Raw genomic sequence first — 559671 nt, forward strand, 5'->3', positions numbered from 1 at the left:
CGAACTTCCCATTTCACTAGGACTCCCCATTTCCTTCCATTCATAAAAAGATACACAATTCTCTACTATCGTTTAAAAATAACATGCTAACACGGATTACAGAAAGGAAAGGTGGGGGTGGCTGTCTAGAACTGGCAAGCTTTTGTGTGAGCCCGAGAGCATATCTTTCCAGGAGGTTTTCTCTATTTTATAACAGAAAGGAAGAGCTTCCATATTTGTCCCTGGTATATCAGGCTTTGGGGCAGTCATGATGGAGTATATGGATCAAAATATTTCTTGACTTTTCCTGTGTGGGAAGATTTCTATATTCCCACTTTATTGAGGGCAGACTTGCCTCTGAATGGCTTGGGCCAATTAGCAGAGGTGACCTGTGCTGCTTTTAAGTCGAAGCTTTGAGAGCCACTGTGTTATTTCCTATGCCATGAGCCCAACAATTCCCCAGGTCCGAGACACTCTGACAGCCCAGGTCTCAAAGTGAAAGGGAATATGGAGCAGAATGGTGTCCACCCCACATCATGATTTGGATCTGAATGTTCCCCAAAGATTCATGTGTGTTGAAGACTTGGTCCCCAATGCAGCAATGTTGGAGGTGGGACTTTTGGGATGTCATTGAATTCTGGGGGTTCGGACCCCATCAGTGAAATCCACTGAGGGATTCTTACCTGAATGGATGATTGATAGGTGGGACCTAGTTGGAGGGATGTGTCCTTGAGTACTTGCCTATGGGAACTATATTTTGTCCTGGTTGGCTCCTCCCTTCCTCCACCCTCTTTGCTTCTCAGCTTCCATGAGCTGAGAAGATTTCCTCTGTCATACCTTTCTGCCATGATGTTCTGCCTCACCTCAGGCCCAAAACAATGGAGCTGGCCAACCATGGACTGAAATGTCTGAAACCGTGAGCCAAAATAAAATTTTCCTCCTCTAGGTTATCGTTCTAAAGTATTTTGTCCCAGTGACAAAAAAAACTGACTAACATCCTCCAAAATGGACCAGTTTCTTGAGCAAGAACTAAATCTCACAAGCTCCCTGAGACCTTAAAGAGTCATTTTTTAGCACCCATCACCCTGATACAATAGTCAGATTGATACAGTAGTCAGATGCAGCCCTAGCAACCTGTGCTAGTGCCTAAAATGTGTTTTATATAACAATGTATCATGCCATCTAATATTTCATCACCACTCTGGCCTTATCATTAACCCTGTGTTCTGAGAAAGTGAGGGCGACATAAATTAGGTCACCTTCCCAGAATTGCACAGCCAGTAAGGGCGGCAGAGACAGATTTCAAACTCAGAAGACTATTAAGTGCTTTGCTCATTTTACTGCAAGAGGCTGCTGGAGGAGACCCCGCAGAAGCCTTGTTGCCATTACAACGGAAGTGTGTGGGGGGCTAGCTTCTGCTTGGGGTTTTCTCATTCGATTCCATTTTTAGAATGGCACATGTTACCAGGTTTCTGACTGTTGTCCTTGGAGTCTGACTGACTTATCACATAATAAGGCTCCTGCAGCCCCAAAGCTTCCCATGCTTAAAAAAAAAAAAAAAAAAAAAAAAAAAAAAAGGAAGAAACACTTCACTGTCAATGTCTGACTCCCACTGCCAAACTGGCATAAAAGCTGGAGTTCAGTTTAAATGTTCCATACCTCCAAAGGAAGGCCCAAAGAGAGGGCTTCCTGGCCTTGGGAGAAGGGGATTCTCAGTCTCACCTTTGTGCGGGAATTCTAGACTTCTAGCTAGAGTCACATCTCAGGGCTGTGTGTTTAGCAGAACAGGGTCTCCATTATCTGCACGCCTGGGACTTGATGACTGTCTGCTTCACACTTCTGACTTTGGCAGAATGGCCACCTTCCTCAGGAAACTCTTGGGATCCCACCATCTCCCTGGGAGACAGCGAAACTTTCAAGGGCCCCTTTCAGGAGGGGAAAAAAAAAAGTCCCCAAACCTCCCAGCAGCATGAACCTCCCTATTCAGGGCTCTCTTGCAGATTCTGAAAAAGGGCCTTAAGGTGGAAAGAGAGGAATGGAGAAGAAATGCAGGAGAGAGAAGAGGCGGATTCCTTGAATTCAATTCAAGAAATCTGAACACGAACGAGAAAATAACACATGTATCAGTGATGGTGGGGGCTAGGGGGACGGGGGGGGGGGGGAACACTGAAAGTTCCACGGGCCGAACCTTTCATTTTTATCTTGACATTTTTCCTACCTGAGCTTTTACATAAATGGATTCCTAGATCTCCAGGCTATAATTTGTGTAACATTTAATGACAAGGAAAAAATGATTTGGACCATAGCAATTGGTTCACTTCATTGCTTAAGAAGCTGATTCATTGCTTCCTGCTCTTCCTGGAAGTCCACTTTATTTTTAAAGTTTTAACAATGTATTGTATTTTTTTATTTTGTAAAAATTTTGGTTAACATGTACTAATTGAACATATCAATGGGTTCAGTGCAATGTTTCCACATAAGTATACAGCATGTATTGGTGAAACCCCACTTCCCTTTCTACATTTTTATTTTTTTATTTTATTTTATTTTATTTGTATTGGAGATTGAACCCAGGGGCACTTTATCTCTAAGTCTTATCCCCAGCCCTTTTTATTTTTCAGTTTGAGACAGGTCTCACTAAGTTGCTGGGGCTGGCTTTGAACCTGTGCTCCCCGTGCCTCAGTCTGTCAAGTGATTGGGATGATAGGTATGCGCCCCCATACCCGGCCGGAGGTTCATTTTAAAAGGAGGACTGTAACTTTCCTATCAAGCTCTTCCCAGCCTCCCTGTCTATTCTGAGCTGTGCAGGTAGGGACCACCATCCTCCAGGTGAAGGCCTAGCACGGGAAACAGGGTGGAATGAGAGTGTACAGGTACAGGTTGGCAAGTCCCCAGGGTGACCGACAGGTATGAGTCTGAGCCGCGGCTTGCATGGTAGAGGAGGGAACCCTACTAGCTTGCTCATGTCGGGGTGGCGGGTGCCACAGACTGGCATATCTTGGTTTGGACTTGGATCCAGCCTTCTGAGATGGCTCGAAAAGTCCAATGCTAAGAGATGCTATAGTCTCAACACCAACATGGACCCCAGAGTCCTAGATGAGTGGGACTTAAGTCTAGGACTCTGGGGTCCATGTTGGTGTTGAGACTATAGCATCTCTTAGGATCTCTTCATGTTGTACTATTGATCCTGATTAGAGAGCCAAGGACAGATTCGACAGAACCGTGTTCAGTGGCACTAAGAAGCGAATTCCGGTTGGAAGCTTGGATTTCCTTACGACTTGTGGATTCCATAAAGCTGTAGGAAATCCCAACATCACCTCTGAGATTTTGAGAGGACTCATAACAACATGTCCTGAAATAAAGATGATATTTCAGGTCTCATTTTCTCTCAGAGTGAGGATGGATTGGGAAGGGAACCAGGTTATCTCTGTAACTGGTGGTCAACTGGTTTAGCTATTGTTGCGTAACAAACCACCCCAAAACTTAATGGCCCATAGGAACAACCCTTTAGTCTTCCTCACAAGTCCAGGGACAACAACACCAGGCTGTTCGTGGCTTAGCTTGCTCAGGCCTTGCCTGCCTGCTGCTGGATTGGCTGGAGCCTGGTTGGTCCTAGATGGCTTCACTTATGTTTGGCGATTGGCAGGTTTTGGTGGCAGACATGGGAGTGACAGTCATGAGTCTCTGGTCACACAGCAGGCAAGCCCAGGCTTGTTCTCTCAGTGGTGCCAGGGCTCCCGGGGAAGGAGAGGAAGTGGGAGGGCCCGGCTTGGAATAACTCAGCATCACCTTTGCTACCATCTGTGAGCTGAAGCAAGTCAGGAGGTCAGCAGCCTGGATTCAAAACTCAGAACTCGGACTATTTCTTGATGGGAAGGGCCGCAAAATCACATTATCAATGGCTTGGGGAAAGACAGGTTCAGAGCCTGAGGGCTGTATTTGTAATCTGTCTACATAAATGGACTTGCAAGAGATGACTGACCCAGGTCATGGTTGTCATGTGTGACCTGGGACAGATCCCATCGCAGTATGAAATGAACAGACCCATAGAGGGGTCAGTCCCAGCCAGCCCTGACTTCAACAGGGCCGAGTCCCTAAGCCAGCAACTGGGGGACCAGAGGGTTTTCCACATTGAAAATATTACCTAGAGTCAGGCACAAGGGTGCATATCCTGCTAATCAGGAGGCCAAGGCAAGTTTGAGGCCAGCTTGGGCAATATTTATTTATTTATTTATTTATTTATTTATTTATATTTGTACTGGGGTTTAAACCCAAGGGCATTTTACCACGGGACTATATCCCCAACCCTTTTTAAAATTTATTTTTATTTTTATTTTTTTATTTTGGGGGGAGGTACCAGGGATTGAACTTAGGGGCACTCAACCACAGAGCCATAACCTCAGCCCTATTTTGTATTTTATTTAGAGACAGGGTCTCCCTGAGTTGCTTAGTGCCTCGCTTTTGTTGAGGCTGGCTTGCCTCAGCCTCCAGAGCTGCTTGGGATTACAGGCGTGCGCCAACGCAGCTGGCAAAATTTTTTTATTTTGAGGAGTATTGCTAAATTGCTGAGTCTTGGCCTTGAACTTGGAATCCTCCTGCCTCAGCCTCCAGAATTGCTGGAATCACAGGTATGTGCTGCTATTTCTGGATAGCCTGGGTAATTTAGTGAGAACCTGTGTCAAAAATAAAAAAAAAAAAGAGCCCGAGATATAGCTTAATGGTTGAGCACTTGCCCAACATGTGCTAGACCCTGGGTTCAGTCCCCAGTACTGCAAAACAAACAGGAAAACCCATTGCCCAGGATTCCTTCTCTTGGTACATCTGTGTTTCCTTCATTTTACAGAAAGGGAGACCACAATAGGAGGGTTTTGTTTTGCTTTGTTCTGGGTTGTTTTTCCCCCTCCTCCTCCATGCCCCATGGATATTTCTCTTTGAAACAAGGGTTAAATTCACCAAATGTTCTTTTTTGGAAGCACCCGGTGACATGGCCTGCTCCATAGTTCCATGGGTCCCTGCTGACTTCCTCAAGTGCTGCACACGTGGAGGAGGTAGGAGGGACAGCCTCAGCTTTTGCGGCATTAAGGGCTATAAATCAAAATTTGTGAATCTAGGGCACAAATGTGACCCACTAAGGGCCGTCGTGAACCGTGGTGCCCTGTTCACAGTTTCTGAGATCAGTGCTTTCAAGCATTGAACTTGGATGTATGAGCTGAACTTGAATCATGACCTCACAGATCTCCAGAGCCACATGTGCAGGACCGCTTTGCCTCTCTCTGAGAGAAAAGGAGCAGCATCCGTGGTTGGTCAGTTTCCCTGATCACCTTCCACCCCTTGGGGTAAAATTTAAAATGACCTTTCTTACTGGAAGGTCAACATGGTAGACATCCCTGGCTGCCTAACTAGTAGCTCTTTCTCATGTCCCCCGACTCTATTTTCCCCCATGCTAATAGAACCTAATTCGGTTCTAGAACAGACAGCAATGTATTTTGGGAAGGTAGGACCTGCTACAGTCCCAGAGAACAAACTATAATGGCTCCAAACTGACCACTGTTCTCCCATTTTTCCAAAAATTGACCTGTGGGGACTGGGGGTATAGTTCAATGGCAGAGCACTTGTTTAATACGCACAAGGTCCTGGGTTCCATCCCGGCACTGCAAGAAAAAAAAAAGATGGACATGTAACCGATCCTGGCAACTAAATACTGAGAGAGTCTTCTGGGGGCTTCTGGAAAAGAGTTCCCTCTGATGAAAAGAGAGGCACACCCTCATCCCTTCCTTCCTGCTTTTATTTATTGTTAGATGAGGAAGTGATGTTCAGAGGTCTGGCAGCCATGTCACCACAAAGAGAAGGCCAAGAGAATCTCTCAGAAGCTGCCCCAAGTGCTGACATCATTAACTGCCAAGTTAACCTGGAACTAGGGGTGGAATTTAGCCAGAGGTCTGATGCAGCAGCAAGGTTGTTTATAGCTAGGGTGTGTTCTGACTGGCCAGGCCATCTGATTTGTCCAAGCCTGTGCCATACAAGTTAAGTATTTTGAATACCATTCCTGCCCCTTGTTGGAATCCAGTGTCTCTGGATTTATTATTCTGTAATAAAAACAAACCCCTGTTGTTTAGCCACTTTAATTGGCTATTCAGTTACTTGCAACCAAAAGCTTTCTAGCTGAGCAGTTGAGTGTCAGGGGAGTTTGATCCTGTCTGACTATGTATATGAGAACCTTACCTGCAGGGCTTCCAGGGCTATGGTCCCATCCCTTGCAATTGGGAGGTCGCAATAACCTCTTTTCCTGCTTGTTGACTCCCTGATATATATCCTAATATATATATATATATATATATATATATATATATATATATATATATATATATATTTTAAGTGGTGGTAGTGTAAAAGGCAAACTAACATCTGCAGCCTGGAAAAGGAAGCTATCACAGCCCTATCAGTGTGTTGTATCTGTTCTTCACGGAAGGGCTGAGATAGAAATTCATCCTCTTTGGCAGGAAGCAAGCGCTTCAGCTAACTTCTACCTAATCTGTTCTTTTTTGCTCTTTGGCTATGCCATTTGATGAGCCATGTTGATAGTGTTCCTTTAAGAAATGAGCCTTGGGGATCCATCAGTCAACTAGTCGACCAATCAATCTTGTTAGCACACACCACGGGAAACAAGAGGAAACAAGAAGAGACTTCAGGGAGAGGGTCTATGGGCACATTTGCTGCACTGTATTGTGATTTTTTTTTTTTCCTGTATCCATCTTTCCATGAGCAGCTTAGTGGCAAGAAACCTCTTTCATCTCTATACCCCTGAGTTTAACATAGGATCTGGCCCACAAGGGAGGCCTAATAGATGATTTGGTGAAGGGAAAAAAATTAATGATTTATATATAAAATTATTTTAAAATGCATACTCTGCCAAGACTACCTTCTATGTTTTACCTTCTATGTAGCTGTCTAAAAAAAAAAAAAAAAAAAATCTAATTAGGGACATTGGAATATCTTGTTTGTTTATTTATTGTAGTACTGGTGTTTGAACTCAGGGAACTTCTACCACTGAGCTATACCCCGTCTCTTTTTGTATTTTATTTTCAGGCAATGTCTCACTATATTGTGGAGGCTAGCCTCCAACTCGTGATCCTCTCCCCTCAGCCTCCTGAGTAGCTGAGGATTACAGGCAGGCACCTCTCCCTGCACCTAGTCTTATTCCATTTTAAATCCAACACATTCAGAAGCACAATTAAGGGGAATCTGGCTGTCTTTCCATGTGCTTTTTGTAACACAGTTTGTGCCTAGAAAGTCTTTAAGAAAAAAAAAAAAAGGGGGAAAGATAATGCTTCTGAAAACATCTCTCCTGCCAAACATGGTGACAAGAAGTAGAAATATCATTCTCGAGGTTAAAAAAAGATTCCTCATGAATTCACTTAGTAGTGTGTTGGAACTAGCTTTAAAAGCTGACTTCGAGAAACGAGATAAAATGTGTTTCTATCTCTGCTAACCATCTCTCAACGCACCAGCTCATCTGAAGCCTTCCTGAGATCCAGGAGAGACAGCATGTAAGCTGTTCTTTAAACGGCCATCTGAAAACTCATCAAATAGCAAGGTATGAAAAACAAAATCACCTCCAAAACTTTCGAATCGCATTGATCTGTGGCATAAAGCCCTCGCCACAGGAAGGGAAGTGATGGATTTGAGACTCACAGGAGGATTTGTTTAAAGTGCTTTGTGTTGTGCGTGTGTGTTTTAATTTATGTATGGAATTGCCCGGGAGTAGTAAATAGACTTTATTTGCTATATTTCGAGGAAGATAAAATTATCAGGACTGTCTCTGTATTTCAAAGCTGGGGAAAACAAAAACAGCTTTGAAGCTTCTCCTCCTGGATTTTTTTGTCCTAATCTTCTAAGAGATGGTCTTGATAATGTTTATTCTTTTCTTCTTTCTAAAACAGTCAAAAGTACCATTTTTCTCGGTTAAAACAGCAATCTCACTTTTAATTAGGTCAGGTAAAGTACCCACCGAGCTCTGCAGATGATTTAAGTGGTTGTAAAAGGGCAAGCAGGACTTTCTGAAAGGCTTGCCCGCCTTCCCCCAGGCAGCTCCCCTCCTGCCCCCCCACCCCCCCACCCCCGACCGCAGGCGGCTCCCACCAGGAACACACCTGGCCTTTGTGGGTGGGTTTCCATCTGAATCCATGCACATTGTTTGGGCAAATTTTTCTGCTGCATTTCTCCAATAACCCAGAGAGATAAGCCATTTCCCACCTGCTTGAGGATAATTTGCAGTTTCTCTTTTGATCCGGGTGAGTGGGGAAGGAGATCCACAGACCATACTTGATAAGGTCAGTGATGACTGAGGGGCAGGGCTTCATTTTAAATTTCACACACAGAAACAGCACAAAATCTCATCCCATGAATGTCCCCCATAGCCTAGGAAGAAGGGTTGGCAAACTTTGTAAAGGGTCAGAGAGTAAATATTTTAGGCTTTGTGGGCTATTTGCTCTCTGCTGCAATTGCTCAACTCTGAACCAAAGTAGCCATAAACAACATGGAACCAAGTAGGCATAAAACTTTCACGTTCAATAAAACTTTATTTATAAAACCAGACACTGGGACTGAGAGCCCTCGCTTGAAACGTCTCTCTATGCTCTGCCTCGTAACGCTCAGATCCTATTTTTTGCTCTGCCCATTTTTGTGAGGAAGGACAAGCTCAGCAGTGCCTCTGACCCATTTGGATAAGCCCATCATACCACCCTACCTGTGCACAGGCCACGCCTTTGCGTGATGGAAACAGGGTGAACATAACAAGAGTGTAGCCCCTCAGAGAAATGAGCTCACCAGCTGCCCTTGTGAAGACCGGCTAAGTCCCATCTCAATCACGGTGACCACCATCTTCCTGGTCCAAGAGTCTATTCTTTATCATCTTCTCCATACTCAGCCAGTGTTGGCTTTCTGAAACACAGTCTGATTACAGGACTCTGGCCAGAACAATGATTGATGAAGAAAGCACAGTCCTATTAAATGGTAGCACTCAAAGCTCTTTACAAGATAGCACCAGGGCTGACTTGTCCATTGGAACAGTAGGTGCTATGGTTTGGATCTTAAATACTCCCGAAGGCCCCTAGGTGAAAGACTTGTCCTCGGGATGGTTCTGTTGGATGGTGATAGAACCTTTAAGAGGTGACCTAATGGGAAGTCTTTAAGTCATTGGGAGCGTACCCAGGCCCCTTCTTCTCCCTATCTTTTGCTTCCTGGTCATGAGTTGAATGGTTTTCTCTGTCATGTGTTTCCACCATGATGTGCTGCCGGACCACAGGCCTCAAAGTAATAGGGCCAATTGATCATGATCTAGAACCTTTAAAACTGTGAGCCAAAGTAAACCATTTCTCTTTATAAATTGATTGCTTCGGGTACTTTACAATAACAGGAAGTTGATTGATACAGTGTTCATAATAGTTGGGGCCCATGATGCTTTTAGAGGCCAGTGAGCATGTTTTGATTTTAATTTCTTTTGAAGTAGAAGGCAAATGAATACAATAATAACGAATGTATAATAGTAAATCTATTCTGAGTTATTATTGTCTTCTGAACAGCATTGTTGTAAGTATAGTTTTGTTTCAAGTGAAAGAAGGAGCCCATGAAGGCAAAAATATCCAGGGGCCTTTCTTAGAATCGCCATATAAAATACAGAATAGTCAGTTAAGTTTGAATTCTACATTCACACCGGACACTTTAATAGAAATATATTCAGAATATTACATGGGGCCTATTCATTCTAAAAAACACAATCATTAACCAGGCCTGGTGGCAAACGCCTGTATTCTCAGCCTCAGATTGAGGCAGGAGGATCGCAAGTTTGAGACCAGTCTGAGTAACTTAGCAAGACTGTCTCAAAATAAAATTGAAAAGGGCTGGGAATGTAGCTCAATGGTAGAGTACTTGTCTAGCATACACAGGGTTCAAGCCCTAGCACAGAAAAAAGATTTTTTTTTTCCCATTTATCTGGAATTCAGATTAAGAGGCATCCTGTAGTTTTATTTGATAAATCTGGCAGCATTCCGGGAAACCCATAATGTAGCCCTGGCTGGCACCCACCACAGCTGCAGCTTTTCTCCCACGGTTCTTAGCTAAGCGCCTTACATCAGGTGCCCCAGGAGAGACCTTAGAAATGGACATTACTGTACAAGTAATTTATTGTGCTCCCAGGGGAGACCAGGCCAAGGTGAGGCTCAGGCAAAGTCCTGCAGAGGGGAGGAATTTCTGCCTGGCCCCCACCCACCCCGTCACCTCAGAAATGTCCCAAAGGGCATCTGGGTGGAGCCTTGAGGTTTTTGTCAAGAACAGAGGCCTGTTCAAGTTCAAGGTTGGGAAAGAATAATCACTCTGCACCTGTTGCTAACTGGTCTTTGGTTTTACTCCCTAAAGTATCCATGAGAAGTGAAAAGGAGAACCAAGAGATCAAGCAGACGTCATGGTCTGCCCGCCTGTCCCTCTCACTGGGGGCCCGAACCTCACAGAAGAGATCTCTGCCTCGCAGAGGGATCTGTCAGAGGCACATGGCAAAGGTCATGAGGGCCTTATGACCAGAAAATAACTTCTTAGTTTCTTCTTAGTTTTACCGGTGTTTTTTTTTTTTTTTTTTTCAGATGTTGATAGACCTTTAATTATTTACTTTTATGTGGTGCTGAGAATTGAACCCAGTGCCTCACACATGCCAGGCAAGTGCTCCACCACTGAACCCCAGCCCTGGTGCCCCACCTGTGTGCTTTACTCCTCAAGGGTGATCAGGACTACTCTCTGGGCTGAATGTGGCCCGACGTTGTCACCAGCTCACCAAGCCTCCATGGTTCTCCAAACCTGTCACTTGCTTTCTTCTGCTATTTTCCTTCTATCCTTTGCTCTGCCTGGAAACCCCCTGTCATGCTTTTCTGAATGGTAAATTCTCTCTCGTGGCCAATGCCCTCTCCACCATGATGTTGTCGCCTGCCTCTGTCCCCAGAGGGACACGTTCCCCCCTGTGCTCTCCACACACCTGCGAATGTCACAGATGACTTTAGCTATCATTACGCACATCCACATCTGCTCCCTGGCGGCCTATGGCCTCTCCTCTGGCAGCACGTAGGGCTTATTCATTTATTTATCCTCAGCACCATGTCAGTAGTAGTCCCTCAGATGTTGGCCGAATGAATGGACGTAGGATTTCCAATTTGTGGCTTTGCAGAGGCAAGCCCTCTGCTGTGATTGGCTAGAGCTGGAGACTGGAGGGAAAGCGGGTCTGTGTAGACAGCATCAGCAAAGCAGAGGCATCAAATGATCAATGGGAAAATGAAAAACAGCCGTTGGTACAGGATGCCAGGGAGCTTCGTCCTGAAAAGTAACTCCATCACCCAGAGATGGTGTCTTCCGTGTGGCTGACCCCCACACGGAGGCCCACAGGAGTTGATTTCATTTCTACCTGCGGATCGATTCATTTCTACCTCCATCTCCAGGCAGGGAGCCTCACCTAGTCTACCTCCATTTCCTGTTTAGGGCTGAGCCCTTTGCCAGCTCCTCACCATGTCCCCTCTGCTGGGGACTCCTCGTTGCTCCCTGCATCCTCAGCTCTAACACAGATCAAAGGGGCTGATGTGAAGACACCAAGATATGCCAGAACCAGATTGGACTCCTGTGGCCTTAATCACACCCACATTCACTGGCCCCTTTGGACACCCAAAGAGTATCCTGCCTCTCCGTCCCTGCAGCCCTCTTCCACAGCCAGAGGTGGAGGGTGGGGAAGAAGGCAAGAGCCCGATGCTCGAGTGGACAGATGTGGCCTTGGATCTTGACTCTGGCACTCAACAGCTGGGTAGGCTTGGAGAAGTTGCTTCACCTCCATTTCCTCGCCTGACAATGAGAATAATAGCATCTCATAGGACAGAGGGAACTAAGAGAGATCCCTTACAAGGTGCACGAAACCGGATCAGTTCCTTCCCTGCTCTTCCTGGGTCCTGCCTGTACCTGGATTGCGCCCTCCCTTGCTCATCCTGGAGATCCAGGGCTCAGAGCGGTGCAGTCTGGGAAAGAGCCCAAGCAGAGGTGCTCTCCTGGAGCACTGTCCTGTATGGGGGGAGGGGAAGGTGACATTCACCCAAAGGACCTGGCAGCAGACCTGGAGAGCAACAAAACAGGAAGATGCAGCCTGGGAGAACAGGCTGCTGGACAGAACACAGACCTCAGAGCGTGGGACCAAATGATCATGAACCCTGTTAGGAGGAGCCATGATGCCAGTGGACAAAAGAGGTGAAATGACAGAGGGAAAATGATGTGAAGGAAACTTGCTCCTGACCCCAGTGGACAAAAGAGATGAAATGACAAAGGGAAAATGAGGTGAAGGAAAGTCAGAAGCTCATTTCCACAACCAGTCCTCCGTTACTCAGGCTCAGTGGGAAGTGACATTTGTGCCTAAAGGAGAGCCCCCAGGGACACAGCTGCACCTCTCTGGCCATTCACAGAGTAATGGGCAGAACTCATCTCTGAGGGAAGCAGTTAGTACCCTGCAGGTCCCCCAGGAAGAGAGGCGCCCCGTGCGGGGACAGGCCGTTGGCTTACCATCCCCCACCCCGGTCGCTTGCTGCTGTCTCTGCCTTGCTCTCCGCCTTCCTCGTGCCTTTCTCCCCAGCCACGTGCAAAGAATGGGCTGAAGATTCTGCCACAGCTGGCCTCCATCTCCTGTTTGGCTCATGGTGCTTGGTGTGCCGTTGGTCCCTGCAAACCCAGGTGGATCCTTCTAGACGTATTATTTAGTGAGTCATGTGTTTATTTTCCCATCATCACCTTTAAGATGCCAAGCACAGCGGGGAAGTAGGAGGAGTTAAGATGAGCTACTCAGGCCCCTTGGTCCAGCAGGGCTCACAGGGCAGGGGGAGGTAGGGATGTTAATTGATGATTTCAGGACCGAGGGCTCGGTGCTGCCACAGAGGCCTGTGCAGTGTGCTACGGAAGCACCCAGGCATGAATGGCCGCTGATCACAAAAAAACTTGAACCGTCTCTAAGGTGAATTAGGGTTTGCTTAGATTTCCAGGTGACCAGAAAACTGAAATGGGGAGACCCGTACAACAAAGGCTCAGATGCATGGATTGGCCAGGCTTGTTGAAGAACTTGGTTTGGCAAGCATGTAGGGTATTTGAGAGGTGCGATTGGGCAGGTAAGATGAAGTCTGATTAATTTATTTGACAAATATTTACTAAGCACTTACTAGGCACCAGGGGTTATTCTACATTCAGAGGACAGAATGATCCCGGACACCGCTGTGTGCCTGTCCTTTCAAGGCATACTCACTGTGAGGGATATGCAGAGAAAGAAGCATCTGGGGGTCACAGCATTAAGTGCTCTCCAAAGCTGTGTAAAAGAATGGAGTCCTTAGGCTGGGGGGATAGCTCAGTCAGTAGAGTGCTTGCCTTGCAAGCACAAGGCCCTGGGTTCGATCCCCAGCACCGCAAAAAAAGAATGGAGTCCTTCAGCCCTAGGAGATTAGGAGCCATTAAAGATTCTAGCACCATAGAAAGTTTGCAAAGATGGAATACAGATGAGTTAAACAGAGGACAATGGACCTGTTAATGATCCAGATGGCATGTGACAGAGGACTGAATTAGGCAAGGGAAGGTCTTCAAGAAATGGTCTGGCTAGTCAACCTCAACTACACCCTGACTCCATGGTAAAGACCTCTTTTATTTTTATTATGGCGAAATAACATAGCATATAATTTACAGTTTTAACCATTTTTCAGTCACATACAATACCCTCACTGAATTGGTCAAATATCAACCACTGTCTAGTTCCAGAACATTTTCATTGTTAAAAGAGGAAACCCCAAACTCATTAAGCAGTTGCTCCCCACCCCCACCCTCATCCCTTGGAAGCCATTAATCTGCTTTCAGTGTCTCTAGCTTTGCCTATTATATTTCATATAAAGCGGCTCATGCACTATGTGGCCTTTTGTATCTGGATTCTTTCACTTAGGATAGTGTTTTCAAGGTTCAACCATGTAGCATGTGTCATACCTTCATTCCTTTTTATGGCTGAATAATATTCCATTATATGGATATACCACATTTGGTTTATCCATTCATCAGTGGCTAGACATTTAGGTTGTTTTTGCTTTTTGATGATTGTGATGAGTGTAACTATGAATGCTTGTGTACATTTTTTTTGCTGGAACACCTGTTTTCCATGCTTTTGGGTATTTAATCAGGAATAGAATTGCTGAGACCCCTCTTTTTTACTTAAATTTTTTAGTTTCTGGAAAAATTCATTTTTTGGAGAACTTAAAATTTCTTCACCTCCTGTAGGGATCATGAATGACAGTGGTGCTATTCCTTTTTCATTTGTGATTTTAATGGCTCCTTTTCATGAAGAAGTGATTTCCAGATGGGCCTGGGTTTTCTAAAGTGATCATGGAAGCAAACTGGCTTAGCCTTCTTGACCTAGAGACATATGGACAAATTTCTTGACTGAATTTGACAGTTCAGTTTTCCTGTCTGGATTATTCAAATGAGCCTGAGGAGAGAGGTGGTGCTGATAGAGACTCTTGGCTTCTGACCTCAGCACCTGCCTCAGAATTTAGGATGATTATCATTCTATGACCATTTGGAGGGCAAATGCAACACTATCTATATCATTAGCCATCGTACAGTCTTTTAAAATGAGCAAATTGTGCTTTAGAATACTTTAGCCCTCTTGGTTTTATGTGAGTCTGTGGCATGATAATCACTGTCTAAACTTTCCTAGCTGTACTGGTGGGGGCAAGCGGAAAGAGTGCCTTCTCTGATCCTGACAGATCTGAGTTTGAATCATGCTACTTCCTAACTCTATGACCTTGGACAAGTCATTTAAACTTTCTCAGACTAACTTTCCTCATTTGTAAAATAAGAGTAGGAATACCATCTATAAAGGAATGTCTTGATTTGGGCCGAGGCTCCAAAATGCTGAGAAAATGGTAATACATTTCAAAAAACAAGGTGCTAAGACACACACACTAGCCTCCCACGGAAGCTCCTGAAACTGGTTTTAAGAACTCCTTGTGCTACCCGCCTAAAAGGTGTAAATGAGTCTGAAGTTGTAAAGGCCAGAAGTTGAAATCAAATTATTTTGGAGAGTTGTCAGTGAGATAGGAGATTATCCTTCCCTTGGGGAAGAGCTAAGGAATGTTTCCCTCTTAGTGAAAGTTTAATGAGAAAGCTCCAAGGAAATCCTAAATCCTAAAACTGGGAATTAAGTGAGGCTATATGTTTTCACCACTGCGATCCAACATCTTATCGAGGTCCTAGCTAGTGCAATAAGGCAAGAAAAATAAAAGATATATTGATCAGAAAATAAGAAATCAAACTATTAAAAAATGACATAATTGTCTGCATAAAAATGTCAAAGAATCTGCAAAAATAAGATATGAGAGCTAATAAGCAAGTTTAATAAGATCACAAGACACCAGATCAAAAGACAAAAATCAATTGTATCTTCATATCATGGCAAGGAACACTTGGGAATTAATTTTTATAAAGATATTATCAGGCTGGGAGCAGCAGGAGATGCCTATAATCCCAACCACTTAGGAGACTGAGGCAGGAGAAAGGACCAGCCTCGGCAACGTGACAAGACCCTGTCTCAAAATGAAATAAAAAGGTTGGGAATGTAGCTCCACTGAGCTACATGCAGAAGCCCCCCCTGCCCCCACCACCACCACACACACACACACACACACACACACACAAACACACACACACACACACACACACACGTGCACAGGAAAAAAGACAGCAATGCCAAATAGTACAGCCACTTTGGAAAATAGTTGGTGGTTTCTTATGACTCAGCAATCCCCAGTCCTTCTCCTAGGTATTTACCCATGTGAAATGAAAACTTATGTTCATATAAAAATTACTCATTCTCACAACAACATGGATGAATCTCAAAAGCAATATGTCAAGTGAAAGAAGTCAAGCTCAAAAGCTGCTTGCTGAATGAATCTATTATATGACATTTTTAAAAAGGCTAAACTTTAGGGACAAGTAAGAGGTCAGTGGTTACTGGGAGCTGGGGATGAGGGAAGCAATTGATTAAGAGGGAAGGAAATATTGGGATTATATCACTCTACCATTCATCAAAACACAGAGTTCAACAACAAATCCCATCATCATGTATAACTACGATGCACCAGTTTAAAAACAATGGGAAAACCCACAGAATTCTATATGAAAAAGGTGAATTTTAACCAGGCATTGTGGTGCATGTTTGTAATCTCAGGGGCTCAGGAGGCTGAGGCAGGAGGACCTCTAGTTCAAAGCCAGCCTCCCCAGTGGTGAGGTACTAAGCAACTCAGTAAGACCCTGCCTCTAAATAAAATACAAAATAGGGCTGGGGCTGTGGCTCAATGGTCGAGTGCCCCTGAGTGCAATCCCTGGTACTCCCCTCCCCCCTAAAGAAAGCACTGGGATGCAGCTCAGTGGTTAAGGGTCCCTGGGTTCAATTCTTGGTACAAAAAAAAAAAAAAATGTTGAATTTTACAGTATGTAAACTATACTCTCCAATTAAAACGAACATACTAGGGCATGTTCTCCCTCACCACAAGTCTAGTACATGAAAGAAACACCTGGTGGACCACCCACTCAGAGCTTGTGAGGTGTGAGCATGCAGAGACTAGGGCCTTTTTGGTGGTGCAGGGGATTGAACTCAGTCTGCTGCATGCACTTTCTCTCTGAGCCACCTCCCCAGTCCCCCTTCCTCCCCCCAGAGGGACTTTAACTCAAACTTGTAAGAGGAGAAGTCTAGTGGAGGGGCAGGCTGAAGCAGCCTGTGGCAGCAGAGGCTTGCACTACACACACGTCCAAAGTATGCAGTTCCAAATAACTCTAGGACGTGCTGGCAATGTAGCATATCACGTAGAGTGCCTGACTCGCATGCTCAAGGCCGGGGTTCGAGTCCCCAGCACTGTGGGATTGCGGAAATAACAAACAAATAACTCTAGGATGCGGAGGATTGCTTTCAAGGACGCCACCCACTAACCTTTCTGCATAGAGAGGAGAACTCTGCACAGGGAGATGCAAAGGATGCTGTCCAGTACCCAACAGAGCAGGGTTGTCAAAGTGAGACTGAGAGGTTTATCGCTGTGGTCAAAGGATGCCATGTGGGTCCCAGGAGGGGATCCTGGAGGACCCCACAGAAGGCAGCTGCCCAGCCAGTATGCAGGTCAGCCTCGACTTCCTGCCCTTGCACGTCTGTCCCTTTCCCCCTAATCCTGGGGGAGCCAAAGGCGGCCCAGTGAAGAAGATGGTAGTCACAGAGGAACTCTCAAAGGAGAGTCATCAAGCAAACACGCTGTAAATTTTTGGAAGCTCCGGTCCAGGCATCAGTTTCTAGAACTCAATAAGAGGGAAATGAAATATAATGAAAGTCATTTTTTTCTTTTAGATAAACATGAATTATTCACCAAAGGTCTAAATTCTGATTTATTACAGCTTCAAATTTATCAAGGAGGAAAAAAATTCATTTTCCTTTCCGCCTGCACCTCTGGAGGGGTGGTATGGCCTTACCTTGCACAGCACTACAGAACGGAGTGGTCACCTTTCACCGTTGAGGAGGGTGACCTGCCCGTGGCCCGGGTGCCGAGCAGTGTGGGCTCTCACATACTTCTTGCACCTGATGTAATTGATAATGCTCCAGCACTTTGGCTCTGCTGCCTGGTCATGGCAAATCGGCCTGTCCAATGGAGAGAGAATATGCTACCTTCTGTGATGACCCTAAGGCCAGATGACACATTCCTCTAAAAGGATGTTAGTAGCCACTGTGATCCCAGTGACTGTGGGGTCGGGGGAGCAAGTCAGGATGATGGCAAAGTTGGAGGCTAGCCTGGGCATTTTAGTGATATGCTTTCTCAAAATAAAAAATAAAAAAAAAAACTTAAAAAGGGCTGGGGAATATAGCTCAGTGGTAGAGTACCCTGGGTTCAGTCCTGAGAGAGAGTGTGTGTGTGTGTGGGTGTGTGCGTGTGTGTGTACCCGTGGTCTAATCAACTTACGTGCTGATTCTAGTTTGACTTTCACCTGTTGGTGAGAGTGAAAAGTTCTTTCTGAGCCTGGTTGGGGATGTCAGAAAATAAGATTGACAAGGGCCAAGGAGTTCAACTCAAGGTTGGGTTTGAGGCTCTGAGGTCGGATAGAAGAAATTAAAAACAGAGAGAGCTGGACACAGTGTGCATGCCTGTGATCCCAGTGGCTTGGGAGGCTGAGGCAGGAGGATCTCGAGTTCAAAGCCAGCCTTAGCAAAGCCAGGTGCTAAGCAACTCAGTGAGACCCTGTCTCTAAATAAAATACAAAATAGGGCTGGGGAGGTGACTGAGTGGTCGAGTGCCCCTGAGTTCAATCCCTGGCACTCTCAAAAAATAGAAAGGAGATGTAAAAAAGGACAAGAAAGCAAAATTTTAATTTAAAGTTTTGCATACATTTCCAGGCCTATGCCCCTCCACACCAATCTCTCTCCCAGGCCTGTCACTCCCAAGTTTCTGGAAAATCTGTAAATCTTAGAATTCCTGTTAATTCACCCGCTTATGAAAATTACCTTGTTCACTGTTAATTAGACCACCAATAAATAGATTAAGCAAAGAAATAAGTGACATTTGAAGAAAACTATAATTTAGGGAACTTCCTGGTGTTATCTATCGATCAGACAATGGAGATCACATCAGCCTAAGAATCCTTAGAACAACCAGACCACCATAAAGCATCTGTGATCGCTAGCATGTCACTATTTTGAGATGACCTGCATTCTCCCTTGAATGTGTATCTGCTTCCATCTCTGACTGTGTCTCTGACTGGAAAGTGCTGAAATTCTTTTTTTTTTTTTTTTTTTTTATTTGTAGATGGACACCCTACCTTTATTTTATTTTTAATTTTTTTGCAGTTGTAGATGGACAGCATGCCTTTATTTTATTTGATTATTTTTATGCGGTGCTAAGAATGGAACCCAGTGTGCCACTGAGCCACAGTCCCAGCCCTGCTGAAATTCTTTTCCATCTCACACATGGAGGGCCCCACTCGTCCTGAGTTGAGCTCCCCACTCTCTGGGAACTCCTTGGACCTCTTCCAGTGACAGGTCACCTGGGCTCGTGTAAGTTGCCCCATTTTCTCCGTGGGTTGCATCAGTCCCTCATGACAAGGGTCTTCCAGAGGCTCAGTCACCATTAGCCAAGCTGTAGCTGGTGACATACAACCCTTGGGAAGAGTGGGCCCTCGGGTCTGAGCTCATTCTTCTGGAAAGGTGCCACGGTGTCTTCTCAACTGGAGCAGTGGTGTCAGATTTAATTTTGCTGTCAAGGGCTTCATAAAGCTGGGTGAAATGTATTCCAGAACCTAAATAACTCTTGTTATTGTTATTGTCACCTCTGAAATCTGCTCTTTTGCAATAATAGTCCATGACCTTGACCACAATGCCGGTTCCCGAGTCAAGGATGCCTGGTCCGTCTGCATGGGCACAGGGTGATCGTGGTCCTCTCTCTCTTAGTGTGGCGGCGTGGCACCTGTGGCAGAGCTTCAGACCTAGGACAGGAAGAGGTGAGAAAGTGAAAAACAGCTCACTTTATATGTTCCCTGAGTACAACTAAGTGCACCCTTAATGCCCTCGTTTATTTTAGCCCTTGTCACTTAGCTGGTACAATAATTATGGCCTTATGTACCTGCATCCCTATATTAGATAAAACACTTTTTTTTTTTCGAGTGTGAGAAGTCCCAACTTGAAGCCATGTAACTGAAAAGACCAGGTGGGGTTCAAATCACGGTATTAGGATTCCGTCTCTGATTTTTGTTTCTCTGTTGCTGGTTGACTTCTTACTCCATAATAGAAGATCCTCCGTCCTCCCAAATCTCCAGAATTACTTTATAGCCAGCAATGTGCAAAGGCAGCTCATTTTTCTCAAGTGTCAACAAACCCTTCAGAGTCAAAATCTGTGGGTCTCTTGTGGGTCACATGCTCATGCCTGAAGCCATCACTGCAACTAGGAAGTTGAGTGGCCACGTCCAGGTCACTCAGTCCTTGGATCAGGACTGGGCAGTGATTTCCAACTAAACCACAGGGATCAAATATGAGAGGGATGGTTTCTCAAAGGAAAATCAGGGTATCATCATGCAAAAGATGCTGGACAGAAAGCCCACAGTTATTTGTTTGTGTTTGGTTTTGTTTGTGGTGCTAGGGATTGAAACCAGGGCCTCATGCACGCTAGGCAAGAGCTGTGCCTCTGAGCTACACTCCCAGCTCTGAAAACCCACATTTATTAAGAGAAAATCTTGGCTCTGCCTTTCTGAGCTGAGCTTGGGCAAGTTCTTAAAAATGACTGTGCCCAATTTCCTTGTTTTTAAAATCAGGGAATTGGGGGCTGGGAGATAGCTCAGTCGGTAGAGTGCTTGCACAAGGCCCTGGGTTCGATCCCCAGCACCCCAAAAAAAAAATCAGGGAATTGGTCTATAGGATTAAGAGAGGTCATTTACGTAAAGTTTGTTGTGCACATACTAAACACTCATTTAACTCATTTGTTAGGATAGCATCAATTATTGTTTTTATTTTAAAGTTCCTGACTAGATTATAAATTAATCTCTATGCTTCTGGTGTCTAGTATACATAACATATAGGAAATACGCTGCAAATGCACGTGGAATAAATAAATCAAGAATTAAGAATGCAAAACCTTGAAATGATCACATTACCTGTGACTGTAAAGAAAATATATAGAGGACCCAGGATGTGGCTCAAGGGAAGAGTGCTTGCCGAGCCTGCTAGGTTCAAGCCCCAGCCCTGCAAAAAAATAAATAAGAGATAATTTAGGTTAATTTTATTTTATTGTTTTGAAATATGTCTGTAGATGAATGAATAAATATGTAACTACATCTTAAAGAATAGTAATGAGGTGAGACCCAAGGGACACCAACCAGGTCAGACAGGGAAATATGTGCCCCTTCTAGTTGTATTCCCCTCCCCCCCAACTCCTCCCGCCCACCTCTGCAGCCCCCGTGTGAACAGACACTTGGCTGTCCCCAACAACACTACTCGGACCTTCCTTACCTTTCTCCTGATACATGGGCTGAAGAGCTTCACCAGAATTTCCTCCTGAGAGTGGAATTACTGGGTTGGAAGGTATGTGGACATTCTTGATAATGAACCCTTTCCTAAGTGTTCCACCTTCTTCATGGTTGTTATCCTCAGAATTAATTTCTTCCAGTTATAGTGATGTAATGAGATCTTGTTATGACTTTAATCCAAGATTGAGCCTCTTTTCAAAGGTGGATTGGTCATTCAGGTTTTTTCTTCTGTAAAGTGATCATTCAAGTCTTTCTCTCATTTAAATTTGGGTTTTGTTTTGTTTTGTTTTGTTGGTCTTTTTCTTATAAATTCATAACAGTCATTTATACACATATAAGATATATAGAGACACATATATATCTATAAGTATATATCTATAGGATATATATATATATATATATATATATAGAGAGAGAGAGAGAGAGAGAGAGAGATATCCTGGATATTTGCCCTTTAACAAAGATATATGTTGGAAATATGTTCTCCCAATTTTAGCTTTTTAGTCCTCCTCATGGTGACTTTTGATTTCTTAATTATAACAAAGACTAACATAACAATCGTTTCATTTATGTTTGGTGCTTTCTTTGGTCCTATTTAAGAACACTTCCCTACCCCTAAAGACCTTTGTTATCTTCAAAGAGTTTTCTGATTCTGCCTTTCACAGTAGTTGTTAATCCAAATGGAGTTGATGTCTGGTTTTGGTGTGAGGTAGGGGCAAAGTGTTATGAATGAGAGAGACCCAATTATCCCAGCACTTTATTCAAAGGTCCAATGTTTCCCTGCTACGCCTGGATCACAGCTCTGACATACATTAAATGTTCACATCGGTGTGAAGTTTCTTTTAGAAAGGAGTTTCTCTATTTTTTTTTCTAGTCTGTTTTTCTAACTCTGTGATGCTATCGTGATCTCTTAACTAAAATAGCTTTATAATAATTGTTGCTATCTGATAGGACAAGTCACCCAAACATGTTCTACTTTCTAAGTCATTTTATGCTTTCATATGGATTTATTTTATTTTTAAAATGTTTTATTAAGTTTATATACACATAAAAATGCACATACCTTAAGAGCAAAGTTAAATGAATGATTGATTGCAAAGTGAACAAATCTATAAAACTACCAACCTGGTCAAGAAGTAGTAACTGAATCCCATGAAACTACTGATATTGTTAAGACAAAAAAAAAAAAAAAAAAAAAAAAGGTTCAATATTGTTAAAGGCTTTAGCAATAATCTCCCACTATACTCAACTAGAAAACTTGATGAAATATATTGAACAACTCTTTTCAGGCATTGAACTACCACAGGCCGCATAGGACAGATCCCTGAGAGAAAAGAAATTCATGAGGTGGACCCCATGATGAGCCCAGCTTACACCCCACAGGCAGTTTCCAGCTGAAGTTCAAGGATGGGGAACACACAGCCCAGCATTTTTACCAGATTTATGGATGAGATATGTAGTTTGGGGAAACTGAGACACCCAGCATTTATAAAGCAAAGTACCGGAGAGGAGGAGGAGAAAGAGAGAGAACCAGAGGTTTTCAGAAATCTCCCCAAGGCAGGGCGAAGTAGATCAACACTAAACGGGGTAGAGTTCCACAAGGCTGGGGAAAGCAGTAAGTCAAACAATTCTGGAAGTTCATACGGAGCTGGAAATCGTTCATGTTTCTACCAGCCAGAGTGGAGATGCCCATGATACATTGTGATTAGATATATACAGCTATAGATATAGATGGATAGAGAGTAGACAGACAGACAGGTAGGTAGATAGATAGGGATTCTATTGATTTTATTTCTCTGGAGAGGCCCTACATACATGGAGTTCTCAGAAACTCATTGTCTTAGAAGCAGGAATAAATCAACCTCACACTGAAGGCTGTTCAGGAGGCACCTTAACAAAAGGCAAAAGCAAGATTCAAAAGGATTCTACTAGAACAAAGGACCAAGGCAACAAACAGGAAACAGTAACAAACATGAGAGATACTAATGCAACTGTGTCAATGGTGGCATTAAATATCCATGGTCTAAATATGCCAATGAAAAGACAGCTATTATCAGAATGGATTTTTTTAAAAGACCCAAGTAAATGTTGTCTGTAAGAAACCTACTCTAAGTATAAACACCTTATCAATTAAAAGTAGAGGGATGGTGGGAACTGGGATTTAGCTCATTAGTAGAACATGTGTTTAGCATGCATGAGGCCCTGGGCTTCATCCCCAATGCAAAAAAAATGTGGGGGTTAGGATGGAAAATATACCATGCTAACTGTAATCAAAAGAAAGTGAGCTGGGCGCAGTGGCACACGCCTGTAATCCTAGTGACTTGGGAGGGTAAGGCAGGAGGATCGCAAGTTCAAAGCCAGCCTCAGCAAAAGCGAGGCACTAAGCAACTCAGTGAGACCCTGTCTCTCAATAAAATATGAAAAGCGGTTGGGAATGTGGCTCAGTGGTTGAGTGCCCCTGAGTTCAATCCCTAGTACCTGCCCTGACACACACACACAAAAAAAGAAAGTAGGAGTAACTATGTTGATTTCAGACAGAACAGCCTTCAGAGTGAGTAAAGTTATGGAGCAAAGAGTAACATTCTACAACAATAAAGGGGTCATAACTCTAAGAAGATGTGACAGTCCTAAATGTGTATGTGTCTAAAAACAGAATGTCAAAATACAAAAGGCAAAAAGAGATAGGACTGAAAAAAACAAAAACACATCTATTATGCTCAGAGACTTTAACACCCCTCTATCAGAAATACAAATCCAATAGGCGGAAATTTCATATAGAAAAAAAGGAACCATCCATCAGCTGGATATAATTGACACCTATTGATTATTTCATCCAACAGCAGGTTGTGCATTCTTCTCACACTCACTTGAAACATCCACCAAGAGATACTACATTTCAGTCCATAAGACAGACACACCTTAGCCAGACAGGTGGTCACATGCTTGAAATTCCAGCTACTCAAGAGGCTGAATCAGGAGGATCACAAATTTGAGGTCAACCCAAGGGAATGGGTTGGGAACATAGCTGGGGACATCGCTCAGTGATAGAGCACTAGCCTAGCATGTGCTAGGTCATTGATTCAATTCCCAGTACCACAAACACAACACAGGCACATGCACATATTGACACACATACACAACACACACACACACACACACACACAAATACACACAAGCACACACCTTAGCCATTTTAAAAGAACAGAACTCAGAACAGGTGTAGTGGCTCATACCTGTGATCCCAGAAACTTGAAAGACTGAGGCAGGAGCATCACAAGTTCAAGTTCACCCTTGGCAACTGAGTGAGACCCTCAGCAACTTAGCAAGACCCAGTATCAAAATAAAAATTAAAAAGACTGGAGATGTAGCTCAGTGGTAAAGAACCCCTAGGTTCAATCCTTAACACCAAAAAAACTAAAAAGAACAATAGAAAAGGATAGAAACCAGACAGCATCTGTCAGAACACAACGGAATTGAACTAGAAATAAATAACAGAGACAACAATTATTTGTATAGTTAATAACATGCCTCTAAATAATACATGTGTTAAAGAAGAAATCTCAAGAGAAAATTTAAAATACTTTCAACTATATCAAATTGAAAATACAACTTATCAAAATATGTGGGATGCAGCAGCAACAATACTTAGAGGGAAATTATAATATTTCATGCCTATATTTGAAAAGAAGTGAGAACTAAATCGATAAGCTGAGCTTCCACTTTGGGAAACTAGAAAAAAAAAGAAGAGTAAATTAGATTCAAAGTAAGCAGAAGAAAAGAAATAGTACAAATTATAACAGAAGTCAATGCAATTAAAAACAGGAAACCAATAGAGAAAAAAAATCAATAAAACCAAAAGCAAGATAAATAAAATCAATCTAAAAAAAGGTAGAAGACATAAATTATTAACATCAGAAAAGAAAGAGGAGAATATCACTACAGATCCCATGGATCTTTAAAAAATTGAAAAGAAATATTGTGAACAACTCAACATCTACAAATCTGATAACCTAGATGAAATGGACCAGTCCCCTAAAACGCAATCTGCCAAAACTCACACAGAAGAAATGGAAAACGTAAATAGGCCTATCCAGATTAAAACAAAACAAAAAAACCAAAAACTAAACTAACAAAACCAAACTCAAAATGGATCATAGATCTAGATGTAAAATGGTAAACTTCCTACAGGATAACATAGGAGAAAATTAAGATGACCTTGGGTAGGACAATGACTTATATAAAACACTAAGGGCACCATCCATGAAAGAATGAATAAGTTGGATATCATGAAAGCCAAAAACTTCTGCTCTGCCAAAGGGAAATTCTAAGAGCTGGGTATGGTGGTGCATACCTGTAATTCCCACAATTCAGGAGGCTGAGGCCGGAGAATTTCAAGTTCCAGGCCAGTCTCAGCAAATTCAGAAGAACGTCAGCAACTTATCAAGACCCTTAGCTTAGTAAGATCATGTATCAAAATAAAAAATAAAAAGGACTAGGGATGTATCTCAGTGGTAAAGAACCCCTGGGTTCAATCCCCCATACCAAGTGGCGGTGGGGTAGGGGACCTGGGGGTCGGGGGAGGATGTCAAGAGAATGAAAAGACAAGCTGCAGAATGTGAGAAAATATTTGCAAAAGACATATCTGGTGAAGGGTTGTTATTAAAAATATATGAAACACTTTTAAAACTAAATGAAAGAAAATGAAAAATCCAGTTAAAAATGGGTCAACAACCTTAAGAGATCTCTTGGAAGAAGATATATAGATGATAAATAAGCACATGAAAATATGTCAACGTCATATGTCATTAGGACATTGAAAATGAAAGCAGCATTGAAATACTACGACACACTCATTGGAATGACCAAAATCCAAAACTTAAAACTGTTGACAAGGACGGGGATCAGTAGGAACTCTTGTTCATTGCTGGTGGGAATAAAAAGTGGTACAACCTCTTTGGAGGATGGTTTAGCAGTTTCTTACAAAACTAAACATACTCTTACCATGTAATCCAGCAATCACATGCCTTGGGTTGTACTCAAAGGAAATGAAAATGTATGTCCACACAAAAACCTGCACAAAAATGTTCACAGCAGTTCTGTTCATACTTGCCCAAACTTGGAAGCAACCAAGATGTCCTCTGGTAGGCTAATGGATCAACACTAAGAAGAAATGAGCTATCAAGCCATGAAAGGTGAAATGCTTCTTATTAAGCGAAAGAAGCCGATCTGAAAAGCCTACATATGATTCCAACTAATATGATATTCTGAAAAAAGAGAAATTATGGAGATGATATTAAGATTAGCGGTTGCCAAGGGGACAGAGGGAGGGAGGGGTAAACAGGCAGAGCACAGAGGACTTTTAGAGCAGTTAAACCATTCTGTATGCCAGTACAATTGTGTGTCCTGGTTATTATACATTAGTCCAAATCCACAGAATAAACACTAAAAATGAACCATGATGTAACCTATACATGCTAATCAGGGGCCAAATGATTGTAACAAATGTACCTCTTTATTATGGAATGTTGGTATGGAGGCTGTGCCTGTATACAGGCAGAGAACTCTCTGTACTTTCTTTTTTAGTTTTGCTGCAAATCTAAGCATGATATAAAAAAAGTTTTATTAATTAAAAATAGACCAGTAAAACTTATAGCAGATCAAAGCCTGCAGAATGAAAGATCAATAAACTTGAAGACATGATAATGGAAAGATTCAAAATAAAGCATGCAGAGAAAAAAGATTGGAAAAAATATGAACAAATTATCAGAGAACAATGGAACAATATTAAAAAGCATAGCATACATGCAACTGAAGTCTCTGGAAGAGAAGACAAGTGGAGGAAAATATTTGTATAAATGATGGATGAATTTCTTTCCAAATTTGAAGAAAACTATAAATCCAGGGATTCGATAAGGTCCACAAACTCCATACAGAATAAACAACCAAATCTTGACACAATATACTAATCAATGAAAGTAGCAGATAAAGAGAAGAATCTTAAAAACAGCTGCTGCAGTGAGGGAAGATACTTTATATGCAGAGGAACTAAGATAAGAGGTCAGAAGACTTCTCTCCTGGAGCTATGCATGCCAGAAGTCAATGGAGCAACATCTATACATTAATGAAGAAAAAGACAACTGTCAACCTAAAATCCTATAACCAGCAGAAAAGTCTTTCAAAACAGAATAAAAAGGCTTCCTTTAGTGATATCAAAAGGAAGGCAACCCCAAGCAAACCTGTACTACAAGAAATATTAAGAGGAATTCTTCAGGCAGAAGAAAATGATGCTACATGAAAATTAGGATCTGTGGAATGAAGAATGAAAAGTGTTAACAGAATGAATCAAACAACATTGCTCTATGTAAATTTATGATTACACAAATGGTATGCCTTTACGCCATGTACAAACAGAGAAACAACATGTATCCCATTTGTTTACAATAAAAAAAAAAAAAAAAGAAAAGTGTCAGCAATGGCAAATACATAGAAATATATAACAGACTTTTTGCTTATTTTCATAATCCCTTGAAAAGGCAATTGATTGTTTAAAGCAAAAAAGAAAGAAAGAAGGGGGGGAGGAAGGAAGGAAGGAAGGAAGGAAGGAAGGAAGGAAGGAAGGAAGGAAGGAAGGAAGGAAGGAAGGAAGGGAGGGAAAGAAAAAAAGAAATAATGTGGGATTTATAGTCCTTGTAGAAGTAAATAGTATGACAAAAATAACACAGAATGAAAAGAGGAATATGAAAGTATCTTATACTAAATTCAAAGTGAATTAATATTAAAAGACAGATTACATAGTGAAGAGATATAATGAGAACTCCAGAAGAACCAACTAAAACTAAGTTAATTAGCAGGTCTGGTTAAGAAGATGATAGTGAAGGTTAAAATGGAATCAGAAAAAATATTTAAACAATTCAAAAGCAGGTAGAAGAGCATCAAAAGGATAAAAAAAAAAGATGGACAAATAGCATGATGAGCATGATATAAGTCTGTATTTAGATATAATTTAATATTTATCAGTAACTTTTATAATTCTGTATAGAAATAAGTTCCACATCCAATGGAGAGTTGTTCTTCATTTTTTGTTTTTTGTTTTTATTTGTTTGATGCAATTGTAAATTATATATATTGCTTTCTTTTTTGGGTACCGGGGGATTGAACTCAGGGGCACTCAGCCCTTCAGTCAAATCCCCAGACCTATTTTCTATTTTACTCAGAGACAAGTTCTCACTGAGTTGCTTAGCGCCTCGCTTTTGTTGAGGCTGGCTTTGAACTTGCAATCCTCCTGCCTCAGCCTTCCAAGCCACTGGGATTACAGATGTGCGCCATCGTGCCTGGCTTAAATTATATTTTTTAAAATTGTTTTCTTTCTTTTTTTTTTTATACTGAGGATAGAACCCAGGGTTTTCCACACACTAGGCAAGAGCTCTACCACTGTGCCGTTTTTTTTTTTTTTTTTTTTTTTTTTTGGTGCTAGGGATTGAACCCAGAGTCACTTTACCACTGAGCTACATCCCCAGTTCTTTTCATTTTTTATTTTTTATTTTTTTATTTTTTTAAATATTTTTTATGAGTTGTTGAGGGACATTTCTCTTATTCATTTATTTATACGCTGAGACTTGAACCCAGTGCCTCACACCTGCTAGGCAAGTGCTCTACCGCTGAGCTGCAACACCAGCCCCTTCATTTTTTATTTTGAGACAGGGTCTCACAGAGACTTGCCTTCAATTTACAATCTTCCTGCCTCACTCTCCCAACTCTCTGGGATTACCGGTATGCACCACCATGCCTGACTAAAATTGAATTTCAATTTGTTCACAGATTATAGAAATTCACTTGTTTTTTGTAATATTTACTTTACCTATCGACTTTGTTACATTGATGTTTTAAATTTCTAACAGTCTGCTCATATTTCTTTGGATTACCTACATATATAACCATGTTATCTACAAGTACTGATTGTTTCTTCCTTTATGATACTTATTTATCTCTTTTTCTTTCCTTTTTTTGTATTGATTAGGACCGCCAATATAATGTATTTGGTAGTTAACTTTTGTCGGGTTTAGGAAATTTTTTTTTCTGTTCCTTGTTTTCTAACTTTTTTAAAAAAAAATAAAAAATGGATGTTGAGTTTTATCAAATCCTTTTTGTGTGTTATAATTAATGACCATATGACTTTTCTCCTTTATTATTAAAGTGAAAAGTTTACATTGACTGATTTTCAAATAGTGAGCTAATTTTTCTTTGCTCAAAATGTATTATCCTTTTCATATATGGTAATTAAGAATGCTAACATTTTGTTCACCATTTTTGAATCTGTGTTCTGAGGTGACATTTGCCCAAAATTTTCCTGTCTTACACTTTCAGGTTAATACTTGAGTCATAAAATGGGTTGAGGGGACCAGGTCTTTTTGTTTCACTCTCTGAAATAGTTAGTAGATGATTATAATTGTTTATTCTTTGGATGTCTGAAACTCACTGGTGATGCCAACAAAGCCTGGCATGTGATACGTGGGAGAGTTTTAATTTACCAGTTCAGTTTTGTTCATGATTATAGAATTATTCAGGATCTCTATTTCAATATGATTTTCCTGAGAGAGTCTATTTCTTATGAAATTTCCAATTTAGTGACATGAAAAATTTCAATAGTTGGGTGCAGTGGTGCACACCTTAATCCCTGCCACTCAGGAGGCTGAGGCAGGAGGATTCCAAGTTTGAGGCCAGCCTGGGCAACTTAGTGAGACCCTATCTCAAAAAAAAAAAAAAAAAAAAATCAGCAGTACCCTTTTATTATTTTATTTCAATATCTGTAACTGTTGTATTTAGTCAGTATTTCATTCTTTACTTCTTGGTCAGTCTTACCAGAGTTTTGTCATTTTTACTAGTCTTTTCAAAGGACCAGCATTTGGCTTTGTTAATCTTCTCTAACTGTGTTTATTTTCTATTCCATTAATTCCTACTCATATCTTAATTATTTCCTTTTCTAACTCTCTTTAGTTTATTTTGCTGATGTGTTTCTAAGTTCATAAAATGGATATTTAGCTCCCTAGTGTTTATTTTTTCTGTTTTTTTCAACTCAGCATTTCAGTCACAAATTTTTCTAGCATTGTTTAACTCTACCCCAATCTATACATTTTGAAATATTTTTCAGATGTTGATGGACCTTTACTTTATTCATTTATTTATATGCAGTGCTGAGAATCGAACTCCATGCCTCACACATGTGAGTCAAGGAATCTGCCACTGAGCCACAACCCCATCCCCAGCATTTTTGTTATAGCTTCATTCTTAATATTTTATTGTTTCTACTCTGTTTTTTTTTTTTGACTTCCTGGTTATTTAAATATGAATTTCTTAATTTCTAAGTTCATAGTGGTTTTCTATTCACTATTTGTTCTTGATTTCTAGTTTCATTTCATTGTTGTTAGAATATATTCTGTATGATTTCAGCCCTTAAGAAATACAGTGAGGAGCCAGGCGCAGTGGCACATGCCTATAATCCCAGTAACCCAGGAGGCTGAGGCAGGAGGATCATGAGTTCAAGGCCAGCTTCAGCAAAAGTGAGGCCCTAAGCAACTCAGTGAGATTCTGTCTCTAAATAAAACACAAAGTAGGGCTGAGGATGTGGCTCAGTGGTCGAGTGCCCCTGAGTTCAATCCCCTGTACCAAAAAATAAAAAATAAATAAATGAATAAATGCATTGAGGACTGGAGATGTAGCTTGGCTGACAGGTGCAAGGCCCTGGGTTCCATCACCAGCACTGAAAAAAAAGAAAGAAAGCATAGAGGTATGCTTTATGACCCTGTGTATAGTCAGATTTTGCAAATATTGAATAGGTGCTTGAAAAGAAGATGACTCTGCAGTTGCTGGGTAAGGTGCCCTAACTACGTCTGGGGTGACAATGAAAACGGTGCACTCAGCTCTTCTGCATCTGTCTCCGGTGGTCACCAACCAGTGCAACTCAGCTCTACCTGCTGCTCCTCTGGATCCGCCAACATATTCTTGCTGGGATCCCCCCTCCCCTGGGCTGCTCCCGGCCAGTAACTGAGCTCATCAGGGATGCTAGCGTGGGCCCATTCTTTAGGATGCGAGACTCCTTTGAACCAAAATAAAGTTCAAAGGGCCCCTTCTGCCTGGCTACGCCAGCGTGGCTCTGCACTTAGACTGAGACTCTTGCTTTCCGATTCTCCGTGCTTCTCCCACTCCTTTCAGATTGGCGTTGCAGTCGTAAGGGTCTCTCTGCCCACTCCTGCTTCCTCCAGAGGTGGTTTCCTCAATAAACCTCAGGTATGTCTAGTCCTATCTTGGCATGTTCCTGAATTGACATAATATCCATTTAGGTCAATTGTATTAAAGGTATTGTTTAAATCTTCGAAGTCGTTACTGATGATTGTTTTCCCTGTTTATTCTGTTTGTTCTACCAGTTACTGGAAAAGCCTTGTTAAATGTCCCATTATGATTGCTGATTTTTTTTCCTCAGTGTCTTGATCCATTTTTGCTGCTGTTAACAGAATACCCAGATGCTGAATGTTTACAATTAACAGAAATTTATTGGTACAAGTTGGGTAAAGTGGCACGTGCCTGTAATCCCAGCAACCCTGGAGACCGAGGCAGGAGGATCCTAAGTGCAAAGCCAGCCTCAGCAACTTAGGAGGCCCTAAGCAAATCAGCGAGACCCTCTCCCTAAATAAATAAATAAATAAATAGAGCTGGGGATGCAGTTCGGAGGTTAAATGCCCCTGGGTTCAATCCCTGGGGAAGGAAGGAAGGAAGGAAGGAAGGAAGGAAGGAAGGAAGGAAGGAAGGAAGGAAGGAAGGAAGGAAGGAAGGAAGGAAGGAAGGAAGGAAGGAAGGAAGGAAGGAAGGAAGGAGGAAGGAAGGGAGGAAGGAAGGAAGGAGGGAGGGAAGGAGGGAAGGAAGGAAGGAAGGAGGAAGGAAGGGAGGAGGGAAGGAAGGAGGGAGGGAAGGAGGGAAGGAAGGAAGGAAGGAGAGAGAGAGAAAGAGAGGAAGAGAGAGAGGAGGGGGAGAGGGAGGGAGAGAGAGAGAGAAAAAGAAAGAAAGAAAGAAAGGAAGGAAGAAAGGAAGAAAGAGGGAGGGAGGAAGGAAGGAATGTATTGGCTTACATTCTGAAGGTAGGAAAGTCCAAGATCCAGGGGCCAACATCTGGCAAGGGTTTCTTTCCTTGTCGCGTCATCCCAGGGCAGAAGGTGGAAGGGCAAAAGAACACACGCGAGAAGGAAAAGAAGCAAGAGAAACAGAAGGGGACCGAATTTGTCGGGAACCCTCCCCAATAATAATAGCATCACTCCCTCATGAACTAATCACCCCTTAGAGGTCCTACCCCTCAATATGTTTGCTTGGGGGCCAGCAAGGTGGCACACACCTGTAATGGCAACTGTTTGGGAGGTTGAGACAGGAGGATTGAAAATTCAAGGCCAGCTTGGGCAATTGAGTAGAGACCCTTTCTCAAAATTGAAAAAGTTTTAAATGACTGGGGGTGCGGCTGAGGGGTAAAGTGCTTGCCTAATCAGAGTGAGGCCCTAGGTTTAATCCCCAGTCGTGAAAAAAAAATATATATCGCATGAACAAATCTTAAGTTTCCAACACATGAACTTCAGAGGACACATTCAGACTGCAGCACTTGGTAATCGAAAATTTTTTTTGTTGAATATATTTTGAAAGCTACTGAGTGTATAAGTTTATAATCAGCTGTCTTGGTGAATTAACATTTCAAAGTGAACCTCTATGTCTCCAGTATCACTTCTTGTCTTAAGGCTAGTTTGCTTAATATTAGCATAGCTAAACCCAGTACCTCATTTCTTAGTACACCTTTTTTCATCCCTCACTTTCAGACTCTGTAGGTTCTAGATTTTGATGTGTTTCTTGCTGGCCAGGGTGGCGCTTGCCTGTAATCCCAGCAACTCTGGAAGCTGAGGCAGGAGTATTGCAAGATCAAGGTCAGCCTCAGCAATTTAGGGAGACCCTATCTCAAAATAAAAATAAAAAGGGCTGAAGTGTAGCTCAGTGAAAGAGAGCCCCTGGATTCAAACCCCAGTACTGCAAAATTAAAAAATTTTTAAAAAGATATATTTCTTGTGAGCAGTGCCCAATTGAATTTTTTTAAAATTTCATCCTCACCAGCTTTATATTTTAGCTAGAAGATTTAGTTGATTTATATTTGTCAAGATCATTAATATTTCTGAGCTTATACCTTTTGTGTTTTTGTTTTAACTTTCCCACAAGTCCCATTCCATTTTTATATTTCTTCTCCTCTTTTAAGTTGATTTGTTGTTTTGCTCATTTCCATTCTTTTTCCTCCACTGACTTAAGAACTGGTTCTATTCTATAAGTGATTTTTCTAGAAACAGCAGCAGCAAATAACTCACCAAAATAAAAGTAACTTAATAATTTTACCCTTCTTTTGAAAAATACAATAACCTTACAACTTTCATTTTTATCTTCATTATGTGCATGCTGGAACTGTTGTGCATTTGAGTCTCTCATTTTTTTTTTAAATCTCACAAGTCTATTATTATAGTTGCTTTGTACACTCAATATTTCACCAATTTTTCACTTTTTGTGTGCTTTATTTTCTCTCTCTCTCTTCTCACATCTTCCATCTGGGCTAATTTTTCTTCTGCCCACATTGAAGGCTTATTAGTACCAAATTCTCTCTTCATTTTTGTTTGCTTGAAAATGGCTCCCACTTTAGTTATTAATATAGAATTAGAAATGACAATCATTGGGCTGGGGAGATAGCTCAGTCGGTAGAGTGCTTGCCTTGGAAGCACAAAGCCCTGGGTTCGATCCCCAGCACCGCAAAAAAAAGAAAAAAATGATGATCATCTTCTCTGTTCATGTTGAAGATATATTGTCTTTTGATTTTGGTTGTTGCTAAGGAGTAGTGAGTTGTCCGTCTTCTCTCTCTCACCATTCTTAAAATATTCCCTTTGTCGTTGGTGTTGTGCAATTTCATTGTGATAGAGATGGATCTCAATTTATCTTCACAGGCTATTATTTGAGTACCCTTGACCTCTGTATTCTTTTCTTCCTCTAAGTCTTTTGGTTCTTTTTCAAAATCGCTTAATTATGTTTTACAGTTTCTTTCTTTCTTGTATTTTCACAAATGGATTTTATTTTTATTAAACATTGGAAGCATGGTTACTTTATTATTATTATTTTTGCTGCAGGGTCTGCAGTCTTGCAGGTGGTTTGCTCTGCTCTCTGCTGCTTCTCCTTCCTAGCTCTGAAGTGCCTTAGTCCACTGTGTGGTTAGTTAATTTCTTTCTTTCGTGCCATTAAACTTTAGGCTGATCATTTTCCTTGACATATTATATGTGGGATATTTTGAGGTCTGGGATAAATTTGGCTTCCTATAAAGAGGATCCACTTGCTCCTGCCAGGTCCTGAAGGCATTGCTATTCCTGGGATCACCGCAGTCACATTCCCCATTTGGGGTATCCAGACCACCCAGAGGGTGACTTTTTTTTTTTTTTTTTTTTTTTTGCCATAAGCCATGTTATGGACAACTTGTGGTTTGAACATTTTATGATAATTTCTAGCACATACGTTTACACACACACACACACACACACACACACACACACACACACACACACCCCTTATGCTCTTTAGTGCAAATTCAAGGGAGATTTTCCTTGAAATCTCCAGGCCAGTATGGGACATCCTTCTAGATTCATCTTCACACTGAGGACACAACCTTCAGAGATAGTCCATCTTTGTGCTGGAAGGTCACTTATTGAGCCTCCCATTTGAGCAGACCTTGGGTTTGTCTCCTCTTTTACAAGTTCCACGGTGCTAAGATTACCAAAGTTCCAGGTTGCCAGGTTCAGCAGCTGCTCTTGAACCACAGGGCTCCATATGTGTCTGCACCATCCTAAGAATGCTTACCTCAACTGCTTATTTATGGAGGCTGTTAGAAATTTTTTCCCCCTGGTACTGGGGATTGGACTCAGGGGTACTTAACCACTGAGCCACATTACCTTGTTATATTTTGTTTAGAGACAGGGTCTCTTTGAATTGCTTAGGGCTTTGCTAAGTTGCTGAGGCTGACTTTGAACTCATGATCCTCCTGCCTCAGCCTCCCGTGCGGCTGGGATCACAGGTGTGTGCCACCACGCCCATCTCTTTTTTTTTTTTTTAATTGGTGCTGAGGATCAAACCCAGTGCCTCACACGTGCCAGGGAAGTGCTCCACCACTGAGCTACAGCCCTAGCCCCAAGAAATTATTCTTAATACAGAATTTTTAGTTACTGTCAATAAGTTTATTGATTTGCTTGCCATTTTCCCAGAAATTGGAAGTGGTTTTATTAAAAAAAAAAAAAAAAAATGCAGGTGCTGGGGTTGTGGCTCAGTGGTAGAGCGCTTACCTAGCATGTATGAGGAGCTGGGTTCGATTCTCAGCACCACATATAAATAAATAAAATGTCTATTGACAACTAAAAAAATATATAATAAAACCCTCATGTTTTATAATTCAACCTTCTTCATTTAAATAATATCAATACACGGTATCTACTGAAAATCACTGGAGTTTTTGTAAATTAATTGCACCGTGTATTTTCAGAGTGCTTTTAACTTTTCAAATTGCTTTCACATGTATCTGTGTTCTCCGGAGGCAGTTGGGACTGCACTTTAGGGTGTTTTAAAAATTCAAAGGAATTGTTTGGGTTATCATTCTGCATGGGGCCATTATTAGAATCCAGTGGAGGGTCAGGGATGCTAGTCTCCCACGTGCTAGGAAACCCCCACCCAAAGAATAGCTGTCCTGTCTCACATGACTTTTGAATACCCCTTGGGACATTCAGAGACTGGATACTATGCCTTGTCATGTGACATAGCATAGGGGGCTGCTTTAATGCTTCACTTCTTACGATGGCCTAGTTTACTTGGGGGAATACTTTCTTCATTTTCTCCACTTTTGTTGTCTTTAATTCATTTTGGTATGATTCTTACTTCAGGTAAGATGATATCCCTCACCTCCCCCCCACACTTTCCTTTCTTTCTTTCTTTCTTTCTTTCTTTCTTTCTTTCTTTCTTTCTTTCTTTCTTTCTTTCTTTCTTTCTTTCTTTCTCTCTTCCTTTCTTTCTTTCTTTCTCTCTTTCAGTACTGGAGAGGGGACCCAGGGGTGCTCTGCCACTGAGCCACACCCCCAGCCTTGATTTTTTAATTTTAAGACAGGATCTCACTAAGATACAGAGGTTGGCCTCAAGCTTGCGATCCTCCTGCCTCAGCCTCCCAAGTAGCTGATTACAGATGTGCACCATCTCACCTGCCCATTTCTTATCATATGTAACATATCCATGCAGAGTCCTGTTTGTTATCATTTGTCCTAACTAGTTTCATTGGGCTGAGCCCCTGTGTCTCTGTTCTTTGGTTTTCCTTACACTCTGATACATTCTGTACACCTCATGATTGCCATTTCACTCATTGCTTGTGTCTTCTGGTGGAATTTAGGTCAGGGCATTCACAGATTAAAATCCAAATTTGTATATACGTATTTATCCTTTATGTTTTATACTTTGGGTGTCATTGTATTTTTTTTCCTCCAGAAATTATGTTTATATTATTCATGAATTTCATTTTAGTAGAGTGAAAGAGGCCATTATGAAATATTCGTTCAGAAATTAGGTCTCAGAGGTTTTGATAGATGCACAGACATATGTTTTGTTTTATCTTAAAAGTGATCAGATAGATGGGGTTTGTTTGTTTTTGTTTTGGATGCATAGCTGGGGGTCAAACCCAGGGCCTCATGCATGCTAGACAGTCACTCTACCACTGAACCACACCTCCAGCACCAATATTTGTGGGTTTTTTGCTTTTATACAGTAGGAGACCGAGGCTAAGAAAGGTACAATGACTTTCCCAAGGTCACCCAGCTCTTTGCAGAGGCTCCATCACTAGGTAACTTGACATACCTCCCCTTACCACTGACTTTTTACACGTGTCCATTTAAGCCAGGTGTGGTAATGCTATAATCCCAGCTACTCCAAAGGCTGAGGCAGGGTGATCCAAAGTTCAAGTCCAGCCTGGGCAATTTAGTGAGAACCTTTCTCAAAATTTAAAAAAGATCTGCGGGTGTGGTTCATTGGTAAGGAGCCTGCCTAGCACATGTCAGGTCCTTCATTCCATATGCAGCACGGGGGGGGGCGGGGGGGGGGAGTGCTTTGCAGTGTTGTTTACATGAGAGAAGCATTAAAATCCACAGAAACATCCAGAAATAAGGAAATAGGTGCACAAACATGATACATTCCGCTATATAATATACTATTGTTTTAGGCTGGTCTCCTTAACAAGTCAAGGTTACACACTTAAAGAAAATGGGGGTGGGAGTGGTTCTGGGGGCTGGGGTAACATCCTGCTGTAGTCTCTAAGGGATGTAAGAGACACAGAAATGCAATGCATGGCTCTCGATTGGATCTGGTTTGAGGAAATCACCTGTAAAGGAAACCTGGACCGGGAGGGGTGGCGCACGCCTGCATTCCCAGCAATGGGAGACAGGAGGATTGAAAGTTCAAGGCAGGAGGATTGAAAGTTCAAGGCCAGTTTGGGAAATTTAGCAAGAGCCTGCCTCAAAGTAAAATATAAAAGGGGTTGGAAAGCCGGGTGTGGGGGCGCACGCCTGTAATCCCAGTCACTTGGGAATCTGAGGCAGGAGGATAGCAAGTTCAAGGCCAGCTCGGGCAATTTAGCAAGACCCTCGATGAGTAAGCAAGTGCCTATCTCAAAATAAAAAAATGAAAATATGGCCGGGGATGTAGCTTAGTGGTACAGCAACCCTGGATTCAATCCCTAATACCACAAAACAACAACAACCACAAATGATAGGTCAGATTTCATCTGGGCCCAGAGTTTGCCCACTCCTGGTCCACATGATGTTGTCCTTCTGTGTCCAGACAGACACAAGCCAACACAGAGACCCGGTGGGGGGCAGGGGTTCATGCTTCAGTGGGATCTTCTCCTTCACTGTTTTTGGTATCTTCCTCAGTTCTCTGATGTGTCCTGTTACTTTCATGTATTACTTTTATATATGAGTATTTATTTTTACAACTCCTTTTATGTACTCTCTGGGGGAGGAATATTCCATTACACATGTACACAGTCCAAAGTAAGAGGACACCAAGGGCTGGGGTTGTGGCTCAGTGGTAGAGTGCTTGCCTGGCACGTGTGAGGCCCTGGGTTCAATCCTCAGCACCGCATAAAAATAAATAAAATAAAAGATCCATTGACTACTAAACATATATACTAAAAAAAAGAGGACACCAAACTGTACTATGCACAGTCTCCTTCTCACCTGTGTTCCAAGCCACCTACATCCCTTCCCCACAGGCAACCGGTGTTATCTCATTCTCCTTATTCTTCCAAGGACATGTTACCTTCACGCAGCCATGTCAGCAGGGCTACCATGATGCACGACTCCCAGGGACGCCATTTATATGGAGCTCCTGGGATGCCATTGACATAGACTACAATGGGATTGTGCCCCCTGGAGTTGTTGAGTGACACAATCTGGCCAAAGATGTTCAGTGTGTATGCCTGAGAGACAGAGCGACCATACACTCTTGCAAATATAAGTAGGTACACGTGCATATGAATGCACCCTTGCAAATAAAAGTGGATAGATATGTACATTTTTCTTACTGTCCCCTTTTTTAAACCAAGGATAGCATATTGTACACCTTGCTCTGCAGTTTGCTTTTTTTTCACTTAGTATCTTGATACTTTTCCCACCTCAGTTTGAACAGTGTCCTCCTCTTTGATGAGGTGATGGTGGTCTTGGTAAGGTAGTGTTCACTTGCTGAGTCCTTTGTGTGCGCCGGGCATTGTCCTAAGCCCTTGGCACATATCAGTTCCTACCAGGCTCACCCCTCCCCTGTGACACAGGCATGGGGAAGGTAGGGGACCGTGTGATATCACAGCTGAACGCACACTGTCCGAGATTGCAAGATTCCCTCTAGCACTCACAGGGTTATGTTTTGCACTGAAATCTTCTCTGCATTTGAGTTCTTCCTTCTGTAAGTATGAGATAAGAATCCAACATTGTTCTTTCTGGATGGCTCCTGTTATTCCCAGCGCCAGCTCCCAGATGCCACCGTTCCCATGTACGCAGGTCTCTAGGGGTGTGGGCCTGCCTCTGGACTGTGCTTCTGTCTCATTGCTGTGACTGTGTCACCAGGTGCCAGAGCCACACTCTCTTCATTCTTGAGTTTTTATTACCTATGTTAATGTCTGGAAGTGTTCAGTCTCTTCTTTCCTTTTTTAGAAGTATCTTGGATATTCTTGGCTTGTTTATTTTTCCACATTAACTTGTTTTTATTGTGGCAAAATCCACATTGCAAAAACTATCACTTAAAAAAGTATATAGATATATATTTTTTGATCCTGGGGATCAAACCCAGAGGCACTTTACCACTGAGTGACATCCCGGATCCTTTTTTAGTTTTTAATTTTGAATCAGAATCGAATTCCTGAGATGTGCCAATGCATCTAGCAACGTACCATTTTAATATTCACTGGTATACCATGCAGTGATAGTAAGAATATTCATATTATTGTACCACCATTACCACTATTTCCACACTTTATTTTTATTATTATTATTATTTTTTTTTTTTGGCTGTGCTGGAGATTGAACCCAGGGCCTTGTGCATGCAAGGCAAGCACTCTACCAACTGAGCTATATCCCCAGCCTATTTCCACACTTTTAAATCTGTTTCCAAAAATTTTTTTTTAAATCTCAAACTAAACCCCATACCCGTTAAACAGGGATTCCTGTCCCCTTCCACAAGTCTTGGTGACGTCCATTCTACTGTCTGTCCATATGAACTTGAATACTCTAGGTACCTAGGATTTATTAGGGGAATTGTCTCACGCTATGACCATGACAGGCCATCTGCAGGCTGAAGTGCCCGTAGTGTGGCTCCGTCCAAGTCTGGAGGCCTCAAACCAGGGAAGTCAATGGTGAGACTCTCGGTCTGAGGCCCAAGCCTGAGCACTCAAGGGACAAATGGGGATTCTAATGCAAGAGATGGAGTCCAAAGGTCAGATGGCCTGGAGTTCTGACGTCCAAAGGAGTAGAAAAAAGTCTATCCCAACTCTCAGAGAAAAGATGGATTTGCCTTCTGAGCTGTCCTGTCCTGGCCCCTTGGATGTGGATGGCGTCCATCCACACTGAAGGCGAGTCCTCCCACCCCATCCACTCTGACACACAGAGTGGATGCTCCTCCAGGTTTCTGGGGATTCCTTAAACTGGTCAAGTTGACACCTCCAATTAACTACCACAAGGACCAAGCAAAAAAGTCCTTCTACCTGCTGCCCCTCCACACATACACTCACCAGGGATCATTTATTATTTTGCTCCATTGCGACATGCCCAAATCCCTTTCTGGACTTCTTTTCCATTTCTGTGGTTCCGCCTTGGCTCTGTCTGCCTAGTTTTACTCCCCTGTTGGTAAAGCTGTGCCATCGCTCTCCAGCTGCTCCATCGGAAAGCCACCTCACTTTTGCTCTCATCCATGACTCCAGCTACTGGCTTCAGGTATCTTTTCTGAGGGATTTTACTGGAACTTTTAGTAATAAATTGCTCTTCTTGCAACCACCTGTAGACTCTGCCCACCTTCAGACCAGCAGGGCTCTCTGGGGTCCCCAAGCCACCCTGGGGATAACTCCAGCACTGGCTCTCTGCTTTCCTTGTCTGTCACTTCAGGCTGCTGTCTCCTTGTCCCTTGTCACCTGGTCCCACCATCCTGTTTGATAGCCATCTTTGCTCTCCCCTGATTCACCTGCAGGGAGCAGTCTTCAGCTTGGAGACAGGTGACACACCTCTCACCTCTCTACTGTACCAACCACTACAGCTCGCTCAGTGTTTTCCCCAGAGTGAGTGTTAGCTGGAACCAAGGTAAGTCAAGATCATCTTAGGAGCAAGAAAAGCAACCAGATCCCTCCCATGCCAGGCACAGGGTGATCCCAGCTGCCCCTGGATGTTCACCGTAGACCTCAGGGAACTGCTGATGTCTTGTGACATGGGGCACAGCCCGCTGCCCCCACAGGTCCAGCCTTGCGTGCTGATGCAGGGAAATGGCTCCTGTGTGCCCCACTGTCCCGTCAGCTCTGGGAAGACCCTGACAGTGGGAACGAATAGGTTGCAAATCAGACGGAATTCATGCCCTGCTCTCTGAGTGGCAGCTGGCTCTCCACCCTTCGGGTCACGACTCTCTTGCTCAAGAGTTCTCTGCAGCCTGTTCTTCCACGAACATGTTCATGTTTGTATATTTCATTGCATTTCCTGCTCATCCTACCTGGTTCTCTTTAGGTCTAAGTGTTTAATACTCACTTATTCAACAACTGTGTCTGCACACCTACTTTGGGCCACGCATGTGCAGGAACTAGACAGGCCAGGTCTGTGCCCATGTGGATGGGGCGGGAAGCTGGCAATTAGCAAGGAAACATAAATTAACACAATAATTTCAGAGAGTGAGAAGTGCTAGGAAGAAGAAAAAATAGGATAATGTGATAGGAAATGATGTGGGGTGAGCCGAGAATATTCTAGGTTTCTGTGTTGCCCTGCCCTTCCCCCTAGCCTTTATGGACAGTTGTTAAAAAGACAGGAAGAAACTTTCCTTCGTCAAGGAGTCCACCTTGTAATTTAAATAATCACCTCTTTAGCGTGTCCCTTTCCTCGGTTGATATTTTAATGTTGGGTTTTCTTAAAATAGAGCTGCCCTTTGGAAGAGGATTATAGAAATTTAGGATTCATTCATTCGACAAATACTTGTTGATCTCCTACCCCAGGCACATTTGTTCCAGGTGCCAGAGGCTCAGCACCAACAGCACAGATGAGGCCTGCCTCTAATGGAGTTTCCGGATCATTCTCGAGTAATGGAATAAATAAACAAGATAACTTCAGATGGAGTTGAGCACCAGGCAGGAAATAAAGGAGGAAATGAACTGGGAAGCGTAGGTGAAGAGGCAACTTCAGAGGGGTGGGTCAGAAAAGGACTTGGGAGGAGGTTGTAGTTAAACTAAGAGTTGGGGAAGGAAGAAGAGATGCCAGTGCGGTGCCTAGAGGAAAGCTAGATAATCCAGGAAAAGGACTAAGCCTGACAGTGGTGCACACCTGCAATCACAGCTACTTGGGAGGCTGAAGTACGAGATGAAAGTTCAAGGCCCCCTGGGCAATTTAGTGAGACCTTGTCTCAAAATTAAAACGACAACAACAACAACAACAACAACGTTAAAAAGTTACAAAGGGCTGAAGATGTAACTTAGTCATAGAGTCCCCTGGGTTCAAACCCCAGTACCACGAAGAAAAAACAAAAAGTTAACATATAGGCAGAGACTGGAAGGAAGAAGGAAAGAGCTCATTTTTTTTTTTTCTTTTTTTGAGAAGGGAAAGGGGACAGCTTGGGGTTGGAAAAACAGACCAAGATCACATCATGCAGAATTTTTCAGGTCCCAGCAAAGGTGTTCCATGTAGCAGGAAGTCACCAGAGGGATCTGATGTCTAAAGTCCTCTCTCACTGTGAAGGAATCAGATATTCTGGGGAAATTGAGAAGGGAAATTAGAAAATGAGAAGAAAAGCTAGCCTACGGGGTCGACCCCTCTTTGCGAAAAATTCAACCAATGAAAGAAGTCAACGTCTAAAAGATACATTGGACTGACATAGTTGAGGAAACTCAGGTCCAGAGATTGGACAGGACAGTGGCCCTTGGTGCAGATCCAGGAGCGAGGGGAGGGGCTGTATTTGTCTGAATTCCCCATTTTGCGTCAGCTACCAGTTCAGTAAGGGGAGAGTTTCAACCATCTGCAAGTAATCCAAATGCCTTCACTAACCTGCCGGCCCACCTCCAACACACAGAAAAAGAAGAAAGAAAAGAAAAAAAGAAGCCACCCCAGAGCTAGTATGCCTGCCTTCTCCACAATCATTTCTCTGTATTACAGCTCTTGTCATCTTACATTATACATGAATAACTAATCAACCAAACACAAACCCACTGATGAAAAAACGCGCCTTGGATCTGGAATGTGAGCAGGGTAAAGAGTAATATTAATTCCACCGGTAAATAACAAAATGGGAGCAAACATGAGAGGTGTTGACAGGAATCGTGCTTGGGAAGACTTCTCGGAAAGGAACCCCACCCAGGAATCAAGGGGAACGGAGAGAAGAGGATGAGACTGGCCGTTTTTGGAATACACGGGCATGATTCTTTCTAGTTCCGGCCCTTGTATGTGAATATCATCGTGGGTCAGACCAACTGGCCATTGAAGCCACCATTTTGTCTGCCTCACTTGGCTGTCTGTCTTCTGCTATTCCTTAGTGGACATAGAGGGGTGAACCATAAGTCACCCACCTGTGTTGAGATGGGCTTTGACACAATCTTTTACTTTTTGACTTTCCATAACTTGTGACATCATGCTAGGTATGTAGAGGGTACCCATTAAATGCATCCTTCCACCAACTCCCTAAAGGAAGGCCATCTTTATCCTGAGAGAACTTTCTTGACCACTAAGGACGGATTCCTAATCTCCATATCCACAATCTAGAAATGTCCCAGCCTCCTCCTTCCTCCTCCTTGACATCTCAATGGCATCTGACACTATCGAGACCTTTTGGTTGTCTTTTGTGGCCCTGAGCTTTCCTGGCTCTACTCTTCTCCCTCACAGCCTCTCTTCCCTGATGTCTGATGATTTCTTTTCTTTCTGCACTTGGCTGTACAAAGTCCACAGGGACTCAGTTTTTCTCTCCTGTCACTCTTTCCTTAGAAGAAATTAACTGCATCTCATTGCAAAGCAATGCATGTATCTATCATCATCTGTCACATTGTATGCAAAGTACCTGCTTATGGGCTCGTCTGTTCTACTAGACTTCAGGCTTTTCAAAGCTGTGTTCCTGTTTGTGACCCTTCGGCCTGGCATACGGCTGGGCCCTCCATAGATGCTCAGTACATACTGGCCCAACTGAGCAGACTCTATCCTTCCAACGATACTTGGAAGCAGAGTGGGTAGTCTTATCCCTTGCTATGGAGAGGGGACCCCAAAGCTCAAAGAGGTTAAGTAAACACTGCAACATGATTCCTGGAACTGGCTCTGGAGATTCTGAGGCTTTAGGGCAATAATCATTCTGATATTGCCAATTGTAAAAGGATTGTAAAACTCATGGCGATGCTGTCTAAATACCCACGTCCAATCCTTTTCATGCTCGTTCGAACAGGCTTGAATTTGCCAGTGTCTTTCTTAAAATATAGCCCGCAGGACAGAGCATAAAACTGCATGTGGCCTGACCCGCCGGCTTGCGCTGGGATTATTGCTTCCCTCCTTCCACACTCTGCTGTGCTATTAATAGAGCCTAAGATTGCATTAGGGTTCTCAACAGCCTCCTCTCGCTGTGGGTTCACATCAGGCTTGTGACCAGCTTCCCCCTCCCCGGTCTTCCTCACGCCTTCTCTCAGGCCAGGCCTCACCATCACACACTCAGGCAGTTGATTTCTTTGAATGCTTATGATTTTCTGTGCCCCACACTACTAGATCTAAAACCAGGTCTTGCCCTCCTTCCTCCTGTGGCATTTGTTGAGTGGGTTCCCATGTCTTGGGCACCTGTTCAGAACCTGGAGGCACGGCCAGTCACTGTGGAGGAGGTCTCTAGCATCATCAGACCCACGGAAGTAAAAGGATGGTGATGAAATTAATTTTGTTTCATTTTATATTATTTTCGTGCTCCTTCCTACCCTCTCCCCACCTTAGATGATGGTGCTCCTTTGATCTTGTTCTTCTGGGTGTTGCTCCCCAGGGCCCCTCGTTCCTCCCACCCTGGACACAGCTACACTTCTCTTTCTTATGCCTCTCCAAGCAGTATTATTTTTAGCATGAATGTCTTGCTCAGCAATTTGCACTGGAGTCTATCCTTTGTCGTCCTAGTACTTCTTTTTTCTTTTTTTGTCCCCCGCTCTGTCCCTCCATGTGTGTCAATACCGTGTTTGGCTCAATAGATCCGATTTCAACCTATTTGAATTCCCTCTTCAGCGCGTTCTTCCTCTCCTTCCTTTCATTAGTTTTTTTCAGCCACTTGGAATTAGCTGATTGGTGATTACAGAAACTGCGTATGGGTTACGGTGGTGGGTCTTGGCATCAACTCCAGGAAACCTCTAGATTTCTGAGCCTGTGGCCTCAGAATTTGGTAGCAGAGCCCTGAATCTGGAACTGGAGGAAGTGAAGCTGCTTCCCTGCTCTGCCTTTAGAGGGAACTCAAATGCAAGAAGGTGTTTCCTCTGCTCACCAGAAGAGGGCGCACACACCCATGGTCCTCCAAAGTGGGGCTTTGTCACACACAAGCAGATCTTGTGGGATTGGCCTCCTGAAGCCCCAAGTGTGTGATGGGATGACACTACAGTCATGCTACTTATTGCTACTTTGGCCACCCCTTATTTTGTAAATGGTAAAAAGCAAATGATTTTTTAAAAACAGGCCCAGTGTTGGCCCAAAAGAACATGTCGTTTGCGGGTCTGTGAGCTAGTTATGGGCAAACCACAAGGTGATGGGGCCCTGAGGTTGGCGGGGTGGGGGTGGAAATGACTACAGGAATGTTGGAAGGTCACAGCCATAACGTGTACAGAGTGTGAGGGGGGCCAAGCTTGGAGACCCCATGTTTCCAGCTGTGATATTTAGATTTCTGTTTGGCAAGGTAGGTATCAGTGGAGACGGGGTAAGTTCCAAGGCTGGTATAGAGGTGTAAGGGAAGGTGACGGTGGCACCGTGTCAACTGTTTCCAGCTGGAGTTAAAAGGCACAGCTATTTTCTTCTGAGGACCCGGCACCTTTCATCAAGACGAAGTTGGTGACTGATTAAAAAAAGAAGAAATGGAAGATTAAACTCGAGAGGCCACAGGAGAAAATGGTTTCCAGGTGGAGAGAACCGGGCAGAAGGGTGGGTCTTGAGCTGTTACTCTGTCAAGTCAGCCGAGTGTTGGGGCCGCCCACCGTTCTCTTACCCTCCGGGGCAGTGCTGGGCCACAGCCAGGTTGAGGCGGTAAAGGGCTCCCTAACTGCCAAGCAGTGAGGATGTTTAATAAAATATTTACCTCCATATATAAGAATAACGATGACAGAATGGCAAACAGAAGTTAAACCGTTTTAAGGGACATGGGAGAGCAGCCCTGGGATATTTTAATGAGGAAGGCAACTTCCTGTTTAGTTCCTGAGGCTTGTCTCTTGCACCTACCAGCACTGATACCATGAGAGTCATGGGGGAGGGGGACCACCAGAGGGGCAGAGCAGGTCCCCCCCAGGAAGTCGCCCCTTGGAGGAGCAGAGCCAGCCTCGCTCCCAGCCCACCTTTTGCAGCTCCTAAAGGTGAGAGCTTCTGATCTCTGCCCTCCTTGCTCCTAGAAGGGTCCTCTGCTGTGGTCATTCGCTGAGATGTTCCTTTGCAGGAGCCCCGCCCTTCCCTATTCCGCTGCCCTGGCGGGCCCCACCGCCGAGGTTGGGTGGGATAATTTTGAGTTGTAGACAAGGAAACAGGAAGGTGGGGGGATGAAGGGAGTGAAACTCTTCAGATTCCTAGCCATGCCCAATGGGAAAAAGGAAAGGAAAAAAAGAAAACTGTTGGTTAAACACATTTTAGATTTGTTTCCCCCCCACCATTAGGGAAGATTTTGCATTTTCCTCTCTGGTTTGGAAAAGAAAGAAATACCAAACAACTTCTCTCTCGTTGAAACAAAATAGACCTTGGTGTCTCTAAATACTTCAAACAATGTTAGGAGAAAATACATGATGCCTGGAGATATTTATATGTTAGATCAGTAAAAGGTATTTGAAAAATATAGTTTCACTTTCCCTCGGCCTCACACCTTCCACCTTTTTTGTGTTTTTAGATTTTTCCAGATATTTTATACCTCCAGTTATTACTTCATTAGAAAGATAGCGTCTTGGCTTTCCGTATTACACAGAACCGGAGGAAGGACTAACTTAGGATCTCTACGCACACGCTTATATTCTATTTCTTGGACGAAAACAAATGAGCCCTGAATTTAAGAGCATGCTCAGAAGTCATAATTCTTGAGGAAAAGAGTTATTTATTTATTTAAGGGAAATACAAAGGGCCCATTACTTTTCGGCATGAAATTTATACTTGGTGAAATTTTCATGAATAAAAACTCATCCCACTAAATATTTTCTAGTAAAAATATGGCTTGCTTTCCTGGTGCAGAGTCTTGGTGTGTCTGTTTTTAAAAGTAAGGCTTGGGAGGGATAAATGAACAGGCTCTTTAATAAGAGAGGCGCCTGGCGTGGCAGTGAAATGCAATACCGAAAAGTAAACAAAGAGCATTGTGTGAAAAAGAGCAAGTTGAAATTAATCTTGCTTTTCCAATTTGAAAACATGCTCATGGTTGTTAGTAACTGAGTCAAGACATTTAAATCATATATATACTTTTATATCTTGACAGTGACCTTTTCTAAGTATGCAGTGGGGATAAGAAGATGAGCAAAGCCAGGCTCCAGAAAGAGCATTTCAGCTAATTGAACATGAAATGTGTTGCAATCTGATAGCATTAATAATACACGATCACTACTCTATATCTAATATGCAGTTCATTTAGTCTGAGTTAACTACAGTGTTCTACAAATGTTAGCATGTGAATCCTAGTGCATTTAAAGGATCTGTGTATGAGTTACCTGGGCTGTGTAACAAATTACCCCCAAACTTAAGTCATTTCAAACAAGTACATATTATCTCACACATATTGGAGAGTCAGGAATCAGAAATGGTTTAAGCTGGGAGGTTCTGGCTCAAGATCTGTCATGAAGTTATAGTCAAACTTTGATGGGGAACTGGGGATGTACCTTGGTAGTAGAACAAGTGTATAAGGCTCTGGGTTCAATTCCAGCACCAAACAACAACAACAAAAGACAATGGCAAGAGTAGCAATCAACTGAAGACTGAATCAGGGCTAGCAGAGCCACTTGTAAGGTGTCTAACTCACAATTCCTGCAAGGTAGTTTGTTGACAGGAAACCTCAATTATTCTCCAGGTGGGCCTCTCTGTAGGGCTGCTTGAGCCTCCTCCTGACATGGCAGCTGGCTTCTCCCAGATCAAGTGATTCAAGAGAAAAAGCAAGGAGGAAGCCACCTTGTCTCTTGTGACCCAGCCTCAGAACCCACCCACCATCACTTCCTCCACATTCTGCTCATTAGAATACAATTTCTAAGTGCAGCTGATACTGAAGGGGAAAGAGACCCCCCCATCTCTTGGAGAATTAAAGAATTTGTGGACGTATTTTAAAACCACCATGATCCTCCAGTACAGACGGGGCAGTGGACACTGATAGTGGCTTACCTGCTCAAGGCTGCTGAGTTGCTAGTAAGACCTTTTTATGCCTCCTCTCTGCTGTCCACACACAAAGTCAAACAGAAAACCTTGCATTCCTGAAATCACTGCACACAAATTCAAGATCTGCCTCCTCTTGAAAATGTCCAAGATCTTTTCAAAACAGCAGGAAAGACCTTCTGTTTGGAAATGGATGAAAAGAACAGTGAATTGAGGGTAGGAGTTAGCTTTTTTTTTTTTTTTTCTTTTTTTAAAAATTTTTTCAGTGCTGCCATGGAATCCAGGGCCTCATGCATGCTAGGCAAGTGCTCTACCACTGAGCTACATACTCAGTCCTCAGCTGCCCTCTGAATCAGCTCCAAGAGCCTGAGAAAAATGCATTCTATCACATATGGTTCCCCCTTTGTAAAACAAGATGAGTTAGCTGAAGGGTTTCCAAACTTGGTGGCCTTTACAATTTGCTGAGGAATTAAAGACTCTCCAGCCCTGCCCTAAATCTGTAAGATCACAATCTCCAGGAATCTGTATCATTAAAAAGTCCCTCAGGGGTCTGGTGGACTGTTTCATAGACTGTAGAAAGCACTGGACTAGATTTCTTTTTTGTTCATTGTTGTGCTGGGGATTGAAACCAAGGCCTTGTGCATGCAAGGCAAGTACTCTACCAACTGAGCTATATATCCCCCTGCAGCAGATTCTTTTGCTTCCAGTTCTGAATTATTTTCACTCTTCTCCCTGAGCATGAGTGTCTTCATGTATCACTGACTCGTCAACTTGAAGATTCACAGCAGGGAACTTTTAAGAAATGTGATGCCAGGAACCCCGCCCCCCCACATCCTGACAAAATAATTCACATTCCGGGGTGGAGCCCAAGTATTGTTATTATGTGGCTGTTTTCATCAGTGTTGTCCAACCTGGGTTGCACATTACAATCATTTGAAGAGCATTTAAAAAGCCCTCCATCCAGGCTGTTCCCCAGGCCAATTAAAGCAGGCCAATAAGGAGTGAAATCCAGCATTAGTATTTTTAAAAATTCCCCCAGGTGATTAGAAGGGACACCCAAGGCCAGGTGAGGTGGTGCACATGTGTAATCCCAGCAATTTGGGAGGCTGAAGCAGGAGGATTGCAAGTTTGAGGCCAGCTTGGTCACCTGAGTGAGAACTTATCTCAAAATAAAAAATATTTTATTGTGAGCATGTAGCTCAGTGGTTGAGCACCCCTGGGTTCAATCCCCAGTCCTGCAATTAATTAATTAATTTAATTAAAATGTGCAGCTAAACTGACCTGTGTTTGCCTCATTTGGGACGACTGCAGTGCTAACTAACCCATGAGGACCCATGAGGATAATTCAGAAGAAAAACCAAAATTTAGACATAGTAATTTAAGGGGGAAAAAGTGTATTTATAAAGAAAGTTATTAATATTTTGAAATAGAAAAATATTTTAAAAAGTAATGAAATGAGTTCTGTGTCTGGCAATATGGTAGACTAATTATCTGGAAAATTCTCCTATGAATACCAGTCAAAATGCAATGAATACCCATTGAAGTAAACTCACCAGACAGTAGGAAAGGCTCCCTCCAAGGTCATAAGGAAAGGGGAGATGACACAGGGGTGTGCAGGTAAACTGATGGGGAGCTGTTATGGGGCAGGTTCCGGGCCTCAGGTGCCTGAGAACTGAGCATCAAAACAGAAAGGAGACTACGCTTTGGACCCATTAAGTGTGAGGAGATGGAACTGAGAACCCCCAGGAAAGCTAGAACCTCGAAAGGCTGAATCATCAGAAAATAACAAAAAAAAAAAAAAAAAAGAAAAGAAAAGAAAAGAAAAGATGTATCTCTCCAATGGTATAAGAAGACAAGAAAATGTGCTTGTCAACCTGGGTTGAGGGTGGAAGAAAAAGGTTTCCCTGGGAATTGGGGACTTCCACTCAGCCACTGATGTGAGTCTGGAGCTAGAATTTATAATACCTGTATGGTCTAGGAATCTCAAAGCTGAGAATTAATAAAAAAGTACAGCCCCAAAGTCAAGCTCCGCAATATACACAGATACGATCTTCTACAAGCAAGGTGCAGCAGATACAAGAGTCCCAAGAGCCTCAGATAACAGAACTACCAGACAGACTATAAAATAAGTAAGTTTAAAATTATTAAAAGACATACAGGAATTTTTGAAACCAGGAGAAAAATAACCTAATGCTATTTTAAAAGGTAGATTTGAAATAAAATTTCTAGAAATGACACATGCAGTCATTGAAAGAAAAAATTCAGTGGTAAGTTAAATACAGTGTGATTAGATATCATGGAAGAAAGAACTGGGGATGGATCTGAGGAAACTGCCCAGGAAGTTCCACAGAGATGCAAAGCGAAGGAAAATCTAAGAGACTGAGTATACTAGATAGAAAGAGAAGATGTGGGGGCTGGGGATATAGATCGGTTGGTAGAGTGCTTGCCTAGCATGCACAAGGCCCTGGGTTCAATCCCCAGGACCACAAAAAAAAAAAAAAAAAAAAAAAGAGAGAAGATGCATCATCTAATACCAGAACAGGAGAGGAGAATTCATTTACATAATGGCTGAACATTTTCCAGACCTGATGGAAAATATGAATTCAAAGAATATGGATGTACAATGGTAAATAAAAACAAGTTCACATTGGAACACAGCATAGTAAAAATGGAGCAAACCAAAGACAAGGAGAAAAAATTTTAAACCAGTGAGAAAAGTCAGATTACCTACAAAGGATTGACAGACTGATAGCAACTGTCTCAACAGTAGGTAGAAACATAAGACGTGGTAAAATATGGTCCAAGAAAAAAAAAAAAAAGCTGAAGTAAAGCAACTGTCAATCTAGCGTACTGCCCTAGAGAAATCATCATTCAAGAATGAGAGTAAAAAATGACATTTTTATTTTAGTGTAAAGAGCATATCACTTACATAACTTTCTGGAAAGAACTACTAAAGGGTATGTTTCAGGTTTTTTAAAAGGGCTGGTACCTAGAAAGAGCATGTTAAAACAAAAGGTGAACAAATTAGTAAATATGAATAATCTTTTTATTTTATTTTATTTTATTTTATTTGGTACCAGGGATTGAACCCAGGGGTGCTTTGCCATTACATCCCAAGCCCTTTTTATTTTGAGACAGGGTCTCACTAAGTTTCTAAGTCTGGCCTCAAATTTGTGATCCTCCTACCTCAGCCTCCCATCTCTAGGAATACAGGTGTGCACCACTGTGCGCAGCTAAACATGGATAAATCTAAACAATGAATTGACCGTACAAAAAGTTACAGTAGAGATTAAATAGAGGCCTATAAACCAGGACGATCTAAAATAACCACCCATGGGCTGGGAACACAGCTTGGTAGTAGAGTACTTGCTTAGCATATTCCAGGTCCTGGGTTCAATCTGCAGCAGACAATTAGTTAATCAACTAATTAATTAACAAATTAAAATAACAAGCAACAGTAGCACGTAAAGTGAGAGGTTGTAATTGAAGTTGAATCATTGTTAGATTATTGTAAGGAATTTGATTTACTTTAGATCAATTGTACATGTTAAAAATTAAAATCACTGAAAGAGATAGAATTTACAACTTCTAAATTAGTAAAAAAGGAAAGGGAAACGAAGACTTCTCAATCATTTCAACAGAAGAAAAGAACAATGGCAAACAGAAAGTTTAGGAAAAAACGAAGTAATTAAAAGATGCAAAACAAGACTCAGAAATTCCAGAATGTCAGAAATCAGTAGATTGATAGCTCTCTCATACATTGTTAGTAGGAGTATGTACTGGAATATCATTTGGGAAAACAGCTTCCCATCAGCTGGTAAAGGTATGTTACAGTCACACACCTGTGACCCAGCAATCACTCCAAAGAGCAATTCTGGCCCACAGACACAGCAAGATGAAAACGCTCATCACAGTAATATTTATAAAGCAAAAAACTGGAAACAAAGGGCTACTGAGAAGAGAAGGGACAAACTAAACTGTGCCAGCATCACATAATGCAATCTACAACTATAAGAAACACTGAACTTACAACCTGATGCAACAATCTAGATGATTATTAGAATTCTGTAGCTAGTAAAACAATCAGCCTCAGAAAAAGGAAAATCAAAACATTATATTACTCAGTCACTGATATGTGTGTGATTTTCCCCCCCATCAGAACTGGGGATCAGACCCAGGCGTGTTCTACCACTGAGCTATCTCCCAGCCCTTTTTGTATTTTATTTTGAGATAGGATCTCACTAGGTTGCCCAGACTGACCTTGAACTTTTGCTCATCCTGTCTTGGCCTCCCAAATTGCTGGGATTACAGGAGTGCACCACTGTGTCCAGTTCATAAAACTTTTTTTTAAAAAAAAAAAAAAAAAAAAAAAAAAAAAGAAAAACAAAAGAAAAAAACAAATAGACTCAGGTTTGGTGGGTACTTCAGTTGGAGAAATGGGGTAGGGAAGAACACATAGGTAGATACAGTCGTTATTTCTTTTTTTAGTTCTCTGTTTGAAGAGTAGGTTTACAGGTATTTATAATATCAACATAGAAAATAAAAAGGTGCCACAAGTGTACCCAATGATAAATGTTTGTTATAAAAGAGCTGGTGTTGAGCTGGAGTTGTGGCTCAGTGGTAGAGCACTTGCTTGGCATGGGTGAGGCCCTGGGTTCGATCCTCAGCACTGTATATAAATAAATAAATAAAATAAAAAGATTCATTGACAACTAAAATATATAAGAAATGGAGATGGTGACTAATATATTTTTGTGCTCCTGAGATCTATTTAAAAATATCATGGGGCTGGAGAGATAGCTCAGTGGGTAGAGTGCTTGCCTCTCAAGCACAAAGCCCGTTCAATCCCCAGCAACTGCAAAAAAAAAAAAAAACCAGCAATCACAATAAATGTAAATGAACTGGACATACTAGTTTAGAGAATAAATAATGCCTAAAAACCAGCTATATGCTGTTTACAAGAAACTTAACTAAAACACAAGGACGCCGAAAGAACATAAAAGGATGGAAAAAGATGTCAGGCAGGGCTGAGTAAAAGAGTAATTATGTTTATCACAAAGTAGACTGGAAAGGATAGCCAGACGTGGAGGTTAATGCCTGTAATCTCAGCCACTCTGAAGGTTGAAGCAGGAGACTTCTTCAAGGACAGCCTTGGCAACTTACTGAGACTCTGTCTCAAAATAAAAAATAAAATGTACTGGGTTTGCTGGACATGGTGGCACACCTGTAATTTCAGTAGTTCTGGAAGCCAAGGCAGGAAGATCAAGAGTTCAAAGCCAGCCTTAGTAACTTAGAGAGACTCTGTCTCTAAATAAAATATATAAAGGTCTGGGGATGTGGCTCAGTGGTTAAGTGTCCCTGGGTCAATCCCTAGTAGTGAAGGGAAAGAAAAAAGCAAAGATAAAGATCAACTGTGTCAATATTAAAGGAATAATTCACAAGGAAAACAGTAAATCTAAACTTATATGCACCCAATAATATTATCTCAAAATTCACAAAGCAAAAAGAGGAAAAAAATAAGTTGAAAATGCAGTTATGGTGGAAGATTTTGACAGTTCTTTTTGATATGCCTGATAACATACTTTTAAAAACAAACAGTGAAATCTGAGGAAATTTTAGGAGAAACTGACAAACCTAGTCATATAAAAAAATTTAATGTACATCTATAAAAAGTGACAGATCCAGAATATTAATGACATAGAAATTCAGGAAAACACGATTAATAAGCTTGATTTAATTAGATCCATATAGAATGTCACACTTAAAAATTAAGTCGGGGCTGGAGTCGTGGCTCAGTGGTAGAGCGTTTGTTTGCCTAGCAGGGATGGGGCGCTAGGTTTGATTCTCAGCACCACATACAAATAAATAAAATAAAGGTCCATTGACAACTAAAAAAAAAATTTAAAAAAAGTTAAGTCGTATGCATGCTTTTCAAAACCACAGGAAATATTTATAAAAATTGAACATGTACCATAGGAAGTTTAAATAAATCACAAAGTATCTGCTTCATATAGACCACCTTCTCTGGCTCAGATTCAGTTAAATTAGAAACAGTTCATAACAAAAGAACTTCAAGTACCTTTCATGTTGAAAAATTCTAATATGTACCTATACTGAGCCATGGGTCAAAGTAAAAATCATATTGGAAATCTAAAGATTTTTAAAAACTAGATAATAAAAAGTCTATATATTTTGTGATAGGTAGTGTGAATGGTACCCAGAGTGAAATCTGTAGACTTAAATATTAAAATCAGAAAAGAGAAAATGAAAATCAGTCACCTACGCCACCAATTCAAAAAATTTTAAAAAGAAGGCTGAGGCAAGAGGAGAGCAAGTTCAAGGCCAGCTTCAGCAACTTAGTGAGTTAGTGAGTTTCTATCTCAAAATAAAAAATAAAAAGGGCTGGGGATGTAGCCCAGTGGTAGAGTGCTCCTGGGTTCAATCCTCAGTACCAAAAAAAAAAAAAAAAAGAAAACCAACCAAAACTCACACAACAACAAAACCCAACAGAAAAAAACCTGAGGAGAGAAGGAGGAAAGGAATAATATCATATATATATATATATATGATATACATATTAATATGATATATTCTTATTTTCACATAGTAAGAATTTAAGATATGTAACAATAATACATACAAGTACAAAAATTAATGAACCAAGGACCGGGAATGTGGCTCAGTGGTAGAGCACTTGCCTGGCAAATGTGAAGCTCTGGGTTCAATCCTCAGTACTGCCACCCACAAAAAAATTAACGAACCAGAAAAACAGCATTAGCAAAACTAAAATCTGATTCTTTGAAAACACTAGTAGAAAGTAAAAACACTAACAAAAGAAGTAGATCCCTCGCAAAATTAATCCAAATAAGGGAAGATACATATAAAATAATATTTGGAATTAATCAAATGGATATTATGGATAGATACAGCAGATCAAAAGATACTAAGAGAAAATCATGTATTGCATTCTGTTAGTACATTTGAAAACCTAGATGGTATGGATAAGTCCCTTGAAAAACACAGTGTGTAAAAATGGATTCAAAAAGAAAACAGAAAACTTGAATAGATCTGTAACCATTAAGGAATGAAATCAGTAGTTAAAAATCAACCTAGGTCATGGCTCTTCCAGACCCATTTTTACTGGCAAGTTTAGGAATCATTCAAGGAACACATAATTCCAATCTTAAACATACTGTTTCAGAAAATGGAAAAAGAAGGAACATTAACCAGTTCATTTTGGGAGGCCAGTATAACTAGAGAAAGGGAATATGGAAAGGGGAAATTGCAGCCAATTCGCTTCTGAACATGGATACAAATTAGATGTTGACTTTCATTCATTCATTCGTTCCTCCCTTCACTCATTCACTCACTTAGAAATGATTCGTTGTCAGTCATGTATCAGCAGCCACTGTTCTGGTACAAGGAAGAGTGAAAATGGACAGGAGACTGTGGCTTGGTGGAGGAGATGGGCAATAAAGCAAATGATCACACAGGTACACAGAGGACATTCTGGCAGGTTAACGGTGTACCTCCAAGGGCATGACTGGTCAAAGAGGTCTGGGAGAGCTTTCAGACACATAATGGACTAACAGTGGTTGTGAGACGACTGTTTCAAAGGCTGTTGCAGGGCCTCAGGTGGGGGATTGGGGATGCAGTAGTGAGAAAGACAGAATTGAGAGAGATTTAGGAGGTGAAACCCATGGGCCCTCCTGATATGAGGGAGGGGTGTTGTTTTCAGAATGACTGGGGTCTGTTTTAGGGAACCCTAAAAGAGGTTTAGATCTAGGGGAAAACAGCACACAAGTGGTTTTTGACACATCAAATTAAGGTTCAGTGGGGATGTTGAATAAGAAATTGACCAGGGTCTGAACTCTTTGGGAAGGTCATGGCTGAAGATTTTGAGTGACAGCTGCATATAGGTGATATTTAAACCCATCCCACTGAGAAGTCACTCAGGGAGGGTGTGTAACTGGAGGTGAGAATAGGGGTAAGGATGAACCCCAAAATTTAAAAGGGGGGCAGAAAAGGAAGAGTCAGGACTGAGATAGATAAGGAAAGGCACCCGTGAGGGAAAACAGAACATGGGCATTAGGAGAGCTGGGGAAGACAGAGTTTCAAGCAGGGATACCCAACAGTATTGGGTATCCAATACTTTTTATTAAAATAAAATATCTCTAATCTTTTTTTTAGTGGTGCTGGGGATTAGAACCCAGGACCTTATGCATGACAAGGCAAGCACTCTACCAACTGAGCTACATCCTCAGCCTAGCATTGAGACTTTTAAGAGGAGAAAGTTATGACACTGTGCTAGTGGAATTTTCCCAATGTAGGGGCTACCTTGAGTGAGCTGGAGAAGAAATACATAATAATAATAAATAATGTGGTACAAAAGGGCAGCAGGAGGGTGTTCCTTGGGACAATGAAACTGTTCCACATTTTGACACTCCTGTTGGTTACCTGATTCTGCATTTGTCAAGACTCAGAATTACAAAGCAATGTTACTGTAGCAGCTAGGGAGCCTGAGGCAGGAGTATCCTGAGTTCAAAGCCAGTCTCCACAACTTAGCGAGGCCCTCAGCAACTCAAGACCTGGCTTCTAATAAAATACACAAAGGGGCTGGGAAATGTGGTTCATTGGTTATGTGCCCCTGGGTTCAATTCCCAGTACAAAAAAAAAAAAAAAAAAAAAAAAAAAAAAAAAAAATCACTAAGAAAAAACAAGGTAGTGATGGAGACTTAAAATCTATTCCTTTCTTGGTCACTTGACTTGATCACTGTAGTGCAGGTCTCTCTCAGGGTTTTCCTACAGTTCACTAAGTATCAGCTTGTGTAGGTATACATCAGTAAGAACAGAACACATTTTCATCTTTTTTAAAAAAAATTTTAGATGTTGATGGACTTTTTATTTTATTCACTTATTTTTATGTGGTGCTGAGAATTGAACCCAGTGTCTCACACATGCTAGGCAAGCACTCTGCCACTGAGCCACAACCCCACCCCCCCATTCTCACCTTGTAATGGAGAAAATAAATAAATAGAGCCAAAGGGTACTGAACTGATGACAAGGCCCCTTCTTGGTAACTGGTAAGGGTAAGGATGGAGCCTGACAGGTTGACATCTCTGAGACCCTCCTATAAAATGAGGGGGTTGGATTAGGAAAGGCCTTTCTAGCTCAGATAGAGTATGGTGGTTGTAAAAATTAAAAATTCAATCCATTTAGCTCTGTTGTCCACATTTTGTTATTGGGAATAATAAAAAACAGTTATCATCAAAACTGGCTCTTCAACACATGAGACCCCAGATTATTTGAGAATCAGCTTGGAGCGATGGCTAATAGAGGGTTTGTGGTTTAAAGCCTTAAAGTGCCGTCTAAAATCGGATTAAGTAATGATTGGTTATGATCGTGACCTACACCGGTTTGCAAGGAAAAAGAGTTCTACAACTTTGTTCACGTCAAACACTTTGCCCCCACCCCATCAATCCTGTCAAGGGGGAATTATCCCAGTTTAGAGGACAGGGAGATTGAGAGTCCGGTCACCCAAGGCTTTGGCTGGTGTTGAGATTTTCCAAATGTTCCACATTTTCAAGACCCACAGTAGATTTGGTACAGTTTTGGTGTTGAGTTGTATTCCATTGTCTCTTAATCCTAATGAAAATTAACAGAAAAGTGTTAATTGAACATCAATTCATACTTAACGTTAATCTGAATATTTGATGAACCGCAACTTTATGTTGCCCCTCATGCCATATTAACTTAGTTTATTGTAATAATATAAAACAATAAGTATAATTGTATCCTTATTGTTTTAAATACCCCATAAATTGAATCCAGCCTGAATTTGGCCAGCTTTAAATGGAATCTGCTGGAGAAATGTGCGATGCCTTTGGGAAGCTACAAACATCGTCTTTTTGAGGTTTTTCATTGCGCAATGAGGGGAAACTAGCATTTATTAGGTACCTATTGTATGCCTGGCCTTGTGCCACAATGCTCCTGCGGTGGTAGTGGGGTGTATGTATGTGTCTGAAGCCTTCTGCTACCCCAACGACCTGCCCAGGTCATAAGGTCTTGGGCTATTTCAATTCCATGCACTTTACTATCTCAGCACATAAAGCCTGGGTAACTTGAGAAACAAAAAAACATATATAACGAACGGGTTGGAGAGGGGTTTCCTGCAACAGCCACCTTCCTAGCCATCCTTCAGAGGCTCCCAAACTACTTCTCACTACGTACAAACATTCGCTCTGAATCCCGATCATTTGACCTTGACCCCTATAAACCTATTTTATTATATTTTTTAAAACGCTGTATGATTAACGCGGAAACTTATTTTCTTCGGCACTTTCTCGCCATTGGAATCGCGTCAGTTTCTCAAAGTTCCAAAATAACCTTTCCCGGGTACGGATTCGTACCTCTGCCGGGGAAGGGCGGGGAGCCGCACAAGACGTGCCGGTGTGGAGTGAGAGCCAGAGAACTTGCAGCGCGAAGGGAAAATAAAACTTGTGGCTGGTGTTTGTGCGGGAGGGTCTCCGCCATCCAGGAGTCCTCCGAACCTGGGGGGTCTCGGGAGCCTCCCGAGGAGCGCCAGGGTGTGGGCTTGCTCTCGACGTCCTTGACCTAAATTTTTGCGCGGTGGCTTGAAACTGGGCGCAGAGCAGGGCGGGCGGCTGCTGCCATCCCCAGGTCCCGGCGGCAGGCAGGGGACGGCGAACTTGAATGGAGAGGCCGAACTGAGGTGGGGGGGGGCGTCTTCTCCGCGGCCCGGGTGAGGAGCCGCGGCGAGCTCCCCGCGCCTCCCCCTCCCCGGCTCCTCCCGCCCCCCGCGGCCCATGTGATCCAGGGAAGTCGGGGTGCGCTCCCCCTTTTTGGGCGCCCGTCCGGCCCGAGGCGGGCCCCCTCGGGCCGCGGGGCTGGCCCGCCGACCCCCAGGGTCCCGCAGCCGGGGGCCGAGCGAGCGCGCGCGGGCAGGCGGGGGCCGCACCGGGGTGCGTGACGTCACCGCATTGGTTACACGACGTTCTAGAACTCCGCCCCACGTGCGCCGGGGAGGAGGGGGAGGAGGAGGAGGAGATGGGGGTGGGGAGGAGGAGGGGGAGAGGTGGGGATGGGCCGGGGGGGCGGGGACGGGGGGTGTGCGAGGCGGCGGGGCTGAGCTAAGCCGAGCCCACGTGTGACGGCTCTCGCCGCTGCCCCGGCTCCGCCGCTCGCAGAGAGATTCGGAGGAGCCCGGGCGGGGGGGAGGAGGCGGGGGAGGAGGGAGCGGAGATCTCGGGGCTCGGAGCCGGCCGCCGCTCCGCTCCGATCGCTGTGGGGCTCGGTGTTTCGGGGGTGGGGGGGCGGGGGGGCTCCGATATGGAGGCAAATGGGAGCCAAGGCACCTCGGGCAGCGCCAACGACTCTCAGCACGACCCCGGGTAAGTTTCCAGCCGCTGCCCACCGCGCCGCCGCGGGCTCGCTCTCCTTGCCGCGGCGGGGACGGCGGTGCGCGGAGCCGGGCATCCGCGCGCCCCCCCGCCCTCCGGCGCCCCCCCCGTGGAAGTTACACACCTTTGGGTTGCGTTTCGCCGCCACCTTCTCCCCCACCCCACCTCCCGGCTCGCGCTCGCCCGCTCCCCCCCGCTTTCCTTTTAGCTTTTGTAAGTTACACGTCAAAATGGCCGATCTGACATCGGTGCTCACTTCTGTTATGTTTTCTCCCTCTAGTAAAATGTTTATCGGTGGACTGAGCTGGCAGACCTCACCAGGTAAGGGAGGGAGGGGGGGACGCCTGGGTCCCCCCCTTCTTGGCTTCTTTATTGCTCTTTGTTATCCCGGTGTAGGAGCCCCCCCCATTGGCTCCCCACTTCTCCTGTGCAAGGTTATTTTTTTAAATAGCAAATCCTTTCCGAGCCCTCTACACGACCTCTGTTGCCGAATTTTCCCCGCGTGTGCAAAAAATGCAAAAACAAAACAGAATAACAACAGAAAACTACTTTTGGTTTTTGTCCTTGATCAAAATTTGCATTGCTTTTTTTTTTTTTTTTTCTCCACACCTTCTCTTCCCCCCCATCTCTCTCTTTCTCTCTCTACAGATAGCCTTAGAGACTATTTTAGCAAATTTGGAGAAATTAGAGAATGTATGGTCATGAGAGATCCCACTACGAAACGCTCCAGGTAAACCATTCCCTTCTGGATTTTGTTTTTATTTTAGAACAAAGTTTAAGTTTTATTTTTGGAGGTGTCTTCGGAAGTAGCTAAGCGGATTTAGAATGGGGCTCAGGCGCGTGGCTGGTCTGGAACGTCACTCCCCCCCATCACCCCAAAGGTTATTGTTAATTAGGGCTGAACTCTGAATACAGAGATGCCCATCTCTTCGCTTGAAGTCATTTTCCCGTTGCTTCTTTTTCTCTTGTTTAAAATGACATTCAGCTTCCTTCACTTTCCACAGAGTTTTTCCCCCCCATGTATGCCTTCCTCACCATCCCAGCTCCCCAAACTCTGAAGTCCCCTGCTAGGAAGGTGGATGAATCTCTTCTGAGTGCCGGGCCTCCTTCGGAACACAACAAAGCCTTAAGAAAGGGAAGAGGAGAGGAAACTGAGGCGGCCGGGGTGGAGGCACCAGCCTTTTCCAAGTTACCTCCAGCCGCCCTGCCCCCCGTTCCACTTCCCCCATTAACCTTGATTTTTTTTTTTTTTCCTGGAGGTGGAGGGTTGTAGGCAGGAGAGGACTTAGGGGAGGGACGTGGGAATGGGGGTGTGTGGGGGCAACTTTTGCTCCCCTTCTGCATTAGGTCTTACTCCTTGTTGCTTTCAATGGTGTCACATTTTCTTGTTTGTTTTTCTCCCTCTTTGTCTCCTTTCAGAGGCTTCGGTTTCGTCACGTTCGCAGACCCAGCAAGTGTAGATAAAGTATTAGGTCAGCCCCACCATGAGTTAGATTCCAAGACGGTAGGTTGCTTTTTGTTGTTGTTGTTGTTGTTCGCCCCTTTTCAGGAACGATCTGGGCATTGACAGCCCTATTTAAAGGGACAGCGCCTTCTTTTGCTTCTGTGCTAGAAATGGGTACTTTTAAACAGAGCTAGCGAGTTGGCTCAGAAGTTTGCTGCGCTGGCTGGGTTTGGGGTTTTCTTTTAGAGCCCGTCCCATTGCAGCTTCACAGGCAAGGAGGAGGGGGTTGAAATCCCGGAGAGGCTATCCTCCCGTCCAGGGGACCATGCAGAGAAACTACCGGAGAGCAAAGGGAACTTTGTCAGCCAGCACTGCCCGAGTTACCAACTGTGGCTGTGGGAATGGCTTGTAGGAGGCACAGCCTGCTTCCTGGCTGAGGGGAGCAGGGGTGGCGGGGGAGGGGTGCTCATCCTAAGTCCAGGCAACAGGTTTCTCTTAGTGCACTTGGGATTTGGAATGCGGTTTGAGGAGAGAAGGAGCCGCTAGCAGAGCCAAGCTGGGCATCCAGTGGGGTGACTCCAGATGGCGTGAAACCGTAGCCTGATAAGGCCTTGGGTTTCAAATGATTTTTTTCTTTCTTTTCTTTCTCGGATCCTTTCATTTGAGGGTGGGTACTTTTATAGCATTAGAAGTTTTTAAAATCCGAAGTGGAGAGAGGAAAAGTTGGCTAGGGTGAGGTCAGAGAGAAAGAGAATAAAGAATTGTCAGTCTATAATAATAAATTTAATGTTAGGGGAGGCTGGGGAGTTCACAGTGTTTTATTTAGCCCCTGTGTTGGCTTCCTGCCTCTCCTCCCTTCCCCGTATGTCTACTGTAATTTCTCCATGATTTTTTATGTATCTGCCTAAAGCAGAGGCCTCAAGGTGACGTTGGGATGTAGTGGTGGGCAGCGTGGGGCTCCAGTTGTTTATGGTGGGCTCCAGGGATGGAGTAAGAGATGGGGGTTCTCCTTATGGTGGTTCATCATGAACTTGGGCAAGTTATTTCCTGCCTCTGGACTCAGTTTCCTCTTCTGCAAAACAAACAGAATGAGGTGATCTTCCAGGTTCTTTTGGCTTTCACATTGGAAGCCAATGGAATGGAACATTGAATAGAAGAAAAGAAAAAAAACCTGACAACCTTTGATGCACCTTTATTGATTTTGCAAATTCACCTTCTTTCTCTGATCAAAGAGGTCAGGTGCTGCCCTTTCTCCCCAGGAAAAGACCTCATATACTTAGTAGCTTTATTAATTGTCCTGGAAGTAGTTTAGCTTATGGCTCAGACATTTTGTACCTTTAGAGAATTTCATAGAAGGAAAAATCATTTGTAGGGTGATAACGGATGTCTGAGGATTTTTTTTTTTCTCCTTGACTTCTTGATTAGATATTTCAAAAAACTAGTAAAATTAATAAGGAAAATCATTTTAAGGCAAATTCTTGAATTTCTTACCACCCCCTCTCCCCACCTGGGTGGGAGCACTAGAATTTGGTTTCTATGGTGGCTGGTGGGTCCGATCCTTCAGGGTCAAGGGCATAACGTCCAGTTTTCCCTCCCTAATTGTATGTAGACGTGTTGTGGTAGCTATTATTTAGTATAACCTAGCTTTTGACTTTGTTTCAACGTTCAGTGCAGGAGGCAGAAGGCGGTTGGTTTATTGACATGGAAACGAGGATCTTGTTTACTCTTACCTTAAAAGCTTTGTTTAGGTAACTGGCCATTCGCATCCAAAATAGTACCCTAGTGTTTCCTAGAGGACTGTAGATCCAGTAAGTAGAGTTGTACCTAACTAACTAATGTTTTAATTTTTGGTAGTTTTCTATTTTGTTCATCTTTAAAAACTAGTTGACAGGGATGTGCAAAAGGTTGGGATTTGCCATCTTGCCTTGACCCCCTCCTCTCCTTTAGAGATCTCTGTGTGTAAACTTTGCACACTGATCTCGGTGCAATGGGCTGATGTCACCACACCCAGCGTAGTTCTGAATTGGCTTTTGGTTTTGTAATTTTAGAGGGTTTTTTTTTTTTTTTTTTTTTAAGTTGATCTCGTTTTTTTCCTTGTGCTCACCTCCTGACCGCTCCCTTGATGTGTGCCCTTCACCTTCTGTCCCACCAACATGATGACTTCTCTTACAATTGTGTGCCGGTCAGCTAAAAAAAAAAAAAAAAAAAAAGGGAAAAAAGAAAGAAAAAAATCCTTTGGGAGAGTGTTTATGAACAGATGCGTCTGTCCTTGGTTTGGTCAACAGAATGGAAAATCCACACCTGTTGTATTTCTCTCGTAGATGAGCTCTAGTCAGTGCTGGACACACCTGTAGATACAGTAATGTTAATCTTTATGAAAGGGTAGTTTCTAGATCAGAGTTTTTTTTTTTTTGTCTCTTTTAGTGTTTGAAAAGTAATCTCTCATTTCTCAGGTGATGCTTAAAGGTAGGAAACACGAAACAGACTTTTATTAGGTCTTTAAACTACCTTAATAAAAGCGATCAATCCTTGTGCGTCTCACCACCTAGGGTCCTAGGGGATAAGTCAGGGGACAGAGAAGCTATCAGCGGTAAGCTTTTCATTCCCTGCACTTTTTCCCAAAGCAGTATATTTTTCCCCCATGGCAGAACTGAAAACAAATTCAGATTTACTTTTTAGAAGGGAAGAATTTTAATGCAGAAGCCAAAGCCTTTAAATAAATAACTCGCAGCAACGTTCATGCCCTGAGTTGGATTTTACCCAAAGATTTTATGACATTTAGAATTTTGATGAAAACCAACAATGGAAAACAAGTTTTTTTCTTCTTCTTATCTGTCCCTAACTTTTTTCTCCTCACATTAGCCTGTTGGATTCAGATACTTCTGTGGGAATTGTTCCGAGTTGTAGAACTAGTCCCTGATTGAGAATCATGTGCTCTGCAGGCTTCTGACTTGAAGTGGAGAAGTTTTTACATTCAGGTTGAGGTGGGGGTGGGGATACCCTAATTCTCAGACTAGATTTGAAAAAAAAATTTTTTTAAATGGTACTGGGGATTGAACCCAGAGTTGCTTTACCACTGAACCTCATCCCCAGCCCTTTTTATTTTTTATCTTGAGAAAGGGCATTACTAAGTTGCTGAGGCTGGCCTCATACTTGTGATCCTTCTGCCTCAGCCTCCCAAGTCGGTGGGATCACAGGGGTGAACCACCACTAATTGCTACTTCTTTGATTCAGTCATTTTATTTTTTACTGTCCCCAGGTACCTTTCTTATTAAATTTGAACTCAGGTCACTCATAGATTTTTATCCTATGTGGTCTTAAAAATCCAGTTGGATTTAGTTCCTGTGCATCTTTTCCTTTTCTTTTTAAATTATTTTAAGTACCAAGTCTGGCTCTGAAGATTTGGACACCTGCTTTCTTTTGAGATATAACTACCAAACAAATGATTTTTTTGATCAATCTTGGGTCACTTGATTTTGCCAAAATTCAAGCAGAGCGTTGTGTTGGATCTGATTGCCTGGTGCGAGAGGGTGTTTATGTTGAGTTTCCAAGTTATGATTTTTTTTCAGTGATGACCTTGCTCCCGTCTTTTCTCCTAGACTCACATTGCAAATTAGCTGTGGGTAACTTTTATTAGGCAGTGTGGATGGAAGAGAAGCCCTTGTCTAAATAAGTGTACCTGATTCCTGATTAATAAAGAGCATCACACACTGAGATGCATCATGAGACATTTCATAAAGGCCGATGTTGGTCCCATTTTGGAGGGATGATGAAAGCTGAGCTCAGCATTGAAGGGACTTTTAAGTTGCCCAAGAAGTTAATAAATGCTAAGAGATAAGCCTGAGAAATGAGCGATTAATAATTAGGTGATTGATCCTATTTTTTTTTCCCTCCTCAGTATTTCACTGACTCCTACTTTTCCATTTTTTTCCCTCCAGATTGACCCCAAAGTTGCATTTCCTCGTCGAGCGCAACCCAAGGTAAGTAGGAGAACCAATGATAGGATTTTAGGAATTGAGATGGTTGTAAGGATTTCAAGTTCCAACGGAGTTTTGACCACGAGCTGTTGAAACCTGGTGTTCTCTGTGCCTTCAGGGTGTCAGCTTGGGTGGTGAGTCCAGACCAGTGGTTCAGTGAAACAACCCTACGGGTAGTGCGCCTCTCAGTTTGCCGTCCCCAGGTGGATTCTGAGCATCCAGCTGGGGAGAGGGACAAGTCTGATCCTCAGTGGGAGGACTTGGCTCCGTCTGTTGCAATATTTGTGCAAGTGTTCTGTTTATTTTTTAAGCATTGCCGAGATCCTATTGGGAAAAGTGGAACATTTCATTTTGTTGTGACTTCCTTTGGAGGGTACTCTTTTGAGTTGGAGTTTTTGGAGAGGAGTAGGGTGAATTTAGCTTGGAAAACAACTTCCTAGACCCCTAAAACCAGCAGTCAGAGTGGAAGCAGGGATGCTAGTGGTTTCAGGTCGTTTGGATAAATCAGGGCACGCTTGAAACCAATAGTCCTGCTTATTTCGTGCAAGTGCTGATGCCTGGGCAGAGAAGTTCTGAAAATGTTGTAACCTTGGAGGACTGCTACTATAAGACTTGCTCAGAGGATCGAGATAGGGTTGCGCTATCTTAGAAGTGTGTAGTTAACAACGTAGTTTTCACTGAGCCTGCCAGGTGGCCACGAGAACACAGCTGCAGGAAGCCTACGGTGAGGTTGGAAAGGCTCAGGGTATCCGTGCTCAGTTGACACTTTTTAGGTATGCGTTTTTTTCTAACCTGGGAAGAAATGCTTTTCTGCATCTGTGGCCTTGACACTCTCAGGTGAAAGGGGAAGAGTTGAAGCTGCAGATTCTAAGACATAAAGGAAAAGTGTTATATGGCTCTTTGCAAATTCAGTTTACTTCTTTAAGCATAGTCCCCCGGAGAGGAACGTTCTCACTGTAAAGGGGAAAACGGTTTTGTACATTAGTACAGAAAAAGTTGGCCCCTGTGGATGATATGTTGAGAATTTCACATCTGGATCCTGCCCTCATGAGTTAGTGATTCTTTCTCTTCCTTTTTAAAGATAGAACCAGAATTCCTTAGGTAAATATACTGACATATTTTCTTCAGGCATTTTTAACCCACAGTGCTTAAGTAGACGCTAGGAATTGATGAGCTGAACAGGTTAGGTTACTTCTGTATGTAGCACAGCCTTTGGGATGGTCTTAATGGTGGTAGTTGCTTTCCAGACTGTGTGATCCTTCACATTTAAGACTTCCCAGACTTAGCAGTATTTCCTGGGTTTGAAAGAACTGCTGTTTCTTCCATAAGTGTGAATCTTCAAATTTCCAGGTTAGTCATTTGATCACTCAGAACTTGGATCAGATTACCCTAGAGGGAAACTGGAAAAATCCCTGACTTGGTTAAACCATGGGTTTGACCTGTTTTCCCTTCCCCTTTGTCGTTCCTACCTCTCCCCCGATTTTTTTTTTTTTTTTTTAACTAGGAAGGCAGTATTTCACTTTAATGTATTCTCTCATTTGTTTTTTTCAGTGATACATTCAACTTGAAAACTAGATACACTATTTCTCCAACTTGTCAAATCATACATCTCCCAGGGGCTCCCTGGCTGTTTATGGGTGACTGTCCAGTGTGCATTAATATCAAACCAGTTGTGGGGAATGTGGAATTCTGGAGAATTAGTAATAATGACACATCACCTAACAGAGGGCTTCGCGCTCCGTTATCTCCATCGGAATACCAGCTCTCTGCTTCAGTTTTCTCATCTGTAAAATGGGAGTGGTGACATGCCAGGGCTTTGCAGCTCCTAATTACCATTATGGTTGTTGGTTTAATTCTGAGGATGGTAATTGTTTGCAAGCTCCACAGCCTGGCTGCAGAGGCCGCTGTGCCACTCTTTAGCTGTGTGAACTTGGACAAATTGTCTAACTTCCCTGCACCTCAGTTTCCTCTTCTCACGTGGTTTTTCTGCAGATTAAATAAAGGTAATGTTCTTTGTAGAAGGCCTGGTGCATTGGCAAGACCACATTAGCACCCACCATTTTTATTGTTCTTTTTGTTAGCTCCTCACATGAGCCCTTGAGAGGTCAAGTAATAATAACGATACTAAGTGAACGTGCGTGCCAGGCACCGTTGTTGGCACTCGGTGTGTGTTCACCCATTTAGTCCCCACCACAGCTCTGTAGGGTGGGTAATAGTATCATCTCCAGTGTATAGATGAGGAAACTGAGGCACTGATGGCTTGAGAAGTGGTACAGGGGCGGAGGAGATAGCTCAGTTGGTAGAGTGCTTGCCCTGCAAGCACAAGGCCCTGGGTTCAATCCCCAGCACCGCAAAAAAAAAAAAAAAAAAAAAAAAAGAAGTGGTACAAGGAGATTCATCAGGCAACTGTGCTCCAGAACTGGACCTTTGACCATGTGCTCTCCTGTGGGGGTATTGCTGGGCTTCATTGCCCTGAGGTGGAGGAGGAGACAGGCTCCATGAGGCCAGCTGGCTGCAGGAGCAGAGCCACAAGCCAGATACTTCAGAGTGTGACGTTCTGTGGTGTGGGATTAGGCTGATTCTCCTCCTGCTAAGGTATCATCCTGCTCTGTGGCCCTGTTATGTACTCCTGCTCCATCTGACCACTCAGGGCATCCCTTTAGACCCCTGTGGGTTTGCTTTACCCCAGTGAGGCACCCAGAGAACCTTCGAGATACGTGGTGGTGGGTATTCGGAGCTGGTGGGGAGAAAGGGCCTTCCCTGTCTGCTGCTGTTTTCTAACAGAATTTGGGTTTGGCCACCAGCGTTTCAGACTGAAGTTACTTTGGGGGACCACTGCCAGGCTGCCAGCAATACAGAACTTTCAAAGAATCCTATTAATTGATTGTTTCTCTCCCTTCAATGTAACTTCTGCGAGTCTGTGTTAAAGGTCGCAGTGGCATGGTGAACTGAACCCCTCCTTGTGGACTGGCTGAGGAGCTAGTAGATGATAAGTCAGTTTGCATGTCAGTTAAAACTCATCTTTTGACTTTCAAGCTGTCCCAGAGAAATATTCCATGGAGGTGTTAAAACAAGGCTAGTGGAAAGAAACTGCAACTTAAGATGAAGGAAAATCTGTGAATCTGTGGCAGTGGAGAACAGATTTTGTATTAGTACTGTCATAATATTCTTTAATGTATCATAAATAAAAATCTGTTTTGACCAGAATCTTAATGAGGGACTGAAGGAAGGGTTTGGAATCCTGCAGTTCAGTCGTCACCCCTTGCTACATAAATGTTCACATCTCAAGTGAGGTATAATGAGCTTTATTAACCAGTCCAGGGATAACTCCTCGGAGACCAGTGACCGTTAATTAGTGAAGTACATTTTGATCAGGAGAAGAAGAGGGTCCATTCAGTATCTTTCTATTTTTCCGGATGATTATTTCATTTTGTAAAATATGTAAGAATCTCCTCCTTCGTCTTTTTAAAAATTAAAATGGTCATGCTACTCTAAAAAGATGACTTAATTTGAAGCCGTTGGAGAAATGAGGATGATGGGGATCAATCATGCCATGTCCTTCCTTTGTCCCCTTTGGGCTGAAGTGTTGGAAGAGTTTCGCTGGAGCCTGTGGCTGCTCTTTCTTGTGCGGAGGAACCAAGAGACTCCTTAGCATCTATCGGCAGGAGCGGAGTCTGGTTTGTACTTGCCATCTGTTCTAATTATCCTTGTGTATAGAAACACATTCCCCACCCCTCCCAATTGCCATTCCCCTCAAGTTCTATTTTTGTTTTTTAAATTTAAATTAAATTATTTTTTAAAAACTGATACATAAAAACATAAACATCGTGCATATTAACGGGGTGCCATGTGTCGTTTTGATTCTTGTGTATCTTGAGCCTCCTTAAGGTTTTGGAGACCAGAACCTTAGCTGTTGATCCCGAGGGATGATTTCTTCAGCCTGTTTCCAGTTGCTTTCCATTGCAGCTGGGTGACTATGGGTGAGCCCCTTGAGCCCCTCCAAGTCTCAGTTTCTGCCTAAGTGAAAAAATCAGTACTCATCACATGGAGCTGTTTAGAAGATGAATACAAAATTCTTTGCTGGGAGCCATGTAGAAAGTTGCACCCAGCAAATGTCTGCTGATATTATCATTATAAAACCATTATTGTTTGTGATACTAGGGATTGAACCCAGGGGGTGCTCAGCCACTGAGCGACATCCCCAGACCTATTCGTTTATTTATTATTTTGAGATAGGGTCTTGCTAAAAATTGCTGAGGTTGGCCTCTGATTTACAATCTTCCTGCCTTAGCCTCCTGAGTAGCTGGGATGACAGGCCTATCCCACTGTGTCCATCTTGTTAGAGAATTACTTTAATAGAACAACAACAACACGACAATACCGGAATGACCTGAGAAAAATCTTAATTGGAGTGTAAGCTCCCTGGTGGCAGGGAGCTGCTGATAGTCAGTGCTCAATAATTCAGTGAATGATTTGAGTCAAGCCTGCTCTTCTCCTAGGGGAGGCATCTGCCACCCAGTCACATTATATTGGTTGCTTCAGGTCCCCACCACAGTTAAGGTACTGAAGGGGTGAGCGAGAAGCCTGGTTTTCCTGTTCCTTGTCTTGTCCTCTGGTATGGCTTCAGGGCCCTGGAAGATTCTCTGAAACACACATCCAGATGGGTGCTATGGCAGCAGGGGCGATTTCTCGCGTACCTCCCGTTCCGGGGAATGGTTTCTTGGCAGCTTCTCAAGGGCGAAGGGCGAGTTTCCTGCATCTGGCTTTCCCTTGCCGCGGCAGGTTGGGTCACTCTAACATCTTGCCATCTTGGGTGATCTGCAGCTGTCATTTCGGCAGCCACGGTTAACCGACCTGCCTGGTGGCTTTTCTCGTTCTTGCAAGGATGTGGTGGCGTGTCCGCGGCCCTTTTCCACACCAGAGGACCTCGGAGGATTAGTGGCTTAGCTTCCTGCTTGTCGAGAGCGCTGCTCCTTCCTGCGTTCCAAGTCGGTAGCAGGTGTCGGCCTGAGGAGGAGGGGCACCTTGTCCTACAAATGTCCTCTCCCAGGATTTTGCCTCTCCTTCCATGCTGGCGTTCCTTTGCTAAGGTCAGTCAGCAGAGATGACGAAGCTCCTGTGCTCCGTGTCAGGTGCTTTTAGACACACAGGTGAGCCTCCTTTTTCTCCTGGGAAAGCAGGAAGAGGAAGGCAGCCTCTGAGGCGCCAGCTGACCATCTCGTGTGCCCCTCTAGGCAGCTTGCTTTCTCATGTCCTATTTTGGATTTTTAAACCTGGACATTCTTTGCTGGAAAGCCCAGGGAACACACCAGGGGATACTGCTTCTCATCTCCTTCCTCTTCTTGGATTCTGTCTTATTTAGCAGGAGCTTGTGTAATGGTTCCCTCTGTCTGTGACCTCAGTTTGCAGGGATTTGGGAAGCCCTCAGTGCTTCCTGGTGCCCACCGAACACAGGCTAAATGTCTTAGCCTCATGCTTAAGGACCTTCAAGATCTGTGCGAGGGACTCTCTTGCCTCCCACCGCCTTGAATCTACGGTGCTGCGTGGATCCGTCTCCTCACGCTCTTCCCTCACCCTGGGGTACACAACAGATCCCTCTTTGACAGAGCCCAGCTCAAGCTGTCCCCACTCCCTCTTGGAAGCACAGTCCTGTGTCGCTTAAGGACGGGGCCACTTGCTGAGAAATGAGTCATTAGGTGATTTCGTCATGCGAACCTCAGAAAGTGTACTGCGCGTACACAAACAAAAATGGCCAGGATGTCACTAGGCAGCCTAATCGAATGGGACCACTGTTGTGTATGTGGTGCCACTGCTGGCAGAAAGGTCACATGGTGCGTGACTGTGGTGCTGCTTTCTCTAGATTTCCACAGCACTTCACCTTTTCTTTGGTTATGGTTCTTTGAACAACAGTAAGTTAGCAAAACTTACAAAGCACCTCTGTCTGTTAGGGGTTGTGCTAGGCGTTTGCTCACTATTCATTTTCCTAATGCTTTTGAGCACTGACTCTCCGTGCCAGACCTGCATGAGGCTTTGGGGGTAGTGTGCAGAGGACGAAGCCCCTGCCCTCATGGGGCTTTCCCTCTAGTGGGGCAGTAAGCTCAGAGCAGACAGGTAAGTGTAGCGCATGCTGTCAGGTGTCAGCCCCAGAGCCAATCAGCCTCATGGTGGGGATGGGCGGGACCTAGCTCTTAATACTTTCTGTTGCCACTTTGAGTAGTTCAGTAATTATTTACCACTGTTCTTTCTCAGTTCTTTCTTAACCAGGGTCTGTGTTAGGCACACTGTTCTGAGTTTTAGAGTATTTAGGCTCATGGATGATTGCCTCCACTGGACACAAATGTATCTTGCTAGTTCTTAGCTCCTATGTCTGCACTTGTGTACATTGTAGATTTTCCATTTAGACTGAAGGAATGCAGAATGGCAAAGGAGATGCAGTTGTTGAGCCCAAGGATGTTTGTTACACATTGGGAGGAGGTGGGGTACTAGAGGAAAGGATACGCTGAGCTTGGGCTAGCACAGAGAAAAGGAGATCTAAGTTTCCTGGAGAAGGTAGTCTTTGTCCCAGATGCTGAGCAGCAGGTAGCAAGCAAGAATGGCAGGAATGCAGTCCTTCCTTGCAGCAGGAACCAGCAGCAGTCAGGCAGGGGGTGTGTGCTGCAGGGCCATCTGGGGTGAGGCTTGGGAATAGGTGGGCCAGCACACACGGGTTTGTGCTGTCTGACAGGAGCTGGGAGCCTGTTGTACGTGTGCAGGCTCTTGAGGATCCTCGGTAGGATGCTCTGAGCACTTTTGGATCCTTAGAGAAGCTGGGGTCACTGATGAGACTATGGCTGATGCAGTTTCATGGAGAGCTTCCCCCCCTGGACTTGGGACTTAAGTGTAATTCAGACTTTTTCCTCCCTGGCAAGATTCTTCTTCAGGCGTGATGCTCTTACCTGCCCTGATCTTTTGGGGGGATGGCAGCTTACAAAGAGCTCTGCTTTTCTGTTTCTGTCTTCTGTCTTCCTCTCTTCCTCACAGGAACCACTTGTAGATAGAATTCCAGAGTTCTCTTGTTTGTCCTTGTCTAAGCTGTGATGGTAACCTCACCATGTACAAACAGTGAGATGCTGTTGATCAATGTGGAGATCACAGATTCCTTGTATGACACTCATGTTCTGTTGTTCCAAGCAGCCTGACCCATGACTGCTTGGGGTAGCATATGCTCAGGGTCTCCTTTGCCTGGTGGCTGCTTGATGTGAGTTGCATGCATTTTTGGAATCAGAGCTTTTGTTTTCTGTGAGTGGTGAGTAGGTGTGTTCTTGGGGCCAAGCACTGTGGTACATTGGAGCAGCTGCTTAGGATGGGTGGTATATCTGGGACAGGTGCCCCTCTCCATTCTCAGTACAACAAAATGTCCCCCATTCTCCCTGTCTTTTGAGGTTAGGTAGCACCAAGCTTACAACCCTTTGAAAGTTATAGGGTGGGTACCTGGCTGCAGTACTGCTTTTAGCTCTAAAACTTTGAAAAATCAAAAAGATAAGTCATAATTCAAAATAGTATTACGCCTCTATATACCCCCCCCCCCCCCCCCCCCACTGGAGATTTAACACAGTAGCACTTTTACCATTGAGCTATAGCCCTAGCCCTTAAACAAATTGTTTTTAAAAATTTGAGACATGGTCTTGCCAAGTTGCCTGAGCTTCCCTCAAACTCATGATCCTCTTGCCTCAGCCTCCCAGGTTGCTGGAATTACAGGTGTATGCTAGGGCATCAGCTGTGTATTCTTAATCTTGTTTAGTTTAATCTTAACAATGATCTTTTGCAGTTGTTGGTATTATCTCCACTTGACAGATGGGTAAACTGAGTCCTGGGAAGGCGAACAGCTTTCCTGGGGCCTTAGAACTAGTAAAGGGTTGGCCTTTGGACCAAAGTCTGTCTGGATCCAGCCAGACAACTGGATCCCTCACAACTGAGTCCCACTGCATGCAACACAAGTAGGTAGAGTTTTGGTTCTTCTACTTTGCCTGACCAATGTGAAGTGCTCAGGCTGAGGAATAGAATTTGTTATCTAGTTCAGCCAGGAAGCTTCAGGTTATTTTTCCATTGCCTGTTTTCTAAGAGCCTGTTTAGCATAGGGAAGTGGCACTTGCCCAGCCTAGAATATTGGACAGATCACTTACTGTCTTTGTGCTTCCATTTTTACCTGTTACCTAGGGGATCAGTAGCACCTACATGGTGGAATTGTTAGGGGGTGGAATGAGGCAGTGCCTCTGAGTGGCTGCACATTGGTGCAGTGTTAGCATTACTATCCCCCAGGATGTCCGTTACTGTCCCCCAGGATGGCACTGCTCAGGTTATACCAGAACCTTACCTGGCAGCCCATGGGTTGATTGGCACTGTTGCCCCTTCCTTTCATGATGGATGAAACGGCACACTGAGATCGGGAGCATTCCGTGTCAGTGGCTTGGCCTGCTCCTGGGGTCCTGGCTCTCAGGCGAGGTAGCAGGCACCCTTTATCTCGGGCATGCTCCTTGGGCTTTAGGATTTCATTTCCTTTTCTGTATGGATGCCTGTGCTTTTGCTGCCTGTGAGAGTAAAGTCCTGGGAAGCAGCTAGGGAAGAGCTGAGATCCTGCTGTGTGAGAGGTCTCCCTGAGAGCCTTCTCTCTCCCAGTCCTGGTCTTTATCTGCCTGGGGGTAGTTCCACCAATGACTGATCTGAAAGCATCACATTCATTTATTTGTCACTGGCTGTGACAGGCAAGTTAATGCTAATGGATTCTTTTTTTAGCCTGTTGTCTGGGATGAGTTTCTCCCAAATGTCCTGAAATCTAAGGCATTAGGGGAATGTGTAACTTTTATGGCAGGGGAGGATTTAAAAGATAAATAGGGTTTTGTGCACAAGGGCCTTAAATTTAGGTTAGGGGCAAGAATGGCCAAGGGGCGGGTGCTGGGCAAGCACAGAGTCTTCTTTTTAAGAAATCCATTCAGAGCTCTAAATTGCTGTTTCTGTTTCAATTATGTGACAATTTCAAGGGTTTAGAAAAATCTAATAAAATGGTCTTGATGATGCATTCTGGGGAGAGTGCTTCAGAAGATCCAGGAGAATAAATTCCTTGGGGGTCAAGAGATTCTCGTTCCTGCCACCTCAGGCCTTCTTTCCTCTGGGTTTTTACATTTTTATTGTTTTGCAGGGCAGGAAATGGTGTAGGAATGTATTCAGGGCTTCATCCATATCCTCCACTGAAATGAATTATTCTCTTTGGGCAATTGCGCATAGACGGGCCACTGCAATCTTTTTTGTTTTTTTTTTTTTTCCTTTTCCCTTTTTTAAGCTGACATATTGTAAACGACTTTCAGAGTGTGATTTGTGTGAGTAGTGATGTTGAATAAAGCACCAAAGAGAAGCCACTGGAGGAGGGGGAGAATGAGAAGGGAGGCCCTGGAAGAGTTTTTTCTTTTCACCAATCAAAGCTTTTGATAGTTTCCCAGAGAACAGAAGTTTACAATGGAAGCCAGCTCTTGGGCTGCCCACGGGAACAGAGTGCAGAAAGACCTAGTGTAGCAAAATGTGATGCTGAGTGACATTAATGAGGTGACCGCTCTGGTGGGAGGGAGGCAAGGAACCAGCCAGTCGTAGTTCCCATGACGCTCCCAGCAGCGTGTTCCCTCCCGCACGCCTGCGTGGGCGCCCGCGTGTGTTGGTGCAGGCACACGCTTTGTTTCCTGCATCTCCCAGTGAAAGTTTTCACACCAGACCCTGATGGGTGTTCTGCAGTGTCCTGTGCCTAGACTCCTGTGTGTGACATGTGTATGTCCTCTATTTCCACCTGCTGAAGAGTGGAGTTTTATTAAACCGGGAGGCATTTTGCTGGAATCAGGGTGGGGGGCACGTGAGGCCAGCATCATTGTGGAAACACCCAGGCGAGAGTGTGAAAAGCCAATATTCTCGATTCTAAAATGGATTCCAGGGAGAGGAGAAGAGAAACCTGTTGGCATACAGCTTTAAAAAAAAAAGATTTTTTTTTTTTTTTTCCCCCAAATCCCCCAGAGGTTCTAGACTGATAGCACTTCATGGTGGTGGTATAAATGGATCATTGCTACAATGTCTTAAATATTTTAGCGTCTTGGAGAGTATTCTGTGTTTCCATGTTGCCTCTTGTGCAAGATTTTCTAGTTACTCAAGAACAGCTGCACCATTTCAAGTCACTTACCTGGCTAAGGAGGTGGGAAACCTAGGCATTGCTGGCTTCCTGGACCTGCCCTCGGGAGTCCCTGGCTTTGTTGACAGCCTGTTTTAGGAAGGCAGTGGCACTGCTCTGTCCTTCCCTCTCATGGGTTGGCTCAGCGTTCTGCCTGGCAATGGGCAAGTGACTGAAAACCTGCCGGGAGGTCTTAAGACACAGGCTAGCTGGGCCTAGCCGGGTGGAAGCTGCACGTGCTGATGCCACCCCTTATTGTAGCTCTCCACGTTGTTCCCTCTGGGATAGCTCTCGAATTTGTCATTCTCATAGCTGGAGGCAAACACACGCGCACGAATGTTTCAACTTACATGCACACTGCTCTGCGAAACCCAACTGGTAGGTTCCCTGTCTCATCCACCTGGGGAGAACGGATCCAATTAGGATTCTGGAACCCGGGAAGAAATGGGGATGTGAACTTCCACCAACTGCTGCCTGTATATATGTTTCCTCTTCTGTTTTCAAAGCAGATAATTGGTTTTAGTGAGAACTTCTGACTTGATTAGGGGGCCCTTAGGAAATTAAAGTGTGTTTGAATTTCACAAGTATAATTTTAATTATACAAATTTTGCATTTTTCACTAGGGAGCCAGGTTCAGAACTTGTTTTCCTGTACTAATAGGGGTAGTAAAGCTGATTATGGCAGAGTGCCTTACTCAAATCGCTTTGAAAATAAAAATCCTTGGATCTGATCATTGTTTTCCCCTGCAGTACACGATGTTCAGGTTAACGTTCGTACGCGTCCCATGTCCTTGTTAAAAATGCTTTTTCGTGGATCTTCACAACTGTGGAGCAGACCGACATGGCGGGGGTGGTGGTGGGGAACCTCATTATGAATTTTTCTGCTGCACTTGCTGAAAGAATTCAATTAAAGTTCTTGTGAGCACAAGTCCTGCCTGGGCAGCTTGGTTTGGCACACTGCCACTTAGCCTGTCGTGATCGCCTTTATCGCCACGTCATCCTGTTTGCCCAAAGCCTGAGCGTTCCCAGCATCGGCTCTGCGGCGGCCCCTCTCCCGTGTGACCCCGGTGGGCTAGAGGGGAAGGGACGGCAGAGAGTCGCCTGAGCCCTTCCCCATGCTTAAAGAGATGATGGAGTGAGGGTGTGCGGGCCTCCTGGGCCTGCCACGAGAAGGACTGATGGTGCTAATGGGAAATGACCGTGTGTTCAGGGCCATCCAGACACACCCCCCGAGTGTCAGGGAAGTGCTTTGTGGGTTGCAGCTCAAGCATCCTCAGACATCTCCCCCTGTGCAGGGGCTTTAAAGAGCTGCCTAGAGACAACTCCTTGGGCCTTCTGGGCTTCCCCTCAGATCGACAAGAGAGACTGAAAGGAACAATTGTTCATGACAGAAATCCCGAAGCCAGCTCGGGAATGACTTAGTTTCAGACAGGTTGGGGCCTGAGAATATGGGAAAACAAAGCTCCACACACAGGCCCCGGTGCCACCCCCGGCTCCTCACCCTGCATTTTAATGGTGGCCTCAGCATTGTATTACTTTCTGTGGAGGTGGTATGGCTTGGTGAGACTCCTCAACAGGCTTCCTGGGGTGAGTCCTTGCTCTGCCACGTACCAGCTGTGTGGCCTCGGGCAGGTCATCTTAAGTGTTAGGTACCTTAGTTTTATCATCTGTGAAATGGACAGAATGACAGTGTCTCCTTCCCAGGTTAAAGTGCTTAGAATGGCATCTGCCACGCGGGACGCACTGTCTGTGCATGTGTGGCTGACACTGCGAGTGCTACAGTCTGTTGCCTCACCTGGTTTTTTTCTTAGGTGATATTTAAGAAATACAGATGATTTTTATGCACTTGTGTGTGTTGTATGCCCATACAACCACTCGGGCAGAATTGCAGTGCAGTTTGGATTCAGACAAGAGCGTCGCTGTGACAGATAAAGCAAGTGGTTTGTTTGTAGGGAACCCAGGCTTTGGGCTCAGAGGGACTTAGTCTGGAACGTGGTACTGCCACTAACTGTGACTTCAGGAAGGTCTCTAAACCTCTCTCAACTTCCATTCTGCCCCTAAAAAAATGAGGATAATAGAGTTGGGTGGGTCAGGTGAGATAATATAAATAAGGCACGTAGTATATAGTTGACAGTGTTCATTCCTTGCCCCCAAACCAGAAGAAAAATAATTACAGCCATCTTGGAAATGGGAAAGATATAAAATATTCTTGATGGTGATGAGAATATCTGAAGTGAGTTGACAAGTCCTTAGAGGACTCAGTAAAGAAACAGACCGTGGGAGGGTGCTAGTCATTTTTTTTTCCCCCCTCCGGTACTGGGGATTGAACCCAAGGGGCACTCTCCCACTGAGTTACATCCCCAGTCTTTTTTATTTTTTATTTTGAGACAGTGTCTTGATGAGTTGACCAGGTTGGCTTTGAGCTTGTGATCCTCCTGCCTCAGCCTCTAAGTCACTGGGATTATGATCACGTGTTACTGGATTTAGTTGTGTTATTCTTATGTACACACAAAGGGGCTGCCTTGCGGGGGGGTTCACTTCACCAAATCTGTGCTTTCTGAGTAGGGAAATAATTTCATTTAGTCAGGAACTGTAGATGGTGCACACAGCTTTTGAGGATGTTCTTGTTCCATTGACACTTGGTGGAAACTGGAAGCTCGGGCTGGATGAGAGGTCAGGGATGCTGGGAAGGAAGGAGTAACTTCAAGAAAATGAAAGATTGTGGCTGTGAATGAGAACAGGTAAGAGGAAGGGAGGGAGAGAGTGGGGATGGGGGTTGGAGTTTCCTTTTAACAGAACCTGGGCTGGGGAGGTAGCTCAGCTGGTAGAGTGCTTGCCTCACAAGCACAAGGCCCTGAGTTCGATCCCCAGTACCGCAAAAACAAAACAAAAACCCAAAAACAACAACAAAAAACCAGAACTTTCTGGTCCTGGGAGCTATGGAACTCTAGGCTTTGATCTGCAAATCCCTGCACCCCATTGTGTGAGTAGGAATAAGTTTGGCAGAGCCCTGGGGACTCACCACAGTGCCCAGCCATGGGTCCAAGAGACACTGACCCTTGGACCATGATGGGGATGGTCTCCCACACCCTTGGGTGACCTAGGGCACCTTTAGGGTGTGGGTCCATGTCTCTGCTCTTTTTCTCATGAGGCCCCTCCACTTGATAGCCTGAGATTGGAATTCACCAGGTGTTTCTGGGAATGGGGGTCAAGATTAGAATTGCAGTGGCCCCATGGCAGGGAGTGGGGCATGCCTGGGTGTTAGCTTGTGGAGGGTGGGAGGGGAAGGAGAGTAGGGGTGGTCAGGAGGAGGGAACTAGCAGCAGATTACATTGACTAATTATAGGGAAAAAGCCATATTTGCTGCTCCATTAAGTGGTCGCCAGGCTATGAAGCAGTTTATTGTAATTAATGCCGAAACAGGAAATAAGTGTTGGGCTTGGAGTGGAGGGTCTCCCGGAGCCCCTCCCTCTCTCTGGCTCTCGTGTGCAGTGCTCCCTTGATTGTCCTTCGAGGGAGTCTTGCGGGTGGGCTTCCTTTTGGGAAGTCTGTGACCAGTTTTCTCCTGGTTTATTTTGACGAACGAGGAAGCTCTCATGCCTGATCTCCTTCCCAGTCTTCTGTGGGGCCTTTTATGTTTTCTAAGGACGAAGGATGCGACACAAACCCATGCCATCATTGCTATTCTCGCCACAGCCATTTTAATTTCGGTGCATGGAAGTGGCAGGTTCCACGTCCAAGTCCGTGGAGTTCTGGGCCTCGTGGAGTTGTGATTGCTTTCCTTGATGATTTCTTGTTCAAATCAGCGGTGCTCTTAATTTTCCAGATGAAGTAAAAAGAAAATTGGAGACTCCCCTCCCGCCCTGTGTCTCTTCATCCAAGATTTTCTAACCATGACTCTGATTTGGAGGGTTAATATTAATTAGGAGCCGGGTTAGACCTCGGTTGCTTGATGAGGTAGCTTCAACTGTTGTGACAAGTGTGGTTTCTTTTTTTGCGTGTCCCTGCTTCTTTTGGTGAAAAGTTCAGGGTTTAGAAGCCAAAGGAATAATCATGCATGGAGAGGAGAGATGAGGGGCTAAAAAACAGATCCCCTGGGTCTGGAGAGAGGACCGAGGCCACAGAGCAGGGGCGGGGCTGGCTTCCAAGCCGCTGCCTTCCCCTGCTGGCCACTGCTGTGCTTTGCCTCAGTTTCCTTTGCTGTAAGTGGAGGTCATCTCTCCGGCTTCCTGAAAGAGCCATGACTCATTTCCGTAGTTTCCAAATTGGGTGATGCTTGAATTTCTCTGAGGCAAGTCCCCTATGAGTGCCAGGTAACAGGGAGGCGCCTCATTTTGTGCTGAGGCTCAAGGTCCTTGCTTCCAAGCCTTCCCAGTGCTGACTCGGTCTTTCAGGGGAGCGTGGCAGGAAGGACAAGGGCGGAGAGGGCCAGTGGGCCCCACTGCACAGTGAAGGGAAGGGAGACCGGGAGGGCAGGTCACTGGCTCTCCTCAGGTGGGGTCACGTCAGGGATCGCTTTCCTGTGGCCTGTGGGATTGGAGTGATTTTCTCTTTTGGGGGGGTGGTTCGGGGCGGGAGGGGGGAGCCTCTGGTCACTGTGGGTGACTGTTCCCGTCACGCAGGTGGGACTGACTCCTAGTTCTTAACTCCCTGCAGATTAGCTGAACGTGACCTGGGGCGAGCTGCCTTGCAGCTGATGCCTTGGTTTCCCCATCTAGAGACGGAGGAAGGATGAGGACATGTGGCAGGAAGCAGTTGTGCTTGGGGATTAGGGGAATAGGCTTAGGAAGCAGGCAGTCTTGGGGTTTCTTTTGGGCCTAAGACTTCTGTTGCTATGTGACCTTGGGAAGTTCACTTAATTTTTGCCAGTTTTCCCAATCTATAAAGTGGGATGATACAATCTGGCATTTATGGTAGGTACAGGATTGTGGTAAGGTATCCACGGAACAGTATCAGTGAAGTGCTTACCACAGTCCTGGGAGGTGGTTCACTTTAGACGTGGGGCTGCTTTTGTTGTTGACAGCAACATAGTGATGTGACTGAAGTTCTGAGACAGCCAAGGCTTGAACTGGATGGGGCCATATCATCTGAGCCCTGCAGGCTGCCGTCTGATTTGGGCAGACCCTTCTGTGGAGGCAGATTCATAGTGGTCAAGGAGGCAAGGCCTGCCTTACACAGGGCCTGGAACTCTGGCAAGGAAGAGCGCTGGGCTGGGACCGGGGCTGCTGACGGGAGGATCTTTGTGTTTCTTAGCCTCTCTGCTCTGGTATGGGAGGCTTGGGCTGGGCTGTCCTTGAGGCTGCAGTTGCCCTGGTACCACCTGGCTCCCAGGGGCAGGGGCAGAGGGTCTCCTTGCAGAAGATCTCCAGATCGCTGTGGGAGGAGGCAGAAGAGGAGGCCCAATCCCCACATGACCTGGAGACCCGTGTTGGTTTCTGGAACCCACATCTGGTACTATCTGACGTTCCGAAGCTTGCTTGACTGCGGCAGAGCTGATCAAAGGCCGTTTGCTGTTTCATAGTGTTCCTCAGTGTGCTTGGCGGACAGAGTTCTGCTTTTGCCTTTTTTGTTTTTTTTTTGGGGTACTAGGGATTGAACCCAGGGGCACTTTACCACTCAACCACATCTCCAGCGCTTCTCATTTTTTCTTTTGAGACAGGGTCTCGCTAAATTGCTGAGGCTGGCCTCGAACTTGTGATCTTCATGCCTCAGCCTCTGCATCGCTGGAATTAAGGCATGCACCATGTTTTTATTGCTTTCTCCCCAAGTCCTCCTCCTCCCTGTTGGTGAACTGGAAGTGAGGTGGCTACCAGTCATCTGAACTGGGGCAGGGCCACACCCTTGGTGCCCCTTCCCCTGCAGGGCTGTGGACACCAGTGCCTGGGTGGGTAGTGGCTTGCTTCAGTTGTACTTAGCTTCTGATTCAGGGACAGGTCTGAGTTAGTGTCCTAGTGGGGACAGACTCTGAGCACTCATTGTCATACTGTTATTGTCACTCCCTTGAAGGGACTGTAGAAAGTAGTGTGATAGAAAACTGTTGGGAGGGGAGGAAGGGCCATATGTAAATGAGCACAGCGCAGGCCAGGCAGGTGGGCCCTCTGGATCCACAGCTTCTGTATCTGAGGGGCCAAACAAACACAGGAAGAAAGTGTTTTATAAAAAGTTTGTGTCTGAGCCAGGCCTGGTGGTGCACGACTGTAATCTCAGGGACTCAGGAGTCGGAAGCAGGAGGATCACAAGTTTTAACAATTTAGTGAGGCCGGGGTGCCCCTGGGTTCAATCCCTAGGACCAAAAAAGAAAAAAAAAAAAAAAAAATCGTGTCTGCACTGATCATGTGTCGACTTTTGTTTCCTTGTCAGTGTTCCCTGAATGATATAGTGTAACAACTATTTATGTAGCCACCTACATTGTATTAGGTGTTATAAGTAATCTAAAAATGACTTAGAGTGTACAGGAGAATGTGTGTAGGTTCTTCCTAAATACTGTACCATTTTGTATAAGGAATTGAACATCCTGGGGTTTTGATGTCTTCTGGGTTCCTGGGACCAATCCCCCCTGAAGACTGAGGGGTGGCTGTATTAGACAAACATAAAGTTGCTTTGGGCACCCTTAAGCTCTGAAGGGACACAGAATTGACACTGACTTGACCTCTGGCTGCTCTCAGGCTAGCAGGGAGGCCGGTGTGTAAACCAGGAAGTACACCATGTGCAGGAGGGGGTGCGGGTGACCAGCAGAGTAGAGCAGATCCTGTGAGCTGCATCTCGAGATGGGAGACAACAAAGTGTGGCGGGAGCAGGTAGGCAGTGTGGCTATAGGGGAGCATGGCACATTTCCCTCATGGGCTGGACGGTGGCATATAAAGGAGGGCGGGGGGAAGATTGATTTGCTCATTATGAAGCAAATCTGCAGCTCCTGTCCTGAGCCAGGCCCAAACCTTGGGAATGGTCATACAGCTGTGATAAGGACCCAGTCTCTGCCCTTTGGAGTTTGCATCTGGCAGAGGTGCATTCATTAAACAACTTACTGCATGATTTGTTCCTGAAGTACAATGGCCATAAATGCTACAAAGATATGTGGGTGTCTTTACAACAGGGAAGCCAAATCTCCTGTAGGGGTCGGGAAGGCACGTGGAGAAATAATGTTGAGGTTGAGCTGAAAGGGTGCATCTTGGGAGTCATCTTGGGGAGGGACAGATCAGAGTGCATTCCGTGTGCTGAGGGAAGCCAGGGTGTCTGGAAGGCAGAGGGTGAGGAGGCGAGAGGTGAGTGGGAGACTGGAAGATGGACAGAGGCTGGGCTAGGGCTGGGGATCCCATTTAAGGGCTTAAGAGGGGGCAGGAAACGATCACTTTGGAGTATTAAAAAGATAACGTGCGTGGAAAATGAAGTCATCTGAATGAGGGCAGATGGAAGATGGTGGTTGGCTGAGGATTGAGCCAGGCAGGGAGCACTTAACCACTTAGCCACATCTGCAGCCCTTTTTTATATTTTCTTTAGAGACAGGGTCTCTCTGAGTTACTTAGGACCTCACTGAGTTGTTGCAGCTGGCTTTGAGCTCGCGATGCTCCTGCCTCAGCCTCCCCAGCCCCTGGGATTTTAGGCATGTGCCATTGTGCCCAGCCTGGCTGAATTCTTGAGGGTGGGGATGGAGACCAGTAGATGGACGTGAGATGTGTTTGAGGGTTGGAGCTGGGGGCTGGTGATTTGGTTAGCTGAGGAGTAAGAGACATTTGACTTGTTGTCTTTGTGGGTAGATCCCCAACCTCCACTCCAGGAGGCTCAGAGGGGTGGATGGAACCCCTCAGCCGGACTTTTGTGGACACTTGCATAGTCTTAATGAGGTATCCCATTAGTGATCTTTTCAAGCACGTACCATGCCCTTATCTATTTACAAATGACATACATGTACTTCTGTACTAAAACAGTATATGCTGAATAAATCAAACAATTAAAAACGAAATAGGAGAGGAAAAAAGTAAACATAAATAAATCCTCCTTTGGGCACCGTAGCTTCGATCTGGGAGAAACACTCATGCGTTTTAGGGTGGAGGTGGTCAGAGGATCGGTGTCAGATCGGTGTTGGGGAAGGGGCATTCTGCAATCCAGGGGCCCTAGGGTCAGTTCTCCTTGGTCAGGCCCAAGGGAGGTCTGCACATGACCTGGTGGTCCTGGGTCCTGGCGAGTTGAGCAGTGGATACTGCAGTGTCGTTTCCATCCCCCAGAGGGGTCTTGGCTGTACCACACCAGGTGTGTGAGGGCTCCTTGGAGCTTGACGTCCGCTAATCTGTGTGTGCTTGTCCTCTGGGACTGTGTGGTCAGGCTCACTCCCTTATGGTCTGCTGGCTGCCTATCCGGGGGCACCATGCTTATCCTTTGGTAAGTGAGGTCTTGATGTGAGGAATATAGAATCTGCCCTTGGCACCTCTGTCATTGGCAATGCCTCTGTTGCCCAATTCTGAGCCCTTCTGGTCCACTCCTCCCGGGGTTGACAACACTCTTCCCTTGGCAAAGTCCAGACTGCCGCTGCTCTGAACAGGATGCAGAGTGATCTGTGTCCGCCTTTGCAACCCAGCTGCTGCTCCTGGTTTGCTCTCCAGCAGAGTGGAATTGCCTCCCTCACTATGTCCCTGAGTTCTCAGAGGCCAGCTGCATCCCAGCCCACTTCATTGAGCTCTGCCTTTGAGCAGAACCTGAGTAAGGATCTGGCCTTCTGGAGAGTGCTTTACAAAGTCCTGTTTCCAGTGCACTCCACCCCCGTCTTCCCGCGAGTGAGTGGCGCTCGCTGGAGGCACGAAAGCCACTTTCACATGTGAGAGGCAAGGCGAGCCCATCGAGCCCATCGGAGGTGATGTCCTCGGCCAGGCATTGTGTGTGAAAAGCTCCTTCTGCAGTAAAGTAGTCACGTTGACCAGTGACTGGCAAATGCCACAGTCCCACTCTGTAGGATATCTGGGAGAAAAGACAGAGGGCCAAGCACAGACAAAAGGTCGCCCAGAAACTGGAGGTGCAGAAGCCTGAGTGAGATAAAACAACCTGGAAACACGTCTGCCATCTCTTTAAGTGGAGCGGGGTTGAAGTGGCTGACTGAGGATACTAACGCTTAAAACTTGGCTCTGCTTTTACTTCCCTTGAGAACAGAGCCAGGAGGCTAGGAGCTGTCATTCCTGGGTTCGGTTTCTGACCCTGTTGTTGTACCCTTGCCTTATGACCTTGGAGTTCTGTGTCCTTGCTTGGGGCTACAGGTTCAGTTCGAACATAAAGTGAGCAGTGTGCTGTAGCCATGTAGCAACACCCGGAAAGAGCTTTGAAGGGCCTCTAAAAGCAGCCTGGAGGGCCAGAGCTGAATTTTCCAAGAATTCTGGGATATTAGGGGTCCGGAAGTTTCTGTGTGTGGGTCTTGCTGCTGCTTCTCCTCCGAGCCATCAGGAAGAGGGTTTAGTCCTTTACATAGAGTCGGGAAGGGCCTGAAGAATTCCTGCCCCCTGCTGCATAATAAATCTGATACTAAAATTAGTGCCCATCTCCCATGCTGTAATTCTTGCTGAGACGATAAAGAAGTGCGTGTGGCTGGCTTGTCTCTTAGGATTGTAGGATGTTGCTTTATGTCAGATGAGTGTCCCTGTCTCAGAATTGATATTTTTAATGACAGCCTCTTGCCCATTTTCCTGCTTCCTCTTTCTCCTCTTCTGTTTCGTGGGGGCAGTAGTACATAGAGGGTGGATACAGGCGAAATGTTTGAGCTTGTCATTTGGGTGTGTGTAAGTCTCTGTCACCATAGGTAGATGTTCCTTGAGAATTTTCCAGAATTTAGCTTTTTACTTCAGTGACAAGACATTACTCATGGCCTCCAAAGTCTTTACTTTGTGCTAGGGGGTGGGGTGAGACTTTTTTTTTCCCCCAGGGTACTGTGTCTATGGGAAGGACCCAAGGTTTGGGGCAATTGGGTGGCCAGCTAACAACTTTAATAATTAAGGAGGCCTCTGGGTCCCTCAGCGCATGGCAGCCCTTCCTGGTGGGGATGCTTCTGCTTTTAAAATAACATGTTCACCTTTAACTGCAAACGGATGTGACGGGAGTTGTATTTAATTTTAAATTGCCCATGTCCAGCAACCCTCTGTTACTCTTTAAACAATAAAATGTTTTTAATCTTCCTGCAGCTGTGTTCTCTGTGTGAGGGCTTGCCATTTTGGGGGGTTGGAATGGGCTTCTGTGCCCCCGCCTTACTCCCCTTCTTTTCTCTTTCAAACTCTCCAGGACTTCTAGAAAGCACTGCTTGGCTAGAGGTGGAATCCCCTCCTGTAAACCCTCTGGAGTGGTTGGGAAGTTTATAAGCAGAGGCTGCACAGGGTCAGTCTGTAATGTCAGCCCCTGGGGCTGAAATGCTTCCTTTGTGGGCAGACCTCAGAAGTCTCTTCGTGTATCCCAGACTCTTTAAAGAGTCCATAACTTTTACTCCCCTCCTCCCCCTGCCCCCTACTTCAGGGGGGCTTGATTTGTCTGTTATAATCAGAAACAGATTTGGGGCTCCTGATCCATTATAGATGTGTTTGAGACAAATGCCAAGCCTGAAGCCTCTTAAAGAGCTTGTGAGAACACATTTAAATACAAAGGAAGGAAAGGGGGTGGGGGAGAGAAAGAGAAATCGCCTCTTCCCAATCCCCCAAGCCAGAAGCAGCTGGAAGCCCTTCTAGCCTCGGAGGGTTGGCAAGGGGAGAAAGGGGGCTCGCACTCATGGGAAGGGGAGGCACTGACCAGTGAGAGATGTCTAAAGGGCCAAGGGCACAGTGCCCTTCCCGGAAGTGGTGTCTTGGGTGGTGCCTCCCCAGAGTCCAGGGTCAGGCGTGTCCCGGCTCCTAGGGGAGGATGGCAGGATGGTGGCGATGTGTGGGGAGATCCACGTTGTGCCCAGCAGGACTGTGCTTCTCTTTGGGATACCCTGAGTTAGGAGCCATCGATTGCTTGGTATTTGTACACAATCTTTAAAGGGACCCAGTGCCAACAAAAACAGCTGGCTTCAGACAGACAGTGTGTCCGAGAACTAGGCTCAGTAGGGATGCCCATTACTCTGGCTTTCTGAATCCACCCAGCCCACAATTTATTTTCCTTTTAATTCTGCACAGGAGCCTGCTGAACTGAGCTGTATCCTGGTTTGGGTTCCTTTTCTTCGCTGTTGAATCTTCCCCTTCTTGAACCAAAGAGTCCTCTGAGTTGGCCTCTGAGTTGGCTGTGGGGGCCTCCACCCCGAGGTTGTCCTGCTGACACTGGCTGAGGTTTCCAAGGTGGCCCTCTGCTCAGCTGTCCTTGAGACTCTTGCCTGTGTTTGTCCCCACTCCCTCCTACGTTCGCAGTGCAGCTGCTGGCCCAGAATCTGTTCAAACTGATGTGTCTCTCACTCCAAACAAAAAATAAACCTGTGCGCCCTTTGTATGTGTTTTGGAGGTGTGTGTGTGTGTGTGTGTGTGTGTGTTTTCTCTTGACAAGTTTGTTCCCTACAGCTGTGCAGTCACAGCCTGCTTTGAAATCTGGAAAATCTGTATTTTAAGTGACTGGGGAAAGTAGGTGGAGATGAGGAGATGTGGTTTAACTGTAAATCAAATATAAAACACTCTTACCCCGATTTTTAAATTTTTTTGAAAAGCCTTTTACTGGAATATTGAAAGAGAGAGTTATTGAGAAGAAGAAAGTTTTCCTGTTTCTGTGACTGTAGGATTTTTTTTTTTTTGGTTGCCATGGAGATGAGAAGCTTGGTGTTTAATGATGTCATCATCTTCCTCATGGGGAGGGTGGGGGAGGCCTGTTGCCCTCCTCTGAATTGACCTCAGTCCAATCTGTTGCTGGTGGGGAAATGAGAAGTTCAGGTTAGCCAAAAGGTCTGCCCTGTGCCCTCCGTCAGCTAGAATTAAAACTGACTATTTTTGCTGTGGGAAGGCACGTCGGTGACAATTTATTGAGACTACGATTCCTTTTTGGATTCACTCATTCTTCAACCCCTCCCCTTTCTGGAAACTTGTAGGAGGAAAGGGGAAAAGTTCTCTGTGTATAGTTTGGCGTTAGTTCTTCAGAAGTTTCTTTTTAACTTAAACATTTCTTTTTTTTTTTTTTTTTCCAGATAAGGATTCATCAGCGTGGTCGCTAGTGCCCAGGGCAGTGGGTGCTCCTGGGGCTGGTCCGAGCTTGACTTTCAGGGTGAAATAGCACAGCCCAGTTTCAGAGTAGCCAGAGTATCCACTTGGGAGAGAGTTCAAGGTTACCCATTTTTCCCCCCTCTCCCGGGAAGAAAGTCTTCCTTTTTGTTTTCTTGTGCCGTCGTCTTTCAACAGCTTAGCGCAAGTAGATTAGCAGCCTGGCGAAAACCAAACCAACTGAACCGATGCAGAGGGAGTTCGCAGTGGGCACAGACAAGGTGCCCTTTAGGAGGCTGGTTTGCATTGTTACATTTTCACATTAAACCGCATTATCTCTGCTTCTCCTGGTACTCACAGAATGGGGTGGGCGAGGAAGGTGGCGGTGGGGCTCTGTTGAGGGAGATCAGGGGAAAGCATGCGTCGCTGTGTGTCATTAGCAGCCTGTGAATAAAGTTTATGGGAGCTCCGGGCACCCACTGTTGTGTCTGGGAAGCTTCTGTGTTTTTAGTAGCTGTTTTGAATTCTGTGGTCTAGAATTGGATGTTTAAAAGCAGTTACAGGAACATCTCCCCAAAGAGGTGTTCCTGTGAATTTCTGTGTCACTGGAACCCTGTTTTCCCAGCAAGCATCATTGTATTTTTAGAAATGTTTTGATTTCTCACTGCCTGTCCGTTAGCAAAGGCTCCTAGTACTTTCTGTCATGAAGTTCTGATTGCCTGAACAGGTGTTTAGATGGGTAAAGGGTTATATTTAAAAAAAAAAAAAAAAAATTTCTGAAGGGTACCTCTTGTCATGTGAATTGATACCTTTTGGTCCAGTGTGGTTAAAGCTGGGGTGGGGACCTGATCTGTTTTATATCCTCGCCTCTCTGAGGAGGGCAGGGAAGGGCCATGCTGTTTAGATTAGCTGCCTGTCCCCTCTGGCCTGCACTTTGGTCCTCCCTCTCTCCTCCTCCCTTCTCCTTCCCTCTCTTTCATTTCTTCCTTTTAACTGTTGCCGAATTCCTCATCCCATTTCTGGAACGGTGAGAGAATAATCTCCTCTGTGCCAACAGAACTGGTATCTAGTTTCATGTGTGTTTTCGGTGTTAAGGAAGCAACTTACAAATGAATTTTTGAATTTTCAGACTTACGTACAAATTACAAGTGTTTTTTGGGGGGGGGGGGGTTCCGAAGGTGGTTTGTAACAAGAACTGTATATCTCGTGTGTGTGTCTGTGTCTCTACACATACCTGTATATTTTAGCTTTACCCTCCTCTGGAAGCTGTGTGTCCTTGTGGTTTCTTGGGGCTGACGGGGGCGGTCACAATAAGAGCTGCTGGTCTGAATCAGTGTCTCTGAGAATGGTTGATTCACTAATTGCTCCTGAGTGAGTCCTGGCTTCCCCCTCCTGCTGAGAGCGCTTTTGTTTTCCGCTCTTGTGCTAGGAATTGGACCGATTTCTGGAGTGTTTAAGAGGTAACCAATAAAAGAGTTTGGCATGCCACTGTTGCTAATTGTCCTCCTCGGAGGTGATCACGTCATTGGTATCCGGACACCATAAAGAAGGGACCCCGCCATGCCCGTGACCTTTCCCGCCTAAAACTGAAGGGCCCAAGGTCACCGATCTGATGGAGAGCCCTGTGTGGGCCTCAGCTTAATTTGTTCCTTTCCTAAGGCAAAGTGACCTCCCAGTAAACCTGCCCCCCTCCTTTTAAAAAAGTGAACGGGTAGAATGAGGAAAGGTGTGTTTTTCTGATGGAGTGGGTGGCCTGGAGAGGGGCACCCGTAGTGCTCATTAAAATGCCCACGCAGGGCTGGGCTTGTTACAAAGCATGGCCCCGCAGAATAGAGGACAGGCCGGGCCTGGGGACCAAGTGGGGGCTGCAGGAGGGGCCCGCCTGCCCAGAAGGGGCTCCCGTTGCAGAGGTGTTTGAAGCAACGTTTCTCTTGGTGTTGGACATTTTAAAAAAGCACCCCTAAGTATGTTCGAGAAAGGGGGAAAAAAAAATCCCCTCTTGCTCCTCATGCATGATCTCTGTAGCGCTCTGCGTGTAAGTGATCTTGTAAATCTCCTTTCCTTCTCTGCCCTGCCTGCCCTTCCCTTTCCTTTTCTTTCTTTTTTCACTAAACTTGCATCCGTCAGGAGCCCAGGAGTGCCTTGTTGCAGTGTTGGTGTGGAAATTCATGCAGCCAGAGAACAGGAAGCCCAGAACTGCTTCCTCAGTGAACACGCGGCCCGGCCGGGCTGCCCCGTGTGTCTTAGTGCGCTGCAGCTGCCTTTGGGAACCAGGTGATTTGTTAGCCTACTGGCCCTGGTCCTGGCTGGGGGCATGGGAGAGCATGTGTCAGGGTGCTTTGTGGATGACTGACAGCCAGGGTATGTGAACCTAGCTCAGCCCCAGAGTCTTGTTATGGGACTGTGTTGGGGTTTGGGGCTCTGGTTTGCTTCTGGTGTCCAGTCAGGTTGGGAGCTGGGGCTGTTGCTCAAATAGGTGCTTCTCCACCTTTCTGCTCTTCACTGGGGCAGTGGGAAGCCCGTACCTGGCCTTGATTAAGCCTTTGCGAGAGCTGGGCCTGTTCCTAGCCTGCCCTGTGTGGCTGATGAGCAGTCAGGTGGGTCCTGCCTTGAGGGGAGGCAGGGTGCATGTCGGCAGGTTATGAATGGAGTCAGCGCTCCGCACTCTTACTTGGATGTGGCAGATGCAGGTCAGAGAAACTGTGGACAGCTTCGTGGAATGCGCTGGACCATCTTCTCGAAGGGACCCTGTGGATGAGACAGAGTGATCAGGTTTTTCTTTAGAGCTAAATGTGGGAATGCAGGCCAGGCTGCTGATAAAGAGAAACAACAGAAAGAGCCCTTGGTGAATTTCGGGCATCCTTCTTCTTTATTCTCCCTTCCTGTCTATGATGTGATGTTTGGGAAAAGAGAGGTAGTGTGGTATGTTGGATAGAGCCTGTTCTTTGGAGTCAGTTCTGGGATTGAATCCTGACTGTGTGACCTGGGCCTTGTGAGTGTGTTGTATAAAACAAGGATAACGAGACTTGCTGAGTGGCTGTCGGACATGAAAGGACTTCCGTAGTGCACCTAGCACAATACCAGTAGGTGCTTAGTGCCGCTTGTTCACCCTGTCTGGATCTGCTGTGGTCGGTGCAGGGAGGAGGTTGTACCATTACCAGACCTTACATCAGACCTTTACTTCCACCCACAGTATGCCATTAGGCTTCTAGACCCTGAAAGGTTGGTGTGCCCTCTTCTCTTTCTAGAATCCCTCCCCACCACCTGCATTTCCATTGAATTGAGGGCTGAGCCCAGCTCAGAGCCCAACTGCTCCTGGGGAGCTCTTCTTTTCTGGGGTTCCAAGTGAGAGCCTCATGCACCGGAGGTGGAGGGCTGTTGGTGCCAGTCAGTACAGACCCGTAGCTCTCTGCTGAGGAGGGATCTGTGTCCCCACTGTAGGCCACGTTGTGTGGTTTCTGATTCTTGCTTGATTTAGTGGCGTGGTGGTGGTAATGCTGGTAGTAGAAGGAACAGAGGTGTTAATATTTAAATGTTTTCAGCCAGGCACGTTGGTGCACACCTGTAATCCCAGGTACTCAAGAGGCTGAGGCAGGAGGATCTGCAAGTTTGAGGCTAGCCAGGGCAACTTGGGGAGACCTTGTATCTAAGTAAAAAATAAAAAGATCTGGGGTTGTAGCTTGTGGTAGGGTGCCCCTGGGTTTAATCCCCAGTTCTGCAACAACAACAACAACAAAAAAATCACTTTTGTTGCGTGCGGTAGCACATGTTTGTAATCCCAGGGACTCCGGAGGCTGAGGCAGAAAGGATCCCAAGTTCAAGGCCAGTCTCAGCAATTTAGTGAGACCGTAACAACTTAGTGAGCCCTGTGTTCAAGCCCTAGTACCCCCCACAAAAAAAAAAAAAAAAATTAATTACTTTCAGTGCTCTAGTCCAGGATTTCTCAATCTTGGTGCTGTTGACACTTTGGCTCAGATGGCTTTGGGTGTGCTGTGGGGGGGCGGAGGTAAGGGTGCATTGGGCTGCACTGTTGCGGTACATACTGAAGGTAGTTAAGCAGCATCCTGGCCTTTACCCACTAGATGCCATTAACAATGTCCCCCCCAGTTGTGACTAGTGGTGTCTCCTTGGGGGCAGAATCAGCCCTGGTTGAGAATCATTGGCTCAGCCCCACAGTGGGTTCTCTTCTGCATGGATTGGCGCCGGGAACAATGAAACATTCATGGAATTCAGGAGCAGGAAGGTGCCTGGAAAAGTCGCCTGGTCCTGGTCCAGGCTCCCTCGGGCAACTAGCTGAATGCGCTGGGTGTGACGTCGCTAGCCCTGACAGTCCTCTCTGTTGGTTAAGTGAAAGGGCAGGAAGAGGGACATTTCCACCTGGGCCACCATCTCCGTGGAGCCTCACTGAGTGGGAACTTCTATTCACGGAGCGACGGGGTGCTCAGGCGCCCGGGGCAGCCCCACGTCTGGGCCTCCAGAAGTTTGGTTACAAGATCCCGAGTGTGATCAGCCTTCTCATCCTTGGCGCACACAGATTCGTCACTCAGGGGAACTGGCTTTTCTGCATGCACTGAATGGACTTTTATTTGAAATGAGTTCATTTAAAAAAACCAAAAGTTGCACTTGCCAAGACCCTGCCATCGTCTTTCCCAGCCCTGCCCCTCAGTTGTCTGTCAGACGCGCCTTGAAGGAACAGCCTGGTGGGGTTGGTTGGCCAGGGATTTTCCTAGGCCCTGATTAAAGGTAAATTATCCAGTGAAAGTTGAATGTTGCTGCCGTGCTTGTAAAAAAGTCAGTTTTGTGCCCTGAAATCCATCCCAGCTCCGAGGCTGGAAGGAGGAGCGCCGTGAAACACCCAGTGATGTAGACTCATTCCCAGTGATTTGGCTGCGCTGCCACAGGAATGCAGCCCGGCAGGCCGGCGTATCATGCTCTTGTTCTCTGGCTTTTTGTGAGTGAGTGAGCGAGAAGCTTCCTAGTGGGCTTGGTGGGAAGCTCAGAGGGAGGACTCGGGTGTACCAGCCACTTGCAGCTTTAGATGTTGAACCTGGGGTAGCTGGATGGTCATAAGGGATGAAAGTGTGACCACGAACTCCTGGTGATTGTGCCTCCCTTTTATTTAGGTAAAAGACTTGTTCTGCTGGAGCAGGTGTGAGTAGTCTGGCTGGGGAAAGGCAGGAGAGGCTAGTGGTTGAGCACAGACACGGGGACCAGACTGCCCCGTGAGTTACAAAGACAGGATGCAGGGCCAGTTATTCAGTCCTTCTGTGCCTCAGTTTTCTGGTGTGTAAAATGGGGATGAGAGCAACGGTGCCTGTTACGACTGGTGGTTGTGGGAAGTTAATGGGAGTTGTTACAGGCCGAGCCTACAGGTTGGCAGGGAGCAAGGAAGTCCCTTTCAGTTACGTCATCATCAGTATTATTCCGTAGTGCACGGTTAGCTTTGCTCCCGAGGTTTTAGAACTAGAGATTCTCAGACTTCACCATGCAGAAAATTCACGTGAGCTCTTCCCTGAATACATCGAGATGGGAGTCTTTGCGGCATGGTCTAGGAATATGTGTTTAACATCTCAGGTGGCACTGATACAGGGGGGTCTGCAGATGAGTTGGTGACTTTTTTCTGGTGCAGTGCTGGGGCCTCGCACATGCTAGTTAAGTGCTCCACCACGGAGCTACAAACCAGCCCTTCTCCTTCCTGGCAGCCTATTCAGACTGTCTAAGAATGAGGGGTTCCTGTGTCAGGAGAGGGGTCTGTCCTTTTCCACATCCACTTATCTGGGAGACACTTCAGCCCGTTCTACGGGGCCCATTTGGGCCTGGGTCACATGCTGGATTTGGACTAGCTACAGACTGGCTCCTCACTATCCCCGGGTCAGGTCCTGACTGCATCCTGTTGGGGTGCAGCACGGAGTCAGGGAAGAGTGGTCTCCTCTGGCCTGTAAAGTGTGCCTGCTTTCTGGCTAAGCCAATGTCCAAGCCCAGTTCCCCAGCTCTCGCTTTGCAGGCAGGATCCGTGGGCCTGTTTTACAGGTTGTGTCGTTTCAGTGGGTAACTGGTATGTGTGTGCATGCGTGCAAAAGAAAACATCACAATGTTAGGGGAGTGTTTTGGGAAAATAGCAAGGAGCAGATTACCAAGATTCGCTTATATGTTTCTTTCTTTTCTTTTTCTTTTCCTTCTTTTTTCTGTGTACGTGTGTGATCACCATCGAAGAGTGTTCGGAAATCTGGCTTTGGCTTTTCTTACCCGAACTGTTCTCCCTTACAGTGGAGAGGATACAATTCAGCACCAATAACACTGAGCAATAAATAACCCAGAGAAGATGAATAGCCTTGTGTGGTGGTAAATTAAAGTTGATTTATTGCACATAATATATACAGGTGCTCCTAATGTAATTAAGCAGCGAGGCTTTTAATGCTGCAGAATCTGAAAGAAGACCCAAGAAAATTGGGTCTTAATAAGGCTTATTGAAATAACAGCTAAACATGCTGCTTGGTACTATTAGGGGGTACTGAAAGATGGATCTGCTTCGCTGCTTCTTCCTATGTGTGGAATGACATACCTGCCCCCTTGTCAGTAGGGCCACACTTGAATTGTTTTCCCTATGGGGGAACTGGATTGTGCTGAGCTGTGTGTGCACTCTGGCCTTGTCCCTCCTGTGACTGGCTGTCGGATGAGTGGCTGGCGGTTGAACAGGTTCTTCCCCAGAGCAGGGTAAGGGAGTTTAGGAGCATGGCCCTCCTGTGCTGGCGTCATGAGCAGGCCAGTCTAACTCACAGGCCCAGGCGAGAGAGGATTCTCTGAGACTGATTGAGCCCCCAGCACAGGTGGGGGGCTGTACTGGAATTGAGGAGGTGGGAAGAAAACAAAAACCAAAGCAGCCTCCTTCTCACGGGGGAAGCGGGTGAGGTGAGGCGGGTGTGTTGGTGTGCCGCTGTAAAGTGACAGAACAGAGGACAGCTGGAGAGATGCACAGAGGATGTGCTTCCTGGAGAATGAGGGAGAGCCCGCTGCACCTGAGGCTGGGAAGGCCCTGGGGAACTGGGCAGCGGGATGGCATCCTGGGGAAGGAGTTACCGAGACCAGGAGGCTGGACAGGAGGTGTGGGGCAAGAACAGGAGAAATTTTACATTTGAAACCCAACATAGGAAGACCTCCCTGGAAACCGTGGAGGCAGGTGAGCAAGGCAGGACCACATTTGTACTTCAGAAAGAAAACTCTTCGTAGCATGGTGGGTCTTGGAGCCAGGGAGACCAGGGCCTGCACAGGAGTGGAAGCGGTAAGATCCCTGTGCGCCTCAGGCCTGGTAACTCCAGGGGTGGGCAGGGGACTGAGAGGGAGGGTCGATGAGTGCCGAGCCAGCGCTAGTGTAACAACTCTTTTGGGCTGCTTGTTAGAAATGGAGTGTGGGGGGTCCTCCAGGACACGATCTCCAGCTGCTGGGGTGCCCGGCCATCTGTGGCTGTAACCGGGTTCTCCAGGGATGCTGCAGCCTGTGGGCCTCTGGCTCTTGTGGAGAGGTGGCTCTGAGATTCCCTTGGGAGCGAGTGGATTATTCCACAAAATGATAGGCGGGGCGGGAGCTGGTTTGGGGCCAGTGTGGTGGAAGACCCTGTAGCCTCTTGGTGAGTTCCCTTCAGGCCATAAGACTTGAGGAGCTGAAGGAAGTTCCAGCGTGTACATCAGCCCGCAAGAAATGGAACCTTCCTGTCCCCACTGTATCCCCATTTTAAGAAAAACCACTAGAGAGAACTCTGACATCTGGATCAAGAAGGTCAAGGAAAGATAACTCCTCTCCTATCCAGAGGTTTCAGAGTAAGGTCTTCTCCAGCAGCATCCCAGCAGGAGGGCAGGCTGCCTCCTGGCTTGGGGCTGTTGGGCGGAGGCCTGCCATGAGCTCCTGGGTGCGACGAGCCCTGGAGGCGTCCTTCCTTCTGTCACCTCCTCCTCCTAAGGCTGGAGCAGCACTCGGCTCTGCCGTGCCATTACTTGATTATTTGCAGAATTAGAAAGGGCTTCAGTATCTGATCAGAATTTTTTCCCTGGACACATAGCACATCCTCTGAATATATAATCGGGGCCTTTATTATTATTATTTTTAAAGGAATATGGCCTGTTAGATGTAGTCACTTTTTCTGAGGCCTATCCAGAGAAACTGGAAAGGTTCCTCTGTCACCTTCAAGTGTGTTCGCTTCTGTGTTTATCTCTGTGGTCTCTTTCTCCCCTGGGATGTGGGATTGGGAGAACGGGTGGTGGGGACCCTGCAGATGACCCTAGGGGTGCCTTCTGGGGGTGAGCTTGTTTATTTTTGACAGATAGAATGACTTTTAGACAGGGGAGTATCCAGCTCTCACCAGCAACAAATCGAATATTCGCTTGACCTTTCGATTCCAGCGAGTGGGGAGAGGTGCGGTCTTGCCTCCTCCACCCTCGGTCTTGCCTCGTTGTTTGCTCTGGCGCAGCACTTCAGTGGGTGCCCATGGAGCATCTGGCTCTGGGTTTTAAGTGCTGGCAGGTGCAGGGGCAGGCACCTCTCCGTGGCTGCGGCAGCTGAGTGAGAGGTGGCACCGTCGGCGTGGTGTGATGGGGAGGGGAGGAGGGGGAGGCGCTTGTCCTTGGGCAGCTCTTCACTGTGTGCCCCCCGATCAGCTCTAGGGAGCTAGTTGCCCATGGGGAAGGCGAAGAAGTGAGTTCACCCGTCCAGAAGTCAATGGTAGCGCCCCACGCCTCTGCCAGCTGCGGGACCCATCCTGGTTCCCCGCCTCTTGCACACCCTTCAAGACGAGTCGTCTTGCCTTTGAACCATCCTGCCACAGCCACAAGTCAGTTGATCCCTTCTTTGTGCTCCCAGAGGACTTGGCCACTCGGCCAACAAGGAGGCATTTGTTAGTTCTCTTCTTCATTCATTATTCATGCAGCTAGTGGTCATTAGCATGTAGTAGTGTGGTTTCTGGGTAGTTGGGTTGTGCTCATTCATTGAACAAACATTTGTTGCTCCCCTGCTCCGGGCAGGGTGAGGGCACAGCACTGAGTTACAGAGGTGAGGCCCGGGCCTCCCTTGCGTTTCAAGGTCCAGTCTGTCTGGGAAGGTGCAGAAGCAACAGATGAAGGAGGCAGAAGGTGTGAAGGGCCACCAAGGGGAATCAGTGCTGGAGAGAGCTGGGGGCTTCGTAGAGGAAGTGACATTGGACCCGGGCCTGCCGAGTTGGGAAAGAACTGGGCTGGGAGACCCGGAGAAGTGCTCATTTTCTAGGCCAAAGTGTTCTTTCCGTGCTGTCCGGTGTCTTCCCGCCCCCTACCCTACCCTGCTTGTCACTGAGGAGAATGAAGGCACCTTCTGCTCAGCACCTGGTGGCCCTGCCACCCTGCTGCCTGGGGGAGACTCAGAGTTGGCAGTGAAGGGAGGGAGAAGGGTGCTGTTGAGGGGCAGGTGAGTCAGGGCCCGGGGCGGGTCAGAGGCGGCCTGCTCACCTCCCAGCGTTTCCTCCAATAAGAACTCACTTTCTGGGTCTCTAGCAGAAAGTTGGTCAGCTCGGGGGAGTTTTTTTTCCTCTTTCTTTTACAAGTGGGGTAGGTTGAGAGGGGTCACCTAGAGACACAGGCGAAGGTGGTGCTCAGGTGGTGGCGTGTGCTCTTGCTGAGTCTCTCTGGCTTTTAAACTCCATTTTCCTTTGTTCTAGCCAGTGTTTTATTACTGATATGAATCGCTGAGGGGCTTGGAGGGAGAGAGGAAAAGGTTTCTGTATAAACAGCTGTCTTGCTGATTCAATCTACAAAGTGGATTTTATAGCTAAAGTATTTGTTCTTGCTTTAAAATGCCAAAACAGCACTGTCAATTCCTCGGCCAAGAGAAGGGTCTTTGAGAGCATGGGGGGCCTTCTTCTTCCATGGCAAACCTTTGTGGGGGAGAGGGGAGGAAGGAATTCCAAAGAACTTTCTTTGAACCAGTCGGTTCTAAAATAATCTCATGCTCGGGGGCGAAGAATTTTCTTTATAAGTCTAGCCTTAACCAGTTCACGCATCTTTCCTCTTGTTTGCTCTACCACGTGTTCTGGCTAAAAAATCGTAATCTTCCCTGGTCACCACAGCTGACTACCTGCTTAATGTTTGCAGATATTTCATTTTCTTTTTTTAATGCAAGATTTCATCATTGCGTGATCTGAGATCGTTGGTTGCCCTGAGATTATTAATAAATTGAGACGGTTAATGGTGTGTGACTCAGAACATATATTTAAAAACAAGTTGGAATAGAAATAGGTCTTTTGCAAAATTAATTTTTTTGTTAGGCTCCTCTCCTGAGCCTTTTTGTTGGAAGCCAGCTTGCTTTGTAGTGTTCATATATACCCGATTGCAATTAACATAAATTACTTTTAAATACTAGTTAGTTGCTGTGGAAAGAGGCCAGGGTTGTGGCTACTTATGGAGGGTTAAGAGGTTTGGTCATCGTCTGGGTTTTTATCTCACTTTAGATCAAATTCTGTTCCCTCGGAGGCCACCGATCTGTCAAAGATTGCCTTCTTTGATGGCAGGGAGAAGAATTGAGTATCTTCCCTGAGCTCCAGGACATCTTACCAAGGAAGAATAAATAATCGTTAAATATTTGCTTATTTAAAAGCAAGTTATGTTCATTGCAATATGGTATCCTGGATGGGATCCTGGAATGGAAAAAGGACATCAGTGGAAAAATTAGTGAAATCCAAATAAAATCTGTAGTTTAGTTTAATAGCTTTGAGCCAATATTAATTTCTTGGTTTGGTCAATGGACCGGGGTCACGTGAGGTAGGAAGGTGAGGGGAAGCTGTGCGAAAGGTACCAAGGATTGTCCAAATGGCATTTCTTCTGTTGTCCCCAAATTATTTCTAAATTTAAAGATTCTTTTAAATTAAAAGGTATATCTGAGATTTTTGTCTTGGCTTGGTTTAGATTGTAATCTAGTTTATACACATTTGAAGTGATCAGCCTGTGGGGAAGAGGCTTTGGAGACCAGGAGAGTAAGGCCTGGGGGTCTGGGGAGGTCATCCAGTGCCCACGAACACAGCAGACCTTCCCTGCCCACTCACCTTCTGAACTCTGGTCGCAACCAATCTCCTAATTCCATTGGCACTCCTTGATGGAGATGGACAGCTAGCATCTTGTGATGTCTTATGATATAATCTGATTTCCCTGTAAGGACTAGATAATGCCCCCTGGGATTGAACCCACTGAACTACACCTGGTCCTTCTTTTTTTAAATTTTTCTTTTGAGACAAGGTCTCGAAGTTGTCTAGGCTGGCCTTGAATCTTTGGTCCTCCTGTCTCAGCCTTCTGAGTAGCTGGTATTAGAGGTGTGCGCCACCACGCCTGGGCAGATAATTGAACTTTTAAATGCTGTCTTGCTTACTCCCAATCCATATGTGTGAAGTTTTACACACATATAAGTTTTCCAGATTAGAAGCTTCCCGAGAGTTGAATTTTGTCCTACTCTTTCTTTTATTTAAAGACTATTTCCCCACTCCATAAATAATACATGTTCATAATTAAAAAGTTAAACATTAGAGAATTTATAGCATTATAAGTAAAGGTTCCCTCAGGGCTACCACCTCCCTCCCACTACTGCTGTCGATGAATTAGAATATATTACTCCCTATTTTTTCTGTATATTTCATGATTTACAAATATGAGATTCCATTATACATTTCATTTTGTAGTGCGCTTTTTTCAGTTAGCGAAATACCTTTGTCTGGCTGTGCTTACGGGGACTGCCACTCTCTGCGTGTTCCCGCGTTGACCCGCGCAGTACTGGGTGCATTGTCCATTTGCAGTAAGTATGTATGATTACTGTTTATATTATTATATTAGACCCGGTGACCTGTTTGAGAACACATCCGACTCAAGAGAGACGACTCTAGAAAATGCAGGGATGGTTTGCCAGACAGCTTTGCCTTGCTGGGAGGGAAGGGGGCGTTTTTCTCTGCTGAATACTTGAGATCAGCTTCCTGGAACAGACGCAGCATTAGTATTTTGGGGATAGCGTCGTGACATGTGGTGAAGAGGGATTTGTGAGAGGGGAGGGTGGAAATGGGATCCCAGGTCAGTTCACATGGGTGGAGGCAGGGATGGCAGCACACGGTTGATTGTTAGGGGTTGAAGACGATTTGAGGTCTTGTGGTGTCCCCAGGTGGAGCAGGGATGAGTTAAACCACATGGGTGGAGGGAAGTGGGTAGGGGCAGGGGCGAGGGGAGCAGTGTTAGTAGGGGCTAGATAACATTTGGCCCCCAGTAACATTTAGGCTTTCTGAAGTGGAAGAAGAAACACTCACTCAGGACATGTTGCTGGATAGAAGAATGAGCTTAGTAGAAAGGACTAGGAATTTGTGGGGTGAAGCCTTTTGAAGAATTTCTTTAGAAGAGACCTGTGTGAGCCCGTTTTCCATCACTGTATAACCAGCTTCTAAAGAGAAGAGCGTTTCTTTGGCTCCCAGGGTGGAGATGGTGGCGAGGCAGCTCATCCTGGCGGGAGCAATTGGTGGACCGGAACTGCTCCTCTCATGACCAGGAAGTGAGAACCAGGAGGAAGAGGCTGAGGTCCCACAGCTCCCCTTTAGGGCAGTAACCTAAAGACCTTCCTCGAGGCACCTTCTCCCAGTGCTGGGGACTATTGGCCTTTGGGGGACATCCCAGATCCACACTCTGGCAGAACCCAGGTCCACTGGGGACACTCCATGACAGAGGCTTCTCAAAGATGATTCTGAACACGTCCTTCAAAAGGATGTGCTTATGGGTGGGCAGAGTGTCCGTTTCTCTGACTTGGTTGTTTTTAGGAAGCCACTGGAAGCCCCCATTTCTTCTGTGGGGGAGGTGTGGCCATGTGGGGTGCTCACTTATGGGGGCCTTCCTTATTAGGGAAAGTGCCCCAGAAACATTATCTGTGTTGTTATAACCCCAGTTAGCAGTGTGGTGTGGATGCAGTTTGTAGACTACCTCCTTGGTGATATGAACAAATTTATTTCCCTTTTGGTTTGGCATCTCCTTGGTAGGAGTTTGACTTCACTCAAGGGAAAAAAGGTGGTGGTCGGAGAGCCCTTAGTGGATTTCTTGAGAGGGAGTGAGAGGTCCCAGAGGAGGAAGATGGTCCTGAGAGGAGCAGAGTCTGGCTTGAGTTCAGTATTTCTTCCCCATCTAGAAAGTATTGCATTTGTACAATATTTGGAGTGAGGTATGAACAGCAATCAGGTGGACACCTACCTCTTTGCCACATGGCTCAGAAATAGAGTCCCAGTACCCTTTCCCCATGTTTAGATTTGCCTGCATCTCACCCTTATATAAGAAGACTTTCTCATTAGCTTGATGTTTGGGCATCCATTCATGTGGACACGCAACTTCTGGTGCATTGGTTTTTAGTGCTGTATAGTGTTCCTTGTATGACTGGGCCACTGGGTACCTTCTCTCCTTTTAATGAACTTCTGAGTTGTTGAGTTTAATTATTTTGGCTCACTCAAACAGAGCTGCTGTATGCACATCCTTGTACATATCAGAATATACATGTAGGGGTGGAACGGCAGAGTTACAGGTGGACACAGCCTCAGGTTGACTGGACATGGTGTTCTGAAGATGCCCGTCTTGCAGTGGTGCTGCCTGAGTGGCTTGTCGTTGTCTTCGTTGTTCAGTAGTTGGTATTATCAGCCTTGTGTATTTTTGCCTGTCTTGTGGTTTTAATTTGCATTTCCCTAATCACTAATGAGGTTGAGCATCATGCTTATTTTTTAGGGAAAGGAGTCCAGACACTAAAACACACATTGAATGACACAAAAATGACTGCTTTGGTCGGATGCATTCTCAGTGCTGCTTTCTTGCCTCAGGACAGAAACAGTTTTTTTTTTTTTTTCCTTATTGTGAGAATTTGGGAGCGTCTGTTACCTCGCATCACTTCTCCTGGGTTCTCTGTGTTCTGTTTTGAGAACCTTGTTGATGTTCCCGTTGACCCTTTATTTTATTAAAAGCCCCTGGATGACAGCAAGCCGGCATCATCTTCTTTTGATGGGAGCATGTTGTTCCTTTTAATGTAAATAGACAAATCAGTTCAGGCAGGGTCCCCAGGGGTTTGGTGGCAGTGGATCCTAGCCCAGAGAGTGACTTTGGGGAGGCAGTGGGGACAGCCCCAGGCAAACATCAGTGCCCCAGGGTGGCTGGCTGGCTCTGTGACTGTGTGGGGGGAATTAGTACAGAGAGGAGGAAACAGGGACCCGGCTCCAGGGGGTGGCCAGGGGCTTGGGAAGAGTTGGACAGGTTCGCCGAGCCCTCGAGTTCCACTGAGTGTTCATGGGTCGGGTCTCAAATCTGAACAGGGACCTGGTGGCCAGTGAGGATCCTGCCAAGCCTCAGGCTCGTGGGGGAGGGCAGTCTGTTTTACTACATGTTCAGCTGAGTGCTTTCATGTGAGAACAGACCTTTGATGTGCTGGAAAATGAGAAGGAAAATCTGCTTTAACACCTGGGGAAGAGAAGCTGCCTATGGGGGGAAAAAGGTTCTGTCACAACAGACTGGAATCACATCACACTGGTCGGCTGTGTGGTGGTTGTAGTAGCCCCCCCGCCACCCCACGAGGACACTGCAGGACAGCCCCACACAGAAGCACGCTTGGAAACGCTGGCCAAGGGGAGACTGTCAGAGGTAGCGTTGTCCTTGGGTTAGGAATAGAGCCACCCTCCTACCTGTGCTCACTGACAAGGGAAAAGTATCCACCACTGGTTTTGTTTGTGGGGTGGGATGGTGGATGTTTAAAACGAATCCTTACGTTATTTTGGTATAAGAAAGATTCTTTATGAATAAGCCTGGGCTTGTTTTTTTTTTTTTTTTTTTTGTGCGGTGCTGGGGATTGAACCCAGGGCCTTGTGCATGCAAGGCAAGCACTCTACTGACTGAGCTATCTCCGCAGCCCAAGCCTGGGCTTGTTAATAAGCCTGTTACTTTGTCACGCAACTCTGAAGGCCTGTCCACTTGCTTCTTTACTGTCCCCCTAGGATGCCAGGCACTTTGGTGAAGAAGACTCTGGTCCCTGCCCTCAGGAAGCTTGCACTCTGTTGTGGGATACTAGTAGGCAGGCACGGGGTCATGTGAGGTGGCACCTGGCTAATGGCCTCAGGAAGTGGACAGGAGTACAGGAGCCACTGGAGGCTCTCGGGAGTAACTGTGCAGCGCTCACCACCTGTAAGGAGTCCTGAGCCGTTTTAGGTCAGGTCCTCTTGGAGCGGATGGCGAAGCCGGTGGACAGTCTCCTTAGGAGGATGGTCATACACACAGCGCTTAGACTCACACGAAACCCTCCCAAGGAGGGTTTTGCATGTGGTTTAAAAGGAGTCCATGCAGCCCATCCTTGGGGATCCCAGCTGAGTGAAACAATGTGTACTGAGCACCTCCTGTATACCAGGAGCCTGGGGGATATAGCAGAAATAGGGCAAGCCGAGTCTTTGCCCTCAGGGAGCTTAGAGTCTTATGAGGACAGACACAGAGGAGGCAGAGGCTGGGGAGTGCTGTTAGAGGTAGACCAGATGCTTGGGAAGAGAGTGGTCAGCAGCTTGGGCCTTTAGTAAAGTCTCGCAGGTGGGATTCCTGTGTAGGAATGTGGGGGGATGCAGAATCCCACAGTGGGAGCCCCAGCAGGGACCCTGTGTCTGTCTAGAGCTCGGACAAGGTGTGGGTGGGCTTGTCGGCCAAGGGCTCTTAAAAGGCAGGATTTCCCTGGGGTCTTGGCATTGAGGGTGAGGGTAAGAGAGGTGTTGTTTTCTGGGCCCTTTTTCCCCTTGGCAACACACGCTCACCTGGAGCCAGTTGTATGTTCTTTTTCCAAACAAACAGCTTTCAGGAAGAGGTAATAAATTAATCTTCTGGGAAAAAGAGTCTGCCACAGCGCCAGTGAGGCCTCCAGCAGCCGGGTCAGAGATGTGGCTCATGCAGTCAGAACGCAAGTGGATCATGAGGCTTTATTGCTGACGAGGTTTTGGGCAGCCAACTGCTCGCCTTAGACACCGGCCCTGCTGGTTGTTGACGGGCTGTGCCGATCAGGAAGGGAAAAGAAGCCAGAGTGTTGAGTTGAGCCCTCAACTGTGGCTCTGGAGGGTGTGCTCCCATTTTACAGATGAGAATTTGACATGTAGGTTAAAAGTAACTTGCTTGAGGTCAGAGGTACCATTCCACAAGGCTAGGGTTGTGGATTCTGTTCCTTCTCGACCATTTAGTTGGCTCCTCCTCTTCTGGCTGTTCATAACAGGTAGTGTGGTCCATGGGGTAGTGTGAAAGGCCCTGTGTACGCCATCGCTTTTGACTGGAAAGCGTTTCAACCATTGTTCCGTCTGTGGCTAAAGGGAATGTGAGTCTGACCCCGTAGTGAGCTCTGGATACACTCATTCATTCCACAGGTATTTATTGGACACCTGCTACGTGCCCTGGGACATGTCTGGGAACGAAAGTGACAAGGATCCCTGACCTGTGGGGCTTTCCTTCTTGCAGTCAATGCAGGGCAAAGAGAAGTCTGGCTCCTTCCTCTGCAGGGGTGCTGCGGGAGCAACACTGGCCCCTGGGCACACGGGATTAGGTCTGCTAGGAAGAGCCCATCTGGCTGCCTCTTGCCTCTTCCCTCTGCCTGTCCCTTACCACCCCTGGGCCTTCTGGGGCTCAGAGTTCACTGCTGCCTATAGAGAAGAACCCTTCCCGCCTACCAATGAGAGGGGAGTGGGGAGAGGTAGAGAGAGATAGTTGAATTCCACTGAGACCTGCTTGTTAAAAAGAGTCAGCTGCAATTTCACCAAGCACATGACCTTATGGTGACTAAGTAACAAAATGGAGCTCCATCTAGCTCTTTATGTAGGTGAAGTGTCCTTCGCAGATACCTCCACTCACCTCCAGCGATGGATCCTGAAGTTCTGGTCTGGGTTCCACACCTATCTCGAAGGAAGCTGAGCTGGCAAGAGTCAAGGGTGACACTGTCATTTGTCCTAGGTGGATGGCCAGGAAGGAGATCTTGCCCACCTCTCCTCTTCCCAGGAACCGGGGCAGCCTCCTTTTGTGCTCATCACCCTTCAGGTGCTCTGCTGCCAGCTGGGATGTTCTGTAGTGTGTCTCACCTTACGAAAAGGTGGCGTGAGAATACCAGATCGGACCAAAAGCAAACGGACAGGCCAAACAGTTACTTGGTTCTCCAAAGGTTTCACCCAAACTCCTCTATCCAGGGAACCCCCAGTGTGTTTCGATGAAGGCTTGGTCTCTGAACATAAATTTGCAGTTCCGAAGAACGCTTGGAGCTTCGGATGCCTGCTTACTTGCTTCCTCCTTGGGCCTTCCAAGACTTCTGTGTTTCCTAAGACTCCACACAGCCCCCTGTGACGGTTAATTGTATGTGTCAGCCTGGCATGGCTTATGGTGCCCAGTTGTTGGGTGGAGCCCTAGTCTGAATGTCACTGTGAAGGCATTTGGAGATGGGGTTAACATTTGCCATCAGCTAGCTCTAAGTAAAGCAGATGACCCTCCATAATGTGGTGGGCCTCATCCAATCCTTCAGAGGTCTCCACAGAGCGAAGACAGAGGCTTCCCAAGGAAAGAACAGTTCGCCTCTGGACTGTGACATAGCAGCTCTGAGTTTCCAGGCTGCTGGCCTACCCTGCAGACGGGGACTCAAGGTTGCAACATTGTGACTTACCTGGATGTCTGGCCTGCGGGCCTGCTCTAGGAATTTTGCTGCGGGCCTGCTCTAGGAATTTCAGACTTGTCGGCTCCCACAATCACAAGCCAATTCCTTGAAATCAGTCAGTCTGTCTCTGTCTCTCCTGTTGGTCTGGTTTCTCTGGAGAACCCTGGCTAATACTCCCCTGTCATAGCAGATGCTTGTTTGGTTGCCCATCTCTCGCCGTTGGACCATAAGCCGTTTGAGAGCAGGACAGTGTCTGTCTGGTTCCCTGCTGTATTCCGAGTGTCTTCCACGGAGCCAGTTCCTCAGAAGATGCTAGGTAAATGCGTGACAAATGAATGAAGGCATTATGTTCCATGAGAGGCACTGGGATTTTGCCTCCTTGGGGTCAGGTCAACCTGAATGGAGTCCTGGCTCAGTGTTGATAGTCCGTTGGATCACAGTTTCCTCATTTGTAACAGAGGAGAAATATCTGCCTTCCACCCGGTTGTAAGGACTAAATGAACTGAGGTTGTGGCACGTAGTGAGTTGTGTGGCGTAAATAAAACATCAGGGAGGCTGCAGCTTGTGCATCCATAATCCGAAAATCCAAAACCCAGAATACTCCCCAAATCTGAAACTTCGTTGAATGCTGACAGGACACTGCAGGTGAAAGCTTCCACCCCTGACCTCATGCAATGTGTCACAGTCAGATCTCAGGTGAAATAAAAATATTACCTGGAATTGCCTGTAGGCTGGGCATGTAAGGTGTATTGGAAGCATAAATGAAGTCTTTTGTGTCTTTAGACTTGGGCCTCCTCCCCCACATCCCTCATTGTGTGTGTGCAGTCTTCCCAAATTGAAAAAAAATAGGAAATCTGGAATGCTGGTGGTCCCAAGCATTTTGGATAAAGGATGCTCAGCCTGTCCTGCCAGCCTTCACCCTTGCCACCACCACCACCATTTGGCAGGATCATTTCAAGGACTAAGTGAGAACAAATAGAACACCATAGAGCATTGTACATGCAAATTCCCTTCTCAGTACCAGGTTCTTTCATTTGTCTGTTTTTGTTAAATTTAATGTTAATTTAAATCCTGTGAAACAGCTTTCGTTGCCTCCTGTCAGTGACGAGGAAACCAAGATCTAGAGCCCGTGGCTTACCCCAGATCCAACAGGCAGATCTTTGTTACGTGCCTCCGTGACCTCCAGGCCAACTCCTCTTACCTCTGGCATGCGCTGTGGAGGCCTGCGTGACTCCGGCCCTGGGTTTCCTGGTCATTTCATCGCCGGCAGCTTTCCCTGGTGTGGGGAGCCGTGTGCTTGCCTACAGCTCTGTGAGTCTGCTTGACTTCTCATTCATCCTCAAACCAAAAAGTGTGAATCTGGTTTTTTTCCAAGAGATTTTTTTAATAAGTTGGTGTGGGGAGGTGGTAATGACCATTCCCATGGAAACAATACAGAAAATAATGCTTCAGTTCTTGGGGCTGCCCATAAGAGCTGGAAGGGCGTTCTTTCGAGGCCCAATTCTCCCTCACTCTTCAGCTGCTGTGAAGTAGGAATTGGACTCCAGTTGGTTTCACTGGGTGGGTGGCAGGGTGGGTAATGGAGGGATGAAAGGCCATTTCCAATTAACTGCAGCTTTGTCAGATGTGGGAGAGGTTGGTCATCCAATTTGGAGAGTTCTGTGGGTTTTACTAAGGATGAGGCCTTGGGCTTCTTAGCAGGCTCTCCTTGTCTTCCTTGATGTGGCTGCGAGGATGCAGGCTGCTCCCTGCTCTTTGAGCACCCCCACTGCCCACTTCAGCCCTGGGGAGGTTTTCTTTAAGACTGACTCATGAGGAGGGGACCCCACCCCCCAGTTCCCACCTCCACATTGCCCTTTTTTCCTGGTGGGTTTTAGTGTTAATCATTGAAAGGGGAAACTTCAGCGATGACCGGCAGTTGGATTGCTGTATTTTTCCGTGGTACCATTGGGAACTGAAGTCTGGAGCTGAGTTACTTGTCTCAGGTCACAGCTGTCCCTGGGCAGGTCTCCCAGGTGAGGGCTGCCTGTGTTTTCATCAGTGCATGGGAGTAGGGAGTACCGCCTCCTCAGCTATTAGCCTGTGAGATTCCGCCGGCTGGACTGCGTCGACTTGGGAATATCAAGGCAGGTTTTAGGCAGACCGGAGGAAGGCTTTGAAAAGAAATGTTAATATTCTTTAATAAGTCAAAAGGCTCTGCACAGAGTCCCTTTGAACATAAGCAGTTCTATAGATCATCTGTTCTGGGCTTAATCATCATAGGAAATTTTAGCCTCGAGTTTGGGGCTAAGGAACTTTCAAGTGCTTCTGTCTTACCCACAAGCTGGAAGGACGTGTTCAGAGCCGCTCTTGTTACTTGGATCATGCCCCCTGGTGCCAGTTTTATTCTGAAATTGCTTTGGGCTTTCTGACAGCTCACATTCCCCCCTCTGCCACCAGTCAGCTTCCAAAATGGGCTTACAGAGGAAGTGACTTAAACCTGTCGCTTGTTATCTCTCCCTACCGCAGGACAAGTGTACATAACGAGGTGTGAGTGTCTGTAGGGGGATCTGTCCATGTTCTACCTGTTGGGTAGGCGTGTGGGGCTGGAAAAACAAATAGGCTTGGATTCTGTCTTCGTGACTTGGTTGTTCTCGAGGGAATTCCAGACGGTCACATGGCAGTTCCCGAACAGTTGGGGAAGGAGGTGTGTGTGTCGGGGGAGTGCCAAGAATAACAGCCAGAGCAGAGGAGAGAGGAGTCAGGACTTGGTGGTAAAAGGCTTCTTGAGGCCAAACGAAGGGCTATTAGTAATCAGTAGATTGAGAAGCAGCGAGGGCCTGCTTCAGGATGTGGGCAGAACTGGGTGCTGTCCACTGGGCTTCTGCTTCCCCCCGATGATGATGGGGTGTGGGGTGGTGGGGTTGTTAGAAGGTTTGGGCTCTGGCAAGTGAAGACCTCGCTGACCTAGCAGCTGGTATAGGAGAGGGTGAACCAGGCCCTTCCCAGGGCTGTTTCCTTCCTTCCTTTCTGGCCCCCAGGCCTGTCTGGACCTGCATCCATCTGTTCTTACATCCTGGCTAGGAATCACAAGGAGATGCTCCTGGGGTGGGTCTGGGGCACTTGGCGTGTTGTTGGCTTTGTTGGTTGGAGCAGGGCACCTGGGGATGTCAGCAGGCTCGAGAGCAGAGCGTGGTGAAGACTGGGTCTTTGAAGACAGTGTCAACTTGCATTTGTAACAGAGGAAGGAACTTGTCTTTCCTTCCCAAGGGAAGGGGTCAGGGCGCTCTGTTCTTCACTAGGCCACTGTTTATCTACCAGGCAATGGGGATATTAACGAGTGCACCCCCTGCATCATCTCTACCCTACACGATGCGCTGCAGTTGGAGGTTGGACAGGGACAGGTGGAGAGCCCCTGTAGTCTCTTGATGCTCCTGAAGGCCCTTGGAGCCATTTGGACCTGAGTTCAAATCCATTTTGCCTCTTGCTCTCTGAGGCCCTGGGCAAGGTGCTTGTCCCTTCTCAACTCCGCCCGCCCCCCCTTTTTCTCATCAGTATGACAGGAATGATGGAATATTTTGAGTGGAATGACTGCACTGTTGTGAGGATGCCCATGTGCTTCTGTGTAACACAGATCAGATTCCGGTAGCATCTAGAACAAGTAGATGCTCAAAATGTGGTGGCTCTTGTTACTCTCATTGTTTTCTACAGAAATAGGGTTGCAGGCTTGTCTGCCCGCGGCCTGTGCTTGGGGACTTTGGACCTTCTGTGCAACTTCAGGATGTTCGCTGCAGAAACCAAGTGTCAGGTCTTTTCAGCCGAGGATAAAGGGGTCCTGGGTCTTTCTTGAACAGCTTGGGGACAGGTGCTTCTCTGCCAGAAGCAGGATTCCTGGAATTTGAAATTTCTTTTGGTAAAGGGTAACTGATGCAAGAATTCACAGCAGCTCTGCATACAGAAGAGATTCATTGCTGTTCCAGAAGGTTCTTGAGGAGGTCTCTGAAAGGGACCCCGGATGCTGAGGGTTGTTGGTGCTGTGATCCCCTTTGCTCCAGAGAGGCGGGAAGCTGGAGGAGGGAAGGAAAGCTGTGGTGGTGGTGTCCCTGACCCCTGCCTCAGGAGACAGGCTCCTACTAGACTAGCAGCCAGGCCTTAGGCCAGGGAGCGGGGGCTGCAGGAGAGGCTGGCCCTGCTCTCGGAGGGTCAGGAGAGCAGATGTCTCCCTAGAACCACACGCTTTTGAAGTTTCTTGGTGCCTCAAGGCAACTTTGAAGAGAGCAAAGTGCCTGAAACCCGCAGCCTGTGCGGGATTGTGTAGTCCCTGCCTGCCTTCTCTACTCCCTCCCTAGGTTTTATTTTTCAAAATTGCCAGCGGAGGAGGAAGCTGGTGTAGCTGCCCCTGAGAGGCCCAGGGTGGGTGCGGAGCTCTGGATTCAAGGCCACCGGCCAGGAGGGAAGGGGAGGGGAGGATCTCCAGGGAGGTGCCTGAGGAGAGATAAAACGAGGTTCAAGGCTGGGCAGCCTCATAACCTTCAAAAGAGCAGACGTGTCGTCTTCGGAGTAGAAATCGACCCCAAAGAGAAAGTGACCCTTTCATATTTCATATTTCAGGTTCTGTGTGAAAAGGAAAAAAAAAAAATTCTATGAAGATGCCCGGGCTGTTCTTTACTGGCACGGAGGGCACCCTAACTTTTAACTTGGCTCTTCTCTCTACTCTTTGAACATGAAGGATTTCGGGATTTTGTATGCGTAGGAATTAATGAACCCGCTTTGGATCCTTCTTCCTCAACGCTCTTTTCCGGGGCACCATCTTAATTCCAAGGAGGGTCGAGAGTTCCCCTTACAAAGGTGACGTTCTTTTTTCACCATCTCACTTACGCCGTCAGCCCTCCCCAGGGCCGCAGGGAAGCTTGAACTCAACTCAGTGACTGCGCAAGTCTTGGCCCCTCAAGTGCCGGTCAGATGTGTCCTCTGACTCACTCTGGTCTCCTCTTCCGGCATAACATAGGTCCACACCCGGGGATGGGATGGGACAGCAGCGGTCTGAATCTACTTTCGCTCCCTGGCCAGTGTTTAGTTACCGCTGCCTTTTGACAAAAGAATTCCGCTCTCTTCCTGGTTTCGCATGGAAGACCTTTTGTGTATTTACTGCAAATGTGATAAATACTAGTCTGCAGAAACCAGCTGCCCCTTATGACTGGGGGCAGCATTTTTAACACCTGGCAGTTTGCATTTCAATATGGTGGCTTAAAGAAAACTCACACACACAATAAAAACAAAACCCAGCACTAAACAGTGATCCTTTTTGGCTGCCTAGAGAGAAACAAGAGTAGGGGAGGTGGCAGCACTGGTCAGGCAGGGAGGTGGGGTGGGGGATTTGCTGGGAAGATACTGTTGGCCCGGGGAGGGCTGCTTTCTGCCACTGTAGCAGGTCCACATGATATGGATCTTGCAGGTACCTGCCACCCTGCAAGGTGCTGGCCGCTGGCACAGGGGGCACAGGGGGGACAGGGCCGGTGTTTGCCTCCGGGAGCTCATAAGTAGTGTAGAATCAGATGAGCAGGTCAGGCAGCCCTGGAGACTCAAAGGATATGAAGGGAGAAGGTCAGGTCAGCCTCCTAGAGGAGGCTGAGGCTGGGCTGGTTCTTGAAAAAGGGGCTCTAGTTTCTTAGGGCTGCAGTTAGTACCAGAGGCTAGTGACTTCCACTGCAGGAATATGTTGTCTCACATTTGCAGAGGCTGGGAAGTTCAAGGTCAAGGTTTCAGTAGGATTGGTTTGTTCTAGAAACCAGGAGGGAAGGATCTGTTCCAGACCTCTCTCCTTGGCTTGAGGGCCGGTTTTCTCCCTGTGTCTCCATGTGGTCCTCCCTCTGTATGTGCAGATGTGTACCCGGAAACGTGTCCTCATCTACATTTCCTCTTCTTATAAGGACAACTGTCATATCAGAGAGGTCCCACCCTACTGGCCCAATTTTAATGTATGCATTTGTTCCACTGAGGAACTAGTAGGGTGTATTTGGGGAGCTGCACCTATCATGGGGTGTGTGAGTGGGGCAGTGATGAGAGATGGAAGAAAGAAAATAGATTGCACATGCCTTGAGCAACAAGCTGAGGAGTTGGGGTTTTTATTCTAGAACCTTACAGCTCTGAGTGTGGTCTCCGAGGCCACCACGTCAGCCTGGAGCTGTCTGAGATGCGGGACCTCAGGCCCCATCCCAGCTGCTCAGTCAGGGTCTGTATTTTAACAGGATCCCCCCTACTGTATCAGGGCGCATGACAGTTTGAGAAGCGCTGGTCTGGAGCTGTGGCTCCTGGCCTTGGCTGTAGGTTGGCATTGTCTGGGGAAGGTACATCTTTGTCTGGGTGTGGACTGGGCCTTAGAAGGTTTTGAAAGGTTTTGAAAGCTCCCTGGGTGATTCTCAGCAGCAGCCAGGATTGAGGACCACTGTGGGCTGACAGGGAAGGGAAGATCTTAAAATAGGGGTGGGTAGAAGGAATGGAAACTGGTTTCTGCCCTCTCTTTACCAAGAGCTCATTGGCTTTGGAGCCCAAAGCCACCGTGCCCCACCTCAGTGCCTGCTGTCCTCTGCCTGTGGGAGGTCAGGGTGGGAGGGACAAATGCAGAGGCTCATCTTTTCATGAGGGGAGGCTTTGGCTTCACTGTGTCTGTCTTTTCAAGGGTTACCTGACCCCACTGGTTGGCAGCATTTCCTGGGTGATGGCGGTCGGGTGGAGGTGAGCCTGGGTTGGTGGGAGGAGGGGTTGCGGGGAGGGGGGACAGATGTGCAGGAGTAAGGAGAGGCATTCCCAGCTGGGTTTTCTGGAAACAGTGTTCTTATTTCCCATGGCTTGGAAGGTCCTTGAAGGCTGGGCCCACTCCTTGGGAAGGATGCTTTTCATGGCTGTTGCATGCACCAGATAAGCTCTCTAAAGCCCACTGGTGATAAAGGTGATCTAGAGAAAACAAACATCAGTGAAAAGGCAAACAAACCCAAACACCCAAACAGCGTTTATCCCAGTTTAGCGCCGAGACTTGGATTAGGCAGGTCACGTGGCCCACAACTTCCCTTCAATCCTTGGGAGACTTCTTCCGTGGAAATCTTTTTCGGCAGCTTTGCAATTTTGATTTTCAGTTAATTAGATTTGTGCTGTTTGGGAGACTTGGTTAATGCATTTCACCCCACAGAGCTAATTTGCCTCTGTCTAAATTAGGTCTTTGCTATGGCGGAGGGTGTACACAGGATGCGTGACTATAGACTCACACGGGGTATCGAGAGGCTGCGAGACAGTAAACAGGAGAGGGCTCTGAAACCACCACTTGTTCTCATCATTATCGTGGAATATCTGAGGTCCCACTGAGTGAGCAGAGGCGCTCTTCAGAGAAAGGGCGTCACGTGACTGCAGGGCGGTCTTCTTACATGCCTCTTGAAGCCCAGCCCTGGGTCCTGCTGTGTTGTCCACCTGGGGTTACAGCATCAATGCAAAGGGAAATCTCTTTGGAGGGAACAGCACAGTAGATAGGGCAGAGTCATAAACTGACAATTTATAAACCTCTTAGAGCTGGGAGAACCTCAGGAGCTGTCTTAGCCAGCCCTCCTGAAATCGAATGCTTTCCACGTGTACTTGTCTGGCACTTTGGATGGACATGAAGGGGCAGGTGGAGGTTAATCTGATTGCAGGGATACTTGAGAGGTGACCCTAGGAAGTGAGTGAAGGCGTGGGGTCCAGTTTAACGGATTCATCACAAATTCTGTCCTTTGTTCCCCTTCTCCAGTGTCAGAGATTATAGGCTACGTGTTAGTGATATGACACCAGGACTCATAATTTAATAATTTACATCCTGCTGATCTTCTCAAAAGGCTTTGAGGCAGCAAAAAGAAAGGGCGCAGGGCTGGACCTAAAGAGATAGGATCAGACTGTCTCCACTGTTCCCAGAAGCCATCTGTGTAGGTGGGTGGTGTTTGCAGAGCACCTTTCAGTGGTTAGCCTGTACCTGGCCAAGATCGCACTCACCGCCTGGCCTTGGTTTGGGGTGAACTGTCTTTGCCTCCTTGGCCACCTCTGATCTGTTGGAAGTGTCTGGCCTACTGGAGCACCAGTGATCAGTGGGCACAGTGTGCACTCGATTAGCCATGTCTGTTCTGGCCAGGGGAGGTGCTGGCGCCATGCTTGGTCTGTTGCCATCTCTTCAGCCTATACCACCAACTGAGATGATGTGTGGAGAGTCCTATTTTAGGCATCTTGAAAAAAAGAAAGAGACATAACCTCTGTCCTGGGGAAAATTATAGTCCCATCAGAAAGGCAGAATATATGCACAAAGACGACTTAATGCCTTAAGAGTCTCAACATTCTCAATTAGCATTATTAGCATAATTCAGTAATAACTGCCCTACTCCACTGTATCCCATTTTATAGTTTTGACACATGGAGTAGATAGCACAGAAATGAACATATGTGGCAGATAAAGAAGTCAAGACTGAGATAGGGACGCTTCCTGAGGCCATGCAGCTGGCAGACGCAGCTCAGGCCAGTGTGCTTTCCGGGTGGAAGAGCTTGACCTTGGACTGTGCCTCGGGAAAGATGCTCTGAGGAGGAATTTAAAGCAGGATGGGGAAGGTGGGCCATGGGGAAGGACCTTAAACATGAGGTAGGCGATCCAGTGAGGTTTTCACTGCCGCTGGGTGGCCATATCCTTCAGACCTTCTTTAATTGGGGTTTTCCCCCATTTCAGACTCTTTTCTGTTTTTGTTTTTTCTTTTTTTTCTGGGTCTCCCTCATGCAACAGTGTTCTGAATGTTGATCTGGGACTCTTGCCTTAGTTTGGGGCCCTGGCCAGTTTTCCCGTTCTCATGAGGAGTCAGAATGGGCCCGAGACATTGCAGGGTGTGTTGGTGGGGGCCATGCTGCTGTTCATAAGGATCTTGAAGGGATAGGGTGTGGGGGCCTTCTGTCTGAAACACAGGTCTGAAAAGGGGCTGGGCAGGGTGTCAGGGAGAAGCAGGGCAGCCATACGTGGTGCGCCCCGAGCCCAGGTCCTAAATGGAGTGGAGCAGCTAAGCAGCAAGTTCCTCTTTTCTATTTCCTTGTGCTGTTTCGCCTGTTACGTGCAAAGAAGATGCGGCCCTGCAGGAACATCTGTGCTCCTCAGGATGCCGTGGCTGGTTTGTTAGATGTAAATTTCCTAATGTAGGCTGCCGAGCTGCTGTTGTTTTGGGGGTGTTGGGGGGCTGTAGGCAGCTGGCTAGGGAGGTGTCCTTCACTTAGCTTTGGAGCGGTGCTGGTGGCTGGCCTTGGCCCTCCACCTTGGAGTGCGTGGGCCCTGAAAAGACACTGTGCCCCTGGCAAAGAGGACAAGGGGACCTGCGGCATTGACCTTGTGGCCTTGTGAGCTTGTAAGACTGGGGGCGCCTGGTGATCATGCACATCAGGGTCTTCTGACCCATCGTGAGTGAGACAGTGCTCAGATGATTGTGAGGAGATATGGGGGAAGGATGTAACCCGTGCTGTCACTGGTGACTGGGGACTCTTGTTAGCATTTTCCCAGGGCCGAATGATCATCAAGTCCGTTCCTTTACTTCATGCCAGGGAAGCCAAGACACTGAGAAGCAACATGTCCTTCTCAAGGAACACACAAGTGGTTTGGTGTCACACCCAGGGCAGGCACGTGACTGTTCTGATTCCCACTGGAAATAACAAATTTCCTCAATTCTAGATGCATTCTCATTCACATTTGCACTTGAGCATCAGGATGCATCTTACCAGTGGGCAGCTTTGGGTCACAGCAATGACTCTTAAAATCCACAAGGCCTTAGATTCAATCAAATGTGGTAGAGACTGTTGATCGAGAGCTTGCATCCTGTCTGATTTTTGCAAATTGCTTTGAATGCGTTCGCTCAGTTTAATCCCAAACAAAATAATATCCCTTTGAGTGGGTGTTTTTTAAACATCCACTTCTGATGGGAAAGCACGCTCAGCCCCCCTCTTCCAGCCCCCTGGTCACGGCAGAGTTGTCCCTCTTCTTGGCGCCTCCTTTCACAGGGAGGAGGCTTGCTGCTGCTGACCTCAGGATTGTTCCTCCGCATGAGCCTCGAGTGAGATGATGGTGAGTCCTCCCGCCCCTCCCCGCCAGGCCTTCTCCATGCATCGTCTCACTGTCTGCTTCTCTGGAAGGACAATGCCTCCTTCCTTTGAGTGGTCACCGGGCTGCCACCTGCGAGTTTTCTGGATGCTTGCTACTGAACTGTGTTCTGATCGAAAGCAACACAATTACTCTCCGAGACTCGAGGGCAATTGTGAACACTTGCAGTCTGCCTTCTTGTTCAATACCAGCTCGGAGTGTCTCTGAGAGGGTTGGAAAGGCATCTCGGGCAGAGGATGAACTCTCTGTGGTTGGCTGTCGCTGGGGTGGGGATGGTCTGTGTTTTGCCTCTCTGGGTGGAGGGGGCAGGAAAGGCATTTTTTATTTAGACTGTCATGCGAAGGCTTGAATTGGGGCATAGGTGACGTCTGGCCTCTTTCAGGTACAAGCCAATTTGTAGGAGGATAATGGAGAGGATGGTTAGGTATGCTGGGCTGTTTGGAGCGTCCTCTGGGAGAAGACCCAAGGGGAAGGTGCTGTCAGATGTTCCCTGCCAGTTTGCACAGCGCTTGGAGGTAATAATTTTAAGACAGTTGGGGAGGGTCAGAGGTTCCTGTCTTTAGAGTTTCATCAAAGAGCTAAGTGATGCCCAAAGGGGATGAATAATTCTTCCAGATTCTGAGTCCTAAGTTTTCTGCTCTGCCTTCTTCTTGAAAGAGGCAGCTGGCTGAGGGATACCTCCAGTCCCTAGCTTAAGGTACAGTGGGAAGGAAACACTAAACAGCCCCTTGCTGTCTTTGTAGCCGGTGAGGGAGTCCTGCAGGGAGGCAGAGGATAGAAGCGTGGGTGAGGGGCTTGGGCAGCTGTCTGACACATCTAGTCATTTTCTAGGGATGGAAGTAGACATGAAAGCTTCCCTTAGCCCCTCCCCTGCTATACTCCTCTCCTACTTCATCTGGGTCCCCTTGTCCTTACTTCCTGGCACCCCTCATCCAGCCCTTCTACCTGGAGGGCTCTAGCAACTTCGCTTGGATTCTGAGTACCCCTGGGCCCTCTCTCTGTGGGTGGGTCAGATGGGCTGGGGAAAGTGACCAGGGAGGGGTCTCTTCTTTCATTTGGGAGGCTGCTGTGTTCTTATTGCACCTCTAACCTCAGCTCCCAGGCCTGGTCTCTCACTGCTGCGCAGCACCAAATATAAACACTTTGGGAGCCACTATTTGCCCCCGCTTCGCAGAGTGACTCAGAACATTAGATCAAAATTAGAGAAGAGGAAAAGATCACAGGAAGCCCCCGCTCTGTCCAGCCCGTGCCAGCCCAGCGCCCTAGCATTCCATGTAAATGTTAGTTCTGGAAATACCCCAGGCTCTCTGGAGACAGCTCAGTTACACTGGAGGCATGCTGAGCTTTCTCCTGGATGGGGCCAGCGAGTTCTCTGCAGGGAGGGAGGTCCAGAGGGTGGAGCAGACCAGGAGGGAGACTGACTCTTTTGACTTGCTTCTGCTCACCTGGGGAGCCATTTTGCTTGTGCTGACAAGGTGCCTGGGGAGGCGGGGAGCTGGGGAAGGGGGGTGTGGTCTGATGGGGAAGGGCTGTCCTGAGCAGTATTCTTCTTTTTTTCAGTCTTGGGAAACCCTCTAAAGGAAACCTTCGTGTTGGGCTGAGCAGCTCACCCTGTTTCAGATTGCCGCTCTGAGGTGGGGGCAGGTCTCTTTCCAGCCGTACCTACACCGTGAGGCAGAGAGACGATCGAGGGAGCCCGCTGCTCTGACCCCAGGGACAAGGAGGCAGGTGTCCCTTGTCTATTCGGGTGTCCTGTGCACTTTTTGGTTGCAGTTTGGCCCTGAGAGTCTGATTAGAAGAACCTGAATGGAAAAATTTATTCCCGTTTCAGGAAAAGGCAAGAAAAATATTTGTTCCCATCATCAAAGTGGAAATTTAAGTCAATGACAATGGAAACTATTTCTGGCCATTCTCAGGCTAGAGAGAGGAGGGGGTGGGTTGATTCCAACAGGGCGGAAGAATTCAGGCACTGTAAATTTTAGGGGTGAAATAACGGCATAGAAATAAAATCTCCTCAAGGAAACATAAACCAACCTTTAATCAGACATAAACAACAAAGCACGTATGTTCCCTCGCAGGACCGGCGGCTGCACCGCCTCCCGTTGGGTTTGTGATTGGTGTTGGAGCAGAAGGCACAGCTCCAGGCCTTTGCTGTCCAGGGAGGATCCCGGGGGCCACAGCTAAGCAGTGGAGCGCTTGGGTCCTGGGTTCCCCCCACAGCACTACCAAAAACGTTGCTGGTGGCAGAACAAGTCCAAGGAGCACTCATGCCCAGTCCATGCCTCCCGCCTTCTCTACCCACTGTTTTTCAGCTGGAAAACCTGGTTGTGGCAGTTGCAGGTCTCTGGACACCTAGAGGGCTTCCAGGGGAAAACACGAGGCGCTGGGCAGAGGCACTCTGTGCCTTGTGTGTCAGGTTGATTGTGAAAACCCACCTGGTGAGTGGAATAGTACAGAGCGGGTGTGTGTACGGGCAGCATCAGGTGGACCGTGGGTTGTAGGGAGTGACACTGAGTGAGCGATGGGCACAGGGCCTTCCTTGTAGGAATCTCTTTTCTTTGGTGCAAGTTTTCAAATACGCATAATTAGAAGTTGAAAAGTAAATGAAGCAGGTGACCCCAAGATGGACCCTCTTGTATCAGATGTAGGTCTGTTCCTGCCACTGATCGCCACACACTGATTCGGTGGAGCTCCAGGTCCTGAGTCCTGTAGGAAAGTGGAAGAGAAAAATGGGAAGGACTTTTTTCAGAGTTTTGACCACGTGTGTTGCTTTTCCCATGGACTTCTGGAAATTTGTGCCTGGGAAGCAGTTTGGGTTTTCCCTGCTTTGAAGTGTGACTGAGCTCAGTGACTGTCCAGGGACATGCAGAGGCCAGCTGTACACTTGGAGGGGGCTCCCTAAGACCCAAGTTGGCCACACCGGTGGAGGTCTTTGCTGCTGTCGCTGCCACCTCCTTGTGGGGTGCTCCCTGCTTGTGACAGGTGTGCCTGCTTCCACTGCAATGCCAGATTTTTGTTTCCAGATTGACTTTGCTGCCCAGCTGCATGGAGGGACAGTGGCTCAAGCTAGTGCTCTGTGGCCTTACGGAGAGGCCTTCTCCCCAGTCACCAGGACAGGTGGAGCCAGGGAACACACAAGCCATCTGCCCACGGGGGTCGAGAGAGACCTTGTGGGGGGCTGTTTGCAGCAGAAATGCTTGCTAATGGGGAAGGGCTGATAGGTTTTGAATTCTTGCAGGGACCTATCATTTCCTTTCCGCCATCATTTGTTCCTTCTTTATGAGAACTCTCTGAGTTCTTAAGAGATGGTTTTCTTTTTGGTGGTGGCTCAGTTCGCCAGGTAATTATTTCACAGCAGTTAAGTTCAGGATATTGTTAGATGATGATAGGAAGGGGAGCAGGCCATCCCTTGTCCCTGTCCTTAAGGATCATGAGATTTTGTGGGAAGATTGAGGTCTGGGAGCTGAGGTGTCTGTGAGTCACTAAATGGCCCAAACAGTTGTGTGCCACCCCAGTCAGTTATGGTCCCCTCTGTCCTCTGGCAGTCCAGCTGTGCATTCGTCCATACGTTCTCAGCCTTTGGCTCTTCCTGGAGGAACTGGCAGATGACATGGCTGGAGCAGCTGCCACAGTCTCCCAAGTGGTCAGTCCTCCTGGCCCTGTCTCTGTCTTGCCACCTGAAACAAAACTCGTGTTTTGTTGCAGTTTATCTTTGTTTTTCTGTGGTGCTGGGGATGGAACCCAGGGCATTGTACATGTAAAGCAGTCACTCTACCATGAGCTACGCCCCCAACTCCAGTCATTTCAGAGAAGAAGGTTGTAGATTCCCCCTCATGAATTGTGGAGTTCAATTCCATTCTAGCCTGAGCCGCCTTCTCCTTCTCTGGTTTCTCCCAGGTATCCTTCTTGGCCTTGGCCCTAACCCTAACCCTAACCCTAACCCTAACCCTAACCCTATCCCTAACCCTAACCCTAACCCTATCCCTAACCCTAACCCTAACCCTAACCCTAACCCTATCCCTAACCCTAACCCTAACCCTAACCCTAACCCTAACCCTAACCCTATCCCTAACCTTAACCCTATCCCTAACCCTAACCTCAACCCTAACTTTAACCTTAACCCTAACCCTAACCCTAACCCTATCCCTAACCCTAACCCTAACCCTAACCCTAACCCTAACCCTAACCCTATCCCTAACCCTAACCCTATCCCTAAACTTAACCCCAACCTTAACCTTAACCCTAACCCTAACCCCATCCCTAACCCTAACCTCAACCCTAACCTTAACCTTAACCCTAACCCTAACCCTAACCCTAACCCTAACCCTAACCCTAACCCTATCCCTAACCCTAACCCTATCCCTAACCTTAACCCTAACCTTAACCTTAACCCTAACCCTAACCCTAACCTTAACCCTAACCCTAACCCTGTGGCTGTTCTCCTGCTATTAAAATAGTCACTATGTCATTTGATGCACCAGACATCCCAAAAAGTCTTCTAGAAAAAGGGCCCCCAGGGCTGGGGAGATAGCTCAGTCGGTAGAGTGCTTGCCTTGCAAACACAAGGCCCTGGGTTCAATCCCCAGCAACAACAACGTCAACAACAACAAAAAAGGGGCCCCCAAACCCTGGGCTGTGGTGCATGTGGGCAGCTTTCTGACTGTCCCCCTCAGCATCTTTACAGTTTGCATTGACCTGGTGGCTGTCCCTAAATCAGCATCTCCATCATCTTTTCCCTGGCCATTGGGCTAGTCTCCCACCTGGATGTCTCTTCTCTCTCTTCCTGTCCTCCCTCTGGGCAGTTACCTGATGCTGTGGAAATGCCAGCCTGGTCATCTTCTTCTCCCCTTGCCTGCTTCCTGTTCTCAAGAGCTGGTGGTGGCTTAGGCACCAAGTGGAAGTTCTTCAGCGTGTTTTCCATGCTGTTTGGGATCTGACCCGGCCTCACTTGTCAGCCTCTCCTCTCGCTGCTTCTGTGTGCACTCTACTACCTGTGATTGTTCCAGAACATTCTATACTGCTTTCTCCCTCCCTGCCTTTCCATCTGCTGGTCTCTTTGCTGTGATTGTTCCCCTGCCTAGTTCATGAGACTCTTGCTTCTCTTTCAGGGGCCAGCCTAGACGGTGCCTGTTTTGTGAAGCCTTCCATGTCACCCCACTTGCTTGCTGCTGCTTCTTTTTGTAGTTCCTCTCACCCTGTTCCTGTGTGGTGCAGGCCCACAGACCTTTAACTGCAGTTCTAATATCCACACAATTCTGAGCCAAAAGTGTGTTGTTGGTGGTGTTTGTCTTCCTTCCTTCCTTCCTTCCTTTCTTTTTCTTTTTTTTTTTTTTTTTTTTTTTTTTTTTTTTTAGTAATTCACTTGGCCACAAAGTCTGACCTGCACTGTCTTGATTGGTTTTGTTTTTTGGTACTGGGGATTGAACTTAGGGGCACTTCCTCCCTGAGTCCTTTTTATTTTTTTAGTTTAAGACAGAGTCTCACTAAGTTGCCAAGGTTGGCCTCAAACTTGTGATCCTCCTGCCTCAGCCTTCCAGGTCACTGGAACTGCAGGTGTGTGTTCCTGAGCCCAACTGTCTTGAGACGCTTCCTGGTTTCTTGATCCCACTCAGGGTGCCTGTGCGTGGCTTTTGCTGGAGAAATCCCTGCGTGTTTGATCACAGGTGCTCTTCCAGGCCCGGGGTAGTGGTGGGAGGCAGGTGCTGTATGATAGACCCACTTGTTACCTGTCCGAAGTCAGGAAACTCAATCCATTCCTGTTGGTTCGGAGGACTTTGGATAGGGATCCCGGAGGGCTTTGGTTCACCTTGGCTTCTTCCCTCTAGACAGTGAAGGCCTTGGACTATGTCCTAGGCAATATTTTTATGTTTCCTTAGAGTCTTGGAGAATAACTGGCACTGTGAGAATAAATACATGGTAAGAGTTTGCTGGCTGCATGGGTTTCAATAGCTGACGTTCATCATTTATTAAGTGCTCTCTGTGTACTAGGCTCTATTCTGAATGTTTTCTCTTTTTTTTTATGCTTTGGATGTGAGGTGTCCCCCAAAAACTCACGTGAGACACTATTAGGACGTTCAGAGGAGAAACGATTGGGTGGTGAGAGTCTTAACCCAGGAGTGAATTAATCCCCTGACAGGGATTCCCTGAGTGGTGACTGAAGGGGTGGGGTGCGGTTGGAGGAGGTGGGAACTGGGGCGAGGCTTTGGGTGTATATTCGTGTCTGACAAGTGGAGACCTCTCTCTCTGCTTGCTGATCACGAGGCCAGCCGCTTCCCTCCGCCACGATGTTCTGCCTCAGCTGGAGCCGGCGGAACGGAGCCTGCCGCTGAGGATTGACGCCTCTGCAACCGCCAGCCGCCAGTAAACCTTTCCTCCTCTACGGTTGTGCTGGTCGGGTCCTGTAGTCACAGCAGCGAAATAGCTGACGAAAACACTTTTCATTCGTTTTATCTTTACAACCGTCCTGTAAAAAGGTGCTCGTCTTAGCCCTGTTTTGTGTATGATGGGCAGTTCCAGGTGACTGTCACTTCAGTCGCTTTCCCAGTGACTGGGAAAAGCGAGGTGAGATTTGAATTCAGGAAAACCACCGACTGTCTTGGAGAAGGAAGGAGTGCGGCGCGGAAGCATTGGGAACGCCCTGCGGCATTCGCGTGCGCTTGCTGTCCTGGAGTGCTGCTCGTCGGAGAGTGATTTTGGTAAAGTGATAAAATGATTGGATGTGGGAGTTAAAGGAAAAAAATCGAGTGTTTTCTGGAGTGCCAAGTGGAACTCCGTACTTAATAGAAACGGACCATCCAATAGAAGTAATAACTGTCCTTATGATCATCTTGCCTGCCATCTAGGACGATGTCAAACCCGTGGCCCAGATGGGTAAAGTAACTTGCCTAAGGTCACACAACCAGTGTACATTGCAGGCACTCAAATCTGATGCTCCTCTGTGTGTCTTTTCTCTTGCTCCAAAGAACTGTCTGGAATGAGGGCAGGGTGGTTCTGTGGTTGTCAGCCCATAACTGTGGAAACTTGACCTTGCTTGGTTGGTGAGCTCGCTGGCTGACCATCTGACTTGCGATTTGCTGTCCGACACCACAGTGTCATATTCAACTTGTGCCTCCTCCCTGGCATCAGGGGCAGTGCCCTGGGGGGATCCCTGTCCTTTGCTCCTATGCTCTGAGCTTTGTGTAGACAGACTGAAACTCCACTGTGTCTATTTCACCATTAGTGTGGTGGCTGCTTTTATAATCTTGTTACAAGAACTGAGCCACTCTGAGATGCCCCTGAGGTTATTGGCTAGTGGGGTTGCATTGGGGGGTGAGTGGGCACATTTGAGTAGGGCCAGGGTGCAGGGGACAGGCCCTTGACTGCTCGTGTGCCTGGGAGTCCACGGCCAGGCCTCACACCCCTCTGAGCTGAGAATTCTTTCCACTTCTGGCTGGGATCTGCCTTTCCAGGGCCAGGTGTCTCTTCTCTGCCACTCAGAATTCAGTATGTGCAAGGGTGCTGCTCTGCGGGGGGGGGGCACAGATGATTTTTTTTCCTTTTGATTAATTTAACTGTTTTCCTCAGTAGGTTTATGTTCCAAAAGCAAAAGATAATGATCTCAAAAGCAATACACCTACTTCTTGTTGATAAATTTTCTTAAACATCAATATTGACTCCTATCATTCATCCGTCTGTCCGTCCATCCATCCATCCATCCATCCATCCATCCATCCATCCAGCACAACAGCGAGTTCTTTCTCTCCTAGGCTTTCCAATGCAAATCTAGTTATAACATTGCATACTTCTGTTTCAGAAAATTAGAACACATTAAACATTGATATGATGTCACAAAATTAGCCCTGCTGTAGAAAACACAGCTTTCTAACTTACCCCAGCCTGGTTTTCACCTGGGGAACACCCCACACACACCTCGGTGCCAGCGTTTCCAGTTGGGGCAGACCGCTCCCTTGTGTGGACGGAACCTCATTTACCTAATCCTCTGTGGTTGGGCAGCTGGGTGGTTCAGCTCTGCCTGTATAAAGAGTGTGACAGTAAATATCCTTTTTTTTTTAAGTGATGCTGGGCAAGGGCTGTACCACTGGGCTACATACACCCCCAGCCCAGTGAACATCTATGAATAGCCCTTAAAAAAAATAACCCACTTGTTTGGTCTTTGCCTATAAAGACATTTCTGTTTGGAATTGCTGGATTAAAACTTCTGTGTTTGGTTTTTGAAGAGGGAGAGGGACAGAAAGGGGGCTTTTATACATCTTTCCAGATTATGTGGCCGGACTTTAGTTGTCTTGTGGAATCTTCCATCATTAGGCCTGGGGGTCCCCCTGATAGGACTGTAAACACATTGTCATTAAAATTCATTTGAATAGTTAAGGAAGTAGATCTCTCATAGGGCTGCTGGGGGGAAGAGGCCTGAGCCCGTGTGGGTATCACTCCTGTGACAAAATTCCTGGACACTCCACAGGGCTACTTGGCCTCCCAAGAACACATTCCAGGCCTATTTGAATTTCTTTCTGCAAAACAGCTCTACATTTTGCAGAAATAGGATTATTAGAGGAGGTTTTCAGCACCTCCAGCTACATTTTGGAAAAAGGCATATTTCCTTTGGCTTGATTGTAAAAGACAAGCATAAAAAAAAATTTTTTTTTTTTTTAAAAGGTAATTGGTAATATTTTGCATTCCCAAGCGTGTGCTCTGTCCTTTAAACTCAGAGTGTTCCACAGTAAATGATTTGATTCCTTCTAACAATACTCCTGTGTGGGAGGTATGTGTAAACTTCCATTAAGGGCAAACATCATGGCAAACCCAAGCTCAGAGATGTGTAATTTCTCGCCCATCTGGGTGGGCCACAGTCCGATGTGGGATTTTACTGGGGGCAGTGGTGAGGGTGGTCACTGGGGGGTGTAAGGAGGTTTTCTCAAAGGCTTCTTTACACAAGTTCCTGAACACCGGTCTGTCTGGTCTCTGCTGCCTTCTCCTGTGTCCCCTGTGTGGAGCCGATGGGCACAGTGAATTGGTCTCACCAGCAGGCTGTTGGGAGCGTAATCAAATCAGAACCCTCATTTTCTGAGTTACGTAATTTTGCAGAATGGACACAGAGGCTCCTGGGAAAAACGGTCTGTCCTCCTGTTAATTTTAAGGTCCATTTATAAAATTATAAGCTGTGTTGAACAGATGAATACAAAATGGAACTTGCCTGTTAAAGGGTTTTTTTTGGGTCTGATAACCTTATTTAACCTTTCTGCGTCTCAGAGGTTGGTGGCCTTTGCCTATGGCGCCTTCATGGAAACAGTTCTAAATATAGCTCCTGTTTGTTGTTGAATAATGACTCGGGAGGGTGATGGTAGGGTTTCCAACTTCTTTCAGTCAGCAAACTGGACGGGAGGAGTCGGGTCCAGCGGGGACCTGTGGGGCTGAGTGTTCCGATGGCTGCTGCCCTTTACTGTGGCTCTGGGTTCAGGGGGTGTTAAATACAGAGTGCCCGTCTCTTTTGACTGCCCTTGTCCCTCCCGCTTTGAACCCGGGAGCCTCTGACTCATTGCTAACATGTAAACAGGTAAAGGACACCTGTGTGATTCAGATCCAGTTAGGACTTCTGTCTCTCAGGTGCTCCTCGTCCCCAGGCCTTCGCAGTATTCAGGGGGCTGGATAGTTTCCAAAAGCACACTTGCGTCTGGTTCTGTCCATTTCAAGATCATCCTAGTGTGGTGCGGCAGAAGGAACGTGGCCTGGGGATCAGGTTTCTAGGGCGTGTGACCTTGAGCAAGGCTTTGATCTCTGTTTTTGGTAAAATGAGGGATTGGATTGGATTCCTTGCCTTGCCCAAAGAGTATTGTTCTGTTGTGTTCCAAAGCAGTGCAAACTAAATAATGAGATGTTTTTCTTTTTCTTTTTTTCCTCCTAGTATTAGTACATTAAACTTAGGACTGCACGTATTTGAAGTAAGCGCTCTACCTCTGAGCTGCCTCCCCAGCCCTTTCCATTTTTTATTTTGAGACAAGGGTCTTGCTAGGTTGTGGAGGCTGGCCCCCAACTTGCCATCCTCCTGCCTCAGCCTCCCAGGTAGCTGGGTTTACAGGTTTGTGGCACCATACCTGGCAATAGTGACCTAGGACTTGCTGTGCCTCCTTCTTGTGTGTCTCCACGTAGTTACTTGATGAACCCTGGGGCATGTGCAGACCGCTTCTTTGAGGCTGAGGGGGTGGAAACTCGGGCTCCTTTAAAAGCCAAGTAAATGCAGTAGAGTGAGATGTCAAGAGAGAGGAGCCCAGGAGCTGAGTGGGGCCTGTCTTGGAGTGCTGTGCAGTGGCTCTTCCTGCCAACTCAAGATGAGACCTGGATGCCCCTAGAGACCCCAGCAGGGAGGGGCGGGACATGGAAGCCCCAGGATTCCTCGAGTCCATTTCGTGTGACCGGGGCACCGTGGGGTGCAAGCACTCTTTGTACCCGCTGCATTGATGTCCTAGGTTTCTCAGGTGCTGTCCTCCAGCTGCGAAGGCCTGTGGGCCACCCAGGGCTCTGTCTCTTACGGAGAGCAAGGACATTTTGTCCATTTGATAACTCTGTGTCAGTAAAGCAGCATCTCAGTGGAAGGCTAGTTCCTGGACAGCATTAGCCCAGATGGTGGTGGAGTTGCTTTTAATGTTACACCTTAATTTTAAAATTGTACTCAGAACATGTCGGCAGGGACATTTGCCCCACCTGACTATATTCTTATACAAAATGAGAGCATTCTGTGGACAGTCAGTAATGGAGAATGTTGGTTCTCTCTGGAACTGAAAGGTTTTCTCCTTTTGATAAAGAAATATTTTTTAATTGATAGAGTCCCCCTTTTCACTGGAGCTGCTGGGAAGCATAGAGTCCAGTGTGGAGAGGAGTCCACATTCTGTTGGTTTTGTTATATCCCCTTTCCACAACATGGTCTTTAAAAATTTTAATTTTACTGTCGGTTTTATGCCACTTGGTCGTCTCAGAATCTTCACAAAATAGGGGTTAAAGAATACCTTAAAAACAAATTCACAACAAGTGCAAGGGTAAGTTTTAGGATAACTCTAGAACGGAAAAACTTTGAGAGTGAGAGACTGACTTATTAGCATGATATTTAAGGGTATGGATCCGGGAGCCGGGCTGCCAAGGCTGAAATTCTGGTTCTGTTTATTGGCTGTGTGATCTGGGCAAGTACAAGTTCTTTAACCTCTCTGTTACTCAGTCTCCATATCTGTAAAATGGGGATCTCCCCTTCCGTGAAGAGTTGCCGCGAGGATTAGATGTATTAGTACATAAGACCTGAAGAAATGCGTCTGGCTCGTGTGAACAGTCTCTGGGCTTTACCTGCTACCGGCAGATTGCTTTCTGGCATCACTTATTCCAGGCCTCTGGAAATTTCACAGAGCTATTTGAGCTCTGCTGGGCCAACTCCCCACCCCGCCCCGGGGGGTATAATTAGCAAAGGTGTGGTTTGTACCTTTAAAAAATTTTTTTTTGTTTTAATGAGAAAGAAAAAAAGATTTGCCCCCTAGGTTTGGCAAGCCTTCTCAGAAGATCAAGGAATAGATGGATTACTTTCTCTGGTCTCCAGCTCGCCCTGTGGCTTGCCCAGCCCAAATGACCCACGTGGTGTGGTGGTGAGGACTTCACCCTGATCTGTCACCTTGGAAGGCCACTTTGCCTAGGTTTCCCTACAGCATCACAGGGGTCTGTTCCCCTCTGTGGTTGCTTCCAGGGATGCCAGGATGCCACCCCACCCCCAGGTGGATGGAGGGTTAGGCCTTGACTCTGCTGCTTTTTGCAGTTCTTTTGAGTTGGAAATAAGATAACCAAAGCCATGATTAGATTCAGAAAGTTGAAAGTACCCTTGTTTGTTTTTTGGTACCGGGGATTGAACCCAGGGGGTGCTCAACCACTGACCCACACTCCCAGCACCCCCTACCCCAAACTTTTAAAAATTGTTTTATTTAGAGACAGGGTCTCACTGAGTTGCTTAGGGCCTCCCTAAATTGCTGAGGCTGGCTTTGAACTTGTGATCCTCCTGCCTCAGCCTCCCGAGTCAGTGGGATTACAGACATGCTGGGATTATAGATGTGCGCCACCACACCTGGCTGAAATACTCGGGTGAAAGAGTCTTGGCTCCTTTTTCCTCTGTTCTCCTTTTTTTTGACTGGGGAGTGAACCCAGGAGCATTCTCAGGGAGCTACATCCCCAGCCATTTTTATTTTTAGTTTGAGGTAGGATCTTGCTGAATTGCCCAGGCTGGCTTCAAACTTGAGATCCTCCTGCCTCAGCCTCCCAAGTCAGTGGGATTACAGACGTGCACCCAGCCTTCTCCCTGCTCTTTGATGGTGGCAAAATACTGATAAACTTGAAGGGTTGACAGGCAGCCCGTCAGGGTTGACACCTGCCCTTTGGGTAGGTGGTGAATTAAAAATGCCAGCTTCCCTGAAGGGCTGTCTGTGGCGACTATCCATGGTGGGTGGGTGAGGGGCTTGGTGCTAGGGACCGGGGGTGGGGGTGGGGGTGGGGGTGGGGGGGGCAGACAGGGCAGCTGGGGAATGCAGGCCTTGGAGAGCAGCACTTCCCACCATCTTGTTAAAATGCTTCCTGAGTGGATGGAGTGGGTACAGAGCAGGGTTTGGAAGAGAAGCAGGCCGCTGGGGTGGGAGACCCTGAGCTATGAACCAAGTGGCAATTAAAGCAGAAAGACTTGAACGAGTAAATTTTTTTTTAAATAGTGCCCTGTAGTTATCCTTTGTTCTTGGTAGTTAATTTAAAATAAGCGTAGTCTTTGTCTCCCAGCTGGCTGCCTTGCTGGAGTTGGTATTTGTTTTCACGACTCTTCTTCTGCATTGCACAGGAATCCATCAGTGCCAGGACGTCTTCCTCTGGACATATTTCGGCTTTGTTCTTGTCCCTCACCCTCCTCCACTCCAGTCTGCTGTTTCCTTAAGAATTCAGCCAGTATGTAGGATTTGCTACCTTTTCCTCTGCGGTGGCTAAAGTCATGGTTGGGCGATATCATTCTAGCAGTGGGGGACATGCTGGCATCCTAGACCCATATGCCCAGCACTCTGATGGGAGTGGGCAGGCCCACCCCGTCCCGCACACCAGCTAGCTCGTCACCCCATGAGAACATCATCTCTGCAGGAAGCCCAGCCACCTGTGGGACAGCCCATGGTCACTGGGTTTTCATCAGCCATTTCACTGTCAGAACTTCTTGCTGCATTCTTGCTGCCCGGAGCCCTCAGAGGTGCATTGTCAACCACCCTCCCTGTTTTGTCCAGCTTGGAGATGGAAAACTGAGCATGTGCGTACGTGTAGGTATACAGAGGGATAGCTTATTTTGAGAAGCAAATTCATATTTTATATTTATCTTACAGTGTCTTACAGGGCAGCCTGTGTTTTCGTATTTATCTTACATTTGAGAGACAAATGCATCCTTTTGATGAATTAATCAAACAACGGAGTACCATAGCAGAGCTGAGGGGTCGTGACGGAGCGAACGGGGCACGGAGCCGAGTGTTTCCCACTTGGCCTTTCTTACAGGAAGCCTGCTGCCTCCTGACACCAAGAGCCTGCCCCGTGCCAGGCCTTGCTGTAGGCCCTGCGGAAGCTGCCGGCACTGCTCAAAGTTCTGATGGTGGAACATGGACAGAGGTGGACGAGACGTGCCAGTGAGCTGTATGAAAAAGAAAGTGGAACAAGGCTGGGGCCGAAGCGGGGTGGGAGGCGTGCTCTTCTAGGTAGAATGTCAGGCCAGGCCTGTGCATGCTGTCCTGCGACGGTGCTCCAGGCAGAGGGCAAAGGCCTGGAGGCGGAAGCTTGCTGTGTAAGCAGGTAGGGGCTGAGGTAGGGGCTCATGGAAGGAGCCACGGTTGGACAGGCAGGGGGCCGAGTCACATCAGACCCTAGTAAAGACGTGGCCTCTGTCTGTGTGCAAGGGAGTGAGACTTAATCTCAGAAGGGCCTCCTGTTGCTGTGTGGCATCAAGATTCAGAAAGGGCACAGGAGCTGCAGGCCTTGTCCAGGGACGGGGAAGCGACTGGATTCCAACTCTGCTGAAGGTTGAGGCTGTGGGATTTGCTAGAGACTGGGGTGTGGCAGTGCAGGGAGGGAGAATCAGGAGGGAGTTCAAGGCTTGTGGCCTGAGCCTCCGGAGGCCTTTCCTTCAATGGGGGCCTCTGGGAGATCAGCTTTGGAGGCTTTTGCGACCCTTTCTACTTTCTGTTCTCTCTTCTCCCACCTGTCTGCTGCTTCTGCTTATTTTCTTTGGGAAGGAGGTGGAGGAGTCACTCCACCTACTTCTGTGACCTTTTTTGAGGTGACACAGGATCTGGGCACTGCAGTCCGTCAGTTCTCCCGTGTTACAAATAGGAAATGTCGAACCAAAGCTGCATTCGTTCTCAGGAAATACCTACAGGTACTGCATTTCCTGTGTTCCAAGGCATATTTCTTGTTCTTATTTAAAGAAAATTTTAAATTAAAATTTGTAAACTGATACATAAAAACATAAGCATTGTACATATTTATAGAGTACCTTGTGATGTTTTGATATATGTATATGCTGAGTAATGATCAAATCAGGGTAAACATATCTATCTCCTCATACATTTATCATTTCCTTACGGTGAAAACATTCAAAATTTTTCCTTCCATCATTGAAATATATAGTACCTCATCATTATCCTATAGTGGTTTGTATTTCAACATTTATAAAATTTGGATGCATTTAATTAGTGTATATATTTAATGTGGTGGGATTTCATTTTTTTTTCCTTAAAAATGCTCTTATTAATCAGGGTCATATCTTCTGGTAGTTTTAACATATAGGAGTCAAGGAAATAGTATAAGGACTCTTATGTGCCAGGAGCCAGAATCTGCATTAGTTATCTACTGCTGTGTAACAAATCACCCAGAATTCAGCAACTTGAAATAGCAAACATGTATTATCATACAGAGCACCTGGGGGGCAGGAGTCTGGAGTGGGCTTGTCAGCAGGGTGGTTCTGGTTCAGGGGCTCTCACAAGGCTGAGGTCAAGTGGAAGATGGGACCGCAGTCATCTGCAGGCTCCCCTGGAGCTGGAGGCTCCGCTTCCCAGTCACCCATAGGGCCCAGGGTTCCTTCCCATGAGGACCTCTCCGGGGGCTGCCTGTGTGTCCTCTTGGCACAGCAGCTGGCTTTTCCCAGAGCCGAACAACCACAGTTTCTTTCAGCTCTGAATTCTCTTCTAGGATTGGCATTTAGCCTAGATTTCCAGGTGAGGAAACAGGCTCAGAGAGATTGCCTATCTTTCCCAGAGTGACACAGAAGCCAGCGATGAGGCTCCGGCAGGTCCCTGATAAGCAGACTCCATCCTTGTTTTCTTTCTTCTTTCTTGGTGTTGTGGGGGCATGCCAGGCCAGGGCTCTGCAGCAGGACACACCTCCAGCCCCATCCTGTATTTTCCTGGGGCTCTATGGTCTTGGGGGGCCTCGCTGGGAACTCCTTTGGGTATAGGCGCGTTTCGCTTCAGCTGTCTGATGGCGCTGGTGTATTCATCACCCCAGGTGAACATCACCCCAGGCCCGAGGCCCCGGTCTTCAGCCTCACTCCCTGCTCTGCACTTGGTGCTCTTTCTTCTGGGCCCCGTACTGGGCGTCTCCAAGGTTGGGTCCTCCCCTCTGGAAAGACCTTTCCTCTGTGCTGCACGCTGGTTATAGGGCTCGGTGACAGCCTGGGTGACAGCAGGGATCCCTGGCAGCTGTTGCTGTTGTGTTTACTACCTTGGCAACCAGCGGCTGGTGTTGGCACCATGGGTGCGTCCTTGGCTAGGCGGTGACTTGGGTCCGGGGCCCCTGCTTCGTGTTCTGAGTTGTTTTGTTGCCAAACTAGAACAGTGGCTCTTTTTCAGAAGGAAAGTTTATTAATATCTTTGTCTAAATTAGAAAAGGAATGCCTGTTCCTTAGAGATGATTCAAAATATAGAAAAATGCAAAAAAAAAAATTGATGTTTTAGTGTTCTAATTTTTGTGTGTATATGCATATACATACACAATATATATGTATTTGTACTTATTTATATATAAATATATTTATATATTTAAAAGTATATTTATATATACATATTTAAATAAGTCTATTTACATATATATTTATTTAAATATATATTTATATACATATAAATATATATATATTTATTTATTTATATATTTAAAAACCAAATTGGGAAGAAAGCCCAGAATTGGAAGCATACGGTAGGGTGTATGAGTGTCTGGCTGTTCAGCTTCTTCGTTCAACAATACTCTGTAATAATTTTCACGTCACTAGATGATTATAACAGCATGATTTTTAATCGCTGCTTAACATCCCATCATCTTCATGTAAAATGTAGATACACTTTAAATACACCTTGCTGCCAAGGACAAGACGTGTAAGGATTTAATTTCCTACCCCGCCAGAGAGCGAAGGGGAGAGGGAGAGGGGTGCATATTAAAGCTAGAGGCTCCCATTTGAGGTCCAGTTTTGCCATTTGGACAAATCATTTACGTTCTTAGCCTCAGTTTCCTTACATGGGACATTCGAATAATACTAGGTACCTTGCAGTCGGAGAGTTGAGAAGAGAAATAATGTACTGATAGTTCATAAACCGCAAGTTAGGTCTTTTTTGTCAAAGGCCCTGGTTCCGTCGCTTCACGTCAGTCTTCCGGACGCTCCGCTCTTGCTCTTTGGAATCCTGGTATTTGTGTGTTTGCCCTGTGCATTGTCCTCAGAAGGCCCTTTAAAAGAAGTTGTGTTACAGTTGGAGAGGTGGTCAGGGAGACAGCCTTGTTGGATTGGGTGGCTGTCCGTCTGAGGGCAGGGCATGGTGGAGGGGCTCCCAGGAAGTTCTGGTGGAGGAGGAGGCTGGAGCAGGGGCCAAGCCTGGGCACTGGCTGTGGTGTGGGCCGTGGGCTCCAGTGCTCATGCTGAGACTGAACTTTACATGACCGGGGTTTTTGAGGTATTGTTGGCTCCAGGAACAGAGGGACAAAGGCCTTCCCAGGACACATGTGTGGCGGGAAGGGAGCGAGGCTAGATGGCGGGTCTGTCCTTGCAGGACTTCAGGGCTCAGGCAGTGACGTGGCCTGGCCGCGTCCTGCCGCTGTCCTCCATCCTGTTCTTGTGGCAGGTCTTCTCTAGGAGGAAAAACAGGGCGCACATGACCATCTTGAGTTAAGAGACAAGAGGGTGATGCTGAGTGGTGACGTGGAAGCAATTGTCTCTTTTGATACTCTTGGCCACCTTACCTGTCTTGCTGATGTTGTCTTCTCAGTATCCAGAGTACAGTTTGATATGCAGTAAGTACTCAATAAACGAGTATTGGGTGAATGACTAAGGAAAGAAAAATGGCCAAAGAAAACAGTGAACAGTTTGATCTGAGGCTTTTATAGTGATACAGAAAGAAAGTTCAGAGCAGGCACAACTGCTGGGTAGATGCAGGCATTGGGAAGAGCTGGGTGGAATCTGGGTTCCCGCACTTACTTCCCCCATCTCCCTGGTCTCATTTTGCTCCTCCAGCAAGCAGGGATGGTATACCCACCCTTCAGGGGCTGGGGGAACTGGTGGTGACAGCTGTGTAGTGTGCTGTCCCCAAGGACTGCTGCACAGAGGAGGCACACAGTCACGGGAGCCATTATCATTTGGCAAACAGGAGCCTGCGTGGAAGACCGAGAAGAGGTGCCTCTTCACCTCACTGGTGGTGAAATATGGGGTGCACGGCTATTGTATGCCCGTATTTCTCTCCAGGTGTCGGAGAGAGCATAAATAAAGAATAAGTAGCTTGGCGGGGCTTCGTTTATAGTGAGTGGTTGTGTCCCAGTTCCTTGGGGACCCTGTAGGCTGTATAACTCACAGGTGCTTTGAGGACCCAGCAGGCATTAATTTTCGTACTGGGGCAGTGGGCCCTGCCTGTGGACCTTTTGGTGCTGGTGCTGAAACCTCTCTTTCTCATTTGGGTTCCTGTGATGGCTTTTCAGCGAAGGCTGTGGTGGCAGGCACAAAGCAGATAGTGTGGGCGGAGCAGAGCAGTTGGTGTAGCTCTGGGGGTGACTACTCTCTTCCGCCCTCCCGGCTGCCTTCACCTCCAGGGGCTGCTGAGATGGTGAGAAGGACCTGCCCTTGAGCTCCCCTTTGTCTTTATTGTCTCCTCTGCCAGGAGAGTCCTTTATTTGTTCTTTAATATAACTGGCCTCTGAAGATCTTTCCAGATCAATTTGGCTTGTCAGGGGTGCCAGGCTTAAGTTTTCAGGCTTCTAAAGAAGAGGAGGGGAGGAGTGAGTTGGGGATCAGACTTACTTTCTCTTTTTGGCTTTTAGAAGAAAAATCCTGCATGTTAAAATAAATGATGCAAATATCTGTATTTGATGTATCAAAGAGACAAATAGCGTAAATGCAGATTATAGGGTATTTCTTAGATCTGTCCATCACACAAGGTCTCCCGGGAAAGGCAGGCGGCAAGCTAAGCACCAGTGGCCTCGCTTTTGGGGGCATCCTCCAGGGGGTCGGCATATTTAGGTCATTGTCTCTTGGATTGATTCAGGATTGTCTTAAAAGCCAACGAGTTTCCCACCTGTCTCATCTTACGCACACTTAAAAAGCAAGAGCCACTTCCATTTTCTTGTATTTGACACTGACCAGCCCTCAGCGTCTGTCTCCGTGTGCCGTTCCTTCTCTGCTGTCTCAAGGTTCCCTGTGCTCTGCACCCCCTCCCTTTGCCGCCCTGGCTGTTTGATGCTGATTGGGACCCGATCTGTTGTCGCCTGGTGGTGATGTATGCTGGAGAGGGTGGAGTACGGTCCCTGCCCCTCGTGTTGCCTTTCCTTGACACCCCGCCACATGCCTGCAGGTCCGTTTTTCCCTCTTGAGGATTTTCTCTGCGAGAAAAGGTGGTAGGTGTGAGTGAGCTGCTGGCTTCCCGTGCCTGGAGCAGTCAGCGGGGCTGCTTCAGCTCACCAGTGACCCCACTGCCACTTGAGGCCTTTGGACCTGTGACTCCTTCCTGGTAACGTTTCCAGATTCCCATGGTCAGCACTCAAGTGTTTATTCCGGGCTGTGGGCTCCTGGAAAGTGGTTTCCCCAGCTGAGGTTGAGTCCCCAAGGCCACCTGTGCTTGTGTGCGGGTCCTCTACGAGTCCCTCAGCAGATGGGAGTGAAGTTAACCGCTTTAAAGTTGTGAGCCTGCCCCAGCCCCAGCTCATCTTCCTTCAAGTGTAGGTCCAGCGCCTCCCAGCTTGTTGACATTGAGTGATGACACAACCATGGCCATAGTCTGGCTCACCTTAACTCCAGGATGTCCCCGTCAGTCCTCACAGCAACCCTTCGAGAACGCCATCCTTCTTACCCCTTTTTACGAGGCTTAAAGGGGCGCATATTTATGCAGCTGATGAGCGTTGGGCCACTGCGAGCCCGTGGAGTCTGCCCCCAGATCCACCCTACCAGCCACCACAGTGCCGCCTTTATGGCCATGCCATCGTCGCCAGCACTACCAGAGGGTCACCTCTTGGACTCGCTAACTGTAGGTAGTATCAACACTGCAGGGCCCTCTGGAGGCCCAGATGAGATGGAATGTAGTGGATCAGTCCCGGCACGCACAGGGATCCCAGCAAATGTGAGTGTCTTCATTTTCTTATCCTGGGACAGGGGTGGGACATGAGAAACAGAGGGACATTCATGCCCTGATTGGCAGCCCAGATGTAAGGAGGGCAGGTCCAGAAAGGGGAAATGTGGGGGGTCCCCTCGCCGTGGCTGGTCATTTCACCATGTAGTCTTTCCAGCCAGGCTGGCAGCTGGGGGATAGGACAGGGGGTGGAGGGAAACTGCTTCTTGGAGGGGGACGTTCGGTGGGAAGTGTTGTCAGGTAGACACGCGCGTCCTGAGTGCAGTGGAGGGGGGCGCTTGTCCCTCCCTCCCCGGTGGTGTGGGATTGGGCGCTGGAGGCTGACGCTGTACCGAGTGCCCACGTGCTGCGTGTTCTTCGCAGTGTGCCCGAGTCCACCAGCAGGGAAGCCCTGTTTCTGGTTACTGCTTATCCCGGCTGCCCTTCCTTGACTGAAGACCTGGACCGGCTGTCTCCGGGGGGTACCCTCAGCAGGAATACGGGCTCACCTCTGGCCCTGGGCTGGCATTCCTCCCTAAGCCCCTTCTGACCTGAGTGTGCTCACTTGGGTACACTGTAGAGAAACTCAGTGGTGACTGGGGCAGTGTGACCATCCACGCCTAGCGTGAGGGAGCTGTTGGATTTTTTAGGGCCCGTCACTTAGACTGGGGTGTGGTAGGTGAGGGAAGAAGGTCAAGTAGGACAAAAATCTGGAAAGACACAGAATTGAGAGGCCGAAGCAGGGAAGGTAACACTGGCAGCTCAGAGTGGTCCCAGCATCAGCTGGGAGCTTGTCAGAAATGCAGAAGCTCAGACCGCAGCCAGACCCCAGAGTCAGCGGTGCATCTCCTCCCGCTCTCCTGGGTGGCAGGTGTATGGCACGGACTGAGAAGTACTGCAGTGTCTTCCTTGGGAGCTGAGAGAACCTGGGGTATACCTTCTGCATACCCACCTGCATTGAGCGGGGGAGTAATAATGTGTGTAGAAGATTGAAATTTCAAAGTTAAACTCAATAAACCAAACCCAGCACACCAGTGCCTGAGCCTGAGCCAGAGGTGGAACTTATTGCTTCCTGGGTTGGTCCTCACACTGCCGCCTGCCTGGGGACCCTTCACCGTCAGGTTTGTGGGACTTGTGGGTTCCTCCTCCTTCCCCTGCTCTGGTATGTGACGCCAGCAACATTGCTTTTTTGGAGAGTGTTTGTAGCAAGTGGGATCTGTGGGTAAATAGCTTTGTTGGCTACTTTTGCTTTTCTTGCTTATATTGTACACTTTAATGTGCTTTTTCTTTTCTCGCTTTATTTTTTTGGATAATGGCAAAATCACCGCTTGTGGGCACCGGCACAGATAATACAAAAAAGCTTTTTGAAAAGAGCTTTATCTGAGCACAAAGTACTTGGAATTGAAGACCCCCAGGGATTTGCCTCTATCACTCATCTTTCCTTTCTCCTCTCCCTCTTCTTTCCTCTCCCCTTTCTTTTCACCCTCTCCCTCTCCCTCCCTGTCCTCTTTCTCTTTTCTTCATTCAAACTTGCAGTGGAACTGGAGTGAGCTACATATTGCCCTATTTTCAACTGATTTGCATGTTAGAGAGAGCAGAGTAATTGGTGTTTAACCAGAACAAAAGAGGATCTGTTTTCTAAAAGAAAAAGAATTTTTGAAGTAGACCCTATTGCATCCACTGCCTTTGTCTCTCCTCTCATTAGGAATTGAATAGGGTGGCCCATAATGAGAGTGTGGAGATGCTGCTTGCTCCTGATGCTGTTGGAGCTAATTGGTTTGAATATTATATTTGATGTGGATCTGAGAGATGTTGGCAAAACACCTCCTTGGGACATGGACATCCTGTCCCCACATCGGCAGGAAGATGGGCAGTGTGGAAACTGGGCCTGTCTCCTAGTTGAATGCACCAAGGGGCCGTGCTGAGGTTCTGGTCTTTCTCCAAGTCTTCAGGTTGGTCTGCTGCTATGAAGGAAGTTTGGGGTGTTTTCAGGAGCCCCAAGGGCCAAGTTCAGTAGAAACTTTGGTGGCTGCTGATTTGACTTCTCTTGAAGGAATGTGTAGTCATTAATTTGTGGTATTTTAGTGAGGACTTGAAGTTGAAAATAATTTTTTCCCTTGGTCGGAGGGAGCAGGTCTAAATCTGGACCAGGAAGTTGGCAGGGTGTCCCTTGAAAACCTCCAGGACTGCCCATTCTTCATTTTATATGCAGAAATTGCTTGGTCAACTCATGCACGTGCCCTGTCTTCCTTCTGGGGTTGACTTCCCTCTGAGGGTATGATGAGGGCTTGTGAAGGTGGAAAGAAGTTTTGAAGACTTTTCAGGAATGTTTCCCATAACCACAGAACTGTCTTGACAAATTAGAAAGTAAAAAAAAACCCACTGTATAAACTTTGGAAAGCAGAAGAGGAAAATGAGTTGTGCTCAATCACTCTAAACAACTGTGGTTAATTTTGGTGTATTATCCCATCTTTGGCCATTGTAATTCTTGCTTCCAAACACACACATTTCGACATGATTGTAGAATATATTGATTACTTTGGGGATTGTATTTAAGCAAATATTAATCTGACAACACCCAGTTAAAGAGTTCTGTGACCTTGGCTCCTTTTTTGAAGTCATCCAAATTTGCCAGCATTTAGTTTTATCTTGCAAAATCTGATACTCAATGAAACAGCGCGTGATAACTGCCCTCAGAAAATGTGATTAAAATCAGTTTTACTGCCTTTGCATGCTTGTTTGTTACTTTATCTTTCTGCAGAACCTGTGAGGCAGGCAGGAGCTGAGCCAGCTGACCCATTTTATAGATGGGGAAACAGAGCGAAGCTTGAAGTGCGTGAGCTGAGCCGAGCCACGTGCTGAGCCAGTGGACGTGTGTCCCCAGCTTTGTCTACCAAACTGCTGCCTTTTCTTCTCTCTTCTTCTTTCTACGTTGTATTTGGAAATAATTTAAGACTTACAGGAACATCTTAAAGAATAAGTTCATGGAACCTGTGGCCTACGCTCACCTTGTGTCTAAGAATGGCGATATTCCCTGACCTAACTACAGGACAGTTAGAAACTTCATGTCGATACGGGGCTTTTACGTAATCCACCATCTGCATTCCAGTTTTATCAGTCAACCCGGTATGTCCTTTATGGAATTCTTTCTCTCTCCAGTACAGGATGTAATAGAGGAACAGTATGGCATTTAGTTTTTTTATGTCTCTTTAGTGTACTTTAATCTGGAATGTTTCTACAGCCTTTCTTTGCCTTCTGTGACATTGCCATTTAAAAAGAATATACATCCCCCCCCCCACTTTTTTTTCCATGAGAACATTCTTGTCCAATATTTCCTCATGATTAAATTCAAGTTATGCATTCCTGGCAGAATATGATGTTAAGCGTTTTTCATGTCCTTCTCAGGCTATCACGTCTGGAGGCACTTGATGTCCATCTGCCTCTCTTTGATAACCTGGCCAAGGTGCTGTTTGATTTCTCCACTGTATGGTAATTAGGTTTTCTCTTGCAGCAAACACGCAGTCTTTGGGTGGACACTGTAAGATGGTGCTCCCTGTCCAAGTTTCCCCTCCACTTAGTCTCCACCCATGCTTCTTGCCTGATCTGGTCTTGACTGGTGGTTACAAGGTGACCGTCCTGCTCCTGGACTCTCGCCTTGTCTTCCGGTTGGCGGTCAGCATTCGTCTGTGAACGACCCTTCCTTCTTGGCCGTCATAGATGTGGACTCATGGAGTCCTATTATTTCAGTGGCTTATAATCATTACTATAGTTAATTATTTTGGTGCCTAAATTGGACTAGTAGGAGGCCCTTTATTCTGATTTCTTCCAACCTTTTAAAGTGCTTCTTAGCTTTCTGGCATACCACATTGTTCCATGTTCCTCTTGTATCTGCCCTGCCCCAGGCCTGGAGTTAGTCATTTCTCTAAGGAGCCAATTTCTTTCGGTGAGGAATGGATTTAGAGACCAAGATACATCAGTGTTAATAGATCACTTTTGCTTGTTATTACTGGGGTGCTTTTGCCTCTAGGCCGTTGCAGTGGTGATCTGGGAAACATCTGTGTGTAAATGGACACACGCACACACGTGGATGTATGCATGTGTGAAACACATTCGTATTTTAGAACTCAGGCATTCACACCACACGCCCAGTCCCAGCTCTTCTGCCAGCGTGCTTTGGTACCTCTATATCTGTCTCTGTGAGGTCCTTGTCTGTCACACTCAGTGCTTTACTAGCTTGCACAATCCCGTGGCACATCTGAGACAGGACCAGCACTGCGTGCCTAGGCTGCTGTGGAAGACTGACCTGCCATGAGGCGTTCGGGCTTGTGCACTCGGCCCACTGTCCCAGCTAGATGCCAGGTATCCAGTCGGGTCCTGTGAGCACGAGCTCCTGGGCTCGCTGTCCCCACACCCTTCTCTATGGGTATGGCTTGCTTCCAGCCTCAGGGTTTCTTCCTCGTGCCGTCCTGGTCCTTGTTCATCCAGTCTTAGCCTGAGAGGAGTGCTGCTCCCCGCAGCTGCCCTCCGACCCTGGCCCCCCTCCCCGAGAGGCAGCTGACCTCAGCGTGTAGAAAACACTGTCCTTGCTTTTCCTTCTATAAAGACAAACAGATGTGTGTCTCTTCCTCATTTCCCCTTCTTTCTTGTACAGAAGGTAGCATAGCACCTGCTCTCGAAGGCATCTTCACATTTTTCAGACTGAGCTCATGCCCGTACCGAATGTGTTTTCCTTACTGCCCTTTCCCTCTTGCGGGTCCCCTGCAGAGCGCACAGGACGCTCAGTGGTCCCACCTTGGTGGGCTCCCTTGGTTGTGATAGGTGCGTCTTACCCGTTGAAGTAGAGAAATGGGTGGTAGATGGAGGATGAAGAAAAAAAAGGAAAGTCAGAGAAGATGAGTTAGGTCTGTACCCCCCAAATATTGCTTTTCATCAAATCTTTTTTTTTAACCATATTCTCAAGTGATCTGTTTTAGAATTACTTAATATATTTTTAATATTGATTCACTTTATGACTACTATAAAGGAGAAACCACTGTTGTCTATGTGCTTTTCTCTTTTTCATTTTTAAAATGGGTGCATTATAATTATACCTAACAGTAGGGTTTGTTGTTACATGTTCGTATGTGCACATGACACAATTTGGTCAGTTTCACCCCCCAGTACTTGGCCTTCCCTCCCGACGTCACTCTCTCTGGGCCCCTTCCTCTAGTCTGCTGGTCTCCCTTGTAGTTTTGCCAGATTCCCTCCACTTGCATTTCTTGAGAGTTGCATAAAAATTGCAACCGTTTGGAATTTAAGAAGTGTAACAGTGAAATAACCCCTTTTAATATTTTTTTGTAACAGGAATTGAAACATGAAAATCATACCTACTTTTTTTTTTTTTTAAAGTATTTCTTAATGAAGATGTAAACTCATTGAATTCATTGATCTCATCCATTGATTTAATGTGTGCCATAAACTACAACAGGGCCTCTCAGGGGATTTGAGAGAGGAATAAAATAAAAATGTGGATATGGTAACTATAGTCCAAACTGGATGAGTTTAAATGCTTTTAGGACCAAAAGATAATCTTTGTTGTTGTTGTTTGACTTATTGATAGGACATTTTACAAAGGGTCTTATTTATAGAGTGTTCAAACAGAATATAAAGAGTGGTACTAGGTGTGTGTGTGTGTTTATTTTGAATTTACCCTGGTTATCTTTAAAATGATGCCTTAAGGATTCAGGCCACATCTTAGCCACATCAACACGTACCAGTTATGCCTCTGCCACGGAGTTCCATATAGACAATTTGCCAGCATCCTGCTGAGGCCGGCTTCTCAATTAAGCAGCCCGTAGCCAGTACTCCTGTTCACCATTGTTCCTGGAAATGAGTTATGGCAGTCCTGGCCCTTCCCCTTGCTCATCCATTGCCATGGATAATAAGGATGTGGTGTGTCTTGGACTAGGATGCTAGAAAAAGAAGTGGGAATTATTAACCAAGCACTCTAGAGTGTATCATTATCAAAATTTGAATTATGAGACCTGTGTTCCAAAATAGCTCTTTAAAAATATCTGAAACATTGTTTTTAAATAATGAATGCGACATTACAGCAGCAATTTTCAAATTCTAAGCAAAGAAAAGGAACACGTCCACCCACCATCCTGCCTGTAGGTCACGTTGCTTGCCAGGCCCGTCTCCGGGCGTGCAGACCCTTTGGTGTAGGCGTTTCTGAAGAGCAGATGTCCACGCTTCTCTTGCTCTTCCCACTTCGTGTGGTGTGGCCCGTGGTTCTTATATTGGGATTGTCTGTCTTCATCATCGTGACTGGAGTGTTCAGTGAGGTACCTCCCTGGGGTCTCTACCCACAGCAGCCCTGGAAGCAGAGAGGTAGAATTTGGCCCTGGGGTTTCTCCCTTGGCAGGGTGGGTCGTCTCCAGTTTGCCCACAGTTCCTGCCCAGTGGACTTAGCTGGAGTGGGTGTTGTCCGCCCTCCTCAGGTCACCTCAGCGAGCCATCAGGCTCTCAGGATGTTGGCCTTCCACCTGTCTCACCATTCTTTCCTTCTCTCATTCACTGAGCCAGCACTACTGGCCTTGCTCTCTGCTAGGCCCCGGGCTGGCTGTGAGGAGACAGCTGGGAGCAAGATGAGTCCGTTGGGTCCCTGCCTTCCTGGGTCTCACGGTTCATTTGCACGGTTCCTCTGTGCTTCACTGCGTGTTCAGCCCGTCCTGATCGACTCCTGGGTGCATGCCTTGCAGCAGGCAGAGAAGGTGACATTGCTGTAGGAAGTATCTGGAACCTCCTCTGCCTTCTTCTGAGTTCTCTGCGTGCTTTGGTTCTTTCCTCGGGGCACAAGTTGTTTGCAGTGCCCCTCACCACGGCTCCAACGTGTACCTGTGGTGCTGATGTGAGGACCGGTAGAGCAGGGAGCAGAGATGGGAGTCCCTGCGGTAGTGACAGATGCCTGGGCTGCCCCCCGAACTAGCAACCAGTGCTCAGACTCAGGCACTCTCAGGTTCAGGCCACTCTTGGAGTGAGGGAAGATGTCCTTTTGGGGAACGGTGGTGTTTATGAGGTGGTGTCCCTTTCTTCCCCCAAGTCACAGCCCCTCTCAGTGTCCTGATGTCTTAGCTTCTGTTTGAGTTAGGAAAGGTCTGATGATGTTTGTACCCTCCCAGGTGCCAGGGTGCTGCCTGTAAGCCACCTATTTCAAATTATGACTGAAGAGCTTCACCTCTGGTTCAGGGCTTCACGTCCTGGCTGACAGACCAAGGAGATAGTTGGGGGCACAGAGAAGGTTTCTCACAGCTTCTGGAAAACAGCAGTCTCTGGCTGGCCCTCCATCATGCTTCCTGGCTGATTACTCCTTTGTTCTGTTCCAGCGTCAGAGGTCTGAGATGAGGGTCCCGGCTGCTGCCCTCAGGCAGCCCCCTGTCCTACCATTAGGATCCTCCTCTGCCCACCTGCTTCTCCCTTTTAGTGATGAATGCTGTTTGACTCCTGACTCAGCAGCCGGGGATTTGCAGAGTGCGAATGTGTGTGTATGCGTGCACGCGCGCTCTCCCGTGCACGTGTGCATGTGTCCCTGAGTTCATTGGAGAGCAGCCCCGGAGAATGAAAACTTAACAGAAGAGTACAGGAAACTCAGAGGTTCTCCGTTAGCACAGACGGGGAATAGCATTTAACTCGTCTTCATAATTAACATTTATGAGTGATTCTGACAGTGATTAAAGAAATAGGGGAAAGCTGTCAACATATGTGGCCATTATACATACTGGGGGAAGAACCAAGAGGACAATGAAATGCTGCGGTGATTGGCTTTAGGAAGGTGAATTGTGTTCGTCTGTGTCTCAGTACTGTGTGGTGACTAACAGTAATACAAACACTTCAGCAGACCAGTAGATCACTGTGTATCAGTTTAATTACAGTTGTCAAGTTGGTAAACATGCATTTTGTGTTCCAACCTGTCTGCTTGCAACCAGGAACGATATAAAGGAGTTAACTGTGGTCTTGGTGGGCTTATCAAGCAGAGGAATGTTAGAAATTATTTAACTTGAAGCCTTTTTAATCCGGTTTCAGGAGTATACACACACACACACACACACACACACACACACACACACACACACACACACCTGAAGACCCAAATGAGGGTAGGAAACCAAGAATTTAATTTTTTTTTATTAAAATATTTCTTAATTTACAGATCCATTTTGATTCATTGTACACAAATGGGGTACAACTTTTCATTTCTATGGTTGTACACGATGTAGATTCACACCATTCATGTGATCATACATATACATAGGGTAATACTGTTATGTTCTACTGTTTTTCCATCCCCATCCCCTCCCACCCCTTTTTCCTCTACACCATCCAAAGATCCTTCATTCTTCTCTTCCCCCCATCATTCCACTTCATTATATATTGTCATGCACTTATCAGAGAAAACATTTGGCCTTTGTGTTTTTGGCTTGGCCTATTTCACTTAGCATAATATTTTCCAACTTCATCCATTTATGAGCAAATGCCGTAATTTATTCTTCTTTATGACTGAGTAATATTCCATTGTGTATATATACCACAGTTTCTTTATCCATTCATCAACTGAAGGGCATCTAGGTTGGTTCCACAATCTAGCTATTGTGAATTGAGCTGCTATGAACATTGATGTGGCTGCATCACTGTAGTATGCTGATTTTAAGTCCTTTGGGTATAAACCAAGGAGTGGGAAAGCTGAGTCAAATGGTGAGTCCATTCCAAGCTTTCTGAGGAATCTCCACACTGCTTTGCAGAGTGGCTGCACCAATTTGCAACTCCACCAGCAATGTGCAAGTGTGCCTTTTTCCCCACGTCCATGCCAACACTTATTATTGCTTGTGTTCTTGATAATAGCCATTCTAATTGGAGTTAGATGAAATCTTAGGGTGGTTTTAATTTGCATTTCTCCAGTTACTAGGGATGATGAGCACTTTTTCATATATTTGTTGATCACCTGTATATCTTCTTCTGTGAAGGGTCTGCCCATTTCCTTAGCCCATTTATTGATTGGGTTATTTGTATTTTGGGTAAAAAGTTTTTTAAGTTCTTTATAAACTTTGGAGATGAGTGCTCTGTCTGAAGTGTGTGTAGAAAAGATTTTCTCCCACTCTGTAGGCTGTCTTTTCACATTATTGATTGTTTCCTTTGCTGAGAAAAACGTTTTAGTTTGAATCTATCCCATTTATTGATTCTTGCTTTTATTTCTTGCACCATGGGGGTCTTGTTAAGGAAGTTTTGTCCTAAGCCAGCGTGATGGAGATTTGGGTGTACTTTTTCTTCTGTTTGGTGAAGGTTTCAGGTCTACTTCCTAGATCCTTGATCCATTTTGAGTTTTGTACAGGGTGAGAGATAGGGGTTTAATTTCATTTTACTGCATATGGATTTCTAGTTTTCCCAGCACCATTTGTTGAAGAGGCTATCTTTTCTCCATTGTAAGTTTTTGACACCCTTGTCTAGTATGAGATAACTGTACTTATGTGGGTATGTCTCTGTGTCTTCTGTCTTGTACCATTGATCTACCTGTCTATTTTGGTGCCAGTACCATGCCGTTTTTATTACTATTGCTCTATAGTAGAGTTTAAGGTCTGGTATTGTGATACCTCCTGCATCACTCTTCCTGCCCAGGATTGCTTTGGCTTTTCTGGGTCTTTGGTTCTTCCAGATGAATTTCATGATTGCTTTTTCTGTTTCTATGAGAAATGTCATAGGGATTTTAATTGGAATTGTGTTAAATCTGTATAGAACCTTTGGAAGTATGGCCATTTTGTTAATATTAATTCTGCCTATCCAAGAACATGGGAGATCTTTCCATCTTCTAAGGATTTCCTCAGTTTCTTTCTTCAGTGTTTTTTAGTTTTCATTGTAGAGATCTTTTACCTCTTTGGTTAGATTGATTCCCAAGTATTTTAATTTTTTTGAGGCGATTGCAAATGGAGTTGTTTTCCTCATTTCCCTTTCAGATGTTTCATCGCTTATGTATAAAAATGCTTTAGATTTATGTGTGTTGATTTTATATCTTGCTATTTTGCTGAATTCATTTATAAGATATAGAAGTTTTCTGGAGGAATTTTTTGGATCCTCTAAATAGAGAATCATGTCATCAGCAAATAGTGACAGCTTGAATTCCTCTTTTCCTATTTGTATCCCTTTAATATCTTTAGTCTGTCTTAATTGCTCTGGCTATTATTTCAAGGACAGTGTTGAATAGAAGTAGTGAAAGAGGGCATCCTTGTCTTGTTCCAGTTTTTAAAGGGAATGCTTTCAGTTTTTCTCCATTAAGAAGGATGTTGGCCGTGGGCTTAGCATAAATAGCCTTTACAATGTTCAGGTATGTTCCTACTGTCCCTATTTTTTCTAGTGTTTTGAGCATGAAGGGTGTTGTATTTTGTTGAATTTTTTTTCTGTATCAGTTGAAATAACCATATAATTCTTATCCTTAAGCTATTGACATGATGGATTACGTTTATTGTTTTACGGATATTGAACCAACCTTGCATTCCCGGGATGAACCCCACTTGATTGTGGTGCACTATCTTCTTAATATCTTTTTGGATATGGTTTGCCAGTATTTTGTTAAGCATCTTTGAGTCTATATTCATCAAGGATATTGGTCTAAAATTTTCTTTCCTTGATGTGTCTTTGCCTGGTTTGGGTATGCGGGTATCAATTAGCTTCATAGAATGAGTTTGGTAGGGTTCCCTCCTTTTCTATTTCCTGGAATACTTTGAGAAGTATTGGAATGAGTTCTTCTTTGAAGGTCTTGTAGAACTTGGCTGAGAATCCATCTGGTCCTGGGCTTTTCTTGGTTGGTAGGTTTTTGATGGCTTCTTCTATTTCATTGCTTGCTATTGATCTGTTTAAATTGTGTATGTCCTCCTGGTTCAGTTTGGGAGGAGCATGTATCTCTAGAAATTTTTCGATGTCTTTGGTATTTTCTATTTTTTTGGAATATAGATTTTCAAAGTAACTTCTCATTATGTTATGTATTTCAGTGGTGTCTGTCGTGATATTTCTTTTTTCATCACGAATTTATTAATTTGAGTTTTCTCTCTCCTCTTTGTTAGTGTGGCTAAGGGTTTGTCTGTTTACTTTTTCAAAGAACCAACTTTTTGTTTTGTCAATTTTTGAATTGTTTCTTTTGTTTCAATTTTATTGATTTCAGCTCTGATTTTAATTATTTCCTGTCTTCTACTACTTTTGGTGGTGTTCTGTTCTTTTTCTAGGGCTTTGAGCTGTAATGTTAGGTCAGTTAGTTGTTGACTTTTTATTCTTTTCTTGAATGCACTCCATGCAATGAATTTTTCCTGTTAGTACTGCTTTCATAGTGTCCCAGAGATTTTGATATCTTGTATCATCATTCTCATTTACCTCTTAAGAATTTTTTAATCTCCTCCCCGATGTTTTCTGTTACCCATGCTTCATTCAGTAGCATATTATTTAGTCTCCAGGTGTTGTACTAATTTCTGTTTTTAATTTTGTCATTGATTTCTAATTTCATTCCATTATTGTCTGATGGAACACAAGGCAGTATCTCTATTTTTTTGCACTTACTAAGGACTGCTTTGTAGAATAACATATGGTCTGTATTCGAGAAGGTTCCTTGTACTGCTGAGAAGAAAGTGAATCGCTTGTTGATGGATGGAATATTCTATATATGTCTGTTAAATCTAAGTTATTGATTGTGTTATGAGTTCTGTGGTTTCTTTGTTTAGTTTTTGTTTGGAAGATCTATCCAGTGTTGATAGCGGTGTGTTAAAAGTCACCCAGAATTATTGTGTTGTGGTCTGTTTGATTCCTGGAATTGAGAAGGATTTGTTTGATGTACATGGATGCACAGTTGTTTGGGGCATAAATATTTATGATCGTTATGTCTCCCTGATTTATGGTTCCCTTAAGCAGTATGAAATGTCCTTCTTTATCCCTTCTGACTAACTTTGGCTTAAAGTCCACTTTATCTGAAATAAGGATAGAAACCCCCACTTTTTTTACTGTGTCTGTGTGCGTGGTAGGTTTTTTCCCATCCTTTCACCTTTAGTCTGTGGATGTCTTTTTCTATGAGATGAGTCTCTTGAAGGCAGCATATTGTTGGGTCTTTCTTTTTAATCCAATCTGCCAGTCTATGTGTTTTGATTGATGAGTTTAGGCCATTAACATTCAGGGTTATTATTGAGAAATGATTTGTATTCCCAGTCATTTGGGCTTATTTTTGGTTTTTAACTTGACTTGATTCCTCCTTTGAATGGATTTTTCTGTAAGGTAGTTCCTCCCTTTGCTGACCTACATTGTTGTTTTTCATTTCCTCCTCATGGAATATTTTGTTGAGAATATTCTGTAGTGCAGGCTTTCTATTTGTAAATTCTTTCAACTTTGGTTTATCATGGAAGGATTTTATTTTGTCTTCAAATCTGAAGGTTAGTTTTGTTGGGTATAGGATTCTTGGTTGGAAACCATATTCTTTCAGAGCTTGGCATATGTTCTTCCAGGCCCTTCTAGCTTTTAGAGTCTGGGCTGAGAAATCTGCTGATATCCATATTGGTTTCCCACTATATGTAATCTGATGCTTTTCTCTCTCCGCCTTCAAAATCCTATCTTTATTTTGAATGTTAGGCATTTTCATTATAATGTGCCTTGGTGTGGATCTGTTGTGATTCTGTGCATTTGGTGTTCTGTAAGCCTCTTGTATTTAATTTTCCATTTCATTCTTCAGGTTTGGGAAATTTTCTGATATTATTTCATTGAATAGGTTGTTCATTCCTTTGGTTTGTATCTCTGTGCCTTCCTCAATCCCAATAATTCTTAAATTTGGTCTTTTCATGATGTCCCATAATTCTTGGAGATTCTGTTCATGATTTCTTATCATCTTCTCTGTTTGGGCAACTTTATTTTCAAGATTAAATATTTTGTCTTCATTGTCTGAGATTCTGTCTTCCAAGTGGTCTAGTCTTTTGGTGATGCTTTCCATTGAGTTTTTTATTTGGTTTATTGTTTCCTTCATTTCAAGGATTTCCTTTTGGGTTTTTTTTTTTTTTTTTTTGCGAATCCGTGTCTCTTTGTTGAAATGATCTTTTGCTTCCTGTAGTTGCTCTTTAAACTGCTTATTGGTATGATTATTCATTGCCTGCATTTGCTCTCTTATCTCATCCTTTGCTTCATGAATCATCTTAATCATGTTTAATCTGAAGTCCTTTTCTGACATTTCTTCTACCATACTGTCACTGGATTCTATTAATATAGAATCTAGGTTTGTTTGGATCATTTTCTTCCCTTGTTTTTTCATGTTGTTCATGTATCTTCCCCTCTAGCAGTGCAGATGTGGTGTACTGTAGTTTCTCCCCTATAGGCTTATAGTGACCCTATAGGTTTCCAAAACCTTTTCTTTAAGGGGGAGATCAATATTAGCAGTGCCCATTTCAGACAGTATGCAACCCGAAACCAAATAGCCCCTATGAGGATGTTAACAACATTGTCATAATAAACCGAATGAGTTCAATTGTTATCTTCAGTATAACAAACAGATTTGCAATAAGGTCTACAGTTTCTAACGGAGGACAAAGAGGATGTGGAGGGGTGTAGGATGTAGCTGTTAACGGGATAAGAAAAGAATATATAGAAGTTCTAGATCATAGAGTGAGAGAGTGTAATCAAAAGAAATTGGATGTTAGCATGCAAAAAGGGAGAAAGAGACTCTGAGGGAACAGGTAAACAAAAGGAAAAGAGAGCGAGAAAAGTAAAGAAATAAAAACTTAAAAATTTTCAATAAGGAGAAAGAAAAAAATCTACACTACAACAGTCATATACTATTCAAACCTCCCAGTCTTCAGTAGCCTGATGCATGACATGTACCTGACAATGAGCTTCTGGTCTCCAGCAGGATGGGATTTGCTCCACCTAAAGATGGGAGCTAGGGCTTCCAGGATTATCCAAGATGGCCGCTCTGGCTTCCAAATGTGTTGGCAAATGGGGAGCTGCAGCTTGGGGGTGTGGGCGTGGTCCGGCAGGGGTCCTGGAGGTGGGGTGTTGTCGGTCTGGTTGTGGGATCCTGGAGGCGGGGTGCAATCAGTTGGTCTGGGGGGCCTGGTGATAGGGCGCAGTCAGTTGGGCTGCGGGTTCTAGGAGCAGTCAGTTGATATGAAGGCCCTGGAGGCAGGGAGTGGTCTGTCGGGCTGAGGGATCCTGGAGACGGGGCTCAAGAATTTAATTTTTAAATCCAAGAGTACTGTAGAATCCAGTAGTACCTAAACATCTAAACACACCCTTGTTTGCTGCCTTTGTAGAAGAATTAAAGTCATCTAGTGACTCTAGTGATGTCACCTCAGTGGATTCTTGTTGACTGATGCTGTGTGAATTATAAATGAACCATATGGAACCGCTTTATATTCAGTAACGTATGTGTTCCAGTGATAGTTATTTAGGTTGTAATCTTTTCAAAATCTGTTGTTAGTGATTGGTGAGTTTTCACCTGAGTGAAATGCTTTAGTGCCTGTTGTTAATAGTGCCAGAGATAGATGTGTGTGTGTGTGTGTGTGTGTGTGTGTGTGTTTTCATGGGAGGATATTACTGTGGACCATATTTCATGGTCTGATAGCTATTATTTTTTCGTCTTTGATTCCAGACATAGTGCTCTGGAATAGTCGTTTTAGGGATTGTGTTTATTTGTCCTAAGTGAATGCCAGTTTCCAGTTTGTCCAAGGAAGGGATGTGTCTGGAAATACATGGAGTGCTGGATGGAATCACCATGTGATTGGCCTTCAGAGCTTGCCCCTTGCCTAGGGTCAAGTCCCAATGCCTCAGCACTGCCTGTAAGGCCAGCCATTGTGCAGGTCTCCTCCTCTCAGGCCCTGTCACACCTCCTGTCCAGAGGCCTCCACTCTGTGCTGTGTGTGGTTCCTGCTCCTGCTGGCTGTTGATGCCTCTCTACCCTTGCTAATGGGGCTACCTGGCTTGGGGTGCACTTCCCTCCGTTTTGTTTAGCCAGCTGGCTGACACCTCACTGGCCTCTGAACTGCTCCTGGTCCACGCTGCCCTCTCCTCCTGTGCTTGGTGTGCTTAGTCAGTGCCCATGATACTTTTTAGACTTTTGTTCATCCACTGTCTCACATGAGCCAGGGTCCCTGTGGGGAACAGAATATCATGGGAGAGGGTAATGAAAAGCGTAAACATGGGCGAGGCGTAAACAGAGGTGAAGGCTCAAGAAGGGATGGCAAAGCAGGGGGCAATGCTCTGGAGCCCCCCGACCCCACTCCAGGTCCCGAGGAGCAGGGAGGGGAGCCTTTACTGGAATTCAGCTGCGGGGAGGGCTTCTCTGCAGGGATGTGGGTGCAGAGAGGAGGAACATGACTCAGCAAGCAGGGACTGAGCCCAGGCGCCCCTCTTCTTTTTCCACCTTCTCCTGATATTGGCTGATGTGGGCGAGACCCCGCCTGAAGGTAGAAAGTGAGGGAGCCCCGAGAACATTCTGTGGAGGTTCTTCCTGCAAGGCCCAGAGCAGTGAGGGAAGAGAGGAGGTAATGATTCTGGAGGCCAAACAGAAAGAGCAGCGTCCCCACACCTTCCCTGTGGGCAAGTCATTTCGGGAGGGGCACTGGCCTGGCCTTGCTGGCCCGGAATTCCAGGGCCTGTTGTGTGGCTGCTGTCACTGGGGCTTAGCCCCCTCCTTCATCTCCATCGTCCTTCCCAGCCACCACAAGTCAACGCACCCTCCCCGCTCCAGCTTAGGAGTTGGCCGGTCCTTGGCCTCTTGTATGTAAATTCTGGAGCCCCCCAAAACCAGTCCCAGGGCTTGATCCAAGTTTGTGTTGGAGGAATGAGCAAGACGGCCAGCGAAGGTGTGACAGGGTGCTGAAATGAAGGTGTCTTGCGGGTCCAGTGTCTGGCTCATCTTGTCCCTTTCAGACCCCAAAGGTGCAGGAGGCATCTCATACGAGGCCCAGGAGGGCAGGGATTTTACCTGCTCTGTTTGCTGTTGCGTTCCCGGCACAGTGCCCGCACACAGTGTGCACCCAGCAGATATCTGTCAAGTGAATGACTCTGAATGTTCAGTCACGAGCCGGCAAGGTTCTTCTTTAACCGGCTGCCTTCTGGGATTCACCGGTGCGTGATGTTTGGGCCATCATCTCTCTTTTGGAACCTAGGGCCACTTTGGTATTTTTCCCCAAGTAGAGAAATCCATAGCCTAGAGTTCTGTTTGTCATAGTCCACCCTTATCTGTGAAGTTTAAGGAACCTTGGATGCCTGAAATGGCAAAAATGGTACCGAACCCTGTGGGTTTTTGATTTTATATATATGTAGATGTATATCTATATCTAGACAGTTTAATTTACAAATCAGGAGTAGTAAGACTAATAATAATAACTAATACAATGGAACCATTTTAACAGTGTACTAAAATAAAATTATTTAAAATGTACAACTGGTTTATTTCTGGAATTTTCCATGTAATATTTTTGGACCACAGTTGACTGTGGGTAACTGAAACTGTAGGAAGTGAAATTCAGATAAGGAGAACTACTGTGTTCTTTGATTTCTGGAATTTAGAAGCCTGGACAGAAGACTTTGAATTTGCTCCTCTGATTTTAGACGGAAGGAGGAGAGAAAACAGGATGTAAGGACTTCAGTGAAAGGGAAGGGGAGCAGATAAAGGGGCTCCCAGGTGGCAGGTGGCAGGGACCCTCATTTCGAAGGGGACTGTATATGGTTGGCCTTGCCCATGGGCAGCATGGGGCCTGTCCTTACTCTTCCACTTGGGTCTGTGATTCCAGCAGGAGGATTGAGGTACCCTGAATGGGAGACAAAGGGCAGGATCAGCAGAATAAATGTCAGCTAATCCCTGAATGATTGTGACTTTGAGAAGACTATGCCTGGGCAGGGTTCTAGGCCTCAAAGGAATCATTTTGGTGTGCGCAGGCTTCTCTGTCTCTTCCTGGTCTGGGTTAACTTGGATGGGGGCCCCTTAGGCCAGCAGGGCTTCTCCTGGGCCTCCTCTTGGGCTGCTTCAGCCCTCCTGCACTCAGTAATTTCACAGGGCGGTGCAAGGATCAGGGTGTGGAAGCAGGAAATTAGTAATGACTGGACTGGGTGAGGGTGACTCTTGTAATTTTAAAAGAAAAGCTTAAAAATTAATTGGTTCTCTGCTCTGCAGCTTTATTCTGCTGAAGCCAGAAAGAAAAGTCAAGATGGAGCATTTCCCACTGTGACGCCTTTTATTTCTGGAAAGTTGAGTCATTTAATGATGATTTGAATATCAACAGCCCACTGGCCCATCCTTCCCCACACAGCTCCTGAAAATGTGCTCTCTTCCACAGAAGGACATACTTGGTTCCTTTAGTGTCTTGGCAGCTCAAGTAGAACTTGGGCTCTCCTGTGTTTCCCAGACCATCATTGGACTCTTGCTGGCTGAGGTGGGGTGAGGTTTAGCCTTGGCCCACTGCTGCCATGGAAGTCATCCTTGGGCCAGCTGTGGGTAGAGCTGGAGTGGTGGGCTTTCCCTATTGGATGGAGGCCTGTTGATTGATTTGACAAGGCTTCAAAGAGATGCTGGTTTTTTTTTTTTTTTTTTGGTTGTCGTTGTTGTTGTATTAAGGACCTCTGTGTCCTGGAGGAGGACACTTGAGGAGCACGTGGCTAATGAAAGCCTTGGTGCACTGATGTGTACGGTCCTAACTGAATGAACAGAAAAGCCTCTAAGACAGTGGAAGGTAAAATGTGGGCAGTATGTCTTTAGTTGTTTATTTGAGGAGTGGGTACAGATGGAGGCTCGTGTTAATGTAATGTCATTTCACCTGTAGGGATACTTGCTGAGTCACAAATACCTATTTCCTCTGCAGGGTTTCATCCCAGTGCATTCAATAGATTGAAGACTTAAACTTAATCTTAATCACCCCCCAGGTCCCAGGACATGAAGATCATCTTAGGACCTGGCCATCATCTTGTTTCCTTGCTAACAATTCACCCTGGATGGTGCTGGGTTGAACTGGCCTATCAAGTCTCCTTTCCCACTTTAATGAATAGTAAGTCTGTAGCCAGGGTTGACAAACTCCTTTTCTTTTTGTAAAGGGGCCAAATAGTAAATATTTTAGTCTTTGCAGGCCAAGAAGCAATATTGAGGATATTATGTAGATACTTATACCATAACAAGAGAGAAAACAAATTGACACAAACTTCTTTCACTGATGAAATTCAAAGTACAATAACTAATTGAGTACAGCTTTTTTGTAATACCAGTTTGTTGTTGGGAAGAATGGATATTATTTTTGGGGAGTAATGATTTCCCTAACTGGAAGTCAGAGTTGTCATTTTGTATTATCGAGTCAGTTACAGATGTTCATTGGTAAGACCATTCTTAGTTTGCAGGTCATATAAAGACAGACAACAGACCAGATCTGGCCTCTAGACTGCAGCTTGCCAGCCCCTGGGGAGCAACATAACCAGGAATCCTAGTTGTGGGGCCAAGAGCCTATGGGTGTAGAAAGTCTCGGGGTCCTAGGCTGTGCCTTGTTGGAGTGACTGGGAGGTGTTGCTTGGATGCCACGATACTGGAGTTGTGTTTATTTAGTAAATGGTGGCAGAGGCCAGGCGCTGGGTATACAGAAGTGAAAGGGATGGTCAAGGTCCTCGCCCTTACCTTCAAAGTTGGAGCAATGTTAAATAAATATAAAATATGATTCCCTAGTGATGAATGTTGTTGAAGAGTTGGATGAAGGGATATAAGCAATCTTAGAAGAGTTGTTTTATGGAGCACCTCTGTAGGAAGTCGTGATTTGAATGTGTCCCCCCCCCCCCCCCCCCCGAATTTTACTTGGTAGGTACTTAATTCCCACATTCATAGGTTAATAGTATTTGGAGTTGGGGACTTTGCAAGGCAATTAGGATTAGATGAGGTTATGAGGATGGAGCCCCCATGATGGCATTAGGGGCTTTGTAAGATGGGAAAGGAGCCTTGCGTGGTAGTGCACACCTGTAATCTCTGCCCCTCAGGAAGCTGAGGCAGGAGGACTGCTAGTTCAAGGTCAGCCTCAGCAATTTGTGAGACCTTGTCTCAAAATAAAAAATAGAAAGGTCTGGGGATTGTAAGAAGAAGAGGACGGGGGAGACAGAAGCGGGCACACTGCACTCTCTGGCTATGGGATGCCTTCTGCCATCTTAAGAGAGAGCAAGAAGACTGTCACCAAGTGCCCCACAGATGCCAGTGGCACACTTTTGGATTCATAGCCTCCGGAACCGTGTGCTAAATGAACCATTCTTTATAAATGAAGAGTTCTCAGATACTTTGTTAAAGAAACAGAAAGTAGACTAAGGCAGAGAGATGGGAGTTAAGGGGAGGAAGGCACCACTGAAGTTTTGGGTGAGGCCACAAAAAAGGATGATTTTAGGCAGGAAGAAGCTTGGTGCCTCTGAGACAGCAGGAAGGCAGAGTGGCGGAATGCAGGGCCCTGAGGAGGAGGGGGCAGAGAGGAGTTAGAGAGGAGGCAGGGGCCAGATAAGAGGAACCTTGAAGCTCATGCAAAGGAGCTTGTGATGGGACATGGAGGAAGGCTTGGAGCCAGGGATGATGCAATAAGATTCACTGTTGAAGAAGATCACTCCAGCTGCTAGCTAGAGAGAGGACTGGAGAGGGCAGGGGTGGGAGTGGCTTTTTGGGGCCACAGAATTTAGTGTTGGAAATAGAGATAGTCTGACAACTGTGGAGTCTGTGGTCAGCATGCATTCAGTGTAGTCTTCTGGGTCATATATAAGTCCCAATGCTTTTTGGTTTCAAATGACCAAAGTCAAAGTGAGCTCAAGGAGAAAAGGGAATATATTGACCCATGTAACTGTTAAGTCCAAGGGTTTTCCTGGCTTTGTCACAGCTGGTTCCAGGGGCACAAATGATGTCATTGTGGCTCTCTCTGTTCCTCTCTTTCCCCTCTCCTCCTCTCTGTGAGTTGGCCCCTTTCCTGCTTTTTTGCAGATAAGTGTTTTCCATGAGTTGTTGAAGATGGCCATCGGGATCCTGGGTTCACACAGTTTGGCAACTCCAGTGGAAGCTCCCTGTTTGCTTTCAGCATCTGAGTAGCTTTTGCAGGGAAGTTCACTGATTGACTTTGCTGAGGTCACAGACCCAGATCTTCGAGCAGGCTCCACTGATAGCCCCATGAGAACTGTGTTGGTTCCCAAGGTCAGGGATGTCCAGTGCTCTGTCCTCTTTGGTCTTCCTCATTTTTCTCTTCCTTCTCCCCTGGGGATTTTCCAGGGAATATGCCACTAGACCTTTTTGAGACTTAAGTTTCCTTTTTGTCAAGTCATTGAGTCGCTAGGTACATGGACCAAGACAGCCAAGTACTTGGGAAAATGCAGAGTGTCTTGCAGGGGATATCTGTGAATTGGTCTTTTTAAAGTCTTTTGCTCAGGGAGGAGAAATGAGGAACAAGGAAGATGTTGTGTTTTTCATTCTGGACCTTTCTACTTGTAGAAACCAGCTCTCCCCTCTTTGCCTACCTTCTTTCAGGGCAAGCATGTTTCTTCATTTTTATCTTGATAATGTTATGCCCTGTTTGGATATTTTTAATTCAAAAAATAACCATTAGCTTTATTTAACATGTTACATGTTAGAATTTAAAGTACCATGCTCTAGTTAAATATTTCATCAACAACACTGTATCGAAATAAAATAATACACAAAATATATTCAAGAAAATGTTTTGGTCTTTGATTTGAACAATAAATAAAAACACAGGCACTTCTCTAGTGAGACAGGGAAGCAATCACTACTCAGAATGATAATTTTGTATAAGCAACATGTGAAAAGATGTCAAGAATAGAATCCTGGAGTTTTAAACTGATGGGCCATGTAAGAAAAGGTCTGCAACTTCAGACCTTTCACTTCAGGTTCAAAAGTCACATTTTTTTTTTCCTGGTCCGCAGTGAAAATTCATAAACCCATATGGTTGTTAGGGGCAGTGCGATTTCCAGTTAGCCATTATGGAGTCATAATCATTATTTTAAAAAATATCAAAATCAGATCATTATGATGATACCACCCAGCAAACCAAACACAAGAAAAATTAAACTCTTTCCTTATCATGACCATAAGAGCACAACAAGGTAGAACGGAATGTGTCATACAGTTCTTATTTTGCAAAATTCATTAATTAAATGGATTCAAGAAAATACTATGGGGTGACAGGAAATTTTGAGTGACATCCATTTGGTAGGTAATATAGAAAAATTCATCCAAATCTCATGAAAATAAATGTAATTCCATTTCACAAAAACATCTGGGTCATGCATAGAGCCATGAGATTCATAAACACCTGAATTAGATAAATCAGTCATGATAATGGAAGTAGGAATATTATATCATGTAGAAAAAGCAAAACAAAAATAACCTCCCATGATCACATTCTGGGAACTTAAGAGTTCAGATGAGAAGGGAGGCCAACTTAGAAAATAATAGCCACAAGCCAGTAGAAAAGATCAGAACCAATCATTCCACCATATCATCCATAAAAATTATTAGCTTCTGCTTTCCCGTTGTCAGGAAAGCACCAAATTGAAGGACTTGGAGGCCCTCAAATGGATACTACTTATAAAGGTAATTCTGATGATTTAACATAGAAATTACCTTAATGTGAGCAAAACAACATGAGAACAAGGCAAGATATGTCTTTCAGTGCAAATTTTAACCTGTATGTATTTCGGCATTTTATCTTATTTAAAAAATTTTTATTAGTTGTAGATGGACACAATATTTTATTTGTTCATTTTTGTGTGGTGCTTCACATACCACGTGCTTCACACTTGCCAGGCAAGCACTCTACCGCTGAGCCACAACCTCAGCCCCTATTTCAGCATCTTAAATGAGCATTTTACAACCAAGACCAAATCATCTCTTGAGGTTTTTTTACTAACATCAGATCTACGTAAGAACAGATGTCATTCTTGTTTTTCTTCTTGACATCCAATATCTTGAAGCCCTTGTGCTTTTTTGGAATAAGGCCGAGTTTTGGAAGGCACCTTTTAGTATAAATGCCATCAGTGGGGTAGAGAAGGACCTGGTCATTTATGTTGTACAGCCTTAGGGCTAGGTGGCCCCAGTAGAGGAATCCATCTTCCCCTGCATAAGGTGGGTAGACCCCAGAGAAAATATCCTCTTGGATGTAGTGCTTCAGTTTCTTGACTCAGTGAGGGCCAGCATTGTAGAACAAATCTTTGGCTTCATGCTTGGGTAAGCAATTCAGGTAGTTGAGAATGTGAGGAGTGTTCACAGAAACATCATCATTGCCCTTGTAAAGGAACTCAGTGTCTGGGCAGGGAGTACTCACCCACCTGAGAAACAGCACTTCCTTCAGAGACAAGTTGAACAAAGTGTCTCCATGGTTCTGCACAAGAATGTCTTGGTGCTTCTCACTCTCAAATTTCAGCATGTTTGAAAGGTCGGGGTGGTTGGCCTCTGTGGGGGTGTAGCCCATCAAGAAGATAGTGTGGTTCCCCACCTTAGTTTCTCTGCCCCAGGACTTGCAAATAGCTTGCTTTCGGGGGAAATGTGGAGTGAAGGGACTTAATCACCAGTAATAAGTGTTTCTTTGTGCATTTATTCGGTTGATCTCTAAGCAGTAAATAATTTCTACCTCTCAAATACAGGAGAAAGTTTTTCAGTCTGTAAAGCAAACTCTTAAAAAATCAGTCACAACTGACCTGACTCGGGTCAGGTTCACAATAATTCAGATGGCTTATTTTTGAAGGCCAATGTACATTCCCTCTCTGGTTGGCCAACATGCTCAGAATGGGATTGTACCGCTTGTTCAGCTTTTCTTGTTCTCTGTTCCAGTAAGCCTGTGAAGGAGAGCTAAATATCTCCCAGAACCTTTTTAGTGGGTATTACTACTTTCCCCATTCCACTTTTTACTTGGCTGGTGCTTTTGGAGACTTAAGTCAGATAAATGACGACATTGCCATCATCAGGATGCCCAACAACCTTATTTTTCGACGTCTAACACGCATTTCTGATATCGCGTCCAAGAGCAGCTCCATCTCTGCGGGCGGGGGTGGGAGATCTCAGCAGCATCCACATCCTTCACTCTATGCGCTCTGTGCGGCTCAACCTGGCGACCGCCGCCGCTCACTCTCCCTGCGCGGCGCCGGGTCCCACGGACCGGCGGTGTCTGTAGCGTGCTCAGCACTTGTTGCTGCCGCCGCCGCCACTGTGTCTGACTCCTCGGCCCAGGCAACCTGGCTCTCAGCGCCCCCTCAGGGCTCCCGCCGGGCCCCACCCCTACCCTGGTCCCTCCGGACTCCACTGGTTGGATCTTAAGCAGAAATCCTTGGGATCCTGGCATGGGAGAACCACCCCAGAATAAGAGAGGTCGGGTTTTGTCTGTCAGCCACACTTTAGCAATTTGACATAGACATTATTTTAGATTTGCAGGGAGGAAAGGACAACATGTTCTGTATTGATAAGATTTCAGCAAGACTCAAAAAAAAAGAAGAAGAAAACCAAAACTTAATGCATTACCATGTAACACGCCTTGGTTCCTAGTTCCTTAATTAGGCCCGTGGTTTAGCAGAGTGCACCATCTCAATACACAGATGGTTTTTATGTAAAAAATTTTTTTCAAATGTTAATTTCCAGTGACTGATGTTCTGTGCCTAAATCATTTTCCATTGTTTGTATTTGATAAGAACTGTATTTGAACTGCTCCTTTATAAGTTGGAGTCTTTTGTAATGGGATTTAACTTAGTGGTTTTACAGGTGTATGAAAATGTTAAGCTGTGTATTGTACTCCAGAGTTTGAAAATTCTTAGTTGCAGCTAATTTAAGGGGGAAAAAATTAAAACAGGTGATTAGCAGCTGCTTTCGGTTTTGAATGCCCTCTCTTAGGGGTTTTGTGTTTGCTTATTCGTGTGCAAATTGGTGTGGTTATTTTGGACGGGTTGAGACAAGCCAGCCAGCCAGCATCGCACCTCCCGGCCAGCTGCCTGGAGGCCCATTCAGGGGACCCTTCCCCAGTTCTCCTAGCTGATTTGTTTCTGCCTAGCTGCTGGGCACTTGCCCTCTCCCTAACAATTTAGGCTTTCCTGAGAACACAAACCAGGTCTGGCCCCATACCTCCTCAAGGACAGCCTTCTTCCCTGATACCAAGATGCCCCTTCTCCTAGAGCAGAGGACTCCCTTTCCAGCCAAGGTCTGCACGTTGGTGTCTACAGCAGATTCTATCCCCTCTGAATTCTGAACTTCTGGTCTCCCAAGTGACAGCCCTGGATAACCTTAAGCTCCAGCATCCCCCAGGTCCCAGGAACCTCTGCGGCTGGTGGGGAAAACAAGGTTAGGAAGCAGTGGCATGGGAGAGAAGGGGCTGGTTAGGGGTTCTCACTTGGGCAGAGCAGAGACCTTCGCTTTCTGCTGCTCTGCCCCAGACCTTGAGCTTTCTTGGCTCCACTGGGTCTCAGCCCTGATCCCTGTGCTTGCCAACGCCAGGAGAGCTTTGTGCAGGCCGCTGCCGCTTACTTATTAACAATGACGCAGTGGGAGCTCTGTGACCAGCTCCCTTTCCAGGCCTTTGTGGCTGCATCCTGTTCACTTAAAGGTGAAATCACGACCTGCCGGACTTGATTTTTCAGTTGAGGGGCTTTTGTGTGTGTGTGTCTTTCTTTCCCCAGTAAGAGGATTGTGTTTTCATTCACAGAGATTTCATCAGTAAACACGAAGGGAAAATGCTCAAGGGAGAAATGCTTGCTGTTCAGATTACTAACCACCCCACCCACCCCTTTGGCGAGCTGAAGTTGCTCTGCCTCGCTCTCCACTGAGTCTTTGCCTGGCTTCACCTTTGACCCTAGTAGATGTGATGGTGCAGCTAGGATTCCAGTACAGCCCATCTCCCCTCTGGCTTAGCAGGCCACCCCCTACTGTGTCTCGAATGGTACTCAGTGACCCACCAGAGTACCTTCTGGGGCTGTTGTTTGGGGGTCACAGGGCTCCCAGTTATAGACCTTGGTGACTGCCCCTGAAGAAAAGCAACAGAGAGGAGTTGAGGGCAAAGAGAAAGGAAAGACCTTTGTGGGTTTTTTTTTTTTTTTTTCTCCTGGATAGCATTTCGTACCTGTAAAGCCAGAACGACTTCTGCAGGCATCTTTGTCCAGCTGGGTCCCAGTCATGGGTCACAGTTGGCTTTTCTGAAGATGGCAAAGATGTTCAAGGGTCAGTGCTTGTCAGTTGAATGACTCGGGTCATTAAGAACTCAGGTTCTTCAGGGTTGTTCCGAATACTTTGAAGTTGGTTTTCTGGGGGAGCATCCGTATCTGTCCGCGAAGTCTTTCTATGCAGCTGTCTGTCAGAATGTGGGTAGGAAAATGGGGACAGCTTTCCTGACCAGTAAGCAGGTGGTCCCCCATCCTTGCCCTGGTTGCCCTTCGTTTTTCCAGGCATTCCTGGGTAAGTGCTGTAGATCTTCTCCATCTTCTCCAGTTCCTGGGACCAGAACCATTAGATCTCCCTGCTTGAACCAAGGGGTGTATGTATGGGGAACCTCTGGGAGAGCCAACCATCAAAAGCAGTTTGGGGTCCCCTCTGTGTCTCACATTCTGTTCTGACTGTGTGGGTATTTTAACCTTATTATGAATCCAGCTGAAAGGGAAATAGAATATATTGATAGTTAAGTGTAGAAAGACCAGGGCTCCAAATTGAGCTCCCAGCTTCTGTGATTGTGGGCAGGGAGGTACCTGTCTAAATCTCATTGCTTCATCTCTAAAATGGACTCCCCAAGGTCATGTGGGTGAGCCCTCCAGGAAAGCTGGTAGTAGTATTGGTAATAACGTTGGATGGCACGGTAAATGCTGGTCATGGGTGGGGAATCACATCTGCCGTCTAGTGGCTATGGTCAGCTGGTGACATGTACACTGCAGGGCCCTGGCTGCTGTAGCATGCACCGCTTCCTGCCCTGGGAAATCCCTGCTGTGGGGTGCGAGCTGAACCCACTCCCATTTCCTTTACTGTTGGCTCACTCTGCTTTCTTCTGCGTGGAGTGTAGTTTTTAATTTCCTTATGAGTGTTCTCCTGGTTACGCTGCCTTAGCTGTGCCTCCACCCCCACCCCACATCACGTCACTCAGCACCTTTTTTCTGTGACTTGGGGTGTTCTGGGAAACTCCTTGTAGCAACTAAGAGCCTGGCTTCCATCTCACACACTTAGGAAGTCCCCCTGTGTGTCCTGGGCTCAGCTCCTCTGTGGACATTGTTTTCCAGGAAGCTCTTTGCCTTCGAGCATGGTGTGAGGAGGGGGTGGAAGTTGGCATTTTGTGTGGTGGGGCTTCTGCAGCCCCTCAGAGCAGGCAGGCATGGGACTCCTGGGGGGAGTCTGTGAACTGAGATTTAGGATGAGGGACGGTGCTGGGTTGCTGACACATTACTAGCGCATGTACACTTAGTTTGGTTCTGGGTGGAATTTGTACTCTGCCTTGCTGCACAGAAGATGGTGGGTGTAACTATTGAAACAGTTTCTCTTTAACAGCTTTGCCTTTGCCTACCCGGTGGAGCCTCTCATCTCTGGGAGGAGGCTGCCTTGGCAGTGGCTAAGCGGCCCCCACTGCCTGGATTCTGGCTTCACTGGGAAGCATAACAAGGGCTGAGCAGAAGGTGGCTCCGGGCTGGGCGCAGGAGAGGGATACCTGTCCAGGGGCTCTGGCTCCACTCTCCAGCTCCAGAGTCAGCTTGCCCTTGTTCCCGAATGCTCTCCTGGCCCTTGAAAGCCACAGGAGCCCACCTTGTTTGATCTAGTAGCACCGAGGTGGGTGCTGTTTCTGGATGTTTGCGCAAACCCATGAGAAGACAGCGTTAGAGCTGGCATTGGCTTCGCTAAGGATGCTGCATTCTTCTATTAAAATTTAAAAATCCTTTATTGCTTCCACAGAAGAAAAATTTCAGAAAATGGGAAAAGTGAATATAGCATTTTACTCAATATTAAAAGTTAATTTAAGACAGAACCAGAGGCCAAGACAAGTGTTTTCTCTTTCCTTCATTTGGTGATATAATTGACCCTTTGTATCTTCATAGAGCTTAATATGCGTTCAGCAGGGGCTAACTGTGGGGCGCTTAGGTGCCACACGGGCCAGGGGAAAATGCAGATTCCTGTGTGACCTGCCTTCTTTTGATGGCTCTAACTTGTCCATAGCATTTGTCACGGATTGTAACATGTGTAATATTAACTCAGAGCGTGGGGGAGGTACTGAGTCTCTCCTGTGTGCTTCCTGAAACAATGGGCCTGCATGGAGGAACATATTGTGAACAGTTAATGTGCTTTCTGAACCCTCCCAATTCAGAGTTGCTTGTCTTCATTTTTAGTTGTGTTGGAGATTGAACTGACCGCCTGGACCTTGCTAATGCAAACACGCCTTTTCTTTTTCTTTTTTTTTTTTTTTTCTTTTTTAAACCACTGAGCCACATCCCCAGCTGAAGCCCAAATTCAAACAAGTGGCCTACCGTCTCTCTTCTAGGTTAGTTTGGATATGTAGATGTGGTCAGTCTTCCAAAGGTAGCACAATGAAATTCCATTTTCTCATATAGTCTGCAAATTATCTTTGCTAGAAATTAGAAAATACATAAAACTGAGTTCTCCTGGAATAGATGGAATTTATCCCTGGCATTGGAATAATTGACTGTCTGGAAGGGGCTAAGCCCTCCCTGGTGGCCTGTGTTCTTTTCCTTCTGGAAGTGAGCACCCCTTAACTCTGCCTGGGCCAGAACTGCGGGGATGACCCATGGAACCATCTGGAACCCAGTGGAGGCAGGATCTTTGTGAACAAATTGAGTCTGACTTCTGCTTGTCATAGAGTGATGATGAACATCAGATGCAGTTTGTAGAAGCAGAGTTGGGCTCAGACATTTAAATTAAATGTAAATTTCCACCTCCATTGAAGTTCTGTGTTGTAGTAGTGCTGGGTGTGAGAAGTCTTTGTGTTGCTTGGTTTGGGGGCACAGCATTAAACCAGGATCCTCTGGTGTTCTTGACATGAAAGCCCCCTGGATGATCTGAAAGGGGAGATGATGAAGTCACTTGCCTGTGGTCACCTGGCCCACCATAGAAATTAGTATCTGACCCGATTCTGTTTGCCCAGTGAGTTTATGGCTTGCTAAGTGGCTGTTGTAATGATCCATTGACTGTTGCAACTGCATTTCATGAGAATTTTATTTCATAGTTCTGAAGTTTTAGTCCATAAATCTTTTGAACTTGAGGTTTCAAGTTGGAGGAGCCGTGTGATTCTAGAAAGGAAAAAAGTGCCAAGTTTATTTTTCATGCCGGTGTGCTCTGCCCTTCTTCTGTTCTTTTCTTTCTTTACATACCACCCCTCTAATATTTCCTGCTTGACAGCGATTCATGCTCAAGTGCTTGTCTTGACGTAATACTACTCGCAGAATATTTGTATTAAAAATAGTCTGGAGAGGGCAATGTTCAACCCAGGTGCATGATTTATAATTGTACAGTTTCCAGTAACAAAATGAAAGCTGTTGGAACCCTTCTGTGTTGCTTGCTGGTGGGAATGTAAAACAGTGCAGCTGTGATGGAAGATGGTATGTCAGTTCCTCAGAAAGTTGCACCTAGAAGCAACGAATGATCCAGTGTTTCCACTTATGGTTCTGTACACAAGAGATCGGAAGGCGGGACTTGAATAGAGTTTGTACTCCAGGATGCACTGTAGCATTCTTCACTATAGCCAAGTTGTGGAAACCACCTAAATGTCCATCGGCAGATCATAGATAAACAAAATGTGGCATATACATGACCTGGAATATTATTCAGTCTTAAAAAGGAAGGAAATTCTGACATACGCTGCAGTACAGATGAATCTTGAAGACATTGTTCTGAGTGGAATAAACCAGTCACAAAAGGAGAAATATTGTGATTCCTCTTTTTTTATTTTTTGGTACTGAGGATTGCCCCCAGTGGCACTTAACCATTGAGCCACATCTCCAGACCTTTTAATATTTTATTTAGAGACAGGATCTCACTGGGTTGTTTAGGGCCTCACTGATTTGCTGAGGCTGGCTTTGAACTTGAGATCCTCCTGCCTCAGCCTCCCAAGCTGCTGGGATTACAGGTGTGTGCCAGTGAACCTTGCACTTGTGATTCCTCTTAAGTGGTTTCTAAAGAAACCAAATTCATAGAGACAGAAAGTAGAATGGTGATTTGATGTTATATACATTTTGCTACAATAAAAACATATAATGAGCGAAGGTTGGTAGAAAGCTTATGTGTGTGTGTGTGGGGGGGGGGGTCAGAGTTTCTTTTCAACCAGGTAGGTGAGAAGCTGCCCTCCAGATGTGCTTTGAACATCTTTGAGCATCTTGAACATCTTTAAACGTGGCCCAGGCTGGTCTAAACAGTTGAACTTGCTCACGTGGATCCCGGACCCCAGACCCCAGACCCCAGGCACCCTGGCTGAGCTGACCTGCATTTTCCTCCTGGGGATTTGTTGGGCAGAAGCAGCTCCCACCTGAAACCTGCACTCTGGGTTGTTTTATGTGATAATTATTGTGTTCTATTTTAAGCTGCTTCTCTGCATTTGGTAACTGTCTGGGATTCTGTTTTTGTTAACTCTCTCTGTGAGACACAATAAAAGAACAGAGAGACTTCATGTAGGTGGTGAGGGGCCGGAGCTGGGCTGGCTGGGTTTGGAGACACAGTCCTTCCCGTGCAGCCAGAGATTTGATTCCCTTTGGGTGAAGGCTGAGAAAAGACAAGACTTAAAATAAAAGAAAATACATATTTTCCCTGCTCTGGAAACACGCTTGGCTCCAACACAGCAGGTGGCCGAGGAGCTCAATCTGTGGAAGGCATCAGCGCTTTCAGTGCAATCAAAGTTAAGTGCAGAAATTTAATTAAACGGCATCAAGGATGGCAGAAACTTTGTAAAGCTGCAGTGCATTGTCAAATTCAACAATTATTTCAGGGAACACAATCCACAGATGGCGTCTAATTGATAAATTAAGGTTCTGCTTCTCTAATGGGTTTGCATTTAAGCCCGATTTCCACCCATACAATAACCATCGCCTCACGAAGCCCCTTCCCCAACTCCTGCTCCCTCAGCCCTGCAAGGAAAAGCCACAACGCTCCCCTGAGACAGCACCCTAGAAACACAGTGTTGGGCCCCCAGTGGTGTAAAAGATCTCCCTTTTTTTTTCCCTGTGAGCCCAGAGTCCCCATTTGAGAGCCTTGTCCTAAAAACAGAACAGTAGAACTTCTTTGGGCCTGTGTGTCCTTTCTGCTCTGCTAACCCGGATATGTTGCTCAGATCTGCCTGGATGGGCTATTTATTTATTCATTTTTTTTTCCTTTTTCCTTTTTAGCATTGCTGGCTTTTATCCTCCATGGCACAGAACTTTTGCCCAAAACAAAAGCCTCAATTTATTTATTCTTTCTAAAAAAATTCAACAAAACCCTCTGTTTTTCAGACCTTGCGGCACTTCCTGTCTGTTAGCAGTTGATACCCAACTAACTTATTTTTATTTCATTTAAAAAAAAAAAAATTGCTGTCTCCAAAGATCCAGCCATGTTTAGAGAAATAGCTCCTGTGTTGAGACCCAGTTTAAAAAAAAAAGAAATCTGTAGGTCATGAATGTTTACCAGAACTTTATTTTGTAGATGAGAAATTTGAGTGGCAGTGGTTTTATATTGCTTGCCTTGGGACAAGTTCTGTGTTGTTCTTGGGGATGGAGCAGAAGCCTTTGAACACATCAGGGCTCCTGCCTTTAATTGGCAACTTTGCACTGATATCTACTCGTGCTTTCCTAAATGAAAAGGGGGAAGGAAGGTGCTCCTCTTGCCTGCATGGAGCTCATAGAGAGGTGTGGGGACAGACACTGTGCTGAAGCCACAAGAGGACACATCAGTACAGCTTGCAAGGAGTGCCTGGAGGAAGGGATGGAATGACACGAGAGCGCAGTCCAAGGAGTGTCTATTGGGAACTTCATGGAGTTGACTGCATGGGAGGAAGGACTTAGCATGAACAGAGTTAGGTCAAGGAGGAGTGGAGGAGCTGGCTCAAGAGCTCCGGGGACTAAAAGAGCCAAGAGAAAGGCACATGGTGGGAGGAAAGGGCATGAGAGAGGCTGGTGACTGGCAGTGGGTGTCACAGAGGTAGATTAGCCCACATGCACTGAGCACTTCCTGTGTTCCTGGTGCCATTCAGAACTTCATATTGCCTGTCTTGTCCAACTCTTTGTTCTTGGATGTGTCTCAGCATCTTCTACAGTGCCTTACCCATAAGACTCAGTAAGTGTTTGTTGAATGAATGAATGATTCCTCCCAGTGATGGGTATTTTGATCTTGACTTTTCTTTTGGGGAAACTTAGGCCAACAGAGGGTGATCAATTTGTTCCAGGTCCAGGACTTCTAATGGGGTCGGTTTAGGTGCCGGAGTCTCTCCATCTCCCCAGCATGGGCCCTTCACCCTCGCCTAAAGGGATAGTGTGTGCATACCTGGTGTTGGGGTCTGTAATTAACAGCCTTGACCACTACCTCCTGAAGTCAGTGTTTTCACCTCTTGAAAGAAAGAAGTTCACGGAGTAGTTAGTGATGGAGAGGGCTGAATTTAAAACAGAACTCTTCCACAAGTGACAAAGGCGAACTTAAGTGGTCCGAGACTTCACTGGGTAACGATGGCCTTGTCTTGGCTCCATATTGAGCTTGCCCTAGAACAGGAATGCAGAGGGGGTGGGGGCAGAGGAACAGATCATGTTTGCTTATTTATAAAGAATAACAGTGGAGATGCTATGGCAGGACCCTTTCTAATTGCCTCCTCCTCTGTCTCCCGAATGCATGGGTGGCTTTTGGAATTCTGCATAGTCTACGGGGGTGAGGATCCTGTGCTTGGGATGCCAGCTGATGTGGTTGAATGGCTGTTGGCTGTTTATCTGCTCGTCTGTCGTTACCAACACAGTGTTCTTGGTTCGGAGGCCCAACAGTGTTCTATCCCCCTCCTCCCCCGTATCTAAATATATCCAACTAGTCAATCAGACTTGGCAGCCGTCAGGGCTGTGGCTGTCAGATTGAGTTTGCCTTGGATCCTCTGAACTCTTGGCTTGTTTTCCCAGCTCCGAAGTGTATTCAAATAGTGATATCCAAATTAGACTTGCAAACACACACCACACCCAGGTAGGGGACTTGGAGGGAAGGATGAGGCAGCATTTTGGTATAAAAATGGCATTTCCTTCTCCTCCGCTCTCAGCCGTAGAGCAGAGACGGAGCTATACTGGGGGAGGATGGCTTCACGCTGGGTGAACGAGATGCGTGGGTGTGTTTTCCTGAGCTGTGATTAAAAATTTTTTTTTTCTTTAATTTTAAGCTGTATCAGGAGAGAACATGAGAAATTGGTTGCTGATGGAAAATACTCTGAGGCCATGGTGGATGTGTGCAGGCGCAGACGTCATTGTGTGCAGACTGACCCTGTGGTGTCCTGGCCCTGTGATGTCCTGGTCGTGGGCAGGAGAATTCAGGGGGAGTCCCACGCCTTGGAGAGGGTGATACTTCCATGACTGGCCCCGTTCCTCATGCTCCTCAGGCTGCTCCTGTAGCCTAGGAACAGGACTCAGCTACTGGTCCCTCCCCAGGGGCTTGTTAAGAAGCACTTGTGGGAAGCAAACCAGGAGGTTTTAAATCCCTACCTGTAAGCTACCCTGAGCGCTCCAGGAGGAGCCATTACGAGTACATGTTCTAAACATTCATCTCCAAGTTGCTTATCTGTGAAGAAGCGTCTCTCCTAGAGAGGGTCAGGGTCACCACTGGTAAGAGCTGTGCCCACAGGTCCCCAGGGGTGCCCCCTCCCAGCTGTGCAGTGTCCCAAAGGCCCAGTGGCAGTTGGAGTATTGCAGATCCTCCTCCCGTGACAGGCAGCTGCAGTTGGTTAGTGAGTTTCTGGTCTTAGGTGAGTTTTAGAGAGGGTAGAGTTAAAGGCAGTTCACCAGCTTAGGAACTCGGAGCACAGAAATATGGAAGCTATGGACTGTGCCCTCAGCCAGCTCCCAGAAAGAACAAAGAACAAAGTCTTGCAAATGAATGAACTAGAAAAGTGCTTTGCAAACTATGGTTTGACATCCCTGGCCTTCCCCGACACCCACTCTTTCATGGGGTCAGTAGTGTTAAATGGCCCCCTCCCCACAAAATTATCCTAAGACTCAGTCTTTTTCACGCTCTTCCTTTCACCAATATCAGTGGAATTTTCCATGATATGACATGACCCACGTTGTCATCAGGCACTGATCTGAGTGTTTTTGATTCATCTCATTTAATGGTCATGGTGTTGCTGTAAGGTGCTGTGATCCCATTTTATGAATGAAGAGAGGCACAGACAGGTTACTTGCATTTGCCTAAGGCCACACAGATCCAGGTGTGAGGCTTCATATGCCTCCCAGGTTTGACACCTTATCCTGTGTCCCTTGTGTCCCTGGGGAGGGTGGGGACCATAGTCTGGAGGGGTTCAGGCGAGAGAGGAGCCAGAGTAACCTCCACTATCCCTTTCTCAACAAGAATAGAAGACAGAATAAAGGGCCTGGGAATGAAGTATTATTAACCAGACTGGTAAATCAATAGACTAATTAAAAATCAAACACTTTAAAACACTGTTACTGGGTTAATTGTAAACCCACATTGAAACGTTAAAACTTGCCCAGCCCACGGGTTTGAATTATTAACCGAGTGAGTTAATTTCCAGCCATCAGTTTGGGTCGCTGTGAAAACCATGGTTAGTGGAAGGGGAATTTGTGCGCCCTTTCCTGCTCGGGCCTGCCTTGGCAGTTATTGGTGCTGCTGTTTGCATTTTTAATCAGAATATCTTAAACATTAGACAGAACCTCACAAAGTCAAACAGATCATGGAAAAGGACCGTTTGAGTCACTAAGGGGTTGGATTACATGCATCTTTCCTAGTGGAAGAAATGTCACTGTTTTGCCATATCACAGTGTCCTGGTGGGAAGAAAGGACCCTTTTGAAAATCCTTTTGGCTTCTAGTGCTTGGTCCCAGGCCACTGTCAACTGTTGCTTCTGTTGCTCTTTGATACTGTGTTCTGCCCTAAGAGGCCGTGTCCTGGGGGAGTGAGCCTCCAGATCAAGCCCCGAGGTGTCTGCTCTGGAGTGAGACCTCTAGGATATTCAGTGATGGCTAGTTGGCCCCGAGATGTTTCTGCTGAGATTGAAGCAGAGACTCCGCTACCGCTGCTCCGATGAGACTCAGCAGCAGCTGCAGTTGATTTAGTTCTTGGAGCCGCGGTTCTTGACTGTCCTGGCTGGTGGATCCTGTGGAAGTTGATGGTCCCTTCACCCAAAGAGAGGCTCTGGTGGAGCTTTGCACTGAAGCTTGGGACGGGCAGATCCTTGGTGCCGGACGTGAATGACCTCACCAGAGTTAAGAAACCCCATGGTGAAGTCACAAAGCAGCCAGGCTGTTAATGATCACACTATTTCACTCTGACTTGTACAGCATTTAATTTTTTCCAGAGTTTATTTATAAGATGGTCTTACTTGATCCTCAGGAGACTCCTGTGAGGTCAATTATATAGTTATTTTATACATGACACACGCGGGAAGGCTCAGTAACTTCCTTGAGTGCTGCTGTTTTCTTGTTAATTTGCTAAATGGGCTTTAAAAAAGGAGATAAATGTAAATTTCGGCTCTATAAAATAGTCACATTTCAAATGCTCATGACTGAAATCAATTAATTAAAAAACAGGATAAAATACTATTCCCACCACGCACATGGCAAGTGCATAACGTTTGTTCTGTTCAGACAGCTGATGGGGTCACATTACGAGATCAGCCTCCGATAAAAACCACTTTCCACTCCAACTTGGACATTGACAGAAAGGAGAGACTTGGGTCATTTGTTTATTTAGAACATTGATTACTGCTTCTGCCCGCCCCTTCCAGTTACAGAAATGTGGGGAAACTTTGGAAATCCACCAAAAGTGAGCAAATATTCCCTTAACCCCAGGATTTAGTATTTAGGGGTGTTCATCATTAATATTTCTTTTCAAGGTGAGAGAGAGAGAGGGGCAGGGGGGTCAGGAGAGGGAGGGAGGGGGCGGGGGGGGGGAAACAGACAGATACAAACAGAAAGACATATGCTATTTGCTAATTTGCTTTTACAACTGTATCATGAATCGTTTCCCCGTTGTGTACTTTTTTTTTTTTTTTTTTGGTATGGTTCTGATTGTGGAGTATTCTGGTGTAACTTATATTTCATGACCAAAGCTTACTATTAAATAGTTTGTTAATGATTTATTATTATAAAGGACATTGGAATATCTTTGTATATAACCCCTTAGCAACATCTCTGGTACCCTCCTTGCCACAGATATCTAGAGGTAGAATTTTGGGGTTAAAGGCCATGTTTTTGTTTGTTTTCCCCCAGTACTGAGGATTGAACCCAAGACCTTGTTCATGCTGGGCAAGTCTCTGCTACTGAGCCACATCCCAACCCGAAGGCTATGGATATTTTAGAGTGGTTTTAATATATACACACAGAAGTATATATGCATGTGTAATAAAATTCTATGACTATTTAAAAAAATTTTTAGTTGTAAATCGACACAACACCTTTTATTTATTTATTTTTATGTGCGCTGAGGATTTAACCCAGTGTCTCATGCATGCTAGGCAAGCACTCTTACTACAGAGCTACAACCCCAGCCCAACATATCTTTTTTATGTTTAAAAATATCCAAATATCCATACTGTGTCATATATGTATTCTTATATATAATCCTTTAAAAATAATAAGGAAAATGGGACCACTTTATATCATAACCAAAAGCCTACAGGAGTAACTTATTTTATTTTATTTTTGTGTTTGTTTTGGTACTGGAAATAGACCACGGTGCTGTTTTTTCACTGAGCTATATCTTAATTCTATTTTATTTTTATTTTGAGATAGTTGCATTTAAGTTGCTAAGGTTGGCCTCGAACTTGTGATCTTCATGTCCCAGTCACTTGAATCGCTAGCATTACAGGTGTGCATCACCAGGCCTGGCAGAAGAGTTAATTTAATTTAAAATATTAACAAATATTTATGAAAATGATACATATCCCTGAGCATGGTGGTGCACGCCTTTAATCCCAGCCACTGCAGAGGTTGAGGCAGGAAGATTACAAGTTTGAGGCCAGCCTGGGCAATTTAGTAAGACCCTGTCTCAAAATAAAAGAAATAAACAATAAGGGCTGGGAGTGTAGCTCAGTGGTAGAGTACTTGCCTAGCTTGCATGAGGCCCTGGGTATGATCCCTAGCAACACCACTGCCCCCCCCAAAAATAAATAAATAAAATGTTTATGTTAGACATCTTCATTTGTGCTAAAGAGTAAGGCTAAATTTTTAAAAAAGACTGGTGTTTCTCTGCTTAGTTCGGGCTGTGTATTCTCTCCCACTGCCTCCCTTCCTTGGCTTGACAGCCCTTTCCTTGGGACTTGTTGACCTGCCTGTTTATCTTTAGCACACTGACCTACCCACCTGTGAATCTTACTTGGTTAACATTTATCTAAGTTTGAGGATGGAAATAGTTTTCCTCTGAATCAGAATCTTTGGTGTAACCATCCCAAGAAACTACCACCACAGGTGGGTAAAGAAGGGAGCGTGAGCAAGCTCCACCCTCTCCTCCTGACATTTGGAAAATACCAAAAAGTATGAAAATTGAAAAGTGACCTGCATTCTCACCGCACAGAGAACTATGTTTAACAGGTTGAGATATTTCCTTTTTTGTGTGTGTGTGTGAAAAAAAGTCCGTGCAGTTCAACGAATGTCAAGGCAAGCTGTGCCTGTTTTCTATTTATTTTATTATACAAAGTATCAACAGGTGCTTTCCTTTGTAAAAAATGTAAGTCACGCAGAAACCAGTCCTTCCACTCTCTGGAAGAAACTATCAGATGAGCTGTCCACACCCTCTGCCTCCCACTCCTAGCACGGCATACCCTTTCTTCAGAGGAAATGCTCAGCACCAGGCGAAAGTGTGTCCCAGACCATGATTTTGAAAGTGACCACTCAAGTGGGAGTGAGAACAGTTTTTTTCCCCACCGAGATACATTGATTGTATTGATGAATTGATTACAGAAGTAATTCAGACTTATGAACGTAAAGGGCAATGGGATTTAAAATAACCACGTTAGGAATGTCGGGGACCTTGGGATCATCTGCTTGCACCTTCTCATTTTATAGATCACAGGTTCAAACGTCGGTAAGTGCCTGCCCCAGGTCAGGTCAGTTAGCCAGTTTGAAACAAAACTGAAATTCCAGGTTCTGGTTTGTGTCCTTTCAAACGTTCATTTCTTGCAGTACTGGAAATCCAGCCTAGAACCTCACACATGCCAGGCAAGCACTCTTACCACTGAGCCATACCTCCAGCATTTAAACAAAAGTTTCACTTGCACAGTTGAATTCATTCCTGTCTAGTTCAGCACCGAAGAATTTGGAGGGCTTTAAAAGGACTGCAGGAATTATTACGAGTGGTAGAGAAACCAGTGTTTTTAAGAGCACCCCTCAGAGTCACACAGCCGATCTGGCTGTTTTTGTTTGTTTGTTTGTTTGTTTGTTTGTTTGTTTAATCCAGTGATTGAAAATGGTGACACTTAGTCACTGAACTGCATTCCCAGCCCTTTTTATTTTTTATTTTGAAACAGGGTCTTCCATAGTTGCTTCAGCCCATACTTAGTTGCTGAGGCTGGTCTTGAACTTGCACTCCTCCTGCCTCAGCCTCCCAAACTGCTGGGATAGCAGGTGTGCACCCAGCCAGAAATGTAGATCTTCAAGTAGCTACTGTCTCTTCAATTATTGGCAGTCCCTCCAAATCAGGAAGGCTGCTGGGTTCAGAACCACTGCCACCACACTGTCCCGATCCGGAAGCCTCCATTGCTGCCATGGCCCTGCCATGATCCTCTCCTGCAAAATAGATTGGCCATTGGGCAGGCAGCAGGTGGGGTGGTCAATGAAGACTCAGGATATTGCTGCAGAATAACCAAACATCTCCCTCGCCTTGCTTCCAGAGGAAGCAATTAAAGCACAGAACACCCCACTTCCTCTTTCATACCTAGCTGCGGGGCAGTCTGAAATAGCGATCCTTAATTTTTCAGATCCGGCCTAATAGGAAGGCTTATTGGGAGGAAAGGATAATAGGCACCGATTTACCTTGTCTACTTGGCAATTGAATAAAGACACCAAATGATTAAAAAATATGCTGGAGCTTTATATTATGGCTAGTTAGGTTAGACTAACAGGTGATTAGCAAGCTTCCCAGACTCGAGCTGGTCAAGTAGGTCAGCGGCCTGTACTCGGAGGCTGCATGAATAGCGTTCTCCTGGGTGGTCCAGACCTAGGGCCCAGAGAAGAAGCCTTGGAATGAGCAGATGCAGTTCTGTTTGTGAGTGTGTACATACTGTGATGGAGTACATCATCGTGTGCTGGATGACATGGACTTTTGAATGGCAGTGGGGGGGCAGGGCTGTTAAGCCAGGAAGTCTTCTTGGAATAGCTGAGGATGAGCAGGATATGGTGATGGAACAGTATCACACAATTAAGAATCAACCATGATGTTAGGCTGTGTGTTAAGGCAAGAATATGGGCATAGAGGCCATTCTGAGTGAATGCATTTGGGACACTCAGACACAAAAGCCTGGTGGAAGTGGGGAGTCATGTTGGGTGTAGACAAGAAAAAAAGGTAGGGATGAGGGCTGGCTGTGCTCCCCCACCTTCTCCTCTTGTGTGTGTCCCCTGCACCTGGAGGGTGCCGGTTCCTATAGCAAAGAGCCATGAACACCCTTTCCTGATTTTGGTTCTGGCCACCTAGGAGCAGCCCACTGTGTCAGCAGGTTCTGTCTTTGAACTCATGCTCACCTGCTTGCTTTAATTAGGGGATACATAGCTTCCCTTCTCTTCCCCAGGGAAGATTTCTCTCTTCAGGTGATCAGCTATTGACTCCAGCATGGGATGAGAGTTGCTTCTGTCCAGTTCCCCCTAGGGCCCCCTTACAGGATGTTACAGGATGTCTGCAATAGAAAAATCACATGTTGGAGCAAGCGATGGCCGAGTTGCTTGGCAGGTCCACAGACTGATACCACCAGTGCCTTTTCATGTTTACAGAGCACATGCACGTGAGATCTGGTTTGGTTTTCAGGGTGAAACTACAGAGTACCCCAGGAATATCATCCCGTTTCATAGATGAGGAAATTAGGACTGAAGGGAGATAAAGTGTTTTGCTCGGAGCCAGGTAGCCAGCAAACTTCAGAGCTGGGAGCCCAATCCAGGTCTGGATCTAGTCCATTGCTCTCTCCTCCAGGTTGAGCCAGGGTCCACTTTGACTTGGCTTTCAGTAAGGATTTGTTATTGATTGAGTTCAACTCAACAGATGTGTTCCCAAACCGTGTGTTAGCTTTGTAAATACAACAACACAACACAACACAACCCTACACTTTACTCTTTCTACCTGCCAGCACCCAGATCTCTTCTGTCATCACAGGGATTCCCTGAAAAGCATAGCGTCACATGGCTCAAGAAGAGGCTTGTGGTGGGTACGGTGGTGCATGCCATCATCCCAGATACTAGGGAGGACAGAGGCAGGAGAATCACAAGTTCAAAGCCAGCCTTAGCAACTTAGTGAGACCCTGTCTCAAAATTTAAAAATAAATAAATAAAATAAAAAGGGCTGGGGATGGATGTGGCTCAGTGGTAAAACAGCCCTGGATTCAATCTCTGGTTACCCCCACCTCCACGTGTGGGGGCTGGGGGAGTGCGGGGGAAGAACAGCTATGTGAGACTCAGACCACTTGGGTCCTTGTGTTTTGGAGTTGGAGAAACTTCTGCTCAGCGGATTTACTGGTGGTCTGGATTTTAGGTCGTGATTTTAAATTCTTTAGAATTTGAATTCTGAGGTGCACCCCTGTCTTCCTAACCTCCTTGAAAAACTTCTGTTTATCAGCAGCTGTTTAGCTAAATGTTCACATTTCAGAAGCAGAGTCTTAATCTTTTGGGAAAATGGAACATTGCCTGCTTTCCACACTCAAGATTTTCTCCCTTTGCCTTGGGACAGTTGACTGCTAAGACCTGCATGTGAATGAGATCCACCCTCCCCATCTCCTTCCACCTTGGACCCGGGGGTGAGGCACATGGTCACTCTGGCTGCCCCTTTGACCTCCTTGTACGTTTTTTAGGTACTGGCTATTGAACCCAGGGGCACTCTACCACTGAGCTACATCCCTAGCCCTTTTTATTTTTTGTTTTGCTACAACATTGCCCAGACTGGCCTTGAACTTGCAATTCCCCTGCTTCAGCCTTCTTAATTGCTGGGATTACAGGGGCGTGCCATCAAGCCTGGCCCAGTACCTTTTTTAAGGTTCTTAAGATAAAGTTGGAGAAGGAAGGAATGAACCAAAGCTGACCTCAGGTATTGAGGTTCATCGTTAACTCGGACTTGGGTCAGGACATTCAATTCTCCGAGGCAGTGCTGTAGAAGGGCCTCCGCCTTGTTAAAGCACCCTTTGGCGTTGCGTCACTGTGGCTGGCTACTCAGTTGGAATTCCATGTTGCTCAGGAAAAGGCCAGGGAATCTGGGACAGTGGCCAGGTGAACGTAGCTGTGGTATGGTCAAGTCCAGCAGATGGTGGAGGGCACGCTGTGCTCAGAGGTGTGTGCCCCATTCACCTGAGCTATGACTTGCCCCGTGAAAGTGGTCGTCTTTAGCACAAGTAATTCAAATATATTTGACCATAAATATATTTGACCATAAATATATTTCCTTGGATTCTACAAACGGCCCAATTTAGGAAGAAACACATTCATTTTCTTTCTCTACTCTGCCTATTTTTTTAACAACTTTTTTTTTTTTAATGAGTAGGGATGGAAGAGGATAAGACCTAGATAACATTTCTCGCCTTGTCACTTCATTCTGCCTCAGTGATTGAAGCACTGTGGGAAGTTCTTACTTTCTTTGCTTCTTAGTTTACTGGGTAAAAGGTCGTTGTCATGTCTGGCTTCGAGTGTGGTCACTTGGAGTGAAGGTTCCAGAGTAGAACAGCTGCCCATGAAGATGGCTGCATTCTTCTAAGACCACATGGGCTCAAGTTGTCACTTGTGGTGAGTGACTGGTCTTGTTTCACATGTTAGATGTCCCCATGGTGAACCGCGACTGCACCCCGGCTCCAACATCCTTGGTCAGGATCCCTGCTTGCTCCATCTTGCCTCGCCATCTTGAGGGTACTCTGCAGACCCACTGGAGGTAGTGATTCCTTCTCGATCCCTCTCATCAAGTGTGCCCCCAGATCCTTCAGGAGCCAAACCTCACACCTCACCACATAGCTCTCTTCCTGCTTCACCCTACCTTTTTTCTGGCTTCTGGATCCCCATGTTTTAAGAATGACATAACAGACCCACCACCTCTCTCCACTACAGAATCTGCTTTCCCCAAACACATCTCTGTCTCAGAATCAGTTTCTCCTTCCATGGGCCCTGGGCTGGGGGAGATGTGGTCTCCCCTGGAACTTCACGGAAGGGTGTCTTTATTTAATTTGACTGTTGCTGTTATGTGGTGAAACATTCAATAAAAGTCGTGATTTATGAGACATGTGGCTGCGGTTGTTTTTTCGGTTTTTCTTCTTCTTTTTTTTTTTTTTTTTTGCTTTGTCATCTATCAGAGAGAGAAAAGCCAGGCCTGATAATTTCTTGGCACATCCTGTGTTCCGTTAAGAATGTCAGCTGTCAGCCTGTCAGGAAGTTGTTGCTGGGATCGGCTTCTCCCTCCTTTTACCTCTTGCCACAGTCTTCTCCGTAAACAGGCAGAGGCCCCGCTCCATCCTGCAGGCTGGTGATAAGGGGAGGCAGGACACCTTGGGGAGAGGCTGGTGGCCCCTGCTGTGGCCCCTGCTGTGGCCCCTGCCCTCTGATACCTCTTGGTGGCCACGTGTCCAGCGCAGGTCAGCCCTGGGTTGTTACATAGGAAGAGGTAGGCAGGGGCTGGCAGTGGTTTCCAGAGTTTTCTTTGTTCTTGAATACAGTACCTCCCCAGTCCTCTTTGTTTTTTTGGTCTGGCGGCTTTGGAAATCCTTTCTTTTCTTTCCTTTTTCTTTTCTGAAAGTATGTGCATGTTGGATAAAAGGCTCTTGAGTAGAGGACCCAGCATACTGGGTATTGGCTGCTGAAAATAGGCTAATTGGAGATGGAAGCAGGTTGTCACAGAGGTGCCTGTGCAGGGGGTGGGAGGAGGACGAGCCCCAGTAGATGCCAGGTTGACTCTTTCCACCTCTCCCCTCCTCCTGCTCTTATTATTAGCTGTTTGCTGAAATGCATCTGAGGCTTCACAGAGCCACCCACAGTAGCATTAACCAAGTTGTGCCCTGCATCTTAAGTACCTGGTTAAGGCCCTGTGCAGTAGCGTCTGGAATCGGTCCACGCTGAGCCCCCAGAGTGTGCATAAAGAAGTCTTTAACCCGCAGTGGGTGGCCGGGCAGGGCGGGAGGCAGGCCTGTGGAACAGAGCAGAGCGTGTTCCCCTCTGCCCAAAGCCCAGCTTCCCGGCTGAGCTCTCCACACTTTGATTTGGCAGGGACTGGTGCTCGCCAGCTGGCTAGAAACATGGAAGACCCTGGTCCTTCTGGCTTTCTAACAGTGGAGGCAAAGTGGGGGCCTGCTGGAAACGCCCACCAGGCTGGCTGGCGGGGGTCTGGTCAAAGTGGGGGTTTTAGGACTTGTGTTGGGGGAGCTGGCAGGACGGAGCAGTCTTTGGGCTCCCCCCTGAGTGCCAGGCGAACGTGGGTTTTGCTTTTCAGTTACTTACATCCAAGAGGGCAAGAGGAGTCCCTGTTTGTGAGCACCCTGGGTCCTTTGAATTTACACATCTGTCACCCTGAGGATAATTAGTTGCCTAGCCATATTCCTGCTACTGCCACGTGTGTCTGCCTCCTGCTGCTTTTTCTGCTGCCGTGTGCCACGTAGCAGGTCTCTCATCTGGTTAAGGGGGGCTTTCTCTTTAGGGGCCCGTCTTTGCTTCCACCCTAGGCTCACATCGTCACCCTGCCCCGTCCGCCCAGGAGTCTAGAACTGGGATTTGTCCTCATTGAGCCCTTCCAGCTCAGCTTGTAGGCTGCCCCCTGAGAAGCCCTGGATCTCCTCCTTGTTCTCCAGAATGATGTCCCTTCTTTTGCTCCCACCCCCCCATTTTTAAAGGGTTGTCTTTCTCGAAGTCTCTCCTGCAGTCTTCCTTTCCATCAGGAAGTGATATCTCTCCCTTCTCTATCCCCACAATCTTCCAAGGGTTCTTCTAGAACTGGCTAACATACCTTTTCTTCCTGTTCTGTGTGCCTTACTATCGAGTTACATGTTGATGACGAGGGCTTTGCAAGTCACTCCTGTCCCTATAACTTTTTGCTGGATAGAAATTCTTCTAATGCTTGTGCCTCTTGGGCATTTGAAGTATGGCTGCTGTGACTGAGGAGTTGAATTTTTAATGGGGCTTAATTTTAATTAATTTGAATTTCAGTAGCTGTGTGTGGCTGGTGACTGTTGGTTGTCGCAGATGTGTGTCTCCCTTATGTTTGTACTTTGAGCCCTGGCGCTGGGCTCTGCCTACCAGAAAAGCCTGATAAATACACTGTTTTGCTGAATGAGACAAATCACTTAGATATAGAGTAATAGTGATGTTAGCTTGTGTATTCTTTGCCTATTTTCCATGCAGTTTGATTTTTAAGTTAATAGATTATATACTTGAGCACCGCCAGTGCTTTGGGGGATACGGAGATGAATAAGACATGGTCTCTTCCTTCAAGGAACTTAAGCCTAATGGGTAAATATCTCGTGATAATAGGAAGCGGGATGAAATAAAGTGCCACTCTTCAGGAAGAGTTTACATCCTGGGTGGGTGTAGGGAAAGGAGTGGTTGGGGGGTGACTGAGCGGGCTGGGGGTGCTTTAGAATGTTCATTCATTCAGCAGACGTTTATTGCACGTACTGGGCATATATCTGTGAACAAAACAGAAAACATCCTGGTCTTGCGAAGCTTACTTCCTAGTAGGAGGGAGACAGGTTCTAGTAAAATAAGTGACTCTTAGGGTGCGTTGGTAGATGAGAAGCCAGGGGAAGGTGTGCTGGGGTGTGGCGTGGGGGTCCAAGCATTCAACAGGGCTGTTCAGGAAGACCTAGTGGTGCAGGTGACATTTGCATGAAGGCATTTGTTCCGAGGCTTGAGGAATTGGGAATCTGGATAGGAGACAGTAACCAGGGCGTGGTATGTACTATTGGGGACAGGGCCAGCCAAGGTAATGCCTGGGGGTGTGGAGGTACATGCAGGGGCAGAGTGCCTGTCTGGGACCCAGGACCTGGAGAGCAGAGTGGGATATGGGACCGTGCTTTGGAACCTCCTGATGAAGGGCCTTGAGAATTGTGCCGATGACTGACTGCCTGACGAGGACAGTAGTCTCGGTTGTGATTCCTGCTCTCCCCACAAGCATTCCCTCCAAGGAGCTTCTCCAGAAACTGTTGATTAGGGACAAAATCTCTTGTAAAGAGATGTTTAAAGAGAAAAGTTTGATGAGATCAGATCTCTTCTCTGTGTTCATTGTACCCCTGGCTCTTATTTTGTGTTTAGATCTCTCTTGGTGCAGGCAGAGTCCCCGGCTTGGTGCCTGGGGGCTCAGTCCCTGGGTATTTGCACATTTCTTTGACCTGGATCAACACTGGGACACAGAAGAGCCAGGATCTATGGGCAGTGAGCAGGAACGGGGTGGAAGACCCGCCAGTCCTTTAGAAGGACAGGGAGAAGAATGTCTCATTTCCAGCAAGTGTGGCGATGCAGGGACTTGTTGACTGGACAGGAAAAGAGTTGTTCTGATCTGCAGATGTCACTTGGAGAACAACTGTGCAGGGCAGTCCTAGTTTCAGATGTATCCCAAGCTTCAGGAATTTGCAGTTTGAGTAGGAAGAGAAAGAGGGCTTTGCCAAGGGCAAGAGAGGCTCTTAGAATAGGTTGCTTATCACCCTGGGCTGATCACTCTTTGTCCAACGTTGAGCTCCATCTCCTCCGTTATGGTCTGCAAGACACCACAGGACGTGACCTTGCCTGTGCCTCTGTTCCTTACCTTCCAGCACACCCTCCTTTCCACTTCATTTCTAGCATCGCCATCTGAGACCAGCCGTGGTATTTCATGCCATGGTGGCTCTGCCTGCCCTTTTCCCCTGTTTTCCTCAAAAACTCCTGCTCATTCTTTAAAACCCTAGTGAGGCATCTGCTCTGTGAGGCCTTCCTGCTCAGCTAACAGAGCTCATTGGATTTCCCTCTGTCTCTTTGGCATTTTCATGCTGCTGTATGTGTTAGTCAGGCCCCCGAGGGATCTTTAGGAGCAGAAAAATCATTTAGTTTGGGGTCCCAGGACCTGGTAGGGACCAGCTATTCACTGATGGTTGGTGTTAAGGAATCATGGGACACAGGTGACACAGACAACAGGAATTCACACCAGATCTGTGGATGCCAGTGGTTTTTTAGACCTCTCCCCTGGGTCACCTGACTGTAACTACTTCCTCCCTCCCTGCCTCCCTCCTTCCCTTTCTTCTGCAGTGCTGAGGGTTGAACCTGGCTCAGGCATGCGAGCCAAGTGCTGTACCACTGGGCCACAACCCCAGACCTTCACTGATTTCTCATCAAGAGTCACTGGTTATCTTTTACATATAAAGATGCTTCTGTCAAATGGCCAGCTGTGTGTGCCTGAATAGCAGGGAAGGGTTCGTCAGACTCGGCGTGGCCTATCAATGGCAACACTCTCTGCTTGTGTCCTCGGTGGCTCTTGCACAGACCTTTGGCCAGTGAGGTTTCTTAGGAACAAAGCCTTTTATCTTCCTGGAGCTCTGAGCTTGTGCCCAGCTCAGCAATCAAGTGTGTGTACCATGCAAGAGGAAAGAGGAAACGAGTGACGTGCCCGGGACTTTGAATCATCTTCAAAGTGATTCTGAACAGGGAACACTCATTTATCCATATTTATCGAGTGCCTGCTGTGTACCAGTTATTCCCCTAGGTGCTTGAGTGATGGGTGAACAAGTTGGAGACTTTGCCAAGTCACCAGCTCCACTCTGGGGGTGAGCAGACCTTTGGCCCTCCCTCAGGAAGCTTCCATCCTGGGGAAGCTTGCTGACTGTGGCTGAGGTGACCATGCGCCCCTGTCCTGCACCTTGTACGTAGCAGACCCACACACACCCAAGCACAATCAGTGTGCTTGAAGGGAATGGATGAGTCGTTGGGTGGATGGAGTTTAACTGGGCAGATGTTTTGTGCTGAGGGAGGGGAAGCTTGATTTCATGAAGTGCCTGCCAGGGGCCGAGTGATTTCCCTTCAGAAGATCAGGGTCTTCCTGGCAGAAGTGCCCCCTTGGAGGGGGCCAAGCGCCGTTTGCTCAGCCTTGTGGCTGATTTGACAGCTCTCTGGAGCAAGCTGCGAAATGAGCCCTCCATGCTTTGGCCGACAGCTACGACTCCCCTGTCGCCTCTTCACCTCCACAAACAGCCCGCCCAGACCAGTTAGCTGGGTTGGGCATGCTGGAGAACACAGCTCTCCCTTTTCTCCTTTTCGTTGTCTGTTGGCCTAGTGCAAGTGTTTTTAATAGAACAGACATCATGGCTATAAAACATCTGTAACACTGCACATTTAGTGAAGTTCCTGGCGGACCGAGCCCCGTTTGATTGGTGATGTTTTTGCTGTGACAGTTGTTTCCTTTTCTCCCCTGTTTATCCCACTGGAAAATAAAGTTTTCTTTTATGTGAGGATTTATAGAAATATGTTTCTGGCATGAGGAGAGCGTGCTATAGAGAAATATTACCTCCGAGGCCTGGGCAGCTTTATCTCCCTTGGAGAATGACCTTCCCAGTGGTGGGCAATCTATTCCCCTCCAGAGGGCAAGGAGCTGCCTAGGTTAAGGCAGATAAAGAGACTGCCTCACATGGACCACATCTTCCAGCGTCCTTTTTGCTGGAACATCTTCAGATCTTGGAATTACCCCTGTTGCCAATCTCCACTGCTGAAGGTGGGCTGATTTCATGAGAGTGCTTGAGAAGTCCAAGGAGGGACAAGTGATAATAATTAGTTACTAAATAAAGGAAGGTGCTTTGTGCCTTTTCCAAGTGTTTGCTCTTCTGTTCTTTAGCCTGTGAGCTAGGCAGGGAAGGTTTGATCCCCATTTGTAGGCAGGCAGAGGTGAGGTCACTGGTGGGAGGGAGAAGGAAGAGGAACTTCCAGTGTGCCTGCCATTCCAGCCCTAGGTGAAGCACGTTTTGTGAGCTAGGACTTTTTATGCTATTTTGTAGAGGAAGAAGCAGAAGTTCGGAGAATCTCAATCATTTGCGGGGGCTACCCAGTAAATGCATGACAGAAGTGGCCCCCCGAATTTCTCCTCTTTTTATTTTACCACTTGACCTGCTCCTGGGGTTGGCACAGCCCTGCCATATCCTCAGTCTCTGAATCTGGTGCTTTTTCCAGCCTCCATGACCCTCTTGGGTGTAGAAGAATCACCTTCCATCTTTTGAGGGATGAGAATTTCACTAAAAGATGAGTCTTTTGCTCAGAACTCTTTTGACTTTCCTCTCTACTTACAAACACTTCTTTTGGTTCCCCCTTTTCCCTCAAAGGAAGTTACTTGTGGAGGGTGGGGGGAACCACATTAGCACATCCTGGGGAGGTTGATATAATTTTTTTTTCCTTGACAGGTAAAATTTATGACTTAACAGATGGCTGAGTTTCAGAGACCAGCCAGCCGAGAGTATAGTGTGCTTATCTCTCCTTTTGCTCTCTGCTTCCCTCCCACCCTGGGGACATTTCTAGAACAGTAGAATGGCAGAGCAGGAAGGGGATCTGCGTGTGGGAAACTGACCCAAGCCACAGGCTGGTCATTGGGACGGTATCCAGTCCCTACTTTCTGATCATTCCTTTCTTTTGCCCAGATCTGTTTGCCAACATCCAAGCATTAATAATGACTCGGGTCCACACTCCCCGCCCCCGGAATGGGGCTTTTCTTCTTAATAATCAGATTGAAAAGTCACTCCCCTCTTTAACCCCCGTGGAAGTCCTGTTTGCCTGTCATGGCCTGTGAGCCTTCCCTGCCCGCCTGCCCACCTCTTCTCCTCATGTTCCACAGCACTGGCAGCTGCCAGCAGCCTTTCTGCTGGATAGTGGAGGTGCTGCTGCCTCTGCCAGGGAAGCTCTTCTCCCCTTCCTGTCCTGGCTCTCCCCTGCTGACCTCCAGGTTGCAGGGCATGCCCAGTCCTGTGCCCCAAAGTGTAGCCCCTTACTTTACCGTAAGCACTGTGAGGCAGAGACAGGGTCTCACAGACTTATGTCCGCTGAGCAGAGTACTTGGCACATAGTAGGTGCTCAGAACAGGTTGGATGGGAGAATGAATGAATGGTTATACCAGCGACACTCTTCTGCCATTCACCCCTTACTCTCTTGGGCTACACTCTTGCTCTCCTGGGGCTCCGCAAACATTTTTGGAGCGCCTGCCGGACCAGGGGCTTGAACAAACTTTTCTCTTGGTGCTTACTGCAGAGGCCTTCTTACCCTGCCCTCCACGGGGCTCACCTCAAACGGCACGGCTGGGGAAGAGGCTGAGCTGGGCCTTTTGCCCGGCTCTCCCTGGCTCACACCCCAGTTCCTACCATTCATCTGTGGCCTTTCTCCCTCCATGCTCAGTGAAGGTAATGGTGGGGAAGAGCTCAGGCCTTTGGTAAGGCGTCCTTCCTCACCTTTTCTCCCCTAGGACGGCAGAAGCGGCTTCTTGTAAATCCCTGACTGTATGTTAGAATCTTCTGGAGAGCCTTAAAAATACCGATGCCTGGGCCTCTCTGTGAACCCATGAAATCAGAGCCCCTGAGGTGGGGGCCCAGGCACTGGTGGTCGGTTCAAGGCTCGGGGGGTGATGCTAATGTGCAGCCAGGGCTGAGCAGCCGCACTACAGTAGTGTCAGTGCGCGGCAGCCTGGCTCGGCGATGTGGATGAGGTGGGTACAGCTCGCTCATCAGGAACTGATTGCCATGTACATCTAAAATATGGTAATGACGGTAATCAAGGCTAAGGGCTAAGGCTGCCATTTGTTCTTTTCACAAAATCAACTGGAGGGTTTGGGGGATGGGATGCCATGGCTTTAGAACCTACCAGCAAAGTTTTTGTTCTCTGTCTGAAGAAGAGCAGGTTAGATTGTTGGTGATGAGACAGGCCTCCTTCTTGCAGGTGGCTCTCAGACTGCGGGGGGAACATGTTCTGCAAATCCTCTCTTGGGCAGCCTTTCCCAAGAATCCAGTGACGACCTCTGAAGCTTGGTTTTCCTTAACCTGTAGCCGAGGGTCTGTAGTCCTGACTGCATGGCTTGACTTGGCTTCTTTCTCACATGGCTTCTCAGCCCTCCCTTGGTGTTGCCTGAAGGTCATGGGGAGGACAGGGTGACCTTCAAGATGGTAGGCAAGGAATAGGGATTTGTTTCTGCTTGCAAGGAAGTTTGAAACTAACTTTTGTGTAGAAACCATCTCCCTACTGGCTCCCCCGGTAACCTACGAGTTTTAGAATAGAGTCGCCGGGAGGCGGGAGGGTATTCTACACTCTCACAAGAGGGTGTGTGTTCACAAGTCCTACCGCCTATGTGTGGCCTGGCCTCTACTGAGCGGAGCCTCAGGCAGTGTCCACCCTGAAAGTAGACACCAGGGGCTGCAGCCTGGGAGCTGGCAGGGTTTTCCTTGGTGCCTTCGCTGGCGGATGGGGAAACTGTGGGTGTTCTCAGTTACAGCCTTACACTGCTTGTCTGGGTGGGTGTTACTTACACTGGGTCTTACGCCCATCTTATAGAGGGGGGCTATCAGGCCCAGAGCTCTTAAGAAACCTGACCCAATCTATGTGACAAACCAGGGTTGGTTATTTAGCATGTCCCAGCATACGTAGAGGTACTTGACAATGCAAACACATGTAGACTGACAGAAGATATTTTAAATTTGTTATGGTTGTTGTGTTTTCTTCGGACCCTTTCTTTAAATGGCATCACCTCGGGCCTGGGCTGTAACGTGGGCCCTGATACCATCCCCGTCTCCATTTCTAGGACTCTGCCCTTCCCTCTGAGTCATCCTACGCATCTCGCATCTCAGAATTCCACCCTGGGTGGGCGCCTCGGGCTCCCGCTGCTGGAGTGACAGGCACAGGTGAGAGGACTGAGTTCCTGTCCTCCCAGCCACCCTGTCTGGCCCACTCTTTCCCTCCTCTTTCTGAGGTTTATGCAGAGTCAGGGACTGCCTGTCCCTTTCTGGGGCTTTGGTGGCACCTCTTTTGTAGGCAGCAACGCAGGCCTCCTTGAAGGTTCAGCAACAGTGAAGGGTACATATTTAATTTTGCTTAATAGCACTGCTGTGAAAGATGATGGGTTTTACCTGCGTCCATGTATTGGCCATCATTCGTACCCTGGAGAAGATTGTTGGGGCCTTCCCTGTTCTGCATCTGGCTCACCCAGTGGTGAGCCGCAGGTGAGGGTGGGGGTTCTGAGCAGGGCGGAATGGTGGGGAAGAAACTACCTACCGCCGCAGAGCTGCCTGGGTGCCTGTGGTAGGGATGAGGGCTGGCCAGCCGCCTCGCTCAGCATCAGTTGACGCATGGATCATGCTCCTTAATTTCCTGTGCTTTCCAAAACAGCCCACATCTCTGTACCTTTTTCTCTTCCATCCTCCAGGCCCCAATAAGATTCACTGCCACTGTCTAGGATATTAGTCTCTGATACAATCTGTGGCCAGGTCACCCCTGCGGCTGCAATTTTTCCCCCAAGGGTAAAAGGAAGTAGTATTTTTTAAATGAGTCTGGGAGGGAGCCAGGCAGAGAGGGCTCTGGGACGAGGGTGGGGAGCCTCAGCTCCCTGCTGACGCATCCTGATGGGTTCATTAGGAGAGCGCGTCCTCCCGTTGGTGAGTTACTGTTGTTTTAATCAGAGGTAATGTTGTAACCTGACTATGTCGTATAATTGTGTGTAAATTATGTTCCAGCCCCGTATAGAGGAAGGCTGTTTTTTCCTTCCAATTTTAAAGCTATTTAGAAGGAATGCCAAATTGTAGCTTGAACCCTAGCACTCTCTGGCTAATAACTTTAGACAGGGAGGGAGAACTTGGAGAAGCTTTGGGGTTATATTTGTAATTAGTTTCCTCTGAAGTTAAATTAATTCTGCAGTTGGCAATGTAATTGTTACACCTTTTTCCGGTGGTCACCTGTGGGTGAGCCGAGGCACATGTACTTTGATGCAGGTGAAGCAGTGGGGCACATTTTCATGGACTCTGGGGTGGATTTCAGGTCCTTTTCATGATCAGATTCTTGGCTTCAGGGTCTCTGCTCCTCGACTTTTTTTTTTGACATCTTTATTGAGACAATTCAAGTACCATACTGTTGTACCATTGGGTGTGCATCTGAGTGGTTTTTTAGTCTGTTTACAGATGTGTACGCTCACTGCCACAGTCAATTTAGAGTATTTTCACCACCTAAAAAAACCCAGTAAAACCAAAAATCCTAGCCCCAGCCTGGCCTGTGGCACACGCCTGTTTTCCCAGCAACTCAGGAGGCTGAGGCAGGAAGATTCCAATTTCAAAGCCAGCCTCAACTGGGAGAGCCTGTATCAAAGTAAAAAATAAGAAAAGGACTGGTGATGTAGTTCAGTGGTAGAGTGTCCCTGGATTCAGTCCTCTATACTGGGGAAAAGCCAGGGGTTGGGGACAGAAAACCCCCAGAAAAAACCCCTCATACCATTTGACCATTCCCTGCCCCTCTCCCCCACCCCAGGTAACCACTGTCTGCTGTATGGACTTTTGCATGAATGGAATCCTGTGATCTGTGGTCTTTGGTGACTGACTTCTTTGATTCAGTATGACGTTTTTAAGGTCCATCCGCGTTGTTGGATCTGTCAGCAGTTCCTTCCTGTGACTGAATGCTGTTCTGTCGTGGATGTACACATTGTTTATCCAGTCCTCCCTTGAGGGACATTAGGACGGTTCTGCTTTGGGTTGCTAGGAACAGAGCTGCCAGTGGACATTTGTGTAAACCTTTTTGGGTGGAGGAGTTTTAGTTTCTCGAGTATGTACCGGGAAGCAGAATTGTTGGGTTGTCTGGCGACTCTGTGTTTGATCCTTTGAAGAGCTACAGACTGCTGTCCAAAGCTGCTGAACCATTTTTCATTTCCACTCATGAAATCTAACCTGTCATTTTGGCACCTTTGCCTTAAAATTGAAAAGGGCAAATTCACACTTGATTCTCAGGGTGGCCTCAGTTCTTCTCTTTCCCCAGTTGTGATTTTTCTGCTAGGAAGAAAGAAGTCAAGGTCTTTGCCAGTGAAGGTGCCTGAAACTTCAGTGACCAGAAGGGGTGGCCTTCGACTCCATCTTGTTTGCTCAGCACTGTTGACTTGGGATACTCGGAATCCCGGAGCATCACTTTCCATGTGCAGGAAGCAAGCTGGGATGTGTGGATGACCTTAAGGGAGCTGGTTGGAGGGGCAGAGCTGCGATCTGGCCCACAGAGGGCTTGCGGTGAGGGAGGAGAACTCAAAGCATAGAAGGAGAAACAGGAAAGGCTTTCCCTTGGGGAAAAAGACCTTTCTTCGCTTTGATTTTATCTGGCAGGAAAGGGCCCCATGTAAACCCTGGCCCATCATTATCCTGTATTTGGGCAGCATTGTGCTGCTTCTACATACAGGTGTTCTCCTTACCCCTCACCTCCCAAAAAGGCATGTCTTAACCTTTTAAGGCAGGTGCCACTTTGCCTGCCTTGGGAGGATGGATTCAGGTTGTCACATGTGCGGGAGTAACGGGATCCCCGCTCCCATCAGGTGCAGAGCTTCCCTGTGAAATCTCACATGGAAAGGAGAGGCCGAGGCAGAGATTCCCCAGGGTCTCTCCTGTGCAGGTCTTTGCCGGGGCTGCTGGGACAGACAACCATACTGGTGGGTTAAGCAACGGAAATGTACCTCACAGATATGGAGTCCAGAGGTTTGAAGTGACGGTTGGAGCAGGGCTGGCTTCTCTGGAGACTCTGGAGGAGAATAGGTTCTAGGCCTCTCCAAGTTCCTGGTAGCTGCCTGGTGATCTTGGTGCTCCTTGGCTTGTAGAAGCATCCCTCTGACCTTTCTTCATCTTTGCACAACCTCTTCTTCCTCTGTGTGTTCTATTCTCCTCTTATAAGAAGACCAGTCGTTGGATTTAGGACCCACCCTTTGTCCAAGATGATTTCTTCACAGGATTCTTAATTATATCTGAAAAGACCTTCTTCCCAGATAAGGTCACATTTTGGAGTAATGGGTGGACATGAATTTGGTGGTGTGGGGGATGCTCTTCGATCCACCACTGTCCCTTTTTCAGTGGGACTCAAACACTGGAGAGTTCCGATTCCTGTCCCATGTTCTAGTTTTGCATGCTTAGGGAGTTCCACCTGGGGTTCCAACGTCAGGGTGAGCAGTCCCGATGGTGGTGGTGGCAGGCAGGGTAGCGGTGGCAGGAAGGGTGGCGGTGGCGGTGAGTGTGATAGTTTGGTGGAGGGGTAAGGAAAGAAAGATGGAAAAAAAAGGGCTGAAGAAATAGGAATGGTCCCTTGGAGGAACACTCTGGGGATTGGGACCTAGAGTTTGGGACCTCAGTCAGCGTCTTTGTCATATAGAGACGGGGTTTAATCCTCAAGTACAGCAGGGGAACTGTCATGCTGGGGATAGCGTGCAGTTTCATCCCTCGCTGTGAATGTAGCACCTTTGTTCTCCATGGCCACTTGATAGTGTGGGGAAGTGACAGAGCCCTTGTCTGGGCCCCGCTCACCATGCCTTTAACTAGCGTACGATTCTTCTTGCTGGGACTTGATTCTTGCATCTGTATGATGAGGGTGGTGTCCTGGAAAGTTTGCAAGATCCCCTCCCACACTGCCCTCTGTCCTCTTTCCTGTACTTTATCCACGTTGCGTCCCACAGTGAGAGTGCATTGGAAAAATAAGCCCGCGCTCTTGGCAGTTAAAGATTGCTTATATTTTACACCAAAGGGAACTTTGAACTCTTTTCAGGGATATGATAATAGAAGGGGCTGATCTGATTTCTCTGGGCCTCTTCCTTACCACCATGCCACTTCCTGCCTTTCCATGCATTGGTCAGGATTAAGCAATTTGGGGTTTTGTTATTTGTTTGATGTTATTTTTCTCTTCAGTGATGACGGGTATCTTTGGGCCAGGGCTGCCATAGTTGTTTTCCCCTCCATCTCGTCTTGAAAGTTTCTCTGTCTGATGCAGTGGTGTAATCCCAGCTGCTCACAGGTTCGAGGCCAGTCTGGATAACTTAGTGAGACCCTGTCTCAAAAAGGGCTGGGCGTGTAGCTTAGTGGCAGGTGCCCCTGCATTCAATCCCCAGTACTGCAAAAAACAACAACAAAAACAAAACAAAACAAAAAGCCAAACTTTTTCTTTTCTAACATCCCCTTATCCCCTCTGCTTTCAGCACATGCATGTGCATTCACACGTATGCCTGTGTGCACACATGAACACTATTTGCTTTATCCTATTTTATGAAAATACAAAGCTGTGGCCCCACTCTGAGTGATCATTTCAGCTGGAAGCACATTTTGTAAAAGAGAATTTTTAATACTTAAAAAATACCCCAACAGGCCAGCTCTGGCTAGAGGCAAGAAGGTGGGGTTCTTTGCCGTGGTAGTTAGCAGCTGGCTTTGGCCAGTACTTACGTGTAAACAGCAATTTTCCAAACTGGCATGGCTGCTGGGGCTTTCTTTGTGGAGCCAAGGGGCGTGTAGAGCGCAGTGGTGTTTAGTTAAATTATGGGTCTAGATGCAAAACTTTGCAGTGGGGATTTGTGAGAGCTTGACCACTCCTCACTTCCCTGCGTGCAAACAAGCAAGAGCACACACACACACATGCACGCACACCCCCCTCACTTTCCAGAGTGAGGGGTATCCCTCCCTTTAAACCTTAAAGGGAGGGGTATCTTGGGGGAGCTGTAGCCCAGGGGATGCAGAGCTCTTGGGTAGGTAGTGAGTGTCTTCAGTGGTAGAAAGAAAGCTTACACCAAAAACCCCTGGCAAAGGAGGCTGAAGATCAGTTTCCTAGTGGGCATAGGATTGAGCACTCTCTAGAACCTGCGGGTGACTCTTTTCATCTTGGTGTACTATGGGAGCCAAGTGCTGTTGTCTGAGCATTTTGATGTGCAGTGGCTGGTGTTCTATGCCCCATGGGTACACTGGAGTCAAGGCTGAAGGTTAGGAAACAGTTACTGAAGGGCTTGGTGTGAGGAAACAGAGGTGGCTCCCTCCCCTGGGTGTAGAGGTGTTTTTTTTTGGGGGGAGGGGGGGGTAACTCAGAAGAGTATAGAGCCAGGGGATCAATGTTCCCTTGTCCTGCTCACTGTTTCTAAGGTCAGGAGAAGATTAAAGTTCAGGGGGCTATGGGGTGGTTCCTGGCAAACAGAAGCCAGGACTCAAGGGGTGGTACTACAGTACCTCAAACACACATGCACTTCCCCATCCCCGTGACTGAACACACACACACACACCAACCTTGCCATGGAGGTGGAAGGGAAATGGAGGGAAGCTCCTGAGTTCCCTACCAGAATGCAAATCACAGAGCTGTCCACAGTCCATTTGGCAGTAATGGTGTCAGGGTTCCCAGAGTAGATGACCCTCACCCCCCACCCCCCATGTGGCCTTGGCAGGAGAGAGGTCACTGTGCACAGCCCACTGGCCCCCAGCTTTGCTCCCCTCTCCTGAAGCTGAGCTGTTGGTGAGCAGCTAACCGAGTGTTGCGCATCTTGCCCTGGCCTTTTCACGTTTGGACGGTTTTGATTACACCAGCTTCCTTTGTGTTACTGGGAACTGGGATCCATCACTGTGTCTGAGCTGGTTCCTGGAGAGGATGTTTTAGTAACTCAGATACTTAGGTGCATTGTCTGGGGCCTGGAATTTCTCATTTTTCTTCTTCTTCTTTTAAAAGTGTTTTAAAGGTTTTTTGGGGACTGTGTAGATTTATAGCTGGGTGTCTGCCTCCACGTAGTGGGCTCTGCCTTGGCGTGTTTACAGCTGCCAGGCGACTGTGGAGGGTGTGCAGAGGCCTTTTCATTTAACCAGTTCCTGGGGAATGAACATTAGGTCGACTCCAGCAATCTGGAATGAAGACACGGTGGTCATTTCATTCTCTGGGTCCACGTGAATGTTTGGAAGATAGACAGGGCTTGCTGTGGTCGACCTGCCTGGCCCTGAACAGTGTGGAAGGGAGAGCTTGGGGCTCCTTTTATCGAAAGCCTCTCCATACTTCCTTAAGTGTTCCACAAGCACGTGTTTGTGGAGCGCATTAGAGTTTCTTTACAGATAGTTACTTGGCTGGAGTAAAAAAAATAAAAGTTAAAACAAAAAAGTAAAAATTCTAAAATTAGTCTGTGGGGTGTCTTTGTGCATCTAAAACCAGATAGAGATGGAGGAAAGTGTTTTTGAAATTCTAGGGGAAGACAGTGGGGCAATAGGAGTCGACTTTTCAAAGCCATTTGTATTACACGTCTTCCTGCTGCACATTTACTCTGCGCTTGCGGGACGAATTTAGTAACCGGCATTGGATTTAGTTACAGTGACCATTTATTTATCATCTACACTGTGCCCCACTAGCCTCTTTGGCATATGTTATTTAATTTAGCCCTAATGGGAACCTTGTGTGGTAGGCTAATTATTATATCTACATTTTATAGTGGATTGAATTCTACATTCTATTAGAACTTAAGCTCCAGCGCCTAGCACTTAATGTGTCTGTGGAGTGAATACATTAGGAAAGTTAGGTTAAGTAAAATGTAATCATTAGTGAGTGTAGGGAGAGAGTTAAATCTGGAGAGGGCCTGATGGAGCTTCACCATTAAGGTGACCTTGATCTGCCAGGGAGACTAAGGGATGGGTGAGAAGGGAGGTGGACAATAAGGAACAAGAGGGGGTACCACCTGCTAATGAGAGGATCTTGGAACTTGGAAAGTGTGGACACTGGTAGGATCTTTATAGAATATCCTCACATACATTATTTCATCTAATCCCCCAGTCATCTGAAAAGAGATGAAAAATGGTAAATCACAGCCTTAGACACTTGAAACCACTGCATGGTACTCCGAGGAGGAAGGTGATTGACAGTATGCGGTTGCTAGGACAACATCTTGAAACTGTGCAGAAAGTCCATTTTACAGCTCCAGTTTGGGTTGTGTTAACATATGTACATCCTGGGAGCCACTAAGCCAAAGCCGGAGCTCCCTGGAGTCCGGGAACCTCCAGCCCTCATGGTCATCATGCTCTCAGATTCTTGAGAGTTCAGTGGTGGGGGATTTGGAATTCTGATCCAGCACCACCCGGAGCAGAGGAAAAACCAGACCTAAGGAGATGAGTCCGGTCCAGGATCACACCTACAGTTAGACTCCAATGTTATATTTCCATTACCTTTTATACTCCCACAAGTCACTGGTATCACTCAGCTGATCTCCTGTTGGAGGTGGTTTAGTTCATTTCGTTCACATAGCTAACATGCCAGGAGTCCTGGTGATGACTGATGCAGGCAGTCAGGGGCCCTGTGCTGTGGCATCTTGTGTCCAGTTGTGATAGATACAGAGGGCATGTTTGGTTTTATTTGTCACCCCAACTGGTGAGACCCTGTACCCACAGAATTTTTCAGTTTTTTATTTTGATGTTAAAACAACACACACAGCCTAAATTCAGCCTTCAAAGGATGATGCTTATTTCCTTAGTTTTTGGACACCATGTGTAAGATTCTTGGTCCTTGCTCTGAGCAGTTTTATCTTTGTGTTGAAACTGATGGGATCCCCAGATATGGGCATATTTGCTCATTTTTGCATGCACTGAGTGTTCAGCATGGACTCAATTGCGCCCGACCCTGTGCTCTGCATGGCGGAGGATTCCAGGAGTCAGGAGTGACATCTGGAGGAAGACGGGTGGGTGGCGAGGAGTGAGTGCCCTGAGGATATGGATGCAGTCTTAGAGGATTTCAGAAGAGAGAGAAGTCGTTCCCTGCTGGGACACCAAGTAGATATTTTGAACTTTGGAGAAGGTTGTGGGACCTTGGAGATTGTGGGACACTTAGGAGCCTAGAGAAATTCCAGGGGAAAGGACTTTTTAAACAAAGGTGTGGAGACCTGCAGATTAGGGGGTTTGAGTCAAGATGCATTACACAAAACCCAGAGGGGAAGGAGCACAGGACAGAGCTTGCAGGCTGGTCCCTGCATGCTCGGTGTTCTGTTTGCAGACAGCACTGGGATGGTGGAGGCCAGGGAGTCTACACTTAGTTTTGAATTATGTGTGCAATTCTTGATAATAAGATTTTGTGACTATTTCTGGGCAGCAGTTTTTAGGCATGTAGCTCTCTTTTGTTTGTTTTTCTGAAGTTTACAACAGCTCGATATGGGATTGTTCTCTATATCCTAGTCATATCAGAATGAAACTGGCTTATGGCCACTGAAGTCCTGAAGTCCCCTCTGTCTGTAGGAAGTTCAAGCTTCTAGGTGGCAGACTGAATGCCTAAGATATGGAGAGCGACAGCATCCTGGACCATGGAGCTTGCACAGATCTAAAATCGCCTTCCTGGAGAAATGCGGAATGTAACTTGCTTCAGTATCTTATTGAGCACTGCTTCAGATAACCTGGTTAACTTATGCTCCTCTCTTGTCATTTTTTGCAGATGGTCACAAGAACAAAGAAAATATTTGTAGGCGGACTATCTGCGAACACAGTAGTGGAAGATGTAAAGCAATATTTTGAGCAGTTTGGCAAGGTAAGCACTGTATGTGGTTGGATATTACACACCAGAGATAGCCTTGAGTGGTCCTTGGGAGTGGCCACTGTGCCCCTGCCTCTACTATAGCTATGTTCTGAAGACCCTCGTCTTTGAACTTGGCCATCATGATTTAAGTGAAATTCTGCAGGAGCTGCAATGGAAGAGTCTGGCTCGAGGTCAGCACAGAGCCCCACGTACCTGCAGGAGCAGTCGGAGTGGCCTTTCAGTGTGGTTTTGCAGGCATTTGCTGTGCCCACGTGGGACCTGGATCCGGGAGGGATGCAGGGCTGTGAGTCACAGAGCGGGGGCTTCCTCCTCCTGTGCCTTTCTGGCAAAGGCATTGAGAGATGATGCTCCCTGGGGCCCTTGGCAGCAGAACTCTCCCTGTTAAATACCCAAGGAGACTTGGAAGAGATGCCAGCCCACACCTGTCAGCATTCTCTGACCTGAGTGCCTGTGAGATGGCAGCAAAATGGTGGCCTGCGCTCTGCTGCTGGAGCAGGCTGGGGTCAAGATCCCCAAAGAACCTGAGAAACAGAGTGAAAAGGTGCACATGTGACAGGTAGAGAATCAGACAGACAGACAAGATGAGCATTCAAGGGTCATGTTCTCATGCCTCTTTCTAGTTGGTTGAGGGAGTCAGTGAATGAGTTCCTCAGATGACCCTGTTGCCCCAGGGGTCTCTTGAATAGTGTCCCTCCTCTGGCACCTGTGGAAGTGTCAGGTCCCAGGAGACTGGCAGGTGAGTGACTGAGCTGGCCTTCTGCTTCCTGCAACTTTGAGTCACTGTGGGTGTTGTCATGGGAGGCCAGGTGTGTGACTACCTCCTGCATAGGTCTGCCTCTTCCCTGGAAAGGGGCTGACCTAGCAGAGCTGCCATGGCATTCTGGGAGGACGCGGTGGCCCTTCTAACCTCCATCCCTCATTTACTCTCATGATGACTATTCTACTTGCCATGGGCAAGACACGGGCACTGTTGCCCACTGGCCAGCCTTGAAGGTTCTGTGCTTTTTATTTGTTTGCCCAAGGCAATGGCTATGACTCCATTCCCAGGTGAGGGCCATGACCTTTAGTTAGCCTGGAAATGGAGATTTTCCTCCTCTGGTGTTAGTCAATTTCTGCATGGATGGAGACCAAGCAACAAGGAGAAACCAGCCTCTTCCAGCCCAGATGTGCATTTGAAATGGCACTGAATTGACCATCCAGGTGGGTTTTGAAAGAGGCCTTCCCCACACCCTTTCTGACATTGCTACTTGGGGGCTGATTTGTTCTGGCTGGTTCTAGGAATAGCTAAGTGTGTTGGTGACCACACATGTTACAGTACTTCTCCCCGCTAGACTGATTTAAAGCACCAAGGGGGATTTGTCCATCACTTGGCCCCATCCTGCCTATGGAGAGGGATTGGAAGTAATTAAATGAGACAAGTCCATTTTGCATGATGGAAAGCTCTGGAGGATGAGCCCTCTTTGCTGCCTTTCTGCCTTTAAAACAAGTCCGGGGTAGTGTTTGCAAACACGAGGTGGGATTTCTTTGTCGAGCTATAACCTGCCTTGGAATCTCATGGGCCTGCAGGTGTCAGGGAAGTTGGCGCTGCCCAGATGGGTGTTTAGAGTATTCCAGACAGGCTTATACTTGCCAGCACACGGTACCTCTCTGCACGTCCCTAATGCTCAGTTTCTTCTTCACTTTGTTCTCTTTGGTTCTTCCTTTCTCTCTTTCTGTTGTTTTTCATTAACACTTATAATTGTGACTCAGTATGCCAGCGTTGGGGGTGCTCTGCAGGCTGTGGCCATGCCCGTGGCAGCTTCCATTGCCGCACTGAAAACAGTTGTTCTTTTGTCTGAGAAGCAGTCACAGACCATCTTCCCTGGCATAGCACTCTCTGGGTCTGATGCTGCCCAGTTAATTTTGCAGTAAGGTTTGTGGATTCCGGCAGGATGTAGAAACTTACCAAGTGTTTCATTAAAGGACTAAGGAGGCTTTCGAATGTATCAGAATCATAACAGTCTCTGCTCACATGTTAGTAGCTTGTTTTGTATATATGCTCTGCGTATTATCTGGGTCTGTCTTCAGAAGAGCTCATTTCTCTTTTGCTGGTGGCTAATATTACATCTCTGGCCCCTTGGGTAGGACTCACCACCTCTCAGGATTCGGGTGTAATTCATTTGAATCCAGAATGATCAAAGTAGGGAGAGTCTGCTGCTAGGCCTTAAGGGCCACAAGTAAATCCAGCAACTGCGAAAGGAGGTAACAGATAAATTGAGAAACTGACTCTACCTCTTGGAAGTTTATATTCTGATTGAAGGAAGCAGGACACACATTCACCTGAAGTATACCCACATTCCTGTGTGAACATGGGTGTGCATGCACCCGTGAAGTTGTTTTGGGCCACCTTCAAACCAATTGCAAATTAGTGAGGTGTGATTTTATTATTGATAATGAGTGCTTATTAAGTGTTGGATTCTGGGGCAGGTCATTCACTTATATTATCTTGTTGAGTTTTTCTTTGGGAGGTTGGTGGTTGTGTTCTTACGTTGCAGATTGTTAAACGGGGTCTTGGTGGGATTTTGTCTTTGACTCAGGTCATAACCTTCCTGAGAGGTAGAGTTGGGTGGAGACCCTCTGTCCCTAGGCATGTCTGACAGTAGAACCTGAACTCTGCTGATCAGACCTCAGGCAAGACTTAGGGCAGGGAGGCTGCCAAGGAGATGAAAAGGCAGTGTCACTTCGTCAGGCCGAGGTCTGTGGATATTCATCGGTGTCACCCAGCCCATTTGGTGAGGGTGGACAGTCAAGGTCAGGCAGGGCAAGTCTCAGCAAGGTCAGGCAGGTGAAGCAGTGTAAGAGCCAGAATTCCTCTTCCACCAAGTCCAGGACTTTCGTCCCTCCGCAGGCTACATGCAAGATGTGCCACTTTTTAGGTTTCTCTTGCCGTCGTTCCTCTCCCCTCTTCCTCTTCCCATCCTGCCCGAGGTGGCAGCTGCTCCAACTGTTTATTTCAGGTGGCAGTCAAGATGGGTAAGACTGCTGTCAAGGGGCTGAGCTCAGGGAGTTTAAATATGTCATTATTGTGAGTGGAGTGGATCCAGAATGACACACCGAGAGCTCTAAATAACTCAAATTGGAGGCTTCCTTTTGTGCTGTTTCCCACCTTCCTTCCAGAATATTTACCCCCTCAGGTTGGAGACATCATTACTTGTTATATTTAAGGTGAGCTTGAAGTGTGGCCATTGGCATAAGGACTGTGCTAACCTAGATGGCTGTCCTTCACTTTGGGTAGCTGTTCTGGTGCTGTCCTAGGAGAAAGGTCAAGTAGAAGGTATTCCAGGCCTCTGCCCTGGGCCCGACAGTGGGATGACACCTACACGACACCTTGACAGGTTATTTCTTTGTTGACCTCGGTTCCTGTTCTGAAGGAAGGGGTTGAAAAACTTGTGAAGGACTGGAGAGTAAATATTTTTGGCTTAGGAAACCATCTGGTCCCTGTTGTAGCTACTCACTCCTGCTGTCCTAGGGTGAAAACAACTGTAGCCAACAAGTAATCTGTTGGATGTGGTTGTCTTCCAATAAAGCTTTATTTATAAAATCAGATGGAGGGTTGTGTTTGGCCTGTGGGCCGTAGTTTGCTGACCCCTGGGCTGAATTATTGCTAAGATTTTTTTTTAACCTTGAGGAGTCAGTAATATGGAAAGTTTAAATATAATTAGGTTATAATTCAAAGTATCTTCAGATGGTAACAAGAACAATACATTATCAACAGTGGTGAGCATGGCATGTAATAAGCAAAACAGACTTAACCGTGTTAGAATTTATTTCCAGGCTTCGTGATACAAGGACAGTGAAGGGATTCTTTATTTGGAAAAAGCCACTATTTATAAACTGGAATCCTCATCCTATGAGTAAGACCCAGCAGAACTGTAAAGTACTTCCATCTCCCTGTTTCGTATGCTAGATCGAAATCAACAAAACTCAGGATTGTGAGGTTCAGATTTTACTATGAAGATGCTTTTGCTGGGTGTTAATGTTTCTGAATTAGAGCTACACATGCTTGGTGCTGAGCTTTTTAATGTGCTTTAAAATGTGCTTCTCAAAGATGCCAAGTGAGATAGGTGGCATGTCTGCTATAGCGGCAGTGAGAAGGGGGAGTTGTCTGAGGTCACTCAGCCCATGGTGGGTAGAACCCAGATGGTCACTCCTTTCTGTACAGCCTACCCTTTTCCTCTTTCCATTGTTTATAAAACCCGGGCTCCCACTTTGGCACCAAGCAGCCTCTCAAAGGGAGCGGCTTTTATTCATTTGTCAAAAACATTGATCTATAGTAATTTATTTAACTGCCTGGGGTTCTTAGTGGACGTTATCTGTGATCATGATTTCGTACATTCAGGAATGATGTATACGGGCCATTCCAAAAAATGGCAGGTAAATGATGCTCTGATGTGCCCAGGCAGACCCAGGCGATGAATCGGCCTGTTCTCCACACAGAGCCACCTAGAAGAGCCCAGCCTGGTGATTAAAATGCACTGGATCAAAGAGACTCCATGTCCATTGGTTTACCCCTTCTCCCCTGAGGCCCCTCCTCCAGGTACCCGTGTCTTATATCCTCACTTACAGGATTTTGGAGATCAGAAAGAGGACTTTACACCTAGTGAATCTCCGCCTCGTCCTGGATGGAGTGGTTCTGCACCTTTTAGCTGTTCCCTGCCATGATAGGGCTGCCTGGGTGCTGGACCCGCTAGGTGTTGCCGCTTCATAGAGCCCCTGTGAAAGCCAGGCAGCCCGCGTCGGAGGCTTCCAATTATACTTCACATGGCGAACTGTGTAATTAGTTTGGAAGACTTATGCTTAGTCATTGGTTTATCCTAATCGGCTTTGGCTTTCCCCAACAACAAAGTGAGCTTATTTTGCTAAGCTGAAACGACTCTGCACCCTTTGTCCTGCCTTTTATTGTCTCATTCCTTTCATTCTGTTTTACTGCCAGAGTTCTGTTTCATTAGGCCTACAAGTCATTTCCAATTCAGTGGGCTGCTACAATCCCGCCTTTATCACTGGCTGCTCTGGTTCCCATGTCCCTTCTGGGCCAGTGCCCGAGTTTGTGGTTGACATGAAGGCTTTAACCCCTTCCTGGGCCAGCCCTTCATGTGGTGACGGGAGAAAGGCCTGCAAGGCTGTGGCTCAGAATTTAATGGTTCTTCAGGTCTCACGGAAGGGCAGCTCTGAGGAAAAGAGGAGGAAGGGTCCTTCCTTGGACTCCTGTGTTGGATTTGGGTTGTGAGTGGGCCTGTGGAAGTTAACTTGAGCTTTGGGAAGTGGTACTCGAAAACCTTTTGGAAAAAAGAAAACTTGGAAACGAGAACAAGTTGGCTTTTTAACGTATGAGACCTACTCCTTTATTCCACTGGTGTGGGGGCCTGGGGTGCGCATGCTCTGAGGGAGGGTAGGGGCCTATGATTTTCTAGCCACAGGTCTTAGATACAAGTGCCATGGTGGCCTGTCCACAGCCCATACTCAGATACTCCTTTTGATACTGTATGTGTGAGGAGAGTAGTACCTAGAATAAAAGTATTAAAACGCCTTTGAAGTTGAAAGGCAAGAGATTTGTGAGAAAATAAATAAGCAAGTTACCGTACTCCCGAAAGCGGACTGTGATCCTGAGGTAGAATTTTAGCACTTCCAAATGTGCGTTGCAGATAAATGGAGCTCTGCGCTGTGTGTGGTTCTCTCACACGAGGCCTGGAAAACAAAGTTGTGTGTGTCTTTTGTGGGCATCAGCGCTCCCAGGAGGCCTTTGTCTTCTGAAGTGGGTTGTGCAGGTGGGTTGACTGGGAGTTGGACAGTTAGCTTGCCTGTCACCTGCTCGACCTCAGTCTCGAGAGTCTGCCTGTTCCTCAGACCTTCTTCAGTTATAGCCATACAGAGAACCAGGAAGGATCATTTTCCCCTCCCCAGCTGCGTATGCCAAAGGCTACTTGGGGTCTGATATTTTCTTCCTGTGATAGCCCAGAATAAGGACAAACCTGCCCCATGTCTTATTAGTTCTGTCTGGTTCATGCCAATCCCTTCCTTTGGAAGTGTGTCAAATGAAGAGGGAACTTTATTTGCCCCCTGATGTGGGAAAAGTCCCCTTCAGCAGACAGGAGAATGCTGCCTCACCCACCTGCCTGCACCTCCTGGGCCAGGTGGCTCTAGCAAACTGGCATCCCCCGCGAGGACCACGATCCCTGGGTTTTGCTGGGATATCCTTCTGCTGCTGAGCGACTTCATGTTTTCCTTGTTAGCTTAGAAATAGATTGAGCACCCTAACCTCACTTCTCCTACATTTTCATGTATTTTTTTTCTTCAAAAAGGATTTCCTGAAATAGATAGTGGGTTTCCAGGAAAACTTCCCATTCCCCTTTTAGTGTATAAAATATAGCCAGCTGTTGTTAGGCAAAGGCATCAGACATTATTATTGCTCTGTTAACAGTGTTTTAAAATATACAAATAGAAAAATAGGATGCCTTCTGGGTAGCAAGCTGGGAAAACTTTGAGATTATGCTAATCAAATGCCATGTTCATTTGCATAGTAGGTAAAGGAACAAGGCCCAAACTTTTCAGCATTGCTGTTTAACTGCATTCTCCTGTATGATTTAGATTTATTTAATTTTTTTTCAGGCCCAAGAGCGGGGAGGTCCAGGGACAGGGGAGCCTTTGGGCCCCAAAGAGTTAATGAGGCCCCGGGCTGGTTAGGGGAGGGTGAAGTGGGGCCTGAAGGACTTCACGCTCACCTTCCCAGAGTCCTCCCGGAGGCCTCTGAAGAGGTCACTTACAATGGAGTTGTTAGCATGAGAAAAGAATACTCCCTCTCCCTGCTGTAGTCCAGTGGGAACTGAAAGTGTACCAGGAATCACGGTTCAGGCTTGTGCCAGTGGGTGCGAGGGGTGGTTCTTGTGGAAGAGAAAGCGCAGTTCATTTAGACTTGGCATAGAAATCGAGCTCTGTTGTTTGGTGGAGTGAACATTGATATGGAGATTCCCGCCTGCCCGCCCCCGCCCTGTCAATAGGATACCCCATTACATGGGTCGGGGATGCTTTTCTCTTTTCTTCCCTTTTCCCTTCTTTTGTCCTCAGAGAAATAGTCTCTCTGTAGAACGGCCGGATTTGTCAAGTTACTGCCCTCTTAAATTTTTACAGCTCTGTATTTTCCGACTTGGTATTTGTGAATTAGCTCAAAGTGGGCTGCCAATCTATGCTTTATTTACATTCGAAGCCATAATAGTGAGAGACCCAGAAAAAATGTTAATATGCAGGAAGAAGCAGGAGGGTTGAGTTTCTGACTGTTGCTAACCTCACCACTGCCTTTAAAACCAATCAGGAGGCACACGGCTGATATTTAATAGCTTTTAGCTGATTATTTTTCTTCTCCTCCTCTTTCTTTTCTATCCAAGTTGACCTGGGTGTACTTGAGCGGAAATGAAGTCATCCAAATGCTGAATTAGAATAATCACAGGCCTCTAAGAATGAAATAGAAGCAGAGATTAAATGGTGGAGGGAAAGCTGGCATTAATAAGCACCAGGAAAACTTTGCATAAAATAAATAGGAGATTGGAGAGATTGAATTTGTATATGCCTCTTCCATTTTCCCTCCGTATTGTGTTTTCTTCCTAGAGTCGACTTTTTGACAAAGTGGGATTTGATTTGCCTTAAGGCCACAGACCTTCTGCAGCCTAGGTGATGGTCCTTTATGGGACATTTGTGTGTCTGTGGTGGTGCTTCCAGGTAAAAGGTTCATCTGGATAGAGGGTCTGTTGCCAGGAAGGATTGATTATTGCTTTTTGCAAGTAGGGGGCTGTAGACAGGAACTGGAGAGAGGATAGGTAGCCAGTTTGTTTAGGCTTGACATAGAAATCAGACTCTGTTGTTTGGAGGCAGTCTCAATATTATTGACGGGTTCCTGGTCGTAGGGACTTCTGCCTGCAACCTGGGCAGGGTAGGGTAGGGGTAGGGTGACCAGTTGTCCTGGTATGCCTGGGACTCGAGGACTTGGAAATCAGAATGAATTGTCACCCCAAATAAAGGGGGGGGGGGATCAAGACACCTGGTCTGATTCTTCATGCTCTAGGAGGGTCAGTACCTTCTGTGACCATCTTCAGGCAGATTTAAATATTCCTGTGTATTCCACTTCATACTTATTTGCATGCTGCCTTCCTGATTTAACCCAGTGATGGGGACAGGAGCTGGCTCAGGACCTGCTTGAGCACAGGCCAGTAGGTGTTAAGTGAGCAAGTGGTCCGGGAAGGTAGGGAGACCAGACCAGAGGGCCCCTCCCTGGGGCAAGCTAGTGGCTTGCCACTAACTTGGAGGGTCGCACCCCTTCACGAGTATTTCTCTGACTCTTGAAAATAAAAAATTGTGCCCCACTGTAGTGAAAAGTGAGCTTCTTATAGTTAAGAGCAAAATAGGGATTTAATTAGATTTAAAAAATCCAGCAGAGTGGTTTGTTTACAGGAAGTCAGTTTTTAGGTGGTCTGTTGTAGAAGATGTAATTTGTGCAAGTGGATTAGTTGTAAATTAGAGATTTTTGGTTGTTGAGGTCGCTAACGGTCCTTTATAATTGGTGGCAGAGGTAAATATTTTCTGACTTGCTTACAGTGTGTTAGTATATGAAAAACAATTTTAATGTGCTTCTCACTTAAGGAAAAATAAATGAGAGTGTGGAATGATCAGCGACAGGCTTCCTGACCTTTTCCCAGCTTTCTTATGGAATGTCAGAAGGCGGTGGAAAGCCGCTGGGAGAGGAAGTGCTGGAGTCCTTTGCAAGGGAACTCGGAGAGTCTTTGATATAGAGACAAGTGTTTTTGATTTTAATCTTTTAAAAAGGCCACCCCATTTCTTTGATTAATAGATCTGTTTTGCTCGCTACCCCCCACAGAATAAAGAAATAAAGGAGGATTGACATCTATGTTCAGGTTCAGGGATTCCTGTTAGACCTAGCCTTTCATGTGTCCTGTGTCTTATAATTGTCCCAACAGCCCTGTGAGATGCAAGGATTATCCCCGTTTTCTAGGAAAAGAAGAGTGGAAGGGTGTAAAATGACTTGCTCAAGGCTCCTTGTCCAGATAGAAGTGGGCCAAAAGGTTCCCACCTGGGCCATCTGGCAAGAAGTTCTGGATTTGTTGCTCCACGTGAGTTACTCCTGCGAGGGCCCTCTCTGTTGGGTGTATGGGGTGCCCTGTCCAACAGTTTGCCGTGCTGTAGATTTGTTACGGCACATCTTCCAGAAAGGTGATTATTACTTTATGGCTATTTGTTTAAAACCTGTTGTATAGAATAAGTAGGGCTCAGAATATAAAACATGCATAATTCCTTTTGGAAAAATGAAACTTGTAGACATTTTGGGATAGCTGTTGACTGTATCAGTCCCTGTACCTGGCCACCCTGGGCTGTCCTTTAATTTACTTGACCCTTAGGAGTATATGTGTAGAAAAGTTGAGAATTACTGCTGTTGATCATCTAGCTTAGGGGTTGGCAAACTTTTTTAAAGGGCCAAATGGTAACCTTTTTAGTTTTGTGGCTCAGATGGTCTCTGACCTCTCAATTCTGCCATTGTATCACAGAAGACAATATGAAAGTGAGTGGTTGTGACTGGGTTCCAATAAAACTTTATTGACAAAAACCAGGAGGCTGACAGATTTGATCTGTGGCCATGGTTTTGGTTCCATGGGTTAGCATATTGCTTGGCAATAGGGACCTGGGTTGCTTACACCTACACAGTCTGGTGTCAAATCCAGCTCATGTATTTACTAGCTCTGTAAACTTGAGTGGGTCATTTCACTTGTTTCTACCTGTTTATTTGAAAAATGGGGATAATGATACTTAACACATAGAATTGTCACGAGGCATACATGAACTAATGCACCTATAGTTCTTAGCATCAGCCCAGAAACAGAGTATATGCTTAATACACACTGGAAGCATTAGCTGCTGCTGCTATTTTCCACCTTTGAGACCCCAGTCTTCTGATATTCTGGGATTGCCTCTCTAGTTCTATCCAGCAGGAGACCTGCTTGCCAGCACAGCAACACACACACACACACACACACACACACACACACACACACACACACACACACACAGATACGCTCACGCTCTTCTCTCTTTCCCATCTGTCCTCAGGTCAGCTTATTGCTCAGTTATTCTACCAACCCTGAGGGTGACACCCAACAGCATAGACTCAGTTTCGTGTAATCTTTTATAGGAAGTACCTCAAGGTTAACCTAGCCACCTAGATGTTTCCAGTTTGTGGAATTGACTTTTGGGTTGCTCCTGCTTTGGTGGAAAATGTTGACCTGATGTGGCCAGAGGAACATTCTTCTGACTGGACCCTGTGGGTGAACTCTTCACTTTTTTGAGTAATTAAACAAATTTTTGGGTGAAGGGTATTATCTGGAAATTGTCCCAGTATCACTTGGCTGATGTTTATTAAAGTACATTTAAATATATTGATCCACTAATGTGTTTATTGCATGTATTTTGCCTCGCGGGAGAACTTTTCACATCCTCATTTAAGTTTTCTTTCTTTTTCCTTTTACATATGATTCTCATAAGCCTGGTTTTCCGGCGTCTTTTGAATTTATAGCAAAGATTAAGGGGTTGGAAGATGTTAATAAAGTCAGTGTAAAGCAGGAGGGAGAAAAACCTATAAAAACAAAGAGCCTTCGATCTTATACAGCTGCACATCGTGGGACCGTTCAGTGCAGGGAAGCGGCCATCCGTCCTCATTAAGCCCAGGAAGCACTGCCCCTGCAGCCTCACGCGTCACTCATGTTCATTGATTCATTCAGCAGATCTTGATGATCTTCTGAATGCCAGGCACTGAGCTAGGAGCCAGCAGCCCATCAGTAGATGAAACAGACGAGGTCTGTACTCACCTATACTGTAAGTTTTAACCTGGGGTGGGATGGGAAGGACCAGCCCCGAGCAAGCATGTAAATAATAAAAATAATTACAAATTGTGTCATAAAGATAAGAAAGGAGAGAAAAACAACAACAGCAGCAACAACACAGGTGCTGAGAGAATCCATAATGGGAACGTGAAAGAGGGAATCAAGGAAAAAACTGAATGTGTGTAGTCTCTCTGCCTCAGCTAGGCCGCACATGCCCTCACGGTGGGGCTGGGTCCATTACTGGCCCATAGTGCCAGGACAGCCCAGCACTTGGGAAAAGGTGGATCCTCTGTGTCAGAGGGGTAGGACTATGCCAGTCATTGGAGAAGAAGTTTCTCATGGTAAAATTCAGATTTTTCTATTTAAAATGGAGCTTTAAGAGAATATGTTCAATTATATGGAACCCTTCCTTATGTGGAGCCAATTATTCCTTTGCTGCTCAGTGAAAGCACCCAGAAAACCACTCTGGACATGGGAACTCACACAGGAGATTTTTTTAAGCAGAGTGTCTGCCCTTAAGGGCAGGAGACACAGGGAGAGCCAGAGAGAAAATGGCGGGGGAGCTATTCTTAAGTAGTGGAAGCTCTTGGGCTAATAACAATTGGACCAATGACTGACGAAGAAGTTTGCGGGCTAACACTCTAGGTCGTAAAATGGCGTGTGTGGGTGGAGGGCAGAATAATGGCAGCAGCAAAGCGGCAGGGGAAAAATGGCTGCAGCCTTGTTAACCTGTTGTCCCTTCACACAGGATAAATGAGGTATTTGGACCCCACAGCCAAAACTTCCTAGAACTCAGGTGATGTCTGGGCAGGGTGAGCTAGTCAGCAAGGCCCTTCCAGAGCAGGAAGATTCTCAGACAGATCTTGGTCCAGAGAGTCGACACCCAGCTGTCCCAGAGAAGGGAAGTCTTTGAGGAGGGCCGACATCTGGTGTGTGTTTAATCTTCTCTACTCTTTATTCTGTCTTTGGTTTAAGGAAAGCCATGGACCTGCTGAGTGGAGGGTCTCACGATCTGTGGTTTTCAGAATCTAGTGGGAGTCTTGGTTCATCCAGGTTCAAAGCTGTACACACACTCCAGGGTGGGCGTCCTGGCAGGCACTGGGTGCTTCTCCCTCAGACAGGTTGATCCAAACACTGGGGAACAGAAATGGGTCCAGTAACTGTAAGCCGAAGGACTGACATCTCTGACGCTGGAGATCTGGTTGTGAACCAGGAGGATGCTTTAGTGGGTGTGTTTTCCCTTTCCAAAGCTGCCACTGCCAGACTCCCAGGAATTGTTTGGATGACATGGGATGATGTTGAATACTTCTGGAACTCAGGGATCAGGTAGACCTGAGTGTGAATGTTTGAATCCAGATACCCCCATTTGCCATTAGCATTGTGATTTTGCACTATTGATTTAACGTCCTGAGCCTCGTGTGTCTGTTACACAGGGCTACAATTTCATTTACTGGGGATGTAGAAAGAGACAGTGTCTGTCACATGGGTGCTCAATGATTATCTTCCTTCTTTCCTTATCTGCTTCTCTTTTGCTCTCTCTGTTTCTCTCACCTTCCGCCTCCAGGGACTTAACCACTGAGCCACATCCCCAGCCCTTTTATTTTGTATTTTGAGATGGAGTCTCACTGAGTTGCTCAGAGCCTCGCCAAGTTGCTGAGGCTGGCCTTGAACTTGCATTCCTCCTTGCCTCAGCCTCCCAAGTTGCTGGAATTAACAAGCCATTGCACCTGGCCCACGCCCTGTGTTTCTAAACTTCCAAACTGTTGGCTTCCATCAGGTTCACCCCCTGTGACAAACTCCCTACCTTCATCTGCGCAAAGCTCTTCCTTGTGCTAAATGAATGGTTTTCGAATTTTTAAGGGGCTAGTTTCTTAGTTGTTCCCAATCCCTGTCCCTGCTCCCCCACCATCAGCTCTCTGACAAATTCTGCATCTAAGATCCAGCTAGATTTAACCCAGCTGGAGCTCCTGGGGGGTGGGGGGAGGCCGATGGGAGGATTTGGCTTTTTCTCCTCTTATGCTAATGAAGTGAATATGGCAAGGAGTCACAATATTTTCTTTCCAGGCAAAGAAATGTTGTTGTAGGAGAAACAGCATGCAGGGGAAGCAAATGTGATCTCACTGGATTCTCTCGAGGGAAGAAGGGGACAAATTGTCAGCTTCTGTTGAGAAGATAATGCTCTCGCTATGATAAATGCCAAGTTTCTACAGAAAGCCACCATCTTTATGATGGTGTCCCCAAGTACTCAGTGCAGGCCTGGCAGCAGTGGCTTCTGCTCTGCACAGGAAAGCAGATATCTGTGGGGGGTTGGTTTGTTTGCAAGGAGGAATCAGTTTAAAGCAAATGAGACCATGCATTGAAAATGTTCTTTTAGGCAGCTTTATAAAGCTAACTGCCATGCTCCAGAGCTTCCTGCTCTTAAAACACACCTATGGGGAGATTTCCACCCTTGATAAATATTTCTTGCATATGACTTGGATTAAGGAGGCACATGAGACAGGAAAGCCGCATAAAATAATTTCCCCTCCCATAGGAAGTCGCTGCTGTAATTCCCTTGCAAGTGATTTCATAAGGCCTGTTCTGATAGAAGTTGCTGTTTGCCGGTGGGATGGGACTTTCTCAAAACTACTGGTAGCGTCTCTTCTTGCTTGGGTGTATTTGACACCACTCCCTCCAAGAGCTTCTGTTGGGAGTTGCTTTTTGTGGCATGTTTTATACCGATTCCCTTCAGCTGCTAGACCTTCAGCTTAGTGGGGGGAGTTTCTGGAGAGGGTCAGGAGCTCTCAGGATGTTGGGGACCATGGTAACAGCTGGAGAGAGAGGAGAGTGATCTCCGCTGGTCATGTTGAAAGGCCCTGGGCTGGTTGGGCTTGTCTACCCATGTATGCATCCCAGATCTAGGTATTAGGCATCATGCTGGGGTCACAGAGAGGAGTGAGGTGGGGTACCTGCCCACAAGGGGCAGTCATGGAGGCAAGGAGTGGAAATTCCAGTGAACAGAATTACAGTGCCCTTTTAAGTGTAGAGAGGCCAGGGGAGGAACCTGCCAGGGACTATAGTTACTGCTGTGAGCTCCTCCCCTGAGCCTCCCATCCTTCATGCCTGCCATCTCCTCTGTTCCCTGAGGCAGCCATGGAAGGCAGGTCAGGCCCGTCTTGAGCATCCATCTGGAAAAGGTGCTTGACACACATTTGTTCTGGGTTGCATTAGAGGTTGGTAAGGAGAGCAGGAGGAAGCCCATGGTCTGGCTTGCCCCATCACCCTGGACAGAACAACCCTGTCTGTGCCGATTTTGTAAGGAACCCAATAAAGATTGCCTGCTTCAATGGGCTTGAGGTAGAGACTCTCTGAGGTCATTTGGAGAGTGGGTTCAGGAGGGAACTCAAATCCCAGTGCCTACCTCCAGCTTGTTCAAGTGTGTCAACCACTGAGGACATGCCCCAGATTTTAAGCATTCTCCCCTTCTTGCCATGTCCCACACCCTCTCTGCTATCTTATGCTTTGTGTCCACCAGCAGCTATAAGCCAGTGTTGTTTGTTTGACCCATGAGTGGGGCAGTGGACACCCGTCTCTTCGGTACTAGACAATCTCAGGCAACATGTGTTGTTATTCAATCCCACTGTTGCTTCCCACATGCATTTCACATGGAATCTGCTAGAAAAGGGACTTGGCAGCCCAAGGAAGTGGACAAAGATGACTCCTCAGATGCACCTAGAAGAAAATGACAGTTGCTGTCAGTGGCAGTTTATATAGTGTCCCAAATCAGTTGTACCTTTTTAAAAAAACTTTAAAAAAGACAGCAAAAAGAAATACTGTTATTTTCTTGTGTCAAACCATCTCAGTGTTAGGGATTATAGTGGCTTATTATTCATATTAGTATTCATATTCCCATTCCGAGCACCATGTTGTATGGCCCTGGGGTTGACAGACTTTGTAAAGGGCCAAGATAGCACATACTTTAGACTCTGTGGACCATGCAGTCTCTGTCCCAGCCACTCAGTTCTGCTGGTGTAGCACAAAACAGCCACAGACAGTATGCAAATGAACGAGCCTGGCTGTGTTCCAATTTCACTCTCATTTACAAAAGCAGGCGACAGGCTGCATTTGGCCCGTGGGCCCTAAGTTACTGCCTCAGATGTTCCCAGGTCCTGACTTGAGTCTGAAAGAACTCCATGATTCATAGAACTGAGGAGATTGTTAGGGTTAGTAATAGACATGGGTATACTCATTTGGAAAAATAGTTCTTTAAAACATTCATCAGAAAGATGTATCTGATGCCACCTCTTTAATCCATTTGAAAAAATCTTTTAAAGTAGCTGCAAATACAGAGACTGGGGAGGGTAAAAAAGATGCAAGGTCATGTCAGCCACCCGGGAATGTTACTGCAGACAGCAAGAAGTGATGTCCTGAGTCTTGCTTCTTCTTGGGCCATGGGGTACTGTTGCTGAGGGACAGGTGCTCTGGGTGGCTGTGGCAGCCACTGGCCAGAGAATTTCCCCAGGAACACATGTGCAGAGGCTTGCCTGTCATGCGCCACTTGTCTAGCTGCATTCCTGAACATGGAAGGCCCAAATGGAAACTTTGTGCAGCTTCGTGCAATGGATCCTTGACTCTGCTAACTCACGCCCGTGAGCTGAGAACTTGGTTATAATCATTTTCCTAAAAGAAGATAAAACCGGATTCACATGGATTAATTTGCACTCCTAAGTTCTCTGTAAAAGCCTAATGACATTGATGTGTCGATGAAAATGTGGAAATTAACACTTGGAAATTTTTATATAAAACCTGTATTGAAAATACAGCTCAACCTTCACATGCTAAAAAGAGCTATATATTTATACCTGAAAAAACTCAATTTGATGCAAGCTGCTTATTTCTCCATTGTGGTCACGTGGACTGAGGTTCTTAGTATGAAATGTAATTTACACAAATTAGTCCAAGGCAGGTAGAGTGTGAAATTAAATTGATGCCTTGATTTCTGTATTCTCTGGTAAGTGTTTCTCTGAAAATTTGTCATTTCTTGTCCTAGGAACTTTGAAATATTTCTCTCTCTCTCTCTTTTAAACAGAGCAAAGAAGTTCTTATTGGTTAAGGACATGAAACGACCTTAATTACAGGCTAAAGAAGTATATTTCATTTTACTTTGTGGCAAAATATTAGAGTAAGCCCAAATTGGACTACCGGTAGAGGTAGAGACTTAGGATTTAACATGTCTGTTAAATTTTCAACTCTTTGGACCAAGTCATTTAATCTCTTGGGCTGTGATTAGACAGCTTTGGGCTCTTAGCTGTGTGAACCTGGAGGGAGCGTTGGAGAGCCTGTCACAGGACGAAGACCGAGGCTCAAAAGAAACCCAGTAGCCATGGGTATCTGAACCCCTGGGGCCTGGCAGGACCTGCCCCATCCCTGAGTCCCAGTTGCTGCCTCTCTTGAGGAAGTTGTCAGCACTGATGTCCTTGGGTCAGCCCTTGGGGGTAGGATGAGTCATATGTGGGATATCCCAATCCCAGTTTAGCTGTGGTCATAGAAGAGGAAGGAGAATCGACTCTGTGCTCAGAAATAACCCCATGGTCATCAGAGGGGCCACATAAATATATTTTAGCAAAGGCAGAGATGATTGGACTCAACCTTCAAAGGGCAGAATTCAGCCCTTTGGGATGGAGCCATCTGCTTGGTCCTTGGCAGCTCTGTGGGCTGTCCTGCTAAGGAAGAGTCCGGTGGCACCTCCAGGCCTGGGACCTCCGTGGTTGCGTTTTATTGGTGCTTTCTGTGAGGCCACTTCTCAGCAAGGTAGACCCGGGCCAGCCCTGCTGACTTGGGAGTGAATCATTGCTGTCAGATAACCAGCGGCTGATGTTCAGGGCGCTCCGAAAAATGAATTACGGGCTCTCATGATTTTTATTTGTCCATGGTGGCATGGGGGGTATTTATCTCTCTTGTCCTCATCCTCCCCCCTTCTCCAAGTCTTTGTCTCCATCTGAGTCAGCATGACATGGTTTGAAAATTGCCTGTTTGGCTTTTAATGATGATTAATGTCCATAGCCATGTTTCAAATTTAGGATCTCTTGAAGAGTCTCTGAGACCGTTACCAAGAGCAACCTGCTGAGGGAGTTGATCACACAGAGCTCTTTATGTCTCCAGCCGGAATTTGATGCCTCCCAAACTTTTCCACCTTACCTCCCTACCTCGTGGGCCCTTCTTGGGTCTTTGGCATGAGGAGCTGCGGGGGGAGTGATCGAGCAGGAAGCCCGACCCACCCTCTGGGTCAGCATAGTGCCTCGCCATGGAGTGTGTGGGAGGGTCACTCTTTCTTGTCCCTCTCTCCCTCTCCCCAAATCAGAGAGGCCAACGAGGAGCTTAATTTCCTCAACAGCAGGTGCCTGTCATCTATCTGAAGATAGTTGCCAACATCTGGTACAATTGCCTCCGCAAACGCAGTAACAAGGCGGCCTGCAGTTCAATCGCAGAGCGAGCATCGCCGCTTTAATGATAACAAGCTGTTGGCCTCCCCTCTGAGATGAATCCATCTCACAGATGTTTGTCTAGTTTTGGCAATCGTATCGCACTATAGCTTTGGTGATTATGCTCAACTGGAGACTATTACAATAAAAGAAGTTTGAACTTGTTCCATTTTTACATCCCACCCCCTTCTCCCCTGTTCTGAGGTATAATTTATATCAATGGCTGTAATATTGGTTCCATTACTGAGGCCTCTTTACTTTTTATTATGTCGGTGGAGCTGCAGCTTATAGCCTGGCTTCCTCCGCAGGTTAATGTGCTTTAGCTACATCAACGCTTTTAATGTCCTCACTTAATGGCCCCGTGGCAGTCCTCTGCCCTCCGTCGAAGCGCGTGTTGACACTGAGAGGTCGCACGATTACTTTGACTTAGTGTCTCTAGCTGGAGATAGTTATGGCTCTCGTGCGGGATGCTGACGGGGGTCACGTGGGAGACCTGGCGTGTGTACGGTGCCGAAGCTGGAAGGAGCCCTGCAGGAAACAGTCGGAGAAAAGGCCTGGGCATCCAGAACCTTCTAGACTGCTGTTGGCCTTCACTTCCCACGACTCCTCCACGCCTCCTCTTCTTAAAATGACACATTGTATTAGTACTTCAATAAAACGCACGCCTTGGTGAAGTGACAGATAGAGGACCCTTGCACAGTTACTGCTCCAGTGTTCAGTATTTTGAGTATATGACACAGCTTTTGCGTTTATGTAGCTCTGTGTATGAAAAGTGGAAGGAACTATCAACCCATTCAAGTCATATCTAGCGATAGTAAATTCCAGGCATTTTTTTTTTAATGACAGTTATCATTAATCACGACTCTGTTGTGTGATAGCTCACTATGCTGATGACTTTTGTTAATATACAAATGTGTAATTATTACAGTACCCCTGCAGGGCAGATACTTTTGTGCCCATTGTCACAGGTGAGGGAAGCGAGACTGAGCGCAAGGGCCCATGCGCAGTGGTGTGAAGCTGCCGAGGACAGAGGAAGATGATTCAGGACTAGCAGACTCCAAATCCATCCTCATTCTCCGGCCGGCATGGTCATCGCTAATCCTGCTTGTGGCCTGAATTGATGTCATGGAAAAATCTGCCCATTCGAGATGCATGGTGCATTGTATAAATCAGTACAAGATAAATCGCCATCCTCACTTAACATTTAAGCCTTTTTTCATTTTAATTTGGATATTACTTTGTCACAGATTAGGAAACGTAATTTTGGCAAGGTGTTATTTTTGGCAGCGCGATCGCGAATGGGTGAGTCAGCCTGGCTGTGGTGTCTGGGTGGTGGCGGGGACCATGAGCTCCTTTCCTTGGCCAGAAATAGATACTGGTCTCTGAGCTGGTGACACATCAGGAAGCCCTGGACAATTGCATTGGGCACTTGTGGAGCCTTGCATGAGGGACCCAGGAGCCACCTCATCTCGGTCTCTGGGCAGGACACTCTTGCTGTAAAGAATTCTTCATCTCCCTGTGCTTGAGACCCATAAGGGGAGAGAGAACTTTTCCCAAAAAGTTCAGGTAGAGTGTTTTTCTGTGATGCATATCAGAGTAAAAACCATATGAGGTAGTCCGTGAACAATAATTGCTCCCAGAAATGGCTAAAAATGTGAAACTTGAAATCCAGCATATTATTAAATAATAATAAATAGTGATTATTCAAGACTTGACATTATCTGTGTCATCAGAGATAAAGAATATCCTTTTAGCCTGTGCCATGCATGGCCATAGAAAAAGCCCCATGTGGACTCTTGCTAATTCTCTCTGTGACCTTGGACAGCACTGACCTCCTCTGAGCCTCCTCTCTTCCTTCCATACATTTTGGATTTATGTAAGTTGAATAGCATTTCAGATCTGTTCCAGCCCTAGGGTTGTATTCTGTTGGCTGGACCTGCAAGTGACTTTCTACCTCCGACGTGTCAGTTTTTTGGGACCCCATTGCTAACCTCCTTCTGAGTTTGATCTGGGTTCCAAGATGCCCTCCCTCAGGTTAAGTTCGGCATGATTTCTTTCCCATTTGGAAACACCAGTCTGTTGACTTGCTGTCTTGTCTTCCTTGACTTCCTACCTCAGCACGGTTCTCTTGTGCCAGGAGTCGGTTACAGAGTTTCACACCCACCCTGTGTGTGACGTCAGAATTCCTCACCCTCCCCTGCCTACCCCTCCCTGCCAAATTAGTTCTTCCTTTGCCATGCTGTAGCCGCCAAACCACCAAAATGCAGCAAAGACATGTGGTGTGGCTTTTTCCAGTTTCTCTCTCGCGGTAGTTACAATATTATTAAAAATCCATTAAATTTTAATGTACCCTATAAAATATGTGCTCTTGTGAAAGCAAGCACAGATAATTATTTCTGATGAATAAACCAAGAGGACAAGTATGTATGAAGTTCATGCTGCAGCATTCAATTTTTATTATATACATCTCCTGCAGGGGCAATCACTGTGATGTTCCAGCTGCTTGTGTGGAGAGCTGGTTCTAGGAGATCCTTTGGGGGCAGCGTGAACCCTGAACCATCCGGGGCATGCTCCGTGTGCGTCATTAGCAGGAAGGGAGAGAGCCCTGGGTTGTAGACACCTTCTGTTAAGCTCTTTAAACCAGACACTGAAGGAGAAAATGAATCAGGGCGAGAAAAATGCTGTCCCTCCAGTACTGCAAGGGAGACTTGTGAGATTAAGAGCAAACTCAGACAACCATTTGAAGTCCTTCCACTAGTGGCTCTGTGCCCTTGAGCCCGTCTCTTCCCTTAGCCCTGTTTGTTTCCTGAGTGCTAAGAGGAGTCCATACCCTGCTCAGAGTGGGGATTCTGACTTGTAGGTTCCCCCTCTCCATTCCTCTTCTCTTGAGGATCCTTTGAAACTGTTCTCACAGTTCCAAAAGTCGAAAGACAGAGCTGCCTTCTGGACTCCATGTGGTGTGAGGCTTGGGAGCTGTGTTCCGTGGTCTGTGTGTGTGTGTTTGTTGCTGGGAATGCAATGCAGACCTCTCCCAAGGTACCACTCTACTACTGAACCGCACCCCCACCCACTCTTAGGAACTGGTAACTGCATTATTTTGGTGTCATGGACTGCTGGGCTCTGGGCTTCCTGGTCGCTTCAGAGCATCCTGTGGTTTTCAGAAGACCGCACCTGCCAGGTGAATGCCAGGTGGGTGGAAGTGCTTCCCACAGAGGGATAGTGGAGGCTGATGTCAGCGGCCCCTGCCAGCCCCTCAGGCTGCCTCGGGCCTCTGTGCCTGATGGATGATTCAGGGGCAGGCAGCAGGTTCCCTTGCTTGGAGGGGAGGTGCACTGACTTAGAAACAAGGGACAGGAGCCTAGCCTGCAGACCCTCTTGGGATCCATTGGAGGCTGGGCCTGGGAGCTGTTTTTCGATTCCCTACTTCTGCTCTTCAGCCAGGCCTCATCTCCTTCCAGGGGCAGAGTCTGTTTCCATTGGGTCCTGCCCTGTAGGGCCTGGTTCAGGACACTCGTGAGGATTGGAAACCATGGGCTTCCCAGGTGGCAGAGTGGCATTGCCCTCATGTCCCATCACTCAGAGTCCTGAGGAGGAGAGGGCTAGGATGGTAGATGGGTTGCGTGGGGGTATTCTGGAAGATTCCCAAACTAGAGCTTGGGTGATCTGTAAATGAAGGAAGTTTATTTTTAACTGAGTTATGATCTTGTTGAAAAAACAAAAAGGCGCGCTAGAAAAAAATTCAATGCAGAAGTAAACAAAGAGCTGACAAGTGCCCTCTGTTTTCATGGCCCTGGGCGAACCCATTGTGATGTTTCGGCGCAGCTTTCCAGAGGCCTGTCTGCGCGTGGATAAATGTGCTGGTGAACGCTCCTCCAGAAGGGATGGTGTGTGGTGTTTGCCAGACAGCTTTTCCCATCAACAGTGTGTCAGGGACATCTTCCCATGTCAGGGTGCCCTATTGTTTCTGTGATATCGATGTACCATGATTGACTTCCTCAAACCCTTAGTTAGGAACGTTGAGGTTGTTTCCAGTATCATTAGGATCATTATTTGGAATTATAACCAGGGCTGTCAGGACCGCCCTTGTGAATGCATTTCTCTCCTGTGCCTGCTAGACTCTGACCCAGCAATTCATTTACAATAAGGAGATAATAATACATTTTACAATTTGCTATTTATTGCCAAACTGCCCCACAGGGAGGTTGTACTCATTTACATTTCTACCAGGGAAGGCAGTGTCAGTGGGAGCCTGTGCTTTTGGTCTTCGGATTTTTGCGCCTGAGTTTTCTAAAATTTGCATTCCTCTGAAATGTGTCATATGATTTAAAAAAAAAAAAAATATTGAAAAGTGAGGAATCTGATTTACCTTGACTTTTAAATGCTTTTACACCGCCTCTCTGTTCCTTAATGATCCGTGAAACCTTGACTTGTGTCAGGATAGACCAGAGTTGAGTTTGCATTTCCGATTGTCATCTTGAAACACAAATGGCTCAAGATAAAATGTTTTCAAGTGGGTATGTGTAGTCATGATTTTCGGTGGGTTTTTGATCGTTGTTCTCAGCCGCGTTCCCATTTTGTCCTAGACAGGACATAACTGAAGACAAATTGTGACTTTTTTTTTCTTCATATAATACATTTGGCAATTACATGCTGCCTTGTGAAAGCATTGCTATTGTTATTTAAATTTTGCATTGGTCTTTTAAGATAAAGGTTCTGCTTGCTCCCTGTTTATCTTTTCCCTCCAGCTTAGTGGGGACTGCAGACTGCTGCTTTTGTGAGTGTCCCCTGTGGCATATGCACAGCGCCTTGCACCCAGCAGACACCCAGGGCCAATGCTGTGGACTTTTCTCCAATTACAAAGTTTCAGCATTGGGAGTTCTCTCAGGCAACTTTTCTCCCATTGTGGTCATGTTTTTGATCTTTTGTCCGTTTTCCTTTATTGAGTGAAAGAAATAAATTGCCAAGTGCTTTTGATAGACCAGGTGCTGAGGTGACTTGTGCAGTGACAGTGTCCCCACCCTCGTGGGAGCTACAGGCAGAGCAGAGGGGGTGGACCATGAATGGATTTCCACACTGTGTCAGAGTGCCCTGAGCAGGCTGGGGGCGCAGGCCTGGGGCACACGTGGCCTCTCTCATCTCCTGTTACCTTCCACATCTGCATTTCATCAAAACCTTCTCCAGAGAAAGGTTTAAAGTTCACAGAGCCCTGATTTCAATAGCATCCTGTGCTCTTCAGGCTCAGAGTGAAGGTTTTAGTTAAGCACTGCCTGCCAGAGAAGTGTTTGGGGAAGGGATTAAGAGGAGGCAAACTCTCTCTGTCCAGTGGGAAAGCAGTGCCAGATGCCAGCAGGACCCAGGGCTTCTGAGTGCTGAAACTCTGCTTCCGGGTCTAGTCAGGGTGGGCTGGGTCCTGTGGAAGGGATTTCAGATCGTTCTGAAGGGCTCTGATTGGGAGAAGCTCCGCATTTCTCTTGGGTGGGACTGGCATGAACAGAGGCAGGAGTGTACCTAAGGTCCTTAAGGGATATGGGGAATCAGCTGGCAGCAGCAGACAGCGTGAGCAGGGACCAGTCTCTCGCCAGCTCACGAGTCAAGAGTTAAGGCCAGCTTCTTCAACATGTGGTCCTAGGGTCTCAGAGACAGCCTATGTCAAGTGTCTGATGCAGAACGAGGATTAATAAATGTGAGGACGTCAGAAATTAGGAATACGTTGTCTAAAAAGTTACTTAGTCCAACCACTCCACTTGGGAATCCAGTCAGGGTGAATTCCCTATGTAAGTCCATAAAAATTTTGTCTGTGTTATTTCCGACAAATTTTATTTGTTATAAATCTAAGGCACCATCTTCCACTTTTGCTGGCTTTTAAAAATTTGAGGAAGAATCTTTGGGAGTGAAAATCTGCTTCCCTGCTTGAGGTACAGAGTCCGTGACTTTGGCCTTCAGAGCTGTGTGCATGAGCAGCCTTTCCCCTTTCCACATATGTATTTTAATATGTATAGATATGGATATTTTATAGACCAGTATATAAATACAGATTTATAAAATATGTATGTCATATCCATGGTTTTATATGTCACTGGTTCTTTTTGTACCAGCATTATCTAAAAAGCCTTTAAAAAAATAGGAACTTGCGGACCTGTCTTTGCAGATTGGGTGGCAGAACTTCTGCTTTTAAGAGTCCGGTTATATAGCTAAGGTTGGGAACCGTTTTTTAACAGTTTTCATATTTAGAGCAATTGGGTTCTTTCACTCTTCCAGGGGCACACAAAATTAACTTAGTAGCAGAAAGACAGATCTCAAACCAAAGTCTTCTAAATCTTATGGTTTGTCTCTATTATCACCAAGCTTAAAGGTGAAGGCACAATTATGAGGTTTCCTTTGCTTCCCATGCCCCCTGTATCGTCTGTTTCCCAAGGTAAATGTGCCCGTGTACATCATTTCTTCCTACTGGTGAATTTGAATGTCCTTCAGTCTCCCGGGCACTGACCTCTTTGCCACTCAGCATACATTTGTGAATCAGTCTGTACTTGTGATGGTCCAGACACAGAGCTGGGCGTTGGGAAGCCAGTGTGTTCCAAAGAGCAGACTCAACGCAGCAGTGACGTGTCTTAGATGTAGGCTGATGCCATCCAGGTATTTCCCATCGTATCTGGCTCTTCCTTAAGTAGGGACCTGTCCTTCTGGATCTGATAGTGTCCTAAGTCTAAGCAGGCAGACCTTCTAGACCTGGCCGCAGGTAGGACCTTTTAGATGTACCTGGGCTTTTCTGAGTCAGCCTTGCATTTCACCCTGATCACACATGGCCACCAAACATGCATCATGGCTCTGAGATCCTGGGAGTGGGGAAAGGCTGAACTCAGTTTTGGAACCTTTCTTGTTTTTGTTTTCTATGTCTAGAAGATTAACTTCAGTCATTTTGCCCTCCCAGTAAGAGGAGGAAAGGCTGATAGCGTGCTGTCGGATGCTGGGAAAGCTGTTTTAGCAGGGCGGTGTTTGTACTGATCATCCAGTGATTCTCACTGCCGCCGTCCCTCCCAGCTGGATGTTTTTGGAGCTTCCATCCAGTCACCCGACATCCGGGGAGGCTGTGATGAAGTGAGGACCATCTGTTAGGGACCAGATAGCAAGGACGTCTGCAGCACACTGAAGGTTGGCCTAGATGACCAGCGAGGGCTTCTCGTGCCCCTCGTGCCCCAACTCCCACCTCTCCACTGTGGATTCGGCTTCAGGTCCGCAGGAGTCCTGGCTGGTGGAGCTGTCGTCTTTAAAAAACAAGTCAGCAAAACAACCAGCCCCCAGGTAATTCACATTCGTGATAGAAGGCTTACGAAAAATTACATCAAACTAGCTGAGCAAAAGGAAGAACTTGGTCTCATGGAGAGCCAGTCACAATTAGCATTTTGGCATGTGTCCTTCCAGACTCATTTTCTGTGCCTTTGCCTTGCAGTTGTCATCTTGGTGACGAACGTGGACACTGGAGGCAGGCGGGCCTGGCTGCCAGTTCTTGGCCCCATCACATCCCAACTGTGTGACCTTGGGCAAATTCATCTGTCTATGAAATGGTGATGAAATAGAATGTATTTTATAGGATTGGGACTCTTCAAGGAGACAGATGCCTGTTAAGGCTTTAGCAGAAGACCTCACACACAGTGAATGCTCAATACGGTGCTTATTTAAACCTTATGTGTCTTATTATTTATAAGAATGGGACTCCCTCCAGAGTCTTGAGGTTGTTAGCAGATGACCATGAATTGCCCATTCATTGGCAATTCTGTGGCCCCCAGAGAAAACCCACCCCAGTTTTAATGTGATGCACTTTTAATGGTAAACACCATCATTTTGCTGCATAGTAATTAGGGATGAATGGCAAACAGTTTACATCAGTGGTGATAATTAATTAGTATTGCTTTTAATTTTTTTTTTTTTTCATGCCTAATCCAAGCTCACCTTTTCTCTTCTCACGGCTCTCTGATATCAAAAATGAGGGTTGATGCTGCCTACGGGCATATTCCTCATAGGCAGGAATAGCGGGTTCTCCCTTGTACTTAGCTGGCATGTTGGGAACCAAGGTATGCTAGCGGTCCAGGACAGCTGTCCATTTGTCTTTTCTCTTGCTCAAAAATCTTCACCTCACACGTACACACAGGCTCCTGAAGGAGCAAGCTTCCTTTCATGGGATGCATTTTTCTGGTTCCCCCTCGTCACCCCTCTACCTTCCCATGAAAAGAGACTCTAGGGCTGCACTCGGGATTCCCTTGGCTGTCTTCTTCTCAAGGCTGACGGGTTCAGGGCACCCACTCGCCATTTTTCCTGGTCTTTGTGCTTGGCTGGACTTCGCTCATCTTCTCACTCAAGGGTGACTGGCACCATACTAGGGAAATGGAGGAAGCAGGGCAAGACGTACTGAGGTGGTGGGTGGCTAAGGGATCTAAAGTATAGAGAGACGGAGCTTTCGCTGTTCCAAGGATCTGGTTGGTTGTCCTGTACACCTCCACTTCCTGAATCTGGCCCTAGTCATGGTTTTGGAAGCATGGAGAAAGTGCTTCTAGGAACTACAGACAAACAGAAACCCATTTGCTCCGTCTTTGGCAACAAAAGCTGTTAACTGTGGAGACCACACTCTTTATTCCACTGTTAGATCAAACCCATAGTTGATGAAACCCACTTAAAATTGCAAGGTGACTTCTAGCAGCTCCCTGCCCTTCTGGTTAACTGGAGGATGGTAATTTGGAAGGCCCAAAAGAGGCACTACCACCAAGTGATTAGGGGTGACCAGATCCTAGCATGTCACTTTTCACTGCCTTGGGTTCAGATATCAAATATCAAATGGGTCATGAATGGAATCAGCCCTGAGTACCTTCAATGTGGCTGTCTGCATCTTCCCTTGAATTTACAGGTAGAGGCAACAGAAGGCCAGGTGTGTTGTAGCATTGCTGGGGTCGTGTCTTCGCATGAGCCCTGCATCTGGGTTGCTGGAGGCCAGAGGCACCAGTGGTCTCAGAGTGAGGGTCTCTGTGACGTGAAAAGGCAGAGATGTCAGCAGCTTCCTGTTACCCTTGGACTGGTTTGTCAGAGTTCAGCTGTCCTTTCTTCCTGTCTGACAGATCGTGTTCCTTCTCTGACTGTCCTCCTCCGGAACACTTGATTGAGATAGAATGAGACTGCTGGTAAGGGTGGGCACCATTCCAGCTCGGTAGCAAGCAAGATTTGATTTGATGGGCAGGTGGGGATGGACCCCACTTGGTGCTCTGCCCACCAGTAGTGTCCAGCTGCACCTGAGTGAATCTGCAGATAATTCTGTACACAGAACCCTCTCTTGGAGCTGCTCTGGCCAGGGCTTGGCTGGATGTGGGACGTGGAGGGAAGGCTTCCCCTAGGCTGTAGGTGTGACTCCCGGGGTGCCCTTGCAGAGCAGTGTGCTCCCACTAAGCTGCGCCTCTCTCAATGCGCTCAGCCTTTAATTGTGACTATTAATCACAGTGAATTGTGTCGCACTTCATAACCCTTCCATTAAATATTAAGCCTTAAAAAAAATTGAGCTTTCTTAATTGAATTATTGAATTACCAGGCACTTAATATGGCTCTGGTGGGTGAGAATCAGGAAATTTCAGTGTTGGAAAGGGTCTTTAAGTTTGCTCAGTTGTGACATAGAAGGTGTGTTAGGCTCAGAGGTGCCCCAGGTTCCCTTGGAGCCCTGGTGTGTCTCCTTGCCATGTGGCTCTGCTGCTTCCCTCACAGAGCAGGCGCCGTTCCTGATGCTTCTTGGCCTCAGGTTTCTGCCGTGTGTGCTTCCCAGGCCATTCCCACAGTTGGAGAGGTGGAGACATGCACACCAAGTGTTTTGGAGGGCTGCCCCTGTCTGGTGTCAGGCAGGCTGTCCTTGGGTCCACCCGGGCTCTTGGCCCCTTCAGCAGAGGTGTTTGTCCCCAGAACTCCTTCACCCACGCGGCCTCCCCCACCGTCCCTCTCTCCCACTATCCGCCTCAGCCAGGCCTCTCCCCTGCAGCTCCCACCACCCCTCTGCTGGACCTTTCCATTTGACTGTTCCAGGTTCTTTCCCCTCCACCCTCTTAGATTCTCATTGACTCCTGCCCTGTGTTCCTGTCTGGGACAACACTGGCATCACTGATAGCTCTTCCTGACTCATTCCTGGAGTCTGATGCTCGTCTGCCAGGTGCCCCTGTGTTCATCTTTTCTTTTTCCTGCCTGCTGTCCTTGTCCCAAGCCAGATTGAAGCACTTCTGCTTCCTGACATGGTCTCCGTCATGCTGTCTCCGGCGCTCTAATCTGTCTTGACCTCTCGCCCAGCCGTGTCTTCCTTAGGCCCTGTGTGCACCTCTGCTCCCAACCTGTAGTGACTCCCCTCTTCCTGCCGTAGCAAAAGCAGAGTCCCCTGGAGTCAGTGCTTGCAGAGGGGCCTTTCTGGTTTGATGGGCACGAGGATCAGTACTGCCACCTGCCTTTTGGGACCGAATTTGAGACCTGCCATGGAATGGTGCAGAAAGGGATGCTAGGACACCTCAGGTGCCTTCTCTGAGGGTGCACATTGTGTGGGTGGGTGTTCTGGGTTGGATGGTGTCTTCTCCCAAATTCACGTCCACCTGGAACTTCAGTGTGTGACCTTCTTTGGGAGTACAAGATATAATTAGTTACCATGAGGTTGTATTGGATTAGGGTGGGCCCTAATGCAGCGACTGGTAACCTTAGTAGTGGAAATTTGGGCTCAGAGGATGCATACTGGAGAATGCCATGTGAAAATGGAGACAGAGATGGCCATCAGACAGGGAAACCAAGGAGTGATAGAAACCACCAGAAAGTAGGGGAGAGGCGTGGCACAGGGTCTCCCTAGGGTCTTCAGAGGGAACCAACCCTGCCAACACATCTGTTTCAGACTTCTTGCCTCCAGAAGAGTGAGACCACAAGTCTCTGGTACTTTAAGCTGCCAAGGTTGCAGAACTTCATTATGGCAGCCCTAGGGGACAAAAATGTGTGGAACTATGTTTCAAAACAAGGTCCCCTAGTTCTGAGTCCAGGGATCTCTTCAGTGTACGCAGTCACCCACCCCTGCCTGGCCTCACAGACTTCCCCCATTAAAATGCGGGGTGGGGGGGGCACTGTGATTTAAAAAAAAAAATTAAATTCATTCACAATTGGCACATAATTGTGTGTATTTAATGGTGCAGTGTGGTGTTAGGTCACATGTGTGTTCTGGAGTGATTCAACCAAGGCCATCAGCGTGTGCCTTACCTCACATGCTTACCACACACTTATCACTTCTTTGTGACGAGAGCCTTTAAAATCTCCTCTTTCAGCGCTTCTGAAGTACACATTTTGATGACCTGTCATCACCACGCTGTGGTAGATTCCTAGAATTGTCTTCTCACTGAACCTTTATGCCCTTTGACCAACATCTCCCCTTTCCCCAGCATGAGCCACCAACCCTTCCAATCCTCTGGTGACCACTGTTTACTTTCATTCAGTTCCACATATAAGTGAGATCATGCTGCATTTGTCTTTCTGTGGCTGCCTTATTTCACTTAGCGCATTGTCCTCCATGTTCATCCACATTGTCACACACGACAGAATTTCAAAGAGTTGATAATGATTCCATTGTATGTACACACATGCACACATTTTCTTTATCCATTCATCCCTGGATGGGCATTTAGGTTGTTTCCACATCTTGAGAAGTGCTGCACTGAGCATGCTCCCAACAGGTTTTTATTGAGTGTCTACCATTTGCCAGGTGCTGGGCAGTGGACAAGGATTCGCTTTCATGGAACACACGTTTCAGTGGAGGGTTGAAGGCACTCCAATAGCAAAAGGAAAATAAATATATCAGACTGTGCTGTTTTGTGTGATGAAAGTAATATTGGCTCATGGAATAGAGAGTGCTTGGGGCTGCTTCTGATGTAGTAGCAGGAACGCTGTCTCAGAAGTGGTGTGCAGTCGTTCCTGCAGAGGGAATGGCGGTGCAAAGACCCTGTGGTGGCATGGAAATTGACTTTTCAAGAATAAATAAGAGGACGGGTGTGATGGTACCTGGAGAAGGAAGAAGACACAGGTAGTTAAGGGGAGTCTTGTGAGCCATAGAAAAAAGTTTACGTTTTGTTCTAAGTGCCATGGAAAGCTTTGAAAGGTTTAAAGCCAACCAAGGACAGAATCATTGTTTCTAAAGGTCACTCGGTCTGTTCTGTAGAGACCAGATCAGAGGGAGCCAGGGCCATGAGAAGGCCATCTGGCCTTGATGCCCCAGTTCAGTCCTTGTGTCGCACATCTCTAATCCACCGCCTTCCTCCTGAGCTCTTCTTGCCCTTAAAAGTCAATACCGCACACTTACCACTTAATTAGAAAATCGTTTTTGTGCTTTCGTGGGGCCTCCGCAGCCAAGCAAGCCTGGGGCAGCTCTGTTGCACATGAGCTTCCTTTAAGGTGTCCGGAGGTCCTTGATGATGGATTCATTGCTCTTCAGATGGGACCAAGTGATGGACTTCTATATGTTTCATGGAGTTGTAGGAGATGAGTTCGTAAAAACAGGTAAAAAAATCTTTTATCTGTCCAGGAACTGCCACACGTGCGTGGTAACCAAGTTGTGGCCCCAGGAGACACGGGGGCAGGTGGGGTTGGTTCCCTACATGTGGAAAGCTACAGCTCTGAGAGGCTGTGTGGCTGCTCATAAGGATCAGAGCCCAGGTCTGCTGGACTAGGAAACCCACAGTTTCTTCCTTGTACCACAGTGCTATGGGCTTAGCTCGTGGAATGAGTGCATATCTGAAAAATTGGTAACCCAGCAATGAAGGAGTTATGATTCGGAAATTTCTTAATGGATGTGGAGTCAGACATCACAATACAGCATAGTGGATGAGAGCTTTGCAATGACGTAACCTTGGGATTGATCCTGGCGTGGCCTTGGACAAGGGACTTGACCTCACTGAGCCTCAGCATGCTGACCTGGGCGCGAGGAAGGATAGCACAGCAGCTCTCTGGCTGGGATGGGTGAGGACTGAAAGAGAGAATTCACGAACAGGGCACAGGAGAGGGTGTGACACAGGATATGCACTCGGTAAATATTTTCTATTATGACAAGGACTGGGAACAGATGATAGAAGAAGGAAGAATGTGCATACATTTCTGGGAAGAACTTGTACTCGTGTTCTGGGTATTGGGTTCTCTGAAAAGTGCAGGGCAAAAAAACCCCAAACCAAACCAAACCCTGGTATCCAGCTGGGGGGTGAAGGGAGTGAGGTTCAGTGTGGGTCAGGCTTGGCCAAAGGGGGGTTTGGCAGGTGTGGAAAATGGAGGTTGAGAGGCTCAAGAGCCAGGGACGGAGGAGTCCCTGGTTCTGGACAGTCTATCCTCAAAGGGACGACGGCAGAGTTGGGAAGTTTAGACGTAGCTGGAAGTGAAAGATAGCCGATCGCAGTGGACATTACAGGAACGCCACTCCTGTGAATGACAGTGAATCACAAAATCATAAACATTTTAAAATTGGAAGGACAAAGAGAGCATCTAGTCCTGCCCAGGGTCAGGCAGGGTTATTGTGCAAGCAGAGATGAAGCAGAGAGTGCTCAGGTTTTAGAAAGAAACATTTCCCTCACCCTTCCTGTTCCTTCTCCCGGGTGGACTCCTGCAGCTTTCCCCAGCTGAGCACTATTTGACAGCCAACTCAAGGACATCACAGACACTTACGGCCTGGAGCCTGCTACGTGCATTGTCAATGAATCTCCAAGGTTGAACTCTGAGACATTTGAATGGTGGCAAAGTATCTATGGACTATCAGCAGAAATACTGCCCACCATCCCGATGGGGATGGAATTTGAGATTTTGTGGGAATGCCTTTTTTTCAGTGTGCTGTATACTTTGGGGTGGTGGCCTCACTTTTGAAATTGGTGTTTTCCATCCTAACTCTTCTGACTCTGTGGTAGGCATTTTTGTAAGACACCTCCAATCCCTTTTGGAACAAAATGAGGTAGAAATAAATAAAGTCACTTGGCCTTTGCTCTCAGGTCCTCAGAAAGATGGCTGGATGAGCCAGACTTCTCATGCCAGCAATGGAACTTGGGTCAGATCAAAATTCAAATTCCAGCTCTAGGAGGGGCTGGGCAGTGAGACTGCTGTTCCTGGGATTCCAACATGGCAATGGAGAAGACTTGGGATTGAATTGGGAACATGCATGAGGGCCTGGGGAGAGGAGGGGAGGAATGTTTGCAGTGGGTGGCCAGCGAGGTGAAGGATTCCATTGTTCACTGCACCAAAGCTTTTCCCAAAATATTTGTCCTTGGTTCTATCTTTTCTTCCGTGCAGGGCAGGGATGCATTTTTCTGACTTGTTATCCAGACCAAGATAAGGAAAGGTCTGAGGAAAGATAAGAGAGCCTTGCAGGTTTTGTGGTATGTTCCCTGAACTAAAGTGTGGACCAGACGATCCCCAAAGAGACCCAATGAAAGCTGAGTTTGGGTCCTGCAGCAAGCGTCTCTTTCTCTCACTCACTTATTCAATAAACATTGAGTACATGACGTTGTGGGAAAGAACACAGCCATGGTCTGGCCTCATGAAGCCTACTCTATGAGGGGACACTGACATTAGACAGAGGGACTTTAGACAGACACACATACATGTGAAATTACAAATTATCATGGGTGCTTTGAAAGGAAAGTACAGTGTATCAGAGAGGGAGAAGGGAACTGAGCATGGACAGAATGGTTATGGAAGGGCTCCCTGGGGAGGCTTAGCCTTCTCTTCTAGTGGCAGGAGGTTTGCCTGAGTTGGGACACCTACGTGGTGGCATGCCCAAGAGAGGGGACTTACACAGCGCATGATGGTTCTTTCTCTACAGCAGTCTTTCTTTTCTGTGTTGGGCCACCTGTCCCAAATGACTGGTTCCTGAGGGACTGCCCTCCCCGGGTTCAGTAACGGATGCCATTTCTCAGAAGGGACTGACTGCAGAGATAAGACCTCAGTAACAAGGGGGCTATAAATTGTTACCTGTGCCCCTTGGGTACCCCTCTTCCTGCCGTCCCTCTTTCCTGAGCTGTGGGTTGAATTTAGCAACCAGGCTTTGGTTCAGGGGATGGAGCAGAAAGCTGGCTTTTCTGGTGGCTGGGCATAATCACTGAGATGCAGAGCACTGATAGCGGGAATCAATTTAATTTCTGTTGCTCGGTGACAAGGAGGGGGAGGGGCAGGAAGGTCAGGACTATGTTGAAAGCCACTATTCAGCTAAGGAAACAACAACACTCCCTCTAAGGAATTTTTTTAAGTTCAGTATCTTAGTGGGAAGATGAAAGTGGGTTGAGATGAGGGGTTTAATCAGAGAAGCAGGGAAACACCGTGGAAATCCTAGTCTGAGCTGGCTTGAGAGTTTAGCTCTCTTGTTAGAAGGAATGGCATTGGGTGTCTGTACGCTCAGGTCCCCCGGGGACTTGGTGAAGGAGAGGGCATCTTGGTTAGGTGTCAGCTTCCTGAGACATGAATGGAGGTGCAGCTCTGTGCCCCACTGGTTGGTTGCTGTGAAGTCTCAGCTTCTGGCAGTTTTCGGTTGCTCTCATCAAGCCAGGTGATCTGTAGGATGCTGCAGGTGGGAGGCTAAGAGGCATCTGGAGACCTGGATGAGGATTTGCCCTCGCCCTGGGCTGTGGCATTTCCTGGTGGTCTCGCCTGACTCAGAGGACTTGGAGTGCCCTGCTGGAAAGCTCTTGGCTGAGGAGAGAGATTAGGTGTTTCAGGGCAGGGTGGGGGTAGGGGAGAGCTGAGCCAACCCCAACCTTCTGCATCAGTACATGAAGTCATACCTGGAGGTGATGTTCAGTCATCAAGTGGAATGCGACTGTTGCCAGCCAGTGCAACAGAGGACTTGGGTTTGAAGGAGCCTAGGAGAAGGCCAGACTTGGGGCCATCTCCTAAGAGTACTTTACTCCTTACCAGTAAGTGAGTAAACTTTAACGATAGTACAAAGTCTTGGGTTAGTTTGTGAGGGCCAGAGAGGAGACTGGGGATGATGAGGAAATTGGAGGTTTATAACCCAGTGGGTAAAGGACACTCCCCCCCACTTATTTATAAATGCTGGTTGTATATTGGTAGCACAGCTGGACTGAATGAAGGTGTGTGTGTCTGTCTCCAGTGATCTGAACCACACTGCAAACTTTTGCCCATGACACTTGGGTGTGAGCAGGGCAGGGGTCTGTTCTGGTTGAGATTTAAGATCAGCAGGGTCTCCTTGCTTGGGACCTGTCTGCAGGGTGAGTGAGCGGCACTGTTTGGTTTCTCGAGTCAGGTGGTTATTTCTGCTTTAGTGTGAGTGTTTTCCAGCTAGAAGCCGGGCAGTGCAGTGTGACCTGTGTTGGAAGGGTAGCAGGCAGGAGTTACTCTGCCATGAGCTGAAGGAGAGTGGTGGGTGCTCACACACACAGGGGCTGAGAAGTGAGCAGGACGGTCCTCTGGGTCCAGCTGCCAGGTGCTTGCCTGGGAAGTCATTGCCCCTCAGTCCTTTTTATTACTTTTTGTGGTGCTGGGGATCCGACCCTGGACCTTGTGCATGCTAGGTGAGGGCTCTACCACTGGGCCACACCCCAGTCCTTCCCTCCTTGGTTTTTCAACAGCTTCTTGTTTGTCGTCGCCTGACTTGGAAGCCCTTTGGCCTTTGGATCTGTGGGTTTAGCATCAGTCCATCCTGTTTGTCAGCTGGCCATGCCCTGGGTTTGCTTCCTCTACCTACGGGCTTTAGCTTAGCTCTCCTGGCTGGGCCAGAGCTGGGCTCTCTGCGGAGCTTCTAGCTAGCCGAGGTCAAGAGGAGACAGGACTCAGACCACTGAAGGCTGAAGATCTGGTCATCTTAAAAACGAGCAGGTTTCTTTGTGATTTGGCAGGCCGCCACTGGACTTGAATGGCTTGCATACCCACGTACCAGGCCTGAGGATGTTCATTAGTGTGCCAGTACCATGGGCGCAGACACCGTTTCCTCGCTGCCCAGGCTCTGAAATGAGGAGGTTTACCTTGGTCTTGTCCCCCCTTGTTCATGCCCAGAGGCTTGGTGTCTCTGGTACTTTAGAGCTACAGAAACATTCAAGGGAGCGGACCTGGATGAGCTCCTTTTACTACCTGGAAACAGAAGCTGGAGAGGTGTGGGGCCCAGGGAGGGCCTCAGGTCAGGGCCACTCTCTGGCCAGCTCACTCCTATCCACACTGCCCCCTGCTGCTGCCCTGGGGCTGTGGGCCCCTGGCCTCGATAGAGATGGATTTGTAGCAGGCAGTGACGCTGGCAACTCAGGAGCTGAGGATGGAGTCTTTATGTTTAATTTCCATCGACGGGGATGGGTTTGTGGAACCACGCACACCCTTGCCTGGGCTGGTGACTCATGTGGACAAGACGGCTGAGCAGGGAGAGGGAGGCTTCCCACTTGCTCTCCCTCCAAGGCCGCGGGCCCATTCTCCAATCCATTTAGTGTTCCTCGTGGGCCCTGAGGCTCCAGAGTAGCAGGAAGTCCGGCACCCTCCTCCTGGCCTCTCCTGGAGTCGGATGTGGAAGGGGTCCCACACCCTCTGAGAAGTGGTCCCCCACCCCCATCCTGCACACGGCCACTCCGCCACTCACCCACTGCCCTGCAGCCAGAGCTAGCCTGGCTGGCTTTTAACTGCAGGGAGGCAGGTGTTAGAGAAGTGTTAAAGCATCCTCAACACAGAGACAGACCTCTGCAGTGACGGGGAACTGGGTTTGAATCTCATCCTCAGGACTCCCCAGTTCTATAAATCTCTGAACTTTACAGAGCCTGACTTGCTTCAGGAGAAGAGGGTCACAGGAGATTAAGTCCCTCTGCAATGGCCAGCTCAGAAGGCACATCCATTTGTAGTTGCCTTTTTTCCCCTTTTCTCTCGGTTTTTTTCCGTTCTTTCCCCTTCCTTCTCCTTCCCTTCCTGTTGGTTAATTGGGATGTGGGAAGTTGACGTTTCGCCTGGCCCACGTGGGCACACAAATGTCAATAGTAGTCATTATCCTTATTGGTGTCTGTTTTAGGCAAAGGTGATACCTGAAGTTATTATTTCACTTTCATTATTATTTCACTATTTATTTTACTATCCTAGCTTCAAGAGGAGGGTGGAGGGACCCAAGAGAAGCATGGCTTCCCTACTCCCCCCTCCCCCCCGCCCCAATGTCTTTGGACATTTAAATTGGGCTTCATGTCAACTCATGGCCTGTGTGTCAACATAGCCAATAGCCAATTTTGATTAACCTCTGATTTCAAGCATTTACCTTTTTGGTCTTCAAGCATGAATAACTTCCCTCCCCTGAAGGGGAGCTGTTGTAGATTTGGAACTTGGAGAGGTTTTGTTTGGGAACTGTTTTCTTTAAACAGCACTGTGCTCCCTGTTTCCGTAGGTTTTCTGCAGCCCGACAAGTCAGCCGTCTCCCCTCCTGTTCTTCCCAGAAGAAACGGGTGTTTTGTGTTCAGTGTTTTTCTTCTTGTGGGAAACAGCCACAACCCCAGGTTCTGTTGCTGAAGATGAAACTGGATGAAAACTGAGAGGATGTTGAAAAGACCCTGGAAAGGCCCCTGAGAGCTGGATGGGGCAGGAGCCAGGAAGGCGCTGGCCTGGGGCCATATTCCCCTTCTTTTCTTCCTGACAGGTGTGCGGAGTGGCATCTTCCGTTGGCAGTCATAGGACCTGGGATATCTCTGGCAGAAGTGCCGGAAATTGGATGCTTTGAGGTTGGGAGAGCTTGAGAATGCTTGTAGAACTTGAGGGGTGAGGAAAGGTGGTAATGGGGGAACTTGTACTCTTTCAAACCAGCCTCAGTGAGGTTCCAAGTCACCTTCCATCTGGCTGTCTCCTGAGCCTTGGGGAAACAGGGAACGTGGTGGCTCAGGGCTTCAGGGTCTTGGGACACCTTAGTACTTCTTGCATCCTCTTTTCCTGGCTGAGGATGCCTCAGGCCTGTCTGTCTCAGGGCCCACTCCTGATTAGGAACCCAGCCAGACAGGGGAGTGTGGGCTGGGAGGGTCTGTGGCTTCAGGTGACTTACGCATGCCTTCTGCCATGGGTGAAGAGGGGGTGCACAGTGAGCCCCTTGGAGGTTCTGGAGTTCTGGTTCTCCTTGGCTCTTCCCATTTTCCAGCCAACCGCAAGGTTCAGCAGGGTCTCAGACGTGCCTCTGTTGGTGCCACACGTTCTGAGACAGCAGCTGTTAGTGCTGACTAAGGAGACTTCTGGCAGCTGCAGGGGCACACGTGGCTCCAGCAGGAGCTGCCTCTCCTCAGCCGCCAACTTGTACTCAACCAGCTGAGGACGGCCTGGGAAGGTGCTGCCGGCTGGGCTGGGGCGAGAGGCTGCTGTGCAGAAAAACCCTAGAACTTATTGACTCCGGATCCACAAGACAGTGTTGGAAGAGCCAACCTCCGTTCTGCAGAGGGGAGAGCTTGGTGCCAGGCTGGCACCAAAGGTCAAAGGTCAAGTGAAGTCCCTTCAAACAGGGACCGCTCCTCCCTCATGAAGCAGGCCTGCCCCAGGATTAGTCGTGTGGTCCCAGGCTGGACACTATCATTAGCTATGTGTCCTTAGGCAAACCATCTCACCTGTGAGCCCATCGTCCCTCAGAGTTAAATGAGATAAGTGTCATCTTTACCATATAGGCTTGTCGTGAGCTTGGATGAGAGTCCAGGGTGACACGCCTGCTCCAGGGGCACTGCACCTCAGCTACAGCCACTTTGCCAAAGGCCTCTTTCCCCCATAAATCCAGTATGTTGGTATCGAATGCCCTGATGGACGCTTCAGGAACTGCAGCTGGCGTTTATAGCCTGTGCAGCGGGCAGAGCCAGGAACGAAGCCAGATCCAGGAGAAAAATGGGTGAAACTCCGTGCTTGTCGGTTCCTGCTCCCTTTCCCCCACCTTCTGCTTTCAGAAGGGTTAGAACAGACCCAAGGAGCCTTTTAGGGCCAAGCATTACCAAGGCCCAGGTGACCCTGTGAAATTCCTGATGCACGGCCAGGCCACCTCTGCCTGACAGCCCCAACTAATGTGCTGGAGCATCTACAAGGCACCGTCAGCAGCCTGAGGAGGCAGGTCCTGTTATCACCTCTAGGTCACAGGAAAGAAGGGGCTCAGTGTCTCGGAGGGGGTGCATCTTGCCCAGCAATATTTGTTGTATGGCCGTGAGATAACCCAGATCTTTCTGCCTGTCTGTCCTACTGCTCTGCCAGGGAACTTTGTCCCTGGAAGAGCAGGACCTGTGATTCTGGTTGTCTTTCTCCCACCTTGCTTCTGGACGCCGCCTCTGGGCAGCTTCGTGTTGAATGTGGCCCAGGCAGGAACGAGGGCCCTTCAGAGCACCTGGCGTGGTAGGAAGCCCAGTGGGGGCAGGTCCTTAAGGAAGCCTCTCTGCCCACTGTCCTTTTCAAGCACCAGCTTTTCAGGGGTTCCGATAACAGGACTTTGTGCTCAGGGCTCTTTCAGTACTGTGAACAGGAGGACCCATCTCAGTTCTCTCCCCATGGTGCAGAATCTTTAAAGGGAGGCGTTAGGCTCAATCCAGCAGCTGGTGCCTGGGCCTTTTCGTTGACATTCCACAAGGAGTATTTTCCCCAGGATTCACAGTCAGTGTCCCAAAGAGAGATGTATCAGTTAAACCTGCCTGGCTCCAGAGCGGTCGCCGCAGACTTCCTGGTAAACACCCCTGGGCCAGGAATGCCTTTGTGAAATTTTTCGGAGATGATCCCAGAAAAGCCTCCTTCGGGTCACCAAGCCGTGTGTTTGTGTCTAGAGATGAATTGCGTGAGGAAGATGTTTGCCCCTGAAATGAGGTAGACATTTTGTACAATACAGCCGAGCCTTTTATGTGACACAGAAGGCAGATGCTGAGCTGTCAGATGCCGGGGTTTGAAGTTGAAAGTTGACTTTGCCCCCTGTAGTGACAAAGTTCTGCGTCAGCCCGAATTTCAATTTCCTCGGATTTTTCTCTGTTTACAACTCAACTTAGTCCTCTTAGTACCTGTGGGGATGTTTCTGTTGTTGTTGTTTTGTTTGTGTTTTGGTGGCTGGGGAGGGATGGGTTAGCGACAGGGCAAGGGGGCATTTAACTATTTATTCTTTTTAGTAGGTTTAATTGTGTAAAGATTATAATGCATACAAACGTCTGTAATTAGGGGAGTTGGTTCTGTAAGACAGTGTTTTAGTGAAGAAAATTATAGTGTTCATAAGCTGTTTAAGGAGGAGGCAGCATATATTAACATGTAACTAGTTTTTGTTTATTCATGCCAAGTATTTACCAGTGTTCCCCAGAGGTGTGTCCCCTAAATCCAAAGTACTCCTCATCCCAGTGTTTTCCCAGGCTTCCTGCAGCAGAAACAGGCCACTTTTTAGGAGCTTTTCCTCCAGGACTTAGGAGACCAAACTTTATTCTGCGACACAGTGATTTTCATTTATTCATGAGACAAATATTTAGGAGTCCCTACTATGTGCCAAGTACTGTTTGGGAACTGGGGACAAGACAGCAAGTTCTTTGCTCTCATGAAGTTTGTCCTCAGATGGACAAATGAAATACCAAATACATGAACACACTACTTACAGACACTGATCAGCACAAAGAGTGTTGGGTTGGAGAGGGATTAGAGAGGGAGCTTCAGGGGACTCATTTAGGCAGAACAAGGTTAAGAGACCTGTCTGAGCCATGTGACCATCCAAGGACAGGGATTTCCAGGCATGTGACATGGCCCATGTGGTCCCCGAGACAGTGACAAGCTTTGCGAGCAAGGGCTGTGGATCTGAAAGATCCAAGGAGCAAAGAATTAAATGATGGGAGGTGAGACTGGAGAGGTGGGCTCTTGCAGGGGACCATGGGAGGTTTGGCTTCATGGCTGGTGCACTGAGCAGCTGCATGTGCAGGACCTGCTATAAGAAAGAGGATGTTCTGTCCCTGCACCCAGTGACCCCTTTGGTACTCTGTCACGTCCTCCATGTCAAAGGTACCAGGAGGTGAGCTTTTTAGGCCCCAGCAGTGGTGCTTGAGAGTTCACACCCTAAGGTTGGCCATTCATCCTACTGGGGGAATGTTCTGACAGTGCCCATGGGCTGTAAAGGAGATGCAGGGACATCTGTGACTCTGGTTCCACTGGGGTCAGGAAACATGGCTCTGAAGGAGAAGTGGGAATTTGGAAGAACAGAGGGACGTGGAAAGAACAGCAGAGGGAACCCGCGTGGGCCACAGGCTCAGCCTGTTAGGGGTAACAGATGCCTGATCTGATGTGGTAAGAGATGGAGTTTTGGAAAGAAGAGCTGGGGTCGGGTTGAGGCACGCCTTACAACTTGGACTTTGTCTAGTAGCTACACTCTTGTAAGCTCTGCTGCGAGCTGCTTCACAAGAGTTGAGTCTAAAATATCCATGTGGTTCAAGGAGACTGATCATCCCCCTTAACAACTCTGAAGCCAACTTCCAGCTGTTCCAGTTTTGAATTTTAAATCATTGTGCTGTGGAAGAGTGACTCCCAGGGAGGTGGGTACCGGACACGGAGCACTCAGTACCACATGTATATGAGTCCTGGCTCCTCCTGTCACATGAGTAAGGCCTAAGTGGCCCAGCTGTCCAGTCAAGCTCCAGGTCAGATGGTGAGTGTGTGGAACAACACCGGGAGTCTCTGGTTTTATAGCTAAACTCCCAGCAGCCCTTTCCCCTTTTGTGTCGGGCAACTGAAAGACCGGCCAGTGGATGGTACCCCCTGCTGCTCTGAAACGACAGGCTTGGCTTCTCCCCACCCCCACCGATTCCCTTTGGGTTGAATGCCTCAAGTGTCAAGAAGCAAGCCCACAGAAATATCACTGACCTGCCCCTCTGGGTGGACTTAGTTTCGCTTTCAGCCGAGGACAGTGGAAGTAAAGTCGCATGTTATGGAGCAGGAGGTGGGCCTGGCGGGCCTGGCGGGCTGCCTCCTCGGTGGACCGACTGGGGCCCTCAGTTGGGCACACTCCCTCTGGCCCTCCTGAAAGATGGTTTGCTAGGATGAAATAAAGACGTCCCTAATTGTTCGTGGTGTAGGAAAGCAATCCCACAAGCATTAATTTGCCCAAGCCTGGAGTATGTGAGAAAAAGCCCGCCTGACATGTTTTTCTTTTCCATTAACACTTCTGTGATAAACAGCTTAGATGCACCGAGAAAAATTAATGAAACTATTGTAACAATCGTGCACGTGTAGGTAATTTATTAAGGACAATTAAAAAGCTTTAAAAATCATCCATGAGGCAAAATGAACAGGAAGCTGGTGTGTGGCGGGTTTGGCAGGGAGCCTGCCCGTAGGTGTGTGGCGCGGCTTCTCTTCCCGTCGCCCTCATCGTCCTTACGGTGACGTGGTGGGAAGTGCGGGTTCCTGCTGTTGAAGCTGTGAATAAATAACACTCTGTTTTGGTTCCCCATTCCCAGAAAGCCAGGGAGAGGAGTGGATGGTGAGGTACCTAGTCCAAGGTCAAGACCTCACTAGAGAGCTTTTCCTTCCCTGAGTTTCAGGTGTGCTTGTCCCTGGGCCTCACCTCCAGAGGCCTGCAGGGGTAGCACCTGGCTGTTCATCTTCATTTTGTGTTAGTTTCAGGAGCCCCAGACCAGGGGAGTGGCAGCAGAGGAAGCCGGGTGCCAAGGTAGCACGGTCATGCTGACACGTGCCACTTACTAGCTCGGACCTCGGGCTGGCCTCTGTGTTGTCACCCTAAGCCTCATCTTACAGATGAGGGTAACCGTATGAGTGGAGGTTTGGAATGAAGATCCCACAAGATCACACATGCAGATTGCTTAGCACGATGTCTGGCACATACGTGGTGTTAGTGCTCAATAAACGTGGAATATTCCTTTTTCATCCTTCAGCACTTCATTATTGCATTGTTGGCTGAAGGCCAAACTGGGATTGAAACTGGATGCCTAACTCAGAAGCTAGTGGCCTTTTTGTGATGTACCCCCCCCCTTGCACGCCCCCACCCCCTTGATTGCAGCAGTCTTGTTTTGCAGGAATGCCAGCATAAAATGTCCTGAGTGAAAGCAAAAATGCACCCACTCAGCCTGCTGTGGGCATGGGTAAAACACCCGCCACCCCAGAGACAGAACCGCCCATCTTCTCCCTGGCCTTGTCACCAGCCCCAGCCCCCCAGCCCCTCTCCACCCATCCTGGGTCAGAGCCACACTGGCAGATCTTCCCCACCTTGGGGTTTTTTTTTTCACATATGTGGAGGACTAGAGTTTTGTTCTTTTTATTGGTTGGTGACCCCCCAAAATCTTTGACCTTGTAGGCCAGGAGTTTCTCAAAAACAGAAACATTTAATAAAGTATAGCTCTCTTGGTGGGTGGTTTCGACCCCTTTCTGGGTAGCTATCTTTGTTTTATTCTGTTTTTCCCTCAGGCTTGATGTTAGGCACATACATTATGCGTCCATTATAGACATATGCATCTATTTGCAAGAAGTAATTTTTAGTTCACTTACTGACTAGAAAGGAAAATGAAGTGTTTTAGCTTAGACACGTCAGACACGACAGATTTTTTTTCCCTTCGCATGCTGCAAATGAGCAGTGAAAAATTATTCACTTTTGCTATTAAAAGCTATAGAGCCTGTAAGAAATAGTAAATTATAGAGACATTATCAAAGTTTATTGGCACTAGAATTTGACCTTCAGCAAATTCAGCATTTGAGGGGAACAGGATTTTCTTTTCTTTCTTCAAAATGAAAAAAAGGAGAGGGAGAAAAAAGATTTATTTCCTTTTGTGGCTAAGTGGCTACTGGAAATGGCATTCCCCTGCTTAAAAAAAGAGCAGCAGCGTTGTTAAATTGCATAAAGTGGTACAGGAAGTCAGTCTCCCTTGAAAGAATTAAAACCTTATAGAAAAGGTGCAGGTCCCCTCTGCACAGGTCGCCCCTCCCCCTGCCCCACTTGCTCTTACTTTGGTGAATATTCATACAGAGCCTTTTTTTTTTTTTTTTTTAACCTATATACTCAGCAAGCATAATGTATTATCCTTTTGGCTTTGCAGGCTTTCCAAAACTTTACCCTCTTTCCTCACCGTGGCTGGAAGAAGAGGGTGATGCACTGGATGGTTTTCTTGAACAGGGGGTTGGTTGGTTGGTGCTGCGGGTGGAGGTGTCTCTACACAGTTCTCTAAGTTCCCCTTGTTCGTAATCCAGGCTGCTTCTGAGGAGGTGGATGGCTTGGAGGACTCGGGGAAGTGGTTGACACAGTGTTGGGGATTGAGGCTCTGGCTTCATTTGCCTGTGGCTAGAGCCCGACTCTCATCAGAACGACGACTGTTTACACTGTGCAGGACAGTCCTGTCCATTGCATGGCTTGAGCGTGTGAATGTGAGAGCCTAGGGGACATGTGGGGGTGGGGGTGCACATTTAAAGCAAGTCTTTCAAGAGAAGCTGCCATCTCCTGGGCATGTAAGCTTGTCTTGAGGCCAGCGCATGAGATTCGTAACTAAAATGAGTCAGCGGGTGTTGGAGCTTGAGGAAGGCACCTTCAAAGAACCGGTTGGTATTTCTGAAGCAGCAGGCTGGTTTGCCCTCGTGGGCTCCTAGGGTCTTTTGAAAGTAGTTCCCTCTCTCCCATCTGTCCTGTGACATTTCTATAGCCTCAGGTGTCAGCCTGGGGCCTGGGCTCGGGTCCTTGAACCATTCTGTCCTTCTTCCAAGAGCAGAGGTTTTCCCTTGCTGCTGCTGGGTCTTCACAGAGAAGTAGGCCCTGATCTCATTCTCACCTGCTTCTGCTCTGCGGGCTGAGAATGGCGTTGGTGCTTTTCTGCTCTCTTGAGGTTTAAGGTGAAGAGGAGAAGCTGCAGGTGATTTGGGAAGCCCAGGGAGACGGGCTGAGCCTCCCAGCCCAGCCTGCTTTCTTTCTCACAGACTGTGAGCTACAGTCTTTAAAACTCTTCACAACTGCTGCCCAGCTGGGCCTTTCAGAAAGAGGGCCACTGGCTGCCTCTCTCATCCCAGAAATGAAGCCCGGGGAAGACAAGCACCAGGCATCAGGTCGTTGGGCAAGGGAGAAACCCTGAGCCCTGCAAGCTTCGCTGGCCACTCCCATGACTGATGGCTCCTCTCTTTCTTTCCTGAAGAGTCTCCCAGTCCACCTGTGCTGAGAATGGGCACTTCTGGCACACCCTCATTCATCAGGCTCCAGTTTTAAAACATGGGAACAGCCTTTGCCACCGGTACCTTGTTAACCAGTTCAGCTGACTTCCTGCCTGCCCAGGGGCATTCTGTACAGCTGTGTCTGGGAAGGAGGGCTGGGGGCATCATGCCTTCATCTCAGTAGTGCTCTGCACCCGCCCCCCATACACCTTTCTTCTCTTCTATACCAGGATGGTAGGGACCACTGGGTCCCCCCTCACAGAGGGGAAGTGACTTGCTCAGGACCACCTTGCCCATAAGCCTGCCATTGGCACTGGAGGACTGGAAGTCAGACCTTCTGCCTGAGGTTTTATATGCTCCACTTCAGGCCAGGAACCCCTTAGCTGCGGGTCCTGAACTCTTGAGGGGCACCCTGCTTACTTTTTCTCTTTGTAGATTAGCATCATTTAATGATTGTCTTTTCTGAACTTAGGGGGAAAAGGAGGAGGGAGGACCTTGTATTTGAAAAGGCTGGTATCTGAGATGACTCAACTGAAGAGAGAAGGCCTGAATTCTCTCATTTTTGCTGTTATAAAAGCTAACATTTATTCAACACCTACAATGCGTCAGATGCCAACAAAGTACCTTTTTTGCTTCATTTTACCTGCTTCTCCTAACCACTTTGTGAGGTCATCCCCGTTTCACAGGTGAGCACCAGGAAAGGTTCTGGTTCTGCCCCCCGGGGTGCTGGGACTGGGACATGGATGCAGGGTCTCACCTCTGCTAGGAGAGGGATTCAGTTCAGGGGAACGGAACTGCATGGGCAGCCTGGCTGAGGGGCATGTCTGGGGGCTTCTCACCTTGGCTGTAGTCACTTCCCTGCAATGCCACCTTCTAGATTTTCAGGGCATCTGGTGGCAGTTACCAGGCCTGTTGACCCTTTTCTTGCCATAAACCCCGGTCTTATTTGTAACCTGATGATTTGGGGTTGAGCTGTGCCCCTAAAAGTTACTGTGGGGAAGAGTCTGCGGTATCATGGGACGCTTGATTTCATCCCTCATCTCGGCCTAGGAGAGGGGAAGCACGAGAGGCTTCATTCCAACACAGGAACAGCAGCAGGAGCAGAAGCGAGTGCTGGCCTGAGAAGAGTGTGTGCCCTGTGCCTGGTGCCCTTCCCTGTCAACGTGTCTGATTCTTGCCATGATCCTCAGGGTAGGTCCTGTTACTATTCTCACTTCATGCGCAATGGAGGCTAACAGAAGCTAACAGAAGCTAACAGACTGTTCATGGTCACACAGCTAGCGGCTGGCAGAGCCAAGATCCCAACTGTCTGACCCCAGGGCTCATGCCTTTCCCCTCCTCGTCAAAAACTACTGCTAGTTGGATGAGGTCTTCCATTAAGCAGAAAGGGCTGCGTGAGCCCTGTGTCCTGTTATCCAGCTGTTGGCTACCTAGGCTGACAGCCAGACGGCCCTCTTTCACTGGGTGAGCCCTCAGTGAAATATCAGTCCCCTAAGGGCTGAGCGGAGAGGACTGTCCCCGGCAGCTCGGTGGATCTTGAGCACAATCTTTGGGTTCGGGATCGAATGAAGGAGTCTGGGGCTGGGGATGATTACTATGTGTCTTTGGCATCCCCTAGGACAACCTAGAACTGTGGGTCATCACCCGCCCGCCCGCCCTCTTCCTGTGCCTCATGATGGTACTGGTGTGTGGTGGCCATGTGCTTCCATTTACTGTTCTCAAGGGTGGTCGTGAGTGGTTCCAGCCTGCCTCATCCTCCTCAGCGCTGCCAAAGGCATATTTTTTTTGAGACCTGCATCTGTTTCTTGGAACCTTGGCTATGGAGCATTCTTCATAGCCAGGTAGGACATGGACGCTTCACCAGGTTGAAAGCCAGCAGAGGCGATGGTCCAGCCCTCTGACCGGGAAGCAGGGTGCTGGTGGGGCCCCATCTGAGGATTCCAGCCCCTCTCCACACTGGCCCTGGCTGCTGCTGCTCCTCTGGTGGGATTAGAAGACCTGGCTGGAACCCTGCTACTGCTGTCACCTGAGGCACCTGGATTTCCCCACCTGCCTTATAAAGTTCTGACAGTGTGCTCAGGAGATGCCCAGTGGCCTCCGAGTTCTCTCTCGTGCTCTCCATGTGGCCCCGGGGGCCTGTGCTAGGACTTCCTTTCCTTCTGGAGCACAGCCAGTCTGTTGCAGCTTGCACACGCAACTGTCGTTCTCTGTGGCAACTTTGTGCAGAAGAAAAGGTTTTGCGGTCACCCCTTGAGTAGTGCAGAGAAGCCCCTGCTCCCCCGGCTCTCACACAGGGAGCTGTGGTCACAGTGGGACCCCTTGGCAACCATCCCAAGACTTGAAGCCATTGCTTGTGCATTAGCATGTTTTTCTCTCTTTTGCTTTTGTGAAAACCAACTTCCTGTACAGCCGCTTGTGTTTTAAAACCCTAGAAAAGGGGGGCGGCTCTCGGCCCTGGTCCATGCTCGCCTGGTTCATGGGACCGTTATGAATTAAAGATTACAGCCGTTGCAGAGATCGTCTGTAAACAACTACAGCTCCCTCTCCCTGTGCCCCCCGAGTGTTTAAGTTTTTGTGTGTAGTGAGTCCAAAACAAACAGAGATGTTCTTGAGAGTCGTGGTGAGCCGGGACCTGAGACAGCAGGGGAACGGGGGCAGCAGAGGCAACAGTGAGGGAGAGCCCAGGGGTGCAGCTTTGAATCGTTGGCCTCCCGTGTGTGCTGAGAAGTAGGGCAGCCTGCCTCCTGCTGCTCTGCTGAGTAACCATGGGGAGGCTGGGCCCTGCCCCCCCGCGCACACTCACGCTCACTCCCATCCCAGCTGATGCCCACGTGTGCACGTTATGCACAGACTCTTTGGACAAAGCCTTAAAGGTTAACTGGGGGAAAGGTGTGGTAGAAACATCCCACGAGGCTTTTTATTATGACCTTCTTCCTGCATCTGAAGATGAACCCAAAGCCCCACAGATATGGCCCCCGTGGGACCCTCAACTAAAGCAGCATCACAGAGGGCGGGGTTCTGGGCAGCAAAAGAAAAATATGGAACAAACAGCACCGTTGGCACCGTTTAACGGTAACACTGATCAGTGTTACCCCTGGGGACACAAAGATGTGAAGAGCAAGCCCTATCCTTTACAGGGAGCTCATGTTACCAAGGGGAAGACGGGGGTGGGGACATGATGAGTCTTGATGGCGTGTGTGTTCATGCCCCCGCTTAGCCTGACAGCCTCTCTAGCGGGGAGCAGGGGGACCCCGACTTCTCTCGTCTTGGAGACTGAGTCTTGGTCAAGGACTGTAACCAGAGTTTGTGCTCAGGAGCATCATCAATCCCAGGCATACTGCTTTGGGGTCAGCAGAACTTCACTGCAAAATGTTGATGTAGTTCCCAGGACTGTGTCATCTTGGAGTCGATTGCCACCTAGGTGCTTCTCAACCCTGGGTGCTAAGTATCCATAGCAGGAGAACTTGCCTGAATGGGCCAAGACTCTTGGAGCTGGGGACAAGAAATCATGTTTCCCAGTCTCTGCACGCTGGGCCTGTGCATTTACTGGGATCCCACTGCAGAGTTCCTGTTAGGAAGGAAGGAAAAGAAGTTGGACAGCATCCTGTCCCAAGGCCCAGGGTTGTAAGTAGGGCCAGACTGACCACCTCTGCTCAGTTCACCGTTTCTCTAGGCAGAATTGGACTCCAGGTGGGAGAGCTGGCTATTTCCCTAGTGCCACATTTCTCCAAGAACTCAAGAGCTGTTAGAAAACACAGGGGCTTCAGAACCAAATAGATGGAGCAGCTGCTGAATTAAACATTCCCTAAATGCAGGACTTCACAGAGCCGTTACTAAGCCTCTTCCTGTTCTAAGACTTCAGAGTCCCCAGCTGTGACATGATCGGAGTTATTTGAATGTTCTTAACATCTCTACCACTGTCTTAAGTTATTTTTCTCCTAGAGACCCTAGGTCCTAACAGAATAGATTTCCCTCTGGAAAACCAAGTACTCAGTAAATATCAGGAAGTCATATGAATTCTGCTTTGGTAGATTAAAGTCAGATATGTCTGTGTCAATCTGACATACTCAGACATCGTATGGCGTATATATAAATAAAATAGACCTCCTTGACTTATTTTTGTGTGTATGTGTATTTATATGTGTGTACATATGTACAGAGATATATTCTATATAATATATCAAACCTCTCAGAGATTAGCAGAGCTCCAGGTCAGCCAGAGCCACTAATGCTGTAGTCAGAAGCACAGACCATGGGGTCATTGTGCAAGTTCTGGTTGGCTTTTGGAAGCTGGCAAAGCTTTGCTGGTTGGTGTCTTTTGTAGGAATCAAGGTCTCTGACTTGGAACCCTTGGATACATGGATGGGGACCCCTTCTCATATTCTTTGTTCCTGCCTCTGAGTGATCAGAAGTCCTGTGACTTTAACCCATAACTCAGAACAGCTGCCCTGTAAACCCCAGAACATAATTGGGCTCTTAATTGCTCCTGATACTGTGTCTGGAACCAGGTTTGGTGTTTGGTGAGGCACCCTGTGCGGGCCTCGGGAGGATAATTTGAGAATTCCCTTGCCTGTTCCTGCGCTGTGGTTGCCGGGCACCTGGCGAGTGTGTTGGGTTGTTTGCTTTGGGTAACTATGGCAGCTCCTTTTAATTGCCACCAGATCATTTTGGCCTAGTCTCAGCTCTGGTGGTTTCGCTGCATTGCTCACAAGAATGCCCACGTCTTTGTTGAGAGCTGGTTAGAAGCTTCGCAGAGGCGGGCCTGTGCTATTTCATGTTTTCTCCCCATTTAATGAGTGTTAAGTAAAACTTGTTTCAGGGTATTTATGTGGTGCAGAAGTTGAAGTCTTTGTGGCGTTTGGGGACTTGGGCTAAGTGTCTCTTACAAGCATCCTTGAGACATTCTGCAGTTTGCCTCTGTGTTAAAGTTGAGTCCCTGTCCATGTTGGAAGTCCTCCCTGCTGTATTTGGGGGGTAGAAGTAGAAAGGAGTGAGGTAAGAGTGCACGACAGGTGGCAAGGGATTCGGGCAGGGCCATTGCCCGAGGTCAGACATTTTAGCAAAGGGCATCAGTGGCCTAGAGTTGTGGGGGAAGATCTGTGAGTCATCTGTGGCTTTTGCTCCTCTGATGTCAGAGTGATACCAGGCCCTGAACCCTTGATCCTGGCTTCAGGGCCATCAATCTCCTGTGGTTTCCCGGGAACCATTAGGGTTAAACTGGAACCCTAATGTTCGATGAGAGTGGTTTTCGGTATCTGCCACCATGTGTTTGTTTATTCTTGCACGAGGAGCCAGGCCCAGTGCTAGGTCCTGGAGACAGGAGACACAGATCTTACCCTCGGGGCCTCGTGGTAAGACAGAGTCGTGCAGAATCAGGACCAACAGTGTAGCCTGGTCTAGCCTGATGTGTGCGAGAGAAAATACCCAGGAGGCAGAGAAACCATGCCGAGTTGCAAGGACTCATCTGGGGAGAGCCTTAGGGGATGTGAGAACTAGAAAGGGGCAGAAGGGACAAGTCACAGTCCTCCTCCTCCCCCAGCAGTGGTCAGTGATCCAGAGAGACCGAGCAGCAGATGCAGAGACCTTGAGAGGCGACTCAGTATGAATTTGGAGACCCATGAGCAGTTCACTATTCCTTGGGCGCACAGGGAGCAGGGACTGGTGGCCCAGGGAGGAGGTGGGTGTGGCCAGGCCTCCGTGGTGCTGGAAAACTCGTCTTTTTCCACAGGGAAGAGGAGCTGTGGTTTCTACAGGCCTCACAGGGGGTCACATTGACCTGGGAAAGGAGAAGGGCTTTCTAGGTAGACGGTGAGGCCCGCACACAGAAGGTGAGGGTGACTGAGAGCCCATTGTGTTCCTGGGAGGGTGACAGGTGCAGGGTGGTGCTTGGGCAGGTGTCAGGGATGTGCTTGGACTGAAGGACCAGAGACGAGGCAGGAAGCTGTGACTTTTCCCTACCTTGCCCCCCATCCTGCGCAGTGCTGAGGACCTCTCTTGCAGAGGCCGTACCCCTCTTTGTGGGTGCTTCAGTGGAAGGCAGATTGGAAGGTCCTGTAAGCCTCTGGCAGGGACTGAAGTCACCCCTCATCTCAGCCTCCCGTTTCCTCCGAGTTGGTAAATTGGTGACCCTCCTGTGACACTTGAGCATGTACCCCTGGGCTGACTGACTGCTCCCCGCCCTTGACCCAGCCTTGAAGGGACAGCACAGATGACACGAATGCAGCGTCGTCACCTGCTCTTCTCCCAGCTCTGTGCGTGGCCAGCCTCCTGCCCACTCCCCCAGGGCCACAGGGCCGACCAGGCAGCTGTTCACTGGTAATTAGTCAGCCCAGCCTTACAGGTGCAATGACTCATTGTCTTAAATTTTAATAAGTACAGAAAAACAGAGTGCTGATTTATTAAAAATTAATCCTCCTAAAAGGTGGCTTCAGCAGAGGGGATTGGGAGGCAGGCAGGCAAAGGGAGTGTGTGGGGACCTTGCCTGCCAGCCCTCCTGCCGTGGGAACAGCGGACAGCCTGCACCCTCCCCGGCCAAGGTCGGGCTGAAGGAGATGGCAGCGCTGTGCGGATTTCCCCCTCTCGCTCTCCCTTCTCCCTTCCTTTTGTCTCCCCTCCCTCTTCTCTTGTTACTTTGCAAGAGATGCCATAACAAAGTTCCAGAAACGAAGTGGCCTCAGCTACAGAATGATTTTCCTCACGGTCCTGGAGGCTGGAAGCCGAGTCCGAGTTGTGGGCCAGGCCGTGAAGGCTCCTGTTCCGTGCCTCTTCCGCTGCTGGTGGTCGCCGGCCATTCGTTGTTCCCTGGCTGATAGATGGCGCTGCCTCAGTCTCTGCTTCATCTTCACGCGGCCTTCTGCCCCTGTGCCTGTCTGCATGCATGACAAGCTCCCCTTTTCTAAAAGGACCCCAATCGTTTTCGATCAGGGTTCTCCCCTACTCCAGAATGACCTCATTTTAACATAACTAATTACACGGGGCCTCTTGCAACAACCCTGTATTCAAATAAGGTCACCTCCTGATGTCCTGGGGGCTGGGGATCGCAGCACACCAGCCTGTCCCACCCTCGTCCCTTCTTGTTCCCTCCTCTGCCTTCCCAGCTCTCTCCTTCTCTCTCATTCTGTTCCCTCTGACCTTTTTCTCTCCCCGTCTCTCTCCTGTCGCCTCCCCTGACCTAACCTTCATGGTTCACTGTATTTTTGGAGTCTCAGCCATTCAGCAGCCTCCAGGTGCTCCTGCCATTCTCAAAACTTTTCTCTCTGGATTTTGAAGAAGTCCCCCGTCTGGGGTTCAGTTCCAAGCAAGGCTACATGGGTGTGGGCAGGAAAAAAGGTCTCTGTGTGAGTCTGCATACTTGAGAGTCTCCTTCTATTGATCAAAAAATATTCCAGCAGAGGGCAGGGACTTCCCCGGAATGAGCCTTATCATTTAAAGCATTTCCTCCTCAGAGGCAATCCATTTAGGCGAAGCGCAGAGTTAGCCAAGTTGAAATTCAACAAGAGGGGAATGTTGGCCCCCAAGCATCTTGGGCCATTAAGCCTGTAATGTAGCAGAGGCCTCTGGGTAGCTGGAGTTCCTGCCTCCCTGTTAATTGCCAGGATGCTGCAGTACCCTCCTGCTGCACTTAGTGGCCTGCCCAGGAGCACAGTCTCCTGGTGTCACTTCTGCCTTGGGCACCTGTGTGATACCAGAGCTGGTGAGAGGCCAGATGGCTGCCCCTTGGATCTCAGTGGGGGTCGTGGGGCCTCTTGCCACAGGTTTCAGGTGGTAGAAATGGCGGTTTTTATGGCAGTGAGCATCCCTTTCCCTTCATGCAGCTTGGTGGAACCCAGAGCTGAACTCCAGAGTTCAGCCCTAGACAGACATCTGGATCCATTCAGCCTCTCCTCTGCCAAGACCCTGGCCTTCTAGTCATCAGGGATGGCTTGCTTTCCATCTGGAGTGGGCATCGTGGATGGAGGAGTTAAGGGTGACAGGCAGGTTGGGTAGAACCTTTGTCTGACTAGGACAAATAGTTTTGAAATGACTTGAAACAATTTGCTCTTGGGGAATTTCCAGCTTGAGTAAAACCTAGAGGCTTCTCAGGGTTTCGAGAAAGCCTCCCCCTTTCAAACTTGTCACCAGTTTCAGTCTCTTAAGATCTCCCGCCCCTAGGCCTGGGACTCTCCCACTAAGGCTGCCTTTGGTACAGACCCCAGGCACCCACCACCCAGGCCTCCTCTCTGGCAGCTTCAATGTTTTTCCATGAACATGACCTCGCATGGTCACGCTGTGACCTGGCTTTCCAGCCCTTTCCAGTTCAGTTCTGCCCAGCCACTTTTCCCTCTTGATCTCTGTGGTTTCCACAGTGTGATCCCGCTATCCCAGGACCCTAGTCTGCCCCAGGGCCCAGATAGCCTATCCAGTGTGCCCAGTATAGACTGGCTTCTTCCTAATCCAGTCAGGCTCAACCCATCCTTCAGCACCAGTTCTGCCCCCATCGTCCTCTGTGTGATCCCAACAGGACACACCTCTCCTTTGTCATTCATTTGGCACTTCTGGATTCGGAAGCAGAATACCCCATATCGCATAGATAATGCCCTGAAAACTTCTGTCTGTGTCACCATAAGTCGTTGCTGTCTTTCCTCACAAGTTTGGTTCAGTTTAACACACACACACACACACACACTTAATAAATTTTTTCTGGACTTAGGATTTTCCTGTCTCCTGGGTTGAAAGTTGGGGGATGAATGGGGGGAAGGGACGGGAGTCAGGAAAGAAAGAAGTGACCTTTAGGGGGAAGGGCACAGTTGTCTTAGAAGTGGAAGTGCAGTGGAGCAACGAGCCACATTTCCAGAGATGGTCGGCTCTCAAGCAGAGGGTCCAATGAGTCCTGTAGGGTTCACTCCGTTTCTTGGAGGAAGGATGCAGAGAGTAAGGCAGCTAGTTCGTCCCTGGTGTGGGCCAGCCTCTTTTGCCGGAAGGAGGAGATGAGTTAGGTGGGCCGCCCTCCCTCACTGGCGCCCCTAGTATACTCTTTGGGACTCTGAGGGCTCCTAGTAGGCCACTCTGTTCTGTCCCTTCCTCTTTTCCCTGAAACTGGTGCACTATGTGTCCTGCAGGGCCTCCTGTTGCAGCTTGGCAGGAAGACGCCAGACCTTGCCAGAAAGCCCTTGGTTCTGAGTAGAGAGCATCCCTCTCTGGGGATGGGGCTGTAGTTCAGTGGTAGCCTGGCATTCACTGGAGATTGACCCTGAGATCGATCTCAACACTGAAAAAGAAGGGAGAGGGAGAGGGAGGGAGGGAGGGAAGGAAGAAGGCATGGAAAGAAGGAGAGAGAAAGGGAGGAAGAAAAAAACCCCAGTCTGTCCCCATTGTTAGATATGACAGAGCCCGTGCTAGTGCACACCTGGTGTGAGATAGTGTATGAGAAAGCGTGTTGGAGCCTCCCCGGGGGGTGGTGTGGCTTCCTTGCTGCCTGCTGGCAGTTGCCATCTGATACCTCCTCTGGGCAATGCCCCCCACCTTGGACTACCTGAATGTATCCCCTAGACAGAAAAAAAAAAGAATTCTCCCACGGCACCACCAGGAATAGTAGGGCTGAGCTGAGCTGTTACCCTTTCATTCTGTCATATATCTGTTGATATAGCTTGATGAGGTGACTGGTTCTAGCAGAGAAGAGGCAACTTGCTGGGACAAGAACCATTCCTGAGACACATAACAGATGTCCCTCTCAAAGGCAGAGGTTCTCCTGGACCCTTCTCCTTGAGGTAGACACCAGTCAGGGTCTTATCGGAAGCTGCCTTTTGTGCTGTGGAATAAGTTGCTCTTGAAGCCAATCATCAGTTGGACTTTGGGGTCCTGGGGTGAACTGAGGGTGGGGAAGAGAGATCGGATCCTGGCGGACGGCGGGCTTTATCAAGCTAGACCCATAATTCAGGTCTTTTCCAAAACCCACGGTGTGGGGGGCAGGTGTGGTCCTGCCCTCCAGAGGCCCCAGAAGGTCCTGTAGGCAGTGGAGTGGGCCCAGGCCCTGTCCTTTGACTCTGGGTGCCCTTCCCTTCCTGCATTCCAGCCCCTTCTCCCCGATGCACCCCTGGGGTCCGAGCAGCAGAGCAGCCCAGGCTGTACTTAGCAGCTCATCCATTTCTTTAAGACCTGAGAATGCCGAGGAAGATGAAGCGTTGTTGCGATGCTTTTAGAGAGCGTTCGCTCAGTTCTGAGCCCCATAGAAGGTTTCCAAAGTCTATTAGGCGGCAAATGCTTTCATGGCTTTGGAATCATAAGGTTGATTTGAAAAATTGGCACCTAATGGCTTACAACCGGAATAAATTTCCTGAAATTGGACCTCGGAGGGAGAGTTGGGTGCGCAGACGGGGGTCTCTCCCCAGCTCGGTGCACACAGCTCTCTGCAAAGGTGCCACCAGCCACCTCCACGAAGAATAGGAGGCCCCTTGAATTCGGCGGAGAGGCCCTGTCACTCTTCATTTCTCAGTTTGGACTCAACATGTAGTGGCAGGGACGGTGGGGAGACTCCAAACTGGAATTTCTCCCCACTGGCCTTTAAAAGGCCAGGGCCTGAGAATTCCTGAAAAATTAATGGGGTCTCTGTGGGTTCTTTACACTTGCTGGTAACCTGGCCTCTCCCAGGCCCACTGTGGCGGTGCAGCATAATAGCTGCTCAGCAGCCGGTCTTTTGTATGCAAATATGACCTAAAGAAGTGCGGGAGGCAGCGGTCCATTGTTGCCCAAGACTGGGATTTCAAACAGCCTGGCGGCTTTAAAATATCCCAGACAGATATTGAAAATGTCAGCAGCCCGGTTTCCCCACTTACTTCTTACCCGGCTCTCTTCCTCCCTTTGCCACCCACCCTGCCATAAAATATAATCAAAAAGCTAGTAAATAATTTAAAGAATTGCCTCAAAGGATTTGCAGGCTAGAAAGAGACTCCCTTCTCTGGTTAAAGTTGGGAGAAACTGTTTTCATTTTTTTCCCCCCCAAGATATTTAAAATATTCAGGAGTGTCCCGCAGGGTCTTGAACTCATAAGTGTCTGCATTTTTCTCACTAGACTCTCATCCCCTCTTTTCTTTATTGATTTTTTTTTTTTTTTTAAAGTTGCTGTCGGCAACATTTAGGTCCAACTTTCAAATGAAAATCATATTTCAGATCCTGGCCTTAAGTCAGACCAACCTGAGGTCTGTTTCCTTCATCTGAGTTCTGTGCCCCCCTGTTCTTTAGTTTAACGAGAGGGTGGAGTGAGTCTTGGGTGCTGTGATTTTTCATCCTTTTAACTCTTTTTGAAGGGAGCAGAAGGGAGTGGGGTGATCTCTTCTATGTGGAGTCCCTGTCCAGAAACTTATTCAGCTAGGACTTGCTCACCTTGGGAAGGGAGAGAGGTGGTCGGGCCTCTGGGCAACCAGAAGCTTAGACTGGGATAAAGGTGTACAGATTGGACCCGATCTGGGTCCTCAGATGGACCCAATCCTAACCCCTGCAGACAGGCTCTGCGCCGCCAACAAGAACTCTTGTGTAGGCAGGGATTTCTGGGTCCAGGAATCTGGCTGACCAGGTGCCGTGATTGTACCTGGGACATGATAGGTGCTTGATAAGTATTGGATGGATGGAAGAAATGTGAATGGATAGATAAATGGAAAGGAAGGTAAAAAGGAAAGACAGATGGATGGGTGGGCAGATGGATGGATGAAAGGAAGGTCAATTGATGGATGGGTGAACAGGATAGATGAAGGATGGATGAAAGGCAGGGCAGATGCATAGAGGGGTGGTGGGTGATGGATGGACTGAAGGGAGGATGGAGAGATGGTAGGTAGTTGGTGGCCCCTGTAGTATTAGTTCCCTCATTCTGTACCCAACCAAAGGACATTCCTTGGACCTGTTCCTGGAACGCTGGGGAGAGGTGACCTGGACATCCCTGCTAAGAACTTGGACATCAACTCTCCTCCTTGAGGGCTTATAGCTGCCTTGACTGACTGACCATTCTCATGGTGAAAGTGTGTGTATTTGTCCCCCTGCCCCTCTGCCCCTTCCCTCTGTGAGAGGACCTGCACGCCAACACACTCTGGCTCATGGCTGGGGTATTGGTGATCTCTGCCAAAGAGCCAGATGTGGGTTCAAACAACAAAGGTCACCTTGGGCTGTGTGCTCTGCTGGTCTCGACAGTCTCTCTAAGCTGGGAGTGTAGAGTAGAATGGACCAGGGCCCAGGCTTTCTAGAGGCCAGTGAAGCTGCCTTTGGATCCTTGGTACCACCCTTTAGTTCTTGTGTGACTTTAGGTGAGCTGTGTAACTTCTTGGAGCCTCGGTTTCCTCATCTGTAAAATGGGAGAGGGAGTCTCTTCCTAAGGTTGTTGTGAGGATTCAGTGAGGTGGTACACAGAGGCCTTGGAAACCAGCAGCAGTCCAACATGTTGCATGTAAATGTGACCTGCACAGCGTTTATTTTTATGGAGGGTAGGGGAACCTGATGTCTCCCAGGAAGAGGTGTGAAGAGTCCTCGGCTGCTGAGATGATGTTTGGGCACGAAGCTTGCCAAGGTGCCCTGGGCCATCCCCAGGGATCTGTGTCTGTTGGTGGCTGCCCAGACATGGGCCTCCCAGGCCTGATCTGAGCATCCTGTATGCTCCAAGGCTGTTTACTCTGCAGCAGAGAGGAGGATAGCGAGCTATGGGAAGATACTAGAAGGGGCCTTGAGAGGGGTCCTTAGCTCACTTATTGTCTCTTTGAAACTGAGTCTTTTCCTCTCTCCTTTTGTTCTTATAAAGGATTTTCTGACAGTTTCTCCTTCCTTGAAAGCTAAGACCCAGGATTCTCTCCCAGCAGTCATTGTGTGTGCCCTTTGGGGAGAGACCCCAACATGACTACCCAGGGCCAGCTCTCCCCTTTGTTTCTGCCTCAGAGGGAGGCTGCTCTTGAGGTCCACCTCAGGAGACCATGGCTAGTCCCAGAACTCTCCAGTGCTCCAAGATCCAGAACAACCCTGGTCTTATTGGCTCTGAGGATTTTTCCAGAAAGACAGAAGTTCTGAACTCCTGCTTAGTTTCCCGGCTCCATTCATTTCGTTTCTATTTTAAAGTCCTTAAGAAGGGAGGTGTGAAGTCCATGATCTGTAAGCATAAAGGATTTTTAAACTAAACAAGAAAACCAATTATTTTTCTAACTGCTTTACTCCTTCAAATCTTTCACTGTAATGGAGATTTAGAACCCATCACAGTTGGGCTATTATTTCTGTGTAAACAGTGTCATGCCCTATTGCACCAAGCAAACAGTCAATTTTTTCCATTACACTTGGACACAGATGACAAGGGTGCTGGGCCAGTGGTCTGTTGAGCAGCTTTGAGTTGATAGAGCGTGCTTGACTGTGGCCAGTGCTGAGGAAAGGGTTAAGGCTTGCAGGGGCTTTCCGTTCTTACCCAGGGGTCACGTCTCTTCCTCTACAGCTGTGTTAATCTTCGAGCTCTGGTCTGTGAGCCTCCCATGTGCAGAACACGGAGGTTAGGGACAAGGAAGAGTTGATGGGGTGCTAGGACCCCAAGGGGAAGGGCTGGAGGTGCAGCCGTTATTTAAAGGGTGGGATGGAGCACATCTCCAGCGCTCCTGGTGGAACTTCTCAAGTGCACATCTGATTTTTGCATTCCACACTGGGATAGGACCCAGACAGCCGTGTGGCCACCTCCTGTCCTGGGCCGTTCACCTGCACCTCTTTGCTCCTCCGCCGGTAGCCCTCCTGTAGCTTCTGGCGATGCTGTGTTGCCCCTTGCCCTTCTGCTGTCCAGAACTTTTCTTCTCGCCTCTCCTCCAGCCTTCTTGGGTTCAAATCTCAACCCCACCCCTGTCACCTGGGCAAGTCACTTAAACTCTCTGGGCCTTAGTGCCCTTTTTTGTAAAACGGTCAATAAAAGTGCCTCTTGGACCGGTCTGTTATATTCATTTGAGGTAATAGTTAAGGTGAAATGCGCAGAGTCTGGTACCATGACCATTAGGTAAGTGAGGCACATTGGTACTCTCTTTATGGTGCTTCTGCTCCTTTGGCCCAGCTGGCGCTTGCTTCCGGCCCTTTAAAGGCCCCGCTTAGAGCAAAGTTTGGGGCCTTTATGAGGGAAGTGTTTGCACATGGTGCTGGACCCTCTGGGTGGTGGCTGTCCTTTTGACCAGGTGGCCCCTGACCCTATCTCCCCACACCCTCATTTGTACCACCAACCTGATCTCTGGGGTGCTTGAATTTATGCCTTTTTTCTATGTTAGTTTAGCTCAGTCCAGGGCTTCTCACAAACTGGCTCTGCTAATAGACTCGACCAGTCAATCTAAGGCATTTATGGAACACCTTCTGTGTCCAAGTACTATACTCACAGATGACCTGTTTGTCACAAATGCCTTGAAGAGTACATTTGGTCTGACCCCTTATCCTACGAGGTAAACCATGCTCCTATTCTTCTTCCTTTTTTCTGATGAGGAAATTGAGCTGGGCAGTAGCTCAAGGCATGCGGCTGCAGGGGGCGATGCAGCTTCAAGGCAAATACTTGATTCGTGCAGTGGACTTCAAGGTCTGTCCACTCATGCCCCAAATCACTGGCTTCCTGGGAAGCCATGAGCATCTGGAGGGGAGGGAGGGGAGATGTTCTCAGCCGCAGATGCTTGGTCCCTTTCTCTCTTGGAACCTTAGAGGCTTGTCCTGCGGATCTCGATGGGGAGCTGGGGCGACTTCTCTCCTTTTGGATAGGCATGCACCTGCCTCCAGCAGAACCCCTGGGGTGGGGTGGGAGAGACTGCCCAGGGGCCGGAGCTGCTGCTTACTCCTGCTTGTGAGGGAGCCCTACTGGAAGCAAGGCTGAGAGTGGAAGGGATGGATCTCCACAAAGACAAATCTGGAAGGAATTAGTATCTCAGAGAAGTGGTCTTTTAAAACATACTCATGAGGTCTGAGTAAGCGTTGCTTCCCGTGTAGCTTGGCAGGTGCACCCAGATTCCTTCTGGGACTGCCCTCCATGAGGTGGAACGAGCAGAGCGTGACCGGTTTGCTTTTCCTAGCGGCTTTTCTAGGGAGAAGCCCTGCAGATCCTGTTAGTGAGGAAGTGGCGATCAGGGGGTCCAGGAGACAAATACCCAGCCACAGTGGGCAGGGAAGAGGAGTTGCCTTCTGACCCGCGACGGGAGGTGTTGTGAAGGAAGGGAATCATTGTGTCTTAGAGGTGGAACTGCCCTTGAAACCAACCAGTCTTGGGTTCGAATTCTGGCTTTGCCACCTACCAGCCTTAGGACCGTACATAGGGCCCGTACTCTTCTTGAGCCTTGTTTTGCCCATCTGTAAAATGGAATTGGTAACCATAGTCTGTTGTCCTTGGGTTGTTGGGAGGGTATGAGGCGATGTGTGTGGACGATCAGCGTGGACCGTGCTGTGCAGGGAACACTGTGTGGCCATGGTGGTGGCGGCCATCGCTCATTCTGTCACACAGTACTGCTTTGTACCCACCGCATACGTTGCTTTCATGGACCATTTTCCCATTCGAGGGACTCTCTCCGCCATTGAGTTTTCCCACCAAGGCACTTTTCTTTAAAAGTCCTTTGAAGCCAACCAGCGGATCGCCTCCCCTTCCAGAAGCTCGGGGCTGCCTGCCTGGGGATTTGCACATGTGTTTCGTCTGTAATACATAATATATATGCCTGTGTGAGTACGTATGTGTAGGTCCCCCCCACGGATGTGTATATAACTCATTCCCCAAAGAGAGATTTATTTCAAGGAACAAATGCTTCTGGTTAGCTTCTGTGTGGATCTGATCCAGCCCAAGCCGTTGCCATGAGTAGAATTCATTGACGGCAAAAGGAAATGAAAACAAACGTTCCTTGACATGGGGCATTTCCGTTGGGGGGCCTCTGGGAATTCTCCTCCTCTATTAAAATATCTACCAAATTGGACAGAGGAACTTGGCAGCCATGGCCTGAGCTCACTAATTGTTTCTGTGGGGAGGGTATGGGCAGAAGCTGTGCTCTGGCCTCTCTTCCGGAACCTTCCTCTCACCATTGAGAGTGGAGGATGACTGGGTGCCCCTGGAATCCAGCTACTGCTCCCCACAACTGGGCAAGTGCCCAGGGATGGGGAGAAGAGAGACCTCCTCCTGGTCCTCTGGAAGCCGCTCCTTGTAAGTTTGGGGGGGCAGTGGGCGGGATGGCCTGGGGAACTCACATTCCTGAGATGGTCTGAAGCCTTCTGTTCAGCCCCAGCAGACAGACAGAGTATGAATGTGGTTTTGATCACAACCAGCTGATGGGAGCAGACCCGGACTTCTTATGATTCGCTGTTTTGGTCCTCCCCACCCCTGCTCCTCTTCCTTGTGGGGGAGATGTTTCTTTTATGAATGAATTTGCTTTAGAGGACAGAGTTCAGGATGGAGGCAGATGATGAGATGTAGGGGCTGTCACGCAAAGTTGGTGACATTCACTGACCTCTGGTGTCCAGAGTGGTTTCCTCCGCCCTCTCCTTAGCAGCGGGCCAGTGGTTGGTGGTGTTCTTGGGCTTCTAGATGGCTTCTGGTAATCACAGCAGCTGGGGTTTTGGTGCTGGCTGCCTTCATTCATTCACCATCTTACTCTGTCCTTCTGCAGGGTTGCTGTATGTGTCCCCATTTCACAAATATGGAAGCCATGTCTCAGTTCAGTATCCTGCCCACAGGGAGAAAGTTTGCAGCTCAGGCAGGTCAGACTCTAACCAGAGTTTCTATGCCTGGGCCAGTGACACTGTGACCCCATGCTTCTTTATTGTGGTCACTGTCCTATAGATTGTAGGATATTTCACAACATCTCTCACCTCCACCTGCTAGATTCCAGTGGCACCCCCACCCCAGTCATGGCAATCAAAAATGTCTTCGGACACTGTCAAAGTCCCCTGGGGAGCAAAATGACCCCGGGTGAGACCCACCACTTGAAACCCATGTTCTTTCTTCTACCCCAAACCTGCCCCCTGCCCTTGTGCTCTAGGTGGGAACGCAACTCCATGCCCTTGTGAATACCGAGGTGAGCAGTGGACATCTGAGGTGTGGCACATGCTCAGTGAACACGACAGCTGCGTGTTGAGCAAGATGTTGGGGCTAAGAAACACGGGTAGAAGCTGCCTGCTGTGCCCAGGAGCTGAAGGAATTACCAGAAAGGCCAGGAAAGGCTCCCCGCTCTCATTGGGAAATAGGACATTCAGGACTTCAGCTCACATTTTCAGTTCTTGAATGGGCAGATGGGAAGGAGTGTGGATGAATGTTGCGGGTGCCCCCAAAGACACACACGTGGACACAGGAGTGGCAAGAATAAAATTCATATGACGCCTGTGGGGCTCCTGGTCTTTCCTCATCAGGACCTGGTAGGCAATCTACCGTCCCCTGAAATAATCTGCCCCCTTTGTTTCTTCTCAGGGGCCCACATGCATTTCTCACTTCTGAAACTCAGTCGTTTTTTGTTTGTTTTAATCTCCCACGGGTTTTGGAAATTTGCCTTTAAAACAAACATATGAGGAAAGCTTCTGGGCCTTTGCCCTTGTAGTTTCAATTAATTGGTGCCAAAAATATCGCTAGTGCTACCCATAACCCCGTAAATCAGGGTGTGAGTCCCAGGAGAGACCAGGGTTCCTTGGGAGTCCATTCTGAGGCTCTTCAGAGAGGTGTTGGTGAGAAAGAGTAGTGTGTGAGCATTGGGTTGTTCATTTTTCTCCTTTAAAAACTCAAGAAACCTTGCAGACTCCTCCTGCCTGCCACTCTCCCCTCCTCCCCCAGAAATCCTTGGTTAAGTCCTAAGACTCAACAACAACAAAGAACAAAGCCACAGACAATCTCCCCCTCCTGACAGTGTCAGCTGTGAACGGAGGATCTGAATAGCCTTTAAAATTGTTTTATTGTTGTCAGCACCGCAGAATGGTGTGTAATCTTTGTGTTCTGGAGAATCTTTAATTGGCACAAAAGGGCAGTTTAGCCGGCTTCTTGTAGGAGGTTTGTCATGCAGACGGTTAGTGCCTGCCACTCACAACATATAGGGCCATCCAGGCTGATTTGCATCAGCAGCTCCCTCTGGTTAATAGCTGTGCATGTTTCCTGGGGGTCCCTGAGCAGAAGTCAGGGGAAGATGAGGCTCCCCTCCCCTCTTCACCCACACTGCCTTCCAACCATTTGGAACCTCCTGTCACCTTCCTCTGAGCCTGGGTGGGGTGGCATGGGGTGGGTTGGGGCAAGAGGGCTCAGGATGGATTCTTCACAAGGTGGGAAGCCATTGGCTGTTCAGCTGTTTTGTAGTCATTAGGAGTAGGGGATCTAGAGTGGTCTATCTGGGTATAAATCACAAACAAGATGCTGTCCCTGCCGCCCATATTAGTTAGGTTAATGCCAGCTACTGAGATAACGACTAAGTTTCAGTGCTTAACACAATAGGCGTTTGTTTCCTGCTCACTTAGCAGTCAGTGGAGGTTCCTGGTTGACTTTTCTTCCATGAGTTGATTCAAGGACCCAGGTTCCCCTGTCTATGGCCTTGCCATCCCTTAGGGTCTCAGAGTGGCTAGGTGCTGATCACCAATTTAAATATTTTGGACCTGTTATCTCATTTAATCCTCAAGCAACTCTTGGAAGGAGGCGGTGTTTTCATTTTATAGGTGGGAAAGTTGGGACTCAGGTCAGTTCGGTTGTCAGGTCTCCTGTGGGAACATCACAGGTGTTCCCAAGCCATGCAAAGAATGACCTGATTTTCCCACCCCTACCCTCCTGCAAGCCACATTAGCAGATGTGCCCGTCTTCATTCTCTTCTCCGTTTAAAATGTAGAAAACAAGATTCCCTTTTTGGCCTCATCCCAGATGGCCGGCTGTCCCTGATTTAACCAGTCGTCAGTTTGGGGGTTTTGCTCAGAGTGGGGGGCAGAGGAATTCCATCAGAGACTGGCCTGAACTTTGGAAAGGCAGAGAAGGGCCAGGAGAGGAATCCTAGACCATGCCCTTGTTTGGTGCAGAGGTCTGCCTCGTGTGGCCTTGGGGGTGTTTTTGTGTGTGTATGCGCGCGCGCACACACAATGCTTGGAATGGGAAGCGGGGAGCTGTTTATCTGAACTCTGGAGAGCTAAACACAGCATGTGGGCCCCACAGAAGGAGTCTCTTGACAAGCTGGGCTTTCTCTTGACACAACTGCCTGTTAATGGATTCAGAGTCTGGCAGTTCCACCGAAAGCCGACTGCCAATGAGCCCGGCTGCTCCAGCACTTGACACCACCAATCACAAATGGGTTTCCTTTTGACGCCCTGCACTGCTCCCGACATGGCCTTGATCAAACAACAGAGGCGTAGTTAACCAAAACCTATCCCTAGGCATCTCCTAGAATTCTCCTCTTCCCGCTCCCCACTCCCGCAAGCGAATGTCCTGGTTGACATCTGCAGGGAAAGTGGGACTGGGACAGCACACAGCAGCCCTGCAAGGCTGCACGCATTCACGCAAAGCCCCCCAAGTGCTCTGAATGGGGCTTTTGCTTGTGCAGTGATGCAAAACCCACCCAAGGGAGTAAACTCGGCCATGGAGGCCCCAGGAGGAGGCTCTGCTCTATGTGGTGGCGAGCAGGGAGGAGGTAGGCAACAAGAACAGCCCCTGAATCCCCAAAGGCTCTTGGAGAAAGCTTTCTCTCCTTAGATGTGGGGGACCTGGCATGCCTGTCTCTCCTGGGGTATTCCTGGCAGAAAGATTGAGAGCGTGTGGTGATCATAAGTGGGAAACATTTGAAGGCTTGAAGCCGGAGGCTGGCGCAGCCCTGGTCCAGTCCTAGCCTGGCGTGTAGAGAAGGCGCAATTCCTTTCCCTTCTGCCCCTGCAAGAGGCTGGCTGCAGCTTGGGGTGGATTTAGGGAGCAGAGTCCCTGAGCTCCTGCCCAGCCTGGTCATGTGAGGACTCTCCCAGGGAAGCTTTTGGGGGTCTCTCCTCGCTGGCCTTGGATCTCCGTAAGGGTAGGTTTGTCATGCTGGGCGCTTTGAAGATAGAAGCCTAGCTGAGACTAGAAACCAATGGTCCATCCAGGTGCACCCCTCATTGGCCATGGGGGGCCTGGTCTCTGATGAAGAGGAGGGGCTGTTTGTCAGAATCTGCATAGCAGAATGAACGGTGCCCCGCGGGCCCTGGATTCTAGACTCCTCGGTGCCCCGTTGGCCTCTATGCACATGCTTTAAGATGATTTCCCAGTATGAAAGCACAGGTTCAATGTCTGGTGAAAAAAACCTTTGTTACTTAATTCTGTTTTGTTTCAAATTACAGGACTTAAAGTCTTTTAGGATGCACTGCCAAATATTTTTGTTTCTTTTCTCAAGAAAGAAAAGGCCACAGGCCTCAGAAGCATGTGTTATAATCCTATCTGCCCCCAAAACCAAGTGAGATAGACAGATTGCCACTGACGTCTCTCTGTTACACTCAAGGGCAGCATCTAGGTCATTGGGTTTCTGAGTTCTCACATTGAGCCAGAGATGTGATGAAGGCCACGGCAAGGCCCCGGACTGCTCTAGGAAAAGCACAGAGTGGTTCTCAGTCGGAAGGAATTCAGGAAGCCTGCAGTGGGTTTTAGTGTAAAGCAGCTTGGTTTTTGGCCTTGGGCAAAAGGCCAAGCAATTTATTGCTTTGTTCCCTCTTCCCATCACTGAAATATGGATCTCAGAAAACAAGCAAGGACTCAGCTGTTTAATCCATAGAGAGAGTAGCTACTTAGTCTCTTTGCTACTACGTAACGGTTCATTCCTTGGTTCATTTATTCAGATTGTCACGGAGTGTGTGTGCCTTGTGCCAGTGTCCTACGTGCTAGATTGCATCACTGAAGGAAGCAGGCAGAACCTAGCTCACATGGAGCTTACGTGCTGACAGCGGGCCACCAGCCCCCGTAGAAGATAGTGTGCCCAAGGGGATCAGGGATGTTGGAAAAGTCCCAGAAGGAAGGGGTAGGACCGTTTTGGCAAGTGCCACCTCCTGATCCATAGAGTCCTGTGGAATGACCGGGGAGTCCCAGGCATCAGGGGGGGTTGGGGGACTGATGGCAACATGGGTAAAGGGACTGCTGAGATTAGTTCTGCGGTCTCAAGCTGGTTGGTGGGGATGGGGCCTTGAGAGTTGGGGTACAGGAAGAGGCCGCTCCTGTTCACGCCTGCACAGGAGATCTGGAGATGGGGACCGGGTAGTTTTACCTGGGACACAGGTTGCCCCTAGGCCCTAAACCCTGGCCTTTGGTTCTAACTCTATTCTGGACTCGGTGGTCCTGGTTGCATTGGCTTTTTCAGAATGCAGTTGGTTTTCTCCTTCCTGCTTTGGATCAAACATCCCAAATACTCCATTTTCACATTTAAGGTTTAATCCCAAGCCATGCTATATTTAATTATGGGTCATTCAACATTTCTTTCAAAGAAGAGCCAGAAAGAAATCCACAGTTGTCAGGATTAGGAATTTGGGTTCTCGGGTCAAGTGAAGCTGGGCTGATGGCCAGGCATACATGTGCACACTAGTTGGAGAGATGGGACTTGGGATTTTCCTATGTTCTTCATGGTGGAGAGTCCCCTGACCAGCAGGGTCCTGGTGACCACAGCCCAGCTGTCATTACTGAACCCTGTTGTGTGCTAGGCAGTCACCTTTCCACCATTTTTGTATACATGATTCATACGATCCTCATTGATAGTCTGAGAGGAGGAACGGATGTTCTTGCAGGTGAAGTAATGTGTCTAAGATCCTGCCAGCATTCAAATCCAGGGCAGAAGGACTAAAAGACCAGGAAGCTGCTAGTTGGTGCTACCAATTGACTGAGGGCAAAGAACTATTTCAGATCTGAGTCTGAAACTAACATCTAAAGAATCGACTGGGTACGTTGGTCCCAGCCACTCAGGAGGCGGAGGCAGCAGGATCAGAAGTTCTAGGCTAGTCGTAGCAATGTACTGAAATCTTGTCTCAAAATGAAAAGGGCTGAGGTTGTAGCTCAATGTTAGAGCACTCCTGGGCTCAATCCCTAGTGCCCCCCACCCCCAAGATACGAAGAATTTGTGTTAGCATTCATCAGCGTGACCATTGAAAACAAACAGAATGAAATATAAAAAGTATAACTTCCATAGTTTCTTAAGCCAATGAACAGGATCCATATTGACATTAGCCAAGGTTCAGGCTCCAGCCAGAAGCTTGAGAGGTTTGAAGGTAGAGAAGAGAACTCTTGTCACTTTCATCAGAGTATCTGCTTTACCCGGAGCTCTGAGTAATATATTCAGAATTTTAAAACTGGATCATATGAACAGGGCCTGGCTGAGTTTCAGACCTCAGTGGCAGAGACCATGAACTATAAATAGACGTGGGGAAGAGACTTAGCACAACACTCCTATGTTCTCAGAGCTGCCACATTCTACCTTTTGGGCCAAGTTGTCGTAGACTCGGGGCCCTGAAGTTTCCACACGTTAACTTGCATGAGTTAGTTTCCAGGCTGGCCACACCCTAGTCACAGGAGCACGGTTCAGTAGCATTAGATGACCATCGACAGCGACGTGACTTGAACCTCTGCCCTCAGTGTGACCAAGACGTTTACAGAACTTATTCGTAAGCCGTATGCTGAGGGTAAGGGTGGAATTGCAGTGCCAGTGACCATTGGATGAAGATGACAGTGACAGGGAAACACGTAAGATCGCAGCGACTCATTTTAGAAGGTGGGCAGATGCACACACGGGGGAAAGAGACCCTTTCCTCTGGGTTTGTTGATAATTGTGCACATCTGCGAGGATCTCCCCGAGGCTGTTCCCCATTGTGGAGGTGAGGAAGTCCGGGTTTGCAGTGACAAGGCGTTAAAGTCTGCATTCTCTGTAGTTTGCATTGGTTTCCTGAGGGAGATTGCAGGAGTAGCAGCTGGCAGGTAATGCGTTTCAAAAGGATATATCCGTTCTGCTGAAAAGCACAGCACCAAATAATCTGTAACCCATTCCACCCAAATAAATAAGTCAGCAAATAAGTCTGCTTTCATTGTATTGTCTTCCCCATAAATATCCTTTAAATTGAAGCTGAGTGACAAGATGTGCTTTTGCCACTAAAATGGTATCACTGATGATATTGAAAAAGCCTTTAAAATACCACAATTGTCATTGAAACTATACTTTGCTCCCCCAACCCCCACCTCCTTTGCTAGTAACTAGGTCTCTTTGGGAATCTTTAAAGTGACAATTGGTAGATTGTAGCCGATGGTATTTCTTCCACATAATACTTCTGAATGCCACTCAACTCTGACTTGATTGGCTTCAAATATCCCAAGGAAGAGAAACATCACATTTGAAAACGTAAAGCTTATTGGAGGTCATTTGCTCCCCAACTTTTACCCCTTTGCAGAAGGGGCAAAGAAATTCAGGCAGCCGTGGTAGGACTTGGCCTCAAAGGGCCGTAACTGCTGTCAGAATCAATCTATACCTCTCGGCTTGAGTACAGGACCGTATATGCTTATTAGATTCTCAAATGTTATTCAGCTTGATTGCGGCTTTTATATAGAGGAGTTAAGACACGGGTAGGAAAGATAATAGAACTATAAATTGCAAGACAGGTTCTTATGAAATCAGTAAATTATTCATTTAACAGTTCTCTCCTTGTTGATTTCATGTTGCTATGGCACCTCAAGATGGAAGTGGGTCGGTCCACCAGCCCAACCAGGGGCTGTACAAAGATACACAAATCCTGGTGGAAGGCAGATAATGCATTACATACAACCTTCGGCCACATGATACATTGCCTCTTTATCTGGCAAATTCCAAGGAGATCTACTGGAGAGAACTGAAAGAGATATCTCACATTTCTTGGAAGAGACCCAGCCGTCTCAGGGTTTGAGTCAGAGTCTGTTTAAGAACGCGTTAAGAATGCATTGTCTTGCGGTGGCGTGCCTGTCTCCTGAGATGTTGGAAACATTCTGGGCTCGCAGTTGCTTTGGCGTCCACGCTACAGTAAATGCCTGACTTCGTTTATTATTTTGATGGGCAAAGAAAGCAGCCTGCCAACAGTCATGCTTCTTCTCAAGCTCTTCCCAGCCTTACTTTTGTAGTCCTCTGCCCATTTACAGTGTGATTGCTTGCTGCTTGTTAAATTATTGTACTTAAGAGATTTGAATGCTAAGGCCCAACCTGTCACTCATGTCTAATGGAGTCGAAAGGGAGTTTGGTACAAGGGGAGTTAGGAAACTTGGTACTGAAGTTGGCTGTGACATTGGTAACCAGTAGACATTAGAAAAGTTCCTGCATCTCTGGAGTCTCAGCGTCCTCCTCCCAAGCATGAGGAGTTTGGTTTTCATGACTTGGGAGGTCCCTTCCTTCTCTAACATCCCTGGATTCTATGCCTGTAATTTGTAATGATTCCCTTTTTTTGGACAGCAGTGCCACTAGGAGGACTTGAAGGCCATCTGAATGTGCCTGCATTTAGAAAGTCAGGGCCAGACCCCCCAGATGCATTGGACTATGTGGACATTTTATGTGAGTGGAACTATAAAGAACGTAGCAGTTCATTCTGACAGCTTGATAGATGGAGTAGTTTTTGCTTGGCATCCATGAAGGAATTGACTAAAAAGGAAGCATTTTCTAATAGCCTGGCTGTTTGTATATTAGGGTATTTTTCACACCAGTCAGATCTTAGAACTTTGATCTAAAGGGCAAAAATAACTGGATGCTAGCATGTCCATGCCACCTAGTTCTGTTGACCATCGCCTGCCTTTATTTCTGTTCTCAATTTCTGTGTTTTCATATACTAGTGATACTAGGTGTTAGTGTTAGGAGGCCATTACTGTCATCCCTATTGCATGTGTTCGAGTCCAGTCAGGGGACAGAAACCATGCCAATTATCCATACCAAGACTTAAAGCATTATCAGTGGGACATACAGTTAACTAGGTCAGTGAAAGGGCAAAGGAAAATTCTGAGATGAGACATGTTATCTAAAATCAGAATGCATATGCACAGTTTATTCAGACACAAATTACTGGGCCATGACCCATAGCTTCTGGGGGCCCCCAAATTCACATTTTTAACATGTGTTCACGTGATGCTGATGCTGCTGGCTTGCTGGTAACGTGCCACAGAGGTAGCAGTTGCAGGAAGCAACCCCAATCCTTCTCCTGTTGACCAAGTTGGAATGATTGAAGTATAGATATCTGGGGGGGCCCATATCTCTTAGGAGAAGGTCTTATCCACTGGTGATACAGAGATGGGCGCCATGTTGCTGGTCCAACCAGCCAGGAGAAATGCAGACTGAACTCAAGCTGCCAGTATTGTAAAGTACTGAAGGCCAGGATAAAAAAGCATTCCTGGGTGATTCTCAGGTAAGGAAGCCCCCAGGCCCCAGGAAGCAGACCAATGAGCAAGATCTTCCTCCTCCAGCCTTGGGGGTCTCCCTCTAGGGCCTCCTATCATGCAAAGCAGAGATGTATGTGGTTTGCAGGGTCCCAGCACTAGACACAAGTGCAGTATAAAAAGGTGGATTTGGACCTGAAAATTAGGCACTTTGCTAAGATCTCCTGGCCAGTAGGTGGCAGGGCTGGGATTTGAACCCAAGTAATTGACCCTGAGGCCTCAATCCCTCCACCAGTTTCTATTGGGAGCCGCTTTCTCTGGCTCCCCCTTCCTCTCTGTTGACTGTTCTTGGTCTCCACTGTTGCTTGCTTCCCTTCCTGTCGCTAAGATGGATGTCCTCATGAGTCACCCCCTGCATCTTCTCCTTCCACCATCACCTTTAGTAGAATGGGTGCACATCCCGTCTGCACCTCTCCCCTTGACTGCTTTTTGGGCACACTGAGCTTGGAAATCCAGTGATCTCCTGGATGTTTCCTCTGGAAGTATTCTGCAGCTACCCTCAGGTATTTCTTCTCTCTCTGACTTTGGTACTGTTACCCTCGAAACTCTCTTTTGCTTATATCAGATGTGAAGTATGTTTTCTGCTTACCCTGGCCCAGCAGCCTACTCTCTTGCCTTCTTCTATACTTCTCTTTCTCACTTTGTCCAGTAAACAAGAAAAATAGTCCTCAAAACTACCTTCGTTTGCGTCCCTCCTATGCTTGAAAACACTCCTGGGTGAAGCTGAGGCCTCAGAGAGCAAGTGTCTGTCTTTGTGGGTGACCCTCTGGGATACCTGCCCCAGTCTCCTTTTCCTGCCACAGTTGCAACTTCTCCAGCCCCAGTGGGTCACTGGTGGCTCTTCTGACTTGTTCCAGAATTCCCAGAACACCTGTGTCAGAAATGCCAGCATGTCCACGCCACTAGAACTCCTACCCTGGCTTGCAGACCCGAACAGGATGCACCTTTCCAGACATTCTTCCCTGATTCTCCCACAGGGAGACACCCTCTCCTTTCTGCAGTCTCCTGAGCATTTTGTTTGTGCCTGTCCCCCACACACGCTCTCTGCCCACTGGAAGGGGAACCTTCACCCGAGCAGACTCAAGGCTTCTCCGTTTCTGGCTCTGGTGCCTGGTGCTGGCTCACTGCAGAACCAGGTGCTTCCAATTCATGTGTGCCACCCAGAGGGCGTTTTTTTTTTTCCCCATTCAAGAAACCTTCCCGCCTAGCCTCAAACAGGTAGGCCTAGACTATATTAGACGCAGGAATAGTGGCCTGGGTATGGAGCCACAGGCCACATTGTTGGTCTCAGCACATACTCCATGGTGGGATGGAGAGGCGCTTGTCTCAGGGGTCTTGCTGCCCTGCTTTCTCTTCTTCTAAATCAGGAGATTAAAATCCATTCATTTCTGAAGATTGCCTGGCTAATTTAAGAAGCTTTCTTGGGTCTGTGTTGATCTGTTCTTTAATTTCTTCTACTCACCTGTGTCTTCAAAAGGGGGAAGATCCCAACAGGTACATTTGCACAGGTGAAAACAAAGGGTTCCACAGATGGGAGCCGTGTACATGGAAGCGCAGTAGTTCTGACAGCCCTAATGCTGGCTTCTTCTAAGAAATGGAGTTGCTCTGGGAAGAGAGGGTCTGTGACAAGTCTGGGAAGCATGGGTGAAACAGGCTCCCTTCCTGCAGAGCCTCTTGGCCACGGAATGCTCAGTCCATAATGATGAGCTTCCTGACCTGCTGCTGTATGCTAGGTCCCCATGTGAAGTCCCCCAGGACTATAGTTTCGTGAGACTGGCATTCCTTGGAACAGACTCTGAGACAAGTTGCCATGATAACTTTGTGCACCAAAGGGATCGAGGAGAGAGGAGATCAGGCTAGGGATTGGCCAGCGGCCCTCCTCCTCCAGCCATGGAAGGGAGGGAAGGCATCAGTAGGTGGAGGAGGCCATCAGAGAAGTGGCAGCCACACCTGCACCCGTGCTCTTAGCCCGCTCCACCTTACAGGCCGAGACTGCCTGTACCCTACCAGTGCACGCACCCACACTCCCGCCCTGGACCCACTTCCCTCCCCTCAGGGCTCTGGAAAGCCTCGGGTGGAGGTGGGCTTCTGTTTCTCCACACAGGCTCCGTCCCTCAGTCCCACCACTCCCAGGGATGCTGTGTCAGAATCATAGCTTCTGGGCTGCAGAGATCGCTCAGTTGGTAGAGTGCTCGCCTCGCAAGCACAGGGCCCTGGGTTCAATCCCCAGCACCACCAAAAAAAAAAAAAAAAAAAGAATCATAGCGTCTGCTGCTTCTGAAATAAGTTTTCCCCACTCATGCAAATCACTCTCTGACTTTGAGCCTCCACGGGTGGGAGCAGCGTTTCAGCTGTCGACTTAGTGAAGGAGGGACATCTCAGGGCTATTTTTTTTTCTTCTAGCAAATGCAGGCAATACCTTTCCTCTAATCAACAGGTTCACGAGTATTTGTCCGAGAACCAGAAATGCATTTATAAGGGGCTCTCCTAGCTTTGTGGAATTAGAGCAGAGATATTGCTTTCTTTTCACTTCACTTAATCCAAATGAGCTGAGTCTCCTTTCTATAGGGAAGGGCAAAACAAAACAGAAACCCAACCCAGCAAAAGTAAGGCTTTCTTCCTGCCAAAATAGGACTCGGAAAATAGTTTAGGTCATTGGAATCATGAAAGGAATGGTGTTTATATAACCTCTTTCTTGCAGAGAACTTGAAAGTGATTTCTTTAACATTATATGCAAATAATATGAAGGGTTTATTTCACCCACTTTTTTTCAAACTCATCCTCTTTCATGAGGATGTGTGTTTGGAAAGCTTATTTGCTGGTGAGCAGCCTTCTCTTTTTGGCTCTGGGGAAGTTGTCTTTCAAGCCGTAAATTCTGAGTTCTGTTGTTCATTCGAGTTGGGAGGATACACGTGATGGCCGGTGTGGAGGACGGAAATGAGAATGGTTTGAAAGAGCACCTTGATCTCCACCGCCTAGATTGTTTTTTGTCCTTTATGGTATTTCAGTGTATTGCCAAGTCTGAGGGGTACTTAGTTTGTCCAGATCTCCACAGGGGCTGCAGAGATACACCAAACCACCCACACCCTGGTCTGCAGGGAGCACAGAATCTAATGGGTGAGGCAGCAGCAGATCCAATAATGCAAGAGAATTGGGTACGTGCAGAGTGCTTTGGGGATAATAAAAGGAGATAAATCTTGCCAGGTGAGGAGGGTGGAGCTGACATTGGAGCCAGACTTGAAGGCTAGGTTGCATTTCACCAGGTAGAGGACGCCTTGTGGCCCTGAGATGCAGCTGTGGGAAGGGCAGAGGGCCTGAGGATTGCAGGGTAAGGGAGGAGGTGCAGAGAGAGATCAGGGCTGCGGGGCAAGCCAGGAGTTGTGCTTGCACTGTTGGGAGCCTGTTCCCTGCAGGCGAGGGGCGTGGTCAGAGCCTTCCTCAGTGGTACTAGGAAACCGTGTCCCCTCCATGCTCCCCTTTCTCCTGTCCCTCACTACTGCAGTCATCAAGCGTTCTGTTGCACCCAAAAAATATGACCTGCCTCTCTTCAGTTGTTCTTCCGTTGGCACTTGTTCCCTCATCACTTATCCTCCACGTGACAGAACTCTTCTTGACCTCCACCCTTGGGCTCCTCCAGCCCATCTTTTACCTGCTGCCGGAGGGATGGTTCTGACAGGCTGGGCTGGCCTCAGCATTCCCTGGTCAGCTCCCTTCCGAGGTTCCTATCATCCCCTGATGAAAGACTCAGGTCCTAGGAGAGCCAGGTGAGGCCTTCACCAGGCGTGCTCCACATCCCTGCCTTCTCATGCACCCAGCCTTAGCCAAATTGAATGTCGCATGCACTTTGTCTCTTCTCTGTCTCTTTAAGTGGGCTGTGTTCTCTGCTTGGGACTCTTTTTTTGTATTCTTCTCAAATCCATCCTTATGCCAGCAGACATCTGCAGTCCTGCCAGCCTGCTCCTTCCTCCCTCACCCAGTGCATTTCGTTATGTCTCCCTCTCTGCATTCCCGTAGTACTTTTTGCCCCCTCTGTGCATGTACCCCAATGCCTCATCTTTTTTTTTGTTTTTGGCCTGTCCATCATATCATTAAGCTGTGAGCTCCTCCCAGGGCGTAGTTCTGTGCTAGGCCCATGGAAGGCCCCCAGATGTGTGTGCGTGGGAGTAGATGGAGGGAGCTGGAAGGAGAAAGCCCAGGGTGGCAGCCCAAGCTTCTTACTGACCCATGGTGGTGCTGGTCTCTGAGTTTGCCTCATTTCTCCTGAGGGTGGTACTGAGATTACTGGAGAAAACAACCAGGGGAAAACTCATTTGTATATAACTCCACTGCCTCCCTCCTCCTGTCCCAGGAGGAAATGATATTTCCATACATCTTAAACATCCGTTCCTTTCAGCATCTGCGGAAGCTCAGTTGAATAATGAAAGATAATCAGCAATGGGTTGAAATTTCCTCTCCTTGGGCAGGTCTTTTTTTCCTACTATCCTATTATATCCTATTATATATCTTATTTACTATCATTGGTGCTTTTGCATGTGGATTGGGGGACTTGCTGGTTCTTTTTCCCATTTGGGGGTGGGGGAATACAGTGGTGTGTACCTTGCACTTTTCAGAGCCAGAGACGCAGCTTTAAAATGTGTCCAGATCCTGCAAAATGACCGCACATCAAGGCTGGCAGTGTGCAAACATAGCAAAAGAGAACATTCAGTGTGCTGGCACTGAGCTCCGGGCGCCCTTCCTGTGAGAGGCTCTCTGTGGGGGAGAAGGCTCTGCCAGGAGCCAGTGGGGCCTGAGGCCTTAACTCTCAGCTCTGTGCTCATTTTTGTGTCATCAGAGCCATTAAGGGTCATTAAGAGCCTTGGGTTCTGGTCCCAAATCTCTGCCAACTGGCTGAGTGGCCTTGGGCAAGCCATGTGGCTTTTGCGGCCCAGGTAGCTATGGTCTTTCAAAGGAGGGGTTTGGACACAATCTTTGAGGGTCTTCCCAGCTTTACAGTTCCATGAGTCTGTGAAAGACCCTGGGGCATGGGATTGACAGTGGGGTCTGGTGGAACCCCTTGAGGGAGAATATGGCACTGGAGAAGTGAGCAGTGGCAAAGGTCAGGTGGGCCCATGACCAAGGCTCGGGCTATAGGGGTCTAGCGGTCCAGCAGTCCAGGGGTAGATGCTGTCTGTTGCTTTTGGGGAGAGGAGGGGAGGAAGGCATGGTAGAGAGGAGCATGTCCTGTCTGCAGGGGAGAAGCCGGCCCTGAACTTGAAGCAAATGGCTCTGGGGTTCCAAACATGAACTTTGGAATTTCAAATTGACTGGAGAGGCTTCTGGCACAGTTCGTCCTTCAGTGGACAGAGCCCCAGCGAGGCCAGCTGGTGCCACCCAGCTGCTTCCCAGAACTGCTTCTTCCATCCCCAGAGCCCTTTTCCCTTAACTCTCCCCTTAAACTGTGGAGCACCTCTGTTACTTATCACCAACAGCATCAGTAAGAGCCCCCTGAGTGCCAGGCACCATGCTGGACACCAGTGACACAGCTGCCATGCGGTCCTCATCCTGGTTACCACCCAACCTTGAGCAGCGGGGAAAGGGGAGCCAGGAACCCGTGGAGGTGGGGGCCCGGAATGCTGTGCAGCCTGCCCTGTAACAGCTCCATTCTGCAGATGGTGAAGCCCTTACTCAGAAGCAGGACTTGGGCAAGAAGAGGAAAAGCAGCAGGTGGATCCTTTTGTAAGTCTGGGGACCTCAGAGGGTGGTAGCCCAGGTGGACACGGCAAACTGTAACACTTGATGTCATTTGAAGAAAGCAGAGTTGGGCTGATCCAGATGGTCAAGGGGAGGCTGGTTGGAATGTCCAGGTGATGGAACCTCAGGAAGGAAGCTGTTCTCTTTCGAGTCCAGTGGGAGCATTGTTAGCCTCCATTTCGAGGAAACCAGAATGTGCCTAAGGGGAGCCACCTCTGCAGGAAGAGCAAGGACCGTGGAGCTCCCTGGGCAAGTGCTTATCTCCCTGAGCCTTGATTTTCTCATCTGCAAAATTGGGATCATTGAGCCTTCTAGGAGGGTTGTAGGAGACGCGTAGCTGAAATAATGTACATGATGTGCCTGGCACTCAGTAAGGGCTAGTCCTATCTTTTGCTCATTTAGAATATTTGGCAGTATGTTTCCTTGTAGGCACCATGGAGACCTCTCCATGGTCCTCATATGCTTAGTACGTTTGGACCTATTATTGACACCCAGTGAAACTTGCCAAGTGTCTTGGGGTGGCCACCAAGCCAAATTGCTTGTCCCTGGCAGGTATCATATTTTCATTTTTTTTCACATCTCCTCTGGCAAGAATTCTGCAGACACCTCTAATTGGAGCCTGGAGAGTTTGAGGGCTAAATAATTTCTCACACTGATGGTTGATCTCTGCTTTGAAAGTCACACCCTCCTCATCCAGGAAGAGGGTGGGGTGGCCTTTGTGAGCGGCCAGTGAGCATGATGGGGCCAGTGGTTGGGTTGGGCTCGTGCATCTGATCACCTTGCCTGAGGAGACACATTTAGAATAGATGCCATGGCTCATGCTTCAGGATGTCTTTAGCCCAAAAGTGGCCATGATCTTGGTGAGGTACCCTGGCATTTTGTTTCTGTGGGGCAAAAGTGGGGCACATTGCCAAAGAACTTTGGTTAAATGTATCAACCTTTCCCTGATCCCATCTCATCTTCCAGATGTCAGTGGTTGGCATGCCCTGGGGAGGGGTTGCTTTCTTTGCCTGTTCTTCCCCCTTGCCCCCTACCCTGTGTTTGTTCCCCTTCAGCCACCGACAGTAGCTTAGTATTTGGAGCCAGTCACTTAGAATGGCTCAGACTCCTCGGAGCCAAGGTGCAGCAACTGCCAAGCACCTGGCTGGGCTTCCAGGGTGGGAGGTGCCACACGGCCCTCACGGGCCATCCGCTCATAGCTTATGGCTGCCTGGGCGCCAGGAGAAAGGGCTTACCCTGGGGACCTCGAAGCATTCCTGCAGTTGATTCTGATTCTCCCATGGAGGAGCCTAACCTGCTTCTTCCTGTTTCCTTTCTCTGTCCGATGACCTGGCTAGTGGCCTCTCTGAGAGCATGCTCCGGGGAGTTGGAGAAGGCGGCTAGTGGACTGCTGGGTGCAATTTTCAGACTTGCTGACGTGCCAGAAAACAGCCCAGGAGAACTCTTGGGGCAGAGGCAGCCAACCTGGTTGTGGCTGATCCTGGGCCTTCTGTAAATTGAATGTAGGCGAGGCACACATCTTAATGTGGAATTGTGGCTGTCCCAAGGTCTTGGCCTTTTGGGGGCTCCCTGGGAGGGCCTGGGATCAGAGGAAGGTGGACTTGGACCTCTACCCATGAGAGAAGATCTGTGTTTGGGAAGGCAGAGACCAGTGACTGCCAGTCTTCACATCCATTTCAGGGACCAGTGAGCACTGCGGTGGGAGGAAGGCCAACCCCATAATGATGATTGTTTTCACGACTCATCTGGTGGTGTCATATGAAGCCACGGTTTGCCTCCTTGCTGCCATCCATTCAGCCTTTCTACCTTGGCGGCTCTGCCTCCATATTCCTCCCTGGATGATGAATTCACGTTACTGGCCAAAAGGAAGATGAGCTTTGTTCTGAAAGTCACCATTTTGCTCTTTGAAAACTTAGTTTTCTTTCTGAGGACTGTATTAGTGTTTTAATTTGTTCCTGATACCACCTAAATCAGTTGTGATTAAAGCTTTTTCTTTCTTTTCCTTTTTTTTTAACACCAGGTTGGCTGCCTGGAGTTCACATATTAACAAAGATGAAAAAGATAGTGTCTGATTTATAATGTTCCAAATCGCTTAAGTCCTTCATTTGTAATTCTCGACAGTATTTCTCTAGTAAAGCGAGGCATCCGTCCTGTTGTCAGGGTCTCAGTAATCCCCGTGAAAAATGGGGGAAGGATTCGTGAGACGTTCTACGTGAGCATTTGAGATGATGGACAAGTGAAAGTCAGGACGGTGTAAATTACCCAGTATCTTTCCTCCCCACAGTTATTTTCACGGTGGCATTACAGTATTGGGTAAGTCCCTCGGGACCCTTTAAGGTTAAGAAATCAGGAAATAAAAACCTCCTAGTATTTGACCTAATCAATACTGAGGGTTTTCAAATAGATATCTAAGTCGCTGGCAGCCAGGGCTGGGGAGGCAGGGGAAGTTGTTTTGATGGGTGTTGAAGTGATTGCAGCAGCTAAGTGGGCCTTTTTCCCAAGTGCTTGACATGTCCTCAGCCAGCCTGTGGGTAGGAGGAGAGGCCCATTTGGATTCTTTTGGGGGATATCTTTGGGGTTTCTTTGTCCCTCTATTTTCCACCAGATGTCCACTTTGGGGAGCTGAACTTTGGTTAAAACGAGATGAGCCAGGGTAGCAGGGGTGGAGAAAGGAGCCCACTGTAGACCCCATTGGTGCTGAGAGAACTCGGGCTCCTGTTGAAGAGGAAGAAGTCTGGATTCTCCTCTCGACCACGCCCCCAGAATTCTGAGCACCCAGCAGGCTCTAAGGCGGGCACCTCAGAGACCTGCTGGAGAGCCACCCGTATCCCACAGGGTCCCATCCTCCGCCAGTAGCTGCTTGCCTTTCAGGGGTGTGGGGGGGGAGCCCAGGGAGCTGAAGTCAGAAGACAGGTAAGAGGCACTATGCCGTTACGTTGGGGATTTCTGATTTGTCTCATGATAAAATCGGATTGTGCAGTTGGTAAAATCTGGTTGTATAGTTGATCTGTAGCAAAAAGAAAGAAGGAAGAGATGAATGAAATCCCTGCCCCTGCTTCCCACCTTCTGTCTTTTATTCTCGGGTGGTTAAGTGTGGAGAGAATATCAATAAAGAGACTAACCATTCAGATCTCAGCAAGAAACCCTTGCCCCAGAGGATGGTGGTTGCCTGGGGGAGATCTGGCCCAGACAGGCATGTTGCGCTGCCTGCGTGTGGGTTGTGACATGCCAGGGAGGTTTATGTTCCGTTGTCCTCTAAGTCCCAGCCACCAGGAGAAGGCATTCGGGATCTGAGGTCAGGTGGGAAAGTATCTTGAACTACTTGAAGACTGTATCCTGTGGCGGGTGGGGAGCATCTTCTCATCTGCCTGTTGAGATTATTATAAAACCCTCTTCAGTGGTCCACACTGCAGTGGGAGGTGGGACTGCAGTTTTACCCTTGGGGGCTTGATCTTGTCCTTTACCTGTGGGCATGAAAGTGATTGACAGCCTACAAAGTATCTGTCCCAGCCTCACTCAGCACTGTGAGGCAGGTGGGGCAGGAAAGTCTTAATCCCTATTAGAGGAAGAAATGGCCCTTTGGAGAAGTGGTTTGCATGAGCCTGGGCATTGGTACTGCATGGCAAGTCTCCATGTCGCCCACTGAGTGCCCTTGACGACTGATGTTCTGCTTAGGGTCACTCTCTAATGAGCAGAAGCCTCCACCAGCACTTCTGGTCTTCACGACTACCCACTGCGAGAAGGCAGTGAGGGTGATTGTACCTCTCTCCACAGGTAAGGAAACCAAGGCTCTCAGGCCAAGCAACAGAGAGTCCTGATTCTTCTTCCAGAGCATATGCATTGTACCACCTGCAGTGAGTGAAGCCCATTAAATATAATATCCTGATTTTATAGAGAAGGTGACTGCAAGGCTGAGAGGTTTTTCTTGTGCCCAAATTAACTTCGGGCATTGAGACGCCCATAGCAGAAGTCTCCATGATGTACAGTGTCCCACGAGAGAGCTTCTTGGGTTTGGTCTTTTGTTAGTGCCAGGAGACACACAGTGGACTTGGATTGGGACAGTGTGTTCGAGAAGTAGAGACAGTGGAGGTTCTTGAAAAAGGGGACCTTGTGAGGGTAATGCGAACATGACTGTGTAAGGGCCTGCTGGTCTGAGCTGTGAGATTGCATTTTTAGCCTTCTGGGGAAATTTGTTTTTCTCCACAAAATAACCTGCCCTGAGTACCTCTGCTGGGTCTGCCAGGCACCGTTCCAGTTGCTTTCACGTCTGTTCTTTAATTTTCTCCTGTTGGCAACACTAGGAATTAGGAATCTGCCTCTTTCTCCTTCACTTTGAGGAAACTGAGACTCAGTGAGTGGAAGAAGTTTGTCCCAGGCCACATGCCTGGACCACGGAAATGCCACCACAGCATTCAGCAAACTTTGAGCACATACTGTGTGCAGGGTTTCATGTTGGGCACCAGGGACAGGTCAGTGAACAGAACAGAAACAAACCCTGGCCAGTAGCACAGCTAAATTCTAGTGGAGGGAGAAATACGATAAACAGCAAATAGGATACAAAGTAAATGACATAGCCCATTAGAAAATGATGAGACCCATTTTTTCAAAGAACAGTGGAGCAAGCGAAGGAGATCTAGGGCCCTAGGGTGGGTTGCAGTTTTATCAGTTGGTTAAGGGGAACCCCAAGGTTGAGTTTCACATCAGTTGGTCAGGGTGGATCTTGAAGGAGGGGGGAGGTGGAGTGAACTGCAGCAGATGCACATGTGGGTTTGACTTGATGCTGTCTTCTCGGGAAGAAAGGGAGGCTGGGTAAGTGGAACCAGCGTGGCCGATGTTACCCACCAAGACAGTTAGCTGCTTGGGTGCCCCTGTGTCCTCTGCAGTCCCTGGCTTTGTTCTCTTGACAGCTCACAGTGTCCACTCCCAAGTCCCCACGTGTGCATCTTCCACAGCCTGGCCTTCAGCTTCGGTGGCCTTGGTTTCTGGAGGACCTACGATAGCCCCAGAGTCTTCCCCACCTTCAGAAGCCCCATATCTCTTCTTTCCTAACATAAACCTACATCCCTTCACCCCCACATCCCAGTGCCTAGAGTGAGGAATTAATGCTGTTTTATTTGAAGAGATCTGCGGCTGTCATTTTTGATATCTTCTGTTTTTGTATGCGGGAATGCAGAGCACAATTAGAATACAGTTATATATCCTCATAGTTATTAAAGCTTGGATTAACATGACATAAAGTTTTGTCTGGGGAGTCTTTTGCTATGGCTCAGGGAGCATTTTTTGTGACAGTAATAGGCTACAGTTAATATACTTGAATGATACTAGAATCTGTGTTATAAGGCAGAACAAAAGGGGTTTATCTGAAGCTGAATTACAAAGGTGGAATTATCACTGCGAACGATCCACAGAGATCTGGGCTTAATTATTGTCGCTGGTGTCATTTCAGCATAATATGGGTAGTTACTAGAGCAGAGTAGAAGTGCGGGAGGGCCGACTTGTCAGTCACCCGGTGGATGCTGGACTCCCGCCCTTTCTCCTGAGCACCTTGCTGGCTGCCTGCCCTGCAGAGCTGCAGAAATTGGGACCTTTTTCCATCTGTGGCTCTGTGATGCTTCTGAGTCTTATAATGTTTCTGCCAGATGTTTTTAATGACTTCCCCATGTCCCACCGCCTGCCCAATCCTTGTCCCCCATCCAGGTCCTCTGCCCTCCTGGCCTGCAGCACCATCCACGAGGCCCGTGAATAGGCTGATATGCCGACTGCATTCTCTCGGCCCAGTGCTGCCGCCGCCTTCCAGAGTCTTAATTGTTTTGACAAGCGAAGGAGGCCAGCTAATGTGCTCTGTCAGCCGTTTGGTTGCAGAGCCGGGCTGTGACAAGCCCAGGTGTCTGTCTGCAAATGGGCGTGCTCAGGTAAACCGTTTCCCACCTGCTCCCACAGGACAGGCTGTGCAGCCTGGGAGCCAAGGAGCACCTGTGCACCCCCCTCTGCCAGCTCCAGGGTGTTCATCATCAGTCTGGACTCTGACACTCCTCTGTGGGTCGAGTCACATCTGAGGGGCCATGGTGGGAACATGACAGCTCTGGACCAGAACAGGGCAGGGCCGGGCACCCAAAGGCTTTTAGAAAGGCTCTTTTGTAGCAGCCGTTATTATTACTGTATTACCCACCTGCCTGGTGTTCATTTGCACCTTCCTTCGTTGGTGGCTAAATTTGGCCTCACCTTCACCTTTACTCTCAAGCATGAGAGATGTGGCCATTTTAAATGGTCAGAGGCTTTCCACTGAGCCCTTTTTAATGTGACTTTTCCTGCCACACTTGTCTTCTGAGAAGTGGTCACACTGGGGCTTTATGGAAAGCGACTCTGAGTTGCCCAGCTTTAAAAGTAAGGAAAGGGAATGGTCTTGGTCAGGCATTGCTGTGTGGCAGGAAGTGGATGAGGGACTCTGTCTAGTTTTCTCCTGCAGTCTTACCACCATGCTGGGAGGCTGTCCACCTTCCGAAACACAGGCTCAGGGAGGTGGAGTACGTTGCTTGAGGTTATGTGACTGGGAAGTAAAGGGGACAGGATTTGAGATCAAGTCTTTCGGTATCCAAAGGCTGTGCTTTTTAACCAGCCCTGCATTTTTCAAACTCTAACCTTCTAAATACCTGATCAGCAGGAACTTAAGGCCCTTAAATAGAATGAACATTCCTGGGCCCACCCCAGAACCTCTGAATCCTGCCTTCTGGAGGCGCGGCCTGGGGCTGTGCATTGAACAAGGTTTACAGGTGTGGCTCATGGACACGCAGATGGATGGCTGGGAGCCACTCTGCACTCCAGACAGCTGATGGTAGCTCCAGCCCTGGCAGCCCCACAGCTGCCAGAGATGACTTTGCACACCATGTGTCCTGAAATCCTCAGCATGCCAGGGGAACTGGTCTTGGGGATGTTACACCCCACTGGGCTGGAGTGACAGGAAGTGGGAGCGTTGTCCTTGAATTACATTAGAGCCAAAGGGAACATGTGGGATTTTCTTCACGTCTCCCATTTTATAAATGAGAGAACTGATAACTCCGAGTATGTTCTGCCCAAGGACATACGTTCATGATAGAGCTGGCCCCGATGGCCAGGAACTCCCACTGCCTGCTACAAAGTAAATGTCACCCTTTGCCTTCCCATTGCTAAGATTATTTAAAAGAAGGGTTGGTTTTAATTAGAATAAACACAGTATTTTTCTTGCTGCAACAAGGCCTTCAAAGGGGAAAAAAAAATCTCAATACCCCAATTATGCCAAAGCATTCCCAGTCCCATCCAGGAGTAATTAAAAAATACAGCTGACGCTTGTTCTCTCACTTGTTTTTAAATGAATAGCTAAGTATCTGTCAAGATGATGAGCGCCCAGGCCTCTGACGGCCTCACGATCTCAATTTGCTCCTCTGAACTGCATCAGTGAGGATGGGGACGCTGTGGTTTTGAGCTCTGGGACACGTGACCGTCCGGGCACATGCATTCTCTGGTTGGTGGGGGACCTCTCCCTCCCTCCAGCACCAAGGTGTGGGACGGAAGGCCAGACTTCTCCTTTTGGCTCTTATGCCGATCCCTTGTGCCCCATGGGTGGAGGAGGTGGGTTTTTAGGCTGTACGGGGACTCTGCTTCCCAGCAGCACATGCATGGTATGGCAGGTTTTGAGGATCTTTGCATAGAACTAGCTTGGCTTTGTTGGGGGACATGTTCTGGTTGTATGCCACTTTTTAATTAGTTCATAGAACTTTTGTTTCCAAAGAATATCACCAGGGCTGGGGTATAGCTCAGTAGCAGAGCATTTACCTAGCATCTGTAAGGCCCTGGGTTCAGTCTCTAGCACCAGAAAATAAATTAAATGAATAAATAAATAAAACAAAAAAGGATGCCATGGATGGATCGAGATGTCATTTTACATATTGACAGCCTTCATTTGGTGACAGTTTTGCCGATTTTCTTTTTTTTTTTTTAAACCTCTATTTTATTTATTTATTTGTGGTGCTGAGTATCGAAACCAGTGCCTCACACATGCTAGGCAAGTGCTCTGCCACTGAGCCACAACCCCAGCCTTGTGCTTATTTTCAATGACTAAATATAAACATGTGTTTTTCTCATCCTGTCCCCAACATATATATTGTTTTACAGACAAAATCAAGGGCAAACTTAAAGAGGAAATAATCATAAAACTTATGATGCATTCGTAGTTCTTCACGTATACCTTTCAGTTTATAGCATGCTTTTTTGTACGTGGTGTTCCAGTCATCTTTTAATGCTTCCCTCATCCAAAAACCTTGTTGGCTTGAAACAACGCCAATCATTATGCTATCACTGGTGGTATCTGTGGATCAAGAATCTGGGAGGGGGCTCTGCAGGTGGTTCTGACCCAGAGCATCTTTCGAGGTTGCTGTCAAATGGTGGCCAGAGTGGCAGGGCAGAGGGCTGGCCTAGCATCAGTCTCTTTTCCCGTGGTCTCAGGACTTCTCCGTTCGATCTGTCTGCATCAGCTTCCTCAGATCATGGAGCCTCAGGGCAGTCAGACCCCTGATAACAACAGCTTTGAAACACTTCCGCACAAGCGTTCCCATGAATGAGGTGGACATGGCTTCACCTTTTCTGACCAGGTCTCAAAAGTCATACAACACAAGTGACTGAAGAAGTATAAAGGGGCGGGATCATGGATCTCGCTTCTGGATTGGTCAAATCAGTATTACATCATAGATAGCATGAAGAATGGAGGGGTAGGCGGACTTGTGGCCATCTGTGGAAAATAAAGCCTGGCACATGTGGTCACCTTCAGACATGAGCGGGGTAGGAGGTGTTAATGCCAGAGAGGTAGTTTGCAGTGTTGCTCAATTACTAAGTGGTAATTTGAATCCAGACTTTCAGCTCCTAACCTCTCCAGGTTGCCTGAAGGACATGGGAATGAAGAAAGTACCATTTATCTCCTTTGGATGACATTTGGTGGAAGCCCAGACTGGGAATTGGGATTGTCACTGGCTCTATCCTTATATCTCTTTCCAGTACTGAATGAGAGAAGTTGCACCTTTATTCTCTTCTACTGGTTCTTGGGGTGCAGTGGGGGAAGCCAGGCAGGGTGGACTAACAGGAGAGGTGTGCGTGGAGGAAGAGGGTGGGCAGGTGCCCCTTGGGACAGCAGCTACCCCCATCAGGTAAGGAATAGCCACTCAGATGAACAGAGGGTGTGTGATAGCCAAGCTGTAAGTTCTGAAGGTGATGTTGCTCAACACAGGACAGGTTCCACTGTGACCTTTCAGTAAAATATGAACCACTGTTATTAGTAATAGTTGGAGCATTAGAAGCCATGGGTGTGTTTCTATGGGTGCACATGTCCATAGTCACTATCTCAGTCTCATTTCATTCCCCTTTAAGGAACACTTCCTCCTGGGACTCAGAGGGCTAAGTACTTCTTCTGTCACCTGCCCAAGGTCACTGTGTGGTTCCAGAATGTCCCAACTCTGTGGCCTCACAGTCTGGGCCCTTGACCACTCTGCTACTGTCTGAGTTGTCTGTAGGAGCTGCGGTGGCCTTTTTTTGTGTTGAGTGGAACTCCTCAGTCATGCTTGTCAAAAGCACACAGGTGTGTGTTTGCTGTATGGAGCTCAGATCGAGGGGAAGCCCTGTTAACAGGGACCTACATCCTCTCTACCCTCCTACATGTGCCACCCTCAGCCAGGACCGAGGCGACTCAGCCCCCACGCAGCCCCCTCCCTGCAGAATATGGACAGAGTGTTGTTAGATCTTTCCCAGTGGGCTCTACCTCTCAGGGCCTAAAACATACTCTACCTTGCTGAGGAAGTTTTCTTGAAATAGTCTAATGGATAGTGTATGTGCTATGCTGACTTAGCTCTCCTGCCGATGTCAGGGTTGGCCCAGGTTTGGCCTTTGGCAGTGATAGGGACCTAGAACAGCCACCATTCCTGGAGATTTTATTCACAGACCCTTGGAGTAAGTCTGCCATACACTGGTCGTCACATGGCTTGGGTTTCTTATGAAAATTTAGCTGTTCTGTGTCCAGTGATACGTTTAAAGTAACTCTGGTCACTGCACAGCTTTACAAAGCAATCATTTACTGCAGGTCTGTTTCAGTTCTGGATTTTCCAGCACAGAGTTTTAAGTTCAGGCTCTCAGAGCTCACCTCCTATTTGCGTGGGCAGTTGCTAGGAGCATCCTGTTTTCCCAGGCTGCAGAGGACATGAGAGGTCAGGGTGGCTTTGGAGTGTGCCAAGGGCCCTCTAGGAAGGGGCCCCGGGGGTGGAGAGGACAGCAGGCAGGGGCAACCAGAGGAAAGGGGAGAACCAAATTGACCCTGATGGCAGGGTCTCTGCCCCAGGCGCTTCTCTCTCTGTTCCTGGGTCTTCACCATGTTGTGCAGAGTTCAGTAGAATGGCCCCTGAAGTCCACTGCTGGGTTTAAATCCAGGCCTCTTCCAAAGTGGGCGAGTGTAGCCAAATTGCCCAACACTCTGAACCCCCACTTCTCCTTTTATAAACACAGATAGTGATGATCATGTCTCCCTTGAAGGCTTAATGTGGCAATTGAACCAGATAGCATTGTAGGATGCCTGGCCCAGTGTCAGGTGTATGGTAATTGTGTAATAAGAATTAGCTGCTGTTATTATTGTTGACAGCTGAGAGATGGCAGTGGCGAACAGAGGTGGCCGTCTTTGTTAAATCAGTTACTTTTCTGCCATCCAGGAAGGTCCAGGCTCCAGCACCTGGTGCTGGGTCACTGCAGCAGCCAGGCTGTGCTGAGGCTGTGCGTGAGTGCGTGTGCACAGGCACGCGAGGAGCAGGGGCCTGCGGCCTACCCTTCCCCAGCACTGTCACATACTCAGGCTCTACCCTGACCTTTGAGCCCACTCTCCGTGGCCTTGAGGTGGCCTTGGGAGCAGATGCACAGCCAGGCGTGGGTCTGGGTTCCGGCTTGTTCACCAGAACCTGAGCTGTTTATGACTAATTGCTTTGTTTGTTCTGTAGGAGACACTTAATTTTTTCCCCGTGATTTACTCCTCTTTGTAATTAGGTGTAGTGATTAGAATCTTGTTCCTATTACAATGGAGTTTTCCTTTTAATTCATGCACATTCACCAGGCCTGTCTCCGTCTGTTCCATTGATTGTCCCCAATTGGCTTTTCCCAAGCTGTCATATAAATCACAGTTCAGGGGTGGCTTAGAGACTGATGTGAGTCCAAGGAATCAGAGCGAGCTGACTCGGAGTTTTGTTATATTCAGCTACCCAATAAAGATACATTCTTGGGGATGAAGTCTCAATAATTCAGAGCACGAGTTACTTTAATAACATTCTTTACTATATTTTCCCCACTTAATTCATTTTTCTTATTAAAGATGTTATTATGCACATGTGCACACACACACATACACATTTTGCTGAGGAAAGGTGGAAAATAAAAACCATAATGTTAACAAGGGGTAATTTGTTTTTTCTTCTTTTTGCCTACTGGTAGTTTCTGTTATGTACATGTAATGCATGTATTAAAGAACAAAATGTTTTGCAGACCTTCCTTTATGACAGATTAGGCACAGTACATTTGTCAACTAGCCCAAGGTCACTCTGCACACCAGCATGAGTCTGGGTCTCTAAAGTCTCAGAGCAATTGTTCGGCCCCCTGAGCTGCCCTTCATCAGTCAGTCAGTCAAAAAATAGTCATCGAGCCCTTGGTCTGGGGTCAGGGACAGAGGAGGCATGCCGTCCCGTTCCTGTTCACAGGTGCTAGTGGCTTGGGGAGAGAGGTTTTTATGGAAACTTTCTCTTCTGCTGACCATGGCTCTGACCGCTCAGATTCCCCACTTGGGCTTCTGCTTCCCAGATCATCTTCGTCATGACAGGCAAAGAGAGCTAATGCCAGGATGTTGTCCTTTATTCCTGCATTTTCCAGCACAGTCCCCTCTCCTCCCGGAGTCCCACTTCCAGCCTCCTTGTGGATAGCTCCCAGGGCTGTGGGCCCAGCCACTATGGCCTCACAAACATGAACTGTTCCCCTGGGAATCTCCTCATGGATTCCCTGTGGTCTGTCTTCTGTTTTCCCCACTGTGAGAGACAGAAGGTTGGACCAAAGCATGTTCCCCATGAGAGGGGCTGGAGGGAGTCAGTTGACGAGGGCACTGCACCAAGGGGAAGCATCTGTTGGGGGCAGAGAGACATAAGGCTGCCAGGTGGGGTCAGTCCAGCTTGCCTCAGGCTCTGTGTGCTTGGACATTTCCCTGTGGACAGTGGGGACATGGAAGGTTTGCAGTGGTATTCAGGAAGAGTAACTGGGCAGCACCTAGTGGGATCAATAGCAGTCAGTGATCTTGGAAGGAGGTCATCTCACATTAGGTTCAGACTAGGAAAAATGTAGAAAAAATAAGGAAAGGGTAGGTCAGGGTCACATCAAAGGAATAAATACAGCAGTTGTCCTTAATCCTTGAGGGATACCTTCCAGAGCCCCCCTCCACCAGTGATTGACTGAAATCACAGGTGCTTTTCCCTAACATGCACAAATTCAGTGCCTTTTCCATCTTAACTAAGCACTTTTCACACACCATAGCCATAACCTCAGCGTACGATTTTTTTCTTTCCTTATTAAGAACTTTTACCTTTTCAGTTAATGGCAACAGTCTATGACTTCTCTTGGGCATTTATGAATTGCCAGCATCACTGCTCTTGTACTTTGGGGCCATTGTTAAGTGACGTATGGGGTACTTGAACACAGCACCATGATACCACAACAGTCGTTCTGAAAACTGGGATGGCTACTAACAGGAGGGTAGCATATACAGTGTGGATATGCTAGATAAAGGGATGATTCACAACCTGGGTAGGATGGTGCTAGATTTCATCCTGCTATGTGGAATGGCTCTCAATTCAGAATTTAAGAATAACTATTTCTGGAATTTTCCATTCCTTATATTTGGACAAGGTTGACTGGGAAACTGAAACCATGGAAAGTGAAATTGCAGATGTGAAGAGACTATGAGGGTGTTAAGCTCTCAGCCCATGGGAGGTAGAGAAATGGGGTTGGGAAGGTGTGCAGGACACGCTGGCACTTAAGGTCCCAGGGCAGAGAAGTGAAGCTGGTGCTCTGGGGACAGGAATGGGAGGAGACCACAGAGAACCGTGTGGCTGCAGAAACTGTTCCTACATAGAGTAGGATTTAGAGAATGGGCGACAGCTGATAGGGCAGGGTAGATGACAACTTGGGAATCTGTGGGACAGGAGAAGAAAGGGGAGGCAAGAAAAGTTACAGAGAGGGGAGCAGAGCATCTGATGCTCAGAAACCCTGGGAGCAAAAGTGGGCATACTGGAGGCTTGGGATTTGGGGTAAGTGCTGAGTTTTGCTATTTAATATGAAAGGAGGGCGTGTCTAGACTTACCTGAGCAAATTAAAGAGGGAAGCTGCTACTCCCTAATATATTGATGTATCCTTTGCTTTCCCAAAGAACGCCTCACCAGAGTGGCTTAAACAGAAACTCACACAACTCTGTAGGATGCACACTACTTGGCAAGGGGAGGCAGAACCCAGAGAGGGTGAGATTTAAAGTAAAGGCTTTGTCAGGAGCTTTGGTCCGGTTGAGTGGCATCTTGGTTCGGGGTGGGGGTGTCATATATTTATGCAGGAGTTAATTTGCAAGTTAGGATGGTACAAGGGAACAAGGTGACGAGCATGTAGGACATATAAGCAGTTTCTCTGAAGCTCAGGGGCTGTAGATCTCTTTCTCTGTAACCGAAGAGAAACTTTAATGAGTTTTCCTTTGCAGTTGAAGCACAGTTTTATTCTATGGCTGAGACTTTTCTATATAAAGCAGCCCTCCTTTTTACCTCCTCTTCTTTGGCCACATCCCCCTTCCTACAGGCCCCCCTCCCTGCAGACTCTCTCTAAAATAGACTTTCATGCATGAGGAAGCATCATAATGTAATACGCGCCTTATCTGCACACTTACCCAGCAGGCATTTACCAAAGACAGTGGGCAAGCCTTAGATATCTCCAGGACGCCGAGGTTGGACATTTTCCTTTCAGACAGGCTCACCTGGGTCTGTCCGGGCAGGACCCTGGCAGGGCAATTAGCCACGATCAGAGCTTCAGTGCCCCAGTTCCGTCCCTTTGAAAGGCAGCCCTCGCCTCTCCTCTTGTTTCGTTAGTCCTGTGCTCGTCTCCCTCATGATAAACGCGTGAAGAGGAGTGTCTTAAGGACTCTGGAAAACCTGTGGGGTTATTACGGCTCATTTGGTAGATGAGAGGGATCTGTAATTTTCCGTTGTGTATTTGTATGCACAGAGATGTGATAAAGATGGCTTGTGGCCTCTTTCATTTTCCAGATGTCTCACGAGGGGGTAAACATTGCTTCTTTCTTTTGGTGGCGGGTCCTCTGCTTGGTTTGTCGCTGATGTTGTGCTCCCGGGAGTGTCGTGGCCCTTGCCCCTGAGAGCTGCCATTCTGCATTAGCGGTCTTCCCTGGCTTTCTGGGCGCCATGGAGAAGGCTACCCGTGGGGGAAGGTCATGCTCTGAGGAGGTCTGCCTCGTTTTCCAGAGCTCTTCGGACATCTGGATGTGCTCAGCCTGTTAGAATTCCCCACCTGTCGAGGGGGAAAAGCTTCCTCTGTCCTCTTTCACTTACAGGTTGTGGGGATAGCAAGGGTTAGACTGGGCATCTCAGGAAGGGAGGGGCCTAAATCTTCCGACAGCTAAAAAAGAAAAAAATACATGGAAATGGTGTGTGTGGGTTGGAGCCAGGGTGTCTGTAGGGTGATTTTTTCAAGCAATTTCAGGTTCAGCCCAGACTCACAAACCTCCCTGCTACTTGGTAAATACATCTTGGGGATGCTAATTTTGTTGTACATCGAGATGGTGAATGTAGTCTTGCAGTTATCTGGTATTAGACTGTAGACAATGTGTTCTTATCTCTCTCTTCCTTTTATTTCACCTTCAGGATTCTTTTATGATCATGTAGTCTTTCTCAGTTTGTCCGTGTAACTTGTGTGTGTGTGTGTGCGTGTGTGTGTGTGTGTGTGTGTCTGTGTCTGTGTCTGTGTCTGTGTCTGTCCCTCTTCCAGACCCCCATGATGACTGGAAATTTTAAGACAGGGCTTTTTCCTGCAAATGCAATGTATCCTCTTCAAAGTGGGAGGCTGTGTGCTTATTCCAAAGATTCTGCCTTTGCTCTGAGCGCTTTCAAAGCTTTCACTGTGAACTCATATTCAGACTCTGGCATTTTCTTCTGAATATCCTCACTGGTGATAAATCTTTGGCCTTTGAAAGTGGATGTAATTTTTGGAAACCACCACCAGCCTTAGCTCCAAATGACTTGTGGCCAAGATTGATTATGCTGTTTTTGGACCAAAATGCAGTACGACTATAAAATAATAAGACTAGTTGTCTTGCATGACTTAGGAATAGAGTAGAAGGGAATCCCCCCTCCCCAGCAAAAAAAAAAAAAAAAAAAAAAAAAAACGAAGCGAATAAAGACAGGGCCTTCCACAGTGATCTGTTTGAAGGAGACAGTGGCCACTTGGTGTCCATCTCACTGTGTTCCTAAAGCAACATGCCAGAGGTTGCATTGTATTTGATCTTTGCTGTCCTTCACACACAGGAACCCATGCTAGGTAAAGGGGCAGGGTGGTCTGTGGGTTAGTGGAGACCTACTGTGGAGCACGTTGAAAGCAGAAATTGCCCCTTCAGAACTGCTCTGCCTGTTGGCAGGAGCTGTTTGTGGGGGCACCAGAGGCCAGCATGAAGGACGGCCACCCTCAGTGTTTCATTGCCCATTCCCTCCCCTGTGGGCAGTTATTGGCCTGCAGCTCTGGGAAAGAAACTCCAGTGCCCTGAGACCATTCTGCACTGATGTGAGTCTGCCTTCCAGCCCCACCTCCAGGCCACACACTGTGACCACACTGCCCCATCCACTGCCCTCACCTGGCATGGACTTTTCCTGGACATCAGGTCCCACTGGATCCAGAATTTGGGATATCTGCATTAAAGTTCTGCTCCCGGGGGCAGGGGTGGACGACTCATTTGCTGCAGAATGGCTAACAAAGCAAAGACTCAAATGACAGGAACCTTACATGTCATTTTACAGTGATCAGTGCAGAATCCCCTGGGAGACTGAGGTCTGGGTCCTCACTGGGGCTTGAAAGGTTTGGTGCTGGCTCTAAAGACATCGGAGGCATCTCTTTTAGGGAGAGAAGGGATGCCATGCCAGAAGTGTGAAGTCCCTCTTTGGAAGACCTCCTCTGAAGCTTGTGGTCTCTCCCAGAAGTGATGTTCTAGCTCTGCCTGCCATCGATGAGGGGGAAACAGTGCACCCCCAGCACACAGATATGCCAATGAACTGGCAGGATGGTGGGGGCGGGGTGGGATAGGAGCCCAGAGCTGTCAGGCACCTCCTGTGGCAGCCAGTGTTCAGTAAGAGACCTGCACCTGCCTGGGTGAAATGCTGAAGGGATGCTTGCAGACGTAGCAGGGTCAGAGGCCACAGGGTTGTCGCCAGGACCCATTCATTAGAACATAGTTCTCAAGTGCTAAGTACAGTGCCATCTTCAGTGGAGCAGGCTCCTGGGTCCAGGTGAGAGAACCCCCTGAGTCAGAAAGGCCTGACTCACAGGGAAAGGGACAGGGATTCTCAGGAAGCCCTGCCTCTGTCTTCCCAGTCTGAGAGATGGCAAAGCACTGCTTCTCAGGGCTGTTGGTGATTAGTGAGCTGACATTGGAACGCTGCTTGGGAGTTGCATTGGCAGTGTTAAGTATTACTATTTCAGGTGGCAGTCTGAAAGTAACCTCGCCGAAGCATTCTGATAAGTAACTCAATGGGGCTAGCGAGGGGGAAATTTCAGCCGTCTGGAGAGGTTTTCTCTTAAATATTTTTCTCTCAAGCAGAAAGGAGGAGTAGGGTTCTGAAGGAGTGTTTGTCGCCTGCGTTGCCTGGCCCACAGAGGAAGGAGTAGTGTGGAGCCCTGGGCTGTGGGACTGGGTTGGGATGCCCTGTGTTCTTTTGCCTCCTCCTTAGATCTAGGCCCAAGGCTTTGCCAGCCTCCTGACTCCTTTGTCCCCACATGTGAACCCCCTTCCCAAGGTCATCTCTGCTTTCCCAGAACATTCCCATCCTTCAAGACAGGGTTCAACTCCTGAAGATTTTTGGTCAGAGGATGATTTCTCCATTCCAGAACCTCCTCTGCCACCATCAGTCACTGTTTTGATCCTTCAGCTTGAATATCTGCTTCAGCTGGTCTTTCCAGCTGGGTTAGGAGGCAGAGATGGTGTGTTGGTGAGAGGTGCTGCTCCTGCCTGTCCGTTGTCCATTCGTTCTTCAAATAGTGTTGCTTGTCGCGCCCCTTGCTCTGTCCCATGAAGCAGCCCTGTCTTCTCCTTCCTCAGGCTCAGTTCCATGGGAGTTGCAGCCTCTTGGGGGGTCGGTTTTATGCAGACCTCTTTGGGAGCTGGTGTGGATGGTGCAGAGTAGGGAGAAGGGCTGTGGGCATGGGGGGCCACGTTGGGAATGGTGGCCCCACCCCCAGGCAGCCCTCTTGTTTCTTCCTGTGCTGATATGCTTTTGGCTCCATGGTGTGGGGTCATAGGCTGTACTCCCTCACCCACTTCTTGGTCTCCTCCTGCCTTCTCCCAGAGGTGGGGTGGAAGTACACCCACCAGCAAGCAAACCGATGCTTCTGTCCTTGAGATCCCATTTAGACACTCTGGGGCATTGATCAACCTTGAGACTTTAGAGGATGTCACCATACCACTGTGTCCAGGGAGTGATGGAGCCATTTGTGCTTTCCCCCTGGGGAGTGTTCAAGCACCAGAAGCAGATTGACCAGCCTGGCACACAGATGGCCTTCTGCAGAAGTCAGTACTTCAGGTCCGTTATCCCAGAGGTCACTTCATTTTTAAATTGGTGATGATTGGGGGTCTAGGGACTGGTGTAGCAACCCAAAGGAGCTTGGTCCCTGGTGCTCTCACATCTTCTAGCCAACTCCTGTGGCTTACCTGTGAAAAGTCACGTGCAGTGTTCAGAGTACCACATCACACCTGAGGTCTGCTCAGGCATCTTGGCTCCAGAAATCTCTATATTCTCTTAGAAAATCCCCAGCCCGAGAGATTAAGAGGGAAAAATTACAGATCTGAGCAGCTGAGGAGCAATTTAATTAAAAAGAAAAGGAAATGTAAATGAATTAGCCCAAAGTCTTCTTGGGGCCCTTTCATTGGCAGGGGAGGACCCTGAGAGGAGCAGCTTAAGGTTTTCTTTTATTTATTTTTAAGTTCTGTTGTAATCAAACCCCTAGGCTTCTTGGGCGGAGGATTTCCCACACGGTCTGGCTTGTGGGAAGCATTTGTCTCTGTTAATCTATATGGGGAAGGGTAGTAAATCTACAGGAATGGGCTGCTGGCCCCTGTGCTATTTCACAGGGGTATTTAAAGTAACAGCACCTGACTGCTTACCAGCAACTCACGATTTTTCTGCTTCAGAAGGCAAAATATCTCATGAGTCGTACCACATATATAAATGATTTGAAGAATTAGGGTGCAGCAAATAGTACAGTTTGCAGCAAAGAACTGAGGACTTCATCAAGTTATAAAGTCAGCAGGCGGAGGGAAGGCGGGGGCGGGCCAGCAGGCACAGCTCAGGTATGCCATGTGGCCTGTCATCCTTGTTTAATTTCCTTTTTCCCTGGTCCCAATTTGAATTGCCAAAATATGTTAGATTGCAGTGCATTATTTCATTTGCCTGCTTTGTAATTCCTCTTTACCTCAAACAGATGAAAAACACGGCACTAAAGCAAATTGACAGCTCTTGAAATGAGAAAGATCTTTATCCTTCAGAGTGTTGATGTAGAAATAAATGAAAGAAAAACATGCTTGTTGGGTCTTGAAGCGGCTTGAATGGGTGCTTTTTTTTTATTTGTTTGTTTTTTAAGGGTAGATGTGGATTTTTCCTTCTCCCTCCCTTTTTCCCCTTTAGGGAGTTGTGTGGCTTGGGGATTAAGAAGGGGAGTTGGTTATTCTGTCAATACTCATTTGTAGAGATCTGGGTCATGATTTCTACATGAAGAGGAAGCCAGAGATTTCCACCCTAGGGGTCCACAGAATGAATGTGGGGTCCTGAGGTTGACTTCATGAGTTCAAAAGAAATCTATCAGGCACCTGGGATTTCCCCACCCCAAACCCCATGAAGACCAACTAAAAGGTCAGGTGTGCTTATTTTAGACAGTACCCCATCCCATCCTGTCCCAAATCACCCCCTTCCACCAAAAGCTTCCCTGACAACTACAGTGTGTTTTAACAAGTAACCTTCTGTACCTCAGTAGTCCTAAGCTAGTGAATTCAATTTGTTTGGTGTATAAAAATATTTCAAAACACAACATGCATTTTTGACTTAAGAAAAGTGGGAAAGCACTGGATTTGATGCTTTCTTCTCTCTGAATTTTTTTTTTTCTTTATCCTGCAAAATCTTAGTGAAAATCAAGCATTTATTAAGGACTTCTGTATTCTAGTAGGCGTTAGGTAGGGTGTGCAGGACCAGTCGTGAAGTCCCGAAGACTAGGGTGGTGGGGACTGCCAACCCAGAGGTTCATGTGACCCAATAACATGTGCCAGTGCCAAATACCAGAAACAGGTAAGACACACGTATCTTTCCACTCTCATACACATGAGCCTTGTTTGCCTACTCTATCCAAATCAACAGAAATTAGGGCATAATTGTTTGCATTGTAAACCGATCTGCCAGAGTTTCTTGAAATAATGAGCCCCCTTGTGGTTTCTTTTTATTATTATTGTACATTTTTATTTTTAAATAGTTTAGGACTCACAAGAGATTGTAAAAATAGTACAAAGGTCCCTGGCGTGCCTTTCACCCGGCTTCCCACGATGATACCACCGCCCAGATCCGTAGCACGCTGTTCAAACAGGAAACCAGTGTTGGTTCAGCCTCATGTCATCAGTTTTCAGAAGTACTTTGTAAGGGGTGGGGGCCACATGTGTGCGCACAATTCCTTGAAGTGTTCTTACATGTGGGTTCCAGGGAGCAGCATCACAGTCCGGGCACAGAACCGTCCCGTTGGCACCAGGACACACCTCGCATTTGCCTTGGTAGTCACACTGTCCCCACCTCTCCCCAGGCAGTCGCTGATCTGCTCTCCAGCACAATAATCTCGACATTTTGAGAATGCTGTAGAAATGGAATCATGCAGCATGTCGTGAGCCTTAGAGATTGACTTTTTTCGCTCGGCCTGCTTCCCTTGAGAACCTTCCAAGTTGTGTGCCAGTGGTCTGCTGCGTTTTTATTTTGAGGATTCTATTGTAGGGTGTACCCCTGTTTGTTTTCCCGTTCCTTGTGTGCTTCTAAAATACTTTTTATTTGCGGACGACTCATTGTAGCACAGTTCATAAAGCCAGGCACCCTGACGAGGTCAGACCTCACTCATCCATACTGATTTCGCTAAATTGGCACATGCGCTAATCAATACAAAGTCTGCGAATCCATTGTGCAGCCCTCTGCCTAGCAGATATTTGCTGAGCATCTGGGCCTGGGATATAAACTGGCAATAACACAGGGCGGTCGCTTCCTGCTGGTCAAATGCTTTCCTGTATGTGATGTCAATAATTTCTACTTGTCAAGGCTGAGGGGAAGGTAAATGATGATGATCTTTCTCATGCAAGTGGCAGTAGTGGGGTGGAATTTGAACCCAGGACCCCCCTAAGTTCCCTTTATCTCCCACTGTGGCTTTGCCCCAGCTGCAGAGTCACTTTGAGCCATTTTACTCCTCTGGAAAAGGAGTGGGCTGGGCTCCTCTGTCTTTTTGGTTCTCTCCGCCTCAGAGATTTTATGATCCTCTCTGAACAAGAAGTAACTTTGCCAAGTGCCTAAATCCTCCGCCTGTAGCTGCACTTGAACTTTGTTCTCAGCAGCATTGTGTTAGACGCTATTTGAGGATGCTTGGGGAATTTAAAAGTAACAAGCTAGAACGCCTTTTAAAAATACTCTTGCCGGCCTGAGTTTCCTTCATTTTGCTAATTTTTGACAAGGTCTTTGGGTCAGGACTAGCACTGAGCAATCCAGTGAGTCTTTGGCCCAGGACTCTGGGGATGACTTTAGGGACAAGGGGTCCAGGAAGATTGGCCATCAGGCACCCAAAGGGAATGAACAGGAGCTAATTTGGGCACCATTAAAGCCCTACAGAGAGGCCTTTGGGACTGGTGGGGTGGGAGCCTGGTACTATACAGTTCACAGAATTCTTCCTCATGCCAAAATTGGGCTGTGGAACAGAGGCAGCTACTATTTTTGGGTATGTAAGTGCTACTTCTGCTGAATTGGGCCTGAGCAGCTTGGGGCAGTGAAGCCGAGGTGCTTTGAGTCTTTGAAACTCTAGAAAAGGCCCCCCAGGACCCCTGGAGAAGGGATTCCTATGCTGGGTGGGAAATGGAGGGCTGACCTCTAGGTCACTTGTAACTCTGAGTCTCTGATTCTGAGGTGGATGCAACTTGCTCTCTCCTCTAGTTACTGACATCCACCCCAAGACCCAGCTGAGTTAATCAGAATCACAGACTGGTCTTGGGAGGCCTGTGGCATGTCACCTCCCCCTCCCTCAGTGCAGTCACGGCAGGTAGTGGCTCTGGAATCTGATGGACCAGAGCCTGCCTCCCATCTGGGTGGCAGAAAGGGACGGTGGGGAATAGGGAGGCATTGGGGGCGTGATGTGGAGGTGTCGGGAACCCACATGTTTTTTTCATCTCTGCTTTGCAGCCAGCTCTGTTGGGCAGACAGAAAAGCCCCGTGGAGTCTAGTTTAGTGGATAAATGTGTCACCTTGGCTAAGTGCTCCCTCTCCTTAGGCTTTCATCCTCACCAGCTAGTCTGTTAGAGAGTGGAGCAGAAGGATGTCTGAGCCCTGCATTGGAGACTCATGCACTCAGAAGTTCCCTGCCTCCGGGGTCCTAGCCTTTCTGAGATGCAGACAAGCCCTCCGCCCCATCATCAAGTCATGTAATTTACTCTCCCTGTTTTGCAGGCAGAAAGAAGCGGCCAATGGCCTGAGGGACAGAAATTGGAATTGGGACCTAGACTTTCCAAGCCTTCAAAACTCCTTTCTCCTCCCCTCCCCCCCGCCCGAGCGGATGGCTGCAGCCACGCTTGTCACCGTCCGAGATTGCATTGGCCACAGGAGATGTGGATGATTTTTCCATTTGGTCCTGATGTTTATTTCATGCCCATCAATATCAGCCCGTATTAGGACAGATGAGGTGGTTATTTACAGGCTGTGCATTTTCACACTTGGTAATTATAAACCCTTCCCCTGTTCGGTCAGAGTCGTGGAGATCCATTTTGGCAATTAGCAGTTTAGTATTTGTTTAATGGGAATGCAGGAGAGTGTTACGGCACATCAGTGCTCTCCTAATGATTTGTCTCTCTCCTCTGGAGCTGGCAGGTTTGGGCCTTTTTCACGGTAGGTGAGGCCTGATGGGGAGAGGTGGGAGAGGGGGAGAAGGGAGCATTAGGCAGCCTGCCTGCCACTCCCCTCCCCAGAGCACACGTCCATGCGTGCACGCACACACGCAAGCAAGCAAGCACTCAAAACCAGTGCTGCAAATGGGCCCTGGATTTCCAGAGCACAGCAGCCGCCACTCGAAGGAGCCTCACACACAAGAGGCCGTTAGGCCAGATGCCATTTCCGTGTGGCAGCTGTCAGCCTGCCGGATCCAACTGCTTCTCCTCAAACAGCTCATGCCTGGACTCTCCGTGTCCCTCTCCACTACCTCCCTTCCTTTGCCTCCTCCTCTCCAAGCCTCAGCTCTCATAACCCCAGGGAGAGCCTCCTGCCATCCTGCTGGCTGCTGCTGGGACCCCAGGCTTTGTCTGCACAGGTAACGTGGAGCTTCTGCCCCAGCCATACATACGTCACACAAGCAGACTGTTACTCGTGTCTTCTGGGATTGCTCCCCCAAAATCATGCTAATCCTGTTAGTGGCTGTCCCTTGGTGTGACCTATTTGCAGTGAGAAAACACACTGCATTGGGTATGGCTCCCAGCTTAACTACGTGGGGAATGTGTGTGTGTGTGTCTGTGTGCACGCATGTGTGTACCCTGCTCAGTGAGGGGATTGCCTGGTGGGGCAGTGAATTGGGCCAGCATCTGTTCTGATGAGCACATTCTAAGTACTACTGCTACTACCTAAACCCTCCTCCCAACTGCGATGGGAGACACTGCATTCCTGGTCTCCCTGCACAATGTAACCTGTCATGGGCTAAGTCCTGGACTGTGGCCCAGAGGCCCCCTACCAGGGCCAGCTCTGCTGTCAGTTTGCCCTGTGATCTCTAGCTTAAAGTCTGCGCATCTAAGCGAAAGAGAACCCTGCATCCTCCTCTTCCTTTACCTCTTCATTCATCCCCAGCTCCTCTGAGCCTGCCAGGGCGGTATACACTGGTCTCTTGAGGTGACCTGATCATGTCTCTTAACTTTCTTGCAGAGTTTTAAGGCAGTGTTTGTTGGTTCATCCAGCACAGTGGCCCTACACTAAGCCCTAGGGATTTAAAAACTAGAACACAATAAAGGGGGTCTAGCAGGAAATAAAGGGATGAATCCGGTTTTATATGCTGGCTCCAGAATTTACCACGCGTGTGATCCTGGGGAAGTCACTTAATCTCAAAGAGCTACAATTTCCTCACCTATAAAATGGGTATGATAATATCTACCTCAGAGCTCCTGGAAGAATTAAGTGAGCTTTGCAAATTGCTTATTAAGCTGCAGTAAAACGGTAGCTATTACAGTAATCATTATTTTTTGGGTGGGTAGACATTTCATAACCTAGAGTCTGATAGATAAGCGTGCAGTCCGGATCCCCAAGCAGGAGCCTCTTGCCTTAGGTAGGTAACCGCCTAAATCTCCAGGGTGGGGTTTTCTGGAGACTTCTTACCCCCCAGTCCCTGTAGGCAGCTGTCCCTTTGTTAACTGCCCTCTGATAAACACTGGCATTTGGTTTTATTGAAGTTGAATGGAATGACCCACAGGAATTAAAAAGAAATAAATAAAAGTAGGGAAAAATAGGGTTAATAAAGCAGGGTCTTTCTAATGGGTAATAGAATATTCTGGTCATAGTAAGGCCTGGAAGGCTTCTGTGAAGAGTGTAGGAAATGTACTTGATGCCACTGAACTGGAGACGAAAGAAGTGGTTAAAGTGGTAAATTTTATGTCATATGTATTTTTACCATAATTAAAAAAAAAAAAAATTAGGGGCTGGGGTTGTGGCTTTGTGGTAGAGTGTTCACCTAGCACGTGTGAGGCACTGAGCTCAGTCATCAGCACCCCATAAAAATAAATAAAGTAAAGGTATTGTGTCCATCTAAAACTAGAAATATTTGAAAAATTAGGAGAGAGCAAGCAGGCTCTGTCTCAGTCGAAGCACAGGCATGAATTAAAATAAACCCATGGTGGCAGGGGAGGGACCAGTTGTTTGACTTCTGAAATGAGGGGGTACTATGTGGCAGCAGCATTCAGGACAGGCTCCATGGGTACCTCCATTGCTGAAATCTTCCAGGAACGAATGCACAGAGCAAGGGTACTAGAAAATCTTGCCAGCCTGCCACCAGGAAGTGACAGGGTCCCAGGATGGGGCAGGAAAGCAGGTGCTGCAGGGTGAGACTCAGATTCAGAAGGTGAGCGTGAGTCCTGGACCTGGCCCCTGCCAGCTCTGGGACCACCAGTGGGGGGACTGAGGTTGAGAACAGATGATGATTCCTGCCTCATAGGGCTGTTTTGAGGACCAGAGTTGTAGTAATCTCCATGGAAATACTGGTGGTAGAGAGGTTAGGTTTTTTTAAAAGTCCTGTGTTTCTTTGTTGGTCCTTCTGACCTATGTCCAGGACAGAAGTCTGGCTTTCTTGTACTAAGATCAAGACAAAGTCAGGAGAGCCCTAAGAAAGCAGTAGGATGTATGGAGCCCACCTGATCCTGACCCAGCAGGGAATAGATATCCCTCCTCTAGACAGCCGATTAGTACCTGTCTGTTTATTTTGGGCCCATCTGCACACACAGACTGTGATTAAGGCTCAACTCAACTGTACCTGGCCATCTAGAACAGCAGTTCTCTACCTAAGCACCACCCTGGATCACTTAGAAACTGCTAATTTACCAGGCCAGGGTGGCCCCAGCAGCAGGCATTGCAGAAGCTCTTCAGTTGCCTTTGGGGTGCCCTCCAGGTTGAAAATCAGAGGTTTCAGTATGAAATAATGGGATTTTCCAGGCTGTTCCTCCTTCGCCCATTCTTTTTTGAACCCCTCTTTTTATGAAGCTGGGACATACTGAAAAGTCGTATTTTAATACACTAGACACCATTATTGAGCTTTCTGGCCAGCACTGATTTTTCCCTGTGTCCAGGCTGGCCAGGGAGAAGTGGTGAGCAGTTCCTTTCCATGTTCTGAAATAACCAGGGACCCATGGCCGCTGTCGCCTCTTAGGCTCCAGCACCTGTGTCCCGGGCAGTCCCACCACATCAAACAGGTCTCTGCTGTGCGGCTTTAGTGCCTTGAGTTTATGGAGCATAATAAGGCCTGTAAACCCTACGCACCATAATATCATGGTCTTGCATTTGAGGGTGTTTATTTAAACTAACACTTGAAGCGTTTGAGTGGGAGCAGGAAGAGAAATTCAAGGACATTTGTTGTGGGGGAGTTGGAAGAGCCGGGTTTCTCCTCTTCTCATTCCCCTCCCTCCTTGCATTTGGCCAGATGATTTAAGAATCATTTGAAGTGCCATTTCCTGCTTTGTTCTTGATATGTGTGCTGTGTGGGTGGGTGTGTGGATCCCGGGAGGAGTAGGAAATTTCATAGGGCGTGTGTTGACCACAGCAAAGCTCTGGAACAAGCTCACAGAACAGAGTTTGCAAAGGACCAGTGGGGAATTCGACGCTCCCAGATATTCTTCCAGCAGTCCTGCAACCCATGTTTGCATTCTAGGCAGAGTCCTTACTCATGGGTCTTAGGAACCATCTTGTACAATTCCCTGCTTTCACAGATGGGACCTAAGGACAAAGAAGGGAGAGGTTTATCCTCTGTTTGATGCAGGCATAACTGGAATTGAAACCTCCGTGCAGCGCTGCCTGCCCCGCTGGCAGCCCCAGCACCCGCTGAGCCTTTACCAGCAGCTCTTCTTTTTTGCACATCTCCTGGGAACAGGTTTTCTGTGTCTCCACATCACTCACCTACCCTGTATTTGTGGAGCCCAAACTGCACAAACCTGAAGAAGCAGTATTCTGAGGGACACGTTCTCAGGTCATATCCTATGGCCAGTGAACTGGACAGATAGAATTTTTGACCTCCCTTCATAAGAGTGTCTTTGCATTGTTACTTTAAATGTTTCCTCCTCAGCAGGCCTGAAGTCTAACCTGTGGACATGGTCAACACCATCTGGCTACTTCTAGAATCCCCCAGCAAGAATGTCTGGTTCACAGTAAATCTTTTGACTCATTCAAAAGCGGGTTTGCTCATTCATTAAATGAATTATGATGAGAGAGGCATCACCCGTGGACTTGAGTGCTAATTATTGCTGATTTTTCATGGTGCTCATTTAGGGAGGAACAAGTTGCCAGTTTCCCTTGGTGTTTCCAGGATCTCGGTCTCCATCCTTGCTGCCAGGGTGAGATTTGGAAGAGGCCCCTCCACATTTTCCTCTGTACAATTCATCCACATCCCCCCCGCCCCACCCTGTTACGTATCATCATCCACCCTAATACCTGGGTCCCATTTGGAATGAGTTCCATGTGGAATATGGAACCTGATTCTTTATTATCCAGTCCACATTCAGCACTCCTTCTCTTTCCTTGCTTGGTTTACTCTCTAGTATTATTCCAGACAGTCTGTGTATCTTCTGAATGTAAGGGGTATTTTGTTTTGATTAAAGAATAGGGACCATGCAGCCGTGCATGATGGGGCATGCCAGTAATTGCAGGCATATTCAGGAAGCTGAGGCAGGAGATCACAAGCTCAAGGCCAGCTTGGGCCACTTATCAAGATGCTGCCTTAAAATATGAAAAGGACTAGAGACATAGCTCAGTAGTAGAGCACCCTTGGGTTTATTCCCAGTACTAAACAAAAAACAAAAACAAAAACAAATCCCAAACAGGAACCACATGTATAATTTACTTGTTGCCACAAGAATGCGTGTAACATGGGGATGGGGTTGCAGCTCAGTGGTAGAGCGCTTGCCTCACGTGTGAGGCACTGGGTTTGATCCTCAGCACCACATAAAAATAAATAAATAAAATAAAGGTATTGTGTTCATTTACAACTAAAAATTTAAAAATTTTTTCACAAATGGGGTACAACTTTTCTCTAGTCATACAGGAGGTAGAGTCACGCCATTTGTGTAACCATACATTTACATAGGGTAATGATGTTTGTCTCGTTCTAGTATCTTTCCTTCCCCCACCCCTCCCCACTCCTCATTTTCCTCTATACAATTCATCCTTCCTCCATTTTTGCCTCCCCTTCCCCGCCCCACCCTGTTATGTATCATTATCCACTTATCAGAGAAATCACTCGGCCTTTGGTTTTTTGGGATTGGCTTATCTCACTTAGCATGATATCCTCCAACTCCATCCATTTACCTGCAAATGCCATAATTTTATTCTTCTTTATGGCTAATACTATTCCATTATGTATATATACCACAGTTTATTTATCCATTCATCAATTGAAGGGCATCAAGGTTGGTTCCACTATCTGGCTATTGTGAATTGAGCTGCTATGAACATTGATGTGGCTGTATCTCTGTAGTATGCTGATTTTAAGTCCTTTGGGTATAAACCGAGGAGTGGGATAGCTGGGTCAAAAGGTGGGTCCATTCCAAGTTTTCTGAGAAATCTCCATACTGCTTTCCAGAGTGGCTGCACCAATTTGCAACCCCACCAGCAATGTATGAGTGTGCCTTTTCCCCCACATCCTCACCAACACCTGTTGTTGCTTGTATTCTTGATAATAGCCATTCTAATTGGGAGTGAGATGACATCTTAGGGTTGCTTTGATTTGCATTTCTCTTATTACATTTTTTTTAACACAATGCATGTAACAAATCATAGAACCTTGGCAGACAATAACTTCATGTCACATGTTTGGAGGATGATACGAAGCAGCTCTGCTGATCTGGGCTAGCCTCACTCACATGTTTTGGGGTGACTGGCTGTCAGCCGATCTAGATTGGCCTCAGTTGGGCACCTGGCAAACTTGGCCTGCCTGGTCAAGTCCTTCTCATGGTAATGACAGAGGTGCAAGAGAAAAAAGCAGACGTGCAGAATCTCTCAAGGGCAGATCCCCAACAGGCATACCATTCTCTCCACTTCATTGGCCAACACAAGTGAAGTCCAGATTCAAGGGACGGGGAGATAGACTACCTCCTCTTTGGAGAAAGGAACAGCAAAATTACCGACTAAAGGGTATGGGGCCCTTGATGCTTGTCTACCATAGAACTATGTAATTTGCCTCTTATTTGTATTTAGGCTGAAGCTTTGCAAGTAGTGAATTCCTAATGAGTATAGGTTGCATAAAAGTAAATAAAGTTGCCATTAGCTACAATTTCTAATCAAGATTGGGTTGACTGCATGATGTACACATTAGCAGGAGTGTATCTGCTAGAAGCAAAGTTTATATAACATCCAAGCCGAATCTGAATTTTTCCAACTTTGGGTGCCTTGAGTCGCTTGGTTGCCACTAAGTAATTCCTCTTCTTGTTGTCTTTCCCCTACTTTAAGAGTGTAGCAATTTTAAATGTCCAGAAAAGGGGAATAACAAGAGGGAACTGCGGCCAGCCACACTGAAATGGACCCTCTCAAGGAGAGATTTTGTTCCATGTGTTGGACGTGGGTATATGTTAGAAGAAGCAGCAACCTCTGTCCAGTGTTTTTCTTACCCCTCAGAAGTGTGCACTGGAATGTGGGGCCCATGGACCAGCAGCTGCAGCAGCAGCAGCACTTGGGAACTTGTCAGAACTGCAGATATCACTGAATCAGGCTCTCTGGAGGGGGGTCCAGGAGGTGGCTTCACAAAGCCTGGGGTGACTTTGATGTAGATGAGGTTTGACAAACCCTGGCCAAGCCCTATTGGCCCTGGAGACCATAGCACAGCATAGTCCTGACTTGGCCTTAGCCAGAAATACAGGCACAGGACCTTTCGTCAGGACAAAGCCCAGAAGGGTCCCAGGGGGTGTCCCATTCCTAACTACTGCACCTTGTTTTTTCATTCATGAAGATACGCCACTGAGGACATCAGGGCTCATGGTAAACCTGCCTTTGGCTATTACCAGGCACATCTCAAGGTTGAAGTAAGCTTCTTCCCAAACACGCTAGGCTCATGCAAGGGCATGAGACAAAGCAAACTGAGGTTCAGACACCTCCTGTCCCCTCTCCCTCAGGGGACCCACAAGACCACGAGGCCTGCAGGTGCCCGCATGTGGTACATAGACGTCTGTAAAGCACATGAAGGCATTGTCAACATTGAGTAAATGGCAGTGTGAGTCCTAAGGATGAGGGTGGTATCCCTTGAGGACTATTTAACAAGGTTAATGGTATTTTCTACCCACGTCAGAAAAACTCCTGTTTGCAGCCCTCAGCTCTTTTGTGAAGTTCCAGCCCTGAATGAGGCCTGGCCTGTGCCTTGGTGTTGACTCCACATGCCGCCTCATCTTCCTGGGTCTCGTGTGCACATGTGTGCGTGAGATAGAAAGACCGAGGTTACCAGCTTGCTGGCTCCGGGGTTGATACTGGTTACCTCAGCCGTGCCCCGTACTTCCCCTTGATGGAGACTCACACAAGCCACTTCTGTTTGATTCACATAGAACCGTGAGAAACAGCCCCATATGTGAGGCCGTGTTTTTCATTCTATTCAGTCTTTGTATATTCAAATTCTCCTAGTTTCAGCTCTTGCTGTTCTGCCAGATTTCCATCGCATTGATGGCTTCTCTGAATTAATAAGTGTTTTGCAACCACTGAAAAGTTTTCTCCCCCCCAAGCACTGGGACTTATCCATATTGATTTTTTTTTCTTTCTCTTTCCTCTCTAGCCACTTTCTTAGATGTTGTGTTTTGTAAAGTGTTAATAGAATTTTTCTTTCACCCTGACACTATCTGTTGAGGAGGTCTTTGCGAGCCCTCGTTGTACAGCTGGACTACAGAGGAGGGAGCTCTATTCTTTACGACAACAGTTGCCCCCAAAACAGCCCCCATCCTCCTCCACTCTCACCAGGGTGGAGGGAACGTTGGGGAGCTGAATAAGAAAACATCCAAACTTAGCAAGGAGAGGAGGGTGCCAGTTACGCCCTGTTGAAAGAGAGTTTTGGAAATACATTTTTTTTTCATTCAAAATATTTATTTCCTAAGGGTATCTGAGTCGCAGTACCAAAAACATGGCCAACACAGAAGCGGGGCTGTTTTCCTTCCCGTTAGGCATTTTCAGCTCAAAATAAGGATTTGGCAAACATCTCAGCAAACTGTGGAGATGGGTGTGAAACAGATGTCACATTTACCTGCCCGACCCTCAGCAGGCCCCTGGCCTCCCCGCACCCCAGGTGTTGGAATTCACTCCGCATCCCAGGGACTGAGCCTGAGATGTCATATGCTGAAGTGCGACTCACAGACACACCCGTTGATCTTACAGGGCTTTTGCTGGAGTGGTGCCTGGGAGGCAGGATGACTGTGGTGTGTTATGACCTCAGCAGGGCCTGGGGGACTTCTCAAGCCTCCCTGGGATGGGCTTCCAGGAGGGGAAAGGGAAGCAACCCCTGTTCTTGTGATCCCCAAATTAGCGTTACCTACTCCTGTCAGCTGGTGTCTGAGGGAGGGCAGCCCCCCACCAGAGGAGTCGCCAAGAGGGCAAGGCCATCCTCCCAGCCGCTGACTTCAGGAGTGGGGACCAGGGGGGGAAGGTCCCAGAAGCCTGTTTGTTCAGGCTCGGTTGCTTAGCAACAGAAGGGGACCCTGCCTCCAGAAGGGATTCTTAAACTCACCAGTCCCTTCAAGGTTGTTGACTGGTTTGCCTACCTGCTCTTCCATTCTTGCCTGGACTTTGCTCTTCCCTCTGTTTTAACTGATGGCATAGAAAAGTAGATTTGATTAGCCTGGAGGCACCATTTTAAGCCTTATTTTATAGCTTCGCCCAGTGTCCTCTCCTGGGCTGGAGATTGCAGACTGGCAGGAGTGAGCAGTGAATGGCCTGTGATTCCTTTTCCCAGCTGGCTTAGCTCAGGCCCCCAGGCTCATTTGTGAGCCTTTGAGCACAAATCAACTGCTCAGTTCTTCCCTGGCTGAAACTGCTCCAGGGACAGAGCCCTTGGGCAATAGTTTTGTCCACCCCCAACCACTCGGGTTGGGTTGTTTCCGTTGCCAGCCACGAACACAAAATGAAGAGAGCACAGCGCTTACCTGGTCAGACCAGTTGCTCCCACAGTGAGTAGCCGGTTGGTTAGAACAGCGACCTGGGTGCTACAGATGTGTCTTCTGAAATAAAGGACTGGGCATGAACAAAAGGAATGGATTTCATCGCCAGATCTGGTTCTTGAAGGAGGAGTTTCTTAGATTTACATGGGAGTTGAGTGTGGATCCTGAAATCTTCCTACTAGAAGTATCCCAAATGGTTACAGGATGTGTGGGAAAGGAGTCAGAGGATGCCTTTGTAGCTCCTCGGTGTTTTTTAAAAGATTCCAGCATCGATGTATTAATTTGCTAAAGCTGCTGTAACAAACCACAGAAATTTGTTTTCTGACAATTCTGGAAGTGAAAAGCCCAACTTTGAGATGTGGCAGGGTTGGTCTCTTCTGAGGCCTCTTTCCTTGGCTTGGAAGGGGACCTTCTTTTCCCACTGTTCACGTGGCCTTCCTTCTGGCGTGTGCCTGTGTCTTCATCGCCTCGTCTTGTGAGAACACCAGTCATGTTGGATCAGGACCCACCCTAATGGCCTCATTTTAACCTAATTACTTCTTTAAAGACCCAGTCTCCAAATATAACCTTATATACAGTACTGAGTGTTAGGACTTCAATATGTGAATTTGGGAGGATATAGTTCATCCCATAACAATCCAGATGTTTAAGTTTTATTGTTTATAATGGGAAACAATTTAAATATCTGTCAGAAGGGAAATAAGTAAGCGGTGGCTTCTTGCTTCATTAAATGCTATAAAAAGATCAAGATGGTATTTACAATGTAGTGACTTGGGAATTGTTTGTAATATTTTAATGTTACTAGTAAGAAAATGCACATACACACACACACTCACACACACACACATATAATAAAACTAGGACAAAAATTCCGCATACTAGATTTTTTTTTTAAGCAAACACTAAAGGACAATATACCATATGTTAGCTGTAGCTGTGCTGAGTAGTAAAATCAGCAGTATTTTTTCTTTTTATTTCTTGGTATGTTCAAATATTATTTAATGAGCAACTATTATTTCTATAGTGGAAACTGCTTCTCCCACCAACACCCAACATAAATATATATACTTCTTGAAAATTCCTAAAGCAGCCTCTTTTCTGTGTTTTGCAGGTGGAGGATGCAATGCTGATGTTTGATAAAACCACCAACAGGCACAGAGGTAAGATGACCCCAGCATGTGAAGCGTGCCCCCTCACCTTCTCCTGGCCTTCGCCTCTTCTCACCCCTAGTCCCACTGACAAAAGATACAGGGAAGAGTTCAGAATGAAGCAGGTAGAGGTGACCGTCTTTGAGGATCAGTATTCACTGAGGGCCACCAAAGCACAAAGAAACCATAGAGTGGACAGCAAAGCCCCCTTCTCTCTTGGCACGGGAACCATGGTTGAATTACAGAGCCAGGCCAGCACATGCCATCAGATACACCTTTCTGATCCTGACTTTCTTAAATCCCTTGCTAGCTTCAGCAGTAAGTGATCCGAGTGGAAATTATTCATAGCAATTACTCAATTGAGTTCTCAATTTGCATTGAAGGAGGTGGTTTAGAAGCAGACTGTCAATCTAGAGAGAGAATGAGAAGCCTTGCCTTGGGTTTGTTCGCTGTGTACAGCGATTACAGATGTGGAGGTGCTCCGTGGTGCCTTGAAACCCACACAGGTTATCTGCACTGCTGTGTATTCTCTCCTGTGCTCCTCCTGTCCCATCCCTGTAACACAAAACGGGTCTCAACCTGCGGTCCAAGGACCTTGGAAATAGCATGCACTTTTCCTAGGAGAAGATCCTTAGTGTTGGGCAGATTGTCCACGGGTTCTCCAACCACCACCTCCCCAAAGAACACATTGAAATGATTGCTTTGAACCGAAAAATTGGAGGAATCTAGAAATTCCTCCCCAGAAAGAGTAGTCAAAGGAGGTTACGATTTGGCGTTCCATTCTCCTGTTCTCCAGAAGCCCCAGGTTTCTGGGGTTCCTATTAACAGGATGTTAATGAGCAGAGCTTCCGAAAGGGTGGCAGGAAAGGGTGTGCGGTGTTCTCGGGGGAGGGATCTGCGGGTAAGCGGTGTTTCCTTGCCTCTTGGATTGAGTTTCGATGTTTCTTGCGTTGTTTACATTCCTGCTGTCACCTGTGATTAGAAGCAGCTACCCAGTGCTGACTGTGAGTCTTTCCTGTTTGGAGAAGGCAGCTGAGTGAAAGGGAGGAAGGAATGGAGGGGTGTCATTGCTGGCAGGGGTGGGAGAAGGCCGGACACATCCCCCTTGTGTCTGGTAACCCATCTTCTCATGTCCACATCTGCCGCACCCTCCAAATAGGAGAGCCGAGACTCGGATGGGCTACAGTGACAGCAAGTGTTTGTGGAGGGAAGGGACGGGCAGGGGTGGAGGGTGAGGGGCAGGGAGAGGTGTGGGCGATTGTCTTTGCTGCATTGCTCTGGAAAGAGAGCCAAGAGAGGGAGGGGTGGTGATGGGCCGTTTGTCATGATCCCTGGACATCGCCTACGGGTGTCCATCTACCATCTTGGATTCCAAAGCTCCAGTTCCACGAGCATCTTCCATTTTGACCTTCGCAGCGCTACAGGAGGGTGGTTGTAACGTTGGGGAAAATCACTTAATTTTTTGTGCCTCAGTTTACCCGTCTGAAATGGAGATAGTAACAAACCTCATCATAGGATTGTTTGAAGAGCGTAATACCAAGCACAGAGTCAAGTGAGCATGAATGTCAGCTCTTGTTATCATAGGGTCAACTCCATTTTGGGCAATGAGATCATCAAGGCATGGGAGAGGTGGCTGATGTGCCCAAGGTCCCAGCAGGGGCTCAAATCCAAGGCTGCTGATTCCAGATTCTGCTCTCTCTCTCTCTCTCTCTCTGTGATGTCCAGGTACCTGGGACAGGTTTGTTAAGAAGAGCATTTTCATGTTTATTGTCAAGGTGGGCATTGCTACTACATGAGGCACCCAGTAGTCAGTGTTCGATTTCACAAACCTGGAGGACTCCTAAGCGGTCTCCAGGGGTTTTTCCTGTTCTTCCTCCCCACACCCCTGCATCCCTGGTGCTGGAGTCGACCCCAGGACCTCAAGCCTGCCAAGCACATGTTCTACCACTGAGCTACACGCCCAGCCCAGTGACTGTCTTTTTGAAGATCAGTGGAAGAGATGGCTTTTGATCTGCTCTGTGTCTGGCCCCTTCCTCTGTGTCTTCATCTCATCAACCTTCACAGTCACACAGGGACAGAGGTTTGTCCTCTGAGGGTCCTGAGAGGGCCAGTGACTTGTTGAGGTCCCACAGGTAGGAAATGGCAGAGATAGGATTCACTTAGGATGTTGGATTTCTGGGCAAAGCTCCAGAGGATGCCAGAAAAAATTCCCTCACTGCTAACCAGAGCCCTTGAGCAGGATGCGACACCACCTGTTTCCAGAGGGGAGAAGGGCAGGAAGGTGCCAAGTGTAGCGGTGGGGTGGTGGTCCTTCTGGGACTGGTGGGGCAGACATTGCCTGTTAGGAAGTGGAGAACTCTCAGTGCTACAGCCTAGGGCTCAGAGTGGCTTTAGGGTGTCCTCACTGACCCTCCTGGGTCCAGACTCCAGTGGGCATTGGGGGAAGGAGATTGGGCAGAAGCTGGTGAGCAGGCAGGACCTGCGTGATCAGTTGGCCACCCTGCCTCAGTGTAAGCTCCCTGTAGTGGGTGCAGGACCAATACTATGATTTGTGGGGCCCAGACCAAGAGGAAAGGTGGGGCCTCTTTTTATTAAAAAATGATTAAGAATTTCAAGATGACCACAGAACATTCAACCAGGGCAGAGCCTTCTAACAGAGGCTAAGTGTAGCTGCTTCAGCTGCACACCCATGAGTGGATGTAGCCTGCAAGCCCTGTTTGATGCTGTTGGGTGGGGGAAGAGCAGGCACGGGCAAGGTATGCCAGGAAGTTTCTAGAAGAAAGACCTGGCATCCGCCTCCCCTCTCCTCGTTCTCCCCAGTGTCCTTTCTGTGCAGGTGGGAATTTTGCCCTGTATACATTTTCCACCCCGTCAGAAGGGGCCAGAGGAGCTTCTCCTTGGGCTGGGTGCTAATGCTGAGGTAGCCCTGAATTTCAGAGCACTGAGGGGCGCGGGGGGAAAGAGCCCATCATGGCAGAAGCACGAGTTACGTATCCGGCGCACGGGGCCGCATCTGAGGCCTGAGGGAGGGTGGAATCAGGTGGTGAGTATGGGAAACGAAAGGGTCCTGCAGCCACCACACCGCAGCCCCAGCTCCACCTGCTCAGCGTCCAGCCTGCCGTCATCTCATCAAAAGGGACATCTTGCAGTGATAGGGGCTGGGGACTCCTCTGGCGGACACTGTGTGCAGCTCTCCTCCCCTCCTCCCCTTCTTCTCCTCGGTACTGGGGGATGGAACCCAGGGCCTTGTGCATGCTGGGCTAATGCCATACCTCTGAGCTGCATCCCAGCCCCCTCCAGCTCTCCTCTTAAAGCAGCCCAGGCCACCATCCAGAGCGTTGTCCAGCACAGCAGGGCACTTCGTTTGCCTCTCACCCCACCCTGTTGGGCACCTGGGCTACCATTGCATCCTCAGCTCCAGGAATGTTGACCTCTGGGTGTTCCCTCAGGGCCAGGGCTCTGCAGCGTTGGGGAACAGCCTGGCGGACCAAGCTCCTGGACCCGCTTGGGCCATACTCGCCATTAGGAGCCAGAGGTCAGGGCAGAATGTCCGTTCTTGTCCCCAGTGGCCTCCTCCTATCCCTGCTCTGCGTGGGCAGGGATGCTCTCAGGTCCATCTGTGGCTTCTCCAGGACCGTAGGAGAGAATCCTGGGCATGGGAGACCATGAGCCCTCCCTGAATGTGTTTGCTGTGCCCCGCAAGCAGTCTGAGGTCAGAGTTCAGCTGCGGCCTCTCGGTGGGTGGAGTGGGACGAGTGTGGGTCTTCCCATCCCCGTGGAGCACTGTGGGCTTCCGGCTTGCACCGTTCCTCTCATTCTGCCTGGGCCTCTTCTTAACCTCTCGCCACATCTGGACTTCTTCCTCAGAAAAATGCAGGACCTAGGATTGAGGAATCCCAGGACCCCGAATGTGAGTCTGGATTTTAGCTTTTTAACCATTGAGGATGGTTTTTTAAAACTTCTAAAAAAAAAATTCATAACGAGAGGAAGGCATGAGCAGTTGTTGCAAACAGGGTTCCTGAGGAAGTACCTTTGAGAGGGAACACAGGCTGTGGGGGGTTTATTAGAACCTGCTCTTGGTTGGAGGTGGTGGAGGGAGAAGTTGACCTGTGGTTCAGAAATGGGGTGGTCCTTCCCCTGCCCCTGTTGGGGTGAGAGAGCAGCCTTTGTATCCACATGATTAGTCGTTGGATGCAGCCCACCAGTGAAACTGTTGTGACCTGGTTTTAGTGTCCTGAGGAACCCTCATAGGGAACCTACAACTGGAACTTTCTTCCAGCAATACTTCCAGCAGCTGGGGAAGGTGTCCCTCATTCTGGAAGAACATCTGGGCATCCTGTCACCACATCCGCCATGGTTTCTGCTATTGTGGCTTCTGTGGCGGTCCCAATAGGCCAGGTCCACCATCTTGGTGGAAGTAGCTGGTGCTGAGCCAGCACATACCTACTTGCAAATGGGCTGAATTTGTAGGGCAAGAGCTTGTAGGTGAACCAAGCTGCCCAGAGTCGCAGGCAGAGGGGCACAGAACCGGGACATCACCAGCCTGTCTGACAGGCTGCCCAGGCTCTTGGCCACTCTGCAGGCCTGGCGCTGTGCTAGGCCCTCGTGAAAGCAGGGGAGTTGGTGATGTAAGGAGCTTGAGCATTTCCGCATTTTTTTTTGCTCCTTCCTGCTGGACCTCAGGGCTTTCCATTTCCACATGGAGGAACTAAGGCACACAGAGTTTGGGGGTGCTGCAGGCAGGTTCCTGGAGCCAGACAAGGAGCTGAGCTACTGGTGGAACTGGGGTCGCCCTTGGCCCTGCCCATCACTTTTTCTCTTGAGATGATTTATGCCCAAGGGGGAGAGGAAATGGTGACTTTCCACTTTTCTCAATCTTTTCATTTGCTCTCTAAAAGTTGTTAGAGGTGGTCTGAAGAATATTGGGCAGATCATCAAAGGATTTAAGCATAGCAGGTGGAGTTCATTGCTTTATCCTTGCAAAACTCAGATAAGATCTTGAACTCAGCATTAAGTATTGATCCTGGGGTTGGGCTGGGCGGGGAGGGACAGGGAGCGAGGAAGCAAGGTGCCATCCTTCTAATTTGTTCTTCTGCTGGCAGGAGCTGAGTGGAGAGCCCATGGAGAGGCGGGGAAGGTGGAATATCCCTGCTATCCGCACGCTTTCCACAACCTCGGCCCTGTCTGAGAGTGGAATGTGGACGTGTTGGTTGCTGAAATAACATCCTACACTCACTTCCTTCTGGGGAGGGGAGCCCTTCCGCATAACGGTCACTTAGGGGCACCTCAACTGCCCCTCCCTCTGACCCCAGGCCCTGAGCTCCTGAATCCCAGTGTGCTGGGATGATTGGGGCCTAGTGGGAAATGAGCGGGAAGTCTCTGAAGCTCATTCCATAGCCTGGGGAGGATCAGCTGGAGAGGGGATGGTTTCTGGCCATGGCCATCCCTGTAGCTGCCATTACCCAGTGGGCCTATTTGCTGTGGAACATTGCCAGCAGCAAAAGAACAGGATACACTGAGAGAGAAATAAAGATTAGTGTGATGAATGACTTCTCCTGACAGTTAGCAGTCACTTATTAAGTGCGGTGCTAATGGCTTTGGAGAGAAATAGCAGCTCCGGACAGCCACCTGCACCCGCAAAGGGTCCCTCCCCTAAACTACCACCGCAGGCTCTTTAACAGAGAGGGTCCTTTCCCAGGGTGGCTAAGCCTTATCTGGAGCTGGGGAGCTGCATGGGGTGGCATATCCAGCCAGAGGAAGGGACTCTCCACAGACTCACCTCAAAGCCTTTGGACCCAGAACCTGGCTTCTTCCTTAAAGCTTGCTCAGAATCCCTGTCCTGAAAGCAGTTGGCCAAGTTTAAGGTCTCCATCATTTGTGTAATCAGTTTATTTATTAAAATGGTGCCAGTAAGCTGTAACTGAAGCTGTGATAGAAGATAATGCTTTTCTAAGAAGAAAAAACAGCCCTTAATGTCTTGAATACCTGCCAGACACTCACTTTTGAAATTGACCCCTGAAGTCCAGATTGACTCTTTTATGTACACTATATAAAGATGATTAAGAATCGCACTGTAATTATTTGTTTATTGGTGCCTATTTCTCAAAAAAAATGGGGGAGGCATGTAAGAAGAGTTATGTGAAGGCGTAAATTAAATTTTAAAAAATGTAAAAGCATTGCTTCATTCATAAGCGTGGGATGTCAAAGACAGCGTAAGTGCGCTTTTCCTGATGAAATTCTGGCGTTCGGGTTTCATTTACCTGGGGAAGCTGTCTGGGGTTTATAAGCAGCAAATGTGACTTTGTGGGTGGAAGGAAGAAGGGTGTCTGACAGAGGTTGAGTCTAAGAGAAGGGTCCTTGGGCTAGAAAGCCTGGTGAGGTTATGTAGCATCTCAGCTGGCAGTGACACCTGAGCTGACGTGACAGGTGGTCCCTCTGCAAAATTCCAGTGCCCACCCTGGAGATCTAGAGCGTGATTTGCTGCTGGTCTGCCCGGCTAGAATTGTGCCAGTGGTACTTTCTCACCTCTCGAATCTGTTTGCATATGGGTGTTAGTGGCTGATAGTGCGAAGTACCCATCGAATCCTGCCCGAAGCCTCGGGTATGTTCACGGGTTCCTCTGGTTTATGGGAAAACCCATAAACCAATAGTCGTCGTTTGTTGCTATTAATCCTAATGCTGCACCCAAAGTGGGATCCAGTTAATAAGAAAGCGACCAGTCTGTCTGTCATAGACCACCCCCAGCTGGGGGTCTTGGCCTCGCAGAACTCTCAGTCTAGTTTGTAGTGTGATGCAGCCGCTGAACACGCCAGTCAGGCTGTCAGGCAAGTATGGAGTCTTGATGGGGTTAGGTGAAAATCCTGTTCTCCGTGTGGACCTCTCCCAGTGTGGGGCAGCTGCTTAGGAAAGGCATTGTCAAACCCAGGGATCTAGGAGAAGATGCTCAGGATGACTCCCAAGACGGAGTCTCCTGTGCTCTAGGTTAGACAGCAGAGGCCTTGGGGGCGGGGGAGTAGGGATGTGGACGTCGGTTGCTACCTTTGGGTACTTGAAGATAATCTGTTGGAAACTCTGGGCAGGCTTGGGGTTGGGCACACTTCAGTTGGAATGAGGGAGAGTTGTCAGTCCAACGGAGGCAACAAAGGGACAGCTACTTTCTTTCTGCTAGATTCTCAGAACCCCAAGTTCTGTGCCTCTGGTGGGGTGCATTCAAATGCTCGGGCTGTACGAGGGGCCGAGCGTGCTGTGTCCCCCACCATGCAGGGCACAGGGGCCTTGTGACTCCCTCACAGGGCTCCCCCTAGGCCCTGTACCCCTGTAGCACTGAGGGTGAGGTGGGACAGAATGAGAAGTGCTGCCCCCACCCTGAGCTGAGATTCAGAGACCAGCCCCAGAGCTGTCTGCACATTTTATTTTCTCGTTAAATAAACACCATTAGCCTTCCCGAGAAATTGGTGCAAACATGACCTCGCAAATAACCAATTAAAAGGGCAGGGTTGAAGGGGAATGAGAATTTGAAAACATGTAGAGGAGGCCATTAGAGATTCCTATAGATGCCCCAGCCCTGGCAACATCGATCCAGGACCTTAATTTTATTTCTGACAGGAAACCAAGGACTGAGCTTTAATTTTTTTCTTTTTCCCCCTGAGCTAACTCAATTCCGGAAGCGCCCATTCCGGCGCTGTCTCTTGAGATATTAATCAACACAGTAGCTTGGTTTCTGTTCACCTGCTTTTCTTTGTAGACCCGGAGTGATACAAAGCCCTCAACTCCTTAGCAACGGGGCTGGGGACAGGGTGCCCAGGGCCAGCAGGAGCTGCAGAGCCAGGGGAATTAGTATCCTGGGGGAGCTGTGTTTTCTTTAGCCCGAGTATAAATCTTAAACTTCTTTCCTTTGGAAGAAAAGTCCTGGCACCAGAAGGGCGGTGAGCTAATAGGCCTTCCTGCCTTCCCCTGGCTGTGGCCCACGGAAGCAGAAAGGGAGTGGGCTGAGGGTCAGAAACTTCGCTGACCCAGAAGTGGTCTTTTTGTAGAGAGGGACAATGCGTCTTTTGTTGGGTCCGGTTCCCATGGAGGCCGAGGCTCCCGCTTCACATGTTCTGAGAGCTCTGTGAGGGCGCAGTGTGGGGGCCTGAAGAGAAAGGAGCCTCGGATTGGTGACTTGATTAAAAGCATTCCTTCCTCAGCACCCCGTGGCGCTGCTGGGGGCCGTGGAGGGCTGGTCACCCAAAGCCGTGGGTGGCTGCTTTCCTGTTGGGACTTGAGGTTCCCAAAGGAGCGCCCCCGTGACTGCGCAGCTCTGGGCCTGAGCTTCTGTGGTAAGACGTACAGGTCAGAGGGCAGACGCCAGCCCATCTGTCCCTCTGTATCAGCACAGTGTACTGCGAAGAGCCAGAGCTTCAGGGTTGTCCATACTTGGATTTGAACCCCAGCTTCCCCATGGGTGACCCCAGGCAGGTGGCTGAGCCGTTTGGAGCCCCTCTCTGCTCCCTTGTGGAGTTTGTGCACCTGCCCTGAAGGTGGCTCACCTTGCCTAGTGTCCACGGCAAGCGGAGTGACGTCAGTAGCCTTGTTCTTCCCCTTTCCTTTCAAATAAGACCATTGCTTTAATTTCTCTAGGCAAACTAATTAAAATCTGTTTGAATTTTGGGGACCTTTGTTTTTGAAAATCAAACTTCTTCATAGCTGTCTCTTCCTCTGCTTTGCACACGACACACATGCTTGCTTGTATACATGGTATTTCTGAAAGGCTATCCACAAAACTGGTAACAAATGGTTACAGTGGTTTTGTGGTTAAGAGCACACACTCAAGCCAGACAGTTGTTCAAATGTAAGCTCTATGTCTTAATAGCTGTGTGACCTTGCCCAAGTTACTTAACCACTCTGTGCCTGATTCATCCTCTATAAATTAGGAAGATGAGGAACTGAAGGTGTAGCTCAGAGGCTTGCCTAACATGCTTGATGCCCTGGGTTCAATTCTCAGCACCATAAAAGACAGACAAATAAAATAGAAAAAAGACCTTGGGTTAGCCCAAGGCTTTTACATTATTTAATAAGTAGAAAGTGCTTAGCACAGTCTCTGGCCATAATAAACATTCCCACGTTTTATGCATATATATATACATACACATAAACGCAAATATATATACATAGGAAATGGTGTTTGTTTCTGGGGAGGAGGATTAAATGACCCGGAGGTACACAGGCAGGGATATACTTTTTATTCTATTCCCTATTATTGCCTTTTGAGGTTTTTGTGCCATGTTCATTTATTACATATTCAAATATTTACGTTTTAATGTAAGCTTTTAAAATTCCATCCCAGTTTGAATTGTCGATGTAGGGATATATCAACATGAAAGATTTTTCAAAAGAAAAAAATCTACCTGACCTCAGCACCCTAACACGGTAACTACAGTCCCTTCTTCCTTGTTCCTGACATGTGCATAAATATTTTTAAAATTGGTTGCAATTATGGGATTCATAAATTGTGTGGAATCTCACCCATTGCAGAGCAGGGTGTGGATCCTGCCTCGTGGTACCCCAGAGCTCCAGGCCAAGAAGACCTGAGAGTCCTTCACCTCTGAGGCGCCTCCGTCTTTTTCTTTCCAGGCACAGAGAGACTCTAATAGACAGATGAGGATTTTCTTCATGGTTTCTGGTCTTCCCAGACAATGTGCTAGTATCAGAACAGTCAGACTGCCCCCCCGCCCTGCACCATCTGCAAATAAGCCTGTTTGCTCAAGTTCAGCCAAGACCAGAGCAGAGAGAGGTCAGAATGGGGAAGCCCTGCGTCCTGTAGTTCGAAGTACTTTGTAATTAAAAGAAAAAAAGGTTAAGCATTTTCTTACCCTAAGTTACAGTTAGTGAACAAGTGAGAACCTTACACAGTGTGGCCTATGCAGACTCCTCCCCTTGCTGTGTTTGTTGTTTATAGCTTAAGAGTCAAGGCAACACCCAGTGAGGAAGCTGGGGAAGTGTCCAGGCTGCATGGCCGTGGAAGAGAGCTCAGACTGGAGTCACACTGCTGGGCTCAAATTCCAGAGCTGCCGCTAATCAGCTGAGTGACCGTGGACATGTTATTAACCTTCTTGGATCCTCGGTTTTCTCATCTATTAAGTGTTACTGACTCATGGACTTGTAACTTGAGTTAATATATGCAAAGCATCTGATGCTCAGGAAACTGTACATGTTAACTTTATTGTTTATTCCACTATCAACTATTGTTATTTTACTGCTAAGAAGAATACTTTCATTATTTGGGGGCTGTGGTCTCAGGCTTGCTGACTGGAGACGTTAGTGCTCTCGAAGCCATTGGCAGGCAGATGCTGAGGAGCTTTCCAGAGTCTGGGGTACCGTGGGTTGAACTCAGTCCTCAAAAGGATCTGTTGAGGGGCTGGGGTTGTGGCTCAGTGGTAGAGCACTTGCCTAGCATGTGTGAGGCACTGGTTTCAATTCTCAGCACCACATATAAATATATGAAAAAAATAAAGGTCTGTCAACATCTAAAAAAAAATATTAAAAGAAAAAACAAGATACCTTGAAGCACTAATGCCTCTTGAAGCCTATTTGGACATAGACTCTTTGGAGATGAAATCAAGTAAGATGAGGTCCTTCTGGAGTAGGTGAATCCAGTGTGACTGGACATGTAAAGAGAGTCCTGGGAGGGGAAGGCCGAGTGACCTCAGGCAGAGGCTGGGTGGTGCAGCTGAAGGCCAAGAAGTGCTGGCAGGACCGGAAGCCAAAAGAGGGCAGAGAACAGCTTCCCCAGGTCTTTGAAGAACAGGTCTTCAAAGCACATGGCCTGCCAGCATCTTGACTTCAGACTTCTAGCTTCCAGAACTGAGGCAGAAAGAATTTCTGTTGCTGTCAGCCCCGCAGCCTGTGGTACTTTGGTAGAGCAACCCTAGGAGAACAATGCAGGGGCAGTGCGGTGCTTTCTGCCCATCATGTCCCCTTGCTCGCCATCAGCCTGCAGGCCCTCTGTGCATTCCTGTCCACGTCCTCTCCCAGCAAAATTTTTGCGGGAGAAATTAAGAGAAAAGACCTTTTAAAGCTTAGTGGCCTCCAGGGCTCACCCATTTCTTCAGAAGCCAAGGAGTAACCAGTGCAGTTCAGACTTGTCAGAATCCCCAGCTCTGATGGTACAAACCATACTCATCCGAGCACTGTTTCCAGTTGGTTCAGTGAACCTCAGCTATTTAGAGAAAGAATGCAAATTAAAAAAAAAAAAAAAGGAAGGAAGAAAAAAGAAATCAGGAGAGCTCATGCATATGGCAACACCACTTTGGTATCCCTGCCTACCTGCCTCTGCTTTCACCTACAAAAAGAAAATCTGAAAACCCAGCAAGACAACACTGAACTTCAAAAGCTGCCAAACAGACTTCTTGATGTCTTTATGTTGTCCCAGAAACCCTTTCAGGCAGGAACATCTGCCAAATTCAATCCTGGAGTGAGTTTTTAAGCTATTAGTGCAGTGGAGGGTCACAGTGGCAGCACCTACGGGTCTCCGGTTGTAAGGATGCCGGTGGGCGCAGCGGTAGTGAGTAATTACAGCAGTCGTGGGATGCGCTTCTGTTAATCCTTGCGTGCGGTTGGCAAACCTGGCAGCGCATAAAAATAACTGCCGTGATTGTAAAGTGATCAAAGTTGTGTGCCTTTCAGCACTCCCTCCAAATCTGGAATTTCTTCCTCAACTTGCCACCCATCTCACTATCAGGGCAAAAACTGAGAGTGCCTCCTTCCTCCTGTGTGCCCAGCACTAGTGCCTGTGTTCCCTAGGCAAGGCCGCACCAGCTCTGCGGTGCATGTGGCAGCGCTGACATCCGATTTATTATCTCAGAGGGCTGGGCTGCCAGTTCATGGATGATTCATGACTCCGCTTTTCCACTGCTGCTGGAGGTGACATCATCCATTCTGGGCCCAGAATAGACACAGCGGCAACCGTGGCCCCTGTTTCGTGGGCCTGGACAGCTCTGGGCTCCCTCCCACCTCCCACCCAGCTGCCATGTGCTTGCTGAGCAGGAAGCACCATGGACCCAGGGAGCCCACTGGAATTATCTTAATAGAAGGCCATAAAAGTGTTTCAGTGCTGTGGCACAATAAAGCAGAGAGGGGATCTTCCCCGAAGTTCATCTTTTCCCTCTGCCTGGAATTTAGATCTCATTTCTGCTTCACTTCTGTGGCCAGCTTTATTTCCTCATGTGGATGTGGGGATGGTTAGGAAGGTCTGGCTCTTCCTGCATTCGAGCGTTTAGACCCTCCATGTGATGAATGATGGTTTTGATGTTAGAAGTCTGGATTCCATGGTTTTCAATCCTAGTTGCGCATTAGCATCACCTGGGGAGTTTTAAAGTCATATGGTGCCTGTGGCCCAGCCCAGGTCAGTTAAGGGAAATGGAGCCCTGACTACCATACCCTGGCAGTCAGGGCTGGGGACCCCTGCCTGGGTCACGTGATCGCCAAGAACCTTCCAGCTGTTAAACCCACCAAGGCAGCACCATTGGTGTTCTGTGGACCAGATCCTTGACCCTGACCTGTAGCTGGGGTCAAGGCCTCTCTTCCTCAGGTCTCACCTTGGTGCCTAAAGAACCCAACAAAGTAATGAGAGTTCTTGCTTAGGAGGCAGAAAAGAGGTCCTTGTTTTCATTGTAGCTGCCTCTTACAGAGCTGATTTGGTAAAAAGACTGAAATTAATGGTTTGATTTTTAAAACTCAGTCCTGTGCCTCTGCCTTGAGCCCATGATGCCTGGCTCCAGTGCTGGAGGTGGGGGGACCTGTGTGTTAGCCAGGAGTCTGTGCCCGGGTTTAGAAAGAATATGTGCTTCCCTCTCAGAGCCAGGTAGATAGAGGTGCTCTTCAACCTGAAGTTCTGTTTCCAAAATCCCTAGTCTTGGCATCTGAAGTCTTCTTTTAATTAAGTTGATTCATTTGCCCTGGAAAGAGATTTCCTGATTCAGCTGGTATACTTATGTATAAACTATGCAGAAACACCAGGCAATTTTTCTGGGTGACAATAAGAAAACGTAGTCTGGAAATTATGGTTTAATTTGCTCCCTCCCCCATTCTGTCTTACTTTTAAAAAAATAAAATGAGTGAAATTTACAAAAGAGGCTTTGTATTTTGCCCATAGTGCTAATCTGTTTTACAACAGAGATATGTATCCACAATACCTAATAATTTCCCTTTATGTTATTTTTAGAACTCTAGCTTTTAATGGACAATTGAATCATTCCTTGGCAAATAGGAAATCATCTAATTGCATGTTTGTATTTATTGTGAATTTGCAGGTAGGTCTCAGAGAGATTGGCGGGCGTATGTAAAGAGTTAGAGTGAATGCCATTGTAAGGACTTTATTTTGGGGAGTTAAAAGCCACTTTGTCACCTCAACTGTGTGTGTGTGTGTGTGTGTGTGTGTGATGTGCTTGTGGGATGTTTGCCTGTAGGCGTTTTTGTGCAGGTGGGAGGTTGTGGGGTGCATTCGAGTTGTATATGGCCCTTGGTTGTTTAAAAACAAAAACAAAACAAAACACTGGAATTAAAGACATTGTGAATTATCAAAATAAGAAAGTAGGTGCCAGCTCCTGTCTTTTTCTGTTTTAGGCTTGTGATTCTTTGATTGTGAAATGAATTAAAATCCCCCAATAAAATAAAGACCAGTGCCCTGGCCTGGCTATTAGTGGTGGTGTTAACTTCTCTGGGGTTGTGTAAAGTGGCTTCCACAGAGTGGTTGGTGGGAACTGGCACCTCTTGAGTTCACTCCCTTTTTTTCCTCCTTTTTGGAAGGAAGGGAGTAAAGTGAGGGGGGAGACAGGCACCGCAGGTAGCCTAGCAAATCTTGCTGCTGCCAGGGTGGTAGCAGCTGGGGAGGGAAGAGGAGAGCAGCTGTGGTTGTGTTATTAGTCATTCCATGAAGAAATTGATTTGATAAATAATAAAGCAGTGATATTAGCAACACATGCTTGCAGGTCAGATGACTTCGTTGAAAACCCCCAGTTAAGTGTGTGTAATGGTTTGACGATAGACGTGCCTTCCCAAAACATCCTGTTTTAAAATGGAAATTGGACTGTGCATGCAATTCTTAGCAAATATGCCAAGACCATTACCAAAGGGAGCTCGGAAATCTGAAGGATGATCTTTCTATTTAACTTGGCCTCTACCCTCCCCCTCCCAGCCGATGCTTTAACTCACTTTGTTTCCCTGTCCTTGTCTTTTCATTTTGTTAACTGTTTTGATTTGTAAAATACTATGCCTCACACTACACTCCTTTATGATGATTTACTGCGCTGTTCTTATCTTTCACCTTAAATCCTTGATAAGAGCATTTTTAAAATGAAATTGCTACCTGACACTATTATAAAATCTTGGCTGGCAGCCAGGGGAGAAACAAGAGCTGGGGAGGAGAAAAAGGAGAGAGTTTAGAGAAGGGACAGATTTTTACAAGAAGCGGGGATAGCACTATTTTTCCCCCCTAACTTCTGGAAGCCTTAAAATTTTTTTTTTTTAAAGCGGAGCATTAATATAGCCTCATCAGTACCTTTCACCACTGTGTAGTAGGCAGTGGGTGTATGGAATAGGGAGAGGGTCTTGGGGCCAAGTCATGTGCAGTGAAAAAGCTCATGCATATACTTTGCTGTGAATTGGAGCTGGATGGATACATGGGTGGATGGAGGGACAGACAGACGGATAGCATTTGGACAGCCATCATATTGATAGTTTGGAGCATATGTCCTTCCCAGCTCAGACACCCCCACTCCTGTATCCTATCCAGTCCCGTTCCGCACAGGCCAAGGCAGAATCCCCTTTAGCGCCAACAGCAATGGAGGCTGACTTGCTAGAGGAAGATTGAAACTTTTTTGCGTTGATCGTGTCGTGTACTGGAACTCTCCATTTATCCACGGAAGACATCAGTGATGGCGGCTGAGGTGGGGGACGGGGGACCATCAGTAAATAGAGCTGTCTGACGTAGGAGGCCTTTTAAATTCTAAGACAGTGGTTTGATGAACTCTTGTCTCCAATTCCTGTGTCTCAGAGAACAGCCGGTCTCTCGCCATAAGGGAGCTCGTTAACCCATCTCTGTACTGACTGGTGCTTTTATTAGTATTATGACGCCTGGAGAACTTAAGTCTGAATGTTGGAATAACAGGTTTCTCGAGTGCCTGGCAGAGAAGGGGGTGTATAATGATGATGATCTTCCGTGGGAATAACAGTGGCCCCCGGCAGATCTGCCACAGGCATTATTATATCTGAGTCGCCTCAAGTGCCATGTGTGCCGACCTGGTATTTATGGCCCTAGATTATTGGGGTGGGGGACAGCCGAGGCAGCAGAAGGGACACTCATCATCCCATCAGGGCTCGACAGCCGAGGTGCAGCTGCCGGGTGCGGGAGGCCCCTGTGTGCAATTGGCGATTCCGGAGCAACTCTGCCCAATTTATCACACACCTCATGAAAATATAATCCACCACCAAAATGACTGCTTTTGGAAACTGTCTTGTCTCTTTTGAGTCGAGACTGGAGACAACCAGACAAGGTTCGGTGGTAACGAATAAAGAAACATTACTTTCTGAACACAATCTTCTGTTACCAGTCACTTTTCAACAGACATTCAATCAAAATGCTAATAGCAGCTGCAACAAGGGAACACGGTTATTGTAATACTAATTGATTGGTTGGAGGGTGGGTTTTGATAAGTGCAGCTGAAGATTTCTGAAATATGATTCTCTTTAATTACTGGGATGCTAATAAAAATGAACAAATGATTTAATGATGATTTCCTGGGTAATGGTTTAAAGATTTCGTTTGAGTTTAAAATGTGATACCGTAGAAATGCACCAGGGCCTTGGTGGGTGGCCTTGCCTTTATCACAGAGCCAGGCATGGGGATTCAAATCCAGAATGCCCTTGGAAGGCTGTGTGGAATAGTGATAAAGGCTTCTTCCAAGTTGTCAGGGTCAGTCAGGTGTTGGGTAGATTCCGACTCCTAGTCACTGCTGTTTCTAGGAATGGATCAAGTGCACTTATCCATCCAGGAGCCCCCCTTGACTTCCCCAGGCTGGTAGGGCTGCAGCCTCAGCTGTGGGTCAGAGTGCCCCCCGGTACTGCTCCTGGAACCTCTGGGTATGGAGCCCCTCTGGTATGGGTTTCAGGCCCTACCAGTTCTAGCAATGCTGCAGGGAATAAGGCAGACCAAATCCTAGCCCTCCATGAGCTTGTGTTCTTTGGTGAGAAGAAACACACGTCCCATAATTTCAGGAACTGCTAAGTACTAAGAAGATAAAATAGGGAAATATTGGCAGGGGGCCTGGGCCCTACTTCACTGAGGTGGGATCTTGGGAGTGGCCTCTTTCTGAGGAGGGGGCATTTGAATTGGGAGGCAAGGAATTGCTGGCAGGACATTCCAAGGAGCAGGCCACGGTCAGCTGAAGCAGCCGACATGGGAAGAATTTGGCTTGGTGCTAGGACAGGTGGAAGGCCAAGGACCAAGAGGGAGAGCAGCAGAGATGAGTGGAGAGGTCAGCAGGGGCTGGATGGAGTATGAAGTGTTGGTGAGCCAGGCAAGGCATGTGGCTGTGCTCTGGAAAGACCCCACTGGCCCCTGAACTGAGGAAGGAGCAGTGGTGCATGCTGGGAAAGAGAGTGACCACTTGCATCCGTTGCAGAGGTACATTGAGAGCAGGGCAGCTGTGGAGCTGGGGATAAGCCGAAACTCAGGGTACACATTCCAAGACACGCATGTTCCTGCAGGTGGGTTGTAGCCCTGGGAAATCAGGTCTGACTCTAGGTTCTCGAGGGGAGCCGCTGAGGGTATGGGGGTTCTGTTCACTAATACAGAACTGCTTCAAGTCTCTGGAGAAGTAAAATGATCTACCCAGTTATTTTTGCTTAAGCCTCTCTGAGAAAGGGACTGTTTGAGGGGACCTTGAGTTGAGTACATTGTGGTCACAGAGGACAGTGAATCTTGATCCCTGAATGCTCCAGTTTTTCAGCATTCTGAATCCCCTGTGTTTTTCTGTTGTGATTCATGCAGAGGGTTTGATGAAAGCTGTTGCACCCAAGAATCAAAGCTTCACTGTCCCCACCCCAGGGGGAGAGAGGGCCTGGGCACGTGGATGCCCTTACTATGCTCAGTGGCGTCCTTTCCGGGGTGTGCCCAGAGGAGTCTGGGCTCACCATGAAGGTCGCTGTAAGGCAGACCCCTGAGCCCAAAACCCTGGCCATTTCCTACTCCTTCTAGCCCCCTGAGTCCCTCAGATTTCAGGGGCTTGACCAGTAGAGGGGTCACCCTTTGGGTCCCTGACCATGCAGATTGTAGGAGGAGCTACTCAGGGTGGCTGACACTCTGACAAATTAGTTGGTTACAAAAAAAAAAGAGCAGAAATCAGATTTGTGATATCGGGGTGGGAGTGGGGGCTTAATTGGGGCGGAGAGGCAGTGCTAGCCTTCCTTTCAATTTGTCAAGCTTTCTTTCAAAAGATCTGCCAAAGAAGAAAGGGTAATTAATAGGCTTGAAGTCATTTCCGATGTGTCAGGATTTCTGCCTTGCTTCCAAGTGATAATGTTCGCGGCTCCGGGCCTCGAGGGAGCCTTCCGTCTTATTAACTTGTCTGGGAGAAACAGGGAGTGGGGACAGCTTGGGCCAGTGGGTGACGGGAAATAAAGATTTGTGGTGTAGTGAGCTGTAAACACTAGGGCCCAGTGAGTTTGGGGTGGGGGCTCGAGGGCGGGAGGGGCCTGGGAGGGGAGATGGAGTGCTCTCAAATGCTGCCTCAGCAGGAAGCAAAGGCCTGGGTTTCCTGGGTTCAGTTGCCATGCATGTCACCCGAGGATGCAGCTGAATTAGCCCCCAGGAAGAAAGCAGCTCATAGGCATTCAGCAGGTTTTGTGTGTTCACTTCTTCATCCCTCTTCTTGCCCTTTCTTTAAAAAAAAAAAAAAAAATCCCAGCAGAGATCAGTCTTTGACTTCACAGTAGTTATCCTGCCCATGCTTGGACCCCAAACTTTGACTTTTCCAAAGACAGACTTGCTAAAGAGCATATATGACATAGCTACTTATGCGTGATTCCATCTAAGACTTAAACCAGCAGCTGTAGGTGTCTGCTCCCACCCTAGAGGTGTTTGTGGACTGAGAAAACAGTCTCACCTCCCCATTTGCAACCCGTATGGCCTGCCATCCAGCAGTTCAAGTCTTAGTGGAGTGTGTGGGGAAGGAATCTTGTTGACCTCTGTTTCTGGTAGTTCTCTGCCGCTCTGACCCCGTCGTGATAGCGGCTTGCCTTCTGTCCACCTCGCTCTTACTCTGGCCTCACCTGTAAAAACCATCTACCTCTGAAAATGAAGGGGACGCCTTGGCCCCATGAGGCCGCTGCATTTGTGCTCAGGGGCAAGGCACTTGCAGTTGTTCTTAGAGGGTAGCTGATGTCCAGGGCCATGCTGAATGGAATAAGGAGTTCAAGAGAGGCTTGGGAAGCAGGCCCTTAGCAGGGCCACTTCTGACTCCAGGAAGGTCAGTGAAGAACTTGGACTGGTACTGGAGCATTTGGGGACTGACTGATGCTGGAGAAGCAGCAGTTTCTTCAGTGACAGTGGTCACCATGAGGAAGGAAAGCCACCCTGCCCCTGCTCACTCTCCCTCCCCACCCCCAGCCTCAGTTGTCAGTGAACCAATTAGGGGAGAGCTCACTAGGATTCAGAGTCACTGCCGCACACTGATGCCTCTTGTAAGTGATGGTGCGACAGGGAGGGGTCCCCAAGGCTGTGCTGGGCACACTGATCACAGCAGGCAGTGGCTGCAAGGCCGTCCTGTGGCAGCCTGGGGAGGCTGGCTAGCGTCCCAGCGACCTTCAGGATCACTACAGGTCCAGGTGTCCTTGATGCACAACCGTCTGGGTCTTTTTCTTCTGCTTTGTTGCAAAAGTGCTTAAGGCGTAAAAGTTGAGGGAGTAGAGGAAACCTGAGGTAAATGGTGCCAGCCTTGGCTGGGTGCATGCTTTTTGCACACGGCACTCTTCTTATTTAGAAGCGTGAGGTTTGGGGGTCATAGGAAAAGACCATGAGGTCTCTTGTTCTCTCTGAGTGTGTGTGCCCATGTGCCCCTTTCCCCTTTTCTTTTCCAAAAGTAATTTTGGGCACACAATCTAAAGTTAGGCAGAAATCCAGATTAACTCTCTTAACCTCCTCCTTGTCTTTTAACTATTTGACAGGCTTTGAAACCTGGCTGGAACGAGGGGAGCTTCAGGGCAGTTTTCTTCTCCCTAGGAAAGTCCCGAGCAGGCTCCGACTGTTTGCACACATGCACCTGAGTGTCCCCCTGCCTCAGGCCTGATGAAATCTACAGCTTCAGTTCTGAACAAGGGAACAAGGACACCATGCTGGTGGGCTACCCTGCCCCACCTCACCTCACAGAATTTTTTAGGAGTTATTTTTCTATTCAACTAAAAAGTAGAAATTGAGGAGAGGAGGAGGTGCTCTTGGAAGATGCAGTTTAAATTTGTTTATTGTACTGATCGAAGAGAAAGAATGGCTATTATTCATGTGAATGACCTTTTCCTGGTGGATTTTGTTTGTTTGTGTTTCGTGCTGGAGATTGAACCCAGTCCTTGAGCTACACCCCAAACCCTGCTGGTGATTTTCTGCAGATTTCTCTTGGTTTATTCCAGGTACTTTGTAGCTCATAATGGCCTCTTCTGTGGGTGCCCTGGATGGGGCCATGAACCGGGGAGGAATGGAAGTACCCTTGCTGCCTTCACTGTAGGTAAATGGTCCAGGGGCCCAGGGAGCGGGGTTCCCTCTCAGATGAGACCTCCTTAGAAGCTGACCCTGGGTACACAAGGGCCCCCCTTTCCTGCCTGGCTCCATCCCCGCTTCTTCCTCCTGCTCTGTCCCGTGAGAGGCAGGCCCTCTTGAGCTCCCTGGGTTGGAGAGTGCAATGGTCCACAGTGGACCCCCAGCCTGGTGAGAGCTCGCTTTGCTGGGCTGCCTGGAGGAGAGAGAGGAAGTTGGATGGAGTCCTCATCCTGGCCACAGTCTAGGATGAGGAAAGATTGGGTTGGAAACCAGGTTTCAGCCAAGGGAAGAAATCAGGTGGGTGAAGCACCCTGGTTTCCACGTTGGCTGCTGATCTGCGTGCACCCGTGAGGCACGTGTGTATACGCGCTGGCACTCTGGAGCCTCCTCCCCGCCCCCGCTGCTGCGCAGGTGCAGCTGTTGAGGTTAATGATAGGACCCTCTGGTCACCCAGTTGCTTGAAGGGCTTCTTACTGGGCTCCAAAGGCAGAAAGGAAAGGATTTAAAGGGCCCACAAACACCAAGGCTGGGAGCAAGTGTCCGTCCCCTGGAGGTGGACTAGTGTGCTAACGGCTCTTGTAGAAAGAGCAGCCTCATGTCATCTTGACCAGGCCAGCAGCCTGGCTTCCTTAAGTCCTCCAGCTTTCAGAAGGGACGGCCCCTCCCCCACTTGCTGCTCAGAGGTGTTATCATGGCATTTTTGTGCTGTAATGGAGAATGCCCTGGTCTAAGACTCCTGTATCCTGGCTCCTGAGGACCCAGGCATGTGAACTTCACCAGACCTCGCTCTAGACTGGCCACACCTGGGGCTGCTGTCCTCTGGCTTCCTTATTGGCTGCTCAGACTGTCTTTGCCACTGGTTAACCCACATAACTTGTGGGGAGTTGCAGCAACTTAATTAAGTCAGGGTCGTGATCTCTGTTCTGTGATTCCTTACTCCCTTTCTGAGAACCAAGCATGACTTTCTGCCTGCTTCTTGTCTCTGAGCCTGGGGCTAGCCAGCACCCCAGCCTGGACCCCCACCTCACTGCCGTGCTGTGTGCAGACCCTGGGTCTTCTCTCTTGGGGTGCTGTCTGACCTAGGCCTAAAGTAACCCGGCCAGACACTAAGTGTCGCTGATCGGGCCTTGTCTTTACTCTTGAAGGTCCTAGTTAATGGGCTTTCTTTAGCCCGGAGTCTGTTTTAAGCCCTATTGCCCATAGGTCCATAGGTTAGACATAATTTGGCAAGTTTCCTTGGGTTTGTATAGAAACTTGGCGTTCAGCTACTGTCTTCAGATTCTCTGGCCTGAGAACTTCACCCTGACGTTGGTGACTATCACTCCCTTCTTTCTGTGTTTGCTCCTTGTTTACTGGTTTTCTGTCTGTTTTTGCAGTGCTGGGGAATCTAACCCAGGGCCCCTCATCTACCAGGCAACCACTCTTACCATTGAGCTACAGTACCCTTGACCTTTGTTTGTGTTTGGAGACAGGGTCTTGCTAAGTTGAGGAGGTTGGCCTCAAATTTGCCATCCTCCTGCCTCAGCCTCCCAAGTAGCTGGGATTAACCATGCCCAACTGGTTCATGTCTTGATAGTCCAGTTTTGTATGTGCTTAAGCATTATAAGACACCTCAAGTATTTTTAGAAAACAGGTGGTGACATATGAACACCCCAGCAATCCTATGTCTTGTTGAGTGGAAGAACCGTACTGTCCCAGGTTTTAGGCTGGGGAAATCTTATCTTTTGAGAGGCCAACCCTGGTCTTTGAATGAATTCTTTACCCTGCCAGAAGATGAAAAAGGAGCTTGATGCCCGTGAAGAAGTTCTTGTTGTTGCTTAAGGAAGTTTGAGCACCGTTCCGAATAATGGGAGATATCTGGTATATTGAAAAGTGGATCAGAAATAGCTAGGTTGGAAACAAAGCCTTTTGTTGTCTGTTTCCCCAGCCAGCATGAGGACCCCCAGCCACACATGTACAGCCAACCTCTTCGTGGCTCCTGCTCTTTAGCTGAGCAGCCCTGATTGAACCGGACTGATAATCGAGAGCACCAAACTGGGGGACGCAGAGAATGCCAAGGCTTGGCCAGCTCAAACTACCCGTGTGAATGCAGTTTGGGGAGATGAAGTTAGGGTTAGTATATCCTTTTTCACTCGTGGAAGTTTCCAAAATTCAGCCTCAGGTCTTCCTGGACCGGAGCAAGGTTTTGATTCTCTCAGCTGTGATGAAAGATGAAAGAGATCTTTATTTGGCAGAAGGGGGAACAGGACATTGAACTGCTTTTAAATGATGCAAAGAAACCCTTTCTTCTCCCCATTTCCACTTCTGCCCTGATGCCGGCTTTGAAAAAACTTTCCAAGACAGGGAGAGGCTAAGCAGGTGGGGGAGCTTTCCTGAGCCACTTTCTGAGGTTGGACTTCTTTCTTTTTAATTTATTTTTTATTTTTATTTTTTGGTGGGGAACACACTGGAAATCTATCTTGGCTCTGAATCATCTGTCAGCTCTCATCATGGAGGGGCAGAGAGGAATGTGCGGGGGTGGGCCGGCTAGTGGGCCTTTGTGGCCGTCCCTCTGCCTGGCCAAGAGATAACAGTTTTTGAAAGTCCTGTGTTTATCGCGAGAGCACAGTGTGGTCAGAGGCAGAGAGAAAAGAGCCAGCGGCCCTTCTGTGATGGATGGGTTGCAAACTTTTCTTGTGAAGCCAAGGCAGTCCACAAGTTTGTCTCTTTCAAGAGAAGAAATTTAAAGTGAAGCTCCAGAGAGATAAGTTTTTTTTCCCCGTCTGGTGCTTCATGTAGGCTTAACGACTCTAGGAGGGCCCTGCAAATGGCAGAGACCTCAATTTCCCCCCCTTCTGGGCTCCCTAACTAGAGAGGTTTGCAAAGCTTAAGGGGATTAATGCTCTTTAAACCTCTGCGCTGCTTCCTGCTCCTCATGGGATCGGGTGCTAATAAAGATGTACCAGCTTGGAAGGGCTGGTAAACACTGCTTTGTTGCCATGGCAACAGGCGAAACAAGAACGACGCTGAGTATTGCTAACAAGAGTCCTTATGATCAAGAGTTTAAGGAGGGAAAAAAAAACCCGGTTCTTAAAAATGCAGAGAGTCTTGGCGAGGTAATTAGACTTGGTGCTCTCAAAGTAAATTTATAGTTTTACGGAGCATTACTAGAGAGCCTTGTTGCTTGCAAAGTCACCCTCCATCAAGTACAAGGAACAGCATAATCACCAAGAGCCGCCAGCATCTGCCGCCAGTTGCTCTGGTGAACTGGGGCTCTACGTCCTGCGACACCTTCCACCCTCCCCTCAGCAAGTAGTCGCCGTGTGTGCACGCGCTTGCTTGGAAAGTGTCAAAAAGCTCTATTTCCTGCCTGCGTGGTGTTGAAAGGTATGAGGGAATGTTCTACACCCGCCTTACATCTGGGATGTTCTTGTTATTAACAAGGATGATAGACAATAACTAACTCGAATCGGAAAATGCTCCCTGTGTTTGTGTACCGGGCTGAGCACTTCCCTTATTTTATCTCACTTCACCTTCTAGCTGACCCCATGCTTTGTAGCTGTTCTTATGCCCATTTATCAGATGAACAAACAGAGAGGTGAAGGAACTTGTCTACAGGGACACAGCCAGCCAGGAGCAGACCCGAGATTCGAACCCGGGTGTGGCCCATGGGGCAGAAACTTTGGCCTCTGGACTAGATCTTACAGACAGACTCAGAGCTGTCCCCTTCCTGCCCTACTCCTGATGCTGTAATTGTCATTCTAGAGTCAGGAACAACTCCAGCAACCCCTGCTGAGATCTTTTGCCCAAACTGCTGGGACTCCGCAGGAAACCTGGGCCCCTGCCTTAGTGCTCTTTCCCGACAGCAAATGTGGGCACTGTGCAGAGCTCCCTGGAAAGGCTTATGCTGCTGGTGCCTGTTTTAATGCCCCATGAACCGTGGGTGAGAAGGAGGGTGAGGTGTGTTGCAGGCTCAGGTCCCCAGGCTGCCCCATTGACCAGTGGCCTCTTCTTGGGTAAAGGTATGCAGTTGGACAAACCACATCTGAGGCCTCATCCTGCACCCTGCCTCCCACACATCCGGCTGGCCTTTGTGCCATCCAGCTCTGAGTTGCTCTGCCCTGCATCCACAGCTATGCCCGGCACCCATCAACTGTCCTGGCAACTGTAGTGACTGTGGGGACTCCTGCCTCCAGGTGTGCCTCTCTCCGTTCCATTCAGAGGGATCTTCTAGTTAACACTTAGATTATGTCCCATCCAGGCTCCTAGCATGGCTTCCAGGATGCCACTTGACAGAGCCTTGCCTGCCTCCCCATTCCTTGTCAGCCTTAGCTGCCAGCTCAGGGAATCCTGTGCCCTAGCAGCTCCTTGACCTTCAGGTTCTCTCTCATCTTTGAATTCTCACTGGCACTCCTTCATCCCATCGTTTGTACTCTCTGACTGCGACAGTTACGTGAGGAGTCTCGGGGTAGGAGCTGTGTTGTTGCTCTTGGTGTGTCCCCAGCACCTGGGACATAATAGGTGCCTGGTACTTGTTTATTAACTGGAAGAGCAATAGTGTTCATCCTCGCCAGGTTGCTATGGCAACAGATGCATCATTCCTTATAGGTCCCAAGGTCACACTGCTACCTTCCTGAGCCCCATCTGTGCATCCAGGACAGGCTACCCAGTCTCAGACCACCTACTACTTTGTGTTGTGACTACTAAACCCCAGGTCCCTGTGCTGCCTGGAGACCATGCCTCAGACACTTTGCCCTCTTATCGGTTATGTGAGACCGTTATCTGAGTTTTCTTGCTTATAAATTTCTTTTATGCTGATAAACTTGGAACTGCTTTGGAATTGAATGGGGGACGTATTCCAGTATCTATTGAGAATGTCATGGTAAACATTTAGTGAGTTGATTTTTTTTTCCCCTGCTTCTTCCCCACAGTATCAGTTTTCTTATTGAATTTGGGAAGCAATAGCAATTGATTAAGTTGCAGTGGAGCTTGCCCTAAAAGGAAATGATTGATAATCCGTTTAGGGCTGGCTCGCTTGCTTTTCCCCTCCTGATTTCCTTGGCCACTTTTTCAATTACCAACTGTATTTAGCTTGGTTCGCTCGTCGTAACTCATTTCCCCTTCCTCCAGGATCTGCAGGGAAGTCGTAATGTAATGTTGGAGTAGTGACATCTAATTATTTCCCTGAGACATCAGTTAGAAATGCAAGAATACATCTTCCTTGAGGTGGACAGACGAGGGCCTTTGGGCTGTGAGGCAGAACGTGTCTTGCAGGTGAGAAGGGAGTTCAGGGCATCGTGTGACATCATAGTCTCCTGGTCACTGGGCTCAGTTAGAGCCTATGTGGCCCTTGTGGGGCAAAGGTCATATGATTGATTTCGCAGGTGGACAGACTGGCTGACTGGCTTGTTGCCTTTAAGAGCCTCAGTCCCCTTCACTTGCAGGAGAAAAGCTGTGCCAAGGTGTGCACTGCATTTTTGTTCCTTTTGCGCATGTCTTTGAGGTATTTTTCCATCCCCAAGATGCACTGCACAGCTAGTTCTCGCCACTTCCCATTTTCTTTCGGGGGGTGGAGGTCTCACAGGGTGTCTCTTGGGATTGCAGAGTCCCTACTTCCAAACTGCCATTGATGAGGGAGAAGCCACCCCAAGTTTGGCTGGAGTTAATGGGGTGAAACAGCACTGTTTTCCTGGGCACTGAAAATTTCTTCTAGCTGTTCAAGTCCATCACCGAGGCAGCTAAGTCAGCGGATTGTCTGTTGGCATTCCAGAAAGCAGCTCCCTGGGTGCCAAAGCACCTCCGGCTGCAGCTCACTTTGCCCTCCCCGTCACCCGCTTCACGGTCTTCCCGATGTATTTTGTCAAGAAAACCTAGGAGGGGGTAGGAGTGGCTTCTCTCATCACAGCCCCCGTCCCATTTTCCAAGAGTTCCTGGGATGGAGCTTGCCTGCTGCTGGCCTGGGGAGCTGACAAAATATTTAAATAAAGGCTCTGGGGGAAAGGACAGGCCTAGATAGATTTTTAAGAGAAACCCATTGCAGTTACAGTCCACGTATTTGGCGCCTCTATAATTACACCCATTCAGCACTGCCATTTCAAGTCACCGTGCAGCCTTCCTGAGGAAGACTGGCGCTCTAAAAATGGCCCCAAGAATAGTCTTCTTTAAAAGGCAGTTAAGGATCAGGAGCTATAAATAGTCTTTTCCAACAAATAACAAAGATGGTTGGTTTCCCTTTGGGACCTGTTCTTAGGTCCATGTCCTGGAGTGAGTGCATTGGGGAAGGGATATTCTTGGAGACCCCAGGATCCAAGTGAGACCTGGCCAGTTGCATGCAGGTGGGAATGAGGCCCTTGCAGGCCTGCGCTGCCTCTTGCTGTCTGTTTCTGGAGACATCTTTCCTGGCAGTATAACAATGATCAGCCACCACTCCAGGTCACTTTTCCGCCCCTCAGACCTTTCCTGAGGCTAGACTAGCCTTTCTGCCAGTTTTGAAGCACTTGCAGTGCCCAAAACAAAGTCAGCCCTCTGGGTTCCACAGTGTCTTGTGGAGGTACTGAATCACAGAACCTTCCAGTACTTTGGTTTAGCCTCACATGTATGAAGAACTCAGAAGTGCTTTGAAGTTCATTCCCTCTCTAATTCGAACCATAAAAGACCCACATAGACATTGACCAAATGGCAAAATGGACTGGTATCTGGGGCTCAGACTCACCAATACGAGGCCAGTGGAATGTTAATGCTAAGGAAATGAGAGGAATGGTGGTCAGAAGATGGAGAAGCCAGATGTACTTTTTATCAGCCTCCCTCTCCCTCCTCTGTTGTCCCAGCCCCGCCTCCCTTGACAGCAAAGTCACCTTGATCCAGCTGGCTGCAGTCCTGTTGTAATCCAGCTGCCCTGGTTGGGCCTGGCGGGACGGGAGCAGGCCTTGGTAGAAGATGAAGGTACCTGGGTATCGCTGTGATTCTGGCTTCTACACTCCAGGGCTTATCTCAGCCCTGCCCATAGCCACATGTGGACCTAGAGGTGAACATGCAAATCCCTGAGAGCCACTGACGAGGCAGTCATGGGGGTGAGAGAAACTGCAAGGACCCATGGCAGCCTGCACCCCAAAGGATGCCTCGGCCCTTGCTTTGTCCTCCTCCTGCTCCTGGGCAGCTAAATCCAGTGTGTTTCTCCGGCTTCCACTCAGAACCAGCGATGTCTACCCAGGGACCAAGGGAGCTGGAGGTCCGGAGAGAGGGGCTGCAGTGGCCCAGTGATCAGCATTGCCCAAGGCTGCCCCACATCCCTGCAGAAGTGGGGCTTCACAAAGCAGGAGCTCAGACCTGGGCGGGGGCCACCTTGCCAGTCTAACTCCTTAGCTGGGATTGGTTGGTGGCTTCGAAAAATCAGTTCTTCAACAGAATGCTATGGGTTCTCTGAGGGCGCCTGGCCATCTGGATTTGTGCTTCGAACACACCATATTAACAGGTTTTAGAGTAGGAACATGTGATTATGGAAGACTAGAGACGGGGCCACGCAGAGACAGTTTAAAATTGCTGTTTGGTATCTCTCAGTACAGAAGCAAATATGAGAACCTTTTATGCTATGCGGAAGCGGCTCATTGTGTAATGACATCTTCATAGCTCACTCTGCCAGCTGGCTTGCCTCCTAGGCTTTGGTAGGGGAGGAAACTTTGCTCTTTCGAAATATTTTTTGGGGTGTCAGAGGAGAAAGGTTCTGTGCCCAAGGCCCCTACACTGAAATCCAGGAATGAGGACTTACATGTCCTGTGATCCTCTGGGGAACACTGGAATCAGACAGGGGTGGGCATTTAACCAGACCCCACAGGGATTGACAAGGTCTGCTGCATGGACACTATCCAGAACTCTTGCCTTACTTCCACCACCACCTCCAAACCCCCATTTTCTGGGAGAAGAGTGACAGGAAGAAAGATCCTGACAGACTGTTTGACTTCAGAAGTCCCAGCTGAGCCACCTCAGGCCCACTGAGGGCTCAATAAAGGTGGTGGTGGGCACAGGCACAGGTGTGCCTGGCAGGTTGATTTTGGTTACCTGGTCTACCAAGTGGTAGGTTGTGGGGCTCCGTTCTGTGAGCTTCCCAGGAAAGGGCGCAAACCAGTTTTGCCCCAGTGGAAGAGGAGTGGGGGGACAGAAAGCCCACTACCTCCCCTGACCACAAGGGAATCACTGCCCTGCTGACAGGGGCCGTGACTTCCCAGGCTCATTTAGCTGAGGAAACGAAGGCCGTGAGGTCAGCATCCCCTTGTGAGCCCTCTACCCAGCTGATCTGCAAGTCAGGAGTCACCCTCTTGTTCTTCCACTCTCTGACTTTGCGTGATGGTGAGGAGACCCACCCCATGCCCCACAAGGGGAGCCGGGAAACCAGAGCCCCGAGGTGGGTAGATGCCAGCACGGCGGGCCTGGGTGCTGCTGAGGTGGTGGGCGAAGCTTTTGATGTTCTTGCCCACCTGTCTGGGATGCATTCTGTCTGTCTGCGGATGCTTTGCCCACGGCAGCAGCCCCAGGGCATCAGGCCCTGTGTATCACAGAAGCCCCTGCACTCTTGCTTTCCATCCTCACCTGTCCCTTTCTGGGTGGCTTATGCTGAGAAATCCTGTGTGAAGTGTGTGTGCACCTGTGGTCTGAGTCTCCTGCTGCCTCTCCCACTTGACCTCTCATCTAGGTCACAGACAAGCAGCAGTATGGACTGAGTGCCCAGATGCTTGATTCATCTTCTTGGGTCCCTGTGTGGGTGGGAGGCTGTCCTTTTGAGGAGGCACATGGACTGGAAACCTGGAGGCGGGAAAGGGGAGGGGAGGACAGAGAGTAGGAAGCCTACAGCCTGGTTCTCCAAGCAGTGGTAGCATGTGTCACTACGAGCGGTCTTTATCCAGGGAGGGGTCTGCCTGCATGTTTAATTGGAATTTTAGAGGCCCAGAAGGTGCATTTATAAGGCAACAGCTAACAGCCGTGAGCTTTTTAATTTTCTTTTCCTGGGAGGGTGGTACTGGGGATTGAATCCAGAGGTGCTCTACCTCTGAGCTATCTCCCCAGCCCCCACCTCTTTTTAAAGATGTGGACACTCACATCCTAAGAGGGCTACTTTATTTGTCTTTTGAATTTGCAGCTTTGGGTCCCATCAGGCCTGAGTTCAAATTCTGGTTCTCTCTACTTACTATGTGTGAAGGCACTTAACCTTTCTAAGTCTTCACTTCCTTGTCTGTAGACTGGTGATAAGAATTGTTCTTCAGATGATAATTGCTACGGATTAAATGGGGTAGAGCAGGAGAGCAGGGTCCAGTAAATAACAATAGTTGTTTTCTATTCATCCAGCCATCTACCTGCCCATCCATCTGCCCATTCATCCATTTATCCACACATCCAGTAAGCAGTGATTGAGCCCCTATTGTATGCCAAGTGCTCTGACAACCCCAAAATTTAAAAGTGGATCCTGGCACTGAAGTTGTGTGTCTTAAAGACATCTCTAAGGTCACCTTGCCAGGCCTGTAATGTTCTCTTTCTGTGGAACCTTTGTACACAGAGGGCGCAGTCTCGACAGAAACATTGTTTGCCAGTCCCAAGCTAGCCCCCTCAGCGCGGGCCTAGATGATGCCCTTGGCTTTGCCCCTGGCCTTAACCAGGGATGTCACTGTTCTAGGGAACAGGAAGTAAAGAGCTACATATCACAGCCCTTCTTAGAACTGTACTGTCATGGTAGGTGACAGTGACCATTGGCTTTCCAGTAGGATACCCCCACTGCTGTATATGGTGACCAGCTTTCTGGAGGGTAAAACTGAGCCGTCTTTTGAAATTTTATGGCGGCGGGGATATTTCTGTTCTTAGTTCACCAGTGTAAAAAAGGCAGTCACTTCTGACACTGACAGCAAACTGGTGGCTCGCAGGTCGGATCCTCGGGGCCTGCATAATGGAGAGAGAAGCCTTGCTGTGTGCTTGGCACGTGGACCGCTTTCATACCAGTGGCTGCGGGCCTCAGAGGCTTGTTCTCTTTAGTGATTTAATTGTTCTTCTGCCGGATCCCATGGAAGGTTCTTTTCCACTCCAGACTTATACTCCGGGAACATTTGCTCAGGGGGACATTCAGTCAGGTCTCTCCCTGGCCCTGTGAGGTAGGGACCCCTTTTCTAGATGGAAAGAACAGAAAGCAGATCTGGCACTTACGCCAGGTCCCAGGCAGCAGCCAGGAGCAGGGAAGTGAGCCCAGGGCTCAGCTCAGAACCCCAAGGCCACTTCCATAAATAGCATGCGATAGATAAAACTCAGCCATTGTCAGGAAGTCGCTGATCCCTCCTGATGTCCTGTGGCCTTAACACATCAATAATGGCCCCACCTTAGTGGCTTTCTCAATTTCAGCCCCTCTCTCCCTCTCTGTCTTACACACATCCACATGTACTCACACACATACTCGCACACATGGTGTGTACACAGACCTCTGTGTCCAGAGGGACCCCGTCCCCCAAATCCAGGTTCTGCGCTTTCCTTCCCCCTGCCTGCTGCCCTCCCCGAGGGCGCTGTGGTTAAGGAGTTCAGAAAGATCCCATTGTCTAGCCTGTTTCACGCTCTGCTGAACAGCCTGCATGAGCCAGAACAGGCCTGGGCGCCTCCTGTGACGCGTGTCACATTTCCCAAGCACAGCGGATGGATGGGATGTCCTTTCTGACCAGGACCCCTCGTGTGCATCTTGCTGTATAGCCATACCGTTGTCTTGAGACACAAAGGCCCCTGTGTCCCCAGCTGCCCGTCCTCTCCACCTGTGTGAGAGGCATGCCGTGTGTTTGTGGACCTCTTGCTGGATCTGGGCACAGATGGCTAGGTTTGAGTGCAGTAGTAATTAAGAATTGCCCAGGAGCAGAATGATATTGGCCAAATTATATTGTTATATTGTGTGCATGTATGAATATGTAACAACAAAACCCACCGTTATGTATAACTATAGTGCACCAATCAAAATGTAGGAAAAATTAAAAAGAATTGCCCAGGAGCTAATATATTTATAGACATTGGCCCAGGACAGCCTAGATGGTAGCCAAGCGACCAGGCATTATTGACTCCTGAGCCGACAGTGGTGGCCTTGGCTTATTTTCTTTGTCCTCTGGTGCTTCTCTTTACCTGAGGAATTTCTGGGTGTTTGGGTCTTTCTACTGCTTGGGGAGAAGCTCTGAGTTTCTAGGCCTCAGTGGATCCAAACAGGGTGGCCTGAAAGCCACCACTAAGCACAGGAGGTTGGGGCATTGGGGAAGGCAGAGGCCTGGGGTAGAAGCTCGTCGGTTCTGTGCTGCAGTCCTGGGGAGGCTGGTGACACTGGAGATGGAGTTGCTGTCCTGATGCAAGGCCCAGCAGCTTTAGGTACATAAAGTTGTTTCCCTGACCTCCAGGACCCATGTCTAGCACTAAATTTGTTCATTTGTAAGTAGTGCAAGCACATAGTCGGCACGGAACTGCTGTGCACTTTCTGAGCTCTTGTCCACACTGACCAGCACTCCTGCACGGCCTTTTATTCACTGAACAGATACCTCCGGTGCCAGTCATGATGCCTTGGTTTTTAGTTACCTTTGATGCATGTGTCTTGTTTCTCCAGCTTCTTCAGCAACCACCATTTCTGGAGCACCTCACGGTGCCAGAAGAGTGCCTTATTTAATCCTCAGAGTGTTCCTCTTCCATAGGTGAGGACCATGAGACTCAGAGGGGTAGTTACTTGCCAGAGATGACACAGTCAACCTTCATGGTGGCCTGGCTCCAAGCCTGGGCCTGACATTGGGCTGTGTTGCCCTTCTCTGCATCTTAGGAATACTTCTTGTATGATCACTGGCACCCAGCACTGCACCTGGATACCATCGATGCTTCCAGAGAAGGAGGAAGCATGATGGGATTCCTGTTTTCTGTAAGATAAGCCCAGCATTTGAGATTGCTCTTAGTTCTGCTGCAACCAGTCTTTTTTTTTTTTTTTTTTTTTTTTTTTGGTGGTGGTGCTGGGGATTGAACCCAGGGCCTTGTGCATGCGAGGCAAGCACTCTACCAACCGAGCTATATCCCCAGCCCTCACTCCCTGGTTCTTCTGGTTCTTGAGCCATGTTGTCCTGCCTCCTGTACCCCAGCACACCATGCTCCTGGAAGCCTCCCATTTCTGCCCTGCCCTCACCTCCACCTGGCCTGCGCTCCCCTGCCTCTTTGGCCTGGAAGCCTCATCTTCCATGCAGGACTCCACTCAAGGGGACAAGTGGACAGATGACGCCAGCCTGAAAGCCTTCCTGCATTCTCATAGGCAGCCATGCTTTTTTTGTCCCACCTCATCACAGCCTTGTTGGCTATGTGCTGGGACTGTTCACCTGTCCCTCTCCTGCTGAGGACAGGGATCTCTCTAAAGTTAGGGACCTGGCTTTATTTTATACCTCCCAGTGTAACACCATCCATGCTTGGCACCCCAGCCAGGCTCAGCAGATGGTTCCGGAGTGATCGGGTTAGTTCGAGCAGCTTTGTGACGTAATCGATGCTGTATCTGCCCAGGCTTCAAAGGCAGAGGAGGGGACAGCATTTCAGGCAGATGTCCCCTTCTTGCTATTCTCGTCTTTCCCAGGCTCCCTGGGTTTGGTGCAAATTGGCTGTAGTCATGAGATACCCCTTTTGCCTCCTAAATAATATCTGTTTACTTCCCAGGGAGAGTAGCAATTTATGATGAGTGAACAGAAGCGAAAACCCCTTTCCTTCTTTCTACTGCCTGTGTGTACTGGGGCACTTGGGCAGATCCCCAAAGACATCCTCACAGACTGGAGAAATCGGGGTCTGTGTGAAGATGTAACATCAGCAGATAGGGTTCAAGGTGGAGCGGGCTTGGGGATTTCTCTCATTTGGGGAAGTTGAGAAGTGGCACAGAGGACCTTGAGACCCAGAGCCTGTGCACAGTTCAGTCCTTGACAGATGAGCACTGTCCTCATACCCGTCTTAAACGTGGAAACAAACACGACAGAGTTATGCATACTTGAGGTTTAATGTAAGTTAATTCCTTTTGGCACAGCCCCAGATATCTTGATTAAATGGCCTGTGAAGTGCTGAGATATTTTGATAATGTACATTTTACATTTGATTATATAATCAATTACATTTCTCCTAATAAAGTTCTTAAAAATGAGCTTAAAAAGCCACGGGAAGACTGAACCACACACCGAAGAAAGGTCTCCAGATGGGTGGAAGGAAGCCCTTCAGGCCCTGAGGTGGCTGCGTTTACCTGTGCCCAGGTCACTGCAGCTTCCCGCACCTGTGATTTCAGAAGCAGGGATCCAGACCGAGGTATCATTTCAAGGCACAGAATGTAGCATAGCGTTGCTTTCCGAGATGAAAATGGTTTTCTTTACTCCGTCACTGAGGGAATGAGGATCTGGCTCATCTCCTAAGGCTCAGGGCAGAAGTGAGACGAGAAGGCAGCGAAGCTTGTTTGCCGTGAGACTGCCACCTATGCAGTCAGGGCCACCAGTCGGTTTATGAAACAATGAAAGGATACACACCCAAGGGCCTTGTACAGCCAATTAGGAGAGTCGCTTCATGGCTTTCTCTGCCCGCCTCTGCAGCGGCCGCGCCTGCTGGGGAGGTGGCAGCATTTAATAGAAGGGACATGCTCAGACCCATCCTTCCAGGGAGTGCAGGAGAGGGACCCAAGGATTCTTCCAATCAATACCCTGGAGGGCGATGTTTCTCCAAGGACACTTGCATATAGCAGGGAGCTCGGGAGGTTTGGGGACAAATGCTCATTCTTATTAACGGATGGAAGGGTCTGTTCCACACAATCCATTCTGTCCCACAGTCAAGCTGCTGCGGCATTTTCGTTTCTGTTTTAAACATTGCTATCAACCAGTTGGAATATAAGCCCGGAGTATCGCAGGGAGTAATCTAATTAGTATGAAGTCAATTCAGTCGCTCCTTTTGTATCTCGTGATTAAATAAGTGGGGAAAATGGCTTGAAAATTAGGTGCTAGAACGACCCAATTACATTTCTGTAGCTTTTTGTATTCAATTTCATAAACAATTTTGCTCTTCGCTGGTTAATCAGTGAATGCCTTTTTCCAGTTTGAAAAGCACTTTTGAAATTATAATGCAATTAAATTGTGTGTGGATGTTCTGGCATAGCGAGTGTGAAAGCCGGGGGCTTGGCAGGCCGCCATGTTGTACCTTGACTGTAATGAGTCCCCAGGCTGGCAGCTTGCAAGTGTCATTCATAATATTGTCCATGCTGGGTTAGTATAAAGTGCAGCTGCCTTAACCGGCAGTTAACCAGCGATCGCCAGTCCTCTGTCTCGAGCCGAGTGTGTGTACTTCACACAACAGGGCCGTGTCCCGGAGGTGACAGAATGGCAGGGCTCATTTTGAGGCCTTGTGGAGGCTTTGGAAAGTTGGGGCTCCTTCTGATAGATGAAGCCATTGCCTCAGAGGTGAGCTGCTTACCTTTCCTCAGGAAAAGGTGGAATGAATTTGCCCTGCTGCTGCTGCTTGGCCTCAGTGTCTCTGTCTAGTTGTGACAGGTTATGGGAAGGGGAAGAGAAGAGATGGAAGCATCGGGCACCTTGCTGTATGCCCAGCATTACAATAAACGCCTTTACTGGATCTTACTGTAACCTCCAGGTAAAGTGTCATCTCTGTTTGATACACGAAGACTTTGGGCACAAGATTCAGTAACTTCCCATACGTAGTGCTGCTGAGATTGGGACCTGAGTTTAGCTCACTCCCAAACCCATGTTCCTTCACCACATTTCCGCTCCTGAAAAACAAACCGAAATAAAGTCTGGAGATAGAGCACGAGGCTGGGTGTGAGAGAGGCCTGTGTGCTCCGTGACGGCAGCTGAAGACATGAGCCTGCCCTCTTCTGAGAGGATGCCTGAGAGTCCACAGAGAAAACTGTACAGAAAGTGAATCATACTTCAGATTATTTCCCCCCATTCATTATTTAACCATATTTTCACTCCTTTAAATATTTGAGTGTGAGTTGAAATGACCTATAATGTGGGTACAGAATACAAAACAACCATCCAAGGTAGGGATAAAGAGAAGACCCCAGGGGAAGTGTTGGCCATGGCCTAATCCCTTGGGTAATGACCTTTCCCAGTCCCCAAGTCTTTCCCCAGTCAAGAGCGGAGACTCCCTTACCTTAGAATATGAAATATGTGAGAGGCAGACCCCAAAGAGCCTCCCAGCAGGAGGTGGTTGGATCATTCCCATTCTAGAACTTTCTTAGTGACTTTTAATGGCTCAGTTCCTAACACTTAACACCTAGCTCCAGCGTCTAATCTCCCTTCTTCCCTGGTGATTCTGGTTCTTGATAGAGGCCTTCAAACTAAACCCTGTTTACTGGAAATGAGTGTTATTAAACTCCTAGCAGGTCCTTTTCAGCACATTCCTTCATGTTAAACTTGACATAGAATCTCAGCCGAAGGGGAAGTACCTGTAGCTGGGTTATTGCAATGCCTGCTGAGTGGGAATGGCAAGCTTTACACCAAGGCGGGCCTCCAGGAGGCTGGAGAGCTGTGATGGTGTTTATTGGCGAGAGAAAAGGTCGGGAGGCAGAAATGAGCACACCTGGGCCTGGCCGGCAAGGGGGAAGAAAGGGGGGCCGAGGGTGAAATTTACCGCTATCTTGGACTTGGGCAGACTGTTTCATGTTGCAGTCTCTTTTTAAAATATTTTTTGGCTACATGCCTGGGAGATCTTGGGTCAGGTACAACATCTGTTTGGCAGTGAAGCTCTGCAGAGCTAGGATGGGGAGGTGAATGGGGTGGGACGGTGGATTAGAAAGAGGAGGGAAGATAGGACTCCTGGGACTAAGCTCAGATTGAGCTGGGAAGCATGTTAGTAACTGCCAGCATGTGCTTCTAATCATCTACTTGCCAGATGTTCCCGGAGTGGGAAATGGAAGGCCTTGCATGATAGTTCCCTGGTGGGGAGCAAGTAGCTTCGGATTGGAAGTGGGCTGCGGTTGCTTGCCAGGTGTTTGCTCCTTCCTTGAACATCTGGAGAGAGGATGGTAAAAGAGACATCTCTGCCCAGCCTGGAGTCTTGGGCAGCTGTCTTGCTGGTGGATCTTCTGAAAGCTGGACATGCTGGTGGAGAAAGGAACCAGGAGAATCCTCTCAAATGACCCTTCCCTTGGCAGGATCTGACCCATCCCAGAGTTTGAATTTTCAGGACCGAGCCTGAGGCTCGAAGATAAGGCACCTTGCAGGCCTGGACTGACAGGGCTCCTCTTTGTGGAGAGAGGCAGGGTTTTCAAGATGCTCAGAGAAAGAAGCAAGAGGCCTAGATATAGAAAGATGAGGAATCAACTCATTTTAACAAGATCTTATTTCTGGTCCAAAATAAAAAGATTCAAAACGCCTTTTAAGGTGATGACTACCCTAAAGCAGAGAACTTTCTGGAAATTGCACAAGGGTCTCACCAAGAAACAATGGAGCCCAGTAAATTAACAATCTGGCCACACAGACTTCATTCTGGGTGAGTGGAACCAAGACGATCCTCCTGGCAGAAATGACCAATTATTCAATTGGTAAAGAATTCCAGGGCATGGTATAGGACCCTGATAACCATTCCTGGGCCCTGAGGGTCTGTCTCATCATCCTGGCTGACTGGCAGCCTCAGGAGGAGCCACACAGGGAAGGGCCTGCCTTGAGAGCTGGAGGGAGGCCTTCTGTCTGCATACAAGCCATGTACGACACATGCTCAGGAGAACACTTATAAAAGCAAACTGAAAGGAAATTACAGGATGTTCACATGATGGATTATTACACATCCATTAAAATGATGTTTACAGAGAGTTTTTAAATGACATGTGAAATGCTGATGACATAATATTGCACGAAAAAAGCTATAAAATTTGTGCACACATTGAATCACATTAGAATTAGAATCACCTGGGAGCTCTTAAGGAATACCAACTCCCAGGCCCTACTTCACACCAAGTCAGTGAGTCTCTGGGGGATCTGGAGGTCCTGGGCATCAGCATATCTATTTTTTTTTTTTTTTTTTTTTTTAATTCCAGGACGGGGACTAGGGTTGAATCCAGGAATGCTCAGTTCCTGAGCTTCATCCCCAGCCTTCTTGTGTATTTCTTTTTGAGATAGGGTCTTGCTAAGTTTCCCTCGCTAGCCTTGAACTTAAGATTCTCCTGCCTCAGCCTGTGGAGTAGCTGGGTTATAGGTGTGCACCACTGTGCTTGGATTCAGCATCTTTTAGAGCTCTCACCCCTACCCAGGTGACTTTGATGTGCAGTTGGAATGAGAGTGACTGCAGAGAGCTGCTGCCAGTGGCTTCCCCAACGGAGGAGCCATGGGGTGGGTTCAAGTCTGTGCCTTGATCACTTAGGAATTTTCCAGAACTTTGCAGAGACCTGGAGAGCCATAATTAAAATGGGGACCCTGTCCCCCTGGTAAGAGTGTAGCGTGCTAGAGACCCAAGTCAAGCCCATGCAACCCCCCGCCCCTCCTTCTTCTCCCTAGTCCTGTTAGTTTGGGGACTTATTGTGGTGCACTTAGTGATGAGGCCACCATGACTTTTTATAATATTAGGAAAACAACCTGCTTGAGACAAAGGGGAAAACCTGACATTGTCCCCTCTGCCATTTCTCCTGTGGATGGATTGGAGTTTATGGGTCACCAGAGTGGACAGTGTGGGATGTGTGCTGGGCATGAGCCATTCCTCCTAGTAGCACCTTCTGGGCCCCAGCTTAGGTGGGCTTCCTGACAAGCTGCTGTGGTGGGCAGGCTTCTAAGGCCTGGCTGGGTTGGCTTCCTCCCAGGACTTCTGGGGAAGAAGGGAATTGGGGCAGCAGGGACAACCTCTGGAGCCCCACTCTTGCAGATTCGAGCAAAGCCTGTGCCAGGGGGTGGGTTGAGGACCTTTCACCTGCCACAGCTGGAGGCTCTACTTGCCCACCAGTGAAGCTCAGTGCACGTGGCTGTCATCAGCTGCCTCGTTGGTGTGTTGGGTTCGGCTCAGAGCTTCTGAGCAGAGGGACAGGCCGCTGAATGATGCTTCCTTTCTAGAGCCACAGCAGCCCCGACTGGGCATAGAGCTTTTTGCCTGGTCTCCCAGCATCATTTAATCTCCGTGCTCTGAGGACCCCACGGCAAATAGCATGGCACTAACCTGCTGCCCGTCGCAGTGGGCTCCCTGCAAGAGGAGAATCCATCCACAACTAGTCTGGCAAATCTTGATCCTTGTTAAGTCTCCCCTTGCTCTCCAGGTGGAGCAGCCTGACTTGGGAGGAAGTGGAGCAGGGAGGACACAGTGAAGGGAGAGCAAGAGTCTCTGCCCCAAGGAAGCAAGGCACCCCCACCAGGACCTGAGGAGCCTTCCTCCCCTTGGAAGGCCCATCTCCAGCAGACCTGAGGGTGTCAATCTTGCCTTATCTGTGGAATCTGGATAACCGGCAAGAGGCAAGACCAGGAGCAACTCCTCCTGCCCTCGCCATTTGATTCATGGTGTGGCCCAGGTCAAGGGCACCCACTCCGTGCCTTGGTTTCCTCTTGGTTTGACAGGGGGCTAATAATCTCTTCTGAGATCCTTCATTGGATGATTGTGAGGCTACAGTGAAATAACCTATGGGAAGGGTTTTGAAAAGACAGTGGTAAAATAATAACAGTAATTATAATAATGACACGTCAAGAGCAAATCCAGACATTCGTCAGTTCTTTCTCTCTGCTTCCAGCTGGGCAGGTGAGCAGCTTACACCAGAGGGGAAAATCAGTACTTTCTACAGTTGACCATGTGCCTCTCTTCACCCTCCTCCAAAGCAGGAGAGCCCCAAGGCCACCCTGCAAGTGCCCATTTCCCTCCATCTCCTCTCAGCCCGCCCACAACTCCCCTTGTTCTGCAGACCCCAGAGAAGGATGCTGTATAAATTGAGCAAATAATTATTCTTCTCTGCTTTGGTGGGGGAAGTAGGAGAGCTGGAAAGAGGATCAGCAGTTCCAAAGGGTAGATCAGTGGATAGACAGGTAAAGACAGGTGACCTTAACAGGTGTGTGCTGCAGAATCAGATCCTCAGGCCAGAGCTTGCTGGGAATCAGTGAAGGATTTGGCATCACCCAGGAGGAATGTCGCAAGTTCGGATAAGGATTCAGAGGTTTAATCAGCAAAGCTATTTAGGTCCCAGTAAGTCTAACTGTGAAAATTATTTTGAGCTTCACCCTGTTCCGGAAGCATTGAGTTTGCTAAGCAAGATGGCATTTGGCACCAGCAGCCTGGAAAAGAGCGAGGACTTGCCACATAAGCCTCCAGGAGGAGAGGCATTGGCAGAGCCCCCAAGGAGTTTTTGTGGGCCATGGCCGGAACACTGGCTTCTGAGGAGTTACTTTAAGATCCATCTGTTTTCCTTTTCCTTAGGGAAATCTGTCCTGAATTAGAGTGATTGGGTGCTTGCTTATCTGTCCACTTTGACACCTTGAGTCCTAGCTGATTCAGCCCCAGGTACTTCCTGGCACATGAGCAGGTGCTACACCAGTATTGATTGGCTCTGAGGATGCTCGTCCTTTGAAGTGTGCTACCTTGTGCGCAAAGAGCCTTCCTTGCCCCGGAGCTGGCGGGTCTGCCCTGGGAGCCGTCCCTGACCTCTGAATGTCTGCATGGCGCCACACTTGGGTAGCACCTGCTCCCCCGCTGCTCTGATTTAGAGGAGTCTGGATTTAGGTTTCTGTTGTAAACTCTATTTTTAACTAAGCTGAGCAGAGACCTGGCTGAGGTGGCTATAACTTATGGGCTTTAGTGACCAGCTCAGTGATTCTAAGCCTGCTCACTGGACTTGCCATGCAAGTATGGACGTGCACAGCAGTTCAGCCCAAGAATTCCAGATGGGCTCAGCAATCCTGGATGGAGCTCAAGCAGGACCTCTACTAGATCCCACATGCACACGGGTAATGGAGAGGTAAGGGCAGCCTTCCCAGACACCTGCTAGGCTCCATTGCATTCATGGTGACCACCTTCCAAGTCTGCCCTCATTTTTCAGCATTGGTTACTACTTAGTGTAAAGTTCACAAATGTGTTGCTACTTGTAATAACCTTGTGAAGTAATAATAATATTATTATTATTATAGTATACGATAATTGTATTAATAGCCAGCAACTTCTTATTGTTCCCTTAATGTGGTCATGCTCTGTGCAAAGTGCTCTAGTGCTTCACCTCATTAGTAGGGAGGATATTACTGGGAATTCCATTTTTCAGATTCATTCATTCATTTTGACAAATGTTTACGGAGTGTGAGTTCTAAGCATAAGACAGTGCAGCTGTGAAGCGCGCAGACCGGAACCTGCCCTCAGTGAGCCTGCTGCTGTCCAGTGAGCTGCTCAGGGTGATACAGCCCAGGAGGGTGGGGCCAGGGATCAACCCTCCCCCACTCCAGACCCTCCAAGCATTCTGGGCCCCCCATTTATCCACAAGGACAACCGATGAGTCATTTGGCCTCAGTTGCGTGCCAGCTTATCCAGAGCTGTGTTAGCCCTGAGCCTCCTGCTTATTTTGGTTGCCCTTCCACGGGCTAATGGGAAGGAGAGCCAGGCTTTAGGGTCTGACAGACGTGGGCCTACATCCCAGCTCTGCCACTCACAGATGGAGAGAAGCCATGGGCAAGTGACTTCACTTTGCTGAGTATCCTGTTCCTTGTTTATCAAAGTGAGATGACATTACCTGCCTCGAGGGCAAGCGGGAAGGGTTAGAGATCGAATATATGCAAGGGCTGTTTTACTTCCTGCCGAATAATTGGTGTTGGTGTGATAAAATGTTGCAACCCAGTAAAAAGAAGCCAGGTCGAAAAGGGGAGAACATCAGGAGATGACTGCCCCTGCCTCGGTGGGCCAGGATTGTTCCTTCCCCGTTGGGAATGGATGTCAAGCCCCAGCACTGCTGCTGGTCCTCTGGGGAGAGCGTGGGGCCAAGGCATGACGTCACTCCTGGCATTTCCCAGGCCTTCTTTAGGACCTCTGATACTGCCAGCTTCTTTCTCCATCACTACTTGGTTATGTCCCTTTATAAGCCAAAGAAATAAAATAAGTAGGTCCATTAGGCCTTCTGGCTGGCAGAAGACCGGGAAGTAAGAACCAAGATGCAGGACTTCATGAGGCTGACGCACAGGTCCTGGGGCGCGGGAAGCAGCTCCCTCAGGGGTGGGCTACGTCGGTGGGCAGAGGGGCCAGCGTGGCCCAGTGCACGTCCCAGGATCCCTTCGGGCACCCAGCCGGCCTCTGATGGAGGGTTGTCATCCTGGAGCGAAAGGCTGGGCATGTTGTACAGGGCATTCTGGGTCCAGCTCTGAGTGGGTTCTATGCTACTTCCTGCCTTCTGTCTTCTGCCAAGCACAGCAGAGCTTGTGGTTTATCATCCTTGGAGATGGGCAAGAAAGGTAGTTCTCACAGTCTTCAGAGACACACAAATGAAAGGCTAGGGGTGTAGCTCAGGGGTAGGGGGCACGCTTAGCATGTGTGAGGCCCTGGGTTCCATCCCCAGCACTACAAGGAGCGGGGGGATGGTGCTGCATTTTGTTTTACAGAAAGTCCCAGCTACAGTAGACTTGGGTCCTGGCTGTCTTGGCTGGTCCTGTCCCTTCAGTGGTCACCCTTAGTGTGGCTCATTCATGGAGAGACTGATCGGGAGACCCAGGGCTTTGTCTGGCTGGTGGTTTCTGTGGCAGTCTTTCCCCTGCAAGCACAAAGGTGCTGTCCCATCGGTGAAAATGGCGAAAGCAGACTTGACTTGGCTGGTGTGCTGGTTCTGTGGGAGCCGCCGACACCACCTCTCCAGTTTCAGCTCAGTTGCTGCACAGCCCCTCAAGGCCGCCCCTGCTTGAGCCACCAGAGCCCTTGCAGATGGGCTCTCTAGAGAGGAAGATTGCTCTGTTTGGCCGGGTCCAGGATTCCTGGGATTGACTTCCTCTTTCTGCTCCTTGTTCTCTTAACCCTTCTGCACCTCAGACCTTCAGCCAAGCAGATTCTGACCTTGGGACCAAGCTCTGGGTTGAAATTGAAATAGGTGCTTTTGGACCTCGGAAAGGGCTGTGGGTTCCTTATTCTTATGCTTCAGCCTTGGTATGGTACTAACTGCCTCTGGTCTTTGAAAAGAAAACCCATTTGTTATATCAAAGAGAAGCCGTCTGGGGCCGTCCTCCAAAGCCATTCATTGCTGTGATCAGTATTTGCTGAGCACCTGCTCTGTGCTGAGTGCTGATCAAGGAGCTGGGATGTCCTGGAACTCAAACTGAGTCACTCTGTTCTTTGCCCACTGGCTGTGGGGATTGTGGGTTACGTGTTTCTCCCAGCCTTTGAAGTCGGAGGCTGGAAGAAACTCTCTCCCACCGTTCCTTCCATATCATAGGTATTTAATTAATGTATGTTAGGAATCAGTGTTTCCATATTCTGTAAGACAAAAATGAGCATTACTTTTATAATTAGAAGATGACAACCAAATTTATATTTCAGAGAAGAAAACAAATGAAGTTTGGGTGGGGCAAGATTTCAGTAATGGTTTCCAGGAGTCCTGGGTTTGAGCTGAGTGTTAGCTTTCTTTGAGGAAGGGGGTGATGGAGCAAGCCCCCAAGTTGTGTGTAGGGAGAAGTCCAGTCCAGCATCTGGTGATCTGCATGGCTCAGACACTGTGTGGAGTGGCAGGTTCCCTTCCAGGATTCCTGTGTTGGAGGGACATTGGCAAGGCAGACCACACGGAGGTCTGATGGGGACCAGGACCACATCCGGGGAGAAGTTTTGGAAGAACCAGAGAAGACTAGAGTAAGAAGAAACGAGGTGGCTGTGTCTGCTCCTAGGAAGGGGACCAGGGCTGGTTTCCCAACTGCAGTTACCAAGAGAAAGAGGAGGCTTGGGATAAAGGATTTACTGACCTTTGTAAACAGTTCATCCTGGTAAAATGATAAGGAAGGGGGATTGTCCCTTACCCAGAAGTATGCCAACAGAGAATAGAGGTGATGGGTAGCCAGGTGGGTCCTGCCTTAGGAAAGCCCAGCCTGGTCCCCGCTGTCAGGGTTCCAGGCCCATAGAGACCCACCGAAAATATTTCAACAGGATTCTTCATGAAATTATGTCTTTTTGCACTGATCTGGCTATTAGTATCAGTTTAGTTACCAGTTATTTACTGCCATACACAATACCTGATAGACAAGCAAGAGAAAAGGACAAAACCAAAAAACAAGTAAAAATACCCCAAATCCTTTGAGGTAGGAGGAGGAGCCCCTCCCTGCTGGAGATGATTAAGAAATAAAAAGAAATCTCCTCTTGGAGTCACGGTACATGCCCAGAAGGAAGTCGGGTTTTTCTCGTGAAACGGGGTTATTACAAGCTGCTCAGGAACACGGCAGTTACAGGAAGATGCCTCTGCATTTCTGCGGCTTCCTTTGCTGGTGGCTAAGTCACTTTGCAGGTGGCCAAAGCCCTCTGATGCCAGCCCCCTCTGGGTCCTATGGGGCTTCTTTTCCCAGCAGGTCACTGGGTCCTCCAGTGGATGTTGATGATCTCTCTCCTCCACCACCACCACCCAGCTCAGCTTCGGAAAAACAGCCAAGTGCTCAGCAAAGTGAGGACCCCGCTTTCCTCCCAGCACCCCCTCCCCTGGTGGAGAAATCCCATTATCCGGGAGAATGATTGCGAAACTCCGGCTTGTTTGCCACTGAGCTGTGGGCTGCTCTTCTCGCTGCCTCCACCCCTGCCCGGGTCCCCTTGTCTATGTGCAGGGGAAGACGAATATCTATATATTAAAGCTCTGAGACTCTGTAAATCTGAGTTGATTCCCTGCTGGTGACAGCGCCAGCGTTCTCTCCCCTCGTCGGACACAATCTAAGGGGTTGAGTGCCTCTCTGAAGCAAATGAAAGTGCTTAGTTAGGGGACCAGTGAAATGGCATTGTTTGTTCCAGGCGCCACCCGCAAAGCTGGAGGATCATCCTTCCGTTATCCACCCTTTGCTTCAGCCACCCACAGGCGGGACAAGGGGCTGAAGGAGTCAGGGAGACGTGCCGCCAGCCTGGCCTTTCTGCAAGGGAGGTGTGGGGTGCTGAGGGTGGGAACCACCCCCAGCTGCGTTCATTTTGCCTGGAAGCTCGGGGCTAATTGGGAACAGAAGGGATGCCCAGGGGAGGCCGAGAGGGGTCGAGAGAGGGAGGGTCTCACCAAGGTAGAGGAGTGACAAATATTTGCTTGTAGCAAGACACGAGTAAAAACAAGAAAGGCTCCTAATGAGAGCTTGGGGGCATTCTGTGCTCGCAGCTCTGGGGGCCAGCAGCGTGGGCTGCTGTGATTAGTTGCTTTGCCGCTTGGCGCAAGACCAATTCCTCTTTTCAATATCAAGTTTCATAAGCGTGGAAAAATAACAAATCATTATAAACCCTCTGGGAAAGGCGGGCGGGAGGGTTTCACCCCCACCCCAATGAACCCATCGCTTCAGCTCAGGTACATTTTTCTCATTGTAAGTAGAGAATGGCGAGGGAGGGGCGGGCTGCGTGTGGGAAACTTGCTGTATTGTTAATCTGTTATTAGGCGAAAGTCTTAACACCAGGCTGGGTGCTCAGATGCCTCATTGTGAGTTCGGGACGGAATTATGCATCATGAATAAAAACCGCTGTCAACATGCATTGGTTTCAAAACATTAGAGCATATGGTATGTGATTATCTGTATTGTCAAGTGCAATAAAGTGAATTTGGATATAATAAAGAATGTAATATTTTAGAAATTTGGTAATAAACTGAGGAAAGGATGACAGCTGAGGTTCCTTAAGGCCCCAGACACAAATAAATTGGAGTTACTGGTCTCTGTGGCCGAGTGGCAGAATGGCCACCACATAGCTGTCTGTGTGCTATGATTTTTCAAGTCGGAAAAGAGCTCAACTGTCTCATGGTTGTTTACTCTGGGGTACACGGAGACTGTCTGGCTCCCATTTTGAGAATAGGATGCGGGGGTGACTCCTGGTGGAAAGCCACGCCTTTACTTCCACACCTGGCCTCCAGGTGTGCGCTGGCGCCCGCCTGGGCCATGGAAAGAGCTGTCTGCCGTCAAGGGCAGCACCGTGCTGAGTGTCAGGACTTCCCTGGACCCTTGACCCCTCCGTCCCCGGCCCTCTCTGCCCCCACTTGGCCATTGGAGAGGACATTGCTCTGAACAGTTCCCCCTCAGGGGCAGCATTTCCTGGAGCCCTCATCGAACGGGCATATTATTTAATCATTTCTGCAAGTCGGTATCAAAGGAAAACAGCTCTCTAGCGAGACACGAATGTGTCAACCTCTGGAGACAGCTAAGCTTCGTGCACACCATCTTCCTTAAGCTCTGCAACTCTATAGTGTTATTCCCATTTTATGGATGAGCGAACTGAGGCGGGTGAGCCGTGGACCTGAGGTTACAAGCCCCTCTGAATGCAGAGCCCAGGCTCTTACTGCTCACGTTCTTCTCTACAAATAAGGGGTTCTTTCCAGTCACAGTCCACAGATAAACCCCCACATATTGGAAAGTCTTGCCATTGGAAACCTTTAAATTACTAAGTAGCGAGGGCCTCAAAGTAGTGTTCCAAGGGGGGAAAAGCAACCCGGCGACTGACTCTTCCCTCTCTTCACACTTGGCCTGGCAGAGGCTGGTCTGCACTTAACTGAATTTTGCATTTCCCATAGCTCTGATTTTTGCACGCTGTCTCCAGCCAGGAGATCCCACTTGTTGTCATTTCTAATAGTTTGTGGCCCCGTCCTTACCTTCCTCTGGGAAAGTCTGCTGCTCAGCCAAAACCGTGACAGCCAAGGCAGCAGCCCTTGTCACTTCCTGGCTGAATGAGTGCTTCCCTTTCCTGTGCTGGGCTTCCCTTTGGCCCCTGGCTGCCAGCTTCAGTTTTTGTCTTGGCCCCCAGCTCCCAGGAAGCTCCTGTCAAGGCCTCACACCACCCCTGGCCCTTCCTTCTGTGCCCTGTCCTGCTGTGGCTCCTCCATTCCTGGCTTCCAGCGCTGGTCTTGCTTGCTGCCCAGCCAGTGGGCTGTTTCATTATTAAGCGTGAAGAATTGGGAGCATCACCATCGGGCCAGGCTAAAGCAATTTGGATGGCTGGGAACAGAGAAGACATTTAGTCCATTTCATGCCTGGATACCTCTGTAATTCCCAGGACAGGGTGGTTTGAGTAAACCCCTCTGGCCTAGGGATCTTGTGACCAGGTTTCCATTGGGGATGATAGCAAGGTGAGTCCAAACACACGTCATCACTTGGCTTTGGCACCGCGGGGTACACCCCATTAGAGCCCACCCCGCCACAGCACACGTTTATTGATAGCTAAAGTATTTTCAAGTCTTAGCTAGTGGCCCACTTGTTCCCAGCAATACTGGGTGCAGAAATCTTCGTAGAAGAGTTACAATATGGGTATGCACAATAACAGGAGCTTGCATTATCTCCTTTAATCCGCATGCCAGCCCTATGAGGTCAGCAGCTTTTATTCCTGTTTTGCAGGTGGAGAAACAGGGTCAGGGAGGTTAATGGCTTGTCCCAAGTCACACGACCAGCATGCAGCACAAGTAGAATTTCTCGTATATCTTTGGATTCAAGACTTGAACTCTCCCAATGGTCCCTGGAGGCTCACTCATCTGCCTTAAAGAAAGCACTGCATTCTCTTCTCACCCAAATCCTTCCACATGGGGCCCTTTTGAGTTGGCACCAAGTGACATCAGATCTTGATTAGAATCATTTCCTCTAGGAAAAGTAGGCCTGGAGTCACTGTCTCCTGGCTTCTCCTCGACACACTCCCAGAACCTGCAGAGGGGCTGAGGGTGAGCCCCGGGGAGCACTACCGCCCTTGCTCTGAAGTCCCTGGGTTGCTAGCAGCACCCACCCCCCGTCCTGCCAAAGAGCTAGTGAAATTGCATCAACTGCTCCTAATGATCTGTGAATGTATTAATCCTACTTTCTGTTAATTAACAATATGATAAAACCGGCATTTTGTAAGTCAGTGCTTAACACATGTTTTAGCAATTATGTACTTAGTGGTTTGGATTCAGAATGCTAATAGAATAAAATTTTAATGAAGATACGATGCTATGAAAAATGTATTGAGAAGAATTCAGGTATGGCCGCCGTTAACATGTAGGAGGCAGGGGTCTCAGCTGGAAGCGCTAAGCCCCCAAATGGTTCTAAGTCCAGAAGGACCCAGCAGGTTTAGAATGGGCTGTTAATTGGCTTCCATGAATTTCTCATTTAAAGACCCTACATGGGGGAGGGGCCCATGCCAGCCGGATTTCGCTGAAGGTACCTACTCCCATCCTGGCCCTGGCTTTTAGCAGTCTCTGACTCAGTGATGACTGCAGAACCAGAGTCCATGACATAGGCCCCATCTTTCAAAACAGGAGTCTCCAAAATGTCTTAATTGTGAAGCAGAGAGAAAGAGGGAGAGTGCGTGCACCCCCAGTATATCTTATTTAATTTTCCATTTATATACAGGTACTACCGTTACTGTATCACTATTGTATAAAATCTACAAGAATAGGAACTTAATAGGATGCATTCGCAGTGAGCCATATTTAGGATTTTATTTATTAATAACGAAAAGTAGTATTTTTGTGAGAACAATGTGATTGAGTATGCTGCTTAAAAAAAAAAAAAAAAAAAAAAATCTCTATTTAACACTTGGTGATCCGGCTCCAAACCTGGATTCTCAGTGTTGTTCCTTTTGCAACGGGGTTTTCATGCCCAGCACAACTGAAAACTACACCTTACAAGATACACAGCTCCCAGTGGAAGAAGCACACTCGCCAGGCTGACTAAATCATGACACTAATTTTTCAATCCCATCCTCCAATTATGCAAAGGATTTTGTTGAAATTCAGCTTGTAAATTTCCATCTTCCCTGATGTCAATCAGTTCTTCATGCAGACTAATCAAGTGTTGCATTTTTATATTTTTAACAAATGGGTTCAGAATCCACTGAAACATTTCATTTTTTCAAACAGAATTTTTACCGTTCTGTTTCTGGGTTTTAAAAGTATGCAGATATAAGAGCTTTTGTGGATGACCCAGTTACATCGTTTTTAGCAACAAAATCACATAACAAGGGAAATATTTCCCAAACTTCGGGTTTCCAAGTGCTTTTCTTCAGCACCAGGTTTTTCGTCACTCATTCGGCTGTTCCTTGTCCCTTCTGATCAAGAGCATGATTTGGGGGCCTGATGCAACTGGTGAGGGGCCTTGCTAAGGGGGAGGAGAGGGTCCACTGTCATTTTCTTGTTTGTCCCACATGTGTCTATCATCGTCTTATTTCCAATCCACATTTCTTTGTGAATGCTTGAAGCCAGGTCACATGATCGATGTCCTTTCACTGTCCCATGTAAACAGCGCACAGTGCCAGCTGTGCCCGCCGCAGGTGAATAGATGAAGTGTCCCACTGGTCTCGGCCCCATTGTGGCAGTTCGTCTTTTCCTTTATCAGCTTCTGAACTCCTTTCTACGACAAGTGTGTCTCTGACATGGGGAGATGCGAGGGCACCAGACTCATTCGATCCGTATGTTAAATATTAGTGACACCTCAGTTATTTTCAGAAGAAAAAAAAAATTAAACATTTTGGTTCTTAACCCTAACTGTACATCTGAATCACCTGCGGGGAGATTTTTAAACACGCACATGCCGGGGTGTTACCCCAGAGCTGACTGACTCAATTCCGAGGACGGGGCCTGAACATCAGCCTCATTGAAAAACAAACATACAAAAGTTCCTCATTGATTCTGATGTGAGAATCACTGTTCCAGAGCAATCACATCACCTGAGGAACTTTAAAAGTGCAGATTTGGGTTCAGTAGGTCCAGGGTGGGACCTGAGACTCTCCTATATTTGCCGCCCATTTCCAGGTGGTTCTACTGCCGCCGGCTGGATCACCCTGAGTGGCAGCAAGTGGCCAGACTGCTGGCCCATCCCTCCGCCTCTCCACTGCCTTTCTCCCCTCAATGGCCCACGCTTTTGTCTGGGGGGACCAGGGAGCACATCCACACTCCCTCCCAGCGGACGGAGGCCAGGCTGCCTGGGCTGCCGGTCTCAGCTTCTCAGAGAGATCTGGCCTCCAGATGTTGCAACAGCTCCGTAACAGCCGGAAAAATAAAACTAAATAGGCAGCCCCCACCCCATGGTGAGCGAGCGTGTGTATCTCGCACAGACCACCCGTCAGGGGCACCTGAGGGGTGGCCACCTACCCGCAGGCTGCAGTCCGGCTGGCTGGCACGAGATGCCGGCAGAAATGACCCCGTGCGGGGGGCGGAGGGAGAGGCGGGCAGCCAGCCAGGGCCCTGTCAGTTGGGACTATTCTGAAACCATACCTCATAATAAAAGTCATATAATTTGTGGCAGAGCTGAAAACCTGCTTCCAAGCAGTGGTTTTTTGATGGAGTTTTGGAACCTTATCTGTGGCCAGTAACTGTTCCCTGAGAACATGTCAGAGGGAGGCAAGTGGGCATGTTGAGATGGCGGGGAGGCCAGCTCAGGGCACCATGCTCACAGATTGGTGATTCTGTTGTTGTTTTTACCAAAACGAATACACAGATGACTCTTTCTAACTAACAGGATGGCCCAGGAATTTACCTGGTGGCTTGTTTGGCTCCTCCTCCTGAATCTCATTCCCACCATGGTAGCTGATAAAGCACTATGGTCATCTCCATCTCACGAACTGATGAACTTTTAGGAGTGAGGCACAGGGAGAGGCCATGAGTCTCGTTTGGTTGATAGAAGTGGGTAACTAAGCTCCTTGAGGGTACCTTGTGTTTTCAAGCAATCATTCTGGCTGATGAGGTGGATTTTATTATTTCTGTCTCTTGGAAGAGGATACCGAGGGTCAGAGTGGAAGTCACATAGGCAGTCACTGTTGGAGCTCGTATCTACTTGGCTTCAAAGTCCCAAGCCCTTTTCCACACCACCTCAGTGGGGGCGTTCAGTAAAGGGAAACTCCTTTTTACCTTTCCAAGGTTGCTCCTTGCATGGATGAGGCTAGAAGATGAATGAGGAAAGGTGACCGACTTGAAACCCATTCATTGGGACCGTGGTGGCTGGGGTATCCACCCACACACCCACCTCTGTTTAAAGAAAGGCTTCCAGCCAGCCTCCATCTCCCCTGAGTGTAGAAAGCCCTGGGGTTGAGAGGCCTGGAAGGCCGCTCCTGCGTGTGGAGCCCCCCCCCAAGCCACCCAGGCTGTGTGGTTTGCAGAGCAGACGCGGAGGCGGCGCATCTTCGTGCCCTTGCTCCAGCTGCGCGCTCGACCTCAGCCTCCTCCACCCCGCTGGGCGCACGCTGCAGTCCTGGCACCTTCTGCCGGGGTCCTGATCCGAGCCAGTTGTCTAGCGATTTAATTTGGTGAATTTACCACTGCGTCCCAGAGTTTATATTGGCACTTAACAGCAGTAATATGTGTCTCTCTCGCCAAGAACTGACTATTTTCCCGACCAAGATGGAACACCACGCACAAAAAAATAGGTTTGTGAACTAATCTGCCGCCCTGACAAGTGTCATTCACAGAATCGCTGCTATGGAGCGCACTCGGAATTAAATGAGGTTGGGGTTTTCTGGCCTGGACCACAGGTGCTCTCTGCCTCTCGGTTAACAAGAGTCTGGGATGAGACACCCTTTCCCGGCAGCCGCAGGCCCTTTGAAATGGCACCATCAGTATTCATAGCAGATTCCGCGCTTAGAAAAATGGTTTGGGCACCGTGGAGGTCCCCCGCCCCTTCTGCACCCTTCTCTCTCTTCCCCTCCACTCTCCTCCCTTTTCTAACCTGCCCCTCCTCCTTCCTGGGTGGGTCTTCAGGGTACCCCATCCCTTCTGTCCTCACTCTGCTGTTGGAAAGCTGTGTACACTTGTATAATGCTTGTTTAAAATTCTGCTTTTAATTGCTGTTGCGGACAGGTTTCATTCAGGTCAGCCTCCTTTACACTTTAGTATGATCTGTCCTTTACACTTTAGTATGAATGGGCTTCTGAGCCTAGAGACCGTAGCTCTGGCTTTGCCCTTGATCTCCTGGGTCTGCCTTGGATGAGGGCTGCCGGTGAAAGGGATATCAGAGGCTTCTTTAAAATGGCTTTGGTTTGTCTGTTTCATAGAAGAGGGGGTCCTGAAAATTCTCTTTCCTGCGGAAAGTTCTAGATTCTCTTTGACCCAGTGATCTGCTTGGCTCATCCTGAATTGGGAAACAGAGCAGTCAGACATGCATGGGCACCAGAGTTACCAGAAACCTGGGTGAAAATGTTCATGCCCGAGCCACAGGCAGACAGCCGACTTCTTCCCCAGCTGAGGGCCCTGCTACAGGACAGACACACCCAGCACACTTGGTCACACTCCACCTCAGCTTGTGGTCTAGGAGTGTCCCCGAACGGTCCTAAGGTTAGGGTGGGTCACGCTACTTGTCACTGAGGAAACACTTGCTGGTTCCTGGTTGGCACCTGACTTGTGGAAGGCCTGTCCTCGCATTTCAAGGTCAAGTGTTGGCAGGAGCATCCTCCAGCTGAAAAGGAAAGAAAAGCACCCTTCCCTTTAGAAACTGGCTCCCCTCTGGCAAATGCCGCCCACGTAGCTTCATATTAATTTAGGGAATTCTGTCTTGTGCAGCTCCACTGGACTAGACTAGAAATCTGACGGTGCCATTTCTGTTATCCGATCCCCTAAGCACCCGACATGGCTCCCTCCCCACACTCCCCCACCCCAGCCCCCAGAGGTGACTGGAGAGGCGCAGGTGTGTGCGGCTGCACCGAGCCACTCTCCCGCTCCTGATTAAGTGGTATGAGGAAGTCACGGAGCCCCATGTCACTTCACACCCATCTCTGCCCATCCTGCGCGCGAGCCGCCCGAGATTCCCCACAGCCCCAGTCCGCTCTGCAAGGCAGAGAGAAATATGACCAGGCAAGTTGAGAAAATAAATTAAACTGAGTGTCAACTTTTCTTGTTTCTCTCCTCATTATTAAGAGATGGAATGGGGCTCGTTTATCAAGCAGGGGAGAAATTAATTGACACGGCTTTAATATCATGATGTCTGGCGTGTCTGGTCACATTCCTTCATTTTTTTGGAAAGGCATTTTATTATAGTTTACAGCAACCAGCTGCCAGAGTCCTGGTGTAAACGAGGAAGCAGGTGCATGAAGGATGCCGCGATGCCACCCTGGAGGGGCAGAGGCAGGGAGGGAGGCGAGGCTGCTTCAAGAGGAGGCGTGGCTTGCTGCTTCCTGCAGGCAGGAAGGTGGGGTGGGAGGGGGTGTCTGCAGGCCCCTGCAGTGCATCCCAGGCTTATCTGGCCACTGCGGGGGTGGTGGGTGGCAGACCTCTCCCTCTTGGCTTCCAGGCCGGAAGTCCTTGTCCTGACCAGCTCTATCCAGCCCCCTGTGCTGAGTCCTGGGCAGAGCATGGATGGGTCAGCCTGCCCACCCCTGTTAATAAGGCCAGTGAAGTAAGCGCTTCAGTTTATCCCCTGGGGCTGCTGACCCACTAGGGGCTCAGTTTGCTGCCAGAAGTCTTGGGCATCCCGGCCCCGCTTCTGGGGTTGGGATCCAGAAGGCTTCAGAGATGTCCCTCCTCCCGTGCCCAGTCAGCCTGGACTGACAGAGGAGATACCTCCATTATTTTCTGTGCAAACATCTTTTTTACATTATTTTCTCTGAAAATTCTCAGTCCCCCCACATGCCTTTCTGCTTGAGGAATTGGGCAGCCGGGAAATGTACATCAGAGCTTTGGCCTTTCTCTGCTGGGTGGTTGGGTTGAGGGGCCCTTGCCCACCCCATAAATGTGCTGGCAGGAAAGTGGGATGGAGCAGGGTGCCGGACAAGTTAGTCCACCTCACATGAAGAAGGGCACTCGACGGGGAGGACAAGGTCCACCTGGGCCTCAGTCCTTCATCTGGACTGTGGGATGGAGGGGGTGGTGAAGACGGAGTTAAGAATAGCTGCTCAACATGTAGAGCCAAACTTCCCTTTGTAACATGATCACCCAGAATGCGAACTGACAGTACATAGTCACCTCTGGATGCCAGACCTGAGAGATAGCTGAAGGAATCCCATCCCTGACTGGTGGGAAATGACTTTCCTGCTTCACTGACGTGCACTTTAGCATCTGGGTGGGAAAGAAGACCCAGCATCCCTGATAACCCAGCCGGCTGCCAAGGCCTCACATCCAAAAATGCCAGGGAAGAGCTCTGGGCAGCTGGAACTGGATTCTGTAAGTCAGGGGCACTGGAGATGGGGGCAGACAAGGTGAACGATGCTGGACACACATCCATCTGGGGGTGGACTCTGAAGAAGCATGCAGACCTCCGTGCCTCATGGGTCAGCTCACCCTTGCTCCCCTCTCTGAGCCAGATGGCCACCAGCTCCATCTTGGAACATTATGATCTGAGGTCACACAACCCGCTCCAGAAAAGCAGGGTGCGGGTATGAAAGTATGACTCCTGGGTTCAACTCCTGGTCTGGTCTGTGTGGCCACGTCACGACGGACAAGCCACTGAACTGTGCCGAGCAGTTGAGCAGTGACAGTGCGGGAGCCTGCCTTGCCTCCTGCTGGGTTGCCTTGGGGACCAGCTAGGTTGAGGGGTGAGAAGCATTTTAAACCAGAAAATTCTCCCAGGCCCACACCTGAGGGATTCATGTTTATGCGGAAGCAACCCATGATATCGGAGCTTTCTTTCCCCAGCCCCGGGTTTCCAATGAGAGTGGGCAGGTTGTGTGTGCTATAAATATTCCTGCACACTCATACCTTAAATTCCATGTGGGCTACTCAGATAAATTTGACCATCTGGGGGTTTTTCTCCCTCCTTTTTTCCTCCATTACCCAGTGTGTTAAGTCATTCTCCCATCGATTCCCACTGAAGGAGCATCAGGCCCTATCTGATTGCCTATTAGTGTTCATTGACCTATACAATAAGAGATGAAAATTATTTTTGAGGCTAGGAGGAGGCTGTCTCTATCTTTCCCTCCCTGACCTAAATTTTTTTTTATATTAAATAAAAAAATTCTCTATAAGTCAGCTGTCAGGCATTTCTCCGTGACTCTGGTGAGGTATCTTGTTTTCAGATTTCTGGTCTCTTCTTGCGAGTGTGTTTTATAGCCTTGTATTGTTCCGATGACTATTCAGTTTTGTGCATTTAAATAAAAGAGGGGGAAAAAAGGTTTGACTGTTAAAATGCTTATCTCTTAAATAGAGCTTACTTGTTAGTTTCCAATAATAGCGTCATTCAGGAGAATGCTAGAATTTTGTTTTTAAATGGTCCTTGTCAACTGCTACCCTACTTATGTCTGTTCTGAAATCCCTTTGTGTTGGGAGTTAACCTCACCACCCTCTTTGCCTCCAGTTCTGCTGGCTCTTTGGCAGTGTGGGGTGCAGTTAAGGTGGGGCTTCTGGGCTTCCCGAGAAGCTGGGCGGGTGTTGGGTGGGTGCTATTTGCTGAGGACAAGTGAGAAGGTATTCTCTGCTGTGCTGGTCTGTTATCCTCCGAGCTTTGGCCCTCTGGGACTCCTTTCTCTTCTTAGTGGTGGCTTGCAAATGTTTAAATACCTAGGGAGGGGGTCTCTGGATCCAGTGTAGTGCCTTAGCACCAAGGGAGAAGAGACACAGAGCAGGCAGTGTTCACAGGGGCTCTGCAAAGGGCCCCGTTGGAGTGTGAGCCCCTGTAGACGCTCATGGATCAGAGTCCTCATCCTGGCAGGGACCAGAGCCAGACCCTGGGCTGTACCTGCTTTGGGAGGCCCAGAGTGGTCAAGAGACTCTCCAGAGGTGCATAGTTCATCTGGCTCTTGCTTTTGAGTGAGGATAACTGTGTTTCTTTGTTCTGTGCCTTAGTTTGATGGACCTTCAGAAGACTCCATTTCTGATTCTCTTTTGCAAGAATGGCAGGTGATCATCACTTGATCACTTCCTGCCCCATCCCTCAACCCTCTCAAGACTCGTGTTGAACCTGTACATACAGCAGTTTGTCCAGAAAAGCATGAGGCCTGGAATACAGTGTGAACTGAGCCAGACACAAAGGACAGATACTGTGTGACTGAATGCATACATGGTACCTGGAATAGGTGGATTCAGTGGGGGATGGAGACGGGAGCTATTATTTAATGGGTGCAGAGTTTCAGTTTGGGATGATGAATTAGGTTTAGAGATGGATGGTGATGGCTGCCTTCATTCCACCCTTAACATGGTTAAGATGGTAAATTTTATGTTACATCTGTCTTAACACCATAAAAAAAAATTATTTCAAAGAAGAAAAAAGACTAACACCAAACATGGGTTTTCTAACCACCACCCATCCCTCCCAGATTTTTGACCCATTATTTTTGTCCTCCACTCCTCAGTTTAATTTATTTGGAGGTTGTTTGCTACTGAGTTACTAATTCACCGGAAATGATAATACACCTGTGAAATAAAAATGATTATACGTTAAGGAATAACACTTATTGATAATTAAGTGTTTCATTGCTTCTTTGCTCCCCCAAATGGAATAAATAAATATTTTAGACATAATCAAGTTTGTTTTCTCCCTTTAGACCCAACAGACAGGGATGTTGAGATGATATAGATCTTTAAAATCCCGCGAACGAGTCTTGACATCACTGAATTGTTAGGCATCCAGGGTGGATGGGCTTGAAATCCAGGCTTTCGCCTTTAATCAGGAAATTCATTTTTTGTGATACTCGCATGGGAGTCCTGTGGGGTTGGGGAAGGACAGGCAGGGAGAGTATGGGAGTCAGAATCTGAAATGCCCGTCCCCCCAGCACTCTACATTTTTGTTCCTGTCCCTCTGCTCTGCTGCCCTCCCTCTACTTGGGTATGGTGTCACAGAGTAGGAAGTTTGGCAGCGAAGAGTTCTGAATGATAGGGGCTCGGGGTTAGGTGCTTTGCAAAGTAGGCCAGCAAGGAGTTGGGTGGTGAAGAAATAGCATCCAGGACAGGAGCTCAACCTTGGGCTCCATGGTGGTTTTTCACATCTGGCCTCTCTTCCAGGGTCAAGTGTGTTTCAGGCCGGGCTGTCCTTGGCCTGTGGAGTGGTGTCTTTTGCTGGCCCTGACTTCACATCCTGTCCCAATAGCCAGGATGGGTTTTGCTCATGCATCTACATTCCTGCCTTCTGTCCAGAGTGGCGTGATTGTCGGGTCAGCTGGAAGGGGTAGTGTGTGGCCCACCTCTTTGAGAACAACTGAAGCTCATAACCTCAGCGCACTAGGGTCCTATGGCTGCCGAAACAAATGACCACAATCCTAGTGGCTCAGAAGAGAAGAAATCGATTCCTTTACAGTTCTAGAGGCTGAGGCTGTCCTCCCTCCAAAAGCTATGGGATACCATCTATCTTGGCCTCTTCCTGTGGCTGGTGGCTCCAGCTCCTCCTTGGTTTGTGACTGAATCACCCCATTCTGGCCTACCTCTGCCTTCATTTGCCCTTCTTCTGAGTCTCAAATCTCTCTTCCATCTCTTACGAGAACACCTATCATTGGACTTCGGGTCCACCCTAAATCCAGGATAATCTCTTCTCGGGAACCTTAATTATATTTGCAAGAACCCTTTTTCCAAAAAAAGGACATATTCATGTATGACAAGGATTAAGATGTGGATATCTATTTGGAGGGCCACATCCCAGCCTCTATACTCACCCTGCACTGTTTAGCAGTGGATCCCTGAAAAACTGGCCCACCTGTGCTTGTTTTATTTGCAACATATATGGGTTTGGGACTGGACAGAAGGGGTTGCCTTCAAAGACAGATGAGACCTGTGGGCTAGAAGTGAGGGACATCAGAGAAGTGAGGTCTGTCCTAGGAGAAACTTTCTCCAAGGGATCCTCTGATTCCAGTTTGCTGGGTGGCTTTGTTGTTTCCAGAACTGGGGATTGAACCCAGGGTCGCTCTCCCACTGAGCTGTGCTCCCAGCCATTTTTATTTTTTATTTTGAAACAGGGTGGTGATAAGTTGCCCAGCTGGCCTTGAACTTGTGATCCTCCTACCTCAGCTTCCCAAGTTGCTGGGATTATAGACATGCACCACAGCACGCAAGTTGATTCTAGCCTTTTAGAGAGTGGACTGTTTCAGAAGAATCGTGTTGCTCTGCATGTCCTCAACAGCGGCGCTGGCACAGACGGGGTACAGGCAGTGCAGGAGGTGGGCCCTGTCAGTGTGGAGGCAAAGCGGTGGCTCACGTGAATTAGCAAGACACTCTGTCCCTGGAGGCACAGAAATGACTCCGTTAGCCACATACTCAGCATGGCGTGTGTTAGGAGCTCTCCATCAGCCTAGGACCTGAAAACAGGCACCAGCCCTGCCCTTGTTCAGGGTGCTGTGGCTTCAGTCAGTGCTGGCCCTTCTCCCCATAGAGGAGAAGGTCTTCACCCCTTCTCCTAGAGCTAGTTAAGATCTGGGCTTCAGGAGGAGAAGGGGCTTAACCAAAGAGATTCAGGGGAACAGGCCCCTCCCTGGGTGGACTTCTAACCTGAACGTTTTAAGGCCCCTACCACCCAGGCTTCCTGAAACAAACCCTGGGAGAGGGAGCTGAGCATCATTAGGAACGCTCGAAGGAGGCAGGGGAGCAGACACACACAGCAAAGAGATGCTTTGGGTGCTGCCTCTGGGTGCGGCGTGCAAAGGCCAAGAAGTACCCAAAGCGCAGAACCAGCAACAGCACTGTGGCTTTCTCTCCAGGGAGCTGGCAGAGGAGGGCAAGGGCATGAACCTGCAGAAAGGTTCATTTCACACAACTCCATCTGTCTGACGCCTGTTTCAGGCCTCAGAGGTCACTGAGGACCCAGCTTTTACCCAGTGATGCTCGGTGAAACTTGCCCTCACCGAGCCCCCATAGCAAATGCCCATGTCCTCCTTATGGAAAGTCAGACGTCGCTTTGTGTGCATAATGAGCTGGGCTGTGTGTGCTGGAGCACTGGCCCCGTGTTCAGTGGGTGGCAGCCACTGGCACGTACTAAAGGTCATGATTGCTTTTGTGTGGTGGTCCTAGCCCTTTGTTTTACTGGAGGTTGTTTGAGAGCAGAGAGCGGTTGTCTTGTCCTGAAGAATCTTCTAGAGACTGTGACGTAAGAGCTCCCTGAATCGGCACCTCGTATTCCTTACAAGGTGTGGTGAAGTTGGATGTGTGAGCCAGAAGGGACTTGAGAGGTGCTCTCTCCACCTTGGGTACCAAGTTGAATGGGAAGCATCTGTGTTTTTCTCTCTGATAGAAAGCACTGTGAGCACAATACAAAAAGTCACTCTGATTTTTATCTTCCTGTTCTGTGTGCTGGCATTGAACTCAGCCAGGTTTGGATCCTTGGGGAGGAGAATGTCGTGGAGGCTGCACTATCAGAGGACCCTGGTGTAGCAACAGCAGGAGTTTCCCAGCAGTTCTGGAGGGTGGAGGTCTGAAGTCAGGGCACTAGCATGGCTTCCTGGCTTGGAGAAGGCCACTCTCTTGAGGCTCACTTGGCAGAGAGAAAGCTAGCTCTCTCATGGCTTTTGATAAGGACACTAAGCTCCTTTGTGAGGGCTCCATCCTCATATCCTCATGATGGAATCAATTCCCAAAGGCCCTTCCTCCTGATTCTGTCACACTGGGAAGTAGGACTTCAGCATATGGACCAGGGGACAGGGACAGGGAGCCTTGTGAGTCCTGATTTGGGTGTGGGTACCTGGTGTCCAGTCCCACCACCCTAATTTGCAGGTGCATCATGTGAGGCTCAGAGAGGGGAAGGGGCTCTCCAATTATAGAGTCAGGATGCATAGCCGCAGCTGGAACCCAGGCCCTCCGGCTCTCAGGTGCGCCTGCACCTCTACCCCTGTTCCCTTTCCCGCGTTCGTGCTGGCACCGCGCATGTTCCATCCCACGCAGAGCGCGCCCCTGCGCGTGAGTTCGTGTGGGACCGGCGTGCTTTACTTAGTGGGGTCACAGATGGGGCTGCATGCTGGAAACGCGGTCGGGGGTGGGAAGAGAAGAAAGGAAGGGGCAGGAGGGTGGAGAGAGGCACTCAGGATGCCGAGGCACAGTCGCCTGCCAAAATTCTTCAGTGCAGCTTGTCTAGCAAAGCCGGTCTCCAGCCGAGTAAATACAGTGGATAGCTGACGGCTGACAGCAGGCATCAAACAGTCTTAAACTGCCCCAAATCCGCAGCGCTTTTGAAGCGGCAGTAGAAAAAGGATGCCTGCGCAGAACAGAGGCCTGCAACTTTTAATAGTTTCTTCCAGGCCTCAGGATGTCCTGATGAGGTATTAGAGGAAGTAATTCAGGAAGAAAAGGACAAATAACCGCCTCCGTCTGGAGGCCGACCCGAGGGCTGACCATTCCAGCTCCCGGAAAGGGCCAGCGTGGCCCCGCAGTGATCCGCAAGGCCGCCGTTCGCCCACCTGCCTGCCTGTGCGCTCAGAGCCGCAGGGCTCTGACCCTCGTAAATAACAGACAAGTCAATTTCTTGTTTGCTTCGGGGCAAATGTAAACCACACAGTGCCCGCTGCATGTGGGTGAAATCATTAACTTTTCCTCGCTCTTGGAAGGGAGCTGGGTACAAATTAGAATCCTTGCCTGGACTTCAGGCCCTCCCAGGGACCCGCCCACCAGGAGCCTGTCCTGACTGCCGGCTGTCGGCTGTCGGAGAAACCCCGGGGGCCTCCAGGGGCCCAGCTCACCCGCCTCACTGTTTTCTCTCTTCCTTTTCTCCTTTAGGGTTTGGCTTTGTCACTTTTGAGAATGAAGATGTTGTGGAGAAAGTCTGTGAGATTCATTTCCATGAAATCAATAATAAAATGGTAAGTCTGGAGGGATTGCTCTGAAATGCGACACCCCTTCCCTGGTGCAACGTGGCTGCACCCACATTGTGCGCCGGTTAGGCAGGGGTGGGCAGGCGCCTGGCTAGAGTCTCAGGGTTCAGCCCTGCCCCTGGTAGCCATAGGCTCTTCTGTAAAGCTCTGTAGCCACACAGCCGACTGTTGGAACTGCTCATCCCTGAGTCATGGCACAGAAGTATCCACCGGCTGTATATCCCATGAATAAGTGGAGCTGTGTTTCAATAAAGCTTTGTTTATGGACACTAAAATTTCATGGCAGTTTCACTTGTTACAGTTACTATTTTAACTATGTATTTATTTATTCTTTTTGTGTATGCAGTGCTGGGGATTGAACCCAGGACCTCACACACTACGCAAGCACTATATCCCCGGCCCATAAAATACTATTTTTGAACCGTTTAAAAACATAAAAACCATTTTTAATTCTTGGACCTTGCAGGGACAGACAGGAGGATTGGATGTGGCCTGTGCGTTATAGTTGTCTGACCTCCGGTTTACAATGTGCTTTCCATGTTTGTCCGTGAAGGGCCATAGCCTAGATAGGAAGTTTACCACACTCTCTTTGGGCCCAGCTGGGTAATTAACACCCCTCTCCCCTTGTGGTCAATTAGATTGTGTCTGCCTTCATGACCAGCTGCTTCCCTCCCTCTCTCCCTCTGGCTCTTTGAAGTTCCTTTTCCTGCCACAGCAGCCTGGGGAGGAGGGAGGAGGTTGGACTATGGGATCTGTGGAGCCAGGTTGGCCTCCCAGGGAAGTAGCCACCAGAGGGCGCCATGCCATGTGGTGTGTGCCTACTTGCTGTCTCACTCTACAAGTTGGGTAGGGGGTAAGAAACCCCTTCTTTGTTGGTTCCCCCATAAAATGGGAGCTCAGCAAGTGTTTCCAGAGCCATCAGCAGGGCCTCTAGAGCACCAGCATTTTGGCTGGCTAGCAAAGCTTCCAGCTCTGAAAGAAGAGGGAGGGCAAATTCATGTTTCAGTCTGCTATAACTTTGATATTTTCTCCCTTTTGTCAAAACATTCCTTGCTTCTGAAACATGCATTTAGATATGCGTTGTATATTGGTCTGATGTGTGTTCACCAACTTTAAATTCAATAATAGAGCTTTTAGTGTGGATAAGATCAAAGCAATCTGCTTAGCATGTGGTGCTACAGGCCTGATTCAATATTTGACTTGCTAATTTTTTCCCAGGGCACTAAAATAATATTGTTCATATTGTTCCTAGCCATCATATGCATCTGAAATGAAAATACTCTTTCTTTGCATACTGCATGTTTGAGACATCAGTGCATGCTTTAAAACAGTACAGGGGAGGTAAGTGTAGGAATACCACAGGTCCTTTGTAGGCTTTGTCCCCCAGATGCCATTACCTTCTAGTTGGTACCTTTCTCTCTCAGTAGGTCACTCCTTGCTATTTTTAAAACTAGAGAGACCGAGGACTTAAACCTGTGTAGACTGCCTGGATGCCTTGTTTATCCTAGCCAGAGCATGCTACTGACAGGCTCTGCTGAAGGCTGCCTGGACAGCAGGGAATAGAAGGAGCAGCGGAGAGCACAGGTAGACGCCCTTCCTGTCCTGCCAGGACTTAACGGTTCACAGGAAAGGCCCGGTGCAGGAAGAGACAGCTCCGTGTGCCACCTTGAATGCAGATGTACAGCCTTTGACTGTTGACAGGCTTGGACTCAGCCTGAGACCAGGTTGGGAAGGACTTCATCCTCCTCACTGCTCCAGTGCAGAAACGGAGACCCGGGATCTGCCCCAGGGCTGCCCAGATAGTGCCGAATCATAGGTCTTGAGCTTACTGGCTGCCAGATGAACTGTACAGTTGTCTGAGCATGGGGTGGAGGGCAAACCCTAGGCGACCAAGAGAAGCCAGAGAAGTGAGCAGTCGTTTCTCCTCCACCCACACTCTCTGCCTCTTCTTCCACTCGGGTGGATGTTGGCTATGGCAGGTGCAGGTAACTGGTGGCTCTGGTGTAAGTTTCTGTTTCCTTAAGAATCTGGAGCTAGGACTTGCTCTTTAGAGGTAAGCCAAAAATGGAAGTAGACAAAGAAGTAGGGCAGAGTGACTGGGATCCTGATTCCCAGCCCGGCCCCACCAACTCTGAGCTCCCGGAGGAGGAAGGTCGAGGTAGGACCCTGGACATAAAGTGAAGCAGGGCTGGTAACCGTGCCACCTCTTTGGGTCATTGGAGGTTGGAGATGTTGTGAACAAAGGGGTTTGTACATGGCCCTGCCCCGGGCTGGGGTTGAAAGGGGATTGGTAAGAGGAGCCTGCATCCTGAGTTGCTTTGAATTTTCTGCTGAGAACCAAAGAAGAAAATGCATTTACACTGTGCTATGGGCAGAATTCAGATGAGAGATCTGGAAAGCAGAGAGCTCAGAGACCCTGGTGGCCGCTAGGATGTTTATAGTGTGTTTGGTGCACTGGAAGGTGCTATGACATTAGAAAGGTCAGTGTCCTCCAGTCCTCGCTGTCTCCCTGGGCCTGAGAGGAGCTGGCGGGTGGCTGAGCCCCTCTCAACGTCATGCAACTGAGGATACTCTCATATTCATGATAGGACAGGTCTCATTGCTGATGAGTCAGAGATTGAACTTGAATCCAGGTCTGTGAGTCAGTCACGTGTGCCCAGCACTTGGTAGACGATGGATAATGGTGGAATGAATAAAGGTTCAGTGAGGGTTCACATGACAGTGAGGCACGTCATAGCTACTGAAGCCTTTTCCAGTCTAATTCAGTTAGTAAGCCTCCCAGACATTTTAAAAATGGAAGGCCCTTCTGTATCATCCAGCCAACAAGAACAGGCCCTCGTGCTCCTGCTTGGTGAGGCTCAGGATAGCTGTCTTCTGGGAGCTGGGATCACAACTCCTTCCCCTCACTCCCTGTGCAGGCCCTGCCTCAACGAGGTGTAGTGTCCAGGGTGGGGCAGGGGGCTGTTCAGAAAGACCCCACATGATACCATCTCACAGAGATCACACAAATAGCTGACATTTTTAGGTGCAGGTGACATACTCTGCTCAACACTTGCTTTATGCATCATATTTTATGATCATATCCACTCTGATGTAGGTACTAATCATTATTCCCATTTTACAGATAGGCAAGGCAAGGCAGAGAAAGATTGCAAGCTCACACAGTCAGCAAGTGGCAGCCCTGTGTACTACAAGGCTATACTTCCATCTCTGGGCTAAAGGAGATGCTAAAGTTCCTCTCGTTGGGCTCTGGGCCTTCCATGGCCCCTCAGTGTCCTTTCCTTTCCTCCTCAGCCATATTGTGGCTGATCTTCTAGAAGGGCAAAGGAGACAGGCTCACTTTGGGGCCAGATTCCTGGCTAGGGAAAAGGACCAAGTTTGGGCTTAAGGGGTACCAGTCAGCCACAGACCTCCAAAGTGCTTCTTCCACTGCACCAGAGGTGGGCGACAAGGGACAGGGGTGGGGAGCTACCTGCCACCCGAGCTCAGGACCCAACCCATCAAGAGCTCAGACTCAGACTCAGCCAGAGGGAAATGCAAATGTGACTCTTTATCAATAAACACAACCAAATGCACTCATGGAACCGCTTTGCCTGTGACCCTCATGACCCTCTGAGAGGGGTCCTCTCTGGCCACTCCATGAGCCCCATTGCGGGTGCAGCTAATAATGCCTCCCGCCGTTTCCCCCTGATTGAAGCAGCCCCTGAGCAGCAGGGACACTTGCTTGATTGGTCGCCAGAGCCCAGCCTTCAGGCAGCCTCCCTAGGAGCCAGGCAGCTGCAGGGAGGGAGGTGGGAATTGACAAAGAGCCAGCTCCAGGTTTCCTCAGAGGCCTGGCACAGCCCTCCTCAAAATGATGTCAGGGAGGCGACACCACCCCCTTGGGTGGAAACTTGGGGTACAGTTTGAAAGGTGCCTGGGTAGAGCCTTCTAGACTTGGTTCAGCAGAAGGGATTGGTGTTTACGGGCCACGCCACCGCCTGTCCATCCTCACAGGATACTGTGTAGGGGTCCTGTTCCCCTTTAATGTGGGGCATTACAGCTCAGAGCGAAGAAGGGGCTTCTGTGGTAGGACAGTTCTGAGTGGCAGTGCTAGATTTGAACCTGTACCAATCTAGCGCCATACTCTGCTCTTCCTGCTATACCCTGCTGCCATCTTAGCAAACCTAATACTTAAAAATCTGGGTTTATATGACTGAATATAAGGAAGTGATCTTATTTGCTTCTTAGAAAGACTACTGTAGGATTCCTTTAGTCCTTTTTCTTATTCCTTTAAGGCAGTCAGGTTTACAGAAATTTGCTAAGCAACTGGTGGGTGCAGCTAGCTCAGTTGCCCGTTGGCTTGAAAGGAGGCCTGGCCCTGGTGGCCAGTGTGTGGACATGTCCCAGCAGTTTGGCAGCCTCTGAAAGCTGGCCCGGGCCCACCCAGACCCCTAAGTCAGGAGCTGCACGCTGACAAGCCCCCAGTGATTTGTGTGCACATTAAAGTCTGAGAAGCGCCAGGCGAGGATCGTTGCTAATGATGGATAACGTGAGCTGTGGGTAATAAATCGTTCATCCAGCATCAGAAGGAAGGTAGCCAGGAGGGAGGGGAGTGTGGAGCTGGGACAGCCGGGCCTCGCTGGGCCTGGCACTGGATCCCGGGCCTCTCCAGCACTCAGCACCACTGCTCACTCTCATGGTCAGAGAGTCCAGCTGTCCCAAGGAGGCACCAGGCCGCTCATCCCCCGAGCATCACAGATGTATGAGGCACAGCTATGGGCTGGCTCCTCTGGATAACACCCATGTCCTTGTCCCCACCTTGGGACCTGCTGGCTCAGGTAGAGGCACCGAGAGCTTTGAAACCCAAGCCTGAATCCCAGGGTCCACCACTGGTTATTCTGTGACCACCACTGAGTCCCCAACCTGTCTGCTTCTGGTTCTTTTTCTGCAAAATGGTAAACACGGGGATTGCTGCCTTCTGCAGCTCATTTAAGGCCTTGATCCGGGTCCTGTCTCGCCTGCTTGGTTGCTGCATCTGTGATCCGGAAGGCTTGGGAGAGTCAGCCGTCCTGGAAACCCCTTGGTAACAGCAGGTGACCTCCATTTGGCCTAAGCCAGGGGCCAACAGACTTTCTGCAAAGGACCAAATAGTAAATATTTGAGACTTTGAGTGCCATATGGTCCCTGCTCTGCTATTCAACTCTGCCATTGTAACCAAACAGAACCACAGACAATATGCAAATGAGCGGGCGTGGCTGTGTTCAAATAAAACCTTATTTACAAAAACAGGCGGCAGCCAGCCCGATTTGGCCTGCTGGCCATGGTTTGCAACTCTGGGCCTAAACCAATCAAGCAGGAAACAAGCCAGTTTCAGGCGCTGCTTGTCTCCAGGGACCAGGTTCACTTTTGAATAGTATTTTATTAGAGGCAAAGAAGAGGTGGGTACCCCAAACTGACACTGGGGTCTGGGATAGCAGCCTGTGGGAAGCTCAGTCTCTTGATTCTTAGGGCCCCCTGAACCCTGAGCAGAAGGAAGTCCAGCACAGGGTTGCTGCCAACTGAGAGGTCTTGCTGGCCCACACTGCTGCAAACCCTCCCACAGTTCACTGCCACTTTGTGACCTTGGGCAAGGTAACTTCCTGTTGGTCAGGTTCCCTAAGTGCCCCTCTTACAAAAAGGAGCACTGTTAGTGCCTCTCTCAGAGAGCAGTGACTTAGGGCTTATAAAGGGTTTGGAACAGAGTCAGGCCACAGCATCCTTCACCAAAGGGATAGATGTTTAGTGTGGTCACCCAGTTCTTAGAATCACCCTGAGTGAGCAGATGTGGAATCTTTGGGAGGGATTGATGATAAGACGTGAGTAGTATGCAGGGGGGCCCAGGTAGGGCTGGTCCCGAGTCTCCCATGTGGGAGGGGTGGAGGGGCACCATCCGTGCCTCTGGTCGGAGGTGGTTCTGGGAGAGGAAGCACATATCTAGAACAGAGCAGGAGTGTGCTGAGACCTTCTGGGTCCCAGAAAGCTGAGTCAGACTCTTCTGCCAAATCCTCCTTTGGGGAGGTTCCAGAAAAAAACACTTTCAGGAGCAAAGCCTGGGGTGATCTCAGGCCTGCCCTCTTCTGCTCAGGGCACACCTGGTGATGGCCTCAGACAGGACTCTGGAGAGGGAGGGCCAGGAGGATGAGCGGGGAGAGTTGGGAGCTGGCCTCTAGGTTGAAGGAGGAGTCTCAGGCCAGGGTGGCCATGTGGGCCCGGGCCCCGGCCCCTGGCACAGTGCCGAGTGACTGGGCTCCCACAGGTGCTCCCCTGCACCCCCGAAGATGGACAGTTCAGTTGGGAACTAGCCCAAAAGTGGTGGTTGGGGGTAGTGGGGTGATGTGGGTGGGATTAGCTGGGTGTCTGTGTTCACCCTCCTATTTGTAGCATCCTTCTCACTCGTGAGCTAATTTTAGCCATCCATTCTGCTTCTGTTGCCATTTATAAAATGAGAATGTCAAATGCAATATTAAACAAGCAGGATGAAGGCAGAAAAGGAAATGCCAGAGAGGCATTTAATAAATGAATCCCATGTTTACGTGGGAGAGGGAGAGATCCTGCCCACGCCTCATACACGCATGCATGTGCGACTGTTTGTGTACAGGTGGTATTAATGGCAGCAGAGTGATTTGTGTGTTGGGACCCCTGGAGGAGGGGCGGGGGAGCCGGGTTGGGGTGGTGAGTGTGTGCTGCTCTTTAGGCAGGAGTTACTTGGCCCCAGGGAGGGCGCCCCCAGGTTTGAGTTCTAGCCCGTAATTTAAGGCAGAGAGAGCCATGGGTGGGTGGGTGTCCTGCACCTCTGGGTTTTGCACACCTGCTACTATTGGCTGCCCACCCCCTACCTTCAGGTCCAGGGTTGTGAGAGGAGAACAGAGAGGCTCCCCCTTCTCTTCTGCCCTTCCCTACAGCCTGGGACTTTTATTCCAGAGTCTTCCTTAAATCTCTTCCTACAGCTGCCCCACCTGACATCCAGGGAGGGGCGAGCCTAATGCTTAAGTTCTCTCTCTTTTAAACAAATTGAGGCTCCTGGCAGGGTCTCTGGCAAAGCACACCATGGGCTGGGGTAGGCGCCCCCTTCCTCTTCTGGTGGGATTTGGGCACCTGCTGGAGGCTAAGGTTTCTTTTCACTTTGAAACGCCCTTGCAGGTGCTGAGAAATAAAGAGAACAGCTGCTGCTGCCACCGTCAGCTTTTCCCCCAAATACTGCAGCCTGCAAGGCTCCCTGAGCACACCTTGCTGATGCATGATTTGGGGACTACCTGGCCGGCAGGTGGGGGAGGTTAAGACAAGGGCTGACTGTGTTGGGGGTGCTCTCTCGCCTCCTCTGCACTCCCATCGCTTAGATTTGTGTGAACGCCTAGGCTGGCATTATTACCCTCAGAGAAACTCACCTGGGCTCTGTGTGGAGCAGGGTCAGGGATGTCTTAGCCAACTTTGTGCAGGTCTTAGTCAGTAGGGTCACCCCTGCATGACAGACAAAGTCCCTGCCTGCCCTCAGCTGGGGCAGGGTGAGGGGATGCAGTTAGTGGATGTCTCGGACAGTGTTGGGGACCACCAGCTCTTCTCTACCTATTGCCCCAGCTCTGAGCACTCTCCAGGGAAGAGCCACATCCCCAATGTTCCTGTCCATGTCACACCCAGCCCGCCTGCTTAGTAGGTGCTTAGTATTACTGGTTTATGACCTACTTCACTTTGCCATCGCCGATTTTAATAAAACACTAAGCAGAGGAAACAGTGGATGAAATTAATTCCGTAAGTAGTGAGGAAATTAATTCTGGAAGCGAGAGTAGAGAATGGTTTTGTGGAAGAAATAGCATCCACTTGGGCCCGGAGGGTTGGTGGGGTCAGGTAATGGGAGGGCAGGACCCAGAAGAGGAAGCAGGGGTTTTGAAGTTGGGGAGCCTGCAGTTGAGTCCTGGGTGTGCCTGTGACTGTGGGCAGGTCACTCCTCAAAGCCTCCGTTTCCTTGTTAACCGGGGGCTTATGATGCTGAGGAAACGAGGCCTCAGCGCAGCGAGGGGAGGGGATGAGGAGCATCCCCAGGGGACCCCATGTGCCTGGCCCTGTGCTTGATAGCCATCGTGTGTGTGGTAGTTAACCTGTGAAGCTCTCACACGCTCTGGACACACACAGGCACTCACACGCACGCAGGGATGTTGTGACTGCCTAGCAAGGTACTTGTCACAAATGGGTCTGGGCTATTTGTGGCAGGTATGTGTCCTCTGAAGACAGATGTTCCTGCTGGCCACCACCACTCCTGTGCTGGCATTTCCATTGCTGTGTGCACAGTGACCCTCCCGTCATAGACTCTGGGGATCCATCCCCACCAGGTGCTCTGGTGCTTGACCTCCTGCTGGTCCCTGGTCACTTGGGCAGTGTCTGGGGAGGGAGGAGAGGGACAGAACTCTCTTGCACTCACCTTCCAGTGTCACCAGAGCCCGCTGGGAAGCCCCGCTGAGTTTGCAGAGGACAGAAGGACTGGTGCCATGCGAGAGAGGTACTGCAGAATGGTTAAATGTCCTTCCCCTGCCAAGTTCAAGGGCTGGGTCTTCTCAGCATAGCTGTCAGGATTTTCAGGAGTGAAATCGCTATCCCTCACCCTCCCTGACCGGTGACTCTACTCTGTCTCAAGGCCTCGCCCCTCCACAACCCCGTACTCACCTGGTTGTCAATCTGTCCTGCCTCTGGTCCTGGACGAGAAGAGCTTCTCAATGGATTTGGAACCTTAGGAGAGACATTAGGAATGAGAAGAGGTGACCTAACTCTGAAGGCCACAGAGAGAGTAGTGGCCAATGTGTATCTCAAGCAGGAACATCATGTGCAAAGAAGAGAGCCTTAGGTCCTCCCTGCCCTGGGGGCAGTGTCTGTGCATGTGCCACCCCTCACATGGGTACCCCATACTCACCTCTCTGCTGCTGGCCCAGCTGGCTCCCTGGTTGTGAGACCTGAGCAGCTGCATGGGCCCATTAACTGTTCCGGTTAATGACTTTGCTGTTGCCGTCTTGAAACTCTTGGCAGGTGTTGAGCCAGGCTCCCTCATCTTCGTCTGCAGCTGGCCTCGCTCTGGGGTGCACTCTGGGCCAGGCACAGTGCATCCCACCCTGGTGGGGAGGAGGCTGGCTTGAGGAGCTCAGCTCAGGTGTGACTTCCTTGCCTTGCAAGTTCCTTGAGGGCAGATCTCTGAATCTTGGTAACGAACTTGTGAGAGCCCCACAAAGGATCTTGCTTTATGAGGGTTTTCTCAGAGATGGGCAAGGAGGGCAAGAGGGAGTAACTGGGAAGAAGAAAGCCTGAGGCCATTGTCGTCAAAGGCTCGTGGGTGGATGGCCATGTGTGGTCTCTGGAGGTGGAACTGGCGCTCTGCTGCCTCTGGCTTTTGGACTCCAGGCAAGGTCCTGAGTCCTTTACACTTGGTTGTCATTTCTTGTTCCTTTTGCCACCTCCATGGACTGAGCTAAGGATCTAATGGCCAGAGGAGGTCTTGGTCAATGTGGGTCTTCGGGGAAGCAGTGTTCACCTGTAGACCACCAGAACTGAGTCGGGAGGAGATGCAGCTTGATCCTGGGACAAGGCCAGGTCACGGGCTCTTGGCTTTGTCAGGAACGGCCATGAAAGGAAGGTACCACTTTGAAAACCACAAGACACCCTCCTCTTGAGCCCTCACCTCCCCCAAGAGACCTGGCCCTCTGCTCCCCCACACCCTTCGACCAGACAGCCAGACAGTCAAGGTCGATGTCTGCGCACTGGGGAATTCTATCCTTTGAAATAGGCCTCTCTCTTCCTGGAGGAGCAAATAGTTTCTAACAGGACCTGTTGGCGGTGAGAAATGAAACTGCAGACACAGGCCTCTTCAGGCCGGACAGAGCCTCCTTGTCTTAGGGGTGCATTGAGGCCCCTGGTACAGCACTTGGGTTTCCCGCCGGCCCCTGGGGCTGCATGCTTACTGGATGTAGAGACCAGAGGAACAAAAGCCTTTTCACTTCCCAGAGCTTGGCATTCCTCTCAGACTGCCCGCCTCTTCCCAAACACACCCTGGCAGTGAGCTTGCCTCTGCAGGGCCTTCAGATTGCTTGGGCAAGAGCGGCCACTCAGTCTGCAGGGAAGCCATGCCCTCAGAAGCTCTAGCACCTTCCCTGAAAGCCAGTGTCAAGCATCCCCCCAGGGAGAGGGTGAGTGCAGGGCTGGCTCTCCTGACATGAGACATGGGTGTAGAGAGATCTGGGTTCAGATCCCAGACCTGCCGCACATATACTGGTCTGAACTATTGGCTAGGTGTCTGAAATCTGGGCCGTGGTTTCCTGTCTAAAAGATGAAAATACAGCTGTAAAGAGCACTGTCAGGTTCATTGACAAAAATGGGAATATAGAAGGTAAATTATTGTATCAGCATTAATTGTTCTGAGATTGATAACTCAGCTGTGGTTGCAGAAGAAAAACCCTCCTGTGTAGGAAATACAAACCATGATGTGTGCAACTTACCTTTAAATGGGGAAAAGTACACACCTATGGATGTAGAAATAGTGTGCAAATAGTAAGGCAGAAGTGACCACAGGTCAGCAATGGATGAATCAGAATGAAGAGCACACAGTACAACAAGCCCCCTTACTAAGTTGCTTTGGATGCAAATGGGAAGAGGCCCCCTCGCCCCAAGAAGCAGCATGTACCAAAACGGAGTGACCACAGGTGCAGGCTCACAGCAGGCCTTTGATGGGTCCTCTACAGGAGCTTGCGGTTGCCCCAGTTGTCTTAGGGGTGAGGGGTTTCCATTAGATCCCTATCCTGAAGCCATAACCGTAGGGAATTCAAGGAATCTGCACCCCATCCTCCAAGGCCAGTTCGTCAAGTAAAGCAGCAGATTTGGAGAAGGAAATCTTTAGACAGATCCCATCTACACTGGGGGAGTCGACACATCCCTGGCATTCACCCCTGGTGTGGGGTCGTCTTGTGGCTTTGCCAGCCATGGGATTTGGAAGTGGAGGCCTGATCTTCCTGGTGTGAGCAGTTGGGTACAAGGGGCCTCTGAGGCACCTCACAAGCACAAATCTCTGTGGAAGGTCCTGCTCCGTTTCTTGCCATCTGATCAGACGGCTGTGTGCGGTTGCCAGCAGGAATGCCCAGTGGCAGTGCAGCCATTGTGCAGAGTGGTTGTTGGGGAGGTGCAGGGCTAGACTTGGAGGTGTTCCTCCCTTCAGACTTCGTCTCCAAAGCTGCCCTGTGGAAAGCACTTTGGGAGGGTGCTTTTGCTTTGGGTGTGGGTGCTAGAAGCGTTCTACCATGAAGAGGGGTCTTTGCTGGTGGTGCGGAGACAGCTGGAGCAAGAGGCCAGCCACCACAAGGACCGCCTCTGTTTCTGATGGCTATGGGGAGCCCAGCAGGCCTCTCTGAGGCCGCAGTGGGAAGGGGGCACCATGCCCTGCCCTCTCCCCTATGATAAGAGCAGCCCCCCATGCCCACTGCCCTAAGAACCAGACAGGCAAACACCAGGGTGCAAGGAATGGGTGCCCTGCCCTGTCTGCTCACAGCCCTTCATTGATCTCATGTGAGAACTGTCTCCAACATGGCACCTACTGTCTCAGCCTCCTGGTGTTTGTGCCCCTGTGTGTTCTCCTCCCACAAGGGATCTAGGCTGGCCCAGTGGAACCAGCAGAATGGTGTGACTCCCAAGTCGAGGTTAGGAGGAGCCTTCCAGCTCTGCCTGAGTCGTTCTGGAATGCTCGTGCTTGGGACATTCCCTCTTGGATCTTAGGCGCCATGCCGTGAGAAAACCAAATGCCCTGGAGGAGTCGTGGGTGGCGCCCCTGTCAGCACTTGGGTTTCCAACATAGTAGAGGCTTTCCCTGGCCCCAGTCCCAGCCCCCATCCAACCACAGCTCCATGAGAGACCACGGTGAACTCAGAACCACGAGCAAGAATGATCAATGAGTGCTTGAAGCTGCCAAGCTTGGAGCAGTTGATAATCTGGAACGTGGCGTGCAGTCAGCGGACCTGAGTCCATGACCAGGGCCCGGGAGGGCAACTGGGTCTGTCCCACTTGGTTTCCAACTCTGTGCCCGATTATCATGCCACGCTCTCTGGCTGTTCCCAGGGGAGGAAGACCCAAATGTAGTCTAACTCCAGAGGCTGCTGAATGACAAGCCCAGAAGTGGCAGGGGGCTGTTCAGTGTGTGAATACCGGCATTCATCTTCGGAGAACAAGACAGTCCGTGCTGGCTCTTTTTCAATAGAATAAGCGCTCTCAGAGGTAGAGGCTGACCTTGTTTATCACTGTGTCCCCCAAAGCCTCACTTCTACCAGGCATGAGTTCCTCTGCGTAGTTGAATTAAGTAGCCTAGACCTCTAGGAGGAGGGGGGCTGTGCGGGCAGGCCTTCTGGTCCTGAGAAATCTTTTGAGAAGCCTTCAGTACAGGCCAAGCACCCTGCTGTGACCGCTGCCTCTCCCTGTCGCTCAGATGCCCAGGAAAGGCCAGGGTCCCCCAGAGAGTACGTATGCCATGGCTCCTGGCCTCCAGGAGCACTTACCATTGGCACAGCAGGTGGTTGACAGAACTCTTGTGGTTGGTGCTGCCCAAAGCCACCCCAGCAAAGACAGAGCAGAATGAAACAGAGCTGCCAGCCCTGTTCACTGAGAGGACGAGTAGGTGGGTTTGTTTAAAATACTCACATTACAGTCAGTTAACCTTTATGTTCCCTAAATGAAAATTGTATAAACCTGAAATTTTCGTTGATCAGGTTGCCTAGGAACCAGCAGCAGGTTTTCATAAGACAATGCAATAGATTGTCACCGATAGGGCTATTAGGAAGCGAGCTGGTTAGCGGTATTATTCCCCATCCTGGTGTTGGCGTTAGGTAATTATCTCTCTGCCTGTGCAGGGCACGCCCACCTTCCCAGGCTGGGGCAGGTTCATGCAAATGAGATTTCCCAGCTGCTTCTCTCCAAGTCCCTGGAGGCCTGGAGTCCTGCAACCAGTTGCCACCTCTGGGCTTATGAAAGAAACCTAAAAGACCCAATCTGGTGAATTTACTTCTTTTTAATCACCTCCCCCCTCCCACTTGCCACAACAATACTCTAATAGCCCTATTGGTGACAAGCTATTGCATTATCTTATAAAAACTTTGGAAATAAATTTTTAAAATGTACAATGGTAATTGTTATTAAGAAGGCCACCATAAGACAACTTCAGTATGTCTTTCAGTGTTTTTTTTTTTCCTCCATTCTATGCACTTCTTCATTGTCCCCAAAGTCACTGTAATTTGCAGTGACAAATCAATCTCATCTTACATTTAGGATGACCAGCTATCCTGGTTTTCCTGGAACTGAGGGTTTTTCCTGTACTAGTTCTTCCCTCATCAGTGTGCTTTTCTGTAGCTGTGTAGCCTACTGTCAGGGTGGATGAACCAAACTCAGCTTAACCAATTTTTAAGGACTTTGGGGGGATTTTTTAAAAATTATTATTATAATTGATGCTTCTGGTGAAGCATCCACAATGTGCAGTATAGAGTCCTACAAGTAGGATTGTTAGGTCAAAGAACGTGCACCTTTATAGGGTTTGATATATTGTTGGGTTGCCCTCCACAAAAATACGTACCAGTGTCTCCCCCTGCTCCCCACATGCTCATGAGGGCTCATTGAAACCATACTTTATCACCGCCAATCCATAGGTGAAAAATATCCTAGGTGGAGGATGGGTGCTTCTTTACTGGCTGCTTGTAAATTGCCTGTTCACATCTTTTAGCCATTCTTTTGGATACTCATCTCTTCTCATCTATAGTAACTCTTTGTATTAACCACATGGGTCATTAGTCCTGTGAACCTTTTTTTTTGTTTTTTTTTTAATTATATGTACTGCACATAGTTCAGCCAACTCTCGACATCTCAGGCACACTATGAGCAATAGCAAGAGTCTCCTGAGTCACAGCAAAACCTCAGTAGCTCTTGTGCTAAGTGTAGCTTCTGCTCCTATGCCATATGTCCCCAGACTGCTTTTTTGTGGGAGAAAAGGGAGTTGGTGGGGATGGGACCTAGGGATGCTCACCACTGAGCTATATCCCTAGCCCTTTGTATTTTTTATTTTGAGACAGGGTCTTACTCAGCTGCTGAGGTTGGCCTTGAACTTGCAACCCTCCTGCCTCAGCCTCCCGAGTCTCTGGGATTACAGGTGTGCACCACTGTGCCCAGCCCCAGATTGCTTTTTAAATGAGATGCCTGATTCTTTTTTCTCCATCACTGCCAGGCTGCTGTGTTATTACCGTTGCTATAAGCATCCCTGCCTTCCTCTACCACAGCAGTGGGATTGGTCACCAGCTAACAGAGTTTGTGAAATTTGTCTATAAACTAAAAGAGCAAGTAAACCCTGAGGACTTAAGGTTCCCTGGTAAAGTGGTGTGGAAACTTTAGCAGGCCAAAGCATTATTTCCTGGGTAATATTTGTATAGTTCAGCTTGCTAAATAAGCGACCTCTGGGTATGCATTTGGGATAGGAATAAAACATTTGGAGGCAAAAGATAGAAAAGATTAAGCAACAGCTTGAAGGTGTAGGAGTTAAAAGACCTATAATCCAGAACAGAATAAGTGTTTAATCCTGTGATAACCCTCAGGAGTACAGTGGTATGGGTTTTATGGAAATGGAGCATCACTAACCTAGAAATTTTAAAGATCTCACTTCTAGGCCTGCACCTGCTGGAGATGGCTTTCAGCATGATACCCAGGCCTTCCAGGGCTTGGTTTTCTGATCTGTGAGATGGAGCTAAGACTGTCTACTTTATAAGAGAAAGAGTAGGATGGCCTGATGAGAAGATCCCTGGTCTGAAGGAACATCAGAGGAATTTGTACAGAGGACCCAACAACCACAAGGGATGACGATTATTGCTGTTTGCTCGCAGGCATATCCCTCAGCCATTGTGGCCTCCTTAACTGTCATGCTCTCTGCACAAGCTTCTCTCTGAGCTTGCCTGCATGTGTATCTTTAGCTTATGTCCTTGCCGCCCTTCCAGAACCTAATTTCATCCTTGTAGGTTTTTCCAAAGCAGGATTTGCACAAGTGGTGTGTTTTCTTAAATATTTATTTTGCAGGCCATTTACTCACCTCGGCAAGGCTATTTTTACAGTGAGTAAGAAGCAAGGCTAAAAATAACTTAGCTTGTAACCAGATCGGTTCTGCATTTGACATTTACGTGGAATTCATTTGCATCTCATTTGTTCGCCTTTCTGTTTAACAGGTAGAATGTAAGAAAGCTCAGCCGAAAGAAGTCATGTTCCCACCTGGGACAAGAGGCCGGGCCCGGGGGCTGCCTTACACCATGGATGCGTTCATGCTCGGCATGGGGATGCTGGGTGAGTCTGGACAAGTACCTGGGGGTCACAGTGGACTAGGAGGGTTCTGGAGGCCTGTATGCCCACCTGGGTCACCCATCTGTTGGGCAGACTGTGTGAGCCTCAGTTTACCTGCCTGAGCCTCTTTTCCTTATTTATAAATGAGGATGATCGTTTCCTCTTCCGAGTCACGATGGTCGGATGAGTGCTCCTGTCAGTCATCTTGCCCCAGCCCTGCTCAGAGGGTACTGGATACTGTGTCCTCTTCCTTCTACCCCTTTCTCAACAGGAGGAACAGGTCTTTACCTCTGGGAGTTCTTCAGACCGCAGGCTCCTGGTGGGCTTAGCTTGGGTGGGCTCAGGCTACGTTTTCTAAAACTTGGGAGAAGGGGGTGGCGAGGGTAGGCGATAATCCTGTCTATTTAAATGATTAACATTTTCCTCTTGGGATATCAAAATTTGCATTTAAATGGATGTTTTAAATAGCCTGTTTTACTCTTTATTTGCAAAAAAAAAAAAAAATGATGAAAGACAAAGTGTGTTTGTTCTGACTAAAAATGATCTCTCCTGGCTTTTAGAGAAATTGAGTTGCATATTATGCCCCTTTCCTTAAAGGTATCTCTGTCCGTCCTGCGTAGATAATTGAAAATCTCACCGCTTAAATGGCATGAAAGATGGAGAAAGCCGGGGCATGCATAATGGTGTGGGTCGCAACAATAATTAGAAATTTCAAGGCGAGAGAATGGTATTTTAGTGCAAGTTATTGTGTGTCGGGAAAATACTAATTAAATGGGATAAATGGTAGTTAATGGTAAAATTCCATTCAGGCACACGAGTGGTCTAGTTTTAATGGGTTTTCGTTTGGTTTGGCTTCGAGTCCCTCTTCTATATTGTTTGATAGGCTCTGTATGTATTTTAAGATTTGTTGCTGTTTAAATCATTCTTGTCTTAATTTTAAATTTATAAAACTTTTCTTGGTCTTATAAAAAATTGTAGCTCCGTGTGAGGAAATAACAAGGGCAGGTAGAGCTATTTCGACGAACTTGAAAAAATGGAGAGGGATGCCTTTGAGAATATTAAAAGTGGCCATGATGTTAATTTTTCTGAAATTGATTTTTTAGGTTTAACAGACTTTCCAAGAAAAGATTTTACTGTAATTCGTGAAAAATTGGCCAGACGATTCTAAAAACTTATTTTGGAAGAAGAAATTTGAGAGAATAAATACAGAGAAATGCAAAAGCACTGGTATTTAACCAAATACCAGAACATAACACAAAGCTGTAGTAATTAAAGCCACATGGTATGCAAGACCCCAACTTAGGGTGGCTTGACTTAGGAATTTTCTACTTTACGATGGTGAGGAAGCAGTGTGGATGCATTGGAAACTGTGCTTTAGATTTTGAACTTTGCTTTTTTGCTGGGCGGGCATCTGTCAAGGGGGCAGGCCCTTGCTGTCCTCGAAGCTGCGAAACAGCTGAGACTCCGGCATGCTGAATTGCTAGGCCGAGGTGTTCTGTAAGTTAGGTGTATTAAACACACATTCAACATGCAATATCAGGACATAACCCCATACTAAGTCGAGGAGTGTTTGTATAGAAATAGGCACTTGTTGATAGAAAAAGTGAAAAAGCCTAAAATAAATATATTTCTATGTGAGAGTGTTATTTTAAATGACTTTTAAAAGCAATGAGAACTATTTCCTGGTTGCTATATGACAATTGCTTAGCTCTTGCTTTAAAAAATAATTTTTATTTGGTCTTTACCTGATGTCATATAACACTTCACATTGAGCTACTATTTCCAAAGTTGAAATCAAACTTGAAAGAAAAAGAGCTGATCGCATTACCATCTGCTGACTTTCGGAGTCTTGAATTTAAAACGAGCATAAAGGCCTTAGGGCACGCATAGGGGATTTTCTGGGGTCCAGATCTTCAGACAGTGCTCTGTCTGAGTGGTACTTGACTGCCTTTGCATGCTAGAAAGAAGGCACTGGTTTTTCATCAGGGAGAAGCAGAGGTGTCAAGCAAAGCCAGCTCAACTAACGTAACTGACAAAGAGCAAAAGCACAGCCATGTCCAGCATCCCCAACTCTGAGTCACCTCTCCACTGATACCCTGGCCTGGGTCCCCACATGGACGGGCACTAGGGCTTCATCATGGGAGCCAACGCAGAGCAGGAGGCATTCACCAGCAAGCAGTCTGTGCTTCCCGACTGTGGGCCCCGCCATGGGCTGGCACTGGAATGGTCTGAACAAGGCAGCTGCATCCTTGTCCTCAGGGAGCTTCTTGTCTCGTGGGAGAGCTGTACCCATGACTGCTCATCCCATGGACTTTGGATTCACCCTGATAGTCCTGGAGTGCCCCATGGGCACAGCAGGAGGAATGGAAACTGGTCTGAAGAATCAGGGCACACCTCCCTGTGGGTGTAGCATTCCAGGTGGGATGGGGAGGTAGGAAAGCCCAGGCTCCTGCAGCAGGACCTCAAGAGCAGTACATGTCTGTCCTGTGTGAAGTCAGAGGCGTAGTGGCCAAGTGCCACCAGGATTGGCTGTGCCCACAGCAGGTGGCACAATCCCAAGAGAACCTGATGAGGTGAGGGTGGCAGCCCAGGGGCTTCTGCAGACAATATTGCAATGGCTCCTGTTTGCTCACGATAGCTGTGTGATGAGTGTCGTGCGCTCACTCACCTGCCCCAACTCTTCCCAGTCCTGTGTGCTTCAACTTGACTTCCCCTAGGCCATTGCATCAAAGAAATTGTTAACTAAACATCTTCACAGCCAAAAGCCCCTGCGTTCTTGCATCAAAACCCCCAGCCTGCCACCTACACCTGCTGCTTAAGGCTCTTCCCCTTGCCTGCTTTAGCTTTGGTTGAGGCTGCCTCAACGCTTCAGAATCCCCAGGCCTCTCCCAGCCACCCGGCATCACAGAGGTTCTCCCCCGCCCCACCCCACCAACCAGAGAGCCCTTTAGACGGAATTGATGGTGTCAGTCCCAGCCAGAGCAGAGCTCCACCCAGGGAGGCTTTGTGGTCCAGGGAAAGAGCCCAGGACTTGGGAAGCAGATCTGGAATCCTCACCCTGTCAGCTGTGCGACCTCTCTGTTCTTCAGTTGCCCCTGTCCATGGGACAGTAACCTCACTTCATGGGGTTGTTGGAAAGGTAAATGAAACCATATCTTGCCTGGCAAATTTTGTAGTTCCTCAAATCCTAGATGCTATAGCTAGTAAGATACACCTTCATGTACCATTCAAAAAGAAAATATGCTAATAATTAAACTGCATGGTGCTTTATTATCACATTGATTGCAGATGGGTCCACAGAGGTGTTTAAGATGTGGGGAAAAAAATGTGTGTCCTCAAATCACCAAGATGTAGTAGTATGCACTCATATTGGGAACTAGAAGCTTATTAATAAGGCACTGGGGAGCCCGGGGCAAATTACTACCCAGATTGGGGCTGGGACACAGCTCAGAGGCAGAGCAAATGCCAGCCGTGCACCCCAGCCCCCCACCCACATATTACCCAAGTAGGTGTTTGACACCCTACCCCTTGGTGTCCCTTAAAGTCCATGGTTGAGAGCTTAGTGAGACCCACACATGTGACTTGTGCTATGGCAGTTGCAGCCTCTTTCTCAAGCCCCAGCCCCAGCCCACAGAATTTGGTAGAAGTTGGTAACTCAAGGATGATCCAAAGATCCACGTGCTAGACTCCAGGCCACATCAGCCCGGAGCCTTTTGAATTCCCAGCCACTATTGTGAGGTCATCCAGATGCCTGAAGAGCAGGGTCTCCTAAGAAGTCCCAAAACATGTCCCCAGGCCAGGACCCAGCTCATCCTGTAGTCCAGGAAGAAAGAATGAATTAGTCACAACATCTGGTGCATGAACTTGTGGTCTGGATGGCCTGTCACATTCCCAGCCAGGCCAGCATCTCCCATCAAGCCTCCTCCAACTCCCTCACTACAGACCCCCTGGGCTGCCCTGTTAGACCAGTGGTGCAGCTCGGCACCTGGGCCTTTGGGCTCTCTAGGCCCTTGTGCTATAACTAAAGCTTTTGACTCCGTCATCAAAGATGGATTCTTGTTTTGCTGATTCCCTCTAAAGTGGCAGTGTGACTTTGGCAGAGTCTGATACTTGGGTGTCCCCATGCTTCACACGAGTCACCCCCTCCACGGTGCACTGTTCACCTGTCAGTCCTGGAACCAGTGCTGTCACCACCCTCAACAATGTGGCTGATGGACTTGGCTCCTGCAGGAAAACATGTTTTTTAAAGTCAATTAATGAATGGAACAAGATGAGGTTTCAGGGCCTTAACCTCCTTTAGGGTTTTCGTTTGTTTTTGTTGGTAGTAGGAATTGAACCCAGGGGTGCACTACCACTGAGCTACATCCCCAACCCTTTTTCTTTTTTTTTCTTTTTTTATTTTGAGATAGGATCTTACTGAGTTACCCAGGCTGACCTTGAACTTGTGATCTTCCTGCCTCAGCCTCCAAGTCACTGGGCCCAGCTTAAGCTACTGCTTTTGAAAGAGGAGCAAAATATATAGGACTTTTCGGGATTTTTTTTTTTTTTTTTTAAGTCAAATCTGAACCATTGAACCATTCAAATGTATTCATTCAACAAATATTTCCAGAGTACTGACTAAAGGCCGTTGTACACACTGAGGGTACAGCAGGGAACAGAACCTCTGATCCCAGGACTCTGACATCCTGGTGAGGAGTCAGTGACCACCAGCACACTAATCTATAAATGTCTTTGATACGGTCGAACCAATTTATAAGTATCCTGCACAAGATTTCCTCCGTACTTTGGGAGGCCGATGAGGGAGAAGTGGCCCAGCTATTCATTTGCCATCTCTCATGATACGGCTGCAAACGTCCCTTGGGACAACCTCCACCAGTTTTGGTTTTAGCTTTCACAGCTTTTGATAGAATCATGGAATAATCAGCCCAGTGGGAATTTCTTACAAAGAATGAAGATGAGAAAAGAAGAGGGGTCAACCTAGGTCCCGTCCCCTGCCTTGGAGCCAGACAAAACCAAAAGCCACTGTGCCCCTTAGAGAAGGTGTTTCTGCAGCCCCCGAGACTCTGTTCCGCTGGCTTGCCGCCGCAGCGGCGTCCGCCGTTATGCAGCCGTCCCCAGTTTTTCTTAATGAAAGTGAACTTAATAAAAGCAAACACTTGATTGTTGATATATTTGATTCCTCTTGGCCTTCTCTGCCCTCCGCCACATAATCCCACTGCTTTTAACTCTCTTGGCCTTGTTGGGCACATGCTATTTATTTAACGTGTTGGTAGAGAAATAGCACATTGCTGAGGCCTTGCAGAACAGCTTCACCCTGGCAGGCCGGGGGCTGGAGAGAGGCTGTTGATGGGCTAACCCCTTTAGCCGAAAGCATTCTTAGGCACGCTTGTACTGAGAAGCACCCATGAAATCACAGCCCAGTGTTCCCCAACATTAAGCCCCTCTAAAGTAAAAGCAAAATCATCCTTGAGAAGGACTGAAGAGCCACAATCTGCTGGCATTCGCTAACAGATCAGAAGGAGACCAGCCGGAATTCCAGTCACACCCCTAGACTTTGTTGTAATTTCAACTAGGATTTGTCTTTCCTAAAACTATCTGGGTCATTCCCAAGTAAGCCTCCGTTTGCTCAGCTGTTTTCTGGTGGATGGACGAAGTTCAGAATTGTGCCGCTCAACTCTCTAGAGCAGTGCAGTCTAATCCAGCTGAGATGGCGGGAACTTCCTGTGTCTGCACAAGCCAGTGTGGCTCCTTATCTCATGCGCATTCTAGCTGTTGAGCATCTGAGATGCAACTTGTGCAATGAAGGAACTGATGTTTTCATTAGATAGAGTTTTAATTAAATTTAAATTGGATAGCACAGGTCTGGAGGAGCCCCTGCATCCCTGAGCGGCAGGGACTCAAGAAGATTCTGAGGGCCAAGCGTCTTTATAGACTTTGGCCTTCATGTCCTTGCCTAGGAAGGACGCTGGGCATTTGTTGTTTTGTCTGCCTGCAGACCTCATGGAGTTGAGGTGGTGCTCCAGGCACTGCTGTGCACGTCATACAGCAGATGTCACACTGTGGCAGTTCCCTGGATAAACAGCTCTTGTCTCTTGTCTCTTTCAAGTCAGTGGCTTGGTGAGAGCAGTTTTTCATGACTGAGTAGCTGAGTAGCAGAGCTCAGAACAGGATGAGTCGTGGACCCATCTAGAATACAAGCATTTAGAACAGGATGAGTCGTGGACCCATCTAGAATACAAGCATTTCTAGGTTTGGAGCAAAGATCTAGAGCCACAACCTTGAGAACCCTGCCTGCAGCCCCAAAATGAATCCCAAAAGGAACCCACGGGCACAGCCAGGTTCTATTGTCGATTGCTGATATTGCTGCCACAATGGAAAGCCGATCTGCAAGAAAGGGGGTCATCCAGGCAGAAGGCTTGATTTTTTTACTTTAGTGACAAGAGATAATTACTGTGGGATTGATCAGGCGGCCAGAGTACTGGAGCAAATAAATTGTGCAGTGGCCAGTGCGGGAGGGGCCCGGCTGCTAATGGAAGTGGCGGCTGGGTCATCCCGCTGTAATGGGGCTTGATGGAGCGTCCATGGGTCTGCAGTAATGTGCTATTGATATGCAGCCAGCCAATTTCCCCCGTGTGGCTGGGGCTGTGAGCCGTTGGAGCAGAGCTGGGCTGCACAGCAGTAAATGAAGAGGAAAATTGAAGTAATGTTGTATTATAAATTTATAATTTCATCTGCCTGACCTCGAGGGTGTTCGGTAATGGGGGTGTGGAAATGAGATCCCCCACTCTGGCAGGTGCCAAATTCTCATCTTCCTCCTTTAGGAGACAGTGATACTGACCTGTCTAGAAAGACTGGGGTGAGGTCCAAAGTTGGGGTGAACTTGACCACACTTTTCTCGTTGGAGACTTTGGGGTGTGCCAGGAAGAAAGCACATTTAATCAGATTGTGCGGGTGGCCTGAGTACAGGGAGGAACTGGCCATTCTCCCGTCCCTCCCCCACACCAAGGGAAGGTGACACGTGGACTTATGCTTTTGCTGTCAGATTAACACTAAAATATTTAAGACCCCCAGCTCTGAAGTTAGAAGCAAAGGAGCCATTTTTCATTAGGAAAGCCCCTAGGCAGCAGTGATTTGGCTGTTTGCATATAATCCGTTTATCAATATTGTTGAAATAATGGTATAAGAAATCTAGTGCCGAAAGATCTGATTTGATAGCAGGTGATTAATTTGGAGGAGAATTGAACTGCCCAGCCATGAAATAAATAACCAAGGAAGGAGCCAGTGTGCATGCATCCATTTAAGGCATCTAACTCTGGCCACTGTCCCTTTTCCTCCCTCTTGCCCCCTCAGGACCTGAGCTTGGGGTCCCCCTGGGCTCCTTGCTTCAGAGAACAGTCAGGGCAAAGCTGCTGGGCCATTCCAGCGCACTGCAAATGAGACACCATGCACTGGGAAATAGTGGCACAGGGATGGAGCAGGTGGGCCAGGTCCTGTTGGAAGACAATTCACTGGGCCAGTGGGTTTGATGTGTCTGTAAATTTGGGGAGGCTCTGGCTGAAGCAAAGCAAAGGCACCATGACTGATCTCAGTTGAGAATTTGGGCATCAGTGCCGCAGAGGACCTGCAAGAGGACCTTCTACAGGTGGCACAACTCAAGCTCCGAGAGAAAAGGGAAAACCCCCATTTGTTCAGGCTGGTACAACAAAATTCCATAGACCAGGCAACGTGGGCAGCTTTTCAACAATAAACATTTATTACTGTTCTCGGAGGCTGGAAAATCCATGGTCAAGGCACTGGTAGATTCCATGTCTGTCAAAGGCCCATTCTTTTTAGACAGTACTTCTTGCTGGGTCCTCACTTATTGGAGGGGGTGAGGGTCTCTGGGACCCAAAAGGACCCTAATCCCATTCATGAGGCTCTACTCTGTGACCTAACCACCTCCCTAAAACCCCACATCCTACCACTATCATGTTGAGGGTTAGAATTTCAACATATAAATTTGGGGGGACACAAGCATTCAGATCATAGTAATCCCCAAGAGCGTGGTCAGGCCAGAGGCAGGAATGAGTCTGTCCTCTGATTTCCAGACCCACAAGGGGCCTGTTCTGTGTTGGATAACAGGTCCACATCCACTAGTCACAGGCAGAAGCCACAGCACCAACATCCACAGGGAAGAGAGGGATAGTGGGTCCTATCTCAGGACCTTGGAGGCACAGAAACACTGAATGGGCAGCGGGAAGACCAGCAAAGTCTGACTCATGATGGTCGAGTGAAGCAAGGTGGAATGATCCTTTTCCTTTAACCCTGGTTTGCAGGGTCAGAAAGCATTTGGTGTGACATGTAAGGGGTCCACTGGGGGGAGGGGGGGTGAGACCCGATGGCTTGTGTTGAGGGGTGTTGTGTAAGGGTTAAATAGAAGTGCAGACGTGTGGAAAGCAGTCACTGCTGGAGGGCCTGAAGACTGTCCTGAATTCACCCTTCAAAGTGACTTCACCAACATTTTGGTGGCAAACAACAAGCAGCAAATTATAAGCAGTAAAGGAGCTTCTTGGGAGGTGCCTGAGCAGTACTCAGAATCAACAGAAGGTGGAACGGGACTCAGGTGACAGGCAGGAACTAGGGGGGCCGGTTGATCCCAGCTCTAGCCCCAGCCCAGAAATGACCTGGTCAGGGGACCACTGTTTCCACCTCTGGAGGCTGGATCCTGCAGCTGTGCCAGAGTAAATTCTGAGCCACTTCCTGCTCTACTCACTGCCCAGTGGCTGATCCCAGGGAAGGCTTCCATTGGCTCAGCTCAGGTTCACCAGCTGCCTCCCAGCCACCCAGCTCCAAGATGGAGGGAGGCCTTTCAGCTTCCATGAAGGAGGCCAGCCTCTCACCAGGTCAGCAGGGAGGAGGCTCAGATGCTGGGCAGCCGGAAAACAACCACAGACGTCCACCTTGGAGGACAAAGCAAAAGTCTGGCTAGTGGTGGTGAGGATCCATGGTGGCATTTGAAGAGAACAAACACGCTAAGCTGGTTATACACTGAGTGGAGGGAGGCAGAGTGAGCCTGATGGGGCAGGAGATCTCCTGCCATGGATCTCCTGTGGCCCGTGAAACTCCAGTTCAGAGAGCCTGCACCAACCTCATGGTAGCCAGAGTGAAGAGGCAGGGATGTGAGGAGCGAGCAAAGTCCCGGTGTTAAGGTGACATCTTGTGAGGGGTTAGAACACTGGACAAGGTCCCCCCACACCAGGATTCAACAGCAGGGGTTTCTCCACTTCCCCTGCCCAGCCCAGCAGCAGTTTCCCTGAGTACCCCTCAGCTAACAGTCACCTGTAGGTCATCTGCTGAGACAGGGTCTGGAAAAACTGACGTCTGTGAAATGCCTGAGAAGACACGGGGCCTGAGGCTTCCGAGTCGGGCCGTACTTTGTGGTGCAGATTTTGACTTGGCCAACTCTCCTCTTCAAGGCTCTCTCAAAGACACTGATGCCATTGTGGGATGTCCATGCAGGTGTGTGGGTCCCTGGGCCCCTCCCTCCCCAAGGCCAGGGCTCAGTAAGCCCAGCATTTTCCACAAGCACAGGGTCCGTCTTAAAAGTTTATTCACTAAACTGTGACCCCTGAGCACCCACGACCTGTCTGGTGCTGGCCCTGCTGTCCACTACCCTGGGAAGAGGCATTACAAGGACTTTAATCTCCTACTGTCAACAGCTTTTAAAGTAAAGTACATTGAGGGTAAGCTCTCCAAATGTCAGAGCCAGGCGCAGGCCCTGTGTTTGGTGCTAATGTGTGACATTTACTCTGCAGGTTTGAGAAAGTGCATGGGCTTTGGGAGGCCTGGCTGCCCAAATATGGGCTAATTACCAGCAGGCCAACAGCAGCACCCCCAGCCACAGGAGAGAGGTGGCCCAGGTCCTGGGTAAAGACCTCCCCAGGGACAAATCTTTCTGTGAAAGAAAATAACTCGGGTTGTTCCTTATGACCATCCTCCCTGGGACTTCACCCAGGATCTGAGGCAGCTAACAGCTCTTTCTTTTTGTGTTCAAGGCTACCCCAACTTTGTGGCAACCTATGGCCGAGGCTACCCCGGATTCGCTCCTAGCTATGGCTATCAGTTCCCAGGTGAGTGACTTGGGTGCCCAGAGGTTTGGAAACTTGGGAGGTGGGCTGCATTTGGGAGGAGGGAGGAGAACCCCCAAAAAGAACGTAACGTATACCTGCCTCCCTTGAAGGGATGACCAGTATGCTTTAACTTCCAAGTCCACTGGAGTCTGTGTCAAGATGCCTCGGAATTTGCGATTAACTGGAGTGCTTCCTTGGTATTTGAGAGTAGCAGCTTGTAAGGGAAGGGAGGCGAACAGAGGCAGGAGCCCCCTCCCACCTTGCTCACCTCCTTTTTCTGAAGCCTGTCCAGCTTTCTTCTCACTGGGGACTGAACTCTAGGCCCAGGGTTTTCTTTCACCCCCACCACCCCGTTGCCTTCCTCCCGTTCCCTGCCTCCACGTGCCTGATGTCTGGCGTCTCCTGCCCTTCCTTCTTCCCTCCTCTCCTCCTCCAGCTTGGCCCTGGCCGCTGTCTTGAGAGCCTTCTGAACATGTTGGTGTGTTCTGCTGGGGTTAGGGCTTGCTGTCCATCCTGGGTGGGGCTGGGTGGATGCTCCTTTCCTCTCTGTGGGCTGGCAGCAGAGTGCACAGTGATGCCCATTCACACACCTGGGCTGCTCTGGCATCAGGTAGCTGGCAGGCCTGGGGCCCAGCCAGGGGACAGCCAGGGTGGGCATGGTCTGGTGGGGATCAGGGAGGTTGCTGAAGAAAGTGATGCCTTATGGGGCTTTGTTCTTCCCAGCAGAAATGAGCCCGCCTTTCCCAGACTCTCCGTATACATAGATGAGGCAATATGGGGGTGCTTGAGTGTGTAAGGGAGAAGGTTAGCTGAGGTGTGGAGAGGAGCTCGGGACATGGGCTCGTCCTCTGTGGGCTCTCTGCTGAAGGGGAGGCGCCACACAGCAGCTGGGCATCTGGGGGCATTTCATTCCGGGTTAGTCATTGCACCTTGACTTGGCCACCTGGGAGCGGCAGGGTCTGAGAAGAACAAGGGCGCAAAGGGAACAGAGATGTGGCCTGGGCAGGCTGCTGCGAGGCTGACTGACGGGCAGGAGAGCAGAGCGACGTCAGCAGCTGGGGTTGGCCAGCCCACACTTCAGGGTAGGAAAGGGGGCGGGGGATGAGGGTCGCATTTAGGATATCTGGAGCGATGTGCTGTGACCTCTTCAACCCAGGACAGAAGCCTGGGCACTTGTCCTATCTTTGACACCATCTGGCCAGGTGACAGTGGCAGGCCACTCAGCTTCTCTGGGTCTCGTTTCACTTGTCTGTAAAGAGAGGGTCGAGTGGATCTTTGGTGGTCGGAGGCCAGGAGGCAGGTATAGCAGCAGGATGTCTGAGTGGGATGGATCCCTGCAGTGTCCGTTGGGGCCGAGGTGGTTTCCCCATCTGGGAGGGACCTGAGCAAGAATCCTTGGCCTCCCCAAGGAGGCCTTCCCGGCAGACTCCCTGTGGCAGAGAGCTTCTGTGTCGCCAGGGGCTCAGGGCCTGCAGCAAGGAGGGGCCTGGCCTAGAGGCACCGCCAGGAGAGGAGCCGAGCTCTGGCAGCACTGCTGTGAGGTTTTCCCTGCAGGTGGGGACTCTGAGGCACAGGGAGGTAGAAAACCCTATCCAGTGAGTCCCTGCAAACCAGAGGCAGGGCCAAGACTTGAAGCCAGGCAGTGCTTCTACACGCCACCGTCTCCTCACATCCATTTGTCCAGGACGGTAACACCAGTCACTAAGTTGAGATTAAACGAATGCAAATTCAGTTCCTCAGCCACTCCGGCCACTTCTAGTTACGCAGTAGCCCTGTGTGGTACGGAATGGAAACATTCCATCAACCCAGGCAGCTCTGTTGAACGGTGCTGTTCCAGATCCTAACGGAAGGGTGGTTACGATGCTGGCCCAGCGTCCACACACAAACGTGCACAGCCCAGCCATCTCGCCTACCGGGAATGTGCTGATCTGTGCTCTCGGTGCAGCCTGCCTCTGTTCACAGTCAGCTTGCCATTGCCCCTCAGTGTGCTCCTGGTCCCAAGAGAGCAGAGTTGGGAGAACTTAATGTGGAATCATTTGAGGGATAATAAAGTGGACCCCACGCTAAGGGCCTTGTCTCATCTGAGAGGCTACCCTCAGGGACCCCATGAGCTAGCTTAGGAAATACCTGGCAGAAAATGCCTGGTTCTGCCCTGCCCCAGACCCACAGGCACACAAGAGTGACCAAACTGAAACTGGGCAGATGCAGTGGGCTTTCCTGAGTGCCCAGTCTGTCACCAAAAGCCACAAAGGCTCTGGGAGCTGGAGGTTGAGTGGGTGATGCTCCTGAGCTTGTGCACCAGCTGGGCGTGCAGGTGGACAGGCAAGGACTCCCTCTCAGCTGCCCAGCTTTCTGTGGCCTGGGAAGATGTGCCGTAAGGAATGACATGTGGACCCCCAACTGGAAACGGACACTCCGAGTGGGAGTGTCCCATTCTTCCCCTTCACATCCTGGACATCTTTTGCTTCTCTTAACCTGATGATCAGAAAGGAGCCCCCAGTGGCCACAGGAGCGAACTCCCTGCTTGCAAGGAGCCGCAGCACGTGCTTGGCCTTGGCTGGAAGTGGCAGCCCACAGACCCTAGTTGCTGGGCTGAGCCGCCACCTCTCGTGGTGTGGAGAACCAGGCCAGTTTCCCACTCCTGGGCCAATCCTAGAGGGCTCTGTCTGCATGTCCCAGACCTCCTCAGGCAGTCACTCTAGCCACCCAGCCCAGGGCAGCCTCTGTGCTGCTCCTCTGGAGCCAGACCTGACCCCCTGCTGGAGCCTCGGCCTCAGTGGTGGGGTTAAGAAATCTTTGGAATGTTCTGACATCCCTCTCTCACATTTGGCCTCAGTGATAGGATGCAAAGCAGGGACCAGAGCAGAGCAGCCAGCTCCCTGCCTTCTCCTAACCCCATCTGGTAGATTCTGTTGACCTGTCCCTGTGCCCCTGTGACTTTGTGACATTGCCCAGCTAATGTGTCACCACCAAACCATCCTGACCTGTTTTTCTCTGTGGTCTTCTCAGTGTCCTCACTGTGTGCCCACTTCCCACCTCCAGCCCCCCTCAATGCTGTGTGGGGACATCGTACCCCCAGCCCTTTCAACCCAGCAGGGCCACGTGAGGGAGCTAGTGAGGAGAAAGGAAGGCACACCCGCCCGGGTCCTCAGCTGCTGTGGCCTCCGCCCTCAGCCCTCACTCACACCGGCGAGCCTGGGCCTCCTTTTAGGAAGATGCAGTAAATCCTTTTACAGAGCATCCTCTGCTGCCCCTGTAGTCACCCACTCGGAGTGTCCATTTCCAGTTGGGGGTCCACATGTCACTCCTTACGGCGCATCTTCCCAGGCCACACCTTGGCCCAGCTTTGGGACTCTGAGAACACACGGGATGGCCCAAGCCGTGCCGTGCTGGATGCCTTTGCCAGTCATGCAGTTGGGGGTAGTTCTGTTGCAGAAAGGCTGGGGGTGACCAGTCACTCTGGCGGCATCTCTCCTCTCCGTGCCAGGTGTCCACCCTGGCAGTATCAGGATCCGTGTTGACTCTGAACTTGTCAGGAGTGTCATCAGAAGTACCCTCTGCCTCCTCATTTTGCCCACCTGGGCTTCTCATTTCAGTGTAAATCTGTTAATTTCTGTTCTTATTTCACTTTGCAGACTATTTGCCGATTTCACAAGACATTATTTTTATCAACTAGCTCTTAAGAGAGGCATAGCAAATTGGGGTTTGCCACCATTTCTAGAGAGAGGACCTAGTCTGGGTCTGGGCCACCCCTGCTGCTTCTAGTGCCCACTGAAACTCTGTCCCTGCTGCCTGTTTGAATGAATATTCTCTTTCTTGTAGTTAATTCTTAGAAAAGACCTCATTCCTTCACTCTATTTTTTTTAAACTTTCTCTCCAGTCCCCTCCTGTTTGCCCCTGAATGCATTGTGACCACCCCCACCCCCAGCTCCCCAGTATGTAATGGGGCCAAGGGAACTTCTCACAAACTTCGTGGAGACTCCTCAGGGGAATCCAGGAAGGAGGTGTTGAATTCGTTAAATAATGACAAAACAGGCTTGTTGGGACATTTCACGGGGTGGCCCAGAGGGTTGTGGCTATGTGACTTGGAGCATCGGTGTTCTCTGGTGGACCATAATAGAAGTGAGCACACACACAGACCCCTCTCTGAAATCACGTGAGAAACGTAACCTGGAAGAGCAACGTTGTTTGGGAGCCGTCTCTCAGTGGCTGTCACCATAACAAGCATCTGTCCTTGAGAAGAGACAGGGTTACCCTGGCACTCCCATGTGTTGGGCACCAATTCACATGGGCTGCTTCTCCCCAGCCTCCCAGTCTCACCTCCCTGCCCGTGCTGGCCTTGCCTTCCCTGATCCTGACCCCCCTGGACATCCCCCTTTGATACACCCACTCTCTTGGGGTAAGGGTGTACAGCTCGACTGGACCCTAGAGTCACCCCTTCATGCTCCTCCTAGTTTGTGAGAAGTGACCCATGGGCTTCCATTTGGTGCATCTGATGTGAGCGAATCCACCCATGTATATGTCAGTGTCCTTGAGAGCCAGCACGTGCATTTGACTCATGTCATTAAAGATGCTTGAAGTAAAAATTGGTTAGTTTCCTTTTATTTTCCCACGGGCTTTTTCATGAATTTTTTTTTTACCTGTGTGGATCCCCTCCCCCTTCCTTATTTTGGCTTGCTATGAATTGCTTTGCTTTGGTGAACTTGTCCTCCTGTGCTGGCCTCACAAACGGTCCAGCCATTGTGAATTTTCTTCCATCTCTGTAAATAGTTCATCTGTGCTGCTCCCTAATGATATTTTATTTTTTTCCCCTGTAAGCAACTGAGGTAGAAAAATAAATTGTTTGCCACGGACATGCTGTGTGCAGCCGTCTCTTAGCCTGACAGTGTCCTGTTCTCGCTCCAGGGGAGGTGGATGCACTAAATAACCAGTGCCACTGACAGCCGAGCACAGTTTCTAACAGCATGCCAACTCCCCCTGGCTGCCGCCTGCTCCCAGCCTTCCCTGTGCCCTGGTCCTCGAGAGCCCGGTGTCCACTCACTCAGGGTGAGCCGTCCCTGAGCAGAGTAGCCGAGCTTCTGCATGTGCCAGCTGCACGGCCCCGCCCCATGCCCCTTCTTCTGCCGTCACTCTATCCCCAAGTGAAAGCGCCACAGGAACATCTGGAGCCCCTCACATCTGCACCAGCTGTGTGTACATTCACGCACGTGCTTGTGCATGTGGGTGTGCAGGTCATTTGCTCTCCTAACTGTCCAGAGCGGTGCAGGCTGGAGGAGACACCTGTGGGAGGGATGGTGTGGAGTGTTGCTGGACGTGAAGGTCAAAGGCTCATTTCCAGGTTGAACTTGGCCGTTTAGTAGCCAGGTGACCTTGAGCAAGTTACATCACTTTTTAAGGCCTGGGGATAATGAAAGTGCCTACAGTTAGATTGTTAAAGTTAAGGGATTTGTGTGTGTGTGTGTGGTGTGTGTGTGTGTGTGTGTGTGTGTGTGTGTGTGTGTGTGTGTGTATGGGGGCGGGGGTAGGGAGGGAGAGAGAAGAAAGCAAATGTCCTTTTCCCCCAATGATGCTCCCTGGGTCTGCTCAGCTGGTGAAGTCAGGGAGTTGCTGGGACTTCTGCACACCCCTCCACCTTGGCATTTTTCTTCCCACCCTCTCCATTCACTGATCATCAAGCACTAAATCAGGAACTGGGTATCTGGCTCACTCCCTCAAAATGCTCACAGTGCAGCTGAGGAAGAGAGAACCAGTGATCAGACCCGTTGGGCATCACAGGGCAGGTACTCAGCTCGGGAAAGGGAAACTCTGTGATATTCAGGGGCAAAGGCTGGCTGCTTATCCAGTGGCCCCCTAGAGATGGTGATGTGAGAAGTAGGTCTTGAAAATTTAGATAGAATTGGCTGGTAAACAAGGGAAGGAGGTCTATCCCAGGCAGAGAAATGACATGCTTAGACACTGATCAGATAGTTTTAGGAAGAAAGAAAGGAAAAACAAAAGCAATAAATAATAATTATGACTTAAACAAAATAAAACTTTGTTTCTCTTTCCTGTGTAAAAGGAGCCAGTATGGGACTGCATAATATTAGGGGCCTTGGTTTTTTTCTCTTCTATTCTATCCTCCACAGCATAAACTCCACCTCATAGTCTAAGGAGGCTGCTCAAGCTCCAGCCATTCACATAGTCTTCCGGTAGGAACGTACTTCTTCCCTTTAATAACATATCTTAAAGTTTATGCCTGACTTCTACTTAGATCTTTTTGCTCGGCGCTTAGTCATGTGGCCGGTTCTAGCTGGAAGAAAATGTCCAAAATGTCTTCATTCCAGGTAACAGTGTGCCTCACTAAAAACAGAGGACTCTGACATGAGGAAGAAGGGTGGAACAGGCACTCGGGGACAGTCTCTGCTGCAGACCTGAGAGAGGATGCATTGCAGAGGCAGGGATTGTGAGCGTGCTGTGTGCTGGCGAGTCTTGGAGGAGGCAAGGTGTCAAGCAGCGTACTGGGTCTCCTGTTGGGTTCAGGAAGTCAAAGCAGGTCCCTAAAGCCTGAGAAGGACCTGGAGAGGGATTCAAAGGAGAGGGGTGAAATGGTCAGGCTCCCAAATGGAGCCAGAGGGTGTGGAGAGGTGGGGGCAGTGAAGAGGTTTCAAGGGTGGGTGCGGAATGTCCCTTTTTCCATGCTCCTGCCTCCTCTCCTCTCCACCTCACCCTCCCTTGGCCCCATTCCCGTCCCTGTTTCAGGCTGGCTAGTGACCTTTTAGGGTTTTCCACCTCTGCTGGGGACAGCAGGGTTAACGTAGCCCCAGCTGCCAAAAAAGTCTCAACAGTTGGCTGTGGCCTTGGCTACAGAGTACGTGGAGGAGCAACCACGAGAGCCAGGCCAGCATCTCCTGGCCCAGGGCTGGTGCCTCCCTCTAGGACACAGTGCCAGCAGCAGGGGCCATGCAGTCCCAGGTAGGGAGAATCCGGCTTGGCTTGGACTCTGGTTCTGGAAATGCCAGTGTGTGCTCCTGCCGCTTCCGCCATGGAAGACAGGTCTGATGTCAGGTGCTACTGTGGGCTGATGGGGACTGGCTTCCCTGTGGCTTCCAGAGCACTGGCTGCTGGATGGTGCAGGCCGGGTCCCCGCTCCGCAGAGGAGGGCTGGGGTGAGCAACACCAGGCGGCCACCACTTTAGGACTCAGAGCTCGGCTGCTGTCGGTTTCATCTTCCTTGTCCCCATCTAATGGGGTTCATCTGTTGGCCAATTTTCAGCATCTCTGAGAGGCAGCACGCACTGTTTCCATGGAGAACCGTGGTCTGAGGAGAGGAGCCATTGCTCTGGGACATCCTGTCCCTCTGGAGGGGTGGTGCCACTCTAGCCCATCGTCAATAGAGGCTGCTGCCCGGTTCGCTTGGGTCGAGTCATCTGGTCTTTGAGTAAAGACCAAGCTTCGTGGCCCGGGGTATCCCAGGGGCACTGCTTGAATGCAGGAAGCCACGTGAAGAGAGTCAAGCGCCCAGGGGGCAAGTTCACCTCTAGCACGATGACTCGGGGGAGCCTTGGCCTGGGCTGCAGGCTGCATCCTGGACCAACTCTCATGTGCCCGGGTCAGTGCTGCCAGGTGACGACATTTGGCAATGTGCTGACGGCTGCCACTCCAGTGGCCTGGGATTCTGCCGGGATGTGGTCATCTGAGCCACTGCGGGGAGTGACTCGGGGGCCCTTCCATCCACTTCCTCCTCCAGCCTCCTGGAGTGGCAGAGACCTCTGTGATCGGCCCCTGTCTTGGAGGGAGAGGAACCACGTCCATGACTCTTTCCTCCCTCTTCACTTTGTAAAGAGCTCTTTCCTCAGCCACCACCCCAGAAATGCCCTCACTGGGGACTCCATTGGACCTCAAATGTGATGGACCCTCAGGCTCTGCCCCACTCCCTCCCTGCTCGGTGACCAGTGGCTGGGTTCTCACCAGCTGGGGCGCAGCCTTGACATTTCAGGCTGGGCTAGTTGGCTTTGCAGGTTTACTGTTGTAACCGGGACTCACGCAGGCAAGCACCCACTGGGTGTCATGGCCCTGGAAACAAGTGCTCCCCTGTCAGAGGGCCTCCCTCGCCCCACACATCTGTCGCATCTGGCCCTCTAATCTGTGCCCTCCTTCCACCCCGAGCCTCCTCTCCAGGGATTACCCTTCAGAGAGGCGCTCTACAGCCAGGTTTTGAATCACAAGCCAGTTCCACCCCACCTCCCTCCTGCACCACCTGGCCCTGTGTGTACTTGGGGCTTATCCTGTCATTTGAATATTAAAGGCGAGCTTAGTTAAGGAGGCCTGTCTGCTGCTTTAGAAGAAGATGGAGAAGAAAAATTCAGCAGCACACCCCAAATCCAGCCGGGCCTGGCTAGAGGCTTGTTGAGGAGGTGGGGGCGCTGTGGATGTGCCCTGTCGCCGCGTTCCTCCCTCCGCGTGGAAAATCAGGAGTTGACTCTATTCCCAGATGAAAGCAGAGCACAGTGCCTAATAGGCACTTAATAACTGTTTGCAGAAATGAATTGGAGCAATCTGAATCGACAGGAATTGCGGGGTTCACTTGTGATCAGCTTTCTGTGCCTCTTGAAGCTCCTCTGCATAAGTGAGGGGATGTGACTAAGTGAGCGCTCAGCTCCCTGCGGCAAAGCCTGGAGCTCAGTGTTCTCAGGCAGGAGGTTGGGAAACAGACTTATTGCCCTTGCCAGTAGCTTGCCTGGAGAGTAAGACCACCTCTGAGCCTCAGTTTCCTCATCTGCCTGGCAGGGCTGTAGATCCTTGCTCTGCACCAGGAATAGAGACTCCTTGGAGGCTGTGGGTGGGGCTGAGACCCAGGCCTCAGCTACTGTCTGCAGCTCCCATACCTTCTTAGGTGTCTGCACCACCAGTCTCAAAGTCCCCATTAAATCTGCCAGCAGGAACTTAATCACCTTTCTTCAAGCCTTCAGTTTTCATTTCCATCAGCAAAGGCAAGTGAAAGCCTGCAGCTTAAAAACAAAACAACGAAACCCATCAATTACTCAGAGTATGAAATTCTGGGCAGATAACGGTGCCTGGCTTGAGGCGGGGGGACAGCTCCTGCCTTCAGAATAGTTAAAGGCTCCCTCCTGCCCAGGCTGAAGAGTCCTGCTCAGACACTTCTCCACTGAGTTCAGGTCAGCCTGGGTCCCCTGACCCTAGCTGCCTGGGTCACCCCTTCTGCTTCCTGTCCCTGCAGTCAGGGCAAGAGTGCACAGTGAAGACAATCATCAGCACCTGTCCCAAGCAGGGCCTTCCAGGGTACAGGGACACTGAGCGAGGAAGCACGGAGCTCAGAGCCTGAGGAGCTTTCCATGAGTGCCCTGATGTCCTCTTGCTTTGACCAGCACCATGGTGGCAGTACATAAGCCGGTAGTGTAGAGGGGGAAGCCCCCGGCTATGCCAGGACAACTTTCAGTAGGGCACAAAGTCTTAGTCCATTCAGGCTGCTGTGACAGAATATTTATAAACAACAGAAATATGTTCCTCACAGTTTTGGAGTCAGGGAAGTCTGTGATCAGGGCACCAGCAGTCAGTGTCTGGTGAGAGCCACTTCCTGGTCCACGGCTGGCTATTTTCTCATTGTGTCTTCTCTTGGTGGAAGCCCCTAGTGAACTCTCTTGGGGTCTCTTTTATAAGGGTGCTGCTAATCTCAATCAGGAGGGGCCACATTCATGACCAAACTGGCCCCCCAAAGCCCCACCTCCCAAAATTATGAGCTTGGTAAGGATTTCAACATGTGTTTTGGTGGGACAGAAACATTCAGCCATAGGTGACACCTGAGCTGCATCTCAAAGCACAGTGTAAGTTTAGCAGGCAGATGGTGAGCAAAGGATATTCCAGGTTCCCTAGACCTCCAGATGCAAAGTCACAAAGGCCCTACGTGTCCTCTCTCCCTCACATTCCTGTCTCTGTTGATCTTGTGGACCTTATCTGGGCAGATGCTGTCCTTGTACCTTGGCCAAGACAGCGGTATAACAGACTGGCATTGGAAAGCCAAATAAGACCCCAGCCTCAGGGGCAGACACTTTGCAAGGCAGGGATGCTGAACTCACCTTTCCCATAGGAGTGTGCTCCCTGACTGGCCTTTATCAGTACCAATGACAGGTGCTAGCGCTGGGTGCTGGCCGGCCAGAGCTGCCTTCCCTTGAGGTGGGAAGCCTTTCCAGACCTACTCATTCCTGGAGGGAGAGATGGGTGCACCCTGTGCTGCTCCTGCGGGGAGAAAGGTATTTGGCTGGCCCAGGGCACCCTAGTTTTGTAGGGAAGGTTTGGACTAGGCCTGCTCAAGTGATCTCTTGGTGATCCTGCTCAGGGCCTCGCCAGGTTTCTGACCTCAGATACCAGCTTTGAACATGCTGCTGCGATTCAGGTAAGAATAGGAGCAGGCGAAGGCACCTTCTCCCCACCCCCTTACAAAGCCTGCCTCCCTCCACCATCCCTCGACCCCCTGAGAGCACAGGGTTACTGAGCACCCATCACAGCACAGGTCCTGTCCTTTAGTGACCGTGAAGATAAGCCTCTGCCTTTACGGCTTGTATAGGTCACTCATTAGGGGCAGAAGAGCAAGCAGAATTCTACTTGATGGAAGCATCCAGAAAGGCTCCTCTGGCCTCAGCCTTCCTGGAGGAGCTGGGGAGGACCGTTGGGAAGACAGCATGTTGGGGCTAGAGGGTGGCGGAGACTGCCAACCCAGCTGACAGGCACAAGCACCAGGGCTTGAAATCCACGTCCACATCCGTGTCCCAGGTCCATGGCCACCTCAGGCAGGCCCTCCCTGAACCCTTAAAACCCTTGCCTCGTGATTCCACCAAGGTTAGTTTGCACTTGAGATACAACGGCCCTTATCACTCCTAAAGCCCAGATGTCATGCAAATTAATAGGATTTTAGAATAGGAAGCACAGAAGGGATTTCTCTGAGATTGCTCAGCTCCACTGCTGTTACCTTGGGCAATAATAACAATAATAATAGGAATAAAAGTTATTAGACCACTTGTGCCAAGCACCTAATGCTCTCATCTCCCTGAACCCTCGCAGCAGCCCTACAAAGAGGCCTTAGGAAGGAGGAAAAGGTGACGGAGAGGGGCGATAAATAACCTGTTTCAGGTCTCATGGGGGAAGTGTGAGAGATGGGATTTTAGCATCTCACAACCAGAGTGGATACTGTCTCCTTCACCTCCCTGGGCCGGAGCCCTGCATCTGTCAGAGAGTTGGCGAGCTCTTGGAGCGAGGCGATGCAGGAAACTTCTCACCGTAGGAAGCACTCTTAGGTGGCACAGGTACTGTTATTAGTGTCCTGGTTGCTTTCTCATGTTCAAGGCCGAGTCCTTTATTTCAAGGTGAGGAAAGCCAGGCATAGAGGAGGCCGATCTTCCCTCCACCCTTTCAACAAGGGCTGGTGGGCAGTTGGCTGACCACTGGCTCTCAAAATTTTTAAGTATCTCTATATTAGTTGCAAATAGCTGCTCCCCTGCCCCTCCCCCTGTAACTTCCCCACCACTGACACTGACCCCCAGACTCCAAGCCGGTGTTCAGTACAGGGGTGTTCTGTCTGTCGGTTCCTGAAACAGGGCTCAGGGACAAAGGGTCTCGATGTCGCAAGGGAGGTGTTCTTTACTCACTTACCCATGATAGAGCCAAGATTGGCACCTAGGGTTTTTCTGCATGCAGTGCTGGGTGCTCAGGCCTTGAGCGTTGGCTGTCCTGGTGGCAGAGGTAGGTTCTTTAGGTCTGGTGGTGGGAGTCCAGCTGGGACAGATCCGCGGGGGAGCCCGTGTGGAATGGAGCAGAGGGAAGTAGCAGGCTTGTCGCGGAGCCCCAGGGATTTGAGGATGGAAATGGCTCCCTGAGAAACCCCCTGGTGGGAAGCAAGATTTTGACTCTTCGGCAATTTGGCATTTGAAATTGGGAAACAGTGTATCCGCCACCTGAACTGTGAGCTCTAGAGGGACAGTAGTCACAGCTGTGGTTTTCTGACACCATTGGTGGTAGTTGGGAGAATGTCTCAAAATCAAAAATTGATGTTTTTATGAAAAGTCGGGTAGGGAGATGCTGGAAGAAAAAAAAAAAAAACTCTCCAAAGAGTCTGCTGGTGTCTCCCTAGAAACTGCAGTCTGAAATCCCTTCAATTTGCAGGTTTTGGTCTCAGACACATAAGGCAGAGGTTCCTTCTGTGGGGATGTGGGTGCTCCTGGGCTGGCCCAGAGCCACAGACTACAGGCACAAGGCAGTGGGGGCCAGTTTCAGAGTGAGCTCCACGTAGCCATCTTCACCCTTGATGTCCTGCTGGAGAGAGAACTGCGCTGAGCAGCGTAGGACCAGGGACCCTTATCGCGAGCCTGCATCCCCAAGGCTGGTCCTGGACTGATCCTCAAGACTCACTCATGCCCATGGCCCTGGCGGTCAGGCTGAGGATGAATCAGGCTGGATCTCTCTAGGTCCTCCAACGTCAAGGACTAGTCCCCTCCCCCCAACTCTGTAGGTCATAGCTGGAGAGAATTTGAAGAATCTGTGTTGTGTCTTTGTCATGTGTCCCAAGGCCCAGCTCAGTGGTGTTTTCAACTGAGTAGAATGGAATGGTGAGAACTTGAAGCCAGATCAGTCATGGGAATACCCCTGTTCTCTTTCCTCTCCCCACCCCCATCTTGAAGAAGGGAGTTAGTTGGAATAGCCACCCCACACTCCTCTCCCTGAGGGCTGAGTCTTTTGATGGCTGCCTCCATCTTTAAGCAACCTTTGGGGTAGCTAAGGGCTCCCAGGCACAGGTCCCCCACTTTCCTGGCACATGAGCCATAGCCCCCTTTACCCAAGGCCCAGCTTATCATCAGCCAGTTGTTTTTCCTTCCCAGGAGTAGTTTGTGTGCAGTGGGGTTCTGGGACCCCGTCCCACAGTTGGAGCCCCTAACCCTAACCCAGGAGCATTTAATTGCTGTTATTTTTATTTTTACTTGTTATTTTTATTTTTACTTTTTATTTTTAGACAGGGCCTCACTAAGTTGCTGAGGCTGGTCTCAAATGTACAGTCCAACCTGCCTCAGCATCCTGACTGGCTGGGATTATGGTCGTGCGCCACCACGCCCAGCTCTCCCTCTGTTTTCCTATTTTAAGGTCTGTGGACTGTGAAGCCTCTTTCCTCCTATAGAAAGCAGGGAGGATCAGGAACCAGCCAGTCCCAAACTAGCAGCCTCACCCTGCCGGCAGGCATTCCTGGCTTTTGCATTTGCCGACCCCCTCAACCCCATCTTCTTCCAGAGGGACAGTCGCCAGGTTCCAAATGACTTTTTTTCTCAGCTGTAGCCAAGGGCTGACGATGAGGCCTCCCCAGCCCATATTCTCTTCAGCATCCCCTTGACCCAAGCAGCAGCCTGCACCCTCTCTTCTGTCCAGGGGTCTTCACGAGGTGGAGCTGTTAGTAACCTCTGTAAAAGCTGGGCTCACTCCTAAAAAGGCGTGTTCAAGTCAGATTCCTATTTTGAATGTGAAGAACTTGGGGCTCATTTTGTTATTTTTCAAAGGGACATATACATCAGTTTGCATCAAAGCGAAACGTTACATTGATCAGGTAAATGTGCCCTCTTAGTGATCGGTTTTGCTTCTTCTTTAGACTCTCTGTTCCAATGCAAATCCTGGATCTTCCTACTCCAAACGTGTGTCACCCTGCTTTCTTCCGGCCTCACCCACTGACACCCACCACGCCCTTTTCTCTGCCAAGAAGTCAGAGCTGTGCGTTCCCATAAAAGAACTAGCCCTGCACCCTAGGCAGGCCTCCCAGGAGGAGGGAGCATCCTGGGCCAGCCAGATTGACAGATGGTAGTGTTTCCAAACTCTTGTAGGACATGTTTCCCACATTCTGGGTGACAGTTTCTTCTTTTGGTTGCTTATTTTTTTAGTGTTTGGATTCAGTGAAGCAACATTAGATTTAGCCAAGAATGTTTGAACCATCTATAGAAATTGCTGGTGGGGAGATGCTGGGCGTGCTGGAGGAAGGGGGCGGAGAGTGTTTTCAGCAAGCACAGCATAAGGAAAATGGTTTGTAATGGACTTTTTTTTTTTATAACGATTACCCTCAAAATCACATCTTTAGGAGCCTTAAGGAGCCACAACATTTTCTCATCTCTTCTTTCTGAGAAGGGCACAGAGGGTCTACTGACTCATCCCAAGTCATGGAAATAAGTATCGACTGAGCCAGAACCAGACCTCAGGCAGCACCCCCAGGCCAGTGTCTTGTCATACCAAGAAGGGGAGAGGAGACGGAGAGAAAGGCTCATGCCCTAATAATCCCCAGCGAGATGACAGCATTTGCTGAAGTAAAGCCCCCCATAGCGTCCTCACAGTCAGGGAATTGTCTGCCTGCACTGGCATCAGAATCCTCTGAAAGGCCTTTAAAGACCTGGGCCCCCCCCTGATTCTGTCAGTTAGGTGGGGCCAGGGCATCTGAGTTGTTGAAGATCTTCCAGGCAGGACCGGGACCCTCTACTCTGAACAGGGACCTCTGCAGTGGCTGTCACAGGAAACTGATCACAGTAATTAGATCCCCCATTGCATTCTCAGGAGGCCCCTTCCTTTCTCAGGTGGAGGTGGTGACAGATTGCACAGATGTGCAATGTAACTTGACCCACCTGTGCAGCTCCCAGGTGGTTCCGGGTGTTCTCAGCCTAGGGGTGAGAATTTGGTGCCTAGACAGGGCTGGGCACTCCCCTTCCTTAGCCCTGGCACCCTCCACTGGTTCCACCACTCTCCAGCCACTCCCGGAAATCTGAGTTGGCTACTCTGGCACAGGGGAGGCCGCCAGACTAGCGGGTGGTGCTGCCTTCTGCTGCGCTTGACCCTTAGCAGAAACTCCCTGACTCCTTCCCTGCGTCAACGGGTTCTGCCCATTGTCAACTGGTGCGCAGGGAGAGACTTCAGTGGGCAGACTCTGAGCTGGAGCCTAAGTGGGACATGTGACTGAGTCCCTGCCCTAGAAGAGTCTGTCACCCCACAAGAGAATAAGATATGTATATAAAAATAACTGTGCTTAGGTAAGGCAAAAACCGGTAAGTTTCACAGAAGCAATAAAAAAGCAGCACAAGTATTATATCATATAATTCAAAAAAAAAAAAAAAAAAAAAAAAAAAAAAGAACAGAACCCCCAAATGCCTATTGACTTCTGATCAGCAGTGAAGCATCACTGCTCCAAAAAGTCCATCAAAGGGTGTCATTTGCTGTCAGTGAGATGGTGACATCTTTCATGATGTCACTTGTTAGGTCACAAATCATCAGCCCTGCAAGAGTTAGGCTCGCCATCCTGTTACACAGACCTGGGCAAGGCCGAGGTGAAGGGGCTGTAGAGGCCATCTTGCCTACCCTCCTTGAAGCAGAGAGGAGCTGCTCAGGGCCCAGAGAAGTGAAGCGCTGTACCCAAGTCACACAGCAAAGCAGGGGTCAGCCAGACTTTGACACCTTCTGGTACCCACTTGAAGGGTAAAGGAGCTTCTGACTTGCAAGACAGGTCTTTGGGTCTGACCCCATTAACCAAAGACAGCCTGTCCATGCCTGGAATTCCACCATTAGCACCTTATTCTTTTGTACCCAGGCATCCTTTCTCTGAATGGAAAGTTCCCAAACAGGAGGTACATTCTGCATTCCTGAGTCCAGGCAGCCAGGCTGGGGCTACAGACCCTCTGAGATTTGATCAGCAAAACATTTTCCTCCTTTCTAACATGGAAGGTACCAGGCCATGCTGGTTTGCCTGGCCCAGTTCCCATTGGTAGAACTAAGGAGGATACATGCATGCTCTCATGTGGAGCTGGGGAAATTCAGCTCCACTTTAATGACATCATGAAGTTGGGACATCATAATGGATTACAGTCCACTGCTACCAATAAGGAACTCAGGCCTCTGTGTGCTTATGGCCATCTGAGCATGCCATGGGAAGAGTCCCATGAAGTGAGAAGATCTCCCTTCAAGATCCCTTGAAGACGGGGCTGGTGGCTGGACAGAGAGTTGATAAGCTTCAGCTTAAGGCTCGTTTAAGCTAACTTGCTAGGCTTTCAACTGAGTACTTTGCATATGTTAATCTTGCGTTAATATCATTATTCACCCCATACAGATAGACATATTCATGCACAGAGAGAGTAAGCAACTTGCCCAAAGTCACACAGTAAGTGACTGAGCCAGGATTTGAACCCACATAGGTTTCTAATCTGTGCTTAGCTACTTATTGCGCTCAGCTGCCCCACGAGGAGCAGCCCAGTTGCCCCCTGTTATGAATTTGGCCAGACAAGTTGCATGGGGGACAGATCCCTCTCCATTCTCAGCAATAGAGTGTGATGGTCCTCCCTCCTCTGGCCATGGGGTGCTGCAATGACTGTGAACCCTCATGGGCCAGAGAGCTCTGTCACAGTTTTGCTTGCACCCTTGATAGAAGCCCTCATCCCTGCCAGACTACCTACCTAAACCCACCCCTGCCACCCTGCACACGTGCAATCTTCCCCTGGCCTGCCCCAGCCAGGCTTCTGTCCTCTGTGCCTCTGCCCCTGCCAGCACAAAGGGCTTCAGCAGCTTCAGGCTGAAGTCACCATAATGCTTGACATCTACAGCCCCAACCCACACCCACCACACACATCTACATACGTCCCACACACAACACAAAACATGCTCCCGACACATACACAGCTCACCCAACACACACCTAGCACACCATCCCCTGTTAGTCCATCTGCCAGGTCACAGGGAGAACATCTGGGGTGAAAGGTGACCAGTGAGGCTGGATGGCCTAACAAAGCAGGACACCTTGGTACAGGATGCTCACTGGCACTGTCTCCTCCCTAGGGATGTTCCTATTCCCAGGGAGCCGTGGTTGGGGGCCAGTGGTCCTGGTGTGTCAGAAGAAAGGGGCTGGGCAGCATGGTGCCCGTGGAGCTGCGGGCCATGCGGCTGTGGGAGCAGACAGGATGGTCTCCTCCACTTGAAGCCACCTCTTCTCACCCAGAGCCCGGGTCACCTTCCGTTTTGATGGCTGTGGGGAAATTCTGGCCCTTAGCAGTGTCTGGTGCCCAGGGTCCAAGAGGAGCCTTTATGTGACACTATGGAGGATGGGTTCCTTTATTGAATAAGGTTTTTAATTCTTTCTCTTCAACTTCTTGTCCAAAGTATGCTCAACTCTGGGACACAGACCTTTTATTCATATGTCTTCTTATTGAACACACTCCCCAACTCAGCCACTACCTTTTCTTACTTCCAAGTCGACTTTCTGTTTCAAGGCCCTGGTAAGAAGGGCAGAAGAAAAACTTGACCTTCCTCCCCAAGTGCACTGTGAGCCTGGCTCAGAGCAGGCGCCCGTGTGGACTGGGCTTGGGACGAGGAGAAATAACTTGACTAATAACTTATTTTCCTTCAGCAGTTCCTACCAGCATCCACACCCTCGTGGGGAGGAGGGTCCCATCCTGGGCTCAGTGGGTTTCCTGCTGCCTCTGGGGAAGGGAGCAGCCCCCAGGCAGGGTGGCACAGTCTTCAGGGGAGCTGGGAGAGCTGTTCCCAGTCTGGGACAACTGTGTACATGTATTTCACCTGGATCTTTCTTTTTCCCCCTTCAACAGCCCTATTACCATATTTAAATGCAAGTATGTCTCTTTTCATTGACATTTTAAGTAGCTTAGCCTGACCTTTTTAGAGTAGCTTGCTCCCTTTTGAATTTCTTTCCCCTCAGTAGTACCACGTAGCTGGGACAGTAGTCCTAGAGTTTAGTGGGCTTCTAGTTCGCTCTGTTTGGAGGGTGTCTCTCTCCTTTTTCCTCTTCTGCTCCCTCCCCTCAACGGTGCATGTCTTCCTCCCTCTTATCCTATAGAAATCCCTTATTGGAAAGGCTCAGTGGCTAAAGTTGAGTGGCTCTGTTGGGGGCTGTTGTTGAGTTTGTGGCTGGCTCCTGGCACATCATTAAAAACCACAGCCATTGGAAATGGGTCTTGGGCTAAGGCCTCCAAGTGTCTGCTTAAGGGCAGAGGATGTTTGTCTTTGTGTGTAGAAGTGGATCTCTGTCTATCCCAGTGCATAGCTGTGTGTGCACATGCTAGTGACAGAGGAGCTGAGGGGAGGGGACTTAGCCTGCTGCTTCCTTCACCTGGACATTCTGTAGCCATGTGCCTTGGCCTCCTGACTTTTAATCCTGTGGCCCAGTGTGTTTTTAGATAATGCAAGCCTTGACCAGTAAGGACTCCAGAGTCCCCCTAAGGAGATCCTCCAAAGCCAGCTTCATCTGACCCTGGGGCTCAGACAGAAGAGCCACATCTAAGTCCCCATAATTGCCTCTGGAGAGGGAAACATGGAGAAAGAGCACACAAAGGCACAGGGCGCATTCCACCTAGAGCCCTGGACACTCCCGCGTCTGGCTCCATGTGCACACAGTCTCCTGGAACCCTTCGGGTCTGGGGCTGACACTGCTGACGTGAAGTTTTGACAAGTCTAGGGTTAAGGTGGCTGAACCTTTGGAGAACAGCTGGAGTTAATCCATCTCCTGGCCAAGGTGCCTGTTCTGTCAAAAGGCCATCCCAAGTGGCTCCTGCTGATCACACGGCTGGGAATCCCTGCAAGGAGCAGTGAGCCGGCCAGCTATGCATGGCCAGCTCTGGACAAGCCCTGAGGTTGGCGGGGGGGGGGGTGTCACCAAGTGTCTGTGTAGTAGACAGCTCAGCCGGGTTCTCAAGAGAAAGTTCCTCCTTGGGAGGTATTATGTGCCCTCCCGGAACAGTTTCTGTGTTGAGAAGCGAGTAAGAGGCAGACACACCCAAAGCTGCTGTGCCTTCCAGAAGCCCAAGAGCCACTGACCTGTGCCCATTCCTCCCACCCCAAAAGCTGCCCACGAGCCCCTTCCCTGTGTGCCAGCTGGAGTCAGGCAGCCCTGCGAGAGGTCTGCCCCGGGCCCTGCCAGGCTCCCTCCTGATTCTGACCCCTCCCTCTCCCCAGGCTTCCCGGCAGCAGCTTACGGACCAGTGGCGGCGGCGGCAGTGGCGGCGGCTCGAGGATCAGGTAGGAAGGTGTATGGGGCAGGCGGCTCCCAGGCATGCCCAGTGTGCAGGGGGAAGGTAAAGGCCCTGTTGGGTCTGTGTGGCTGCATCTGTCCAACACCCCTCACCACGGCCCGGGGAGGGGGTGGGGACAGGGAGGCATGGGTGAGCCTGGCCACCCAGGGCAGCTCCCCGCAAGGGTCATTCACGGTCATGACACTGCAAACCGAAGGTAGACTCTTATGCTCCCTTTGGCAAAGGAAAACTGAGCTTCCTTTTGACTGTGGACCACTCCTTCACCTGAGGACTGGCTTCTGGACACCTGTGGGCATTACCCTCCTTGGCTGCCTTTGACCTCTGACCCAGCTAGAGAGGTACAAGGTTGTCCTCTGGGATCCTGCTGTACTCGGCAGGTGGGCTTGCTGCTCTGGCTAAACCCCCAGACCTCCGAAGGCCGATGCGGGGCCAGCCCTTGACCTCGGTGAAGGAATGGAGCTGCTGTTTCCTGGAGTCCATGCTGCCCCCAGATCCTTCTCAGCAAGCTCCCTGGGCTCTCAGCCGCCAAGGGGATCGAGGCCTTCTCTGCCCCAGCCCTTTAGTCTCTAAATTCAACCTCTTAAGAGCTCTGGAGCATCCTACAAGTGATGTGGGAATAGCCACTGTGAGATCAGATCAGAGGCACCCCCTGCCCCGTGCCCTCTGCCTTCCGAAGGTGCCAGGGCTTCTACCCTGTGCTGGGCTCCCTCGTAGCCATTGTCCCCAGCCTCCCTCCACCTCCCTGCTCCTCCCTAAACGGAGTAGCCATGGTTGCAGCTCTCTCCCTGTCCCCTCTCCTGAGGCAGGGCACTGGAGCATGGGGAAGTGGTGCAGTTGGATGTAACAGGGCTCTGAGGAGGTGGGGGGGCAGGGCAGGGGTGCTGCGAGGGGACCAGGAAATGGAGCGTTAAAAGCCTGGAGGGCAAATGCCAAGAACCCAAACCCTGGGTGATGAGAAACTGGCACAGTGAGGCCATTAGAAAAACATCAGTAAAAATCCGTTCCATGCAAACTGGCACTGCCTCGGAGCTACAAAGGACCCACTCCCCCAAAATATCTGTGGGGCTTTCATTGGAGGGGGCCTGGGAATTCTCGGGGGGCTGCTGAGGAGCATTTGTCAGAGAGCTGGCAAGCAGCAGGTGGGCAGGCAGGTCCAGAGAGCCCAGTGCCCTCCTCTCCCGCCTGTCCTAGCAGGTCTCCAAAGGCCCCACCTGCCTCTGGTCAGTGTCCCTTGGTCCCCCTCACCCCAACCCCGGGCCCCGAGGGCGGGGTGCACAGCTGCATCGTGTCTCCCTGTTCCGTTTGGTTTTTTAACTTGAGTGCTTTTGATATCATAAAAAATAAAAATTAAAAAAAAAAAAAAAAAGCCTCAGTCCACCCTGTGCCTGGGATGGGGGAAAGATGAAGAAAGAACCCTCGTGAGGTTTTTGAGTGTTGTTGGTTGTTGTTTTCTCCATCGGTTGTTTTTTTTTTTTTTTTTTTTTTTCTTTTTGTAACTTGGATTATGAAACTAAACTTTAACCCAAAATTAACCCTGCCTCTCTCCCTGTCCCCCCTGTTCTCCTTGACTTCATGGCAAGTTTAAAGGGCAGCATGGGGTTCTTTGTGAGTCTGAGAGCGGTCTCCCCACAGTCTGTACCCCTTCTGCCACCCCCACCCTCCTCACAGACCCCAGAGCCAGGTGGGACGCCCACCCATTCTCTAACTCCTAACCTCCAAGGTCATTTCCAACCACACATTTTTTTTTCCAGGATCAGTGGTGTTTTATTTGTAGCCATTTCCATTGGGAGCGACATCTCCCACAGGCCATTCAAAGTCAGCCATGCTCATCGCTGCACTGTTAGTGAATCGTATTCAGGAGTGTGCTCCCAGACCACCTGCCCCACCCCAGCCTGGGTTAGTGCAAGGGGTAAATCCTCAAGGCGAGGTGCCCAGCCCTTAGGGTGCAGGCTTGCCCAGGAAGCTACAGGGAAGCCCCAAGTGCTGCTTGGGGGTTATGGGCTTGGGTCGTGCCCCCAGGTAGTGACTAGGCTGCCTGTCATTGTCAGAACCTGGACTGACCCGCTTGTATGTAGACAGTGTACCCCAGCCTCCAGCCCCACCTTCGGACCTGGAGCAGGGTCACGAAGCTGGGGAAGAAAGGTCTCCGCCTTTCTGCCTTTCTAACACATTTTGGCTGGTAGGGGGCCTGTCACCTTCTTTCCTCTAGAAAGTGTCCTGGACTTCAAGCCTCACATATTGGCAAATTACTTACCTATGAGTGGCAAAAGCTCTTTGCTATGAGTTGAGAGGAGCCACACTGACTCCTTGGGGTGTGTGCATCAGTCCAGGCCCTAAAGGGCTCACAGTATGCTGATGACCCAGTTCCACCTCTACCAGCTCCTGCAACCCTGCTCCACACATCCCAACTCCTCCCCTGGGGATATGGATGCTCCTTCAGCCTCCTGAGCAAGCAGCTTGATGATGAGAGGTCATCACAAGCTCAATGCCTGTTGAGAGAGAGTCCATTGAGTGCCTCCCTGGAACTTGGTACCACGCTAAGCTGGCAGGTGACTTCAAACAGCAGCAAGTGTGGCCTCTGTTCCCCGGAGGCTCTCAGGCTTGGTTGAGGGATTGGGCACCCTAGAAAGGCCCTTTATTTGTTTTTTATTTTATCTAGCTCCACCATTTTGGTTTGTGCCCCCTTCTACTATGACTTACTGGGGGCCCTTCCTGAGGTCGGAAGGGCTGTGGGGTGGGAGGCAGCTTTGTTTTGGCTTTGGATGGCAACTCGTATCTGTCAGGGCTGTGGCGTCAGGGTAGGAGGTCCAGGGGGCCTTGAGCTCTGCACCTACCTCGGCCCACTTCTCTGGGCCAGCCTGCCCACCTTTGCCTAATTCCTCCAGAACCTGAGGTGAGCAGGGCTCAGGCGACCCCACCAGGGAGGTCCCCGCTGACTCCTAGATAACTTCACTATCAGTGGTCACTTTTCTTTCACCTTCACCTGGTAGCTTGAAATATCATCTTTTCTTGTGCTCAGTCAAGAGTTTGTTTGTTTATTTTGATCGTATTCATTCAGTTCCAGTGGCCCCATCATGCCCCACCCAATTCGAAATCCAGTTTGGTAAACAACTCCCCCACCCCCCTAACGTGAGGGAAGTGGTTCAGATTTTCGGGCTACTTTATTTCAGGGTGACATTATGGGTGGGCCCATGGATCAATCTTAGAGCTGCTGAGCCCCCTGGCGTGCCCCCGCCCCATCTCCGGCCCCAGCCAGGACCCCTTACTGTACTTTATACTTGCCAGTTTATCCCAATCTAGTTACGTGAGCTCCCGATGCTGGTGGTGAGTGTGAGAGTCATGTTTCTGTTGTCTTTTCTCTTGCTTGGTTGGGGCTGCGGTGAGAGAGTGTCTCTGAGGCATACTTTCCCGCCTCTCTTACACTAGGATCTGCACACCTCCTCTCAAACACTCTTCTGAGCACGCTCAGCGGGAAGGTTTGTCCACACCTATTAATCCTCTCTCAGTGTCCAGCTTCCTGTTAGTACCAGCTGGTTTGCATGTTTTTGCTTGTTCAGATGAAACAGTTCAAGAAACAAACTCATATCCAACTCTCGAGAAATGTCTTTTTTTGTACACTTTCGTTTTCGATTTTTTTTTTTTTTATTAGTTACAACTCCAAAACACCTGTTGTCCAGTAAAACATTTCACACCTCCCTGCCTGTTCTTAGATTGTATGTATCTGTGGGACTGACTAAATGCATGCACTGTAGTCAATGTACCGGTAGCTGTAGCTGTAGTTGTAGAACATGCATTGTTGAGTTGATATTACAGGGTCTCCGACGGCTCGGCACAGCCCGGCCGTCCGAAGGATAGCATGGGGACCAGGAAGAGAAGGGGCTCCATATTTTCAATGTTGCCAAGGGGCTTGGATCCATGTTCTCGCCATCAGCCACCACCACCTCCCCTCACGCTCCCCACTCCCCCAGTCCAGAACTGGGTCACCACCCTCAACTCTAGCCTTCCCAACTGAGATCTGTTTTGAGTGTCCAGCTTCAGTGAAAGAGGATGGTACCAGGGTTGGAAGGAGTCTTCAGGTCCTTCTTTGTTCTCGTCTTCTTCCTACTGTTCTTGAACAGAGCGGCAGATCTTTTCTTATTTCTGAAGGTGCACCAGCAAGCCTCCCTGAAGGCCGTCAGCTCCTTGAGTTCTTTGGCAGCTCCCTCCCAGCCTTCAGGGATACAGGCCTGGGTGGAAGCTCTGTCTGTGTGGTCTGCTCCTTGGGGTGGAGGGACATGAGACACGGTAGGGAAGGAACTGAGCGCTCACATCCTGCAGACAGGGCATGCCCTAGGTCCTGGTGGATGATGACATTGGTTCTTCTGGTTTGGTGAAGGTGAGGGTGGCCCGTGGGCTGAGTGATGGCATCCTAGTGTGGAGATAACAGCACAGCTTCGTGAGAAGGGGAAGCGAGGTGGGCTTGGAAGATCTAAATAAGAGCCACCTGCAGTTTTCCTCTGTCTCCCCAGGAAGGCCTTCTGGAAGGGGAATAGGAACAGTCCTGTAGCCTCTGCCCTCCACTTAGGGGCATGTGTAGTCATCCATCATTGGACACACTATCTTCCCTGCCATAAGGGAGGGCTCTCAGAGCTTCTGGAGGTGCCCCTCATCTCCACCAGTTGGTGTCAAGTAAGGTAGCACTTGCCCCCTGGAACCTGCTCTTTAACCCATGGTGGTCAGTGACTGACCCAGTGCTGTGGGACACAGGCGGGATCTGAACCTTTAGGGTGTAAGTTATGTATTACGGGAGACAGAACTCAGCAAAACGTCCCAGAGTCCATGAAGTCCTCCAAGGATGTGTAGTGACAAAGTGAAATGTTAGCCCTGTGGAGAGAAGCGGCACTTCTCTGGCAGTCACCTGCAGAATCAGGATGCACAGGGACTGAATGTGCACCAGGCCAGCTGGATGAGGGCACTGAGGCCCCGGGCAGAGAAATCTGGAAAGAATGGTCCTCCTGGCTTGGCCTGGGGGTGAGGGCATGAGGGAAATGACCAGGATGATCAGTCTTCAAGGCTGCTGCAGCTGCACACTGACCTAAGGCTGGGGCGCCGGTAGGGACGGAAGACAGCACAGCACCCCTCCCAACTGGCCTGAGTCCTCCATGTGGCTCTGGGGGAGAAGCTTTGGGAAACCCTTCCGGTTGCCGGAGGATCTGCTGCTCCTGGGGTCCACTGTAGCACCAGCATCAGGGTTCCCAGCTGTGGCTTTCAACAGGCATTTACTGAGGATTTGCTATTCCAGGAACCAAGGAACATAAAGACAGAGAGCTGTTCTTGGCTTTAGGAGTCTGAGAATCCACTTGTGTTCCCTGAAAGTCCCTATTGCAGGAGATGATGTGTTGTTTCTGCCTTGATAATGACCGCTGTCAACTTCATTTTAAGAAGGGAAATGGATACCTTTCATTTCTAAAAGTGGCTTTCCTGTGCCTCATCACCAAGATCTGAAGTGGGGATGGAAGGTGGGGACATGGTAGCACTATCTCTGCTGTCCCACCCAGTTTCCCTGAGCTGGCAGCAAGCATCCTGCCAAATGATCCCAGGATGGCCCATCTGGGGGTAAGGTCACAGATATGCCCTTGAGCTAGAGTGCAGCCACATCTGTGGCCATGGAATAGAGCCAGCACAGTGGACCAGAGGGAGAGCAAACCTGTGACCATTAGGACCAGCTGCTGCAGCCATCCAGACCTACCCAAAGGTTCTTACCTGAACCTACAGCTTTCAGTTCACTGCCTTTTGTTCTGGGGAATGGCACCTTGTATCCCAGTTCATCATTAAAATTTCCATTTCTGGGAGGACTAGGACTTTTCCCCATAAAGAGTCCAGCACTAGATTTCAGTAACCCCAGTGAATTTTTAATAATGTGCACAGGCGCCCGCTGCTGACCTCAGCTTCATTCATTTTCCAAGGGCTTTCGGACCAACCCTGTTCAGGATAAAATACATCAACTCTAATCAATAATTTTGTAATAGAAATACCGTGCACTTGATAAATCAACTCTAGTGCAATTAGTGACTAGCCTTGAAGCCCAGACCTAAGTATAAGTTAATCCTAAAGTGAATGGAGTGGGGGAATGTTAATGGTCTTTTAAATCAGTGGGTGACACATCCCTGCCTCCTCCCCTGAGCTCATTGGCCCTCTCTCTCTCACACTAGCTCAGGAGCCCAGGCCCAGCTGTCCAGCTCCATGAAGCGTGGAGAGCACATTAGAGAGGGACCAGGAGACCCACTCCCTGCACCCTGCACTGGGTTGGGATATTACTGGGTCCCGGAAGTCCCAAAAGCTAGTCCACCCCTCTGCAGTTGATGAGCACCTTCAAAGGACAAGCCAGGGTGCATCATGGTTCCTTATATTTCTGCAGAGCTTTGATGATCATGTTGACACTGTCATGTCTGTTGTCACAGCCATCCCCTGAGACAGACAGGAAGGCCGAAGTTTGGGGCTTGGTTTTATGTGAGAAAGCTGGACTGCAGAATGGTCACATGACTAAACTAGAATCGCACACGTAGTTATCTACAAAGCAAGACTTTGGTCAAGCAGAACTCTGGATTGAAACCCAGATGAAAGTAGCCTTGTGGAGGAGCTATATTTGTTGGTGAAGGACTCACCTGCCACCCAGACACCTGGCACAGCAGCAATGAAGTCCATGGGGGAGTGCCCAAGCAGCCACACACTCTAGCTCTGGGTCACCTGTGACTCCAGCCTAAGACCTTCAAGTCTGATCTTTCAGGCAAAGATCACAGAACAGGCCCAGGACCCATCTGCCATGAAGTTCAACTCCAGCAGATATTTATCAAATGTATAACAATTATTATTACACTTACCCCAATTCAAGGGTGCTTTGGACTGTAAGAGAAGATCCAGCTCAGTGTGGTTAAATATTTTAGGGGATTTGTTTGCTGATACTCTGGAAGATCCTTAGAAGAGTAACTTTCATGTATAGATTGTTCAGGGCCCTTTTTATGTAATTCTCTAACTTTTGCTCTCTTCCTAACTCCAATAACATCTTGATGTTGATTTCCCTCATGGTGGCAAAATGGCTGCAGCAGTTTCTTGCATCACACTGTCCTGTCTAAAGAAGAGTTGATCACATGGTCCAGAATTCTAACAGAAGTTCAGAGCTCAGCGTTGCTTGGCTAAGGCCTGGGTTACAGGAACCAATCATTGAGGGATCCATCTCCCTCTAAACTGAATGGCTCTTACACTGTGATGGCAGATGGAATCCCAAAAGAAAACTGTATTCTAATAAGAGGGGAAAAGGGAAATTGGTGTTGAAGAGATAACCAGTGGTGTCCACCACAGCCCTGGAATAATTCAGGCACTGGTCATGCTCTTGAGGACCCACCAGCCTAGCATGGAGACTAATAGGTAATCGATGCCAATATGATGGTATAGAACCAATAACAGAAACCTGTTCAATGTACAGAAGTAACACATAGGAGGAAGTAATTAGCTTGGCTTGAGGGTGTCAGGGAAGGTTCCACAGGACAGTGAATATTTCATCTGTCAGTGGACAAATGGGAGCTCCCCAAAGGACCAGGGAGAATAGCATGTTCCAGAAGATTAGAGTGAATTTGAAGCCCAGCAAATCATTTAATTCTGGCTGGAGAATTAAATAAAGTGAGGGAAGAGAAGCAGATAAGGAAAGTGAGGGAAGAGAAGCAGATAAGGTCAGAGAGCGGGAGGTTCTTGGTGCCCTGCTAAGGAGTCTGGATTCACATGGGTAACTGGGAGCCTTGAGAGGCCTGAAACCTAGAAGTGACATCAGATCTGCATGTTAGACAAGCCCTGGCAATGTTGTCCAGGGAGATTGGAGAGGCAGAATTGGAGACTGGCAGACAAATGAGAAATAATTCATATACATTATAAACACCAAATACAGGTCAGTATGCAAGTACCCAATGAGCAGTGGGTCTTTTGCTCTTCCCCATTAGGTGGTTCACTCTGGCCCTCTGGCATCTGGGGTGGGATGCTGAGGAGTTGTACCATGTGGTCTGCCTTTCACCAACTCCCAGTCTTCTGAGGAAGACCAGCTACACAATTGATGTAAGAGCTAGCTTGTCATATAGGTGGATTCCGTTAGGGCCAGAAGGCACACAGCTGGCAGGGAAGCTCCATGCAGAAGGTGACACATGGCATGGACCTTGGAGGGATTTAGAGTGGGGGTAGAGACAACCGAGTTCTGGAACATCTTGAAAGCCAGATCAATAGAGTCACTTTGGCAGGAGAAGGAAGTTCATATTCTTGATGGCAGCAGACAGAGCCTGGGAAGGACAGAATTATCTAGGAAAGCTGACCTGTGCAGCAGTCCCAGAGAGAACATCTTGACTCCCTTAAGCCAGCGGTCTCAGGCTGGGCAACCCAGAACAAGAGGAGAGGAGTGGGGCATTGAGAGATAGACAGGAGAGCACTCCTTGATGGGACTCCACCTTACCTTCCCATGACTCCCTTAGATGGTAGACTCTTAAAAAAAATATATTTATTTTTTGCAATTGAACCCAGGGCCTCACACGAACTAGGAGAGTGTGCTACCTCCAAGCTGTGTCCTGAGCCCTCCTGTGATTCTGCTTCACTTCTGCCAACAAGTTGTTCTTCATTCTATGCTCACAGCTATTGGTTCCCATTCCTTGGCCCTCATAGCAGCCCCTGCCCTCGTCCTTCCTGCCTGTTCATTTCTCTCTGTCTTTATTTTTGCTTCCTCAAAATCTGGCATAGACTTCCAGGAAGCCAGGCCTGGTTAGCCCTTCCTGGGCACCCTCTCCCTTGTTCCGTGTCCTAAGTTCTTTTCTTGCTTGGTGAGTTCTTCTTAATGAAAGGTGGGATAGGAGTCCTTTAAAGACATTTTACATATATCTGAGAATGGCACCAACCTTCTCAACCCTATAAGACATCACTTGCCCAGGAGGCGAAGTCAGCCTCGTCCACATTCTTAGTATAGGTAAGTAATGACTATGCAATTAGAGAATGCAAAAAATAATGGGGCCCTTTGTTCCTGGATGCTTATTAATATTAGTAAAGAGTATCCCCTTTCCAGTTTGGGAAGTGGGCAGATAATACTTTTGAGCTCCTGTGATTGGCTGTTGGGACTAGGTCTGTCAGAGGATGAGAGAGCCATGAAGAAATCCACTCCATGGCATGGAATGGGAGGGTTCTGGCCAGCATCTTAAAATTCACACCTGCCAGGGCAGCCTTAAAGGAAAGGTATCTTGAAAGTGGATGATAGAATGCTAGAGACGCTGTCCAGCCAATTTAAGTAAAATAATGATAATAGTAATACGTTAATAATGGTTTACCTGTTATATGAATGCAATGAGTACTATACCAAGCCCACCTACCTTATCCATGTTTAATTCTCATAACACCATGAAGTAGGCGCTATCACTCCCATTCCCTTTTTATTTTACACATACACACACACACACACACACACACACACTCTCATACTGGCAATGGGGATTAAACCCCAGGGAATTCTACCATTGAACTACTTCTCCGTGCCCCCCCGCCCCCCTGCTTTTTAAATTTTGTGACAGGGTTTCAGTAAATTGCCAAAGCCCACCTCAAACTTGTGATCCTCCTGCCTCAACCTTCCAGGTTGCTGGGATTACAGGCGTTCGTCACTATGCCCAATTCCCATTCCCATTTTAAATATTAAAACTGCAGCTTAGAGAAGATAGTATCTTATCTGAGGTGGCAGAGATAGGAATTGAGCCTTGATGTGTCTCAAACACTATCATCAGATGCTCCACTGTATCAGCCCGGCAACGCCTGAACAAGACTGCAACTTTAAAATATATACCCAAAAAAAAAAAAAAAAAAACACAACTGCTCCCAATCCTTAATATGTTTAAGAGAGAACCCCAAATCATTTACAAGTGGCTTCATAAGGCATTATATGTATTTTTTGCACCCACTTCTACTATTAGTCTTAGTGTGATTCTGCTTGGCTTTCTTTGCCTGCCATTTCTGATCTGACTTCTGGTCCCTGAATCCTTTCAGACCAAAGTCAGACAGTGGAGACCCAGAGGAGGTGTGGTTGGGTAAGAGAGAGCCAGCCTTAATGGAATTATTTGAAGGGAACCTTTAGCTAAAAACAAGGCTGAAGGAAGTTAGCCATTACCCAAAAAAAACTAGGGGATGGAACCAGGGAGAGATTCTCTGGGAAGACAGACGGTATCCATAGGGAGGAGTCAACATCCCTTCAGATACACTGCTGCGAGGGCTGCATCTGGACGGTTGCTGGGAAACACAGCCCAGCCCTAGTGCTGGGAGGCGATTGGCTGCCCAGTTGCTGGGGCTTTTCTTTGGGCCAATGGTGGAGAGAGGGGCGGTCCATGGGGGGCGTTCAGTGGACTTCTCAACCAGTCATCCTTCAGGGAGGCTGGACTCTGGGTACCATGGCAACAGCCAGCTCGGGTTCATTTGTTTTGTAGATGAGTAATTACTACACAATTAGAGAAAGCTAAAAATAAAGGGGCCCTTTGTTCCTGGCTACTTATTAATATTAATAAAATGGTCTGTCCAGGTCTGTGGTAAACAATGCAAACCTGGGTGCCTGTGTTAGAGGACAACGTGTTTGGGAAAGGTGGTCCAGCCCTGCTTCCCTGTCCCTTTACCCGCATCCCCGGTTCCTCAGCCCTGCTTCCTCCTCTTTTTGGAAGTTATTTCTGAAGTTAACCTGGAGAGGATGGGCTTTCCTGGCCTTGGGGAGAAGAGCTTAGCATCACAGTCTCACACAGGATCTAGAATGCCCTGAAATCAAGGGGTCAGTAAGGCACGGACCCAGGCCACGCCCTCCTCCAAATAAAAGACTAGAAGTATAGCAGCAAAACCAGATAATGGTGGACCAATGTTGGAAGAAACCCCTAGCCAATTTTCCTATTATGTCCCTGCCACATTTTTCTTCTGGCTTTTGTTTATTCAGCTCCAGGTTCATTCAATCGTCTTTTAAAAACCTTCCACTGAAGTAACCAGGATTTCAGAGTCTCCCCTCCCAGCCTCCTCTCCTCCCACCTGTCTTGTAAAGTACATTCAGTTCAGGTTGGGAATGACATGCTTGAGATTTCCCTGTGTTTAGGGATTGTCTCCACTACCCATGTCCTGACCCTCAAGGTCCAAACGGCTGAGAGCTTCTCTTCCTTACAACCCTTCCCCCTAGTAGGGGGAGAGGTTGCCTTTGGATTATCCAGTGAGGATGAAAAATGGCTTTAAAAAAACAGGCAACATAAGTGCATAGAAGAAAGAAGAAAGAGTAGGGGGTCAGAAGACTTCACTCCAGCTCTGCTGCCACCTCTTCAAAATGAGGATTTCAGACAGGGGCGGAGGCATTTCAGCCCTACAGCTCTGCATTGCTGCTGTTTCCAAAGCTCCCAATTTCTTGTCCTTGAGGGTGAAATCAGTGACAATGACAGTGGTTTAAGATCTGAGAGGAGTGATGAGAAAGAAAGCTTTGAGCTTCCAAGTGATAGGAAACTTAGTGGGGATACATTTGGACATAGTCATGCATTGTTTCATGTATAAGGGAATGGGAGGGACCAGATATTTCCAGAATTGTGTGTATCTGATGACTCTATCATCAGATTTCATCGTTACTTGTAGTTGATTGAGACTTTTAAGGTCTGCCTGTCGTTAGTAACAGTGGACCTGTTAGCTGGGCCCAGGAGCACATGCCTGTAATTTCAACTACTTGGGAGATTGAGGCAGGAGGATTACAAGCTCAGGCCTACCTCAGTAACTTAGCATGATCCTGTCTCCAAATAAATAAAAAGGGTGGGATGTCACTCAGTGGTAGAGCACTACCGTTAGATTCAATCTCTAGTACCCAAAAAGGGGGTGGGGGGGATGGAGCTATTAAATAGTTGGTAATGAGCAAATCAGCCCTGAGATTGGAGTCAGTGCAGTAGTTTTGAACTTTGCTGCATGTTAGAATCACCTGGTAAGTTTTTAAATTTCCCTGTGGCCAGGCCACACTGCAGAGCCCTCAAATCAGAATCTGGCTGGGTGGGCCCCAGGCAAGTCCAGTGTGTAACCACAAGCTCAAGTGCCACCTGGTTCTTGCTGAAGGTTGAGCTTCACATCATCTCTGTGACTGTCACTGGCACCCCAGCTTCTTCTAACAGGAGGCAGCGGAGACCTTCCTGCCTGGGTCCGGGATCTCTAGCCCACAGTCTTGGGTCTGGGGTTCTCCTGCCTATCATTGGTATTCAGAGCAGGTCCTGGAAGACCACTGTCCAGGATGGGCTAAAGTGTCTTTGTTCGCATGTGACTTCCCTGCCCGTCTTGAGGATAGGCCTGTGCCGGCTGAGATTCGCAGCATTATAACATGGAACAGGCAGCCTAAAACAACCACAAACAGGGAAGCAGCCGCCCTCCTTGACTGTCTTGACGAATGGGGCTTTTGGTAAGGTCGGAGTTTGTTTGTTATTAAAGACCTAATTAGAAACATGAGAGGAAGCTGAATGGCTCCATGCTTGGCTAATTAGTGACATGTATGCACCCGCTTTGAACTTCAAGGACACAGAGCTATTAGTGCTTACATCAAAAATGGATTAAACTCCTGTGCCTTTGTAATCATTAAAGACGAGCTGCTCAAGTGGAAAGCCTTTTGTACAGGTCCTCAAGGGGCTGTCCCTTGGGCACCCTCCCCACCCTACCCCCTGGCTGCTGGAGCCCAGGGCAGCGAGTCGCTGTTGGATATGACTTTCCAGTCTGGCATCCTCTGAAGCCACAGCCAATAAATGCCAAACCATCCTAGGGTATTCCTTCTCCCCACTGGACTTGCCCTCAGCAGAGGGGAATAGTCTTTTGACACTGAGATCAGCCCTCTCTGTGCCCAACTGGGTCCAGCCACTTTGAGAGAGGGGAACAGGAGTCCAGGTTTGTCCAGGGCTTACTTTCCCTCTCACAGCACCCTTGCCCATCAACAGACGGGGGGCTGTTTGTGCTCTGAAGCTCGTTGATCCTTGGGATGTGACACAGTGGAGGTAGGTCTAGGCCTCAGGAGAGATGAAGTCCCCTTTCACATTTGGCATGCACCACCCAACTTTGAGGAACCCCGGGTCTGATGGAGTACAAGCCCAAGCCCTTGGCAGCTTCCACTCCAAGGTTGGGAAGTTGATTCCTTGTCCTTGAATTTGCCATTTCTCTGGGGCAAAGACCGATCCAACTGAACAGAAGAAACATGTCAGACCATGATCCTGGGAGGGACAGCTCCCTCCCTGTGTAACACAGTGACTTTCATGTTAGAGCTGGGTTCAGGCCTGTCGGAAACAGTGGGTGGCACTGGCTATATTCCCTAGCTTCTCAAACTCTGGATTCCTATTTTAACACACGGGTAATAAAGCCCCACTTAAAAGTTGGGTGAATGAAAACAATGGTGTTCAGTACCTACCAACAGGAACATAGAGGTGCTTGGTAAGTCTGAGTTATTGCAGCCTAGCATCCTCTGAAGCCATAGCTTCTAGAAACTTGGTGCTTCTTGTCTCACTCACTTTCACCTCTCCTACCCCCACGAGTCGGCAGTGTTTCCCTGCCCCATTCTTCTTAACAGCTGCGAGATGACATCTGATTCTTACATAGCTCTTCATCATGATGGAGAATACATTAGGCACATCTCCTAAGTCGGGAGTCCCAGCCTTGGATTTCACAGTGTTTTTAACATTTTTGTAGTGCAGAAAATGTGCACAAGACCTAAGCAAAGATCTGACCCCTCTGGCAGGGGCAGGGATGTGACACTAGGAGTGGGAAATACTGAGCACACAGAAATACAGCAGCACAGGAGAATGGCTGGGCAAAGCCAGACTTGTTTCTTTTGGGAAGTTAGAGAAATGGTTGTGTCTTGAGGACAAAGGCAGTCACCGGGTCAAAGCAAGGGACATTCTCAGAATTGAACTAGGATTGACTTGGAGCCACCAGACTGTTCAAGAGAGATGAGGGAGTTATTTCCAGACACCAGGCTCGGTGTTTCCTTTTGATTCTCAGGGCCCAGGGGGCTGGATGAAGCACAGGCTCTGGGTCACCACAGGTAATGTGCCCAACTGTTGGGTGACTTAATGCAGTGGTACAAGGTTGCTGTGGTTTCTGCTGGATTTTCTTGTCTGCCATTCCTGACAGGTTCTAACCAGTGCAGGCTTGGACCCTCAGTTAACTTAGGGAAGAAGCAGCAGGATGTTCATGTTAAAACTCCCCCTGCTTCAGCCAAACCATAAATATTTGTTAGACAGTTCACACAGCAGGGCGAACTTGCGTGCCAGTGCCAGCCACAGGCTCCATGATGCTCAGGTGGGATCTTGTTCCTGTTCCCTTCCCAGGGTCCCTCTCTCTTCCTCCTAGAAACCTGCAAACTAGCTCAGCCCCTAGGTTCCCTGGGAGCTTGGAGAAATAAGAACCTGAGGTTGGTTCCAGAAATTTCTTTCTCTGTTCTCATGATAAAAAGCCTGGTTTCTTTGACCACCAGGCCCAGTCCACTGAAGGTTGTTGTATCCCCAGGATTTATACCATGAGCAGTTGGCCATCAGCCACTGATCTCCATCTTCTGCTCACCCACCTTCCCAACCAGCCCATCCAGAGCCCACGCAGCATGGTTCTTTGTGAGCATGAGGCACGCTCACAGACCCTGATCAGGGCTGATAACCAAAAAGCATCAAGGAGTAAAGAGAATGCTGTATCTCAATGTAAAGTATATCATCCTGGCCACAAAGCCTTCCTCAGATGGGTCCGTTCTGGATGTTTCCACTGACACTGCTCTGAATGGTAGTGAGAATCCCCGGCTTTACCACCACTGTGATATGGGAGGGCTTTAGAATTGACTGTTAGTGAAGTTAGCTCTTGAGGGTTGGGCAAGGTGTGACTTCACCAGAAGCTAAGATCTTCCTACAAAAGAATTAGCCACAAGTCTTAGGTTCTCATGCCCAGTTTCCTTCTTGAGACCTGCTGACATCGATTGGCAGGCATCAACACTAACCACGGTGGTCTGAACTGGGCTAAACTTTGAGAAAACAAGTGGACACTGAAGTCTTATAAGATGGGCATCATTGTAACCACGTTTGGACCATCACATGCTCTTGAGTGCCCTGTCTGCGCATGAGTGAGCAGATTCTCACTGTGTCCCATGCAGTGTGAAGATGAGCCACGCATCCATGGGTACACCAGGACTGGCATGATGTCATCACCAGGCTGAGTTTGCTCTTCTCTATAACATACCCGTTCACATATGGAGACCATGGAAAAGCAATACCCACACCTTGCTTTCTTAACCCCCGCCCCCATTTGAAAGTATTCTTCCCTTTCTCTTCTGAAATTGCCTGAATTTCAGCAGAGCTTTAAAAATATATTGTGGATAAAATTGATTGTCCCTGCATCTGGGTCCCTGAACTGATTTGATTTTAATTTAGCATGTCATACCATTTCCCCAGGTTGGACAAATTGCTGGCCTTCGCTGTCTGTCTCTCCTACCTTCAGGCTAAGCTCTAAAAGGAAAGCTCGAGCCAAGGATCCCTGGGACATAGTGGTCGGCAGACTTCTGCTTTGCTCTGCGTGAGACCTGCTGTGAAAATTTACAACTGAGTGTTGTCCTTCCGTGATAGGCTTATCTTTCTTTGCTGACCCTTGGCATTTGCCCATCTGCCTTCAGGGGTTGCAGTAAGGAGACTACAGAGTGGGGTCTCCAACTCTGTTCCCCGGGAGGACCTGGGGCTGTTCAGCAGTCATTCTTCAGAGCCCTCAAGGAGTGGCTGTCCATTGAGAAGGACTTGTGAAGGTCCCTGCTGTCAACAGCTACCAGGCGCTGTGGACGCAGCATCCACGGGGTGTCCAGTATTGTAGGGGAATAGAGGGGGGTCACACTTGCTTCAGAGACTATGCGTCTGATCGGGAACATTGGGTTCTGCAAGAACCTTGGTAACTCCACATCGCCCACCTCGGGGAGTTCCTTGCTAATAGGGAGACAGTACTGCCATTGTAGAGTTTCAGGCCAAGGTAAACATAGAACGAGATATAGACAAGATGAAGGCCAAGGTGAGTGCCAGAGGGGGCCATGACTTTAATTAGTTTCTTTAATTTCTCTAAAACAAACAAAATCCCTAAAATCCAGTTTGATGGATTAACACAGCCCCTGTCCTCTAACACTGTCACACAGACTTATGACCTTACCTGCCCTCCGTCATCCATTCCATTGGGAACTGGGGGCCCAGAACAGGGGCCATGACACCAATCAGCCCAGACTCCCTTCTGCTTGACTCAGAAATGCAGAGTGTAATTAATTTTGTTTTGGCAGCACGTTCCCTTCTGCCTTGGACCTACAGAGGTTGGACCCTCCATTGCAGTGGCCTCAGCCTAAGCAGCATGGGCTGGCTGGGCAGGGAAGAGGCTCTCTCCTAGAAAAGTGCTGGGGGCCACCAGGGTCCCAGTGAAACCTGGTGGCAGTAGATGATTCATAAAGCCTGTGACTGAAATTGTCTAGGGCTGGCCATGCCTTTGGGAAAATGTGAGACCCACCAAACTAGGAGCCTGGCCTCAGGCTAGAACTCAGTGGACCCCTGGCTTGTCACACTTTTGTGGGCTAAACTCATCTGGAGAGGATTTTGTCACAGTCACTTTCTCTGGATCACTAATAGTCAGTTTTCAGGTCTTAGTACCAGAAGTGCCCTTCAGGGGTACCCCCCACCCCCCAGGATTCTTGGCTCTAGCTTTTTGCCTAAGATATTTAGAATGGATACAGAGATGTCTAGACTTCCACACCCTTCCTAGACCTACAGTGAAGCTATTCTGACTCCCGCCACGTCCCCACCTCAAGGACTAACTTCACCCTCAGTCCAGCCCCTGTAACCACAGGTAGGCAGAACCACTTGCAGACTCTGCCACCTGGTCAGCACACATCTCCCCTGGCTCTTTTATAACCCTGGAGGAAGGTGCCCACAAATTTTGGTCTAACTCCTACAGGTGAGCGTCTGACTACAGCACCCATCTCTGTTAAAGTCTCCAGGATAAGATTCTTAGACCTTCCTAGGTCAGCTCTCCAGCGTTGCCTTGGTGGACAGGAAGCTCCTCCTTCTAGTCAATGTAAAGTGCCTCCAACTTTCATTCAAATGCATTTCCTCTTGCTGTCCTCCGTGAGATTTAGTGTCCTTGCTTTCCTCTCCCTCCCCCATCCCAGGAGTCCTTCCTTCAGGTCCAAGATGATTAAATGCATGAAGCGGATGAATTGGATCTTTTTGTAAATCACCTCCTGATTTGTACGGCAAGTGAATTGCATTTTCCTGTATCAGATTTTCCTAGATCTGCATATGGGACCTGCCTTGCTGGGCTCTGCATACACAACTATTTCAAAAATAGGTGTATCTGTTTTAAACTTGACAAGTCACAGAGCACTTTCTCTTCTTTACTCTCGCAGCAGCCCAGAGAGCCACGCTGAATAAGGCAGATGTCACTCACACATTACAAACAATGGCACGGGCTGCAGGGGCTCGGACCAAGGCACATAGCTGGAAGGACAGGGCCAGGGTCACACACAGGTCTTCTGACTCCAAGTCCAGTGCCCCCTTTCTCTACACCGTAGCCACCTCCTAAGACTACTGCCTGGACTGGGAAAGCCCAGAGGATGCTGGGCGGTTGGGGTGTGGGGTTTAGAGGGAACTTGCCCAGGATTAGGCTGTTGCTGTGGACACTGCCCAGAGCCTCTGATGGAGGAATGAGCCCCCAAATGGCCAGCCTGGTATAAGGCTTGTCCCAAGCCACTTAACACTCACAGCTTATGTTGCAGAAATGCCAAGGTGTTTGTAAGACATTACCCTCTTCTGGGACAGACGTTTTAATATCCAGTTTCTAAATCTCAACACTGTTTATTCAACAGTATTTACTTCTTCCCTACACACACACACACACGCACACGCACACGCACACGCACATGCACCCTAGCAGAGCAGTAGACAAGGTGCCCTTGACCATTAAGAGTGATGTTCTGTCCTCTTTCAAACCTGAAACTAGTATATAGGACCGATTCCAGCCACTCAAAATGAGTCTTGGTACTCAGAGGAAGGTACCTTCCCTTTAAGACCTTGAGAATTGACTGGAGGGCGGTTTGCACAAAAAGCACCCTCAAGGCAGAGGCTTGGCTATAGGAGGCTCTCCAGGAGAGGGGGTCCTTGATGACCCCCTTTACCATGTAGCCAGCCAGTGTTCAACACGTGAAATTACACTGACTTCTGGAAGAAGAAAATAGCGTTGTCCCTGATGCCTTCCCACATCTGACAGGGGGAACAGTACTGACAAGTTTATGTGCCAACTGTCCATCCTCATTCTCTATCAGCCAGAGCCGTTGTCTTTTGAGACTTCCCAAAGATGCACGGATTTGCAGATGGCTTGTCTGGGGACTTTAGCATGCTCCCTGGGGCATGGTTCTTCTGCCACAAAGAGACAGGTAGGTGGTGACTGTGGAGCCTGGAGACGTCGTTCCTGGGTGTCCAGCCCTTGAGTTGCAGTTTCCACTGTCCCTGGAGGAAACCCAGCCATAGCTAGCGCTGATTGCCTGCCCACTGCGCCCTCTGCTGGGGACCCAGTGGCCCAGTCTCCCGCCCCTGGCTTGGGGAGATTTGCAAGGTGACTTTGGGCTGGGTTGTGATGAGCAAGTGCATAATAAAATGGGACTTGGGGGTTTAAAAGCTGCATTCTAATACGGTGCCTTCTCCACGGTGATTTTAGTGTCATTTGATGGAAGATGACTGAGCAGGGAGGGGTGATCCAGGCCTGAGATGAGCCGCTCATTATGAAATTCCCTTCAGGCGCACTCCTAGACTCCAGGCCTCTGCACACACAGAGGTTGCCAGGGATGGCATCCCACCAAGTCCTCTTGCCTTCTGAGCCTCTGGAGAGGGGCATCTCTGGACAGCATGCTGCATCCTGTCTCCAGGGCTGTTTGCTCTGGCTGGATTAGTATCTGGGGGCCTTTCCCTGCTGGAAGGAGTCAGCACCAAAACCTCCCTTCTCACCACCTCCTAGACAGGTGGTCCTGCCCAGCATCTTCCTGGATCTGCATCCCAACCGAGGTGAAAAAAGCTGAAGAATGTTCTTCTTCATCTCACACTGTGCCTCCCAACCCCACCCCATCCTCTTATCCTGAAACAGAACAGGGTAGTTTGCTCTTTGTAGATGGAGGAGTTCTGCTGCCTGGGAAACCAGAAGTCCACCATCTGGGCTCCTTACATTTTCCTGAGCCCAGGAAGTGGGGGGAGAAAAAAAAAAGAGTGTTCTACCAAGATAAGACCACCTTTTGAATATCTCGGCTTGATATTTGCCTCCATGAGTGAGAAGGGCCAAATGTTATCTGCAAGTTTAATCTTCTATATTCAAACATCCCAGTCCCCTTTGTCTGCCAGCCCATTTCCAAATAAGCCACTCACTTGCTCTAAGCTGTAATATTTTGTTTTTTCTTTCTCTCTAACCTCTTCTCTCCATCAGCCTGTTTATTCATTTCTGGGCTGCAGCTTCAAAGGGGCTCACCTTGGGGCTTCCAAAGGCAACAGTTTCCGTTTTTCTCTGCTGAGTCAGGAGCCAGGCTCGGCTTGGTTTGGTCTCCTTTGTGTCTTCAAGTCCCCACTCAGTCTTTTGCCAGCCTGGCAGTGGGGGTATCATCGGTCTCTTCCCACACCTGTGATAAGTGGGTGACGGTCAATCCACTTGCGGCTCTTCATAGCCCCAGGAGAAGGGAAGGCCTTTGCAAGGCCCCCAGGCAAGAGCGACTCTGCTGTCCACTTCAGATGTTCTTTCCTTCTGCCCTGGAAGGCAGCTGTCAGGGACAGAGGGGATGCCAAGAGAGGCAGAGGGAGAAGCGAGCCTGCAGCCTTGTGGAACCAAAGATGTGTAGGTGTGTAATGCTCAGACTGTCCATTTTTTCCAGTCTGTTGCCCAAAAGTGGCCAGCCCCAGACTCACCTTGAGGTTTAAATGAGAACTTACTTTTACCATTAAAACAGGTTTGTTGTTTTTTGTTGTTGTCTTTTTTTTTTTTTTTTTTTTTTCTATTTTGGAAATGACATTTCAACTACTAAGGGGAAATAAAGATGAGATCAAATGAACCTGGTTGACAGGCCGTGCCTCTCTTCAGGAAGGGCATGAAGGGATTTGGGGGAGACAGAGGGAGGGGTCTGAGGCAACATCACGCTCTGCCCCACCCCCTGCCCCCAGACACAACCTGCCACTCTCCAGGTGTGTGGGTGTCAGGTCTGCCCTCTGTCAAAAAGGTGCGTTCCAAGCTTTCTTTTTCTCAGTCTGGAGCTTACACCTGAGGATAACTAAAAGAGCAGGCTTTTTGGACAGATAAGCTTTAGCTGTAAATTGGTTCAGTTGGTATGCTGCATTCATACTTCTTTGTCTTTTTTTTTTCTTTAAACAAAAGGAAAAAAAGTTTAAATCCCCCCCTTTCCTTCTCCTGCAGGAGGTGAGTGTGTGGGTGTCCTGTAGGACCATTGTCTCCACCCCAGCTTTAGCCCAGCCTTCAGGTTACCATCTCCCCATCCCCTCCCTCCATCCCTGCTCTCCACCCCAAAAGGGAACCCTCTGTCGCCATCATTACCGTTACGTTAAGATGCCCGAATTCTCCATGACATATCCCATCCTCCGACCACTTCAATATTAATGACTTTCATGCAGGGATATAAATGGGAGGGGTGGGAAAGGAGGGAGTAGCCAGTATGGGGAGGGGGCGGGCGGGAGGGATGCAGAATGGAGATCTTTTTTTGTCTTTTTTTTTTTTTTTTTTAACAAATTTGTCATTTAATGGATCCAAAAGAAAAAGAAAGAAAAATGAAACATACACATAAAAAAAATTTTAAATCCCCTCCCCAAAGATTTTTTTTTTTCCTGGACACAAATTGCTTTGTTTCCTGTCACGTTTTAATATCAATATTAACACAATGTGTAGTCTAAAACTAGTTCCTTTGTAGTTTGCATGGGATGTGAATGCTGTCTCAACGTGCCCAAATCTAGAAGACTGCATGAGCGTCAGTTCAGATGTGAAAAAAAAAAAAATCTCTCTCTCTCTCTTTTCTCTCTCTCCTCCATATATATCTCTATTTCTATTGTGATAATTTGGCGGGCAGTGAAGCACCTCCGGTTGGTTGCCGTAGTGTGTTGAATGATCGTTTTTTTCTTCTCTATTTTTGGAGCTCCAAGCTTCTTAGTAGTAGCCTGGGCTGAGTATTCTTGAGTCCCTGCTCATGTTTTCGCATGGCCTTGGTTGAGTGTTAGAAGTTGGGCCTCAGCTGTTTTTCTCGAGTGTTTGGCTTGTAATGATCGGTGCATGCCTGGCTTCTGGCCTCATACCCAGCTCTATTCTCTGCACACCAGTCCTGAATAGCTACAGTGCTCAACCGAATTTTGGCGCGCCCGCTTCCCCGGCAGGCTCCAACCCGGCGCGGCCCGGAGGCTTCCCCGGGGCCAACAGCCCAGGACCTGTCGCCGATCTCTATGGCCCTGCCAGCCAGGACTCCGGAGTGGGGAATTACATAAGCGCGGCCAGCCCACAGCCGGGCTCGGGCTTCGGCCACGGCATAGCTGTAAGTACCTGCCTTCCTGCCCTCCTGCTTCCCGCTACCTGCTACCTGACCAACTCCTTGTAGTCCATGGGGAGGAAAGTCCAGAGTTAGGGGCAGAGGAGAGCACAAGTGGGTCCCCATCAAGGGTCACGCCAGCTACCGAGGGCTAAAACTGCTCTGTCTAGACATATTCCGAGTACCTCCCGGGTGTCCCGGTGATGGAATGGAAAATACGTGGGTAGTTCAGATTGGTGTCACCACTCCACCACCTGCAGCCCTTGCCACCTTGACCACTTGAGCCTCCCGTCCCTGGCTGCAGAACGAGAATAGTTTACCTCCCTCCACACATGGGTTGACAGTGAGCAGAAATAGTGTGCATCCCGGGCTGGCACATAGTAGGTCCTCAGTGTCTAGCCATCCCCTCACATCAGGGGCAGCGACCTCAGTCGGCAGAGTTCCCAACTGATGTCCAAGGGCATCTCTGGTGCCTGGGAGGTGGGATGGGGGGCGAGCCCCCTCCCAGGCCGTTTCTTTTGCTAACATTTCTTACAGTTTCCAGGTTCCAAGTAAGTTCCCATTTGCGTTCATAGCTGTGGCCCCCCGAAGGCCAGATGCATTTGATATTTGTAATGCTCTGTGGTTCTATAATCTGACTAATCCAGGCAATGGAAATTTGCTTAACAGATTTGCATGCTGTTTTCAGATTGTATTGTTCTTTTCCCTCCTGGTGTGTGAGCATGAATGTGCCTGAGCTCGCTGTCCCTTCCATTTTGGAAACAGAAAACAGCCCAGCCCCTGCCTTAGCCAGCCTCTGCGTTTTGGAGGCAGTTTGGTTTTGAGCTGAGATGGGAGTGACTGCGGTCCCAGGTCACGTCCCTGTCAGACTTCACATGTGGGAGAGAGCAGGCAAGCTTTGCCTTAGGGGCCGCGCTGGGGAGAACAGAGCCTGTGCAGACAGCCTGGGGCGCCCGGGTGGCCCCATCCATGCCCCTGGCATTGGGAGCCCCCACTTCACATGCACTTGCGCAAACACTCTCATACACACATTTTCTCTCCCTCTCCCTCTCTTTCTGTGTCTCTTACACACACACACATCTGCCAGCCCTGGCCTGTGTTGCCTGGGTCCTTGTTTAGTTCCAGTCCCAAGCCACTATCACTTGAGTCAGTAGTTTGATAAGTCTAATCCCTTCGGATCAACTGTAATACCAAATCCAGAACGTTATTATTCAGCCCAGAGCTGCATCAATTTGGGGAACCGTCTATCACCACTTAGAACACGACTCATTTCCATTTTCAGTGTCCAGAAACACAGACCCTGTTTGTTCCTGAAAACCTGGGTCTTTGGACCTGTGTGCTGCAGTGATTTCTCTGAAATAAGCCACATAGCTACATGGTTTGTCTGCACTGGGATTTCTTCTCCCCAGCTTGAGCCATCGGGACCGTGGGCAGAGACTCTTATCTTTGCCTTTTGGGGTCAGGGCCCCCATGCCCTCATTTTGGGCATGAGCCCCACTTTCCCACTACCCACCCACCCCCCCTCCCCCCGGAATCTGGCTCTTGGTTTCCCGTGGGTAAGCAGACAGGCTGGGGTGGGGGTCTGTGGGGGAGGGAGGGACTGGAGCTGGAGGGGATGTCATCCTGGCCCCTCATGGCACGGTGTCTCAGAATTACATATTCATGCTGGCAACCACAGACTAGTCCTAGAGATAATTTTCTTTCCAGAATATGACAATCTGTTCCCATGTATAGCGCACTGATGACCTTAACAATTGTGCAATTTTAGGGACCTTTGATTGCAACGGCCTTTACAAATGGATACCATTGAGCAGGTGCTTTCGTTGCCATCTCACTCTGAGGTATTACCGTCTCTGCCTTGTGTCTCCGCCCTGCCGGCGTGTCCGTACATGTATATGCACCGGTCATACATGTATGCGCATGCCCCTGTCTCATCACATCAACATCTCTTCTCCTCTTTCTGGACCCCTTTTCAGGGGGGTGGGGGCAAGAACAAGTGCAGTCTTTTAATCTCTCATCCCTTCCTCCAGCTTTTAATCATGACCTCACCTTCCTTTTTTTAAATTTCTCTCTCTCCCTCTCTTTGTTTTTTTGTTTTTTGGTTCTTGAGTTGGTTCCTTCGATTCCGTTTCTGTATCTTTCCAACCCTCATCTTTCTCTGTCTTGAAATACAATCAAGAGTGTGGGAAACTGGAAGGTGATTTCGTGCTGTGCCCATCCCAGGGGGATGGAGGCAGGGAAACTGGACTTCTGCCAGACCTGGGGGCAGGAGATGGGGACCAGGGCCACTCCCGAAGGTCCTGTGAGCTGACCTTGTTGGTGACTGGGCCCTTTCAGCTCCCCAGGGCTCTCTGGGGCTCAGCCAATGGGATTCATGCAGTCAAACAGCCAGACTCCATCTTTTAGTGAAAAGAAAACATTTTTGCCAGTAACTACTGAGTAATTATCCAGATTACCGCACGAAAAGCAAATTAAATTAACGACATCACCTGCATAACATGGATTTGGATCCCTGCCAGTTTCCTAACCTTTTAAACTGAGCTCAAGTTAATTAAACATTTTTTAAATCACTTTGATGGGGATATGGAGGGGGTGGGACAGAGGAGTGGGAGGTCGGGGTGGGCAGTGAGCAAGCCTCCTGCCACATTCTCCAAAAATGAGTGTCTGTCATTCTTGGGAAGAACACTAAACAGGGAGAGGGGTTGTCCTGGTGAAGTAATAGATGTGTGCTGTGGTAGCACATGAGGTGGTGGGGGGTGTTGGAACATGGGTCAGTCTTCTCAGAAGTGGGAGGACAACAGCTGAGGCCTGGGAATGAGTTCCACTCGGAAAATCCCACTGGCACATAGGTCTTTCATTCTTGGAGTGGGGCAGAAGAAGTCTGAATTGGGTCTTGGGTGGAGTGTGATTGCTCCCAGCCCTAAGTCAGACGGGACTTGGTCTGGTGGGACAAGTTGGGGACCAGTTGAGTTGAGCTCCACGAATCTCTGGATTTCTCTCATGTTGCTGCTAAGGAATCACCTCAACTAACGCAGCTGCCTCTCTTAACCCAATAAGCCATGTGTGTGACTTCTCCCCCGCCCTTACCTCCACTTCCCTTCGAGCACTGACCCAGGCATTGCTGGCCAGAGCCAGAGGCCACTAACAGTTTGAAGGAGAGCTTCTTGCTACTAATTAAGCTGGGTTTGGGGGCCCAGAAAGGTTCCTCTGAGAGCAGGGAGGACTGATAGGTCCCTGGACTCTGGGGGTCGAAAGGAGCTCTAGCCCCCTGTGAAGTCAGATGAAGAGGGAATTAAACGACAGGCGGGGGGGCGCAGCAGAACCTTGACTGAGCCAGTTGCTGAGGCTGCTGGTCCTCCCCCCTCCCTTCCTCCCTCAGAAGGGGAGTGCAGACCTCCTCCCCCCAGCCCCCTCCAAGGGGAAGGCGGAAGTCAGCTCACCTCCCTCACCCAGCCCTAGCACTCAGTTTCCAAAGAAGGCTGAAGTAGCCAAGAGAGTGGAGGCAGCAGCCCGCCCCTTCCAGAAGGAACTCAGTGAGCCAGTCGAGACCCAGGGTCCCACCGTGGCCATTAGGGGCTAGCCAGACACACACTTTGTCCTCAGCAGGGGTGCCCTTCTGACTTTTGGTGCTATCCACAGAAGAGGGGCCCAAACCCACAGTCAGTTCAGGGAAACCCAGTTAGCAAGTCTGTGAATGCTCGACCCAGTTTTGGCCTCCTGAAGCAGGTTGTTTGTTGTATATTTTGTTTTTTTGTTTTTCGTTTTTTTGTTTTTTAAGTATCCTGACCTTCAATCCCTTGGTATATAATACAATTTTTTTTTTTTTTTTTAGTATACATTTGCACTTTCTGTTATCTATGGGTATCTACTAAAGGCAGAAGTTATTCTTTACCATTTAGTTTTGAAAACAAGTTAAAAAAAAAAAGTATCTAGTTAATGTGCAGTTGGATCAGCTAGCTGGAAACCCAGCGTGACCCTTATACTGCCTTGACCACAAGAAGCCACCCGTCCTGTAGCCCATCAGCAGAATGAGTGGCAGAGCTGCCCTCTCCTGGGCAGCAGGCGTGGCTTTGACTCAGATTTCCATCTCAGGAAGCTGTTAGCCAGCCCTTGTCACACATGCTCAGTTACCCAGCCTAGACCTTTGGAAGCGCGTAGTTGAAGTGTTGGAGTAAATCACATCCTTGCCTGACCCTTCTTCTCTCTCCTCCCACCCCTGCCCTCTGCTCTCTTCGGGACACTCCTGACCTTCCTGGCCCTGCAGAGCATACCTGGATGTCCAGGCAAGACTGGGCGAAGTTTCTGAGTGGCCCTTTGTTTAGGTGATGTCCTCAGACCTGGACCCCCACAGCCTCACTCCTCATCCCAACCAGAGATGGCTCACTTCGGATCGAGGGTTGACTACATCTCATCTCACGAATCTGCTGTAATATACGACAACAGCTTTTAAATGTGTATATAACCCATGATTTTGGTTTGGTTTTTGTTTTTGTTTTTCTTGATGGTTTCCCTTCCCCTTCTCTTTTCCCCGCCTCCTTTTAAATCTCTTTCAATCACATTTGGTAGTCATTTTGACTTAGTCCAGTAGTCACCTAGCTTGAATATCTAGTCAAAAGCTAACCATAGTATAATTGTTATATTAAGGAGTTATTTTTTTTTCTTAAATTTTTTTTTTTTTTTTTTTTTTTTGCTCGTTTTGATTCTGTTCTCACTTTTAAAGGATGCTGAGATGGTGATGTTGCTCTCCATATTTTGGTACCAATTCCGAGACTATGAATTTTCAGGTGGAACTTTAGCACACACTGAAGCTTGTTTTGAGGTGGGGAGCGGGAGGTGGGCGTAAACTTTCTATTTTGCGTTGTAGAAGAAGTGAGATGTAGTAGGCTAATTAACAGACTCTCTAGCGGTTCTTTTTTTGTGATGTCTCTTTGTTAACCTAAGTATCTCTATTTTCGGCAATAAGGTAAGGACGACCATGTTTTGAGTGTCCTCCTTTTCTATAAGTGCTTTTTTTCTGTTGAAAGAGGTCATATTATAAGGTTTTTTGAAATTGTGAATTCTAAAAAAAAAAAAAAAAAAAAAGAAACGTTGTAAATACAATTCCATTAACTACATAGAAACTATTAAGAAAGAGAGAATCAAAAATATTTTTGTGAGGGAGTCAGTCCCAGGCAGTTTGATGCTCTGGAAGGAGGAGGGGAGGGAACGTTGACTAAGTCCGGTACTGAGACTGAAGAACACCCAGCTGCCAGGACGACCCCGGACAAGTGAGGGCGCTGTCGAGCTCTGTCGTCAGCGTGACAGACCTATGAACTGTACTAGTATCCTACCAGCCTATCAACCTCTCTGTCTGTGCACAGCTTCAGATGTTACCGTCTAGCTAGATTTTTATTTAAAATATGAAAAACTGCTTTTCCCAAGACGTTTTTTAAAGACAAAGCTACAATTTTAATATTTAACATATTTAAAGTTTCAAAGCACACCTGTTTGGCTTGGGGGGGGGGGGGTAGGGGAGGGGACATTCTTTTTCAGTCTTAATTTTTAAATATTTGATCATTTTCTATCGTCCAATCATTTCAGCACCTCCAAACGTTCCTAGGACCCTCTGCCTCTCTCCTCCCCCTCCCCGCTGACCCCAGCCCCAGATCTGGGGGCCCCTGGGCCAGGAGTGGATACGCCTGCATGAATACAACCTTTTCTCCATTCACTTTCTATTTACAAATTAGGAAAGCAACCTTTTGGTTTATATATTTTTTTTAATACCTCAGTGCTGCAAGTATCACCAGAGAGGCTATGGAAGAATTTTTTTTTAATTTATTGTAGATGTAAACAGAATTTTAAAAATAAAAAGTATAAACATCACTGCACTGTGACTGGTGGGAAAAACTGACAGTTTCCTGTTTGCACATGTTTAACATTTGGCTGTTATAATATATGGTCCTCGGTTGGGGAAAGACACTTATGATGAAGGATATTTTTTAATTTAACTTTTTTTTTAAATATTGGTAATAGGTCGGCAACAGCAACTATAGAAGTACAACTCAATAGATGGCATTAAAACATATTGTAGTGTGGATATATATTTTTTTCTTTTTAAAAAATGTGATATTGACGTTTTATTAATATTTTTTAAATTGTTACGTTTATAAATTTGGTACTTAAGGCACAGCCAGTATGAGACACTGAATGCGACATTTATTATAAAGAGCTGCTGCACTCCTATTTTTATAAATTTTACTAACAAAGTAGACTAATGTAGACATTCACAGACATGGTAGGGCAAAAGCATCTTTAAACTAAAGACTTCAAAATACTAACTCAGAAAGAAAGAAAAAAAGCCTTTTTCAATTCTAATTAAACAGCTACAGCATTTTTTTTTTTTAAAGAGAGAATCATGTTTTTCCAGTAAAATGTTAGGTTGTTTGAAGAGATTTGGGGGGAATTTTTTTGTTTGTTTGTTTTCCTATTTTTTTTAAAAATATATTAATTTCCAAACAACCAGGTTAAGTAAAATGCTGGATGCTTTTAAAATATGAGAACTTACTCAAGTCACAAAATAACAAAATAGAAGTTTTATTTAAAAAAAGAAAAAAGAAAAAAAGACACAATAAATTCCCAGAAATTCCATGTCTAGCGAGGGAATTTAATTACTTTTGTCCATGTTGGTGATGTACTGTATTCCCTTCCTTTTCTCTGCATCCCCATCACCTCGTAGAAGACTCTTGGTTGATCATTGTCTGTTAATAATGTATAAAATGGCTATCTTGTAAGAGTGCTGTCCTGGTACTAGTGTAGTGACTTTTTTTCTCCTCTTTCTTCTAGTACATATTGATAGGTATAACGTAATTAAGGTTTTAAAAAAAAAACTAGACATAGTTATTCAGATTTAGGACCAGTAAGGATAGAACTTTCTCTTATTTATGAAAAGAAAAAAAATGCTAATAATTTTGGGGCAGTTTTTTCCTTTAATTTTTTTTTTTTTTTCAATTTCAAGTTTCATTTTATTTTTCCTGATCTGACGTGGTTTCAACTAACCCAAGGTCTCACATTGTTCAAATGCCGACCGACTCTACGGCATTTTGTGGATCCCCACTCCCCCTCACTGTGAAGGGGTGTGCCATACTACCTTAAATGCTAATGCTAGATATGCAAAACTGGATTTTTTTAATTTATTTTTTAAAAGAGGGAGGCATGGTATATTAAAATGATTTTACTAAGAGAAAAAAAAATATTTTTTTAAGAATGCTCAGAAGAAATTGATAATCTGTGTGAATATGTTTTAGATGTTTATATACCTTTTGAAGAGACCCAGTAGCCCATAGCACAAATCTCGTGGAAATCTGATATGTTTTGATGTGGCTACCTAGGTTAAGGTTCATGTTAGTCCCCCCACCTCATCTAGAAGTCCATTTCAAATGATTTTTGTAAATTCTTTTAGCACTGATGCTCAGCCTTGTCTTTGTTTTAGTCGAGCTCAATGGCGGACATGGGACCCACCTTTCACCTTTCCTGGGGGAGAAAACCCTCTTGACTGATGGCTCTTGTCATAGCCACCTGGGGACTCTGGCTTCCAGATCCATCTGCTGGAGGCCCCGACCTCCTCTTCTCCCAAACAGAGAAGAGTGAGTGGCCGTGAGACAGATGGAGTTGGCAAGCCTGGGTCTCCTCTCCAGGAACCTCTGCAGAGGTCCTTGGTGGCCTTCCTCATCCCCCTCGGGACCACCAGACAGCCTCGCGCTCGATCCCAGTCGCTCATTGGCTTGATTCAAACGAAGCCCCGACAGGCCTTTGCGTTTTTATCCTTCATAACCATCATCTTAATTTGAACTTGTAGCTTGGGCTTTAAGGTAGCATGGCTCGATTGCTGTGGATTTAATGTTTCACTGCACAGCAATTCACAGCCAGTGAATGTTACACACATCTTGCTAGACTAGTATAAAAATCATTGGGTAATTGTTGGTTCTAATGACCTGAAAGGTGTTCAGTTTTTGTTTTTGGTTTTGTTTTGTTTTTGATCTTTGAGTTTTCTTATTTTTAGATTTTTTTGTTTTGTTTTGGTTTTTGTTTTTCTCTTTTCTTTTTCATTTGGGGACTTTCGGGGAAAATTTTTATTTTTGGTTCCAAATAGAAAAACAAAACCTATTTTGATCTTTAGTGCAAACGAGGGCTAGGGACTTAGCCTCCACCACCACCACACTGCTTCATTCTGCCATTCACTCACTGCAGCATATTCAAGAATAAAGCAATATAGTTTACTACATTTTTTATTGAAGGTCAGCCATGCTTTCTGTATTATATTGCATATGAAATTGTTTACAAAAGAAACACTAACTCATACTTCTCTTTATCGGTTGGAAGTGACACACAGGGACAGAGGGAGACTCGGGGTGGGGGGTAGGTGGGGAGGGGAGAATTTTTTTTTCTTGAATGTGCTTCACCAGCCAGGTGATCTTCCAAGGAAGACGAAAGCCAGGGGGGTGGAGGGTAGAGAGGAGGGACCGGCTGCAGGCAAGCACATTGGACAGAGGCACTGGGGAGTTGCCCACCCTCACCCTAGAGCAGGAAACGAGCAGAGGTCAGCTCAGCCCAGTCCTGGGCACGGACACTACACCAGACGATGCTGGAAGTTAAGCAATACTTTAATACTGTCATGTGTTTGTTTTGTTTTTTTTTTTTTTTTTTTTTTTTTTTTTCCTTTCACCCAAAAAAAAAAAAAAAAAAGTAAGCAAGCAAACTAAAATACAAAATCATATAAATCAAACCCACCCCTCTCGGGGAGCAACCTTAATCCAAATACCCGGCTATCAATAATCAGAATGTATTGTCTCAGACAGGATTTCGTTTCCGGGAGGCAGGGCGAGAGGGGAAGGGAACGGGGACTGAGAGACAAAGGTTCCAGAGCCTGCGCGGAAGGCTCCTGCTACTGTGTTCTGTACATACTGTACCATCCTGTGTGGAGTCTGTGAGTGTGCTCTTGAGTAGCGTGGGCTAGCCAATCTGCCGTTCACGGTGTGTTGTAAACTCGGAATTCCATATGTAATAGGTTGCAAGTCTAAGCGTTTCATGTGGACATAAATGTATCTAAATAAAACTTTCCCTAGCACTGTGGCTGACCTCACCCTTACTTTTATACTTTAGTATGAAACTGATGAGAACTTTGGTAGTGAGTATTTTTTTTATATATATACATATATATGTATCTATATATATATATATCTCAAGCATCTTTCAGGTCTTTGTGTGTGGCTTTCTTAAAGCCCTGTTGTAAAAAAATTACTATGTGGATGGCAGTCTCTCACATCACAGATGTGGAAAGTATAATTTTATATTTGTATTTTCAAATAAATAAGTTTGTGAAAGGTTTCCATCCTCTACTGTGGTCCAGAAATCAATGTGTTTGTCTGACAAAAATAAAATAAAATAAAATAAACTGTTTTGAACAGAGTTGTCTGGTGTCCTTGCACGGTGGAGGAGAGCTGGGGTGGGGAGAGGGTATCACTGAGTCCCATCTGCTCCCCCTTGCCCCTTGGCATGAGTGTTGACCACCAGGCCTCCAGCCAAGAAGTCCTTTCCCTTTTGAGTCATTTTAATGAGTGACTGGACAGCATTAAGATGAAAAAGCAGGCCAGAAAGTATTGCAGATTCATAGTGGAAGTGCTCAGAATAAGTGCCAAAGGTCCTGTGAGCTGGAAGGATCCAGAAGAGCATGGAAGGAGCTAAGTGACTCTCCCACTTGCCAGCCTTAGCTAGTTTCCAACAGCATATGGGAGAAGGCACAGGGGTACACTCTGTGACTGTGGAGTAGACGACTGAAAGGGGCTGGAAACCTGACCTATGTCCTTAAGGAGTTCAAAGTTTTGCCTAATGGAAATAATTAAAATCACAAAACTAAAGGTATAGAGATAGATCATCCACAGTGTTTATGACCTTCTGTTTACCAGGCATTTGCAAAGAAGCAAAGGAACTGAGACAGCTCATTGAGGACAAAGACATGGTGGTAACCAGTGGGATTCCATGGGTTTGTGGCTCTGGAGAAAAACAGCCAAGACACCAGGTTTGCACAGGATGAAGCGTGGAGCTTAGAGTAGTCCTGTTGCTGCTCCCTCAAGGCCCTGTGAAAAGCCCTAGTCCCCAGGATGTGGCCTTCTTGGGTCCCTCCGATTTCCTGCTTTAACAACTTCATCTTATGAGCATCCCCACTATGCCTAGACCTAGAGGAGAGGCTGGAGACAGTAGCACTGGGTGCCAGGCTAGCTCTAGTGTGTCTACAGACAAGGCCACAATGCTCCAGTGTCCCATAACCTTGAGAAGAAAGGATAATCCCTGCAGAGACAGAAGAATCATGGGGGCTGATTTGAGAAATGCCTTCCAGGAATTCTGAGCAGAGCGGGCCAGAGACCTGAAGAAGTCCGTGTTGGCCATCCTCATTCTGATCACTCAGCTCAAAGGAAGGTGCGGCCCAAACCGCACCCAGGAGCCTAAAGAGAGAGCGCACAGGAAACAGGCGCACCGACTGTGTGCCAGACAGCTGGCACAGTCTGGTTAGTCCTGCACCTGCTTCGAGCCTATCTACTTTTTCATGCTCAAAGAACATAGGTGACGTTTTATGACTAAAACACTGCTTTTCACTGCTATGACTACAAGACCTGACAAGGACAATCTTAGAGGAGGAAGAGTTTATTTGGGGGCGCATGGTTTCACAGGTCTCAGCCCATAGAGAACTGGCTCCATTTCTCAGGGCTTGAGGTGAGACTGAACATGGCAGCAGAAGAGTGTGGTAGAGAGAAGCAGCTCACATGATGACATGGAAGCAGAGAGAGACTCCACTCGCCAGATACAAAATATATACCCCAAAGGCACAGCCTTCACGACCCACCTCCTCCAGCCACACCCTATCCACCTTCAGATACCACTCCCCACCAGGGGATTGATTCACTGATTGGATTAAGGCTCTCATAACCCAATCATTTCTCCTCTGAACCTTCTTGCATTGTCTCACGCATGAGGTTTTTGGGGATACCTCACATCCAAACCGTAACAGGTAATTTGTCCATGGTCAGAACTGCTGAGCAGCAGAATGACATCTCACCTCTGGGATATCCTGCTGCCCCTGGGTTCAAGCCTGGTGACCAGCGAGGTCAGCATCTGGACTGAGTGTGCCTGGGAGGTGGGGTGGGGCCTCTAAGTGCCCACCTAAGCCAATGAAGTGGTGGAAAAATACTAATCTAGAGAAAAAATATTTTTTCATGCTTTAGTGTTTCACGGAGAAACATTAAAAAGAGACAAGAAAACAAATCAAAAAGTAAAAGAAAAAACAACAATGGGCAATATAATACACAAAATAAGATGGAAAGAATGCAATCAAGTGAATTCAGCACTATCTCAATCAAATGGATTAAATTTACTACTGTTACAAAACGTGTTTGCGGAGGGAAAGAACCCAGTTACATGCTGTGTACAGAAACACACAAGTGGTAAAGAAGACTAAAAACTAAGGGATTTCAAAGAGAGAAGAAGGCAAATACAAACCAAAATACAGTACAGGAATTGAAGTGTCAATATCACATGCATTGATCTTTATTTTACTTATTTATTGGTACCAGGGATTTAACCCAGTGGCACTGACTGAACCTCATCCTCAGACCTTATTTTATTTTATTTTTAAATTTTGAGACAGGACCTCGCTAAGTTGATCAGGGCCTTCATAAATTGTAGAGGATGGCTTTGAACTTGTGATCCTCCTGCCTCAGCCCCCGAGCCACTGGATTACAGGCATATGCCACCACACCTGGATAGAACTTAACGTTTGGCTAGCACCCAAAGACACAACCCTTAAGAACGACAGAGTGGTAATAAACCTTATACCTCAATTACCAGAGGAACTCAAGACATAAGCTACTGGTAATTCAAATAGAACTTGATGAAATATAAAAACGCAAGTAAAGAAACTTCAGTACACTTTTCTCAAAACTAGACATGTTTAATAAGCGAAAACACAGTTGAATAATGGGATGACTATATAATCTTTGGAGTATTTTTGTGCGTATCCATAGGACATACACAAAAATTTATTCAAATAAATTTTGCAAAAAAAATTTAAAAAGAATGCCCCCACAAATTTAAATAGGTAGCAGTTTGCAGTCCACCTCCCCTATCATGATCCATGTGGCTATAAACACATAACTGCATGGAAATGAAAAAACAATTCCATATATTCTTGGATCAAAGAGGTAAGTTAAATTATAAACTATCTAGAAAGCAACAATAAGTACACACTATATGCAAACCTGTAACATTCAGCAAAAGCTATACTCAGGAAAATGTATAGTTTTAAATGAGAAATGAAATTTTTCAATGGAGAAACATAATTCATCTTAATAAGTTAGCAAATAGCAACTTTAAAAAAACAGAAAGCAGAAATAGATACAAGCTAAAAGTGAAATAGGAAACAAGTACAAAACTTGGATATTTACAAAGAATAAATCCTGAATAGGGGGGAGAGCAAAAATACACAATATTAGGAACAAGAAGGGAAACAGGGCCTGGGGTTGTGGCTCAGTGGTAGAGTGCTTGCCTAGCGTGTGTGAGGCACTGGGTTCAATCCTCAGAATCACAAAAAAATAATAATAAATTAAATAAAGGTTCATAAAAAAGGAGACATAGTCATAAATAACAGGAAAGAATTGATGACAACAAATCTAAAAAATGCAGAGGAATCACAAAATATACTGAAAGAGTAATTAAAATATCTAATGCTGGAAGACAGACTGTACCCAAATGAGTTTATTTTACTGATAATTTTGATGCCATCTAAACAAACTCATTTATAAGCCAAATGATAGAAAGTTATGGTAAGGTATGATTACCTGAATTATGTGAATCTATATCATGTACAACTATAGAAATGAAAAGTTGCACCCCATTTTTGTACAATGAATCAAAATGCTAAACACACTAATGTCGAAACTCAGTACAGTACTAAGACAAAAAAATATACCCTTCCCTCCTCCAGAAAGTTAAGGCTTTTGTTTCATGGGTGATAAAATCTAATCTGGGGTTTATGTTTTTCCGGACTTCAGGAAGGTTAGCAGTTTTTTCACTTTTGACTCAACACCTTCTAGGAGAAGGCTAAGTGTAAATAATTTAATTAAGATCTACATTAAAGTACATTCATGCCGAGGCTCTTACAGATGCTTACAACCCTGGGAGGGTTAGGCAGAGTAGGGTCATTCAGCAGCACCCAACACTGCCTTGGAATCCCAGCCCCTTTTTGGTTTATCCAGAATGTTAAGTTCCATAAACTCTCTGACTTAACTAATTCCAGTCCCAGACACATCTGGATGCTTGACTTATCCCTGGTCTTAATCAACATGCACACCCTAAGCTTCAGTGAGTACTGTGTCAATGCTCAAGAATAATTAATAACTCATGCAGTGAATTTGCACTAAATGCAAGTGCTATAATTATGTCAAATCAAAGGTAGGCACAGAACATGAAAAATATTTGGGGAGATAAACTGAACCCTTTGGTTTTATTGAGGAAAAGTCATCAAATCACAGTATATCATAGCTGAAAGGAACCTTTGAGAATATTTGGTCTATCTCCTTCACTTAACAAATGAGATGACCCAGGCTTAGAGGGAAGTGGCATGCAAAAGGTCACATAGCAAGCTAATAGTGAGCCCCTTCTGAATTCAAAGCAGGGAGAAGGGCAGGGAACCTCTGGGCCTTTGTGGGAGGGGAGAGGCATACAGGAGAGAAGAGCACCAGGCTTGCTTCTGTTGCTAAGTAGCTGTGTGGTTTAGCCAGTGAGTGTGACTTTGTGTCCTCCGTCTTTCCCAGGGATTAACTAACGCAGCTAAGGGGTGTGATGGCTCTTCAGCAACATTAAGCCTTTTTTCAGGTATGGGTTTGCTACAGTTTAGAGGCCAGGAATTATGGAGACATGTGGACCATGGGAAGTGATATTTTGAGAACCCCCATCTAAACTGGGGTTCCAATACCAGAGCAGCTTAGCAACCCTGACCTAACAGGACTTAAAGGGCACTGCATATGGGTGTTGACAGCACACCTTTCATGGGATACTTCTTTTACCTGGAGGGTGGCCTGATGCCTCCTTTTCCTACCTGTGACCAATGGGGTCCCTCACAGAGGGAACATGCTTATGCTTCCAGAGCCCTTATGGCTTTCATTTGACCCATACCTGGTTTATGCCAGCCTGACCCATTGTTCTGCAACTGTCCCTGTGACCCCCTCCAACCTCCTCATCCTAGGGAAAACCCTGCCTTGGCTCAAATTCAAAGCATCACCACAACAGGGAATAAGTTCCAAGATTGATTACTTATAGGTCCTGGGCAGGGAGGGTGAAATGAGTCAGGAGTGCAGTCCCCTGTTACCGGGTCACACGCAGCAGGAATAAAGAGTCAAGCAGAGGGAGAGACTGAGCATGATAACTAGAAGTAGAATATAGTCAGAGAATAGGGTGTAGGTCATTTTAAGTTCATGGGCAAATGCCTGAATGGCCCATTTAAAGGAAGCAGCAGGAAAGCAGTGCACCTAGTTGACCCGATAAGAGAAATGCCTCATGCCTCAAAGTTCTTATCTCTGGTCACCAGCCGGGGCCATTGGAGTGTGGTGTCTACTTCCACTGCCTAGGCAGCAACCCTTTGCTGAGTGCTCTTGTCATCCGTGAGGACAGGAGTATCTTGGTGGAGATGCGCTGCTGAGATTCTGCTGTCACCTGGGGCTTACTTCCCTCCATATTCTGAAGATGAGGCCACCTTGACCAGCTGGAAGGTGCCTTCCTGCCTCTCCCACAGCTTCTAGAGTAACCAGGATCTAATCAGGAAATCAGAAGCAGACTTACATAAGCAAAGATAAGTTAATATGAGGAAGCTGGAGCCAGGGGGCTGTGGCACACGCCTGCAATCCCAGCAACTCAGGAGGCAGAGGCCGGTGGATCGCAAGTTCAAAGCCAGCCACAGCCACTGAGCAAGACCCTAAGCAACTTAGCGAGACCTTTATTAAAAAATAAAAGGGACTGCGGATTTTGCTCAGTGGTTAGTGTTAGGGTTAGTCACCCACATGCTCACACCCACTCACACCCATGCACATGCACTCACCCACACACTCACACCCACTCACACTGACTCACACTCACTTGGCTCACACAACCCTTGCTCTCACATTCATTGTGACCCTCACACCCACTCTTAGAGTGCTCCCCTCACGCGCTCTGTCCCTTCCGTCCTCTCGCTGCCTCCCTCACGCTCACTTGGAGCTGCAGCTTTCACTCCCGCCCTCTCTTCCTGCTGCCAGGCTCACCTCCACTCTCTCTGGCTCGCCCACACGCTCCTGCAGACACCCTCTCAGCAGGATTCTGTCGTCCTGCCCCATATCTGAAGGCTGTCTCTGTCGCTCTGCAGATGGGTAGAAACTGGACCAGTCTTAGCTGAGGTCAAACGTCCAGGGAGCTTTCTCTCTGCTCCCTTTCTGAGAGGAGCAACCTTCCCTGCTCCTGCGTGGATCTGAAGAGGACCACAGAGAGTGGAAGAAAACTCCATTTTGGAGGACTCTCCTCCTGCTGCTGCCAGCTCCCCCTACCCAGCAATGCCGCACAGTCTCCCAGGGAACACCTCCCCGCCCCAGTGGCTCCCTGGCCTCCCAGGTCTCACCTGGGAGACCTCCAGTTCCCTCTACCTGAAACTCCAGTCTGCACGTCCTTTCTCTACTCCCGTCTTTCCTCGATTCTCAAGGCACCTCCGGTGTCCTAGGATCGCGTTACCCCAGCAGCAGGCCGGTCTATTCTCTGATCTGTATCTTTCTCTGAACTTCCCATGAAAGCCTTTTTTCTCCTAAGTTCTGAGTGTGTTTTATATGACAACTCACTAGGGCTTCAGCCATTTGGGGTCTAGGCGCATGGATCTGGGTTGCCCTCCGTCTTTCTCCCTTAGATTTCCATCTTTTACAAGTGTTCCTTATTTCATTTCATTTTGATGTATTTATCCAAATTGGTAATACAGTATGTTTCAAAATTCAACAAATACTGGGGGAAAAGTCTCCCTCTCAATTCAACCCTCAGCAACCCAGTTGCTCTGTTACAGGCAACTACTCTTTTTAGATTCTTGCAAAAGGCTCTACAACTATGTACAAGGCTCTGTGTGTGTGTGCAAGCACGTGTTCTATGTAGGTAAGCTTGTTCAACCATCAAAGGCATCCCCAGGACATTCCCCATCTCCTCCTCATGGGGACCATTTGAGATTGCCCAATCGGAAGTGCATTTGTTAAATTTCCACCGTCTCACATCATTCTCCCTTTCAGAGTTTTGTAATACAAAGGAATAAATATATATCATTTTCTGAACATCTCCTACTCTGCCTCCTCAAGTCTAGGGATACTGCCACATGGTAAGCCTTCCCCACTTCAGCTACTGTGACCTACAAGAGTACAAGGGTTATCACAAGATTCCCATTGTTTCCAGTTGCCCTGTCAATTCTGCTATGATTTCAGGGTGGCCAACCCACTGGTCATTTTCTAACTCCTCAGGAGATGAAATTGTTGGGCAAGTTGAAAGAAATCACCTCTTGGAGTGCATCCCTTTGCTGGCAGATGTCCTTCATAAACCCTCTAAAGCTGAGTGTAAGTCCTGGAAGGCCTCTGGGAGACAGCACGGGACATGTGGTTGCACCAACCAGCCTAGCTCTCCTGCTGCCACCACCCACCTCCCACAGGTCTCTGGTTAATTGCTCTGACATATCAATGGGCACTCTCCGAGGAAAGAGCGGGCAAGCTGGCCCGCAGCCTCCCAGTTCAGCAATCATTGGTGATTATAAACTAGTTATGAAGCAATGAAGATAGAGTCCTGCATTAACCAAATGACCCCTTCCATGGCCCAGTCAGAGAGATTGTAGTGAGTGTAAAACCATGACTTACAACACTGGCAAATGTTGAGGGCTGTTTGGATTTTCAGGAGATTTATGGGGGTAGTGACAGCATTTGGCTGGATGGGACTCTGGCTCTCTGCTCGGCTCCCAGATGTGCCTGTGTGTTTACGGTCTCCTGTGGACTCACGTCCTATCTGGAGTAGCCTAGCTTGCCTGGCCTTTACGTGGGTTTAACCTGAATGGGCTGATTGTCTAAAGTAGAAATTTATCATCTCGCCAATTTCCAGAGAATCTGAATTAGCTCAGTCACACTTAAAACCGCAACTATCCTGAACATAATTTAATCTTTCTTTAATGATTCAAAAGGCGCTTTGAAGTCTTACACTAATCAGAGTCATGGTTATGAATATCAGAACTTAATATTGACCAAGTGTAAAAGTGCCTATCAAAAAATTAGGCAAAGGAAATGTTAGGAACCAGCACAGGTAGATGTTTCCATGAGAATGAGTGTGACTACGTGTGTTGGTGTGCATGGGGCAGCATGGTGGGGTATGAGTCTAACCTGGCTAACACTCACAATCACCACATCCAAAGAATGACCCCATCAGAAAATCAACCTCTCCTTGGCTCACCTGCTGTCATGGAGAATTGGGTCTTTGCCAACTTGCACCTCAGTTGAACAAATTTGGAGTGAAGGAGAAGGGGACAGTTGTCTTGCTCAGCAAAGGCCCCAAACAGAATCCCTTTAACAGGCAAAAGAGAAATGAACAGATATGTAAGGGATGGGTTTGTGGGAAGATAACTGTGTTTAGAAGGAGAAAGTAGAGTGTGTAAGGAAGCAGCTACCATGATTGTGAGTGTGTATGTTTGAGTGTGTGTGTGTGTGTGTGTGTGTGTGTGTGTGTGTGTGTGTGTGTAAAATGGGGACAACAGCACCTACCTCATAGGTCGTTGTGAGATCTAAGAGGCACCCAGACTTTGCTATGGTTTGAATGTTTGCATTTCCCAGCCCTAAATTCACATGTTTAAATCTAAATCCCCAATGTGAAGATGTCAGGTAGAGCCTTTGGGAAGCAGTCAGTCCATGAGGGTGGAGCCCTTGCTAAGGGGATTATTGCCTTTGTGAAAGAGATCCAAGAGAGCTCCCTTGTCCCTTTTCTTCCATGTGAACACACAGAAAGCAGGTGCCATTTATGAACCAGGAAATGGGCCCTCACCAGGCACCAGACCCGCTGGCTTCTTGGCCTTAAACTTTCCAACCTCCAGAGCTAAGAAAAATAAGTGTCTGCTGTTTAAAACACCCCAGTCTATGGTATTCTATTTTAGAAACCTGAAAAAAAACTAAAGCCCTCTCTCTCTGGTGAAAGAAATTTTGATAGCATCATCATGTGGAACTCCTTGAATCCCTTCAGGAAAGACTTAAATTGCCTACTTGACTGCAGATACCTCTTTGAGTACACCACCATGTAGACACAGGGGTAAGAAGTCAGGATCAAGAAGGCCTGGACATTAGGGTGGTTACCCTTTAGGACCATAAAGTTTCCTCCTGATCCCCCAGAAGTGATTTACAGAATCAGGGACAGTTGGTACCCAATCCAGGAAGTCAGCTCTGGAACCACCTGAGGCCGATACCTCTGCCTTCACCTCTGCTACATCGACCAAATGGAGTTAACGAAGATGCGCCAACATTCCAGCAGGAGCAGGACAATGGGGCAGCTCTCCCAACCCTGAGAGATGAAAGATGAATTGGTCTGAATCTGAGTTATGGGGGCAGCTGTACTTACCTCTGCTTGGCGTTCCCTTTGCCATCCTCAGGATAGAGAAGGCTGGCAAGTGAGGCTGTGTCTTTGAGCTGGGAATGGAAGACAAACAGGTAGCCTTATGATGCAGCTGGTGTGGGCCCTAGAGGCAGGACTGAGGGCATCATTGTCAAAGGACCCAGTGCAGTGACTCTGGGACTACAGGCTGCCCCTCAACCCCTCCCATACCTGTCAACGGTCCATGTGTCTGAGGAGTTGGGGAGTCCAGAGTATATTACAGGCTCTGCTGCGGGTAGCACGCCCCGCCCCTGCCACCCTCCACTGCAGACCTCTCAGTGATGTGACAGCCACCAGTGTTCCCTCCTGTTTGTCCACCCCCCACAGCTGCAGCAGTGTGCACGCCACACTACAAGCCTGACCCTGTCACTCCCCTTCAAGCCCATTCTCAACACTGGTGTTTAGAAATGTCTAGAGGTGAGGCTGGGTTGTGGCTCCTTGGTAGAGCACTTGCCCAGCACATGTGAGGCAATGGATTTGAGCCTCAACACCCCACAAAAACAAATAAAAAAAAAGGAGTTGTGTCCATCTACAACTAAAAAAATTTTCAAAAGAAGATTTTGAGAAATTTCTAGTGATATCTTGGTGGTCACACTGATGGGAGGCCTGCACAAATATTTATTGATCAAAATACAGTTAATTTGATTTTCATTACTTTACATTTCTCCTTTATACTACAGATGGAGCATTAGTACACCTACATTGAAGTTTTTTTGAAAAAATACATGTGTACATAAGTTATGTTATTTGTGGATCTTCTTTTAGGTTAGTAAAGGGGCATTAGACATTAGCCCCTTTATATAAAAGGACTTTTATGTAAAGGAGGTGTTGTGTCGATAGAGCTGAGAAACATAGGCTCACAGACTACCGCCCAAACCTCCTGGGAAGGCTTCCAGACTCTTCTGATTCAGCCTGTCTGCTGCCGCAGCCTCCCTGCCTGACACCCATGCTGTCTGCCCTCCCTGCCCCACACTAAGCCTGGCACCAGGGACCCAGGGTCTACAGTATGAACTGCCATGGAAACAGCATAGCGGCTGCCATCCCCGCAGTTGACTGGCCTCCTGCCCCATGCTGCCCCAACCTCCATACCCCGCTCCATCCTCCCACATCACACCCACACAGACGGCTTGGATCCACCCACCTGCCTCCTCCTTGGGACCAGGTCCCACCTTGTGAGCCATAACTCCATGGCTCCAAAGCCAGAACTGCCCCCAGAGGGCCTTGCCTGCGCTATGCATGGTGTGTGTGATATAGCTGGCTTTGGAACTCTTCTCCATTACAGATCACCCTACAATTGGAGGCTCGGCAGAGAGTCCCATCCCAGACTGAAAATCTTGAGTCCAGAGTACAGGTGTCCCTCCTCTGTCAGCTTGGGAGGCCAATTCTCCAGGCTGCCTTTCCCATGGGACTGGATTGTCATCTCCATGTGGCAGCAGGCCAATATGCTGAATGACCATTCATCCAAGTGCCCAATCTGCCAAGATGAACGCATTTGTTAGAAACTACTTCTTATAATTATTTTTGAAGTTTTCAGTAATCAGCATAAAATAAGCAATTTTAATAGCTTTTGAAGATTTTGGTGGGGTTATACTCACCTAATTTCATTTCTTTCGACTTTATCACAATAGATGGAGGTGAGGCAGGAAAGGGGACCCTCTGCTGAAGAGGGAGCTTCAAATCAGCACACAGCTTGGCCTGGTGGCCAAACCTGGTGCAAGACTAAAGTCACAAGAGGTTGGAGACTGGGGGCTGGGAAGGAGACACAAGAAAGTGGGTGAATGGATGGGTGAGGAAAGAGTTTGAAGGCCCCAGAACCCCGGAGCCCTTGCTCCCCACAGCCCTGCCCAGTCTGCTGTTCCACCCAGATGAGAAAGCAACTTCCCAGGCGAGGTGGTTCAACCATGTGTCAGGGTGTTCTTTCAGACTTGACAATAAAGGATCTACTTCAAGAAAGCTAGTTCCAAGATCGCCTCTATGGGTTGCATGGCTAAACCATGCTGTGAGATCAGGCCCAGTGAAGGAAGATGTATTCACAGGGTGGAAGGAAACTGGTAGATAGATCCAACTTCTCCAAGGGGCTGTCCATCATGTTGTGGGAAACAGATCTCCATTCTGTCACAGAGAATTCTTGCACAGAGAATTATAGAAGAGACCACAGGTTAAAAAAAGGGGGGGGGGGGGCGGTATGTGAGTGTTGGGAGGAATTTGTCACATTTAGTGGAGTTTGTCATTTGAAGAATCAGTTATTGGATGTGTCAATATGAGAATTAGTTGCTATGAGGCTTCTCTGAAGGGCTTGCAAACAAAGGGACTAAGATCTTTCTTGTGGAATCAAACTATAAAATAGGAGATGGGAAAGAGGAGCATCCTGCAGCATGAGGACAGGCGCGTCTCAAGGAGCTGTTCCTCTCCTGGGGAAACCACGTCTCAAACCACGAACTCCAGGAGTTGAGCCATGGGCTGGGCACCTGTAGGCTGCCAGTGGAGGCTGGGCACAGGGCTGGGTTTCTAGGGTTCTCGTTGACCCTCGGATCTTCCCTATAGGGAGATGAAACATCAACCCACCTCAGCTGTTGCACTTAGACGTTTGGGCAGCTGGTTCCCCTTTGTCCTGGTTGGAAACATGCCAAGCACCCTGGTTATCTTCCAGCCTGCCAGGCTGACATGGACCATGTCAGTGAGCTGGCCTACTGGAAATTTCCATTTTGAGTGCTGGGGGAGTGAGCAGAAAAAGATGCACTCTCAGAAATGACCTTGCAGGGCCTAGACATGGGAACACAGCCCACTAGGAGTGAATGCCTCCGGAAGCTCTCGCCTAGGGAGCTCCCACTCTCTTGTGGCTCTTCCTGGGTACAGCGTGCACTCTGGCTCCTGAGATCTCCACGCTGCTGTGCCGGTGCCAGCTTATCAAGGTTTCGCCTCCAGCACCTGAACCCAGCAAGGGTGTGGTCTGGCTAAGAACAGTTCCTGGGGCGGGGAAGGCCCTCAATAAAGTGTCTGGAATGAACCGAGGATGGACCCTCTGGCCACACTTCAGCACATTCTCCCAAGTGGAACTAGGCCACCCGCTCTACAGCGCTTCCCCAGGTCTTCAGGACCTGCTGCTGGTTTTCAGCATTCCTGTGACCCTTCCCTTGGTTCTGTATGGGTTAGAAGAGACTTCGAGACTCTTCCGTCCTATATGCTGCATCCCACTGACTTCAGAATCTGGTGCTTCTGGGTGGAAAGCCCGTTTCCTGAACTTAACCTCTCTGCTCGGCCTCACTTGAGGCCAACCACACTTCCTGAAAGCCCCACTAGCTTCACGATGAGGAAGAGAAAGTAAATATTCTTCACAATCCTCCGAAGAACACTTGGAGCTACGAACTTTGCCACCCCCACGCCCGACCTGGGGCACTGCCCTGGGCTCCCACAAAGAATCAAAGGGGCTCTTTATTTGTCTCGTTCTTTCCCTGGTCCTTCTCAGCCAAGGTGAGCCAACATCCTGGTCAGGGAGGAAGCTGGCATTCCATCTGCGGCAGCGGGAGGGACGGGACGTGAGCTCCGCACAGAGACCTGTCCCTGAAACCCCCCTCTGCTCGCCCTCCACGCGCTGCAGCTGGCATCCAGGGGAATCAAGTGACAGCCACACTCCAGGGAACCCAGCCGGCAAGCCCGAATCCAGTGGAGTGATCTAGAGTGACAGAGGAGCTTTCAGCCTGGGAAGCTCAGCGGCGGGCAGGGCGGGCCAGTTAACCCACAGAGGGACAGGCCGTCTCAAGACTGTGGCCTCCCGCTCTGCTTCAGTGGGCTTCGTAAATTGTCTTCTAATCCCCCCACCCCCGCCTGCTCCCCGTGAGCATTCTAGAAGCTGAAGAAAATGACCTTCTATTGCTGTCTTCCTGACTGCAAGGTGGGTTCTGCCCATTCAGGACCCCTTTTACCTAGTACACAGTGGCCTCCATCCTGGGGTACCTGCCCCACCCCCCACGTTCCCCAAGGCTTGCTCTTTCCCAAGCAGGTATGCAGGTCTCTATCCTGTGGCTCATGTTGCTTCCTCTGCCAGCAGCAGCCTTTCCCAGCAGTGTCCTCTCCCGCCCGTGGGCTCCTCCTCACCCTCTGCCCGGGTCCAAGTCCTGCCTCTGGGGAAGCTTTCTAGATGCCCTAGGGGGATGGAGCGCCCTCTGCGGGGCTCCCCTGCCTGGCGCTGCCTCTGTGGCACCAGTGACCCTGCCGTAGTGAAGCTGCAAACCTGTCCCTCCTGGAGGGCGTGGAGGGCATGCATCTTCTATTTCTGAATCCAAGCTCCTGGTAGAGTCTGGCAAAAAAGTTGGCACTCAATAAATACACATTGAATTTAAGCCCCACTGCAATAAAAAAAGAATCCCACCAGATTAGGATTACATTTGAATTTCAGTGGTAAATAAATTGGTGAGTACTGGTGAATCGTGCACATTCCCTTTGCTTTTGGTCCCTGGGAAACAACCTTATTGAGATAGGCTTCATATAACCATATAATTCACTGTTGAATTTAAAATGTACAGTTCAATGGGTTTTCAATATATTCATAGGGTTGTGCCACCATCACCACAATCCATTTTAGAACGCTTTCATCACCCCCCAAAAGATGATGCCACCAGCACTTATTCCCTGTTTGTTCCCTTCCCCCATCTCTTCGTAACCACTAATCTACTTTCTGACTCTGTAAACTTGTCAATGCTGGATATTTCTTGCAAATGGAATCATACAATACGTAGTCTGTGTTTGGTTTCTTTCACTTAGTGTAATGTTTTCAAGGTTCATTAATGTTGTAGCATGTGTGAGTACTTCATTCCTACTTATTGCTAAATAATATTCCTTTGTGTGGATACAGCACATATTTACCCATTTGCCTGTTGAGTCTATCAACACTTGCTTCTTGCTATTCCCACTTTTTAAAATATTTTTTTTAGTTGTAGATGGGCACAATACCTTTGTTTTATTTATTTATTTTTATGCCGTGCTGAGGACCGAACCTGGTGCCTCACGTGTGCTAGGCAAGCGCTCTACCACTGAGCCACCATTCCAGCCCCTCCACTCTTTGACCTTTATAAGCAGCTTGCTTTCTTAATGCTGAAGACATTTCTCTATTTTAAAAGAATTTCAAATTTACATCAAATTTCACAAGAATAGTAACAACAAAACTTTTTTCCTTGAACCGTTTGAGAGAGAATGGCTGGCATGGATGTCCATCACCACTAACAATGCCTACACACACACACACACACACACACACACACACACACACACACACACATGTATATAGCATTTTCATGTATATCCCTATAATGGTATTCTTCTACATATACAATATAACCATCAAAATTAGAAAATGAACCTCCATTCACTCCTGTTGGATAGTCCATGGACCCATTCAAGTTTTACCAGTCCCAATAATGTCCTTTAGAATTTAAGACACAATCTAGGATCATGCATTGCATTTGTCTCATTAGTCTCACTCAATTTGGAACAGTTCCTCTATCTTTCACTGACTTTTTATGACCTCGATACTTTGGAAAATTATAGGAAAGTTATTGTTCAGAGTCCTTCCATTTTTTTCAAAATGGTTCCTCATGATCAGAATCAGGTGAATGCCTTTCAGCAGGAATCTCACAGAACTGATGTAGTGTTCACCTGCTTCCTGTCAGGTGGTACCAGGGGTGTTAACTTTGATCACATGATTAAGAGATTTCGTGGGGTTTTCTAGTGCTATAGTCTGGATCTTGAACATCTTCCAAAGGCCCACGTGGTAGAGGCTTACATGCCAGACTGTGAGGCTCTTGGAAGGTAATGGAACATTTAGGAGGTGGAAGCTTATGGAAAGATAACAGGTCATTAGGAATGTGTTTTTGAAGGAGATATTGGATCTCTGATTCTTTCCTGCCTCCCCCTGCTTCCTGGCTGCCATGAGGTGAACAAGTTTCCTCCACCACTTGTTCCCACCATGAAGTACTATGTTACCACAGACCCAAAGCAACAGGGTCCAACAAACATGGACTGAAACTTCTGAAACCATGAGCCAAAATAAACTGTTCCTCCTTTAAGTTTTTAAACTGTTCCTCCTTTAAGTTTTTATGTCAGGTATTTTGTGACAGTAACAGAAAGCTGACTAACACTGCTAGGTTATACCATAGTAAATTTACTTTTTTCCCTGTAATTATTAAATGTGTTTTGGGGAGATACTCTGACACTGTATATATTCATTCTTCATCAAGTTCTCATTAAGTTTAGCATCAGCAAAGACCTCTTGATTGACTTAATTGCTCCTACAACAGCAGCCAAATAGTGAATTTTCAATTGCATCTTTCTTTCTACACTCATCCACTCGTATTTTACCCTAAGAGAAATGTACGTATTTGTATCAGTATTGGTTCAGTGATTTTTATTGAAATGATCACAATTGGTTATTATCCTTATTTATTTTTATATTTCAATTTTCCCTGGTTTAGCCAGTGGGACTCCCTCAAGTTGACTTCTATGTCCTTTTGATATGTCTTCATCAGGTTTTGAGCACCTTCTCTTTTTCTGGCACAAGATACTCTTGTAGGCTCATCTTCACTTGCTCCAGTCCTGGACTCATCCATTTCTTCAAGGGGTCCTGGCTCCTTTTTAGTGGGAATAGTATTTAGAAATCATGACATGGGCACCAATATGCCCAGTAGAATTGGCGTTGTCTTTCTTTGCCCCCCCAATGGACAGAGCTAAAGAACACACCCCTCATATACAATTCATGCCCATGTTTACATCCCTATTAGTATACATATATGGAGACAAATACTGAAAAACATGAATTCACATTACACCTCTAATTCCGATCCAGCACCAGGGTCCATTCTCACCTCCCCCTTTTGCATATTTGTGATTCCCTCTCTCGGTGAGATACTTGGCTCCCATTATTCTGAACATTCACTTCCTGGATGAATCCATGTGTGTAACCAATCTCCTGTCCTATGGGGGGACCCACACATGCACATTCTCCTTACCCAACTTTGGCTTCCAAATTCCATGAGGCCACTGCTGTCAGCAGCCAGGTCCCATGGAGATTCCCACTTCAGCCCCTTCGGGCTCCGACAGCCTATGCTGCACTGCGCCTCCTAACAGGATGCTCCTCCCATGTGGACGCAGTCCTCACTCTGCTCAGGTTCCACCGCCCCATGCTGGGGTGCTGCTGCTGTCACCCCCACTCCCACATGAATGCCCACCACCCTCCATACAGGCTCTGCAACCTACCTTCACCAGAGCAGACTCGGACTCCCTATGCCGTGCCACATAGATACCCTCTTCACCATGTTTGTGCCTGACGACCCACCCTGGGCCGCTGCCACCTGCCCCTCATAGGGACGCCATTCTCACCTACTCGTTTCTGACGCTTTGGGCTGACTGGTCTCTACAATGCCTCCCACCCCCACCTCCCACATAGACACTGACCTTGCTTGTTGGAAAAGGAAGGTTCTTTGTTCAGTAAGCTTGTCACAGCTGGGATTCAATGACTGCACCCCCACTGTCCTTAAAGATGTTTCTCTTTCCCCTTCACCAGAAATTGGTAGTTAAATCTAGAGGTTGATGAAATTCGGGTCCAGTTTTTTGGTAATAAAGTCTCGTAGGTGTTCTCCCATCAGAAAGCACATAACTGGCTGTCCATAATTCCATGAAGGGTTACAAAATGACATTATTCAAATTTGACTTATGAAGAGATACTTCTTATCAACCATGTGTTCACCGGTAGTTCACAGAGGAAAGGTAAGGGCTTGATTCCTTTTCTTTATCTGCCAGTTTTTTAGATAATGAGCAGTTACCTGAACATCTTTCAAGAATAATCAATGAGTGGGTTTTCTTTTTCCTTTAAAAAAATGCATTAGGAACTCATGAATTGAAACATATTTGACCTGTTTCAGTGCACTGCAGTTATTTTTATTGATGATCACGTTGTCCCATCTTTGGCTGGTTGGAACCTCTTCAGGTTGCCACTAACTAGTAATCATTGATGACTTCTGATGTGACAAGATGTTCTAGGCTCATCTTGTACATTCCGTGTCCTAGACTAGAATGCATTGTTTCTCTAAAAAGAAAGATTTGGAAATAATCCAGTCTCTAGAATTATTCAGTATTATGGGGTTGGCTATCATTCTCAGGTCTTTGTGATGGATTAAAAAAAAAATAGGCCAAAGTAGAAAATGATGCTATATCTCCTGACTTCACACATGCTTTCAATTCAGATTCAGGATCCCAGGATTTAGCCTCTTGTCTTACACCTGTATGTCTTTTCTTTCACCTTGAAAATCCTAATTCCCAATGAAAGGAACATAATTTCTCACTTCCTCTATCTCACACTTGACATCCAACAGTTCCAGCACTATCAGCACTAATACGCATATCGATAAGCAATTTAAGAAATTTTTGTAGTTACTTTTGCTAGGGTACATCCCAGATTCCAGTTGGAATGATAATCAAACTGATTCGTCTTTAAGTCCCCTGAAAGTTTCCCTCTGTGTTAATTATGCCACCATACCAGTCAATACACAGTTTCTTTCTTTCATCCTGTTTTTGCAATTTAGACTTCTAAAATTTTTTATGGATTCATTTTTTAAATTAATTTTGCATTATAATCATAACATTTGCACAGTCCCAAAGTCATATTTACAGAACAAGCCCCACCCACCACCCAATATTGGGGACTGAACCCAGAAATGCTTTACCACTGAGCTACATCCCCAGTTCTTTTTTACTTTTTAAAGGGGCTTGCTAAATTGCTGAGGCTGGCCTTGAACTTGCCATCCTCCTACCTCAGCCTCCCAAGTTGCTAGGATTACAGGTGTGCACCACCACAGCTGACCAGAACAAGTTGTTTTTAAAAAAGTCTTTGAATTCCAATTCATTAGAGTTTGAGAAGTTCCTAATCATGCTCAGAGTAAGGTAGGCTCCAGAATCTTGAGATTCTGCAATATCAACCCTCTAGGCAATTTTTGGTTATTCTATAATTAAAATACAGACTTGATCTTGTAAGAGAGACCTTCAAATAGCAATAAGGTAGCATTCTCACTTAGTGGTTCTTACAACTCTCCAGGGCTGATGGGATAGATGGCATTAGTTACTCTGGTACCTCCACAGATGGCTTCCTTCTTGAGATCCACACAAATGCCCCAGGTCCTATCATTACATCCCCACTCCAGAGCTAGCAAAGAGCCACCAGGAAGAGGAGGCCAATTCTCCTGAAGCCATGGTACATACAACTTGTATTTCTACTCCATTGACTAATTAGCTATAAGAAAAACTGGGAAATACAATTTTTTCCTTAAAAGCAGATAATCAGCTAAATTTTGGATTCTATTATAAAAGGAAGGAGGAGAGACTAAGATACAGAAGGGAACTGTCTGTAATGTCCTCTGGATAATAAGTCAAAACATCCTAAGATCTGAGCATTTCTACCAGTAAGTTTTTCACCTTGATAAAAGTTTGGGATGAAGTCAGGTGGCCAACCAGGAATACATGCAGACAGACTATGAGTAAGAAATCTACATTTGTCCCATGGTGGGGCAGGGATCTGAATTTCTACATAGCCAGATCTGTCTCTTATGAAATCTGCCTTTGTTTCTACGCTGAGAAAGTCATTTTCCACTTGGGTTGGCATACATGTTCAGATTGATTTTCTGCAGTTCTTTATCATTTTTTTCTTCTATACTTAAGGTTTTTATTGACTAGTACTAGGGAACTAAGGCTATTTGTTTTTTTTCCTCAGTTGCGAGTTGTAGGGTCAGACTTGGGGCAGATGGCCTTGCATAGTCTGCCATGTGACGAAGATTATCCGGGACAATTTTAAGTCTGTGTCAGTGTTGGTTGAGCGCTTAGTACAGACCAGGCATTTGGGCATCTCGGGATATGAAGATAAAGGGACCCAATTCTTGCTTTTAGGAGCAACAGAAAAGGAAATGAATCAAACCTGCATTATCAAGGAGAACCTGAGGACAGCGTGAAGAGGGACCTGCGGGGGAACTTCACAAACGAGGTGATGCCTGAGTTGAGTCAGGAAGAACTGAGGGTGCCTTTCCAGGCAGACAGGCGCGGGAGGGGCATTTCCAGGCACACGGCTTAAACTCTCTGAGCGAGGCTGCTTCGTCTGGTAAACAGGTCTCAGTGCCTCCTTCACAGGGTATGGCTGGAGTTCAAGACTGGAACCCGCGCCAGTCTTGTGCGGGGTTTGTAGCGCAGCAGCGGACGGAGAGCGCCTGTTGTTTTGCATGTGGTTCCAGCGTCCCCTTGTGATTTAAGGCTCGTCCCCAGGGTGGCGCTGTTGAGGGGAAGAGAAACCCCGGGAAGGCGGGGATGCGAGGTCCTTGGGGCACTGGGGGCTTGAAGGGACTTCTCATGTGACCCCCTTGGTAGTTCTTCTGAGAGGGTTGTCATAAAAGGAGCAGCCCAGCCCTGCCCATCTTCTTTCTCTCTGCTCTGCTGCAGTTTAAGATGGAATCCCTTGCTTCCTTCTGCACGCATTCCCGCCATAGCGACCCGCCACGATGTGCAAAGCTGACTTATAAAGGGCACCCCTGCACCTCCCCAGCAAGAGAGGCCAGCGTCTCTGCCATCTAAATGATCTATCTGCCCCGCTTTTTCTGAATATGGGTAGGGGAAATTTCCAAGCAGCTCAAGGCTTGGTGGAGGGAGAGCACAAAGATGGGTCCCATTTATCTAGGTAGGGATGAAGACTGAGGGGAAGCTGAGTGTCCTTGGAACTGGATTTGATCACCCTTATTGGAGGCGGACTCAACTTTTTACAGCAAAATGGATTTTGGAGTGGGAAACCCAGGTGGCAGGGCTGTGGAGGCCACATAGCTAACTCACTGAAAGACTCTGGGCAAGTCATTTCCCCTCATTTGAGAATTGATTCTTCTAGCTGCAGGACATTTGGAACATTCCCTTTGGCCCCAAGCCAACTCAGGGGTGAAGACAAGGGAAGGAGGACATACACCTTTAAGGCCGTCATCCCACCCTTAATGGAGTCCTCACGCCAGTTGTCCCACTGCCAGGTCCCCGGGCCAGCAGTTGCCATGGTATATGGACCCTGGAGGCATGTTGCTATAATAAGACGTGTTTATTTGAATAGGAAGGTCAGGGAGTTAAGTAGTTGGTATTCCAGTCGTATAGAGTCGTTTGCACAGTGTCACTAATAATTAAAGGGGGTTTTGACTAATCTAGTTGCTCTTCCTAAATATACTCTGCTCAAGAAACTCATCAAAGCAGCAAAGTAATCTTTGAGGTTATTAATCTCCTCTGCTTCACAGCTGGGGCAAATTTATTTGCTTGAATTAGCATGTAATAAACTTATAATAAAGCTGCCACGGCCCCAGCTTGGTAGAGAGCGGCTCCGTGGAATGGGTAGTTACATCTAGGAAATGGGGCACTAGTCCGCAGGCCACCCCTGCAGGCCTGCTGAGGCCGGGGAGCTGCTCCCAAGGGCTGCACAGAGAAGGGGTCACCTGGCCTTGGAGACACCAGCTGAGGGGAGCCTGGCTGACCAGCGGGTCTGCCCTCCTCCCTCTGACCCCTCCTCCCTGCACAGGTGAGGAAGCTGAGGCTCCCAGAACGGAAAGAGGTCGGCGAAGTCACAGAGAGGGCAGCTGGCTGGACCCAGGTGAGCACACAGGCACGAGGCGTGGTCCCTGCCACCGCTGCTCCAGGTAGCCCACCTTGTCATCGTGGTCTTCTGCCAGGTTCTGCTGGAAGCCCCTGCGTGAGTCCCTGTTGCCCTTTGACCCCTCTTCTACCTCTTCCCTGAGCCACAGCCCCACAGAGACCTCTGTGCCTTCCTACCCTGCTTCGCCATCTTCTTGTCCTGTCCTGTCGGGAGCGCACCTGGACTGTTCTCCTTCCTCGCAGCCACTCGGTCTCGCCGGTCACCTACCTGTGAGCACCCTGAGAATGGTGGGACTGTGCAGCCAGCTGTGGGCCCTGCTGTTGGGCAGCCTCAGCTGAGGCCCAAGAGCCTCCTCTACTTCTGCCTTCCTCCTTCCTTTTCTTCCCTCCACCTGGCCCTAGGAACCAGTTCCCTTGGTCTCTGCTCCTCGAGGCTAGTGGTGGGCGGTGCTGGGACACTCACTTCTTAGAAGGGAGCAGCTACAAGACAGCAATCTTGGTGCCACCAACACTGACTGCCTTGCATGGCTCTGCTTAGACGGATGGTATAAAAATAGCCAACCCCGCGGGAGGAGGGCAGGACAAAAGGAAGAGGGTAAAGAGGTCAGGTAACGCCAGCCGACCACTGGCACAGAGCCAACTCCCCGACCCCATCTCCTTTTTTTTTCTGAACTGGAGATTGACCCAGGACCTTAACCACTGAGCAACAGCCACAGCACAGCCCTTTATATTTTTTATTTTGCATCAGGGCCTGGCTAAGTTGCTTAGGGCCTTGCTAAATTGCCGAGGCTGGCCTCTCACTGCCAATCCTCCTGTCTCATCTCTCCTCTCAGTCTCCTCATCCCCCACGCTCCATCTTCTCACAGAGAGAGGGGAGGAGGGAAGGAAAGAGAAAGATAAAGGGGGTCGAGGGAGAAAGGAGAAGAGGGAGCTGAAGGGAAGGTTTGGACTATGCCTCAGAGACACTCTGGCCTTTCAGGACTTTGGTCCTCTAGGTACCTCGGGCAAGCAGCTTAGCGGGGACTATGAAACTCGAGGCGGGCATCTTCAAGGGGTTGTGGAGAGAAGGAATACTGACTTACCCACAGCCCATGTTCTGATTTTAGAACAAAATAAAACATTAACTCCCCGTAACATATTGGCAAGCTTGATAACAATCACTGGTAAATTTCAGAGTAAGGACTTGGAGAAGGGAGAGCAACGATCCCTCGAGGCCAGCCTGAGTTCACCAGGGCAGAGTCCTGCACAGCGGAACTCCCATCCTGAAGGGGCTTCTGGGACAGGAGGGACGAGGGTGCCTTTGACAAAGGGCACAGTGCAGCGTTCCAATAAGACATCTGTCAGAGCCACTCCAGCCCTGAATAAGAAGGCCAAGCGTGGCCTGCCCTGTGGCACAGGTACGGAGGAAGCAGGGCTGGGGCCCCCATCAGCTCAGCAGGCGTTCTCAACAATACTCTGAGGCTCGGCCCTTGACCTTGTCCGTCTCAGCCTTTTTCTCAGCGTCTCGGATGAAGCAGAATGGAAGATGTGCTTATCAAATTTGCAGCTGACACAAAGCCAGGGGGATTGTTAATAGAAAGAATGGCAGAATCAAGATTCAAAAACATCTTGACAGGTTGAAATAATGGGCTGAAAACATGTAAAAGGGATAAATGTAAATTCCTGAAGTTAGGTTTTTTTTTTTTTTAATGTTTCATAAACATAGATGGGAGAAAGAAGGCTTAAAAGCAGAAGGGACAGCTGGATGGGAGCCAGGGTGACATAGTTAGCGTTCAGATCAAAGGAAGGAAGAAAGAGAAGAAAATAGCATTTCTTGAGTGTATAAGAAACTGTACTAGATGCTTTAAATTATTGTACGCCACATGTATGGGGCAGGCACTATCCTTGAGCCCATTTGACAGATGAGGAAACTGAGGTCCAATGGTCTTATTAATTGGCTGATTCATATCAAGTTATTAAATGACTCATATTAAGCCACAAAGTGATAGAATCCGAATTTGAATTCAGGGCCAATGCTCTACCCCTCCCCTGCCCTGAGGGCAAATCTTGATTAATTTAAGCAAATCACTATGATTCCTCTCTCCTCACCAGGAATACTTTTGAAAATCACACATCATACAAGACATGGGAGGAAGTACATTGGGAAAGCTTCCAATAAAGTTTTCCTTTTTCTTAAAAAGAAGCCCCAGAAGCAGCTGCCCACCCTGCCCATCTTCTACTTCTAAACATAGTTAGTATGTGAGGTCTGGAACTGTAGCAGCCTGTGGGCACCCTGAGGAATCTGACAGGAGATGAGCAGCCAAATGCAGAGGACACAGAGCACAGAGATGGAAATGGGTCAAGTCAAGGCACTGAAACTGACCAAGACCCCTCCACCTGGGGACTTCTAGGGAGGTAACCCATTTTCCTGATTGGTTATGCACCTTTGGCTTGGTTCTTCTGTCATGTTTTACCTGTAAGCACCCTAACACTCAAAGGAAGTGTATCCTTTCTGCTGGTCCTGGCAGGATGGCGTTTGGAGACTGTGCACGCCTGTGCGCGCACACACGCATGCATGCACACACAAGCACACATATGTGTGCAGCGTTTAGCCTGATTAGTTCTTCAGTCCTACATGCTGAGACCTCTCTGTTCCCAAGACCCATCCTAAGCGGAAGCAGGAGGGATTGAAGCAATGCCAACTCTAAATTCTAGACTCAGCGATGGTGTGAAGCTCACCACATGCCCTGGTGTGTTGGCAGGGCTTCTGGGTGGCTCCTGACACTCTCCCTTCCCTTGGAGTTCCAAGTTCAGGTCTCTGGGCATCTTGCTGGGGCCTCACCACCTGGCGGACCTTCGCGTTGCTCCCCAGCTTCCGCCAACCCTTTTACTTTTGATATTAGACTCCGTCATAGATCAAGAATGACTGTGTGGCCCAGGCCTGGCAAAGCAGGAAACTCAAGCTCCTGTTACAGGGGCTGGCTCAGGAATGGGCACGCGTTTGATCAATGGAATTTCTTCCCCAAGACTTCGAAACAGAGCTTATAAGGGGAGACCTCTGACCCCTTGGATTACAAAACAAGGAAGTACCACATGGAGCAAGCCAGTCTGCCCAAGAAAAAAGGAAGCAAGGTGGAATCAAGAGCCAACAGAGAGAGGGACAGATGGAGGGAGCGGCATCGTGGCCTTATCTACTCTGGTCCCTGGATTTTCCTGGTTTCCTACAGCATTGCTTCAGAGATGAAAACTGGCCACCATCTTCCACTAACAAATTCCCTGTTTTCCTAAGCTGTTTAATAGAGTTTCTGCCTCTTGTGACTCAGAGCCCTGGCCAAGATCTCAGCTGTTCTCATTGCCACAGGGCTTCCCTGGCCCTGGCAGCCTGGGACTTGCAAAATGAAGGAACCGTCCATCAGCAACTGCATCCGAATGAAGCCTCCTGAGGTCTTCCTGACCTGGTCCTGTGTGTGTGGTGGGGGTGGAAGTGGAAAGTGTCTAGCCCGGTCCCCTGTTTATCTTGCTAAAATGTCACCAAGCAGTATGATGCCCAGGCCTGAGATAGCCACATGTGCAGGTTGAGGTTTGAGCTAAAAGATAGGGAACATGTGAAGCAAGAGTTGGATTCCATTTATCCATTAAACTGATTTACTCAACTCCATTCATTCATTCATTCGACAACTGTGTATTGAGCAGCTACTATATTCAGGGTGCTAGGTTCAAAGACTTAGCACAAGGGTAGGCAACCTTTTTCTGTAAAGGACCAGATAATAAATATTTTCAACTTTGCAGGCCATGGGTCTCTGTTGCAACTACTCAACTCTGCCTTGTAAAACTAAAGCAACCACAGACTAAATGGAACAAGTGGACATGTTCGTGTTCCAACATAAATCATTTATAAACCACGACGTATGGTGGGGTGTGCCTGTAATCCCCACTGACTCAGGAGGCTGAGATAGGAGGATCACTTGAGCCAGGAGTTTAAGGCCAGCCTGGCCAACAGAGTGAGACCCTGTCTGTGTTAATCCAATTTCATTTCTGTGACCAGTGTACCCCACAAGAACAACTTAGAGAAGGAAAAGGTTTTGGGGCTCACACTTTCAGAGGGTTAGTCCATGGTGGTCCAACTCCACTGCTTTGAGCTCAGAACATCATGGTGGAAGGGCATGATGGAGGAGCTGCTGTCTTTATGGAGCCAGGAAGCAGAGGCAGGGAGGGACTGAGGGAAGATGAACCTAGGGAGGGCATGCCCCAGTGACCCACCTCCTCCACCCACACCTCAGCTGCCTACAGTTACCACTCAGTTCATTCAAACTAGGATGGACAGCCCTAATAATCTCTAATAACCTCACCTCTGAATGAACACAAGAGCTTTTGGGGGACACCTCAAATCCAAACCATAACATTCCACCCCTGGTCCCCAAAAACTCATGCCTATCTCACAATGCAGAGTGCATTTAGTCCATCTTCAAGAGTTCCCATTGCCTAAAAGTCCAATCCAAATTCTCCTCTGAGACTCAAAGCAGACTCTTAACCATTGTACCCCTGTAAAAATCAACAGCAAATTGCAGCCAGGCATGGTTGCACATGGAGCAGCTTGGGAGGCTGAGGCAGAAGGATTATGAGTTCAAAGCCAGCCTTAGTAACAGCGAGGCACTAAGCAACTCAGTGAGACCCTGTCTCTATTATAGAGCTGGTGATGATGGTTCAGTGGCCAAGTACCCCCACCCCCCAAAAAGCAAATTACATATATCCAACATACAATTGCATAGAGTAAACATTCTTATCCTAAAGGAGGAATAGGGGCATAGAAATGAGTTGGGACTAAAACAAAATCCAAACTTGGTTGAGCAAAAAGTTCCCATAAATCCACATAAAACATCTAGGACACATAATGGTGAGATGTGCTCTCCAAAGGGCTTCAGCAGTCCCACCCATTTGGCCTTGCTGGTTATAGTGTTCATGGCCTCCCTCTTAACCTGGCTCTCTCTGCAGCCAGCAACTTTCCTTATCAGACAGTCCATGTTATTGGCATCTCTTAATGTCTGGGGTCTCCATTCCAGCATAAGCTTTACTCTCACAGCTTCACACATTGCCTTCTCGGGGGCAGCCCACAGGGATTCCAACCTTGCTACACTTTGCCTGGCCTCCCAGACCTTCTTCTGAAATTTCAGTGGAAACCTCTATGACCTCTTAACTCTAGCACCCGCACATTTCTGCAGAACCAGCACCACATGAATAATTCCAAGGTATGCTGTCAGTTTGTGCAATAGCTGGACCCCTAAAACCAGAGCTGCAGTAGCTTCTGGATATCTGGTCCGCAGAACACAGTGAAACTACACCCTACGTGTTCAGGGCACCCCCATAATCTTTTCTCAAAGGAATTTCCCCTTGTGTATTCTTGAGTCTGTAATAGCTGTGCTTGCAAATTCCTGAGATACCCTTGAGGCATCTTTCCTATTGTCTCTGCACAAAGTACTTAGCATCTCTTTCATGGATATAATCTCTTTAACAACCACACCTTCCATGGCCCCAATTTTACATGCCCTTTTCTGGCCAATCTGCAAGTTTTAAAAAATCCTTCAGATCTGCTTTCTTCTCCCAATTCTTACAATAAATCTGTCTAAAACTGTCAGAAAAATCCATGCTACTGATTGAATACTGTGCTGCCTTGAAATTTCCTTCACTGGAGTAATTAGTCCATCATCTTTAAATTCAGTTTCACATAGTCTCAAGACCTGGGAAAAATGTACACAGGTTCTTTGCCAGACTACAACATGAATTGCCACTCCTTATTTCCGATAGAATTCTCATTCCTCTCTGAAACCTCATGGACACAGTCTTCATTGTCTGCGTTCTGGTCCTCTGGGCTTCCACCAGATTGCCTATTAAGCTCCACTTACACCATACTATAGCTTCTCCAGCTTGTATCTCCAAACTTTTCCAAACTCCTCCCACAAACCAACTCCAAAGGCTTCTGTACCACATGGTCAAGTTGGTCACAGTAATGACCCCACTTTTGATACCAATACCTGTGTTAATCAACTTTCCATTGCTGTGACAAAAATACCCCATAAGAACATGTTAGAGGAGGAAAAGTTTATTTTAGCTCATGATTTCAGAGACTTAATCCATGGTGGGCCAACTCCATTGCTCTGAACCCAATTTGAGATGGAACATCATAGTGGAAGGGCATGTGGAGAAATACTGTTCTATTTATGGCAGCCAGGAACCGAGGTGGGAGGGGCTGAGAGAAGATGAACCCTTCCGGGTCATGCTCCTAGTGACACACCTCCTCCAGCCACACACCCCCTGCCTCCAGTTACAACAGCTTTCATAATCCAGTCATTTCACTTCTGATGAGTCCTGCATTAACACAGGAACTTTCAAGGGACACCTCATATCCAAATCATGACACTATCTAAAAAATAATTACAAAAGCAGGTGGTACACCAGACTCAACCTCTGTCCATAGTGCGCCAAATCCTGTCTTAGAACATGCAGTTGGAGACAGGGTGGGAGATAGCTTAAACAAAGTCACAAAGAGCAACAGGAAGAAAATGGATTTTATGGCCTGGCTGATGTGAGTCTTGGAGGAGGTTTGCACTGGAGCATGATCAGGCCCTGGTGAGTGATGGAGGGTTGACTTGGCTTCAGCCTCCTGGCCAGGTCCTCATGATTCCTTCATCTGTTCAGTAAACATGTATGGAGTTTCCAGACCCTGTCCCAGGTGCAGGGAAGGCTGAGTAAGGCCAGTGAGATGCTTGCCTGGGTGGAGCTTGGACTCTGCCAAGTTCATGGCTCCTCGTGATTTAGCATGATCTGCCTGCCTTCCAGAGATCTCATCCCACTAAGCCCCTCAAAATTCCCAAGAGCTCTTCTCGCCTCTGTGCCATTGCACTTGCTGTTTTCTCCTCCTGGAATGCCTCACTCCACCTCAGACTCCTGCTGAGGTCCTCATCCTCGCTGAGAGTGCCACCCTGTGAAGCCTTTGCCTCCACCTTCCCTGTAGAGGCGAGCACTCCTTCTGGGTGTGCCCAGCACTCCGTGCCTGTCTTGACTCCTGAGCTTCCCATGTGGCATTGGGATTCCTTGTTGATGAGTCTGTCACCTCCAGAAAACTGTGGGCTTCTCATACTGCTGCTCCCTAGCACCTGTCAGAGCCCTGGCACATCAAAGGGGCTCAGTGACTGTCTGATGAATGAATGAATGAATGAATGAATGAATGAATGAATGAATGAATGGATGGATGGATGAATCAATGAATGAATGACTGTATCTTTGGTAAAGGAGACAGGAGTGCCCAAAGAAAGTTGGGAGACATCAAATTAGAGGAAGGACGCCAGCTACCTGAGGGATCTAAATGCTTGGAAGATACAACAGATCTTATTTATGGGCTTAAAACTCCTGTCCAAAATTATTTGTTGAGTGTGAACAATAATACAGTTTCTCCCTCTCTGCAACGTGGTGGTGAGGGCTCCTTTGTCTGATTAAGGGCTGTCGGGAGTGATTGATGGGTTCCCGCAGGACAGCTGAAACCTTCTCCTCCTGACAGCACGAGCGATAGCTGAGCAGAAACTGACCTCAGCTGACACACTCATCTTAAAATATCTCTGTTTCCCTGCGGCCCAGATAAAATAGCTGTCGCACTAAAAGTAAGGGCTCCCCTCCGGGGGATGCTGGCTTCTCCCAGGACTGGTGGTGGAGGATCCTGTGATGTCAGAGTTCAGCTGGAGGCCAATCCAAAAGGACCCTAAGAAACCAGTCCTGGGTGAACTGTATTCTGGGGAGAAGCTTGGTGTCCCTGCTCTGAAGGCCCCTTCCAGGAAGAATGAGATGCTGTATCAAAAACAAGAAGTGTTTATTGAGCACATATTGGCTCATGGTGCTCTGTTTGCTCCAATGGAAGACAGTACCATGGACACAGCCCTTCCCAGTGACACTGTACCATGGCAGGGATGATCATGGTCCCAGCCATTGTTGTGGGCTCCTAGCCACACAGCGAAATGGGTCAAACATATGTGAATAGTGTCCCCAGAAGATATGTTGAAGTCCTAACTGCCAGTATCTCAGACTGTGATCTTATTTGGAAATAGGGGTGTTGCTGATATAATTATCATGTGGTCATGCTGGAGGGAGGGCCTTGATCCAATATGACTGGTGTCCTTATAAAAAGAGAAGAGGGGTGGGGACAAAAACGCACGGGCAGAAGGATGCACAATGGCATGACCGAATGAAGGGCTGTGGCTGCAGGTGAGAAGTGCCAGGGAATATCAAGCAGTGCCAAGGATGGCCAGCATGTCCCATGTGCTGGGCACAGTCAAGGATGCTCCTCTCCCAGAGGTTTTAGAGTGTCCTGCTGGCACCTTGGTTTTGGACTTCTCCAATATGGTGGAAAAGATAGGGCAGGTCTGAATATCATTTCCACGTTAGCGGTGAAGAAGTCAAAGCTTAGTTCTGGTTTCCAGAACATCCTGCTGCTTTAAGCCACCCTACTGGTTTTATTTTATTACAGTAGCCCTAAAACATGGCCTCCAGGGGCACATGTTACCGAGGTCCGAGAGGAGCAGAATCTGCAGGAAGAGAGCTGCCTGACAGGCGGGAGACCCAGCTACTGCCAATCACTGTCCCTTGGGGAGGAAACTGGGCAAACAAATGCCCCAGCTCCTCTCTCCTTCCCTTCCTCTGACTTCCCCCCAGGGTCTCCCATCAGCCAAAGTCAACAGGGAGCCCATGAACAAGAGGCAGAGGGTGATGCAATTTGCAGAAGTTGCTCTGTTTTAACAGCAGCTGGGGACTGCCCAGCACAGACTCAAGCCTGCTCCAGCATGCTCACTCAGGAAGGGACCCAGAAGAAAGGAAGGAGGGCTGAGGATGTAGCTCGGGGACAGAGCACTTGCTTAGCACATGTAAGGACCTAGGTTCCATCAAAATAGGACAAAAAAGGGAGGAGGAAACCATTTCTGCTCTTTGGGGACCTGTGGTTTCATGAGGACACAAATGAGTAAAGAAACACAAGAGGAGTCCTACATGCAACAAAGAAACAAGTCTTCCAGAAAGGAATATGCTGTGGCCAGGGACACCTTTCCTCTGCTCCTCACCTGAAGCCTCATTGTCCCCAATATAAAATGGGAATATTTCTTCCTTGCCAAGCAGTAACTAAAGAGAGAAATCACAGCCAGCAGAAATAGGCCAGCAGTCAGGGTGACCTGGGAAAGAGGGTGTGAATGGGGTCCTGACTCAATGGCCCCAACAATTGAATAGTTGGGCCCAGGCTGGAGACAGGGAGAGGAAGTTGGGTCTGTAAGAAGGTGGCGGGGGATTCGATTCCACTGACCTGAGAGCAGGCTGACAGAGCCGCTCACCCCACCCTGCGCCCTTTACCCTGCAGACTCAGGAGGGGTCTGTCCCCAGAAGTCCCTGTCTGGGCCTTCTTTGTGGGACATAAGCTGCCCATCTAAGTCCATTGACCTCTGTCTCCCCTTCTGAGAGCTGGTGGGGGGCATGTCTGTCTTGTTTGCACTGTGTCTCGGGGGCACAGCACGGGTCCCCAGTAAATATTTATTTTTTTTTTAATGTTTTTTAGTTGTTAATGGACCTTTATTTTATTTATTTATCTATATGTGGTGCTGAGAATCAAACCCAGTGCCTCACACATGCCAGGCAAGTGCTCTACCACTGAGCCACAACCCCAGCCTCCCCGCCAGCAAATATTTATTGAACACATGAAATAGTAAGACCCCAGAGAGAGGGAAACACGACCAAGGGGTGGTGCCTTGAAATAAAAATCCCGACCAGGTGCTCCTGAGGCGGGCAGGGCAGGCCGGACAAGCAGCCCTAGCTTACAGGGGCACCTGGTGGAGGGAGGAACCCTTCATCTGGAATCCTCCACAGCCATGCCCCAGAGCTGCAGGCAGACCAGAACCAGAGAGAGCAATTGCGTCCCCACTGCAGACTGTCGAGTTTCCTAGGTGCCATCTGCCCCAAGCAGGTGGTCTTCTGGAGTCTCAGCACAAAGGTCTCAGCAGGGTCCCAGAGTGGATCCGCAGGGCTTCTCAGGGCACTGGACAGATGGACTGAAGCCTGGGAGTATGAGAACCCCTGCCAGGTCAGTAAAGGTCACAGGAATGGGGGACTCCTGCTCCAGCAGACAGAACAGCCAAGGAGACGGTCCCTGCAGATTTGCAGACAGAGAGGCCTGTCCTCGCCTGCGTGCTTGACCACAAGACCGTCCTTCTCCAGCTAGGACTTATGCTGAGGCTCAATTAGAACTTGTTACTCACGCACCTTCCCCGGGAGACGGCCGAGTTGGACGACAAAGGAAATGAAACTCTCGCTTCAGATGGCTCATCCTGTCTGTCAGGAAATTTCAAACTCACAAACAATAATACTCTGGACTGTGGCAGGCTGGTGCCTCCCTGGGGCTCAGCCTGCTCTGCAGCTCTCTCAGGCCTGCGCTGGGCACACAGCAGCCTTTGCAAGAGGTCATTCCTCCCCCGTCCCAGCCACACAGGAACTGGCTCAAGGTCACCCAGCAGAGAGTTTGTGGTTGTGGACTCTGCTATTGTGGACTCCTTCCCAACATTTGGAGACACCAAGAATAATACTGACAGGTTTTCTTTCTAATCATCTTCTGCTGGGAGCTAAGACCCTGTATAAATCATCAGGGCAGCAGCTATGAATGGATTGTAATTATTCTCCTTTTATTTTTTTAATACTAGAGATTGAACCCAGGTGCCCTCTACCATTGAGCTACATCCCAGTCCTTTTTATTTTTTATTTTGATACAGGATCTCACTAAGTTGCTGAGACTGGCCTCAAACTTGCCATCCTCCTGCCTCAGCCTCCTGAGTAGCTGGGATTTCAGACCATCTCGCCCAGTTTATTTTCACTTTTCATAAGGAAAAACCAAGACTAGAGAGTTTGTTCAAGGTCATGCACCTAGAATCAGAACTTGAACCCAGATGGCCCCACATCAGAGTCTGAGCTCTTAGACCCCTTACTCTCCTTACCTGTTCCAGATAAAGAGGCAAGAGACCTGGAGCTCTATCCATTTGCCTCTGCCAAGAAGCACAGATTGCTTCTGGAAGCCTTCAGCAAAGGGCACCCCCCACATCCCAGAGACAGGCTATCCAGGAGCTCAGGGGCAGCTGTGGGCATCAGGGGCTGGGGCCGTATCCTTGCATCTGCCCCAGGCTGGCCTGCTTGCTGCTGAGAGCAGGGAGTGGGTGCTGGCTCAGGCATCTCTGCAGACCTCGGTCCCAGGTCTTGAAGTGGACATTCAGAATGGACCAAGGGGTTAGAACAGGACAGCAGTTGGGACGGCATGACCCAGAGAAGTAGGGCCATGCTTTAGAGGCCCCTTTCCAATAGCAGGGCACAAACTCACTGGAGTTGTTGCAGAACCGGGCAAGAATGAGTGTGAATGAACTTGGTGGCCTTAGGATGCGTCAAAGCAGGAGAAATCCAGTATGGTGCTGACTGGAAGAGCAGAGCTTCCTTGTCAGTTCTTGGTCGAGGAGTAAAAAGACACGATCCAGGTCCTGGCTCCCATAGATACTTGTGGAGCCTGGGCAGACTCCTTCTTTCCTGGGGGGCCTCAGTTTCCTCATCTGGACAATGCAGGTGACCAACCCTCATTCAGGATGGTGAGAGGAGGAAGTATGCAGCATGTGGGCCTGAACCCATGTGCACAGACCTTAGGGACCAGAGGCCGGGGAGAGGAGGCACTTACAGTCCCATGGTTGGATTTAGCCTTTTAGTGAACCTGTGTCCTGGGGTTGTGAGCTGCACAAGAACTTCTCAGGTTTTCAACCCCCTAAGTGACACAGGAAGATGGTCTGGTGCTGGTTCTTTCCGTTCACCTTGGCAGTTTAGGCTCTGGTAAACCCCAGCAGGCTGGACTGGTGAACTAGTTTCCCCTAAGGACAGGGCTTGGTGGGAATAGAAAGTTCTGGGTATTTCAAATGTCTCCTCCTCTACTGGCCTTGCCAGAAGCACTGGGGACCTTCCTTTCCTCTGTTCACTATGAGAACAGGTCTGTTGTGGCCTTCTATGATTGGGTCCCCTGGTCCTCTGCCTCTGGTGCCTGTCCACACTGAGCCCCCAGCATCTCACAAATTGAGGTTTAGGTTCACCCACCCCAGCACTGGCTTCCAGAGGTTTCCACTGGTAGGTTGTCATTCCTGGGATCTGACTGTCTGTCTATACAATTCAGGGCGGCAGTTTTCCCTGCAACCTCAATTCTAGGATGTGTCTAAGAGTCGTTGGTTTCCGCTTGTTCAGTTCTTTGCCTGTTGGAATGGAGTGATAGCTCCCAGTCTCCCTCTCACTCTAAGCTCATGGAAAGGCCTTACGTGAGCCGGGCGCATTGGCGCATGCCTGGAATCCCAGCGATTCGGGTGGCTGAGGCAGGAGGATCGTGAGTTCAAAGCCAGCCTTACCACCTAGCGAGGTGCTAAGCAACTGTGAGACCCTGTCTCTCAATAAAATACAAAAACGGGCTGAGGATGTGGCTCAGATGGGGCTGGGCTCAATCCCCAGTACCAAAACAAACAAACAAAAAAGAACGAACTTGCATGATGCACTGACTCCAGTGGACCAGGGTATTCATTAAGTGTCCTCTCTGTGCCAGGCATTGACCTAAGTTTCCTGTTCTTCATCTCCTGTGTTCCTCGCAACCCAGAAGGAAAATGGTCACAAAATCCATTTCCAGGCCAGGAAACTGAAGTCTAGACTGGCCATGCAGCTGCTGGGGCTTCCTGCCTGCTCCTGACTGTCCCTGCCTGCTCTCTTCCCTCCCCCTAACACCCTCTGTTCAGTCAAGCACACAGACCTGTTCCTGGTCCCAAGAGGAGGCTCTGGAGCAGCTCCATCTGTGCTTGGGGGAGGGTTAGCTGCTCCCTTAATGGCAGGGGGCACCAGAGACTCCTGACTGCAGGGTCCAGTTACCGGGAAACATGCTCCAATGGTGCATTACAGTTCTACGAATCCAGCCCTGCTCTTGCCCTCGGTGGAGTTCAGAATCCCCGGGGCAGGCCGCCATCCTGCACAGACCCATTTGTCATGGGAATTGATTTTTTTAAAAATTAAAAAGTCAGGCTGACGACTTGATTGCTTTTGTTTGAAGAAGAGAAGGACTGCCACCTGTCTCTGCCACCCTGGGCTTGACTGGACCCTAGGAAGTGCTGAGTCCTTGTCCCCACACAGGAGTGCCCTGAGGGATGCCAAAGGGTGGAGATGGTGAGGGGAGTTGGGGGTATCGAAATGGTGGGAAAGCAGGGTTTCCTGAGCCCGTGGTCTTGGGGCTGTGATGTGGCCTCTGCCCATAACTGCCAGCCGTCCAGGAGGAGACAGAGTCACCATGGAGCATTTGTTCCACTGTGATCCAGCTCACCAGGGGCTGCAAACCAAGGCTGCTCCGTTGTCAGGGACAGAGCCCACAAAACAACTGGGTCAGTTTCTGAGCAGAACTCTCCCAGCCCAACGGGCAATGGAGCAAGTTCTGGGAAGTGGAGGGCAGGATGGGAGGGGGTGGCCTTAGGGGTTCACCTGCCCCCTCAGTGCGGGAATGGAGTGCAGCCACTCTGCCTGCCCCTGTGTAGTGTGTGTCACCGTGGAGGCCAAGACTGGACCCCAAGAAAGGCAGTTGTGGTACTTGTGTCCCATGCACAGCGAGCTGCATTTATCCCCAGATCCTGAGAGTCCCAGCGTCTCTCACCATTGAGCTGTACCCCATTGTTCAACAGAGAAGGGACTTGCCCATTTTGACAACAATGACAATTGCCAATGCTGAGACCAACCCATTTCTTGACCCCTAGGTGGCAAGAGGAAGTAGTGTCAGCCACCATCCATGGCCCACCAGAACAGTGACATTTGTCAGGGCAAGGAGCCAGACTGACCTTGCCTTCAGCAGGGACATTAAGGCCTCTGATAGTCCCTCCTCTCAGCCACTTCACCCAGAGCCCCAGTTTCAGGTCCTCACATCTTCTGGAGTTGGCCAGGAGAAGGTCCCTCAGCACCCCACAACCCTAGACACATGCCGGTCTCGCAGCCTAGCTCTGGAGCCCAACCCCTCTCTCACTCCAGAAGAGTGTGCAAGCACAGGACGGATAGAGAGGAAGAACTGAGCCTGCCGTCCAGTTCGTACCCAGCTCTGCACAACCTACCTGAGCATCTAAAGCTTGCCAGGTGCAGGAATACTAAGAGGTAAGAATAGCCCAGAAACTTCTCCTAAAGGGCTCGTGGTCTGATGACTGCAGGTGGCTGCAGATTGCAGATTGCAACAGGGCATTGAAAAGGACAAGAGGCAGGAAGGCCAAGGTGCTCTGGCAGCACAAGTCTCTCTGGTCAGGAGCAGAGGTGGCCCCAGAAAGGCTTCCTTGAAGAGCTACATCTAAGAGCAGGTGGAAGTTAGCAGCTCTGATGGTGTGGCCTGAGGCAGGGACAAGGGAGAAGCAGCAGTGGGCAAAAGCGGAGCAGTAGGAAAGAACATGGTGTCTTAGAGGACAGGAGGAGGACTGTGCATTGAACTTAGTAGGCGGAGTGAGAAATGGCGTAAGGCAGGAGGGAGGTGGGGCCAAGGCCGTAAAGCCTGGACAGGCTTCCATGTTTATGGACAGCAGAGTGAGCAGGGCCTGTGGTCCCTACCGATTTCACCCTCTGCGGCCCTTTTGCCCCAAATGGACACTGTTCCTTTGCCAACCATGTGCTGCCAAAGGGGCCCCAAGGCTGGAGCTGTCACGTAGCCTTGTCCAAGATCACTCTACATCGGGTGTCTGAGACCAGATGGCTCATCTGTTGCCCTTCTCAGCCTGACCAGCCGTGAAGACTCCATGGATCTCTTTCAATTCAGGGAAAGGATATGTGGACAGGGCACAGTAGAATGTCAGACCCCCCCAAAACCTGGAGAATTTCCACCAGGGATTTGGTAGAGCTGACCACCTTACACCAATATTTGTCAACCCCAAGGGCTACACATTACACATTACAATTTTCAGGGTTGTTCTCCCAAATACCAATGCTTGGGCCCTCCCCAGACCAATTATATATGCTCTCAGGGTGAGGCCTGGACACAAGTTTTTTTTTTTTTTTTTTTTTTTTTTTTAGACACTCCCTTGATGAGCCCAAGAGGTGGCCAAGGCTGAGAACCACCAACTACATCAGCCAACTCAGATTCCATTTCCCTGTGTCCCCCATTCCTCCTGACCTCTGCTGGCTCTCTTCTTCCCACCCTTGTTTCTCATCCCCTTCTCCAAGGCTGACTCCTCTGCTAAATTTTGAATCTTATCCCTCCCATCGCCTGGGGGACAAGACTCCAAAGAAAATGATGATAATAATACAATAAAGAACAGCAGTTAATATTCCTGGAGTGCTTAGTATGTCCCAGGCATATGGATCATCCCTTGAGATCTGGTTCTCAGTATGATCCTTAACTGTAGGTACTATCATGGGTTTTCTTTTCAGGTGAAGAAACTGAAGTTCAGGGAGGTTAAGTAAAACTCAAAGCTCCTGTACCTCCAGGTGGCAGGGCCAGGCCCTGGGGCACTATGACCCCAATATGTAGTCGTTCTTAGCCATCATGGAGACCACTTCTCTAGCACCACCTTGCTCCTCCTGTGTCAACTTCCATGACCTGGCACCCCCTTAGCAGGTGATTTCTCTGTGTTCTCAGGCTTTTGGGGGCTGGTCCCTAAGCTCTGGGCTGCAAGCCCCAGAGCAAACAAAGCTCCTGTATCCTCTGGGTCTCTGTAAGATCTCTCCAGGTAGATGCTTGTGTCGCGTGAGCACTAGGCCCCCAGGGGTCTGAGATAGCTTTGTCATCACCTGTTTACCTGTCAGTCACCCCTACTACCTGGTGAGTCCTTCAAGGGAGCACCTGTGGCTTTGTTTTGAGAAAGGAGAAAAGGTCATTTAACTTAAATAAACACGTTTCCCTCAACCCCTGCTCTCCCACCCCCCACCCCTGGCTTGTGAAAGGCTCCACTGTGTGATGGCTGCCTAATGTCAAAAGCATGCAGCTGCTTGCACGCAGTCACTCCATCCCCACCAGTTCCCTCTTGCTTGCCGGGGCTTTGCGACATGAGGATGCCTGTCATTTCCTTCCCTGGTTAGAAGAAACTAGGGAGGTGGGGTGAGTATGCAAAGCAGATGGTGTGTGCTGGGGGCATGGACTGGAAAGATAGGTGGGTGTGCAGCATGGAGTGTGATGTGCGTGCACGTTGTTATAAGAGTGTCTTGTGGGTGGTACACAGATGGGGTCAGCGCATTGAAACGTGGATGCCCAGCGTGTGTGGTTTGTGGGTGATGTGAGTGTGCTTGATATGTGGTGTGTGTGTGAGATGCGCGGGGCTGTGGTGTGTGATTTGTGGTATATGTGGCACGTGGTATGTTTGTGGCTGGCAACATGTGAGACAGAACATGCATGTGATCTGGTGTGAGCGGTGGGGGGGGTGGGTTCTGTGCCATGTTAGATAGGAGGGAAGTGACATGAGGGAAAGAAAAAGTCCTTCTTGTGCCCACTCTGGCTTCTCTGCTCAATCTGGGTTCTATGGGAGTCTTTGTCCATATGGGTGAGACTCACAGACTGAGGCCAGGGGCGTCTCATCCTGAAAGTGACACAGGAGTCATCACCAGGACAGAAAACTTGGGTTCAGTAAAGGTAAAGCCAGACTCTGCCAGTTTTCTCAGCTGCTGAGTGCCCTATGACCTGGGACCTCAGCTTTGGGAAGGCCAATGAGGGGTAGACAGAAAGAGCCCCGGGAAGGGGCAGGGCCCCAGGCCTAGAAGCAGGCAGTGGGAGGGGAAGCCCCTCACATTCTTAAATCTCTCTCACACTCAGGTGCCAGGATGGTGCCCAGAACATGGCCTGGGAATAGAACTCCCATTGATCATCTCCAGTTCACAGCAGGATCAGCCCCATGCCTAATGTAACCCTTCCAAAATTCGGACCCATGTGGCTCAGTCTCAGAACACTGCCCTGACCCAGAAGCTCAGTGAAATACCTCGCCTTCCTCTTAACACCAGTGAAGGAGACACAGATCCTTGGATTCCAACAGCACTTATCAAAAGCCCATCCATTGTCCTATCTGCTTCCTGCAGCTGGGTGTGACTCTCCTTAGCCCCTTAAAAAAAGTTCCTCCTTGGCCCCCAGCCCATGATTTTCTCCCCTCTCCTCTCCCTATCACTTCCAGCACTTTTAATATACAGATCAGGTTGGCTTCTTTTCCCACAAGAAGGAACATTTTTGATAGCAGGTGGGCCAGGCCAGCAATTTCAGGATTCCCTTTGAATGGAGGGATGTCCGGGACAGCACCACACTAATAATTTTGGATCGTGATGCACTAAACCGTGGGCCTCCATAAGGTTCACGTTCTCCCCGGGACTCGGCTTCCATAGCTGTTAAGGCAACCACTACCCTAGCAACTCTTTGCTTTGTAGAATTTAAAGTTTTGAAAGAGTCATGCTAATGTCTGGGCAAAGTTTTAGGAAAGAAGAATAGTACATTGATAAGTTATTTTTCTTACCTTTCTACCACCAAGGCACTGCCCCTAGAAGCAGAGGACAGCAGCCCTGCCAAAAACCAATGAAAACTACAGAGATTCCACTTGACACACAAATTGAAAACCAGCATTTCAATATCATCCTATGGTCTCATATTGGGACATGGGGGAAGGCTGGGAGGATTTGCAGGTGACATTCCTTCATTACCAAGGACAGAGAAAGAGAAAACACACACACACACACACACACACACACACACACACACACATGCACCCAACACGTTTCCCCCCACTCTTTCTATAATCACCCTCAACTCAACTTTCCTGAGTCTCATTTCTCTAGCTTGTAAAATAAAGGTGACAACGGAGTGGAACGATGCTTTAGAACTGGAATATACCTTTTCTTACTAAACGCAAGACTTCAGGCACATTGTTCAAACTCTCTACTTCAGTTAGTTATTACTTCAAAACAAGCCACTTCAAAACTTAATGGCTTAAAACAGCACTCAGTGATTACCTCTTCTGAGTCTACCAGTAGCCTGGGTGGTTCTGCTGACGTGAGCCAGGCTTGACTGATCTTGGCAGAGCCCACGTGTGGGTCCACAGTCAGCTGGCAGACTGGCTGGGGCATGCTGGTCTGGCATGGCCTTGGCTGGTCCACTCTGGCTCTGCTCCACATGGTCCCTCATCCTCCAGGAACTAGCCCAAGCTTGTTTTCATGATAGTGGGCCAGTCCAAGAGAGTGGGCCTATTCAACTCTATGCTTCCATGAACTTTGCCCCTATCCCATTGGTCAAGGGTCATTTAGCTGAACCCAGAGTCAGAATGGAAGGGGCCTATAAGGTGACTGGGTAAATGGCATGCCAAGGGAAGGTGAGTAGTTCAGATTCTCAGCTTAATCACCTGCCATATCCTCTCAGTTCATGTCCTTTAAAAAAAAATTAAGGTGAATTTCACATAACATCAAACAAACCGTTTTAAAATGAACAGCTCAGTGGCATTCCACGTTGTTATGCAGTCACCCCATCTCCAGTTCCAAAACATTTAATAACCCCAAAATAAAGCCTTGCACCATGAAGCCGATACTCCCCAGTTCACCACCCACCTGCCAGGCCCTGCCCACCAACCTCAATCTGCTTTTTGTCACTATGGATTTACCTATTCTGGATATTTCCATGTAAATGGAATATGTGACCTTTTGTATCTAAATTATTTGATGTAACATAATGTTTTCAAGGTCCGTCCAATGTTGTAGCTTGTGTCTACATTTCATTCCTTATTATGGCTGTATACTATTCCTTTGCATGCATCCGCCCCAGTTTTTCTATCTGTTCATCAGTGTTGGACGTTGGGATGTTCCAGCCTTTAGGTTCTTATGAATAGTCCTGTCTTGCACTGACATTCAAGCGTCCATTTCAGCACCTGTTTTCAATTCCTTTGGTTCTATACCCAAAAAGGAGTAGAATGGCTGGGTCATAGAACAATCCTATGATTAACTTTTTGAGGAACCAGCTTCCTTTATTGTAAAAATAGATATAATGAAATCACTTTCAGGGGATACTGGGAGGTGTGGAGAAAGTGCACGTGAATTGCCCCGGAGCGTGCAACTTCCAGAAATGGTTTATATAACTATCCTTTTGTTCTTTAATTCAATCACCATTTATGGCGCCCAGGATCAGGAATTTGTGAGATGCTATATAGATATATGGATATATAAGATATAAAATTTCTATAAAACATATGTCTATATTTTTATAGACTTATAAATACATCCCCAGGGTCCCTTCTAGCACAGACTCACAATGGCTCCCTCCTTGCTCCTTGCCTGGCATGTCCTTCACTATGAGAAGACAAAAGGCTCTCCCTCCTTCCCTCCCTCCCTCCCTGGACTGATTCCCCCAGAAGGCTGTGGGCATCATTGCTCCCCACCTGAATCAGTTCAGACCACCTATTTCAGATCTGTCGGCTCTTATAAATGTAGCCACACACCCGCAAAGTGAGATAAAATGGCAATGTGATTAGTGTGTGTGTGTGAGTGCGAATGCTTATGTGTCCCTGTCTCATTCCTTTTGTAAAGATTAATACATCAGAGCCAGCACTTACGAAAGGAAGAAAAAAAAACAACCGGGTCCAATTCTCCAGACATTCAATAACCAAATGTCACCCACATGGTAAGCAATAAAATAAAAATATATGCTTAGCAGAGGCAATATAAATATGATATATATTTTGAAGCTGGATAACAGAACAGTAGCATAAAAATAACACCCAGTGGCAAATTCAGGAAAGAGACCTTTTTAAAATGTGGCATTCCTTTGGACTGCCATTTCGAAAATATCGCAGCATCTCAAACTGTAAAACGGGCTAGTTTAAAGCTGACAGGAGCACCCAGGGTAATGAGGGCATGGGAATTCTTGCCAGGGTTCCAGTCCAAAGCAGCGTCTGCCTCCCACACCTTCCCACGCCCCCTTCCAAGAATGCCCCCCCCTCCACTTGCTGGCTCTGTAATTCCCTACTTTTCAAAACTCCTTCACAGACCTGATTCCACTTGACCTTCACAATCTGCTGGGAGATCATGAAGACAAGTACATTATTGCCATTTTATAGATGAGGAAATAGAGGCCACAAAAATAATCTTAACCTAGGACTAGAAATCCACTTACCTACCCCTTCACTCCAGAAAGAGCACATTTCTTTCCTGCCTTAGAAACTATCATTTTTCTGCTCACCTCAAAGCCACCGAAAAGATTTCCACATAAAACTGACACACTGTCAGGCATGGTGGCACATACCTGTGATATCCCAGCTACTAGGGAGGCTGAGGCAGGAGAATCCACAGGTTCAAGGCCAGCCTGTTCAACTTAGCAAGACCCTATGAGACCCTATGAAACTTTGCAAAACCCTGTCTCAAAATAAAAAATAATAAGGACCAGGCATGTGGATTAGTGGTCAAGAACCTCTGGTTTCAATTCCCAGTAGGAAAAACAAAAACAGAAACAAAAGCTGTCAATCCTCTGGTCCGGCATAAATCTAGATTCCCAGTTACTATTTGTTTAAGACATATGAACCCATTTTTTTTAATCAGCCAAAGCAAAATATAATAAGAAAGGTAAGTCTTAAGTGTATCAGAAGCATCAAAATATACTTAAAAATAGATGCTGTGTGTTTCTTAAAATATATGCCTTTCTTAAAATATGTCTTAATTACTGAGATGATCTTTTATCCAGAAAATGGAAATCCAAAAATTTGAGAGGGTTGTCTACCTCCAAATTAAAGCTCTCAGTGTGGAATGCATATTGTTAATATAGAGAAAAGAGCCAGTAGTTATACTTCCCCAAGCAAGTCATTTGACCTGAGTTTTAATTTCCCCATGATGGAGAGAATAGAACTAGATGAGCTTTAATTTGCTTTCTAGCTCTGAAATGTTATAATTTTATCTCTAGAACAAAATATTCAATGTCACTCACAGAAAGCCTTGTGTTGCTCTCAGAGATGTCAGCAAAAGGTCCCTGATGGAACCCAACCTCTAATGTATTCCTGGGTAGAAAAAAAAAGTGTCTGTCTGAGGAACAAGAAGACTGGACCATGGTCCCGTATCAGCCACTAATTTACTGTGTACCCTTGAGCTTCTCCTCTGCTAAATGAGGAATTGGACTCAGTGAGAAAAAAATGTCACATCAAGCGCCACTAGCAACTAATAAACAGTAGCTGCCTGGAGTTGAAACTGCATATGAATAAGAGAAAAGAGTGCTGGAATTGATTAGTGATGTCTGCACAGGTGAAGGCATTGGTCATCCCTTGAGTAGATGCTCTCTGAGCTCCTCCTCTAACTTGGCACTAGTCTACTGTGAGTAGCACATGGAAAACCCAGGGATTCAGAGTCACTGATGCACAGAAAGCAGAACTTGGTTTGTTCAACTGTTTTTATATTATCCATGGCTTGAGTTTGAATAATCTGTCCCCTGATACCACTGTATTTCAGAAATTGCTACCTAAGGCAAATTTTCTACTTTTAAACTCATTTCCTGAGTCAGTCTTTTTAAGCCCCACATTAAATATTGATCTGCCCCGGAGAGATCTAACTTATTTAGTTGAGACGTGTTTGACTCCTCCAGAACTGTCAAGCTCAGAAATGGGGCCATACCCCTCCTGAAGCAATAACCATCTAGGAGAGTGACAGACAAGCCAAGGACACTGGAACCAGTGTCTGTTGCTCTGAGTCTCAGGGACAAAAATCTGCCTTCCTGGTTACACAGATAGCTGTCTTACCCCAGTTTATCAGAGCATCTCTGACAACCTTTCCCATAAGAATTGATATCTGGAGGTCAAGGTAGCACTATGTGCAGACCAGACGCTCCATCCTGCCAACCCACAAAGATGGACCACAGAAACTCTTTCTGCTTGCTCCCAATGTGTTATTTTGAGGGGTTCTGTCTACCAAACTGTGACCTTCAGACTCTGTAATCTGTCCTTTGGTTCCTAATTCTGGCTCCGAAACGCAGTCCCTGACTTTAATCCTCAGCCTCAATGAACTCTAGCTTGGTGGCTTTTCTGATTGACAACAGAATGGCTGTCTCTTAAAGAAATCCTCCTGCTGTGCTTATTGATGTGATTTCAATGAAGAAAGAGAATGAGAGACAGAGATAGACAGAGACAGTAACTTGACCTGCCATAGCCTGAGATAAAAAGCCCGCCCAGCACACAGGAGATGGAACCACAGGACCATGCCTCTTTCACCTCCTGCACATAGAATCACTTGCTTCCCTTACCATGCACTCTGGGTTGATCCAGCATGATTCCTCACGATGATCTAGGCTTCCAAATACAGCTGCCAAGTTTCCTTCTAGATTTCTGGCAACATCTGTTTGGGGTCCAGCAAATAAGGGTCCTGAGACAGGAAACACAGCCTCTTTTCTTGCATTAGGAAAACAAAAAGTATAATTAATAATCTCAGTCCTACTATCCCTGCATTCTGTTTCCCAGATGGACATAGGGAGTGTCATTAACCTCATGAGGGATAAAGGGAAACCGAGACTCTGAGGTTGTAGCCACTGGCCACATATGGCTAATTAAAATTAAAGAAAATTTTAAAATCCAGTTCCTAAATCCCACTAGCCATGTTTCAAATGCTCAACAGGCCCACATGGCTAATGGTAACCATATTGACAGCACAGAATTATAGAGCATTTCCATCACCGAGAGTGCTGTCGGACAGCACAGCGAGGGATAAAGTAACATCCCTGTGCCAGGCAGAAACCGAATAGCAGAGCTGGTAGCTCAACTCCACCAGTCTGTCTGTCCACTCCCCTCCCCTACCCTGAAGGGGAACTCAAACGGAAAGGTTGAGATAGGCAAGAAGTCAACAAAGACATCTTACGCTTACAATGGCATCTCACAATTTTGAGGATACCCCAGAGACCATAAGCCTGGAAAGCTTGAGGCCTTTTGACGCCTCCTGGTCAGGTGACAGCTGTCGCCAGCACTGTGGGCCACCTGCTGGTGATGCTTCTGTTTTATCCCACCAGAGATCTCTTGCAGGCCAGGAGGGAGGCTTGGGGCTCATCTCCCTCCTGTGGTTCCATCTCCTGTGTCCCCAGAAAATCAGAGTCAAGCACACAGAAGGACAGAAGAGTGTCTGACACACTCTGTCTGGCTTCTGAGACTGCTTGGAAATGGCAGAGGCCAATCAGGGCCTTTGATCTGCAGTTTTGATCCAATTATCATTTATGACACACCAGTCTTGGGCCAGTCTCTGAATCAGGCATTTTTGCCTGTATAACTTAAATAATTTCTGGAATCCTTGGCTCCAAAATGTCCTCAAACTAAAATCAATTTAAAACAATTCCAGTCTTTACATGAATCTCTCACTATTAAATGGAGCTGAGATAATAAATCATACCATTTCTTTTTTTTCCACTGTACTTTTGAACTTATACCTTATTTTTGAACAGCTTTACGGAAATGTGATCGTATGATTCACCTATATAAAGTGCTCAATAATTCTAGAATATGTTTGTGTCTCTTAAAAGATGCCTTATGCCCTTAGCAGTCCCTTTTCCTCTGCCATCACACAGCCCCAAGCCACCCCTTCTGTCCTCTGTGTCTATAGATCTACCTATTTTGAACATTTTGTACATATGGGATGGTAATAAATATGTGGTCTTTTTATGTTGCTTCTTTTATATAGCATAATGTTCTCAAGGTTCATCCATGATACAGGTGTGCCAACATTTATTTATTGCCAAATACTATTTTTTATTGCCAAATACTATCTATTGTATGACTGTACCACATTTTACTTACCACGTCAGGTGATGGACATATGAGTTGCTTGCACTTTTTGACTGTTATGAACGATGCCACCAGGCACCTTCCTGTTCGAGTGTTTATGTGGACATATGTTTTCATTTATCTTTCAGTGGAATTGCTGGGTCATCTGGTAACATGTTGCTAACATGTTGAGAAACTGCCAAACTGTCTTCCAAAGTGCTTGCCTACCGCATTTTATTTTACTTTTAACAATGTGTGACGGTTCAAGTTTCCCCACCTCTTCACCTGCACTTATTATTGTCTGTATCTTATGATAGCAATATTAGTGGATGCAAAGTGGTAACCGACTGTAGTTTTAACTTACCTTGCCCCAGTGACTAAGGTTGCTGAGCATTTGTGTGTGTGTGTGTGTGTGTGTGTGTGTTTATTGATCCTTTGCCTATTTTCTTGGGAGAAATGTCTCTTCAGATCCTTTGCCAGCTTTTTAATTAAATTGTCTTTTTTATTATTAAGTTGTAAAAGTTCTCTGTATATTTAAGATACAAATCCCTTATCAGACATTTGACTTAAAAATAAATCCTTACATTCTGTGGGTTGTCTTTTTCATTTTCTTGATGGTATCATTTGCATAATAAGAGTTTTAAATTTTTTTTATTCTGTCCTTCCATCTATTTTTTGGTGTACTTTAATTATACATAATAGTTGGATTCCATATGCCATATTTGTTCACGCACATTACATAATTTGATCTGTCTCGTTCCCCTGTACTTCCTCTTTCCCTCTTCTTCCTCCCCAATCAGCTTGCTCTATCTACTTTGCTGATCTCTCCTCTAGTATCATTATTATTTTAATTAGTACATTATAATTTATATATATAAAAGCAAGATTCACTGTGGTACACGGACTCAACATAATTTGGTAGATCTTGTTCCCCAGTACATCCCCTTTTCCCCTTGCTCTCTCCTCCTCCCTTCCTTAATCTCCTTCCTTAATCCCCTTCCTCTACTTTATTGGTCTCCCTTCTATTTTTGTGACTTATTTACTTCCTTTTCTCCTCCTTCTCCTCCTCCTCCTCCTCCTCCTCCTCCTTCTCCCTCACTCTCTTCCACATATGAGAGAAAACATTTGATCCTAAATTTTCTGAGTCTGGCTTATTTCACTTAGCATGATGTTCTCCAGTTCCATCCATTTACCAGCAAATGACATAATTTCATTCTTCTTTATGACTGAGTAAAGCCCCATTGTGTATATACCACATTTTCTTTGTCCATTTGTCTGTTGACAGACACCTAGGCTGTTCCATACCTTGGCTGTGGTGAATTGTCCTGCTGTAAACATCAGTATGCACGTATCACTGTGTACGCCAACTTTAGTTCTACAGAAGCTTTTTAAAAAATTTGTTCTAACTAGTTATACACGACAGCAGAATGCATTTCAATTCATTGTACACGAATGGAGCACAGCTTTTCATTTCTCTGGTTGTACGTGATGTCAAGTCATACCAATTGTGCCATCATACATGTACCTAGGGTAACGATGTCCAATCTCATTCCACCATCTTTCCCACTCCCATGCCTCGCCCCCACTCCCCTCTGTCCCATCCGAAGTTCCTCCATTCTTCCCTTGCTTCCGCCCACCCATTGTGGAAAAATATGGAACGCTTTATGAATTTACATGTCATCCTTGCTCAGGGGTCATGCTAATCTCTGTATCATTCCAATTTTCGTATATGTGCGCTGAAACGAGCACTGTACAAAAGCTTTTAATCTTGAAGTCAACTTCGTCTACTTTTTTCTTTTGTTGCTTGTTCCTTTAGTGTCTAAGGCTTACTCAGATGTTTTCCTCCGAGAGCTTCATCCTTGTAGCTCTCACTTCCTAACACCTTTCTCCCTCGCTGGCTCACCCCCGTGGTCCCAGGCCATCCCTGTAGAGCTTCATCCTCGGAGCTCATTCTCCGCTGCCCACTGAAGACTTCTCTCTGCAATCCTGAGCCTGCCAGGGTTTTCTTTCTTATTTTTCCCTGTTTCTTTCCACTCATATCTATTTTTTCATTCCCACTAATAAGACTCAGCCTTTTCTGAAGCAAGACCCTCGAACTTCCTTCTTTATTTAGTTCTGTATCCAAAAAAACCCAGAAATTGGGCTGGCCCTCACGGATTACTTGGCATGGAAGATTGAAATATCTTATAATGTAATGGCTTTTTTTTTTTTTTTTTTTTTTTTTTTGGTCACTTGCATCTGTACCTCATCTCAATGAACTCTTAAACAAGCCTGGGAAGCCAACTCTCCTAATCCCAATTTGCAGATGAAAAATCAGAAGTCTCTGGATGACAGAAGTAAGGAATGCTAGATGAAGGACCATGTCTTAAATGGGAATCTTAGAAGATTCAGAGTCAGAATGTGAATCAGGACCTCTGACTGGAAGCTCAATGCTTTGCCCCAAAATGTTTGCCTCAGAGACTTCTACTCCAGTTAAATGACCCTACGTCACTCTCAAAGGTTGCATTTATAAATACCACTGGTACCAACAGGCACTTTCTATTCCATTCAATAAATGTTTCCTGAGCAACTACTCCTTGCTGGGCACCAACTTGAACCACGTTCACTTTTGAAGTGAGTAGGAGGGAAAATGGTCAAACCCTCCTGTGTCTCTTTTACCTTCTTCCCTCTGACTCTGGAGGAGTTGCTGAGTCTCCTACATAAATCACACCCAATAAATCTGAACCCTGGGAAAGCCACGTAGATGGACATCTGGTGAGTGTCAGGAAAGATGCCCAGGCTCGCTGTTCTTAGCACTCTGTGGAAACCTAAATGCATCGGATCCAATCAGGAAGCAGAGTTCTGGTGTGGAATGAAGCCAACTCCAGATCCCAACTCTGCTTCCTATCCACCCTGCACAATGCTGCCCATCCACGCTTCTCCCCAAGAGCTCTCTTCCTCCTGGACTTGGGTATCAATTAAATAGAAAAGATAAAGCCTGTGCTGTGACAGTTGGGGTTCGTTACCTCCCAGCCAATCACTGAGTGTCTTCCCTGCATCCCAGACATTCTGCTCACCCAGGCATCCCTGCCTGCAGCAGGCACAGGGCCCGGGGCCCAGGGAGGGTTTTGGGAGATGGAACCATGTGTCTGAGGCCTCAGCAGCCCTCTTACTGCTGGGAATGCTCAGGAGGGTCGACAGGAGCATCACGGCTTGGAGGAAACCTTGGAGAACTGTGGCAATCGGCAGGGAGAGGACCATCTGTTATTTTGTCTCCTATTTGTCTTAGAATTTCAGAGCAAGTGAGCAGTTGGGCTGCTCAGCTTCATTGTTCACAGTGGGGAGGAGAAGAGTTGGAGTGGGGAGTTATGTCTTCCAAAGCTGCAAAAAAACCTTCTCTTCCTGGCTTTTTCGGCTCCTGTGGATTTCCTCTGTCCTCCAGGACTAGGTCTTAACTGTGAGGTGTGACCTAATCAGGAGCCCCAGCAGTTCCCAGAAGAATCTCGAAAGTTGCCCAGGAAAAGCCTTTCCTTCAGCCAGGTACAGTGGTGCACATGTGTAGTCCCAGCTACATGGGAGGCTGAGGTAGGAGGATCATGAGCCCAAGATTTTGAGACCAGCCTGGACACCACAGCAAGACTTCATCTAAAATAAAAACAGGGCTGGAGGTATAACTCAGTGGTACAGTACTTCCTAACATGTGCAAGGCTCCCCAGCACCCCAATAAAAAAAATTAAAATTAAATAAAAACAGAACCACCAGGGCATCGTGTTGCAAGCCTATAATCCCAACTATTCAGGGGATTGAGGCAGGAGGATCACAAGTTCACAGCCTGAGCAACATAAGACCCTATATTGTTGTGGGGTCTTTTGTTCGTTTGTTTTTTAAATGCCCTGCTCTCAAACCTTCTGGCCAACCTGTGTTTTGCAGACAAGGACCTGAGAGTGGAGTGAAGAAGGACAAGTGCTTCCTGTCACAGCATGAGCAACCGAATTGCCTTTGCTTAAAAATATGCAAAGCTCCATCATCCAGGACTGGGGATGTGGTTCCATGGTAGAGAGTTTATGCACAAGGCCCAGGGTTGGTCCTCAGACTTGCCAAAAAGAGAAAAAAAAAAAAAAAAAATTCACCTGCCAGACAAAGAAGGCCACCACCAGCTTCGTTTCCTCCCTGACCTCCTGTGATGTGCCCCATCCACAGCCTCACCTGTATCATTCCGAGGTGTCTTTTATCTAAAGTAAGATGATCAACCATCCCAGTTTGTCCAAGACCGAGAGGGTTCCTAGCATGTGGGACTTTCAGTTATGGTTTTTGTTTGTTTGTTTATTTGTATGGGTCACCAGGGCTTAAACCCACGGGTGCTAAAGCACTGAGCCACAATCCCAGTCCTTTTATTTTTTTATTTTGAGACTAGGTCTCACCAGGTTGCTTACAGCCCTGCTAAGTTGCTGAGGCTCTCTTTGAACCTGCGATCCTCCTGCCTTAGCCTCCAGAGCCGCTGGGATTACAGGCATGAGTCACTGTACCCAGTGGGACATTCAGTATTAAAGATGGCAAAGTCCCAGTGAAACCAGGACAATTTGGTCACTCTTGATGGTGACGGCAGACACATGTGAATTGCATCTTTCAGAGCAGCTGCCTATTTTAAGGACTAAGAGGTTTCAAAACTTCCCTGGCATCCTTTGAGTCATCTTAAGCCTCTGCCTTCGAGGACAAAGCGTGAGTATCAGGCAGATGAGTGGAGCAAGTGACGGCCCTGAGGTGTCCCTCTGCACTAACACCCAGCCCACCACACCGTGCTGCTCTGTCCAGCATGCAGGGGTCTCCTCTTCTGGGCCCTCAGTATCAACAAAATGGGGAAGGTAGGACTGAGGTGACGGCAGCAGGGTTGGTCACCACCTAACAGGCAGCTTCACTAATGGAACTTGATTTTGTTCTGATCGTGGGTAACTGAAGTGTCTAGGCCCAGGAGCTGAGTTGTGACAATTGCTTCCCTTGTTGCTTATAATTGGTTTAGTGTGGGTGAGCTACCCAGGTCTGGTCAAAGAAGTGTCAGAGAGAAACTGCTGGAAAAATTCTGGGAAAAATTTTCCTCACTGATAAAAAGGAGGCTTTCAGAGAAAGGTCTGCCTCTTCTTTCCTTCTCTGTCAGTGGTAGAGCAACAGCACAATTTGAAGCTCCTGTACCTATCACATGGCCATGAGGGTAGAAGACAAGGGGACAGGAAAGAGACTCAGAAATGCAAACCCAGAGCTATCATTGTTGGGTTGCTGAACAAGACATCTACTTTGGATGCCTTATTATGTGGGGAGAGAAAAAACAAAAACCCTCTTTTTAAAAGTTAGTGTAATGGGTATCCTGTGGCTTAGAGCAAAAACCCTTGATAGACTGTAAGGTTTTCAACCCTGTAGTAGAGAATGTCACCAGAGGACATGTAGACTTGCACCTGGACAGATGTGCTCCTGAGTCCGGCAAGACAGGAAATCTGCGAGCCTCCAGGCCGTTCCTCCAGCACTACCTTGTCAGAACTCACCTGGAGCTGGAGGGCCTTGGGACCATCCCCTTAAAAGACCTTCCAGCAAAAGGGACCAGCCCAGCACTCCAAGTTCCTTCCTTTGGAGTGGGGTGGTGGTCAAGAGAAAGCATTCTGGAATCTCACTAGGGATTCCTAAACAAGTTGCTTAACCTCTCTGTGCCCCAATTTTGTCTTCTGTCTTGCGGGTAGCAGTGTCTAACTCACATGGCTATTGTGAGGCTAACATCTCAGCACAGGGTCAAATGCATCTGACTCTGGGTTGTGGGTCACAAGAGCAACTGCAAGTTCTATGACTAGCTAGAACTTGCAGAGCTAAGAAAAACTGTTGTGCTCATGGTTCTTGTCTACGACAGCTGGAGGACACAGATTAAGGTCAGAAAAGGTAAAAGGCACATAGGACAGTCAAGGAGAGACCAGACAAGCTTCTGGTTGTCCTCTCCCTGTGTTTGTATGGATGACAATTAATTTCCTCAGCAACAGTGGGTGAGATGTGTTAAGTATTGTCGACCCTGAATCATGGCGTCCAGGGTTTTTATAGGTGTTTTATCACACAGGCATGGAGTGCCTGCGTGGCTGACCTTAGTTATTCAGTCTGCAGCTCCTCCGGAGGTCAAACTGATACAGCATGACCCAGGGACCTCACCATAAATCACGTTGTTAGCATTAACTATCTGGTGTAGACAGAGGCCCTAGGGAAACAAAGATACTCCCATCTGGCAGTATATGGCAAGGGTTTAGAGATGTATCTCCTGGAGTCTTTGAAATGGGTAAGGTTTTCTAAGATGTTCTCATCCCAGACCTGCTAAGGCAACCCGTCTGAGCTCTGACACATAATAGGCATCCAGTGTCATTTTTGTTTCTGACATGGGGCTGAAGTCTGCCTCCCACAAGCACCTGTCCTTTGTCACTGCCCTATAGGATCAGTTCATTGAACCCTTTTTCTCATTGCTGAGGGCAAACCCTTATTTCCCCTTCCTCTTTTATGATGGAGGGACCTGCATTCAATAGCTGCCCAGCTTCTTCTTCCCCTCACCTACTCCTCCCCAGGGAAGGGGAGAGACCTTCTTATAGGTAGGTTTGGAGACAGATCTGCACTCGCCTGGTACACTCCTTCCTCTCTCCCACGCTGTCCCTCTGCAGACAGGTGACTCTACACTTCCACAGAAGCCTGCAGCTGTCCACCACTGCCTGCACTGTGCCTGGAGACAAGGTCAGATTCAAGGACAAAGTCTCTGTCTATGTGGCTAACAGACCCTAAACCCCAATCTCAAGCAGCTCTTTCAGCTAGAAAGGTGATATTTTGTCTCCATTTGCCTGGCTCTTGTGTTTATCCCTCAGCTGGTTCCTTACACAAGCAGAAAGAAGAGGGATGGCATTATCCCCCTCACACCCCGAAAGACAATTAGTCCTTCCAGTGTTCAGAAGGATCTCCCTTCAAAATGTCTCCCGCCATGCTCGCCAGGTCCTTCAGCCTTGGCCCCCCACCCCTCAGATCCCTGGTCTCCTCCAAGCCTCTGCACACACTCCACGCTATCTAGGACCCTCTTTAAATGTTGGACCAGAACGAATCACAGATTCGTATTTATGAGACAATCACAGACTCCAAATGTAGTTTGACACACAAGGATCTCTTGACCTCTTCCAGAGTTCCCAGGAACACCTTCACTCTTGGGTGGTTGCAGCAAGGGCTGAACCTGAGGTTGCCTCGAGTCTATTTCCATATGAATTAGCATTAGATCCTTTACCTCCGCATGGGACACTGGAAATTTGTTCAACTTACTAGAAAGCAAATCTCCTTCTTCCATACATAAACACACACACACACACACACACACACACACACACACACACATCCTACAAGGTTTAGGAGTGTAGGAATCTCCTCCATCAAACGATCCTTTCTCTGGGAGCTCTCTCAACCATTTGTCCTCTATTTTATCCACTCTAGACGTATTTATGAGACAATTCCCCAAAATACTACATAGTAGTTAAGAGCACAGGCTGTAAAGGTAATGCTACCATCAAATCCCAACCCTACCAACTGTGTAACCTTGGACAAGTTACTTAGCTTCTCTAAATCTTAATTTCTTCAGGATTTTAGAAGTTTTTAATAGTAGGTACCAATAAAGGGACATGCATGGCGTCTGGAATGCATCATATTCTTGGTGACTCTGAACCATTATGTTAGATGAATATTGCTGGTATTACGATCACCATTACTTCAGCTAAGCCCTCTGTGGTAGTAATAACCCACAGTTAGAGAGGGGATGCAGCCCTTCAGGGTAGCTGGTTGATGGGTGAATATTGAAATTAACCATGGGTCACGGGGTTCTTTTGTGAAGTTGAACCCAAGTTCCAGATGTTTTAATTTTATTTGGAGAGTCTGTGAGAGGAGGAGGAAGAGGGCTGAGGCTGTGATAGAAGGACAGAGGACATGGACAGGCTGTAAATCCTGGGTTGGAGAGACAGAGGCCTGAATTTACTGAGGCTCTGGCCTCCAGACCCCTCACTTCTGCAGCTTAGAGGACAACCCCTGCTGTATGGCAGCATTTTGGGGGTCCAGAGAAAGGACAAAAAGAAAACAGAAGGCTCCTTGGAAATAAAAGGTGCAGGGACAGATGATGAACCCCAGTCACCCACATGACAACCTCGTTCCTCCAGGACAGACCCATGAACAGACTGATGTGGTACCCAAGTCAGGAGGGGGTTGAGGAGCAACAGGATGGTGAGTGAGCACAGGTCACCTGCATTTGAAGCCCACTCCTGCCGCTTATCAGCATGGAGACGCTGGATACAGAACTTGACTTCCTGCAGTTGGTGCTACCCTGTGCCCTGCACTCACCTCCCAGGACCAGTGGAGGCAGTGGCATGGAGGGTGTGTGCATTGGCTGGTAAACATCTGGGCTGGTAAACACCATTCCTGCTCCACGAGTCAGGTGTGGAAATGGGCATCACTATTGTATGGTGCCATCTTATGGATGTCCTAGAGCCCAGAGAGTTCCGTCCGTCAGAGTCCTAAGGAGCTCTGTCCATCTGATGGCCCAGTCTCCAGCCTAGATGGAGGGAAGCAGAGGTGGGCAAAGGCAGAGAAAAGTGGGCAGGAAAGCCCAACAGGCAAGGACAAGAACCACAAAAGCAGAGCAAGTTGGGAACATTTGGGGGCTTGAGCAAACGACCCGACCCCTCTCGGTAGACCAGGCGTTAAGTAACAAACCATGAGAGCGTTGAGTCATTCAATGAAAGGTAAATCTGTTCAACACAATAAGTTTAAGAATATACAAGAAAAATGCTATACAGCTGAGTGATATCACCATTACAAACAGGAAATAGTTCAAGGCGAAAGTCACAGGGGTCTGACTTAGTATCGGGGTATCTCCTTCCTTGACGAGGCTGGTTAAATGGAACTGTAACAAAAAAAAAAAAAAAAAAAAAAAAAACATATGGAGGTCTTTTTGCCTCTTGGCAAGGTGTTATTTTGGTAGAAGGAAAGCGATGAAAGTGGGGAAAGAAGAAGGTGGGTGGGGACTTAAGGTTTGTCCTTCCGTTTAAAAATAATCTTCCACTTGGCACAGCCGCTGTGGCGCAGGGGGCTCAGTCCACCTGGCTCTTCCTGACAGCGCCCAGCGTGTCGCGGCCCCTGCCCAGCAGCATGTACTCCAGCCACTTGCAGTGTTCCCGGAGCTGCTTCTCGCGTGGCAGCAGGAAGGTGAGGACCTTGTTGCGCACGACGCCCCTGTCCTCCTCTTCCCTCAGCCGCTGCTTCACGCGGGCCGCCTGCTCCTCTTGCTGCACCAGGATGCTATTCATCTCGCAGAAGGAGTCTTCCAGGTAATGGATGGCCTTCAGCGCCTCCTTCTTAAAGTCCTCCAGCTCCCGTTGCATCCCCGCCACCTTCTGCTGCAGGATCTCCAAGTCAGCTGGCAGTGGGAGGCAGGAGGGCCATGACTGGGAGAGGGAAAAGTCTCCAGACTGGAGGCCACTCTCTACCATCTTCTTCCCTTGTAAGGTATTCACCTTCATGAGGATGGACCCAGCCTGATAGAGGGGATCCATCGCCTTGCTTCCCTGTTGGACAGAGGGAGCCCAAAGACCAGCCAGATCAGTGACTTATTTTGCTTCGAGGCACAATCATTTGGAGTGGAGAGACCCTACGCATTGTGACATCAAGACCTCCTTGGCCAACCAGGAAGAAAGCCACATCCACTCATTTGCATATTGTCGCTTCTTGTTTGGTTACCTGGAGTTCCATCTGCTTATCTTTCCAAATTGCCCTCCTGAGAGGTGGATGCTCATCCAATCATCATCCTTCCAGAATCAAAGCTCGAAGTCTTCTTTAACCCCAGGGACAAGTCAAGTTACGAGCAACGGAGAAAACTGGCAAGATGTGACAGGGCAGGCCAGGCTCATTGGCTTCCAAGACTGGGTGGTCTTTGTCCTTGGAAAGGAGTCTGGATGGTCTTGGCATGATATCTGGTCTCCAGTGGCTCACCAGTAAAATAAGGACATTGTCAGACAGGATGCCTATTCCCACTTCTAGCACTAAAATGCTGTAGCAGTGATATAATTCCAAATCCATATGCCTAATGCCAGAATGCTAGATAATCTTTGAGTTGTGAAAAATGTACTTAATTATTTTTGTTGTTGTACCAGGGATTGAACCCAGAGCTGCTTACCAACGAAGTCACATCCCTAGTCCTATTTTCTTTTCTTCTTTCTTTCTTTCTTTTTTTTTTTTTTTTTTTTTTTTTTTGTATTTTACTTAGAGATAAGATCTCACTAAGTTGCTTAGGGCCTCATTAAGTTGCTAAAGCTGGCTTTGAACTTTCCATCCTCCTGCCTCAGCCTCCTGAGCTGCTAGGATTACAGTGTGTGCTACCATACCCTACAAATGTATTTAATGTTGATGTAAGGTCCCAAGCAGCAGCTGATTCGGTATTTGCAGGTGAAAATGGGTCACTCTCATTTATTCAGCCTATACTTCCTGAGTACTCACTATATACTGGGAGCAGGGAAAAAATGTAAGGGTGCATAGTTCCTCAACATACCTAAATGTCAACACCTATGAGAAAAAAAAAAATATAGAAAGGTGGACGCTGCATTTTCAGAAAATGTTTCTAACTAATCTACATTGCGATTAGCCAAGAACAAAATTCCATCTTGCAGATTGCAAACTCCTGCCCGGACCTCTCTCCTGGACTCCAAATCTAACATCTCTCCAACCACAAGCTTCAAATCCAGTCCATCCAAAACTGAATTGATTCTCTCTTTGCCCAGACTGGTTCCTGTTCTGGTGTTGCTATCTGATTAATGACATCAGCCTGGGGCAACACCCACTCTGGTACCCACCTCAGAAACCAGTGCCACAGTTCAAATGTTTGTTCTATCCCGAATTCATGTTGAAATTTAATTGCTATTGTGACAGTATGAAAAGGTGAGAGACTTTAAGAGGCAGAGCCCTCTCGACTGGTTTAATGTCAGTTATCTCCAGAGTAGGCTCCTTATAAAAAGGGTGAGTCTGGTCCTCTCTTTCTCTTTCTCTTCGTGCTTCTGCCATGGGAAGGCCCTCACCCGATACCAACATCTTCATCTTGGACTTGAATTGCTTGACCTCAAGTATTTTATTTTGTTTTAGCAGGAACACAACAGAGTAAGCCACCTGGGATCCACCTAGACACCACCTGGGATCCACCTAGACACCTCCTGGTCAAAGTGGCTCTAAGTTCTTTCAAATCTATCATCCCCGCACCCCAACATTCAAACTCCTGCCCTGGAGTCCCAGCTTCACCACCTATAAGCTATGTCTCTTTGACAAGTTACCTTATATACTTGAGCCTCAGTTTCTTTACTGTAATGTAGGGATACTAATTTAGTGGTATGCTGCTCTCAGGGAGAAAAAAAGTTAAGCGCTGATTTATAGCTATTGCCAATTTCCACAGAATAAATACTCCCAGTACAGCCAATTTCAAGCTACCAACATGCTGTTGCTGGGAAGAGAGGCATAGAATCAGTTCACCCGAGCCTGTACAGTCTACTCAAGCACCACGGAGCCCATGATGATAGCTGATGCCTTCTCTCTGAGACGCAGACGGACCATCTAGGGAGTCTCAGATAGGCACCAAAGAAGGCGTTTTGTGGGGAGGTTCATGGCTAAACTAAGGTGGAATTGTGAATTGCAAGACGGAAACAGCAACTCCAATTACTGAGACAAAATATTGGGTGGGTCTAGGAGTCAGGAGATCTGGAGTCCAATTGCTGTGTCATTCCAGGTCAGTCACCTCCTGTCTCTGAGCCTATTCCCTTGCTGTAATGTGGGGAGGTGGGAGATGGTTCCTCTGAAGGTTCCCGTGTTCAAAGAACCCACCAGTCTACCTCCCACCTTCTCCCTCTTTTCGTTCCTGAGGACCTGTTAGGCACAGTGAACTTCAGGAGGATGGGGGCCATGTGCATCTCATCTGAGCACCCTCAAGTGTTCTGCCTGGTGTCTGCAAATAACGGCACTCAAATAACTAGATAAAATCAAATTTCTTTCTGGAGGTGCCTAACAAATCTCAAGCACCCTTTGCTTTTCCGCTGACATGATGACACCTACTGGTCTTGGCAGAAATAGCAACTTCTCAATTCTGCTTAAGAGGCAGATGGGGATTTGGGAGATGATGTAAACAGCATGTGTTTTTGTGGTGAGTTTAATTTGGAGGATGGGGGTGGGGGCGGGGTGGTTGTGCATGTCATGCACATAATAGGTTCTCAATAAATATTTCCTGAATTATTGAAAGGAAGGATGTGTCTCTATCTTCCAGTCTCTAGTATTCTTTCTGTTTCTGCCTCTCATTCTCTCACCCAACCTCCCCCCAACTCTTTCTCTAATTCTTCACCTCTGTCTCCCACAGGGAACGATGGAAGTCACAACCACAACTGTGAAATAAAAGTAGCTAAGTTCAAAATGGAATGACAACTTCTCAATTTCATGGTGCCTTTTCGTGAGGTTTTTATATGCTTCTGTGAACCCCGTGGGGGGAGGACGGGTATAGTCCCTGTCTTACCTGCAGTTTTGACTTCTGTTAACTACCGTCAACTGAGGTTTGAAAGCATTAAATGGAAAATTCCAGATATAAGCAATTTATACGCTCTAACTTGTGTGCCATTCTGAGTAGTGTGATAAAATCTTGTTGCTGTTCCGCTCTGTGATAGCAGGGATGTGAAGTACTCCTTTGTCCGGCATATCCACACTGTATATGCTACCCACCCGTTAATCACTTTGTAGCCAGCTCAGTTATCAGATTGACTGTTGTGGTGCTTTTGTCCAAGTAACCTTTATTTTATTCAGTGGTAGCTACAAAGCACAAGAGTAGTGATGTTCACTATGTGGATATGCCAAAGAGAAGATGTTAAGTGCTTCTTTTAGGTGAAAAGGTCCAAGTTCTTGAGTTAATAAGGAAAGAAGGAAAATCACATACTCAGGGCAGTAAAATCTATGGTAAGTTATTGTTAACCTGTAAATTCAGGGAAAACAGTACATACAGGGTTCAGTAGTACTCAGGGTTTCAGGCACACACTGGGGTCTTAGATGTTTCCCCTGTGAATAGGGGGCACTACTGTATTTCCACATAAACCACTCCATAGACCCAGAGCAGGTGAGCACTGTCACCAGAAGGCCCCTAGCTTGGTGCCCTCCTGAGTCTAGCTGGGCAGCTCAGTGTGCATGTTCTGAATGTTCTCTGCGTGAAAGTTTCATAGTTGGGGCCTGCGCCTTCCTCAAAAAGTCTCCTCCCACATGTCCCAGTAAGGAAGAAAGGTGATATATTTGTTCTCCTTGAGGCTTCGGGAGAAAGGAATTCAGACATCTCTGGGCTTTGAATCCCACTGTGAGAAGGGCCCTGCCCCTGGTCTGTTTCAGCAGGGTACAGCCTCCCTGTGTCTCAGGATGACAGGGTATGTGAAAGATATGCCATACCCGCAGAGATCCCAGTTCAGATTCAACCTGAATGAAATGGGACATGCTTTAAGAGGTCACCAGGGTGGACATGGCACCATGCTGGGTCTGAGTACCACTCCTGCTGAACCCAGCCCATGACTTGAGAATGGAAACCCTCTTTCCCGCCATGAGCTTTCACCTCTGCCAGTGAAATAAAACCTGATCCTTTTTAGGATCAAAAAGGACATGACACGTGCACTTCTCCAACAGACAGGTACCTTTGTGAAAAGAAGGAAACACTCAAAAGCTAGAAGAGCCCAGGTCCCATTAGTGGAAATGGCTTTTCCAGCCCTTCTAACCCATGCCTGGCAAGGAGGCAGGAAGTGCCCAGAGTGGGCTCACAGGATCACAGTGCCCTTCCTGAGACCAGGGCTGAGGCTGGTGCAGAACCAAATTGGGGGTATTCAGGAAGAAATGGAGGGGAAGGTTCCCTGCTCCTGCCGCTGCCCCAGAGCCTGCAATGGAAACAGCTGTAGAGGGGAGCATGGGAACAAGAGACCACCCCAGGCTCAGCCCCAGCCCTCGCCCATCTCTGGGCTACCCCCACTCTCTTGCCTGGGCTACACCCTCTCTTGCCTGGGCTACCCCCTCTTGACCATGCCCTCAACCCAAAACCAATTCATTTGTTTTCTTCCAAAATAAAGCCTCAGTTGGCCCTGCCAACGGAAAGAAAAAGAAAAGAAAAGAAAAGAAAAGAAAAGAAAAGAAAAGGGGAGGGTGGGCAACCAACCATGTTTTCCACAAAGAATAGGTGTATTTTAAAAAGAAGATTCAGTGAAAGGACCATGCTTAATCCCCCAAGATTAAGCTTTCAAGCAGAGTGGGGAAACAGTCTTCTAGGGGTCCCTTAAAATTGATATATCTGTCCCCATCTCCAAGGGGAAAAAAAATAATGAAAACAGAATGGCCAGAATTCAAAGCAATCTGTCACAAACCCCCCAAAGAATGTGATTGAACATTTCTAAAGCAGAGGGAAGAGCTTCCAGCCTGAGTCAACCTCTCTTTTCCCAGAGTCCCCTGGTCCTGTGCCTCCCTTGGAGGGCAAGTATACCCCTATACAATCAGCGTCTCCCAGGTGTCACATAAACGTTTTTCCATCCAGCCTTCCACCCATCCACGCCCCCTAGTCAGCCAGCCGGGGTTCCATCCCCCTGTCCATCCATTCATCCATTCACTTACTCAGGGATAGCCATTGAGGACCCACCCTGTGTCCTCTGAGCTAGGACAAGAGAGTAAGACAGAAAAGACCCTGCTCTCAGGGAGCCGGCATTTCAACAGAAGGGGACACACAGTAAAGAAAGCATTCAGCACAAGGCGACTGAGGCTGGTGGCTAAATCCCTGGGGGAAATAGCAGGGCAAGATGGTAGAAAGGCCCTGAGGGAGGGCCTTTGTGAGGTGGGGCACTTGGAGTAAGACAGGAAGGCACAGAGAGCTGGGGACAATGTTCACCAAGGGACAAGATGTGAAAGGGCCTGGAACGGGCTGGAGGAACCCAGAAGAGGCTGGTGGACTGGAGGCAGCAAGAGGGGAGGGGAGAGCTGACAGGGCCCAAGAAGTGGGTGGCAGCCCCAGTGGTGGTGGGGCCATGCCAGGCTGCTCCAGCTGGGTGCAGTCCTCACCTCTGCAGCGGGCATTCCAGCCTGGGGAATGGGGACAAGACTGGGATTGCGAATGGGGACCAAGATCCAAAACAAGACTTGATACTGTTCACCATGATTAATTAACCCAGTGCCAGAGCCTCGAGGCACTGTGCTAAAAATACCTGCTTCCCTCTGAGATGCGGCAGCTGCCACCTAGCAACTTTTAGTCATGCCATTTGTCATAATTTGACACTGCTAAGGAGTGTCCACAGGGCTGTGCGTCGGCAAGAACCGGGCTCATCTGCAGCCCACCAACCAGCTGGTCCTCAGAACCCTTCCGTGGCGCCTCCTACCTTAACTCTTCTCCTGTTTCCGAGCTCTGCTTTCCCCACCCCCGGACAGGCCTGCCACCTGCCCACCCCCGCTGCCCACCGCCTGCTGGGTTTGCCTGTCCTCCTGGAACCCAGTGGACCTGCCTCCAGAGGTGGGAGCCAAAGCCTTCTCTAGAGCAGGAGCATGTCTCGGAAGCTGTCTCACACCGCTGCAACCCTGCCACTCGGATCGCAGCCATCTATCAGAGGCCCTGCCAGCCCAGGGCGTCGCTTTAATTAAAATATGTAAAACATCCTGGTGGGACTTGGATCCAAAGACACAGGAGCCCGCCGTGGACAGGAGCAGGGCAGGCCTGCCCAGTCTTGGGGCTGGCCCTTCTCCAGCCTGGGAGGGCGAGGACCGTCAGGGGGCCCCTCCCAAAGCCTGGGGACCGTGGTGTCTGAGATGCACCGTTCACATACTCCGTGGGCACAGAACTTAACTGGAGCAAGAACATCTGCCAAGAGAGCCACACCAAGCCCATTGGCCAGCACAGTGACCCTTGCACATGCTGGGAAGGACAGACACCACCCCAGTTGCCAGCCACACTGATTTTCTGAAAGGAGCCACTGGGAAGCAGCTCCTGGGTGTGGATATAACTCTTTAAGTGAAGCTGTTTCCGTTTCCCAGACTAAGAGGCTCCTAAGCACATTCTTTATTCAGACTTTGCTTCCCACACTGAAAGGAAGAGTGGCAGGGACACATTGACTAGGGCAGGGACGAGCAAACTCTTTAGCACAAAGTTTGTGCAAAATCAGGGGGAAAAAATGCTTCTAGACCAAATTTTTTCATCCAGCTTTTTTTTTTTTTTTTTTAAAGGAAATGCAATATTTGCCAATTGTTTTAAGCACCCTTGAATTTGTTTCCCCCATCATCGGAGGAATTTATGATTCTTCCTGAAATGTCAGGATCTGCACAAGTATCATGTGCCACGATCTGATTCTGGGTTTCAGGCCTGCAGCAGAAGTTTTTCTATGTAATGATGTAAACTGTGGGGAGTATTGAAGAATTTGGAGCAGGAAAGGCAAATTGGACCCTGAGCCCAGACACAGACCAAGGGACCCAAATGGAAAAAAAAAAAAAAAAAGCCCCATTAGGAGTTCCAAGTCTAGAAGAGCAAGGGGTAGGCATGTTTGAAATTAAGTCTCTGGGGGAGAATAAACCAAGCTGCAGGAGAAGGAAAGGGGCACCAAGTGCTGTGAGATTGACAGCTTCTCCTTCCCACCCCTCCCAGGAGAGCAAGGTGGAGACGGGCGCCCATCCGCTCCAGAACAACCTCTGACAAAGACGAGCCCACACCCCTCCGCGCAGGCACAGCTTCCTCAGGGCAGAGCCAGAGCTACTGTCTGCATGTCGGGGTGTCAGGCTGAATTATTTGAGCTTAAAAACCAAATCCCCTCCTTCCTGGGTTACTTAACTGTCTGCCTGGCGAGGCAGGAGATTACCAGTGACACACACCAGGGCCTGCTTGGCCGCTCCAGACAGAGAATCTTTGATCACCTGCGAAACCCCAGACACCAGGACTCCTAATGATGAGTAATGAGCTCAAACGTCGGAAAGTTACCCAGCACTGTGCCGCAGACACACCCGCTCCCACGGAAGCCTGGAGAGTCCACGCCAGAAAGACAGTACAGCCATCGAGTGTCCTGGGGAAGAACTTGACCCCAACTCCTACGCCCACCCAGCCCACTCAGAGTCCTACCCACTCACCAATGAGGCAGAAAGGTTTCTAGGCTTCAGCACTTGGCTCTTACAAGGGTTGCTTTGGGATCTAGTGGCCTGAATTTTTCTTTATATCATTCAAAAGTATAGCTTGCTTCATTCATTCATTCATTCATTCATGTATTCAATACACTTACTGAATGACTAAGATAAACTAGGCATGGTGCTGCATGCTCAGGATAGAAGACAACTCAAACAGGACCTCCATCCTAAGTAACTTGCAACCTACCCCAGGGACAGTTTCCCAAGTCCAGCTTCAAAAGGCTGCAAGGTAAGCGGCCTGACCGAGCCAGCTAATAGGTATCAAGATCGCCCTAAGAAGGTCTGGATTACACTGCCACTTCTGACATCAGGGACAAGAAGCAAGCGGGGGATGGAATTCAAAGATCTTGGAGTTCAATGTGTGAGTATTCCCAGCCTCAAGCTGTACCTGCATCACTTCATCTGGGAGTTCCTCCTGCCCTGATGTTAGTTGTGAAGAGGTCAAACTTGAGCCTTCTTTTCACTCATGGAAAACTCAAGCCCAGAGAGTCTCAAACTTTGCCATGCATTAGAATCATCTTGATCATCTTGGGTGAGCATTAAAAACATCTCTCTCTCTCTCTCTCTCTCTCTCTCTCTCTCTTTTTTTTTCTTTTCTTTTTTAGTACTAGGAAGTGAACCCAGGGCCTCATGTGTGCTAGGCAAATGCTCTACCACTAAAAAAAAAAAAAATCATCTTTAAGGTCTAGGTATCACTCTCAAGATAGTCTAACTCAGAAGGTCTTCAGAAACAGAAGTTAGGGTGATCAACCATCTCAATTTGTTGCCCAGACTTGAAGGGGTTTCCAGGATGTGAAGACTTTCACTTTTAAAACTGGGACAGTCCCAGAAGAATCAGGACAGGTTGGTCATACCAGCTAGAGCAGACACTGTTAGTCCCTGCCCAATAACACTGCTTCCTTCTGAGCCACAGAATCCCAATTTTAATCAGATAGTAACATGCTCAGGGAAGCTAAGCATTCATCCAACCACAGGTGGTACACACAGATCGTTTGGTAATCCCATATCCCGTGGCTATTTGTTTACTTAAGGTGAACCTGCGACCCACTTCTGACCAATGAGTTACAAAGGGAAGACTTATAGAAAGAACATCACACCTGAAGTAAAAAAGTGAGACACTTTTTTACTTGGGAACTTGTTAGAAATGCAAATTCTTAGGCCCCACCCAAACCTTCTGAAACAGAAACTCTCAGCAGTGGTACTCAGCAGTACTGTGTTTTAAGAAGCCTACCAGATGATTCTGACCATTGCTAAACTGTAAGAATCATTGAGCTAATCCACGCCTGAGACTCTCTGGGTAATACCAATGCCCAAAACTTCTGAACAGGACTTATAAACGTAACCCATACCACAGCTTCTTCTTTTTATTGCTTGAAAAATAAAGTTGAAGTTCACCTTCTTTGATCTTCCTTCTTCCTACCTTGGGTTTGATCCCCATCACCATAAGAAAACAAAAAGAACTTAAGCCGGGGCAGTGGTGTACTTCTGTAACACAGCGATTCGGGAAGCTGAGGCAGGAGGATTGAAAGTTCAAGGCCAGCCTCAGCAACTTAGCAAGACCCTGTCTCAAAATAAAAAATAAACAGGGCCAGAGATGTAGCTCAGTGGTAAAAGATCCCTGGGTTCAATCTCAGTACCACACACACAAAGAATTTAAAAATCACTTCCTTCTTCCTCCCTAGACTTTCCCTGGGTATTTTGCATGAACTGGATGGTGTGGCCTGGGTTATTCAAGGGCCATGTGTTAAAGGAGGGGAAGGAGGGAGTTCTTTGCAGTTGAGCCAGACAGAGGTGAACTTGGCCAACCCAGTGGCTAAGGAGGGAGAGAGAGCCTCAGTGTCCCTGGCCAGTGACCCTAGGTGAGGGTTTACACCCTCCCAAAGGCCCCTCATCAGATGCATGGCAGCCAGCCTGGGAGGAGGAGAGTAGGGGAGGCCCGGGGAAGGTCACTTTCCCACCTTCCCTGGGGAAGCTCGCCTCGGCAGGCCTTGACATTCCACGTGGCTCCTACATCTCAACACAGAGTTGCTCAAAGCTGGGGTAAGAATCCAAAGAGGGAAACTGAACAAGCGACTCCATGTTTAAGGGGCATCCTTTCTCACTGTCCCTCCTCTCTGGAATACTTCCTTCTGCAATAATTTTCAGCATTGTACCTGTGACCTTAAATTTGGTTGTCCTTCCTCCCAACTGAGCATGCTATGGAATGACCGTCTGGTGAGCAGCATCTGGTGAATAATAGTTGATCAAAAATAAATAACAGCAATAATAATTCCTAGTACTGATTCAGTGTCTTCCATGTTCTAGGCACAGGGGCGTCATCCCATAGACACCAGCCAGGCTGGTCTTTGTCCCAGCTGAACGAGGCTGGTGAGTCCTGTGAGAGCTGCTTCACTTTGTATTCCATTAATATTTATCAAATAAGGTCCAAATGCCATAAAATACTTCAACGCTTGTGCCACTTCTGCTATGAGGTCCACACTGGCAATACTGCTGACAGTGACTGGCTGGCCAGCAGCCCCCGGGATGGCTTAGAATGATGCTCATCCGTTGCGGTTTGGCATGTGGAAAGGCATCCAGCGGTTTTGAGATGGGCTGTCAGAAGTCGGGCCGCAGAGAAGTCTTGTCAGGAGTTTGTGTGTCACTGGCTCCCGCTGCCATTGATCCTGGGTTGGGCTCACCTCTCCGGTTGCCAACCCCAGTGGCCTCTGTTTTCAGGCCCCCAGCAATTAAAGCTGCTTCCAGAAAGAGTGGAGTTGGCTGGTTTTCAGGCCCAGCTCTCACCTGCAGGCCGACACTTCCAGCCTTCACTGGGCCATCACCCTGGACACTTGGTTGCTCTAATTCGTGACTGACACTTTTCTTGGCTATTTTCATTTGGGCATTGTTACTGCTGAGGCCTAGACCCAAATGTCCCTCACGATGGGGGAATTGCATAGGGTTGCTACTGAGGGTATAATAGGGGTAGCAGAAAAGTCATAAAAGGCCATTAGGCAGAAAGGAAGATTTAGGGCTAGCCTATGGTTGTCCTATGAAGAGATGACAACTTGGAAAATCATCAGGAGACCTGAGCGAAGAAGGGCCAATTACTACCAAGTCTGAGGTTGTCTTTGCTGTTACACCATTAGAGCCAAGCAGGGGTGTCCTTTCTGCTGAATGTTACCTAATAGCCAGGTAGATGGCACCTCAGGCAGCCCTCTTTCCCTCTGGTTTCTCTGCTGGGGTATCTCATCTGCCGGCCACAGAAACACTTTTGCTAAAAGGCCACTCACTGTCTCTCACCACCACCTCCAGACCCTGTAAACCCAAAGGATGGGTGGAGGGCCACAAGAGGACTGCTAGGCCTGGCTTTGAAAGTCAACTTCATTGGATCCCTGGCACTGGGGTAAGGGGGGAGTCAAATGATCCCAGGAGCTGGGGACAGCAGGTCAGCAGGGGTTGGTTGAGGCTCCAGAGGGAGCTGCTTTTGAGACCCGCCATTCTGGGGGCCGTGAGAAGGCTGGCCTCTAGAAGAGGTGCAAACTGCACAGCCCTGCTAGGCCACAGCCCATGAGCAGGCCGCTAGGGTGCCAGGCCCCTCCCCGACACACAACCCGAGTAACAAAGGCTTCAGGAATCAATCAACCTGTGCAGGATTCACTGTTCTGTCTGAGCAGCTTCCTTTTCTCCCTCTGTTCTCTCTGGGAGGAGGCCAGAGTTCACATCAAATGTCATTAATCATCTTCCTGGGGGCTGGGGGCTTATTGGACAGTCCTATTAATCAGAGGCCTATCACACCCACAGCCTGGCTGGGTCGCCATTGTCCTGTTCCTCACCTATCATAGAAAGATTAGATTATCAGTGACAACTGAGACACCCTTTGAGTCACAGGAAAGCCTGAGAATGGGCTTGCTTCTATTTTTTTATTTATCCTCCTGATTCGAGGATGAGCTGTTTCTTGTGTTGTCACACGGCACCCTTTTCTTCAAAGAATCAGCTTTAAGAATCCAATTTGTCAAACTGAACAATCATTGGCAAATCCATAATAAAAAATAAAAAATAAAAAAGCCCTCAGTGACTTTATCAAAAAAAGGTAAAGTAAAGCAGAAGGCTTTAAATGGGACCTGAAAGGATTAGAAAATAAGTTGCATTTGACAACAATTAATCTCTGAAAAGCAGGAGAGCTATAAAAGGAACAGGCAGAGATGTGTCCAGAAGGGATGCTGGGGATCCACACAACTGGGGACTGTCCATCACCTGTGCATTCATCCCCCTTCCAGAATGGAGTTGAACACAGACCTGAGGCCAAAAAAGAACAGAATGTCTTCCGAGCTTTCTCTTAACTTTCCCCAACCAGTACACAACAATAAAACACATCAAGAGGGCAAAGCAGATACAGAGTTCAGCTCCCCACTCTTCCCGATTCTGTGACAGACTTGTCACTCAGCTGAGCCTGCCCAGGTTCCCTGAGAGACCAGAAGGCAAAGTGAATCAGGGAAGCAAGCCGTGGAGGTGGGGACAAGCGAGCACGCAGGAACAGCAGTGACCCATCTCCTACTCATTATTGCATTGTGCTGGGGGGCAGTTCAGATCCATAGATATCTCAGGTTTTGTAAGAGTCTGATGACTTAAATTTTTAGGTGAATACTCCCTACTTAAGTATTGACAACTTATTCAAAATTTTTTACCCAAAAAGAAAAAAAAAAAAAAATTGCTGTATATGCTAAACAAAACCTATCGGTGGATCACATTTGGCCCCAGGCCTGGGATTTGTGACATTGACTGAATCCATGTTCCTCAGTGCACAGAAAGACCAAAAGGGCCAGAGAAGTTGGTAAGTACTGTGGTCACACAACTGGTTAGTGGCAGGGCCAAGTTCAAAAGCCAGGTTTCCCACAGGGGTTCTCTGCTCCAGTTCTGAACATAGGAACACATATGTGAACAATCAGCAGATGCATTCACTCTTAGGCAAGAAAAATGGTAAGAATTCAGAGGAGAGCATAGATTTCACACAGTACTAAGAAATCAGAGAAGGGACTGAATTAGATAAGACTCAGGCGACTGTTGTTGTACCACTGATACCACATGCATTTACCTGTTCTACCTGACAGGCTTTCTCTGAGGGATTCTCTGTCTGCTGTAGAGGTCTGGGACAGGGGGACAGCCAGACTGCTCTGTGGCCCTTCAGTGATGGCTTTGGTCTGCGAGCTTTGGGTAGGTGTTTCACCCCCCCTGGCCACAAGCAAGAACCTGGGGTTGGGGATCCAAATTAACTTTGCCACTTACCAACTGCACGACCTCAGGTAAGTGGGTCAACTTCTGGACCTGTTTCATTTTTAAAAATGGGATGATAAGTGTGCCATGGAACACATTCCAGCTATTCAGAAGGCTGAAGCAGGAGTATCGCAAGTTTGAGGCCAGCCTCTGCAACTTAGCAAGACCCCGTCTCAAAATAGAAAGACCTGGGGTTGTATTCAGTGACAAAGTGCCCCTTAGTTCCATCCTCAGGACAAAAAAAAAATTTTAATAAATAGGATGATAATATCTACCTTCAGAGATTGTCACAAAAATTAAAAGTGTTTCAGCACAGAGTGTGGCAAACACTCAGTGAGTCGTTGCATTATGTGAGCATGTTCTCGGCTGCATCTGCAAAGGTGCCTTCAAGGTCCCTGGTATTGAGACATGACATTATAGAAAGTTGAGTCTCAAAGGGACTTTAGAAATATTCTAGTTCAACTGTCTAATTTTAGAGAGGGAAAAAATAACCCTGAAGTCCAGAGATGGAGAAGGAATTTATCTTCTGCAGCGGGCACGTGTGAAAAATCTACTCGTGTGCCAACCATCTTGTTTTCCTACTACGATTTTGTCGGAATTAAGGAAAGTTTCCGTGACAAATGTATTTAAAAGCAGAACCACACAAGCCTTCAGTCTCCCAAGTATGTGGGCAACGTGGGCATAGACAATGGCGATGCGGTGATATGCGTCCACCCCGTGCTTGTTAGGAAAGATTTGTGAGACATCTAGGGCTGTATTTGTCCACCACAAGTTTGAGACCAGCTTCATTTTTTAAAAAAGATTGTTCCCCAAGGCAGCTTATGATCATTAGTGAGAGGCTGAGCCTCAAAGCAATTTTGGTGTTTTGGGAGAAAGACTCTGTATGTAGCGTTATGGTCAAGCCGGTTGATCATTTGTGAAAACTGAACACTTGAACGTGTTAACCGTTGGCAAAACTTTGACTGATATCATGTCTGCCTTTATTAGGTGATTAATTAAAGGCTGCTGGAGGTGCCGGCTTGGACTGAAAGGCCCAAATTTGGTACTTTGATAGATTTGGGAACAGATCCTGACTTCTCGGCTCAGCTCCTAGGCCTTGGGCTAATTTCTTAAACTTTCTGAGTCTCCATTTATTCTTGTGTGAAATGAGAGTAATAAAACCTACTTCATAGGACTTTGCAAGAATTAAACAGAAAATGTATGTGCCGAGGAACTGTGAGCTCCCTTTCACCCTGCCGTGTCGCCTCTGGAAAGCGAGGCGGGTGTTCAGCCGTGGACAGGCAGGCACCGAGTGACTCTCATATGGAGTCCCTTGTCAAGTGCCGGGATGAATCAGCTCAAAGACAAATTCAGGTTAATGCCAGATGAGAGGAGAGAACAATGAACACACTCTCGCTTTGTGCTTCTGTTCAGGCTTCCGATCTAGAGGCCAACTGTAGGGTGATTTAAATAAGAATCTGCACCCTCCCCGGAGCTGATTTGTAATTTGAAATTAGAAGCCTGGCTGAGCTCCTGTTGAGGATGCTTTTTTGTTTTACAGATCTTCCTGCAAACTTCTGCCATCCGGAAGCAACCCGAGAGGGGAATAGGGCGAGTCACCTCCTTAAACAACAGCCTACAGAGCTGGCCCTTAGAGGGGACCCAGAGGGCATGTACTGTGCAGCCCCATGGAGCCCTCTAGCCCATTCTTCCTGCTCCAGAGAAGAGTTCAGCAAGAGTGATCGTCCACTTTGGGAGTACAAAAATGGATGACATCACTGCCAAGTAGGAATCAAGAGAAGGAGGCCTGGAGCCTGAGGGCTGAGCGAGAGATGTTGACCGTCAGCATTTATTGAGCATTTACTATGAGTTCAGCCTGATGCTTGAAACTTCACACCCAGCATCTCATTTAATCTTCACACCAGCCCTTTAAAGAAGATATAATCATTGTCATAGCTAAGACCACTGTTGCCCAAGGCAACGTGACTCCCACGGGGCAGAGACCAGAATGAATGCATGGTGCCTACACTGGGAACTGCTGACCTCACACCTTCCACACCTTCCCCAGATGCATCTGATTCAATGCTCTGACAGGAGAAGCCCAGCAACTGTGCCTGCAGCCTGTCCCATCTTAGGGCAAAACACACCTTGTGCCTGGCAAAGACACACTAGTAAGCAGAGGCTCTGCAACCCCCATTAGGGCCTTGTCTCTACACATCAGGATTCTAGAGGATACCTGGGCCTGGGTGCTAACCCTACAGTAACCGCACACACGCATGCATCTGCACGCATCCTAAACTTCAGATAGAATTGCTGATACCTGGCACAGGCTCGGCGAGGGGCCCCTCTACCATCCCTGCAGGCACAGGGCTGTCCCCTGTGGGATTGCTGTGCAGGAGAACCAAGCGGATCCCCCTGCCTGCTTCTGGTGCTGGGTTCTTGGCTTGGATGACCTTACAAAGGTTCTTGCCTATAGAGCTGTTTAGGTTTGGGGCTGATCATTTAAGAGGCAAGAAAAAAGGCAAAGAGGAAAAGCTGAAGCCTAAAATAAGTATATTGGCAGCCAGGAGAGAAACTCAGGGCTCGTAGAACCAAATGGAGAATTTGTAAGCTTTCAGCCACCTGAAATTGTGGCGCTTTCCCTGTGTGCTTAATAGAAACTGACAGTTGCATTGTTCCACCACAGCAAGGTACCCAGCATCCCAGGGATAGGGCGAGGGGAGCCAGGGGACAAAGGCACCAGTGCTGAGGAGGGGGCGGGGGGGGGGTAAAAAATAAAGAGGAGGATTGGTGGGGGGGCAACTCTAATCGGGGGCCTGGCAAGAGACCCTGGGAATGGCAGTCACTGACAGCGGAGACCAGGGGCTCCAGATGGCTTTTTGTCTCCATGCAATAAAAAATGTAATCTGACAGGCCCTGGGATGGGACTCGGGAAACAAAAGTCTGCGGGGTGGGGAGTGGGAACGGGAGTGGGCTGGGTTAAAGGTATCAGAGTCGGAGAAAGACAAAAAGAAGGGGCTGTATCTTCAAGCAGTTGCAGGCTTTGCAAATGACATTTAATTCCAGAGGTGCGGGCCAGGGACAAACCCAGTTGTTCTCTGCTCTTGGCAGGAGAGAGGAATTGAAAATGCACTGGACACTGAGCCCCTGAAGAAAAGGTGAGATTTTGCCAGTTAACCACAGATGTGGACTCTTTGCATCCGTGTTCCCCCACCGGCACCCCCCCGCCCTAAGTCATTAGAGGATGATATAAAGATACAGGGCTTCCTGGTGCAATTTAATTGCTCATAGACCGAAAAGTGATGAGCTCCTTCGAATTCACAGACATCCTGTAGGAGACCAGCTGCCGTCTTAATGTGGCTTCTCAGAGGGGGAAACACCCCCACCTGCTTCACCGGGAGCTCACAGACGTCCAGGGAAATGGTGGCACCCCTGTGGCCTCTGATGGGGCTGTCGTTTTTTATTAAGTAATCTCTGCCTTTCAAATCACTGCATGTTTTCTTCCCAAAGGTCTTGCTGGCTCTGTGGGCCCAGCACACAACAGGCTCCTGATAAATATTAAACAGTGGATACCGGTGATGCCTCCAGACCTCACTGTAGCGAACAGCTTGTCACTAGGGAGTGGACCCTATTCCAGAGCTAGGGTGTGGTCACTGTGGCTAGAGAGCAGGAAGTTTAAGGTGTAATGGGCTAGGAGTCTTCAGAGGGAAAAAGGAAGGGAAGGTCAGTGGACATTAGCAAGTACCTCTTACAGAGACAAAAATCACAAAGCCAGAAGACGCATAGTTCCAGGAAAAATGTGAAGCCAGACACTCACACAGCAGTGCAGGGAGAAGGAGTAAAGGCTTTTTCAAAAACAATGTGTCCATGTTGATCAAAACATCAATGCTTACCCTTTTGCCCCAGCAATCCCAGGAATCCACCCTACAGCAATAGTGGAGATCCGTTTGAGGTTGTAGACATAAGGGTGTCCATGGCAACACGGTTCATAACAAAAAAGGAGAAACAACCTTAAATATTCATCATTAGGGATAAGGATGCTACCTCCATACAATGGAATACTGTGCAGTTATTAAAAAATAAGGGCCGGGGTATAGTTCAGTGGTAGAACTCATGCTTAGCATGAGTGAAATAAAAATAATAATGAAGTAAATCCATATCTACTGATGTGAAAAGACCTTTAAGATAGATTGTTAAGTGGGGGGAAAAAAACTAGCTAAAAATATATGTACAACATGATACCATGTATGTAATGTTAACAAAAAAAACCCCTAAATATCTAAATATGGTATGTGGGCAAAGTCGTATTCACAAATGCATAAGGCAGCAGCTACCTTGAGAGGGTTTGAGCAAAAGGGAAAGAAGACAGAAAGGAGCTCTTTAACATTTTGCTTTATAATTTTTATAAGCAAAATGTCTGTGCATTACTCACATCATTTAAAATTTAAATTATACAGTCGCCAAACATCAATGCATTTTAAGCAGGAATGCACTGGAGTCTGATCAGGCTTCCAGCCCCAGCTCCGCCTCTCCCTCGGTTTCAAGTTCAGGCAAAGTGCCACGATTCTCTGAGCTCGTTTCCTTCACTGTAGGCTAAGGATATTCATAGCACCTACCCACCGGGTTGATGAAAGACTTAGATGAGATATGAATGGAAGGGGTCAATGGCTGACTCAGCGCTCAGTGAACAGCAGCAGTTAATGCCATTACGGGTCAAGTGCCTCAAAGTGTCTCCCAGGAGTGGGGAAGGGAGGGTCTTTAAAAAACTGGCAGAGGAGCCCAAATTACTCAATAAGCCATAGTCTCCAGGTGCTGGAAAAATCTCCAGATCTGAGTACAGCCTCATTCCCCACCTCTTTGGGTTTCAGGTGACAGAGATAGGAGTTGAAGTCTGGCCCCTCAGGCCAGTGTTAGGTGAGGGGTCCCGTTGTCCTTGGCAATGGTGAAGTAGGTAGAAGAGGCATCACCAGACCTGTCAACTGAGCAAACAGAAGGTCGACTCACGTTGTCTGGGCATGTTAACTATATGTTCCAAGTGGAAAATAGAAAGAAATGAGATTCACACCAGGAAAGACAGGATCGTCCCTCCGTGAGCCTCTCAGAATGAACTGGGAGGGTTGTGCCCAACAACCCTATGGTGTCTATTTTATCCTAAAGAAGCTGAACCCCAGAAAGGCAATAGTTCTTCTAGAACTGCCCAGCAAGTGAGAAACCCAGGTGGAATCAGATTCTGAGTTTCTAGATCAGCGCTGATGAAGAGAAGTTCAAGGCAACTTCTCTATGTAACTTGAAGTCTGCTAGTAGCCAACCTAAAATGGAAAGCGAGACAGGTGAAATTTTAATAGTATATTTTATTTAACCCAATATATCTAAAATATTATTAAACACATAATGTATATAAAAATGATTGAGACATTTTACAATCTTTTTCATACTAAGCCTTCCAGCATGCTGTGGCTCTCACCCCTGCAGTACATCTCAGTGAGGACCAGGCACATTTTAAGTGCTCCATAGCTAATGGCTAGGCCTCTGTGTTGGACAGTGCCGCTCTAGATTTCTGGTCACTTGAAGTTCCTTCCAGGGTCTGACTGCAACCCCAGGGAGTACACTGTGGTCAGGCTGGGTGGGTGCAGACTGGGAGGCTCAGGAAAGAAACCCAGGATTGGGAAGGTGTGAGGAGGCACATGGGCCAGGCACTGAGTAAGCACGGAAGCCAGAAGACGTAGAGACTGATGGGAATGAGTGGAGGAAGAGCTGCAGCCACCCCGGGAGACAGGGAGAATCCAGGGAAGGGGCAGGAGAAACAAAGCCATGGGGAATGAGGCTGAGTGAGCACTAAAAATGACTCAGTGAGCTCGCCGGCAAGGGCAGCCTCCAAACACCAGCAAGGAGCCTCTTCCCTGTGTCACACCCAGCTCTGAGTCCAGCAAGCTCTGCCAGGAAAGCACCCAGCTGTTCTTGGGTAGCATAAGGCACTGTCCACTTCGAGCCAAAGTGAACGACACAAGCTTGAGGGCAGTGTAGAGGGTGACATTGAGGCAACAACTACCCCATCATGGCTTGGCACTAGTGAGCCTGGGTACAAATTTCTGCCCCCAACTCTGGTGCATAATTGAGGAAAAAATACTTTCTGAGCCCCAGTTTCCCCAGCTACAAAATGGGCAGGCTAATTGTGCCAACCCAGTGCTGACCTGACAGGGCAGTGGAGAACAGTGCCCCGAAGCTTGCCCCACACAGCGGCTATATGTGGACAGTGCATGTCGTATGATACTTAAGCAAAAGGCAGGCTTCTCAGTCGCCTGGCTGAGAAACAGAAAGAAGGCCACCCAGTGCCTGGTCCGAGGGCCCACAGCTCAACCTGGCTCCGTGGCTGCCTCTGGGGTGCTCCTTCCAGGACTCCTTTGAAGACATTTCTGATGAGCTTATAAACCAAGGTTCTTTTCCTATTTTGTTTTTGTTTTGGGTTTGCTTTTCACCAAGAGGCAGAGCAGAGCTCTAAGAAGCTGTCACTTCTTTTGGCCAAGGGACTCAGGGTGCTAGCTAGGCAGTGCAAAGCCAGGACAATTCAAAAGGTACAGTGGCAGGGTTGGGTGTGCAGAGGGGACCTTGGTGACTATGAGGGTAGAGGAGAGGAAGCTGGGCTGGGCTGACCTACCGCAGCTCCAGATGGCCTGGAGGGCAGCTACTCTGTATGAGGATCTAGCAGCTCTCCCTGTGCAGAAGAGGGCAGGTTCTCCTTTCCAGGGCAGGGAGCAGGCCAGCCAAAGGCAATCAGACCTCTACAGCCACTCCTTGTGGCACTGGGACAATATTGTCGTTTTATCTCTTAACCTGTGCCCTGGAAGCAGCGCGGGAAGTCAACTTGTCCACTTTGTTTTGCAGTGGACAAAACCGAGGTAAAAAGAAACTGAGAAATATGTTCAAAGGCACCCAGCTGAAGAGAGGTGAGCCGGGTTTTATGCAACTGGTTGGAGAAGGTGGTGATTGGAAGCGCAGGAAGAAAGGGCACAAGGGGGAGAGGAAGGGCCTGCCAGACCAGGCTTCTGCAAGGGTGGGACAGAGGAGCTCTCTCATAGCATCTGACAGGGAGAGGGGCCCAAGCCCTTTTCATTCAGAAAAGCAGGAGGAGGCATCCAGACGAGTGAGCGACTGGAGAGGACTGTGGAGACAATTCTACCGTGGGAGACTCTTCCACAGTCTGACAGACCAGCTCCCTTGGGCCAGACTCCAAAGGCCCACCCTCCATACAAGTGTCCTGTGATTGCTAATCATACAGGAATTAGCTCTGGGGAACTAACCAAAGTGAGCCAGTCTCGGTGTTCATACAAGTCCTTTCCTGGAGGGGAGGGCCTACAGCCCCAAGCCAGCGGGGGAAGACAGACAAAATACAATGACACTGCAGTCAAGGGACTTACATCATAAGACAGGAAGGCAGTCCCAGATGCCTGGGGGACCCTTTTTCTCTAGGGCTTGAAGGGCAGGGTGGGCAGTGGTCACTGGAGGAGATTCGAAGGCTGCAGACCTTGAGGTGGATCAAACAGGCTCTTAGGGTTTCTCTCCCCTGAAGTATTGGTTGAGTGGCTGATGGTTCCATAACTTAAAGATGGGTGCTTAAAGATGCTTCTTTTTCTAGCATCACAGAACCGTGTGAGAGAGAACCAAGGCCATGACCTGCCAGCCCAGAGCTGGCTTCCAGCTTGGAGTACGCTTGGGTACCACGGCAGGATGCGCTTAGGGAGTCAAATTCCCCAGCCTCTTCCCCGCCTCTCAGCTCTGACGTCCTTCTCTCACCTCAGGTGAGAGCAGGTAATGGCTCTGAGCAACCCTGGTGGACCAGCAGCGAGAGGATTAATGAACGTGGCTCACAGGCTCCAGGATCCCTGAACGAGGGCACTAGCCAAGGGCCAATGTTATTAGAGTGATAATAGCGATTAGGATTATGCTGTTGTTATTATGTTTGCTCTTCCAACCCTTAAATCACACTCCATCTCGTGTTTCTGTAATTATAGCTTATATAGGTAACAAATGAGTATTTCTGCAAGCCTGGGAGAGAGCCTTCTGCATACATTAATTTGCTTGATTAGTTCTTGATTTGGTATGCTTTATTCCTCCAACCCCCCCCCCTTTCCTGCCCAGCTTCAACAGAAAATTAATGAGTTTTAACACCTTGCAAAAGTGGGGTATGGCATGGGAATACCTCAAGTGTACTCTGGGTTTTAAATCCACATGTTCGGAGGCTTCCTAAAGGTTAGACAAAGGTTAACAAACAATTAATATGTTGAATCAGTGTGCTAAATCTGTTTACCCAGACTTTGCAATCTAAAGGCCACTAGCCATCAGCCTCCAGCTTCACATTGATCTCTCTCTTTCCTCACCCATCCCCACTCGGTTCTCTGAATAGTTCAGGTGAAAAGAAATTTCTAGCTGAGAGAGGTAAATATCTCTGCAAAGTTTGAGATTTGCTACTACTTAAGGACCAAAGTTTTGGGGATTCCTAATAGACTGGATCAAGAAGTGAGTTGAAAATTTTGAGAAGACATTTTTGCAAGATGGGAGGCATCTCTGCCATGAGTAAAATGTGAGTTAGGCTTACCTGTGGATTTTTGTCCGGCTCCGGCCTCTTCTGTCGATTTGTTCCCTTGTTTACAGGAAGAAGGGGATGAAGAAGAGGCATGAGGTAAGTACGGTAACCAACACCTGCAGGAAGGAGGCCTCCCGCCCCTCTGTTCTCTACAGGAGAAAACAGTGCAGCATTCAGGCCCAGAATGTTCCTTTCCTTAGGAGGCAAAGGAAAAGTGCAAGGAAGCGCCCAATGTAACCCCAGGTGGAGTCCCCACTTAGGGTCTCCTAATCCGCAAGATCCTCACTGTTCTTCCATTTCCAGATCCCATTGATGACAATAATAATGATCAGTGACAATAGTGAAGACTGAGGACTTGTCGAGATTATTAAGATTTAGCATTAGAATCCAGGTTTGTGGAAAAAAAAGAAACGTACTTGAAAAAAACTGTCCTGCCAGGTATGGTAGCCCACACCTGAAATCCCAGTGACTTGGGAGCCCAGGAGCCTGAGGCAGGAGGAGTGTAAGTTCAAGGCCAGCCAGGGCAACTTAACAAAACCTTGTGTCAAATTTAAAAATAAATTTTCTATTTATTTTTAAATAAATATTTCTATAAATTTTTCTATTTATTTTTAAAATAATAAAATTTTATTAAAAATTTTATTAAACATTTAAAAATTTTTTAGAAATAAATTTTTAAATAAATGTCTAAAATAAATTTTATAGTTTTAAATAAAGAGGGCTGGGAATGTAACTCAGAGCACCCCCTGGATTCAACCCCTAATACTGCAAAGTGATGATGATGATGATGATAATCAAAAGCGCTGTCCTGCCCACACAATGGGCCTCCAGTTTGGGTTCAGCGAGAACTTTCTCTCCTGGTGCCCAGAGCCCCTCTCCTTTGCCAAGTCCCAGCTTCTCCGACTGACTGGTCACCTTGCTTTCCTACCTAAGCTTCCCATCTTTGATGACCATTTTTGCACACAGACTGCCAGCCCTGGCCCTGGAGGAGCTTCCTTAGATAAGACTTGACATTTGCTCTGGGACTCTCAGCCCATATGCCTGGCTAAGGTCTTCTCGTCACTGTCAGAAGCAACTTCGGAGAACTCCAAATGTGGTGTCATTTTCCTCCCCAAAGTACAGATTACCAGGGACTGAGCTTGTTCGCTCTCTGGTTTTAGTTGTATTGGTTGGTGTTGCACAAAAATTGTACCAAACAGAAAAACATAGTCACTGACCCACCCGAATGGACCCATCCTACCAGGGCCGGTGCATACCGGCCGAGTGTTTGCCCTGGTTGTCTGCGTGTCTTTAGGAAAGAGTCATTTTGAATGGTCTCAGTATGCTCTGCTCGTGAACTTTCTGTAATACATTTGGCGTTTTCACGGACGATAAATTAAATTGTGTCTAATTTTATTCCCACTTATGACACATCAGTGTGTGTAAGTACCTTTCTTTCTAAAAGGTTCTGGATGTGGATTAAATGGTGCTCATGAAGACACGTGCCAGGCAATGTCCTGGGGATTTGACATGAATCATCTCATTGTGATCCATCTAGCAACACTCTGGGGTTCATATAATCAACACCCCCATTTCACGGCGAGGTAAAGGAGGATTAGCGAGGTTGTGGATTTGACCAGAATATACAGCTGAAAAGTGATGGAACTAGCTGTCTTTGATGCCAAGCTACCAGCCTTTCACTACAAGGTTATACCTCCCACAAGAGAAAAGAATATTTTATTTAACAAGAATTATACACTGTCTCTTATCCCAGAGCAAACCAGATGAGTCATTTAAGCCCTCTGGCCTTTTTTCATTACCTGGAAATGAGGGTGTTTGATGTGCAGTTTAGAATAATAGGGGGAAAAATAGAAAAATCAGAGATACCCGACAGTCAGAAAATGGAAAAATAAATGACAGTATATCCTCTTAGTATATTATCAATCATTAAAAATAAATTTTACTGTGTTTCATAACATTCAAATGGGTTCATATATCAACATAATTGAATAAAACAGGGTATAAAATTGCATATAAGGTGTTCTGTTATTACAGCTATTTAAAACAATGCATAGGATGCCCCAGTGTTGAAGGGTGAGAGGTACTGGTGTTTGTAGCTTTGAAATGCAACAAAAAAATGAGGAGGATTGGTGGATAGATGAGCAGTAGATTGTCAGATCTAGGTAGTGGATATGGATTGTTCACTTTTCAGTGTACGTTTGAAAGTTTCTGGAATAAAATGTTGGAAAACAAGACACTGAAAGCTCACAGATGTTAAGAATGGTCACCTTTGGGTGACGGCATTATGTGTCATTATTTTCCCTCTTTCTAATTAATACTCTGCTGTTTCAGTTCCCTATCACATGTAACAAGCCACCTCAACACAGACTTAAAACCACATTCATTTATTATTTCTTGTATTCTGTTGGTGGCTTAAAATGATAACTTTATTATTTAATGATTCTGTTTGCTGGTGCGTATTCCTTGGGTCCTTTGTCTGGGCCCATCCCAGCAGCTGCTCTCGGTGGGAGGGTTGACTGGGTGGGTGAAAGACTCAAGAGGACCTTCCTTACAGGATTGGTACTGGAGCATGGTGGTGGGCATTTCTCTCTTTGTGGCCTCTTATCCCAGGTTTCTCCGTGGTGGCAGTCTCAAGACAATGTTCCAAAAGAGGAGAGCAAACATAGAAGCTATAAGGACCCCGGAGGCCTAGCCCAGAAGTTTCCTACCCTTTCTTTCTGCCCCATTCTATGTGGACAAAGCAGGTTCCAAAGCCAGCCCAACCACAAGGGATGGAAAAACAGACTCCACCCCTGGATGGGAGGTGCAGTGAAGTGTATCATAAAGGGACATGATCTTCATTTGGAATGAATCTGGACCCATGAAAAACCTACTACATCTACTGCAGCTAGATGTTAGGATGGGATTCTTGTTTAGTGTTTCTACCAAAGCCCCAAAGTGGAGAATAATAGGTGTATTCATCTGTTCTGTGTTACTATAACAAAAGACTTGAGGTTGGAAAATTTTATAAAGAAAAGAGGTTTGTTTTGGCACATGGTTCTGGAGATCCAGAGTTGAGGGGCTGCATCTGGTGATGACCTTCTTGTTAGCAGAGTCCAGAGGCAGCACAGAGCCTCACATGGTAAGCGGTAGGAGCATATATGTGCATCCATGCATGCTTGTGTGTGTATGTGTGTGTCTTCTAGTGTCTCTTATAAAGCCACCAGCATTCAGTCATGGGCACTCCACCACGCTGGTGACCCTTTCTAATTCTAATTACCTTCCAAAGGCCCCTCCTCTAAAGACCATGTTCGTGTTATCTCCATTCTTTTAATACCTCATGATAAGGATTAAATTTCAACACATGAACCCTTTGGGGACACCCTCAAACCATAGTCAAACCACAGCAATAGATGGAGAGTGAAGCAGGATGATGAGCTGCCACAGCAGAACCTCCAGTTCTGTCAGCATTTGAACACTGACTTCCAGTCTTCTGTCTATTTACTTGTTTGTTTTTGCAGTGTTGGAACCCAGGAGCACTCTGCCACTAAGCTGCATCCCTAGCTATTGTTTTTTGCTTGTTTGTTTGTTTTGATTTGGTTTTTTTTTTTTTTTTTTTTTTTTTTTTTTTTTTTTTTTTTTTTTTGAGACAGGGACTCTTTAAGTTGCTTCCACTGGCCTCAAACTTGTGATCCTCCTGCCTCAGCCTCCTCAGTCACTGAGATGACAGGCATGCACCTCTGCACCCAGCTGGCTTGCATTCTATTTAAGAGAAGTCACCGAGGGCATGAATCAGGATGAAGGGATGGAGAGTAAGAACTATTTTAAAGAATGTTTGAATCCAGGGTGAGATGTGAAGGTTGTAAGCATGCAACTGATTTATACCTAAAATTCAAAGATTAAAAATCAAAGGGCTCGTGGGGGCACCTCAGGAGGCAGGCGCTGGTGGGAAGAGCCATACTCCTTCAGTGAGGCCGTGTGCAGCCACAGGTGCCTTCCCCCTGCCCCAGATGTGGACTCCCTGAGAAGGGGGTACTCCCTGCTGGAGGAGGGAGGTGACCACCACAGAGAGCCAGCCCATGGAGCCAGCTGGGGGAAGCGCTGTCCAGGTGAGTAAAAGCCTCCCCTGCCACAGGGGACAAACTCAGTATCTCCAAAGACCCCCAAAGAACGTCCAGCAGAGAAACACACGGAGGGGATACCAGGTGACCGCCATCCCAGTCACCAAGACCTTGCTGGCCACTTATGCCCTTCCCCATCCTTCTGGCAAGACAAGACAGGCCAGCCTACCAGGAGTGGGAGGAAGGTCCGAGAGCCAGGAGGAGACAGGCGGCCCCGACCCACTGCCACGCTTACTGGGGGGAAGTTTTGAATTGCACGCGGGTGTGACGGGCGCCTGGGACATGGCATTTTACTACCTAAAGAAACAAGGCTCTTAATTAATACCTGGGAGTATCCAAAAAGCCAGAGAAGGGAAAATGAATCCACAGAGCCACACGCTAAGAATTTGAGGGGGGACAGCTGTGGCCTTCTTCCTGAGCCCGCTGCATCACCTGTAACTCTCTGGTTCCCATTTTTTATGTGGAATTGGCATGACTTCCATGGAGAGTGAAAAATAAACCCTATTTTTATACAAAGAAAGAAAAGAGCTCAGTGCTCTAAATTTCAGAGTTTTAAGATTGATGAGAAAGTGTCCTGACAGGAGCCTGGATCGACCAGGAAAGGAAGGAAATGAGGTGTACTCTCGGGATTCGGGAAGTAGGTTTCTTCAAGGTTTTGTGTCTAAATAAGACTACAGAGTTCAGCAAAAACAAGGTTAAGTGGCAAGCTCTGAAGTCCCTTAGCCACCCTGAAGAGTGGAGTCCAGGCACCTTGCCCCAAAAGACAGAGCCTGGCCATTTTAGACTGGCATAACTGCAATTTGAGAATCCTAAAGTATCCCTCTGGCATCAACACAGTCTTTCTTGCAAGTTCCTGAGAAATGAGCACTCAGCTGGTTTCCAGGTCACACCGGAGAGAGACCTCAGGGAGAGAACTGCTTGCAGCCATCCTTTATGGAGACCCCAAGAGAGTCCAGATCTCCTGACTTCAAGTCAAGGTCTTGGAGGCCATGTTTCATGTCTAAAGGAAGAAAAGAGTTGCATTGTTTTAAAGAAATGCCAAGCCGATGATAGGAGGGAGGGAGAAAAATAGATAAGCAGCAGCGTGCCCTCGGAATCATTCGGGCGTTTTATGCATAGATTTTTATCCTTAAACATAGAGGGGGGCCGAACCCGTCAGATCTGGCTTGCCCAGCAGCCAGGCTCTGACAACGTGTGCGTATTGATTGTGGAGGTGACGGCCCCGGGGAAAAGATATTGTGAAGACTGATCTGAAGCTTCCAGCTCTGGAGAGGTCGCAGTGCCTGACAATGAGCACATCAGGAAACCAGGCCCTTCTGGGGAAGAGCAGGCTGGGGCCAAGCTAACCGGGTCCTGGTAGGTGGAAGCACTCCAATTCTGTCTCCCCGATGAAAGAGACCCCGACCTTTGCTGCTGCGTCCCGTTAGCAGCTGAAGGTTTAGTGGAAACTTCCATCCTCCATTTTCCTCTCAAATTGGGAGGATCAGGAGGGAGACTTTGTACAAGATGATGTCCCCATTCATCACACGTAGAAGCAAGGGCTCCGGCCCCCTACAGCCCAGGCTGATGTCCGAACAGGGATGGGGGCTGAGCACTGGCAAGGAGCTGGGGAGGGTCATTGCCACTCTTCCACCAAGGGCATCCACCAGCCTCTGCTGGTCCTGGACAGAGGAAATCAGTTAGTTCAGCTGCTGTGGACTTCTTCCCAGTCCAGGCCCCAAAGTCATGACCCACCAGCCCCTCAGCCACTCACTCCAGCTGGAACATGGTTGAATCTCCATCACTCTCCCTTCTTCCCAAGCATGTGATGAAACTACAGTTCCCAGACTTCCTTGCATGTAGCTAAGAGGTCCTCAAAAGAATGGGGTGCCATGTCCAAGCCTGAGCCTTGGGGCATGTGGCTGTGCTTTCTCTAGGCTCTATCCCTGATCCTGTGGCTGAAGCCATGGCAGCCCCGTCTCAGCCCTGCAGACAATAGCAAGGCCTAGTGGAGGGACTTGAATCCCTCAATGGCTGGGTGGTAAGCTCACCTCCAAGTCTTACATAACAGGGAAGTAAATGCCTATATTATGTAAACTACTCAATTATGAGTATATCTCTTAGTTACAGCAGCCAAGCCAACTGGTCCTTCTGACCAACACCCCTGTGACAACAGACCAAGGATGCTACAGCTCCCACCTCATCCACAGACTCCAAGAGGAGGACAAGAGAAAGGTTTCTTGGAGGCAGAAATCACAACATAGAAAGACATTCTCCCTCAGATAAAACCTCACTGAGACCAGAGGCCAAGGAGACGAGCCCCAAACCCTTCTCATTTCCCTTCCTTTCTTAATTATATTCCCATTTGTAAGCCAAACCCTGTCATTCTGTCTCCCTTAATGGCTAGTTTCTATTCTGGTCCTTTCTCCACCCTATTATCTTTTGCAATATTCAAGAGCTCAGGCAATGAAGGGGTAAGCAGCTCCCTTAGACTGCCCGTCCCTTCTCTATCTTTTTAAATATTTCAGTTGCTCCCAAACCTTATTTTTGCATTTCGATTTCCTGTGGTACAGTAAATTTATCTTGGTCACTCAATCAAGTTCTCCCCGGTTTCTCCCCCCTTATCTCTCCTGCTCCAGGCTGACTGAAAATACCTACATTATCTCTGCAGCCAATATGCCGACTGGAAGGAAATCTACAGATTGTCTTGATAGGGAGTCATCTGAGGGAAAATTTGGAAATGCTTACTTGTCAGGACAAGGGTAAAGTGTGAAGCCTCCATCCGTGACCTTCTTTCAAGGTTATCCACATGGTGCCAGACTCTTCCAAAGGCATTTATTTGTAAGGATTCTCCACCTCTTTGTTTCAGGTAGGATCCAGACCTTCACCTTCCCCTCTATCTTTGTCCTCCTGCAGAATGAGTTTCCTACTAACTTCACCCCGTCACCTGGCCTCCAACAGCCTCCACCATAAACCCCTGAGTCTCAAACTTCCTACTGGTGATATCAATGTGCCCTTTGTAGATTACTGGGAATCCCAAAACCGAAGTCCAGAGAAAAGTCTCATCCTTGCTGCCTGGAATCCTGAGACTCTTGGAGTTTCAGCTGGATCCTGAAACACACTCTGAACGGTGGGCCCTACTGAATTACCCTGAGTCCCCTCAGCCTTGGCATGAGTGGACTTGGCATGTTGGTCACGTGCAGGGAAAGGTTATGGATATTCCTGCACTGGGCCTCTAGCTGGCTTCGTTTCCACCAAACTGTAATGGAACTAGCAGTCACCCCACAGTTAGTTCACTGGCCATGGGAAGGAGGATGATTGTAGGTGGATGTTAAGTGGCCTGCACCTTAGGACTGGGTCAGCCCAGGTGGATCTGGACCATCATCCATCAACAGTCCTCTGTCTCAGGTTTATGTTGTATTGTCTAATCTGTTCAGAATCCACAGATAACTTGGGGTCCTACACCTCAAAGAGCCTAGACCCATCAACCTCAGCTCTTAGCCTTGGGCGGTCTCTCCTTTCAAAGTTGGTGAGGAAATACCCTTCCTTCTTCCCCTGTTGACTCATTTCTTCCCCTCCCCTCGGGTTCCACTTCTATTAAATCCCTGGCACATATTTCAATCATTTACTTCCACTGCATTTGATGACTCTGGAATTAGGGGATGGAGAAAGAGATGTGCATTTGGATCCTGCCAGATGTACTCCTCTTAGCAAATCTCTTGTGCGTAATAAGAGTGGCTCTGGTTTCTTCTCTGAGGCTTTAACACTTAGGAATCACATTTATCTTCCTGTAAGAGAGAACTGATCGATGTAGTCTAAACAAGGTAGAGATTTATTTCTCTCATTGTATAAAAAAAAAAAAAAAAAAGGAAGAAGGAGTCCAGAATAAAGTGGCCCATAGCTGATCTGGTAGCTCTCAGGATCATCCTATGCTTCCATTCTGCTGTCCTCAGCACATGGCTTCCATCTGTAAGATGGTTCATCATGGCTGCTGGAGCTCCAGTCATCACATTTACATTCCAAGCAGCAGGAAAAAGCCAAAGCCGAAGCACTTCTATTTGCACCTCATGGCTAAGCCTAAGTGCAAGGGAGATTAGAGACTGTAGTTTGTCGCCTGGATATGTCATCCAGAGTCCTTAGAAGAGTAGAATGGATTTGGGACAGGCAATGAGAGTATGTGCCACCAAGGCAATCAGAGTCTGGTAGGACTGGAGGGGCTGGAGTCGTGCATCAGCAGTTCAAATCTTTTGCCCCTCTCATCACCAGCTGGGAATACTTGGGCAAGGTGCTTCACCTCTTTGTTCTTTATGTCCTCGTCTGTTAGTTAGCTTCCTGTTATAACAAAACACTTGAGAGAATTAACTTTCAGAAGGTCTGTGTAGCACACAGTTTTGGAGGTTCCTGTCTGTGATTGCTTGGGCCTCTGTGGGAGTGCTGGGCAGGAATGGTGGGGAACACCTGGCAGAGCAAAGCCACTTCCATCATCAGCCAGGAAACAGAGAGGAGGAAGAGACCAGGGGTCCCACAGTCCCAGATGAAGGCAAGCCCCACGGACCTCAGACTTCCCCAAAGGCCCACCTTCTAAGAGTTCCACCACCTCCTAATAGTGCCACTGAGGCACTAAGCCTTAACACGTGCACCTTGGAAGGACAGTCAGAATCCAAACTAAAGCATGGTCTATGCGCCCATTGTTGGCAATGCTGCTCGATTTTCAGGTGGATTGTGTAGGAGTCTGCAGTGCGCTGGGGCATGAAGTGCTCAATGAAGGCTCCTTATTGTTATCCCTTTGCCTATGGAGCATTATTTTTGCCCGACTGTTTGTTACCCTGCCTGGTATGCACCTTATCCAGACAAAGAACCGTGCTTGGGCTCAGCTGAGAGTGGGGAGTAGAGAAAGATTGCAGTGCACTCTTTAATGTCCCACTGCCAGGGCCAAAAAGGCTCAAGTCATTCTGGAATGTCCCTTTACCTTCCTCTCCTTCTTCCCACTAGAAGGGCAGAGTTGCAGGAATACAGAGGGACTGAGGCAGAATGACGGCTCCATGTCCTTCCTGCCCACCTCAAGCCCTCACGTTCAGTATTGAAAACGTCAGTCCTCCCACCTGGCTGTTGTCAAGTGCAAGTGTGCAGAAGAACCCCACTCCAGGAATCCACCTGGCCCTTAACCCGGGGAATTCACAGTCTAGGACAGAGATCAGCGAACCACAGCCTGCAGGCCAAATCTAGCCCGATGGCTATTTTTGTGAATAAAGTTTTATTGGAACACAGCCATGCTCGCTGTTTGTATGTCGCCCGCGGCTGTTTTGGCTCTACATCATCAGGGTTCACTAGCCGCAGCAGAGACGGCTCACAAAGCCCGACATTCTTACCACCTGCTCTTTACAGAAAAAGTCTGCCAACCTCTGTCTAGGAGGAGAAAAAGAACACATATTTTAAAATATCAGCAGGTGCGTGTCATCAAATACCACACTGGAGTGATGTGCACAAAGGTAAAGAAGAAGACCCAGAAAAAAATGAAAGCCAGCCACAGAGCAACAGCCTCTACAGGAGAGGAGGAGGAGCAAGGCCAAGGTCAGAGTCCACTCTAGCCTGATCTGCAATGGTTTGTTTTACAAGGAGAGAGATTGGGCATTAAAACTAATTTTGAAAGAGTGTATTGATTGCTGGACAGAGCGTGACATGTTTAACACTTTTATAGATACCTAATAAAATATAAATTAATATAATCCTTTTGGAAAGCAATTTGGAACAATATATTCAGAGTCTTAAACATGTTCCTGCTCTTGGCCTCGTAATTCCACTTCTGGGAATCCATCCTAAGGTTATAAACTACAATGTCACAAATCCTTATGCACAAATATGTCCATGTGATGTGGCTTACGGCAGCAAGAAGCTAGAGCTACTTTGACAATCAGTAATACGGGGGTTAAATAAATGATGCCCCCTCCACATGATGTAATATTACACAGTAGTTAAAATTATATTGTTCACAAAGAGTTTATAAATAATTGGGGGAAAGGCTAAATGAATGAATAGGATACAAAATTGCTCATAGTTTCATCACATTTTTATTAAAAAAAAAAATAACACTACAACCAGAGCACTCCCAAATGTCACAGGAGTTGTCTTTGAAGGGTGAAGGATTCGTGCTTCTCTTTTTTATTCTTATAACTCCTCTGTATATTTGTTTCCAGAGCATGGCTTGACTTTCATATTGGAGAACTTGTGTATCACCTTGAACTCTAAAAGCTTTTGAAGGGTGCTGTCATAAACTGTTTGTGTCCCCACCAAATTCATATGTTGAAATCCTCACCCCTACCAACTTAGGTGGTTCATGCCTGTAATCCTAGCAGCTTGGGAGGCTGAGGCAGGAGGATCACAAGTTCAAAGACAGCCTCAACAACTTAGTGAGGCCCTAGGCAACTTAGTGAGACCCTGTCTCATAAGAAAATTAAACAGGCCTGGGAATGGTTCAGGGTCTGAGCACCCCTGGGTTCAATCCCTGGTACCAAAACATTTTTAAAAAGAAGAAAGAAATTCTCACTCCCAATGTGATGGTTTTAAAAGGAGGAACCTTTGGAGGGTAAGTCCTAAGGGTAAGCCTTCATGAATAGGATTAATGTCCTTATGAAAGAGACCCCCAAGAAACTCCCTCTTCCTTCCAACCATGTAAGGAGCCCAAGAAGCCAGCCTACGGACCAGGAAGCCAGCCTACGGGATACTAAATCTGCCAGTTCCTTAATCTTGGACTTCCCAGCCTCGAGAACTGTGAGAGATAAAATTCTGTGGTTTGGAAACTCCTGGTCTATGGTGTGCTGTTCTAGCTGCCAGAATAGATCAAGACAGGTGCCAAGTGGATCAGAGATCCCAGGAGGACAGAACAGAAGGTGGGAGTGAATCGCCTCATTTCCATAGTCAGGAAAGCAAAGCAGACAGAAGGGAGGTAGTTATATTGCACTCCACCAAACTGGCAGGTCAGAGGTGTCTGTGTCCACAGCTCAACCCCAAGCCACTTGGCCCTGCACAGCCCTCCAGTGCTGAGGACCTAAAACTTGGGAACTGCAAGGCTGGCTTCTCCCCACCCCATGGACTGAGGTTTCAGCATCCTCCAGGAGTGAGGGTTGAGCTCCTCAATGGGACCTCGGTGGGCGTCTGTAGAGAGGGCAGGTGGAGGAGGGACAGGTGGAAAGGAGGCCAGCAGGAGGGTGGAGTCCATTCATTTTCTCAAGATTCACTTTCTGAATGGTTTCCTCCAGCTCAGACCTTCGACCCTATTCAGAAATCTGCAGACTCACCTCGCATTAGGGTTTTGTTCTCTTAGCAGCACTTGTTTGGGTTTCTCTTCTCGTCTCCAAAAAAAAAAAAAAAAAAAAAAAAAAAGAAAAAGAAAAAAGAAAAAAGAAATCAGAAAAGTAGTATCAAAGCTGGAACCTCAACCCCTGAAGTATTTCAGGAGGATTCCAAGGTAGCAAATCTTCTGGAAACTAGGAAATTCAGCATTCATACCAGAAAGACCTTGAAAGCAGCTAGACTAGGCTCCTTCAACAAATCTTAGTCCTTCAGCTTTGGGGTCAGGCCCCAAAGCTTGGCTTCCCCCTGACTTAACCACTTGACCTTGGGTAATATATCTATGCTTCATTTGAAGATTACAGTAGGAAATAATCTTCCAAGGAGTGTTGCTGAAAATATCAGAAATAATTTTTTAAAGTGCCCCATGCAATAACTGGCACATAGTAGGGGTTCATAAGAGATCATTATTATTTATAAGATTATTTTTTCTGGACACCCTGATGATGTGAAGGGCAGTAACCTGAAACCAAGCACTAATTCAGAAAGGAGAGTTTATCCTTTATGTTTTCCAAACAAAACTGAATTCCTAGTTCTTTTTCTAGAATCTGATGCATTCAGCCTTGAAGAAGCCCCTCAAATGCAAGCCTCGTTCCTACCCCCATCTTGTCCCAGCGCAGCCCTTCCTGACCATGCAGGCCTGAAGCACTCCGCCTCTCCCCTCAACCCAGAGAGCAATCACTGTCAGAACCATGCATCTGATAATTCATCACAAAGGGACCTGCGACATCTCTCCTACTGTCACTGAAACGGTTACTTGCGCGGTTCCCTGATACTGAACTTCCCATGTATTTGGGTCTCATCTCTTCAACTAGATGACAAGCCCCTGGAGGATTGTTTCTTGTATTCAGTAGGTGATTGACACTTGTGGTACATGTGATCTTTGTTTAGGTCTAGCCCACAGGAAGGGCAACTCTGCTCGGCTGGATGGAGCAGCTTAGGTAGCTACAGCTCTAAACACATCAGAACCATTAGAAGGCTTTCAGAACGGTGCTGCCAGAGGCAAAGGGGAAATGCAAAGAATCTGTAGCAGGAGGTGGCTTGCAGTGCCCCCCAGTGGGTGGCTCCCCTGCTTCTGAGCACATCAGTGGGCTGGGCAGGGGTGCCCAGAGCAGAGCCAGTGCTACCAAATCAAGGACTAAATTTGTGTTTGGGGAAATGCCAGGACACTGGTTGCTTCCTGCCACCCACAGCTGCCTCTAGGAATCCCAGGTAGTGACCAACCTGAGGAAGCCTGAATCAATCAGGAACTATGGGGTTGCCAGCAGGGGAGCCATGACTGCAGCCAAGTCAAATCCGGATTCATTTACAAAGCAGGGAGCCTCCACCTCCTCCTCCTCCCTCACATCTCTGCTCCCTGGTCGAGTCTTATAGATCCAGAAACTACAGATTGCCACGCTCCCAGCGGGAACAGCTGTGTTCCCGCTCTCCCTCTGTGGCCTGGGGAGCCTCTGGTCAGGCTGGGAGCAGTCACATGCAGCTGACAGCTGGGGTGGCGCCAGGGCTCAGGCGCCCACCACATGGCTTCCTTTTGATTCTGGCCCTCCCAGGGGAGGACTGCTCCTCCCCCGACACCAGAGCAGCAAATGGCCAGTGGCATCCTTGCAGAAGGGGCAGAGGAGGGTGGGGAAGGGTTAACAACACCTGCTTCCCTCTTCTCCCAGCCTCATGTGACATTTGCTTGAAAGCCACAGGACAGAGCTTCTCTTTGTTGCATCCCTGCAGATTCAGGAATCTAGTTTTCCAACTATAAATTCATATTTCAGTGGTTCTGGTGGGCTAGACCTAAACAAAGATCACAAGTACCACAAGTGTCAATCACCTAGTGGTCTGAGCTGGCTCTTTAGGAAGAAGCCAGCTCAGGTGGGAATTTAGGAAAGAAAGCCCATGTGTGCTTCGTACCTGCCCAGCCTCAAATCCACACAGCATGCCAGACCCGAGCTAGACAGCCCTAAGCAGATTCCAGGACAGAGGGGAGGGTCTTAGTCTGCTGCCTCCCATCCCTTTTGAGCCCTTCTCCCCTATTTTAACATCAGCCTCCCTGAGTCAAGGGCCTGCACCTCCCACCACCACCCACCCCTACTCCAGAACCCTTTCACAAGAGCAGAGGTTTTTTTTTAGGAATCTCCATAAAGGTTCTTCCTGATCCTGTGAAGTAGTTTTGCTAACAGCAGCAGCCACCATAAACTCTGTGCGGCGCAGAGCAGGAAAGTCCGACCAGAGGCCAGTGTGGGCAGGGAATTGTCCCTGCAATGTGAATCTGGGGTGCGTCTGGACGGCCTCTTGTGACAGGAGAGCGCCCCCTGCTGCCCGAGTCCCGCTGTTGTCGTAGAGTCTGGGCGATCAGAGCGCTTCAAGCGCAAAGGGACAGTTGGTCATCCAAGGAAGCTCAGCCTGCAGAAAGAAGACGCAGTCTCTCAGTACCTACATCTGCCCTCAGCGACCACAGCCTGGACCAGCCCGTCTTGTCGGGGACGGGGGTGGGGGGGGGCAGCAGTTCTGGAAAGCATCTCCCTTAGGAAGATGGGTCCGGTTTGGAGCCTGGCTGCACTGCCCGCCGCCTGCTAGACCCCAGGCATATGGTTCAACCTTTGAAATTTCTATTTCTTCATTACACTGAAATAGTCAATAGCACCTACATCACAGTGATATTTCACAGTGATAATTCATGTAAAGCACATACTAAGCTTTCAATAATAGTAACTTGTTATTATTGATTGAACTCACACCTCTACAACTAAGTGATAAGAGAATAACAAGCAAGGTCTCATGCACAAAAAGTCAGGGGATTTGATTTTTCAAAGCATATTCATCATTAAATGGATCTGCTCTAGTTCCATGGGCATATTTGAGGGAAACAACTTTGCCTAAAGGGGAAATAAATGCCAGAGACATTCATAGAAACATCAACCACAAACAATTACTAAACACATTGATCAATGTTCCAAGCTGTACAATAAAAGAAAAAAGAAAGTTATGTTTAGGGAACGTCTGTCCTGCACTATCAATTTTTCCCATTTGCTAGATTTTAATCTATTAACTACAAACATGCTGAAGTATCTCCCATATGAAAAAAAAAGGAACCAAACAAAAGAATTACCCCCCTCCTGCTAGCTCCCCACCCCAATTTCTTTCTTTCCCTATATGGCCAGATTTCTTGAGACTCGCCCAGTGACTCCACTTCTTCCATTTCTGTTAGCTCTTGAATCTGCTCAGTCAGGTCTCTGTAGCCAATCCACTCACCTGCCCTTGCCAAGGTGACCGTGACCGTGACCTCTGTGCAGCTAGCTCATCTGATGGTCCATTCTCATCCAGCATTAGCCGCACTTACCTAGTTGGTGGAACACTTCCTCCCCCGGGAGCACTGTCTGCCACCCCTGGGTCTCCTCCCTTCCTGGCCAGTCTTTCCCAGTCATCTTTGGCTAGGTGGTCATCTTTCAACCTCTAAATGTCAGGGTGCCCTGGGGCCTTGTGTCCAGGTCACTTCTCTAGTTATACTTACTCTCCAGCCCCATGCTCTAATATTGTACAAGGACACTGCCCACGTTTATGTGTCCAGCTCCTCTTCTCCCTCACCTCCAGACCGACACATCCAGTGGCCTCTTCACCATGTTCCACTTGGATGCCCCAACATCCTCTAACTTGAAATGTCCAAACGCAGCTTTTTATCCCCCTCTGCTCCCTGTCTCTTCTATCTTAATAGTGGCAACCTCAGGGCTGGAGTTGTGGCTAGGTGGTAGAGCACTTGCCTGGCATGTGTGAGGCCCTGGGTTCACAGCACCACATATAAATAAATGAAATAAAAGAGTCACTGACAACTAAGAAAAATATATTTAAAAAAAATAATGGCAACCTCATATTCCAGTTGCTTAGGCCAAATAAGGTGGCCATCTTTATTGACTCTGTTCCACAACCTCCATCAATACATAAGCAAATCCAGTCAGTTTTACCTTCCAGATGTTTCTAGAATCTACCTGCTTCATGGTATCTCACTATAACTCCCAATCTAAGCCTGTAGAATCATCTCCTAGGTGGTCTCCTAGCTCCTACCTGTGGTCCCTTCTTGATATTTCCACATAGCAGCAGATGGAGCCTTACAACAAAATTCAAATCATGCCTGTCCTTTGCTTAAACTTTCTAAAAGTTTCTCCTCTTGTGAAAGTAGCATGCAAAGACCTGTCACGTCTGCAGGTCCACCCATGATCTTGCCTGCAGCTTCTTCTCTGACTTCATCTCCTCCCCCTGCCACCCCCATCCCCCATGTTCATGACCAAGACACACCTGTCTCCTTGCTGTTGCTGGGGTGTGCTGAGCATGATTCTACCTCCAGGCCTTCGCCCTTGCTGTCCTCTCTTCCTGGATTTCTCTGACCCCAGACAACCTGGGGCTCCTTCCCTCCCTTCATTCATTCTCTGCCCATCTCAGCAACTGGTCTTCTCTGACCGTTCTATATAAGATACAAATCGCTCCCCTTCCCCCTAACTGTGATATGTTTTTCCTCACAGCATTTATCACCATGTAACATCTTATAAATTTAATAGGTTTTTTTTTTTTTTTTTTTTTTTTTTTTTTTAAGAATGACAGGTAGATGGCTAGAGTGAGAGATACATGAGAATGTATTAGAGCATTTTCTGGTTTGAATTTTTTTAAATAATTTTTTTTTTTTAGTGGTAGACACCATACCTTTATTTTGTTTACTTTTATGGGGTGCTGAGGATCGAACACAGTGCCTCACATGTATAAGGCAAGCACTCTACCACTGAGCTACAACCCCAGCCCTAATAGTTATTTTTGTCTCCTCCAACTAAATCAAGAATAGGGTCTTTATTTTGTTCACTAATAGATCCACAGTTCTTAGTAGAGTGCATGGCACGTAGTAGCTTCTCAGTAAGAATGGGGTGGCAGCAGGAAAGAATTAGTTCACACTCCACACCATCATCATGCCTGGAAGACAAAAGACCTGAGGCCAGTCTCAGCACTGGCTTTCCAGATGTCTCATGACTGCTTTGCCTGTGAGATAGTCCTGCCCTGGGGTTGGGGTCCCAGGGATTAAACTCCGGAGCTCTCGACCACTGAGCCACATCCCCAGCCGTATTTTGCATTTTATTTAGAGACAGGGTCTCACTGAGTTTCTTGGCAATTCACTTTTGAGGAGGCTGGCTTTGAACTCATGATCCTCCTGCCTCAGCCTCCCCAGCTGCTGGGATCACAGTCACGCGCCAAGGCACAGGGTGCACCTCAGCCTTTTTAGCCTCAAAAATAGTAAAGCTTGAAAGTTCTAATATAGTACAATCTCTTCCACTTCTGGGTTGACCAATTAGATTTCATTTTTTCCCATGATAGGAGCAGAGACCAACTTGCGAAAGAATCCATCCCAGATTTTCTCTCTGCTGTATCATGTCATCAGTCTCTATCACTCACTGTTTCAGTTATATGTTCAAAGAAATGAACATTCAAGGTAATGCCAGCTGGGTCTGGGATGGTCTGGTGTTTCTAATAACACTCTTAAATAAAACAAGAGATGCACCTGACCTTGTAGAATCTTGGAGAGAAAGAGGAACAATGATTCTAAATGTAAATCTCCTTTCTTGTTTCACCTAAAGATCAACTGTATATTGTGTGCACTGCAAAAAAAAAGTCCAAGAAAATATTAAAAAATTGACAGGAGACTGGCTTAGAAATCTCCTTTTCCACAAATTTCTCCCTCATTGGAGTCTATCAACTTCCCAACCATGTCACTGTCCTGTGCTCTCCTCCGTTAGGTGGGTGAGACATCGCCAAATAAATAAAAGACGGCAGGGTCAACTCTGCACCTCTAATTTGTTTGTTTGTTTGTTTGTTTGTTTTTGTGGTCCTGGAGATCAAACCCAGGGTTGCTCTACTGCTGAGCTACATCTCCAGTCCTTTTTCTTTTATTTTTTGAGACAGGGCCTTGCTAAGCTGGCCTGGATCTTGCGATTCTGCTGCCTCCGTCTCTTGGGTGGGAATCTCAGGTGTGCGCCACTGTACCAGGTCCCTGCCTCTAGTTATTTTGGAGCATCTTGAGCTGCCACCAGCCAAAAGATCCTCCTTCTGATATTCACGGTACTTTTAATTTACCGGATGAGTGTTTTGTATCTTCAACTCATAGGTGCACTGACATCTTCCAGCAGCACCTGGTTCTAGTTCTGTCCCCAGCCTCTCCTACTGGTTTGCCCCTTTTTAGCTAAGGACTGATGTGTTTCTCCTTGGTGCTCTTGGACCCCGGGAATTGCAAAGTCCTTTTCTATAGAAGCTGCAGGTTTATCCCGGTGGCTTCGTATGCAAATTCCTCATTGATCGTGACCTCACTCTTTCGTCCAACAAAACTTTGACTAGATAGACAACCATGTAAAGGCACAATTACTATTTATATGCTAGGTACTTACAAGGTGCCAAGGAAGGGGGAAGAGTTCTCGGGAGCGGGTAGTGGTGGAGGTGCTGGTGGCAGCTTTCATTTGGGAGCTATGAAGTAGTCCAGGCAAGATGCTAGTGGAACAATGGTGAGAGGGTTTGGTGCTGTGGACCAAAGGCAGATTGTAACTGTAACTGGAGGGGAGTAAACTGTACAGGTAACTGTACGGTAAACTGTAAAGGTAACTGTAACTGGAGGGGAGTAGGGAGTACAAATTCAAGTCGACTTCCAGATTTGTGGTTCAGATAACTAGACAATGAGGTCTTAAAAAAAAAAAAAAATCATTTGCAAGCCAGGCAAATTACACCTGTAATCCCAGCAGCTGGGGAGGCTGAGGCAGGAGGATTGCAAGTTCAAAGCCAGCCTCAGCAACTTAGCAAGGTCCTAAGCAATTTGGTGAAACCCTGTCTCTAAATAAAATATAAAAAGGGCTGGGGATGTAGTTCAGTGGTTAAGTGCCCCTGAGTTCAATCCCTGATGCCAAATAATAATAATAATAACAATAATAATAAATCATTTGCCATCCCTTCCTCCTATATCTTCCTTACCTTTTGGCTCCAGTCCAGTTAATTGTCCCCAGTATATCCACAGTCCCAAACTACCACTCTCAGCACATACCATCACTGTGGCTCATTCTCCTCATCATAAATGGAGGCAATCATAGTTATTTCCACCTGTGTTTATAGTGAGGACTAAACAGTTAATCCACGCATAGTGTTTTGGACAGCAGCAGGGGCATAATAAGTACTCAAGTGTGAGCTGTGGTTATCATCATAGTCATCCTTGTCATTGCCAATGTCCTTGTCATCATGGTTACTGTCCTTTATTACCCAGTCTCTGACACCTCAATCACTGTACCCCTTTCCCATCTCCAAGAGTTATCACTGTGTCCTTGGTTCCTCTCTTCTAGATCTGTGTACCATCTAACATCATTTCAAGCTTCATTTTTCAGGCATTTTCCAGACCCGCCCCCTCCCAAATTCCTGCTGCAGAGGAACTCTTTGCCACAAGACTTTAACACACTCAACTTTCAACCTAGGTTGAACTAGACTTGGAGGTCTTCCCTCAGCCCTGCAGCACTCCCCTCCTGATCCCAAGTTCAAACTGCGCTCTGTACCCAGTGAGCCAATGAAACAATATAATCAGGACAGAAATTTCCTCTCCTGCGGAGGGCGGGGGTCCACTGCCAGCCTCCTGAGGGGCCCCCGGTGAAGCCTGCTTATTTCTTTTTCCGCTGTCTAAGCGCTCACAGATGTCTGTCTGTTTTCTTCTGTTACATGCCTTCCAAAAGAAGGAGGCTGATCAGATACTTGTAAATATTTTAATCCCTCCTTTACTTTCTCTCTTAGTATCAAAAGAAGCAGGGGGTGAGCAAGGGGATGTTTTTCCTCCTTCCAGGTGGAGTTTAAGTTGGCAAAACCTGCAAGGAATTTCATTTCATAGCCTAGGGGGACAGGAGTAGTGAATTTGTTGACCAGAGATCTAGGCTGAGCTCTTAACCCCTTCAGGTTAATCCCTTCAGTTCCGCCAAGACTTTGAGAAGCATCAGAAGGAACCAGAGCCAGGGAGTTACCAACAGGGCCAACAGACTGGAGGAGGAACTAGGCAGGATCAAGCTCAGGCGGTTGGTTTCTAAATTGCTGCACAATCTTCAAATTAGGGACTAGTCCCCAGGAGAGCAGGCCTGAGATGAGACTAGCAGAAGAACAAGGACCTACTACAAGGCAAAACCACAGACTAGGACTGCTCAACAGCATCCTTCAGGAAAGGAAGAGAAGGAGCCAGTCACCTGTACAAGGCTGTGATCCCAGTGATTCAGGAGGCTGTGATCCCAGTGATTCAGGAGGCTGAGACAGGAGGATCCCAAGTTCAAGGCCAGCCCTGACAACTTAGCAAGACCTTGTCTCAAAATTTATAAAAATCTATCACCGATGTAGTTCGGTGATAGAGAAACTGTGAGTTCAATCCCCAGTACAAGAAGAAGGAGGAGGAGGAGGAGAAGAAGGGGAGGGGGAGAGGGAGGGGGAGGGAAAGAAAAGGGAAGAAGGGAGAAGAAAGGAAGGACCAGAGGTGTTAGATAGGGGGAGATATTGTCTCAGGTACTGAAAGTTCTAAAGTCTATATCTGCACAGGAAAATATTTACTATGAAAAGTGTGGCACGTGAGATGATGTTGCTCCAAATTTAAAGACTCAAATCAGAGGCCCTGTGGGAGTATAAATTCATGCATAATCTGTGAAAAGCAAATTGGCCAAATGAGTCAGGAGTCATAAAAATATCCAAAATCCTTGACTCAGAAATCCCGCTTCTGGGACTGAATCCTAAAGAAATCACTCCAAATACAGAAAAAGATGTTCGCTGTGGTGTATAATAACAAAAATGGAAACATCCCATGTACCCATTTGTAGGGGAAGGATGAGAAAAACCAGGAGGATCTTCTAGAGGAGCCGTCTGCCAATATGCTGCTTAGGAAGAGCATATGGAGGCATTTTATAACCAGGCTGGAGACTACAACGACATTAAAAATTGTGTACACTGTGAGTATCATGGCTATAATAAGTAGTGAAGACTCTAAACCATTAGTATAAAATGACGGAGACTGCACATTTGAAAAAAACACTAGTCAAATAAAATAGATGAAAATGTACTTATGCTTGTGTTTCCATGACAGACGTGTCTCATGTCTAGGCCTTTTTCTGTTTATTTGGGTTTTTTTCCTTCCTCTTTGTGTTTTTTAAGAGTTCTTTAAAGGAGCGTTTCACTTTTAAAGTGGAAAATAATTATGGGCCTTCAAATTATAAAACCCATCAAGAGTTTTTGTTTTAACATCTAATGAAAAAGTTTTACATGGGAGTCCTTCTCCAGAACTTTTTTTTCTATTCCATTCTAAAGTCTATTTGGTGCTCAAATTCTGCTACTCCAAGCATGTGAACACACCTCAGCTCCCTTGAAATGCCCACAGTCCCTTCCCTTTCATCTCCAAGCGGGGAGGCTATCCGGTGGAGCAGAAGCAATTGTGGTGTGCATGGCTAAATATAGAACACTGTTTATGCAGGAAGACACAGAGGAAGTTAGGATGAAGCCTCCCACTGAATGACCTGATTTACCTAAAATACTGCATGCATTTCCCATGTAGTTCTGGGCAGGTCTTACAGAACTTCCCGCCATCCGTGTTCTAGGGCAGGGGTTTGCAGAATGCAGAGGTGGGAGAACCACAGGAAAGGACGAGAAGGAGGAGTTTGAGAAACATTCCACTCAGGTCTGCAAACAGTCCAAAATCTGGGTGCTGAGGACAACAGGGGAGCCAGGTTTGGGCCCTCCATAACAGCGGCTCAGAAGTCCCTTCCCAGAAACCTCCACCAGACCAGGGTGTAACACTATGAATCCTGAAGACACAGAGCTACTGTCAGGGAATGACTATGTGGGTTGGAGGCAGGAAGCCCTGGCGCCCGCTGAGCCCCTGCTCAGACCTCCTGTCCCACAGGCTGACACTCCCTGTAAAAGCAGAATCAGCAATTCTGCTGGGAGACCCAGGGTGAGGGAGCTCCCTCCTATGGGGGCTGTTGTAGCTTCAAGGGCCCATTCTTCTCACTGTTTGAGAAAGCCTGCCAGGCTCACCTTTTAATTAGGACATTCTGTTTATGAAACTGAAGGGGAAGAGTTGATAAACACATATGGAAACAAACAAGGAAAAGGGGACCCAGCTCAGGAGGCCCCTCATTTTCTCAGAGCCAGCTCTGGTTTGGCAGCCTCCAGGTGACTTCTTGGAGAGTCCTGGGTCATTGAACGGTCTGACTTTCCCCCACCGATGTCTCTCCCTGTCCTGAGCACCCGGCCGGCTTCTGCTCACTTACCTTTTATTTGTTTAGACAATCCAAGATGGAACTCATTTTTAAAATAAGGAACCAGATCCTCTCAGATTCAATAATTATCAACTCATATCCGGTCTCGTTTCATCTGCACCCTACCCACTTCCTCCTTCCCCACCAGTGAGTTGGAAGCATCCCAAACATTACATCATTTCATCTGTAAAAAATTTACTATGGAGAAACCCAAAAGGTAAAGCCTTTTAAAAAACATTGTCACTGTACCATACTTACCCTAAACAAAATTAATAATGATTCTTGAACATCATCCAATATCCAGGCAGCGTTTAACTTTTCCTGATGATCTCATCAGTGTTTTCAGGTTTGCTTACTTGAATCGGGATCCGAGAAAGTTCCTTATCATGGTGATTGATTGTTATGCCTTAAGACAAAGAACTGGACTCTGAAACCACAAAATCCAAATTTAGGGCAGGTGGCAGAGTGACAGTCTTAACAGGTGCCAGTCATTAAAGCCAAGCTTTGCTCATTCACTCACTCAACAAATATGGATCAAGGGCCTCCAATGTGCCAGACCTGTGCCCTGTATTGAGATATGCTGATGACAAATATGTCAGAAAGCTTCATTCGATTAATTTGCATCCAACTAAATGTATTGTCATCCTTTGCCTTGAACACTATTCTAAATACCTTCTTGTGGGAAGCCAACTTCATTTTGCTGATTTTTGATTAGGTAGAACCCTTAGATGGTTCTTTGGACACTCTGACTTGGCACACGTGGCAGATGCCACTGAAATCCCCTGCACCCTCTGGGATCCCTTTCACCAGTTGGTGGTTATCCAAGATTGACACTGGGTACTCAAGCTGCTTCACGCTGGGAATTTTAACTTTCCCTTGGGCAACTACAGCCAACATCTGATGAGTTTGAGAGGATAAAAGCCCAGCTCCTCTGAGTCAAGGTGATAAATTCTGAGATGTCATTTCTATCCCAGAACTCCCCAGCAGGTCAGGCTAAAGCGGGGAACCCAATCTGGCTTTTTCTCTTTGCCTATTCTACTTCTCCCATCCTACAGATTTCTCCTGAGGACAGTTTCTTTATAAATCTTTTGCATTGGAGTTCTCCTCTTTTGCTAGAGCCGAAGCTTAAGAGAAAATCCAAATTTCACCCCAGTTACTCAAAGTCAATTCCTCCCAACCACCCCCACACACCCGCTCTCCTCTACTTTCCAAACCCTCCAAAACTAGGGTGCTGGACTTTACAACAACTTGACATCTGAGCATCTATGCTTGCTCTAAAAGAATAATACGCTTTTGTGTTGTTTAAAAAAAAAAAAAAAAATTCGCAACCGCGTTCTTAATATAGGAAGTCCCACTTACGTGTTTAAAATAAAAGGACAAAATTTTACGCAACAATTGACCTAAAGCAACTTTCCAGAAATAACATATCCCATATAAAGCAATGTCCCGTGTAGCAACCCAATAATTGAGACTTTGAAATTTCTCAGTGTGAAAGTGGCTTTCTCCTGGGCCCCCTGGTAAGTCTCCTACTCTTTTCCTCAGCCCCCGCGGTCATACTCTGAAGGGAGTTGCCATGGTGACCGTGTGACTGTGACCTCCAGGGTAGCTCAGGCTCAGAAGAAAGGGTTTCCCCAATGCAGCTGAGAAACAGGGAGCGGAGAGGCAAATGGCATTCTCCTCGGTCAGTCGGGCAGATATTTAACGGGCTTAGACTCGGAGACGTGAGCATAGTGTTCAAATGCCTTCGGATGCCTGGAGCCCACACGGGGCTCACCCGCTGCTCATGTGCAATGGCACTACCAACACTCTGTGCCCCGAGCCTGGTTCAGGCAAACACGTGCACCCAGGAAAGGCCATCCTCAGGGAGGTGGCTCAGGACTGAATGACTCTAATTAATTTATTATTGAAGTTCACTGGTTTTAAAGAAAGAGTCACTACATATGTAAATGATTCTGTTTTCATCCTGGGATCTAAATCCACTTAACCAAGAAAAGAAAGTCATCTTACTTTTGTTTAATTAGCTCATTTGAATAGCAGAGAAACTGAGCGGGAGGGGACGACACACAGGCCTGAACCAGGGACCTGCTCACTCTACTCAACCCTCACTCCTACCCCAGGGGCCCTGCTGAACACTTTCCTCACTCCTTTTCCTCTAAGTTATTAATATTTGTCATTGCAAAAGTAGTCTGTGCTGGTTGTAGTCAAACAACACAGATCCTTTAAGTCAATGTCTCCCTTTCCTTCCTCCCTTTCTAATCCCAGTCACTACAGGTAATTGCCATGACATCCTAGAGTATATGGCCTTCCAGATCTTTCTTTGAAATCTTTTTATTATTTATTTGTTTATTTACTTATTTATTTGGTACCTAGGATTGAACCCAGGGGTGTTAACCACTGAGCTACATCCCCAGCCCTTCTTTATATTTTATTTAGAGACAGGATCTCACTAAGTTGCTGAGGCTGGTTTTTTTTTTGTTTTGTTTTGTTTTGTTTTGTTTTGTTTTTTCTGAGGCTGGTTTTGAACTTAAAATTCTCCTGCCTCAGCCTCCTGAGTCACTAGGATTACAGCTCTGTGCCACCGTGTCTGGTTCTTTGGGATCTTTCAATCATACAACAACCATTCTGTTAGGTCTGTCCCTCCCCCATCCTCTGTTACATCACTCTGAAGCTGGTTTTGTGCTTTCACTACTTCACTTGATATCATGGTATCTTGGGATTTCCTCCAGGTTGATGTGTGTGGGTCTGATTCACTGTTCAATACCTCCATAATATTCTATTCTTTATATGTACTACAATTTATTCCACATTTCCCTATTGATGAACAATTCAGATTCTACCCTGCTTTTACTACAAGGAAGAATCCTGCAATAAACCATATTGTATATGTGTGTGAACATACAGGCCAGAACTGTATGCTGATGCCATTATTCCCACAGAATACATTCCCAAAATTGGTGTTGCTGGACTAAAGGATGCGCTCATTTTTAATTCTAATAGTCTCCTTGAGGCTGCTTTCCCAAAAGGGCTTAGCAATTCACTTACCCATTAGCGATGTACGAGAGTCCCTGTTTACCCACGCACTTGACAACACTGGATGTTATCAATCTTTAATTTTTGCCTATCTGATGAGTGAAAATGGTATTAATTGTTGTCTTATTTCACATTTCCCTGACTACATAGAGTTGAGCATCTGTCATATGCTTATCGGCTACTTGTATTCCCTCATCTGTAAAATATTAGGGTGTCTTGTGTCTTTTTTTTTTTTTTTTAGTTTTTTCTTTTCTGTAGCAAGTTATGTATCAGGGATATTATTTCTTGTCTGTCATAGGAATTATCATTAGTCTTCTGACTTAGTGAGACTTGATCATTTTTGTCCCTTCCCTATCAGCTTCATTTGTGAATGTCAGTTTTTACCATTTTTTCCAATTTAATGGGCAAAGATGTAGAAATACAAAAAAGCACATTTTCACTTCAGAGCAGAGAAGAGCGAAAGTAACCAGAGCAGAGGGCAGTTGCTAGGAGGCTAGGAAAAGGAAATGGAACAACATTTAGCATAATTCTTTTTTCCCCTCCAGATCAATTATTTTACTTTATTTTTTTATTAGCATAAAAACACTTAACATGAGATCTACCCTCTCAACGACTTTCTTTATTTTTACAGGGCTAGGGATCAAACCCAGAGTCTCATGTGTATGAGCCAAGCACTTTACCATTGAGCTACATCCTCAGCCTGTGAATGATTTTTCAAGTGTACAATACATTTTTATCAACTGTAGGAATACTGTTGTACAGCAGATCTCTAGAGCTTATCCATCATGCTTGACCTATAATACTCATATCTGGTGGAGAGAGAGGCGAGTGGCTTTTCCAGAATCCGCTCTGTTTGCTGCTACTTCAAATGGTCCTCCTCCTCTTGGAATAGAGCCCTTCTCCCACGTCCCTTTACCTAGCTCACTCCTCCTTAGTCTTCAAAACTCAGCTCAAGCAGAAGAGCTGTCCTGGACCTGCAATGAGCTGAACTAGAGTGTGGGACCCACTCGGGGCTTGTCAGCTTCCTCTAGACTGAGTACTCCTTTAGAGCAGGACACCTGTTGGAGAACATTTCTGTCCCCAGGGTCTAACAACATTTATTCAAAGAATGACTTCAACAAATTCAGAAAGGTTTCTGCAGCCCAGGTACTGTGGAGGTGACAGAATTCTTACACATGGTCCCTGACTTTAGAGTGATTAAAAACTAGCTGTGACATAAGAACACACTGAAATTGAGACAGTAGCACATGACAGCAATGACGCCTCAGTAGACTATTTATATAATTGAGAATTTGCAGGTTCTAGAAGCCCTGGGCTGGGGTGGGGGTTGTAGTGAGGAGTCATGGAGGACATGGGACTCTATCTGGATCTTGTGGGGGGCAGGTAGAGAGTAAAAAGCATCCAGTCAGCGTGCTAGGAGAAGGGGAAATGGGCAAAGGCTAGGGGCTAGGGAAGAGCACAGGTTGATTAAGAAACCACAGGTCTGGGGTATAATGTGACCAAAGGGGAGAGTCGTGGGGAAAAAGGAGGAAAACCAAGTTGGGCAGCATGTAGTTTCCCATCAAATAGCTTCTGAGTTATGTATAAACATGTCAGTTACACTTCCTGGATCCTGCTGGCTGGCCACAGCACACTGCCTTATACCCTAAAGATGGTTTCATGTGTCTTTTCCCTTAAATCGTGAACTCCTGGTCTGGAGTATGGTTAGCAGAATAAGGCGCCACCCCCTACACACACACACACACACACACACACTCACAAAAGATGTCACTGTCCTAATCTCTGGAAACAGTAACTATGTTACATTACCTGGCAAAGGGGAATTAAGGTTGCAGGTGAATTTAAGGTCACTAGTTAACTGACCTTAAAACAGGGAGATTATTTGAATTATTTGGGTAGGCCCAATGTCACCATATGGATCCTTAAAAGTGGAACTGGCTGGGTGCAGTGGCACATGTCTGTAATCCCAGCTACTCAGGAGGCTGAGGCAAGAGGGTCTCAAGTTCAAGACCAAGCCTGGGCAATTTAGCAAGTTCCTGTCCCAAAATAAAAAGGGATAAGTGTATCTCAGGGGTAAAGCACACCTGGTTTCATCCGCAGCACCACACCCAGACACGAACACACACAGGGGCTGGGGTAGGGGAGCAGAGTCGGAAGGAAATCTGACTATGGCAGAAGGTTTGAGCAGCAGTGTGAGAAGGATCTGACGTGTCATTGTGCCTTTAAAAAATGGAAAAAGGAGGCCACAAGCCAAGGGATGCAGGTGGACTCTAGAAGCCGGAAAAGGCAGAGAAACATCCTTTCCTGGAGCCTCAGGAGAACAGCCCGTCAACATCTTGGTTTTAGCCCAGTGAGACCCCTTTCAGACCTCTGACCTACAAAGCCATAAGATAACAAATTTATGTTGCTTAAGCCACAGAATTGGAAGTAATTTGTTTACAACAGAAACAGGGAACTCATATTGGAGGGGCCTCTCAGGCATGGGTTTTACATGTTTTTACATCCACACATAACATGGCCCCAGTTACTGAGGCTCAGTAAAAGTTTACTTAACAAAATTACATAATGACTTCTTAGTACATCAACATCCTGCCCAGAAAACAATAACAAAGCTCTAGCAACACCCATGTGCTCCAGGTCAGTTTGTTCTGTAGCTGGGCCTTAGCTTTTGCTATTATAGGTAACACCAAGCAAACATCGTTCTGTTTTTGAAGCAATTTGCTTATGCAAGTGGAATTCCTGGGTCAAAGATGATGCACATTTTTTATGGCCCTTCACCCATTTATCCAACTGACTTTCCACAGTTTGCACTAATTGACACACCCACTCATGATGCAAGTGAACACCACCCTCTGGCACAGCCAGGCCCAGCAGGGGCCTCATGCAGGGCTCCTCCCTGCACATCAAACTTGATTCTGTTCCAACATCAACTGTTTGAGTTCCCGCCCCTCAAACTCAAGTGGGGCCTCCAGGAGCAAAGACCCCAGAAGTTGGACTAACAGTAGTAGAAGCAACTTCTCTACAAGGAACATTCCTGAGGGATCATGTCCAGGAGGAAGAATCCTGACACATCCCTAGCCTATTTTATCAGCAACTGCAATGAGAGTTTTTGGGTTTTGTTTTTTTTTGTTGTTGTTGTTTTGTTTTGGTTTTTTTTTTTTTTAAGTTGCAAGAAATGGCCTACCAGTATTTAGAAAGCTGGTAATTTTCCACTGTTCCCACATAGGTGGCCTGGGAATTGTCATTGACTGACTCAGTGGGGAAAGACTGGTTTATTTAAAGGTCTGATTCTTTTTCTTCCTTTGCAATAGAGTAGTGGTTTTTTGGCTTGTTTTTTGTTGTTGATGTTGTTGTTGGAGTTTGGGGGTTTGTTTGGTTTTGTTTTTGTTTTTAATGAGTCCCCTGTTGACTGTGCTAATAAGAGCAGACTGGAAGCAAGAACAAGATCAGTAATTTTCCCACCTGCTTCCAGGTCACAGGACAGAGACAAGCCTAAGGCTTCAGCTTCCCTTAGGATTATCTTTCCGGTTTCAGGGAAGGAAAAAAAAAAAAAAAAAGTGAGATGACTTGACTTGCCTCTGCCTCCTCTCTCACAAAAGTCTCATTATGCTTGGGTGTGGGGACACCTTCAAGCACGGAGAGGTGGCTAGGTAGGAGTCGGGTGACTGGGCCTCCCGAAGAGTCTGGCTGGAAGCAGTGGATCCAGGGAGATAGGGCTGTCACTCTTTCAGGCTCCATAATGTAGGCAGTCTGGTGACCTTTTCCTTGCCCTTTTTTCTCTTCTCCATGGCGAATGCTTCTCCATGAAATAGGATCATTAAGTCTAGTCCTTAAGAGGACAGAGAAATGTTCTCCAGCACTCAGAAGCACAGTCCAGGACTCTGACAGGCCTAAAGGTCACTCCGTTTAGCCTGCAAGTGTTTGACCCAAAGAATGGAAAAAGCCTTTGGACTTCAGAGATCTTCACTGCAGTCCTAACTTTTATCCAGACTTCCCCAGTGACTTGGGACCTTCAGGGTGCCCTGGGCCTCAGGTTCTCTCTCTGCGAAACAGCTAAACAATCCTGCTGCCCAGGGAGTGATCAGGGAACATGCCTCAGGAAAAAAGAGCCACAAATATTTATAAATCTATCACTGAGGTGGCCCTGAAACAGCTGGCCGAGCAAAACCTGACCCAATCAGGACCCAGACCCTCCACCGGCCCGCTTCCTCCCGCAGCCTCCCATCCACACCCTGACAGGGCAGGGCAGGCCTCTCCACCTCCCAGTGGCGCCCCAGGCAACTTCACAGCCCATGAATTTCCTTTGGCACTTTGAGGCTCCCCCAGGAGGATTCATGAGACCGCAGCAGGAAATGAGGAACATATTTTTAAATCAGAAGGGGAAGCAATGTCTTTGTGTCAGATAAGTGGCCTGGATCCAGGGCTGAGAGACTGTGGCTCATTTCTCCTCGCAGACAGCAGGTGCTCTTCGAGATGTGGTTATGGCAACAAAATAAATGATGGATAATTGCTTTTGTGACAACTTGCCAATTAAATTAGACTCAGCAGAATAACATAATGACAATTTGTTATGCTCCGGTGGGCACTAACATACCAATCATAATTAAATGCTATGACTGAAATAGAATACCGCTCAACGCAGGAATATATAACCCCAATTCCCTCTCCGTGAAACATTATAGGTTGAGGCTTGATTTTAATTTCAGGAAGATAATGGCATTAGTGCATATCCGAGTGGGTTTGCGGAGAGGCCTGTGGTGAGAGGAGACGGGCCTGAGTGGAGGCTAGGCCTCTAAGGAAACGCCCTGAGGGCTGAACTGCAAGGTCATGGGAAGAGACAGGAGCCCTCGTGAAAGAAGGCTGGGCTGGGGCTGTGCGTGGTCCTGCCCTCAGAGCTTGGGAAGCAAAGAGGGAGGCCTGTGCCAAAGGCCTCTGCAGTAACGAATCGGCTGGTGTTGTGTCAATTCCAAAGCTCCCAACCAGAATGTTCTGGGGGCTTGTCCTTGGGTGAGAAGGCAGGCTCACACTATGATAAAGAGGAGCTCTAGGCCTACTTTAGCTAGGCATGTACTTGGTTGCTCTTCACCCTCCAGAGGCAAAGGATCTCCTCAAGATCACAGCTGGGAGGTAGGGGGTATAATTCGGTGGTGGAACACTTGCCTAACAGGCACAGGCCCTGGTTCAATCCCCAGCACACACACAAAGAAATCACAGTTGGTCAGATGGAACCCTGAGGGTCTGCCTTCCAAGCTACTTCCTCTGTGCTTATACCTTGCTCTTCTCTCCATATTCTTGCTGGCTGCATGAAGCAGTGTCAATTAACATCAGGGAAGGAAAGGCCTGGTGGGCAAGAAGGAAAAGTATTTAAAAAAATAATAATAATAGAAGTAAAACGTCTGCCAAATTCACAGCCACCTGCCCTTCTTGACACCCCCTCTGCCGTCCCTGCCTCAAAGCTAATTGGGCCAGGAGTTAACAGCAGACCCAAGGTGATCCAATCAGATTCCTCCTTTGGAAACTGAGTTATTAAAGCCAATTCTATGAAATGGTCGTAAATTATGTATTGATTTGTAAGAGCTTCTCTTTGTTGTAATTTCCTTACCTCAAACCAACACTCGAAGGCTATGACACAACTGTCAGAAACTTGACCCACCTGGGTACTCTTAGGTATTCATCACATACTCAAGTTTAATCCCAAACCAGTCCACAAAAGAGTTGAGATGACTTTTTTTTTAACCAAGTAACAATAATTTTGTTTGCTGTTTTTCAAACATAAAAAGAGTTTCTGTTTCAATAAAAGGATGGTTGAGTTTTCTCACTTTGTGTCTTAATGGACGGTGATGACCACTGATACCAGATTGGGGTATCAGATTGTTGTTCAGTCCCAGCGCTGCAATCTGTCAATCAACAAACTAACAGCTCGCTGTGAATATAGCTCCATGTTTGTACAGCTATTCTTTCTAATAACTTTCCATTTTAGGGATTTTTCACAACTTATCCAACCTTTCTTACCCTGTTGGAATATTTGCATTGTTTTTCTATAACAAATAATGTTGAGTAAACATAATTAGACATACATTTCTTCTCTCTTGAAAGAAGGTTCCTCTATGATAAAACCCTAGTAATATTAAGTTCTGAGTCAAAAGGCAAATTAATTTTAAATTGAATGCAATTGTCAAATTCTTCTTTAAAAATGTTACAGAAAGTTTTGGTTTCCCCAAATATGTGTGCCTTTTTTATCTATAGCCCTTCCAAATGCCAAATAGTAGCAATCTCTTTAATTTTGCCAATTTTGATTGGGGAAATATATCTTGGTTTGCTTTTATTTGTATTGATTTATTGTTGCTGATATTGAACACCATTTTGTGCTTTATATATCACATCATATATTTCTTCTGGAAAATGTTAGTTGGCACCCTTGCTTATGTAGCTATGATATTTCTTCTTAGTGGTTTGTAGCAGCTCTTTGTATATTATGGATGTTAACCTCTGTCAAGTAAATATATTCAAAATGTTTCTTCTACCCATCAAAATACAATGATGCTTCAGAAGTAAAAAAAAATAAAAAAAATTTTAAAAAGTCCTAAACAGTCATTTGAAAGAATAAAAGACCAACAAAACCAAAGCAATTCTAAGCCAATAAAGTGATACTGGAGGCATCACAATATCTGACTTCAAACTATAGTAGCAAAAACTGCATGGTACTGGCATAAAAACAGACCCATAGACCAATACCACAAAATAAATGACAGAGACAAAGCCACACAGATAGTCATCTGATCTGGACAAAGGTGCCAAAGACATACATGAAGAAAAACAGCCTTTTTAACAAATGGTGCTTGGAAAACTGGTTTTGCACATGCAGAAAAATGAGACTAGGTCTTTTTTTGTTTGTTTGTTTTTTGGTACTGGGGATTGAACCCAGGGGTGCTCAACTATTAAGCCACATCCCCAGTCCCTTTTTATTTTCTTTTTAATTTTGAGACAGGGCCTCACTAAGTTGCTGAGACTTTGAACTTGCAATCCTCCTGCCTCAGCCTCCAGAGTCACTGGGATTATAGGCATGCACTACCATGCCCGGCTGAGACTAGGTCTTTCTATCTCACTTTACACAAAAATCAACTCAAAATGGATCAAAGACCTAGGAATTAGACCAGAAACTGTGCAACACTCCAGCATATAGGTACAGGCAACAACTTTCTCAATAGGATACCTAAATCTCAGGAAATAGTGTCAAGAGTTAATAAGTGGGATGGTATCAAATTAACAAGTTTCTGCACAGCTAAGGAAACAATTAAAAATGTGAAGAGAGAACCTATAGAATGGGAGAAAATCTTGACTTCTCTGACAGAGGATTAATATCTAGAATATAAGAAGAATTCGAAAAACTTAACACCAAAAGCACAAATAACCCAATTAATAAATGGGCAAATGAACCAAACAGATACTTCTCAAAAGAAAAAATACATATGGCCAACAAATACATGAAAAATGTTCAACATCTTTAGCAATTAGGGAAATGCAAATCAAAGCTACACTGAGATTTCATCTCACTCCAGGTAGAATAGCAGCCATCAAAGACATAAACAGGGCTGGGGAGACAGCTCAGCAGGTAGAGTGCTCACCTCACAAACACAAGGCCCTGAGTTCGATCCCCAGTACTGAAAAAAAAAAAAAAAAAAAAAAAAAAAACAAGGGCTGGGGTTGTGGCTCAGTGGCAGAGCACTTGCCTATCATGTGTGAGGCACTGGGCTCAATTCTCAGCACCACATAAAAATAAGTAAATAAATAAATAAGGTCACTGACAACTAAGAAATTTTTTTTTTTAAAAAGAATACAAGTAAGCCAGGCACAGTGGTGCACACCTGTAATCTCAGCAGCTTGGGAGGCTGAGACAGAAGGATAGTGAGTTCAAAGCCAGCCTCAACGACAGCAAAGCACTAAGCAACTCAGTGAGACCCAGACTCTAAATAAAATACAAAAAAAAAGGGCTGGGGTTGTGACTCAGTGGTTCAATCCCTGGTTCCCCACACCCGCCATTAAAAAAAAAAATACAAACAAGGGACTGGGGTTGTGGCTCAGTGGTGGAGCACTTGCCTAGCACACGTGAGGAGGCAATGAGTTCGATCCTCAGCACCACATAAAAATAAATAAATAAAATAAAGGTACTGTGTCCATCTACAACTAAAAATATATATATTAAAAAATTTTTTAAATAATACAAAAATAAATGCTGTAGAGAATATGGAGGAAAAGGAATACTTTCACATTGCTGGTAGAATTGTAAATTAGTATAAGCACCACGGAAATCAGTATGGAAGTTCCTCAAAAGACCAGGAATGGAACCATATCTAGCTATGTATTCCTTGGGATTTATCCTAAAGATTTAAAGTCAAAATGTTATAGTGATACATGCAAACCCATGTTTATAGCAGCACAATACACAGCAACCAAACTATGGAACCAGCAAAGGTATCCATCAATGGATGAATGAATAAAGAAAATGTGATACACACACACAAACACACACACACACACACACACAATGGAGTTTTATTCAACCATTAAGAAGAATGAAATGATGTCATTTGCAGGAAAATGAATGGAACTTGAGAACATTATGTTAAGCAAAATAAGCCAAACTCAGAAGATTAAGGGTCATATGTTTTCTTTCATATGAGGAAACTAGAGAGGACAAAAGAAAAGAGAGTTGGAAAATTTTCCGTTTACTCATAAAAATTGAGGGGAAAACAATAGAGGAAAGGGACCGGGGGAGGCAGAAAAAAGGGAAAGGGGAAATACTGGGAAATGATATTAATGATATTGGTCAAATGATATTGTTATATCATGTGCAAGTATGAACATGTAATAATGAATTCTACCATTACATATAATTATAATGCACCAAAAAACATGGGAAAATATAAAAAAATAGTCTTTCTTCCATTCTTTAACTTTTGTTGATAGTAATTTTTAACTATATAGATATTTCCATTATTGTTTTCTGTTTTTGTAGTCAGAATTGTCATTCTTTTTCTGTTGTATCCTTGGTTTTGTGTCCTGTTCAGGAAGACCCTATGTTTTCTTCTAGTAATTTTTATGGTTTTAATTTTTAATTTCTTGATCTCTAATCCTTGGGGGGATTTATTTGGTGTATGGCACCAGATAGAAAACAAAATTCAAATCTTCCCTGAAATTCACAACCTATTCCCAATACTGTTTATATAATAATCTATTCTTAACTCACTAATGTGAAATACTATTTTTGTCACATAAGTATTGATTTAGACACACATTTTTTTTTTCCAAGTCTCCCTGTTGTCCTCCCCTGGTCTAATTATCTACTCCTATACCTGTGTTGTACTCTTTTAATTATTATTGTTTTATACTTTAATAGCTAGTAGATAGATCACATCCTTATGTTGTAACAGTTTCTTGGCAATTCTCATACATTTATCCTTCCAGTTGAACTTTATTATCAAGCTGTTAAGTTAAAAATTGCAGTAAGATCTGACTAGAATTACCATGACCTTAACTATATGTGTTAAGTTGGGAAGGGTGCTCAGAGATTCTTTGGGCGAAAAGGAGAAGCAGGTATCACAGATGCCCACACACACTCTGGTTGCCATGGTAGGAAGGTAGCGCGCTCAGGGTAAGTCCAAGAAGGGTCCTGCTCCACACCCAGGTCTCACGCACTGGCCTGTTTACGTTCAAATCATGCACTCTTCCAAGGTGAGACCAGGCATTTCCAGACTGGTCCCAGTCCCTGAAAGCTGGCCAGCGGAGTTGAAATTGGACAAGGTCTTCAGTGCCATAAAAACAGAAAAAAAAACTGTTTTTTCTGGGAAGCTACAGCTGAAACTAATTCCTTTGACTTAGTTTCCAGGACACAAAAATTAGGGAGAAATGACCACGGACTTTGCCAAAGTCCTGGAGTAACCAGTAGATTAGGAAAGGTGTTTTCACTTCTTTTTAGCAGTTTTAACAAGTAACACCTTTCCCTAGCATCGACCCTTCCCTACCCACTGAAAGGAAGTGGAAAGGAAATATTCTAGGATTGTGTTGTCCAACATTCCACCAGTTCTTGAGAGAGACTATCTTAGTAGTGACTGGGAAGTTTACCGGGGTCAACCTGAATTTTCTTTTCTTTTCTTTTTTTAAGAAGTTTACCAGGATGGGGATATAGCTCAGTTGGTAGAGTGTTTCCCTTGCAAGTGCAAGGCCCTGAGTTCAATCCCCAGTACCGCAAAGAAAGAAAAAAAAGTTTACCATTATAATAGTTTGTTAAATAAAATACATTTTTTTTTTTTAAACAAACCCAGCACAAGGTCAACTGAAAAAAAAAAAGGGGGGAATAAAAGTAAGAAAAAACCTCAGGTTTGCCCCTTATTGGGCATCAGGGTCAGGCCTGCTACCCTCCTTACAGGAAGTGGGGCTTTTTGACCCAGAGCATCAGCATGGGTCCCTGTTCCTAAGCACCAGACTTGGATGTGAACAGAGAAACCAGCCCTGAAATGTGGCAGCGTCTTTGCCTGGCCCACTGGCTCATGGACTCCATATGCATGGGACTCCTTTGAAGTGCCATTTGCACAGGCCCAAGCAGATTTGTGGGAAGGCATTTTCTCCTCTTCCCAGGAAAAGGCTTACAATCACTGACAGTACCAGTGGACCCAAGGTCCTGCTTGTGGTGATTAATCAGCAAGGTTGGCTGTAACTTCTGGCTGGTGGAGCCTGAAATGTCAATGTGTGGGGGTAACGAGCTTCCTGTGGTGCCATGCAGGTCTGGGGTAGAAAATGGTGCAGAAGAGACCATGGCCAGGTTGCTGAGAGAGCAACATGTGTAGTAGCCGCTTGGAGCCTCTTATTAGGTCTTAAAAAATTTTTTTTTAAAAATGGCCTTTGGGAATTGAAGACGCATGTGCTGAAAAAGTGCTGGTACAAACTTGCACTCCAGACCCAGTGGGGAGAAAGCCTCAGTTTCCCGTTAAGTTTGCTCGGGATTCACAAGTAAGCGCCCGATCGACTCTCCTGCTGGAAAGAAGTCTGGCCAGTGGGGCAGCTCTCAGGTCTGCAAAGACTTTTGTTCAGGAAAGACTGGTCAGGTCACCCCTGGCTGTCCTCTGGCCTTGAAGTAACCAGAGCCACTTTGGTGAAACGTGGTAAATTTATTTCCCCTCTTGTTTCAACCTGAATTTTCTGTCATTTCCTGAGTAGGTGCCCAGTGCATTTCGACAGGGCCAGGATTAGGGAGAAAAGAGCCCAATCTTCTTGAACCAAATCTGCCTTCTTCTGGTCTGACAGCGAGTGACTCCTTACACATGGGCTCTTGGTGCTTTGCTTGCCTTACCCCACAGCCCAGCCCTGGCACGGAATCCTGTATAACGGACACTGTGGTCCTCCGCCCAGCCCCACTCTGTGTCTGCTCCAGCGGCTGACACCATCAGCTGACGATGGCTCACTGCCACATCTGATCACAGGCAACTGTCCTGCCCCAAATGACACCCCCTCCAGGGGGCAGCCTGTGGTCACAGACGGCTGAGGCAGGTATGCAAACACCCAGTTTCACGTCTCATTTTAGAAGCTCTAAAGAGCTCAGAGCCTCAGTTCCCACTACCAGTCACTCAGTTCCCACCACCAATCACTAACCCAACTACAATCCCGGAAATGCCATCAGAGATGGGGCACTGTCACTGAGAAGCAAGCGGATCTGCACAGCTGGAAAGGGGGTCGGTCTATCCACCAGAGCCTCTCAGGGTCCACATACCCATCCCTCAGCTGCTCAGAATAGCTCCCTCCCTCCACCGGAAATTGCTCGACTCAAACTACATACTCTCCTAGGAGGGGGTCCAGTCAGTCAACTACTGGCTGATGGTAGAGGGAGTATGAAGACCCGGCTCTCTTATCTTAGGACAACCACGAAGGACCATCCCAGACCCCTGTGGGATTAGCTAAGGTCTCCAAGCAAATTGTGGGGCAGCGTCTTCCTTTTCCACTCCCACCTAACTTGTCCCTTTCCAGGTGCATATCCTCAGAACACTCCTGATTACCCCCTTTCCAGCTCGGAGTCTGTTTCCAGGGAGCCCAGCCTCAGACATCCCCCAAGCTCAGGCCAGAATGTAGGGAGACCCAGCTGAGGCTGCCTCAGTCCTTGACCTGACGGTTCATCAGCAATCTGTCTTCAACAGTGGAACCTAGACCACACTTCACTGGTCACTTCCACTCATGTGCCCTTCTTCCCCACTGGAAAGCATATGACTGGGGAGAATTTTAAAAAATCATTTTAAAGCCTTCAGTAAAACAAGGACAAATCCAGGGACCTCTGCTAGGGAACATGACCAAGCTTGTCCTTCAGCAGGGAAAGGGAAGGGCCATTAGCATTTATGAGGTCCACAGGGGATTCAGTGTTACACAAGAGTATTTTTAGTAAACGACAGAGAAAAATGTGGAAAACGGGTTGATTGATTGACAGACAATCCAATTTTTAATCTGGACATCTTTAATAAATTCTGCAATGCAGGATTATCCATCTTATCTCACCTGGATTTCTACCCTTCACAAGGAGATGGCCTTGATTTTAGAGGCCAGAATAAGTGGCTTCTTTATCAAAAGGCTCACTGCAAAGGCCTGGTGGGCAGCTGAGTTAGTCCCCAGGAGCCAAGTTTCACCAACTTTTCATGGTAAGAGTTTTTCTGACTTGTTACACATAGGAAATCTGTAACTTTACATAAGGCCTTCCTGGGTTTCAATGCAAGTAAAATGCAAATACCAGCTTCTGGATGCAGCAATGCTGTCCCAAGAAGCTAAAGTCACAGTGGCAAAACTCATGTGCTGATGGAATGCTAAGTACTTAAGGATCTCCTGTTCCTTACAATGCTCTGAAGCAGGGGCAGTACTCTATCATCCTTGTTTGGCAGATGAGCAAACTGAAGCCTGCTGAAGTTAAACAATTTGCTTAAGGTTGCAAAATGTTGTGTCTTAGTTGGAACCCCAACCTAGTCTCATCTGAGGCAGATCCCATGTCCTTAACCATGATGTCATACTTCAGGACCAGAAGGATTTTCAGCAATTTCTTCTATACATCATAACTTCATAGTCACTTTTGTTTCATACTTAACATATCAAATTGAATATTTTCTACAATATTTTAAAATTTTGCTTTTGAGTTTGGTTTTTTGTTGTTGATTATTTGTATTTTGGGTTTTTTGTTTTTGTTTTGTTTTTATTTTTATAAATTGGAATTGAACTCTGGGGAGCTCTACTACAGAGCTAGATCCCCATCCTTTTTTATATTTAATTTTAAGGGTCTCACTAAGTTGCTGAGGCCGGTCTCAAGCTTGACATCCTCCTGCCTCAGCCTCCTGAGTCGCTGGCCTATGATTTGAAAGTTTAAGGTTGTAGGACTGTGGTTTGGTATCACTCTGGGGCCCAGCTTACTGTGCGGAGGTATTCCTCTCTCTGCGATGTCTCCTGTCTGTGCCCTCTCTTCCAGTCAGGCTGCAGCCCCTTCAAGAAAGTTCCCCACCCAGTTTCAATAAATACCCTCAAAGCAAATCAACCTGCATGTTCATTCACCTCTCTGGTTCCTGCTCTCCCTTTTCTGTTAACCGAGTCCTTTCTTACTGTCTTGTCAGCAATTTAACACTATTGAAGATCTCAAAAATATTTTATGCAACTTTTATAGTTGTCTCCAGTGGAGAGTTGGTCCCAATAAACTTGCCTGCCGTTGCTAAGAAGTCTCATCCTACAAACTTCTCAAGAAATCATCACCTGCCTCAAATTGGGGACCCTGAAAACTGATGTTACAAAACACCTAAAGTTTGATGTATGTGTCTTAAAATAAAATAATCAAGTTTTCAAAAAATGTATCTTTAATTGTACTTATTGAGATTTGCAGTTCACAGAAGCTTTGCCTCCAAGGAAGCGGGGGCTTTGGGGTGGAAAGAAAAGTGTCTGAGAATCACCTGCAGCATCAGGTGCGCTGGCTGTGGCATTGAGCGGCTGTGCAACCTCAGCCAGCTCTCGGCTGGTTTTCTCACCTGGAAAATTAAAACAATAATAATAACAGCTGTCTCACAATGTTGTCATGTGGATGAAATGAGATTAGATAATAAAGCCTTTAGCACAATGGTAGGTACCTGTTAAGCATTCGATAAACATTATTAGCCCTGAGATCCTGATGTCCCGACACACCAACTGCCCCCTCTTCCCCGCGCGCTCACAGATCTAGTTGATTAGTTGAGAACCACTGCCTTAGTTAATGATGATTTGAATAAATCACTCGGTTCCAGTGGTCCGGTTGCTAAGGACATTATTCTGAAGGCCTGAAAGGCAGGCCTCCTGGATTTTATCTCCCTTAACTCATTCTGTGACCTACAAATTGAAAGGAGGACAATAATTCAGATGTGGAAGGGGACTGGCGATCTCCCCTGATAAAAGGTCTCCCTGCAGCCACATGGCAAGTTGTGCTGTTGTGATAAAGCAGAAGGCTGTTTGAAAATAATCAAAAATTCTCTCGGGAAGCCCAATTATATTTTTACATCAAGAATCAAAATGCTGGTGCTGCAGACTTCAGCCTATCATTCACAAACCTTTTATCCTGTAATTAAGCCAGATCTGCCGCTGGGCTAATTCTTCCCTGAATGACACCACCCTTTGAGCCAGCCCGTATGTCGGGAGAAGACTTCACTCTGATGATCTATTACACCAATACATCACTGCGGTGAGCTGCCTCCTTAATGATTTATCCATAACACATCATCAGAGTGAGGCACACTCATAATATATTGCTCAATAAGTCTGCGGTGGCCAAGGGAGAGAGCCAGGAACAGCCGCCGAGTCTGTGCCCCGACATGGCTGGGGTCAGAGCATGGGCCCACGCTGGGTTCTCCCTTCCTAAACAAATGTTTTTATAGGCAGGAGGGCTCTCATGCCAACAGGCTTTTAAAACATGAAGGACCTTGACCTTAAGAAAGTCCTATAAATCCAGAGCAGAAAGATTCCTCCGTAGTGGGGTTTACCTTTTAAGCCTGCCATTTCTAAGCATTTTCTTTTAGCTCCTACTTAGCAGAAGGCCAGGGCCGCTGCACGGTACAACCCCAAGGAGCACCATTCACACTGTAGTCTAAGCAAATGGGGCCAGTTGTGCAGGGTGCAGCCTGAGTCACCCCACAGTTCGGCTCTATGGTTAAAAGCACAGACCGTGGAATTAGAATGCCTCCTTTGAATCAAGGTTCTGGGAATAACAATTCTATTTCGTGAGTCTGCAGTGAGATTGAAGAAGAGAATGCACAGAGGGCACCTATTACATGGTAAGCACTCAGCCAGGGTTAGCCACTACTGATTGCCACCTTTTTTAAAAAATACTTTTTTAGCTGTCAATGGACCATTATTTTATCTATTTACATGTGATACTGAGAATGGAACCCAGTGCCGCACACATGCGAGGCAAGGGCTCTGCCACTGAGCTACAACCCCAGCCCCCTGATTGCCACCTTAATCTTGAGAGCCACGGAGCCTTCAGGTCCCGGATGGGAGCAGCAGGGTGGAAGCCCATAAGCAGCAGCATTATACGCTTCATTCTGTGGAGCCCTGTTGAATTTTTATGCATTTATATGCTGCTTCATTCAAAAGAAGGAGGGAGAGTGAACAGAACAATGCTTCCAAAAATGCATACTAGGACACAAATAAATAGATGGGGATGTTTGGGTAAAAGGGAAGAAAGAGTCAACAAAATTTAAGCAAAAGTAAGGCAAAAAATTGACTCCAGGAAGGGTGGGAGCCAGAGCACACTCATGGGCTCAGGAGTGTAAATCAGTACGAATACTGGAGAGCAACTGGGCATCACCACCCAGAGAGCAGGAGCAGGCCACCCGCAGCCCGGCAGTCCCACTCCAGGGGTATGCCCTGGCTCCGAGGAACTCCCTCCTGTACGTGTGTCGCTGGAACTTCTGATAATGTTTCCTGAAACATCCCCAAAACAGCAAAGAGCTGGACACAACTTAAATTTCCCATATCAGGGAAATAAATGTTTAATGAGGAGAGCCAACTCTTAAACAGCACGTGTCCTGTACCCAGAATATTTTTAGCATTTTACACCTATTAAGTCCTTAACCTTCTCATCGAGCCTGCAAGGTAGGGAATAACCCCCATTTTGTAACTGAGGAAACCAAGGCACAGGAGAGGAAAGTAATTTGCCCCAGGTCACAGAGCTAGGAAGAGGCAAAGCTAGAGTTTGAACCAAGGCAGTCTGGCACCAGGACTGTGCGCTTAAATCCTACGTCTGCGGAACTTGGAAGAAGCTGCCCCGAGGGGACCCATTTCTTCTGCCAGCATCTGGGACATTTCCAGAAAGAACAGGCCTTCCTGAAGCAGGCGGGAGGCAGGCAGACCCTAGGTATGTTCTTGGGAGTGTGAGACAACCTAACTCTGGGCGGGTCCCCTCTGATTCCTGGCCCTGGCTCTGGGACCCGAGGCAATAGACACTCCAGCAAGGCTGCTACAGGGTCAGAACAGGACGGCCAGGGCCACGGCTACAGCCAGGGTCTGAAGGAACCCACTGTCTAGGGCTTCTCGTGTTCACTCTGACTTCTCAAAGAACCTTTGGTTCTCGCCCTTATCTTATAACATAGTCAGGAGGAAGTTAGCAAAACAAGAAATGGAGGCATAAGTATGTTAAAATGCTCCAAAGGCAGAGGAATCTGCATTCATTTCCTAGGGCTGCCATAACAGATTGCCACACATGGAGTGGCTTCCAACAGAAATCGATTTGCTCACAGTTCTGGAGACGAGGAGCCTGAAATCAAGATGTCAGCATGGCCACACGCCATCTGAAGGCTCCAGGGAAGGATCCTTCCTTACCTTTCCAGCTTCTGGTGGTTGCCAAGGTCCTCAGAGTTCCTTGGCTTGTAGGTAGGGACTTCACTTCTATCTCTGCCCCCATCTTCACTGAGCTGTCTTCCCTCTTTGGGTGCCATTTGTTTCCAGATTTCTCTGGACACTAGTCATTAGATTTAGGGCCCAAACTAATCTAGTAGAATCTAGTAGGACCTCACCTTAACTTGATTCCATCTGCAAAGACCCTATTTCCAAGTAAGGTCAAATTCACAGGCACCAGCAATGAGGGCTTTAACTTTTTTTTTTTTTTTTTTTTTTTGGTACCAGGGATTGAACTGCTGGACCACATCTGCAGCCCTTTCTATTTCTTATTTTGAGTCAGGGTCTTGTAAGTTGCTGAGGCTGGCCTTGAACTCACAATCCTCCTGCCTCAGCCTCCCAGGGCTCTGGGATTACAGGCATTCGCCACCAGGCTTCAACACATCTTTTAGGAGCGCACAATTCAGTCCAAAATAGAGCTTTAAAGAGTGTTATTACACAAAGACACTCACATGGAAACATATCACCCTGGAAGGAAGGGAGAATCTAAGTGAATGAAAGCCTCATCCACCATAGCAGAAAGCCAGGAGACAAAGACTGCAATTGATAAAGCAAGAAATGATGGCATAAACTCATAATCTGGTGAAGGCAACCATGAGAAGCACTAAAAACAGAAATAGTTACAGTGGTTGGTCCCAGGGACATGCGTTTTGGGGGCAAGAGTGGAAAACTTGTTCAGAGGACTGTAGGGAAATTTGAAGACAGACTGAGTATTAGGTAATATTCACCAATGACTGTTAATTACCATGCTGTTAGGTTGGATCATGGTATCGTGTTGACATAAGAAAGGGTCTTTGGTGCACGCCTGTAATCCCAGTGGCTCAGGAGGCTGAGGTAAGAGAATCGCAAGTTCAAAGCCAGCCTCAGCAATGGTGAGGCCTTAAGCAACTCAGTGAGACCCTGTCTCTAAATAAAATACAAAATAGGGCTGGGGATGTGGCTCAGTGGTCGAGTGCCCCTGAGTTCAATCTCCAGTACCCACCCCCCAAAAAATAGAAAGGGCCTTACTTTTCAGAGTGGCAAACTAAAGACTTTGGTGAGAGAGGCCATGTCTGGACTTGCTTTAAAATACTTTTAAAAATAGGGCTGGAGATGTGACTCAGTGTCGGAGTGCTTGCTTAGCATATGTAAGGCCCTGGGTTCAATCCATTGCAGCATGTATAGGCACGCACGCACAGACACACACACACATACACAAATACTTCAACAAATAAACAAAAAACTTCATAAACATACAGATATACCAAAATTGATGAGTAATCTTATAATGGTCACAACTACATGACAAACAAATGGAAGAGCATCGTACTTTTCTCCTACCTTTAGGAGTGTTCCCATAATCAAATTTTAAAAGGGCAAAGATAAAAATAACATTTATTTAATAAGTCTTGGGACATTCTTGTTCTCCACATCTTTTTGGTGCTTCTTGGACTTGCAGATCCCAAAATCAAGCTCTTATAGCTATACAGCCTAATTTTGCAAACTGCTAATAAGGTACAGCCAATTAGTGGATGACCTGGGACCAGGTCCTATGAACCCCATGCAATGTCCCATCTACTGCCTCATTTTTGGACTAAAGGAGGTATTTTTAAATGTCAGTGAGTAACAGTGGCACAGCCGGTTCCATTCCTTTTTTTTTTTTTTTTTTTCCTTTGGTTGGTTGAAGGCAGACATGGCCTATGGTCACTAGGTTCTCATATAAGAAATCTCATCAGGTGAAGTGGTAGACACCTGGAATTCCAGCTACTTGGGAGGTTGGGGCAGGAGGATTGCAAGTTGGAGGCCAGCCTGGGAAATTTAGAGAGAACCTGTCTCAAAAAATTAAAAGGGCTGGGGATGTATATCAGTGGTAGAGCACTCCTGGGTTCAATTCCTATACCACAAAAAAATTAATTAATTTAAATAAAGAAATCTTGATTAGACCCAGAAAGTTTAATTCTCTTCAACTTGACTAGGCAAGTACATGCAAATCCTTTAGATCTTAAAGTAACCCCTTGGGGTTTGGCAATACACATATGTCAGCTAAGCAATGAATATATCAATAATCTTTCATTAATATTAATTATAAATAGCCGATGGCTCAGAGGACCTAAGTCCTAAAGATGAGATTTGAACTTTGAACTTCTTAGACTTTACCGGTGCTCAAGATGGTTCTTTGAAGAAGCCAGTCCACGTACTTCATTAATCAATAGGGAAGAAATAAAACAATCCCAGCTCTGAGAACATGCTGTGTGAGGTTAGGTTGTCAAGCAGGCCAGGAATGACATGGCCAGAATGCCACAGGCACCCTTTGCCTGCTTGGAGCTCAGGTTAGCTGACCCTTCTTGCTCATCTGGCCCTTCTCCCTCAGCCTCCATCTCTTCTCTCACATCCTAAAATAAGAAAATTAGAACGGGACAGAGCTGCCAAAGACAGGCTTTACCTTCTTAGAATTGGAATTGGAATTTTTCAGGGATTAAGCCAGAGGCCTCTTACTCTAGCCTCACGGAACCCAGGGAGTGTGGCTGGGCAGGGAAGCTGGGCCATGTGGCCAGACACACGAGGGGGAATCAGCGCCAGGCTCTGAGTATGAAGATGGAGATTCCACCTATGCTACTTGAGACGGCCTGTGGCGCCTGGCAGTGCCTGGCAGTAATGTCAAAGTAAGGCCACTGTCTGTCCCTGACATTGCATCCTTAGAGGGCTGGAAACCTCGAGGAGCCAAAGCAACACACATGCCAGGCTGGTTCAAGGCAAGAAGCCGGGCCTAAGGAAGGCGATGAGCTCCAGGAGGGAGGAGGAGGCCACAGGAAGCTGGGAGGATGGAGATATGGCCAGGCTTTTGCCTCACATGGCAGGAACCTGAGGAGGAAGTGGGTGATAAAGCTCTGGATCTCCTATGGAGGCAATTAATATTCAAGAGATAGCCCGAGCATGTTGGGGTTTTAAATGGTGCACCCCAGAGAGTCTGGAGAGCAGTAGGCCTTTCCTGCAGAATTCTTCAGCAGGTAGAGACCAGAACGCCAAATGTTCTCGCCAGTGGGCCCTGGCTCACCCCACTGGTCCACCTCTCCCAAGGCCTTCATCCTGGGTTCCGCCCCATCACCGTCAACTCCAGGCATTTTCTTCTTCCTCACATCTTTATGTTTAGAAGTCTTAAGAGTTCACGAAGCTCTGCGGCATCCAGCATCTTGTGTCAGTTTGTACCCCAAGGTTTACTGGTGCTGATACTATCATCCCCCTAGTAAAGATGGGAGCCGCTCATTTGTTCCTTTATTCACTAAGCAAATGTACTTTCAAGAATCTGTTAGGTGCAGCCTGGTGTGATGGGGCACACCTGTAATCCCAGTGTCTTGGGAGGCTGAAACAGAAGGATCGTGAGTTGACAGCCAGCCTCAGTAACATAATGAGGCCCTAAACAACTTAGTGAGACCCTGTCTCAAATTTTTAAAATTTTCTTAAAAAGTGCTGGGGATGTGGCTCAATGGTTAAGCAACCCTGGGTTAAATCCCTACTACCAAAAAAAAAAAAAAAGATCTACTTGCTTCCAGATTCTGTGCTGGAACTGGCTGGGACTCAAAACGATTAAGTGATTGGGGCTGGGATTGTGACTATGACTAGAGCACTTGCCTAGCATGTGTGAGGCACTGGGTTCAATTCTCAGCACTGCAAAAAATAAATAAAGATCCATCAACAACTAATAAAAATTTTTTAAAAATTTAAAAAATGACTAAGTGACTTGTCCAAAGTCACAGCCACACAGTACCAGCATCAGGATTCAAACCCCGCTTTTCAACTAAGATATGCAGAAGAGGTCAGAACTCTTCCCCTAGGTGATAGGAACCATTTCAACCAACCTCACACATAAGGTTCCCCCTCTAGTACCCGTAGCTCTTGTGCTCCTATGGCCTAGTATCCCAGGTAACCCTGTCACCCACCTGCAGTTCAACCAGGGTAAAATGGAGAGAGAGGGGTAGGAAATAACAGGAAGAATAAGAAAAGACCTTTCTGGGCCTCCAGGCCTCACCCCTACCCTGCCTATCATTTCAGCCCTGGTATCCCATGGCCTCCTCATTACCTTCATAGGCAGGAGGATCAGAGGGAGTTCTAGACATTTCTGCCTCCATTGCTGACCAACTCCAGACCCCAGGAATAATGTTTCAGGCTAGACCCACTTTCCTCAGCTGGGCCTCTAGGTAGTGACCTTCCAGCTTTCCTCCATAATCTGGGGTGTGGGGTGGGGGCAGAAAGAAGAAAAATGTATACAAATATGGAGGGGGAGGAATGAGAAGGCAGCGAAGGAGGGACAAAGGAACAAAGGAGTGCCACTAAGATGTCTACACATATAATCTAAGAAATAACTGAGTAAAAGCAAGTTTGTCAGTAAAACCTACCAGTGCTGGGTAAGTTCCAAGAGTGGACAAGTTCCCAAGGTGTTTGATTTCCTCCTTTGTTCTTTTTGCTTTTCATCTTTTAAAATATTTATTAATTAATGAAAGTGTTTATTATTTGGGGCTAGAAGGAGACGGTAACTACTGCAGCGGGGGATTGAGAGAGTGGCTAGGGGACACAATGCCATTTTTGTTTCTTTCCATGTTAATCTACTGCCTGTTCCTCCCCACACAGCAGGGATCACAGTCGCTGAGAGCCTCCGTAGAGGTGGAGAGCAAAGACTGACTACTGCCTAGAACTCAGCTCCTGTTCTCATGTGATTCTTACATCTTGATGAGGTAGCTGGTATTATTCCTGTCTTAGATAAGGATACTGAGGTTCAGGTTGTTCACTAACTCCCCACTATCACAAGACAAAGCTAATGAGAGTTTCTGTTCCTCCCAGGCCTGGGTTTTTTCCACTGCTCTTCACTGCACTGTTCTCTCCCATCATCCCCCACTGCAAATTTGCAGATGTGTCATTGACTGGAGAAGGTGAGGAAACACTGCTCTGGGCAGAGTCTCCAGGGGCTCAGCATAGTTGGTTCCTTCCTCTCCTGCTCCTATTATGGTACATAGTACTTGTACCCCTTGCCCCCACCACACACACACACCAGCAGGCCTTTGTCATTTGTCCCATGGCCTGTCCCCTCCATCTTATCCCATCTCAATAGCACCCCAGGACCTCAGCTTCCTAACTCTCAGCCAGAATGTTATTTTACAAGGACACTCACCAACCTTGAAAGGCAAGGTACCCTGAGGCAAGGAAATAAAATACTAGTTGAACAGCAGGAGTACAGCGCCATCTAGTGGTGCTGGAGCTGGCTGCTCCCAGGCCATGACATTTCTCAGACAATCAATATCTCATTATTAACCATAATCACAACCTGATGTTTACTTTTGGAGAAATGTTCAGCAGCAAGGGATGCATATGCACTTTTCTGCATGCTTCTGAAGCCTGTGATCCTAAATGCCACAATGACTATTAAACAGTGTCCTGCCCGTGAGCAAACAGGAGGGAGCAGAGATTGATTGTATATCTTTTTCATCTAAACTGCTCACCAAAAACAAAGCATCCATTGAAGCCACTGACCTTTCACTAACTGCTGCAAGGAAAATGCTTGATAAATAATAAATAGATCACTACTGGATGTTGCTTAGAACCATCTTTTAATTAAAAGAACTGAGCAACTAGAAGGTCAGTTGACTGACGTTTACTTAAGTTGCAGACCAGGAAAAGCATCAATCAAGGGTAAAACTATACTCAAAATTAGTTTATCATCTAGCAATTCAACAAAAAAAAACCTCTCTTTACTCATGGAAGGAAGGTGGCGATGGTGGTGACATTTTTAGGGGACATAACACCTTACTCCCTGCTTCCCTTGCCCTCCCCTAGCAACCTTCTCATTATTGTGCCACAGTAACCACCTGCCTGGTTCAGCGTCTCCACAGAAACTGGCTCAGCGCAGGACTCATCCAATCAGAGACCTGCCTGCCACACTGAGCGCCACCCTAGGAGTGACATGAATGCCATTTCTGTCTTTTCCACAGGAGGGCGGGTGCCCTTCCTCTGCCAGCCAAGGTGACCTCAAACAAGTTGCTGCTGGCTGAACCTACTCAGAGCCTTCCTCTCACCGAGCACCGTCAGAGGCTGGAAACACAGGGCTCACCTTGCCAGAGCTGGTCTTCCACCTTCGGCTGTTCTGGAATAGAGCTAAGGCACACAGTAAAAGCCCTGGACGTCCCCCCCACTTACTTGAGTCACCTTTCCTTGTTCCTAGCTCCACCGCGCTCTGGCTGTGACAGTGCCAGCTCACTTTCACTTCGTGTCATATACCCCCAGCTCACATGGAATCAGGACAACTGCCATCAGCCTTGGTGAGAGCTAGAGCTCAGGAGGATGGATGAGGCCCAACAACTCCTGCATGCCACATCTCAGGAGCAGAGGCAGGATTCTCAGGAGCAGAGGCAGGCACCAGTGCCAGCCTCAGGGAAATTTTTATCATCCCACTTGAATGACTTTGTTTCAAAAAAGGAAATCAGCTGGATGTTTCTAGGGGCAAGTCACCATTTATTTAAAGAGAAAGGAATTGTTTTAACAAAATCAAATCCTTCGGATTCA

At 47.7% G+C, this 559671-nt stretch overlaps 2 protein-coding genes and 1 pseudogene across 7 annotated transcripts; 1 reads left to right on the forward strand and 2 right to left on the reverse strand.

Annotated features, from left to right (window-relative positions):
- The first annotated feature begins 59709 nt into the window (after nucleotides 1-59709).
- MSI2 (musashi RNA binding protein 2) lies at nucleotides 59710-431457 on the forward strand. Of its 5 annotated transcripts, none has more exons than XM_079131458.1 (14): nucleotides 59710-59815; nucleotides 60105-60145; nucleotides 60473-60554; nucleotides 61244-61328; nucleotides 65207-65248; nucleotides 193621-193713; nucleotides 300770-300818; nucleotides 360212-360294; nucleotides 375537-375651; nucleotides 385683-385757; nucleotides 404718-404780; nucleotides 426169-426377; nucleotides 428140-428212; nucleotides 430636-431457. In XM_079131458.1, the coding sequence occupies exons 1-13, from the start codon at nucleotides 59754-59756 to the stop codon at nucleotides 428179-428181; spliced, it is 1041 nt and encodes a 346-aa protein (XP_078987584.1). In that variant the 5' UTR covers nucleotides 59710-59753; the 3' UTR covers nucleotides 428182-428212; nucleotides 430636-431457. The 5 variants fall into 5 exon arrangements, with proteins under 5 accessions (XP_078987584.1, XP_078987585.1, XP_078987588.1 ...); XM_079131460.1 differs by having other exon boundaries at nucleotides 59716-59815; nucleotides 426223-426377; XM_079131459.1 differs by lacking the exon at nucleotides 428140-428212.
- Nucleotides 148849-166469, reverse strand: LOC306657744 (N-acetyllactosaminide beta-1,3-N-acetylglucosaminyltransferase 2-like; annotated as a pseudogene). The gene has a single exon. The product of its transcript is annotated as an N-acetyllactosaminide beta-1,3-N-acetylglucosaminyltransferase 2-like (transcript).
- Nucleotides 431458-489570: 58113 nt separating the features above from the next.
- CCDC182 (coiled-coil domain containing 182) lies at nucleotides 489571-490032 on the reverse strand (the record flags this gene model as incomplete). Its single annotated transcript, XM_079130716.1, has 1 exon — nucleotides 489571-490032. One exon carries the CDS (start codon nucleotides 490030-490032, stop codon nucleotides 489571-489573), a length of 462 nt encoding a protein of 153 aa, XP_078986842.1.
- Nucleotides 490033-559671: the final 69639 nt, after the last annotated feature.

The sequence above is a fragment of the Sciurus vulgaris genome, assembly GCF_902686455.1.
Source record: "Sciurus vulgaris genome assembly, chromosome: 3".
In the NCBI taxonomy this organism is placed as follows: domain Eukaryota; kingdom Metazoa; phylum Chordata; class Mammalia; order Rodentia; family Sciuridae; genus Sciurus; species Sciurus vulgaris.

Excerpts from the sequence above, each read along its gene's own strand:
- MSI2 (XM_079131458.1), top strand. The coding sequence starts at position 59,754 with ATGGAGGCAAATGGGAGCCAAGGCACCTCGGGCAGCGCCAACGACTCT. Across the intron at positions 385,758-404,717 it reads CTATGGCTATCAGTTCCCAG|GCTTCCCGGCAGCAGCTTAC; the intron begins GTGAGTGACTTG and ends CCCTCTCCCCAG. Across the intron at positions 426,378-428,139 it reads GCTTCGGCCACGGCATAGCT|GGACCTTTGATTGCAACGGC; the intron begins GTAAGTACCTGC and ends GTGCAATTTTAG.